Genomic DNA, 502,606 nt, shown 5'->3' with positions numbered 1-502,606 from the left:
TGCCTCCTCCAACTGATTCAAAACTGAGTTAAGGCTAGTCTACATAGGAAGTTATACTGGCATAAGGTGAGGTGTGAATTTAAACTGTTATACCAATATAACTCAGGTGAACACTCTTAGTCCAGGATAAGCTTCTAGTTTAGTTTATGTTGCTTTGGAAGTGGTTTAAGATAAGCTGATAACAGGCACTTTTATTGCTGGATATGTGTGTCCAAGCAGAGTTATACCGGTATAACTATGGTGGTATAACTGTACCTGCATAGCTGGTGAAACTTTCCCATGTAGGCAAGTCCCTAAAAGGAAAAATGTTCCCTGCTGACTACATATTTCTTCATGTCTCCCGTCCATCTACTGAACAGGCCCAACACTAGCTAGTTTACGAGTAATACACCAGCTGAGGTTTTCATCAGTTTATTGTACTGATTTTTATACAAGTCAGTTCAAAGAAATTATTTTTAAGCCTAGGAATCTCATCATTAGAGCTAAATAAAATCATTCAATACTATCTAAATGGCAATAACATCAGAAACTCATTTTAAAAAGGTGGCCTTTAACCAACGTGCTCTTTTAATTATGGCCTTGAAATGAGCCTAAAAGGTACTTTATGCAACATATGTACAAATGATCACTAAAGGGGAAAACACTGATGCCTCCTTGATCCATACCCAGCACAGATGATATTTTCTAAGGCAGATGTGTCTTTTAATCATATCGCCACAGAGAAATAAATTCAAGGCCCTTTGTGCTATGAGGCACATGAGACCTAAACAACACAGCAAATCCCCCTTTGATATATGCAGCGGTGCTATACTGAATTCTGCAGCAACTCGGGAAGAATGTTGCAATGTTAACTGATTGTGAAAACAGTTGGGAGCTTTCACTGCTTGTTGAAATAATCCTAGAAATACAGCCAAGGTGAAAATATAATTCATACACATTACACTAAGGCTAAAAGAAAATATATTTGTCGCAGAGGAGGAAAATCTAGAAAGAAGTTTAGAAGCTCGACATAATCATCTTCTTTGACCTGCAGAACCTTTACTACCCCGATGATGTGTGGAAGGAAGGACCCCAATTAACTATCAGTGTTGTCAATTAAAAAACAAAACAACTTTATAAATTCAGCACATTTGATACAGAAAGAGACACTGAATGTGGAACGGGAATGTACATAATCACAAAGGAAAGCTGCACTTTAATTGTTGTTTTTCGAAATTGCGCATACGCTTAGAATGTGATCAGCATATTTTAGAAATGTGAATAAACATTATTATCTCTCTGAGGATTTGGTGGACTCAGTCCACTTCCTACTGAACAAGTGTCTGCAAAACAATTGGCACCTGTTGCAGCAGTCCAAATAGAAAATCTAGCAAGGTCTGAATGTCCCACTCACCTCAGAATGTGGCTATTCACATCAAAGGAGTGGCATATAGATGGGGAGTTGGCTCAGCAGCGAGCCATGTGGGTGAGAGGAGCATGGCCTGGATGAGCCAGGGACTGAGGAAGCTCTAGGAAAGGGAAGGAGGGAAATACTATTGTTGGGCTAGCAGATAATGGAGAGAAGGTTGATTCCTTCTTAGAGGAGAGCTGGAGACCAGAGATGATGAAATGTAATATGGGACTTGCCAGGGCAAATTGACTTCTTTTTTGACCCTCCATGACTATGAGACGATTTGCAGAGGCATTGGGGCACTGCTGTTTGTCATGGATTCTCTGGATGATTACATGGAAGCCTTGGCTAGGTTGCATCTCACCATGACCCCAGCATATAAAGTGAATACAGACATCAATTTTGAAATCTTTGTTAAGAAAATGGATGGTTTGTCTGGTGATCACAAGATTGAAATCCAAAGTGGCATTCATCAGATGGCAATTGAGGACCTTACAGATGATAGATTGGAGAAAGTTCACCTCAGCTTTTATCTGACAAACATATATGATCAATTCTATATTTGAAGCCCTTAGCAAAGTAGTATAGAAACTGATTCCGTAGCTCTCAATGCTGGAAAACCTATATAACCTCTTCATTTCAAAGTTTGGGACTGAGAAAGCATTTTTATTTGATATAGTCAGTAAAATGTATATTGCAACTGACAGTACTCCAGTGGATATGCAAACTTATGAGCTAACAACTAATAGACTACAACTTCCATTGTTTTTGCAAGGTCACACATGAAGTATTTGAAATGAGAATGGAAGTAGTGAGTGTGATGCTATCTGACTAGGTGCCAGCTGTGGCCAAGGCTTTAGGCCACAGCCGAGCACTGACATATTCATTGCTGGAAACCAGTCTGTTTCACTTGTGTGTTAGTATAAGTTCAATAACTATCTTAACCATAACAATGTGTTCAGTGTTTATGAAATGCTTGTTAGTTGCTGCATGCATTAATCTCATTATATCTTTATCACATGCTATAAGATAATACTTGAGTTTTTGCTTTATAACTGTAAAAATGTTGGCTCTGAAACTGTAAACTTAGTCAGGAGGACTCCTCTCCTAACCATCAAGAAGGTATCAAAACTAAATGGGCCAATGTGGGACATCACAATACTAAAACTTTGTTAATTGCCCCTTCACACCCATGAAGTGGCTACTTGCAAAAGAGCTCATCCTATTAGCTTGAATTCTGGAAGAAGGACATAAAAATAGCTGACAAGAAAATTTTTCATCTCTCTTCTGCTGTTAGGCCTGTCACAGCGCTGCAGTTTATGAAACAGAAGCAAAGATCCCTAGGGTCCACCTGGATTAGCCCTAAAAGACATTGAGAGCTGACAGATTACTACAACTCTGTCACCTTTTAAAACCAAAAACTGTAACTCATCTGTGTACATATGTTTGCCTGCTTTAACCTTGTAATAACTCTCTCCTTTCTTTTTCCTAACTAATAAATCTTTAGTTAATTTATTACAGGACTGGCTACAAGCATTGTCTTTGGTGAGAGATCTAAGGTACAAATTGACCTGGGGTAAGTAACTGATCTCTTGGGACTGGAAGCAACCTGAATAGTTTGTGATCTTTGGTGTATGGCAACCAACTGTCTCTAAGTCCAGCTTGTGGCAAGAGAGACTGGAATGCCCAAGGGGACTATCTGTGAACCCATTTACTCCTGGGGAAATTCTGCACCACTGCGCAATGCAGAATTTTGCAGAAATTAATGTTGGATGCACAGAATTTCCCTTTTTCTCCACAGAAATGGGCTGCAGAGTTGTTGGCCATTACTAGGGGCCACTGTACCCGACAAAGCCCGGCTCACATATAGAAGACAAGGCCAGGGGCAGGGGGAGGGAACTGGAGGGTTCCCAGCAGCTGCAGTTCCCAGAACGCCCTGAAGGAAGGAGGCGACGACACTGTATCACACAAGCATGGAACTGGAGAGTAACATCTCTTCTTAATATAAAGCCTGAGATATTGGTGGAAGGTGGAAATATTGTGGAAAGCTATTGAATAACTAGCTATTTAAATAGTTATTTGGTGGCTACTTTTGCTTTCTTGCTCTGCCTTTTTACCGTTCTGATTTTTCCTAATGAGAAATACAATTCCAGCTTGGTGAAAACTTTTTGGAATCATCAAATAAAAAGTTAATATGTGTGTATATTCCCCAAAGAGGTGCCTTCTTATTCAAAGCTCCCAAATTTCCCAGTATTCTTACTTCTGTTGCCCAGTCCTTCAAATACCTGGATTTTGAAAAGAAAGTATCAGAGCATTCAAGTGCGATATTTAATTGCTCTTATAGCAGACGCTTTGAAAGAATCCAAAGAAATATCAGAGCACTGGTGGTAGAACAGAAGAAACAGCATTAGGTCATGTCATGAATATGAAGGGAAGGGTAAACCCCTTTGAAATCCCTCCTGGCCAGGGGAAAGCTCCTCTCACCTGTAAAGGGTTAAGAAGCTAAAGGTAACCTCGCTGGCACCTGACCAAAATGACCAATGAGGAGACAAGATACTTTCAAAAGCTGGGAGGAGGGAGAGAAACAAAGGGTCTGTGTGTCTGTCTATAGTCTGTCTTTGTCGGGGGATAGACCAGGAATGGAGTCTTAGAACTTTTAGTAAGTAATCTAGCTAGGTATGTGTTAGATTATGATTTCTTTAAATGGCTGAGAAAAGAATTGTGCTGAATAGAATAACTATTTCTGTCTGTGTATCTTTTTTGTAACTTAAGGTTTTGCCTAGAGGGGTTCTCTATGTTTTTGAATCTAATTACCCTGTAAGATATCTACCATCCTGATTTTACAGGGGGGATTTCTTTATTTCTATTTACTTCTATTTTTATTAAAAGTCTTCTTGTAAGAAACTGAATGCTTTTTCATTGTTCTCAGATCCAAGGGTTTGGGTCTGTGGTCACCTATGCAAATTGGTGAGGCTTTTTATCCAACATTTCCCAGGAAGGGGGGGTGCAAGTGTTGGGAGGATTGTTCATTGTTCCTAAGATCCAAGGGTCTGGGTCTGTAGTCACCTAGGCAAATTGGTGAGGCTTTTTACCAAACCTTGTCCAGGAAGTGGGGTGCAAGGTTTTGGGAAGTATTTTGGGGGGAAAGACGCGTCCAAACAGCTCTTCCCCAGTAACCAGTATTAGTTTGGTGGTGGTAGCAGCCAGTCCAAGGACAACGGGTGGAATATTTTGTACCTTGGGGAAGCTTTGACCTAAGCTGGTAAAGATAAGCTTAGGAGGTTTTTCATGCAGGTCCCCACATCTGTACCCTAGAGTTCAGAGTGGGGGAGGAACCTTGACAGGTCATATTTCTTTCCTAGCGGTATTGAACAAATCGTTCAAGGAGATTACAGATTGGAATAATAAAATAGGTTTCCTTAACATATGAAAACACCAATCAGTTGTCCCCGCTTTGCTGATCCTAATTCAAATCTGAATTGAATAAGATGTACGGAAGGGTCCTCTTTCAGTATAGAAACAGGAATATGGGCTTCGTGTAATCAGCTGCCATCCCTTACCCCATGCTAAAGACATTCAGCAGATTGAGGAGACAGGAAGGGGGAGGAGGTGCCCTGTACCCTCCCTGCCACTGTCCCTTGCACTACTTTCAGATTTCTACTCTTAGAGCAGGATTACCTCTCTCTGGATCCTATCTGTGACTGCTACTATGCAGTTGCAGGGGAATCCAGACAATGATAGAAGCCATGCTGCTGGGTTGTTTGCGCGCACAGTGGTACAGCAGTTGTCTCTGCAAAAAGGGTCCCATCTTGCATGGCAATGGGGGGACTTTCCCTTTTGATACCAGGAGGCAATATTGGGCATGGCCTCCTGAACATATAGATACCATCCCCGTCCCCCCCAATTTAGAGAGACCCAACCACAAGACTCATCGGGCTTGATTCCATTCTCTCATATACCAGAGGAAATCAGGAGTCATCTTTCCTATGCAATTTTTTTTAAATGGACAAGAGAATCCTGAGCTTTCCTTAGCACAATAATTTGAGAGGAAAGTCAGGGTTCGGAGATTGGTTTAAGTGAAGGAAATTATGTTATCTGTGAAAGCAGTGATTTCTGAGCCTATAGCTAGCAACTGCCATTGCACTGCAAAGTGGCATTTTTACTGCAACCAGCTCTGTGGAAGCACAGGGTAAGAGACTATAAACTTTTTTTCATTCTGCTTATGAAATGGATTAGTCAGAAGAAACAGCCCACAAACAGTAGTATGCTATTTTAACCCTGGCGATCTCATCAGCAATGCTTGTTATTATTTGTACTGTGGTACCTAGGGGGAGGGGGACTCCACTATGCTAAATTCTGTACACATATAAAGAAAAGACAGCCTGGGCCTCAAAGACTTTTCCTTACAGTCTCACTTTCTTAATTTTAAGATGTTCCCCATGGCTAAGGTATTTTATCAATCATAAAGTCAGAATCCTCTTCAATTGTGACTGACATAATTCTCATGTGTAGCACTGTAAACTTTGGGGGTGGGGAGGGTTGATGTAAACTTTTATAGGAACATTTTCATAATGCTCTCTAAATGGTGTCATGCCGTTATTCTTTATGGAGAATGTTAATAACAAGCTGAAAAAAAACTCTCCCAAATCCCCAGGAACCTATATTATTGCTTCTTTGGCATTCACTGAAACAATTTGCTATTAATATCATCCCTAAGCAAGGTCAATTCACATGGCTGCCATTCCTAGAAGTGAATATGACATGATCTCCAACAAGCAAATCTTAATTGTTTGACAAGCAGATGAGTACCTATAACAGTTGAGCAACCTGTTTGCTAGAGAATCCAACCCTGATGAACAATCCTCTTCTAGGCCCACTTAAGGATGCTAATTTGTCCACTGCGCCTAAATGAGAAGCCACTCTGTGAGCTGTCAGTCAGGAGAGGAAAAGGCTCAGACCCAAGATGAAAATTATGTAATTAAATGCTTATTTCACTTTATTTTAATTTTACCTTTGTCATGAATTAAACTTTCTTGAGGTACATAGATTTGGAGAGTTTTCGTCTCACTCCCATTCTTGACCATGCAAAACATCTTCCTTCCCATTCGTGATTGCATATTGCCTCCATAAAAAATATAGCAATTGTTCACATATGAAAGTAAACAATTACTAGATGTAACTGGAAAATTGGGGTGACTCTTTCTCAGTTGTGTACTAATGATCTATATGAGTTGCATCCCTTTAACTAAGTTGGTGTAGAAACTGACAGTTAAACACAGACCAGAGAACTCACCTTCTGATCCAACCTTAACATGTCACTTCCTGATGTCACCAGCCCCCAGGGCACTGTAAATTCACACACTCTTCTCTGCAGCACCATTCCCAAAGGATTTCAGTTCTTCAAAAAGATATAAACCCAGTGTACTTTCGGCATTAACTTATGTGGCTTTTGACAATGCTGATAGGAGCACAAGTATCTATAAACTAGAATTCAGATGTACCACTCTGGCAAACTTTTTTTCTGATCCTGCTACACTGCAAGGGCAGTCTCGGCTTTGCAGTATGGTGTATCAACTCATTCTCCACAATAAAATATTCCTTCAGATTCTAAAATGTGCCAGTAGGTACACACAGACTGCAACATCACATACATTAAAACAAACTAGACTGACACAACATCACCCTAGTAAAAAACTCAAAGGAAAACGCCACCCTGTAAGGAAACTCAAAACCCTTCAGGCAAAAGCCTATATAAATAAGCATACCCTTAGGTTAAAAAAACAGAGCTTTGCAATGGGAGAAGGAGATCCCAAAGTTGAAGGTTGTCCACTGAAAAGGCACTGTCCCTATTTGTAAAGAAAGGACTGGCAATGAGAGAGCACTAGCTGATTTCCACTGCTGGACTAGAGCATCAGGCAAAGAGTGGTCACTAAGGTAGTTAAGAGGTACAAATCAGATAGGGATTGATTACAGATTAAACCAAACATCAGGAAAGACATTGGAAGTTTGTGCCACCAGTGGGGGCACTTGTGTAGTATTCTTCATGTGAGAGGCATAGCTATGTAAATAGGCAATTGCGTTCTGCACTAACTGAATCTTCTGAGTGCTCTTCAAGGGGAGCCCATTCTGAAGTCTGATATAATGTATAGCTGATACGCTTATTGACAAGGGTGTTATTTGTATTTGGCTTCCCAGCTTTGGATTTTTCGACTGCTCCGGTTACATGGGTATCATTAATGTTTCACTGGTACAATTATATTGATCTTAGCTATCAACTAATGTATCATCTTACAACCTTAATCAACATTTGATGAGACCCCCACTGTCAAATCAAGCCTGCCCCTTCACTCATCAAGCAACATGATTGTCTAATAAGGCATGCCACAGCAGGAATAAGGCCTATTTTAGTCTTGCTGATGGGGTGAAGGAGACAGGTGGAGAGAGGAACATAGCGAGAAATGAAAGAAATAGCAAAATGAGAAAATGCACTTCAAATCCTACATTTCAGGAGAATCTGAGACTGAGATTGGAGGGAGAGGAGGAGAAATGAAAAAACCTCAAGGGGATCAGAGAGAAAATAAAATCCAGAGACTAGAAAAGCTGTAGGGCCACATCCTTGGCCCCTCAAATGCCCTTTGTGCTGTTCCAGCAGCACAAAAGGTACCTAAAGCTGCTTTATGGATACAGCTAAGGAGTCCCCCGGTATAGGAGATCATGAGTTGGCCCCCCTTGGTAGACTGAGTGCTCCAGTGCCAGCTAAGGAAGCAAAAAGGCTTGTTAGTGGACAAGAGGGGTCTGGTGCATGATGTGCTCTGGCAGTCTTGGCTAGCAAAGTGGGCCCCTGACAACCACTATTCATCAGGACAAGTTAGACCAGCCTTGGCTGCTCTAACTTGCCCCAGGGATCAGTTTGGTGCCCAACAGGTCTCAGAGTCAGGATGGGTATGTGGAAAGAAAGCCTAAAGCCACGTAAAGCTTACGGCCCCATATGCCTCCTCAGGGGGGCATGATGAGAAGTGTGATGGATTTTTATTTGTTATGGGACTATCAAGCAAACCCCAACATTAGCATTTCAAAAATACAAATGAACAAGGAAATCTCAAACAGCTCAGATTTTGGTTCGCAGAAGAGTGTGATACAGATCCAAAACTTGTCAGAATTACTCGACTCTGTGGCAGCCCCCACCAGGTCCTGTGGCCCTCTTTCTCCTCCACAACCCTTATTTCTCATATTAGGCCTTGCAACAATTCCTCCCTAGGACACACAATGCCTCCCCCCACCCCACCCACCTCCCATTGTCAGTGTTGGTGGGGGATGGTCTATCTTAATGCTATCCTTGTTAGGCAGGGAGCAGGGCATCACTTCTCTTTCCTTCCACTGAACAGGGGGCCTGGACTCTTTCACCCCTTCTCTAAGAGCAGGAGATGAGTTGTGGATATTCTCTTTGTCTTGTAGGAAGGCAAGACACATTAAACTGGTTTAATAACAAAGTGCCTGGGCAAGATGGGATTGCGCACAGTGAGTTTTATGTAAAGATTTTATATGCCAGCCACCTGTTTGCTTGTAGCTAGTGCTAATCCTTAAAGTGATATTATTAGCTTCCCCCATCCCACATGTTGTGTAAGGCTGGTTCTCCTCTTCCCCCAGGCAGAAGTAAGGGCTGTATGGGTCCTTTTCACTTCCTTCAGGAAGAGGGAATGGCCCTGTGTGATAATGGGGGGATTTTTCATTCTCTGGGGGTATCAGGATGGGGGTGGCAGCCTGACAGAGGCTACTGGGGAGTGAAATGTCTGTGTATATAAGGGCATCTCCTCAGTAAACTGCAAGGGAACTAAAGCTGTGGGCTCCTTTAAATCTGCCTGGTTCAGCTAAATGGTGCAGGGAATAGGACACCAGTAAATATACAACAGGGAACAATCCAACACTGTCAGGGAAAGGGACAAGGGCTCTTCGCCATTGGTAAATTCTGATTCTATAATTGATGTGGATGTTCAATAACTAATGATAGTATTCAGCAAATGTCTCTGAGCTATTACCTTATTTTGCCATTCTCCCATGATATTTTCCGCTCATGGGCATCTTTACTTTTATGAGCTCTCTCATGACGTCAACCAACAAAAACTAAAAAACAAGCTCACAGTAACTGCTGAACTTTTCATAATTTAGTTAAACATCTAATTGGACTGACCAACTTTTGCTATCCAATAAATTGTTTTTAAACATAAGAACATAAAAAACACAAGATGAACTCCAAAAAGTGCAATTAATATCCTTCAGAGGGGCAGTTGGTGTTGTCGTCCTAACATCTTCCCAGGTCATTAGAAATTTCTTGCCAAATATAAAAGATTTTAGGGGAAAATTCCCCTAGGCACTCTCCCCGTGAACAGTTTATATATGTGAGGTTTTAAGGAAAAGATTATCAAAAGTGACTAGTGATTGTGGGTGCTTCAATTTTGGGGGCCTCAACTTGAGACTCATTAAAGATTTTCAGAAAGTTCTGAAGATCCATACTCTGAAAAAACAGACCCCTTTCAGGTGTCTCAGCTAGGCAACAAAAAATTGAAGCACTAAAAAAATCACACTAGTTACTTTTGAAAAATGTGGCCCGTCATCATAGCACATACATATGAATTATTTGTGTGTGTATAGTCTTATCTAGAAATGAAAAGATATTGTGATAATGCTTCATAATTTCTAACGTAGAATCAGTCAACGTGGATTATTCATAGCACAACAAACAAGTGGCATGGGTTCCATTAGCTTAGTGGCTTCTGACCTCTTAGAACAATAGTCTTTCATACCTGACAAAGGGAAAACTGATTTAGATGCCTGGCATTTCACAAACATGGTTAAGGTTTGAAGAATGAAAGGACATGGAGCAAGTCTGGCACTTGTCAGCATACTAATTCTAAACTACATTTCAAAGCAAAATACAATTGAATGACCAGCTTCCTGAAGAAATGCGGTAGAATTGGAATTATGTGCTGTAAACTAATTTTCACTACAGTCGTTTAAGTTGAAACATCAGCAAAATGTAATTTCCAGTAATTATTTCTAGCACCAGACAAGTACCATTGTTCCTCACCAGGAGACTGAAAATAGTATAATGTGAATATGTGGAATTCTGTGCTAAAATAAACAGTACTAAAATAAACAGTTGCATAGTATGTACTCAGCTACAGAGGAGAATTGTTCCAGTGAATACGAAACACAACAGGACTTTGACATACAATATTCCAAGACTAATTTACATAACCCGTGATCAAAGAGCTATAGAATGAAGCAAAGAACCAACTGATTCAATTTTCCTCTTAGAAAAGGAAATGGAAATGGACACTCAGGGTCAAGTCCTGCATCAGTTGAAGTCAATGAAGTGATTATTCCTTTTTAGTGCTGCTGGAGGCATAAGCTACACCAAAGAAGCAGAGCGGGAAAAGTGCCGTAAGGGATGGTGCAATGGACAAATTCCACTCGGTATGCGAGGGAGTTCCATGAGTTCCAGTTTAAAGCATTTGTATGTTCTTGTGGTTAATTGTAACACAAATACAAACCATGCATACAGTGAGTGGATGTAAGTGCTGCACACTGTCTGGCTTGCTTAGGGAAAGGCCCTACCAAAGTAGTTTTATCTGCCCAACACAACATCCAAGACATGCAGTACTCATCTTTAAAGCCTCATAAAGCATACAGTTATGCAGAACCATTGAACCACAGCAATGAGCATAGCAAAGTGATGCTTTTACTTGAACATTGTGTTTTCCATTGTTAAAACAGCAAGTTAGTTAAAACTCACAGCCCTCCTGTCAGGCAGTAAAATGTCATTATCTCACTTTTACAGATACAAGAGTGGCAGCAGAAAGGTGAAATGTCTTGCTCAAGGTCACAAAAGGGGACAGTCTCACAGGTGGGATTAGAACTCAGGAGTTATTGGCTCCCAGTTATTTGCCCAGACTCTCTGAAGGCACTGAGTAGAAATGGAGGGCAAGAGTCTGTCCAACAGGTGTACACTGAAAATACTGCACACTAGCTCTGAGGATGTGCAGTAACTGCAAAGCTGACAGATCAGCCCACTGGGAAATCCTCCTGAAATAATGACCCTGCACCAGCCCCCCTCACAGCTCCAGAATAGGGGCACACCAGGTATGTGAAGGAAAGGAGGAGACGTGCTCAGAACGTACCTTGCTTTGGTTATTCTGGACTCCCAGGTGGGAGACAAACCAGGCAGCAAAAGTTAGAGCAATCCTTGGGGCTAGTTTAGCTTACAGCAGGGACTGCTGCATTCCTTGGCCAGCTCCAGAATCTAAATGGTCCAAAGTTGATGCCCAGCTCAGAATTCGAACGCCTTAGAAAGGAGCTGCCTTTTTGTCTAACTCTGACCAAACTCAATGAATTTTTCTCAGTTTGTGCCTTTGCTGCGTAATGAAAAAAATAGAAACTTTTCAATATGCATCTTTGCAAGCTAGCAAAATGACACCTTGTGCAACATACTCTTCATTACATCAAAAGCTCATACGAAAAATATCTTTTTTTTGTGGCAGCATGTGTCAGTTTTTTAAAGACTTGGATGTTATTTGGTTATTATTTTTCCACGTACCCTAGATTAACTGTGGGATGAAAGAACAAAATTAGAACTGCCACTCATCAAGTAGACCTGAACCAAACTGCAGGTTTCCAACACACTACACTTTTGGGATGTATGGAATATAAATCTGGATTTGAATTTCATATTTAGCCCATATATCTGTAATAGGCTGAGCCATAATACTGTGTCCAAATATCCCTGAATTTCAGGATTGTTGTGTCTACAGCTATGTAAGCTTTTGCCTATCTACTGTATGCTTACATGTAGAAGAGTCCCTTCACCTGCCACGGGGTAGCTGTGAAAGCAGTTTACTATTTTTTGCCTCAGGCCTGTGTCTATCAACACTACAATTCAACATGCACAGGGAGACACACCCATATTTAAGGGCAGAAAGAATTGACATCATAGTGGGTAGATCAAGGACATCACATTCAATGGAGTTATATCAAGGATTTGAATTTGGCCCACTGTGCCTCTACAAATACGTTTGTCAATATTTCACTTGCCAAATCAATATTGTTCCAGTTATCAGCTAGATACCGTGGCCTATATTTTCAGAATTGTGCCTGCATAATTTACACCTCAGTTGTGGTCATAGTGCTTGAAAATACTGGGACACATTCAGCTCTTACTGATACTAGTTCAAACCTCATATAAGTCCATTGAAATCTGCATAAACTGGGATCAGACTCTGATTTAACCAGTTTAGTGGTTAGCCTCACTACGCTTGCTTTCATGAATGGCTCTATCCATTTTAGGTTAAATCTGGCAAGGTGCTGAGCATTTTGGCCCCCATCCATCAAAGCACTTAAGCACATGAGTAGTGCCATTGAAATCAAGTTACACCTGTGCTTAAATACTTTGCAGAATTGGGGCCAGAGTATTCAGTATTTTTCAGGATCAAGAACAAATTCACTGGGAACATTGCCGTATGTCTGCATGTAATATGACCAAGGTACAAATACCACACTTCTTAGCCTCCAGGCCCTGTATCAGCAAAACTAATTTAATTCCCTGAGTGGGGTGGTTTTCCCCCCTTTTATTGTTGAGAGTACTTTGGTTGCCATAGTACAGTTGCTATATATGTTGTTAACAGTTAAGATCAGGACTGCTTTTTGTTTGGTATTGTGTAGCCTATGGGAATATTCTTACCTGCTTCTATATGCGTAGCTGCTACTGACATATGGGATCTCTGCACCGGTTCCAGGGTAGACCCATTAATGTGCCTGTAGATGCTGTCCTGCAGTGCTATTCTTGTAAGGCAGACCTACAGTCTCATAATTTTATTATCTTTGTAAAATGAAATGAAATTGAATTTAAAAAAGGGGAAAAATCAATACAGAGACCGTGGTGGACTGTCTCTTAGATTTACTTTGGAGATAATTATCAATGTCTGAATGTTCTAATTGCTGTCTGTGACATCACATGAATACTGCCTAGAATAAGTGCAAAGTGTCCTGGAACAACTTAAATAAAGTTAATAGACAATACAATGCAGTAAGTTTAGGCACAGCAAGTTTTCTATAGTGCTTGATTCTTGAGTAAGTGTGAAAGGGCGGGGACCGATGTACTTAAGGGCCTGTCAGAAATTCACTGTACCTATACCCCGAGGTGTGCACATTGCCTTAAAGAGGAGGGGATAGAGACTTCTCCCCTTCTTGGTGTTGGGATTCCCTCTGAGATCTTTTCCACTTGGCTAATCCAGAACACCTTGCTTAGTTTTAGGAGAACACTTCATCCAGTTCTCTGGGATACAGAAACTCAGTTTAATTTCAGCTTATTACTTAGGCTACTCTATTAGGCATGTAAGCTCTCTATGCTCATGCTGGCCATACAGATACAGGGTGATACCACAATTCCAAATCATGTGAAACATGACACAGTTTATATATATATTTTTCCTAGCATTGATACTTTTAAAAAACTAATTGGTTTGGACATTGTACAGATTGTGTAAGCAGTGAAATTGCTTTGCAGATCATGTAAGAACCAATCGCTGATGTCCTCACCTTATCTACATTTCAAGCTTATCAGTTCAGGGTGTTCCCACTTATTTCATCTAGTCCAAAAACACAGTTTCCAGCACGCAGCCTGTCACACCCTTATTTACAGTTTATCCTTGCACTCAGATCTAGATTCCTGTCACACCCTTATTTACAGTTTATCCTTGCACTCAAATCAAGCTATCTGCAAGTTTACTCATGCCCAGCAAGAGCTATGTCTACACTTGGGCCATGTCTACAATACAAAATGAAGTTGACCTAACTTACATCGGCATACAGCCACCACAGTTATTAAATCACTTATTTGTGTACACACTTGCCGTCTTGTGTCGGCGGTGCGTGTCCTCACCAGGAGTGCTTGTGTCAGTTGTCTTGTCAGTGTGGGGCATTGGGAGATGGCTCCTGAAAGCCCATAACAGTTGATGTAAGCGACACAGTGTCTAGTCTGACACTATGTTGACCTAACTACATGGACCAGGACTCTATGCTGCTCGGGGAGTTGATGTTACTAAATCAGAAAAGAGAGGCACTTACATCGGCATGAGTCAAATTTAAGTGAAGACACTTCCACAGCTATCTCAACTCAGGGCAGCTTACATTGACCTAAACATGTAGTGCAGATCAGGCTTTGGTACCAGCAGATATGCTCCCCCCTGCCTTCCAATATTTGCTTTGTGGTGGGGCAGCTCTGCACCACTCCTCACACAGTGCTTTGCCGACAGACACAATACCGCACTTAACAATATGCTATGGCAGTATATATTCTGTGTGTGCCCAGATTGGGATACCGTAGTGGTGTTGAATAGCACCTTTACCATTAGTGGTCTGGTTAAAGTCAGTGGGACTCCTTACAGAGTAATGTGCTAGCCCACACAAGTAAGGATGTCACACTCTGTTTTATACCATTTTAAGACCCAAGCCAAAAGCAAAAAGAAAAGGAGTACTTATGGCACCTTGGAGACTAACCAATTTATCTGAGCATAAGCTTTTGTGAGCTAGAGCTCACTTCATTGGATGCATACTGTGGAAAGTGTAGAAGATCTTATTATATACACACAAAGCATTTCCACAGTATGCATCTGATGAAATGAGCTGTAGCTCACGAAAGCTTATGCTCAAATAAATTGGTTAGTCTCTAAGGTGCCACAAGTACTCCTTTTCTTTTTGCGAATACAGACTAATACGGCTGTTACTCTGAAACCAAGCCAAAAGCACTTACACATGTCAGGAACTTCACTCATGAGCATAATTTCATTGACCTCAGTGGGACTACCCACACAAGTAAGGTAATTCACCTCCATAAAAATGTTTGCTGGATCTTGTCCTTAAACTATGAGCTCTTTGGGACAGGGACTGTCTCTTAAGTTTTTGTCGAGAACCACGTATGCTGCCAGCACTTAATAAATAGCACCAATGATGATGATAAGCATCAGCTATGTATGTAAGAAGAGGAAGACAAAAAGCATCCTTCTTTCCCATCCCCATGCTCTGTAAAACATGGAGCAAATACATATGTTTGGAAATATGAAGATGAAGTTGAATCTACACAAGTATACTCATAACTCAATGGGACTGAAAACTGACCAGAATGGACCGTGAATTTCCCATGGATCGTGGCACCTATCAGAAAGTTTAAGAGAAAAAAGAATTTTTTTCAGTTTCAGTTGGTAACATATTTGGCACCCATCAGTAGGTGGGAGCAAGCAATTTCCTATGTAACTTTATCTCTGGCACATTTGAAAGTAAGTGACAGGGTCCAAAGGGATGTTTAGCATGTATTCTTTAGTATTATCCCCCAAAGGGTGATTTATCAACAAAGATCCCAGTGATGAAGGTACATACCCTTAGCTACCACAGTCTTTTCTGCACTCCAAAGAATAATTGTTTATTGTATTTATATACATGTTTAAATCAATTCTAGGCAGTATTTTGACCCATATTATCCTAAGAAAATGATATATGGCACACATGTGCCAAAAGTTTCATATGATTTGTTTGTCTTTCTCAGTAAACTATCTTCCTGAGTCTGCCTTCAGTTTTTTAATGTAGTTTGAGCCTATAGTTCAGAAATAGCTTACTATGGGCAGAATATATTCTGTATATTGCTCTCTGACACCCAAGATAACCAAGTACTATTCTGCTGGGAGTCAGATTTCTGTTTCTTTAGAAAGCTGGTTTGCAGGGAAAATGCCTCAATTGAAAGTATTTCATGTATGAATTGTATTCTATAATCTAGCTATGTTTATAAGGTATTCATATCTTAAAAGCGATTTTCAGTGTAAAATTTGCAAATTGAAATTTGCACAGATAGTCAGTCACATATTCACAGCTTTCCATGAACATGCAACCATTCAGCCTTATCGTTTCTTTTTGCATGTATTTTCAATACTAAAACTTGTGCACCAAAATACTTGCCAAAAGCAAACACAAAAAGGTGCATGAATCATCAGAGCAGTCTTTAAACCATGATTTGAGGACTTCAATAGCTCAGACATAGGTGAGAGGTTTACCGCAGGAGTGGGTGGGTGAGATTCTGTGGCCTGCATTGTGCAGGAGGTCAGAATAGATGATCATAATGGTCTCTTCTGACCTTAATATCTATGAACCTCATTTTTCTCTGAAAGTTGTCTAGAATGTTTTTTCCAATATTTGCCCAGTTCTAGTGATAATTATGAAGTCCTACCTACATGGCTACAGATTTGTTACAGTGTACAATGTTATAAATATACTGTGTTTTTAAGAATCTAGAAGCAAATTAGAAAAAGTGCTTTTTATTAAAAATTAAATTCAACTACCCAAGCAAGAGAACTCTTTTAAACTACATAGAAAAGTTTACAGAAACCCTACACATTCAACCTCCCCAACAGCTTATTGAGTGATCCCACTCTATCAGTGAACACAAGACAGAAGCATTATGTCACCAGAATGCTCTCAACAGCTAATCTGTGAACCTGTTACTGACACTGCTGACAAGTGTTTAACTCTTTTGTAGATATCACATGCTCCACAAAACCAGAAAGAGTCATCCTGAAATCACTTAACTAATAATCTGGGCTTCTAAACTACCTCAGACTCCAGTGCCGCTGGAATGTCGAAAGGGGAGCAATCTGCATCGAGCAGGGGTGGCAGGTTTGTATAATTTTTGGTGGTGCCCAGAACAGGTCCAAGTCCCACCTCCCCACATCTGCCTTGTAAGCCAATATATATTTTTTAAAATAATGTAAAAATGTGAGGGCTCGGGGGGGTGGGGGAGCTGGTGATGAGGGGTTTGGGGTGTGGGAGGGGGCTCAGGGCTAGGGCAGAGGATTCGGGTGAGGGCTGTGAGGTGGGGCCAGGGATGAGGGGTTCACGATGCAGGAGGGGGCTCAGGGCTGGGGCAGAGGGTTGGGGGGGGGGAGAGGAAATGAGGTCTCTGGCTGGGGGTGGGGGCGGGGATGAGGAGTTTGGGGTGTAGGCAGGCTACCCTGGGACTGGGGCCAGAGTGGACTCCCCCCTCCAGTCCTCTCCCCACCAGCAGCAGTGAGCTCTGGGGGAGGAGGCCCCCCTCCAGCAGCACACTCCCCCCATACCACTGTCACTGCACATGCTCCTCGGGCCCCTCTCACATCCAGGAAGCCCCCTCGCCTCCCCTGTGGTGGGTGCTGGAGCTGCCATCACATGTGTGCCTCCTCCCCTGCTGCTGCCCCGCACTATAGCCTCACTGGGGGGGTCGGGCTGCCACTTGCCCAGCATGGGGCAGCAGTGGTGACTGCAGGTAGTGGGGGCCCCCCCGTGCTGGTGGAGGGTCCCACCGGAAAAGGGAAGGGGCCGAGGCTGAAGGGCAGGGTCAGCATGCCCCGGCACTAGTAGATTGGGGGCACTAGGACCCTGCGGTGGCAGTTGATGCCAGGAGCCAGCAGAGCAGAGCTGCAGAGGGCAGCCACCGGCTTGAGGCAGGGAAACTCTGGGGCCCAGGGGAGGTGCACAGAGGCGGCAGGCGGGGCCAGGGGAGAGACCTGGCCCCAAACATTGGTGGAGCCAGGCCCCCAGGCCCTGAATATTGCTGGAGCCCAGGCACCACGGGCCCATACAACTTGCCACCCATGGCAACTGCAAAAATCACATATCAAAGGTAGATCTTAGCAAACATTAAATTTCTCTGTCTAAATATTTGTGTGACTACTGATATGTCTAAGCGTGTTCACATATTTAACACAGGAACAGTTTTATCATTTTCAACAGCGAGCACAACTATTTTAAGCAAACATTTCTAAAAAGTCACAGCTTGAAAAAATATTGGAGGCCATGGCATATTCCTTCTGCTTTCCTGAGCAGGGACCAAGAACAGCTTCCTGGAACATCAGGAAGTACAAAAGCATTCTCTCGGGCTGTCGCTTAATCGCAGTTAACTCACGTGATTCACTCAAAACAATCGTGGTTAAAAAAATTAATTGCAATTAATCGCACTGTTAAACAATAGAATACCCATTGAAATTTATTAAATATTTTTGGATGTTTTCTACATTTTCAAATATATCCATTTCAATTACAACATAGAATACAAAGTGTAAAGTGCTCACTTTATATTATTTTTGTTACAAATATTTGCACTGTAAAAATGATAAACAAAATAAAGTATTTTTCAATTCACCTCATACAAGTACTGTAGTGCAATCTCTTGATCTTGAAAGTGCAACTGACAAATGTAGGGTTTTTTTGTTACATAACTGCACTCGAAAACAAAACAATGTAAAACTTTAGAGCCTACAAGTCCACTCAATCTTATTCCTTGTTCAGCCAATTACTAAGAAAAACAAGTTTGTTTACATTTATGGGAGATAATGCTGCCCACTTCTTAATTACGTCACTTGAATGTGAGAATAGGTATTCGCATGACACTGTTGTTGCTGGTGTCGTAAGGTATTTACGTGCCAGATGTGCTAAAGATTCATATAAAGAAAAGAAAAGGAGTACTTGGCAACATGTGACCTCCAGAAGAGGTAAGCGGAATGTCCGGGTTCCAGTAACACAGACACAGGTAACTAACCGCTTTCATGTTCTCTCCACAGGTATCGTTGCGGAGAGTGGACCAGATGATATGTCTGGGGCGAGAAAGCAGAAGGAGACTCCGCTGGTTGGAAGGCATGAGATGCGCTGTCCTGAGGTTGGGGGTTCCACGACCACCACCCCCAAGAGGAGAAGGCGGGTGGTGGTGGTCGGGGACTCTCTCCTCCGGGGGACTGAGTCATCTATCTGCCGCCCTGACCGGGAAAACCGAGAAGTCTGCTGCTTGCCAGGGGCTAAGATTCGTGATGTGACGGAGAGACTGCCGAGACTCATCAAGCCCTCGGATCGCTACCCCTTCCTGCTTCTCCACGTGGGCACCAATGATACTGCCAAGAATGACCTTGAGCGGATCACTGCGGACTATGTGGCTCTAGGAAGAAGAATAAAGGAGTTGGAGGCGCAAGTGGTGTTCTCGTCCATCCTCCCCGTGGAAGGAAAAGGCCTAGGTAGGGAGCGTCGAATCGTGGAAGTCAACGAATGGCTACGCAGATGGTGTCGGAGAGAAGGCTTTGGTTTCTTTGACCATGGGATGGTGTTCCATGAAGGAGGAGTGCTGGGTAGAGACGGGCTCCATCTTACGAAGAGAGGGAAGAGCATCTTTGCCAGCAGGCTGGCTAACCTAGTGAGGAGGGCTTTAAACTAGGTTCACCGGGGGAAGGAGACCAAAGCCCTGAGGTAAGTGGGAAAGCGGGATACCGGGAGGAAGCACAGGCAGGAATGTCTGTGAGGGGAGGGCTCCTGCCTCATACTGGCAATGAGGGGCGATCAACAGGTTATCTCAAGTGCTTATATACAAATGCACAAAGCCTTGGAAACAAGCAGGGAGAACTGGAGGTCCTGGTGATGTCAAGGAACTATGACGTGATCGGAATAACAGAGACTTGGTGGGATAACTCATATGACTGGAGTACTGTCATGGATGGTTATAAACTGTTCAGGAAGGACAGGCAGGGCAGAAAAGGTGGGGGAGTAGCACTGTATGTAAGGGAGCAGTATGACTGCTCAGAGCTCCGGTACGAAACTGCAGAAAAACCTGAGTGTCTCTGGATTAAGTTTAGAAGTGTGTGCAACAAGAGTGATGTAGTGGTGGGAGTCTGCTATAGACCACCGGACCAGGGGGATGAGGTGGATGAGGCTTTCTTCCGGCAGCTCACGGAAGCTACTAGATCACATGCCCTGATTCTCATGGGTGACTTTAATTTTCCTGATATCTGCTGGGAGAGCAATACAGCGGTGCATAGAAAATCCAGGAAGTTTTTGGAAAGCGTAGGGGACAATTTCCTGGCGCAAGTGCTAGAGGAGCCAACTAGGGGGGGTGCTTTTCTTGACCTGCTGCTCACAAACCGGGTAGAATTAGTGGGGGAAGCAAAAGTGGATGGGAATCTGGGAGGCAGTGACCATGAGTTGGTTGAGTTCAGGATCCTGACGCAGGGAACAAAGGTAAGCAGCAGGATACGGACCCTGGACTTCAGGAAAGCAGACTTCGACTCCCTCAGGGAACGGATGGCCAGGATCCCCTGGGGGACTAACTTGAAGGGGAAAGGAGTCCAGGAGAGCTGGCTGTATTTCAAGGAATCCCTGTTGAGGTTACAGGGACAAACCATCCCGATGAGTCGAAAGAATAGTAAATATGGCAGGCGACCAACTTGGCTTAATGGTGAAATCCTAGCGGATCTTAAACATAAAAAAGAAGCTTACAAGAAGTGGAAGGTTGGACATATGACCAGGGAAGAGTATAAAAATATTGCTCGGGCATGTAGGAATGTTATCAGGAGGGCCAAATCGCACCTGGAGCTGCAGCTAGCCAGAGATGTCAAGAGTAACAAGAAGGGTTTCTTCAGGTATGTTGGCAACAAGAAGAAAGCCAAGGAATGTGTGGGCCCCTTACTGAATGAGGGAGGCAACCTAGTGACAGAGGATGTGGAAAAAGCTAATGTACTCAATGCTTTTTTTGCCTCTGTTTTCACTAACAAGGTCAGCTCCCAGACTGCTGCGCTGGGCATCACAAAATGCGGAAGAGATGGCCAGCCCTCTGTGGAGATAGAGGCGGTTAGGGACTATTTAGAAAAGCTGGACGTGCACAAGTCCATGGGGCCGGACGAGTTGCATCCGAGAGTGCTGAAGGAATTGGCGGCTGTGATTGCAGAGCCACTGGCCATTATCTTTGAAAACTCGTGGCGAACCGGGGAAGTCCCGGATGACTGGAAAAAGGCTAATGTAGTGCCAATCTTTAAAAAAGGGAAGAAGGAAGATCCTGGGAACTACAGGCCAGTCAGCCTCACCTCAGTCCCTGGAAAAATCATGGAGCAGGTCCTCAAAGAATCAATCCTGAAGCACTTGCATGAGAGGAAAGTGATCAGGAACAGCCAGCATGGATTCACCAAGGGAAGGTCATGCCTGACTAATCTAATCGCCTTTTATGATGAGATTACTGGTTCTGTGGATGAAGGGAAAGCAGTGGATGTATTGTTTCTTGACTTTAGCAAAGCTTTTGACACGGTCTCCCATAGTATTCTTGTCAGCAAGTTAAGGAAGTATGGGCTGGATGAATGCACTATAAGGTGGGTAGAAAGCTGGCTAAATTGTCGGGCTCAACGGGTAGTGATCAATGGCTCCATGTCTAGTTGGCAGCCGGTATCAAGTGGAGTGCCCCAAGGGTCGGTCCTGGGGCCGGTTTTATTCAATATCTTCATAAATGATCTGGAAGATGGTGTGGATTGCACTCTCAGCAAATTTGCGGATGATACTAAACTGGGAGGAGTGGTAGATACGCTGGAGGGGAGGGATAGGATACAGAAGGACCTAGACCAATTGGAAGATTGGGCCAAAAGGAATCTGATGAGGTTCAATAAGGATAAGTGCAGGGTCCTGCACTTAGGACGGAAGAACCCAATGCACAGCTACAGACTAGGGACCGAATGGCTAGGCAGCAGTTCTGCAGAAAAGGACCTAGGGGTGACAGTGGACGAGAAGCTGGATATGAGTCAGCAGTGTGCCCTTGTTGCCAAGAAGGCCAATGGCATTTTGGGATGTATAAGTAGGGGCATAGCGAGCAGATCGAGGGACGTGATCGTTCCCCTCTATTCGACATTGGTGAGGCCTCATCTGGAGTACTGTGGCCATTTTTGGGCCCCACACTTCAAGAAGGATGTGGATAAATTGGAGAGAGTCCAGCGAAGGGCAACAAAAATGATTAGGGGACTGGAACACATGAGTTATGAGGAGAGGCTGAGGGAGCTGGGATTGTTTAGTCTGCAGAAGAGAAGAATGAGGGGGGATTTGATAGCTGCTTTCAAGTACCTGAAAGGGGGTTCCAAAGAGGATGGCTCTAGACTGTTCTCAATGGTAGCAGATGACAGAACGAGGAGTAATGGTCTCAAGTTGCAGTGGGGGAGGTTTAGATTGGATATTAGGAAAAACTTTTTCACTAAGAGGGTGGTGAAACACTGGAATGCGTTACCTAGGGAGGTGGTAGAATCTCCTTCCTTAGAGGTTTTTAAGGTCAGGCTTGACAAAGCCCTGGCTGGGATGATTTAACTGGGAATTGGTCCTGCTTTGAGCAGGGGGTTGGACTAGATGACCTTCTGGGGTCCCTTCCAACCCTGATATTCTATGATTCTACTTGTGGCACCTTAGAGACTAACCAATTTATTTGAGCATGAGCTTTCGTGAGCTACAGCTCACTTCATCGGATGCAAGATGATGTCTGTCTGTATCTGTACAAGTTTTTTCATGCAGTTGATAGATTTCCACTCCATACGGCTAAATGCAGTGCCTTGCATAATGACAGGTTTCAGAGTAACAGCCGTGTTAGTCTGTATTCGCAAAAAGAAAAGGAGGACTTGTGGCACCTTAGAGACTAACCAATTTATCTGAGCATGAGCTTTCGTGAGCTACAGCTCACTTCATCGGATGCATACTGTGGAAACTGCAGAAGACATTATATACACAGAGACCGTGAAACAATACCCCCTCCCACCCCACTGTCCTGCTGGTAATAGCTTATCTAAAGTGATCATCAAGTTGGGCCATTTCCAGCACAAATCCAGGTTTTCTCACCCTCCGCCCCCCCCCCACACAAACTCACTCTCCTGCTAGTAATAGCCCATCCAAAGTGACCACTCTCTTTAAAATGTGTATGATAATCAAGGTGGGCCATTTCCAACACAAATACAGGTTTTCTCACCCCCCCACCCTTTTTTTTTTTTTTAAAAAAAACACACACACAAAAACCTCACAAAATGGCCCACCTTGATTTTCATACACATTGTGAGGAGAGTGGTCACTTTGGATAAGCTATTACCAGCAGGAGAGTGAGTTTGAGTGTGTGTGTGTGTGGGGGGGGGGGGAACAGAGGGTGAGAAAACCTGGATTTGTGCTGGAAATGGCCCAACTTGATGATCACTTTAGATAAGCTATTACCAGCAGGAGAGTGGGGTGGGAGGAGGTATTGTTTCACGGTCTCTGTGTATATAATGTCTTCTGCAGTTTCCACAGTATGCATCCGATGAAGTGAGCTGTAGCTCACGAAAGCTCATGCTCAAATAAATTGGTTAGTCTCTAAGGTGCCACAAGTACTCCCTTTCTTTTTGCGAATACAGACTAACATGGCTGTTACTCTGAAACAAAGATTCATATGCCTCTTCACGCTTTGGCCATTGTTCCAGAGGACATGCGTCCATTTAAAAAACAAGAGTTAATTAAATTTGTGACTGAACTCCTTCAGGGGGAAAAATGTATGTCTCCTGCTCTGTTTTACCTGGATTCTGCCATAAATTTCATGTCATAGCAGTCTCTGATAGTGACCCAGCCCATGTTCATTTTAAGAACACTTTCACTGCAGATTTGACAAAATGCAAAGAAGGAACCAATGTGAGATTTCTAAAGATAGCTACAGTGCTCGACCCAAGGTTTAAGAATCTGAAATGCCTTCCAAAATCTGAGAGGGATGGGGTGTGGAGCATGCTTTCAGAAGTCTTAAAAGAGCAACACTCCACTGCAAAAACTACAGAACCCAAGCCACCAAAAAAAGAAAAATCAACCATCTGCTGGTGGCATCTGACTCAGATGATGAAAATGAACATGCGTCAGTCCACACTGCTTTGGATTGTTATCAAGCAAAACCTGTCATCAGCATGGCCGTATGTGCCCTGGAATGGTGGTTGAAGCATCAAGTGACATATGAATCTTTAGCGTATCTGGCATGTAAATATCTTGGGACGCCGGCTACAACAGTGCTACGCGAATGCTTGTTCTCACTTTCAGGTGACATTGTCAACAAGAAGCAGGCAGCATCATCTCCTGCAAATTGTAACCAAACTTGTTTGTCTGAGCGATTGGCTGAACAAGACGTAGGACTGATGGGACCTGTAGGCTCTAAAGTTTTACATTGTTTTATTTTTGAACTCAGGGGTTTTTTTGTACCTAATTCTACATTTGTAAGTTCAACTTTCACGCTAAAGAGATTTCAATTCACCTAATACAAGTACTGTAATGCAAAATACTATTTCTTGTGTTTTACAGTCTAAATATTTGTAATAAAAACCAAACATTCTATTCTATTATTGTTTAACAGCGCGATTAATCGCACTATTAATTGACATACTTTTTCTTTTAAACCACTTGACAGCCCTAGTATTCTCTCATTGAGAGTAGCAAAAGCACCAGCAGCACAATCTATGAGTTTGCTCCCCCCACTTCTGAACACTAAAGAACATCTGACTAGTATAGACCTTGTCTCATTAGAGTAGAGCAGAGCAGGACAACTGTGGAAGAGGTTGTGTATGTGTGCGCGTACACGGACACATGCAGTGAAACTTTTACTACCATGGGAGAAAACACATTGCTGTTCTGGGAATTAAGAAATTGATTACAGTCCATTCCAGCAAAAGTTGGTGTTGTCTACCTGACTGGCCTACCAATCAGTGTATACTCCGAGTGTATTTAATGCTGCTGGTGACATTATTACAGGCAGAAGGGGGTTACACAGTGTAATCAGTGCTGAGTGCCTCACTTGTTTAAAGATGAGCCTGCAAAATTTGACTGGCTTTATCCATCTGCTTCTCTGCCCCTCTCATTTATCTACAATGCTGGTAACGGACCAGAGGGGGGGGGGGGGAAAGGAATTGACAGCAGTGGGGGAAGGGGGTTGTCAATTACTTTTCCTTTTCTTTTTGAAAAAACTGTATCACAGTTGGCTTATATGAGGAAATTTTTGCGTATGTGGTCAAGAAATCTGATCTCAACTTCTAATAGGTGAAGGGAAGAGTAAATCTACATACCTATGGTTTTACTCTGCTCCTTAGACAAGGAGAGGAGCAGAATAAGAAAAAACACATTTTTTTTCTTAATATTTCACCACCAGCAACCCAGTGTTCCCCCCCCCGGACCTGATTCAAAGTCCATTGAAGCCCATGGGAATGTTTCCACTGAATTTCATGGACTTTGGCTCAGGCCCTTAAAGTGGTAATGTGAGTTTTCATTAATTGGATCCAGGTGGGGTTGCCAACTTTGTTTGAATGAATTCCTGGAGATCACCACATGACAAAATGACTTCAGGACAATCCTGGAGGGTTGGCAACTTTTGTTCCAGGAAAGAATTTGCCTATTTGCCACAAATGTAGTATTCATGGCAAAATGACGTTTTCACAAGTGAAGGTTTCTTTTCACTTTTGCAAATATTAGAACAAGCATGAACCTGCAGCCTCATGGGTTTTCAATATTTGCCTGTTGTGAAACCAGCTCTGTTCATAACATGACAGTGCATTGACCATTTACTTTGCTCGCTGACATTGCAAAACCAGAAATTCACGACCAGTTACATTAAAATTAAGCATTCCTTATTTAAGATGGCAACATGAGTAATTTCTTTCTGCTAGTCTGCCTATTAGAGTTGAAAGAAATTGTTAAGATTTTAAAGTTTATACAACAGTTCCTTAGAATTACTTCATTACCACATGTACATACTGGACAGAACACAGTGGATATTTATGGAAGAAAAGTCAATCATGTTTGATAAAAAAAACAGAATTTATTGGTGGAGAAAAAAAGGAAAGGAAAGAGAAAGACATTCTCTCTCTAACATGCAAAATTAATTCCCTATCCCAATTCAGATTAAAAAAAAAGATACAAAACAGTAAGCAATACTGTCATGTAGTTTATGGTATCAGTAAGTAGAAAGTAAACGCAGTGCAACCAAGAAGCAGTTACATGGGTACTTTATTGCTTCATTCACATTGACTGAAAAGGAAACATTAATGCTGTTACAGTGTTTTGCTGAGCTGTGAGATGGTGCTTTATTATTTTCCAAGCTGAGAAGAAACAAATAAGTAATTACATGGGACAAATTATACCACATTTTAAAATTGTTGCAAGATCATACAGCTAATTACACATCAGGCTGTGCCTTCATTTGGGGATGGAGAAGTGTCTGCAGCAGGCAAGAAGTAAATTCTGCTTCCCTCCCTCTCTCCGGGCTCAGCCAGACAAACTGGTAGGGGCAGGACTTCTTGCTGAACATTGCTTAATTTTGTATTGTTGTTATCTTTCTGGCTGGTTCTGCAAGATGCCGAATACCTTTAACCTCCATTGAAATCAATGGAAAGTGATTAGCACTTATCAGGAGGTGCTTAGTATCTTGCAGGACTGGGTGCTTTGAGTAAGACTGACCAGCTGTGCCGATGGGAGCCTTCCCTTTTTCTGTGCCCCTGCCCAGTGCCGAGGTACAGTTGCAGCCCCTGCATTCCTCAAGTGCAGACACTTCTCCTTCCTAGCATCCTCCCAAAGGAGTTCACAAGGGAAGAAGACAATGACCTTGCTCTCCTAGTGGCCAGGGTATAGCAGGGAGCCCACTACTTCTTGCACATTGGGAATCTCCAGGAGCAATTCTGCCTGCCTAAAGCAGGCATATCTCTTGGAGGTCCCTGCAGTGGGTCAGCTCTGCCCATTTCTAACACGGACTAGTGCATATAGAGCATGCTTATACCTCAGTACTTATAACCATGTGTGACAAAGTTCCTCCTCTACCTTGGTGGGTCCTGAGCTTATCGGCAGATTTTCTCACCTCAGAGATTCATAGCAGCCCTCAGTTTGGCCACTTTCGTGGCTCAGATCTGCCATTCACTCAGATAACCTCATCACTGGCCAGCATGGGGAAAAGGAAAACAACCCCCGCAGTCTCTGCTGATCCACCATGTAAGTCAGGGAACAACCCAGAGACCTCCCCTCTGGTGGAACCCATAGTCCAGGTCAACTCATCCTGAGTCTGATCAGGAATTGGGAGGATTTGTGGGGGGGAACCTGGGCCCACCCTCTACTCTGGGTTCCAGCCCAGGGACCTGTGGATTGCAGCTGTCTAGAGTGCTTCCTAGAACAGCTGCATGACAGCTGCAACTCCCTAGGCTACTTACTTCCCCATGGCCTCCTCCCAACATCTTCTTTATCCTCACCACAGGACCTTCCTCCTGGTGCTTGATAACGCTTGTACTCCTCAGTCCTGTAGCAGTATATCCTCTCACTCCCAGTTCCTTACATGCCTCTCCTTAACTGAAGTGAGGTCCTTTTTAAGCCCGGGTGCCCTGATTAGCCAGCCTGTCCTAATTGATTCTAGCAGCTTCTTCTTAATTGTCTCCAGGTGTCCTAATTAGCCTGCCTGCCTTAACTGGTTCCAGCAAGTTCCTGCTTGTTCTGGAACTGCCCGTCACCTTACCCAAGGAAAAGGGACCCACTGAATCTGGGACTAATATCTGCCTTCTATCATGAAGATTCTCAACAGTGAAGGCACTGAGACGGATCATGAACGCCTGAACAAGGCTATTGGGGAACTGAACGGAAAAAAATAGAGAGGATGTCATTGCTCAGGGTAACGGCAAACTTGCCAGTGTGCCAGTTGGTGGAGCTGTAGCAGTCTCAGCTGGACCAGGTTCTGCTGCACCTGCTGCTGCTGAGGAGAAGAAGGAGTTGTCTGAGGAGTTTGACGATGACATGGGATTTGGCCTATTTGACTAAACTTTTGCTACAGAAACTAATAAAACATTTTGTTTAAAAAAAAAATAAAAAAAATCACTCTTCTGTAGCCATCTGGTCTGACCCTGTCACACCATGGTACCTGAGCACCTTATGATGGAGCACCTTAAGTCTGTGTTACCTAGAGACTATGAGGAAATATTTAAAGATATTAACTACTGGGTAACTGCTAAGAACCAATGTGTACTCCACGGAGTTCTCCTATATGGGATTTGAACTTGTAGTTCAAGTTTCTGGGTGTTTCAAAATGGTTTCTTAGGCCACAGAATCATTTTTTCGAGGCCAGCACTTCTGAACAGATACACAAGGATTCTGTGACATTATCAGCTAGCTGGGAGATCAGACAAAATAGATCTAGTTGATAAATAGTAATTATGTCTGACCCCCTCCCCAAAAGTGAAAAGATTTTGTTTTCTCAGAACAAAACAACAAAAAACCCCAAATACTTGGTTTTTGAAACAAAACAACCCTTTTTTTTTCTTTTTTTTTGCTTTTTAGTTTTGAGTTTTCCATTCCTGGTTTCCCCTCCCTTTCTTCTTTTTCTATTTTGCCATTGGGGGAAAAGGGCAGGGAATGTGGGAGAAAGGGGGAGAAACCCTTTGAGAAACCAAAAACGTTACATGCATTTATATAAAAAATAATTCTGCAAAGATTTTCATTTTCAAATTTAGGCCTCTTTTCATCCAAAAAAAAGTTTAGAATAAAAAATTTCAACCAGCTGTATGAAAGATATATATAGTGTCAGTTTTGCACTGCTCCTTGGTGTGAAACTAACAAGCAATGGTGAAAAACAGATGAGAAACACAGACAAGGTGGTATGAAATAAACCTTCTCTATTTGATTCTTTCCAGAAATACTTCAGTTCGGCCAATAGGAGAGGTTAGCAGACATAGAATATTGTCGTCTCTTTGCATGGGAGGAGGGGGGAAGCGGGGTTTGCGATGTGTTACGTTCCCAATCAAAGAGGGAGAGTCACACACAATCAGGAGATTTTTCTTCTAGTCTATTTTATTCATAATTTTTTACCCTGAACAGAGTTAGCAAACATGCACACCGGCGCTTCCACTTGCAGAAACTCCAGTCAAGATACTACTGTGACCAGCCCTGGAGCGAGGAAAGCAGCACCTTTTCCTAACCCTTTGGTCTTGTCTAAGTTAGGGCAATTTTCCTCCAAATGTAAGTGGTGTAGGGCCAGTGATCAAAACCACTTAATTAATTAAACCTCCTGAAATTTTAAATAGGTTTTGCTTGCAATTCATTTTATCCTTGCATCTGTCTTTACCTGTTGCTTTTGTTTGGTTTTTAAGTGAAAAATTGCAATACTGAGTGGCAATGTCAGAATGCAGGTTCCTCTGTGCCAGCCCTCAGCCTCTTGACTGCACTCTGGCGTTGGGATTATTTTGTCTGAGCTCATCCATGCCAGCTCTGCCCTCTCCTACCAACATCATTCATTTTATGTGAAGTTAGAGAGAAAGTCCATACAAAACCACAAGCCATAATGTTCCATTGGTTAATATTACCAAGGCAACACAACAGATTCCTACCAACTCTGGGTCTGTGTAGACAGAAATGATATCCCTCTTGGCACAGAGACATTACTGTGGGAGCCACCACAGTCTGAACAGGGAACTGGGAGCCAGCCTGACTTTTCATCCTAGCTCAAAAAAAAAAAAAAAAAAAAAAGACTTGCTGTGTGGCTATAGGCATCTCTCTACCTTACTTACCCCACCTGAAAAATGGGGATAAACAATAATTGTCCATGTGCTTTGATGATTAGTTAATGTAGAATTGCACTACGTGTTGAATATGTAAAACATTATATAAGGATGATGGCTGTGCCTCTCGCTTGCAGTCAAACAGATGAGAGGTTTTATTTAAACAGGTAAGCATATCCTGGCAGTCCCAGTTCTTCACAGATGCATCATGTTGTCAACAGATGTTGACTTGATGGGCAAATAAAACATTGTAAATGTTACTATCTCTTCTTTTCATTTGGGTTAGTATAAGCTGTCTGCTCTTTTTCACCCTCTATCTCCTTTTCCTGAATGTTTGAACTACAAATTACAGCTGAATTGAAATGTAATCCTCAAACAAAGGATTTGTCTTTACAAACAAAAACACATTTAGGAAACAGTATAGAAAAGGGAACTAGAACACCATTACCAAATACAGTATAGATTTATTAAGGCTAAAAATGAAACCCAACCAACAAAAAACTGAAAATGTTTTTAATTCAACTCTTCTGGGGAAATGTAGCAGTACCTCAGAAATTACAGATGGGAAGAGATTAACGCCCACATTTACAGAAACATCTGTAAGGGGGCTGTTGGGTGGCCCTCTCCCAGTACCAAGAAAAAGGGGAAGGGCTGAAGAGGAGTCAGGAGCCTGGGATGACAAGTACATTGGAAGAGCTCCAGGACCATCAGGGAGAGTCCAGCACCACGTCTCCAAATCAGTCAGATTGACAGGGCACACAGGTCAATGAGGGGGTCAAGAAAGCAGAGCCCATCCTCTGTGTGAGCTGGGACTGTGTGGACAGAGTAAAGGCATGAGAGGGAGAGTGTAGCAGCCCAGAGCTGGGCAGCCAGAGTAGTGGAGATCAGCCACATGGACAGTGAGCCAGGAGCGAGCTCCAATGGAGAGCCGCGGAACCAGAACTCGCATAGTGGTAGATCTCTCCTACTACTACTAAACTGGAGTTGAGCACAGTGAGCAGATAGGGAGAACGAGGTGGGAGAGGCAGAGAGGGCCCAGAGAGAGATGTCACCAGACAAGAGGGCCTTGAAGGGCAGACCAGGGTGGGGGGAAGTGGAGACATGAACCCAACAGGAGGGCTGATACTGGAGAGAAGGGTCCCATCACCTAGAGCCTGAGGGTGTGTAGCCATCCCCAGAGCAGGCATCTTACTCACAGTATCACCACAGCACATCCAGCCGGGGCCATGTAAGGAATAGGCTGTGAATTTTCTTCAGTTCCAGAGACTATTGTTTATGGTTTCCCTATGCCCATAGTATGGGGCTCCTCAATCCTTTTCCATTCCCCCCCCGACACACACACACACTTCTCCCCCCCCACCCCAGTTGCTGTTGAATAAATTGTATGTGGTTTAAAAAAATCAATGTAGTGATCACCGGGTCAGGGATGTGGCCAGTGAGGAGGAGGGTGTACCCCAGAGCGAGAACACCCTAGCCCCTTGCCTGAGGGACTCACAATGAAACTGGGTTAATCCTCCCACGGGGATCCTGGGTCCAGCTTTATCAGGGTTATGAGGACTCTGCCACATGGGGGGGAGAGAGAGAGAGGGAGAGAGAGAGAGAGAGCGCGTGCACGCAAGCGTGCACAAGGTCAGGCAGACATCCCAATAAAGGGAGGTGGATCGGGGACTCAGATCCTTTCACCAGCTGGCTCCACCAAGTTATATAGAAGCCAGGAAAATTCCCCACAATAGTGGAACTGTTCCTCCACTTACACAGTTCCACTAATTTGAGATGCCTCTATTTCTGAGTGCTCAGCTTGGGACACTTTAGTTGTCAATGGTTACTTGAAAATCTGAGCCTTAGGAGGCCATCCAGTCTAATCTATATTTACTATTTTATAGTGTCCATCAATGTACTAGATGCCTCACAATGCCATGATCTCTGCCCTGGAGAGTTTACAATATACATTTCACCCACGACACAGTGACACGATATCTCAATCACTGAAATGGAGATGGCAGAGACAAGGCATAAGATTACACAGTTATTCAGCAAAGGTTGAACAAATTACTTTCTGTTCTTCTGTCAGTGCAAGATGGTCTACCATAAAACATAATTTCCTTGGGAGAGTGTTCAAATGCTTGATCTCACCATTAGAAAATTCCCCCTACATGCCCCAAGAATTGGAACAATATACAAACTGTGAATTGCCTAGCAACAGCCGAGCTATGTGAGCTAAAGCCAAAAGAAGCAGCAGTGCCCAGTCCCAGAGTGGTGATCTCCTTCACAGAAAGTCACATTAGCAGGTGAGAGAAGAAACCTTCTTTCATGAAGGAATTTTTTTGTGGGAAGGAAGAGAGAAACAACAGAAACCTTTAAAAAATGTGTGGTTCAGAAACTCAGGTTCCCTCCAGTTACAGCCTCTAGCTTTTCCAAGGCTGTGTGTGGCTTATGAAAGGAGGCGGCCATTCATTGTATAGAAAGCTAGCTGGCTCAGCAGACCAGCCAAAGAACAAGTCACCAGGAAGCTTCAGTCCTGCAGGATTTGAGTTCCACAGGACCAAAGCTCTGATCCTATGACTCTCAGGGGCAGGACCGTCCCTAGGGAGGGGTGTGGGGCCCGGGACATAGGCGCCAAATTTCTATCTGCTGGGAGGGCACTACCCTAGCTTCACCCAAGTCCCGCCCCCACTCCAACCCTTCCACCAAGGCCCCACCCCTGCTTCTTCCCACCCCTGGTCTGCCCTGCTTCTTCCTCACCCAGTTCTGCCCCCTCCCCCGAGCGTGCTGTTCCCTCCCTCCTCTCCCCTCAGTGTCTCCTGATGCCATGAAACATCTGATCCAAGGCAGGTGGTAGATGCTGAGAGGGAGGGGGAAGCACTGATTAGCAGGGCCTGCCAGCAGGCAGGAGGCGCTGGGGGGAGGAAGAGGAGGTTCTTGAAGTGGGGCTCCTCCTTGCCCCCCCGCCCACCGCTCACCTCCTCACCCTGCTCGCCCGCCCGCCTCACCTCTCCGCCCATGGAGCCCCCCAAAGCACAAGGCCTGGGGCGGTCACCCTGATTTGCCATACCCAAGGGACGGCTCTGCTTAGGGGTTCTGCAGGAGCAAATCTTCAGTCAGGGAATCCCTGGGAGACATAACACATGTTTATGAAACTAGAAGCTTTGGCTAGCCAGGCTTTGTTCAATAGACAGGGGTTGCACCATAGTGATTTTACTGTAGTGATCATTTAGCACAACTACTTTCATCTAATTCTTTTCATCTTTTCTCATAAGCCTCTTTCCCAGTTCTTTATAAAATTTTTATTTAACTTCTCTGAATTATCTCAAATTTGTCAATAACCTTCTCATCCTTTCATTGCTATCTTGGTAGTGTTTTGTAGAGAGAAACTTTGAAACTGTGGCTTTCCTGCTCTAGGACATGATGCTTCTGCATATGCAGGCCAAATACACAGCAGCAAAAAAAAAGAAAGAAAGAAAAAGAAAAAGAAAAAGACCCTTATCTCACATTGGAAGTTCATGTTCAGTTGGCTGCCTGGTTATCGTTCTTAGGACTTTTTCAACATTACTGCTTTCCAAGTACCTCCCTGCTATTAAACAGCTGTGCATTTCTGATTATTTTCCTCAGATGCATTAGTTTGTATGTTTTTCCAGGTTGTATTTTACTGTTATTACTCCATGTAATATTACTCTTTCTGCTGTAAGGCCCTTGCTACTATTTCCCAGTCCTTAACATTACCTGCAACTTTAGTTTGTGAGCTATTTATCCCCCCTTTGAGATCACCATTAAAGATGATAAACTAGATCTAATGCTGATCTCCACAGCACCCCTTAGGCTGGGTCTACAGTACAAAATTAGGTCAATGCAAGGCAGCTTACATTTTCCTAGTTGTGCATGTGTCTACACTTAAATCTGTCTCCCACCAACGTAAGCGACCCCGTTACGCCGACACAGTAACATCACCTTCCTGAGCAGTGTAAAGCCATGGTCCATGTACTTAGGTCAATGCAGCATGAGTATAGACACTGCATTACTTATGTTGACCTTAACTCTCCCACAATGCCTCACACTGACCGCTCTGGTTACCATTGTGAACTCCTCTGCCCAGGGACCAAGGAGACTGGAGAGCTCCTCCCTCCCCTTATAGGGCTTGCAAAAAAATTTTAATTCCTTTTCCTGATTGCCTTGCCTGGCCAGCATACCTAGCAGCTCTCCGTTGTTGGGTGCAACTTCCCCGCTGACCATAGCAGCAACTTGCTCCAGATGTGCTCCTGCCTGGATTAGACAGTAGATATTGGATCTCCTGAGCCTCGGGGCAGAAGAGGCTGTGCAGACACAGCTCCAGATCAGTCATAGAAACATCCACATCTACAAGCAGATTGCTCAGAAGATGTGGAAGGGGTATGATAGGGACCAGCAGCAGTGCCATGTGAAAGCCAAGGAGCTGCAGCAGGTGTACCAGAGGGCCAGGGAAGCCAATAATCAATCCGGTGCTGAGCTTCACATCTGCTGCTTTTACAAAGAACCGCATGCCACCCTCACTGGAGACTCCACCACCACCCCCATAGCACCATGGATACCTCAGAGGAGTGCAAGTCCCAGGGCTCTGCCATGAACAGTGAGGAAGAGGAGGTGGTAGACAAGGAACAAGAAGGAAGAGGAGGAATGGGGTAGACCGGCAGCCAGGAGATCCAGGACCTTCTTTTTCACTAGTGGCATTTCAACATTCCCAGTTGTGTTCTGTTTGGGAAAGAAAGGCCCTGCTTCTTGCTTTCTAAACAGTCCTATGTTCTTTAAAATGTGCATGCCATGCACCTTCCCTGACCAACCCACACTGATGTCAGTGAAGCAAGTGATCCACCATGTCAGTGATTCACCAGTGCTTGCATCACCATAGAAAATTAGCCCTTTCTGTTGATGTACTTAATGGCAAGGTGGTCTGGTGCCAAAATAGGGATGCATATGCCGTCTATTGCTCCACCGCAGTTTGGGAACACCATTGCTGCAAATCCATCCACTATGTCCTGCACATTGCTGTGGAGCCACAGTCCTACATAGCAGGAGGCAATTAATGATCCTGCACACTTGCCTCACAATGGCCCTGCAGGGGATTTCCCGACTCCAAATTCATTCCCAACTGACCAGTAGCAATCGGGTATTGCAAGTTTCCACAGTGAAATCACCACTCACTTCTCAACTGTCAGTGCAGCTCTTATTTTGGTGACCCTGCACTGGGGAAAATTCAGCACACAGATCCAGGAACACGGCCTTGTGCATCTGAAAGTTCTGCAACCACTGCTCATCATCCCAAACCTTCATTACGATGCAATACCACCAATCAGTGCTTGTTTCTTGGGCCCAGAAGTGGTGCTCCACCATCTGCAGGTGCTCCATGAATGCCACCAATGATCTTGAACTGGTTCTTGCTATGTCCTACAGCAATCTGTCCCCCAAGGAATTGTCATGTTCCCCACTCATTCAGTTCTTCTTGCAAATACTCCAGGATCATACACACTGATCAATGCTAATGCTGCTAATGACAGCAGGTTCCATGCTTCTGTCAGAGATGGTGCGCTGTGAGGAGGGCCATGCGGGCTTGTGGGATTTTGAAAAAAGGCTCAAAAATTATGCAAGGCAGATAACACTATGGGATGGAGACAGTTGCAAACTGGGAAGTTGACCCCATACTCCCAGTCACCCATGTGTGACTCTTTTCAGCCCCACCATGCACTGCCAAAACTTCCCAAAAGATAATGTGCTGGATGGTGACAAGTTGCACAGTGGGATACCTACCCATGGTGCACCGTACTCTGCATAGTTAAAAGCACTCCTGGCAAGTATGCATACCATTGATGCAAGGAGTCAAGTATGCACATACCCAAGTGATTTACTAACTGCAGCAGCTGTATGCCAATGTAACTTGAGCAGAAATGAGGTTGTAGTGTAGACATGGCCTAAGATACCTCACCCTAATTCAGTCCATGGCTCTTTATAATTAAGCTTTATTTACAGTCCTTCAACTAGTTTTCAGTACACAGAGCAGTGTTCGGCCACTCTATTAATCACCACCTTTAAAGTGACCGTGGAAGAGATATTGGGCCATGAGCCACTGCAGTGAGGATCAAGTTAATCGTTTTGCCGTTGTATTTTCAATCATTTGCGCTGTGTAAAATAACCAAAATGTACCTCAAAGTAAAAATTGCAGCCACAGTGCTAAGGAAAGATTCTGACAAACACTAATCTGTAGGGAGCCATTCAATGAAAAACAAATGGCACAGAGTTCTATCACTTGTATGAGGGCGCTGTACCTCAACATAGGCATAAACATAAAAAGAAGAGTCCTATTTCCACAATTTTTTTTTCATGGCTGCAAATATTGGGGTACATCTAAGTCTGGATGGTTTTCAGGATCCAGAGTTTACACAGATTTAGGAAGTCTTTAATTAAAACAGAAGGCACGTCCTCCTGTCTCCTTTAATCAGCTTGGTATCCATCAGCTACATCTGGCACAAGCCAATTATCCCTGTGGCAACTACAGTGTTTGACAGCTCTTGACACAGACCACTGTCTTTCTAATTGTAAACACACAGTACTACTATTTTATTTAATGTGATCAATGTTTATACTGTGAACATGGCCCTCCACAAAACAAAGGGCTCCTGGAATTCAGCTGCTACTGAAATAAGTAGGGGGACACACACCACAGCATATTTGTATGACCTTTGAAGCCTACAGCTCAACAGTACTACACCAACAACAGATGACCAGACCATTGTGCAGAATAGCGAGAGGTTGCATCCTCATGCTCTAGAATTTGGAAGTTTGTCAGATTTAAAGTGAGTTACCCAATATACCAACCTTACGACAATTACTGTAATTCCCTGCTTCCCCAGTATGACAGGCTCAGTGCTGGATGCTCTATGATAAGCTTGTGAAAAGCTACAGCCTTCTTTTCTGTAGTAGGAATATGATGCAAGTCAAAACTGCATGGGACATAAAAGGCAGGATATTGTCCCAGGTTGGCATACTAAATGCATCGATCATTTATTTTGTATTGATCATTGTATTAAAGTGGTGTAAAAAAAAAAAACCACCATCACATTTGTGTAGAGAAAAGAAATACGAGGAGGCATTAAAGCCAATATAGAATTAGCACTCTGCTAATCAGAGGGGACTAAATCAAAGGCCTAGTCAATAGCATACAAATGGCCATACTGGATCAGACCAAAGGTCCATGTAGCCCAGGATCTGGTCTTCCAATAGTGGCCAGTGCCAGAGGGAATGAACAGAACAGGTAATCAGGTGATCCATAGCAGATACACAGCATGGTTTCCTATCTCCATGGAAGTTTGGTACAACTGGGTTCTGTCACCATTTTTGTTCAATAATGGTATTGATTGGTTGATGGATAAGCTCGAGGAGGCAGCTGTTGGTGGCATTGAGCTGAACGCCATTATGCTTCGAGATCTTGAATACGCTGATGACATTGTCTTGTTGGCTCAGTTTAGTGAATTGCTGCAGCTGATGGCTGTCAAGGAGCAGCGTGCATTGGACTGATTATTAACCTGGATATAACTAAGTGCTTGGCCATTACCATCAAACGGACACCAGTTCCAGATTGCAACCAGCTCAATATTAACCTATCTGGACAGGACATTGCCAGTTACCCCCTGCTCAAATACTTGGGCAGCGTCATAGACAGTGCTGGAAGATACTCAAAAGCTGTGGACACTCATATACCAACAGCACTTCAGCAGTCTCTGTGAGGATGTCATGACATCAAGTTGTTTTTTTTGTTTAAACAAAGCTGAGGCTCTACAGAGCCACCGTTACATCAACTCTGTTCAGGTCTCATCATCTTCCTCAGCTTCTTCACATCACATGACAGGAAAAGATCAGAAATTAGGATATTCAAAGCCAAACCCAGCAACTGCTTCCATCAGCACTGGTTTGGTTTTGGGAGCTTTCTGGTTGGAAGACCAAGAAGCATGCTGACCACATTCCTTGGTAAACAATCACATAGTCGCCAAAAGCTTCAGTGGTGCAATAAGATTGCCAGTGATGGACATAAAGTGACTATCCAGCCAGATGACCTTAAGCACCTAGCCTGAGCTCAATCTGGATGGCATTTGATCTTCAAGGAGGCTATATCACTTTGATGATGATGATGATGATGAATTAGAGAGCACAGGATGCATATTTCAGCACAAAGGCAAGTTTATAGTTTTCCCTGTTTACCTATTCTGATCCCCTTACCCTTCACCAAGGACCTGGTCCAAAGTCCATTGACTTAGATTCATAGATATTTAGGTCAGAAGGGACCATTATGATCATCTAGTCTGACCTCCTGCACAACGCAGGCCACAGAATTTCACCCACCACTCCCTTCAGTGGGCTTTGGATCAGGTTCCCCGTTTACTGGAGTAACAAATAAATTGAGGACTACTTTACTTATGTAAAAAGACATGACTTATTTTTTCCAAGTTTAATTCCATAATTAAGCTAATACAAATGTAAAGAGGTGAGCTCAGTAACTGAACGCACAAAGCAGTCACATTTTTCTTTGCAAATTCTCCATTGAGGATATCATTGTAGCGAAGCGATGACTCACTGGTGCGGTGCCTCCTGCTCATCATCTTGGGAATTAGCTCTTTCCAGCCCGGAGTGCCCTCTGCAGGCCGGTGTCTTGCCTGCCACTGGACCCGTGTCCCTCCCAGACCCTGGTGCCCCTTTACCTTGGGGTGCTGCCCCCGGCAGTGTCCCCACTCTCTGGGTCTCCCCTCTCAGGGAACCCCCAACCCTCTAAACCCACCTTGCCTCAATGGCTACGGCCAGTCATCATCTAGCCCCCACTCAGTGGGGCAGACTGCAGTGTAATGGCCACTCATCACTGGCAAGGGGTTTAGGACCTGCTGCCTTGCCTATCTCTGGGCTGCCCCTCTGCAGCCCCAGTACCTTTGTAGGCCTTCAGCCTGGGTTTTACCAGGCTGGAGCTCCCCAAGCTCTCTCTACCCTTCCCCAGCCCTGCTCCACCTCAGGTACCTTGCTCCCAGGCAGCTAGCCCTTCCCAGTCCATGGCTAGAGTGAGACTCTTCTAGCTCCTGGCCCCCAGCCCTCTTAAAAGGGCCAGCAGGGCCCTGACTGAAGTAGCAGCCACAGCTGTAGCCAGCCAAATCAGCCTAGCTTGGCTGTTTTAACTCCTTTTCTCCAGCTGCAGCCTGCTTTTACTATTGGCTCTCCCAGGGCTGTTATAACCCCTTCAGGGTCAGAGTGGGGTGACCACCCCGGTTCAATCATCACAAAATTTTGGTCCCAAATTTGTTCCCATAGAATTCAATCAGAGATTTAAAATGGAGTTTGATGGGGGTAAGAGCAAAACCTCTGTGATTGTTTCCTGGGTCCCTCAGCAAGCTACTTCTCATCTTGTCTCAGACTGCAAGCATTTCATGCTCACTTTTATAGTTTTTTTTAGTGAAGTCCTGGGAAGATTAAGACTAGACAGACAGTCGCACACATTTTTTTTATGATCTTGTCAAATGAGGAATGTAATGTACCATTTTAGGGAACCTCTTGGAAACCTTTTAGCTACGTTGGCAAAGTCATGGGAACATTCCTCAATAACCCTTCATAAAACAAATGAATCAAACCACAAGTAAACAGATAACCCTAATATAATGCACCCTCTAAAAAACATAACTTCTCCAAAAAAGAATAGAAAATTAACCCAATTAATCCTTCTAAGTAGGTTCTACTAACAGAATTACAGATACAATTTTCAAATACTCCAAAATGACTTAGAAACTTGAGTCCCAGTTTCAAAAGTGACTTAAGCGCTTATTAGGCCAAGTTCCTCAAAGATATTAGGCACTTGACTCCAACAGGAGTCGGATGCCTCCATACCTTTGAGGATCTAGGCCTTCACTGACAGTCAGTTGGACTTTGGCTCCTAAATGCCAAGTCATTTTTGAAAATGGTACCTAGACCCAGATCCTCAAAGGTATTTAGATTCCTAACTTTAATTGGATTTCACTGGAAATCAGGAGCCAAATATCTTTGAAGATCTGAGGCTTAAGCTTGTTAGCTACATAAGCACTTTTGAAAATTTGACCCTTTGGTACTAAAACAAGACCAAGTTTGTTTAACCAAGCTATTTAATAAGAAAGGGAAGTTTTGGCTTTGACAAGGTCTTGCATCGCAATAGTTGTTGGATTTTTAATCTTAGATATTTTTTGAGTTCTAGGGACCTCTGCAATATAGCAATGTAACTTCACACAATATTTTTTCCTCCAAGCAAGTCTATTATTTTTTCGGATGTGTATTTCAACAATGAAACTACAAAGATGTGGAATATCTCAATTAGTGGCTTGGCATTTTTTTTATTTTCATAAACTTGGGGTATTTGTCCAGTTTTGAACCCTGAAAATTAACTAATAGTAACTTCAAGGTGCCTAAATACAGTTTAGCCAGGAGAATGGGAGAACTCTTATCAAATACAGAATATATGTCAGGAATCTTTATTGTCTGCATAGCATAGACTCCCACTCAATTAGACTGACTTTTTTAAAAGTCAAATTTCCTTTGAAGATCAATGGTGCAAATTAAAAAGGAAAAAGTTTTGTGAAACTCAAATTATTCAAATATTTCTAGAAATATTTCTAAGATCTGCAAGATCTTAGACACCAGAAGATTTTCTACATGACCCCCCAATGAATTTAGGAACTATCATTTTGGCCACTCCCATATTTTCCCACTAATTTAGTAAAAAACAGACAGACTACAAGATAGCGCTAAATCAAGGTGTATCCCCAATTCCTAACACAAGCTCCATAAGTACAAGGTTTAATGCAAATCCCACTTATCTTATTGTGTGCTTTGCTTCTTCAAGAAAAATATAAGAAGCACGTTGTTTCCACACTTCAGCTATAATAAATATTTTACCATGAACTCAGGCACCTGACAGAAGGATTTAGTTACGTGTGGCTGAGAGGTTAAGTTTGAGTGAAACCATAGGAAGGAAAAAAATCTCAGTGTTTGGAATTAGCAGGACAATAATCCAGATTGCCAACAAATTTCATTGCTGCATATGATTGATTTCAGGCCAAATTATGTCTTCTAGGAGGCAGTGCCAACTTTGGAGATGGGAAGGAGGCACATTTTCTGAACATGATGGTTCTGCTGGGGCTAGTAGGAGCAGGCTGACAAGCACACTGAAAAGGAGCCCTTGCTGCACCTTGGAAAATATTTAACAAGTTCCCCCCAGCACAGCTCTTCCTGCATGAAAGGTGGAAGGAGCCACCCAGACACACCCCTTCTGTGACATCCACGGCTACCAGCACAGCTGGTGCCCAGACACGCATGCCTTTTCACTGCGGCCAAATTAGATCTCGACTTGAAAGGACATGCTGACTGGGTCCTGGGGATCTGTGCACTCTTTCCTAGCACTTCAGTGCAAAGCCAAACATGATTTGACCCTCAGAGTGCTAAGTAGTCGTCCTCAGCACAATATAGTAAATACTAACACAGATGAAGAGCAGATAAAATATTTAAAAAAAAAAAATCAAACATTCACATTACTGTTAGCTGTCCAACTTGGCTGAAATCACTACTGTGATTTGGAATCTGAACAAATATACTTCATATGCACAACACAGCTAATTTAAAAAGAAGAGTTGAGCCTATACAAGATGATAGGGGTGACCAGGACTAACATGGAGAAATGGAAGAGTTGCAACACGTGGGCTCCTGACCCTCACTGTGTCTTGGTGAGCTCACCCTCTGAAATACCCTTTTTATGGCACTTGGAGAGAGATCACGTTTTTCCCCCCTCAGAGACCCGGAAACTGAAGAAAACTTCTTTTTATCCAGAGGAGAAGTGCATCACGAGCTGTGGCAATGCAAACTTCCCTGCATGAGACTGTCAATGTGCCTCAACCCTGACCTGTAGAAATGAGAGCATAGTTCAGTCTCAGCGTCAAATCAATCCTTAGTCTCTGCAGAGATTGCCAGGAAAGGTATCAATTAGTGCCAATATAATGCTGATACTTATATCCGGTATAAATTGAGCTAATTTTGGACATTGGAACCATTTTGGTTTTGGCTTTGATTTTATATATCTATAGCTTTAATGGGGAAAAAAGTTAATCACAATACAAAGAAAAAAATGCAGCTATTAACTTAATAGAAAGCTACCCCGACAAAGAAAAAGTAAAATTTTCTACACAAGTCTAGCACGCTATTAATTTATGTTAGATATGGCTGCCCCAAACCCTTGGTAATAGAGTGGAGCAGAACTGTACCAAAGCAATCCAAATTCCACTGGGCATGCTCCTCCAAAAGGGTCCCAGGTCCACAAACACGCCTTGTGCTATTCTAACAAGAGATAAATTCCAACAATTCACACAAATCTCCACAATTTCTCGGCAAAACACTTGACAACAAATCCAAGCAGAGAAACAATTTCCATAAGGCTCTCAACAAAAAGTCCCATGTAAGTTGACAAACCACAACATGACTTCTGAAAGTAGGGGATAAAGCAGTTTGGGGTTAGGGCTTTGGAGCCACTTCCTTCTTTAGGACAAAATATCCCCTTCTATTAATGACTATGGCTAGTATTGCAGTAGTACTAAGATGTTCCTGCTAACATAGGATACCTGTTGTGTTAGGAACTCTCTATACACTTAGAGACAGTCTGTGCCCCAGGGTGTTTACAATCTAATTAGCTAAGCCAGAGAAAGAATTATTATTACCACCCTTTTACTGCTGGGGAACTAAGGCACAGAGAGATTAAGTGCTTTTCCCAAGATCACATAGGAAATCTGGCAGAGCCAGGAACTGAACCCAGAGCACCTGAGTCACAATCCAGCATCTTAAACATGAGATCATCCCTTCCTCAAAGGCAAGCAGCCAGAAAGCTTAAAATAGGTCATTGAGTTCATTCTGGAGGTGAAAATACCTCTGTATAAATAAATACACTGTATAATAAATATAAATATTAGACTAATTCTGTTGGCACAATGCGGTATTTTTTCCTTTTCATTCACAGAAAAGTGTGTACAAAGCTCCCATTAGTGTTATGAGACAAGCCTATATTCCGAAGTATTAGTTTTATTATTCATCACTATAAGGACAGATGGATGGACACACACACAAAGAGGGAATTTCTTTCAGACTCATGTGTTGAGCGTTAGTGAAACATATTAATTTAAATAATAATTTGGCATTAGAGCTATCATGGAACTCTTTTATAATCATTAAGCATTGAATTATTTCCCAGAAAAGCTTTGAAGTAGTGCTTTTAAATTCTGCTTCCTGGCTGCTGTCAGGGAGCTGTGGAATATAGTATTTGCGTAACCCTTGCTGGCAGACTTCATGTTTGTTATTTTATTAGTTCTAGATGTAGATAGCGACAATAATGTAAAGATTGTCAAAGTGTTGCTTTACTGTTTTGGTTTCAAATTTATATTACAAATGCTTCTTACAAGATTCAGTTAATCTCAGTTTAGCCTGCTGCCTGAGAAATTTCCTGTGTGATGTTATATTAATACAGTTCAAGATTTCTCTATTTGTTGAAGTGTTTATAATTATTTCTCTGTTCAGTGCAGTTCAGAATTGTTTACTATACAGAGTACACAGGTAAGCATAAGCCTCTCATTTGTTTCATGCAAAAATCCCTTTCACTTTGCTGTTCACTGAATCACTGAAAAGCTGTTTCTAAAACATTAGCCTGCAGAAGAGGAGAAAGAAGAACTGAGAGATTTTTGGAGTAATGCCTAAAGAAACAGGAGAAACATGATACAGCTTTTAAAATGAGGAGGCTTCATTCTCCCTACCATGTTTGATAAAAATGAACCACACAGTGAATACTCTAGCTTCATGTTACTCCTGTCAAATCTTCAGTAAGTGTGTGTCCAGGGAATTGAATCACAAGTAGAGGAAATTTTCCCCTCATTTTACAGTTTTTATTGTTTATTCATTTTACCACAGATTTTAAAATTCTCTGTTTTTACAGAAATTCAATAAAATAAGATCTCCCTGACCTTTTAATTGACTATATTGAAGAGCATCTATACTGTATATCAACAGAAATTACCTGAGAGAAAACATCTGAATATAAATATATTAAGAAAAAAGCGCTAATTCACCCAACAGTTGCACACCACTTATCCTCAAAATATCTCCAATTTAGGTAGGAATAGAGTAGATTACCTTTTACGCACGTGCTCGTCAAGATGCCTGACACATGCCAGCTTCCATTTAACAGGTATTTTACTTCCAATACATTTTACTTTTTTTTTTCCTTGTTTTTTTAAAAACATGGATGTGAGCTTGAGTGTTCACGAAAGTGAGAGACCGTGGTTTTAGAAGGGATATAAGCCCTTATGCTTCAGGGCATAGAGCAGTGGTGGGCACCCTGCGGCCCATGGGCCACATGCAGCCGGTCAGGGTAATTACATTGACTGTCCGCACACACGGCCACACGCAGCTCCCAGTGGCTGCGGTTCACCGTTGCCAACCAATAGAAGCTGTGGGCCACAGAGATGTGCTGGCCACTGCTTCCCACAGCTCCCAGTATCCAGGAACGGTGAACCACAGCCAGTGGGAGCTGCAGGCAGCTGTGCCTGCGGATGGTCAACGTAAATTTAAGCGAGGGAATAGTCCCGCTATTGTGGGGAACTTTCCTGGCTTCTGTACTACCCCGGTGAAGTGGGCTAGCGAAAGGATCTGAGTCCTCGCTCCCACTTCCTTTACCCAGTGGCCTCCCTGCCCTTGAGGACTCCCCTTCCACTCTCCTGTCTGGCAGACTCCTCGCAACCCTAACAAGGCTGGGCCCAGGATTCCTGGGGGGCTTGACCCCCAACCCTGCTGTGGTCACCTGGGACAGGGGCTAGGGTGTCCCCACTCCAGAGTACTCTCTCTGCACTGGGCACTTCTCTGACCCACTGACCATTACATACAAGTTAAAGCAAATGCAAGTTATTTAATCAACAATTAAATTTTAAAAAGTATAAGGAAAAATGGGAAAGGTTAAAGGAAACACATCACCCCACTCTGTGGCAGGGAACATCACAAACAGTGTCTCTGGAATGTCAGGGCAGTTCATAGTCTGTTCCTTGTAAGTCCCAGGCCTTCTTCTCAGACCCCGGCTGTGCTGCAGGGATGCTGTGGGTTGGACACTCGCTCTGGTGGTAGGATCCTGCTTCTCAGGCTCTAAGTGGTAGGACCCTTCTTCCCAGTGTCGCCCCCACCCTGTCGGGGTTACGATCCAAGCCTGGCCTGCAGAGCCTCTTGGCTGAGGCGTCTCCCTGTGCTGGGCCCGCTGCCCAGGGTCCCCCTCACTCTCCCCAGCTGCTCACCGCACCCAGTTCCGGACTGCTCCAGCCGCAGCTCCACCACTCGGTCTCCGCTGCTCTGCCTCCAGATCCCTGGGCTGCTTCTCTGGCCCCTCTGCCTCTGATTGCTACAGCTCTGCTCTGCAGGCTGCTTCTGTGACTCTGCTCCCAGCACTGACCTGCTTCCTGCGCTACTTTTCTGGACCCTCTGGCTCTGGTTGCCGCAGCTTTCTTCCCAGGGCAAGTCTGCTCTCTCTGGGCTGTGCCTCTGGCTTTGGGGCTGCAGCTCTGCTCCCAGGACAGGGGCAGCTCTCTCTGGATCTGCTCCCCAGCTCAGCTCAGGCCCCTGCTTTCTCCTTAGCTCAGCCCCACTCTGTCTGACCCAGGCAATTCCAGCTCACACAGAGGACGGGACCTCCCTGGCTTCCTGACTCTCTGATTAGCCTGTCTGCCCTGTCATTCAGGCTGACCTGGAGCACTGGCCTCTCCCCATTGTTCCTGGGGGCTGTCAGTCTCAGGTTCCTGATTCCCCATCAACCCTTACCCCTTTTAGTACTGGGAGCTAGCAACTAAAGCACCCCCACTGAATGTTAGTCAGGGGGCTCAAATAAATTGGTTAGTCTCTAAGGTGCCACTAGTACTCCTTTTCTTTTTGCGAATACAGACTAACACAGCTGCTACTCTGAACCTTACATAAACACTGTCTCAAGGCCTGCCAGCAGATTACCCTGACTGGTCATGTGTGGCCCACAGGCTGCAGATTGCCCACCACTGGTGCAGAACAGCCTAAGAGGAGGTTAGAAGAAATTTTCACTGATCTAAGGGTTTCTTGTACCTGTCTCTGAAGCAGCTGCTTCTCATCACTGTGAAACTAGACTAGATGACCACTGATATGCTCTCAAGACTGCTATTTCCCATATTTCATACACTTTAGGAAACCATTTTCTTCCCAGAGTATTTGGGAAGTACTTTTATTTGTGTGAATATGAGTTTAGTCCATGAACAAGCACATCTGCATGCAATTATGGGTGTTTGCACTAGGCATACTGACCTCTTCACCCCTCTACATAGTGACTGTATGTGCTTGGCAGAGAGAGTGTTTTAAAAACAATAGTTTTCTCAAATTAAGTAAAACAAATACAATTTCCACCTGAGTGTCAGTGGGGTGGAGAGAGTAAATCAGGGTGTCACGGGGCACAGACTCACCCAACAGTGCCTCCTGCTGGTCATTGTCGGGGAATTAGCATCCAGCCTCCAGAGCACCTCCTTCAGGCCAGTGTCTTGCCGCCCCTGGCCCCCGTGTCCCTTGTCTTGGGTGCTGCCCCCTGGCAGTACCCCCACAGTTCTGGGTCTCCCCCTCCCAGGGGAACCCCCACCCACTATCCCCACCTTGCCTCAGTCTTAGACTACTGCCAGTCACTAACTAGTCCCCACTCCCTGGGACAGACTGTAGCATAAGCCACTCATCACAGGCGAGGGAATTTGGACCTGCTGCCCCTGCAACCCCTGTACCTAAGAGGCCTTCCCAGGCCTGCAACCTGGGGCTTTCCTAGGCCCGAGCTCCCTTGGCCTTCCCCAGCCCTGCTCCTAATCTAGGTACTTTCTCAGCCCTGGCAGCCAAGTCTCCCTCTCTCTAAGCTAGAGAGAGTCTCTTCTGGAACTTCTACCTCAAAGCCTTTACAGAGCCAGCTGGGCCCTGATGGGGGCGTGGCCCCCAGCTGTTACCATTTCCCCCAGTCAGCCAGGGTTTTGCTCCCTTCCCCAGCCCCAGCACTCTGCAGGGCTTTTCCAACCCCTTCAGGGCTGGAGCGGGTGCTCACCCTGCTACACAGGGATACAAAGGGAGTGTGGAGGAATGCATGAGAAATATAAAGACTCCTTGAATTGGGGAGGGTGGGGTCAGCATTCCATTCCATGATCCAATTGGACAGGATTTAGGCTGAGCCTGTGATGTCACTGGGCAGCACACATCAGTCTATGTCTTAGAGAGACTGAAAGCTATATGGTCTCTCTGTGTGTCCAACACCTTAAATAAAGATTCCCCTTTGTGTATGACAGTGAGCCTTTGCACATATTGAATCCCAAGAGCATGAACCAAGGTATCTACTGCATGGAGAGATATGGAGCTGGGTGGGGAGGAAAGAGCACCAAGAAACAACCACCCTAAGGAAACTTGCTTCATATAACACAGGCTTGCAGAGTCAAAAGGGCAGTATTTGGAACAAGAAAATAAAACATTTTATTAACACAAAAGCTTCCTGGCTTGGGGTCTAACCCCGTCATAGGATCTCAGGAATGGAGCCACTTTTATCGTGCTTCTTCCCTAAGCCCCAGTGCAGGGGTAGGAGATAAGTGAGATGGAGTTAACCTCATGCTTACCATGCTTCAGCTAGTGCCGCTACCTTCCAGTCACAGTGCCCCAGTTGACCAAAGTTTCTAATAATTTTCAAGGATCTGTCTCAGAGGCACCTATTACTAACTTCGGCCCAGTCCAAAAACTGGAAATCCAACACAGAAACTGAGTTGGTTTAATTAAATCAGTTTCTAAATTTAGCTTAATCAATATGAGCCACTTTTAAACCAATTTAAGAGCATCCAGACAAGGGCTTGCACTGATTTTAACTAAGTCAATTTAGCTAAATGGATGCAATTGTTGTGTGCAGGCAATCCTTTATTATGGGCTGCTCCCCAGACAGCTCAAAACGAATAGCTCTTTAATGTGTCTTTCTTCTTAAGACTTTCATGTTTAGCACCCTTGGCCTCTCAGTAACAGAGGAAGCACGTTAAGATGAGATCCTGATTGGCCACCTGATAGGTCTAATTAAATTTCTCACCTTGCTAGTACCAGCCAGGTCAGCTCCACCATATTAGCAAGTAACCCTGGAGCCCATAGTATAGATGGGCTACCAGCTGGTGGAGGCATTTTAAACAATTTGCCATTTAACTCTGTTCAGAGCAGGTCTAATCCTCACAGGGCTTTAAATGCCACCTACAACAGGGGGCCCAACATCCCTATTACACTGGTGGAGCTGAATTGTTAGCATGGGAATTTGTTGTGAGTTTCCCCTAATGGAGATAGGGCCCAGTTGTGTGGATGGGAGATGTGATTACCTGTCTCCCTCCCCCAACTTCTTTGGCACCAACACACCCAGGCCCAAAGCACAGATTTTTTTTTTAAATGTTTAGTACTTAATGGTCAAGGCTTAACTGCTTTCCCACCTAGGAAACAAAAGGTCCAGTCTGAGTCATTAGTCTCCAGGGTGGCATTATCTCCACCTCATTGGATCAGCAGCTTGAGGTCAACCTCAGAACAGCATGAACAAGTAGAGAACAATGCTAACAGAAAAAATAAGGAGCAAAGAAAAGATTGCAAAATTTCTGACTTTGCTTTCACAGCTCCATTCCATTGTTCTTCTGGAGCAGGGAAACGGGATATGGTGGTAAAGACATTTAAGTCCTTTCTACACTATTGCTTCCACTAGAGGAGCTGCGCCAGAGGTGAATTATGAGTCCAATATTTGCCAGTGTCGATGCCTCTGCAACACATTATTTTGATTTTATGATACCAAGAGCAAAGAAACTGTTACTGTTATCACTGAAAGGCAGGAAAGCTGTTTATCTTTTATTACCAGGAAGCAAGGACACATGTTTAATACACTGACATCAAGGGATCTAGTTTTTTGAACCATTACTGGCCTGTCTTAGATAGAACCTGAGAGTGACTGGCACCCTGTTGTTTTCAGGGAAGTGGAGCTAGACAAAATGTGATGCCACCAGCTGACTGGTCTATACGTGGAACAGGGAATTAGACTGAGATGTTCCAGGAGAACAGCAGGATTCTGTGTTCGTAGAGGAAACCAGCCTTGAACAGCAAGTGGCCGCCAAGGAGCAACAGTTGAGGTAGCAGATGGCATCACTAATGAAGTTGTGACCCAGCTTGCTGCATCTGGAATTTGGCATCAGTAAGATGGGTACAGATGACAACCCTGAAGGATTTAAAGTGAACTGTGGGGGGACATTGTCAATGTAGTGGTCCCTCTGTCTGATGAGATGAGTTTAGGGTGGTCTATAATGTCATGGAGCTGATATAATAAATTAAAGTTTTGCCCTGGTAATCAGCTGATTAAGGGAATGGCCAGGAAAACCCAGGTAGCAGTGGTGGAAAATGGTGATGGTGACTCAGTAGGCACCACTCTGACTTTTGAAATCAATTACTGAATCAGCACCAAAGCCAAGATTAATGATTATTAAATGCCCACTGACTTTTCTTATGAAAGACTTCGTGAAGTAGCTACATTTCAGCTCTGCAGTTTTTGTATTAAACCCCCCTATTCTAGTAGGCTGCTAAGCTACAACATAAGGATCCACATTTTAAATCCCTCAAAGTTCAGGGCTTCTTTGGTTCAATCCATTACAGAGATAAAATTCAGATTCAAATCCCTCCTTAATGGGACTGTTTTGATGTGGACTCTGTTCTGTAGCTGCTACTGGATGAGCTATTTTTCATGTTTGTACTTGTCACATCTTTCCAGTGTAGAATGGTTGCCATGTTTCCAGCAAAAGGTGGCAGTAGTTCAGTGGCAGGTAATAAATCCAGTTGTGTATAATGATACTGTGGCTGCTTTGTGCTGACCCAGTGGCAGAAAGCAGTCATAAATCCAGAGCCTCACAAAGCAGCAGGAGGACACTGGCGAATCCGGTCCATACTTGGTAAAGTAATTTGGGATGCAGAAGGGTGAAAAGTTACAGAAACATTACTTAGATAACATGACACATTTTGAAAAGTTCCATCTGTATTTACTTGGCATAGAGCAATTTATAAATTGCTCATTTCTAATAGTTTGACAAATGTTTTGAAAGAGCAATAAAGAAAACAATCAATAGCAAATAACTTAAACACATCCCAAAAAATAGTCATTACAATATTGTCAGGGTTCTGTCCCAGGAAATTATGAATAAAGGAGAAAGATCTGACATTGACATATCAATAAGGCTGGCTTGGTTTTCCCTACCCATGCCTGTTGTCCCATTGAACCATGTAAGACTATTCACCATAGTAAGGGATGCACAAATTGACCTCTCTCCACCCTGGTAAGGTAAGCAGGATATGTCTTCACTGCAGAAAAGATGTGTTCTTAACTCAAGTTGGCTAAGCCAAATTTGTTCTTAACTTACGTTAGCTAGCTCAGGTTAAACAACAGTGAAGACGGGGCATCTCAGCTTCTAACTCAATTTAGCAGCTTGAGTTCAACCCCAGGCCCCCCATAGGCTTTACCTCAAGCTGCTCACCCTAATTTAAAAGCCACATTGCTGCGGCCACGTCTATACTACATGCACTTCTGCTGCCCAGCTACGGCGGAGCTGCTGTTGTGCCATAGCGTAGATGCTTCCTATAGCAACGGAAAGGTTCTTTTCCCCATCGCTGTAGTTAATCCACCTCTCCGAGCTGCAGTAGCTAAGTCAACAGAAGAATTCTTCTGCCTAGACGTGTCTACACTGGGGTTTAAGTTGGCTTAACTACAATGCTCAGGGGTGTGAATTTTTCAGACCGCTGAGCAACGTAGCTGGGTCAAACTAAATTTTAAGTGTAGATCAGGTCAGTGTCTTTACTGATATTCTAACACAAATTAAAAAACATACTTTTTTTTGCAGTGAAGACATAAGTTATGTTTGTTCTGCTGCAGATAAGAAACATAGCATCTCTGTGTGACAGACTTCCTAGACCTTTTCCATTTAATATATTGTTAGTTCTTTGTATCTTTACTTCTTAAAGTTTTGTAGAGGCATACAGTATTCTGTGGAGTGATGTTACCTGACGGGTGACTGTATTTTGAGTTTATGCACCCCATGACAAGCACTGAAATATTTTTTGTGCAGCGTTCAATAGCCATCACCATTTCTCATTTATTACCTGTGTTGAGCTGGTCCAGGTTGTACAATGAACTGTGTTCTGAAGTATGCAGGAGCATTTGTTTTAGATTTCCTGTGAGACTTGGGTTCAGTTTTAACCACACACTGTACAGCCTGCAAAGTAGACTCAGATTTCATTTCATGTCAGTGGGTCTTGCTTTGTTTTCACTTTTATAGATACTAAGGAAAAATAGGAGCATGATAATATAAAATTAATGTATTAAAGCACACCTGTCATGTAAAGATTAATAGGCAAGATCAGAAAGCTCACAAAAGAGAACAAAGAGACCAGACTAGCTCTGAACCGAGCTACGACTGATTCTCACTAGTGCAATCAGAGACCCTGTTTTGTAAACATTAAAATGTACTCCTTCCTAACCCCAAAATAGCATGGTCCATTTTAAAAATGGGGGTCAGCTCTGAAAACTGACGCTTCAGTCCTCCTGGTATGAACTCCATGTTTATTGTCTTTCAGTGACATCGCACAAATCTGCTTAGTTTCCATCTGATTAATCAGGTAAAACCCCACAATCCAACCTTGTGCAAAAACTAATCCCATCACGTGTCAGGAGTTAGCTAGGATCAGTTACAAAAACTCAGGCTTATGTGCACAAATGCTGACCATCGTGGGGATAGTGGGACCATTTGCCAAAGGGAAATGACTCCATCGAGGGAGAAGAGAGAGGAGGCCCCAAGCAGTGGAAACTTTTCAGGAGGCATGAAGGGTGTGATCAACAGGAGCTGTTTTGAGAGATCTGCCCCTAACTAGTCCAGTAGTTAGGGCCCTCAGCTAGCAGATACAAGTTCAAATCCCCGCTCCATATCAAGCAGGGGAATTGAACCTGGGTCTCTCACGTTCTGAATAACTGTTCTAACCACTGGGCTAAAAGTTATAAGGAGGATGCACCGCAGCCACCGGTGTCTGACAGCTCAGGCTCTGAGGTGAGATAGGCTAGTTTGTGAATCCTACTGGGGATTAGGCGTGAATTCGGCGGTGCCAGGTCTGGGGATGCTGTGCACGTGTCCAGCTACTGAGATTTAGACACCCTGGGGACTTTAATGTTGGAAATTTAGGCCCCTAGGGACTTCAGGGATCTACAGGTTTAAGCAGTGGCTGGGCAGGGGTTTTTGTTAAAGCCAGTAGTGCTTAAATGTATGATTTAGATGCCTAAAGTGGCAGTTAGGTACGAAAGTGCCCTTTGTGAATCACACACTAAGGGCAAGGTTGTGGAGCCTATTCTAAGGGACCTAGCTGTTTTCAGGAGAGCAGGATCAGGCAGTCCCTTGCTCCTGATAAGGGTTTCTCTGTAAGCTCTTGACTGAGGCCCAGGAGCGGAGGAAGCACCCTAAAAGTGGAGGGTGGGGGGGGGGCACAGGCGACAGAACTGTGGCACTGCTTCTGCTTCCCCATGCCATGCCACCCCCCGAGGCTCAATCTTCATGCCACACCTTCCCCCCAAGACCCCACCTGCTCCTCTCAACCCCTGAGAGGTTGCTCACTCTTATGGCTGGTAAAAAAGTGGGAGGCTGTGGCTCCCTGGTCCCCCCCTGTTCCAGCACCACTGGTGTGGCCTGAAGCTCTCCCAGGCAGTATCCAGAGTTATAGGACCCTTGCATCTGCAGCAGCAGCAGGTGGGGCCTATAAAAGGTACATTGGGAACTCTGGCTGAGCCCTTGATTTGTAGATTTTAAGACCAGAAGGGATGATTATGATCACCTAGCCAGACCTCCTGCGTAACACAGACCAGATATCACTCTCACCAGTATTTCAGTACCACTTCTCCTCAGGCTTTTATGGAGGACAGGGGATGAAGATCCTGGTTTTATGATTTGTTCAAAAGATCCCTGTGTCCACTATGTACTTCATCATGTGGTGGGCTCCGCTTATTACATTGGCAGGAGGTAGGAAATGTACATGAGCAATCTTCACTCTAAATTAAGGAAATTTTGTTGGGGACACTTGTTACTAATTAGCATCATCAATAAAGGAACTGAAGCTGGTGACCTCATTTCAACTTAGAACAGTTTAGCCTGCTTCTCTAACACATACATTATTATCTTGAGACTGAAACTCATGAGGAACAAGTCAGGTGCTTTCTAATAAGTTGATGAAATATTACCGAGCAATAAGAATGTTGACAAATTTGCCCCAATGCGTTTGGTGGAGAGAAGTATGAAGTTTCAAGTGGTTTTAATTTAATGCGTTTAAACCATTTTTATTGCAAAAATAAAGGATATTTGTCTTTTTCCTTGATGAACAGCTTATTAAAATATTGCATGTCACGGCTTTTCCCTATATTTTGCCACCACAATCCACCTTCCTTAATTACAGAGTCAGATTTACTCAAAAGGCTAAGTCCCTGTGGCATAGCGCATGCCCCCTATAGCTAGGGAGTTTGCTGGGGCAATAAGTAACTTGTTTTAGAAAAAAGGATTTTATCTAATAGAGAAGCGTACAGCCTGAAGTTGTTGTTGTTTGTTTTCGGTGTAGCTTCCCTTGCTATTTCATCTTTGAATCTGTGGCTTTTCTATTCACTAAACCTTTTGTTTTGTTTTACCCCAAGTAGGTCTCTGTGGGGCAAACTGTACAGAGCGTGTGTACCACAGTGAGCGGTGTCTGTGGGCTGGTTTCACTCCTTTGGGGGTGACACACCACAAGAGAATGGTGCTAGTGTCTGGTAATTAAGAACTCAGCAAAGATAGATTTGGGGGGCACTCAGAGCTGGAAGAGCTGTTGGTGTCACCCTGCAAGGAGTGACTAGGCTGGTGAGAGCCAGGGTGAGACTTGTGCTTTTGGGCTGGCTACTGGTGTCAGGGATCTGAGCCATAGCAGCACAGCATTAAGGTACCCAAGGTTCCAGGGCAGGCAGTGATGGAAATTACTGCTCTGGGTGATCCCAAGATGTCACACAGCCCTCCTCCTTGGGGCCTGTGGTTCTCAGGGCTGGAGCTCCTGTCCCTGAGGAGAACTTCTTTCTCTGTGAGCACCCCTTGTAACTGAGCCTTGATGGCCTTTTTAAATCAGGCCCAGGTGGCTGTTATCCAATTAACTGGTGAGATGGTCTCTTTAAATTAGCTCGTCACAGGTAGCCTGGGCCTGGACTCCCCTTAAAGAGGCTAGCAACCCTGTGACACCCTGTCATTCATGAAGAAGATATTTGTTGCACTCTGTTGGTTGAATGCTGGTAGTGGGACAATTTCACTCAGTAAAATTCACGTTTTTTTATTCTGAATGATTAAAATCGAGATAATGCTGCGGTCTTCAAAATTCAGCAAGAGTCACACATACGTGTTTCTTTTCATTGGCTAAATTTCTGGTCAAGGCTCTACTTGTTTCACATCACAACTACTGTAGCCTCCTGCTCTCTAGTCTCACTCCTCTCTCCCTCCCTTCTCTAGTACATGCAAACTGCAATTGCAAAGATTCTCTTTTCTTTCCCATCACTGATATTTACCTCCCTTCTAATGTCTTTGCACTGACTTCCCCTCTTGTGAATTATGCTCAAAGTTATTATCGTCAAAGCACTCATTAGCTACATTGAGCTATGTTTCTGCCCCTGTCTTCTCCTGCATCCCTCCAACTCACTATGGTCCTTCCATGACTCTCTTCTAACTAAAACAACAAGGAGTCCGGTGGCACCTTAAAGACTAACAGATTTATTTAAGCATAAGCTTTCGTGAGTAAAAACCCCACTTCTTCAGATGAAGATGAAAATTACAGATGCAGACATAAATATACTGACACATGAAGAGAAGGGAGTTACCTCACAAGTGGAGAAACAGTGCACTCTTCATGTGTCAGTATAATAATGTCTGCATCTGTAATTTTCACTCCATGCATCTGAAGAAGTGGGGTTTTTACCCACGAAAGCTTATGCTCAAATAAATCTGTTAGTCTTTAAGGTGCCACCGGTCTCCTTGTTGTTTTTGTGGATACAGACGAACACGGCTACCCCCTGATACTTCTCTTCTAACTGACTCCTTTGTCTACTCTCGGCGCCCTCCACTGTGTCATTCCTTGTGATTGGGACACCCTGTAAATCAGACACACCAACAGAAAATACGTCTGTTCCCTGAAGTGTGTTCAAGTTACAGTAACCACTAGTCACTGTGTTTGTTCTGTATTGTTTGGCGCTACCCCCACCTATCCCTCTTTAGACTGAAAGGTCTCCAAATCAAGGGCTCTTCTGGGCACAGTTCAATATGCTTTAGGTATCTAAGTCCTGTGTCTGCTTAGAGAGCTACATGAATAACCTTCATCTGGGCAGCAAGAGCACTGAGCCATATTTTTCATAAAAAAGTTGAGACCATTCCTGAAATCAGGAACAATAACTTTGACAATGTTGCAATCGTTATGACTATATATGCACATTGGTTGGACAGTGCACTACAGCTACCAGTGATACAGTACACATAAGTTTATGATGGGATTCATCATTTCAACAGAACTGGCTTATCTTCCTGGCCTGAAAACTGTACTACAATAATATCCCTATATATTTTCAGCACCTCCATACAGATTACTACAACAAAGGTGATCAGTATACTTTCTGACAGATGTTTGTTGATTTTGCTTCACTTACACAGGATACCCGTAGAATCAACTGGTGGATGCAGCAAAACTTGTGCGCTTGCGTGTGTATGTATGTACACATACAGGTCAAATTCTGCCCTCCAATACAGGTATATCTGTGCATCTTCCGTTTGAGTCAACCATAGCTCCATGTGTGCATTTGACCTTATAATTCATGGACAACTCTCTGTGTGTGCATGGATGTATGTATATGCCCATATAAAAACTAGGATCGCTAAACACATAGAGTAGTTAGATAAAGTTATATGCCCCTGTGGTGATATCCTTCCCCTACCATTTTAAACCAAAAGTTAGGCTGGCAACACACTTTAATAAAACTTCCCTCTGACTGTTTTCAAACAATCTGTAAAAATACACATTTGCCATAAGTTTATTTTGCACAGAAGAATGTTAAAGCCCTTCCCCCCCTCTCCTTCCCCCTCCTTTTTTTGAACATGCTCATTACCAAGTATTAAAGCTAACCTAACAAAAGAAGAGGTAAGGAATGAATGTGAGGAAGACAGAGGAAGATTTGAAAACAGCTTACAATTGTTGGTGTTGAAAACAGCTGACATAATGCTTTCTCTACAATCAGACTTTAATTCTGTATCATTTGCTGCAGCTGCAGAATTGCAATGCACAATCTATTTTCATTTATCTTGGTGCTTAACCAGCATTCCCTCCATTCATCTAAGTAGCTGTTCCGTATTCACCTCATGGCTGAAGAGCATTTCATACATAAGTAACACAACCTCCCCTTCTACCCTTGAATGCTGATATCAAAAAACCTTGAGAAACACTGGATCAATACACTCTCAAAGGCTTATCTGCTTTGGAAAAGCCCTCAAATTTCTATACTTCTGTGTTTTCCTTATTACCTTTGCTATTTTTCTTGCTTTTACTTAGGGCTAGTCTACACTAGAAAATTAGGTAGACCCAGCTATGTTGCTCAGGGCTGTGAAAAATCCACCCTTCTGAATGACATAGTTAAACCCTACCAACCTAAGTCCCCTAACAGACAGTACAAGGTCAATGGAAGAATTCTTCCATCAATTTAGCTGCTGCCTCTTGGGGAAGTGGATTAACTACAGCAACGGGAGAACCCCTCTTATAGGCGTAGATAATGCCTACCCGGAAGTGTTACAGCAGCACATCTGTGTAGCATTTCAAGAGTAGACTAAGCCCCTAGACTCCTCAGAGACTATTTTAAAAATTACCTTCCATTTTTTACACCTAATATTTGTATGGATTTTTCTGCCTCTCTCCCGCTTTAAACCTTATCCTCTCTAAACTCACCAGTTTTCAGCACAGTCACCTCTGTAACCTGATACAAAGCCCTTCTATGGACATAGCTCTTACTAAGTAAGCAGAAGCTGTGTGTGTGTGTGGAAAGGCTGTAGATTTGGGCCTGTATGTGGCTGTCTGCCTGATCTGTAAAGCTTACGCTCTCTTGAGTAATGTGTAGTGGACAAGTATCAGCTTGAGATCAGTACTCTTATCCTGGGAATGCTCACCATGGCACCATGGGCTTGATCTAGTGAGATCTTCCCAGGCATAGACAATTTGTACACAGGGAAAAAGGTTAAAAAAATGAAGGGACAATATTTCAGTATTTTTCAGGCAGCTGCAGCTTACTCTTTTCTTCTGGAGAAGCTCTTTCAGCAGCAGGAGCATAGCAAGAAGAATTTCAAATGTTTCTTTGTACACAGCATCCAACGAAAAGCTCAAAAGAAAGTGTCAACAAGAATGGCTTGTTTGTTCCATTTGTCATATTCAATTCAGTCATGTCTGCAGGAATAAGGAATCAAACCATAAAGTATTTGACTGTTTTCATACTGCGTATGTCAATTCACTCACATCCATCTCTGACAGGTGACTGAGGCTGTAAGAGGTTTGCATTATGCTGCCACTGAGCCACATCAGAGAAAGATAACACTATCAGACTTGAACAGCATAATTATTGTCTTTAAAAAGGTATGCGTATTGGATTTTTCATAATAAGAACTGAGTTAATTTAACTTCACTCATTGCTGTCCATTTATTCTTTCACTCATACTGAGTCTATTTTCAAACTAGATTGCAAATTTGGGCACCCACTTCCACATTTGGTCCCTAAAATTACACATAGATACCTAAAAATGGGTATTTGGGTTAAATTAGATTTGAATACCTAAATGTGTGATTTGGACATCATAGTTAAATGGACTTATTTGGAAATTGGGCTTAGTGGATTCATTATTGGAGTAAAATGTAGTTCCAGAAGCAAAGCCCTTTGCAGAATTAATCAGAGAGTCCTTCTGATAGCATTTTAGTTGCAGTAATGCATTTACTTAGTATTCCATATATCTCAAGTGTATTGGGAGATCCTTTGTTTTCATATCATTTTAGTATTATCTTTACCAGACTCTAACACACTACTTTGCTGATTGCTGTTCTTATTGCAACAAAATAAGGTAATTGCACATCTGAACCCAGATTTGTCATTCATAAATGCTCCTCGCCCTCTCTCACTGTCTCTTATTTCTAATAGTCACCTATATCAGAGATCACTGGATCTGTGAGTCAAGCCAGGTGGAACAGCTGATAGTAGTAGTATTGTCAGATTGCTGGAACCATCTCAGCAAATCAACTGGGATTCACATGGTGACAATAAAGCTAGATAAATTGATCCGTCCATCCTATATGTGGCCTGCCTAGGCTCTCTTGGAAGAAAATAACGTGTTTCCAACACCTTAACTGTCAAAGTCACTTTACTAAGGAAGACTAAATGTCCCTTTCCATTTGAAGCTCAGTTTCAAATTAGGTTCACTTGTCACAGACCAGGGCCGGCTCTAGGCACCAGCAAAGCAAGCAGGTGCTTGGGGCAGCACATTTCTAGGGGCAACATCCCAGCGCCGGCCATGCCGCCCCTAGAAATGTGCCCCCACCACCCCAGCTTGCCTTCACTCTGCTTACTCCCCTGAGCGCGCCGCCGCCACTCCCTTTCTCCCCCTTCCCTCCCAGGCTTGCCACGTGTGAAAAAACTGTTTGGCACGGCAAGCCTGGATGGGAGGGAGGGGGGAGACGCCAAGCGGCGGTGCGCTCGGGGGAGGCAGCAGTGGTGGAGTGGAGGCGAGCTGGGGCGGGGAGCTGTTCCTCTACCCCCCCCCCCCGTTACTTCCTGCGCTCCCCCCCGACCCTCGCTCACCTCCGCTCCGCCTGCTCCCCTGAACACGCTGCCTTTCCCTCGCCTGAGAGGGAGTGGGGAGAAGTGGAGCGGCGGCGTGTTCAGGGGAGCAGGCGGAGCTGAGGTGAGCTAGGGCGGGGGGTTGCAGGCGGGGAGAGCTGCAGGAAGCAATGTGGGGGGGGGAGGAGGCGGGGCTGGGGATTTGGGGAAGGGATTGGGAAGGGGCGGAGTTGGGGCAGAGCCAGGGGCAGGGGGCATGAAAAAAAGGCAGGGGTAGCCAAAATTTTTTTTTGCTTGGGGCGGCAAAAATCCTAGAGCCGGCCCTGTCACAGACAGGTCTGTTTTATCCCCTTTTTTGACAACACAGATGAAAAATTGATGGATTAGTTTTAGCAGGATGTGCTGTTTTAGTCAATATCTGTCTCTGCATTTTCAGAAAACAGGGAAAACATTGCCGTTCTGGAGTGAAAAATGTTCCCATCTCTGAGATCTTGGTTCAAAAATAATAAAGCCATAGGGTGTTTTAGCATTGATTTGCTATGTGCATGAGGCCTCATCTGGAGTACTGTGTCCAGCTGAAGAAAGATGTAAACACCTTGGAGAGAATCCAGAGAAGACCAACAAAAATTATAAGATGTTTGGAAAATCTGACCTTTGAAGTAATGTTGAAAGCATTGGGTGTGTTTAGTTGAGAGAAGGGAAGGAGGACATGATAACAGTTTGCAGATATGTAAAAGTTTGTTACAAACAGGATGGCGATCAATTGTCAAGCATAGGATAAGAGGTCATCAGCTTAATTTGTAGCAAGGAGGATTTAAGTTAGAAATTAGAAAATACTAATCATGAATGTAATTAAGTTCTGGAATAGGCTTCCAAGGGAGGCTGTGGAATCCCCAACACTCGAGGTTTTTAAGAACCAGTTGGACAAACACCTGTCAGGGATAGTCTAGATATATCCAAACCTACCTCATTGTGGGAGGGATGGACTTGATTACCGCTTGAAGTCCCTTCCAGCCCTACATTGCTATGATTCTAAAATTCTTTGTCCTAAACCATAATCATAATTCACTACCTGCCCAGCTGTTATCAGATGGCAGTTTTCTGTATCCATTATAACAGAAGTGAATTTTAAGGAGGGACTTGTCATACTTACATAGGAGAGTTCATTTCACACTCTGTAGTAAAAACATACACACTGATAGGATAATTGCATTTATAGGCAAATGAATTTGATTAATCAAATCATCATTTCTGTTGAGCCAATTCCTGTCAAGAATTAGAAAATATTGATATTTGAAGGACACTGAATGCCCACATTATTATTATTTAATATTTACATTGCCGTAACACCAGGTAGGCCAGTGCACTGATTTCCCAGTCCAAAAATAAAATGGTCAGACAGCTGTCAGTCAGTTATGGTCCCTCTTCTCCTGGGACTCCTTTATGGGAACTTATAAAGAGTCTAAGCAGAACAGCAGAGTATTAGCAAAACAAAGGCAGAAAGTACAAACAACAGTCCCAACAGCCATAGAGTCCTCTGGGGAGAGTCCCTCTCACACCCACATGTTTCTACCCCACAGCCTCCCAGGCAGCCCTTTATATTCTTCCAGTTCCTTCTAGGTCATGTTTAATTGGCAGCTGCCTTAACCCTTTAGGGTCTGGACTAGGGAGTGTCCTTTTACCCTGTAACACACCAACAGGACCCAATCAGGACAGGTCTCTGTTGTGTTAATTTCTGTACAAATACAGAAGTTCGCTAACCTCCTTATGTTTGGTTCCTGCTTCATTCTGAAGATATTAAGACCTTCATATTAAGATATTAATATTAAAACCAGCTATTAAGCTCCGTTAGGGAAATTACAGTCACAATAGGAATGTGTCATTGGAGAGAGATTGCCAGGCCAGGCTCATCAATGGCCAAAGAGCACAACTGCTTGGTTGTCTTCTCAAGAGGGAATGGACTTTCATCCTCCCCTGCTCAATGCACAACTGCAGTCAAACTCACGAGATATGAGGATGCATAAGGAATGGGATGGAGAATAATACTGAAAATATTATAATGCCATTATATAAATGAATGGGGTAGCCTCCCCTAGAATACTGTGTGCACTATTGGGCAAGCTATCTCTAAGAGGCTAGTGCAGAACTTTGCATGGGGCCCAGAGAAGAGTGATGAGAATGATCAAAGAACTGGAAAAACTCAGAGGGAAAAGAGTTAGAAAAGATTGGGATTGTTTACCTTAGGCTGTAGCTACACAACACAATGGTGAGGAACAGCACTGCTTGCAGAATTCTGTGCCTCCTTCTCTTCTCCACACAGTGAGACCGCACTGGTTTTGCTCCATCAGTGATAGCAGACAGAGGGAGGAGGAACAGGATTTGGCCCTTAGTATTTAGCTTGCACGTACAGAAGTCGTTAATTTGCATATACAATCATACACTTAATTACACCGTATTGCACACTTTTAAATGCAAGTCCTTTGAAAATTTCAGCCTCTCTTTTAATTGCTTAAGGGCACCAGATTCTCATGGTTTATTTAACAAACACAGGACAACATTATGCTCTGCTGGCCAGTTTAAGACTGCAATAGGTCCTTGCGTAATTGGTGCTCCCATTAACATTATTGGGTGTTGTGCAACAGGTCTGAGCACAACCTAAGCAATGGAGACCTGCTCCGACTGCTATGATTTATATTGCTGCAGCCTCTATAGGGATCAGCCCCACTGTGCTTTTCGTAAACACACATACTGGTCCCTACTCCAAAGAGCTGTATCCAGGAACGTTGCAATTTGGATTTCTCCCAGATGTCCAGGGCAAAGGAGCATTGATGACCCACACAGGGTGTTTAATTGAACTATATTCATTTAGGGCCAGTGTGTGTAGAAACTAAAACTAAACAGTCCCTACTGTATACTATGTATTATACAGAGCTTGCTCTATTCCTAATGCTTCTTGGAGTTTAAGGCCAGAAGGGCCTTAGATCATCTCGTCTGACTTCCTGTATAACACATGCCATTACATTTCACCCAGTTACCCCTGCATTGAGCCCAATAACTAACGCTGTTAAGTCTATGTCATTCTGATAGTTTTAAAACTAAAATCACTTATTTTGAATTAATAACGTATAGTGTTTATATTGCAACAGTAGACAAGTTATACATAAGGGAAAGTTAACTGCATGCTTAAGCATGTTAATTCAACTAAAAAGCTTTCTGGCAAAGATGGTACCACTGAGACACAGGTAGTCAATAGGCAAACTGTGGGCCACATCTGGACCACTAGATGCTTTTGAATGGACCCCAAAATCATTTTATTTACTTACTATTATTATTTTCTTCTCTGGGATCTGAACCTTCACTATACCTTGACCAAGAAATTTGGACCTCGACAAAAAATAATTGACTACCCACACACTAAGAGTTTGTACTGTCCGAGAACAGCACACATGCCACATGAGGGCACTGATGCAACGTCTGCATTTGTCTTAGATACGTGTGTGGCCAAAAAGTGGGGCTAGAACAGTGGCTAAAAAACAACCATATAGGCAATGGAAGTTTCAATGCCAACCTAAGTGTTCATTCTCTGTCTGAGTGCACAAAATTCTTAAATGCCTGATACAGAAAATTTTCTGAGCAGGACCACTATCAAAACAGGCGGTTTAAGGCCCCCCCGCCCCTTTTATTTTTCTGAGAACACAAAATTGGACTCCAAAAAAGTGCACACATAAAAGTGATCTTTTGAGATTTCACCTGCACAACCACTGAGATCTGTGAAAGAGGAAAACTGGGATTAACATATCCAAGGTCCACTTGCTTTCTGCTTCCCAGGGAGAGATCGTTGGTGTGGATTGGGCAGGCCATGATAATACAGTTGGATGGGACATATTAGTTCTACTGAACACAGAGGATAATGTTATAATTTTGCCTGCTTCCATGATTGTTGGCTTTTCTCCATGCTGTCAATCAAATTTAGGCCATTCGTCTCCCATGCTCATTGCTTTTGCGGGGTGAGGAGGTTGGATTTAATTAATATAGGAGAGCTGAGCCCAGTGGCAGAATCTGAGTTTCAGTGAGATTCTGCTTTATAGCCCAGTTTTCAACTGGAATGACCGAGGCACAAGAAGTCAAACGACTTTTCATTGCATGCACCGTAGACTCAGCTGGGAGTAGAATCTAGGCCCTTCTGCCTCCCAGGACTTCAAACTATGTAGCTTCCTTGTGTAACAGGAGATACAAAATTAATTATTTTAAAAATAGATGAGCTTTTTTTCCTGACCTTTTCAACAATTCATTTGTGTGATATATAAAATGAAAACAATGGTTCCAACAGAGATGACAATATATAGCATGCATCTCCCTCTTTTGCCTACACATGACAAAAAGAAAAAAAATCCACACCCTCTTGGTTTTGATTTCTTTGCATTAAAACACGGCTTGCAACTCATAGCTCCATTTGAACCTCATTAAGAGAACCCTGCAAACATTCCTCCCCACCCCCACTTCACGTTAAATAAAAGGAATAAATTAGAGATAATTATCATATGCATGTAAATGGCCATGCACATATGCATTCACACGAGACCCCTAGCCATATATAAGTGTAAACCAGTCCTCATCCTCAAAGGAAACCTGCACAGCATCTTCAAAAGATAAGCCTGGGAACTTAAATTCTTAACTTTACTAGACTGCAGAAATCATGGACTTAAGACAGACACTGGATTTATGGTTCATTACAATAATCTGTAGCCTATTAACCCTCCTATGATTGTAGAAGTGTTAGCTACCCACTTCACCTGGAATGGTCTCTTGCAACATGTGATGCCATCTTACCTGTTCCACCTTGTATTTAGCTGTGACACTGAGTACCTTTCCCAGACCTGAAGAAGAGCTCTGTGTAAGTTGGAAAGCTTGTCCCTCTCACCAACAAAAGTTGGTCCAGTAAAAGATATTACCTGATCCACCTTGTCTCTCTAATGTAAACGGTAGGCAACAGAGATTCCTACAAGGGTTTTCTGAGCTGTAACAGGAGCTGAACACATTCTTACAAATAAGTATTTGATACTGGATTTCAGAATTAGAAAGTCTTGTATTGATTATACAAAAACCTGTGCACCTGGTGAGATAGGATTTGTATCTATAACATGGGGCCCCAAAATGTCCCATATCGTAAAGAGATCTCTCTTCTTTCTCCTCCTCTTTTCTTTTGCTAACAAGGACTGTACTCTCTTTCTAACACCTGCCAGCCCCCATCCATTACCCTCCTCCCTTCTCCTTTCTTTCAAAGGAAGAGCCTGCTAATTTAAAGTAATCAGATCCTTGTTTCTTTATTAAATGTCCATTCAAAAAAAATTATGGTGTGCATAATGCAGTTCCTAGTACCTCATTCAGGTTCAATTACAAGAATTTGGTGTCAACAACACTATCTTATATTCATTGTACAAATACTATTGTATCCTGCACTCAGATTTTCTTCATTTTCTATTACATGATCCATCAGATTTGATATTCTTTTCAATATGAAAAAAACTTACCTCATGTTGCATCTATATGTTCTAGTTCTAGTAGTCTGCTTCATTTTCTTCTTTTAATATGTTTCAGTATTGAAAAGAAAAATAAACCTGGCAAATCCTGTAATAGAAAATGAATAACACCGGATTATGCTACACTACTAAGTCTGTTACTGAATAAAGGCAACTTGTTCTATGATGGGCATTTCAAATGTGCCCATCACTGAAGTACTAGCCACTAAGATTATAAATTACTGATGTTCTCTTTATATGTTTCACACAAGAGTCTGAACATCTGCAACATAGAGACCCTGATTCTCATTTATACTAAGGCCTTTTCACACTACTCTGGCAGTGTGGTGGTGCCTTTAAATGTAATTTACAGCCATTTTAAGTCACCTTGATGTTGTTCTGACAGTGTAAAGGGGCCTAAATGTAAATGAAAATCAGGCCCGGGAAGATGTATGTGATGGCTATGCAGATGATGAAAAGCTTCATCACCAACACCATAGCATCTGGTAAATCGTGCACAGTTCAGCTGTGCCCGGGGTTGGAAAGCCTAGTTAATCTGAGTTTCCCTTGCTCAGAATCCCAGACAAATGTATCATGCTGTGGAGGATGGTAATGTTCTTTTGTAGGTAAAATCACTCTGCTACAGACTGAATTATCTTCCTCCATGACAGCTACACATGGTATTTTTAGGAGACAAATATAACTTCTTCACTGCTTAAGCTTCAGCCTGAATTGTCTATATTGGTCTTTTGGGGCTACAGCCTGCATGAGCTGGACCCATCTCCATCCTGGTTAATGAAAGCCAGTGGAAGAGACATTGGGTCAGCTGTATGTGATGGATATTGTCAGAGTCTCCCCGGGGGAGGGCAGAGTGCCAGGTGTTCTCAAGGAGGAATGGGTGAGGCTCTATTCAGGAAAGCAGCCCCTGACAAAGACAAGCATGCAAATATTGACTCGTCAAATATTTGGAAAAGGTCAATGGCTCGTGGTGAACAATTTAGTTGTTACTGGATGTTCTCAGATTTCCAGGACCCCAGTGAGTCTTAATTTGAAGTACTGTACTAAGTATTGTACAGATGCTGCTCTGGCTGAGCCGGTTGATTATATCCTCCTGGGATGCGTGAAGAGTCATGCTAATTGTTTTCGATCATTCACTGTCTTCAACAGTGCTGACCAGGAGGCAGTGACAAGCAGCTGTGCCACTCCTGAGTGGTGCTGCTATCCCAACCTCATGTGGATAAAACCTTTACACTACACTAGAAGCGTAGTGCAGTGCAGTTTGTCATGGAACATCTGTGGAACCCTTGCCTCAGACTTTGCTCACCTGAATTCACAGTGGCTGAGGTAAGGGTTCTGCCGGAACTTTCCATGGTGCAAAGGGATTAGAGAGGCCTACTGCACATCTCATAAGGCCTGCTCTGCTGTGGGTTAGGAACGTCGCAGCTCCAAATGTTCACAACAGAAGAACTCTTTTCTGCACAGTTCCTAAGGTACAGTGGCAAGGGAATCCATCATGTGGATTTCATCCAGTGCATGGGAGAAGGTATTCCAATAGCATCTAGATTATGGAATTAAACATGCAAGTTTACCAATTTTCTGCAGGCCAGCAGAGCTCTGAAGTCCGAGAGAATAATTGTTCTTTTTAATCTTTATTGTTTCCATTACAAATGTCGAGAGAACACTATTTGTACAGTTAAGCATTCAATACAGGAAATGCCAAATTAAGAGTGCACGTGCACCTCAAACCCTGTCCCTTGTGTATATACATTGGCCCACTATTTTATTTAATCACATGACCACACACTATTCAATACTATATAGTATACTAAAACAATACTTCAAATTTAAAGTGCTGCATACTGTACTACGGTGAATTACTTCATGGATCCCAGAAATAGTTCATGAAGTTTGTATTTATGAAAAGCAAGCTATGGTTATCAACAGTGTTTACACAACATACCACAGAAAAAAAGTCTACAAAATAAATTAAAAGTGAAAATTTACTGGCATATTTTATATATGCACCAAAATTATGCCAAAATTCACAGAGTGTGTGTATATATATATATATACACTCACTCTGTGAATTTTGGAATATACATGTATGCCAAATGCACAGAGCTTTTAGCTTTGTAGTTAATTGCCTCAGCCCCTGAATTATAGCTAAGGAGAACTATTCTACAGGTTCAAAAAAATTGACATTATTGTACATGGTGATGACAAAAATATTAAAATACCTTAGAAAGTAGAGAACTTGTGTAAAATGACTCAATCAATCAACTAAAATGGGATCAATATGATAATAAAATCAGTGTAAAAATGTGAAAACACATTGAAAGATGTTATACACATATGTATATACAGTTTTAGAAATTTGGCATGCAGAAGTATGTCAGTCTTCCCATTGATTTCCATGAATCTTGGCTCAGACCATTTGTTGTACTGAGAATTAGTGTGTAATCTTGTACTTAAAAATGGTATCGTAATTTGTATGCACAAAAGGTTCGACTTAAGGTTGTGTGTGCAACCTTAAGTCAGGAAATATCAAAGTTAACTGCTGAACTGTGCAATTTTCAGCTCGTCTTGCAATATGATCCATGAAGAGCAATGAACAGACCTCTGCATGGGTGCAGGGTCCACCCACACAGCTCAGATGGCAAGATGTTCTCAACATTTATTTTCTTTTATAATGGCACCTGTATTTCTAATGGCAGACTGACTCCTGGAAATACCAATGCATGTATTTCATTTGGTTTTAGGTGCTCTAGGGTTTTGCTTACTTTTATTTTGGCTTGCCCATTTGCATTCATTTGGATAGATTCTGTTTGGATATATCAATCCTGTCCCATTGACCACAATGTGATTACACTTGGGTAGATTAGAGCAGAATCCAGTCCATACCTTATATTTCTTAATCAAAACCACATGACTGTCTGTTGTACTATAAAGTCATGTATACAGAAGCATAATTTACTGCCCTGCTTTCCCTATCCCACCGAACAATGTGAAAAGGCCTCTTTTCTCATGTCATAGCAGTATGTCACTTTAAAGACCTTCTGAAGCCAACAAATTCCAAATAATATGTTAACTGCCAATTTATGAGACTCATGCAGGATTAGATAGAAAAGTATCAGTTTGGCTTATATTGTTACTGAAGTCAGTAGTAATTCCTCCTTTACACAGAGAACAACAGATGCTACTTCCCATTCTTTAGGGATTTCTTTAGTGAGAACAGATAGATTAAAAATAGACACTCTTGGTTTTGCAATTATCTCAGAAGCCACGTTAAAAAAAAAGATAAAGTTTTAAGTATACCACTTAATTGTCAATGGATTTTGCATCAAACATTCTCCTTGTGTCTTCTCAGCACTGTGTGATCCCTTTATAAAGAAATGGGATTTGACAAGCAAAAAAATGGTGTCACATTTTAAAAGAACAATTGAGGTTTTGAAATTGATCTCCTTTTTTGTTAAGCTTTCTAATTCTTCTTCTCCCATTCCATGGCCTCTTCACCCCACTGTCTGCCTATTTTAAATCTCTGCCCCTTGACTGACATGGGTTTACTCTGGTTTCTCTTCCAGGGATTTAAGAGATGCCCTTATTACATAAAGATGTCAACATACACATTTAAAGGAAAGCTCAACCTTTTTCAAAATTTCAGAATCTTATCTGCTTATATCAGAGACAATGCCTTTGCTTTGGAAATAAATGTTAACATAAAGGAAGGTGAAATTGATGTATTGTTGAGAGGCTGCCATTATCTTGGCCAGGGTGAAACTCTTTTTTTTTTTGGAGGGAGGTGCAGGGCAGGGGAGTTGCATCATCTTCACCCTCCCCGACCTTCATGCCCACCTTCTAAATGCGTAACATTCCATATGTTCGACAGCTCCCCTGTGCAGGCATCAGTAGACAGTTTTTCTCCATCTCTAGAAAACCACTCAGGGCAGTTTGCAGGAAAGGTGTAGGTCTATAACAGGGATGTCACAAGTCTGTAACAGAGATGCTTGCGCAGAACAGCAGCGTAAAGGGAATTAGGAAGAGAGCTTACTTCCTGTAAATTTAGTTTTGGACAAGGGTTGCAGGGGATGGGGAGTAGGAAGGGAAAAATGAACCAGGCAACAGGTCTGGTGACTTAGCAGTATCCTCGGTGTGAAGTCAGGCTGGAAAGTTAGCCAAGATCAGGCTGTGGAGATGATATTTGCTGAGTCCTAGGTTCCCTTTTAAACCAAAAACTTCCAGTGGCATCATCTGTTACATTTTTTTTGCTGAGCATTAGTTTTCTTCTGACACTATGTAGTAAAGGTGTGACCCCCCAGGAGACCTGGCAGAAGACAGATCTTTAGATCCTAGTTCCAGTCACATGACATGGATCATTATCCACTAACTTCAGTGGCTTTGGTTACAGATTCCAAGAATTTACCTCTGCCAGGAGACTCTGCAGGCTCCAGCACTAACAGCTGACACACTGTGTATGATATTCCACACAAATCAGGTGGCCCTTCACAAAAACTCACCATCACCACTTTAGTGTTAAAGATGGTCTCTGATTTCCACCTATGCCAATCAATAAATTTAGCAGTATTTTTCCTCAATCTCCATTCATTATCAGGGGAGGCTAATTAGTCATTCCGAAGGCTACTAAGTGAATAGAGCTAAGCCAGTCTTCAAAACACCTATATTATTTGTAGCACACAGGATGGCATTAGACATCAATCAATTTCCCCCCAGAGCATAAATGGATTAGACTCTGCACACACTCTCCAGAAACTACAGCACAATGGAAGAGCATATTGCATCCATTCTCAGATAACTTCAATGGCATGTCTCAGAAACCCCAGGCTACCTGAAAGGAGCCATTCACGCTTGGACGCAGCAACTCCCATGGACTTGGCTTCTAGATATAATCCTCACTTTGGGAGAGGAGTCCTACAAGTGTTATTCAAGTAAAACTCCTCAGTCCCATCTCCTTTGAGTCTGGCCACTCCTCATTAATCAGCTGCAATAGGGAATGGATCCATGCAGGTTTTGCTTGAAAAAGAGAGAATGGTTGCTTACCATAGTAACAGTGGTTCTTCAAGATGTCTACCTTCACTGATGCGTGCTTCCCACCGTCCTTCCCCCATTGTTTCCAAGTCTTACTCTAGATTCTTGTGTTAGTGGAAGGATCTGAGCAGCTATGTCCTAGGGTGATGAAGTGAGAGGGCTCAGGCAGGGTGAGTGCACATCCCCAGCAGATGCGGATATCAAGAAAGTTCTGAGCTTACATGCCCAACATGTCCTCATTGCTTACCGGAAGCATCCGTGCATCTATAACCCTTCTTCCAGGTGGCTAACAGCAGCAATAAGGGCTGAGTTCAAATATCTAGCGTTCCTGCTGAAAACTAACATACCCTACCAGTCTGAGCTCCCACCCAGAATTTCTGAGATCACTAAATATCTTCCCTCAGAGCCCTTAATAGGTAATGCTTCTAAACACTGAACCTATATATAAAACAAGGAAAGCTTTATTAAAGGGAAAAGGAACATGGGGTTGGTCTGGAGATATACAGCAACAATCTATATTAAACAAACAAAAGTTATACTTTTAAGATTGCAAAATGAAGCATTCAGTAGTTAGGAAATGCCAGTATTTAGGTTGCTCCTGCAACCTTAACTCAGCTCCCTGTGTGTATGAATTATGATACATGATCACTATTTTTCACCATTATCCGAATCACCAAACATTAATCAGCAAGAAGGACTTGTTCATCCAAGCCTTTCAGAAGCTGTTCATTACATGGGTCCAAGGGAAAGGAACCTTCTGATATGTAAGTAGCTGAAAAATAGCTAAATGAAACCAGGAAGGCTGCACACCACTAATAAATCAAGCAAGCCAATACAATCAAGTAGAATAGAAAGCACTTACAGTGGATGTGTACATGTGTTCAGCACCAAGGTCGCATTCATGGAGCTGTAATTTGAAATAATGTATTGATTACACTGCTGGGGGAGGAAAAAACCCTCAAAACACTCAGGTTAAAACAAGAAGAGGAAGGAGGAGGAGGAGGAAGATAGAAATAAAAATAGACTCTTTTATAAGCTGGGGTGAGCTGAAAAGTTTCAAAAATACTTTATTATTCTATGACCTGGGTCTCACCTATTTGTGAACAATGGGCCAGATACTAGAATTCAGTCTGCTCAACTGAGCCAGCCAGTACAGAAATCAGCTTGTGTAAGGGTGCTGCTCTGGAAGTCATTCCCTGAATTGTATAATCCCCTAATGACTTCCTGGTGTGGACTATGGGCCAGATTTTCAAAGGTAATAAGACATCTAAAGATGCAGACAGCCATCTACTGGGACTTTCAAAAGCTCCTAAACAAATTAGCCACTTTACTCCCATTAATTTCAACTTGCTAACTTGCTTAGGCACTTTAGAAAATCCCACTAGGCACTATCTTCATTTTTTAAATAACTTTGAAAATCTGGCCCTCTGTCCTTTCCAGTTTGCAACAGCAAGATTTTAAAATATACTACAATTTTAGCAAATGCGTACATACATTTTAGATAACATAACCTGCTGGCAATGGCGAGGTGCAGTGTGATAAAGGTGTACTCCCCACTTCCAGAGTAGGGCAATTGGACAATTCTTGGGAGTGGTTCTGAGTCTTTTGTGTGGTTTGGAGCCCTAAGGGATTTCCTGGGTGCATCTGAGATGAATACTCTGTCTGCATTGCAGTCATGGGCAGCAGTTGAATGCGCCCTTGGGGGAGGCTAAGCCCTGGCCCCTCCCTCTCTGCCTGAGGCCCCATGTCTCCTCTTCTGTGCCCCCTCCCTTGCTGGAGGCCGGAACACCGCCCCCCTCCAAGCCCGCCGGCCCTCCGCGTGCTCCCAGCCCCAGCGCACTGGGCAGATGGCGTGGCCGGAGTGGCCCCAGCCCTGGAGTGCTGGGCGGGCAGTGTGGCCAGAGACGCCGGCCCCAGCACCAGAGTGCCCCCAGCCCTGGAGAGCTGAGTGGGCAGCGTGGTTCCAGCACCCACCAGATGGACAGAAGGCATGACGGCCCCAGCCCCAGGGTCTTGTACTCACTGTCCCCAGTCTGCCTGCACCAGCCTCTCGGCCACAGAAGAGCTGCAAGGAAACTGGAAGCAGGCAACAGAGGACCTGCGGGCAGAACGTGGGCGCCGCCATCCCAGGCTGTTTGGGGAGGCACAGCCTACCCCTGCCTATGCTACCTGCCTCCCATGCCAGCACTGCATAAACAGCTGCAGACTCTGGTATTCTCTCTATGCACTGGCCAGGGGTTTGCATTTCAATGATCACTCATAGCCTGAGCCACCGATTCCCCAGAGACCGTACATAGGTTATTGTTCTGAAATGTAAGCACCTTGGGCAGAGACGACATGTTTGTGCTACCACAAGAGGCGCTGATACCAGTCAGTTGATCACCGCACTTACCCACACGCATGTATTTATTGTACTTTTGCCAAACACAATCCAATTGATTGGCACAGGCTTCTCTGACTTCCAAAGATTTTCTTGTTCTTCTCATAACTAATCAATTACTACTAAATTGTTTGACAAAATAAGATTTTTAAGATGACAGCGTCCCTTTAATTTATACTCACATTCACTAGTTCTGCTCTGTCCAGCTTCATAAAATACACGGGACCCCTTCCAATTCCCCCCTTGCACTACACAAAGAGAACTTAAAGTTACCTTAAGGTAGCATCTGAGAATTCCCCTAGCACAGAGAAATCCTAAACCAGTATAGTACTGGTGTAGCCAGCCCTGTCCCAGTCCTTCCTGGCTCCCACTCAGTGTAGGTGGAGTCCCATGGTGGGGAGTGGGATGTGATGTACATCGGCAGTCCTGCCTGGCATAGTGATTCATTGGGGACCATACCATCAGGACATGGGTTACAGCATCTCTGGGGCTGCCTAAGGGATAGCTACAAAGTGGATGGAACATTCCACTGCGGGATATTCTGTAAAATATCTGTAGCTGATACTTTATAAGGGTCAGATTCCAATCCCCTTACTCATGTTAGCATCTACTCCACAAGTAGTGCCATTGGCTAAATAATTCTACCAAATACCTTCAAGCTCACAATAAATCACACGGGTACTGCGATATTAGGCAAGGAAAGAAAGATATTCTTCCTTTGTCGACATTCCATGAAACCACAGCAGAACAATATTAACTGAAAGCTTCTGATTACTATTTCTGTGACATATAGCGTACATTGATGGAGATGCAAAAATCCCTTTTGGAGTGATGTACCTTCCAGCATTTTCAAGAGAGCTACAGGCAGGCTGAAGTAAACAGGCAAGCCAACCATGATATAAAGAGGTAAGGGCTGCAGGTTTGGAATAAGTTAGTTTATTGAATATAAATATGTGATGTCCAAACTGGATTCTTGAAACTGAATCCTTCCGCATTTCAGAAGAGGCAAGGTTTGGGTTCAAATTCCCAAATCCAAACTCACCTCCCTTACAGTCTGGTTTTGGATAAGGTCCAAAACTGGAAAGGGCTTCTTTTTTTCACAAGCCAGATGTAGCACAATTCCTGTGACAACAGCTGATCTTTTCTTTTTGTGGGGGCGAAGAACCCTCATTTTTGTGTGTGTGATTGGGGAACCTTAGTTGACAACAGCAGCTTGGGAGATTTAAACACCATTTAAACCAAACTGGAATTTTAGACCTGATTTTGCCTCAACCCCCAAACTTAGCCCAAACACAGTATTTCTGGCCCTTCTCCAATATAAATAAACATAGGGTTGCATTTTAATAAGACTACACTATGGTTTACTCTTTCTCCTTTGGAAAAATTAACAGGTATCAGTCAGTAATCTGGAAAGATCACACAAGGTGGCTGAAAGGACAGCTTAAAAGCTTGTACCATACCAACAAATGTCACATTTCATTGTCAGACTTACTGCCGATTGGCCTGTTTCATTGTAAGGATCACACCTCATGTGCTGACCAAGGTCCACCATTCGTGCATCTTTAATAAGAAACTTAGAGAAACATGACAAGACCTCAAGATGCATTGAGGTTTAACAGCACCTCAGTAAAACACAGCTTCCAATGCTCAGCTTTTTAGTTTGCAGCATTCTTTTCCTCATCGTGGAAAGCAACATTTTTCTATCCATATTTGATGATGCAACCAGTGCCTCATTCATCGTTCAGTTACTGCAGGGTCTGCAGAGAAGGCTAGTTGTGAGATTATCCATCTGCCTTCATATACAGCATAAAAATACATTAATAGCTACTTTAACAAAACAGCTGCAGTATTGTAAAAACTTTGCCTACTAACATAAATCATGCATTTCCCCCCCCCCCCAATTACACTAGTAAACGCAATTCCTACATACATGTTACTTGAGTGACTTTTTCAAATTATGAGACCTTACATCTTCCAGTAGGGAACACACTCCAATATCACCAATTATTCATCTGAGCTACTTCTTAGAAACAGAATAAGCATTTCGGCCATCAGGCCTCACAGTCACTATTTCACAATTTAAGAAAAGGGCTTATAAAATTATACAAATTGAGCAGCAGGCTCACACTGCATTTTTTCTTAAAAGTCAGGTGGGAGATTATTGCACAACATTCCTGAGTTCCATAACCAACCAGCAGCTGGAAGTGTTTTCTCTACCACTCAGGTGTATCAACTGTGAGTGATGACTAGCACAAATATTGTGACATTTGGAACTCTGGGCAGGTGAAAATTAATCTTCATCTTTGGAACATGGAAACAAGTGTGTTTGAGTGTTAATGCAATTAAAAGACTGCCAACTGGGAAATGCTGGGCAAGGGACGTCAATTTATGACGGTTAATTTTGCATTGGATATAGAAAACAGAGATGTTCATGCAGACAGTGCTCTGCATTTAAAATGTTTTACATTTATAAATATGTACCGCATGCTCTCTAGATGAATGTATATAATACATACACAGACAAAATTGTAGACACTTTTAGTTCAGGAGACCTTACCTGCATACACTTTGGCATGGGGCGTCTGAAGACCACACACAAAAATCATTAAACATATTAATTTTTTCTTGCCATTGTTCTGACATCTGATTTTTGAACTCTTAGGAGAGAGCCCCCTGTTGCTTTTCCTTGCCTCTGGCCTGGAGGCTGAGTTGTTGTAGCAAAAGGAGAATTTTCTGCCACATTACTCTCCTGACAAGCAGGAGAATTATATTTCTGGGGAAAATCCTCTGCTATTACAAGTGTGGTTTAGATGATCTTATGAAGCCAGTATATTGAAATCCAATATGGTAAAGCCATTTTCATTTGACCACTGATGGTCCCATTTTGGTACAAGGAGATGGTAAACAATTGTGTCATATATCTTAGAGTTTGGAAATCATGTTTAGAAGCACATAATATTGGCATCAGAACTTATTTCCATGCTAAGTTTATCAAAGTCACCTACCCTGGTCCAATTTTGAATCAAAACCAGGGTCTGTCGGGAGTGTCTGGGGAGCAGCTCCCCTATGCCTGTTTTGCATCTCAAGAGGAAGCCCATTTCAGGTCAGGGATCAATGAATTCGGTGGCAGTGGAGGGAATCCAGCATCTGTCAGGAGGTGCTAGTACCTGCAGGTAACTGCTTCTCAAGTCCAAAGGCACCATTATGCTCACTTAAAGTGCAGCTATCCTCCATTTTCCCAGTCCTTCACTTGGTCTTTCCCATCAAGGAAGATCCCTTTGAAACACTGCAGGAGGGCAGAGGAAATGGATGATTAATATGATCAGCGCTCTCACAGTGGTAGAATTAGGGGATTTCTTCCCTCATTCCCTAAAAGGTGAGTGGGGCTGGGAAGGGAGCAGGGGAAGGAGAAGATTCGTCCTCTATTTTATTTTCACTTCCCTCCCTATAGGGTGTTCTACCAACAAGGCCAAGCATTGTCAAAGCATTGTCAAGGCCAAGCATTGTCTGGGAGTGTTGCATACAGCTGGGGCATTCACAGCTCACATGGTCCGTTTCCTTTGGCCTGGCCTCTCCCAGCATCCCATTCTGCAACTTTTCTACCTCCACAACAGTTGAGGCATTTTTTTGTGGGAGAAGGGAATACATGTTCCGTATTTCCTTCTCCAGACTCCATTTGATCCTGATACATGAGGTAGGGGAGAGAGAAGGAGGGAAAAATAGCTATCAGTTCCTTTCCCTAATGGCTTTGGGAATGGGAGAGACAGCGTGCCTCCCAAAGAAGGCACACTGCCTCAGCAGGCAGGAACATGATGTGCTGGGGTGGGGGGAGACACGAACTAAAACACTCTCCACTTTTTTAAAGTGGTTCATTTTGTGCCATTGCTGATTCACCCTCATTTATTTTCTCTTTCTTTCTTTGTCTTTCTAAACAAAGTACAGTCTGAGTTATACTGTTGTACATCTTGCTTACATTTATTTAGCTTTCAAGCTTCATTAAATTAGTTTAAGTGCATCTACATTAGGGGTTTGCACAGGTTTAACTTGATTGAGTTTAATCAGTTCATTTAAGCCAGTAATACTATTTGCAGATTTGGGACAGGCAGGTCTAAGGCTGCCCCCTCCCCTCAACTAAGGGAGGAACTGCTAAGCCCAGGCCACAAAAGAGTACACAGGGCAACACAAGGGGAAAAGAAACAGGAATGGGATTGAGGTCAAAAGTTGAAACTCAGGGAACCAGAAAGGGAAACCAAACAAAGGAATCCAGAGAGCACCTATTGCTCCTCAAAAGCATCTAAGGCATCAGTGGACACTGCCCCAAAGAACTCTACCCAGAGGCCCAACAGAACAAGAAAACAGAAATAAGCCCCACAGTAGCTGAGCCCCACCCAGTCCAGCTTCCAGTGATGTATGGCCATCTTGGAGAGCACCAGAACAGGGTTGACGAGGCAGTCCCACAACTATGTGGGGCCACAGATGGGGTGTACAAGAATTAGGAGGTGTGGGGAAAAGTGTAGCCAAAACCTCAGTAAAAGGTTCTGGAGGAGCCAGAAGAGGGTCTGCAATTAGATGCACCGAACGTAGATGTGCACCAGGGCCTCTCTCTCACCACAGAAGGGACAGGTGTCAGAGGAGCTCATGAACTGCACCAGGTACATGCCTGTGCTCCTGGCTCCATGGAGGAGCCGCCAACTAATATCCCTGGCAGGCTGCGGAAACAGAGTAGAGTACACCAGGATTCCTCACCCTCCTCAGGTGCAACAAGTCCCATCCACTTGGTGTTGGGGTGGGACACAAGGATGAAGAAGTAGATGATGTGACACATAAGTGTGTACAGAAGTTTTTTGGAAGACCAGCTGGATGTTGTGCAGCCAGCTCACGTGGCACACTGAGGGAGGCTCATGGGGCAAGGACCCACTGATCAGTTCTGAAGGCCCAAGAGTGAGGAGCTGGCAGGGAGGAGCCTCCTGCAGGACCCACTCAAGGAAAATGAGAGAAGCAGGAGGCAAGACTGCCCTCACCTTCTAGAGCAAAGCACAAGGGGTGCAGGTGCCGAGCACTTCAGGTGTCTGTCCAGTCCCTCTGTTATAGCCCAGCAGGTCTCTGATACTGGTGACACCACCAGGACCATCCTCCACCACACCAAGAGGGATTCTGCCACCTGCACTAAAGGTGGGGAGTTTGTAGCAGGGCTTCTACGAGGAGGTCCTCCCCCTCGGTGGCCACTACAGATCTGGTTGCTGAAATAGCTTCCAGGTCCTGAGTAAAAGACCAACAGCTAAGAGACATCTCAGGGGAGATTAAGCCAGTAGGATAGACAAGGCCCCAGGACTCAGTTTGGTTGGGTCTGCAGTGGAATGTTCCTTACAAAACTCTCTCTGACTAGCTCAATATGACTTCTAGCAATAAAACCTTTAATTTAAGCTCTTTGACAAATTACTGTCATTCCTTTCTTCTTCATGTACAGAATAAAAATGAATCTATTAGGCTTCAGCATGTGTTTCTCTGGAAAGAAATGAGCAGAAACATTTTAATTTTCAATCAGCATTTCTGGTGGGTGAACACAATTAAGTGCCATGAGACAAAATATCTGTTATAGCTTAAGGGTACAGAGTGATACTAAATGTACTGAATAAAAAAGCCAGTCGAGTGAATCATAAAAACTTGTGAAACCAAAGGATCTTTCAAAAAAGTATATTCAAAATAATTGTGAAGTACATGTTCATCTTGGTTTGTGTCCTCTATTTGCAACACATGGAAAAATACCCATTTTGGTTCATGGATGCTATATACGTAAGTGGCGGGTGAAGCTTCTCCTTGGGGAAGCTAGCCCCATGCCCCACCTCATCCAGCCAAGGCTCTGCCTCTTCCAGCTGAGGCCACACACCCACTCCCTGCTCTCAGCCCCACATGGCCCTGGCCAGGGTGGGGGTGGGGGCTGAGAGCTCAGTCAGGGCTATGGAATGGGGTCTGAGAGCTCAGCCCCAGCCGGGGTCAAGCTATCAGCCCTGGCCAGGACGACAGCAGAGCTCTTGGCCCTATCTGGAGCTCCGAGCCTGAAGCCCCTCCCCTGTTCCACCTCTTTTACTCATGGACTCGCCCACGGCCCCACCCCACTCTGCCTCTTTTGTTCACACCCCTGATCGACAAGAGTTTTACCCACAAAAGTAGTAGTGTAGACAAAGCCTAAATTAGCTGCTACTACTCAAGAAAGTGATCTTGGAGTCATCCGCTCAACATGCAGCGGCAGTCAAAAAAGCGAACAGAACGTTAAGAACCATTTGGAAAGGGCTAGATAGTCAGAGAGAAAATATCACATTGCCTCTATATAAATCCATGGCACTCCCACACCTTGAATACTGCCCGCAGTTCTGATCACCGCATTTCAAAAAAGATAAATAAGAAACGGAGGTGGTGTAGAGAAGGGCAACAAGAATCATTAGGGGTGGAAGAGCTTCCATATGAGAGGAGATTAAAAAGCAGGGACTGTTCAACTTGGAAAAGAGATGACTAAGGGGGGATGTGATAGAGGTCTATAAAATCATGAATGGTGTGGAGAAAATGAATAAGAAAGTGTTATTTACTTCTTCACACAGTACAAGAACCAGGAGTCACCCAATGAAAATAATAGGTTGCAGGTTTAAAACAAACATAAGGAAATACTACCTCAGACAGTCAACCTGAGGAACTTGTTGCCAGACGATTTTGTGAAGGTCAAAACTATAACTGGAGTTCGTGGAGAATAGATCCATCCATGGCTATTAGCCAAGATGGTCAGCCCCATGCTCTAGGTGTTCTAAGCCTCTAACTTCTAGAAGCTTGGAATGGGCGACAGGGGATGGATCACTTGATGATTACCTGTTCTGTTCATTTCCTCTGGGACACCTGGCATTGGCCACTGTTGGAAAACAGGATTCTGAACTAAATGGATCATTGGTCTGACCCATTATGGCTGTTCTTATAACATGAAAGCAGGGGGATTGTTTCTCCTGTGCACCTAATGCTCCCCCTTTGCTGGGGCCAGATAGTTTGGAGAAGTACACGACCTAATTTAATTGAAGAAGGGACAAGAACCAGTTCTGTAGAGAGAGTAGATTGGGACAAAAAAATTATGGGGCTGGAGAGAGGTGGAGACTGGAGGCTGGCCAGGAGAGGAGAGGATACTAAGACTTGAAATAGGGGTTGAGACTAGGACTGGAAGCCAGGGGGAGACTGCAACTGTCTGGGAAAGGAGACTGGGACTGAGAACCAATAGGTAGGTAGAAGGAGATAGATCTGATGAGGAGCCTAGATGTTGGAGGAGGACTAGGCCGAGGAGCCAGGGAGAGAGAGTACACTGAGGTTGGACTAGGAGCCAAAGGGAGAAATTTGGGAGCCAGCAGGGATGAGGAATATGAGCAGGGGGAAGTGGTGCCTGGAGGTGCAGGATGGGGGAAGAGAGAGATCAGATGAGGAGCTGGAATGGGGGAACTGAGACTGGTTGGGCAAAGAGACTGGGACTGAGGCCAGGGAAAGGAATGGTGGGCAGGGGGAAACTGGGAGCTGGTAGGTAGGGCAGGGAGATTGAGATTCATCACCAGAGCAGGTCCCTCCTATGCACTGAATAAAGCACGGGTCCCATGGGAAAAAATAGCATGTGATCACATGATTAAAGATTTTATCAAAATGCAGACACACAAGGAAGCCAAATTAAGGTTGCATGGATAACATTAATTCGGGCATTTCCTATCTTTGGAGTGTTTGACTTTGAAACCTTAATAATGTTCTTTTAATGTGATAGATAGATAGATAGATAGATAGATAGATAGATAGATAGATAGATAGATAGATAGATAGATAGATAGATAGAGTGTCTGTGGGAATATATATATATTCCCACACACATCATGACATGCAAGAATGGGTAAGTTTTACTGAATACTTCAGGTCTTTTAAAGACTGTCAGTAATAAAAAAAACAAAACATCACACACTGCAGACTTTATTTTTGAACTATACTATTCCTTCACTGAAGTCTTTTTGCAGTCATATTCATTATAAAATACACCCTGTGATACAGTTTATCTATTTTTACAGAACAGCTTTACAGATAAAACATAACTGAAGTTCTAATAAAAAAAGAAAGAAAAATGCAAAAAATAGAACATATTCAAACTTGCCTATTATATTTCAATATCCTCAGGAAATTGTTTATTATATATTTCTTCTTCCCTTATTCTAGAACTTCTACATTTCTTTTTACATTTCTGTCAAATCTATTTCACACAGTCTTTGTAGCAAGACATTTTCTCAGTGGCAGCAATTGTAATTCTCTGTCGTTTCTTCATCTTCTCCTTTTCAGGTAGGGTTTTATTTGTGACCACATAAGCGGAATGTGCCTGAAGATTGTTTCACAAGATTTATGGGAGCTTTAGATTTTCATTATAGATTTATTTATTATACTGAATGGATGTGCCATTCTAGCATGGTGAGGATAAAATTCACACATAAAAATTTAGTAATACATTAACTAAAAATATTTTGTTCATTAAAAGTTGGTTTACAATGGCTTCTACTCAAAATAATTATATGGGTCTTTTATTAGAAATAGTAACTTTAATACTTTTAATATATTTATTTATCCAAAATAATTAAATTAACTATGTATTAAACTATCATGTCTTTCATTCAGGGGAAAATTATCTAAGGTGCAATACTGCTATGAACAATGTATAACAAGAGAGTTGTACAATCAAAAACACATTGGGAGTAGGAAGGGCAAACATTTTCCTCAGAAATGTCATTTTGCAGAGTGTTTAACATTTTCAGTCCTCATTTTCACACAGTATTTCATACTGTAGCTGTGACAGTACCCAGGGTACAGTCTGGACTGTTGGACAGATGTGTCCCCTTAGTTCTCCAACCTAGGGTTCTTTTTACACTACTTTACTGGAAGAGCAATCACCGCTGGACTGCTCTCACACAGCCTCCAGCATGTATGTCATGAATTACACTGCTGAGTAAAACCAGCAAACTCTCCAGTCCCAGATTTTCCCCCAGAAAAGGGCATGTTGTACAGCTCAGTACTCCCCAGCACAATTCAAGCTCATATAAAGTCCATCATTTATTAATAGAAAATGATATGCATGAGCCTTGTTATCCCAAATGGTGTTTCCCAAACACTTCAATACAAACACAGTTTCAGAAAAAAGAATATAATAAACGTATTAACTATAGAAAGATATATTTTAAGTGATTCCAAGTAATGAGGCATACAAATCAAAATTTGTTACAAAGAAATAAAAGGTAAAACACAATTAATACCTAACTTAACAAGCTAAGTGAATTCAAAGCAAAGGTCTCTCTCACCACATGTTCCAATATTCTTAATGGCTGAACCCCTTTTAGACAGGATCTCTCCCTCAGTCCAATGCTGCATTCTTTGTTCTTCAGGTGTTGTTAACACCTTGGGTAGACAGATCAGGAGAGAGATGCATTGGGATGTTTTGCTCTCCTTTCTTATAGCCCTTTCTCTTGTGCAAATCTGTGTGGATGGGAACCTCGAGCTGTTTCTTTGTTCAAGATGTAGATTTTCTACACACACCCTTTTTTCCTGTGAAAGAATGGCCACTTAACTAGGTGATTGTCCATTTGGTCTTGTTGACACCTGGCTGAGGTGCTGGCGAGCCTTTTGTCTCTGGGGAACTGGTTTGAGGCTGCTCCCAGACTTGGAACATGTCTTAACACAATACAGAAGTATCTTAGAACTTTACATGCAATGTTGCCACACATATTTTACCAGGACACTAATGATCAGCAAATAATGAGTTTTCTAATGATACCTAACAAGGAATGGCTTATACAAGATTTATCATAGTTCTATAAAAAGGGGTGTGCATAGGGGTACAGATTTGCAGTCGCCTTCTGCTCATTTCTCTGGACCTTACCTTTGTTAGATGACTAATTACCAAGTTGAAGCATGAATAACAAATTGCTGTTTGGATTCTAGTGTTTCTAACAGATAAGCAACCAACCATATGGGTTAAGCAGAGAGATTTCATTCTCTGTCACTATGCTCCCAGTCAGTAAATGGAAATAGGGCATCTCTGTGGGGTACATTATACTTCTACATAGCAGAACAGGGAGAGGGGAGGAGTTCAGGAAGGAGGTGCACAACCTGAGTAGCCCAGGGCATTGGGCCAGAATCTGCTTCAGTTACTCCAAATAGCCACTTGTGTAACTGAGCTCAGAATGTGGCTATAACAGACAGAGGAGAGGAAGTTCTGCCATTTACTTTAATGGGATCAAGATTTCACCCAATGTCTCCAAAGAGGTGATTGGAAAAGATCTTGCTGGATTCTTTTAAAAGATTTTGGTGTAGTGGGGTGGTGAAGCATGCTAGGTCCTATAAATCAAATGCACAGCTACAAAATGGAGAATAATTGGCTAGGCTGTAGCACTGCTGACAAGGATCTGGGGGTTATAACGAATCACAAATTGAATGAGTCAACAATGGGACGCAGTTGCAAAAAAGGCTAAAATCATTCTGGGGTATATTAGCCGGAATGTTGTATGTAAGATATGGGAGGTAATTGTCCTACTCTACTTGGTACTCATGAGGCCCCTGCTGGAGTACAGTGTTCAGTTCTGGGAACCACACATTAGGAATGTTGTTGACAAACTGGAGAGAGCCCAGAGGAGAGCAACAAAAATGATAAATTTCAGAGTGGTAGCCGTGTTAGTCTGTATCAGCAAAAAGAATGAGGAGGACTTGTGACACCTTAGAGACTAACAAATTTATTTGAGCATAATCTTTCGTGGGCTAAAACCTACTTCATCGGATGCATGCAGTGGAAAATACAGTAGGAAGATATATATATATATACACACAGAGAACATGAAAAAATGGGTATTGTCATAAACACCATAATGAGAGTAATCAATTAAGGTGCGCTATTGTCAGCAGGAGAAAAAACCTTTTGGAGTGATAATCAGGATGGCCCATTTCCAACAGTTGACAAGAAGGTGAGAGTAACCGGCTGGGGGAGGGGAGGGGCGGAAATAAGCATGGGGAAATAGTTTTACTTTGTGTAATGACCCATCCACTCCCAGTCTTTATTCAAGCCTAATTTAATGGTGTCCAGTTTGCAAATTAATTCCAATTCAGCAGTCTCTTGTTGGAGTCTGTTTTTGAAGTTTTTTTGTTGCAATATTGTGACTTTTAGGTCTGTAAACGAGTGACCAGGGAGGTTGAAGTGTTCTCCGACTGGTTTTTGAATGTTATGATTCTTGACGTTTGATTTGTGTCCATTTATTCTTTTACATAGAAACTGTCTGGTTTGGCCAATGTACATGGCAGAGGGGCATTGCTGGCACATGATGGCATTGTCAAGGTTCCTTCCCCACTCTGAACTCTAGGGTACAGATGTGGGGACCTGCATGAAAAACTCCCTAAGCTTATTCTTACCAGCTAGGTTAAAACTTCCCCAAGGTACAAACTATTTTACCTTTTGCCTTTGGACTTTATTGCTACCACCACCAAGTGTCTAACAAATATATAACAAGGAAAGGCCCGCTTGGAAACATCTTTCCCCCCAGAAAAATCCTCCCAAGCCCTACACCCCCTTTCCTGGGGAAGGTTTGATAAAAATCCTCACCAATTTGCATAGGTGAACACAGACCCAAACCCTTGGATCTTAAGAACAATGAAAAAGCAATCAGGTTCTTAAAAGAAGAATTTTAATGGAAGAAAAAGTAAAAGAATCACCTCTGTAAAATCAGGATGGTAAATACCTTACAGGGTAATCAGATTCAAAACATGGAGAATCCCTCCAGGCAAAACCTTAAGTTACAAAAAGACACAAAAACAGGAATCTACATTCCATTCAACACAACTTATTTTATCAGCCATTTAAACAAAACAGAATCTAATGCATATCTAACTAGATTGCTTATTAGCCCTTTACAGGAGTTCTGACCTGCATTCCTGCTCTGGTCCTGGCAAAAGCAACACCCAGACTGAGAGAAGCTTTGTGTCTCCCCACCTCCAGCTTTGAAAGTATCTTGTCTCCTCATTGGTCATTTTGGTCAGGTGCCAGCGAGGTTATCCTAGCTTCTTAACCCTTTACAGGTGAAAGGGTTTTTCCTCTGGCCAGGAGGAATTTAAAGGTGTTTACCCTTCCCTTTATATTTATGACATGGCATATATCACATTGGTAGATGTGCAGGTGAACGAGCCTCTGATGGTGTGGCTGATGTGATTAGGTCCTATGATGGTGTCCCCTGAATAGATATGTGGACAGAGTTGTTTAGAAACCCTAACCTCTGAGGAAAGGTTTAAAAAACTGGGCAATGTTCTGTACATAGCTTTCCTGCGTATCTTCTAGTGAAGTCCATCAGTCATGATATTTGTGCCTGCAAATGAAGGGCAATCAGCAGTCTTAAGAAGCTGTGGAGATAGATTTAAACTGTTAAAATCTCATTCCATAAAGACCATATCTTCTAACTAATAATTTTAGAACTAAATGTTTTCCCTCTGTGGTAAATGGAGGCTTCTAGGGAATCCTTTACCTTGCCCTCACAGGTTATGATGATCCTTGCTTTAAACTAAGAAAATCATCAGTTGATGGAAGGTTGGAATGAAAAGCTGGATATTTTCTGCAAAATACTCTTGAAATAAATGCATTTTTGGGGGGGTTTGTCTGAAAATTTTCACAGAATTTCTCACCATATTTTGAGACCTGTTCTATAGCTGATTATTTCCTCATAGCTCAGGAACATCAGCAGTGTCCACAGGTCCTGGGCACTATTATGTTATCTCTTCCCTCCCCCATTCTCCAGCAATTCCCTCCTTCCATGTCTCCCATTCATCATCTTTCCCTTATTTCAAAGTGTCAATTAATTGCAGCGCAGAGTTCATTTGGATTCTTTAGGAAGCCTTAGCACCGGATAGACAAAATTCTCCTAGCCCACTTGTACTTAAACCAAGACCCTAATGCCTGGAAAACTGCATATGTATCAATATTTGTGGGAACTGCAGTTTAATTTATTTTAATGACCCTGTGATATGAGACAAAATGCTGCCATAGGTCCTGTGAACAGCATTAAGCTGATGTATTGAATAAACACTGGATGATGATTAGAGAGGAGCTGCATAATTCAGAATAGATTTAGATACTTACAGTATGAGCAAATGTCTGCCAAGCTCTTGACCTATAGAGAGTGGTTCATAGACACTTGTCTATTCATTCACACACCACTGCCAGATCAAATAGTCTCTCCTGGCCAGACGGGGAGAAAAACATGGAGAGAAAGAGAGAGAGAGAGTCACCACTGTTATTTCTGGTGAGACCCTCTTATCACTCTAGTTTTCTTGCCACATAACTTCTTGCTAATATCTCTCCTATTATAGCCTTTTAGGTAGAAGAGTCTTGCCTTGTGTAACTTTGCCTAAAACCTTCCTTTTTCCAAAGGGTAAGATGAATGCACATGTTGTATCCATGGAAAGTGTTGGGAATTAGGCATGTTCTGTCAGCACAAAGTGGTTTGCACAATAGAGGTTTTTACTTGATATAGTCTCTTTTAAAAATATGCGTCTGAGTTTTTTCAAGTACTGCAGACTTAAGAAGCAGATACAGCCTGAAGTGTAGAGGGTTGGGGGTGGAGGGGAGGGGTTACAAGAAATAATGTTACCTTGCAGGAAGAGTAATTTGGATACAGATCTATACAACATAATTTAAGACTGCCTGTAGCATGAAAACCTTGTGGCCTGCAACCGTTGCCTCAGTATTTATAAAAACATTTACTTGTCAAGCCTTCTGAATAATATTCCCTGAACAGAAGAGTATTAAAACTCCACAGAACTCATAATAACTTGGAGTACAGCGCTGTACTGCTCCACAAACATCATTAAAATTAATGGCCTGAGTGTTCCAGCAAACAACCAATATCATCAGTGTTCTACAACAGATGCTTCAGAGAGAGGAACTAGTGGTTTAAGAATTGGACAAGGAGCCAAGAGATCTTGGTCTATTCCCAGCTCTGCCACAACTTCTTGTGTTGAACTAGTCATTCAATCTTTTTGTCCTGAGGTATCCCCATCCATAAAATAGGGAGATCATGGTGTGATGCGTGGATTGAGTCATAAACTGTACGTGTGAGGCACAATAGAAGTATTATTAGTTTCCACCTCACACAGAGGAGATGTAACAAAATATAATCAAATCATTTCAGACACCACATGAACAGCATTTGAAACCCACCCAACACAACTACTATACCATGACACACTGGAGAGAGCCCAGAAGGGAGCAACAAAAACAATAAAAGATTTAGAAAACCTGACGTACAAAGAGAGAACATGCATGTCCCTTAATGAGGATCCAAATTGCAGCTCAATGCAAACATAAACATGGGAAACCAAAAGCAGCAGCAGGAAACTGCACAGTGCTTAGCTCCACCTCATACAATCGCTAGCTAAAACTGACGCATTGCCCTTGCCTGGTATGAATTCAGATATTTGACAGACAGACCAGGAGAAGATCCACATCCATATTTGCCATGGCATAATTTGATGGACAATTCATGTAGCTATTTAGGAGAAAAAAAATAAACCCATGGACTTACTGCCATGACTTGCACAAGGGCATGATAATTATTAATACTCAGCCCTTCAATAGCACCTTACATTTACAAATTACTGTACAAACCTCATTTAGTTAACAATAAGTCTCTAAATATACTGGAGGTGAGCAAGTGCAGTTTAGGATGACTGATGCCTGGAGACGGAACAATCATTTACCCTTAATGAATCATGTTTTGGGCAGTGTGCAGAATACATATTAGCAATGTACTAGGATACAGTATGACAGGCAACTACGTTCAAAGTTCTGTTATCCAGTATGAGCTCTTCTGCAGTCTCCCACTTTGAATGTTTTCATGGTCGATTGACAGACATGAGCTGAGCTAAGCGCTGGGGTTAATGCCATGTACAATGGTGGGTAAACACACTGGGCTTGATTTTGCTCTTATTTGTGCTGCTTTTCCTTAGTGCAATTCCACTGACATCAATGTAGTGTGCATGGGCCAAGGTCACCATTCTTCTGCACCTTCTATTCCCATTGTGAGCAATGCTGGGGGGAGGGGAGGACTCAGAACGAGTGGAATCCTGGAGGGTAGGATGAGGAAAGTGTTATGGGTTGTATGGTAGAAGCCCTGTAACTTCCATACTGGAACCAATTAAATGCCTAATATAGGAGACTATGGGCAATGGATGGGTAGTGCCCCTTACCAGTATTTAAATTTAATAAAAGTTGCAGCCTGCCACTTAAAATCCATTCATGTGTCTGTTCTCATTTCAAAACTGTGTCCACATTAATACTTTTCTGCCTCTGGTACATGGTCATCTAATGTTTGGAATGCAAACGCAGTGCAATCTGTGAGACAGGCTACCTTTATCAAGGATGCCCTCTCCTAACAGAGCACCCTAATAATTTTACAATATTGGATTACATGTGCTAAGCAATTACTTTCCCAATGTGATTAAGAACTACCTAGAATTAGTCCCAGAATAGCGGAACCCTTTCCAAATGCTTTGAACTTCAAGGCCCATAATGCACATGCGCCAAAAGCTCCGCACTATGCTTAGTCTGTCTATCCCATTACCTTTTTATAAGGAAATACCAGACAACTGTTCAGTAAAATACATTTTACTTTCATTTTTCTATGTCTAGGATAAGTGGCAGACAGATGAATGTTTCAGCTACAAGTGACCTTTTCTATAGTAAAAATCTGTATTAACTATTTATATTTCAAGTATTTTATAAAATTATAGTTATTTCAGATTTTGTGTTTTGAGTGTTTATAAACCAACATTATTTCTGGTATCAAACAAGCATTATTTATTTTTGATGGGATTAGATTCACCATTCAGAGTAAAATTCTTCTGTATTAAGGGCTTGGCTACACTTGCGAATTACAGAGCAATAAAGGAGCCCCGGGCGCCCTAGCTCATGACCCGTCCACACTGGCAAGGCACGCAGAGCGCTCTGACTCCGAGGCTACAGCGCTGCTGGTTCTCCACCTCGGCGAGTGGAATAATGTTTGCTGCACCACTGCTGGAGCGCCGCGGCCCGCGGTGCCAGTGTGGACGCCCTGGTCTGTTAGTGCGCTGTGATCGGCCTCCAGAAGTGTCCCACAATGCCTGTTCTAGCCACTCCGGTCATCACTTTGAGCTCTACTGCCCTGCCCTCAGGTGACCAACCGCCAGACCTGCCCTTTAAATTCTCTGGGAATTTTGAAAATCCCCTTCCTGTTTGCTCAGCCAGGCGTGGAGTGCTCTCAGCGAATCTTTCCAGGTGACCATGTCTCCACATGCCAGGGGATCCCCAGTGCGGAGCAATGGCGAGGTGCTGGACCTCATTAGTGTTTGGTGGGAGGAAGCTGTCCAGTCCCAGCTGTGCTCCAGCCATAGGAATTACAATATCTTCGAGCACATATCAAGGGCCATGCTGGAAAGGGGTCATGACCGGGACGCACTGCAGTACAGGGTTAAAGTGAGGAGTTGCGGAATGCCTACCACAAAGCCTGCGAGGCAAACAGCCGCTCCGGTGCTGCCCCCACGACCTGCCGTTTCTACAAAGAGCTGGACGCAATACTTGGGGGTGACCCCACCTCCATGCTGAGTACCACCATGGACACTTCAGAGCTCAGTTAAACAAGGCAGGAGGAGGAGGAGCAGGCAAAGTGGGAGTGAGGGTGCTCTGGTGGAGCAAGACACACTGGAATCCCTAGATGCATGCGGCCAAGAGCTGTTCTCAAGTGAGGAGGAAGGTAGCCAGTCACGGCGGCCAGTGCTTGGGGAAGGACAAACACCAGAGGAGATTCTTGGTAAGCGGCTTTTATTTTGGGAAGGAAGTTATTCGGTGCGGGCTCTTGGGGCAAGGAGGGTTAGGGCTGCATGCATGCCTAGATGTGGAATAGGGTGTTGATGTGCTCTCTCACATTGTGGTAATCGGCCTCAGTGATCCCTTCAAAGGTCTCATCCAGAACTTGTGCAATGCACTTGTGCAGGTTTTTTGGGAGAGTCACTGTTGTCCTCATCCCAGTAAGGCTAACATGTCCGCGCCACTGTGCCGTGAGGGGCGGGGGGACCATTGCTGCACACAGGCAAGATGCATATGGGCCAGGGCGGAAGCCGCATTGGAGTAGAAGACCCTGATCTTGCTTCCCTGGTCACCCTCAGCAGCAAGATATCTTCCAGAACTCCTGTGGAAAATGTGGGGACAGTGTTCAGCATAGGGGCCCCTTGCAGCTGTTGGCTCTCCTCAAGGCACAGAAACCCAGAGGATAGTACAGTCGTGAAACAATCAGTCACGCTTGTCCCTGTGCTTACCCACCATTTTGGGGCTCCCGTGAGTTATGTGCGCTTGCTTTGGGACAGGCAAATTATGCTATTGTGTAGACTGTGCTTGCCCTTGAGTATGGGGGAATCATTGTTCTGTCAGGTGTGAACAATGCTGCCTCTGTTAAGTGTTGCATTTTGCCTTTACAGATGCAAACTTGAGATCTCAGCCGTCCGTGTTATGAACAGCCGAGAGGCTGCAAAGAATCAGGAAGAGGCCACGGAGAAGTAAAGAGGACATGCTGCATGAAGTCATGCAGCATTCAAGTAATGAAAATCAAAAAGTGCAGGAGTGGCGGGAGAGTGAAAGGAGGGTCCGCCAGCAGAATGTGGATCGCCGGCACCAAAGCACAGAGTAGCTGATAAGCATCATAGAATGCCAAGCAGACTTGATCCAGGCGCTTGTAGCCATGCAAGGGAGCACTACTGTGCCTGCCCCCCACACCCTCCGCAACCCTTGTCCCAAAACTCTTTCCCTTGTGCCCCCGTGTCACCTCCAAACCACTTTCCCCAACATCCAGGTTCTTACCGCCACCCGCTGCCTCCAACACCTGTAGCTTCACCACCCAGCCCTGAAAACTACGACCCTTACCCACCGCACTCAACCCCCATCACCATGCAGTACAGCCACCCTGAAGTGCAGCATGCATTGCACAGCACTCCTGACAGGACATACGCAAATCTGTGATTGTGCCATTCCCCACCCCACCCCCTTGCCCTTTGTGTTTCCAAAGCTGTTGTGTTGTATTTCTTTTCAATAAATTGATTTTTTTGGCTTTGAAAACATTCTTTATTATTGCATAATGTAAAAGAAACCTTAGCCCAGGAAAGCAACAGGCACCGCAAGTCAGTGTATCATACGCAGCAAACACAGATTCCTTACCGCACTTCACACCCATGCAGGGCACCACACCACACATTACTGGTGGTTTTCAGCCTCAAATTGCTCCCTCAAGGCATCCCTAATCCTTGCAGCCCCACGCTGGGACCCTTTAATAGCCCTGCTCTCTGGCTGTTCAAATTCAGCCTCCAGGTGTTGAACCTCCGAGTTCCATGCCTGAGTGAATCTTTCACCCTTCCCTTCACAAATGTTATGGAGGTTACAGCACGCGGATATAACCGTGGGGATGCTGTTATCGGCCACGTCCAGCTTCCCATACAGAGAGCACCAGCGGCCCTTTAAACAGCCAAAAGCACACTCCACAGTCATTCTGCACTGGCTCAGCCTGTTGTTGAACCTATCCTTACTGCTGTCAAGGCCCCCTGTGTAGGGTTCCATGAGCCATGGCATCAAAGAGTAAGGGGGGCCTCCAAGGATCACAATGGGCATTTTGACTTCCCCTACAGTGATCTTCTGGTCTGGTAAAAATGTCCCGGCTTGCAGCTTTCTGAACAGGCCAGTGTTCTGAAAGATGCGTGCGTCAGGCACCTTTCCGGGCCAGCCTGCATTAATATCAATGAAACGCCCACGGTGATCCACGAGAGCCTGGAGAACCATAGAGAAATACCCCTTCCAGTTAATGTACTCGGAGGCTAGGTGGGCTGGTGCCAGATTTGAAATATGCGTCCCATCTATGCGCCCCTCTGCAGTTAGGGAAACCCATTTTGCAAAGCCAGCCACAATGTCATGCACGTTACCTAGAGTCACAGTTCTTCTGAGTAGGATGCGATTAATGGCACTACAAACTTGCATCAAAACGATTCCAGTGGTAGACTTTCCCACTCCAAACTGGTTAGCGACCGATCAGTAGCTGTCTGGAGTTGCCAGCTTCCAGACTGCAATAGCCACCTGCTTCTCCACCAGCAGGGCAGCTCTCAATCTTGTGTCCTTGCGCTGCAGGGTGGGGGCGAGCTCCTCACACAAAGTGTGAAAGTGGCTTTTCTCATCTGAAAGTTCTGCAGCCACTGCTCGTCATCTCAGACTTGCATGTCGAGGTGATCCCACCACTCAGTGCTTGTTTCCCGAGCCCAAAAGCAGCGTTCCATGGTGGTGAGCATGTCCATGAATACCACAAGCAATCTAGTGTCATGTGTGTTACTCGAGTCGATATCATCATCGGAGTCCTCATTGTCACTTTGGATCTTAAGGAATAACTCGACTGCCAAACTTGATGTGCTGGCGAGACCCATCAGCATATTCCTCAGCAGTTCGGGCTCAATTCCTGCAGACCGAAAGGGAAGACAGCATGCGCAGTGCAAAAACTATTGAAAGGTGGTGCCAAATGTGGATGGAAGCACAGGGAATGCTGGGATGTGAACCGATGCATCATGGGCATTGGGACAGGACCCAGAATGCTCCGCACTCCCCGCCCCCTTCCCACAAGTCACAGCGCCAGAATGGATAATAATGCATAATGCACTGCTCCCAATGCTGCTGCAAGTGCCGCAAATGTGGTCACGCCAGTGCGCTGTCAGCTGTCAGTGTGGACAGACTGCAGCGCTTTCCCTACTGCGCTGTACGAAGGCGGGTTTAACTCACAGCACTCTACATCTGCAAGTGTAGTCATGCCCTAAGAGAGCCACTTCCCCTAAGGGTATGTGTACATTGCAAAAAACCCTGAGGCAGCAAGTCTCAGAACCATGATCAACAGACTTGGGCTTGCTAAACGGAGTTTAAAATAGCAGTGTAGACATTCCTCCTTGTGCTGGAGCTCTGGTTCTGAAACCACTCCTCCTGTTGGGTTTCAGAGCCTGAGCTCCAGCCCAAAGAGGAATGTCTACACTGCATTTTTAGCCCTGTAGTGCAAGCCTGAATCTGTAGATCCAGGCTCTGAGACCTGCTGCTTTGGGGTTTTTGTATTGTTGGTTTTTGCAATGTACACATACCCTAAGAGACCATGCTGTCAAAGTCAATCCCTTGAGTGGTTGCTTAGTACAGTTTTCACTGTACTATAAAGTATGGAAGAATGCAGCTCACTCAAAGTTTATTTTCTGTTATTGTCTTTCTTGCTTTACCAATTTGGTGCTTCTTAATATCCTCCCAATGCCTATCATTTGTGTCCGTTTGGTTTTACCAGGACAAAAGTGGTGTTTGAATGGCTGGTGTTATTGAACTTGGGTATACTCCAAGCTGCAGATGACTTGCAGCAGGTTATCAAAAGATACTTCTCCAAGTGCACTGCTTTTTTTCAGCCACAGAAAATAAAGAAATCTAGCTAGTGACGGTAAATCCTTGCTAACTGTTTTTCAGGCAGAATTCCTATTGGTACTGAGCTGAAATGAAATACTCTGCATCAGGCAGTTCTGAAGTCCATACATCAAAAGTACAATCCCTCAAAAAACAAAACAATAAAATAGCCACTATAACATTGACATTTTCAAAATCACCCACTATATTAAAATAATGTTCATCCTTCACTCATTGATTCTCTCAAGATATCCACCAAAGCTTTCTATGGTAATGCCAGACAGATTGTACCCAGTCTGCAAAAACGTCCTACAGGGTATGATGCTTTCTACTGTAAGTAATCCTATTAGCTGTAATGGGACAGGTCGTGGTAGTAAATGTTTGCAGAATTGGGCCCTATATTTTGATAAACTATGCAGATCATACATAGCAGAATAAAATAGAAAGATTTGTTCAGCACTATCAAACATGGAAAGTTTTGCATATTTTACAGGGAACATATTTCTGTTTCATTTTAATTATACCGTCAGTAGCTTATTAATGCTGTGTCAGCTCCAGTTTACAATATTTACAGAAAAAATAGAAGTGTCATGAATGTATGACATTAGTGTAGATCTCATTTTATACTACTTGGTACTTGCCAAACCAATTTCTCTCAGCAGGCATTTAACAAACAAACAAAAACCACCACCACAAATATAGCACGGTTCAGCTAGAAAAAAATATTAACCCCCCCCAATTGAAACCCTCCAAAATCCAGACTTTTTCTCCCTTAAGCAGTGACATGCTGGTAAGTGCATCATATGTTTTATATGGAACAAAAAAGGTGCCAGGGACCTCTCATGCAAGCAACTGTGTAAGAAAATTAAGTTACCCCCAAATAAGGCAGGAGTACAGGGAAATATCAATCAAGTGAAACCAGTGTCCCATCACTTAGCTCCACATTTGTTTTGTATTCCCTCCTCACTCCCCAATATAAACTAGAGATGGGCTTAGGTAGCCATGTTTGTTTTGGTGGTAGTTTCACCAATTAATACTTTTCCCCTGCTCATTTGTGAGCGACAAATTGAAATAATTCCCTTTTGCCCTTCCTGTGACGTTGATCACGTTCAAGTACCCACAACAGCATAAGATGGAAAATTCACAAACTCTGTCCCTCAAGTGGTTCAAATACACACATTAGGTAAAATCCAAACCCACAGTATAGTTGTGCATGTACGGACGGAGCAAGCAAGAAACTAGACCCTGTTTTGTTCATATATATATATGTAATAACCCTTCTGCCAGGTGGAGTCGGCAGCAACAAGGGCCAGGTTCAATACCTAGGCATTCCTTTTTAACAGTAAAACACAAAACCAGTTTGAACCCCCACCCAGTAACATGGGAAAATTGAACATGACCCCCGGGCACCTCTAAGAGGCAATACTTCCCCTCTCACAGCACTGAGTGAGTCTAGAAAAGAACTTTTAATAAAAAGGAGAAAGTAACCCGGCATTAGCTTGGGAAAACAATGCAAGCAGGATTCATAAGCATAAGACCATGAGCAAAACACCCACCTTGGAGTAAGTTGGGCAGCGTCCTTCACCTCAGGTCCAACAAACCAAAGTTCCTTTAACATGCCCCTCCCCTCTCCCTCTACTGCACCCCACTCACAGTTGTTGTCCTTAGTCAGTGAAGACCCAGAGTGCAGAGGTGTAGTCACATGAGTTCACCTCACGCCCTGAGTGGGGAGAGGGGGAAGGCACATTGCTCGCTCCACTACTCGCCCCTCTGGTCAGCCGCTTGCTCCACCGCAACCTCTGGGATGTTTTGAGATCCCATCACTTAACACGGCTCTCAGTGATTTCAGCTGTTCGGGGTGGGGGAGCCTCACTGCTAATGCAGGCTGGACAGTCTCGTTCACCAGAGACATTGTCTCATAGTAGGTCTAATACTTAGACCTGGTTATCAGTGATTTCAGCTCCACTGATCTGCAAAAAGACTCTGAATTGAGCCTTAATCAGCTTTGTCATTACATAGTGGAGAGGGGGAGAATCAAATGGTGTCTTAGGCCCTTAGGCAGAGTCCACACTACTGGGTACAAACACCTGTCCCCACCCTCTCTCATCTCCACTGGGCTTTGGCACCCCTGCCTAGTGAGTGCAGTTCCGCTGAGAGTGAGTACCTCAATAACGGTATGCCAAGCACAGTTCTGCTGCCCTTGATTCACACAACAAGGATAACAACCCTCTATTACCCCTGGGCCCCCCATAACAAATGTGACTTGCGATCCAATGCCAGCCAAAAGTGATCACATGTGTACCTAGACAGGGCGGGTGTGTCTGTGCAAACCAAGGTCAGTTCCTGAAGTCTTCTCCTCTAGCTCATTGCTAGACGTCAGGGGAGAATTCATTCAGACTCTGCTTACATCTAGATGCACAGAGGAGAAAGCTTTTTTCCCCCCAAATAATGTGATAGGTAACTACTTTGTTTCACTTAGCAGCATTAACTGCGTGGGGAGGGTTAAACACATTTTTGGCGGGTTTGAAATAGAAAAGATCCAGGGAAAGCGTAACCTCAGGCTTCGTCATCTCTGCCCAATGGAGGGAAGGGGCTCCTCTGCCCTGGTTTGCTTATGAAGATAGGCTGCCTGCCTGCTCTGTGGTGGCCCCTCTAACAGGGATTTCTCAGGGGGTTGTGGAAAATGTCTGGTTGTGAGGGAATATTGGGCCATTAGCTACTCCCTACTCCTCTACCTCTTGCTTCTCTTCTTCTGTTGGTTAACCTCTACTTATACCCTCTTATCTTTTACTTTCTTCCTCATGAGTTATCCCCACCCCACACACGTCCTAATATCCTGCTCCAATACTGATGGGGGCCCCAAGTTAGGGCTTCACCAAGAAAAGAAGTCATGGCAGGGGCTTTCACTTCCTAAATTAAGTCCATTAGAACCAGATCTAGAAATGGTGAAATCTCCAGTTTTGGAAACAAACCCACAAGGAATTGTCCCAGTCATCAGCGCACACAATTTGGATGGGTTTGGATTAGGTGCTTTGTTTCAGGCCCATATCTTAAAAATAAAACAACAACAATAATGAAAACACACTGACCATTCTGGAAGTGCTGCTCAATTTAGTGAACGGAAACATACTTCAGATGGGAAGAGCTGCCTGAATCCAAATCCCAGTTTGTTACCAACTACAATTCCCCTGGCACCTGTTAGCATTTAGTTTATGTTAGCAATTGCGGGAGCCTCGACTGAGTCAGCCAGCAAGAGCCAGCAGCAGACAGAGAAAGACGTGCCTTCAAAGCAGTAGTGCTACATAGTTTTTATTTAGGTTACAACCGTCCCTGACGCCCTTCTTTGATGATCAGCCATCTACTCACACAGCCTGTTCATTGCTTAATCTTTTTTCTTCTTCCTGTCTAGCAGTAAATCATATTTACAGCGCTTTCTGGGTAGAAGCACTTAGTTCCTGATTGCCCTCAGTCCAAAATTCTACCTCATTACCCTCAAGTCCAGTGTTTCTCAAACTGGAGGGTACCAACCCAAAAGTGGGCTGCAAGGCTAGTGTGTGTGCGTGCATGCATGTGCGGGATGTCACGAGTAAGCTTACCATTTGTCTGAGTTTTCCCAGACATGACCTCTTCTTTGGTCCTCCAATCTCTGTTGAGGTGGATTTTTGAAATAGGAAAAAATGTCCGTGATTTTCCCTTGCCTTCTGAGCTGGGCAGCCATAAAATAGAGGCTGCTGGCCAGCTGCTCAGCTCTGAAGGCAGCTTTGCCACCAGCAGCAGCGCAGAAGGAAGGGTGGCCTGGTCTGGGATTGCCGTCCTTCCTTTTGCGCTGCTGCTGGTGGCAAAGCTGCTTTCTGAGCTGTGGGTCCAGCCAGCGGCTGCCTCTTTCCAGCTGCTCAGCTCTGAAGGCAGAAGCAGCTCAGAAGGAAGGCTGTCCTGGTTCAGTATTGCCATCCTTCTTTCTGTGCTGCTGCTGGCAGTTGCACTGCCTTCCAAGCTGGGTAGCTAGAGAGAAGTGGCTACTGACCAGGCGCACAGCTGTGAAGGTAGGACCTCTGCCAGCAGCAGTGCAAAAGGAAGGGTGGCCTGGTGTGGTATTGCCACCTTTCCTTCTGCGCCGCGTCTGGCAGCGGCACTGCCTTCTGAGCTAGGCAGCCAGAGAGCAGCCACCACTCTGCAGCTGCCCAGCTCTGAAGGCAAACAAAAACCATGAACATTTTTTCATGTTTCAAAAATCTACACAGATGGTGATTGGAGGTCCAAAAAAGAGGTCATATCTGGGAAAACCCAGACATATGGTCACCTTACTCATGACCCCCTTATGCTAGCCTTGAAGCCCCTTTTCATGTTGGCACCCCACTTTGGGAAACACTGCACTACGGGCAGTGGTTCTCAACCGGGGGTACCTATATCCGCAGAGGTGCACAGAGGTCTTCCAGGGGGCACATCAACTCAGCTAGAGACATTTGTCTAGTTTTGCAACAGGCTATATAAAAAGCACTAGAGAAGTCAGTACAAATTAAAATTCCATACAGAAAATGACTTGTTTATACGGCTTTATATAGTATACACTGAAATGCAAGCATAATATTTATATTCCAATTGATTTATTTTATAGTTACATGGTAAAAATGAGAAAGTAATCAATTTTTCAGTAATGGTGTGCTGTGACAATTTTATATTTTTATGTCTGATTTTGTGAACAAGTAGTTTTTAAGTGAGGTGAAACTTGGGGTATGCAAGGCAAATCAGACTCCTGAAAAAAAGGGGTACAGTAGTCTGGAAAGTTTGAGAGCCACTTCATTAGGGGATTCCCCAACAACCCCTACGTCCTACATGGCTAATAGTTCCTGGCAGACCATTTCCCACAACTTCCATGGAAGTGGTCATAAATTCTCATGCCATTTTTTCATATTTCAAAAATCCGCCTGGGGTCCCTACACAATGAGATAGGTGCCTAAGTCAGCACCCTAGGCAGCTCCTAAGGCTGGATGGAGATGTTTCCCTCTGCTCAGGAGCCACAGCCCTAAGTGGTTTTCATTTCGGGGTTTGTTTGTTTTTAAAGAAATACTGGAGGTGGCGGTGATGGTACCACCTCCCTTATAACCTTTAGCCCAGAGGTTAGAACAATCACCCAGGATCTGGGGGACTTGGATTCAATTTCTCCCCTCTACCTGATGTAGAGAAAGGATTTTACCAGGGTCTTCCGCCTCTCAGGAGAGGGTTCTAACCACTGGGCTGGGGGGTACTGTGGTGTGGGTCTCTCTCGGTCTGTCCTGTTGAAGCTGTTCCACTTTGGATAATTAGTCACTGAAGCAAAGGTCTCTCATCTTCCAGATGGGTGTCCTAACCGCCAAGCGATAGCGTCATTCTGACTCACTCTCTCTGGCCCAGTGACTATTTCTGTAAACAACCTTTTGAAATATAAACAAACAGCTGCATAAAAGAAGAAAGGCAGCTGCTCCTCCACTGCCCAGCCACCTTTCTCGTATGGTTCCTCACAGGCAGCAGACTGGCTTTCAAGATTACCAATCTATCTATGTTGCTGGGACTTTATTGTATAAATGGAGAGTTATGGAGCCTAGAACCTTGGATAGGTGTCTTCTTATTTGAAATTGAAACACAGATAAATAAAATGTTAATGTAAGAATAATAATGAATGATACCACTTCTATAGCACTTCTCAGCCATAGCTTCACAATGCAAAGGAATGGTAAAAGGCAAACACTGGAAAGCCAGGGCAGTTTCAATTTAGGTAGAAAACTTCTTTAAAAAAACAAACAAACAAAAAAACCCCATCTGCTGTAAAGTAAAAGAACCCCAGAGTTAAGGCTCCTCCAATGATAACTGTGTCATCAATGATAATTACAGCCTGAGTAGATAAATGTACAAGATGGTGCACAAAATGATACCTCTCAAAGCCCAGCTAGCCACAGAACAATGAGAACATCAGGCCAGATGCAGCCTAGCAGCAATCACTCCCACTAGCTAAGAGGTGTTCCTGTAGCGTAATATGAAGTAAGAGGCTTTTTGATGCCCAGCATTTAAGAAAATGCTTTGCAGGTGTCAGGATGATTGGAAAACTCTCCCAGAGGGAGAAAGGGAAATGCTCTGGGGAGGATGAAGAAAATAAAATTAGGCAAGTCACATGTAAATGACTAGTGTGGTGGGCTATTTCTAGACCCAGCCCAGCCCACCTGTAGCCAGCTGTGATTGTACATGTCAGTCAGCATTAGGAGAACTTGTACAGCAGGTTTCACAGGAATCCAGTGACAAATTGAGAACCACTGACTGCACTACAACACCCTCAAAAGTCATTTTACCAGTTGCTGGGAGTGGTGCTCTCTCCCCCCTTTAACTCAACCCAAGGCGATGCCCTTTAAAAGCTGAAGTGGGCTAAGCCATTTTCTTGACAACAACTATTTATTTGAAATAAATACATTAAAATTAAATTCAAACACCAGGACATATGGCTTTGAATGAGTCACGTATGTAAACATACCTCTGTGATCTGACGTGGTAAGACACTTCAGACAAATTTAAACAGAACTTTATGTTCTCCCCCAGAATAGTGACAGTTCTGGGAAAAAGAAAGGACAGCGCACTGTTCTGTTCAGACCTACTGGCACATTTGGAGGGGTGAAAAGGTGGGCACCATGCCACCTATTTCTAGGTAGCATATACTAAAATGCTAGAGCTAACCTACCTATATTGTATTACATACATCCTGCAAACAAAAAAACCTACATAAAAAAAATGTAAAGGTTGCAAAGTCAAGCACTGAATGTTTAGGAAATGCAGAATTAAGGTTGCCTGTACAACCTTAATTTGGGCCCCTTGTGCATATGCATTATGATACAGTCTTTAAGTACACAATCACATTCTATTTTTTCAACAGCATCCCTATCTCATTCAGTGCACAAGTTGGGACTGCTCTGGGGATGCATAAGGACTGTGTACTGAAGGAGGCTAGTATCAGAGGGGTAGCTTAGTCTGTATCCACAAAAACAACGAGGAGTCCGGTGGCACCTTAAAGACTAACAGATTTATTTGGGGATAAGCTTTTGTGGGTAAAAAAACTCCATGGTGCATCTGAAGAAGTAGGTTTTTGTTGTTTTTGAAGGAGGCTGTCGTCTGTAGGATCTTTCCCTCATTTGTTGCAGAAGTTGAAAGGTGTGTAGCAACCGAGGTAGGAGAGTGCAGGAACAAAAAGGATGGTTTCATGGTTAACTCTGTGGCATGCTGCTGTGAGAATTAGATTCTATCCCAGCCTCTGCTATGGAGTTCCTATGTGGCAAGCCACTTGAATCAATCTTTTCACAGATGTCCGCCAAGTGAGTGTGTTCCTCATTTTCTTGGTGCCCAGCTTGAGAAGCTGGGGTCTGATCTTTAGAAGTGCAGAGCCTCACAGCCGGAACTGAATAAGAGCTGGCTTTGAACATACAAAATGTTATATGATGCTAATTACTCTGAAAAATCAGGTGTATCAAATCAGGCACCCAAAATGAGTGCTCGTTATGTACTATAATCTCTCTGTGCCACAGTTCCCCAAATGTAAGATGGTGATGATAATATCCTCTCATTTCATAGGGGACATTTCATAGTGTTGTGAACATCATTTAATTTGTGACGCATTCAGATACTATAGAGGTGAGTGCCATGGAAGATCCCAAGAATAAATTCATAATTCTGTATTTAGATCAGGGTTTGAATGGTGGGCAGTAAAGAAGACAGGGGGCTACACATTGAATCATGGAACCAAGCAATAAGAGAAAAGTCCATGGAGAACTAACATATGTCTGATAGGGATACCTAAAGGTGCTGAAGAGCTTGACATCAATTCTTACTGTCTACAATTATCAAGCATTTACAGGAGAAGACAGAAGCCTTTCCCACTTGCTATGGAAACAGGAAAAAAACTGTAGAGACCCCCTACTGAAACCAGCAACCTATGTACGACTTAGTCTCATCACATTCAAGTCTTTCAGAAAGAAGGACAGGGGAATGACTCTCAAATTTGGCAGAAAACACAATCAAGTTAGCTGGAAGAGGTGGAGCATTTTTGTTTTTCCATTTCTCAGCTCAAACTCATTGAGGAAGCCCAAAGATTTCCAAAATATTTTGTTTGACCTTAGAAAGTTAGAAGCTACCTGTCATAAATATAAAGGGAAGGGTAAACCCCTTTGAAATCCCTCCTGGCCAGGGGAAAGCTCCTCTCACCTGTAAAGGGTTAAGAAGCTAAAGGTAACCTCGCTGGCACCTGACCAAAATGACCAATGAGGAGACAAGATACTTTCAAAAGCTGGGAGGAGGGAGAGAAACAAAGGGTCTGTGTCTGTCTGTAGTCGTCTTGGCCAGGGACAGAACAGGAATGGAGTCTTAGAACTTTTAGTAAGTAATCTAGCTAGGTATGTGTTAGATTATGATTTCTTTAAATGGCTGAGAAAAGAATTGTGCTGAATAGAATAACTATTTCTGTCTGTGTATCTTTTTTGTAACTTAAGGTTTTGCCTAGAGGGGTTCTCTATGTTTTTGAATCTAATTACCCTGTAAGATATCTACCATCCTGATTTTACAGGGGGGATTTCTTTATTTCTATTTACTTCTATTTTTTATTAAAAGTCTTCTTGTAAGAAACTGAATGCTTTTTCATTGTTCTCAGATCCAAGGGTTTGGGTCTGTGGTCACCTATGCAAATTGGTGAGGCTTTTTATCCAACATTTCCCAGGAAAGGGGGGGTGCAAGTGTTGGGAGGATTGTTCATTGTTCTTAAGATCCAAGGGTCTGGGTCTGTAGTCACCTAGGCAAATTGGTGAGGCTTTTTACCAAACCTTGTCCAGGAAGTGGGGTGCAAGGTTTTGGGAAGTATTTTGGGGGAAGGACGCGTCCAAACAGCTCTTCCCCAGTAACCAGTATTAGTTTGGTGGTGGTAGCGGCCAGTCCAAGGATAACGGGGGTAATATTTTGTACCTTGGGGAAGTTTTGACCTAAGCTGGTAAAGATAAGCTTAGGAGGTTTTTCATGCAGGTCCCCACATCTGTACCCTAGAGTTCAGAGTGGGGGAGGAACCGTGACACTACCATATTTCTGCAATATCCTGCTAAGGTGCATGCACCCTGGAATTGGAGCACTGACATAGTTTTCTTACCTGATGACATATACCTAAAGTGCTGTTAGCCACATCAGGATCACAGTTTGAAACTTACAATTTTAAAAACCTCTAGGTTGAAAAAAATGGGGGTTGGGGAGGGATATGAAACAACAAGCAGAAAGCAAGGATGGATTGAGCAGCAGAGCTGGGTTCCAGATCCACACTTCCCCTGTAGTCCAGGGATGTTTGGATTTGAAATTTTGGCTTAGCCCTTTATAAACATGCAAAATTCAGTTCCAGCTCCAAACTTCCCCAAGAAGAAAGTGAAATTACAGGTAACACCCCTGGCGGAAGGCGTGTGATCAACCCTGCCCCTAGTGGCCAGTCCAGTAATTACAACAGTCTGCCACTTGCAGCTGAAGGATTTCCCTCGGCTCAAGGGCTGGAAGCCCATGGTTTTGGTGCCAAAGGCACTCTAGGTTGATCCTTGAGGGTGACATTGGTGAAATGCAGATAGGCATCAAAGTTAGTTACTTAAAATGATCAGGAAACTAGCCAGACAATGCAGCCTGGTCCATTTCTCTTTTTGATTAGCATTCTTGAGAGAAAAGCATGGAGAGGGCAGCTGCGGATTGCAGGAAAATTCCCTTAATAAAACCCCTGGGAGAGGAAAAGCCACCATTAATTCCCATCCACTCAGAGATGACATATGAATAGAAACAATGGGTGTTATTATTTTGATTTTATTTGCGTGAGTTGAAACCACACCTGACTGGAGTAACATTGACACTTAAATGCTTTCCCTTACTTGAGGGAAAATCTTCAAAGCACAAATATACACAGGCCTGCTCTTTGCAGTAGCTCATTTAATCAACAGGGCTCTCCTTGCTTTAGAATGACTGTCTCTTTGACCTTTTTTGCAAATGCCAGTCTTCCTGGAGAGCGGATATTTCTCTAAGTTTTCTATTTGGTGTTCCCTTTGAGTCATTTAATCAATAGGGGCTGAGTATACATGGCAAGCGCTAGAAACAATATTTTCAACTGTGTGAGAATTAGCCTGCATAATGCAAACCCTGCATAATTTCAGAGCATCTTCCTAGTGCTTATTAACCTACTTTGCATGATCAATTCTTTTTCTACTCATGCCCATTACTCCAGGGACTGTGTGTAAATTCACTTGGAATAATGCAATATAGCTTGGCCTCAGGAAAGAGAAACCAGAGAGAGAATAACCTGAAAACAGGGAATTCCCACTGCTGTTTTTTCATACACATGTAAAAAGAAAATCTGGAGCCACATTGACTTTCTGCAAATGAAAAGAGCCTGTAACTTCCATTCTGACTGCTCCTGGGAAGCGAGAACAGCCCCCAGATTGAGCAGTATCTGAAGGAGGGGGATGGCTAAGGCAGCTGGGGACTGCAGAACTTGCAGCCCTGGGGAAGGGGTCTTTAAGTCGCGTTTGTGCCCTTCCACTTTTAGTCTGTTCCAGGGACCAGAGAGTCTACTGGCATAATTTACACAGCCTGAGGGTGTTGTCTATATTTGGCAGCCTCCCCTAAGGGCTGCAATATTGCCCAACATGTGTGCTATTGTTCCATCCCCAACATGCCTCCTATACCAAAGCTTATCTTTACCCACCTAATGACTGATTGCCAGTTGGTTTACTCAGTGCATTTCACAAAGGACAACAATTTATATCACAAAAGAGACCAATTGATGCCTTTGCTCACAGTTTCACCAGAGAGGAAACGACTCAACAGCTATGCAGGCTCTTACACTTAGTCTGGGTTTACATACAAGATGCACCAGTTTTGGTGTGATTTCAAACTGGTTTAGTTAAATTGGTGCAACGTTGGGTGTGGACGCTCTAAATATCAATCTACACCTGGTTACATTGGTTTACCTTGCCCCTATAAACTGATGTGAGTGTCCACATGGGGGTTTGCACCGGTTTAACTGGTGCAGGTTTGTGTACAGACAATCCCTTTGAGGGTCCCTCTTGGCCCTGCATTTGAGGCACAGTGGTGGGTAATTGGGGGAAGTTTGCACTGCCTCTGCCATTGCTAATAATGCACCTGTTCTGTGGATGAAGAAAGCAGTTCAGTTTTTAGGGCTGTCAATGTGAGCCTGTTCTTGAATACTGAAGTCACTTTTTACCTGGTGTTATTCCACTTAAATGTGCCACTCATTAAAATATGCAGGGCAGGTTCCAGGGGCCAATGAGCAGGGCAGTCACCCTTGGCAGCACTGTACCACTGTGCTATCAAGCTGCTTGGCTTTTTTTTCTTTTTTTTTTTGCCTTTTTGCTTTGCTGATTTTCTTGTTGTTCATTTTTGGCTCAGCTGCTTAGGTGGGTGGGGTTGCCAAAAATACTTTGATAAAATGGCTAGATTTGCTCCTGAAAATAGGTGTTATTCCCCTGTCCATCACTATTTCGTTAATATTTTCCTGGAGTTTTTCTAGTTTTACACTATTCCACAATTTGTACATTCCCTTACCGTTTTCTGTATAACATCACCAATATTTCTTAATCTCTTATATGTGTTTGCATCAGTTTTTTGGGAGTCCAATAAAATCATGAATAAAAAATATTGTACTTCACATTTTGTATTTATCACCCTCTTTTGTGTTAATTCATAAGAAATCTCCCATTCGTCTAATGTAATGTAGCTCTCCAGATATTTTCCCCATGTTTCTTTAATCTGTTACATGAAGAATTGTAACATGTAACAAATTTTGATATACCAGGAGCATTTAGTATAAAATATTCTCTCCCATTAGTTAAGGGTGATGTATTGAGACCTCTGTGAATAGAAATAACACAATGCCATCTCTGTAGGTATCGATAAAATCTTGAATTTGGAAGAGAATACTGGGTCTTAGATTTCTAGAATTACATAAATAACTTAATTTAAAATATATCCATGTCATAAGCACCATCTACCTTCTACTTCTTGAAATCAAACTTACCTCATACAAGATGGTCACGCTGACCTTCTTCTTGTCATTGTAAAGGTTTTCCAAATTATTAGAAAGTGCTTCAGCATGTATGGGCTGCTAGGACATCTTTTAAACCTATAACATGCAGGGTAATTTTTTCAAAAGTATCTAACAGTATGTCTATATCGCAGCTGGGAGTGTGCCACCCCGCCCAGGCAGACAGAGATTCACTCTCTCTGCACGAGCTCACTCATTAATAATAGCAGCATGGTGGTTGTGGCACAGCCTAGATACCCAAGTCCAAGCCTGCACAGCCCCTTGGTTCATATTCAGGTAGCTAGGCCATGATGCAACATCCATACTTATATTTTTAGCATGCTAGCCTGAGCAGAGCTAGCATGAGTCTGCCTGCCTGGACGGGAAGGCTTGCTCCCACCTGCAGTGTAGACATGCCTTAACTGAATTAGGAGAATAAGTCCCATTTTCAAAAGTGATTTAGGCACATAGGAACCTAAGTCTCATTGAATATCAAATAGACTTACACTCCTGAATCAGTTTTGAAAATGGGTCTTAAGCAGTTTTGAAATTTTTGCCTTCAGTTCTTTTTGTAGGTTTTGAAATAGATCTAGCATACAAAGAAGCCTTTTGCCCCAATATTATTAGTCTGTCCTGGTTATTTCTGGTTGGTTGACTCCAGAGAAAGTGAATAACTATGGATTTAATTTAAAAAAAGAGCTAGTCAATTTATATGGGATGACTTAAAATAGGAAATGGAAATCTGGCAATATATTTATTTGTAACATATTATTTCTACCAAGAAAAGGCAAGTTGTTGCATTCTTTAAGTTTATCTTCTGTTTTATCCATCAAAAATAATTCATATATAATAATATCTATAAAATGAAAAATAGTCATACCTGAGTTTTAGGCTCATTGACTTCAATGGACTTTGAATCAAGCCCAAAAAGAAATGATGATTTTAAACTGTGCTTTCCCTTCAGTGGTCCCAGTTAAAGATTAGCATTTCACTTTTCCCCATACTAACTTCTACCCATAAAGATCCATTTTAAAAAATGTCTTGGACTTACTCAAAACACAACTAAAAGTAGAGGATTCCCCATGTATGGGATAGTCTCCCCTGTGTGAAGGGCCAGCACAAGTCTTATGCAACACAAATTCCACTTAAAGACTCTGACCCCAATCCTCCAATACATTGTGTATAGACAGTCTCCTGCACTGACTTCAACAGGGCTGCAAGGATCCACCAGTTCACAAAGGTCTTAGCGGGACTTTAGGTTTTAAGAAGGACTTAAGTGTTGCATAGGGTCTTGGTTAGGGTGACCAGATAGTAAGTGTGAAAAATCGGGACAGGGGGTGGTTGGTAATAGAAGCCTATATAAGAAAAAGCCCCAAATATCAGGACTGTCCCTATAAAATCAGGACATCTGGTCACCCTAGGCCTTGTGCTGATGCCATCCACACAGGTATGAATTTCACCCATCCATTGTGAAATGTTGTGTTCCATCCCCCTATATAGCCAAGCAGACTTTCTGACTCAGAACCAGGGAATACTGAGAAATGCCAGAAGACTCAAAAGAGGCTACATTTTGTGCAATATTTGCCACCCAATTTGTACACAAAGAAATTTACTTTGCATCTCTTGTAAGATCTGGTCCCCATAGTGGTTCAGATACACTTAACAAATTAACTTTTGAGAGCCTGTCTGGCTTGAATTTCTGAACATTTTTGTGGTACATCTTTCACTGATTTTTACGATAAACTATTCATAACAAGAAGCTAAGTAGAAAATAAGGAAACAATATCCATTTTATTCCATTTGCAACTCAAACACTGACAGAATACTTCATTTTTTCCTCATTTTGGTCAATATTAGTCTTAACAGTCCCTTGAGGTAAATATTGATTGCAGCTTTGTCTCAGTCATTATTTACTCCCTGGATCAATAAATCTTGGTATTGCTCTCAACCTGCCAAAAATATATCTGATGTGATCTTTCAGTGTGCGAACCTATTACTTGATGAAAAGATCCTTTAACAGTACCCAAGTAAATATTGATGTACAATACCCATTCCCGCCAAACAATTTCCCCTCAAACAACAAATATACCTTTCAGCACTACAGAATTTCACAATAAACTAACAGGATATAGTACCCCATTACCAAGCTACTCTCCAATAGTACATCTGGAGGGGAAAAGTGCTTGACATACAAGGCAAATTGAATCAGCTGAAAAATTGCTGACTGGGAACGTGCTAAGACTATTGCTAAAAACTGCTCTGATTCTAAGGAAGACAGTGTTGCAATGTATTCCTAGGAAAGTCACCGTTTATGATAATCATCTCTGATAAAGTCTTGATTTTCTTAAAATCTTTATTCCAAAATGCTCTTGATAAACTGACTTATAAGGACCAAAAGGCCTTAGAAAACTAGGGAGCCATTAAAAAAAAATGACATCTTCCTTTTAGGAAACTATAACAGTAACCATAGCATGTAGAAATCTGTATTCATAGTTAGTAAACTAACTTATGCCAAACTACTGATGTAATTCCAAGCTATACAAATAACAGCTTATGTTAACCGTAAGAAAAGAACACCTGAAACAAACAAACAAATCATGTTATTGAGTGTGGCTGGAACCAATCATCTTGTGATATTAATATCAGGCAGATAGGAATGTGAAGTAGAGAGAAAATACTCTATTTTAAATACAATTATTTCTGTAAATATAGCTATAGGCCACTGGTGTTACAGGTCCCCCTCTTTGCAGATGCACAGAGGATCTAAGTTGTTACAGCACCAGCTACAAAGCCTTGACTCTTTAGCACAAGCTGTAGCAGCTGATGCTGGAGGTCTCTAAGTCAGTCCTTGATGTGTCAGCCAAGAGTGTGGCTGATACCCCCACATCCCAATTATGTATTTATGCACAAAAGCACTACTTTGTGCATCAATTACGGTTGAGCTACCTGCAACATGCCTAGCCCAAAAATAAGCACATGAAAAATTAAGCTTTCTAACACTACACATTCTGGTTGTCTCCATCCAGACACTCACCTGTCCACTCGCATAGCATACCCCAAAAACTGTGCACCACAACCTTAGCTCTGCCTCCAGGTGTATGGAATGGGAGCTTTCGAGCATCCCCTTCTTCAAAGACTGCCACTATCCCAAACAGACCAGCTGCTTTCCCTCAAATGTCCCTTCTGCACAGTTCTGGGAAAATACACTCCCCCAAGTTTGGAGGAAAAGGTGTTGGAAGGCTAGCATCTTTATATATGGGCAAAGTGAAGGTTGTGGGGAGGCAAGGCATGTCAGAGCCAGGATTAGAATGCAGGATGCGCAAATAAATTAATTTAATATTAAAGATTTATTGAAAACTTTGTTCTTGTAATGCTTTCCATGTTCCGCATTGTAGGAATATTTTGGTGTAAATCTAAGTTTAACGCTATTTCGTATATGTCACCTTTTATAACTTTTTAATTGCTCCAGTGTATCAGCAAGCTTTCAGGGCATTTGTGGTAGTGAATATCTGGATTTCATGGGTGGGTCTGCTTATTCTTCACTGCAGACCTCCATCATTGTTAATATCCATATTACAAAATAGCCACTCAGCTGTATACCATTGTTTACACAACTACAAAAAAGAAAAAAAAAGAAAAAAGTCTAAAACTTGTCATCTCCTTTTTGGTTAACCTTGCTGTGTCTCTGCAATAAGACACACCATTACCTTTATTTTTCCCTGGCACAGAACCAAAGATACCATTTACAAAGATAGCTCCATAGCACAGTATAAAGAGGCGCCCATCCAGAAAACAGCATTATTCCACATAGTGCTGATTCTGAGATTATCAGGTGCAACATATGCGCAGTCCCCTTTGGTTGTGCAAGATGGAGTCTCTTAACTCCCTTCTGATTTAATGCTTCCACCTCCTCAAGCAAAACCGAATATCTATTACCTCTTAAATGAAGCAGATGGGGATTTCTTGGCTTCAGAGATCTCAGAACATATACTCTGTCCCTCCCATCAGGATGCTTTTTTTATATAATTAAAAATATTGACTAATGAAGTGTTTGCATGTGCCCAGAGCCCTTCAGCAAAGGATTTCAAACATGCCTGACTTTCAGAATCCCCCGCTCTCACCACTAGACTCCTTTACTGTTTGGAAACCTCAAAAGGTTCAGAGATTTGTTCTGAATTAGCATTCAAATCTTTGAATGCATATGCATATGTTTTCATAACTATGCCTGTCTGAACCTCTTTGGTTTACAAAATTGGGATGGGGATTTGCATCTGTCTCTGAGGTGAAACAGAGCAACTGCTTAACAACAGATGGTCACTGTTTTCCTTTAAGCACACCTCTGCACAGGATGCAATTACACTTGATATTGTTAGATGGGTGCTTGGGTACATTATGATGGCCAAGACCTTGTATTTTCCTATTAAATGTACAACACTCAAACATTGGGTTAACTTTTGGGGTGACATTATTAATCATAGTGTAAATATATCCTCGGATCTTTTTTTCTTCAGATGTCATAATTTATCCAAGTAACATCAATTTCTCTTTTTCTTCAGACCGCGTTAGCAGGTAACAGTATTTTCCTCCTCATTTCTAGATTTTAGAGAACCACTGAAATTAAATTCTGCATAGTGCTTGAATTCTTCCATTCCTCAGGAAGATTCATGCTTTCCAGTTCATCTGGACTTCAGCAAACCCCATGGATCCATTAGTTGGCTTTTCTTAGGTTGTGTCTGCATATATCGGGCTTTTAACACCAGGGAATCTTTTGACACTATGGCAAGTTTTTGTTGGATCACATGGGTATTTCCTTGTAAGACTTGTAATTTAATAACACCACTAATGTGTCTCAATAATATTACGGGTGTTTTTACCAATAGTGTTTTGGAACTATAAATGGGAAAAATCCACTGCATGTTTATATATCCGCATACAAACACATACACACACACTTTAGAATTGTGTCATTAATATATACCAAAAATGTGACACGTATGCCTTTAGGGCACATTCCTGCAGTACATGGGCTAGTTGTCTCAGAGGCCCAAGTAGAAATTCTGACTGTCTCAGACAAAATTCCTCTCAGAACACCTGGACAGTACACAATGAAGCATCAGCTTCACCATCCCTTGCCAGGGTATAGTACGCATTCCTGTCTATGACAGTCAGTTGAGTTGACTGGAGTAGAAGTGGGGCTTTGTGCCATCAAGCAACACACAGACTCTTTCTAATGGCTGCACTAGGAGTACATAGTGTCTGTGCTTACAAGCCATACTGCATCTCCTCCTCTTGCACACCCTGTCCAAGGAAGATTGATATAAATATAAAACATACCTGTCCTTTATTACAATTTTACAGATTCAGGGCCTTGCGCGTTTTATTACTGGCCCTCATAAGCAGCTGCAGTTTGGTAAGGTGCCAAAATAAGATGCATTTTCCTGAAGAGAAGCTGCTGCTTATTTGAAGCTTTTGAATGGTTTTTGCTAAGTTGCCACACTGAACTTCTTATAAAGCCTTTATGTAGATTATTACCAATTAAAAGCACTTTGAATTAGCATATTAATTATTCCTCAATGAATTCTTAAATGTTAATCCTCTGCATGTTGCTAATTAAAGAGGAGCTATGAAACTAGGAAAAGATAACACTCTGAAGTGCTATGGAGATCACGTTTACCTGAAAAATGAATCAGCTTTTATTGCCTTTATTTTTAGGATAAGTCTTCTTTTAGTGAGTTGCAGGGCGAGCTGCCTTACCTTGCATTCACACTATGGTTTAGTGTGGCAGCTACAGAATTATTTCCAAATCTTCCAAATTATCATGAATTGTTTGATGCCACCAGAGCCTGAAATCCACTTTTCCCCAGTAAGGGCATGATCCAAAGCCTAATGAAGCCAATGGAAAGGCTCCCAATTGCCTTAATTAATTTTTGGATGCAACCATAAATTAATACCTGCACAGCTGACCCTTCATTTGGGCTAATTAACACTTTGCATCCAAAGAGAATGCTATCCTCTTCAAATGTGATTTTGCATTTTTGTGATGGGCTCTTGTCTCTCCAGAGATTAAGAATCTGATTTACTTACAGATATTTAATGTACGTCTTTGGATATGAACTGTTACAATTACGACCATGCCACTGACAGACAGGGACACATTGCTGGACCTATCTGTGCTATGCTAGTAGACAATGAGCTAAATTCTACTCTCAGAAAAATCTCCTGGGTGGAGTTCCCAATAGTCTGCCAAACTCTGCCCACAATCAGGGAAATGCCTGAAACTGAGAGTGTTCCAAGGTAAGAGTTGCAGATCTGTGTTGTTCAAACATAGTTAATGTTCAACCAATAGTTAGGCCTGTTGGGGCTTAATTCAAGTGTGTGGCATTGGTTCAAGGTGCCTTTTATACCATTGCCAAGCACAGAGCAGGTTTAGTTATACTGTATTCGGAATTTACAGAGTTGCTTTGTAGAAATCATGCCTGCTTCTTCTCTGATTTCCCATTTTTGCTAACTGTTATGGTATGTTTGGTTGAATGTGTCTTCCTAAGTATTTGGTGAGATACCATCTTCTATATCTGGCGGCTAATTTTATAATGCCAAACCAAAGCCATTGTGTTCAAAAGACTTTCTGCAACACACTGTGCAGTGGAAGAGAAGGCCATAGAACCAAATCCATTGTAAAAAAATTCTGTCCAGCTTCTCAACTGAAGAAACTCTCAGAGGCTCATTAACAGGAAGGCAGAGAGAGAGAGAGAGAGAGAGAGAGAGACAGTGAGATGAACCATAGATCAGATGTTCTCCAGGAGATGACTTTCCTCAATGCACAAAAAATGGATCTTATTGGGACACAGCATTTTCCTCCCACGCCTGCCTCTTATGGAAGCCAATATGAAACAGTACAAATGGCCCATGGGAGAGAGTGACTAGAGCAGGGGATTCCAAGTCAGGACTCTTGCATTCTAGTCCCCATTTTGCTGTGTGACCTTGATCAAGTCACTAAACCTCTGTTTACTTCTGCTTTCCTACCTCTTCAACTGGTCCTGATAATACTCGCCTACTTCCTGGGAGAGATGTAAGATTTCAATCTGTAATGTCTGCGAAGTGCTTTGAGAGCATCAAATGAAAACTGCTGTAAGAACTCCAAAGCATTATTATTATAGTCACTAGGGAGTTAATGAAAGAAGATGAAGCTATTAAATAATCGTCGCTGTTATGGTTGTTACTGTTTAAATGGTCTCTATGCTGCAGAAAAAAATAGCACTTTTGAGAACTTCAGAGGACGTAGAAACTGAAGGACCTACAATAATACGTCTTTTGTCCTGTGAATACGAGTAGTTGGTCCAGAAAACTTTCCAGACTCAGCCCAATTTATCACTTCCTAGACTGGAGATGGCTATAACTGCTCGAACACTTCTACTTGCATGTTAACCTCTGAAAATTCTTAATAGGATTCTGAAAGAAGGGAGATTCATGGATAAAGTGGGACTGTAGTCTCCTTCTCAAATTACTGTCCAATTTTACCTAACCGGAAGTAAGCCCCTGCAGATGTTACATCACAAACATATCATTTGGTTTGGTGCTTTGCTTAGCTGTACTCTACTAGCAGATGGATCACACATATGTGATTTGGTTGGAGAAATGGAAAATACAAGCGCCTAATTTTCAGAAGTACATGCGCAAAATGCATAAATTAGAGGCACAAATACTCCAGTGCACCCAGAAACTGGGATTTGCATCTACACACCCCTCTTTTGAAATTTCAGTGGTAATCCAAAAACAGTGAGTGCTATTGTCCCCTAGGTATCACGGAGCAGTATACTTCTAAGCAGCTACCCAAATAGATAAATAAAAATGACACTAGGTTTCTATGGAAAATATCTTAGATCCATAGTGAGATCTCTCAGAAGATGAATAGCATAGGACAACTTTAGCCATAGGGGAAGCAAGCACAAGTCCACTGGCTTCACTTAAATGAATTTGGCTATATTTTTGAAAAACATATCTAGCCATAACTTTTCCCACTTAAAATTGGTCTTCGTTTAAGCCAATGTCAAATTCTAACATAATGGTAAGCTCCTGTTTGGCCAAATTATATATTATAGAGACGCCTTCTTTCTCCCACCCGCACAAATACACAATCTTTGGTGTTTGAAATGATCTTGGTAATCCTTATTAACATCTTACAGGCAAGATAACTCTAATACTTCATTTAAGCCATTTATCTGAGTTCCGTGTTCCGCATCTGATGGAAGCACTCAGTCCTAAAGCTGGCTCAATGTCTCCATTTATCAACTGCACAATACATTAGAAAAGTAATAGATCTCTTCTCGTGTATTTAACTGTTTTAAAAATCATAGCCAAAGGATATATTTTATACAATCCTACTGAAATTCATAAGCCCTCACAACTTTTACAAGTACTCCTTTTCTTTTTGCGAATACTGCCAGAGTGCCTCTATGCAACTGATAGGAAAATATGCTGTAAAGATTTTATTAAGAAGCAGTGTTTCTTATTGGTCATGTTTAAGTGAAGTAAGCCTTTGTCTCAGCACTGCAAAACTGTTATATCTGCATATCAGCCTCTTTCCTCTCATTCTTCTGCTGCAACTTACACTATTACGTGGCTTATTCTTTCCGGGGGATTTCTAAAATGGTGGAAAAATAGCAACATAAAGAAGATTGTAAATGGCTTTAATTCAGTCAGAAAAAGACACCAAGTAACCACAATCTAATTTTAAGTCTGGTGCAGAGTATGAAATGAGCGTTGAGGCCTGTTCTCCCCTCAGTATGTGGAAGTTACTCTAGAACAGTAGTTCCCATTAGCATTATAGACGTTCTGCATGTGAATTACCTATGAGACAAGAAAGGGTTCTGATTGTGTAATAATTAAATTAACATGACTGGTATTCATTATAATCTGACCATATTTTTAATTGCCCATCTTTCGCTTTGGCAATATCTCCTGATGCCACCAACACCACATTGGATGATGGCTTTGCCACAAATCCTGTGTATGGAGTAGTGCACCATGGCAGGAGCATGAGGGGAACAGACTGGGGGCAGGATTCCCCTCCTGTTCCCCAGAGGAAGTAATCTGCTGCTCCACCCACTCCCTGCCCATCTGCTCCGGGGAGAAAATAGCTGGCACGCAACACCTGCTTATCCCTGAGTGCCTGGGCTCCAGAATTGGGTAGTCTGTATAGGGGCCTCAGGGGAGAGAGAGGGAAAATCTTACTCCCCATAAACTGCTGCCCTCCTCCCCATTCAGATCTGGGCATGTAACAGGACTGGCTGCCACCTGAGCACCCCCTAATGGCCAGGGGTGCCTCTTCAGTGCTGTGCTCTACTTTCCCCCTTCTTCAGGGCTCCTTCAACAAACTCTCCAGTCTCCTTCCATCACAGCCTTTCTTGGGGCCTGGGGCTTTTTATTAAATTAACAATGTTCTCAAAACAAACATGAAACAATCTTCCCACCAGGCTTAAGCTGGGTACAGCCCTTCCTTCCTCCCTGAGGAACTGTCCTTTCCTCAGGGACTGCGGCAGAAGACCCCCTCTCCCTGCAGCTTCCTGCTGCCTTTTACCCAGGAGCACCTGATTCAACACAAGTAATCAGGGGCTTAGTCTCAGGCTCTCCGTCCCACGGGCAAACAACCCTGTTACAGGGCACAAAGCCCAAGACAGAATCCTGCGATTAGGGATCACAATACACCCATCTGCACCAGAGCAAAAGGCACAGAGACGACCTTCATTTGTCTGCAAACAGGTTTGAAAAAGCTGCTTATGAAACAGAAAGTGGGCAGCTGTAAAAGCTCAGTCTGAATGAGTTTGCCCAATAACCAGTAATATATTTAGGGCCCAGTTGTGATAAGGGTGGAGGAACCTGACCTTTGAGGGTGGGAGGGTTGAGCAGTGATAAAAGAGACAAACTGGCAATTTAAAGAGACAGAGAAAAATCTAGCAAATACATAAGCAGCATGAACCAAATGTGAAGCTACTACAAAACTGAACTCGGTACATATGTCCTTAGAAGAAGCAAACAATGTCTCAGAGGAAACAACAGTTACATTTTACTACTTTTTAGAGAGTATGGAGCAGCACTAGCGATGTTGTAGCCTGCTCTACCCTCCTCCACTGAATGGATGCAAGTTTCCCCTCTCCCACAGCAGAAAGTACAAATGTGGAGGGATTACAAGAGACACATCCCAGGAGATATGGGGTTTTGCATGATCCTCAGCATACAAATGAGGCACTTAGCTATGTGCTACCCCCATAGGCCTCACTCCCGCTCCGAGATAGGAGTAACTTGGCAGCCAATCAAGCAGTCTCATTAATTCAGGACTGAGCTCCCCCTCTCATCACTTTTAACCTTGTGCTCACACACACACAGAAACTCCCTCCACCTGCGCCGTGCAGCATTGAGCCCACTGCCTGGCACTGGTGAAATTTAATAAAATTAAAAGCCATGTTCAATAAACCCAGTGGAGTGGAAGTGGCTGAAGTATTTTAGTAATATTGTCAATAGAGAAATAATGGAAAACAACAGCTCTTGTGAACTTAGAAACAAACAAAAACCATCATTACCTTAAGGTGGCTACAATGGCTGCATACTGAGCAATGGGATAATTCAAACTAAGCATTTCAAGAATGGCAATGAAGATCAGGGAGAGTAGCTAGCATTCCATTGTTACTCTGTTTTCCTCTATGTGCTTGCACAGGTGTAGCTGAGGGCAGCGTTTGAAAATTGGGGATTGGTCCTGCTTTGAGCAGGGGGTTGGACTAGATGATCTCCTGAGGTCCCTTCCAACCTTGATATTCTATGATTCTGATTCTATGATTCTATGACCCTGACGTTAGCACTTAGGATCACCCTCTTCCCATGAAAGAACCCACAAGAGGCTCATGGGAAAGAAATCTCACTGATTTTCACATGTGTCGGTCCATGGGAGGAAGGGAGGGTTATTTACCCCCACAGCATTGGAAGAGTGTTTGGCCCCAAAACCTTAGATATCTCGGATCCAATAGAGGCCTGTGCCTTCACATTGGCTTCAGGGACTGCACACCCACCTCTCCATGTTCCTCATGGCACAGTTCCAATGCAGCCACACTGCCAACGGCTTCCCCAAAACACTGCATCTGGGAGGGAGGGGGTGTCTCTGTGCACATGCTAGAAGGGGGTGGATGGGAAGAATGTTTTGTTGCCAGCCTACTCCTACCTAAATGTGGCTGTCCACCAGTTTGGCAGACCTTCATAGGGTCCTGGGAGGATGGTATGAGGAAGTGGTTGACTTTCTTTTTTCATGCTGAAAATGTGAGATCTGTGCATAGAGAATCCCCTTTGCAAACAAGTTCTGGGGTAAATAATCTGTCCCTTAGCAATTCTGTTGATGATGTGAGGGCCAGAATCATTCAGTCTCCTGTAGCTGTGCTGGCTCTTCGGGGCTAACAATAGGAGAGTCTGTAAAAAATTATTTTATTTATTCATTTGTCACTGAAAGTCCTCAGATATGACTCTGAATATACACATAGGGATCAGCACTGCCTAGTAAGAAGTTACCCTTTTAAATGATCACTTCTCTGAGTAGAAGGACCAAAAGATTTAATTTCAAGCAGAAATGACCCAATAAGTTTCAGAAACTATATACAGAGAGCACTAGAATACCATGTTACAATATGAAGAACATCCAATTGGCACAGATGGAAGAGGAAATGAAGGGTATATACGGAGGATAAAGACCAGGAGAAAAATTTTGTCAGGCTGTGGTCGTTGTTCTTGACTCCATTGAAATCTCAGTCCAAACTGATTCAGAGATTATAGTCAACAAGGAAATAGTACAAATGGAGAGCTGTGACAGAAAATGCCCAGGAGATTGAACTGTTGTTTCCAGTTCGGATGTGACAAACTCACTATTTTGGACGGAGTGGGGGGCTAGTTCTGAGGTGCTGATAACCATTAGAATCCGAATCTGATTCCAGGACCTGAAGGAACTGGGTTAGAGGTATGTGCCGAACAACAGCAGTAAGTAGGGAGAGGGTTTTCTAGGGACAAGAAAACGATGACAGGAGGAAGCCATTTGAATGTGGAAGTGGGGGAATGAGGAGACAGGCCAAGTAGTGGGATAGAGCTGAGTCATACTTAAAATTGCTACTATCATATGGCCTGACCTTCTCATTGAGAATGATGGTTATTTATAATATGGTAGCATGCAGGACCCCAATCAATGATCAGGGCCCCACTGTGCTAGGTTCTGTAAAGACAAATAACAAAAGAGACAGCTCCTGCCTCAGAGAGCTCACAGACTGTCAGGAAGGACAGGACAGGTAGACAAAACAGACAAATGGGGCAGGGGGTGAATGGAAAGATCATTTGTATCACTGAAGCTTGATTCACATACAGTCTTTTTCTTTTGATTTAATAAATGTACACTTCCAGTGTTCTGGGCACTCCTGCGTAAAGAAAATACATAGCAACAAATATAACAAAACACCCAAAGTAAACACTCACAGACCTGCCCCTGAAAAATAAACCTTCTTGCTTACTTCACCACTAACCTCTGCCCTTGTCAGAGAAGGCCTAGGAGAACTGGTAAACCTAGTAGCATGACCTGAAGGTCAACAAATTACTGCTTTGGCAAAGCAGCTGGGGATGTGAATTCCACCACGGAGGAATCCTTATTGAAAATAACCTCCTCTTTTATCCCCCTCCTGATTAAATAAGAGACTGGTAGCATCAGTGCTTCAGCTGTGCTCAAGTGGCATGGTCTCGTAAGAGCAGAAAGGCCATCTCTAAGGTAACCTGAACTCAACACACTGAAGGCTTTATACATTAAATGGTACCCCAACATGAATTGGAAACAAGTGAAGATCACAGAGTATCAGGGTAACATGCTACCCATGACAAATATCCCTTTATAAAGTTGGTAGCCACAATCCATACTTCAAGTTTCTAACTGACTCATGTAGCGCGCATTGTAACCATCCTATTTTGGGGTGGCAAGATGGAAATTACCAGCCAGGCAATATACAGATATATATCAGTAAACCTGATACTCAGCAGGCTTGCACCTTGTGCCATCATTTACACCTGTGTAAAATGAGTGCACAATAGTACCATTCTGGTTAGGTAGCATTTTAAACCCACTTTACACATATAAATGACTACATAGGGACCAAAACAGAGAAGAACCTGGCCCAGTGTTCTCTGTGATGGGCTATCTTGTTTCCCTCGAGTCTTGCTGGATCTCATGTAATAGTCTTTGGGAATCTACAACACTTTAAAGAACCAAAATAAATACTTCATATCTCATGCTGCTCTGTGGCTGGTTTTCCAACCATTCGCTGTAACAGAATTAAAGCCCATTTTTCTGTAATTGTAGAGGGCTGACATTTCTGAATAATAGATAGACCAAAACATAGAACTTAAAATAATAACTGCCATAAAAATTAACACGTTGCTAAAAATAGCTGGATTAAGATGGATTTGAGCAGAATACAGTAAGCCTGTTCCAACAGATTTCCACTTCTTTGTTTCTCAGGATTGTTTCAACAGAGAACCTTTTCACCAACAAAAAAATGTTAGGGTTTCCTGTCGGTACCCTAGTATCTTTAAAAAACAAACTAGTAGGCCCGTAATGCCTGCAATCAAACAACTGGATGTTTCCATTGATTCCTTGCTTCCTTTGTTACCAGCTCCATCAATGACCATTACATGGTTGTGCAGTATTGCGATAAATATTTCGGGGCAATTTGTGTTCTCAGCTACAGTGGCGTAAATCTGAGGTAACTCCAGTGTCTTCAGTACTATAAAATTAAACCACTTGGAACAATCGTTCTGTCACAATCCTGATATTAGTTCACTGATTCGGAGGGCATTGTAATCTTCACATCAGCTGTAGCCTACAGGCATGAGTTGAACCTTCCTGTTTCCTACCCCATTATTCTGGGTTGTCCCATGAACAATCCTGGTGCCCCCAATGAGGTTCCCATCCCCAGACTGGAAGAAACTTTCTTCTAGTTAGATTGTGCGACATTAAATTGTGTCATCAATGAACATGACTTCAGAACCCTGTCTGAGAGAAAAAATTAATAATACTTTTTATTTTAAAATAGCCTGTTCTCCCTCCCCGCCACCAGCAGCTACCATAAACATATTGCCAGATATAGCAAGACGGTGATGCATTTTTAACTTCCTAATATCCTGATATTGCATTTTTTCCTGAAGTAAATCCCCAGGATAATGCAATTGCAAATGAAAATGAGTACAGATGCAGTCAAAATTGCCTCATTAGGTGAAAAAATATCTAGAAGAGCTCTTGTATTTCTCTGTCTTCCAAGTGACCTTTTTCTGAAGAGAAATGCAGCCAGCGTATTAGATATCACTATTCCACTCTTTCACTGCCTATATGGATGGCTCCCAGAAATTCAGCTTGGGCTTGTGGCCTGAGAACAAAACAGGCAGGGAGGAACTCATGCAATCTGATCCTTCATTCTAGTACCAGCTCCATTTGTAACCTTGGGCCAGACACTTTGGGCTTGGTTCTCTGCTGCTCTGTGCCTTGTGTAGTCACCTGTGCAGAGTGTAGTGAAATGCTTCCATTCTGACTTAGTAGCATTTCCTACTAGGCTGGCCAGATGTCCCGATTTTGTAGGGACAGTCCCGATTTTTGGGTCTTTTTCTTATATAGGCTCCTATTACCCCCCACCCCCCGTCCCAATTTTTCACACTTGCTGTCTGGTCACCCTATTTCATACCCATTTTGCATACAGGTGCATCTGTGAGCATTCATTTTGCCTAGTCCAAAGTCCATTGAATTCATTGGGAGCCTTCAGTAGGTTTTGGCTCATGCTTCATGTGACTACATAAAGCATAAGACAGTGGAGTGTCTCTATCACATCTGCATCTCTCTTCTCAGTTTCTCTCTTCGTAAAATGAAGACAAGACTTACTCTGCCTCCTATTGTGAGGATTCATTAGTAAATGAACAGAGCACTATGTAATTTCAATACTTAATGTTAATACATATGTATAATACAAATAATTAGCATGTACATTCCGCTTTATACTATGTATATCATGTTAGTTAGCTCTTATGTAGTGTATAGATCTATACTAATGCTCTAGTTCAAACAGGAATTATTTTGCCGAAGTTCTATGGCCTGTGTTATGCAGGAGGTCAGACTAGGTGATCACAGTGGTCCCTTCTGGCCTTAGGAGCTATTAATCTAAGTAATAGACTATACATATAATAAATAAATATAATGTACAATTCAAATCATTAGCATGTACATCCCACTTTAGAGAGTATGTGTATGGTATAAATTATAGTATAATTTATAATAATATAATGGTGTGCGTTGTATAATAAATTATACCATACTCACACACAGAGTATAAAATTATCTGTATGATCCCAAACACAGAGGAAAAATAATTGTGGTTTCATCTGAGGACAATATTTTGACAGCAGAGTATACTATACAATATGACAGCAGATAGAGGCTTTATCCTCTTTACCATTAATATTCACTAAATGCTGTTTTTTCCATAGGTGCTGGAACTAGGTGTGCTGCCCCATCCCTTGGCTTGAAGTGATTTCCATCATATCCAGAGTTTATAGGTTAGTTCAATGATTCTCAGCACCCCCACTTTACAATTTGTATCAGCACCCCTGGTTCCTTCTTGCTTAGTTAGTGAACCTTCCATCTGTCAAATGACACAACTTCATTTTATCACAGTGCTTTGAAATTTGCTGCGTAAATGTTCCCCATGCTGTCTTTTCCTGATTTCAACAGAAATCATCTTGTCCTTCATTGAGTATGTTTGTGTATGTGTGTCTGTTTTCACAGTGTCCTTCACAGAAGTCCCACAGTGCTTAACAATTCAGCACAATTAAAAGCAACAACAAATAAAAATCCTTTCAGATGGGATTTAAAAGCTAAAACTGATTTAAGAGCTAAAGCTGTCTGAATACAAAAAGGAAGGAAGGTGAGAAATAAACACTGATACTTCGGTTCTAAACATCTGTTGTGTTTAAGGCAAGCTAGTAAACTGGCACCCATTTGCACAGGCAGCCTATTTGTGTAATATGATCTTCCCTGTGTACCAGGATGTATTATGTGCCATGTTCAGAAGCTGATCACCTGCATTATGTACTAGCTGAAGCATTTGCATGGGTTTTACAGTGAGTCCCAGTCAGAATGCAGCATTGCGGTAGAACAGTCTAGAGGTAACAGAGACATGGAGGGTTGTGGTGAGGTGTGCCTCTGAAATAGAGAAGGGGCATAGTCATTGTACCAGCCAAAGCTATAAAAAAGAGTTGGAGTTTGTGTGGCCATCTGAAGGAACAGGGGTAGCTAATGATGGAAGGATTGCAGTACTTCGGGGAATATGGGAGAGTTGCAGACTCCACTGCATGGAGTTCTGTCTGGCAGCCATTTTCCTTCGCTGCACAACTTCTGAGGTGCAGAGAAGCAGCACTCTCCTTGGGCAGATCTTAGCACTGCCACAGGAGGAGGGAGTGTGTGGCTAGTTTTGGAGGATGGGAGCAGCCAATGGCAGATGGGTCCACAAGAGCCAGGGTGAGGCAGTGCTTAATTTGTAATGAATGAAGTGCTGGGGCTCAAGTAATTTTTTTACATTCATAACTGATGCAGCAAGGCCAGGGGTGCCAGGACTATGAACCGCTAAGCCTAGAGGTGCCAGGCATGAGCCCTGGCAAGCTTGGCACAAATTAAGCACTGGGCTGAGGCTTGAAAGAGGGAGGCAGCTGTGATGTTGTGCTCCTATTCCCCATTCCCGTTAATTGCTTCATAATTCCACCTGTCAAGGTTCCTTCCCCACTCTGAACTCTAGGGTACAGATGTGGGGACCCGCATGAAAGATGCCCTAAGATTATCTCTACCAACTTAGGTTAAAACTGCCCTTGGATTAGGTAAAATGCTGCCACCACCAAGTGTTTTAGACAAAGAACAGGGAAAGGACCACTTGTAGTTCCTATTTCCCCAAAACATCCCCCTAAGTCCTTACACCCCATTTCCTGGGGAGGCTTGAGAACAAACAAGCTGAGCACAAACCCCTTGGATTTTTAAGACCCAAAAAACCCAATCAGATTCTTAAAAATCAGAACTTTATTAGAAGAACAAAAAAAGATAAGAGAACAACTCTGTAAGATCAGAATGGAAGATAATCTTACAGGCAGTCAGATTCAAAATATAGAGAATCCCTCTAGGCAAAACCTTAAGTTACAAAAAGACACAAAAACAGGAACACACATTTCCTCCAGCACAGTGAATTTACAAGCCAAAAACCAAAGAAAACTTAGCGCATTTTCTAGCTAGATTATTTACTAACTCTACAGGAGTTGGAGAGCTTGCATCCTTGATCTGCTCCCGGCAAAGGTATCACACAGACAGACCAAAACCTTTTTCCCCCCACTCCAGATTTGAAAGTATCTTGTCCCCTCATTGGTCATTTTGGGTCAGGTGCCAGCGAGGTTACCTTAGCTTCTTAACCCTTTACAGGTGAAAGGATTTTTCCTCTGGCCAGGAGGGATTTTATAGCACTGTATACAGAAAGGTGGTTACCCTTCCCTTTATATTTATGACACCCCCTTTGTAGAATAATTTGTTTTGCTGCAAAATTTGGGTGTGGTAGCTGCCACTTAATTTAGGTGTAACTGTGCTACTGATAGTAGGCGGGACTGCAAATAAAGAGAAGAGGAAGGTAAAAGATGGCAAAGATCAATCCATACACTAGGCCTCTCAACAACTTTGGCAATGTTTCAGGGACAGAGTCCCCAATAAAGGGAGAAAAGGAAGAATTGCTAGATGTGCATACATGAATATGTAAATTAGACCATTCTTCTCCATTTCTGAGGAAATCAGTTCCTGCCGTTTTCTGCGCCTTGCCATGGAGAACTCTAGTTAGGTTTGGTGGTGACAGAACAACATGTTCTCACCTAGAAACATCAAATTACATTTACAGAAATAAAACAATCAAGACTGAGGCCTCATCTTTGTCTCAAAAGCAGAATGCCACAGGTCCTAGTGATCAGAATTACAATGGCCCACTAAAATCATGATAGCTGAGAGAGGTGCATCCACTCTAGCAACCTACCCATGTTTGATAACTCAACAAGAATCCAAATCCTGAGATCACTACTTAGTCCCCTTAGAGGTAAAATTCTCATTAACTTCAATGTGCTTCACTACAGTCTTCATGATCTGGCCCAATAATACTGTACTTTTACTTAGGGCATGTCAATACTGCCCCATAGCTCGGCCTATGTGGCTGTGAATAGCGTGTGCACCAAAGTGCTGCTCTGTAACTCCCCTGTATGGGCACTGCAGGCACAAACTAAAAGGTTCCTGGTTCACATTAACCTAGGACTACACTCAGGGCAGGATTTCCCATTAGGCACAGCAGGCATGTGCCTAGGGGCACCAGCACTCTAGGGGTGCCAAACGCGAGTTGCCCAAGTTTGAAACCTTGGCCTGTAGTGTTGTTCCTGGGATGGATGGTGGCTTTTGCTGGGGAGACTCATCAGCTAGAACATCCCTTCACCCCGGCTTACAGTGAGGCACGGCTCTGCTGCTGGTGGCCGGGCTCCTGGCATGGGTTGGTGGCCACCCAGCATGTAGAGCTGGAACAGCTGCAACAGTCTGAATCCGCCCTCCAGGGGGCGCCGTGGGCTGCAGCCAGGTGGGGCAGCTGTGAAGGTGCTGAGAGAATCCCAGCCCCTTCCCAATCTCGGCCACCCCACTGCCTCTGCCCTGGCCCAGGGAGGGAAAGGCAGGGGCGTGGCCAGCAACCCATTTACTTGCACAGGCATAGCTGAAGCATGGCTGCGACACCGGGCTGCAGAAGGGACAGAAGACACCCAGGGACCGCTTGCCATGGGGAGAGGTACAATACTCCCCTTGTGCCTGGCTTGGGGCAGGTGGGCTGTGCCCCGGCTCAGGCTTGGAGCACCGTGCATGGCAGAGGGTCTCATGCCTTCCTGGGGCGGCTGTGCCCTGTCCCGCCTCCCCCGCTGCCCTGGGGCTGCTCCGCCTGTGGAGAGGTGGGTTAGGGGCGGGCAGTGCTGCTTTGAGGGGCTGCTGCAGGGAGGAACAGGGTCAGTTCTGGGCATGGGGCGCAGAGACAGGAGAGAGTTTAATTTTTTATGGAAAACATGAAGGTCAGCTGAGGGTGGGGGGCACTGAAGATGCTGTGCCTTGGGGCGCATAAGGTGTAAATCCAGCCCTGACTACATTAATGAAAATGAGGAACCTTTCAGTTCGTACCACTGTGTCCTCACTGGGGAGTTACACTGCACTCTGCTATTCACACCTCCATCGTCCAGACTGTGGGGCAGTGGAGACATAGCCTGTAGCGGGGTGGTCACCTGCTCCAGCCCTGATAGGGTTAAAACAGCCCAGGGAAAGAGCTGCCTTGGGGAGCCAAGGCTAGGCTGGTGGGGAAGGCAGCCACAGCTGACCCTATAAAAGGCTATGAGCCAGGAGCTCAGGGAGTCTCTCTCTAGCTGTGGAGAGGGACAGGCCTGGCTGCCTGGGAGCTGAGCAGGGTATCTGGAGTGGAACAGGGCTGGGGAAATGCCAGAGGAGCTGGGGAGCTCCAGGCTGGAAAACCCCCAGGCTGCAGGCCTTACTAAAGGCCGGGGAAGATACTGGGGTTGCAGAGGGGCATCCCGGGGTAGGCAAAGGCAGCAGGTCCAAACCCCGCTTGCTGATCATGAGTGGCCATTACACTGCAGTCTTCCCCAGGGAGCGGGGGCTAGATGATGACTGGGAGTAGCCACTGAGACAAGGGGGGATAGAGGATTGGGGGTTCCCCGGGGCATGGAGACCCAGAGACTGCAGGCGGACCGCAGAGGGCAGAATCCCAAGGGAAGGGGCACCGGGGTCTGGGAGGGACATGGGGCCTGAGGCAAGTGGGACACCAGTGTGCAGAGGGTGCTCCAGAGGCTGGAGAGCTAATTCCCAGGACAACCAGAGGGAGGCACTGCACAGGTGAGTCCTCACGGTGCTACATAGCATTATTGCCTTCAATTCATAGCTCGCCAAAGGTAGCTAAGCATTGATATCCCTATGTGACAGATGGAGAATCTCAGGCATGGAGGAGGAAATCCTGGCCCCATTGACCTGGCCCCCTAACTTCCAGCCACACCTGTAGATACCTGACCAGCTTTTCTATAGCTGAAGAAATGTACCCTGCCTGTGTAAGGAAGCCTACTTATTAAAGGTTTCAGAGAAACAGCCGTGTTAGTCTGTATTCGCAAAAAGAAAAGGAGGACTTGTGGCACCTTAGAGACTAACCAATTTATTTGAGCATGAGCTTTCGTGAGCTACAGCTCACTTCATCAGATGTCTAAGGTGCCACAAGTACTCCTTTTCTTTCTACTTATTAAAGTCACCAATGTTATTGTTGCCCCTGTTGGCCTGAGAGGACGGCCAAAAATTCAGGAACTAGTAGGTTGTTCCAGTTGGAAACAGAAATTGATGGGGTCTGGTATTTTCTTTGATGTGCTTTTGTTTATTTACAAAAAACGTACAAAGCCCTGCATCTCTGAGCACAGAGGGAATCAAATAGCAGGAGATAGGGTTGGGTTTTTTTTTGTTTTTTTTTTTGGCTCATAGCACCAAGAGCACTCTTCAGCTAGCACCCTAACCTAAAAACCTCTTCCCAGTGTTTTTTCCAGGGTCAGTCATTATGCTTTCAACTACTCCTTCATATTGTCTGTCTTTCTCTTAATCTGTTCTTGTCTGACCTCCAAATCTGTCTGATCTCTCTATCTTCTCCCCCACTGCAATAACCCTCCCCACCCCCACCCCTATACAAAACAATACTGAACCAAAAACTCCTGGGCAGGTTCACATACCTTTTCTCTTAGGTGGGTCTTCTGCTTATAGTTATGTTAATTGAAGAGTGAGTTCACACCTACCAATCTCTACGAGGTTTTAACTTGACCATAACAAGGTTTCACCCAGCTCATAACATTAACATGGAATCTGAGATCTAGGAAAAACTGAAGTACTGGAATTTAAAGAAATCTAGTGTAGAAAATATACCATTCAACTGTAAATAAATACATACAAATATTTCTTGTTACAATTATAAGATAAAATGTGGCAGAAAATTCTGTGAGTACAATTTATGTCAAAGAACCAGCAATAATTTGTTACAGCCAATCTGCCACAAGTTTTTGGAAACATCATAAATCATCAGTGTGAATTACTCAGAGTTTTTCCATATGAATGCTAACGCAGCTACAGTATAACTCGCTGCTGAGAATTTATTTTGCTTTGTTCTGTTTATTGTCTGGACTTTTAAACAAATACAGTAACAGGTTACATACACCTGTCTATAGTACCCATTCATTTTGTTTCTGAGCTAAAGGGTTATTCAAACAAATGTATCTTTTCATGTTTGGAAAAAAAAGTCACTAACACTGTGTGTATAAAAAGTTTCAAACCGAGATCTAATCGCTGTTTACTCTCAGATGGTCTAGATAATACTCACTCGTGACATGAGTGCAGGGCACTGGACTAGATGACCTCTTGAGGTCCATTCCAGTCATAAGATTATCTGATTCTGTGATAGGCTACATTATCAAAATACTTGCCTGTTTGGAGCCCAGACAAATGTAACACATTTCAGTCAGCTAAAAGCCTGCAAGGGTTGGTTGGTTAGTAAACTACACTCACTACAAGGCTGGAATAAATGTGGTACCCATCCTGGATTAGACGTGAGAGAAATTATTTACTTCATTATTCTAATCTTATCTAGTTGTCCATGCCAGACAGGAAAGGGCTTTAACCATCAGATGAAACATTTTTTATTGCAAAAAAAGTTGAAATAGAAACATCAGTCTTTCCAGTGCATCAATCTGTGATCACTAAAGAAAGGTTGTAAGGGAGGTAAGAACCACTGTGGTCTTGATTTAGTTGGGGATTGGTCCTGCTTTGAGCAGGGGGTTGGACTAGATGATCTCCTGAGGTCCCTTCGCTGATAGTCTATGATTCTGCAGAACCTCTGGGCCTTAAGAAATGCCAACTGTGAAATGACCGGCCCAAGAGGGTGCGGGGTTAGACTCACGCTATATCTACTTTTAAAATGCTACAGCAGCATAATTGCACTGCTGTAGTACTTCAATACAAAAAGAAAAGGAGTACTTGTGGCACCGTAGAGACTAACCAATTTATGTGAGCTACAGCTCACTTCGTGAGCTGTAGCTCACGAAAGCTCATGCTCAAATAAATTGGTTAGTCTCTAAGGTGCCACAAGTACCCCTTTTCTTTTTGCGAAGACAGACTAACACGGCTGTTACTCTGAAACCAATGCTTCAATATAGACACTCACTACAGGGACAGGAGGGGTTCTCCTCTTGCTATAGTTAATGAACCTCCACAAGAGGCAGTAGCTAGGTTGACAGGAGAATTCCATCTTGGGGTGTGGCTTTTTCACACCCTGAAGAGACGTAGCTCAGCCAATGTAAGTTTTCAGTGTTGACCAGCCCTTAGTTCCTTGTACCTTGTCTACACTTACATTTTATAGCACTCTAACTTTCTGGCTCAGGGGTGTGAAAAATCACCCCCCTGAGTGCAGCAAGTCTCAGCTCTTTAAAGCGCTAGTGTGGACAGGGTCCGAGCGCTGGAAGCCATGCTCCCAGCACTCGGAGCTAATCCCCTCATGGAAGTGGATTACCAGAAGTGCAACCACACTCTCACTTCAAAGCGCTGCCATGGGAACGTTCCCACGGCAGCGCTTTGAAGTTTCCAGTGTAGACATACCCTTAGTCTGACTGCATTTGGACACACTTGTTAAACTGCTATGTTTTACTTCAGCATGTACAAGCACTAAGAGATTCAACTTGACCCTGCTTATGGAAAAATGTATTTTACAGTGTATATTTTTGAAATTGTATTTAAAAATGCACCATTATTTTATTTTAACCCAGGACATTTTACACTTTATATAAAAATGTGACACAGATTGGTCCTCAGGAAAAAAAGTCCAAACTGATGAGGGCTGCCTTCTAAGCGCTTGGCATTAGAAATGTCTGAAGAGCATACATTAGCCTTAGGCCTGAGGAGGAACAGTTGTAGCAAAAGGAGCGTGTCAGATTTCTCCCTTATAAAACAAGTCTTGCTCTTTTAATTGAATCACATTTATTTTCTTAGATGGGTCAATGTTTTATCTCAATTTGCTATATTTAGCTTTTCCAGGGCGCAGAGAGAGAGAAAATATAAAACCTTCTTATTGTCACAGATTTAGTGCAGAGCTAGAATGAGTGTACATCACCTTGATAAACAGCTTTTTGTCGTTGAAGAAATCTGTGTTCGCAAATTAATGTAATTTATGTGAAGGTATGAAAGAGTGAAGCCTGGGTTATTATTCATTGAACAGTGACTCCTGTTATTGCCAGTGGTGTACAGCACAGAACACTTATAGACTGCATTCCAGCCTAAGCCATATATATATATATATATATATATATATATATATATATATATATTTTTTTTTTTTCTATATACATATATATATATATATATATATATATTTGTAAGTTCCATTTCCTCATGCAAGCTGCTTTGGTCTTCTATTCATTTGGCTCACACTATTAAAAATTCATCAGGTACAATTTAAATTAATATTTTATTTCCTCTTGCTTCCCTGAGCCGTTTCTTTTTCTCAGTAATCACAGTTAGAACCAGTGTGTAACACTTGCCTATCAACCCCAATTATCCACATAATGCAGTGGAACCTGGCTGAGCAAAGTCGTAGCTGCTGCATATGTTAGCCCTTACTAACAAGAAAGGAACCTATGGGCATATTATAATTCCCCTGTAGAAGTTATGAAGCATATTGCTGAGAGACTTGAGATGATGACCTCTATTCATCTCTCAGGTGGAGGAGAGTAGGTACAAACTGAACTGCCCTTGCACTAGTGAAGGCCCGTGCAGCCCAAAAGGAATTTGCCACTGAGGATAGGAGGCAGTGTTTCCAGTGTTTGTCCCCACTGGAGGTTCCTGTGGAGAAGGGGAACTTTGAGCAGCAACTGGGATGCCATGGGAGGCTGCCCAGGAGATATGGTCGGTCAATTTAAGCACCATAGCCACCCTAACTACCTGGAGCTGTACTGGCTATCACCCCATCATGCAGCAGGGATTGCTGGTACCTCTACTGCAAACCCCCTCCAGGTAGACATTCCTACTCTGAGTTATATGAGTAGAAACCAGTTTAATCTGGACTGGGGATGAATCAAGCCCAGTATCAATAGAATATATCACAGGATAGTGGTTACCTGCTGTTAGGTGATGTCAAGGCAAAACTGACTTGCTCATTTTTCAAGCCATGAGCTGTCAATTCTGCATAAGATTTTCTCCTTTAAGGACTTTATTTTGGTTACCAGGATGTGAGGTACTAGTTTGGTTTGATGGCTGTTAAAGCAATACACACACCCCATTATACTAATACCAAAGTGTATTCTGATGGGCTTACAGAACAAACTTGGATTCAGATGGCTGTTAGTTTCTTTTTCATGTGAGTTTAGTACTAGTGAAAAAGGTGGTGATTGACAGCCATCAAATCTGAGTCCTCTCTATCTCCAGAAGAGGTGCAACGAAGTCAGCAGTGAGGCAAACCTCAGTCCTGATCTAGAGGAACAATTAGTTCCGTCCCCATGGTCCATCCAATCCTTGGACTTCTGTTGACCCTGCCATCAAGGGTAACACAGACTAGATGTCATTTAATGAAATTAACACAACCTTAAAAGTATTGTTCTAGGAATCAATAATTTGCATAAACAAAACCACAAATCATATGCTATACGCATATCTGCCCCCCTCACCATGAATCCAAGAACCAATAGGATTGTAATGTGCAAATGAACTGAGGAAGTAGCTTATATTACTATCACTGCTATCAGCACCAGATCAGCTTGACAGCTGCCTTGAGATCTACCTTTCATTTTGACTTGCAGTCAAGGACAGCAACCTCAATGCTTCCTGTGACGTATATATTAAGATCTTTCTACCCTATGACTGCACTAGACTTTTGCCAGCCTAGCTTTGGTGGTCAGGGATGTGGACAAGGTGCCATCTCTGACCAACATGGCTGGGCTGGGAGAAGCCCCTCGTGTAGATGCAGTTATGCTGGGAAAACTGTGCTTTTACTGGTACAAGTAGTTTGCTCGCGGGGGGTGATTTTACTATACTTGTATAAAGTACAGCTTTGCTGATAGAGCTGCAACCACCCCAGGAGCATGTTGCCTGTATAGTACACTGCTAGTCCTCTACCATGAAAGGGTTCTTAGTGTGCACATAACCCAGCTTCACTGGTTTAGTGAATAACTTATTGTTGAAGCTGGTGTCTAGGTTTGTATTGTTATGGCAAAATGTGCTAATGGCTCGCGCTTTGGGGGCTACTGATGTCACCCCTGCAGGGTCCTAGAGCCACAACTCTTATCCAAGCCCTAATCATTTTGTGCTTTGTCTATTGTAATCTGCTTCTCTCTGGCCTTCATGCCTGCAATCTCGCCCTCCCCAAATCCATTCGAAGTGGCTTGTCATTCTGACATCAGCCCCCCCCCTTTAAGTCTTCCAGTGGTTCCCCCTCTGCCAATGCATCAAACACAAACTTCTTGTCCTTCATTCAAAATCCCTCTGTCATGTATTAAATCAGAACTATCCTCGAGTTTCACAAGTGCACAAAGTGTTCAAAACCATTAAATAGTTTTCTGGCCCTTTTGTATCTAGAAATTTACAAATGGCTGGAAATGTTTTTAAATTTGGCACAATATTTAATTGTGGTTGAGACATTGTTTGCTGAATACTGCTCTCCATTACCTAATTCTAAGGCCTGGCTTTAAAACAAGAATTCAGTTTAATAAAAAATGTTGAGGTTTTGACATTTGTTTTCATTCTGCATTGGTTCAAGCTGACATCAGGACTACTGTTTATTCTGGAGTCTGTCAATCTTTCTTGTTTTGACCAGAAATTCTCCAGGAAGATTTCCCAGGTCCAGGATGGAAAATTTAATCAAAACTGATACATTGCCACAAAACAGTTTTTGTTTTAATGAATCGGCATTTTCCAACAAAAAACAGTGTCCAGAAATTGCCAACCACTCTAACAGCAAAAACAATGAGGCGTCCTTGTGGCACCTTAGAGACTAAGGAATTTATTTGGGCATAAGCTTTCATGGGCTAGAACCCACTTCATCAGATGCATGGAGTGAGTGGGTTCTAGCACACGAAAGCTTATACCCAAATAAATTCCTTAGTCTCTAAGGTGCCACAAGGACGCCTCATTGTTTTTGCTGATACAGACTAACACAGCTACCACTCTGAAATCTATCTATAAATATGGATTTTAAATCTATGTGCATTTGCAGAAATGCAATTAAAGTGGATTCAAATAATGACACGTGGGTGCATTTTAACCTGATAAAAAGCACACTCAGATTATTCCCAACCTCGAATGGTTCCATTACCTGACTTTTCATTTCAGGATTCAGTTCCAAATTGGCTGCATCACTTGTAACCCTGTATCATAGACTTGCTGTAACCTACCTAGTAACCTGGCTTTTTCTTTACTGTCTTCACTGCTAGCACCAACCCCCTTCACTATCCTTTCACAGTCTGGCCACTGCTGACCTGAGAGACAGCTTGCATCTCCTCAGCACTCCGTTTATTTTAAAATCTAATGTGAAGGCTTCTGTCTTGCTCACCTCTTAATTCCATCCTATTATATTTTATTTTAACTTTATATGGCTCAACTGTGTAAATCATTTGCGGATACAGTCTCCACAAAAAGTTGTATTGCTGTGTTTAAGAAAAAATTATCCTCAAGGATGTTATATTATGTTTGTATGTAAGCTATCCAGCATTTTTGAAAACACTTTTTTTAAAACTGCAAAAGTTCCCCTGTCCTGTATTCCAGCATACATCAAGAGTGATCAGTTTGGAGCATGCACAGGTGGGAAAGATTTCTAGTAGGATAACTGCTAATTCCTAGGTTTCAGAGTAGCAGCCGTGTTAGTCTGTATCGACAAAAAGAAAAGGAGTACTTGTGGCACCTTAGAGACTAACCAATTTATTTGAGCATAAGCTTTCGTGAGCTACAGCTAACTTCATCAGATGCATTCAGTTCTGAAAGGAATGCATCCGATGAAATGAGCTGTAGCTCACGAAAGCTTATGCTCAAATAAATTGGTTAGTCTCTAAGGTGCCACAAGTACTCCTTTTCTTTTTGCTAATTCCTAGTATTCTCTGATTAATCTGTTTCAAAGACTCCCCTACCTCAAAATGTGAGTTCATGATTCAAGCTCCCATTGAAACATCCTAGTGCTACGATGGGAGTAGAATCAGGTCCTTACATAGTAAGGCTGGTGTTTATAAGGATGTAGTATAATTTAGCTCCTTGACACCAAGTGATGTATGTTTCACTATGTTTAATGTAAATGCTCAAATACACTCGTGTTCAGTAGCATTATTCTGGACCAGCGAGCAGCAAAGAATTAAGCTTGTCATTTAATTTTAATACTCTGAACTTCCCTATCTTTTTACCAATAAATGTAATTACAAAGACAAATCAGCTACGAATGTAAAGGCAATCATTCACTTGTTCAGTGGGAGGAGAGACTACAGATAAGATCATTTTTCTCCTATCTCCTACCTTTTTAACTGCCATGAAAACAAGACTCTGAAATTAGTTGGATGAATCTTGACACTTTATTGGGTTGGATCATAATTTCATGGTTAATTATTCTCTATCTAAATCCTCCCTAATTACAGCTTCCATGAGTTTTATTATTTTAGTAACATTCCTAGTTATCAAATTTCAATTTGTGTTTACCAGGGCAGTGAGACACATGTTATGGACAACGTCGCTTCCAGCCTTCTTGGCTTTGGACTGCATAACCTTAGGGTTTCAGTTATGAAGACAAGATGATAGGTAAGATCACATATTTGTTCTAGATGTAATGTGGCAATTTAGCAGCTCTGCTATGTGAACAAATGAACTTTTGTCTTAAAGGGTTGGTTGACTTAAAATTAAAATTTGAGATAGGAGTTCAAAGTAGCTTCTGGTACTACACTTGTCCATGAGTCACATTGTCACGTTCGCATTTTCCTGTTCTTCAAAATGTGATTTTTTTTCTGCCCTATTAAAAGTATAAGACCCACACAAAAAGGGAAATGACTGCCTGTACACAAAGTGCGGTGGAATGTACACAATAAACAAAGTGAAAAAAGTGTAGTTTTTTCCCTGGAATGTCTTTCAGTTCAAGTAATCTTAGATGTTACAGTAGATTTTAAAAAGTCAACTCAAAGTTTGATTTTTTTTTTTTTAGAGGACAGTGTTCCTTTAAAGAATGTGCCCCAAAACCGTATGCTTTAATAAAAATAGTAATAAATCTACTTCCAAGTGCACTTCATATGAGAGCAGATAACATTTGCTTCTGCCTGAGAATCATTTAGCTTTAGTTTAAGTTCAAACTCAGTGGGGTTTTTAAATGATCTTCAAAGTTGCATCATTCTCCCTCTGTTTGTTCTAAAGTATTTTTCTTGGCATTATTGTTTCACTGTGGCACTTTAAATACATCTCCATTCAAAGCCATTCATATTGAGTTATGGGGGCCTGATTTCAACCAGGGAGTACTTGCTCAGGGACAGCTGCTACTGATTTCAGGATTTTTGTCTCAGTGAGGACCACAGGATCAGGCTATAGGTCTACACAGCCAAGCATTCTCCTTTGTTTTCAGGTAGCCCCATCACAATGGGCATCAAGCAACTCCTCTCTATTTAAAAATACCAATAAGCTGTTTTAGAGCAAATCCGGGGAGGTGCTGAGCCCCTCTTCTGACCGGCTGAGCAGACCTCATCTCCCATTGACTTCAATAGTAGTTGAGGGCAATCAGCACCTTGCAGGATCAGGCATTTATTAAAGAAACTTTCCTCATGGCTTAAAGGAGACAATGTTTATTAACATCTGCCAGTTCCAGTCTCTGAACACTCAGGTATCTCCTTGATCAGCCGTCAGACTGGCAGTGACTACGGCATGCTGTTGTTGTGCACAAACAATCACCATAAGGAAATGTATTGATTTACTGATATGAGAGTGCTAAGCAAATACAATGGTGTTGTGTGCACCTGGGAGGAACTGTTACTCTGAGCATGATCAATGAAAGCCCGATGTTTTCAGAAGCCTGGACTGATACAGGCTGAGCTGTGTCCACTAGCTGTGTTATCACCAGCTCTCAAACCTCCTGAGTGTGTCCTAAACCTTACAGCCGCCTCGCCTTTTAAAACAACAATGACCCCCGCTTTTGGGCTGTAGGGCTTTCATCCTACATGCCTTCAAAGTGCAGAGGGACATTATTCTATTCAAATCTCCATACTATTTTTTTTTAAATCTAGGCCTGCATTATTAACACCTTAGTTAGGAAAACATAAATGACTTTTCATAATTTATGCTGCTTTATTTAATTTTTGCATTGCTTTCATCTTAGACACTGAAAATAAATGGGAGTTTATAGCTTTGATGAACTTACATAATGTTGCATTGTTTGGATGAAAAACATTACAGAGAAAATGCTTGTTACCCAAAAACTGGAATTACAAAAATAATAGAAACCTTCCATTAATTTATTTGCCAAAGAATTATAAAAAGCTTCTTAAAAAAAAATCCAAACCAAAACTTGCATGTTGGGCCTAATTTCTGATAGTATCTTCAGAAGGGCTGTCCAGATCTTTTGGTGCCCTGTATAAATGACCCCACTGTCATGAGACACCTTACCCCAATTGTGGCCTTGTGGAGGGGCCTTGCTGAGGCAGACACTGGTGTGGACATTTGAAGGGTTTCAGTGTCCCAGCTGGAAGTGTCCTCCGAAGCTGAAAGTAACTCAAGGAGTCCCGGCTCTTCAGGCCTGCACCTGAGGTAATCAAGTAAGCTTCATAATTGAGGCTTGAGCCTTTCGGGGCTCCTGGAAATAGAAAGGGTTTCTGACTAAGAGCCAGGACAGGGAGCTCTGGAAAGCTAAGAGTCTCTTGTTTATAAGATTGTTGTGTTCCATGTTTAAAGGCTACTAAGCTGCATGAAGGCAAATGTAGCCAGAGAATATTAGTTTGCTTCTGTTGCTCCAGAAAACTTGTAAATCTAACTAAAACTGAGGCGACTTCTTGTTGCCTATGATGGGACTCCTGCTGTGTTTCCACTCAGCTGCATGGACCCTGGCTCTGCCACAGTCCATCTACCTGAGAATTATTTTTCCACCCGTTATATTTGCACTACTTTGAGATCTGTTTCTCTCGTTTTGTATACTAACTATGGCTGCACCATTATTAACAGCCAGCCAGGTACATAAGGCACAAAGAATAAAACTCGTGACTTTTGGGTAGAAGAACACACAGCCCTCTACCTTGTGCAGCTGAAGAAACTAAGCCAACAGAGGGAACTGAAAAACTGTTGAGTAAGCCTAATTCAGTAAAGGGCAAAGAAATACTCACAGCTCCAGTCATTCTGATGTCTCCTCTGAACATTAATGACAGATGGGTGTACCCTTTGAAAGGATATTAGTACACTCTTTCATTCTGTTCACTGCCTCATTCACCCACCCCCGAAGTGCAGTATTCCAATAACACCGTTCTCTGAGATAACAGACTATTGATACCTGATCATTCTCAATTAAAGCAGCAGTATCATTGTATTGTATAGGAAGTGATAAAGCTGTAGGATTAAATAGGCCAATATCTAGGTTTAGTTACCAGAGGTGAATGTAACCCAATTTAACTCTGATGAAATTAGGCCATTTGCCCTCATTTTAATGCAGTGAGCATTATCTGAAGAATAGGGATAAGAAGCAAATGGGCACTTGAGAGCAGCTGGCAGGCAGCATGATGACTGTGCTAGATGAGTTACAAAGTTTGCTCTCAAATGAAAAGTAGATTTATATAGCCAAAGATAAGGTGAAGTGGCTTAGAATTCAGGTGCGTGAAAACATGAACTGCCTCCTTAAAATTATTTTCTGCCACAGAGCCTTTGGGAAATAAGTCACATGGACTTAACTCGCTCTGTTGAACCTGCCTGGATTGTTTCACTGAAGTAAAGGATGCATCCATTTATTTATTTATGGGATGCCGCTATTGCTGTCCCGCAATAGTGTGACAAATAGAGACATTGCTACTGCCACCTATTGGTGGAAAATAAAATGGAACAAAAGGTGTCGTGAGGCAAATCTAGGACTTGCTGTTGCCACCTACGAGACTTGCAAATAGCTCTTTTTACATTTGCATTAGACATAAGAAGGATGTAGTGGAGGAAACAACTAAAGTTCACGTTGTACTGCTCATGTTAACTATTTCGATTTCAGAGGTTTGTGAAGATGATTTTATATGGGACTTTTTAAATATAGGTGGCCTTGGGGCCAATGTAATAACATTAAAGTTGGTCATCACAGATACCATGCTGGGTTTAACCTAGCTATGTTAAGTCAAATTGTAAATGCTGCCCGCTAAGACTGTGTCTTCAGCTTTGAGATTGAAATCCCTGAATGATGCAAAATCATAGAATGCAGCAATCCAACCAGTCACTCCCTCAGCTCAGTTAGCTATTTATCTAACTAGGTAGGTGCTTACTCCTCTACAAGAAAAGAGCCCTCCTCCAAAGCTGTGGGTACCCTTGATAATCTTTTTCAAATATATTAATAATAGACTCATTAATAGCTGCAAGATGAACTAGCCCAGCAGCGTAATGATTATATGTAAATATTCGATGAACACCCCCCCAACTGAATTCCCTCCAGAATCCAGGACCAGCATTTCCAGCCCTACTCCTCACCCTTCTCGATAGAAGCACTGGAGAAAAGGTGGGCCTTACCTCCCATCTTGAAGCTAACAGACTTGAACTGTTAAGAACTGAGGCCTCAATACTACAGAGTGATCGACATAGGCCATGCTGTGGTTATGTGGAGCCGGACTGAAGTCAGTGGAGGTGTGAGTGGATGAAAAAGCCATAGAGTTGCCAGGTGTCCAGTTTTTGACTGGAACACTCGATTGAAAAGGATTGAAACTCCCACACCCCGAACCCCTCATCCCGGCCCCATCCCAAAGCCTGCCCCTCCAGCCGGAGCCCTCACCCCCTCCTGCACACCAACTCCCCTGCCCCAGCCTGGTGAAAATGAGCTAGTGAGCGAAGGTGGTGGAGAGCAAGGGAGGGAGGAGGGATGGAGTGTGTGGGAGGTGGGGCCTTGGAGAAAAGATGGGGCAAGCGTGTTCGGTTTTCTACTATTAAAAAGTTGGCAACCCTAACAAGCCATCCAAGTGATCACAATGCAGGACTAGAGCACAAAGGAGGAAGCATTTTCCAAAGGCCCCATTAGACATCTACATCCTATTATCTGTACTCACAAGTGATCAGTCTCCTAACATCACTTCTGTAAATTAATCCAGGACTAAAAATTAAGAAGAGCCCTTCTGAGTAGTTTGGGTGAATGCAGCAAATCTTCTTCAGTTTTATATCTCCCTATCCCTCTCCCTATTGACTGTCTAATCCTTAGGGATTTCCCACTCCTTTCTCTTTGGCTGTGATTAACCTTGTTCAGATGTATAAGAGCTGAACCTGTGCAGCAAGGAACACATGCTGCAATCAGACATGAGTGGGCCCCAGTTCTCCACAGGTATTGCATATGATAGTAGGCACTCCCTGCGTGTGCAGTGCTCTTCTGCATCCTCAACCTCATGAAAGTGGCTTTACAGAAACAGCTTCTCCTCATATCTTAGGGTTTGAGTGCTATGGCTACAGACTTTGTCTGAAAGAAGCATAGAATTGGAAACACCATGTTAACCAGGCTCTTTTTAGTCACCGAAGGCTAGTGGGCAAGTGGCTGCATGGGGAATTAGAATCATAGAATATCAGGGTTGGAAGGGACCTCAGGAGGTCATCTAGTCCAACCCCCTGCTCAAAGCAGGACCTAATCCCCAACTAAATCATCCCAGCCAGGGCTTTGTCAAGCCTGGCCTTAAAAACCTCAAAGGAAGGAGATTCCACCAGCTCCCTAGGTAACACATTCCAGTGCTTCACCACCCTCCTAATGAAAAAGTTTTTCCTAATGTCCAACCTAAACCTCCCCCACTGCAACTTGAGACCATTACTCCTTGTTCTGTCATCTGCTACCACTGAGAACAGTCTAGATCCATCCTCTTTGGAACCCCCTTTGAAAGCAGCTATCAAATCCCCCCTGATTCTTCTCTTCTGCAGACTAAATAATCCCAGTTCCCTCAGCCTCTCTTCATAAATCATGTGCTCCAGCCCCCATTTTTGTTGCCCTCCGCTGGACTCTTTCCAATTTTTCCACATCCTTCTTGTAGTGTGGGGCCCAAAACTGGAAACAGTACTCCAGATGAGGCCTCACCAATGCCGAATAGAGGGGAATGATCACGTCCCTAGTTCTGCTAGCAATGCTCCTACTTATACCGCCCCAAATGCTGTTAGTCTTCTTGGCAACAAGGGCACACTGTTGACTCATATCCAGCTTCTCGTCCACCGTAACCCCTAGGAAGGAATTGGGAGGAATTTCTACTCTCCGTCAGCACAGAGCAGATGTGTGCTCGTATTCGCACGTGGCTGAGAAGATGTCATGCTACCGGCCTTAAACAGACATTATGTCTCAGAGTATTGTCCTGGCAGTGCTTCACATACAAAGATACACGGGGGAAACAAGTCAGTGTGCTTGGCATTTCAGATCCTTGACAATCGACAGGATTTTTCTCAAGAAAAACATGAGAGAAGCCTGAAACGTAAGTATTAAACACAGACAGTATAATCAACTCAAATACTGGGCTGTCCTCAGTGTGCTGGAGGCACTGTTGCTGTCATCACCCATGGTAGAATGGGCCTGAGTACGTGGTTCTAAAACAAACTCCTTCCTGCTTTCCCTCATGTCAAAAATAGCTGGAAGGATGATTACATCTGTAAGCGGCTTTTGACCTTTTGCAAGTACAGCAAGAATGAATAAAGCCCAGCAGGATTCTCTAAGGCAAGCCCACCAAGGGACCTTGAGGAGTCAAGATAATCTTCAGTTCCTGCACTGCTTCATCTCCATGATTATTTAAGGCCTGGAGACGTCTGTTTAGGGTCAGAAAGATAAGGCTGGAAGGTGCAGTAAGAAGAGCAGGAACCACAGTGGAGCAGGGTGGAGAAGGAGGGAGGAAATACAGCAGGGAAGCAAATAATCCAGCCTGTGAAGATGATATCAAGATGGAGAATTTTCAGGAAGTAGCTAAGTTAAAGAATTACTGAGCCTCCCCAGACAACCCTTATGTTAAATGTGTTAGTTAAGTAGTCTATCATGGAGGTTTTATCCAAAATCATCCGGCAATGAATAAATGAACATTTATGTGATGTTGCAATATCAAATATTTCATATCTAATGTTAAGGCTGAAGGTTGCAGGAAAAAAAAAATCTATAGAATACTCCTGGCTTGTGGCAGAAATTTGTCTTTCCGCAACCCAATTTTTGGATAAACGCAGTAAGGAAATGGATGCAGAAGACAAGCAGGGTTGATATGTGTGGATGGATGCTTATTCACAGCATTTTGCTCTACAAATTGCTGCCAGGCATGTGCATGACATACCATGGGAGGGTATTAAAAAAGGAACGATATTTAAAAAACTATAGTGAAGCTGAAGGCTGTGGATAGCTATTAAGAAGGGTGCTTTTTATTTGTTTTTATTTACTATTGTTTTATTATCCAAGCACCCTGAAAACAGGACAGATGCATTTTAACAATTCAATAAACAAACCAACTGGATTCATGAAATATTTTAAACAATTTTTACTGTCTTTTTTGCAGTTTGTTGTCCCCTTTCCCTCCTTTCCCGTTCTGTATTTATCATCTGATTTTTTTCTAAACTAACCTTTTAAAGTTTCCTTTTCTTTGTGTCTGTTTCCAGCATATTCTATTCTTTCTTGAGTTCTTTTTCTGCCTGTGATTCTATTTACTCTTGATATTCATATCTTTTTCTGTTCTTTTGCTCTACCCATTGTCTGTCTTTTAGCACTTGCAGTTTTAATTCTTTACCTGCTTGCTTATCTTCCTCTTTTCTCTGCTCAGCTCGGGCATACCTCTCCCTAATCACACACTTTGTCCTTGTCCACACAAGGGAAGATGCATTGTAAATGAACTGTCTCTTCAGTCTGCTTTAACTTAACCCCGTTTTAAGAGCTCAGTGAGTACCGGGCATAGAATAGAGAAACGAATGTAGAAATTCATTCCATTTTCTTTTAACTTTAGTTTTCCCATCCTCAAAACATGCAAAAAAAGACAATGATATGGAGCCTGATCCAAAGTCCCTTGAAGTCAGCAGATGGCTCCCATTTCAAAGGCGTGCTCTGAGGCTCATTTAACTAACCCTTGTAAAATATCTGGGATCTCAGCTAAAAGATGCTTGCCCCAATTATGATACTTACTTTTTCATATGATTTGTCACTTCTAGGAGGCCACCATCCTAAAGATGAGGGTCCACTTTGTCAATGTTCTCCTAAGTAGCTGAGAGGTGTCCTCCCTTTTGCATGGTGGTAGAGCTGTTAACGTCACACTGTTTGAAAACAAAAATATCATTAGTATGCTGTGAAGAAAACATTCACTTCAGTGCTGTTTAACAATAACTCTTCATTGTCAGACGAGAGGAGCAAAGAAGCTGTTCTCTCATTTGCCATGGTGCCTACAAAAACCCTGACACTGGCAAATGTGGCAATGCCAATAATGCTGATCACCGATATTGTTTCCTTGGTCTCTCCCATCAGTCTGTATCCATCTCTTGTCTTATGTAAGCCCCTTGGGCAGGGTCTGTCTTTTTGTGCTGTGTTTATTCAGAGCTTTGCACAGTAGGGCCCTGGCCTATATGATATGATGTGATGTGATTTCCAGGTCAAATAAAAAAGAAAACCTGTGTTTATTTAAGTGTGTTGTGTGCTTTTTGTTTTTTTTTATTCTGCCAGTGTTCAGCTTCACTCTTTTTCTTCCAAGCAGAGTTTAAGGCAAGATACTGTAATGATACGGGACTTACACTAGACAACAAATATAGATAAACATGGATTATCAATGAGCCATATAATTTAACTACAGAACAAGACCCACAATAGAGAATGCTAGCAGTTGACATGTCTGACTGAATATTTCTAGCTGATAGGGAGGAATTGATTTAGAATTTGAGGGGAATAGAGAAGTTTGTGGTCACTAAGCTCTTTGGAATCTCAGTTAATTCTTCCCTGTGAGTAAGAAATATAAGAGAAGCAGCTGATCATTTTGCACGTTAGACATGAATGAGCTACTCAGCTTTTCAGGAATCTAGCTCAAGAGGCAGATAAGAATGATAAAACTGTTGCATGTTCAAAGTGCTAAGAAACAGATTGAGAGAACCCAGCAGTAATTTTAATAATCTGAGAAAACAAATTTTGGGAAATTACTGTACCATCCTCGCTAGTTTTAAGAGGCAGTATTAGAACCCATAAGTGTAAAAGAAGGCAGGAACATTCTAAATGAGGCCCTGGATCATAGGAGCTATTATTCTTTGAAGGCTTTTTGACTGACTCACTGAACTCTGGTGACCTTTTCTGGGTGTTCCTCCTTGTGTTCTTGAGGTCCTTTCACATCAATGGGTTGCATTTCTGGAGTACTTCTAAATTATTTCTCTGACTACAGCAGATAGAAATAGCCTCTATTTCCCCAGACAGGAAAGTATTTGGGTTCCTCATTCCTCATTGACTCATGCCTTGTAGCAGAAACCTTTTCTGGCAAATCCAGAGATGTGTTATGGAGTAATTAAGCGTTTTATAGTCATTACAATTAACCAGCAAATATATATTTCCCTTGTGCACAAATTGGCTATAAGCATCAACATTTCTCAATCCATATGTTACCAAACAGCAAACAGACAGTAATAGAAAAAGTGGAAATGGTGAAAGTACGAAATGTCCTTTTTTTTTTACTTTTCAGTTTTCACCAAAAAGGTTAGTAGCAATTGGACATCCGACACAGTGAATCCCAGTGAAAATGAGGTAGTATCTGAGGCAAAAATAGGGAAAGAACAAGTTAAAAATTACTTGGACAAGTTAGATGGTCTTCAAGTCAGTCAGACCTGATGAAGTACAGCATAGAATATCAAGGAACTGACTGAGAAAGTCTCTGAGCTATTAGCGATTATCTTCAAAAAGTCATGGAAAACGGGAGAGACTGCAGAGGACTGGAAGAGGGCAAATACAGTGCCTATCTGTAACAAGGGGAATAAGGACAACCAGGGGAACTACAGACCAGTTATCTTAAATTCAGTACCAAGAAAGATAATGGAGCAAATATTCAAACAATCAATTTGCAAACACCTGGAAGATAATAAGGTGATAAATAACAGTCAATAAGGATATGTCAAGAACAAATCATGTCAAACCAAACTAATAGCTTTCTTTGACAGGGTAAGAAGTCTTGCGGATAGGGGGGAAGTGGTAGATGTGGTATATCTTGACTTTAGGAAGGCTTTTGATACTGTCTCGCATGACCTTCTCATAAACACACTAGGGAAACATGGATGGAGCTACTATAAGATGGGTGCATAATTGGTTGGAAACCCATTCCCAGAGAGTAGTTATCAGTGGTTCATGGTCAAGCTGGAAGAGCATGTCAAGTGGGGTCCCACAGGGATCAGTCCTGGGTCTGGTTCTGTTCAGTATCTTCATAAATGATTTAGATAATGGCATAGAGAATACACTTATAAAATTGGCAGACAATACCAAGTTGGGAGGGGTTGCAAATGTTTTGGAGGATAGGATTAAGATTCAAAATGATCTGGACAAACTGGAGAAATGGTCTTTAGTAAATAGGGAGAAATTCAGTAAGGACAAATGCAAAGTATTCCATTTAGGAAGGAACAATCAATTGCACACATACAAAATGGGAAATGACTACCTAGGAAGGAGTACTGTGGAAAGGAATCTGGGGGTCATAGTGGATCACAAGCTAAATATGAGTCAACAATGTAACACTTCTGCAGAAAAAAAAAAAGGGAACATCGTTCTGGGATGTCTCAGCAGGAATGTTGTAAGCAAGACACATGAAGTAATTTTTCCACTCTACTCCGCACTGATAAGGCCTCAGCTGGAGTATTGTGTCCAGTTCTGGGTACCACATTTCAGGAAAGATGTGGACAAATCAAAGAAAATCCAGAGGAGAGCAACAAAAATTATTAAAGGTCTAGAAAATATGACCTATGAGGAAAGAGTGAAACAATTGGTTTTGTTTAGTCTGGAGAAGAGAAGACTGAGGGGGGATATGCTAACAGTTTTCAAATACATAAATGGGGGAGAGTTGCAGGGAGGGGGAGGGAGGTTACCAGGGGGAGGGTGAAGAACTGTTCTCCTTAACCTCTGAGGATAGGATAGGAAGCAATGGGTTTAAACTGCAGGTTGGACATTTTTCCTAATTGTCAGGGTAGTTAAAACACTGGAACAAATTGCCTAGGAAGGTTGTGAAATCTCTGTCATTGGAGGTTTTTAAGAACAGGTTAGACAAACACCTGTCAGGAATGGCCTAGTTATTATTTAGTCCTGCCTTGAGTGCAGGGGACTGGGCTAGATGACCTCTCGAGGTCCCTTCCAGTCCAATGCTTCTATGATTCTATACTGTGGCACCACTATTGCAAAATTTAGCACTAGATATGTTACTACAGTTTCTATATATTCAGTATATATTCTAGTCTGCTAAGCAATAATGATGACGATTCCCGTTCTTCTTTGATCCACTTGGTTTTAACATATAGCATCCTAAATCATTCGTTCTCTCCCCATGTGCTATCACCACACTTGAGATCAATAGCAGGTTCTTGAACTATAGTCTACTCAGTTTAAAGAAGAGGATCTTTAGCTTTGGAGTGTGCTTTGTTAAACATCCATGTCATGCTGCAAACTCAATCTTTTCTCTCAGATCTTTGTGGAAGCAGTGGGATTGATGTGCTCAATGTGGAGAATTTGAGTGTAGGGCAGTCAGTTACTACAGTTTATATATTGACTGATATGAATTGTGTAAAGCAGCAATGGCCTGATTGTCCAGTTTCTTATGGGTATAAAATGCTACCTCCAGTGCGAGCTTAGTGCTCTGATGTGGCAGTGTTTTAGACCCACTTTGCTACAATGGAAAAGGCTATACCAGGATTGAGGCAGAGGAAAAATATGAAATCTAAATAAATACTGTTCAAACATGCTAGTCAAGTTGAATGGGGGGGGAAGGGGAGGGATGAGAGGGGCATGATGCTTCAGAGCCTGAGCAACACTGTTTACACAGCTAATTTTAAGACACTACTCCAAGCCTCACCTTGGACCTAGGCTGGGGGTGTCTCTCTCCCAAACGTTGTGTTGATATACCCAAAGAGGTATGTGGGAGAGGGCCATGATAGATCTTTAAGATCTTCATCCCTCAGGGTAGGAAGCTGTGAGAGACAGTCTTTCACTGGAAATTTGTGCTCCTAGTGGAGTTAATAAGCTGTGACAGGCCTTCTTCAGAAATCTCCATCCTTCTAAGTGAAGTGGGTCCATGAGATGTCACTTATCCCAGGTTCTTTGCTCTTGGAAGTGGCGGGAGGCAACTGAGTCCTGGCAAGCGAGGACCCTAGAAAACTTTTCTCCTGGAAGTTCAGAAAACAGAATGTTTGTTTCCTGTAGTGAAACAGAAATAAAATAATTCGCCCTTAGATAGTACAGGGATCAATCCTTTTCTGTGTACCTTGAAAATATTAGAAAGCAAGATATCCTTTTCTGTTCTCATCGAGAAGATCAAAGGCCCCTAAATGATGTCTTCCTCATGACATTAAAAAAATACACTGAAAAGTCACAGAACAATTCGACATCCCATTAACTAACTATTACAAACATTCCACATCCACCAAGAGCTAGGATTTGATTATCATACTGATTTTTTCATGACATTGAGGTTAATATATTTGAAACAATTATACCTCCCCCACACCAAGCTTCTTGAGATTCAAAATACTGTGTATGTCATACTTCTGCACGCACTTGTTCCTTTGCAAGATCTGAAAAGGATGAGCAACAGTATTGTTATGAGTCAGTTTGCTCCCAGAAGAACTTGCATCCCTTGCAGTACAGAGGTAATAGCTATACCAATTCAGTCCCATTAGCTTTTGATTTCAGCCACAAATATGAGTAGTTCAAATTATGCCAGCTGCACTGTATTAAGTTTTAGGCAATTAATTATTCTTATTGTGTGTTTCAGTTGTTGGGAGATGCTTAACCAGAATGGCATTCACCCACACAAATTTCCTTTGACAGTTTCATTTGTGTCCCTAGATTCATAACTCTGGTCCCTCTCCATTTTTGAAAGCTGTTAAACTGGCTGTCATTGTTAATCAGAAATCAGAATACAAATTGGTTTTGATAGTTTCAGATTTACAACATTGTAATTCACTTGTTTCCAAAGTGAAGACCATGTACAGGGTGAATGCACTTATGCAGTTCCATCGTGTTGAAATGGACATTTGGTGAAGGCCAAATCCTCAGATGATGCAAATTAACATAATTCCATTAAAGTCAACAAGAATAATGGAGCTATGCAACTTTACGCTAGCTAAGTATTTGTCCCTTAATTGCCAGCTGATGACCAGACATGGACATCTTCCAGCTGCAGCAGGAAAATGGTGAGTGTCCCCTCTTATCCTTCAGGAAGCAGTTCACGTCTTTTAAAAGTGTTTGCTGGATTAACACTATACACACTCCAGAAAGGTCCATGCCCATCTGTGCATCATTATATATTTTAGGCTGTCTAATATTCTATCCATCGGAGAGATCAAATTCCATTTTATGAGAATTGAAATTCTCCTATGTAGGGGTCTGATAGACACTTATACCATATGATCAGGCCCCTGTGAACTCCATGGCAAAATCTAAAGCAACAACACCCACATTTTCATGGTAACATTAATTTATTCTCTCATGATTAAAGACCCTTCATTCCCATCTCTGGATTTAAATGAATGGGGCATTTCACACCTCTCTGAGCTACTGTGTCAGATTGTCTGCATACTGAAGTGCCTCAGTTGGTTAACATTTTCATGATTGTCTTTGTAATCGTAAGGGCGAGAAACATATCAAATGAGAACGGAGATGATGAAGCACAGTTCTGCAGCAGAGGGGCAATTCTGTGGCCAAAGAGTCATGGAATACATTGGACTTCTGACCTCATTATCCTAGTAGCTCTGGTAGCCTAGTAGCCGTTCCACTACATGGGGATGAATGGTGCCCTAGGGTGAAATTCTGGCCTCAGTGAAATCAATGGGAGCTTTGCCATTGACTTCATTGTGGCCAGAAGACAGTCCCCTTTTCATGCCCCCCTCAGGATGGCTTTCGCCCCAAACCTTTCTCTCCAGACCATTTTGAGTGTGGAGAGTAAGGCAGCCAGCAACAAGACTGCTCTTGCATTGCACTACATAGCATATTACAATATAAACCTATCTAGAGCACTTCACAAAAACCTCTGGCATGGGACAAAATAAATAAGAAAGTAACATAACAACCGTGTTAATAAGAAGCCAGTTTAAGGAAAGGAATTTTGGGATTAGATAAGCAAGTACACATGATTCGTTGAGTGTCCAAAGGTGAAAAAACTCCAGCACTAAGGGCAGATGTGCTAAAATCTTAGTGTTAACATTCAGGATCAACTCTGAGAGCAGCTGAGCAAAGAAGAGAGCCCATTGCCAGGGGTTTGTTGCACTCATTTGTTTGAACTTGCTGCTTGCGAAAGATGCCTGGTTGACAGCCCGAGAAATCCAAGTTCATCGATAAAGCAGGTGCAGCACAGGCCATGGACAGTCAAGATTCCTCTAGAATAGGCAAAGTTCTGCCCCCTGGCACCCTCAAGCCAGCCGGAGTGTGTGTGGATGGGCCGTGTCCTCTATGGAAGGCCCAGAAGGAAGATGGTCTGAGTCAGCCCTTCCAGGAAGCTTATTCTGCAGTGGTACTTCTGCTCCGCACATCATGCCCGACCAATTCCATGGACCAGACTGTATGTCTGCCTCATCCTGCCTCTTCTTGTCCTTTTGATGATGGCTAATGCCACTGGGAGCATTAGAGGGGAGCAGACACTATGCTCTCCAAGGAGATTATGGCCAGTCAAATAGACTATGTTTGGGCTGAGGAATAGAGCTCCTTGCCTCCTCCCACACAGGAAATCTGCACAATGTGGCCGATTATGCTCTTAATATGGCAAAACTCTGCTGCAAAGAGGCCACCTTTAAGAGTAAAAGGATAATTTAGTCCACTGAAGCCTTAGATTCTTTGCTGAACCACCAACTAGGATGCCAATTGGACTAATTGTAGTAGCGAGGAGGGCTTTGTGTGCATGCACATGTAATAACCACCCTCTTGGCTGACACACTGGGGATTGAACCAGGGACCTTTACTACTAAAAGCATGAGATACTGCTGCTTGAGCTAAAGAACCACAACTCAGGTGCGGGGGTTATAACATCTCATATCCTATGTGGATTGGCAAAGAGAGGGGCCTGGAACACACCCTCACCAGTGGGTTACACATGTTCATGTATCTTTCAACTGAGAATCTCATTGAATTTAGACCACCAAACAGCCTCGTGATGATGAGACACAACGTGAGGGAGGTAATATTTTTTACTGGACTGACTTCTGTTGGTGAGAGAGACATGCTTTCGACAAGCTATCTCAACAGAAGTTGGTCCAATAAAAGATATTACCTCACCCACCTTGTCTCTCTAATACCCTGGGACCAACATGGCTACAACACCAATGCAGACAACAGTTGTGATGATGACTCAGTCAGGACTGACCTGGGCTGGATTTGAACCAGAAGCAGTCTACAGGTATAGGCATGAGTAATCTCTGAGTCATAAATGGTCATCTAGCCCTAACTACTGAGAGACCTCATGCCCAAAGATTCTACATTTTTCCCCCCAGATTCATCCACCAAATTTTAGGGACAGGGACATGCAATTGTTACCCAGGGTTTTCAGAACCCCTAAGAGTGGTAACTTAACTATTTCACTCCAGGCAATGTCAGGAATAAATCAATGGGAACACAGCATTTCTGTCGGATCAAGGATTAAATGCAAGTAAGCGGGCTCTTGTGCTCTAACACTGCAGTTTATTAGATTTAAGCACACACAGGCATAAGCAATAGGTTTAGAACATCTCAATATTTACCTATCATCTGGAGAGGTATTGAGTAATTAACAGCAGGCTCACAATAGCCAGTTGCTCACCCACTAGGGAGAAAGAATGTCAGGAAAAACGTCTCCCAAGATGGCTTCAGAGGACTGCTCCAAGGTACACTATATCAGCTAATATTTTATAACTACTGCAAAACACAAAGGTCATAGTGACCCCCCTACTGAATCATCACTTTTCTTAACTTTCAATAAACTTCTAATATCAGAGGAATCCAGACTCAAGGTCTTCCCTCCGCCAAGGTTTTCAGCCTCAGTTTCCCCTCCTCCCATTCTGATTAGCAGAAACTGTAGCCAGTTTTGACCCTCCTTCTGAAAGACTATCTTCAAATTAACTGTAACTATGTGGTATTCTATTTCATTAATTTAGGGTGGCTGAATGCACATAATATGGTTGCAATTAGCTTGATTACATTCTGGGGTATACACACCCCTCAAATCCAGGGCAACACAATGACATCTGTTGCCATGGTTCTGTCAAGTGCCAGTGGGATGCTGAGCTACCCAAAGAACTTAAAACAACATTTTCAAATTTAGCTGCCTAAGATTAGACCTATAAATCCATATTTAAACATCTAAATAAAAGTGACCTGATAGTCAGAGGTGCTGAGCAACTGCCACTTCCACTGGCTGCTGTGGGAGCTCATTGCACCACCATTTTTATGTAGGTGGGTGACAGGGGATGGATCACTTGATGATTGCCTGTTCTGTTCATTCCATCTGGGGCACTTGGAATTGGCCACTGTTGGAAGACAGGATACTGGGGTAGCTGGACTTTTTGTCTGACCCAGTGTGGCCATTCCTATTGTGATAAATGAAGGAGGGGGGAGCTCCCTTTTATGGGCACCCAGCCATCCAGTAGCTATAAAATCCCTCTTAGTAGCTGTTCTCTAATTGCTCTACTTGTAAAGGGTTAAAAAGTCTCACTGCTATGCAAGGGAAAAGGAAGTGAGTGGGCACCTGGCCAAAAGAACCAATGGGAAGGCTAGAACTTTTTAAAATTGAAGAAAGACTCCCCTTTTGTTTGTTTGTTTGTTGTTCTCCCAGGGAGAGGCAGACAGGGCAACAGCTATGCTGTAAGACGCTTGGGCCAGATATGAAAAATCACCAGGATCATACCCAGAAACTACTCATTTAAGCCCGCAGATATGTAAGTAGATCAGGAAATGTCTAGGAAGATGCGATTAGGTTTATCCCTTCTATTTCATTATGGCTTGTGGATTCCTCTGTACTAACCCCAAGTGCTTTTGTTTTGCTTGTAACCTTTAAGCTGGACCTCAGGAAAGCTATTCTTGGTGCTTAATTTTTGTAGTTGCTCTTTTAAAATCTAGCAATAGCCTGAGTTCCTAGGTGTATTTTCTTTCTTTCTATTTTTTTTACTAATAAACTTTACCTTTTTAAGAACAGAATTGGACTTTTGTGTCTTAAGTGGTTTGTGCACATTGTTTAATTAGCTGGTGGCAACAGTTGATTTCCCTTTTTTTACCCAGAGGAGGCTGAAAGGGCTTGAGGTACCCCACAGGAAGGAATTCCAAAGTATGCCTTCCTGAGCTCTCAAAGGGGTTCTGCACTTGGGTGGTAGCAGCATCTTCCAATCCAAGGTCAGAGAAAAGCTGTAACCTTGGGAGTTTAATACAAGCCTGGAGTGGCCAGTAGTAATTTTTTTGAATCCCTGTGGGCCCCCACCTTCTGCACTTGAAGTGCCAGAGTGGAGAATTAGCCTTGACACCTATATTCTTGCATAGGTGCTCAAATGTAGTGAGCTAAGTTCAGAAATACTACCATAACGCCCAAACATGTGGCTGATCGTGCCAATAACATCTCACGTCTTCTTTACCTTCCACTGTTGAAAACCCAAGAAAAGATATTGTAGATGTAAGAATAGCTAATGGGCTTAAAAGCATTACATTAAGATGTTTGGTAGTGGCAACCTCGTCAGGAGCCCTGGAGACTGCAAAGGCCCTGAATCTGAGATTGATGAACTGAAGATAGTAGTTCAGAAATAAAAAGGCAGATTTCCAATAAAGATGTTTTAAAAGAGGAAAACAGGTGAAAAATGCAACTGGTGATGGCATCAGCTCCAAAGCCCCAGAAAGCTCAACCTGTTAGGGTGGCCCCTGTTCAAGCTTATAACAAATACATCCTACAGTTCTTTGCAATAATTGCACTCAAAGAGAGACTGGGAACCTCAATCCACCTACAGTGTGATTCTCAGCCACACAAAGTGAAGAAAAAGCGTCATCCTTTTTATATTGCTGTTCTGCCACAGTGCTCCAATTTCCTATCACCTGCCTCCTCCTTGCCTCCTCCATCACCAATGAACAAACTTAGCAAGAGCTAAAAAGACGGAAGCCCAGTGGCTGGACAGACTTTGAGCTGTGGCTGAAGAATGTTCAGCATCACTTAGTTTGGGAGAGAGAAACCATACAGGGTGGTTTTATGCCAATGTGTGCTTACCCAATCCTGGGCTGTTCTGGGACAGCGTCCAGCACAATTGAAAGTCGCCTGGGCCAGTGACTTTAATGTCTCCGTGAGCCATTGCAGCAGTCCAGGATCAGTAAAGAGCGTAGTGCTCTGTTCCTAGTATATGCTCTGGAGGCCAGCTGGTCCAGCTTCAGAGACATTTTGCACCATCAAAGCAGCACAAAGCTGCCTCACAGCCCAGGAACTGGCTCAGTGTCCTGCAGTAGATAGTACGAATGCCAACTCAAATAATTTGCTGATCCATTTATGGAGTTAGACAGAAAACTTGGCTCAGACAATGAACCTGTTATGGAGACAGATTATTTGTTATTGTTACATAGGGTATATGTTTTAACATTATGATATTATCTATATTTATTATAGTCCTGGCTCATGGTTGGCAGAATTGTCATAGTTAATAATACTGAATTCTAGAACAGTGTTAACCAAAGCACATATGTAAATCCAGATGGAATGCACTGAGTTCTCTGAAAATTATTGAGAATAAAAGTATTCTCTGGACATCTGGGGATATCAACCGTTTAAAATATTAGCTTCAGAAAAGGGCTTCTCCTGAAATGCTTCTGAAATTTATGGCCATAAAGCCCTTAATGGAGAGGTTCCTAGATGTTCCAATAAGAAGCATTCAGAATGCATCTAACAATCTATATAGTAGCTTCTTGCTTCCACAAACGTCGTGGTTTACAGCCCCTTTAGGAAAATGCCATCCTCCTGTTTCAGCACATCTTGATAACACAACAATCAATATCAGAAGTCAGTATCTGCTTCATTAAAAGAACTTTTTTTTTTTTTTAAGATGCCCCATTTTAGCCCAAAGACCCCTGGGCTTTTAAAACAGCAACCCTTTGATGTTTGCCATCTAAGCCAAAGTCCTAGGCAACTGGTTTAGCAGTTAGGAAAAAAGTCCTTTTATTGACACTAGACAGCACCATTTTGAACAACTGGCAGCAACCCATGGCTAAATATTCTGTCCAGCCTCACCTCAGTCTCAACCACACTGTGAAGAGAGGCTGTGGAAGAGAAAGTACAGGAGTAATGCACCAGCATCATCTCGCTTCTCCTCCATCCAGCACAACAGGACCATTAGCCTCTTATGATGCTGTGGGACCTGCTGTCTGCCCTGAAGCACGCTGGAGAAGGCCTCTCCCACCCAAAGCACCAAACATGTTGGTTGTGAGGAGGGGCTTGTGTACGTGAACAAAAGTGGGACCGTGTGGGGCAGGCCTCTGTAGGTTTGGACTAGCATCCAAAGGTTGGGTTGCTTATCTCAAAACCAGGCCTTTGGGGAGCCTGAATTAGAATATGCATATTTAAAATAACCTGCAATTCACCTAAATGCAGAAACAGCTGTGTGGTGACTGCAAGTCGGGTGGCCTCCAAACTCTCACCCTGTTTGGTGAACTGTGAATGGAATTTTTTAACAACATTGGCAGCTGAAGGGACATTATCATCCCTGAAGCACTTTGCAAATGAGAAAAAAGATGAAGACTAACCAGCAAGCTCACAAATAACTGAAATTAGCACGGCCACTGGTTTTGTATCTTGACTGATGCCAGGTTTTGATATTTGTTCATTACCATGGGAAGATGTTTTTTTTTTAAAGATTGGCACTACATTAGCCTTTTTCCAGTCATCTGGGACTTCCCCCATGAGTTTTCAAAGATAATGGCCAATGGCTCTGCAATCACAGCCGCCAATTCCTTCAGCATAGGGGCATAGCGAGCAGATCGAGGGACGTGATCGTTCCCCTCTATTCGACATTGGTGAGGCCTCATCTGGAGTACTGTGTCCAGTTTTGGGCCCCACACTACAAGAACGATGTGGATAAATTGGAGAGAGTCCAGCGAAGGGCAACAAAAATGATTAGGGGTCTAGAACACATGACTTATGAGGAGAGGCTGAGGGAGCTGGGATTGTTTAGTCTGCAGAAGAGAAGAATGAGGGGGGATTTGATAGCTGCTTTCAACTACCTGAAAGGGGGTTCCAAAGAGGATGGCTCTAGACTGTTCTCAATGGTAGCAGATGACAGAACGAGGAGTAATGGTCTCAAGTTGCAGTGGGGGAGGTTTAGATTGGATATTAGGAAAAACTTTTTCACTATGAGGGTGGTGAAACACTGGAATGCGTTACCTAGGGAGGTGTGGAATCTCCTTCCTTAGAGGTTTTTAAGGTCAGGCTTGACAAAGCCCTGGCTGGGATGATTTAACTGGGAATTGGTCCTGCTTCGAGCAGGGGGTTGGACTAGATGACCTTCTGGGGTCCCTTCCAACCCTGATATTCTATGATTCTATGTTACAGGCAAATTCACCACACTGAGATTCACCACACTGTCACACCTATTTTACACTGGCCAGCTTCAGGGAGTGATGAGGAAGGACCCAAAGCACCCCACACAGTCAAGAAATATTGGCTCAGACAAGGCTGCCTCTGTGTGTGTGTGGAAGGAGCAGGCAGCAGAAGTAGCAAATTATTTCAACAAACGTATAATTGATTTTGTCCATGAAACCTGAAATACTGAATTCATCGTCAGAACCAGAATCTAAAGTTCTAACTTCTGCCCATCTCTGGCATCTGTATGTCAGGTTAGCATTGGAGCTGAAGGCTATGGAGCCAATATTCACTCCACTTCCACTCAGGCATTTCCTTAACTATGGAGTATGTGCCAGGCTCCTTTTCAAGAAGCACAGGTGAGAGTCAGGTTACCTGATTGTAAATGGATATTTGGATGGTACCCACAGGAATCCACGCAAGTTGACTCTTGGGGGTCTTATTTCACCTCCATTTAAATTCTATGTTCAGGGATACCATCAGATAGGAAGGTCCATCTTCAGTATTGCCGAGGTTCAGAATTCACAGATATACTTTGGCTCGGAGGCTTCAGGTTGTTTAATGCTTCAAGCTCAGCACACTCCTTTTGCTTCAAGCGTTGGTGACTCACCATTTAAGAAAACATGCTCTCTCTTCCCTGGCATCAGCGGATAACCGCCTGGAGAGGACATAATTCATGGGTAGTTTCACTTCAATTCAGGAGAACTGAGTCCTGCTGTGTCAGCTCAGTGTACCTCGGTGGCTCAAAGACACTCCCATTCATATGGGGGATAATTAGAATTAATTCTGTAGTACAATAAATACAGAGGATTGTTCAGTTCACAAAAGACTCAGGCCTCTTAGAGACCACCCTGCCAGACGTGCTAGAGCCTCGTTTCTTATGGCAGGATTTTCAAAGGGCCTAAAGACAGTAGGTGCCCAGATCCCATTGGCTTTCAGTTGGACTTGGCTGCGTAACTCAATCAGCCCACCCCTTTTGAAAATCCCAGCATTTAAGGGGTAGGAGTGCTCAGCCAGGCCTTCCCCAAAACACTGTCACTCTGCAGTCATTGTGTGAGTGACAGAGCATAGACCCAGAAATACAATGAAGGAAAAAAAGAGCAGAAAAAAATTGGGAGTCCAATTAAAAATCAGGCATTTTACTATATTTTTTAAAGAAGGTCCTTTAGGAAGTAAGTTTATTAAAAATAGAAAAATTCCAGCAGCAGCTTCAGCAGAAAAGACCACCTTTATGAATTCCCCTGTGAAGGATAGAAAAACGTCTAAATTAGAGCCCTGACTAAAGTCGTTCATCTCTCTGGATCTGAATAACCTCCTTAAGCTGGAGCAGACTCCCAAGCTAAATGAAAACTCCCAGCTAGACGAAGTCCGTTGGGGCTGGAGCATGTTTGCTGAGCTCCCAGACTGGACTGAACTCCTCAGAGATGGAGCAGGATTTATAGTTCCTTGATTTAACCCCCTAAAAGATTCAAAATGAGACTCTGCCTAGTAAGATATTAACTATTAATAGTGTGTGTGTGTGTGTGGGGGGGGGGGGAAATAATGCAAAACATGAACATCCAGTTGCAGGGAGCCCCCTGAAGAGCTGTAAGGCTGCAAGAGAACTGGGAGTGACAGACGATAGCCATTAGATGTCAATGATTCTGGCAGCAAGGATTCTAAATCAGTGTCATTCAGTTATGGCCTTAAAGGCCTGAAAGGACCATCGGATCATCTCATCTCATCCCCGTATATCACAGACCACGAACACCACTCCCAGCCCCCGCACACTAAACCCAACAACGGAAATGAGACCAAAGTATTGCAGCCCACCGGAGACTAAACTGTGGTGGGCCACAGATGGAGAATAGGAAGGACTGAGGTGCACAAGGCCCCTGCAATGGTAGACAACCGACTGAGATATACCCAGATAATACTGGTGATTGATCTGCACCCACAGGCTGCAGAGGAAGGCAAACAAAAAAACATGAACAACCAACCCAAGGTCTCTGCCAATCTGCCCTGGGGGAAAATTCCTTCCCAACCCCATATATGGTGATCAGTTAGACCCCGAGCACATGAGCAAGAACTAGCAAGCCAAGCAACTGAGAGAAAAAATTCTCAGTGCCACCTCAGAGCACTGGCCCTCCCCATCCAGTGTCCTCTCTCCAGCTGTGGCCATCCCGAGTACTTCAGAGGAAGGAGGCAATAAAAAAAAAAGCATAATATATTGGGTTGGGGGGAGAGAATCTTCCTTCCTGACCCCTGCAGGTGATTGGCTGAGTACGGAAGCATGAGCTTTCAGGAACATAAACCAGAAGGAACTCCTAGGGCAGCTGCCCCTTACAATCACAAGCAACCCATCATACCAGGATCCCTTTTGCCATTTATTAATATGGGATGGCAGGATCATTGCAATCCCCTGGTACTTGTTTGAACTCATGGTCTAGATGTCCCTTCTCCATCTTTATTAGCAATTATTCTGGGAACTGTAAACATAAAACCTTGACTTTTCATTTGCTGAACATTTGAAAGCAAGTCACAGGCAGCAGAAGGCAAATATTTAGGTGCATAATGAACCACTCAGATCCCTCTATCTCATTTTCACTAGGCAATTACATTTCACTTTGGAAAATAATCCTGTTTCTTTGCACACTTGATTTTGCACCTCATTGCCCCAACTCTCCCCTTAAAGCACAGTCTGAAAACCTACCCTGGATGCTCATTTAATTGAATGCTTAATCTTAACCTCTTAGTTCTCAGAAGTTCCCTTCAGTGTTTGACAGGCAGCTGCAGGCATGCTTCAGCACAGTCACAAAGGATGACAGTAATTATGTGGAGTCTCTTGCACAGCTGAAAGAATCACAAGGGACATTGATCAATATTGTACACATATGTATGCTCAAATTCTACCCTTCTCTACAGCAGTGCAACCCCACTGAGATCACAGGGGTGCCCAGGTGTAAGTGGGAACCAATTTTACTGCCTGAAAAATGAAATCTGTGTTGTGGTACCTATTTTTATCTGGCACTTTTTTGCATATGGAGCTATGTGTGTGAGGCACTTTAATAGAAGTAGATCTGTACATGCAGACAAACTCTACACTGACACTCTACAATGTCGACACTCTAGCCCTAGGAACGGGATGCGCTGTGGGAAAACTCTACTGCCCACCCTGTTTCCTAACTGCGGTGGTGCTGTTGATGGGACTCATTTGCCCATGAGGAGCACAAATACATAAACTGCACAATTAGCTCCTTTGGTGGCTGTCTCAGTAGAATGACGGCAGTTAGAGAAGGCTTTATACTGAACTACCATCTAATTGAGAATTGGGCTCTCCAGCACTGGGCTGAGTCACATTGGCAGCAAAAAGCCCATGTGCACCTGTTCTGAGGATAATTAGCACATTGGTCTCCAGGGCTGTTAGACTATTACAAGGAAACTTTGCAATTCTTAATTTTTAAAATGGGATGTTCAGTGATGGTGTTTGTTTGGTTGTTTATTTTTGTCTGTTTGTTTTGAAGTTTGATATAAAATGAAGATATCAGTGAAAACACACACACACACACACACTCCTCAGCCTGGCTGCTGCCAGCTGCAGAGCGGTGAAGTGCATCCCTGGGGCTCAGGGTGCAGTGTGTTCCAGCATCCCCCCTCCCCTCCCCCCGCGGGATCCCTTATCCCTGCCCCCACCGCACCTCAGGGGGTAGGGATAAGGGATGCCTGGGAGGCTATGGGGAAGTTTTGGGGCTGGCTTCCACTTGCCCCCCTGACAGTGCATGCAGCTCGGATGCCTCTGCACATGCAGCCCCAGGGAGGGCGGGAGCAAGGGACAGAGTGCAGTGGGACCAAGCAGCTGCCCTGCAGAGAGGAGGAGTGGCAGGGCTCCCAGCTCAACACAGTCGGGGGAGGGATGACTCCAACACCTCAGCCGTTCCTCCTTCCTGCAGGGCAGCCACTTGGTCCTCACTCCACTCTCTGGCCCCTGCTCCCAGGCCCCCATCCCCTCCGCCATCAGCAAGGATGAGCCAGAGCCATCACAGAAAGCTTCAGGAAGCTGTGGGGAAGTTTTGGGACTGCCTCCCACTCGCTGCCCTCATAGCGTATGCAGCCCAGGCACCCCTGCCCACACAGCCAAAGGGAGGGTGGCGGGGGGAGAGGGGACACCCGGGAACAAGGGCCAAAAAGCAGAACCCTGCAGGGAGGGTGAGCGGCAGAGCTCCCAACTCAGCCCAGCTGGGGGAAGGATGACCGCCAATATCATGACAACCGGAAGCCACTTCCCAACTGGCTTGCTCCCTGGTCCAGGCAAGCTCTGCAGAGCAGCGAGAAGGAGCTGCTGTCGCCATGGGAGAAGCAGGATGGGGAGCATGCTCAGACAGATAACAATGGTATTAGCTGCCTGCACTATTGCTCCTCTGCTGCTGGGAACTGTGGGATACATCGAGAGGACTTCCTGGACCTGAGTCAAGCTGGGGACACGTGCACAATACCCATAGGGCTTGGACCCCAGGTCCTGATTAACACAGCTCAGACACTCCAGTTCTGTAGGGTCCTGGGACCCTGGGTGTGAGCTCTAGGTTAATACATTTGTACTGTGGACACAAGGCGGGTGGGGTTTGGTTTGAGCCCAGGCTTAGACTCAGGCTTAAATTCTGTGTAGACATTCCCCCAATAAGAAGTTACTTACCTTGTATAGTAACGATGGTTCTTCGAGATGTGTGTCCCTGTGGGTGCTCCACTCTAGGTGTCGGTGCGTCCCTGCGCCAGAGATTGGAGATTTTTTGCAGCAGTACTCGGTCGGGGGAAGGGCGTGGCACAAGAGTCGTCTCGTGCAGCCGTTGGCGCCTCCTGCAGCGCGTGCACCCCCAACGGTCCCCTCTATTGCTTCTCCATTGCAGAACTCAGCTGTGTGAACTCCAAAGTAGAGGGGAGGAGGGTGGGTACTGGAGCACCCACAGGGGCACACATCTCAAAGAACAATCATTACTGCACAAGGTGAGTAACTTCTTCTTTGAGTGGTGTCCCTGTGGGTGCTCCACTCTAGGTGCTTGTAGAGCAGTACCCACCAAAGGTGGTAGGGGTTCGGAGTTATGTATAAGTGTGTGATGAGAGCACAGTGAGGCCAACGATAGAGTCTGAGACAAGGCCTTGGGTGATAGCATAATGCTTTGCAAAAGTGTGAGCCCATGTCCAGGATGCAGCTCTACAAATGTCTATTAAGGGGACATTGTTCAAGAATGCGATCGATGTCGCCATGGCCCGTATTGAGTGGGATCTGATGCCCACGGGGGGTTCTTTGTTATACAGGTAGTAACAAGCTTGAATACAGGAAGAGACCCATTTGTAGAGTCTTGGGGTTGATATTGTAGAGCCCTTGGAGCGCTCTGCTGTAGAGACGAATAGTCTTGGTGACTTGCGAAACGGCTTAGTTCTGTCCAAGTAGAAGGCTACAGCCCATCTGACATCTACCATGTGCAATGTTGATTCTCAAGAGTCATTATGTGGCTTGGGATAGAAGGCAGGTAAGTGTATGGTTTGGTTAATATGAAAATTAGTAGCCATTTTTGGCAAGAATTTTGCGTGAGGACGTAACATGATTTTGTCTTTGGTAAATACAGTGTACGGTGGTTCAGCCATAAATGCTCGTATTTCGCTGACACGTCTTGCAGACGTGATAGCCACTTGGAATGCAGCCTTCATTGACATCTGTAAGAGCAAGCAGGTTGCTAGAGGTTCGTAGGGTGGTCTTGTGAGACATTTTAGCACAAGATTGAGATCCCATAGTGGTGCAGGTTGGCGTACTTCTGGATACATGTTCTGTATACCTGTTAGAAAGTGCCATGTAATCGGGTGAGCAAATATTGAAGCCCCTTCTATCTGTTCACGGAGGGCCGTGATGGCAGCTAGGTGTACTTTAATAGAACTTATGGCTAAGCCCGTTTCCTTCAGTTCTAGTTGGTAGTCTAAGATCACAGATAGAGGCGCTTTGGTTGCATCCAGCTGTTTCTGTTGACACCAAAGGGAGAATCTTCTCCAATTGTGGTGGTAAGTCTTTCTAGTGGTGAGGTGACAGCAATTTAATAATACCTGTTTCACTTTCTCCAAACAGTTCAATTCCTCATGTTGAAACCACACAGGAGCCATGCTTTGAGATGGAGCTTCACTGGGTATGGATGGAGTGTGAGGTCCTTGTTTTGGGACAGGAGGTCCGTCTGTAAAGGCAGCAGTTGTGGGGCACAGACTGCTAGACGTGAGCGGTATGGAAACAAGTCTGTCTGGGCCATGTGCGGACAATGAGAATGATGTATGCTCTGTTGAGTCGTATCTTGCAGATGACCCGTGGGATCAGTGGTATCAGCGGGAAGGTGTGCATGAGCAATGCGTTCCACTGGATGAGGAAGGCGTCCCCTAACGATCCCGGTGCCAGGCCTGCCCTAGAGCAAAATAGTGGACATTTGTGATTTTTCGCTAGGGTGAAAAGGTTGATTACCAGGTGACCCAATTTTTGGAATATCATGCTGAGAACACTGTCATGGATTTCCCACTCATGTTCCTGTGAGAAGTGCCTGCTGAGGTTGTCAGCTGTAGTGTTTTGGCACCCTGGTAGGTATGATGCTATGATGTTTATATTGTTGCAGATGCACAAGTTCCATAAGTTCATGGTGTCACAACCCAATGGCCCCTTCCCTCAAGGGGTCCCCTGGGGAAGCAAATCAGTATTATATGTTGCTAACACTGTTGTAGGCATTGTAAAGTATTCTGGGAAGTGTTAAAGGTGTGAGTGTGGGTGAAAGGTTCCTTTGCAGGTTGCAAAAGGCCAAAGAGGGAGGGAGAGAGAGCAGAGAATGGGTTAACTCAACACCTCAGCTAGCTCCATCTGAAGATAAAATGCTGGTCCCAGTCCAAGGTCATGGACTCAACGAGAAGTCAGCAGTTGCATTCACATCTTACCCAACCCACCACCAACCCCCCGCCAGCCGTGAGAAGAGGAGAACTAAGTGGAGCAGGGCTGCAGAGATTACAGTGAGAATGAATGAGATGGCGAAGGCCAATGGCGGGGAAACAAAGTCTCTGGAGCTGGTGTGTTTTGGGAAAGCAAAGGAGGCCACAGTGAGCTGGTTTGGACTGGTACAAAGAGCACGAGGAACAGAAACCACCAAACAAAAACACCCCCAAAAGAACCCAGGACTTAAAAAGCCTCCCGAGAGCCACAACAAGTTAGAGATCAACAGCAGACCCTGGACAACCTGTGCGCACAGGACAAGAACTCCCGTCCATCCCTCCCCTTCTTCTTCTTACGTTACTACCAGGCTTGGCCAGCCTCGGGTAGTGTGGGTGTGAGTATGAAAGTGGGTTAGGGCTTGGGGCACTAACACTTCCCTTCCTTCCTCTGGGGGGGACCTCCCTCCCAGTACTCTCCGCTGTTATTTTATTGCTTTATCAATAAAGCTTTAAAACTCAGTTACATGGTGTGTTCTGTCATCTCCTCCCTAAAGATCCTGCAGCCTCAGCCTGATCACCTGATGCCCCAGGCAGATTGGTAACATAAATCTGTCACAATGGCTTCTATGCATAGTGAGTAAGACCTAGCTCCCCCTTGGCAATTGATGTAAAACATGCACGCCACATTGTTGGTGAGACTAGAGATTGAGGTTTCTCATATGAGGGGGAGGAAGTGTTGGCATGCACCGTGTACTGCGCGTAGTTTCAGAAGGTTGATATGCAGTTGGGTTTCCGTTGCGGACCACTTTCCTTGTACATTGCAGTGACCCAAGTGGGCTCCCCAACCTATCAGGGAGGCCTCTGTTGTAATAGTCACTGATGGGGGGGTCTTGTTGAAAGGGAATCCCAGAGCATACATTCCCTGGTTGTGTCCACCATTGTAGGGAGAGGATAACCCTTGGTGGTAGTTTCACACGTCTGTTGAGAGAGAGTGTTTGCTGGGTGCATAGACCGTGCCCAATCAGTGCTGCAGACAGCGCATATGGAGTCTGGCATACTTTACTACGAAAGTCGTAGCTGCCATATGTCCCAGAATCTGAAGGCATGTTCTCACTGAAGTTTGTGGGCTGATGGTGACCGTGGAAGTAAGATTGGTCAATGTAGTGAATCTGTGGTTTGGCAATATTGCCTTGGCTTGTATGGAGTCTAGGTCGGCTCCGATAAACTCCAATTGCTGGGTTGGTTCCAGGGTGGATTTCTTTTCGTTTATCTGTAGACCTAGCTGGTGAAACAGGTCTATTGTGGTCTTCAGCATGCCTGCCGTTTCTTGTTGATTGGCACCCTTGAGAAGGCAGTCGTCTAAATAGGTCATAAATGTGCTGCTACTACCACGAGCGTTTTTGAGAACATGCAGGGAGCAGTGGACAATCTGAGGGGGAGGACCCTGTATTGGTAGTGGTTGAGTTCTACTGTGAACTGCAGGAACTGTCTGTGGGCAGGATGTATTGTAATATGGAAGTATGCATCTTGAAGGTCGAGGGCTGCAAACCAGTCCCCCCATCTAGCATTGGGATTATTGTGGCCAGAGTGACATTTTGAACCTGTGATTGTGTACGAACCTGTTGAATTTTCAGAGATCTAAGATTGGTCTCCATCCCCCTCCTTTCTTCTCTGTCAGGAAATATTTGGAATAAAACCCCCTCCCTCGATATTGATGTGGTACTGGTTGTACAGCACCCAGGAGTAGGAGGTGGTCTACTTCCTGTTGCAGAAGGAGCTCATGAGAGGGGTCCCTGAAGAGGGATGGGGAAGGGGGAAGGGTGAGGGGGACGGTTGTGAAAGGAATGGTGTAGCCAGATTGTATGATCTCCAAAACCCATTTATCTGTGATTATCGCAGCCCAGGCATGGTATAATGGGCGTAGGCGGTGACCAAAATTGTGGGATGGGGTATCTATTGGTGCTAGAGATGTGGCAAGGTCATGCATATCCTAGACCAAGACTTCAAAATTGTTCTTTCGATGTAGATGAATGGGTGGACGAGGACTGGTTCTGTGGAGCTCGTCAACTCTGAGCCCGTTGTCTGGGTCTGTTCTGAGTGAAGTATTGTGGTTGTTGATGGTTAAACGAGGTTTCTCGTGACCTCTGGTATGGTGTAAAGTGAGGGCGTTTGTCAGGCGGTGGGTGCATGCCTAGTGTATGCAGCGTCGCTCGGGAGGCCTTCATGGTATGGAGGACGTCGTCTGTTTGAGACGAGAATAGTTTATCCCTGTTGAAGGGGAGGTCCTCCACTTTTAGCTGTACTTCTTTTGGAATTCCCAAAGCCTACAGCCATGATGTTCCTCTCATAACCACAGCTGTTGCGCTTGTTCGGGCAGCTGTGTCCACTACATCCACTGAGGCTTGCAGCACTGTGCGGGCTATTAACTGACCTCATTGATAATGGCATTGAGTTGAGGACGTTTATGCTCAGGAAGGTCCTCCACAAGCTCTTGTATTTTATTATAGTTATAGTAGTCGTAATTTGCTAGTAGAGCAGAATAGCTGGAAACTCTAAGCAGAAGGGTGGCTGACGAGTAAACTTTCCGCCCAAAGAGGTCCAGTCTCTTGTGTTCTTTATCTTGCAGTGAGGAGTGGAAATGAGGCTGTTTACTGCACTGGTTGGCAGCCTCTACTACCACAGAACAGGCTTGAGGGTGTGAAAACAAAAATTCCGTGCCTTTGGCCGGAACAAAGTATTTTCTGTCAGCCCTTTTGTTGGTGGGTGGTGCTGATGCCGGTGGTTGCCATATTATCTCTGCAGGCTCCATTATAGCCCCATCCATGGGGAGGGCAATCTTGGTCGATGATGGGGGTTGTAGGATTTTTAACAACTTACGTTGTTTCTCCTGCATCTCATGTAAGGCAATTTCTTGGCTGTTTGCTACTCTTTTGAAGAGGTCTTGGAACTGTTTCAGGTCATCTGGTGTCGTAGGGGTAGATGGCGTCACTGCTTTGTCTGGTGCGGAAGATGAGTGTGGGGCAGGTGGTGAATCATCCAGGTCTCCCGGTGATAGTATCTCTTCCTCTTCTCTCTCTTTCTCGGGCGGGGGGAGGGGCGGGGTCAGAGGTTTCTCTGTGTGGTAATGATGGGTGTACTCTGGAACCTCTTGTGGCTGGGGAAGAGGGACCAGAATAGGGGTTCTGGTATGTGGCCCAAGGACTCCATTGTGGCCATTGCATGGGGTAAGGTGGTAATGGGTAAGGCCAGTGCTATGAATGCTCAGAAGGATGAGGCTTAGGCTTCATAGCTTCCTATGTAGGTCTCCTCTGTGATGGGGATGAACGTTGAGAGGAGAAGCCGTTGTCCTGCATGTCTCCTTCCTTCCACTATGCATGGAGATTGGTGCAGGAGACAAAGTATGGTACTGTGCCATGTAGCTCGGGGAGTGTTCGGTGCCAAGCAGTGATGACTGCAGTGCCGAAGAATGTGCTAAGTTATCAGGATGCAGGAGTTGCACTGGTCCCGCCTTGGGGTTGCGGTCGACTGTTGGAGCACGGACTGGTGCCGGATTCGGCTTGTTAGTCAGCATCAAGTCTGGGGTTGGTGCCGGTGGTGGCAGCATTGATCGCAGTGCGGCTGCCTGTGCTGTGCTCGGCACCAGGGTAGTCGCATAGAGGAGACTTGACATCTCAACTCCGGTGCCCCAGGTTGGGGCTCGGCAGAGGTCTGCTGAGGCACAGTGCCAGAGGAGCCCGGTGCCTCATAAGTGCTCACTCTGGGTGAGTGGAGCATTGAGGGTAAAGACCTTGCTGGGGAAGCCCTCTTTTTCTGAGAGACCCTTGCTGGAGAAGTCGAGGCTCGCTTCCTGACAGTTTTGGAAGTCGGAGACTTATCAGAGCTCAGGGATCTCGGTTTATGAGACTCCCCAGAGGACGTCTCTTGCGGAGGTTGGAGGGATTTCTCCAGCAGAATCATTTTCAAGCGGAGATCCCTGTCACGTCTTGCCCTTATTATCAAGTTGGTGCAATGTATGCATTTCTGGGAGATACGAGTTTCTCCCAGACAGCGGATGCAGGATGTATGGCCATCAGAGACCGGTACTGGTTCACGACAGGAGTCACCCTTTTTAAATCCTGTTGAGCTCAGCATGACTGCAGTTAAGCCTCTCCCCACTCTGGAGAGGGTGGGAGATAATTGTAGTGGTAAACTGTAGAAACTATTCCTATCTGGAGAATTAAGTAAAGAGAAAAAAAAGTCTTTTTTTTTTAAAAGAAAAACCTCTAAGAGGAACTAACGAAACTATGTAACTATTTATAGACTAATACTATCTAAACTATGTAACTAAGTATGATTAATAAGAAGTTCCTATGTGACTTGTCGCTTTGGTTTTGTTTTTTGTTTTTTTCCCAGAAAGCATCAAGGAGAGCACTGCGGCGGAGCGCCGTCTGCAGCTGAGGATGGTTGAGAAGGAACTGAGGGACGGTGGGGGAGTGTGCGCTACAGGAGGTGCCAACAGCTGCACGAGACAACTCCTGTGCCACGCCCTTCCCCCGACTGAGTACTGCTGCGAAAAGTCTCTGATCTTCAGCGCAGGGACGCACCGACACCTAGAGTGGAGCACCCACAGGGACACCGCTTCAAGAAGCAGCATGTTTCCTTGGTACCATCTCACCACTTCCCTCTCCAACTCTAAGTCCATCCTCCAGCTGTTCAGTTGACCTAGCTGCTCTGCATCTCCTGTGAGTGCTATGAGACGCAGCAGGAGGAAGAGCAGGTCAACAATTAGCAGTGTGTTATAGCTGGCTCACGCAGCAGATCAGAGAGGCTAGGAGAAAAATCATGCAAATTTTGCCATGCCCTGTGTATTCTACATGCAGACCCAGGCTCATACAACACACTGGAGGGCTCATAGCACATCCTTTCCCTCCTTTCATTTCATTTTAGTTCCAGTGTTGTGATAAGAAAAAAACAATCCTCATAGTTCCCCTGGGAGAGACAAAATGGAGGAGGTAGTATCTTTTACTGGCCCAACTTCTGTTGGCAGAAGGTACAAGCTTTTGAGTTTACACAGAGCTCTTCTCCAGGTCCTACACGGCTACAACAACACTGCAAACAATTCCCCTGAGGTCATTTCTGTGCAATGCCTGGTCCTAATGAAACTTGTAATAGGCAATTATATAGCTCCACTGGAAGGGCTGTCAGATTGATTATAGGAAACAAAATTAGTCTGACCTGCTTGAGTCTATTTTCAATGTACCACAACTCTAGGGAATGGAAAGAAGATTCAGCACTGCACACTCGGCTGGATTGTTAAGTGACAGATAGCTTTGGGGGCTGATTCAAGTACAAAAATATGCCAGCCTTTCATTAGCAAGGAAGCTTGTGGCAGTGTCTGCTATTCCCTAGTCCAAAGTAGACCCTACAGAATACATGAGCTGAAAATGGTGTCTGCCAAATGCAATATCAGGAAAACACTATGGTGGCTTTGCACTGATACATATTCAGTTCTTCTTTACTAGCCGCTGCTGAGAGAGTGGGAAGGCTAGGAGAGCACCAAGACTCTGTGGAGGGCTATGGCAGATGATCTTGTATCTTGAAGGATTTTATATGGGCTCTCTAATAAGAACTAGTCAGGAAACAGAGGGTTTGTCCCATGGAAAACTTTGATATTTTGGTGAAAATCTAAAATTAAAAATATTTCAGCCAACCAGTGAAATACTTCGATTCTAAAATGCTGCCGCGGTGCCTCCTGGGAATTGAAGTTCAGCTGCCTCATGCTTCCATTCGTCTCTGTAAGCTGAGCTCCCTGACTGGGCCACATCTTTCAGGAAGCACCACAGTCTCCCCTAGTTTTTAAACTGGGGAAAGCAGACAAGCACAGAAGAGCCCACAGTTCAAACCGAGATATCCCTTAGGGGAAGATCTATTAACAAGGATTCTGTATGTGCTACTAAGGAGGAGAGGATGGAAGCTGATAAAGTACAGGTAGGAATGGAAGAGAAACGGTCAAATGAAGAAGAGCCCCATTCAATTACATCACATAATAGCAGACAGCTAAAAAGTGACACATTTGATAAGTGGTTGTATACAAATGCTAGAAGTCTAAATACTAAAATAGGTGAACTTGAGTGCCTGGTATTAATTGAGGCTATTGATCTAATAGGCATCACAGAATCTTGGTGAAAGGATGATAATCAATGGGATTTGGTAATACCAGGGTACAAAACATATTGGAATGCCAGAGTAGGTCATGCTGGTGGGGGGGTGGCACTATATGTAAAAGAAAGAATAGAGTCAAATAAACTAAACATCTTAATGAATCATACTATTTACTAAGTACTATTTACTTCTTCACATAACACAAGGGTTACCCAAAGAAATTAATCTGGAGCAGGTTCAAAATGCACAAAAGGTAGTACTTCTTCCTGCAAGAGTCAAATCTATGGAACTCATTACCAGGGGATGTTGTGAAGACCAAAAGTGTAAATGGGTTTAAAAAAAAAAGAATTAGATAAGTTCTGGAGGTTAGGTCCATCAATGGCTATTAGCCAAGATGTTCAAGGACACAACCCCGTGCTCTGGATGTCCCTAAAGCTCTGAATGCTAGAAGCTGGGAGTTGACGACAGGGAATGACTCCTTTGATGATTGCCTGTTCTGTTCATTCCCTCTGGGGCACCTGTCATTGGCCACTGTCAGAAGACAGGATACTGGGCTGGACGGACTGTTGGTCTGGCCCAGTATGGCCATTCTTATTGTCTCTTGGGGATGTGGGGCAGTTCAGCATGGGAGTTGTAGAGCTGTGGTGTATCACTGGAATTGGCTGACTTAATTTTGCCTTGGTATGTAAATAGCAGCAGAATCCTCTTTTGCAGTTTTCTGTTCCATTAGCATCATCTCCTAGTTCCACCACTAAAAGTAAATTAGCATTTATGGTTCATAAGTAAAACCCACAACAGGGGAAATTTCACAGTTAAGAATTACTGGCAAGTGTGTCAAAGGCAACCTACACTACATAAGCACTTAACTTTCTAAGCTCTCCCATGAGATCCATAGGGTAGATGTGAAGTACGATAAGCAGTCACTGTATCTCTTCTGCAACTCTTAATGTATGTAGCATTTACAGATGTTTCTATCCTTCCTCTGATAGTGATTTCTGCAGCCTGGGCACAATATGCACTTTGCCTCCAGTGGATCTACATAACAGCATAGGTCTGGCATCACAGACACACAATCTGCTAATTTGAAGTTAAAATTAAAATGAAGGCCTTGTTTTTTGCTACGGGGCTTCTAGCCTTGTTTAAATGGCTTAACTACTGCTCAAAAGCCTTCACAGCTTTGGAGACATTAGGCAATTGTATGGGAACAAGTCACTATAGATCACAGCGCACACACACACTCAGAAAATATACAGGTTGTCAAGCAAACATCAGCAGGATTGTGAGTGGTTCCTGTTGGGGGTATTCTCCAAATCCCTGTGAGTTCCAGGTGGCCACTGGTAGAAATATGAGTGAAGGGGAAAGGGAGGACTCCCAAACAGTGCTGAGCCTTTTATAAACTAATTGTCATTTGGCCTTGGCCAAGTAAAGAAGAACTTGGGGGTGGAGGAGGGGAGGAGATATTTGTTCCATAAGGGTTAAGGACTGTAGTATTAAATATAACAGTACGAAAAAGAAGAGCTACAGACTCTGATAGTTACCAGTTTAGCATGATGCTAGAAGAAAAACTTTCTCTGCATATGTCTGTACTTCTCAGAGGTCAAAATGCTGCAGGCACCCCCCACAGGTGGAAGGTTGTCAAAGCATGGGAAAAGACAGGAGGGCTTGTGTGGACATATGTGTGCTTCCCACAAGGTGCTCCTCAGGGGCTCTCTTACAACTGCGGTAGCATTTTACGCTCATCTTTTGCCACTGATCTTCCTCCCCAAAGCTCTGCACTGGCCCTCTGCGTTCCCTCACCAGTTCTCAGTCCCTACGATGCAGTCATGGTCTTTCCCTCCCCACTGAGGAGCAGCTCAGTCAGTCTTCTCTGTTCAGCAAGTCCTTCGAGTCAGCCCAAGTTGCCATCCATGCCTATTCCCCCACTAGATGGTGGGTGTCGGGGTAGCCTTGCACTTCCATGACAGGCTTTCCTTGCCTGATCCAGAAAGGCACAGGTGCTGCCAGGGCAATATTTATACAAGCGTTTACAAATACCCAAAACACAAACAATAAAATCCAAAGCAGGGACAGGGAAAAATCAGAGATCCTGTAGTTCTGGGGGGATTCGCCATACTTTTGGCTGCAACATACAATAGTCTACAGATTTTAAGCTTTCATTACAAAATTATTAATTACTTTTATTTGTTTCTGTAGCCAAGGTACAGCCATCCAAGCGGATATAGGACATAGTTCAGTTACCGAAGCTTTGCAGAATATTAGCTCCAGCCAAACAGCATTCGCAAAGGAGATCACCACCCCATTTACCTGACTGTAACATGCAGCCTGACTGGGGCATGTTTACGTCATTAAGCAAAGGAATCTTTTCCTCTCTTTTTCCTAAGAACTAAACAGGAAATTAAATCAATACTACCTTAATGCAACATATATGGTTCATTAAAAAAAATAATCTGGATATGCATGTCTCCATCATCATGTTAACTTGGTCATATTGCCCACCCTAAGCAGTACACAGTTAAGACACGCAGGCAACTTGAATTCTGCTCTGTAGTGATGCCATGCAGGGAAAAAATATGGAAAAAGTTAATTTATCTTTAAAAATCAAGCCGTTTTTATCTAATCTTGGACCATGACAGTGCCTCAATTATAATCACAATCTTATTCCATGGTGTTGCTAAAGGGCAGAGTTAAGGTATTTGGCTGCCTTCACTGTACATTTCTTACCTCTGATGTTTGGATTTTTTCTTTTTTAAGTGTAACCTTAACTCTGAATTTCCTGGGTTTTTGGAATAATTACACCATCCCTGTAATGGTTTTTACCCTTAAATTACTGATATAAACTCTTAGCATTAACTACATCTTAATGGATTTTGTCTGAGAATATTAGTATATATTTCATAAATACCAGTAGTTAACAAATTTGCTTGCTGGAGACGAGTAAGGTTGAATTGCCATAGAAATAATTTTTTACTCTAAATGAACTAGAAGAATTTAAAATACTTTCATTTAAACCACCTAGTCACCCAAAATTGATCCTGATTACACCTCTGGATTCTATTTGCATTCAGAGTACAACTGGTACTCTGGATTGGGTAGTTTATCATGAACACTTAATGGTCAACCGTTAGGATTAATGTACGTTTTTAACTGGCTGATGTTCAGTATTCCAACATCCTGCATTCTAATTGCATTACATGCTTGTTTGGCAACATTTGAGATCCTGGAGATTGAATGCAACCACTCACACAAACAAACAACATGTATCTTGTTAACTAAGCTAGGTGCCAGAAAACAGCTGCCAAAATGAAAGTTTTCCAGCATAGGTTCCAATCGGATTGTTTTTCCACAGCAGTTGATGAAAAGCCTATCCTTTTCACGATGGTGGAGCTTGCCTTTGCTTTTAGAGCATGGCACTGGAAGTCAGGATTTCTGGATTCTATTCCTGGCCCTGCCACTGGCTTACTCTATGATCTAGGGCAAATCAATTAACTTCTGCATGTCTCAGTTTCCCCTTCTATAAACTGAGGTTAACAACACTTAATTACTGTGCCTCACAGGATCAGTAATTAAGGAGATAAAGTCAGATCAATTTAGGGCCAGAAATAAAGGTTTTATAATAGCTTGTTTTTACAAGGTCTATCAAGAGAAATGTTGTTCCTAAATAAGGTCAGTGTGGTTTATTTTTAAAAGGAAGGAGTACTATTCCCCTGTTGTGTTTGCAATCCAAATACTAAAGCAACCTGCCAGTGCCTAAGAACCGATGAGTGAAGCTGGTTAAAAATGATGATTTTTGTGTTTTATGTACAGCATTATTTTTGCGTTCTCATGGAGTTGTATGTTCGGTGGGCTACTTATTTTAATTGTTTCTGTAATTTATGGCAGGTTCACATAAAGCCTTAGACATGTGCACCTCTTTATTTATTAATTTTCAAATCTAAATCAACAAATTACAAATGAAAGTAAAATTTGCTAGCCTGCATTTATTGTCCAAGCTGAGAGAAATACACAACAGGAACAAAGCAGCATGCCTGAGGAAAAGTGGATTCAACTTTTAGAATTCTTTCCATATTATCTAAGATACTGTCAGTAACAAAGAAAAAGATTGTTACTTGAAAGTACACAAACGTTAGCTTGCCAGTGTGTCTATTACTTGGAAAGCACTTTGATATCCTTGAGTGAAAGGCAAATCATTGTTATATTATTCTACTGAAATCTCAAAGTAAATGTTGCAAGCTTCCTCCTTTTCATCCAATTTATATTCTGTGAAGATGCATCGAATATGGTATACTGTTCATCAGATGGTTAGAGGACACTGAATTAACTTATGAGAAAAATTGTATTCATCACCACAATCTCCAGTAGGATATAAAATTGCCAAAATAGTTGCCAAGGTCAAATATTTAACCTGTGTGATTCCCAAAGCAATTGTGTGTGCATGGAAAGAAAAATTGAAAGTACACTGGACTGACTGAGAACATATGGAATTAAACTGTTTTAGTGATTAAGCACAGTTGCTAAATTTTTAATACACTGTATATGCTCTGGGGTTTAAAGAGCACATAGGAACTCATCTTCTTGGTCTCCTGATCTGGGAGAAAGGACTGGTTGCATTGACAGGGTGGTTAAGAGTGCAGACACAAAAACATCATGCTACGGACCAGAGAAGTTGGGTTCTCCTATGTGCATCTGTTGTGACTTCACCTGAAATATTGTATTTGACTCTGGGTGCCACCCTAGCAGAACCAGGGATAACTTGGCAGGAGAAAAGCAACAGAAATGGTGAGGGATCTCCTGGGATTAGCTAGGCACTGTGTGCACTAAGACTGCTGCTTATGTCACCAAACTCTAGCATTTCACTGTTGCCTTGTTCTCCTGCTTGTTTGTTTGTCACCTGTTCTTTCTCATCAGATGGTAGCACAAAGGGGCCCTGATCCGCTTTACTGCCAATACTAATAAGTAATAGAGAGGGCACCCAGCCCTTCCCTCTCACTGCTACACTTGACCTTCAGTTCCACACCAAGGGCTGGTCTACCCTACAGTGGTAAATCAATCTATATACCCTACTTCAGTTACGTGAATCACGTAAGTGAAGTCGATGTAGCTAGATCCAAGCTAGACCATCATGTCTACATCGTGCTGTGTTGATGGAAGATGCTCTCCCACCAACTTATCTTACTCTTCTCAGGGTGGTGGAGTACAGAAATCGACAGGAGAGTGCTCTGCCATCGATTTAGCACGTCTTCACCAGACCCACTAAATCGCTGCTGCTGCTTCGATGGCAGCAGTGCTGATTTAGGTCCATAGTGAAGACGTGCCCAAAGATAGCCCCATCACAGGAAGGGGAGGGTGCTTTTCAAATTCCCTTATACAGAGATGATATCTCCTGTCTAGAGAACTTGGTGATGAGCGCCGATAATGGAGACCTCTTCCAGGTGCTCAGAAACTACAGTGATGAGCGTGATATGAGAACCTATGCAGGCTAGAACACCGTATGCATTATTATTCATATAACAACAACATAAGCACGTATTCCCCACGGGAGCCAACCTTCCATGCCAGTTCCCTCTTTCCTCCAGCACTAACACTACAGAGGGAAGATTTACCAACCCGACCTCCTCTTCCATAATAGCACAGTTATATGGCTGACAGCTTTCACCTCAATATATGCCCACAGAATGGATAATGATTCTTACTTGGGAGCAGTAGCAAAGCTAGTAGGAGTGTAGGGGGCCGACCTTCCCACCCTATGCAGGAGGCCTTTAGGTGTATATGTGGCACCTTGTCACATAAGACTGGAGGGTGAGTCTGCCCTGTGCTCACCCAGCAGCAGCGGCTACTCCTACAGGGCTGGGCCTGCCTCCCCACTCTGGGCATTGCAATGTAGAGGACAGGGTCGCAGCACACTCATCCAAATTTGGCCCAGCCATCCCTCGATCATGCCAGACAGGCCAAAGCTGAACAGCGCTGCAACCCCCTGTGCCAGATCACAATGCCCAGAGCATGGAGCTGGGCAGGAGCCATCAGTGCTGGGTGAGCACAGGGCAGGCTCACACTCCAGTCCTTCACCGCACCCTGCAGCCTCCCTTTCCCACGAGGCCATGTCAGGGCAGAGGATGCTGCTGCAGGTGGGTGATGCCCCCTTGGAGGGGTAAGGAGAAGGCAGGTGTGATGGAAGAGGAGTGCACCCATTGAATGGAGAGGCACCACCAGAGACCCAGCGGTCCTCTCATAACTGCAAAACCTGGAAATGGCATTTCTCTGAAGGGCAAACGCAGACTCTAACTAGACAGACTCCTGCTTATATCACACTTGAAGAGGCATGAGCAACTAACAAAATGATTACATTTTTGAGCCCCAGTGCAGGTTGTCTCTAGGTTCTTGGTTGTAACTCCAGCCACAAATGCATTTGCACTTATGAGCCTGGAGATGAGGCATACCTGGGCTGAAGTGAAATTGATTAGAGAACTAAAGAAGTCACACTCAAGCTTAGCTAAAAGCCAGAGTGCAAGCGAAAAGCAAAAAAACAAAAACAAAAAAACCCCTCAATATAAAAATATGCACAGTTAGATTGGTAACATAACTAAGAGAAGAGTGTTTGAAAATGACTATCCATTTATCTAGCATTATGGGGTAGAGGGATGGTTTTGTGGTGACGGTTCTGGACTGGAACTGGGAGAGCTGGATTTAATGGACAGAGTCCCTTTTGGGACTTTGGGCAAGTTGTGTGATCTCTCTGTGCCTCAGTTTCCCCTGAATAAACAGGGACATTGTCTATTAGCTTGTAAGCTCTTTGGGGAAGGGACTGTCTCTCATGGTGTATATTTACATCTCATACTATAGTAGGCCCCCCAATCTTGTTGGGGTCTCTGATCTATGGTTATGGAAATCATCATAATTGAAATACCATTTTCTGGTCAAAAATATTCTGTGAATGGACAAGGTCTGTGTTTAACAATGGGATTTGTGAAGTATTCCCTTCCAATTATTCTGGCTAGAGTCACCAGCTGGTGCTGTTATACATCGTCTTACACATTTTTTTTCTTAGCATAGTAACAAGTTTTAGTCTTGGAAGAAATACTGCATTGTTAGTTGTATAGTCCAGTGGTCTTTGAGAGAAACTATAGCAAAAAAGCAGTTTTTACTCTTTGCTTTATTGTGTGTGTGTGTGGAGGCAATTCCTGGGAATCAAGCGTGCTATGTGGGCTGAGATTTCTGAAAGAGATTGCCTGTATGCTGTTTGCAGCCATCTCTGGTTCAGGACTGGTGTTTATATAAACAAGACACACTTAAAATATACCCAGAGACTCAGTATCACTTATTTCTTCTCTACTGGGAAGACACCCTGCAAGGTCTCAGAATTCTGCTGCCACTCAGCAGAGGCCCAAAACTAGTGCCAGAAGCAAGGGACACCTGTATCAGAGGAAGCAGTAACAAAACAGTAGGCTGGAATGACTTTTCAAGCTCAGAAGCTGGAAACTCTGCCAAACTCTGTTTCCAGAGAAACCCATGTACCTACATGGGAAGGACTGCACAGCAGCTTTGTAGCTGTATCTTAAGGCAGCTTGTCTCTCGCAGGCCAAGAGCTGGTGCTCCTTCTCGTGGCCATAAGCCCAACAGGACAGACAGAGCCATCCCAGAACATGGCACCCGTCATCGACGCACATTCTTTGGTGCTGTACAATCAGTTTGGCTCTACAAAACTCCAGTCTGAGTGCTTATGAAATGGAACTCAGCTGTAGTGTGTGGAGGCACCTCCACCTCAATAGCAAAACAAATGGGGAATCTCACCTCTGATGGAAAGCACTAAGGCGCTTCTGAACCAAAGAATGGTTTCAGAGTAACAGCCGTGTTAGTCTGTATTCGCAAAAAGAAAAGGAGTACTTGTGGCACCTTAGAGACTAACCAATTTATTTGAGCATGAGCTTTCGTGAGCTACTCCTTATCTTTTTTCTGAACCAAAGAAGGCACTTTGCAAGTAGGTCAAAGAAATGTTGTGTGCCAGCAACTGTTGAATTTGAGTATCCGGTCCTATGGGAACAAGTGCACCGTGGGTGTTGGGGGGCCCTCGGAACCAGCAAGGAAAGCAGTGCCACAGGAGCACCACCTTCCAGATGTGAACCTCCAGATGTGAACCTGTCTATGTGGTTGGCATTCTGCATGTGACTGCTTGAGCATTCCATACCGTGACTGTACAGCAGAGATGAGAACAGCTGCACACTATGTGCTGGGCTGCTTTCAGCTCTGCTGTAAGCAGAGGGAAGGAGAGAGCCAGAGCAGATGGGAAGAAATGAACAGCAGGGCTGTCAGGTGGTTTTTTCCCACCCCGAGTATTCAGCTCTTTGGATGAACAGTGATTGAAGCTGCATAATTAGGGGAAACCTGAAGCCCACTTGGCTTCTTTGGCAGTACAGTGTCCTATATGCATAATACCATTAATAACAAATGCTGTAATTAGTAATTGCAAATGCTCCAGAACTCTAGGCAACACCAGCATGAGCCATGTCTAAGAAATAACAGTAGCCAACCTCTCTCTCATTCCATGCACCAACCAAACAAGTTATATCCCCCCAGCAAGGCCACAAACCATAAAAGGAGAGAGATAACATTAGTGCAGGTAAGCCAATTGCTTTACTATTGACCGATAAAAGCTCAAGTGCTTGGGATGCGCTAATACAGTGATGCCCGTACAGTTCAGTGGAGAATATGTATGAAATGGCAATAGTTCTGCCAGCTATTTTACACAAAGAGAATAGCAGAGAATTGATTGAGGAGGAGGTTTTGTCTGTTTTAGTCGATACCAGAGTGCACAGCAGACACGTTTGGTATTAGCAGAAGGCTCGTGGAAATTAAACAACTATTTAAGTTCACCATTATATGCTAAATAGCTGCTACATGCATCATGAGCACAGGCAGAAACAAATCTCAGTTCTTTTCATGGAGCAGGTAGTCCAGGATGTACAGGAACTGAAGTTAATAAAAATGGAAAATTTTTAACCAAGGCCCACAATGAAAACCTTCATTATCGCAAGGCATAGAACTCTCTCATCTGTGCCTTCTGACATGCCAGTAATACCCTGTGTAAACTCTAGAAGAACCCAATATGAGCACTCAACGCAGTATTACAAGCCAGGCTGCCAGGTAAAGAGACTTTGGCTCGGGACAGAGAACCAGAACTTTGCCTTCTTCCCTGAAATGGAAGTTCCAGAACTACAAGCAGGAGAACCAAAGGCTCCAATAAGCGTATGAAGATCACAGCACCAGAACTATTGAGACCAGGCAAAAACTATGAACTAAGGGCTAGCTCCTCAAAGGGATGTAGGTGCTTAATCACCTCTTTAGGTGGCAAAGACCAAAGTTCAGAGCTTCGGAATTCCAGCTCAGGTGCTACATAACCATGTAGGTGCCCATGTTTCTGCTGATAAAATCTCTATGGCAACTACATTTCTGACAATCAGCATGTTAGCAATTTAGTTGGGGATTGGTCCTGCTTTGAGCAGGGGGGTGGACTAGATGATCTCCTGAGATTCTAGGATTCTGTGCGCATAGCCAGCAAAGTCCTGATGCCCAGCCACCTCGCTCATATCTAAGCCACAGCCGGATTCTAGAATACCCTATAGTCCGGTGGTTAGGGCACTCAGCTGAGAAGTGGGAAACCTAGCTGCAAATCCCTGCTCCACCTCAGGCAGCAGAGGGATTTGAACGCCAGGTCTCCCACATCCTGGGTGAGTGCTCTAACCACTGGGCTCGTATGTTATAAGGGGGCAGCATTTTTTTTTATTTAATTTTTTGCAAGAACAGGCTTAGACACTTAACTCCAGGAAAAAGTTCAAAGCTAAAAATCATGAGTAGGGAGAGGCACCTAATTCCCTTTCAGGGACAGGATTTCAGTCACACCCTTCTCCTCAGCATTTCCTGTTGGCTAGTTTAAGTGGCTCCCCACTCAAAATGCTGGCTTGTGAAAATCCCATTCTTCGGTGCCCACATCTCCCCATGCATTGTACCAGGGCAGTGGATTCTACCGGGGGGCAAGGCACCTAATGTTGGGTGTTGCAATGCAGAATTCAAGCCCCTAACTCTCTTCCTGGGGTTTGGCCTCAGCAGCAGCTCAAATAACCACCAAAAATGTAAGCTGCCACTTAAGGTTTCTCCCTAAACTAGGCTTCTTCTAGGATTTCCCTACAGCAGTCAGACCTAGACTCAAAATCCCTCTGATGAAAGAGCCACTTCCACCACCTTCCATCTAGATGGACCCATCAAGACACACCTGCTGCAACAAGCAGCTGATAGAATCTGCAGGCAGGGTCCCAACACCGATTATCAGGTGGATGAACAAAGGAACCTGTCCTCACTGTCAGACTGTGACCTCCATTTACCACTTTGCATCACCACTTCTTCAAATGAGGCTGCCTGGTTATAACCGAGAGCAGAATTTGGCCTACTAATTGGCTATGCAGGAACAAGAACAAGAATCCATCGATCCCCCTCCAACAGCTGAGTTGCTGCTGGCACACTAACAAGAGTCAAAGCTGTAAAAACATAGTTGAGTCACTCAAGCCAGCAGATACATCTAAATACCCACTGGGAGGAGATCTGTTGAGTCAGAAGGTGCCATTTTTAGACTGTCCCTCTTCAGAGCAGAACCACACTTGGTATTTCTGTCCGTGGAATACTATGGTGATTTCTGCAGAAGAACTTAAAACCATGAACCCCCAACACCTCTTTATTTTCTGTCTGTGCATCCCCGTAACCAGAAAAGTTATCAGACATGTTCTTATGCTTTGAAGCAAATGCAAGAGTTCTTTGATCTATCTGAGCTCTCCCATCTAAGTAAAACGGTCAGTTTCAATTATAGCCAGCTCATATCTGTCTCCCTCTCACACACACACATTGCCTTGAGAAACTGATCTGGATTCTGACTTCATTTCTTCAGCTTCTCTATTTCCTGCCTGTGAAAGAGATGGGGTTTAGGAGGAGGGAAGGTTAGCAAATGTCAAGTATCCACCCCTCAGATACAATATTCAAATCTTCAAGTGAATAATGGATAGAAGCGTAAAACATTTACTCAGCTACATCTGACTCCCCAGCTCTGTGCCTCATAACTCCGTAATGGCTCAGACACCTGAGCTTGCCAGGCAGTAAGTACTGACAAGGGTTTTCACATTTCCTTTGGAGTTAATTGAACTCTGTCTTACTCATACAAACACCACAGAGGCAGACAGAGAAAAACAAGTTTGCAAATAGCAATGGCTGGGCCGGAACACATATTGTACTAACATACAGCAAAATTATAGGTATATTTTGCAATGTTTTTTCAAACACTGATTGGATTTTACCCATGCTGTGCTCTTGATCACAATATTTCCAGGAAGCTATTCCTGAAACAATTACATAGGTTTTCCTTGTGACTGTGTTTTCATCTACATTTTCTAGGCTCTGTCCTCCAATATAATTTTCCCCTCCCGTTGGTGGCCATAGCAACACTACAGAAGGTTCCTTTATAGCACAAGCTCTTTCTTTCTCTTTTGCAGCATCCCCTCTGGAAAACAATTCTCCTGAGTGCCAAATGGAGAGTTTCACCTTAGCTTATTGCCATTTTAATCTCTGACCATTTTAACAGTGTCAGGAATTTTGGTGTGTCCTAGGTACAATCAGCTCCATATGTGAACCCCCCCCTAAGAACACAGAGCGTCAAACCAATAGAAAGGTAATGCTGAGGCAGACCAGGGTCAAACTGTAGACAATTAATTCTGCTGACAATGTTTCTTTTCCTGAAATAGCCTTTCAATAATTTCTTCACGATTCATGATTTGGCATCTTTATGCACTTTTTTAAAGATTGTTTACATTGTGATTGGGCGAAACCAGGGATGCTTTTGGGAAAAATCTCAAACATGTTGGTTGTTTTGCAGAATATACCCTTGTGGGAGATGAGAGTTCTCCATGTTCTATACTACAGGCCCCTGACAAGAGATGAATCTCCTAAAGCCATTCTTGCTTCTCTGCCTCCTCTGTTCTTTTCAAGTAAGATATCAGCATTTACTGAGATGTAATCCAGTCATATGACCTATACTAAGGGTAAGTCTACACTGCAGCCACAGGTTATGTTTGCAGCTTCAATAGGCGTGATAAATATGAGCTTTTATCTAGCTAGCTCGGATCTGGCTCAGTGAAGCTGCTGCAGTACATGCCTCAGCACACGGTTTGGGTTGGTTTGTTTATCCTGGATTCATTGTTCCAGTACCCGAGCTAGCGAAACCAAAGCTAGCTCAGGTACGTCTACTCTAGCTGCAATCTTACAATTGCCATAGACACAAACCCTCAGGCCAAGATTTTGAAAGCTGCCAAAGGGATTTGGATGCCCTATTCCCATTACATTTGTAAATTGAGCATATGAGTTCCCAGGTGGTGGTGAAAATGCCAGCCTCAATGTACATTGGTCTGACATAGAGGGCCATTGGTGGTTCACTACTCTGTGTCAGCAACCCTTGCCAGGCCTGACATACTCAGTACACCTAACACACTGTTGTCATGATACATGCCCAAAAGGAGGCATGTAATACGTCATTGGAAAATCCGTAACTCACTGATCATTAATATTTTTGTGTGATGTATGTATGGGGCATGTACAAAGAGTTAGGGATATGTGCTAGAATTATGTTTCTATGCTGTGTTTGGCAAGCCATGCATAAGAAGAGTCTGCCTTAGTCAAAGGAACATGTGTTTGTCAGTCTGACCTGGTCGTCAGGCAGAGACAATGAAAATGCATTTACATAAAAGGCAAACAAAGCCATCAACTTAACAAGGGGCAGAGGGAACAACTCGACTACCACTGGCCTGGGGAGAAACCAGCATGACCTCATCACCAGACTGCATAGCATCTCTTCCCAGAAGGAGAAAAGGAACTTTAATCCAAGAATACATTTCAATTGTTTACTGGACTATAAAGACACGGGATCTGAGCCTTCAATGATAAATTATTGAACCAACTGACTATATTCAATATTACTGTATTATAAAAGTAAGGTCTTTTCCAGAAATGACACACTGGGGATTAATATCTTTTGTGAAATGTATGTGTTAGCACTCTATGAGGAAATATGGATACTCCCCGACATTATGCTTTAGCATCTGTGACCAAAGACAGGGAAAAACAGGTTTTCCCCCAGACAGGAGGGAAGGTAGCATTGTGGAATCAAAACAATGGAAGCCCTATTTACATGGGAATCAGCAGCGGGAGGGGAAGTCCACAGGAAGGGAAGACTAGCATGAGATCATCCTGAGTCTGGTGCCAAAACAGTGAGTTTGGGAAGATATAAGGTGAGAGAAGAATCATAGAAACCATCTTGGCATCCCTCACTGGACAGACACAAAGGACCAGAGCTGAGAATGACCCCCTTCACTGAAGGATGAATCTAAGTCTCTGGGAAGTGAATATAGGTGAGAAATCTTCTCAGGCCAACATCTTTCACCTAGGAAGACAAGGGAAACCGACACCTTGTACTTCTGTGGAAGATCCTGAGTAACAGAAAGTTAGCCATGGCCAGAAAGAAAAAGATCAGGAAGAAATCTACCTTGTATCAAGGCTTTGGCTTATTGAGTTAAGTCTTAGCCTCTAGAAAGCATATTTTATTTCAATTTGCTTGTAACCATTGTCTCTATCCCTTATATTTGAATTCACTTTACACCTCTCTCTTTTTGATAAAATAAGCTTGATTTACTTTTAATCTAAGACAACCCAGTCCTGTGCTTGAATTTAAATGATTATTAACTCCAGTTAAAGCAACAAGCTATGCTTTTGTCTCTTTAAAGGAGCAATGGACCTTACTAATTCTCTGAACGTACCAGGTGTGTTCCACTTCTGGGCAGACTTTTATGGGGAAATTCAGGACTGGGGGTATGTTGGGGTTATCCTGCACATACTAACCAAGGCTGGTAGAGACAAGAGTGGGAGCATTGTGTTGTAGGTAGGCTGCTGGGTCTGAGTGCAGACCCAGGGCTGCACAGCACACAGAAACTCAGGGAACTGCATGCTTGTCTTCTGGCTGTCAGTGTCCAGGCTTTGAGCCGCAGCAGCAGGACATTTACGGGACCCAGAATTACAGGGCAGGCGGTGACACAACCTCTCACTGGTCTGGGTTGGACCCCAAAGTGTGACAATCGTGACTTATGGATTTTGAGCTTTGGTTTATGTAAAATCCTTTCTTCAACATGCTAGTTTTGCAGAAATTTCACATAAGATCTCTCCATTTTAAGGCCTGCACAAAACACAGAGATCAGAAAATATGCCATTATGACACTCCATGAAAAAAAAACCCTGGCTCTGCTGAGATGAAGCAACTATTTCAACTGGAGTATTTATGAACTGTTTCCCAATAAAAGCTGGCGAGAGCTTGCCAGAATGCATCTTCATATTGACAGGGAAAAGAAAATATGGTTTTGGGTTTTTGCTGCAGAAATGATCTTTTCTCTCCTCCAATTTCCTGTTAGGTAGAGCTTTTGCAAATAAGCAGTAATCCTCTAGATGTACACAGCAAACCGTTTGTCAATGAGCTATTTATTCAGATAACGGTATGGTCAGGCTGTCGGGCACTTTAGATTAGCTGCTTTCACCATATTTCTTTTTGCAAATTGGAGTTTGCTGAAGAGCTCCACTGGGTTGATTTTCATATTTATTTCTGTTAAAAAAATCTTTCCCTTCTAGGGTTATAAAAAGCATGTATCCAGTTTGAAGGAAAGTTTTGTTTTTGTTTTCTGTATGTTAATCCTTCAGCTCTCTCAGATCTAATTCAGCTATGCAAGAAAATAAAATGGTACATAGCGTATGCTAGTATATTTCCAGTCAAAGCTAATCATCATGAGTCTTTTCTGTCACTAAGCAAACAACTTGTTCAAGCATTGATCATAAATCCATAGTATTGCTTGGATTTATTTTACCTTTGCACATTAGCATCAGCTGCTATGAACTCCAAATGCAAAAGAGTCTCTTTAGTGGCTAATGTAAGAATATTTTATTCTTACAGCTTCGTTCTCTATATTGTTGGCTATTGTGTTCCTTCCTTGAAGTGTCAGAGTAAATCATAATTAGAACTGGTTGGAACAATGTTTTTACCTCTGTGGACATTTTTGGCAAAAACAAAAAAACAAAACCATCATCTAAATTTTTATCTTTTCAGTAATAAATCAATCAATCAAAAACCAAACTATTTTGATTTGGCTCCTCAGGGGAATTGTAGTTCTGGCGCCTCCCACTCCCATTCTCTCCATAGGCTGGGCTTCCAAATCAGACCACATCTTCCATGATGCCACACAGTCCCCATTCGAGGTGAGAGGCTGTGATGCATCACAGGAATTCCATCTTGGGAGATGTAGCCGGGTTAGAGAGCCTGACCCATAGAAGGTAACGGGGACATGAAGCATGTGAATTACGACTCTCATCAGGCACTGCAACACATTTCTGAACTGAAATATTTTGGTTTTCAGGCATTTATTTTTTAAATAAACAGTGGCATTTCCTGGGGAAAGTGGACGTTTTCCAAAATAAATTCAGTTTAATTGAAAACCCAGTTTTCAACTGACAAACAGTTTCAATGGAAAATGTTTGACCGGCTCTAATAACAACAATACTTTGCATTGGGGGACTCAAATTGCTTTACAAAGGATGGTAAATATGTTCCCCCACATTTACCGATGGGGAAACAGAGGCACATAACAGTGATATGAATTTCCCAGAGTCACACAATGGGTCACTCGCAGAGCCAGCACTAGAAAAGAAATGTAGTGGTTTCCAGTTCACTGCCATAGACCCTAGACCACACTGCCTTCATAATCAGAAAGGGAGAAACATTTAAAGTCTCAGCAAACAAAGAGTTCCTTTATTAATTTAGGTTTCAGAGTAGCAGCCGTGTTAGTCTGTATTCGCAAAAAGAAAAGGAGGACTTTTGGCACCTTAGAGACTAACAAATTTATTTGAGCATAAGCTTTCGTGAGCATCCGATGAAGTGAGCTGTAGCTCACGAAAACTTATGCTCAAATAAATTTGTTAGTCTCTAAGGTGCCAAAAGTCCTCCTTTTCTTTTTATTAATTTAGCTTCTCATCACCAAATTCCCTCACTAAGAGAGAGCAAAGGTGACAGCAAAGACCTACATCTATGCTTTGTGGCTTTCCACAACCAGCACAAAAGCCAAGACCTCATGTTGCCAAGGTATTTTACAGGAACACCTGGAGTAATAGCAGACGGCTGAGGTAATCAGACTCTGTAGCCTGCTAATCCTCTTAGTCCTGGTTCTCAAGGTAAGTGAGAAATTGTGCAGATCTCAATGACAAGAAAAAAATGGAAAAACCCCTCCAACCCCTGTGAAATCAGGACATTAGTTTTCAAAGGCTTAGCACTTGTTCTGCTGAGCTGCAGCCAACTGAAGAGGGTAAATGATGAAAAAAGCTGCAGTGTCGTGTTTCCTCAGGTCTGTTGGGTGGCCTTAAGAACCCATATTGCAACAAGCTAAACTACTATCTTGTGTTTCAGAAAGAAATCAGGCTACCTTGTGTTTCTTTGCTAACTACTGACTGTGCCACAACTATTCATGTTGATCAGCTTTGGGCTTCTGCTGTTTAAGCACCAAACAATGCTGGGAATCCTATAGAGCAGGCTGCCTCCTGAGGAGTCAGCTACTGTACCAAGGGTTACATACCCATGAAATTAAACCCTATTTTAGCAACATAGGAGGCTTGGCAGTCTCTGAGTGCAGCAACAAATTCCTTTACAGCCAGTCACTCTGCAGTTGTTCAAGGAAGTGGAGTGCATGGCGCTTTCCTACCTGAGCCTCTGCACAGGATCTGGCTGCTCCTTCCTGAAATCCCACTGCAGTGTTGCTACCTTTTGCAGTTTTACCATGAGACTCATAGAATTGGGTGTTTTTCTGGAAGCCCCAGCTCCAGGAGCCCTGTGATTACAGGAGAATTTCAGCCTTCACTTAAACACAAATGGTAGATTTGTAGCCCTCATGGTTGCAAGGAATGTTTGAAAATGTGACCCAAGCACCTCCTAAAAGCTCAGGAATCAGAAAGCAAATAAAAAGAATGATTTTTTTAAAGTCATGATTTGGGATGGTGGGGGCTGGACATGATTTTTGAGCTCTAGGGACTGGCAGTATTGATCAAGGTGCCTGAAAAGGAGTAATCCCACGATTCTATTCCCCCTCCCAGCAGTGCCATGAGTGTACTGCAGCCTCTCTCTCAAGGTGTGCCAGGGTGCTTTGCCTTGGAGCCACAAGGAAGCGTTCTGAGTGAGCTAGCCAGCATTCCTGCTGCCAGGCGCTGTACGACCCCTCTACACTCTCACAGCAACCCAGAGGGCATAGAAAGCAGAATACAGTCCTTAGTGATTTGTATGCATCCCTCACCATGACTTCTGCATACAGGACATACATTAAAAACAAACCAGCAATGAAACCCTGCAACAGATAGTGCCTACAACCCTGCTGCACCATCCAACCCACCATAAGTAAAACCTTCTGGTGATTATCCATCAAACAAAGGGGTGACCAGAAAGGCATTCCTTGGTCTGGGGTCTGAAGGTCAGCAAACTTCAGTCCCAGCACAAAAACAGAGAATGAGTTACACAGCAGGGGAACCTGCACCAAGAATGCTCAGTCTCCAGGTGTACGGGGGCGGGGGGGTGAGGAGGGAGAATGTTTCAGTGGTTAAGGTGCTACTCTGTGACGTGGAAGACCTTAGTTCAATAACCTGCCCTGACACAGATTTCCTAGGTGACCCTGGGCAAGTCACTTAGTGTCTCTATCTCTCTTTCCCTCATCTATAACACGGGGATAGTAGCACTTTCCTGCCCCACACAGGTATCAAGAGGATAAAAACATTAAAGATTGTGGGGGCCATCTAAGAAATATAAATAGCAGCCACACAAGTTAGAGCAGGAAAAGGCCTGTTAGGTCATTTTAGTCCATCCCCTGAAATGTAGTACTATTTTCTTCTGTACATTCTGTACATTCACATTCAAAAACAGCTTTCACAGAATGTTTTCAGCCAGCCAGCCCCACCTAGAAGAGGAAAGAAGAGCCCGGAGGAGCAGTTAGGGAAACCAGCGCAAAAACAAGAGGGGTAAAGAAAAAAGAACAGAACGCTAGAGCCTAAATAATTCCTCTCTCCTTTTAGACAGTTGTTTCCCCAACACCTTTAATCATTGCTTTGCCAGGTGTCACACATTTAACTGGTTTGATCGTTCCTCATAAGGCCATCTCTGCAGCCTCATATTGTCCTGCTCTTGACTAATCTCTCCCATTCCCCTTCTAATAAGGAGGTACACAAGGGGCCAAATTCAGCTATTTAACTTCTTTGAGAACCCTATTAGTCAGCAGCACCCACCAACACTAAAATTTAAAAAATCCACAATCCATGGAACTCATAAGATAGCCTAGCCTAGTCGTGTGTGTCAGTCATGATGTTCTCTATTACTTCCTATCCCTTACCCTTTTGTTCACATGTTGTCTTTGATTTTAAGCCCGTCGAGGCAGGGACATTGGGTGCTGTCTATATACGCGTGTGTGTGCATATACACGTACACTTATTGAAACTAAGATTTTTCAAAGGCTTACCAAGATCTAGCATAACACCACTTTTCTCACATTCACTAAATTTGTAGATCTCCCAGAAAAAAATGACTATCCAGCAAGCATTTTTCTTTATATTGACTAAAAGACGGAGCCAATTGTTTGACTACCCTCACGGTTCATTCTTAAAAATGTTCAAGAGACCAAATAACCAAATGCAGCCAAATTGATTGTTTAGACAAGGCAGTACAATACAAAAAAGGAGACATTCATACTCTCCTTCCAGGAAGCAAATTCTTGCAGCTTGTTTCATCTTACAGAGAAGGTATTTTTCAAAGATACGCATTTCAGCCTGAAGTATTTATACACAATTGTACAAGTTACAAAACTCTCTACATGTCACTAAAATCTAGCCCACCACTTTGTAACAGTTCATTAACTTGTTATTTTGTTCTGTACTTTTCTTATCTCTCTTTTGGATACTCCATCCCAAACCAGTTGGGTATAGCCATACCCCCCAACCTTTGCTAGGACACACCATTCGTGTATCTTGTCTTTGACGGGCTTCCTGTTTTCTAATGCCTAGGCTGAGTTCAGCTTTGCAAAGTGTTGTGAGATATCTGACATGGGTGAACAGAACTGTGGGGAGACCATAATACACTCAGTTAACATAACTTCCCAACACTTTATTCATACATTTATACACACCTACACACACACCACCTTTTAATGTGGTGTGTACAAGGAACCGTCTACAAAATGACGTGGCTTATCAGTGGTAAACAGCAGATACTGACAATCTCATCAGGAATAAACAAGGACAAAACCGAAAAAGAACAAGAAAGGCACTGGACAGAGTATTTAAGAGAATTGCTGAACAGGGAGCCACCTAAAGAGGAAGCAAACATCCAGAATGCAGAAGAAGATCTTGATATCAACACAGACACCCCAACTAAGAAAGAGATCATTCAAGCCATCAAATCCTTAAAAAATGAGAGTGTTCCTGGCAAGGATAACTTGAATGCAAAATTGTTCAAGGTAAAACCTGAGTTAGCAGCATCTATCCTGGCCCTTCTATTTACATCAGTCTGAGAAAGGGAAAAAGTGCCAGATGAGTGGACCAATGGGATTATAGTGAAGATACCAAAGAAAGAAACTCTCAGTGACTGTAATAACTGGTGTGGTATCACACTTTTATCTGTGCCAAGCAAAGTATTGTGTAAGATCATAGTCCAGCATATATCGGAGGCAGTTGATAGCATTTTCAGAAAAAAGCAAGTTGGTTTTCGGAAAAGGTGTAGATGCACAGACCAGATCTTCACTCTATGAAACATAATAGAACAGTGCTTAGAATGGCAATGGCAACTCTACATAAATTTCATAGAGTTTGAGAAGGCTTTTGATAGCATTCACAGGATCAGCCTACGGTGCCTTCTGCGGGCATATGGAATATGCCTTTCTGTATAATCAACGTAATCAAAAACTTCTATTTCAACTTTACATGCAGTGTTGATCATAGTGAACTCCGTTTTGAAGTCAAAACAGGAGTACGTCAGGGGTGTGTCATGTCTGCAATCCTCTTCAAATGGCCATCGACTGGATAATGCGGCGTACCACAGAAGACATGTCAAGAGGCATTAAATGGACACTCTTCTCATCACTTGAAGTCCTGGACTTCGCAGATGATGTCATTCTCCTATCACATACCCAACACCATATACAAGAAAAAACAACTCGACTCAACACATTCAGCCAGCAAATTGGACTGAAAATCAATTGCAATAAGACAGATATCATGACCTTTAATATTGCCTCACCATCACCAGTACGGACAGAGGATTATATTCTCACCAGTGTAGAAACATTCACATACTTGGGAAGCACCATCAGCCAGGACAGTGGAACAAGCCAGGACATCCAGAACAAAATCAGTAAAACCAGGAACACCTTCAGAAGCTTAAATACAGTTTGGAAATCATTAAAATACACCACCAAAACCAAACTCAAGATTTATCAGAGCTGTGTAATTTCAACACTACTTTATAGTGCAGAATGCTGGGGAATGAGAAAGTATGACATGTCCAAGCTGTCTTCATTCCATACAACCTGCCGCAGAAAAATCCTCCGTATCTTTTGGCCCAGAACAATCTCAAACCAAGATCTATCGACACAGTGCAGTCAAGAGGCAACCATCATTGCCAGGAGGTGTTGGAAATGGATTGGCCATGTGCTTCAGATGGAAACGGATTCCATCACCAGAGTAGCAATAAGATGGACACCTGAAGGCAAGTGAAAATGAGGCCACCCGAAAACAACATGGCAAAGAGCTGTGGAAACCGAGCTGAAAAACCTGGGGAAACCATTGAAAGACTTGCCAGAAACAGACAGGAGTGGAGGAGCTTCGTCACTACCCTAAACGCCAGAGCCATAATGGGAACATGATGATGATACCACACCTAACATATATGTATTAGCTAACATTTGCAAAGTGGTGCAGCTTCTTGCTCTTTGTTCCATTCTCCTCTAAATATTAGCAATTTTCCCCCCTCCCACCTGATATTTGTTCCATTATTTGGCTAGGCTTATAGGAATAGTAACTGCCTGGCTTTTCCATTTGGAGGATCAACACAATTTTGAATAAATTAGGCAGTCAGTGGTTATGCATAATATTTCTGTTACCGTTAACAGAGCTTTCCTACCTACTCCCTACTTCCACATACCCTTGACTTCTACATCAGGTCTATACTACCACTTTCTTTGGTATAACTTACATTGCTCAGGGATATGAATAAGCCACCCCCCTGAGCAACATAAGTTACACCAACCTAAGCGCTGGTGTGGACAGAGCTATGTCGGTGGGAGAGTTTCTCCTGCCTACGTCGCTATCGCTTCTTGCAGAGATGGATTTTTTATGCCGATGGGAGAGCTCTCTCTCATCTGCATAGAGTGTCTTCACCAGATGCTCTACAGCAATGCAGCTGCATCGGTGCAGTTGCGTTGACGTAACGCATCTAGTGTAGACTAGCCCTAGACTCTCAACAACGAGATAACAAGGGAGATGCTGCTAGTAGAACCTAGTTTTTCATCAATGAAGATGACTTCAGGAGCACTGGTATTAATTAATTTATTTAGATCTATATAAATGACAAAAGGACATCTATCTATATGCTCTAGGTGGCATTATCATAGCTTAAAAATGCATCAGAACCACCATACTACATGCAGCGGTAGAGTTTGACATAACCCCCCACCACCAAGCCAGGTAACTTCAGAGATCAAATACCTCGCTCCCTCAACAATTCTTCTGCCTACTCCTACCCACCCGTGCCCATTTTCAAATTCCTGGGTTAAAAGGATAAGCCCTGTGGCATGCCACGAATGTCCCCGTGTATGGGGAGATGTCAGCAAACCAGTAAAGTGCCTGAAACCACTATGGCTTAGTGCTAAAAGTAGTCAAGTCAGCAGGCCATAAAGTGGCCATGTAGCAAACTCAGCTTGACCAAGGAAGGAGGGGCGGGGGTTTTGGGTGCCACAGAAAGGGCAGCTTCACCCCATGTCCTTCCTGATAAGAATTGTGTTGAAGTTGCTGATACATGCATTTTAGAAGAACAGGATGTGCCCCAGGAATGTCTATTGTGGTCTCAAGGCTGCAAACTCTGGAAAAACCCACACCTGGTTAATCAATAGGAACCTCTTGCTTGACCATTGAAACTGCTTGCTTAACAAGTTTTCTTTAATGGATGTGTCATTCTATTACTAATGTATAAATAAGGGGAAAAAGTTCGAGGTAGTGGGACTCTTCAGGACTGGACTGTCCCTCTGGATGTATCTTGTGTTCCCCACTGGCAGATGGGCTGCCGCTTGGCCACTCGAGAGCCACACTCAGTTTTGGTAACTATCAAGGGTTGGGGGTGTTTTACTAACCTGTTGTGGATGTGTGTAAGTGCTTGAGACTAAGTAAAGTTTAGCGTTAAGTGAAAGCACTCTTGTGTAGTCCTGTTTGTGCCAGCTGTGTCTCCCTTGATTTATTTTCTGACACCACCTCGCACAGAGTAAAAGTTACCAAGAGCTTTGGGCTGAAAAAACCCCGGGTAACAACCAGATCCAGGGGAGTTTGGACCAAGGGAGGGGAGTGAATTCCAAAGCCAGGAGGCCTCCCAGAGAACTACAGTCCAGCAGCCCCTCTTCATTTATCCCAGTAGGGATTCATTTCCAGCACCTCTGCTGGTCTCAGCTGCAGCTTGGGGAGAGAGGAGAGCTCCCCGGTAGGTAAGTCCTAAGTCACTTACAGCTTTATAGACAAACCAAACACTTCAAACTCTGTCTGGAAACACACAGGCAGCCAGCGTAGCTCATAGAGAACTGCCAATATACTTGCTGTGAGATGCTCCCCTTACCAAATAGGCTGCCGTGTTTTGCATTTGCTTCAGTTTCCAGATGGTTTTGAAGGTAAGGCCCATGTGGAATGCACTACAGTAGTTTAGTCCTGAGGCAACAAGGGCAACAAGGACAGCTGTTGCATCTGAAAGGACCAGCTGACACCTCCTGGCCGTGTGTAAATGACAAAAAGCAGAGCTGACATATCACTGTGTCCTGGCACCCCAAGATTGGCAGGCGCTTTTCAGACCTGACAGAGATGTTCCCGGATCCATGGAGCTGACAGTCTAACTGAGGACATGAGATGGCAAGTGAAGATAAAACCAGAAGGGACTGGGGTAAAGAGATCGGGGTAGATAGGTTATGGATACAAGATGGTGAGTTTACTTGAAATGTTCAGCATGGGGCCAGAGAGAGAGAGATTATTAGTGTTAATTTATTTTCAAAAAATACTTTTTAATTAATTCAGTGAATACCACAGGGAGGGGCTCAGCAGGCTTAGAGGTGAGGGGGAGTGATGGGAAGCAGTTGAGTCAATAAGAGCAAATAAGTGTGGGGGGAAAGGAAGAAGGAAAAGGGAAGAGAGACTGCGGGGGCAGGGAAGGGAGAGGTTGGGGAAGGGACATACAGGACAGGGAGGGAAGGGTGGGTGGCAGGAGCATGGAGGAGAGTGAGGCTGGCTGCAGAGGGACTCGGGAGGAGGTGGTTAGAGCAGTCCATAAAGCAGCAGAGTGTAAGGACCAGCCAAAGTGGAAGCTAGGGGGCACAGTCCCTGCTGACACGGCCAGGATCCACAGGCAGTGCTGATACTGTATGGTGCTCCTCACTGCAAGCAGAGTCGCCAATGTCCTGGCACTGTCTGAGGACAGTCCCGGGATGCACTTCATTCAGGATCCAGTGAGAAAGCCTGGGGAAGTTCCTGGGAGCATTGGGAAAGACAAACTGGGGGGTCAGAAAGGGAAAGGCTATCACCACTGGTGTTGAAAGGAGGAAACATGGGGTCCACATCTGCAGGAGAAAAGGGAGGCCTCTCCCCTATTTGTGCTCATGCACCTCTTGCGTATTTCAGCCTGACGTGTACACACAATCACATAGGGACAGGGTGGCTTGTGTGAGGAGCCCAGAAATCAGAATCAGACCCAAAAGTCAAAAAATTCATTTTTTAATCTCATGATACGATCCACGTCCCCCCCATCATGATTTTTAAAGTCATAGGGCTGGCGATATTGTCTGAGCCGAGGGCTGATCCAGCTGCCCCAGAATCAGGGTCTTGGAAGGCTACAAATTCTTCCCCTGAGTCCCTGCGCTGGGGTCTGCACCAGCATGGGGATGAATTGGGTCCTCAGTGCCTCCTGATCAAAATAGGGACCTGCAAGAGAGAATTGCAGTGACTAGCCCTGCAGCCCATGACAAGGACCAGTCCCCTGGCCAAATCGCCCAATTGCCTTGTGCCCACCCACAATGCACCTGACTCAGTCCAATGATATTAGCTTCTTGCTTTCATGAGCCCTTCATTAACTCAGATATTTATTTCTGAAACTGGCCATGCCACCATCCAGCTTTATTCAATTGGATTTTAAAAGGAAAAAGACAATTTCACTAAGCAACACACACAGACCTCCAGGGGCTGGAAGAATACGGGAGCTCGTTGATAATGTGCTATGAAATTAGATCCCTTTAATGTTTATTTTTTATCTATTTTAAACTGGCTCTTTTATACCTCTGATTATCCTGACCCGGCAGGCAAACTCCTTAATGATGTAGTAGCCATACCAAGTATTTGTAAAGCTGCACAGTAAGATTTATATGGTCCCTTGAGGTTCACAAATGCCAGATGAATGTGAACACACCTTTTGGTGTGCATGTACCAATGTGCTACAGCAGCATCCAGAGTTGTTTTAAAAATAATTACCTGCATTAGTCACAAGGTTGGGCAAGGAAATCTTTTATAAGGCAGAGTTGTCAGCCTCAGTATACACGCAGTGGAGCGTGGGGTGGTGGAGTCAGAGATCCAATCTATTAAAACAGTTTGATAAATACCTTACATCATTCAGCATGAAAAATTATGCTTTGAACTATGCAACATATGTGAAATTATCTTCTAATTTCATAAGACAGGAGCTCATTGTACAGCATTATGGAGGCGTCAGTAGCAATTCTACAGTTAAGGCTGCATTATGACTTCCTCTGAAAGCAGAATTAAAATCTCTTTGTTTCGTATGTTAATGATTGAATTTTGTCTCCACTTCTGAACTCTTCAAGGGACATTTCCATTTTTCTTGTAATTTTTATAAATAAAATGTTTCCTCTGCACCAGCTAGCAAATATTTTAAAAATGCTCCCCCACCTTTTGGGGAATTTTGTCCTGTTTTTCCTCACATATCTTTCCGTTTCTCCAGCTAACAAGCACAGCCATCATGTACTTGGAATATCACTGACAGGACAGGGCCTCTGTCTTTAAGGTTTCGATTATATTTTAGGACACAAAATAAGTGGTAGGTATTGAGGAGTAAGCTGACTTTGGAAAGCACAGACAACCGAGACAAACTAGAAACAATGGGTAAGCACCTGCTTCTGAAATAAAGCATGGAGCCATTGGCACTCTGAACAGAATTATTAAAACCCAATAGCTAAGCCTGTATCTTACAGGCCTTGTATGAAATTGTGGACAGGCAACTTCGGCAACTGGACTGACTGATTTGTGGGGAGAGAGATCCTCCCAGGTTATGCAACTGTGGACAAAGGGACTCTTTGTAATTGTGTTAATGGACTAACATCTGAGAAACACTGGAAAAATAGAAGGGGTTAATCTCCATATATCCGAGAAGGGGTAAGAGGATGCTGGTTTGAGGAAAAGAGATAAACTATGTGATGAACTGTGTGATAAACTATACCCTTTGTGACACTCTGTACCCTGTGTTCACCACTTTCATATATATTTTATATAATATATCTTGTACAAAGTATATTTGTGAGGTATCATTTGAAAACTCAGTCTGCTGAACATCACTGTCCTGTTAAGATATGTGTAACAACACTGTTTGTGAAGCTATGAGATTTTACCATGCATCACTGCTGTAACATGCTCCAATTTAAGAAAAGTAGGCCTACACGAGTTTTTTTTCCAGAGACAAGGACACACTGAGGTATCAGCATAATCAAATAAACCATCAGAGACTATCACCTAGATTAACTAACCATTCTTCAGCAACGGGGAGGTATATAACAAAGAATCTACATTTAGTGCTGGAAATGCTTCAAACTTCACATACAGGGGAGACTGTTTGTGTGCACCCTAGTGGTGGGTAATCCTCAAAAAAGGAGGTTATAAAAATAAGAGACAGTGACCTCCACATCACCTCTTCCCTTCCATCTCTACTTATGGCAGCTAGATCACTTGAAAGACAAAAGTATCATTAAACTGGGGATTTTCCAGCTAGTACAAACAGCTGTAAGCTTTTGTTGAGAAAAACTCCTTTTGTGCTTTTAAACCTGCTAGCCTTGGTAAAGTTTAGGAACTAGCTTGTATGTTTATCCTTTCGTTTCTTTTGTAACCAATTCTAATTTTTAAGCCTTATCACTTGTAATCACTTAAAATCTATCTTTCTCTCACTAATAAATTTGTTTTGTTGTTTTATCTAAACGAATGTGCTTTGGTTGAAGTGCTTAGGAATCTCCATTTAGGTCAACAAGTCTGTTGAGTAATCATTACCCATTGTTGGAATGATGGACTATCTATGAGCTTCCACAGTCCAGAAGGGTACTGAACAGTATAAGACACACATTTCTGGGGCAGAAAGGCTGGGTCTGGGGATACGTGGGTGTTGTCCTGCATGTAATTCATGGATGGCTAGGTATATCAGTCATGTATTTAGCTGGAAGTGATTTTACATGCTAATGGCTGTGCGCGAGCAGAGCCTGGAGGGATTGCTGTTCACCAGCAAACCAGTGTAAAAGCATCACAAGCTGGAGAGCTAGGGGGACACAACAGTCTAGATTGCATCCTAGGGAATGTCACACACCTGTATTAATCTCTTGCACACTATTGTAATAATCTTTGTACCAAGTATACCCTGTGATGTATCGTTTGAAAACTCATTACTGTCGTGGTAAAATATGTGTAGCAACATTGTTTGGAGAGTTATAAGATTCCATTGTATGGTATTACTAAAACATGTTCCAAGTCTGGCGAGTGGCCAAACTAGTTCCCCAGAGAAAAATGGCAAGCTGATGCCCCTTCCAGCTGTAAACAAGGCCATTTTTTGGTAGGAAAGTGGGAGTGGATGAAAAATCTACATCTCAGCAAAGAAACATGGGGTTCCCATCTACAGAGACTGCCTGGTGCATATTCCCAGCTGGAGATGATTATTGAAGGGCAGGGAAGGACTATAAAAAGGGGAAACATCCCAAGGGACCCCTCTTTTCTGCTCTCTCTGTGTCCATTGATTCACTGCACCAGAAGGAACAAAGGAAGCAGCCATTACCCAGAAGATGTCTTGGCATAAGAAGTTTTGCCAGTAAAACTACTGAGAACATGTGGTAAGAAAAATTTTGCTTTGAATTGAACACAGATTGTTAAATTAGTCACAAGTTGCAGTTTATCTTTATTTTTCTTGTAACCATTCAAACTTTTATGCCTCATTGCTTGCATTCACTTAAAATCTCTCTCTTTGTAGTTAATAAACTTGTTTTATCTAAACTAGTATGTTTGAATCAAAGCGTTTAGGAAACTCCAGTTGGGATAACCGGATTCGGCATATCATTTCTAATAATAAAATGGTGGACTTTATATGACTGCATAGTGTCCAGGAGAAGGCACACATTTCTGGGGGGAAATCTAGGACTGGGAGTGTGCTCGGGCCACCCTGCAGTATAATTCAGGCTGGTAAAAGCTTGGGTGCATAGCCAGTTGCAAGTGCATACAGACATACCTGGGAGTGATTTACATGCTAGAGGCTGATTGTGAGCAGTCCAGGAGTGGAGGCAACAACAGCAAAGCAGTGTAAAATGTACCCGAGATTTGAGGGGTGACACAGTTTCTCAGTAGTCTAGATTCTACCCTGGTTATGTCACAGATGGCTCTGGAAAAACAAAAGATGTTACGTTTTCTTTTCTGTGACAAACTGAGAAAGCCTAATCTAATCTAACTTTTACCAGATATAAATCTAGATTTTCTGAGGCAGTCTACTTTGTTTTAAATCATGTTCTATAAAGAATTTGGTGGTTGAATTGGATGGTCATCCAGCACCATTTGAGGAGAACACCACCTTGTGGGGGGGGGCTACAGGGTAAAGAGCCTGAAACTAAGATACCCCACATTCCTCTCAGTCAAAGAGCATGGACAGAAAGAGCCATTCCCAGTGGGCTGCAAAAGGAGGGTATTATACAGGGGAAGATGCTGATATACCAAACAGGAGAGAGGTGGAGGTACATCTGTTGGTGACGAACAGACACAGAGAATATCTTGGATATAGGCCCATTATTCACTAGAATGTCACTGAGTTTCACCAAGATTAGCCAAAGGAACTACTTAGATCTGCTAGCTGATTCCATTCTCTGATGCTTCGTCTCTGCTCTGTTTCTCCTAATCTAAATTTTCCCTAGTTCAAACCTCTCACTTCTTATCTATGTTCCCCCCATATCCGTGCTCATTCTCTTCCCCTCAGCGCCTCCCTTCACCGCTCTACTGCCTGCAACGTCCATTTTTCAACATGCTTCCATGTCCCTGATCCCCACCATACCCCCTAAGCCAGCACCACATTTAACTGGTAAATATTTCTGTGTATAAAACAATAACACTTCCGAGTTCAAGAGATTAATTTCAATAGGGGAGTCTGGTGAAGACCGAGGACAGGATATGGGGGAAGTACAGTGGGGAGAAAGGAGGGTGGGGGTTGGGCAAGCATATGGACAATCTAAATGTGCAATGGGGATTTGTCGTGAAGGAGTGCCTCAGGGAAATGGAACTTCAATACTCTGCTCTAGGGGATAGGGAGAATACACATTTATATTGATAGTTATTCACATGAATAGCTATCAGCTTTAATAAAGACTTTAAAATGGTGGGAAATTCCTCTAAAGAAAACATTTTGTTACACAAACTGAACAGATTTTTGACTATTCCATCAACAGAATAAAAAAGCTAGGGAATCCCTCATTAAGTCCTTCCCCAACTCTTCCAATCCTCAGTCATGGATGTTGCCCTTTCCACATTGCCTCATCCGAATCCATCACTCATGCCTTCTTCTCTCTCCATCACCAAATAACATTAACCTTAACTCTGATCACATCCATCAACTATTGAAAAGACAAAAACAACCATAGTTCCTCCTTATATTACCTATCCTAAATAACACGACTAGAAACATTACAGCCATTTCCCAAAATACTTACTACAAACTATTTTTACTTAATAAAATTGACTATTCCCCTTCCTTTTAACAGCCACCCAGTACAACATATTTAAACATAATCAGCTAAAAATCCGCATCAGACACCATCTCCTTTAATACAACACCAATTCAATATTCATGACCACTGGAGAAGTTGACTTCCAACCAGTCAGCACATTTAGAGTTAAACACTGTGTATTGTGTGTGGAGATGGAGGGAGGGTGCAGAGCAGGAGAGAACAGAATGCACACCTCACCCTGACCCTAGAAATTCACTGTTGTAACATTCTGACTCACAAGACTGTTGTCTCCTTGTTCCTAGCTAAAACCTCCCTTTCTGTGTAAATTGCTTTCTGTGTAAAACTCTCCTAGTACAAAACTTAACAGGCTGGGTTCCCCAGGATGACATGTTTTTGCGTTACACTGACCCAGATAGCTTGGGTGAAGTGGTATCATCGAGTAGTGCAGAAGACTAGAGTCAGGACTCTTGCAGATTTTATTTCCACGTCTGCTAATGATTTGCTGTGTGTCCTTAAACAGGTCACACAACTACTCTGTGCCCAAGTTTGCCTATCTGGAGAATGGATAAAATCATACCTGCCTCTCTCAGATGGGGGTTAAGAGGCTAAATCAAAGTTTGTAAGACATTGAGCCAGCCTCAAGTGGAAGGTACTATATAGAAGTGCAAAGTTGTAATTCATGAACTTCCAAAGCTTTAACATATTGTTGCAACTTTTCAGCCAAAAAATGGGGTGTTGTGGGTTGTTTCCATTAAGAGGAGAAATTGAGTGAGTCATGTATTTCTTTACTGAAATCTTGTTTATTTACAAAGAACGTACACAGTCCTGAATCAAGCAGGAGGCAGTTTCTTTGATCATAGTGCCAAGCCTCTTTCCAGCCAGCACTCTGCACAAAAAATTCTCTTGGCTTTTGCTCAGAGCCATACCAGTGCTTTTCTTGCTGACTCCTTGGCTTTCCTGTTGCCTTCTTTTGTAGAATATTGAAATTATAGAAATGTAGGTCTGGAAGGAACCTCAAGAAGTCATCAAGTCCATCCCCCCTCACATCATGGCAGGACCAAGAAAACCTAGACCATTCCTGACAGGTGTTTGTCTTATTCTAACCTGTTTTTGAAAATCTTCAATGATGAGGATTCCACAACCTCCTTGGAAGCCTATTCCACAGCTTAACTACCCTTACAGTTAGAAAGTTTTTCCTAATATCTAACTTAAATCACCCTTGCTGCAGATTAAATACATTACTACTTCTCCTGTCTTCCATAGACAAGGAGAACAATTGATCAGACTCCTCTTTATAACAGCCCTTTATATATTTGAAGACTGTTATCAGGTCCCCCTTTAGTCTTCCTTTCTGAAGACTAAACTGTGACATTGCACTCCATATGCCTTATGAAAATATGCTTGGAATGTGAATATAATGTAACTGGAATATGCTTTATGCAAAAGGTCTCTTATAAGGTATCATTACAAAGTTTATAATCTACTGAGTGTGTTCATCCTATTTGTGTGTATGTATCATTCTTGTATCTACAACTAGAAAAATAAAGTTAACTCTGAGATCCTATTGTAATTATGCAAAGTGTGGGCCATTAATGGTGGTTTAGAATCTTTATGGCTCCCATTAACCAGGACAATCGGCTGTAAATGGCTCTGTTTACTTGTAAGCCTTCTTGTGTTCCTGTGAGTCAGGCGGAAAGAATGGAGGCCGGGGTCTCACAAGACATGTGACCATGTCACCTGGTACTGGAAGACATCTTAAACCTGGTGCTTTTCCATTTAGAAGGAGGGGTGGGGATCCAGAGAGACAAAAGATTCCCGCCTTGTGCCAAAGCTATAAAAGGGGGTGGAACAGAACAAAGGGGGCTGCAGTCATGAGAAATCCCCTAGTTACCACCTGAGCTGGAACTAACAAGAACTGTACCAGGGGAAAGGATTGGGCCCAGGCTAAGGCGGACTCTAGTCTGTGAAAGAAGCTTATTGGAACATCTCTGAGGTTGAGATTTACCTGTATTCAATTTCTTAATGTATTAGACTTAGACTTGCGTGTTTTGTTTTATTTTGCTTGGTAAGATACTTTGTTCTGTCTGTTATTACTTGAAACCACTTAAATCCTACTTTTTATACTTAATAAAATCACTTTTATTAATTAACCCAGAGTAAGTGATTAATACCTGGGGGAGCAAACAGCTGTGCATCTCTCTGTCAGTGTTATAGAGGACAATTTATGAGTTTACCCCATATAAGCTTTATACAGAGTAAAACAGATTTATTTGGGGTTTGGATCCCCATTGGGAGCTGGAGATAGGAAACTTGATGAGCAGTTTTGGTTAAAGTCTGCAGCTTTGGGGGCGTGGTTCAGACCCTGGGTCTGTGCTACAGCAGGCTAGTGTATCTGGCTCAACAAGACAGGGTTCTGGAGTCCCACGCTGGCAGGGAAAACGGCCTCAGAAGTAGTCTCAGCACATCAGGTGACAGTCCCAAGGGGGTCTCTGTGACCGAACCCATCACATAAACATGCTGAGTTTCTGTAACCTTTCCTCATAGGTCAGGTTTTCTAAATATTTTATCATTTTTGTTAAAATGTCCTCTGGATGTTTTCCAATTTGTCCACATCTTTGCTAAAGTGTGGTGTCTAGAATTGGATACAATACTCCTTCTTATGTCTTACATACAATACTCCTGCTAATACACCCCAGAATGATATTGGCCTTTTTTTTGCAGCCGCATCACATTGTTGACTTATGCTCAATTTGTGATTAACTATAGCCCCCAGATTCTTTTCCACAGTATTACAACCTAGCCAAATATTCCCCATTTTGTAGTTATGCATTTAATTTTTTCCTTCCTAAATGAAATATTTTGCATTTGTCTTTACTGAATTTCTTCTTGTTGAATTCAGACCAATTCTGCAATTTGTCTAGGTTCTTTTGAATTCTAATCCTGTCTTCCAAAGTGCTTGCAAACCCTCCCAGAGCTTGTTGTTATGTGCGGATTTTATAAGCATACTCTCCACTCCATTATCCAAGTCATTAATGAAAATATTGAATAGTACCAGACCTCATTAGAGACGCCCCCAGTTTGACAGCCAACCATTAATAACTACTCTGAATACAATCATTGTCTACCTTCCATCTTCATCTGGCTGCTTATCACTCACAAACACAGAAAGCTCCACCAAACAATACCCAGCTCTTGCATTTGCATTCAGACCCCAGAGAAAACCCCTCAGACCACATGGCTCCACTCCTACTCCAGCCTTGTCATGATAATCTGTGATTTGGGCAGTGGCTTCTACTGTTTCAGCTATCACAGAACAAAGGTATTTAATTTCTCCGTTATTTATCCTGAATAGAAGACAGCTATCATCCGCATCAGCTTGAAGGAGGTTTGTGACTGCCCATGGATGAAAGACCCAACCCTCCAACATAACGATATTTTTCAACTGACTGGCTTGCTCATCCAGAACATTTACCTCTAAAATGTATGAAAACAAGATAAAAATGTGGAAAATCAGTGTATAATCACAAAATGTCTATGCTACTTGAGTTTGTACCATGTAGATTGTGTATACTTAAACAGTCTCATCTCTGTCTGAATGCTCCTAGGAGCAGGGATTGTCTCTTATAATTGCTTGTACAGCATCAAGCACATTGATGGTATAAAATGACAAACTATAATAATGGTGGTTTGATTAAGGAAGACATGAATGATGCATTAGGCAGCATATGCAAAACACAATTACTGCCACATCAAAAGACTCTTAATTTTCTCTATCATATCCAACCTAAACTTCCTAAAATGTGGGGAACTTCAGAGAACTGATTAGCATTAGAAAAGTCCTGCATCTAGATAACCTTGATATAATGATGAGAAAACTGAAACATGTTTACATAGATGGCAATAAAGCAAATGATTTCACAATGTTAATTGAAGCAAATAAATCTATGTGCATATTGCAGCAATGTGCAAAAGCAAATGTCATGAATATAGACAATGAAAACATTATACATAGGGTTGTTCACTACCTTGCTCAAGATATTGTTCCAGAGTTAAGATTATAATGACACGCAACAACAACAAGAATCGGTCACTTAAATTCTTGGTATTCCCACCTTTTCCTCCATTTTAGACTGCCTCTCTATTTTTTTGGCTTTCATTTATCTAAAGGTGTCAAACTGGATTTATGCTTCTTGTGTCCATTTGGAGGCTCTTTCTGACTAATTTTCACTAAATATTTAATATAACATTCAGAAAGCACGAGATATCAAGTTTTTAAAAATCCTTGAAGAACCCTCACCGAACAAGATCAAAGTTGTTGGAGAAAAGGAAAAACATTTGTAAACATTCATTAACTCAAGCGGAGAGCCTTGAAGTCAAGTGAAATTCTTTTAATGGACTCATTTGGGGAAGTTCAGATTTTGGCCCAAATCTTCAAATGTGTGTACATACTTATACTCATGCATGCATTCTTGAAAGTCTGGATCCACATGTACTATGAGTACAAGCCATTCATTATTTATTTAGGTATCAATTTTGAATTTAATTTCCTTGCCTCTAGTCAACTTATTTTTGAACAGATAAAATGGAAAATTTATTATTCCGAACCTGTGTAGAAGGCTGGTTTAAGAAATAATTCATAGAGAACATTTCTTCATCCTTTGAGACCATACTTCAGTTTACACTGTAGAGTCTGCTAACCACAACATGGGGTTCAAAGGCACAGAGGAGGGCTCTTGGTTCCACTGATGGGGAATCATAAATTACTTATTTTCTTTTGTGTTCAGAGTACTGAATGCTGCAATGTCATGTTTTGACTGAACTGCAATATTACTCAAAATTAGGATTGCCAACTTTTTAATCACATAAAACCGTACACCTCACTTCCTGTCCCGTCCCTTCTCAGAGGCCCCATCCCCTACTCACTCCATCCCCCCTTCTTCCATTGTTCGCTCTTCCCCACCCTCACTCACTTTCACTGGGCTAGGGCAGTGGGTTGGGGTGTGGGAGGGGGTATGGACTCTGGGCTGGGGCTGAGGGGTTGGGGTATAGGGGGGGGTGAGGGCTCTGGGGTGGGGCCAGGGAAGAGGGGTTTGGGGTGCAGGAGGGACTCTTGGCTGGGCTGGGGGGGTGGGGTGCAGGGTCTTGGCAGCACTTACTGCAGCTGCCAGGTCCCTGCGGCCTCTAGGCACATGGGCAGTCAGGCGGCTCTGTGCTGTGTGCACAAGTGCCGCCCCCCACAGCTCCCATTGGTCGTGGTTCCTGGGGGCCAATGGGAGCTGTGGAGCGGACACTGGGGGCGGGGGCAGCATGCAGAGCCTCCCAGTCCCTGGGCACCCCAGCGCCTAGTAGCTGCTTCCCGAAGCAGTGCAGAGCTAGGGCAGGTAGGGAGCCTGCCTTAGCCCCAAGCCCATGCTGTGCCGCCGACTGGACTTTTAAGCTCTGGTCACTCACCACACTGCTGTGAGGGATCCAAATACTGAATCTTGTGCGCTTTAAGTCTCCAGAGTCTCAACACAGCCCAGACACTGCCTTTAGCTTGGGGTCTCTAGGCACAAACTCAGGCTTCAGATTTCTGTCTAGCACCCTCTTCTGAATGCTTCAACCCCAAGGTCTGATTGCTTTCCCTCGAGGACCAGTGCTGACCTCTTGGACTCACTTGTAGTTTAAACACACCCTCTGTGGCATTCTATACCTTGGGGGAGCATGCTGTAACCCCCATATTCCCCATTTTCATATAATCGTGATCTCACATCTAAAGCATGCTTTGTAAGGTATCAGGGGAAAGGTTCTGATCTGCTGAAAGTCATTTCTCTATCCATATATGTGTATCATTAATACATATGAAGTTATGAGAATTATGTTTATGGTGGTCAATAAAACATGCTGTAAGTTGGGGAATCAGCCAGACATTAGCTCCCCAGAGGCAACAGCCAGGAAATTGACTAACGCCCGAACAGGGTGTCAAACAACCCATCAACAGCCATTGTCCAGCAAGGGAGCTACAATGCAATGATTCGCCTGCATGAGGCCACACCAGGGGAATTGCTCAACCTTGCGTGGAGAGACTCAGCAACGCCCCCACAGACATGCTTGGACTTGTGCTCCCCAAGCACATGGACTGAGGGTATAAAACAGACAGAGTGGACACACACTGGACCTTCTCCTACCCCCATGTTCACTGCAAGCAATTAAGACACTGAGAAGAAGACAAGACTCGAACAGAGGAGACTGGCCCAGATTTAAGGAACAAACCTGTATATTAAGGACTGCAATATCCAGTGGGGTGAAAAAAACTGCTTAATCTAGATGGTGCCCAGTCTAATAGGGTTGAGAGTTTAGACTTCGTGATTATATTTTATTCTGGTAACCACTCTGACTTTTTGCCTATCACTTAAAATCTACCTTTTATAGTCAATAAATTTGTTTAATTATCTTTACTAGTGAGTTTGTATGAAGTGTGGGGCAAATCTGCTCAGGTTTGCAAAAGCTGGTGTATGTCCACTTTCCATTGTTGAAGTGGTGAACCAATTAATAAATGTGCACTGTGCATCTTGAGCAGTTCAAGACGGTATATTCCTGGGGTACAGCGCTGGGAGCTGCGGGGATTTGGTTCTTGTGCCTTTCTCTGTGAGATTCATGAGTGGCTCTGGGAGCATTCATGCAATCTAGCTGGGTGTGAGGCCCCATGTGCTGTTGTGCTAAGTGATCACAGCACCTGGAGGGGCTTGCTGCTGCTCACCAGCAAGGCATTGTGAGAGCGCACCCAGGCTAGAGAGAGTTCAGGGGGTACAGCGGTCCCACAGTCCCAGGTTGCACCCCAGGGGGATCCCGTCACACCCTCTTCCAGCACTCCAGCTGTGTGGACGCTCTGGGTTTACAGTTTACTTCTATGGGGTATATGACAGGAGCAACACACACACACACACACACAGACTTTGCAAAGGATTCTAAAATGCCATTTTTCTTTACTTAGTAACAGAAGAAATACACAGACCTAGACAAAAATAATGATCCTTACACACATCTCCCTGCCTCAGTTTACTCACCATTCTGGAGCATTCTTTGGTAGGGGTCGGAGTCCTCTGGGAGGGGATGTCCAGGATCCTCCTCCTGCAATGCATGCATGCCTTGTCCTCTCCCTCTCCAGAACAGTTTGCTTTGAATTTGGTTGATCCTGGCAGCCAAACCAGGCTCCTTTTACACCACTTCCCACTAGAAAAGCATGCCGATTTCTTTCTGCCTCCTGCCCCAAAAGCTTCCTGTCCCTCTAAAAGACTTCTGCCTGTGTCTTTTCTAAACCCCTGTTGTTTTGTCACTTCGGCTTCTATATCCTGTTTGGAAATTTTCCACTCTCTCAACTTCACTAGGACTCTGCACTGATGCTTGGTTGAACTGGTTTCCCAATGCCTAAGCATACCCATTATTCAATGCTGAGCAATCCTTATGTTTTAACGACTCTCCATTTTCCCTGGCCTGGTGGGTGTGTGCTAGAGGGCTTGTCAAATGGTAATTTCCACAGTCACAGAGGCATTCCCTAATAAGTTCATAACATCAACCAGAATTTGTAAATTGTACATAGAGATTCCCCAAATCATCACACAAACTCCCTTCCATCAGTGTGTTCCCTGCACAAGGTTCAGGCAGAGTCTGGTTCTATAACAGTTTAATGAAGCATATAGGCTTTGTCCAGCCCCAAACTACCATAATTTGGAAATTCAGCCTAATCCTTAAGGTATTTTCTATTCCCAGAAGCAGCAACAATGCCTTAGTATGTTTACTCACTGGATATGGATCAGCTGTTCATAAGGAGGATGTAATCCTGTATGGGTGAAAGAAATAGCTAAAGAATCTTGCCTGATCTTTGGTGTCTCAACTAGCACAGTGAGCTAGTTTACAAGGGTTTGAAACATAGAAGCAAAGTGCTGTGACACGACTCTCTAATGTTAATATTGAGAAGGCGAGCAAACCAACTGTATATGCTACTTTTTCTAACTGATATTGAATCACCGGAATCAGTGCAAAGAGTGAATCTAACTAAGAAAGGGTGATTGGAAGTAATTTGGGATCAGAATGAAATCTTGTATCTTCATGCAAGGTGTAAATTGACTAGACATTAGGGTGATGTGTACTATAGAATGAGTGTGTCTTCTCTCATAAAAGGTCAGAGGTCATGCTGCAAAGATGTCAGTTCTGAGAAATTCTGAGCAGCGAAAATAGATGTGGTTATAGCACCAGTTCTCAGAAACTAAAAACTACACAGAAGCAGATAAGCATTTCATACAGTCTTGATCACCCTGTGCAAAAGAACTTAACTCATACAATCAGTCTAGTATCTGAGAAAATGCATCTTACAGCTGGAACTGTCAAAGAAATTTAAATTATGTATGTAAAGCTGATTGGAATACTATGCATGGAACCAAGTCTTCGCACCCTAGGGAGGATTTGTAGTTTCTATTCAGGCTCATTGCCATGCATAATAGTTTGGCCGGCTTTGAAGCCATCACACACAGGTTTTGGAATATGTGTGGTCCAGAAACCAGCATATTTATCTATAAAGCTAGAAGGGGAAACACACATTTATATCTAATTTAATTTTGAACAAACATGTTACAGTGAATCTGTGGCGTGGGCATTAACTATTAATGACTCCAGGAGTTCTGTGGAAAGGACAATAAACTATCTTGTGTTCACAGATTTTAGTAATTCATTATGCAGTCTTAATAGAGCATTCAGAAAGTCTCCATACACTCAAAGTATTTGTTTAGGGCCAAAAAGGGACACCAAAGTCACTTGTTCAAATATATCCAAGATTGTTAGGGCTTGGCTACGCTTAAAACTGCTGCAGCGCTCCCGTGAAACTACCACCTACACCCATGGGAGGGGTTATCCTATTGGTGTAGATACTCCACCTCCCCGGGAGACGGTAGCTAGGACAACAGGAGAATTCTGTTGCCCTAACTGCCTACATCAGGAGTTGGGTTGGTTTAAACTGTGGTGTTCAGGAATGTGGATTTTCACAGCCCATCGTGATGTAATTAGATCAACCTAATCATAGGCGCCAACTCTGTGGGAAAAAATGGTGGGTGCTCAGCCCCCTTATCAAAACCTTCCCCTTCCCCCCAGCGCCTCCTCTCCATCTACTGCCCTATAGATCAGCACCTTCCCCTCCCCTCCCTTTACCTCCCTACTGCTGCAGATCAGCTATTTCGCAGGAGGGACTGGGAGCGAGGGTGCAGCATGCTCAGGGGAGAGGGCAGAACTGGGCAGGAAGAGGTGTGGCGGGTGTGGGGCAGGAGTGGGAAGAAGCAGGGTGGGGGTGGGGGCATTGGGGGAAGAGGTGGAGTGGAGGTGGGGCCTAGGCAGAGCAGGAGGGAGAGCCCCCCCCCCCCCGGGATATTAGAAACTCGGCGCCTATTAACTTAATTTCCTAGTATAGACTGGGAATTAGTGACTGACAATTTGGTGGGGTATGAGGAGTACTTAGTACTTAGGTATACTTAGTCCTTTTGCTAGTGGACATATCTGTGTCACAAAACTGCCATCATAATTATTGCTACCTGGCGTCCTACTTGACATTGTTACTAGGGAGATTACATTGGCATGGAGATGAGAATCCAGTGGGTTTCGACCCTTCTGAAAAGAACTGAGGCCCATTTGCAGGTCATGTTGAGGAGCTTTAGATGTTTTTATACTAACACATGCATTCTGGCTGCAACCATTCTCAATTTTCATTAGGGTTCCTCAGATAAAAAGTTAGTAACCTATGCTTTCATAGTACTCCTCAAGATTTTTTTCTTGAATAAAATGACTACAAAAAGATAACCAAAAATGCTTTATTTCACCAATAGCCTTTAACCAACAACATAAATGGTGGCCATAATATTGTGTTCAGAACAGTTCCAATAACCCAAGGAAATTATACTGAAAACATTAACCAATATTTTATTCCTATAAAAATAAAAAAGAAAAATGTTACATTCATTTCAGGAAGAAGTGTGTCTACATTTTTGAACAATAAATTAAGTTTTGAAATATTAACATCAATTTACATTTTAATGATTTAAAAGACAAGCACAGTTAAGGATACAGAATTATTTCCCTTCCTCCCCCCCCACCCTCCAACACATCAAATCTTTTACAACTTTTATGCACTGGCAGCTAAGATCTCAAAAGAAGACATTACTCAGTGGCACAGACACAACCATGAACAAAAAAATAGCCAGAATCATTAAACATGTATTATTTTACATGCTTGATCTACATCTCAGATAAAAACTCTACCTGAACATATATAAAAATATAAATTTAGTCATTGAAATAATGGAAACTTTTCAAGTTGCTTGTCAAATTCCTGACTTCCCCAAGTCTCTTATATTTTATTCTAGTAATAGAGAGAACAGGACATGTCAAACAAAACAAAGGCCAACTTTTAATAACACATTTATTATAATGTATACTTATTACATCTTAAAACTTTGGTAAAATCATCTGCTCCATTTCTCTTCTCTCTCTCTCTCTATTAATGTTACATGCACAAAGTGCAGAAACAGATAGATAAATTATGGTTACTACTCACTACAGAAATCTGGAATACATGCGTTAATGTTTGCTATTTATTTTGTGAAACCTGGATTTGATATTTACATCTGAGTGTGTATACTAACTCCCTTCCTCGTCTTCCTCATGACAGGAACTTCATTTCCTTTGGAAATTAGGAAAAGAACAAATTTAACAACAGACCATTATTTAAGTAAATGAAGCCTTGAATCAGAAGGGTGGGCACTGATTGATAACAAGAGTCAACTGCTACTTTGCCAAAATATCACTTATGAGTGGAAAACTAAAATTTACCTAAGCTGACACTAAGGTATTTTGAACTTTCTTTCCTAGACAGGATTTAGTCAGTTTTCCTCCTCTTGGATAGAAAGCTAACTAATTTCCCTGTGTCAAACTTGAAGGTGATCTACAAAGGATTTTAAATGAATAATGCTGCTTACTTGAAGACCTGAAAGAGTGGGCTGCCTCCCCCTCACCCCCAACAATATTAGAAATATCAGGGATGTCAAATCAGTTCTTTTCAAGAGGATTTCTTGAAGGTCTGACAGCAAGTGTGCTGTGAGCGCTCTCACCTAAATTAAAAGGATGGAGATTGATTATTTAGGAAAGACATCCTTTCCCCAAAATGTTCATTGGTATTATGTGGTAGACAGCTGTCTGGCTAACACACTTTTCCTTTCTCAAGTCCTCAACATTTATGATGTCATAATGTTACAAGTTCTTCAGTCACCATGGACTTTTCCAAGAAATTCATAACGTAAAAATAAGCAGAAAACAACCATCAACCTTTTTTTGGAAGAAATACAACTTTCAGGCCTTTTTTACACACCCGTAAGCCACAAAGGGCACAAGTCCACTTTACTATATCCTTCATAGGTCAACTTCAACAGGAAAAAACATGATGAACAGGATTTTCTATTAAGTAGGAAAATTGGTCTCTGTTCACTCCTACAGAAATAACATATATAAACACATTTTAAAGGAAAATAAAAAATGGGACTTGTGTCTTTCTTCACTTTTTTATCATGTTTTAATTAAGACTTTTCTTTTGAAAGAATTTGTTCTGCTCATTCGTTAAGTTAGAAATTCAGGTCTTGACTGCCCTAAAAAGAATTCTCCCCTGCTTTTTCAAACAATTCCCACTTGCTCACACCAGCAGAACTAAAGCAAATGCTAAGAGCTCTAATGTAGGCAGACTTCCGCATCATCTAACTCTACTTGCAGCAAATGTAAAAAATATGGTGTTCAAAACAAAGATGGCAGCTGTTATATTTTATGTTCAAAGGGTACTAATGCTGCTAACACTGGTAAAGCTGAGCTGGCTTTAGCAACAAGTGGAACCTTGAAAAAATGGCTGTAGTGTGGACAGAACCAGTGATGACTGGAGAATTACTGAAATGATCACATCACAAGAATTAAGACAGTGAAAGCTGAGCAACTGAAAAATGAAAGGGAATTTGAGTCCAACTCTTGCTGCTTATGTTAACACCAATTTAACTTAAATGATTAATTAATATTTTGGATAAAGGAAGATTCAAAACCATCATCCCTTCAGTTCAGCTGAAACAGCAAGTAAAAAATATAATCTGAGACCCCTCCAAAAAGTCTTAAGCAAAACCAGGGAAACACTAAACGGAACAAGATCAATTTTTTTTTTTTTTTGCAGGCCATCATTAAAGTACAGTTTACTATGTATCTCTTTGGAAATATTTAGTGGAGCCTTTACTATATTATAAATGAAACATGCAGTACTAATGGCTACTATTTTCTGGAATTCACTGAATTCCTACTTTACCCATCTCTCCCCCTTTTCTTTATCTGTACAGAGCAGTTCACACATTCAGTTTGAGTTCAAAGTGTTCTTAATATTTAAGGAAAGTTTGTTCAGTTACAAAAATATCCATGCTTAGAAGCTAACAAACTACTAAGCTACAGAAAGTTCAGCTATACAAAATGGATGGAGCATAATTATAATATACACTTGCCTTGCACTTCTTGAACTCTTATTTCCAGTAAGGAAAAATTTAAAAGCATATCAGTGTACTGTACCATCAACTAAAGATTTGTTCATTGCAAAAAATTCACATCTCTGAAATATGGCAAATCTCATTGATTGTGGATATAATGTACTGTACATTTTTTAAGTACATCAGAAGTAAGAAGCCTGCCAAACAGTGAGTGGGGCCATCGGACGATCAAAGAGCTAAAGGAGCACTCAAGGAAGACAAGGCCATTGCAGAAAAGCTAAATTAATTTCTTGCATCAGTCTTGACTGCAGAGGACATTAGGGAGTTTCCCACACCTGAGTCATTCTTTTTAGGAGATAAATCTAGGAACTGCCCCAGATTGAGGTGTCAACAGAGTTGGTTTTGGAACTAATTGATAAATGAAACAGTAATAACTCAACAGGACAAGATGGAATTCAACCAAGAGTTCTGAAGGAACTCCGATATGAAATTGCAGAATTACTAACTGCGGTATGTAACATATCACTTAAATCAGCCTCTGTACCAGATGACTGGCAGATAGCTAATGTAACACCGATTTTTAAAAAAGGCTCCAGAAGTGATTCTGGCCATTACAGGCTAGTAAGCTTAACTTCAATACCAGGCAAATTGGTTGAAAGTTTAGTAAAGAACACAATTATCAGACACATAGATGAACGGGATACGTTGGGGAAGAGTCAACACATCTTTTGTAAAGGGAAATCATCCCTCACCATAATATAATAATAAATTCATATTGAATTCTTTGAGGGGGTCAGCAAACATGTGAACAAGGGTGATCCAGTTGAGATAGTGTATTGGATTTTCGGAAAGCCTTTCACAAAGTCCAATACCATCAGTCATGAGATTAGAGGGAAGATCCTCTCATGGACCAGTAACTGGTTAAAAGATAGGCAACAAAAGTTAAGAATAAATGGTCATTTTTCACATTGGAGAGATGAATAGAGGGGTCCCACAAGGATCTGTACCTGGGACCTGTGCTGTTCAACATATTCATAAATAATCTGGAAAAGGGGGTAAACAGTGAGGTGGCAAAGTCTGCAGACAAGACGGAATTACTTAAGATAGTGTAAGTCCAAAGCTGACTGCGAAGAGTTACAAAGGGATCTCACAAAACTGGGTGACTGGGCAAGAAAATGGCAGACGAAATTCAATGTTGATAAATGCAAAGTAATGCACATTGGAGAAAATAATCCCAACTGTACATAAAAAAAATCAGGGTTCCAAATTAGCTGTTACCATTCAGAACAAGATCTTGGAGTCGCCATGGATAGTTCTCTGAAAACATCTGTTCAATGTGCAGCAGCAGTCAAAAAAGCAAACAGAATGCTAGGAACCATTAGGAAAGTGATAGATAGTAAGACAGAAAACATTATAATGCCACTATATAAATCCATTGTACACCACACCTTGAATACTGTGTGCAGTTCTGGTCACCCCATTTAAAAGAAGATAGAGAGAATTGGAAAAGGTACAGAGAAGGGCAACAAAATTGATGAGGGGGATGGAACAGCTTCCACATGAGAAGAGAATAAAAGGACTGGGACTGCTCATCTTAGAAAAGAGACGACTAAGAGGGGATAAAATAGTAGTTAATAAAATCATGACTGGTGGAGAAAGTGAATAAGGAAGTGTTATTTACCCCTTCACATAACACAGGAAACAGGGGTCACCCAATGAAATTAACATAAGGAGGTACTTCTTCCCACAAGTCACCATCAATCTGTGGAATTTGTTGCCAGGGGATGTTGTGAAGGCCAAAAGAATAGTTAGGTTCAAAAAAGAATTAGATAAGTTCATGAAGTTCAATGGCTATTAGCCAAGATATTCAGGGATTGCATGCTCTGGGTGTTCCTAAACCTCTGACTGCTAGAATCTGGGACTGAATGAAACTGGATGGATCATTTGATAATTGCCCTGTTTTGTTCATTCCTGTCAGAAGACAGGATTCTTGGCTAGCTGGACCATTAGTCTGATCTAGTATAACAGTTCTTATATGGAAGTCTACTGTACTGTACGACTGCATGATTGGAAAAAGAAATATGTTGAATGTTGAAACCAATCATATAACATAAAATTATCATGCTTAGTCCATTAATACAATGCTGTTGTTAGAACAGAGTCACCTGATATGGTTTAATACCATCAGTGTCAGATCCTACATGCAAGAGAACACATTTAATCAAAAAATTATGTTTTAAATAATGAATTAATCATTCACTTGGCTTTCAATTCCTTTTGAACAAAAGTGTTTCATGAAACAACTTTAGCTTCTATATAATTTCAATTAATACAAGCTTTTAAACAATTAGAATAATTGTAGGGTTAACAATGGAAATATAAACATTTCCTTTTGTACATTATTTCTAGAAAGTCTTTATGTGAATGAATAAAATCAAGTTTGCCTCTAAATGCTTTCTTTAAGGACATTTCAGAATAACACCATTGTTAAGAAAGTTTGAGGAGGCTCATATTAATGTTTGAATTGCACTATTTTGATTATTTTTAAGTTGATCAAGTGTGAACCCACCAGGCCTTTAAGGCAGGGTTTTTAGTTATTGGACACCTGTTTTATTTTGGCATATAAGGACACTACCTTCTAGGAATACCATTTTTTCTTCTTGGTTAATTATTAAATTATTACATTTGGAATAAAACAAACACAGTTCACTATTGTTTCAGTGCTTCTGTTCTTTCAAAACAATGTACTGAATATTTCATAGAAAGCAAAAAATTAGATGTATGGTAAGAGAAATCAGATGTACGATCAAATATATTGCTGAACAATTAAGGTACATTTTAATTACACATAATTGAGTACAAAGCTCTACTGGCAAGGTTACTGGCAACAAAATCAAAGAATTTGTGGGGATATTTTGGCACTATGGTGCAATATGGTATATTTATGGTCTGTCTAACCAGTACTCTGTTAGAAGTATGTAATCTTAGCTATCTTTTCTTTTTGGTTATATTTTAACTGGATTAGCCATACTATACTAAAGGGATACTTGGGTTTATGGCACCATTTTTATTTTCAGAATATGGTGAAATCTGCCACTCTTACTACAGCTATGGAACATCACATGTAGGGCTCTGTAGTGCTCCTTTGACAAAATTCTGGAGACACTTGTAACAGGCATTTTGGTTTACTTGAGTAGCAAATATAAAGCTACTTTGGTTTAAAGTTTACCTTTCCAAGTTCAGAAGAATAAATATTAGTACTTTTTCCAGTGGACAAGAATAGATAAGGCCTATTTTTTTCCACGCTATGAATTTGGAGTACTATACTATTTTAATTATTTGACTGTATACTAACAAGAAAAAATGAGGTAAGCATGCTTGTGGTGGTTTATATGGACTCTTGATTTCACAGCATCTCCTTTTACTCGTCTACTTCACCCTGGCACGTGAGTATTTTAGGGATTAAGAGCCTAACTCCTACTAATAATCAAGTAATTATTATATGCATATACAATTACCCACACATCTTGCTAAAGTTTATTCAATTGTGACAAAAACATCAGAGTTGAAAAGACCTTTCCAGTTATTATGCTTCTGTTACAAGATCAAATTTTAAGGTTTATACAACCCAGGTCAAAATCACTACTCATTTGATAAAAGGAAGGCATTCATTCCCCAAAGGCCCATGTTGGGCACTTAAAAAAAAAGGAAAAAAGAGGGAAAGAAAGGCTAACTGTACATGTGCAAAACCCAGCAAGACTGTGAAATAGAAGTAGACAAACTACTGGTTAATTTTCAGATTAAGATTTGCTCTTTTGATCTTAAAAAGTATACTAATTACAGAAATTATCAACTTGTCTTTTTAAACAGCTGTTTCAAGTGAATACTACAGCAGGTATCAGTGCCTTATATGTTCTCTGAGAATCCAAGTATTAATTGAAGAAATTCAAAATAAAAATCCAGTCTTTTCTCTAGATCTACCAGACCAAAAAGGAAAAGCTTTATATAGCAAAATATGATTACTCACTTTTAACATTACATGTACATTAACGTATAAGGCAAAACTGTACAGCACTTCTGGAAGATACTGGAGTTATGTACTGGAAATAACTTATTGCATTTTGGGAAGTACATTATATGCTTGACACAATAAAGAGGAGCATGACTAGTGGCAGAAACACATTAACCTCCTGGAACACAAGTAGGCTAAAAATAATAAAATATTTTAAGGAATCAAATGTATACCACAAGGGAGTCTCTCAATCTTCTCATACTGTTCTCTTATACTCTTCTCCACTTCTTTTCTGGCTCCTGTCACACTATCACTTGCCAGTAAGATTAACTGTAAGTAGCACTTCTTCTCAAGGACCTGGAGGGCGAGGGTGGGGGAGGAGGCAGTGCTACTTCTGAAAGTGCTGAGTGGATGCAAAGGGGACTAAAGACATAATAAAAGGAAACCTCCTGACAGTGAATCAGATGGGAGATACGGCTCTTTTAGTGCTTTGAGCCTTCTGCAGGTGCCAAATTTCCAGTAATGCAGCAGCAACAATTTTTAACACTAACAGTCCTGTATTATAAGGATAATAATAATAGATAATTTGCACATATATAGCACTTTTTCATGTGTTTTTTCCGAAGTGCTTTACAAAGGTAATAAGCACAAGCAGCCCCATTTTATATATGGGGTAACTGAGGCACAAAGAGGTTAAATGACTTGCCACAGTCAAAGCAAAATAGTATCAGAATCTGGGCTAGAAACACTCTCTTGAATTCTAATCCATGCCTAATCCACCAGATAATAGTGGTTCAGTATACAATAAGCACCAATTCAAGCTACATCTTGAATAGCATATTTGAAAGAATATGAAAAACTACTCACCCTTCAACCGATACATATTAGCTAGGCTGCCATATAACCCCATTTGTTCTGAATAGCACGAACGTCTTGACTAAAGAAAAGTACCAAAAAACTCCCTCCCTCCAACTACGACTAATGATGTAATCTCCAAGAAGGGACCAATCTGTACAACAGAAGGGTGAGTGATCTAGAATGAACTACACCTGCTTTCAAACCATCTTCTTCTGAAAAAAAGTCTCTTGGATGTCAAAGATTGCAGCATATCCAGGTGTAGAAGTTTCTATAAAATAATCTGTTGTCAAATACAAATGATAGCATTCATAAGACAAATTATAGTTCTAAAATGTGTATGTATATAGGTGTATGTATATATATGTGTATAGATATAAAAAGAGAAAATTAGATTTTTTTTCTTTTTTTTTTTTTACACACATATAAACATCTGGCTTATATGTCCAATATAAATTTTAGACAACTTTCCTTATTTAGAACGAATCTTTAAATAACAGAATTATATACAATCCCATAGAACTTTTTTTTAAAAATTAACACACTATTCACAAATGCAGAATTATCTAGGACAATCAAAAAGTGTATTCAGAATAAATTAATGTCATACAATTGTGGTTATATTGTTCAGAAAGTCCAATTCTTCCCTTTGAAATGAAACTGAGACCACTGTACCTTAGGGTGAATTATTTAGCAATGCACAAATTCTCTCTCTTTATGTAGAAGTCTTCATATGAACTTAATTGCATTTATACAAAGGAAAGAAATATGAAAGAGGCACCTCACACTATTGCATTCCACTGAATTAGAATAAAATTTCTATTGAATGGCAATGAAGTCAATGTTTTATCATCTGAACACTAGTAGCCTCTGTGTCCTTGCAAGTTTTACACCTTGAGTTAGCAGCAACATGTTTAATAGGTTCAGTAGTACATTTTTTCTGATACTGGATTGGGCCAGTTTGCATTTATAGTAAGCCAAAGCATTTAGCAGTTGGTGTGCAATATTAATCCACTCCTGCATGTGAGAACTAATAAATACACTGGGAAACAAAGACAAATGAGACTTAAACCTTTAGTTTAAATGTTTTCAGTCTATAAAGAGAAAAACCACAAGAGAAAACAGTGAAATTAAGTATAAACAGGAAGTACCATATCAGGGTGCAAAGGAGCAGCGCGGAAGAGGCTACAGAAAATAGGTAAACTATTGAAAGGTCAAAAAAACGGGAAATTCAAGCTGTGTAAGATCTCAATAAAACCTGCAAAGCAACATTAGTTTGCGTGTCAGGTATGCTATATTTGATTTATTAAAAGTTTATTAGTATAACCGGCATATTTGCAATCAGATTGATGGGAGTTAATTCTTTAATTGCTCTGGCTCTTAATGGACATGTTTGGGGTTTAGCCCTTGGCGTTCTATTTATGTAAAATGTTTGACAAACCTCTATGAACCAAATAATATGACCAACTCTACTTTGTATATCAATATTTTGGTCCCAGTTTTGCAAGGTGTTGAGCATTCTACTCCCATGGACTTCAATAGGAGATGAAGACACTCAATGCCTCATTAACTGGGGCACTTTTTTTTTTTTCATTAATACTGCTGGTTTTCCTTTTGTATTTTAGAATGGTAAACACCAGAGTTAAAATAAATTCTAAAGGAAAACTTGTTTTTACAGCAGTAAAAGATGCAGGTTATGTACTAAAGTTTCCTTGATTATTTCTTTTCAGTATGTATATAATGCATATTATGCACAACTACTCTCATATACATATATACATGTCTTCTATATACTGTACATGATTTAGTAATCCTCTACAGAAATTTAAAGTGCCACAGCTCACATGTGCTCATCTGACTTCCCATGCGCTTTTGATGAATTCTCTAGTCACTTACAGAAATGAGACCCTTGCTTTATGACAACCAGTGTTTTTAGAAGATGAAATTAATCCTTTCACAGGTGTACTAACTGGAATCCAGTGGTCGAACTAATCCTTCCTTGTAAACACGAAGAATAGCTTCACACACGAACTTGTACTGACTCTGTATAATTAAAGAAAGAATGAGCAAAAATATTAATGGTCAGTCACATCAGTTATAAGCTATTGAATACAGTGTAGTAATGAATACTAACTAAACATTGTAAACTATCTTCAGCTTTACTGCCACCTGTGGCATTGAAACATGGGCAGGAGAAGAGGACAGATACAAAGACAGATAGAAAAAATAAAAAATATTACAGTCCCCCTCAGTGGAGATATGTGCAGAAATTACATTCCCGTAAATGCCAAACGTTGTATAGTGTGAATTTTTACCTCAGATGCAAGCATGAGTCTCCTGGTAACTTTAATGGGTACAATGTCCAAACATCCAAGAGGCAAGATTTAGCCAGAAGGAAAGTCTAAATGTATGCATCTGATTCCTTAGCACACACAGATATTTAAATGGAAGCTAATTTGTTTGAAATACTTTCTTTCATATATTTTATCTATGCTGTAATTTGTACTGATATTAATTGATCATTTAAATGATAGCAATTTATCCATTCCTTTAATATACATTACTTGAGTCCTCAAAGCATGCAAACTAAAATAAGGGAAATGCATTAAACAGTTTCTTAATTTAACAAATGGAAGGTGGCGAAGTACTTCACGTCTTTCATTTAAAATGCTTAAACAAATGGTTTTATCTTCCAAACTATGTCAGTACTGCTGCACAAGTTGAAATTGATTTAGTTCAGTTTTGCACAGACAGGGTACAAACTTTTGAGAGAGAACTCTGAACTATGACAGCCACCCTCCTTTTACCTCATCACCCCCAACATTTTGAATCCTATAGCACTTTGGAATGTTTTTATAGTGAAGTACTTTACAAATGATATTAGAGTCTTTTTCCTGTTAAAGAGCTTCTAAGAAATAGACCATTAAACGAATTTCTATTTTTTCCATAATCATCTTCTCTGTACCAGACATTCATTAAAAATACTTGAGTCCCTTTCTGAACTGGGAATATCATGTCCTCTTGTTGACAAATTGGAGCCATATAAGTTCCAAAACATACTTAACCTGAAGCAAAATATTGATGGCTAATGTAAAAGCCTGAGAATATGGGATCTCAATAAAAATTCAAGAGAGCTTTATAGTAGCACTAGAAAGTGAGACCAAGTTACACATATTTTTGCTTTCTCAGAAGGGGCTTCAAGTATCCAAAATATAAACTCTCCCCAGCAACTCAAGTGTGATATGCCTAGAGGATTTTAGGTCCCAGAAGTGCGAGTATGTATTAACTCCTTCATTTTGAGCCACACCTTTTTTTAACCCGCCGCCCTACATTCTCATGTTGATTGCAATGGGGTGTTTGGCAGTAGCTTATATTAATCCCTCCCCCTCCAAAAAACTTTAAGGTTTAGCATTGCTCCTAGACCCATCCAGCCTGAGGAGGAGTGAAGGTCCTGCAGTTGTATTTAGGCCTCAGTTTTCAATATGTTATCATTGTTCATTACCTGATGAGTAACTATTTTCCTGTGCTTTACAAAATTGGCTAAAATTTACAGGAACTCTTGGGGATGTAAGTTGGCATTTTCATGTCATCCCCCTCCCCCAACTCTCTGTCAACTACTCCCACCTCAAATATCGATTTGCTCTTATGACTGTGATGTTTGTTGTTCTGTTTACACTGGTTAATTACTTTGACTTTTCCTTCATTGAGAGTCATTTCCATATTTCACTGCTGCCTGCACAAGTCAACTGTGATATTTAACTCCCTGCTTTATTACTTCTGTTAACTCCATTGTGTAAGCAACTTATTTAGAAATAAGATTGGATGTTTCATCATTGATTCCCATGATGCAGACAGTGACTACTTATTTTCCTTGCCATTGGTTGCGTTCTGATTACTCACTCAACTGTGTTCTCCTGCCCTCCATTGAAACACTCCCAAGGTTAGCTTTTTTAAAAAATTGTGACTCTAGGCATAGCAGTCATTGTCAAACCTGATTGTAAGACTTCATCTTCTTTAATGGATTGCTACCCCTTCTACGCTCATCACCAGGCAACCTCACGGGTTTAATAGGCTGAGTCAGCATAACAACTTTTTCTTCTTCGGGGGTCATATAGTAGAGGAGGACTAAAGAAAATCCACTGGCCTGCCACCCATTTAACAATTCCCTGTTATGAAGCAGCCTAGCAATCCTTCTTGCTAAATCTCTCCCTAAAGTCTTAAAGTAATCAATTAAATAATCATTATCTCAAGAAAGTTACTCATTTCTGAAAATTTTCACCTATACCCTCCCTCTTTTTGTGACCAGTCTGCTGTAGCCAAACTGTAATTCTCTTTTGCCTCACTATCTACTTGAACATATCTGCTTTGAACACAGAGTGCTATACAAATTCAAAGTGCTTTGAAAATATTCTGATGTGGGGCTCCCTCAGGCTCTCCTCTTGAAGCTATTCCACTGTGGATACAGTTAAAGTCATTGGAGCAGGGAGACTGGATCTTGAGTCTCCCAAACTCCAAGGTGAGTACTCTAACCACCAGACTGCAGAGTCATTCTCGTGCTTCTTCTCTCTCCCAGCGCAATGACTTTTTAACTTATCACAGTAGAACAGCTTCAACCAGAGAGATTGAAGAAGAAACAATAAAATATCCCAAAGCCCAGTGGTTAGAGTATTCACCTGGGAGGTGGCAGATACCAGTTCAAATCCCTTTCTCCCTCAGGTAGAGGGGGACTTGAACCAGGGTCTCCCACATCCTGAGTACTTTAGCCACTGGGCTAAAAGTTACAACAGAGATCCTCCTCCTCCTCTCCCTGCAACTGTTGCCTTTGTGTGAGATTGCCTATGGGTGCCTGATTCAGCAGGCAACCTTTAAGTATGCTTACTAGGTTGGGCCCTGCAGGTGTGTTAGGTGGAAGAACTCCTGTCTTCCCCAGATTTATGCTGTGGCTTTGGTGTCTGGATGTGCTGAAGTGTGCATGCGCAGAGGCAGGGACATATGGACTTAAGGAACTTTTACTGAAAAAAATTAGGCTCCAGCAATTTTAGGCACTTATAGGGTTTAGCAGCAACTGAGTGGGGGTTTTGTGAGCCCCAATGGGGCCTGATTCTGGGATCCAGGCACCTAAAGTGGCAGTTACACACCTAGCTCCTTTTACATAGCTAGCCCCAAATTTCTTGCACTGGGGCTAGACCTCAGAGGACTCCGGCTGAAGACCCAATTTGGGAAATCTGATTTACTGACTTGAAATGTTTTGGGCATGTCCTTCCTACCTCAGAAAAGGACAAATAAAACTTTTATTTAATCCTCATGAGAGAAAGCACTTGTGACTTTTTTTTTTTTTTTTAAAACAGGTACTTAAAATTAACGAACACAACAATTTTGGCTTTTTATCTCTTTGTGCTTTAGTTCCTGATCTGTCACATGGGATTAATATCAGCACCTAATCTGACAAAGGTGTTGTGAAAATAAATACATTAATGCTTCTGAAACACTCAGATGAGTGCCACAAAATGGCACACAAGGAATTAATAATTTTGTATTCAGAGCAGCGGTTGGGTGGTGTGCCATTAGTAAGGCTTGGGGCCACATACGGAATGAGAAGGATAAAAATAAGGGTTCACTGCATGAGGCAGGTGTCCCATGGAAAAAAATAGTATATAATCATGTAATTGAAGACTATCATAATGAATATGCCCAAAGGAGTAGAATTAAGGTTGCAAAGGCAAACTTAATCTTGGCATTTCCTAATTTTTGAGGGCTCAGTTTTGCAATCTTAACATTCTTTTAACACAGTTTTTTGGATCCAATAGAATAATTACTCTGGTGAATCACACAGCCTGCTCTTAAGGTCGTTAACTCATTACTAAGTAGAGTTTACACCTCTTCATCAGTTAGCTTCCTCTTTCCTTTGCTTGAATGAGAACTGTGAGGCATTTTCTGTGTCATTCCTTCTGAAGTTCCAAGAGATATAAAGTGCCAAATTCAACTGTCATCTTTGTGGGTTTAAATCCCTGTACTCCACTTTAGTTCAAGACACTTACTGCTTTGTAAACAAGCACATTGTTCTCATTCCACCTGACATCCAGATCTTGTTACCAATAATTAATCTCCTCCCTTGTTCAAGAAAGTGGGACCTATACTCCTCCATTCCTAATATTTTCAATGGCAACATATTCATTTCTAAAGACCGCTCAAAACTGCTTCTTGATTTTCAAAATTCTCTGCTGCTTACTCTTTCCCCTCTCCCCCCAACCTAGGCCTCCTTCTGATTCCTGCCTTTGACTCTTCAAAACTGGAATGGTGGTGAGTTTTGTTTGTTTTGTTTTTTAAACCTGTGCTGTTCCATCAGAATTTTCCCTAAGGCTATGTCTACACTACAGGTTATGTTGGCATAACTTATGCCGCTCAGGGGTGTGAATAAACAACCCTGAGTGACATAAGTTACACTGGTATAAATGCCAGTGTGAACAGTGCTATGTCGGTGGGAGAACTTCTCCCACTGACATAGCTACTGCCTCTTGTGGAAATGGTTTTATTATGCTGATGGGAAAGCTCTCTCCTGTTGGCATAGAGTGTCTTCACCTGACACACTGCAGACACCCCCCCAGTCACTTTTCTTTTTAAACCACACCTGAAAAAATCTTCCTTTTCTTTTTAGTTTATGAAAGGCTCTCTGTAATGTTCTCTGTTAAGGATGAAATTTACAAACTAAATTATATTTTAAATGTTTGCATATAATATGTTGTATAAGAGATATATACAAAACTGACTCAAAGTTCATTCTAGTTTACTACTTGCTAGTTACGAAAATGGATGTGTCTTTAAAGGGCAAGATAGGAAGTAAGTTTAAACATTTACAAATAATTGAAGCACACAACTCACAAGCAGGGCTGTCCTTTCTGAAAAGGTTAATTTATGTTTTCAGCTAATGCAATATAAAAATAATTGAAAATCATGCAAACAACTAAATCAGCTTTATGTGAAGAACCCATGTTTCTCTATGTTAATGAAACAAAGAGCATGCAAAATGCATAAGGGACTCCCTCTCCTTAACTTACTGATGTTTGCACCATCATAGCTCGCTGGTCTCGCATTTTTCGTACAATATCCAGTGGATAAACCGGTTGGTTTCTTTCAATTAAGCACATAGCTGTTTCCATAGTGACCAATACACCAGTGCGGCCTATTCCAGCACTACAAAATGTAACAGAACCCCCCCAATAAAATTAATAGGCTTTTGCCATGCACTGAATACATATCACAGACTAACATTAAAACACTCTACATACCTGTAGGAATAAAAGCCACACAGTTTAAAAGTAAGAATAGAACACAATGTATATTTTTAGGACAACATAAGCAACATTTTCTTTATACAACTGCAAGGAAACATTTTAACATAAATAAAAAGAAAATTCTAGAAAAAATAAAACCATAAGTTTAAGAAAATGACTTTAAAATTGTTATAATTTTTACAAAATGATATATTGTTTTTTAGATTTTATTTAAAATCAACCTTTAGACTGAAAAGTGAAAAGAAGAACTGATTGATTGTTTTTTAGGGCTACACAAAAAAGGACTTTGAGGTTAAATTCATTATATAACTATTAAAAAGTGGGGCTGTAAAGCGATTAAAAATTAATCATGATTAATCGCATTGTTAATAATGGTATACCATTTATTTAAATATTTTTGGATGTTTTCTACATTTTCAAATATATTGATTTCAATTACAACACAGACTACAAAGTGTACAGTGCTCACTTTATTTTTTATTACAAATATTTGCACTGTAAAAAACAAAAGAAATAGCATTTTTCAATTCACCCAATACAAGTACCGTATCATGAAAGTTGAATGTACAAATGCAGAATTATGCACAAAAATAACTGTATTCAAAAATAAAACAATGTAAAACTTTAGAGCCTGTAAGTCCACTCAGTCCTACTTCTTGTTCAGCCAATTGCTCAGACAAACACATTTGTTTACATTTGCAGGACATAATGCTGCCGGCTTGTTTACAATGTCACCTGAAAATGAGAATAGTCGTTTGCATGGCACTGTTGTAGTCAGTGTCACAAGATATTTATGTGCCAGATGCGCTAAATATTCATCTGTCCCTTCATACTTCAACCGCCATTCCAGAGAACATGCATCCATGCTGATGACGGGTTCTGCTTGATAACGATCCAAAGCACTGCGGACTGACGCATGTTCATTTTCATCATCATGAGTCAGATGCCACAAGCAGAAGGTTGTTTTTCTTTTTTGGTGGTTCTGTAGTTTCTGCATCAGAGCGTTGCTCTTTTAAGACTTCTGAAAGCATGCTCTACATCCCGTCCCAATCAGATTTTGGAAGGCACTTCAGATTTTTAAACCTTGGGTTGAGTGCTGTAGCTATCTTTACAAGTCTCACATTGGTACCTTTTTTGCGTTTTGTTAAATCTGCAGTGAAAGTGTTCTTAAAACGAACAACATGTACTGAGTCATCATCAGAGATTGCTATAACATGAAATATATGGCAGAATGTGGGTAAAACAGAGCAGGAGACATACAATTCTCTCCCCAAGGAGTTCAGTCACAAGTTTAATTAACATGTTTTTTTTTCCAATGAGCATCATCTGGATGGAAGCATGTCCTCTAGAATGGTGGCTGAAGCATGAAGGGGCATACGAATGGTTAGCATACCTGGCATGTAAATACCTTGCAATGCCGGCTACAAAAGTGCCACGCAAACGCCTGTTCCTCACTTTCAGGTGACATTGTAAATAAAAGTGGGCAGCGTTATCTCCGATAAATGTAAACTAACTTGCTTGTCTTAGTGATTGTCTTAGTGATTTGGCTGAACAAGAAGTAGGTCTGAGTGGATTTGTAGGCTCTAAAGTTTTAAATTGTTTTGTTTTTGAGTACAGTTATGTAACAAAAAAAATCTACATTTGTAAATTACACTTTCTTGATAAAGAGATTGCACTACGGTATTTGTACGAGGTGAACTGAAAACTACTATTTCTTTTGTTTATAATTTTTACAGAGCAAATATTTGTAATAGAAAATATTAATAAAAAGTGAGCACTGTACACTTTGTATTCTGTGTTGTAATTAAAATCAATACATTTGAAAATATAGAAAAACATCCAAAAATATTTAATAAATTTCAATTGGTATTCTATTGTTTAACAGTGCGATCAAAACTGCGATTAATCACGATTAGTTTTTTGAGTTAATCATGTGAGTTAACTGCAATTAATCGACAGCTCTATTAAAAAGTATTAAATTGCTTATTACATTAAACAACAATTATTGGTGTCAGATGGTCATATAATCGAGCAATTTAACCAGAAAGTTTAATCATGAAGGAGACAATGGAATAGTAAAGAAACCCAACCCCTTAGATACAATACCGTAACTTTTGTCTCCATTGGATGAGTGCTCACTGACTGATAGGCTTATAGCCTTACGATTTCACCTTTATTTCAAGGAATTTGCTGCCCTGCAGGGTGCATACTATTGAATAATGTATAAAATGACACTTCATTTCTACAGGACAGATGGAATACTAAATCTCTAGGACTCCATCCAATGTAACAGAACTTTTATTTAAAGTACCTGCAATGAACAAGGACTGGTTCATTCTCTACTCTCTTTGGCCTCATACAGGTGACAAACTCCAAAAAGTCCCTGGAGTCATCAGGAACACCATGATCAGGCCAAGCAACATACTGGAGATGGGTGATGGTGTGCTCTTCCTCTGTCTGAAATGCAATTGGTAGTGTCACCATATCTCACTCAGTATTGTAATAGCTTTACTAAAGTTCATTGGACAAATGCAATTTGTTTCATAATAAACATACCTAGGCAGCACAAGGCTCCACAGCCTATACAACAGGCTGCAAGATTTTCTAACGAAATGTTTTCTTATTAAAAAGCAGTAAAATACGTGATTCTTGGAGAACAAAGTTTAAAAATAAATGTAGGTGTTTAATAAGATCATATTTACTATATATAGCTCCTTTGAGCCCAAAATATTTCAAAATGCTTTACCATTTATACTTTGGGAACAGTAATTCCAGCAAAGAAATGCAGCCATCTCTGAAGTAACACATGGCAACAGCTATGTACAGCAATATTACACAATAGTTTAGATTAGAAAGGAGGAAATACCTGCTGAAATTGCAGAAGAAATTTACAGGCAGAATGCAATTACCAGATTTGAAATTTGGTCTGGACTCGGAGGTTAAACACCCCTCCGTCATGCAAAAAATGCCATAGGATCTTTAATGATTAAGTAGCATAGACCTCTGCTTACATTTCATCCAAAAGAAGGTATCTGCAGCAGCATCTGCCAACACCACACTGGGATGTTGGTTTAATACTGACACCGATGGAACAGTGCCACCTGCAAAATTGTTATCACTATCTACAGCACACTAGGTCTTCCCTCCAAATACTGACCCAGTGCAAGCCTTCTGACCTTGTGAGATTTAATGGGATTACACTACAAAGTAATAGGGCTGCGGACCAGTTCTAAATTTGTTTTCCCCTTCATAGTCATCATACATCTTATACACTACACAAAGGAGAAATGTTAAATAATGTACGTCTATTTGTGGCTTGGTCAGAACACAAGCGTATATATTTGCTATCTATGATTCCTGTTAACAGGACAGATTGTGTACAGTATATACTGATAGGTTAGAGAAATTATGAATGAATTATGTTTATACTGCCTGTGGAAGCACTTGATTCTGTGACATGAAAATGTTAATTAGTTGAGAAATTCTATTGTACAAGTTTCAGAGTAGCAGCCGTGTTAGTCTGTACCCATAAAAAGAAAAGGAGGACTTGTGGCACCTTAGAGACTAACGAATTTATCTGAGCATAAACTTTCATGACCTACAGCTACAGCATCCGATGAAGTGAGCTGTAGCTCACAAAAGCTTATGCTCAAATAAACTTGTTAGTCTCTAAGGTGCCTCAAGTCCTCCTTTTCTTTCTATTGTACAAAGGGCTCTTTCATTTAATTAAAACTAAGGAAAGCTATGTACTAGAAACTACTTCATTTTCTTAACTTCCTGTTGATTCTCAACATGCAAAAGCAACTCCTCTTAACACAATCATCTTCACATGCAAATGCGTTCCAGTGACTGACTCATTTTGCTTTATTTGCATACAAACAGCTGTCAACATATGCATGGGGCATGATTTAAAAAACACTAGTTTTATAACAAGTCTTTGGTCCATATTACATTTAACTTTTTAAACTAGACTGTTTTGCAGTGGCTAGACTGGAAAAAATGAGCGGTGATATTCCCCCAAGCTCTAATATATCACCATGCCAAAATGAAATGCCACTCACGAGACTGTGAAAAATCTTCATAATATGGTCAACCCTCTTTCTTCCATATTTTTAGTAACAGTGAAATAGTTAACTATGCTGACATTTCAGTGTTCATCATTAAGCTCAACATTAACACTCAAATGAGAAGAATGCTGCTCTCACACTCAGGATATCATTGTATGAGTTCATACTCGGGTCACATTTTAAGTTCGCTACGTTTTTTCTGATGGGCACACACAAGCATCTTTTTACGGTATCAAACATTATGAGCTGAAATTGTAAAAGGACTGAGTGGCTACAACCACCTCAATTCCTTGAATTGCCTGACTTTGATGCCATAGTGAGCTTGCTCAGTACCTTGACAGGTGCAGGTATTAGATCCAGTATCATTTCTAGGGACCAGGCATGTAGAATAGAACCTCTATTGCCTAGCAAAGTGGGCTCAAGACATGAAAGTCCTATACTCTGCGCTGAAGTCCTGGGAATGAGTTTCTTTCAGGCAGAAGAAATGGTATGTATATACATCCCCCGCCAGGAACACAGAATGGTATGAAATATCCTGGCATAAATCCTTGAAGGCAAGGCCTCAACAATGATGATCAAAAGGCCCAGGGACCCAAGTTCCAGAGTAAATCCTAAATGTGCACCAATGTAAACGAACACTAACCAGCTAGCTAACTATAACACACTGGAAACGAGGTGAGTTTGGGATCAACTCCCCAGAAATCACTCTAGGAGCTGAGAGGAAAGGTCTTTATATCGGCAGCTTGACTTGGGGTGTCAGAAAGGAACTGGGACAGATGGACAAGCATGGTCCTTTTATAGCCTCAGTTCTGAATTGTTTGTTGCCACAAGGTGCAGCTAAGTTGGTCTCTTGATCACTGCTTTCTAGAATGGTGCCAAAACTCTGCAAAGCCAGTCAAATCCCATAAGGGGGAGTATGCAGAAGCCACCCCAAGGAAAAAAGCCCACACACGTTATAATAGTTTTCTTCTGACAACTTAGGGGAGTTCACCCTCAGTGCCTCAAAGAGATGAGGTAGAACAGCAATTACATATATTATGGATAGAACAGTTTTGTTCTCATTAACTGGAGAAGCTAGAGTGCATTTGAATCATAGCACTCAGGCTAGATGAAACTTTGACTCATTCTAAAACAAGCCAGGGAGTCTGTGGTGTGATCTTAGGTGTTCAATAAAGATTCCAGGCTGAATCATATGTGTGAGTGCTGAAGGGACACATTATTGAGGCACCTGGAGACAGCTAAACAAAATTCAATAGCATTTTGAGTGGTTTTTTAGATTTAAATAATGAACATATTACTCATCACAAATTAAGGCTTGAATGTGCTAGGAGCTGCATTTTTAATAGCTCATAGACATCAAGTACAATGAGCAAGCACATTACATAAGATCTCTCTAGAAAAAGAGCACACTAGTCCATCAAGACTACTTCTGTTGTTGCAAGTGTTGGATCATATTAAAGAAGTTCTGTATTAAAATCACAAATGAGTTTGATTCCCCAGAGTTTAAATTCCAGGGTATTACTAATTAAGAGGTCTCTTGGTTTTTGGTGCTGTTTCTCTCCCTCTATGTGTGAAACTTGCAAGCTGCTAATTGTGTTAGTACATTCTAAGACAGAGTCTGTTCTCAAAGCAATTCACACAGAGATAGACTCAAAGCAATACTCTGTAACAACAGAAACAGCACCCAGAGACTCCCCGCCCTTTTGTTGTATTAACAATTGTGATTAAAATAGAGATAGAGGATGTATGTGGATGGATGCTTGGTGTGGATAATAACTGAATGATCAGGGAGGTGCCAGCCTAAGAATGCAGTGTCCATCGGCTAAAGGCGGCGTCAAGTGGAAATAACCAGAGGACCCCCCCCCCCCCCCCCGGAGGGCAGACTGGAATCCACTCAACAGCCTCAAGAATGGGAGAACCAAAGAACAAGAAAACATCTAGCAGCACGGAGCCGTCAGGAATGTGCTATCTGCTGATTGATTCAGCAACAGCATGATGAAGCAATTCCCACAGACTGGCATAGGAAGAAATTCCTATAAAAATAGACTCTAAAAAGTGAGAACTTTGGGGTCTGATTCTGCAAACCAACTTCCAGGAGCATCAGCTGTGCATCTGACAAGGCCCTGCTCCCTCCTCATGTCCAGGCCACCTGGCCAGTGGCTTGGCATGAGCACTTCTGAGGCTGGTAACTATGATAACAGCCTTGCAGAACCTCTGTGTGTGTGTGAATGAATGTGTGAATAAATATGAAATTGAATGGAATGTTATAGCTATAACTAACTGCTTACTATGATTCTTTCTGTATTCACAATAAATGTGGTATTTTGCCTTTTCCCCTTTAATAAGATCCTGCTGGTTTTTATTTTATTGGTGTAACACAAGCATCTTCAGTTTTCTGTTCTTTGCTCTATTCTTTCCTAAGGACCAATGTACTCCTTTGTTAAATATCCCAGTGTTCCTCAAACTTCATTATCTTAGTTACCCTTTTTTATCCTCCTTTTCAAACAGTTGTGACTTTTTCTGATGTGCTCTCCTAAGATTTTGATTCAAATTTTTAATGTTTTATCACAATAAATATTCACTTTTCAGAATGCCCCCATTTACACGTCTCCCTTCCTGTCAATAAGTCCAAACTCTACTATGCTTAATCTATTTTCCTAGCTTAAATCTCAGAATAAATTTCATTCCTGTATGCCCAATACCACCTACTTTGGTTGCAGTAGCCTGTTACTCCATTTAAACTCTCACAAATTGATTGTATTACTTATCTGGCTTTGGGTTTTTCCAAAAGTTGACATGGGAGCAATACATACCACTGGTAGTCAGAGGTAACTGAGCTATGTGCATGTGTGTGCATGAAGGCAGGAACACAGCAAACCCCTCTCACAGAGAAGCAAATATGGTTGTGTGCCTGTGCTTCCAACACCTTTTCAAAGCAATAAGGAGGGGCCAGGAGGAACACAATAAATTCTACACTCTGCAAAGCAATTGGAGCGGTGCAGTTACTTTGGGGAGAAGTAGTCAGATATGTAGCTTGAGGGGCTAGAGATTTAAGATTTTTCTATTTTAATTTGCAAGGTATGATTTCTGGCACTTGAACTTTAATTAAAAAAGCTGGTCAGTATGTGGTGGATTCAGAACTTTGAGAGAGGATGTAAAGATGTCAGAGAGAAAAACGCACTGCAGCTTAAAATTAGAGGTGGACAGGAACCAAGCCCCTCTGTATAAACAAACTTACACTTTCAAGAAGCTTGGATGTGATCTGAATATGAATCTTGCAGTACAAATTCATCTGTAGAAGTGTTTCATGCATTTGACTCTTCCCCTCTTTTCTCCCCTTTCATTACAACAAAATAGCAGCAGCCGCCGAAGGGTACAAAAACCTTGCATAAATTGCAAGTGTTCAAACTGTGCACTCTATGAAGCTGCCTTTTCAGTTTAACAAAACTAATGGAAAAAGATTCACATGATTCTGCAAGGTCCCTCAGTACTACATTACAAGGATTCACCTTTTTCTGCTAATTGCTCTATGGGTGTGTGGCACTGAAGAATTGTCCCAGCCTCTGCTTTTGAATGAGCAAAAATATTATGAAGAAAAAAACCCATATTTTAGCCCTGAATATTTGTTTAGAGTCGGGGGCTGTTGAGCAGCATGGCTGAGTATAATATTGTATAAATACACAATAACTTAATAATAGAATAAGGCTTTATAATTAGTTACTTTTTTAGGCTTTTTTTTTTTAAAGTAACTCACTAGAAGGATCTTCAGAATTGCATAGTTTTGGGGCATCCCTAAAGAAAATTAATCAAAGTGCACTGGTTCATGTAATACCTATAATATATATACAAGCTGACAATACTTAGCTATATTTTTCACTACAGCAAAACCAAAACAAAGCAACCCCCCTGTCCCCAAAAGCTAAAGGCCACACTATAGAAAAGCACTCACCTCAATATTTGTAATCACCATTTCCCTAAAAACATAGGCAATAGTACAATCTTCAGATTGACATTTGACACGAAAGTTTCCATACTCCATTATATCTGGTGGATCAGGCCAATACTGATGACATTTGGTCTGCAAAGAAAAAAGAAAGTACAAGCCATGAGCTTACAATTAATACATTTTCTCATTTGAACAGGGCATCTATGTGACCCAACTCTCTCTTCCTATGTCAACATTCAGAGAGCTCAGTAATGTTATTTATAACTGTTCTGGTTTGTTTTGTGTAATGTGTGCATCTGTACTTGAGAACAGCTTGACATGTCGGGCCTGATTCTCCACAGCCTTGTGTCGTCATTTACACCCGTGCAAAGTGCGTACTGAATGCCAAAGTTGTGATCCTCACATTCACTTTGCACAGGGGTCAATGAATGACTACAGCGTACGAGCAGGTGAAAAATTAGGTCCATCACATCTAATGGCATTATTGAACACTTTTAATCCTCAGTGCCTGCTTTCTGAGATTTAAAACCCCCCACGACCACTGAGCAATCACATTTTTGCTGCTCAGGGGATAATAGCAGAGTTTCTGTAAAAATACAACCCAAGTTTTTGTTGGGTCAGTGAAATTCTTGTTTTACAAAATGTGGTCTGAGCTAACAGATATTTTTAAGTGCTATTTTCTTTTTTTGAAATCTCACAGTAACATCGTAATTTTTTTTTCAAGTGAACATTTTGAAACAATATCAATTTAATATTACAAATTATGGGTGTACACGGATACAAAAATGGAGACTGGCCTTGAAGACTGGATCAAAATGTCAAACCTCAGTGTTGTTCCCACATAAATTTGAGAATATATATCCATGGGTCAAAATAACTAATTACAAGGAGTTTTTTTTTACTTTAATAATGTGCCATTTTGACCTTAGCATATAGTTTTGCAAGTCTGAGGAGGCATTAAGGTTGGGTGGGCAGTATATATTAGCGGGATTGCAGTGGGGATTGGCAAGTGGAAGAGAATGCTACATTAGTGAACTTGGATAACAGTTTCTTTGTTTTGGCGAGCAAAAGCACTGCAACTCATTTTAATGAGCTGAAAGTGCTTTTGCCAGGAGTAAGCTGGAACAAGTAATTTAATGTGTGATTTACACTGGAGGGGAAGTTTTCAAAGAGGATACTGATTTTTCATTTGTATGACAAATATCAAGATATTTACTTTTAGTCATGTTTCAGAGTAACAGCCGTGTTAGTCTGTATTCGAAAAAAGAAAAGGAGTACTTGTGGCACCTTAGAGACTAACCAATTTATTTGAGCATGAGCTTTCGTGAGCTACAGCTCACTTCATCCGATGAAGTGAGCTGTAGCTCACGAAAGCTCATGCTCAAATAAATTGGTTAGTCTCTAAGGTGCCACAAGTACTCCTTTACTTTTAGTCATGTTATCCTTTTCCAGATGGTAGGGATGGGGAGTGGAGAGAAACAACATGTATTTGGTCACTATCAAAACTAATTACATCAAAATGTATGTCAGAGGTCAAACAGATTGGAAGGGTTAGAAGTATCAGAAATGAAAGTCTTCAAACATGAGGGATGTTTTTTCAAGAATGTAAAGTACAGATTCTAGAACAGTAATGTCAAATCTTTTCAGCCTGAGGGCCAAGCATATTTCAGTAACATCAAGGGGCCACATTCAATACACTGGGGCAGATTCTCTGCCCTGGTCTGCTCCCTTTGTGTCACTGAGACTTTGCAGAGGGAGTGAAAAACACCTTCAAATCGCTTGCTGGCAATTCTCCCATTATGCCTGGGTTTCCAGCAACCGTAGGCTACACCTTTACGATCAAAAAAGGTGTGACGGGTATTTTTCTGTTTTTGAAGTGATAACTGGGACTTGTATAGATACTAGGCTGCTTTATCTCCTGAGAGTCCTTCATAGCCAGATGGTGGCAAAAGTTAGGACAGGGCAGCAAGGTGAACTGACTGACCCTATTATCCATCACAAAATGTGGCTCAGGGTTGCTTATGAGCCCTTTCCATTTTTGGTTTTCAGATTAATGAGGTGGTGATGGCTTTAGTGCAGTATTTCTCTCCCAAAAATTTCAACTGATTTTTGTTGGTCCTGCTCTAGGCAGATGTCCGAAGCTCCCCTGGGCTTGAAGCACATGTTAAAGGACTTTAGCTCTTTTTGCCAGGGGGAGTAACTTACCATAGACTATCAGAAAACTAAAGTATTTGTCTTCGGCCATAGACCAAGGTTGCATAAATGGATGCTTGATAGCCATTATATTGCATAGTCCAGGTTTCACCCCCATTTGGTTGTTTGGTTTACATATAACGGCCAATGGGACAGACTATAGAGGAGATCAACAAGAAATCCCTAAGTTCTATACAAGCAGTGCAGCACTTCATTCGCGTCCATGGGGGCAGTCTAATCACTTCGGCAGTCAGAGTTCTCAAGGCTAAAGTCTGTGCCCAAATATTACATGGTGCAAAAACGTGGGGCTGGAAGAATACTAGTGAGTTAGAGGTTGTGTCAAATACATTTTTAAGGAGAATGTTCAGCCTCTCAAATTACACCTGACTTGCTTTACTCAGGGCAGAAATAAGGGAATGTATTATTTTAACCGAAGCCAATGCCTTTATACTAATTATTGGCTCAGTATTTTGCACATGAATCAACAGTGCCTTCCAATATTATATCTGGAAGAACAGCTCAACAAGATACATAGCCAACAAGTTCACCATTCCCTCCGTTCTTTGGGCTTTTTGGAACTTGACTTGGTTAGGACTGTAGGAAGAAGGGTGAAAACCTGAATGAAGCTCAGAGCAAATTATAGCTGTAATCCCTGAAGGTAGCATACAATAAATATGCCTTCTTGCCTTTCTCAATTAACGAATATCCACAGATATGAGAAATATTTGGATATTTTGAACTGTACATTAAGGATGGCCTCTTGTAATATTGGGACTTACAAATTTACCATAATTGAGAGCTCAACTGTGAAAAGTGAAAGTTTCTAAAATGTCACAATAACCTATAATGACAAATGTTAATGGGAAAAACTGCAAAAAAAGAGACCACAAGACTAATTATGTCCAAACATAAAGGCCTCCTGATATAACTCAAGGACTGCATTAAAATCATGTTTGGTAAACAAGGAAAGTGTGGAACTGGAAACCAATGACCCAAAATTGGAGTGCCAAATTAGGACTAACTGGTAGAAAAAATAATGAGGGGATGGGCTATTCCACCGCTCATTCTGTTCTGGGGATCTCAAAGACAGACTTTGGAAAACAAAGCGGATATTGGAGTGAACTTCACAACATAGCTGCCACCCCTGCCATCTTCTGGAACCAGGGCAGTCCCTAGAAGGGTGCGGGGCCTGTGACATATGTGCCAAGTTTCTAATGTGCTGGTAGATGCTCACCCCTTTCCTGCTTCTTCCCACCCCTGCTCTGCCCCACCCATTTCTGCCCCCCCACACCCCGAGCGTGCTGCGGCCTCGCTCCTCTCCCCTCCCCCTCTCTTGATGCCACAAAACATATGATCCGAGGCAGGCACTGAAAGAGAGGGGAAGGTGCTGATCGGCGGGGCCCGCTGTCGGGCAGGAACGGGAGGTTTTGGTAGGGGGGCTCCTCCTCCACACCCATCTACCCCTCCCAGTTCGCCTCCTCACTCTGCTCGCCCATCCGCTTCCTGCCTCACCCCCCTCCCTGCTTCCTCACAATTTTATTGAAGCGCAGGGCCCGGGGTGGATGCCCCAATTTGCTGTACCCAAGGAACGGCTCTGCCTGGGGCCTTCGTTATCCTGATACTGAGACATTTCCTGATCAGACGGGGCCAAAGAGAGAAACCAAAATTACATCACCACCTCCATCAGCTCCAGCTAAATCCCAAATCCCACCCTCTTGTCCCCAATGTGTCCTTTTTCTTCCCAACCTTATTTCTTTTCTTTCCCATCTCTCTCCTTCTTCCTTTTGTCTAATAAGAGCCTTTCTTAGCCAGTCAAAAATTTGCAACACTGTTGTAATCCTGTGACCAGAAAGAGGCAGCTAAAAAGCAATGCCCTAACAGCCTGATGCTGGTTCAAGTTTGCCATGTCTGAGTGGCTGACAGGACCATATGCTGAGCTGGTGTATTTTCAGTAGCGGGGTTGCAAGAAATAGTCAACTCCATATAGAAAAGCTGCATTTTCTATCTTTACTGTTCTTTTTCCTCCCCCTCTTATGTGCGTTTGCTTGTCTTTTAGGAAAGGGAATTGGACTATAACACCACCTCCAGCTTGTCTCAACTAATTTCTTCTCTTTTCCCCAAAATGATGGTATTAAGGATGGTAATAACTATTTGAAAGACTGTCAAATAAGGGTTTTCCCCCCCTTATTTCCCATAGTACTAAGCAGACTGAGGTCTCTGGATACCAAACCCTGAACCTTGTTTAAAACTGCTTAATATTGGATAGCGGCTGGGTTACCTTTCACCCTTTGGTCCCATTTATTCCATCTAAATTAACACAACAAGCCTTTACAGGTCTCTGTTTCCAGACTATGCAGATGACCTATTTGGAAGGGAGGTATGCTGCTACTGAGTCTTTTCTCCATGTAGGTCTGGCTAGGCTAAGACTTGCTGCACTCCTTATTGTCTTGTAACCTGCTCTGCCACAAGAGAAAGAAATGGTTATCTCCATTCCTGGCCAAGATAACTTTTACCACATCACCTCAGAAATTGGAATACTTGCTACGTAGTGAAAATGTTTTAGTTACAGGCTACTGCCCTATTTGCCTGGTCGGCTGGAAAAGTAAGAAAAAAAGTATGTGAAAAACAATCTACTTTTGACCTAAATGAAACAGTGTACTCCTAATTTTTTAAAATCTTATTTTTGTATATTGTTTCAGGGGAGGTGATTTTAAAGTTGTAACTGATGTTAGGGAATAGTTAATCTTGTCTTTTTAAAATGTGCATTTTTTTTGAGTCATGTTGATTTTAAATCTGTGTCTATTGTACTATGTGCAATCGCCTATGGTTAAGATGCTATATTAATAAACTTCATTTGAGAGATGTAATTAATGTTCATTAGCTATCTCACTGTAAAATCCCACTGGAGAAAAGGCACAGGTTATTTCTACTGCAATGTAGCTTGATGAGGTCATCACTATAAACCCAAACACAGTATGCCATGGTAAAAAATACCTGCACCTGTCTTCACTAGGATTTGACAGTGAGGATCTGACAGTTAACAAGTGTTAACTATCTTCCTTTTTGGGGTAGAGAAGACCCGGCCAATGAGTCAGCATTGTCAGGTTTTGTGTGTTCTCCACAGATTCTGGCACAGGGAATGTGTCAGGCACAGGCCAAGGGAATGGCTGGAGGATACTATACTATGGCTATTCCCAGCTGGTGTATAGTGCCTTGGGGTCAAGTGCCAGCTGGGGCAAATTAACACAGCCATCAGGCTGCTCTAAATTATGCCACACCTGAGGCAAAGAATCAGGGAGCAGTAACTGGTTATTGGTTTCTTAGCTTCTCCTCTTTCCCCCCGCTCTCCTAGGTTTCCATGGATGGCTGTGTGGGAAAGGATGCCATCCTTTGCAGGATCTCTCCAAAGTGCAGGCCAAGCCAGTCAAGCTCCTCCTGCTTTCCTTCAGCATAACTGAAAAGAAACCCCCAAAAAGGATGATACTAAGGCAGCCTGGGATTATGCCAATTCAACAGTTACCCTCAGCAGATTCCACAGTGAAGAGCTCTAGTGGAAGTTAAAGTTGTTTAAAGCTCACTGCAAAAATGCTGAAAGAGGACAGAATCACCTATCCTCTACTGGTATGAATCTTTCATCAGGTGGATGCAGAGGGCTTAGCTGGAGTGGGGAGGTATGGTTAATATACACCAGGGCTAGCTTTCCTGAGTCTAGCCTTCAGTTTAGTTAAAGCTGTTTTCAAAAGATTTTTCAAGTTGAAACACTGCAGTTTCTTAGCAACAACACTGCTGTAGAGTGCGTGCACTGCTTTTAAATTACTCAAGACAGCCTGGTTAAGTTTCTCTCAAGGATTCTGATTAGGTTTTAATTTAGGTTAAGCCACCTACATATCTTAAAATTTTCTTCTCTCTTAGTAATTGCAAATAAGGTTATAAATCTAAAAGCTCCTTTATACATATGTACATATATACCTTCACAACCAAAAATCATCTCTCATATAGTCTCAAAATATATATGTGAATCTTATATTAGATGAGCGATCACATACTCCTAACAACTTCTCCTTTGGGAGAAGAGTGCTAATCAAAGAAACTTAAGCTATAGCATTATCATTTCTGTAACTCTAACTCCTCATTGATTCAATCATTATCTTTTATTTTATGCCAGTTGGTTTGAATACCCCATAAAATAAGTAAAATAATTATTTCTGGGCATGTTTTTCATGAAGTGCTTATACATTCTCTCTCATCATGCCATCTGATTGTCCCTGAAATGTTTACATTTTGGATCTGCGCATGTAAAGAGCAATTATTGTAAGAATACTCTTCTCTATTCTGATTGTATTTAAAACCCTAGCAACCATATAAACGAAACGTGTATCAAATCTTGCAAAATCTTTTAGACTTTTCCACAAAATAATACAATTCCTTCCTACTGGGAAAAAAGCTTTAAATCTCCCACTAGATTTTGAATTTGACCATTCTACTTTTTCCATTAGCACAGTGAACCAATAGTCCTCTGTGTTCTCACTGATCCATATCCTGTAGTCCCTTTTAAGGTGAGTGGCATATTTATTATTTAAATATTCCAAAATTCCTGGTTTTAAGTTTATAAAACTTGTATGAAACTAGAATAATTTATATGAAATTTCAAAGTGCATTGATGATTTTCTACACTAAACGTTATGGTTTGCATTAAACACACCACATCTGAAAAAGTTTCAGACTTCAGAAATACCATTAAACCAAAATTTTGGGTGAAAGATTTTGCATGAAAAATTATTAATTGCCTAAGTCAGTTTCTTCTCAATGGAAGCTTTGCTTGAATGAGGACTAATTAAGAACTGCAAAATTTCAACCAACATGACTAAACATTTCTCTTACTAGAGCAGTTAAGATTTTTACATGGTTCAGCCAATAAACAGCGCTGTCAGAGCTAGGAATACTATAAGAATTCCATGACAGTTTTTTTTCCTCACCCATTCTATATAGCTAAAATGATTCTCTCCAATTTTCTCTATAGCTAGTAACATTACCTGGACTTTTTGAGAGATGAGTGAAGGAGATACACCCCACAAACTAACTCCCTTCCCTGCTGACAAGAGAACAGCAGCTCTAAAATGGCCACTGACCTGCTGAATGGTTATGACCGTGTTTAAGTGTCAGTTTCTTCAACACAGTACAGAGCTAAAAAGTGAAATTTTGGAAACATTTCAAGGAGATAAGTATTATCAGAACCGTGGGTATTTTGTCACTATCTGAAGGGTATTTAATTATCTTACTGCTACATTTTCTAAAGGATTTGGATCCTCCCCTTTTGGTATCACATATTTTTTATATTAATCAAAAAAGAGAATTCCCTATATTTCTTGACAAATCAGCTTTTTCAGGCACTGAGATTAAGTTCACATCTTCATGTGACCAGAAATATGTAATTCAAATGGTTTGGGAGAATGTGGGAAATAGTTTGTTCAATAGAATTTTTTCTCCCCTCATATTATAAGGGCCACTCAAACTACACATAAGAAAGTACTTTGGACTTTCTTTGCTTAGGGCTGAGATTTTGCCCATTAAGACAAGGATATACAAAGATCAGAATCCAATATATATATGAAAAAACTTTGCCATCTCACATGAAAACAACGATTTAGGTTATTTGGAAGCTAGTTCTGATTAATTATTTGCCCTATGAAATATTTAAAGGATCTGTGCTCAGCTCAGTGATTATTAAAACAGCACTTATACCGTTGTGAACAATGTATAATTACTTTAATTGATAAACACCATATACCTTAGATATTCAAGCTATACTTTCACTTTGATTTCCTCAAGATTTTCCTGATTACATTTTCTTCTACCAAACAGTTTTAAAACTTACCCCGACGACTTCCAAATAGCCACACTTAGTTAATAATTTGACATAATGTTTTTTTAAAAAGTTTCTCCAAAATAAAGCTTGAAAGAAGATATCCATTTTAATGGCATTTAAACAAGCCCCATTCCCATGCCTCCAAAACCACCCTTAACTGAATTTACTGAAAAATTATTTTAAAATGATCAGTTAGTAAAAAGACTTTCAAAAAAAGTCGTGATCAAGATGACAATATCATGCCTGCTAATAACGTTAGACTGAGATTTACTTACAAGTCAAAAAGGAGTGAAAAGCACAACCAAATCATATGATTACCTTTTAAGAAGGCTCACAATGAAGAAGCCTTTACCACGTTTATTGTCCCCTATGAAAAGGAACAGTCCAGCACTGATGCGGACATAGAAACCATGAGACAGACGCCACAACAGAGATAAACGTGGAGGCTGTAACTTTATTAAAAGCCAGTGGGGAACCACTCCTGAACCGACCTGGCAGGGCTGTTTGCACTGCAAATTTCAACTGGGCACCAATGGCTCTAGATACTCGAAGCATAGGGGTGGGAATGAAGGCAGTGTCCCTTTTATACCCTCCTGCCTGCTTGGGATGCTGATCCCCTACTACTTCCCCTCCTCCGCTCAGGAGGCTGGAGAAATGAGATGAGGAAAGCCACATGCTGCATAACACATGCAGGCATGCCCACTTCTGCACAATGTTGTACTCTGGGCCCAAACTCAAATCAGCCTTTTAGGTTACAGGGACCTTACATTGGACCCTGTTTAACCCACCAACCCCACTGGAACCCATCAAAGTTGCGACAATGTAATTTAACCCCACCTTCTAAGTGGACCTCTGATGCTAGATGGAAGGTGAAACCCACCCCCACAGCAGTTTGCTACTTGGGGAAAGTCCCTTCCAGACCCCAAATAAAGTTTGGCAGTCAGCCTAGCTCCCTGAGTAAGAGTGCACATGGAACAGAGCCCATGTGGGCTATTTCATAGAATCATAGAATATCAGGGTTGGAAGGGACCTCAGGTCGTCATCGAGTCCAACCCCCTGCTCAAAAGCAGGACCAATCCCCAATTAAGTCATCCCAGCCAGGGCTTTGTCAAGCCTGACCTTAAAAACTTCTAAGGAAGGAGATTCTACCACCTCCCTAGGCAACGCATTCCAGTGTTTCACCACCCTCCTGGTGAAAAAGTTTTTCCTAATATCCAACCTAAACCTCCCCCACTGCAACTTGAGACCATTACTCCTTATCCTGTCCTCTTCTACCACTGAGAATAGTCTAGAACCATCCTCTCTGGAACTACCTCTCAGGTAGTTGAAAGTAGCTATCAAATCCCCCCTCATTCTTCTCTTCTGCAGACTAAACAATCCCAGTTCCCTCAGCCTCTCCTCATAAGTCATGTGTTCCAGACCCCTAATCATTCTTGTTGTCCTTCGCTGGACTCTTTCCAATTTATCCACATCCTTCTTGTAGTGTGGGGCCCAAAATTGGACACAGTACTCCAGATGAGACCTCACCAATGTCGAATAGAGGGGGACAATCATGTCCCTCTATCTGCTCGCTATGCCCCTACTTATACATCCCAAAATGCCATTGGCCTTCTTGGCAACAAGGGCACACTGCTGACTCATATCCAGCTTCTCGTCCACTGTCACCCCTAGGTCCTTTTCCGCAGAGCTGCTGCCTAGCCATTCGGTCCCTAGTCTGTAGCTGTGCATTGGGTTCTTCCGTCCTAAGTGCAGGACCCTGCACTTATCCTTATTGAACCTCATCAGATTTCTTTTGGCCCAATCCTCCAATTTGTCTAGGTCCCTCTGTATCCTACCCCTGCCCTCCAGCGTATCTACCACTCCTCCCAGTTTACTATCATCCACAAATTTGCTGAGAGTGCAATCCATACCATCCTCCAGATCATTTATGAAGATATTGAACAAAACCGGCTCCAGAACCGACCCTTGGGGCACTCCACTTGACACCGGCTGCCAACTAGACATGGAGCCATTGATCACTACCCGTTGAGCCTGACAATCTAGCCAACTTTCTACCCACCTTATAGTGCATTCATCCAGCCCATACTTCTTTAACTTGCTGACAAGAATATTGTGGGAGACAGTGTCAAAAGCTTTCCTAAAGTCAAGAAACAATACATCTACTGCTTTCCCTTCATCCACAGAACCAGTAATCTCACCATAGAAGGTGATTAGATTAGTCAGGCATGACCTTCCCTTGGTGAATCCATGCTGACTGTTCCTGATCACTTTCCTCTCCTCTAAGTGCTTCAGGATTGATTCTTTGAGGACCTGCTCCATGATTTTTCTGGGGACTGAAGTGAGGCTGACTGGCCTGTAGTTCCCAGGATCCTCCTTCTTCCCTTTTTTAAAGATTGGCACTACATTAGCCTTTTTCCAGTCATCCGGGACTTCCCCCGTTCGCCACGAGTTTTCAAAGATAATGGCCGATGGCTCTGCAATCACAGCCGCCAGTTCCTTTAGCACTCTCGGATGCAACTCGTCCGGCCCCATGGACTTGTGCACGTCCAGCTTTTCTAAATAGTCCCTAACCATCTCTTTCTCCACAGAGGGCTGGCCATCTATTCCCCATGTTGTGATGCCCAGCGCAGCAGTCTGGGAGCTGACCTTGTTTGCCAGCAGCAAGAGCAAGCAGATGTCGTCACCTCTCCTGACCCTGTAGGCAAGAGACAAATCAACTGGCCTCTCACAGCCCTGTAGTTCAGTGGCAGGAGGACTGGGCGGGACAGGCTCCATTAATGAATGCCAGGAGGCAGCCCATCCTGTGATAGAGGGCAGTGGGGGGAAGGAATGACAAGCGCCCTCCCCATCCCTCATACATGCATCGAGCAGGGAGAGGAAGGGGGAGGCAGGGGAGCCCCAGTAGCACTGCCTCAGGTACTCCTGCTTGCAATGTCCATTTTTCCTCTTTCACCCAGAGGAGGAAGGAAAAAGGATACTCTATCACCTCCATCAAAGATGCACCCTGGCTAGTGAAGTGAGCATGAGAAGATGATATATTCCATGCCACTAGGAGTTGTGCCTATTAATTTTTCATACCAATGCATGACATGAAAAATTCTTTGTTTCTCCACATGATCATTCTTCATATTTTTAAATGTAAAATCATTAAAATCAGAATGGGATTTATAAATGTTAATAGTGGGAACGGTGTAAGAAAACTAGCAGAGGCATACTCAGACATAATGATTGGGGTATCTGAAAAGAATCGTCCTTCATGCCCAATGGGGAAAACAGAGTTAAGAAATTGGGAAAACCGATGAGCAACTTTGGTTCACATAAATGAGAATGTGTCAATTGTTGAACATATAAATATTTCTTTTTGAAGTGAAACATGTAAGACTGAATTGGAAAAAAATCATCCCCGTAAATGACTGATTATGCCTCAATTTACAGGCTGAATTTAGGAAGCAAGGGCCAAAATCACTCCTGTTGATACAGGAAAGTGGAAGTTGCCTTCTGTGGCCCAGAGGGGTTTCACACAAGCATATACCTCTCAACCTTCAGGCTTGCCAGTGTGTGACACAAGCAATCACAATGAGCGACAAACCATAGAAATGTGGAACACCTGTGCTTTGTTGTATGTCATGCCATAAGTGACATTTATAAAGGTTTTTAACTATAACAATATGAGAAAAGACTTTTTTCTTATTGTGACACTTAAATAAACTAGTTTTTAAAAAAAGGAAACTAAGAAAACAAATTCCATCATATGCAGTCATAAGGACCCCTCACCTTCGCACCCTCACACACAGGTTGCCAGAAGGGCCTGAATTCTGGACCTTCAGATCCCCGCACAGATTTTTACCCTTGAAGCTACAGGATTATCTCATTTTTTGCAGTCCAGCCTCCAGGGAGGAATGTGATGCATATTTAGGCAGCATGTTACACAACTATTTGGTAGAAAGAAACAGAAAGTTGGAATCAGGACTCCTGGGTTCTATCTCTGTCTGAAGTGCAATGGTGTTTAATGGCTGGAGCAGTACGAATGACAGAAGGAGAGTAGTGTCATCGCCCATCTAATCCAAGGGATTAAGTGCCATGGAAACACTGTACTGTAAGAAACTATGCTGGTGAGACATTCCTTGAATATCTGAGGTGAAATTCTGGGAATTTTACCACTGACTTCAATGGGGCCAGGATTTCACCCTTATAATTTAAATGTTCTTGTTTTTCCATTCTATAACAATATTTATTCTTTAAATATTAGGCTTCAATAAAGAAATATCTAATCTTTTTAAACACATTTTCACCTTGTAGATATCTGTAATTAACTGCCATCATTTTAACAGAAAGGAACAGAACAAATCTAAATGCTTTTGCAGGGTTCTTGTTCACTGAGCCCATCAAAGAAGCACTATCAAAATATCTGGGGAGATGCAAGACAATTGTGAGTGGCCTGAAATCATCTTAGTCTAAAAAACTGGAAATTGTATTTATGAATTCAATTTCTGACTGTCTGAGGAAGCCTGGCTGAGTTGCAGGGCGAGTTCTTGCAAGCAACTGGAGGGCAGGCAACCCAATAACTTATTTCTATTAGATCCATTAAAAAAATGAAGTGGGATTTCCAACAACAGTGTTACTTTTCAGTATGTGTCAATTTGGTGCTCTCTATCCATACACACAGATACATTATAAAGTATAGATATTCTAACTATATTTTATATGTTAAAATATTACAGGTGACATTTTTAGTGCCACTTATAGTTAAGTTTCCCTCACCCTTTCCAATATAAGACACACTTTTCAGTTGCTTATAACTTTGCCAAACTTTAACTATTAGGACTGAAGTATTTTATGCGGACTACTTTCCTCAGGCTTTATTTTATTTCATTTTTTAATTTCAACTGAAATAATTCAGTCATTTCTGAAAATAAAATTACAGGAAATACATTTTGCCCATGTTAAAAAAAACATTGTACAGATATTTCATCAAGGCTAGTGCCTCTGTGCTTCGAGGAAGCGCTTGTAATGTAGCATAGATTGGTCCTAGTGTCAGATGTGCCTTTTGTTGTAACCAAAAAAACTGCCCAAATTTGGCTAAATTACAGGCCTCCAAAAAGTCGCAGTTCACACATTGCTCAGTGGAGACTGGTTAGAGTTTGGCAGCTGAATTCTCTGAAGATTTCCTTTGCACTGGGCATTCTACAGCCCAGGGCTTGCAGTACTTCCTTTACAATGGCTCTTCTGGACAGCTGGGTGCCAGGCATCATAACTGAGAGCAGGGAGATTGTCCTGCGCTCTTCCTGCTGTAGGCAGCCTAGACAAGGAGGAAGCCACCTAACTAGAATGCAGAGGAGTGCGGAAAAAGGGGAAGACATGGGAAAAAGGGGGCAGCAGAAGAAGAGGGAATTAGGGAGCACACTCTTCCAGAACCTGGAACTGAACACTGGTGTCCTGAGTGTCTACATTTCTCAGCTGTCACTACATATCTGTGAAATCCATTGGCTAAATGTCTCTCTCATCCCCCTCAAGTGTTTGGTCCACTAAAAGGAGAGCAACCTTACCAGTTATTCCATTAGCTCAGGCAATGGAGATACGTGCTCTGGATTTAAAGGTACAGACGCTACTGGTGACCTAAGCTAGGGGTCTCAATGGTTCAACATGTTATTTCTGTTTTTTGTTTGTTTGTTAAGAAACTTGGAAATTATATCTGAAAGATTATATTAAAAGGTTAAGGTTGTGAAATCAAGCACTCAGAAGTGGGGAAATGCCAATGTAAGGTTGCCCTTGCAACCTTAATTTACTCCTTCCCCCACACCTCGTGCGCACGCATTGTGATACAGTCACACACTATTATGGTATGGTTATATACCATTTTTTTTCCCTCTGGGACCCATTCTTAGTTCAGTGAACGGGTGGCCATCATTGGCACATTCAATACCTTTGTTACTGTATTTATACTAGTTGCAATAAAACTTTGTCCTTGCTAGAGCGTCACAAATGCAAAATTGCTCTTTGAGATGGTGAAACATCTTTTGCCAGAGTTAAGGTTTTTAATGATACTTCTGTGAATGGCTGTGTATACTTGACTGTACCTAAAGATCATGCCTTAGCCCTTTTGGCCTTAAGGACTTGTCCTCACTAAGGAATTGAAGAACAAAGCCTAAACTCCATCTTCAGAATTTATGTCTGCTCCAACTTCCCTGTCTTCTTCAGCTGCTCTCACTAACTTCCCAATTAGTATAGAATCATAAAATATCAGGGTTTGAAGGGACCTCAGGAGGCCATCTAGTCCAACCCCCTGCTCAAAAGCAATTAAATCATCCCAGCCAGGGCTTTGTCAAGCCTGACCTTAAAAACTTCTAAGGAAGGAGATTCCACCACCTCCCTAGGCAACGCATTCCAGTGTTTCACCACCCTCCTAGAGAAAAAGTTTTTCCTAATATCCAACCTAAACCTCCCCCACTGCAACTTGAGACCATTACTCCTTGTCCTGTCCTCTTCTACCACTGAGAATAGTCTAGAACCATCCTCTCTGGAACCACCTCTCAGGTAGTTGAAAGCAGCTATCAAATCCCCCCTCATTCTTCTCTTCTGCAGACTAAACAATCCCAGCTCCCTCAGCCTCTCCTCATAAGTCATGTGTTCCAGACCCCTAATCATTCTTGTTGCCCTTCGCTGGACTCTTTCCAATTTATCCACATCCTTCTTGTAGTGTGGGGCCCAAAACTGGACACAGTACTCCAGATGAGGCCTCACCAATGTCGAATAGAGGGGGATGATCACGTCCCTCGATCTGCTCACTATGCTCCTACTTATACATCCCAAAATGCCATTGGCCTTCTTGGCAACAAGGGCACACTGCTGACTCATATCCAGCTTCTCGTCCACTGTCACCCCTAGGTCCTTTTCCGCAGAACTGCTGCCTAGCCATTCGGTCCCTAGTCTGTAGCTGTGCATTGGGTTCTTCCGTCCTAAGTGCAGGACCCTGCACTTATCCTTATTGAACCTCATCGAATTTCTTTTGGCCCAATCCTCCAATTTGTCTAGGTCCCTCTGTATCCTACCCCTGCCCTCCAGCATATCTACCACTCCTCCCAGTTTACTATCATGCGCAAATTTGCTGAGAGTGCAATCCACACCATCCTCCAGATCATTTATGAAGATATTGAACAAAACCGGCCCCACGACCGACCCCTGGGGCACTCCACTTGACACCGGCTGCCAACTAGGCATGGAGCCATTGATCACTACCCGTTGAGCCCGACAATCTAGCCAACTTTCTACCCACCTTATAGTGCATTCATCCAGCCCATACTTCTTTAACTTGCTGACAAGAATATTGTGGGAGACCGTGTCAAAAGCTTTCCTAAAGTCAAGAAACAATACATCTGCTGCTTTCCCTTCATCCACAGAACCAGTGATCTCATCATAGAAGGCGATTAGATTAGTCAGGCATGACCTTCCCTTGGTGAATCCATGCTGACTGTTCCTGATCACTTTCCTCTCCTCTAAGTGCTTCAGGATTGATTCTTTGAGGACCTGCTCCATGATTTTTCTGGGGACTGAAGTGAGGCTGACTGGCCTGTAGTTCCCAGGATCCTCCTTCTTCCCTTTTTTAAAGATTGGCACTACATTAGCCTTTTTCCAGTCATCCGGGACTTCCCCCGTTCGCCACGAGTTTTCAAAGATAATGGCCGATGGCTCTGCAATCACAGCCTCCAGTTCCTTTAGCACTCTCGGATGCAACTCGTCTGGCCCCATGGACTTGTGCACGTCCAGCTTTTCTAAATAGTCCCTAACCACCTCTTTCTCCACAGAGGGCTGGCCATCTATTCCCCATGTTGTGATGCCCAGCGCAGCAGCCTGGGAGCTGACCTTGTTAGTGGGTACCTTAAATGGAACCTCCAAATATCCACTCCCAAATAAACCAGTTCCCAAACCAGATTCCCAACCAGAATCTCAGTTTCAGGAATTGACAGTGCACTGAGAGTTTACTTTGGGAATACAGTTATAGGTTGAGGAGGATTTCTATCTGTAGGAAGGCAGGCAAAAGTCACGAGCTGTCTCACCTCCCAGGTGCCAGAAAAAAACGGTAATTAACCTTTCATGTGTGTTATTCTTTGAGATGTGTTACTAATGTCCATTCCATGTGTGAGTGTGCCACATGCACAGTTGCCAGAGATTTTTCCATTGGTGGTATCTGTAGGACCGGCTCTAGTGTCCTCTGGAGCCATGCGTGTATGTGCCCGCACCCTCCCACTTCCTTCTTGCCAGTACCTCTGACACAGGGGTAGGAGGGTGGGTCATGGAATGGACACTAAGAACTATATGCACTAATTAGAATAACTCTGCAATATATGACAGAAAAGTCCAAACCAGCCGGCAGGGCTCATTATGCTGGCACACAGCTCCAGAGGACGCTCGAGCCGGTTCTACAGATATCACGAAGAGAAAAATCTCTGGCAACTGTGCACGTGGCGTGGAATGGACAGAGTAAGCACTCAAAGAAGAACCTTTACTACTCAGAGCAGTGCTCCCTATTTGATCTGCCTCCGAATCCTTACACACAGCAAGTTTCTATATCATCCATCCACTAGCTGGTCACTTTTTTGAACCGTAGTCCCCCAAACTGTGGGGCGTGAGACCATTCGGGGGTGCATGGCGGGGCCTAGGGCAGCCCCTGCAGGCGGTGGTGAGGGAGTGCCACCCAGCCCCCATTCCAATCCCAGCTCCACTCTGGCTCTGGCCCCACCCCCAGTCCCAGCCACAGCTCAGGGGCCCTGCTCCTGACTGCGGCCTCACTCCCTGAAAAAGTTTGGGGACCGCTGTTTTAGAGGTTACAGGGATTTTTCACTTCATGCATATTATAAATTAGAGAGCAAATACATTTTACACTGGAAATAGAAATATTTGCACTTTCGGATTTCCTATGACTCAGGGAGTCTATGAACTGATTTCAAAACCATAATTTAGTAAATCAGTCCTCTAACAGATTCTTCAAAGCAGTTTTAAGAAAGGAGTCAATTTTTTTTTTTTTTTTTTACAGATTCTCAACAACATAAGTAATTTAATTAGACTAAATTTTGGCTATGTGCTTTAGAGCAGTGCTACTCAAAGTGGTGGTCCGTGGACTGATGCCGGTCCTCAAGCCATCAGCTGCAGGTCTGCGCATACATTGGAAAAAAAAAATACCGGTCCCCCATATCAGATAGCTTGAGAAGCACTGCTTTAGAGGGTATTCTCTAACTCCTCTCACATGATGTTTTCAGAAAAGCAGGTATCAGAATCTGCCATTTTAATATTTTATACATTTTCACACACAGAGTGGTAGGAAACAAGCAGCTGGCCTAACTGCTTTTTATTCAGGAGAGGGGATAAGAAACAAAGTTCAAAAAGTGTAGCAAACAGTATATTACAGGAAGACACAAGCTTCTTTAGCAGAAAGGATTTTCAATGTAAACCAGCTTCGATAGTCAAGATCAAAACACAAGTTTAGACATAAATGTTTAATTACTTTGAGACTGAGGTGAACTGCAAGCTTCAAGAGAGGATATACACACTTACCCGTCCTCGTTCGGTGAGGGTTGTCAACATGATGATCAGCGACAACCTATGATCCCAGACTACCTGCCAGAAGTGTGCACAGGTATGTGGAAGAGGACCTTGAGTGGCGATATATCTGTTCACAATGCCAGCAGAAGGAATTTCCATCTGTCAGGAGAAAGAACACCCTACCTCTCAATACTCAAATGCCCAAATGTAATATTGTTTTCTTGTTTAAAATAACTTTCACAAAGATGATCTTCTGAAGGAAGTTTAAAGAAACAAAGTTGAGTAACAAGATTAACAAGTTCACCTTAAATATCTTATAGAATATCACAATAAAATATCTTATAGAATATCACAATATTTGATTACTAATTTAAAATGGACCAAAATCACATGCTGAAACACAGCAATTTCTTTTAAATGATTTTTCTACACAACAATGAAACCTAGTTACAAACTCACTCAGATCCTTGAAGCCATTTACAAACTGATGAGTGTAGCATACAAATCATTACAGCTTAGTTAATCTAAAATAAAAGGTTATGGAATGACTTGCTCAATTTACTCTCAGCAGACAAACATTTTGAATTCTCTTGAAAATGTTTTACTTATCCTGTTGTACAATTTTATAACCTATAATTCTTTACTATCCCTCCCACATCTTAAAAGAAAAAATATACTTACAAAAAAATCTCATGTTTTCTTCTGCTTCTCAGCATTTACCCATATATTTAGCTTCTCAACAGCTAAACCTGTCAACCACAGCAGCACTTCTCAATGCTTTTCCCATTCATGACCTAAAACCCAGCTGCAGGGATCAAACTGTGCTCATATGTGGTGGTTTGATACACTGGTATATTTATCTGGAGAATGTCTTCTTGTGCTCCAGAATATACATGATCATTTATTAAAAAAGTCTCTCTCTCTTATGGTTGAAAACCTTCAAAAGGTGAACTGATGCAGAGAGGTGGCCCAAATCTGCAGTTAGCCTTAAATAATTACTCTCAGAGAAATATAAACTTACCCTATTCATTTCAATATGCCATTAAGTCTGAAATCTAATTATGACGATTTAAGTGCCAACTTGATTATTTCATTGCTAATCAAAGCAAATGAGAAAGGAGATGGACATTATGCATACAGACACTCCCCGACTTACGCAATCGTTCTGTTCCGGAATGACTTGCGTAACTTGAATTTTGTGTAAGTTGGAAATGTATACCCGACCATTACGCAAAACCAAACCAAACCAAAAACCCTCCTATTTTTAGCTTAGGGAAGTTTTTCCAAAAGTGTGGATTTGCATCTAAGTCGGGTCTTACAGAGGCTTCCTGGGTTATGCATCTGCTAAGAGGGTAAAATCCCTTTTTGGCGCCTCAAGTGGGTGGAGTTTGGTTTGTGGGCAGAGTACTAATACTTCTATTTTCTAATTTCTATTTGGATTCAGATTCTCAGGGCAATCACTCACAACTCAAACACACAAAAATGCTTTTAATACAGTTAGGCCAACTAGAGGAACAATCCAGACTTTCCGCATAGCTCCTGTGTCACACAAGTGAACATGTTCGCTGCTTGTATGAGGGCACATACTCTCAAAAGGAATCGGGCGCTGGGAGAGTAAGGGGGTAAACAATAAGAAGTTCATAAGAAGCAGTAACGATGGTTCTTCGAGACAAGTCCACCTATGGGTGCTCCACTGTAGGTGTATGTGTGTCCCTGCACTGCTGATTGGAGAATTTTGGTAGCAGTGTCTATTTGGCCCACCCCATGCACTACCTCGCCTCTCCCCCCTCACCTTGTGGTCTGCCACAAGGCTAATCAGTGTTGCACGGGCAAACCCTTCTCATTTCCTTCTCTACCACAGAGGGTATGATGAGAACTCCAAAGTAGAGGGGAGGAGGGTGTTCATGGAGCACCCTAGGGGGACATATCTTGAAGAACCATTGTTACTGCACAAGGTAACTACTACTTCTTTGAATAGTGTCCCTATGAGTGCGCCACTGTAGGTGACTCCTGAGAAGTATGCCCTACTGGAGGCTGGGGCTTCAGAGTCGGGTCTCTGATGGATGACAGTATCGTGGCACTGAATCTGGCATCTGTAGTAGAGTTCCCCAGGATGGCAGAGTGTTCGGCAAATGCATGTGCAGATGCCCAGATACCAGCGCTGAAGATTTCTGATATAGGGATACCCTTGGAGAAGGCGATGCACGAGGAAACCAATCTCATAAAATGTGTGCAGATTACAGATGGAGGTGCTAAATTGCAAATCTAATAACAGAGCTTGATAGAGTTCGAGGCCCATTAAGAGAGCTTTTGAGCTGAAATCGTGTGCCTCTAGATCTGTCTGCGATGGAGAGGAAGAGTCTCAGAGATTTTCTAAAAATTCTTGTCCTATCCAAATACAAGGCCCAGACTCCTTACGTCGAGTGTATGGAGGATGGCTTCCCTATTATCCTGGTGAGGTTTGGGATAAAAGGTAGGAAGGTGAATTAGTTGGTTCACGTGAAATGCGGAAGTCACTTTGGGGGTGAACTTTGGATGTGGTCTAAGCATGATGTTGTCGAAGACCAACACTGTGAAGGGTGGACGCGTCATCACGGCCGTTATCTCCTCTAGCCTTCTTGCCAAGGTAATGGTGACCAGGAACACCTTCTTCATGGAAAGATGAATTAAAGAACAAGTGGCCATGGTTCAAAGGGCAGTCTAGTCAGTTCTTTTAATACTAGATTGAGATCCTGTTGTCAGAATATGTCACAGAGTACCACTCTCTCTCTCTCTCTCTCGGTTGTGTGGGAATCTGCAGCTGAGACTGTTCACTGCCATGTTGTGTACTGGCAGGTAAGCTGCTGATATTGTAACATTATGGGAAATGAACCAGTTCCATAGCTTTAGTGCTTCCATTCAAAGGGAGAGGAAGCTGAAGGCAATGTCTGGCAGACATTTGAAGGCTGGATTGCACTGTCTCTGTAAGTGATGCCATCTTGATGGTTTATGTAATACATGCATGCTATATTGTCCGTCATGACCTTTGTGTGCGTACCTCTGATCAGCAAAAGGAAATGAGCACACGCATTTCTGGCCACTCTGAGCTTGTGTAGATTGATGTGAAGGCATGTCTCAGATGGAGACCATTTGCCCTGCACTGTGAGATCACTGAGATGTGTGCCCCATCCTACGAGGGACGCCTCAGTGGTGAGAAGTAGTGATGGAGAAGGATGCACAAACAGGATTCCCAGGCAGGTGTTTGTCAGCACTGTTTGCTTTTGGTGGGCATAGATAGGATTTTGTCTTTGTTCAGTCTGTAAACCGAATTGAAGCATGACTGGAGGCATTTCATGCAAAGTTTGGAAAGAGCTATCCCAGATGTGCTCATGGCCATGTGCCCCAGAAGTGGAAGGCAGTGTCTGGCTGATATTTGAGGACTGGATTGCACCGTCTCTATAAGTGTGGAAAGACTGAGGAATCTCTGTTGTGGAAGGAGTGCTCTCGCTCAGACGAGACTGGCTCCTATGAATTCTAGTCTCTGACCTGGTCTACACTATGGGGTTAGGTTGAACTTAGCTGTGTTAGGTCGATTTTAGAATGAATGCGTCTACACAACCAACCCCGTTCTGTTAACCGAAAGGGCTCTTAAAATCAACTTCTGTACTCCTGCCCGGTGAGGGGAGTAGCGCTAAAATCGACCTTGTTGGGTCAAATTTGGGGTAGTGCAGATGCAATTTGACGGTATTGGCCTCCGGGAGCTATCCCAGAGTGCTCCAATGTGACCGCTCTGGACAGCACTTTGAACTCCGATGCACTAGCCAGGTACACAGTAAAAGCCCCGGAAAATTTTGAGTTTCATTTCCTGTTTGGTCAGCGTGACGAGCTCAGCAGCACAGGTGACCATGCAGTCCCCCCAGAATCGCAAACGAGCTTCAGCATGGACCGAAAGGGAGACACTGGATCTGATTGCTGTATGGTGAGAAGAATCTGTGCAGGCCGAACTCAGATCAAAAAGAAGAAATGCTAATATATATGCCAAAATCGCACAGGGCATGGTGGAGAGAGGCTACAACAGGGACACATAGCAGGGGGACCCTACCACTACCCCACCACTGTCTGTGGACACCTGCAAGGGGGGAGTCTCACACAACAGGGAGTAGGCTTTTGCGGGTGATGATGATGATGAGGAGGAGAATGTGCAGCAGGCAAGCAGTGAAGCCGTTCTCCCCAGCCTCCAGGACCTTTTCATCAGTCTAGAGCCAAGGCGGGATCCCCAACTCTGAAGCTGGAGAAGGCACCTCTGGTGAGTGCACATTTGTGACTACAGTACAGGGTTTAAAAGCAATAGTGTTTAATGTTTGATTTGCCCTGAAGAATTGGGATGCATTCGCGGCCAGTAAGCTACCCGAAAAGTCTGTTAATGTGTCTGGGCATGGAGCAGGAATCCTCCAGGGACATCTCCATGAAGCTCCCCTGGAGGTACTCTAAAAGCCTTGGCAGAAGGTTTCTGGGGAGGGCTGCCTTATTTCGTCCTCCACGGTAGGACACTTTCTAAGCCAACAAGAGCACAGACCCCCACTGCATCCATTGTATAACCGCCTGCCCTCCTCCCCAAGTTCCATATCCTCCTCACCCAGACGCCCAAGAACGCAGGGGCAGAGGCTCCGGGCACTCCAGAGGATGGCCCAAGCGACAGAAGGCTGTCATTCAAACAGTTTTGATTTGTAGAGTGGCTGCAATAAGCAATATGGCCTTGTCCTTCCCTCCTCCTGCACCTCACCCACCCCACCCAGGGTACCTTGTCAGTTATCTCACTTTTTTTTTTTAATGAATAAAGAAAGAATGCATGGTTTCAAAACAATAGTTACTTTATTTCCTTTGCCAGCTGTGATCGAAGGGGGAAGGGTGGTTGGCTTACAGGGATCAATCAAGAAAGGGAGGGGGTTTGCAGCAAGAAGAAACACACACAGCTGTCACACTGTACCCTGGCCAGTCATGAAACTGGTTTCCAAAGCCTCTCTGATGTGCAGCGTGCCTAGCTGTGCTCTTCCAATCGCTTGGGTGTCTGGCTGCTCAAAATCGGCCGCCAGGCGATTTGCTTCAACCTCCCACCCCGCCATGAACGTCTCCCCCTTACTCTCACAAATATTACGGAGCACACAGCAAGTGGCAATAACAGTGGGAATGTTGGTTGCGCTGAGGTCTAACCTAGTCAGCAAACAGCACCAGCGAGCTTTTAAACGTCCAAAGGCACATTCTACCACCATTCTGCACTTGCTCAGCCTATAGTTGAGCTGCTCCTTACTACTGTCCAAGCTGCCTGTGTATGGCTTCATGAGCCATGGCAGCAAGGGGTAGGCTGGGTCCCCAAGGATAACTATTGGTATTTCAACATCCCCAGTGGTAATTTTCTGGTCTGGGAAGTAAGTCCCTTCTTGCAACTGCTCGAACAGCCCTGAGTTCCTAAAGATGCGAGCGTCATGCACCTTTCCTGGCCATCCCACGTTGATGTTGGTGAAAAGTCCCTTGTGATCCACCAGTGCTTGCAGCACCATTGAGAAGTACCCCTTGCAGTTTACGTATACTGGTTGGCAACGTGGTCCGGTGCCAAGACAGGGATACGTGTTCCGTCTATCGCCCCACCACAGTTAGGGAACTCCTTTGCAGCAAAGCCATCCAGTATGACCTGCACATTACCCTTGACAGCAGAACATTAGTGATTGCATTGGCTACTTGGATCACAGCAGTCCCCACAGTAGAATTGCCCACTCCAAACTGATTCCCGACTGACCAGTAGCAGTCAGGCGTTGCAAGCTTTCACAGAGCTATTGCCACTCACTTCTCAACTGTCAGGGCAGCTCTCATCTTGGTATTCCTGCAATTCAGGGCGGGGGAAAGCAACTCACAAAGTTCAAGGAAAGTGGCCTTACGCATGCAAAAGTTTTGCAGCCACTATGAATCATCCCATACCTGCAATGCTATGCGGTCCCACCAGTCTGTGCTTGTTTGCCGAGCCCAGAATCAGTGTTCCTCTGCCGCCATTATGTCCCAATTGCCACAGCCCGTGCTTTCAGGAATGTCTGTGCCCATGACCTCATCACAATTGTCCTCGTGCTGGTCTCTTAGCCCAGTTCTGCACATACTCCAGGATAATGCGTGAGGTGTTTACAATGCTCACAACAGAAGTGGTGAGCTGGGCAGGCTCCATGCTTGCTGTGATATGGTGTCTGCATGGGTAACCCAGGAAAAAAAGGCACGAAACGATTGTCTGCTGTTGCTTTAATAGAGGGAGAGAGGGGCGGGCGACTGATGACATGTACCCAAAACCACCCTCGACAATGTTTTTGCCCCATCAGGCATTGGGAGCTTACCCCAGAATTCCAATTGGGCAGTGGAGACTGCGGGAACTGTGGGATAGCTACCCACATTGCACCATGTCTTAAGCCGATGCTAGCCACGGAATTGAGGACACACTCCACTGACTTAATGCGCTTAGTGGGGACATACACAATTGACTGTATAAAATCGATGTCTAAAAATTGACTTCTATAAAATCAACCTAATTTCGTAGTGTAGACATATCCTCTGTTTTGGTATTAATGTCTATTTTCGTGCATTGATTTGTAGGCCCAGATTCTTGAATAGATCCAGAGTGGCATGGTGCTTCGATGAAGGAAAACACCCTGAGGAGACAATCATCCAGGTAAGGGTAAATCATAATACCCTGGGAGTGTAGGTGGGCTGCCACCACAGGGAGGACCTTGGTGAATACTCTGGGGGCCAATGAGAGGCCAAAAAGGGAGTATCCTGTACTGGTAGTGGTCCTGAGCTAGTGTGAATCTGAGCTATCTTCTGAAATACGGTAAGATAGAAATGTGGAAGTAAGCATCTTGGAGGTCGAGGACCGTGAACCAGTTTCCCTTTTCTAATGCTGGAAAAATCATCACCAAAGTGACTGTATTGAATTTCTGAGCCTTGACAAATTTGTTGAGTTCTCTGAGGCCTAGTATGGGTCTCCAACCTCCCTTTTTCTTGGGTATCAGGAAGCAGAAAGAGTAAAAGCTTTTGTGTCTCAGATGTAGGGACACTAGTTCTATGGCACGTACGTTGAGGAGGTGGTCTATCTCTTGTCGTAATAGGCTCTTGCGACAAGGGTCACTGAAGAGGGGCAGGGAAGGGAGTTTGGGGGGCAGGAGGAGGGAGGGGAAATGATGGAGTACCCATCTCGAATAATCACAAGTACCTGTTTGTCAGAACGTATCCGTTCCCAGGTCCTGTGGAACAGGGCGAGATGGCATCCATAGGGATGAGAGGGGTTTTCCAGGGCTTGATGCTACTGAAGAGAGTGGTCTGACAGCACCTCGACCAACCCATCAAAATTATCATTTTGAAGTGGACAGCTGTGAAGAAGTAGGTTGAGGGCCTTTCTGTTTGGAAAAACTGGATTTCTTTCTTTGGGGTTCATACGAGCGTTCGGATGAATATTGTGATGAGTGGGGCCTGAACAAAGGCTGAGGACTATACTTTCTCTTCTACCCAGGGTGCAGATTCCGAGCAATTGAAGAGTAGCCGTGGAATATTTTAGGGTGTGGAGGGAAGCGTCTGTCTTTTCCGCAAAGAACTTTGTACCTTCAAAGGGAAAGTCCTCTGTGGTTGTTTGCACATTTTTGTGGAAACCAAGTAAGTGCAGCCAAGAGACTCGTCTGATCATTAACGAAGTGGAAATGGAATGTTCCGCCACATCAGCTGCATTGAGTGCAGACTGGAGTGATGTCTTTGCCACTAGTTGGCCTTTGTTAATAATGGCTTTGAATTAATCCTTGTGAGAATCTGGGGGCTACTCAATAAAGGAATTGAGTTTTGAGTAGTTGATGTAATCATATTTTGCCATTAAGGCTTGATAGTTTGCTATACGGAACTGTAGAGTGGCTGAGAAGTATATTTTTCTCCCAAAAAGATCGAGGTGCTTCCAATCCCAGTCACAGGGTGTGGATTTCAGATGATGATGATGGTCTTCTTGAATTCACAGCATCCACAGTGATAAAATTGGGGGGCAGCTGGGAGAAGAGAAATTCTGTGCCTTTCGCCGGCATGTAATGTTTTCTAGTGGCCCTCTTGCACGTTGATAGGAACAATGCCGGAGTCTGCCATCTGAGTTTGGCAGGCTCCAAGAGGGCCTCGTTAATAGGGAGGGCTACTTTGGACTATGCAAAGATGTGTAGAATGTCCAATAGTTTATGGTGTGGTTTGGTCATCTCTTGTAATGGTAATTGTAATGCATCTGCCACCCTCTGAGCTAGCTCCTAGAAAAGCATGAAGTCATCTGCTAACGATGGAGGAGGCGGCATCACTATCTTGTCTGGTGATGAAGATCAGAAGTTGGTCTGGGAGGTAATCTCCTCCTCAACTTCAGCCTTTTGTTCCTCTCTTAACAGTGTAGCGGTGCTCGGATGCCCTCAATGTGGCGGCCGAAGGAAGGCGTCTCATGGACTACTGCTGATAGGCCATGCTAGAGCCAGGAGAGGCACAGTATCTGTGCGCTAGCCAGGGGTCCCAGTAAGGGCACTGAGAGGGTAGGAAAGGCCCTGGAGGTTGGTAACACAGATGCCCATACCAAGGAGCCTGGGGGTCAGAGGGTACAGTTGAAAGGTCTGTCACCTACCAGAAGTCCAGTGGTGTTGCAGTCGTCAGTATCCGTAGCATTTGGTGGTGCTGAGATGTCTGCACCAGAGCTGGCGATCCTAATCACACAGTCTGCTGGTGTTTGATATGCTGACGGTGGTACTGGAGTGGATTCTCTAAATTTTCTCATACCGAGACAATACCAATTATTCCTGGCCTGTGCCCATCAGGTCTTTCGGCAGCCCAACACTTTCTGTCGGGGTGGTACCGTGCAAAGCCCTTGGTACTGGATTTAGATGGCTTCAATGCCATCAGTACCAATGATACCAAGCGAGCCGGATATCATTTTTGGCTCGGTTGGGGCTCGCTGTGGGAACTTATGGCTCTTTTCTTAGAGGCCTTGTGAGAGTGGCTTGTGGTTGGCTTCTTAGGCTCCCCTCTCTTAGATGTAGAGGGTTGTGGTGAGGATTCCTACTGTCTGGAGAATTGGCATGGCTCCGAGGGTAGCTGGAGGGCCCCTTCCATTAAGAGGAGCTGGAATCTCAGTTCTCTATCTTTTCTGGATCTGGGTTTCAATTGTTGGCAAAAACCCACACTGCTGTGGAATGTGGCTCTCTCCCATACAGCGGACGCACTGCAAATGTCAGTCACTGGGATAGATTCTTTGCAATTCAGACACTTCTTGAAGCCTAATGAACTGGGCATACCCTGTCCAGGGGTGTCCCCAGATGCAGGGGCTAGGGGGTCAAAGAAACAAAGTTGTGTTGTTGGGGTTTTTTTTAGCTAAATAAACAAACAGAATATAAAGGAGTGAAAAAAGAAAATGGAGCTCTAAAAGATTAGATAAACTATTAGCAATTCTATAGAAGGTAACCATCTACTTATGAACAACTCCATTTATAGCCAGGGGCAGTTGAAAAAGAACTGAGGAGGTTTCACCCGGGCAACGCTGGTTAGCCTTGTGGCAGACCACGAGGGCCAGGGCAGTGCATGGGCGGGCCTAAAGGACACTGTTACCAAAATTCTCTTAGCAGCAGCGCAGGGACACATACACCTACAGTGGAGTACCCACAGGGGCACTTTTCCAAAAACATCATCACATTCTTATTTGCAAAGGACAGACCAGTATTGAAAGGAAAGGAATATCCTTCTGGGGCAGGGACCCCAGTCATTAAAAAGAGACAGACAATGCTAGTGGGGGACTCAATTATTAGAAAGATAGATAAGTTGGACTGTGTGATGAACAGGAGACCACATGGTGAATTGCCTAAAACAGGCAAAGATAACAGATCTCACAAGACATTTAGACAGATTTATAGATAGCACTGGGGAGAAACCAATGGTCATGGTACATGAAGTAACAGAGATCCTGGAGATGAAATTTAGATTGCTGGGTAAGAAATTAAAGTCCAGGACCTTCAAAGTAGAATTCTTTGACATGCTTCCAGTTCCATGCAGGACCAGTAAGACTCACTGTGTGGATGAGACAATGGTGTAGGGAGGAGGGATTTAAATTTATTAGGAACCGAGAAACCTTCTGGGGAAGGAGTGACCTATACAGTGGGGATGGAATCCACCTAAACCAAATGAAACCAGACTGCTGGCATGTAAAATTAAAAAAATTGCAGAGGATTTTTTTTAAACTAAGAGCTGGGTGAAAGCCAACAGATGTCAGGGAGCACACAATTCCGATAGAGACATCCATTAAGGATGAATTTATTAAAGGGGGCACTCTTTATACTAGTAAAGAGGATAGGAAAGAAGTTAGTAAAGTATAGGTAGGTACTAATGAGTAACAATTAAACAAGAGAGTCCCATTTAAATATGAAGGCAAGCAACTGAATATTGACAAAATGTACAAGTGCTTATATACAAATGCTACAAGTGCAAATGCTACCAAAATGGGTGAACTAAAGTACCTGGCATTAAATAAGGATATTGGATATAATAGGCACCATACAAAATTAGTGGAATGAGGATAATCAATGGGACACAGTAATACCACAGGGAAAAAAAGAAAAGAAACAAGGAATGACAGAGTAGGTCATGCAGTGGGGGAGTGGCATTAAAGAATGCAGAGTCAAATGAGGTAAAAATCTTACAGGAAACAACTGTACAAAATCTCTATGAACAGAAATTCCATGCTTGAATAAAATGAGTATAGCAGTATGCATATACTACTGACCACCAGACCAGGATGGTGTCAGTAACTGTAAAACTTAGGGAGCTTAGAGGGTCTATGAAAGCAGAAAATGTAATAATACCAGGTGATTTCAACTATCCTCATATTGACTGGGTAAATGTCACCTCAGAGCGTGATGCACAGATGATTTGTCTTGATTTACAGTCCTAGGTGGAGCACATGATCTGGTTCAAGAAGTAACTACAGCTGAACCGCTCAGTAATAGTGACCATAATGTAACTAAATTTAACATCCTTTTAGGGGGGATAATACCAAAAAAGCCCACCCCAGTCACCTTTAACTTTAAAAAAGAGAAAACTACACAAAAATGAGGATGCCCGTTAGATGGAAATTAAAAATAACAGCATGGGGACTATTGAAAAACACCATAATAGAGGTTCAGACTAACTGTATACTCCATATCAGAAAAGACAGTAAGAGGATCAAAAGAATGCCACCATGGCTAAACAGCAAAGTAATGGGAGCCATTAGAAGCAAATTGGGATCCTTTAAAATTTGGAAGTCAGCTCCTAGTGAGGATAATAGGAAGGTGCACAAACTCTGGCAGGCTAAGTGTAAAAACAGAATAAGGCACAACAAGAAAGAATTTGAGAAGCGACTTCCTAGAGATGTAAAAATTAATAGTAAGAATTCTTTTAAGAACACCAGAAGCAGGAAGACTGCTGAAGAAATAGTAGAGCCACTAGCTAACCAAGGTGTCAAAGGAGCACTCAAGGAAGACAAGGCCATTGTAGGGACACTAAATGAATTCTTCCCATCAGTCTTCACTGCAGAGGATGTAGGGGAGATACCCACATCAGAGATATCCTTTTAGGCGATAAACCTGAAGTACTGTCTCACACAGATGTGTCAATAAAAGAGGGTTTAGAACAAATTAGTAAATTAAACAGTATAAAAGTCACCCAGACCAGATGTTATTCATCGAGGAGTTTTGAAGGATCTCAAATATGAAATTACAGAAACACTAACTGTAATATGTAATCTATTGCTGAACAAGCATATGTACCATATGACTGGAAGGAAGCTAATGCGATGCTGATTTTTAGAAAGGGTTCCAGAAGCGATCATGGCAATTACACCCTAGTGAGCCTAGATTCAGTATCAGGCAAATTACTAAAATCTATAGTAAAGAACAGAATGATCAGACACATAGATACACACGATTTGTTGGGGAACAGTCAACGTGACTTTTGTAAAATGAAGTCATGCCTCACCAATCAATTGGAATTCCTTGTGGGTGTCAACAAACACATCAACAAAGGTAATCCAGTCAATATAGCATACTTTGATTTTCAGAAAGCCTTTGACAAGGTCCCTCACCAAAGGTTCTTAAGCAAAGTAAGAAGCCATGGGATAAGAGGAAGGGTTCTCTCATGGATCAGTCACTGGTTAAAAAATAGGAAACAAATCATAGGACCATCATAAATTGTCAGTTTTCACAGTGGGGAGAGGTAAATAGCAGGGTCCCCCAAGGATCTGTTCTGAGACCAGTTCTATTCATCATATTCTAAAATGATCTGGAAAAAGTGGTGAACGGTGAGGTGGCAAAGTTTGCAAATACAAAATTACTCAGGATAGTCACATGTAAAGCAGACTGCAAAGAGTTACAAAGGGATCTCATAACTGGGTGATGGGGCAACAAAACTGCAGATGAAATTAATCGTTCGTAAGTGCAATGTAAAGTACATTGGAAAAAATAATCCCAACTACATGTATATAATGATGGGCTCTAAATAAGAGATGAGAGAAGTTACTCACCTTGTGCAGTTACTGAGATACTTTCAGATGTGTGTCCCTGTTGGTGCTGCACTTAAGGTGAGTCTGCATCCCCGTGACCGGAGATTCTCAGTAGCACTGCCTATTTGGGCTGCACATATGCTCCCCTGGTCTCGTGGCACCCCCTGGCAGCTGTACAGCGCTGTGGCCAAACCTCCCTCACTTCCTTCTCCACCTAGAGTGCTTGTCTGAACTCTGAAGCAGAGGGAAGGAGGGCAGGTAGCAGAGCACCCACAGGGACACACATGTCAAAGAACCTCAGTTACTGCACAAGGTGAGTAATCCTCTCTTCTTCGAGCAGTCCCTGTGGGTGCTCCACTTTAGGTGAATCCCTAGCTGGAAGGATGGGTCTTAGGAGTTTGATCTGCAAGGGATGATAAAATAGTTAGTCCTATAATAAAGCATCTGAGGTTGAGCCTTGCTCAATTGCATAGTGCTCTGTGAAGGGGTGAGCTGATGACCAGGTGGCTACTTTACAGATGTTCATGATGGACACATTGTTCAGGAAGGCTATTGAAGTGAAGACCGATCTGATGGAGTGTGTTCAAGTTCCTGGTGGGGGCTGCAGATCATGTTGGCAGTAGTAACGGTGAACGCGCCTGGAAATCCTCTGCTTAGATATGGCTGATCCTTTAGACCTTTCCGTAACAGAAAGAAATAGCTTGGGTGACTTTCTGAAGGTTTAGTCCTTTCAGGATGGAATGCTAATGCCCGTCTGACATCTAGAGTGTGGAACATTGCCTCTCGTTTGTTCTCGTGAGGTTTAGGGAAAAAAGATGGGAGGTGGATATGTTGATTCAGGTGGAATGAGGAAGGTATTTTGGGTACAAATGTAGGGTGTGGTCTTAAAGTGACCTTGTCTTTGAAGAAAATTGTATATGGGGGGTATGCCATGAGAGTCCCTAGTTCTCCTACACATTGTGCCGATGTGATGGTGACGATGAAGACCACCTTCATCGATAGGTGCATAAGTGAACATGTTTCCATGGGTTCGAATGGGGGACCAATGAGACAGAGTAGTACTAGGTTAAGGTCCCAGGGTGGAGTGGGAACTTGTATTTCAGGATAAAGGTTTCAAATACCCCTAAGGAACCATTTAGTGATAAGATGGGTGAAAACTGAGAAGCCATGAACTTTGTGATGGAAAGCTGCGATGGCTGCAAGGTGTACTCTAAGTGAGCTCGATGATAGTCCAGATTTCTTTAGCTCCAGTATGTAATCTAGTACCAGTGGCAAGGGGGAGGTAATAGCTATGGCTTGCCGGTTCTGGTACTGTATGTGGAATCTCTTCCATTTGTGCAGGTAAACATAATGTGTAGTCGACCTTCTGCTATTTAATAGTATGTCCCTTACACCTTCTGAATAGGTCATTTCATTGTCCTGAGACCATGGAGGAACCATACCTTCAGGTGGAGGATCTCTAGGTTCAGATGATGAACCGGCCTGCATCCTGAGACCAGAGATATGGAAGAAGAGGAAGATTGAGTGGTGGGCATACCACCATCTGCAACAGGTAAGGGAACCAAGTTTGTCTGGGCAGTGTAGGAGTTATCAAGAGGACTACGGATTGTTTGGCCTTCATCTTGTGTATTACTCTGGATATTAAGGAGGTAGCGGGCAAGCAGACGCACATCCCACTTGATGAGGAAAGCATCTCCTAAAGCAGTGGTTCTTAACCCGGGGTACAAGATGCCCTTTCTATGGGTGCGAGACATGCCAGATTTTTTTAGAAGGTAAATAACTGAAAACACAAATTAAGCACAGGCACGTAAGTACAACTACTTTGTTTCATCAAACCTATGTATTTATTAACATTAGACTTTAATGATTACTGTAATATACAAACAAAAATATATCTAGGTTTAAAGAACTGACCTACTTCAACGATTTTTGATAAGGGACAAGAGAACATATTTTGAGAACCAAAGGGGTGCAGGCTGCAGTAAAGGTTAAGAACCACTGTCCTAGAGATTGGGAGCCCAATCCTATTCTTGAGCAGAACTGTGGACACTTGGCATTCTGGGCTGTAGCAAAAAGGTTTATACTTGGGAAACCCCAATGTCTGAATATATTCTGTCAGACCATGGTATTTATTTCCCACTTGTGATCATCAGAGAATTTTCTGCTTAGTGCATCTGCTGTGGTGTTTTGACATCCTGGTAGACAGGTAGCTGATATGTTGATGTTATGATGGATGCACCAGTTTCATTATCTCAGTGCTTCAGGGCAAAGAGAATGTGACCTTGCTCCCCCTTGACAATTTATATAAAACATGCAAGTGATGTTGTCTTTCAGTACCTTGAGGGTCTTGCTCCTGATCAGAGGTAAAAAATGTGAGCATGCGTTGCAGACTGCTTATAGTTCCAGTAAATTGATGTGTAATGTTGACTCCAAGAGGGACCACCTGCAACTTGTGTGGTTGTTCATGGCAGCACAGTCTTCAGCACAGGCTGTGCAAGCCTGCCTGGAAATCCTGGGCACATACTTGCATTTCTAACCGATACTGAAGCCCATGTTGTCACAGCTTCACTGCTATTTTTATCGCTCCATTTAGATTAAATCTAGTGCAGGAGTGTTTACACAAGATGCAAATCAAATTTCTGACTGCAGTGTAGACATACCCTAAAATAAAGGTATCATTTAGAAAATACTTAGTGTGTGTTGCATTGATGGCAAAAAAGTGAAAGTATCAATATGTAGGGCTTGTAGTGTTTGAGATAAAGTTCTAATTTATTGATGTCTTGGGAAGCTTCTGAACTACCCTTAAGTTTTTGAATACCAAAGCATACTTGGGTCAGACTGTAGCTCTTGGCCCTCACACTGAGTAACACATTAAGGGAGGCTTCTTTTTAAGGTTAAAGGAAATATCCATCCCTTTAATGAGTGAGTAAATTTAATAATGTAGGAAGGAGACATAAAGAGCCTTTCCCTCTAGAATACAAAGCAGTAAGGTATTTCTGAAATCTTATGTTTAAGAGAATGCTAGGTTTGGGGACCAGCTACTGGTCTGGCTGGCACACCATCACCCACATGTTTCTAAGTGGCAGTCAGGCCTCAAGCCCTCTTGAGAATATGCTGAAAAAATGCAGACAAGTGAGAGGAGGGAAACATTCATTCTTTTTAAAGTGAGTCTACACTTACTGAGAAACATAGGGTGCAGACACTGCACACCCAGCCAGCACAGTTATAAATAGCAGTGTAGATGGTGAGGCATCGTGTAAGAGAGTAGAGTATAGTCAACTGTCCTATACACCTGAATCCCCCAGGAAATATAACCTATACTGCTCTCTACATGCCCAAGCAGTGCCTCCCAGGGCTACACTGCTGTTTTTAGCAATGTAGTGTTATGTGGCCTCCCCGGAGCCTCCTCCTGCTACAGCCTTTTCCCACCACAGTGCAATGCCTCAGCAGCAGGTGCCTGTAATCCTAGATATACATTATTAGACAAATACTAATTACTAAACCCCACAAAATTACTGATCTTAAAATTGATGCAATATATATGAAACTGTCTGACCGTTTTTACTGATTAAAAATAACCCTGCACATCTGCTAATGGTTAAATATTTGCATTCCTAATGAAGCACTTTAAGCTACTTATGAGCTCCTAAAGTTAGTGAACAAAATGTTAGGCTTTTTAAAATTAAATAAATAAATGAATAAATAAATAACTTTGCTGTAATATTATTCATTTCTTTCTATAATTAATATGGATGCCTATATAACTTACATTCACATAGTTTGCATTTATGTAATCTTCGTTTCCCTGCAATATTATCCGTGTGGCGTCATCTGTAAAAAAAAAAAATTAAAATATTAAAAAAAATTAACAATTGGGTGGCATGCTTTATTATCACCTCCTTTCATTCGATCAAATAACCAAGTCATCACAGGCACATGAACAAAGCATAGAAGTGTTTTAGAATGTAACATGGATGCACAATTACACAACTTTGATTATATAATAAATTCAGTAATGGCAAAACTCAATGTGGTGGTTTTATAACATGTAAAGCATTATTTAGAGGATAAAAGAAAACAGTCAAATTTTGTACTTAGTACTCACAAGGTAGAACATCTTTGTATCGATTTTTGTCCATATTTTGAGGTATTTTTGCACACGTAACAGCCAGCCCTGGCTTCTTTCTATAAAGTTGCTACAAAACAGATATGAAAGAGGTAACATTTTGAAGAATTTGCTTATGCAAAAAACACTATAGACACTAAATAGATCCACATGTAAATGCATATTCTTTTAAAAGAAACTTATGTAAAGCAACTATGCAATGTGAAAGCCATCTTTTTTTCACTGCCTACAAAATTAAAGTGAGGGTGATATTTAAATTCCAAAAACACAAGAACAAAAACCCTACTATTATTGCTAGTCCATCATCTTCTGTACATGAATGTCCGAAAAAAATCAAGGAAATGTGTGAGAGTCATTGACTGTTCCCATGTCTTATGATAAATATTGCAGAATGTTGGATTAGAAAGAGAGGAAGAAAGAAGACGGCAATAAAAAGCAGAAGAGAAGTAACTACTGAAGACTGGCACTTCCCAGAATGAATGGTAATACATATTCATGCACATGTTAACTTACTAGACTAAAACTGCTATTTTCCACGGACTTTGGGGGTGGGTGTGAATGGTGGGGGGGCAAAGTCTACTGCATTTTAGCTGTGAAATTCTGAAGTGGCTTTTAAAAAACAGCTTAATAGCAGGATATTAACAACAGTCCATTCACATTAGACCTATGCAAATACCATAAAACATGCTTTTCGAATGTAACACACTCGAATATGGAATTTATTAATTAAGTTTTTGCTAAACAATAGAACAGGTGTCCAGTGTGCTGTGAAAAAGAGATGTGTAAAGAGACAAGAGAATGGTGCTGAACAACCAACATGGAAGAACAAGCAAAGTTATTTCAGGGAGACAGAATGAAAAAAATTCTGAAATGCTGGGTGCAAAAGAAAGGATGGACTTCTTTAATTGTGTCCGTGACAACAAATCAACCCTACTTCAGATCTATATTGAGGAGTATGGGGTCATAACCTCTGGTAACCATGTCTTATAGTCTTACTAATGCACACACCAGATGCCCTCAGAATCCTCAAAGCACTTTTCGAATCTCTATGTAACTTGACAATCTTTTTATCATCTCTCTTGGGGGCATTGTACTCATGTATATCATTAACACATATGACTAGAAATACACAAGCACATTGCAACGGAAGAACCCTCATTTAAATGCTTAAATACTTTGTTGGATAGAGGCCTCAAGGAACAGTGAATTAAACGGGGTCTTGCAGATGTGTGTGTTATTTTGGAACGGAGTCTATCTGGAATAAATATGAATTTATAATGGTGTAAATGAAAACACACTGGGCCTATATGGATGACATGCAGACAATGAGGCAAGGGAATGAATTGACCAAGGTACAGAGTCTACTGCAGGGAAAATTTTTATGTGACTACGTAATTAAATTTTTAACTCCCCCCCACCCCCCCAAATGTTATGACTGTGATGTGACTATAGTTTTGGTATGTCTTAACATACAAGAGCTTCATTTTGCAACATATATATGTCAAGTGACTAATATAGATAGCTAGCTAGATAGATAGATAGGGGCTGTCAAGTGATTAAAAAATTAAGCACGATTAATTGCACTGTTAAACAATAATAGAATATTATTTATTTAAATTGTTTGGATGTTTTCTACATTTTCAAATACATTGATTTCAATTGCAACACAATACAAAGTGGACAGTGCTCACTTATTTTTTTATTACTAATATTTGCACTGTAAAAAACAAAATAAACAGTATTTTTCAATTCACCTCACACAAGTACTGTAGTGCGATCTCTTTATCATGGAAGTTGAACTTACGCATGTAAAATTATGTACCAAAAAAACCTGCATTCAAAAATAAAAAAATGTAAAACTTTAGCGCTTATAGGTTCACTCAGTCCTATTTCTTGTTCAGTCAATTGATCAGACAAACAAGGTTGTTTACATTTGCAGAAGATAATGCTGCCCGCTTCTTGTTCAGTGTCATCTAAAAGTAAGAACAGGTGTTCTCATGGCACTGTTGTAGCCAACATCGCACAATATTTACATTCCAGACACGTTAAAGATTCATATGTCCATTTATGCTTCAACCACCATTCCAGAGGGCATGCGTCCATGCTGATTATGGGTTCTGCTCGATAACAATCCAAAGCACTGCGGACCGATGCATGTTCATTTTCATTATCCGAGTCAAATGCCACCAGCAAAAGGTTGATTTTCTTTTTTGTTGTTTCGGGTTCTGTAGTTTCCACATCGGAGTGTTGCTTTTTAAGACTTCTGAAAGCATCCTCCACACCTCATCCCTCTCATATTTTGGAAGGCACTTCAGATTCTTAAACCTTGGGTCAAGTGCTGCAGCTATCTTTAGAAATCTCACTTTGGTACCTTCTTTGCGTTTTGTCAAATCTGCAGTGAAAGTGTTCTTAAAATGAACAACGTGCTGAGTCATCATCCGAGACTGCTATAACATGAAATACATTGCAGAACGCGGGTAAAATAGAGCCGGAAACATACAATTCTCACCCAAGGAGTTCAGTCACAAATTTAATTAACACATTTTTTTTAATGAGCGTCATCAGCATGGAAGCATGTCCTCTGGAATGGTGGCTGAAGCATGAAGGGACATACGAATGTTTAGCATATCTGGCATGTAAAGACCTTGCAATGCTGGCTACAAAAGTCCCATGCAAATGGCCGTTCTCACTTTTAGGTGACATTGTAAATAAGAAAAGGAGTACTTGTGGCACTTTAGAGACTAACCAATTTATTTGAGCATGAGCTTTCATGAGCTACAGCTCACTTCATCGGATGCATCTGATGAAGTGAGCTGTAGCTCACGAAAGCTCATGCTCAAATAAATTGGTTAGTCTCTAAGGTGCCACAAGTACTCCTTTTCTTTTTGCAAAGACAGACTAACATGGCTGTTACTCTGAAATTGTAAATAAGAAGCTGCAGCATTATCTCCCGTAAATGTAAACAACGTGGTTGTCTTAGCGATTGGCTGAACAAGAAGTAGGACTAAGTGGATTTTAGGCTCTAAAGTTTACATTGTTTTGTTTTTGATTGCAGTTATGTAATAAAAAAATTCTACATTTGTAAGTTGCACTTTCACGATAAAGATATTGCACTACAGCACTTGTATGAGGTATTGTTTCATACTCTCTGTGTGTATATAAAGTCTGCTGCAGTTTCCAGGGTATGCATCCGATGAAGTGAGCTGTAGCTCACGAAAGCTCATGCTCAAATAAATTGGTTAGTCTCTAAGGTGCCACAAGTACTCCTTTTCTTTTTGCGAATACAGACTAACACGGCTGTTACTCTGAAACCTGAAAAATACTGTTTCTTTTGTTTATCATTTTTACAGTGCAAATATGTGTAGTAAAAATAATATAGTGTGAGCAATGTACGCTCTTTATTCTGTGGTTATAATTTAAATATATTTGAAAATGTAGAAAAAATCCAAAAATAGTTAATACATTTCAATTGGTATTCTATTATTTAACAGTGCGATTAAAACTGTGATTAATCGTGATTAATTTTTTTGAGTTAATCGCAATTAACTCATGCAATTAATTGACAGCCCTAATATAATATGAGAGAAACAATTTTTCAAGATCCTAAGAAATGTATAACTTAATTAGCTTATACCTTTTATGATTATCAATTTATCTTCCTTCGCAGTTCTATTAAGTATTATTACAGTATTATTAAGGCCAAGCCCACTTACTATCTTTTACTGTGATCTTAAAAAAACCCGCTTCCTGTAAAGGATATTGAAATATTCTGTTTTACAGGGGCCATAGTCTTATTTCATCTTTATGTTCTCTTCAATGTTGTAGAGATACTGAGAATTATTTATAAAGAAAACAGATCACAAACTTTCAGGCCTGAAGGTCTTAAAATTTTCACCCTGTCATTACTTGGCAGAACAAGAGAACAGCTCAAGCGTAAGTCTTTATTTCCTTCAAATCAACAGAATTAACTTATCTTAAAATGAAGATCTGTTTACAAAGCACGATGTATATATACACACAATACATATTTAAATTATTATGTTCATATATTTCCATCCCCCACCCTCAACTCTACTTTTACCTTTTTGAAGTAAAAGAAGGTTTAAGAATCTAATCCCTAATAAATCTTGAAGAATTTTGGGGAATTTTAATTCTTCCAAAGAGCTTAATGTATCTTGCCATTTTAAAACAATATAGGCTTTAGTGTAAGATTCCATACACAAATAGAGTAAAAGCAACAGGATGCTGACAGAATATCTTTTTACATAAAAATCTGTGGTTACCAAGAGAACGTGTTGAAAATTAGTTCCTCTATAAGGTTAACTGAATCCTGATACTCAGTATCATAGTTTGCTACACATTTTCAGTTTGAACAGCATAAGCAGGAGAAAAACTCACATGGGAAGAGACCTAGTTAGTACATTTTTTAAATACTTGCATCAATTAAAATTTAGATTCAGTTTTTGGTTTGATTAGCGATTTGTGCTTTTAGTGGAAGACAAAGATATTATTAATGTCAAGATCTCAGCTCAGAGTTTTCAGAGTCCTTCCCGGCTTAAAATGTATTATGTTAAAGTCCACTCACCAGAGAGAATTTCTAAGCACAGCAGGTAAATGAATGGCTTTCTGTTTTATCACATCGTATTTGAAGATCTGCTTAGCTATTATAAGAAACCAAAGCCTATTAGCAATGGTTGCCACTGCAAACTCCACATTCCCCTTGTTCCACCACATACTGAACATATCAAAGGACAGTTTTACAAATTTTTTCTTCTCCATCTCCCCTCCCCACAACTCTGGAGAAACATATAGAGCTTCTCATAAGAAATTTTATATTTTAAAGGTGTTTTATGAGCCCATAATTCAAAAACACTTTTAAAACTGAATTTTAATAGGTTATTAAGTCTATGATATAAACTAATTACTTTGCATCCTAGAATTAAGGAACTGGCTAAGGAACCACTGACTATTTCCAAAAAATTCCTGGAGAACTAGGGAACTACCAGAAGTCTGAAGTAAACATATGTGGGATTGTTTTTCAAAAATGGAAAACTGACTCTGGCAATTACTGTTTTCTTGGAATAATGCAATGCTCTCTCTCTATCTCTAGAGATAATAAAATTCAGCTAGTGCAAATGAGGTAGTCCACTTACTAGGGCTATGTCTCCACTACACACCATTTTTCAGTGGAGTGTAAGATATGTGTAGAGCCCTGTGCGGATACAACATTTATATCTGCCGATGTGGATATCTGCAGAACTGCAGGGCTCTACCAGAAACCGCAGTGACAAAAGCAGCAGCATGTCAGGCCGCCACTCACAGGAGCCAGCACCCAGCCCAGGGAGCTCCTTTGGTGTGGCTGTACTGCCCCCAGCCCTGCCCACTGGGTGGGCACCAGGATCACTGGCAGCTCTCCCTGGTCACAGTAGCATGTGAAAGTGGCTCGCAAGCTCCCAGACAGGAGACACATGCTGCTGCGCAGAAGGGATTCCTGTGTGCGAGCTTGTGAGCCACTTGCACACACTAGTGTGACCAGGGACAGCTGCTGGTGAGCCTGGTGTCTGTTTTATATCTGTGGAAATAAATGTTGTATCCACGCAGGACACGCCAAACAAAAAGCAAGCTGCAGCCACACTGTAGCTACACATGTTAGTGAAAGGCTCTGACAGGAAGGAGGCAGCAGAAGAAAAATCTGGCAGTGGGGAGCTGGCGGAGACTTTCCCCACTGCTGGAGTCTTTCCTTACCTGCAGTGGGGAAAGGCTCTAGACGTGGAGAGCCGACAGAGTCTTTCCCCGTGGTGGGGAATGGCTCCAGCAGCTGAGAGGCAGTGGGACACTACAAAGTAAAAATAGCAGTGGAGTTGGGATGGCACAGCTTGGGTGAGAGTAGAGAGCCATACAGGGTACATACTTGGGTATACATTCACACCTTTTAGGCGTGTCTGTACCCAGGTAAGCTGTGCCTCATTGTCTACACTGCTCCTTACACCCATGCTAATGGGGCTACCCTGAGTATATACTCTACACACTGCTGAAAGAAGAGTGCAGTGTTTACATAGCCTTAGAGATAGTGTGCTCACCTCTGTCTTATTAGCTTGGATGTATGAATGGACGCATAGACTGAAAAATGTCAAAAACTGGAAAAGGGGTAAAGATGAACAATGTTGACTGAGTTGGGCAAGTATCTACTGGGATAAGAGAAGGAAAAAGTCCTTTTTATTGTTTTATTTAACATGATCGTCAGTGATCTCAAAAAAGGGGATAAACTTATTAATGAAATTTACAGAGGTTGCTACATTGAGTGCAGTTGGAAACTCCAAAAGGGATAGAGAAATACTACGAAGGGATCTAAAAAGATGAAGGGATGGTAAGAAACTTGAAATCTTTTGGGACAACTGCAAACATTATATACAAAATCCCTTGAATGGCAAGGTAATTTGCCCTTAAATTTTGTGGCAAGGTCTCCAGGTTTCTTCATCACTTTGGTGCAGCTGATTGAGAGTTTAGGAAGAGTTCAATTCATTTTTAAAAATAGAGGTGTTGATTGATTTCAGTAAGAAAATGAACAATACAATCAGCACTGTAGCCCCTATTTTATTCATTTTTATATTAAATTGATCTTATTTTATGCTGTCCCCACAGTTTAAGTTCTCACTGTGCTGCATATTTTTTGTATCAGCAAATGAACATAAAAGTTGTCAGGTGATAAGCTTGAGGTTTTGGCACCTGGGTAGGGGCTGGAAAGCAATTTGAGTCTGTGAGATAAACTCACCAGCAGGTTAATTCTGTTAATGATCAACAGCAAACTAGTTAAATTTGATATTTAAACTTGCACCTTTCGGGCTTGCCTACATTACCCACAGGATTGACGGGTAGTGATCCAGCAGGAGGGGGTGTCAATTTATCGCGTCTAATCTAGACGTAATAAATCGACTGCCGAGTGCTCTCCTGCCAACTCCGGTACTCCACAGGAGCGAGAAGTGGAAGCAGAGTCGACAGGGGAGCGTCAGCCATCGACTTACCACAGCGAAGACAGCGCGGTAAATTGATCTAAGTACGTCAACTTCAGCTTCGTTATTCACATAGCTGAAGTTGCGTAACTTAGATTGACACTTCCCCCCCCAGTGTAGACCAGGACTCAGATTTCACAATTAACAACATATTCAGATGCATGGGGCAGTTCACATTTCTTGGAGTTACTGTTTAAGACAGTGAGCAGACTCAGAAAATCATTGCAGCATTATTTACAATCTGTTCATGTTTATAAAGTTAATTTCATAACCAGAAGGGATAGAAAAATAGCTTTTAAAAATGAAATCTTAGATCCCAGAGCATAATTCAGGAATAGGGACCTAAATCATGAAGTGTTTTATGCAACAGGTCAGAACCCACACCTCAGCAGGAATGCGTTGCCATAAAATCTTTTGCTATGCATGGGGACAAGGGAGGGAAGAAACAAAATTTGAGCAGTTAGAGGGAAAAAAAAGATCCCTTTGCTCGTCAAGCTTCTGGGCTGCAGAGTGGGCTACTCTGTATCTGGGGAATTTGACATTAATGGCCCACACGTATTGGGGGGAAAAGAGGACATCATAAATCACTATAAATGAGAGTTTGAGGCCCTGAGAGCAAGAGGGACTTACAGACCCAGGTTTGGTTCACTGAATTACCTTGCCACAAGAAAAGCATTGAAGAACAACTGAAGAACAGAGAAAGGCAGCAAAAATGATGAGGGGTATGGAACAGTTCCCATAGGAGGAGAGATTAAAAAGATTGGAAGTGGGCAGTTTAGAAAAGAGAAGACTAAGAGGGGCTATGGATAGAGGCCTGAAAAATCATGAAGGGTGTGGAGAAAGTGAATAAGGAAGTGTTATTTACCCCTTCACATAAACACAAGAACCAAGGATCACCAAATGAAATTAATAGACAGCAGATTTAAAACAAACAGAAGAAAGTACTTCTTCCCACAGTCCACCTGTGGAACTCACTGCCAGGGGATGTTGTGAAGGCCAAAAGTATAACTGGGTTAAAAAAATAATTAGATAAGTTTATGGAGGATAGGTCCATTAATGGCTACTGGCCAAGATGCAGCCCCATGCTTTGGGTGTTCCCAAGCCTCAGACTGCCAGATGCTGGGACTGGACAGTGATAAACTGTTACGTGCTTTCATAAAGGATAATCCTGCATTTTCATTGTGTGACACAGGAAACTATCAAGTGCAGACTGGTATGACTTCTGTCAGAAAACTTTGTTTTTGGCATGAAGAGAATTCATAAAATTAAGATGAAGGGAGGGGGTGGGAGGCGCCTCTGGTGGTTGAACTAAAAACCTTAAACACCGATTTTTTTTTTTTTAACACATAGTGTTTCATGCAAGACCAATAACTCACGGTTCCCCAATATGGTTGAGAGTGTAAGAGTGAGCATGAGAGAGAGGGGGATGTATTAAACCTGTTGAGATGGGGTTGAATGGGAGCGATAAATGTCCAAATGCCTTAAAATCACTCCTCAGTCAGAACCACCAGGTAACTGAATTTAATGTTACCTACCTCAAATTGAATGAGTACTGTCCCGCTTTCCAGACCTTTCTTCAGTTGTTCCATAGACTCCTCTAGTGTGTCACCGTACTCTGAATACGTGCGAATAATGGATTCTAGAAAATTCTGGGAATCTGCTTCATCTTCTGACTTGGTCTCAACCAAGGGTTTAGCAACTGAAAGACAGATAGGCAAATATAGACTTTTTATATGCATCCAGTAGCAATCTTTACTTATGTTAAAACTTACTTGAGTATAATGGACATTTTCAATCCTCCTTGATGCTGCAAGTTAGGCTACTAACCCCAAACTGAGGCATCTAAATAAATTTGGCCATAGTTTTACACATGCTGACCAACCCCAGTTCTGCACAAATCCGTAAGAGTGGCAGGTGTTCAACTCCTTTGAAAAACGAGACCAATGATTTAGGTGCCTAAATATGGGTAAGATACTAGGCATCCAGATTTCAAAAGCTTAATCTAATGGTACACCAGCAACCCTATCGCATCAATTTTTGAGGAGGCAAACAGGTCACCACCACAGAAAGAAACCCATGAATTTCACCTATTGAAATTTAGAACAAAACTTATAAATATGCCCATTTCAAGAATGACAAAATGAGCTTTCTGGATTTGTTGTAAATTACATTTTTCACTGTATGCTTGTGGTGGGGAGAATTTAGTGTTATTTCCACATCTGGAATAGAAGTTTTAGAAAATGGCACTCTATTTTAAAATGTTTATCAAAATGTTTTTGTGCAAGAAACTATTTATTTGTACCATTGAAAAAATTAAAATTAAGCAGAAACTTGCTGCCATATTTTCTATTTAAAATTAGTATTGTTTAGTTTTCTCAGAATATTCACCCACTTGGGTCAATACTCTTCACTTTGACTAAAACCTCACAAAACTGCAGTTGTATGATGCAAAAAAAAGTATTCTGAGTTGAAGTGTTCCTCACTTGAATGTATAAGACTATTGGCTCAAACATTTGTGTTAGTAATCAAGAAGAGAGACGATCTCAAATGCTACCACTCTATTTCAGTACAGACCCATTCACAGAATAACTCTTGATTATTAATATATTAAATTGCAAGGGGGAAAAAGCCACAATTTAAAGGCATGACAGTCTCAATTACATTTAAAATCCTTAGTGCAGTTACCTTTCCGCCTGACCAGAAGTGCAAGCTCTCTTGTGTGCAGTTCTCTGCTGGCTTTTATAAACATTACCACTTGGTCATGAGTATGCTCTGAGATGTCTCGACCATTGATTAACACTATCTGATCACCTTCATTCAGTTTTGGAATACATGTATCAGCCTGTTTCACAACCAAAGAAAAAAAATGTCAGTTTATCCAACACCTTCAGTAGAACATTTCTAATCTCAGGGAGACTGAATTCATCGTGCAGCAAAGACAAAGTTATTCTCCTAACAAAGTCTTGCCCTTGGTATCAGAAGCTATGTCAGAGGATTCAGATCTAAAATTGTTCTAGTGGCTTCAGAATGAAGATGAGAGTAACAGTTCACACAGCCCATTAACAGCTATGCAAAAGTTTCTAATACTTTGGCATCTATATTTACCAAGCAGCCATAACTTGATATGTTTGATGCATCCGAGCTTTACAATCGGACTTTTAGCAAGATTTTGAAAATATTTAGAAATATGGACTTTTAGAAAGATGATGTAAAATGTCACACACATAAAAGAGAGCAGAATGATTAAAATAGCAAAAAATAGGTGTAAGTTTCAATTGGTATTGAGTAAAAATGCTTCATAACGTTAGTTTTGCTCCATCATCATACATGGAAACTGAAGATTAATATTAAATACCATATATGAGGGCTGTTCCTGTATTACACATCATTGGTTTTACTGAACTATAAACACAACTGATGAGTTATGCATTTTTTGTTAGATTCATACAAGCTTCTTCTTGTTCCACAGGGGAGAAGTGATCAGATTCTACCAGGGAGTTAGCAACTTTATTCCTGCCTCCCCATCAGCAATTTTCAAAGTAAGATGGTGTGGACAGGTCCTTTGATCTCCAACACCCACAGGCGCCACACGTAGGGGCAAATCCTATTCCTGCCCCTGCAGCCACAGAAAGTGGCAGGATTTAGGTGTGCCATGCATGCTGTGAACACTCCCTGATTGTGTGAAGATCTGCTAGAATCCTCCCTATACTGGACTCGGCAGTGGGCTTTGGAATTTCTCCTCTGTTCTTCACGAGTGCTCTTTAGGACTCGGCAGATCTAAGGCCAAAGCAAGGCTGTCTGAGCAAGGATCCTGTGGAGCCAAAATCTCTCTGGGAGAGGCCTGCTAGAAGCAGAACAAAATCACTCATGTTTGCTTGTTGCTAGCAAAAACAGATATTCTGTTCTGGAGGCACCCAGCAGCATCAGAATGAAGTCTAGATGCTAGAAATCTGCCCATCCTTTCAACCTAATCTTAATTGTTCCCCCACCTATATCTGTTGGTGTTGCAGAGCTTCGCTAATCAATGTCTGTTCACCCAATGTTGTTTGTGCTGTCAAAAAACAGGACTGGGAACAAGTCGTCCGGATTAGCACTTTCCTCCCTGCCTTGGTTTACATGTTTCAGGCTGAATGGGGAACAGCTGACAGACTGAGGAAGAGAAATGGGCTAATGGCATATCGCATTTGCAGGCAGAAATAATAGATGATGAAAAGAAACGGTGAGACTGGCAAAACCAAGAGGGAGAGAAAGACAAAAAGGGGAAATCTGCAGGAAGAAAAGGGTGATCTGGGTAGGTGGGGAGAGAAACAAGAGAACAACCAGCGGACCAAATTTGGTGATGCATCATGGTCACGTACCACCTGAGGCATGTTGCACATATGTTAAGAAGACTGAAACTAAGAAGTGGGAGTGTGAAAGACACAATCAGATAAGGGGGAAAGAAAATAGTGAAATGGAAGACAGAACATAAGCAAAATGGAAAAGCTGCAGTTCCAGCATGGAAAAAGGGAAGAGGCAGTGTGCTGAGGTGTGTGGGTGTTTTAAGAAAGACCAAAAAAAGAGGGAAAGAAAGAAGGGAAAATAGTTGTAATGGAGAGAACTGAAAATGATGAACAAAGAAGGGAAAAAATGCAAAAAGGCAAAGAAAAAATCTTAAAGGACAGCCACAACAGGATCGGGGTTTCTGACCCTTGGGGCACCAGGGCTCTGGCCTTCTGTCCCATGGGAGCACCGGGACTAAGGGCTTTAGACCTGGGGGGAGAGCTGGGGCTTGGGGATTCAGCTCCGTGGCTCCATTCCTGGCTTCAGCCCGGGGGGGGGGGCGGGAAACGGGACGCTGGGGCTCCCCACTGCTCTGCTCTCAGCTTCAGTTAGGGCTTGGGGCATCAGCTACGGGGAGGAGTGCTGGGACTGAAACTGGTGCTCTCCTCGTAGTGAAAGCTCTGAGTCCAGTGCCCCAGAGGGGCTGAAGCCGGGACCGGAGCCATGGGGCTAAAGCTCCAAGCCCCAGTGCTCTCCCCAGTCTAAAGCCCTGAGTCCCGAGCTCCCCACCTGCACCTGGAGGCCTGACCCTCAATCCTTGCGACTATAGCCCCAACCCCTTGTGGCTGAAGCCCTGAGACTTTATGCCCCCTGCGGGGCTTAAGACCCAAGCTCCTGGGCCCCAGGGCTCCAAAGGGTCAGAAGCCCTGAACTCCCCCCCAAACATGCAGCTGCAAGCCCAATCTCACCGTGGTGGAAGCCTTGAGCCCCAGGGCTAAAGCCCCAAGGCAGTACAGTATTTGCTTTTTTTTTGGTCTGCACTGCTGCTTGATTGATGATGTCTGGTTCCACAGGGTGTCTGGTTGACCAGTAAGTCCGTAACTCTGGTGTTAGTATCTTTGAGATTCAATTCTACAGCAAGGCTACATCTTCACTAGAAACTGTGCAGTGGCACGTCTGCCGTGCTGTAGCTGCGCTACTGTAGTGCTTCAGTGTAGATACGCTCTACAACGATTCGAGGGGTTCTCCCATCACTGAAGTTAATCCACATCCCTGAGAAGTGGTAGCCATGTAGACAGAAGAATTCTTCCATCAACCTAGCACGGTCTACCCTGGAGGTTAGGTTGGCTTAATGATGTTGCTCAGGGGGTTAGATTTTTCCACACCCCTGAGTGATGTAGCTGGGTTGACCTAACTTTTTAGTGTAGGCCCAGATTTAATCAAGTGAGTCAAAGAAGAAAGCAGAGAGTGGATTGTGAGGCATAAACATTTTACAGTGATTAACAGTTTGCCTGGAAGTTGACATTCTTCTCTGCCAGTAACCAAGAATGCTTGCTGTTAGTCAGCCACTTACCAAGGAATCCACAATGCAGACAGAGAAAAAGGGATTGAGGAGAGGAATCAATCCTTTCAATGCAGGTACAATATAATTTTTTTTTCAGAGATCAAACTTTTCAAGACAATGGTGCTAATGGCTTTTCATCCAGTTTAAGAATGCCAAAGTTTGATATAATATGAAGTACTTCTTTCTTGGTTCTAAAAATTCCCCATATTGTTTTCAATCTGAGGTTGAATCAATTATAATTGTAATGGCTTCCTCATTATCCTCTTAGGACATTAAACTATTGACTTTTTAACATGAAGTACTTTTAAATGTCATCTACATTTAACTATAGTTCCATTTCTTCATTCTTGCATTGTCTTCCACCCAAAGTAGCTAGATGGATCTCCCTTCACTACAGCCACAAAAGTTAATTTACCCACAATAGAACTCTAGAATAGAATACTCTATAAACACAATAGAATACTCCCAGATGAGTATTGTTCCTTAACTAGAGGTAGATTGCTTTAAATTGTATTTTCAATTACTTTCGGATTTAGAAGGGAAAACACCTGATTTATTCGGTTGCATACGTTTGTTCAAATAATTCCAGAACTCTTTTGGGAAGAGAAAAAAAGTGACCTTCACAATCTGGAAAGATAATGTGGGAATATACCATGTAGTTCCCTGGATGGGAAATGTCCCAATAATGAGTCATTCCAGAGCAAATTAATGAAGTAGCAAAAAGGATGAAAAGATTATAACATTAAGAATTTCTAGTTTTGTAGTCAGAATAGCCTTCAAATGCTCTGCACACCACATTAAAAGTGAACATTTGCCTGTCAGCTACATCATCTTATTAAGCAATCAGGAACTGATACACTTTACTTTTTCGCAAAAAGAAAAGGAGGACTTGTGGCACCTTAGAGACTAACCAATTTATTAGAGCATAAGCTTTCGTGAGCTACAGCTCACTTCTTCAGATGCATATCGTGGAAACTGCAGCAGGCTTTATATATACACAGAGAATATGAAACAATACCTATTCCCACCCCACTGTCCTGCTGGTAATAGCTTATCTAAAGTGATTTCCAGCACAAATCCAGGTTTTCTCACCCTCCACCCCCCCACACAAATTCACTCTCCTGCTGGTGATAGCCCATCCAAAGTGATAACTCTTTACACAATGTGCATGACAATTAAGCTGGGCTATTTCCTGCATAAATCCAGGTTCTCACATCCCCCCCACCCCCATACACACACAAACTCACTCTCCTGCTGGTAATAGCTCATCCAAACTGACCACTCTTCAAGTTAAAATCCAAGTTAAACCAGAACATCTGGGGGGGGGGGGTAGGAAAAAACAAGAGGAAACAGGCTACCTTGCATAATGACTTAGCCACTCCAAGTCTCTATTTAAGCCTAAATTAATAGTATCCAATTTGCAAATGAATTCCAATTCAGCAGTTTCTCGCTGGAGTCTGGATTTGAAGTTTTTTTGTTTTAAGATAGCGACCTTCATGTCTGTGATCGCGTGACCAGAGAGATTGAAGTGTTCTCCGACTGGTTTATGAATGTTATAATTCTTGACATCTGATTTGTGTCCATTTATTCTTTTACGTAGAGACTGTCCAGTTTGACCAATGTACATGGCAGAGGGGCATTGCTGGCACATGATGGCATATATCACATTGGTGGATGTGCAGGTGAACGAGCCTCTGATAGTGTGGCTGATGTTATTAGGCCCTGTGATGGTGTCCCCTGAATAGATATGTGGGCACAGTTGGAAACGGGCTTTGTTGCAAGGATAAGTTCCTGGGTTAGTGGTTCTGTTGTGTGGTATGTGGTTGTTGGTGAGTATTTGCTTCAGGTTGTGGGGCTGTCTGTAGGCAAGGACTGGCCTGTCTCCCAAGATTTGTGAGAGTGTTGGGTCATCCTTTAGGATAGGTTGTAGATCCTTAATAATGCGTTGGAGGGGTTTTAGTTGGGGGCTGAAGGTGACGGCTAGTGGCGTTCTGTTATTTTCTTTGTTAGGCCTGTCCTGTAGTAGGTAACTTCTGGGAACTCTTCTGGCTCTATCAATCTGTTTCTTTACTTCTGCAGGTGGGTATTGTAGTTGTAAGAAAGCTTGACAGAGATCTTGTAGGTGTTTGTCTCTGTCTGAGGGGTTGGAGCAAATGCGGTTGTATCGCAGAGCTTGGCTGTAGACGATGGATCGTGTGGTGTGGTCAGGGTGAAAGCTGGAGGAATGCAGGTAGGAATAGCGGTCAGTAGGTTTCCGGTATAGGGTGGTGTTTATGTGACCATTGTTTATTAGCACTGTAGTGTCCAGGAAGTGGATCTCTTGTGTGGACTGGACCAGGCTGAGGTTGGTGGTGGGATGGAAATTGTTGAAATCATGGTGGAATTCCTCAAGGGCTTCTTTTCCATGGGTCCAGATGATGAAGATGTCATCAATATAGCGCAAGTAGAGTAGGGGCTTTAGGGGACGAGAGCTGAGGAAGCGTTGTTCTAAATCAGCCATAAAAATGTTGGCATACTGTGGGGCCATGCAGGTACCCATAGCAGTGCCGCTGATCTGAAGGTATACATTGTCCCCAAATGTGAAATAGTTATGGGTAAGGACAAAGTCACAAAGTTCAGCCACCAGGTTAGCCGTGACATTATCGGGGATAGTGTTCTTGACGGCTTGTAGTCCATCTTTGTGTGGAATGTTGGTGTAGAGGGCTTCTACATCCATAGTGGCCAGGATGGTGTTATCAGGAAGATCACCGATGGATTGTAGTTTCCTCAGGAAGTCAGTGGTGTCTCGAAGGTAGCTGGGAGTGCTGGTAGCGTAGGGCCTGAGGAGGGAGTCTACATAGCCAGACAATCCTGCTGTCAGGGTGCCAATGCCTGAGATGATGGGGCGCCCAGGATTTCCAGGTTTATGGATCTTGGGTAGTAGATAGAATATCCCAGGTCGGGGTTCCAGGGGTGTGTCTGTGCGGATTTGATCTTGTGCTTTTTCAGGAAGTTTCTTGAGCAAATGCTGTAGTTGCTTTTGGTAACTCTCAGTGGGATCAGAGGGTAATGGCTTGTAGAAACTCGTGTTGGAGAGCTGCCGAGCAGCCTCTTGTTCATATTCCGACCTATTCATGATGACAACAGCACCTCCTTTGTCAGCCTTTTTGATTATGATGTCAGAGTTGTTTCTGAGGCTGTGGATGGCATTGCGTTCCGCATGGCTGAGGTTATGGGGCAAGTGATGCTGCTTTTCCACAATTTCAGCCCGTGCACGTCGGCGGAAGCACTCTATGTAGAAGTCCAGTCTGCTGTTTCGACCTTCAGGAGGAGTCCACCTAGAATCCCTCTTTCTGTAGTGTTGGTTGGGAGACCTCTGTGGATTAGTATGCTGTTCAGAGGTATTTTGGAAATATTCCTTGAGTCGGAGACGTCGAAAATAGGATTCTAGGTCACCACAGAACTGTATCATGTTCGTGGGGGTGGAGGGGCAGAAGGAGAGGCCCCGAGATAGAACAGCTCCTTCTGCTGGGCTGAGAGTATAGTTGGATAGGTTAACAATATTGCTAGGTGGGTTGAGGGAACCATTGCTGTGGCCCCTTGTAGCATGTAGTAGTTTAGAAAGTTTAGTGTCCTTTTTCTTTTGTAGAGAAGCAAAGTGTGCGTTGTAAATGGCTTGTCTAGTTTTAGTAAAATCCAGCCACGAGGAAGTGTGTGTGGAAGGTTGGTTTTTTATGAGAGTATCCATTTTTGAGAGCTCATTCTTAATCTTTCCCTGTTTGCTGTAGAGGATGTTGATCAGGTGATTCCGCAGTTTCTTTGAGAGCGTGTGGCATAAGCTGTCAGCATAGTCTGTGTGGTATGTAGATTGTAATGGATTTTTTACCTTCAGTCCTTTTTTTACCTCAGTCCCCTCAGACAGAGACAAACACCTACAAGATCTCTGTCAAGCTTTCTTACAACTACAATACCCACCTGCAGAAGTAAAGAAACAGATTGATAGAGCCAGAAGAGTTCCCAGAAGTTACCTACTACAGGACAGGCCTAACAAAGAAAATAACAGAACGCCACTAGCCGTCACCTTCAGCCCCCAACTAAAACCCCTCCAACGCATTATTAAGGATCTACAACCTATCCTAAAGGATGACCCAACACTCTCACAAATCTTGGGAGACAGGCCAGTCCTTGCCTACAGACAGCCCCACAACCTGAAGCAAATACTCACCAACAACCACATACCACACAACAGAACCACTAACCCAGGAACTTATCCTTGCAACAAAGCCCGTTTCCAACTGTGCCCACATATCTATTCAGGGGACACCATCACAGGGCCTAATAACATCAGCCACACTATCAGAGGCTCGTTCACCTGCACATCCACCAATGTGATATATGCCATCATGTGCCAGCAATGCCCCTCTGCCATGTACATTGGTCAAACTGGACAGTCTCTACGTAAAAGAATAAATGGACACAAATCAGATGTCAAGAATTATAACATTCATAAACCAGTCGGAGAACACTTCAATCTCTCTGGTCACGCGATCACAGACATGAAGGTCGCTATCTTAAAACAAAAAAACTTCAAATCCAGACTCCAGCGAGAAACTGCTGAATTGGAATTCATTTGCAAATTGGATACTATTAATTTAGGCTTAAATAGAGACTTGGAGTGGCTAAGTCATTATGCAAGGTAGCCTGTTTCCTCTTGTTTTTTCCTACCCCCCCCCCCCCCCAGATGTTCTGGTTTAACTTGGATTTTAACTTGAAGAGTGGTCAGTTTGGATGAGCTATTACCAGCAGGAGAGTGAGTTTGTGTGTGTATGGGGGTGGGGGGGATGTGAGAACCTGGATTTATGCAGGAAATAGCCCAGCTTAATTGTCATGCACATTGTGTAAAGAGTTATCACTTTGGATGGGCTATCACCAGCAGGAGAGTGAATTTGTGTGGGGGGGTGGAGGGTGAGAAAACCTGGATTTGTGCTGGAAATCACTTTAGATAAGCTATTACCAGCAGGACAGTGGGGTGGGAATAGGTATTGTTTCATATTCTCTGTGTATATATAAAGCCTGCTGCAGTTTCCACGATATGCATCTGAAGAAGTGAGCTGTAGCTCACGAAAGCTTATGCTCTAATAAATTGGTTAGTCTCTAAGGTGCCACAAGTCCTCCTTTTCTTTTTGCGAATACAGACTAACACGGCTGTTACTCTGAAACTTTACTTTTTGTGGAAAATGGTAAGATCAACATTAATCTTGAAGTACAGTAGAACCTCAGAGTTACAAACACCAGAGTTATGACCTGACCGGTCAACCACACCCCTCATTTGGAACTGGAAGTATGCAATCAAGCGGCAGCAGAGACCAAAAAAAAAAAAAAAAAGGCCAATACAGTACAGTAGTGTGTTAAATGTAAATAACTAAATAAATAAAGGTAAAGTTTAAAAAAGATTTGATAAGGTAAGGAAACTGTTCTAGTGCTTTTTTCATTTAAATTAAGATGATTAAAAGCAGGTTTTTTTCTTCTGCATAGTAAAGTTTCAAAGCTGTATTAAGTCAAAAGTTGTAAACTTTTGAAAGAACCACCATAATGTTTTGTTCAGAGTAATGAATATTTCAGAGTTATGAACAACCTACATTCCCAAGGTGTTCATAACTCTGAGGTTCTATTGTACTTTCAGAAAATGTAACTTGTTGCCTTTAGTTGCCATGTAAAGTTACCTCTTTCCCATAAAACAAATCTAATGGATTGGATAAAAGGTTCCCAAACGTTGCTGCCCCTTGTTCACTTGCTTGGTGGTCTGCCAGGAGAGCACTAACTGGTCATGTGGGGCTGGCTCCTCTGTTTTCAGTTCATACATTTCTTTGAGACAACTACAAATTCATTAATTTGCGTAATTCTATTTGTTCAAGAAAGCTGAAAAAAAGCAAGCTGTAGCTGCCACACGGATGTTACATGATGACAAAGATAGGTAATGTGGGCCACACATTCATGATTGGGGCAGGATGTGGGACACAAGTCAATTTCTCTATTGTGATGTTGTCTGTGCTACAAAAAAGTTAGAGAATTCTTGTATTATACTGTGGTCTAATTACGATGAAACCTTTCTTTTTGAAACATCTGCAGTATGCAGACTGCAGCAGAAACCACACAGAATTCATATCAAATTATAATTGGTCTTATCTCAATTGTTATAGAAGTTTGGAAAATATACTTTGAAGTATGTGCCCAAAATAAAAACTTAAAATAAAATGACATTTGTCCTCCCAAATTTGATTTAGATGATGTATCTACTGTACGAGTCATAAAAAAGACATTTCAGCTATGTGTTACAATATACTTCATGTGTACAGACACTGGAAAAAAATTAGCTTTGCTACAAAGCCATACACTGAAAAACTACATGAGGATTTACTTACAGATGATCCTGGAGTTATTCTTGACACCACCAGAGGCATTTTTTGATCAACACCACCCTAAAAGATGTTAAGTAAACAGTGACTATAAAGATACCATTAGGATGTACGCAGTATACAACAAATAGTCTATTTTTTGTTCCTATGTGAATATAAAATTTATGCTTTGTACTTCACTGTCATGGGCTTGACCTCGCAAGGTGCTCAGTACTCATGCTTAAGTGCTGTGCTGAACTGGGACCAGAGAACTCAGCATCTTGCAGGATCAAACTATGAATCTCCAAGTGTTGTTGGTTTTTTATCCCTTTTTTATTTTATATGACACCGAAGTCTTATGGACATAAAATACATCTTCCCCAGGACTCGTGAGTGAAACAGGTGACCTAACAATGCCCACAAATAAGTGACAGGGATCAGATGCTAGAACTGGAGCCTGGTTCTCATTTTCACTATAGCCACTTTATATATATATTTATATATTCAGGCAGTGTAACAGGGCCTTAAAAAGGACATTAATCAGAAATTACGGAAGCTGCCGCTGCACCTCCTCCTCCAATTCCTTCATTTACTAGTTGTCACCTTTGCAATAACTGGTTCACCACTGGGTGCACACACACCATTAACATGTTCTGTTGATTGTAAAACATGAAGGGCCTAGTTCTCCAAAAATGAGCGCCTGAAGTTAGGCTCCATAGTCCACTGGTAGGCACCTGAATAAATGATCTGCTTTTCAGATGTGTTGGACATACAGCAACTTCTACTAAAGACAACAGAAGCAGTTGGATACTTACTTTAGCCAATTAGGCCATTATTTGGGTGCCTATATAAGCAATTTAGGAACTTAATCTTAAACACCTATTTCTGAAAAATCTTGGCTAGAGTTTTTAACTCTTCAAAAAAAAATCCTTGTGGGACAGCAAAGGCTCATCATATCCCTTAATCTCTTACCTCTGATGTAAACATGGATATAAAAAATGGAAAACAATATTGATTTGTTCAGTTAAGACACTAGTTACTTAACTATATTGCATGTTCATGAGATTTTAAGGCTCCCTTTTTACCTTCAGATTAAATCCAAATTTCCCATCTTCATCTGGAGTGATTCGCACCAAAAGCAAATCTCCATCAATTACTTCATTCTGCAACACATTGAAAAAAAAATCTTCTAATATTTTCTATTTCTTTACACAAAATAATGGCAAAAAGAACACAATATTTCCTATTAATTCATATTAGAAAAAGTAAACATGGTAAAAATGATGAGGAGCTAGGATTGTACAGTACACAAAAACTGTTTGTATTTTGCTGTTTATTATACTGGAAGTGGCAGAGACTACCACAATTAATGATGCACAATGGTTTTGATCACAAGCCTGTTGCCCACAATTTTTAGAAATGATCACCTCCTCAATGCCTGATCCCTTGCCAAAGAGGACTTTTTGTTAAGTTTCAGACAAAAGTAGGCTAGACATTATTGATTTCAAGAACTATAAAAAATAAATGTTTCCATAAAGAAGTATATTTGGAATCTTTTTGAAGAGTTCCACAAGCCAGAGTGTCTGAAGTTTGAGGTGTAAAAATTGGCATTGACATAATCTTAATTGAGGGGTAGTTTACTTTATGGATTCACAGCAGAATTAACTGCGATTAGACTGAGTTACTGGCGTTGGAAAATTGCATGCTGAGCATACTTAGATTTTTCGAAACTATAATCTAAAGTGCAAAACTTAGAAAGTAATGGCTGCACATAGAGCAGGTTGAAAAATCTTACTGAACAATTTTCCATAAGAAAATTAAGTGTCATTGAAATGTTTTGCTAAAAGCAAAACTTTTTGCAGAGACATGCTGATGACAAACTTTTTGATGGGAAAAATCTAAATGATTAATTTCAACTTTCTTGTCTCATTTAATTTGTGTTTGACTTTCATATTATATTATATATTATGTGTTATAATACAATGTTTTAACATCATCAAAATGAAACATTTTTATGTATCTGAATTTCACAAGAAATTACATCTTTTTGTTTCAATTCAAAATGTCGATATTACCAGCAGGACTGAGTCCATTTTTTGACCAGCTCTACACGCACACATCAATCCAACTGATTCAGCTACGGATTTAAACCCTTAAGGACAGCAAGGACCGGGTGCTAGTTTTAGAAACTGTTAAAATATATTAAGTGAACTGCCAATATCCTCACAGCAAAAAGCACAGGCCATGCAAATTTGTCTAACTTGCATAAATTTCAGTATATTTACATAAAACTGTTTAGAACTAGGGAAAGGCAAAAAAAAAAAAAGGGGAGAGGGGAGAGAAGAGGGAATAGGAAATCCCAGCATTTGATTGTTTTCCTCTTCCGCGCTTGCCCACATCAACATTTCAGTCCTTCACCCCAAGGAATGTCATTTTATCCACCATCCACATTTCATTGTTATTATCCCCCTCTCTGTCCTGAAGCATTTGAATTTAATCTTCCCCCAATAGCATTTCACACTCCCCATCAAGAGGCTCAATTTTAGCTATTCCACCCTCCACCCTTGCATTCCCTGCCACACCCTAGGCATTTTTACTCTGCCATACACCTCTCCCCTACCCCACTTCCCACACGTGGTTTAGTTCGGCAGTATGGAGGGGGAGAAGGGTGAGGGAAGCAGTCAAGGAAACAGGAGGGGAGTAGAAGGTTGTTAGACCCCTGGAAGACTTGTGAGGCTGGGGAGGGGAAGCAATAAGGGGGCTTCAGGGCTAGGTATGGTGCTTGGGAATAGTCAGCATAGCACTGGAGTTGGTACTAGTGAGGGAGATGGGGGGCCCTGGGCAGCAGCTCTCTCTGGAGGGGATGGGGAAAAGGGGTTAGAGAGATTGAGGGGCAAGGGGAGCCAGAGAGTGGTGGGCAGCTGTTGCCTGCTGTATATGCTGAGGGGCACTGCTGTCTACCGGCATGTATAACAGCTCTGACTGACTTTTCTTCCTCCAGAGACGGGGAACTAGGGTGAAGGGCAAACAACTATATGGGGCTTTCCCCTTAAATTAGGGGTTTTTTTTCTGCAGATGGGGCTGAAAATTTGGAGCCTATGGAAAAGCCACAGAGCTGGCAGACTTGCCTGCCACATTGCATAGTGTTTTCCTCTTTGGTAAATGTAAATCTTAATAGACCAGACTTACTCTTATTAGTGCATGCCATTAAACATGTAAATTGTGCAACAGTCAAGTTAACACTGCTGGAATAACCCTATGAATGCTTTATCTCACTGACTGGATGCACATTTATACTAGGCATTCTCCGTTAAACAACTTACCTTCTCACAGTAGTACTGACTGGAATCTTCTGTTAAGCTCCCTTTGGTGACATTGTCATATGTTTCTAAAAACTGTTTGTCCACCCCATCCAATGGATAAGAGCCTGAAAAGTTACCAACTCCATTGGGAGACTGGGACAAGGCAACAGGTGAGGTATGAGTCAGACAGTTCTGTGTTGGACTATTTTCCAATACATTCCTTCATTAAAAGAAAAAGAAGGTACATTAAAAAGGTACTGATATTCATGGGTCTAAACTCAACATACAGTAGTAATTACAAACATGTAATGTCAACTTCTTATAGCAGAGCGCCAGTTAAAGTTGAGCGTCACTTTCTATTTAACAGCAGACTATTCTAAATGCTCTAAAATCCATTACTTGGATTATCTTCAAATTTACCATGCCTCATGGGGGTGGGGAATAAGGTGATTTGGTCAAAATTTGGGGTCATTTGAACAAGGCATTCATGAGATATGCGCTACCCCTCAAAAAAACCCAACATCTGTTGATAAAATCATCTGGTTTTTTAAAACTTTTTTGCGTACATCTGGGGCTCAAACTATGCCTCTAATCCTCTTGAAACTGATCTCAGCCACTTGGCATTTATCCAGCTGTTGGGGAAGCAATATTGAAAATACTGAAAAAGTTATTAAGGGTAAAGTTTATAGAAGTTTCATCTCTGCCTCCCCAAGCCTTCTCATATCTATAGCTCCTTTTTCTGTTTCCCCTTTAAAACTGAGGAAGGGTGGGGAGCTGGGTATGAGCATGTTCAGTAAAATGGCACAGTACACAGCGCTGAGATAGTAGGGGGACATTGAGCACAGAACACCTCACTGATATTAATGAACCACTTCACACCTCTCTGAGCTTCCTATGCTACAGATGGATGTGTAGAGCTCCTTCCCCATACACTAGGCCCAGGTCTGGGGTAGTGGACTTGGCAAGGATGAGGGAGGAACAGTGCTCAGAGTAGTGGGGGTTTGCGGGGGTGGGAAGTGAGAGCAGTGGGCATGAGGAGGTGACCATTGGAGGTCATGGAGCAGTGTCGGACCAGTGGTGGGGAATTCTGAGCAGTGGGGAAGAATTTAGGAGCAATTAAAGGGTTGTTGGAGCAGTGCAGGAAAGAGTGGGATGCAAAGGAAAGCTGTGCAGTAGGAAACGTTGGGGGCTTTGAATTCTGTCCCCCAAAACCCTCTCTCTTCAAAAAACGTTCCCCACTGACTCCAGGCTAGTCCTTGCATAGTTCCTGCCTTCTCTCTCCAGCTCCATAGCCTGTGGGTCCCATTCCAATGCCCACCCTTCCCTGTGGAGGAGAATCAGGCTGTGATACAGGCAGAGAGAAAGAAGTCACAAAGATGATGCAGAGGCAGTGAAGTGACTAACATCTAGCCAGTGCATCCTGTGGCCAAGGCAATCATTAACAAGGAGCCAGAGGAAGTAAAAAAAGAGCTGGGCTGTGGAACATGGGGATACTGAGAAACTATTCTTAAAAATGACAAGGAAATGAACTTCACCAAAACCTCGTTAATGCAGTTATGGTTGCCCAGCAGTGCCTTCTGCCATGCCAGAATATTGAATTCAGCTATACCCAAACTTCTGAAAACCAGGACAAGAAGAGCTAGAGCAACAAAAACAACCCTCTGAAAACCAAGACATAGAAAATTAAGTTAAAGTACACATCATCCCTACAATGCTATTTTAACTCTGTTTCCTGGAGCTGGAAAGAGCCATTGGAAATGGTTCGGGATGAGGTAGGGTGCAATAATAAGTAGGAAGTTCTAAGAGAATGTGCCATTATTTGTAGTGGTGTGCAAAAATTTGAGTTCCAGCATTTATCTGCATGCACTCCAACTACCTCACTTCTTGTATTGAACAGCGGAGGATTAGTTGGAGCAGATTGGCAGAAGTTTTACACTAATACAAGAAGGAGTACATGTTTACTTTGAAGGATTAGGTATTCTTCATTTCAGCACTGTGTTCTGGAAGTTGTAGCAGCAGAGATGCACAGGGGGATCTTCTTGTCAGCAGTCTAATGACATACAAAACAGTAGTCTCTCGGGCTTAGTGGGGTAAGATTTTGGTTTCTCTAGTAATTATTGTTATGAATATTGTATACCTCAAGATATTTATGATTCAAATATAAATCAGTATTATAAAGATACCAAAGTTAGATGTGTAAGTGGATCACACTAACATAATCTTTGAGGAATATAGCAAATGTTCACATTTCTCTTGTAACATCAGATTACAGTCCATAATGATTCCCCAGTGCAGGAAAAGTTAACAGCACTAGGGATGGATGTGACTTCCAAACTGCTTAATTTAATGTTTTTGGTACTATATAAAGAATTACCAGATAAATCACCAACAGATTTTAGCATAATTAAACTTTTACTATATATTCTACGGAGCAATTTAAAGAAGTGACACTGCAAATTACGATGTTTGGATGCTTACTGGCATGTTAGAATTCAACATGTTTCTAAAGCTTAGTTTTGAGATTTTTTTTAAAGATTTTTTTAAGACATTTTCTAACTATTTAAATAGAAAGGCTTCAAAGATTTCATTCATTCATAATTTTACTTCATATCTGAAATCCCCATTTTCAACAGTAGAATGTCTGTATGCTTATAAGAAAACTCACTTTGGTGATTCTTGTTCAGATGACCTGTAAAAACAATAAGCGAACATAGGATAAATATCTTCAGGAGAATTGGAACAAAGTATACCACAATTCTAATCTAAAAAAACAATTTCAAGACCTGAGGGCTGTATTCATAGCAATTTAAGGACTTAATTCTATACAGGAAGTAGAACCTGAACCCGGGAAAATAATTAAAGATTTTGTGGATCACTGAAGAAATATTAAACTAACCCCAGCATTTCATTTCTACCACAAAGCCAGCTAACAAAAAAGTTTATCTGCAATCATAAATTATACTAGTGCACAGCAGTGTCAGGATTCAGATTGTTTAATAAAATACTCCTTATCACTCAAGATGGAGCTCTTTGTCATGGCCCACAAAGACTACAGAAGGCACTGCTGATGCTCTGCAAAAACCACATGCTGAAGACACAAATGAAAGTGGCACAGCCCTTGCAGTTAGCAGAGTTGCAGTATACTTGTCCCCAAAATGCAGGGCAGAATGGCTGCTTATACAGAAAGCCTGCAGACAAAAGCATAACTGCATGCACATGTGTACGATACAGTACAGGAAGCAAAGGCAAGTTAATTGATGTTCATTACAGAGCAGCTTGACTAGGAAGAGCAGGGATTTTTCCAAATGTGATCCACATCTCAATAGAGATATTGACTTGTGGACAGCACCTCGCACATTCATGATTGCATAAATCACTCCGCTCCTCTCTGCAATCATAAAATCCCTGTGTCAACTACAGCAATTGCTTAAATGGAAAAGACTAGGAGAGTATTTAATATATGTTTAGCTTTTCTCAATATGATGGAGAAACTGAAAGCAAGAAGAAGAGCCAGCACCGTGTCACCAATCAGCACTCTGTGGACCATCAACTGCTCCACAGATCACTGGTGGTCCCTGGGAACCAACAGGGTTGTATAGAGCAAGACCAACAGCTCCATCCAACTATAAAGAGGCATCGACCTTGATGGTTCTGGTTCCCAACCCCAACACAGCAGCTTGGAAGAGGATTTGGAATACAGATCTAGAAGAAACACCCTAGAAGGAACTGCCTACTTCGGAAAGTCAGAAAAAAGTTTTCTTACTGAAAGTTTTCCACCACATTTTGTTCTATCAAGGTGGTTTTTACTTAAGAGGGCCAGATCATTAAATCTAGGTCCAGAGATGAAAAAATTGGTGGCTTTGTCATTTTCTGCAAGAGGAGATGTGCTTTGTGATTTTGCTGCCATGGAATTTGCTGATAAATTGTGCTCCAAAATATAAGCCTTCTTTTAAAATATTTTAACAAATATTTACATTTCTAATTCTTCTGTAACATGAACCAAGCATACAAACAAATTGGACAGAGATGACTGCAGACAGCCTGAAACATTTCCGGAAGTGTAAATTGTTCCCTTTATCTCAATGATGTGTTAACCTGAAACCTAATAAAGACAATTTAAAATGCCAACAGTGTTAAATATTTCACTTTTGATCACTGAAACGTACAACTAATGTCCTTATCCCATGGTCCTATCCATCTGCTGTCCCAAACTTTCTCAGCTGACAAAACCTCTAGCTTCCCTCCGGAAGACCTTTACAAGACAGTTCTGCATTCTGAATAAAAAAGTTTGGCAGAAGATGAATTTGTTTTAAAATAGCAAATTAAACAAGAGGAATACTGTATCCAGTGTATAATTCATTTTTAGATTTAATTCAGTAAGACCTATTTTTAATATATCTTCTGCCTGTGTAACTTACATGCTTTATACTGCAGCATTTGAACTTGTTTGATTCAACAAAGGAGAGAAACAGTTTGGAGGGTGGGAAGGACATGGAGGGCAACTTAGTCAGGGCACAGAGCATTCAGAACTTGGGTGTGGCAGTTACTAGACATGCTCAGTAGCTGTTTCTGAATCTGTACAGGAACTTTTCATTGTGGTCAATCCGCCTGGCGGGTCACCCTCCAAAAGCTGAGCCTATCAGAGCATCAGGTGGCTGAGGGGAAAGGGCAGGTTATGAATATATGAGTTAAAAAGGGAGCCCCGTGGACTCAGCAGCTGATCATTGTAAGACCACGAGATGTGCTGTGAGGGCTGCATCCCAGTCATGTAGAACTTTGGATGCAGAGCAATGCTATTCCAGCTTTACTTACTAGAGAAGCCCTCCATTGGGATGTTTTGTCCACTGTGGTCTGTGTCATAGACCCAGAGGGAGAGCTGGGGTGAGCATTTGTTGCCCTAGAGGCTACAGAGCCAGCAGAACTTACATTTAGCTATCAGCTAACTGCTCTAAACTGCAATTCTGCCTCAGTTAAAGAGAGAGAATGGAGCAGAGCTTAGTGTGGTGCGGGTTTTTAAATTCTTGCCTGACTTAGCTGCGCTTATGGGGAGAAGATGGTGCCCTATAGAATGAGAGCCTTACAGAGATCGAGGGAATGGATGATTTATATGCTGATCCCAATATCAGTACCATTTTGAATGCAAGCTGCAGATTTCTGTTTCCTCGGCAACTGAGGAGCAGTCAGCTGTTAACCCAAGGGCTGGAATAGGACTAGCTATGGAGATCCTCAGACTGTTTGCTGACAGGTTCTGAAGTGTTGAAAGACAGATGTTCCCACTCTTCTCAAGCTCTGGGGAGTCCAGGTGACACACAGAACATATTATGGCCACACTACAGAGACATCTCAGAGAAAATCAGAGGGGAATGTATTTGTGTGCGCGCGCACTGAAGTATAAGAGATATTATCTTGAATCTTTATATTTTAATGTATGTAACAGAAACAAAGTGGGGAACTCTGTAAAACAAACACCAATAGATTTACTAATAGCTTTTGTTTAAAGTTATTCATAGTTTTCCAAATACCATTTACCATATTTTATACTGTTTACTGTGTGCATTAAATGTTTTGGTAAGACAGTGTATGGTAGTCTCTCTCTGAAATGGACTGGTAACTATTAACACCTGTTATCAGGGTTTCACATACAACAGCTGTAGCATTACCAGACAGAACTCTAATCTGTGCTTCAGCAAAGAGTTAAACTGAGGTGCAGGAAGAAGGGGAGTTTAACAGAGTTACATTTACTATTGTTTTACCATCCCACTAGTGCTGCACCAGAATGCTACAGCATCTATTGGCCTTGCCACAGAATATGGTTAAGGGGTAATAGAAAACCAGCACGGAGGAACTAACTGCACACCACCACTGGTAGAAGCACTAGTGGACACCCCACCTCACCCCACCCCCAGGCCATATTCTAGGGATTGCAGTCTCATTGACAGGTTTCAGAGTAACAGACGTGTTAGTCTGTATTCGCAAAAAGAAAAGGAGTACTAGTGGCACCTTAGAGACTAACCAATTTATTTGAGCATAAGCTTTCGTGAGCTACAGCTCACTTCATCGGATGCATACTGTGGAAAATACAGAAGACGTTTGTTTTTATACACACAAATCATGAAAAAATGGGTGTTTAACACTACAAAAGGTTTTCTCTCCCCCCACACCCCACTCTCCTGCTGGTAATAGCTTATGTAAAGGAATCACTCTCCTTACAATGTGTATGATAATCAAGGTGGGCCATTTCCAGCACAAATCCAGGTTTTCTCATTGAATAGTGAATATCACGATGGGGAGGAGATATTCTATATGAGAGTAGTTCTCCACATTGTATTCCACAGACCACTTAGTCTACATTTCTTTTACAATGTCCTCTTTCAACTTCCTAGTCCATGGCCACTTGTTGCTTAGACATTTTATTCTACAAACCAGAAGAAAGGGATCTGCTGACTACACTTTGGGAGCCAATGTCCTAAATTATGACTTCCTGGGACAGGTCCTAGGGACCTCAAAGAGCATTGGTTTCAGGGAGCTGACACAGTGAACACATGGCTTTTCCAAGGATTATTTTTTGTCTGTCTGTTCAAGCAACTAAGTTAAACAGATTAAATATCATATTACCTGCAAGCAACTTTGTCACCTTGTTTTGTGTATGTCTCCCTCTCCTCCTCAATGTGATGTCATCTCCCTGCGTCCTATCACTGTATCTAACCTGGATTGTAAAATCCTTAGGACAGGGACTATTATTTATTTGGATATGTCCCTGAAAGGTTCTTAAAAAATTGCTGCTGTTGTTATAAACATATGTTAATAATAAAAGTGGCTAAGCCTTTCTTGATCTACAACTCTGCAGATGGTGGATCTTGGGACAACAGCTATCTACATCCTTATATAGTAGTTATCTCTAGAAATAGCATGTGTAAATATACCTGTGTATTTCAGTTAGTTAAAAAAAAATTACATGAACTGTGGTGGTTAAATTAGAAGTAACTAAGTGATATTGTGGAAAATACAATAATGAACGCCAAAGGGTAATGGACTTTAAACAGAAAAAAAAGTATTTTTGCATTCAATTGTTTAAAACAGATCAACTATATTATATAATGTCAAGTATCGGGGGTAGCCGTGTTAGTCTGTATCCACAAAAACACCAAGGAGTCCTTGTTGTTTATATTATATAATGCCATCTGGAAGTAAAAGCCATAAGTGAGCATTGCTGCAAACTAGATCCATAGTGTCTGGAATCATAGGACTGGAAGGATTTAGAGAGGTCACCTAGTCCAGTCCTCTCCACTCATGGCAGGACTAAGTTTTATCTAGACCAAGAATATCCATAAACTTAAAATGTACTTAAAAGGAAATCAGCTATTAATGCTTTCACATGAAGTGAGGTGCCATACCAAAATAATTCTTTTTTAAAAAAACTGGTCAATCAAATTGTTGGGAACACTGGGGCATGGCCACTAGGTAACTCGAGGGGATGAAAGACCACGAGTGTCAATGAAGCCCCCTCGCACTAGGCCCCGGTGTCCTTGCCCCCCCCCTCCTGCCTGGAGGCACTCGCAGCAGCTCTGCGTGCTAGGCCCAAGTGTCCTTGGCCCCCCCGCCTGGAGGCACGCACAGTAGTTATGCTGAGAATCTGCAACAGTATGTTGCAGAGTCAGACTGCCTGAAACTAAGCAAGGCCAAACAGGGGAAATATAAAAAAACAATGCTGAATAAAGCAGCTTTATATATAGTTTAACAAATGATACAGAGAATTAGGGAACTAGCTGGGAACTGGATTGGCTAGCTATATGGATACTTAAAGCAGCTTGCTATTGGATAAGTATGCTAAAAAAAAAATGTATAAAAGCCTATGTAACTTCCTGCTTTGTTGTACAGGATTTGAAATTCAAATCTCCCTGTACCTTTTTAAAGCTTCAAATAAACTTTTCTGCTTCTCCACCCCGTTGTAATTATTGGGTGTAGCACACCGGGTAACGAACCAACTCAAGCTGTTGTTCAGCCTCTCGGCACTGGGTGCCGGTAACAGCTTTTGGCGTCCCTGGGTGGGCTCGAGGCTGCAATTTAGCCTTGCCCGGACCCCTCCTGGAGGTCGAGGATTGCGGCGAGAACCGACGCCCAGTGCGCACTGGTGAGTTCATCGGGGGCCTCGGAGGAGACGCGATTTGATCGACCCCAGAGGGCACAACGGTGCAACGCACTCATATAGTGGAGAAGCAGTTGTGGATGGCGGTGAAGAACCGGTCCCTTAGACGTGGGGGAGGAGCAGCTGCAGGACGGCGGTGAAGAACCGGTCCCTTAAATAAGGTAGGAACCTTTTAAAATCCGAATTATATGCTCTGTTGGAACCTGGGGACGCCCAGAGTTACCCTGTAGGTATGGGACAGGGACAGAGCTCAGAGGTTAGGGCACGGTGTACGCCCCTAGAGTGCATTCTAGCAAACTGGAAGGTATTTGGTGCGGATCCGATGACTAAGAGCCAATTAAAACGATTCTGTACAGTTGACTGGCCTCAATATCAACTAGAGGACCAGGAGTGGTGGCCACCAGGAGGGTCAATTAATTACAACACGATCCTTCAGTTACTCCTGTTCTGTCAGAGAACAAGGAAATGGAATGAACATATGTATGCGCATTTGTTTCTGACTTTATGTACTCGACCAGATATTTTACAGCGCTGTAATCTGACTCCAACTGGTTCGGTAGCAGCTAATGTTAGTCCCCAGACCCCCACCCCCACTGTAATGGCAGAGCCGGTGTCCCCTTCGGCCCCTACACCCACACCTTGTAAGTCCCCAATGGTTGGCCTATACCCCTTAATCACCAAAACTAAAGTCGCCCTGTCTGGATCAGACAGGCGTCCTGCCACAACTATGCAGGTTTATACTCATGTGCCCTTTAATCCTGTGGATTTGGCTGCTTTCAAAGCACAGGCAGGAGAGTTTTCCACCAACCCAAGCAGGTTTATATCAGTCTTTGAGGGGTGCCTCAGTAGTCACAAGCCGGACTGGGATGATTGTAACGTCCTCCTGCGAACCCTATTGTCTGAGGTTGAAAGACAACAGGTTGTGTCCAAGGCAAGGGAGGAGGCGCAGAGACGGTACGACCGGGATCGTATTAATGTCCCTGACCCGGATGCACAAGTCCCCCGAGCAGACCCCAGGTGGGATCCAAATGATCATGGGGATATGACCCGCCTTACCTCCTATAAGGAGTTGCTTTTGCATGGACTCCGTCACTCGGCTGTCCGACATAATAATTGGGCAAAGCCATATGAAGTAATGCAGGATTTAAAAGAAAGCCCAGGGGCCTTTCTACAGCGTATTCGGGACACCATTCGACAGAACACTAATGCAGACCCCGATGATCAGGCAACTAAGTCAATTATTAAGGGAATTTTTACAAGCAGAGCAGCCCCTGATATTAAGAGAAAGTTACAAAAAAAAAAAGAATTTAATGGGTATGACCATGGCACAAATTTTAGAGACTGCAAACCGAGCTTATAGTCTGAGAAAGACAAAAAAAAAAAAAAAAGCAAGTAAAATTAATGGTAACAGCGGTACAGGCAGGCACTAAGAGAAGGGGCCGTGGACGCGACCGTCTGGGCCTGCAGGAGAGACGACTGGGTCGCAACCAGTGTGCCCTGTGTCAACAGGAGGGACACTGGAAAAATAAGTGCCCAAAAAGGAAAGAAAAGGGGGGTGGCCCCTATAATGGCGATGGTGGAGCAGGAATAGGGGTGTCAGGAAAGACGGACCACCCTACCCCCGGAACCCCGAGTAAAGATGCGGGTGGGAAGCTCAGAAATAGATTTTTTAGTGGACTCTGGAGCGGCCCGAACTGCCGTAAATCAGCCTCTTCAGTTGCCAGTAGCAGATTCCCTTACTGTGGTGGGAGCCACAGGCAGGGACACCAAGTGCCCAGTGTATGCCCCAGCGGAATGTGCTTTAAAAGACAGGACTATATCCCACAAGCTGGTATACCTCCCTGAGTGTCCAACACCTCTGCTGGGACGGGATCTACTTTGTCGCCTCGGTGCCACCCTGTATTTTACTGAGGACAAAATAACCCTTACCTTACCCCCTGAGAATGCCTGGATCATGACCCTTGCAGTTGAGCCCTCAGCCATGCAAGCCCCAGAATGGAGTCCGTGGGAAGACCAGGTATACCCCCTCGTGTGGGCATCAGGGATTCCAGGAAAGGCCACCCACCAGACCCCTATTACTATTCAGCTCATACCAGAAAAAGGCCCAATGCAAGTAAAACAGTATCCAATCAAGAGGGAAGCCAGAGAAGGTTTACAGAAAACTATAGATCAATTCCTAATGTATGGTATTCTCCGGAAATGTCAGTCAGCCTGGAACACTCCCATTCTACCCGTACAGAAGCCTAATGGCACGTATCGGCTGGTACAGGACCTAAGGGCAGTCAATGAACGGGTTAAGACTCTGCACCCTCTTGTCCCTAACCCGTACACCTTATTGGCTTCTATAGGGGGACAGTATACCCATTTTTCAGTTCTTGATCTAAAAGATGCTTTCTTTACCATCCCAGTTGCCACCCCATCACAGGAGATCTTCTCCTTCGAGTGGGAGGACCGAAAAAGGGTTAAAAAGCAACTTTGCTGGACAGTGTTGGCCCAGGGATTTAAAAACTCTCCCACCCTTTTTGGCCAGGCTCTGGCCAGGGACCTACAGGAGTGGGATAATGAGGAGGCTCTCCTTCTGCAGTATGTAAATGATTTGTTAATTGCCACTATGGGCCAAAAACCCTGCCTTAAAGCCACCGTGAGCCTCCTGAATTTTATTGGACTCCGGGGATATCGTGTAGCACGGAGTAAGGCTCAAATTGCCCTCCCAGAGGTACGGTACCTCGGGTTTCACATACAGCAAGGGGAGCGTCAGCTTTCAAGCGAAAGAAAGGAAGCTATCTGTCAAGTTCCTACCCCAAGTAACCGTAAGCGGCTCAGGGCATTTCTGGGTATGGCAGGCTTTTGCAGGACATGAATCCCAGAGTTTGGACTGTGGGCTAAACCCCTGTACGACTGTGTAAAAGGAGCAGATCATGACCCCTTCTATTGGACCCCAGAGGCTGACAGGGCATTTAAAATCCTAAAAAAAAAAATTGATGGAAGCCCCAGCTCTGGGCCTGCCAGATCTCTCTAAGCCGTTTCAGTTGTATGTACATGAACGAAGGGGGGTGGCCCTAGGAGTGCTTACACAGCTGTTAGGAGCATGGAAGCGTCCTGTGGCTTATTTTTCTAAGCAATTGAATCAGGTTGCAAAGGGTTGGCCGGCATGTTTACGGGCGGTCGCAGCTACTGCCCTATTGCTTAAGAAAGCCGAGAAGCTAACATTGGGAGGGGTTATGCAAATCTATACTCCCCATATGGTCCGAGCCTTATTGAAAGCAAAGGGAGGGCTTTGGCTCACCCAGGCTCGGATTGCTCGGTACCAGGCTAAGCTGTTAGAGAACTCTGAAGTCACCCTACAGCCTTGCCCCTCCCTTAACCCAGCCACTCTCTTGCCAGAAACAAAGAAACAAAAACATGACTGTTTAAAAATCATAAATGTCCAGTACTCCAGCCGTCCGAATTTAAAGGATGTACCTCTCCCAAATGCAAATTATGAGTGGTACACTGATGGTAGCAGTACTGTAATAGATGGGCAAAGGAGGGCGGGTTATGCTGTTGTGACCCTCCATGACACTGTGGAAGCTGAAGGTTTGCCTGCTAGGACCTCTGCCCAGCTTGCCGAACTAATAGCCCTGACCCGTGCACTTAAACTGTCAAAAGGAAAGCGGGTCAACATTTTTACTAATTCAAAGTATGCTTTTGGTGTGCTGCATGCTCATGCTGGCCTATGAAAGCAAAGGGGAATGCTGACAGCCCAAGGCTCCCCAGTCAAGTACGGGCCCCAAATCCTCCGGCTCCTAGAAGCCAAACAACTCCCCTCGGAAGTGGCGGTGGTACACTGTAAAGCCCATCAAAGGAAAGATCAAGATGTGGCCAGAGGTAACGCCCGGGCAAATAGAGAGGCTAAGCATGCTGCCACCCTGCCATCCCCTCAGACTGAGAACGCCCATATGCATGCCCTTATCCCATCAGTAGGGGAGCTTCCAACCCCTCAGTACTCTGGGGAGGAGAGACAGCTAACTGACAAACTCGGTCTCCAGGAAAAGGAGGGATGGTTCCATTCCCCGGAAGGGAAGGTCCTCTTACCAAAGGGCCTAATCCGGCCAGTGCTGCAGAAACTACATCAAACCACTCATGCTGGCAGGGAAGCACTTATCCAGCTAATGGGAAAATACTTTATCACTTCCGGACTCCGACCCCTGGCTGCCCAGGTACAAGCGGACTGCTTAGTCTGCCAAAAGAATAACCCCCGACCGGGACATCCTGTGCCACCAGCTGCCCTAGAACCCACTCCGGGCCCCGGACAAGTGTGGCAAATAGACTTTACTGAGTTTCCCCGGACCCAAGGGTTCAAATATCTCCTTGTTATAGTGGATCGGTTCAGCGGATGGCCAGAAGCCTTCCCATGCCGTAACTGCACTGCCAAAACAGTGGCCCTCAAGTTTGTTATAAAAATCATTCCTCGCTTTGGACTCCCCCTGTGAATGGAATCTAACAATGGAACACACTTCACGTCAAAAATCATTCAAAGCATCTCACATGCCTTACAGATCCCCTGAAAACTCCATACGCCCTGGAGACCGCAAGCCAGTGGTGTAGTGGAGCGGACCAATCAGACTCTTAAACGGCATCTCTCAAAAGTGTGCCAAGAAGCCTCACTGCGATGGCCTGATGCTTTGCCCCTCGTCCTACTCCGTATCCGCGTTCTCCCAAAGGGTAGATTAGGGCTCAGTCCCTTTGAAATTATGTTTGAAAGGGCATGGCCCATAAATGGCACCCCGGTTCTGTCAGGGGAATAAAAGTTGGGTAATGTTTTTTTGTCACAGTATATGTGTTCCCTGTCTGCTGTTCTCTTGTCTCTTCACAGGTATACCAAGGATTCCCAGCCTCTCCCCTTGGACTCTCCCGTTCACTCCTTACAGCCCGGTGACTCTGTGCTTGTTCGCACCTGGAAAGACAAGCCTCTTCAAAAAAAGTGGAAAGGACCCTATACCGTCCTGCTGATTTCCCATACAGCGGCAAAAATCGAGGGACACAAAAACTGGATCCATCACTCTCGTCTGAAGGCAGTACCTGCCCCCTCGTCAGCAGAACAGTGGACCGTCCAACCTGCTGACTCCTCATCTAGTGACAATCTCGGGCTAAAGCTACTGTTTAAAAGACACAAATAGCGGGCACCTTAATGCTAAAATGGGCCCACCCAGGTATTAAAAACTTTGGGTTAAAAAAACTCTGGTAATAATTAATTGGGTAACATTGTTATTCTTTGTATTGGTATTTCCAAATTGTGCATATCGGGAGCATAACTCCTTTGTTTTGCTTGCGCACCATGTTGCTACTTTAACAAACCAGACTAATTGCTGGGTGTGTGCTCCAACTCCACTATCCCCCAAAACGGGAATGCCCCTTGACATGCTACCCTTGACCCTAGCAGAATTAGCCACCACCAAAGAGCAGAAAAGAACGGACTCACCGTTCTGGAACAAAACCTCTTTACAGCAAGCCACCTATCAGGACCAGGAGTATTCAGTTGCAGTACTCACTAAAAAAGTGTTATATTTTACCCGAAACCAATCTGATCCCTATGGGCATCCTGTAAAAAAAAGCTCCTGTGTTATTACACAGTGGGCTAATGGATATTAAATAAAGACCAACAGGGGAGGCCAACAGTGTGGGTATAATGATTCCTCCCCTTTTAAAAAAACACTTACAAATAATCTTACCACAAAAAAGGGGTTTAAAAATGTAACTTGCCGTCCAGTTAATATCTCCAATGTAGCAAGCCAATGGTGGGTTTGTAGTGGTCCCTATGGCAAATGTAATTTAAATGGCACAATTAAAAATGCCCCCACTTGTACCCAATCAGGAGGATGGGATGCCCCCCTAGGGGCATATAAGATGTTTGAAAAAGCAGCCTTAAATATCCCAGGAATCCCCTTAAAAAGCAGTCCTTATTGGGCCCTACAGGGTCACTATTTTGTATGTGGCCGAAAGGCTTACAAGGTGCTGCCAGCCAACTGGACAGGTAGCTGTTATATAGCTCATGGAGTTCCTCATCTTTCCATAACTGCCACACTGCCCAAAAAAAAAAAATTAGAAATGCCCAAGACACCTCTGTTAAGTCACAAAAAAAGACCCTGCGGCAACTGACTAAGGCATTAGCGGGCAATATAAAAAATCCCCTCACAACCGAGAAGCTGGTAGGGTGCTCTATACTGAAAATAGCACCACTGTTTACCGGGCCAGCCCTGGCATGCATAGGCCGCTATACTGTAAGGCTGCAGATGGTACTTAAAAAAGTGGCCTTAAAATTAAAAAACTCGGTTAATAATTTAAAATCAGCAGTAAAAACATTAAATAAAAAGGTACAGCAGCTCAGGACGTTTTCCCTCCAAAACAGACTGGCTTTGGACTATCTCTTGGCATCCCAAGGAGGGGTTTGTGCCCTCATCGGGCCCCAATGTTGTGTATATGTAAATAATAGCAGTTATAAAATCTATGAAAAGGTGGTACAGGCTGAGGCCCATGCCCGAGCCGGAGCACAGGTTGCCTATACTGCCCCAGAAAACAATTGGTTGCAAACCTTGTTTTCAGGCTGGGGTTTGTCGTCTTGGCTTGGTGGTTTATTTAGCCTGCTATTGAAATTTCTCTTTCCTGTACTGCTTGTATTACTGGTATTATGCTGTGCGGTATCATGTATCAGGGCCCTTTTGCAAAAGTTAATAAGTCATTCTCTTCAGGGCTATCACAAAGTGCTTATGCAAAGTCATATTGTAAAAAAATAAGTAGCCCAAGTAAGAAAACTCAGAGCCAAGGCTGTTAAGTGTTCTCAAAGGGGGGAGTTGTTGGGAACACTGGGGCATGGCCACTAGGTAACTCGAGGGGATGAAAGACCATGAGTGTCAATGAAGCCCCCTCGCACTAGGCCCAAGTGTCCTTGGCCCCCCCGCCTGGAAGCACACACAGCAGTTATGCTGAGAATCTGCAACAGTATGTTGCAGAGTCAGACTGCCTGAAACTAAGCAAGGCCAAACAGGGGAAATATAAAAAAACAATGCTGAATAAAGCAGCTTTATATATAGTTTAACAAATGATACAGAGAATCAGGGAACTAGCTGGGAACTGGATTGGCTGACTATATGGATACTTAAAGCAGCTTGCTATTAGATAAGTATGCTAAAAAAAAAAATGTATAAAAGCCTGTGTAACTTCCTGCTTTGTTGTACAGGATTTGAAATTCAAATCTCCCTGTACCTTTTTAAAGCTTCAAATAAACTTTTCTGCTTCTCCACCCCGTTGTAATTATTGGGTGTAGCACACCGGGTAACGAACCAACTCAAGCTGTTGTTCAGCCTCTCGGCACTGGGTGCCGGTAACAAAATTAGTGCAGGTGTAGAAGGTTATAACATATTTACATCTCACTAAGTGTGAAGAAGAAAAAAAAGGTGGGTGGGAGAGGAGGTAATAGTTTTATTTCATTAAGTCATTAATGAATTCATTAATCAGTTTTTTTTCCCCAAGCCTCAAACCTCTGAACACCATAAAGTAAACATGCTGAATGTCCCCTCATACTGCTCTGCTCTTGTAAAGAGGAAGGGCTACTTAACTGAAATATAAAAGAACCCTGTGTGCAACTGAAAACCCTTTTTCGCTTACAATCAGAACAGAGCTGACCAGTATGGTGGAGGAACAGTCCTATGCTGACCACGTTATGGTGCCCTTTAATTCAACTTTGATATTTTCTCAAAATAGACTCACAAAACTGGAATAAATACCTCAAGTTGTTTTTGCTTTTCTAACATTTAATTCTTAAACATCAGGCACAAAAATTAGACTGAAGAATGTTAACCATTAGGATAACATGAAGGTCAGGTGCAAGTTAAGTGTTGATTTAGAAAACACGGAGATACACATTTTTTAAAACTGATTCACAATTTCTTCCTTCCATCCTATACCACTCCCCTTGGTCAGTGGTAAATAACTAACCTTCACAGAAATGATTAAGTAAGAGTGCTGCCTTGCATTACTTACTTCCTGACAATAGTTCTCTATGTATACCTAAAAAAGGGAAAGGTACCATGTTTACTCTCTCTGTGGAATGAATATGTTTTTCTGTACATATTGTCTGCCCAATTGGATTATTGCAGCTCTACATGTGCAACGATGAACTGCTCAGTCTCTTTTCTAACAAAGCTATAATAGAATAGTCATGCTGCCTTTGAATTGTTTTGTTAATTTACAAACCAGTAACTATTCAAGAACTTTGGGTGATGGACAGAATGAAAACAAAAAACAATTATACCAGGTAATGAAAAAAATGGAGATCTCCCCCATAACCAACTAATCCTTAACCAAGCATTCTATAACCTAACCATCCTCTCTCACACCTCTGGTACAAGTCAAGGAAAACAGATAAGCTCTGTAGTGTGTTTGGAAAGTCACTGAATCCAGGCTCTAACAGATCAAGAGGAAAGTACATTTATTAGGTAAGGACCCTCTACTGAAACTTCTCTGCCATCAACCTCCTCTCTTTTTAGAGGGATGGGAGTTGGGGACTGTCACAACTGCCTGTTTAGTACAATATTTGACTTACAAAGCTGTATTGTGACAGGATGAATATTTGCTTCATGAAAGCTATTACAGCATATACCAGTAACACTTGTTCATAGACAATGGCTTGTCTCTATTTCAAATTTTCCTTCAGAGTCCTTCAGTATTCTGGATTTAGGTTTTTTTTTTTTTTAATAGTTAAAAGAAGTCTGACTGTATACATCAGTATGGGGGAAAAGGGCTTTCTGTAACGCATTTTCTGTCAAAGCTAAAATGTTCCCTTTTTTACTTAATTCAATTTTAAAACAACATTAAATACTGACGCCTAGGTGTCACTTGCCACTTTCAGTTTCTTCTATTATCTATTGTTCTCTTAAACATTAGCTCTAAATAATTACTCAGGCATTCAGATGGAAATTAGATGTAGGACTAGGAATGAGTGCATATCACTTTTTTTAAAAAATCCATTACGTGGCCTACATATTTCGTCTATATAGAAACTCTGTTCCAAAATCTGGAAGGATGAGAGATGTCTGTGTAAAATAGGAGTTCGCTAACAGTTAAATATGAAAAAGGTAAAGGAAAATATTATAGTAGACAATATAATTTTACAAGGCATTCAAATCTCAATTAAAAGCAATGAGTTACATTAAGTTACAGAAAGAAATGGAATTGGTGGGGAGAGTAAACTAAGTTTGAAGAAATAGGTGGTAACAGCGGGTGCTGGTACGGGGAATAGCTAAAAGGTTATTTTTCTGCATACAGGACAGAATATGTAGGTTTTGGAGATATCTTCCACTGAACGCATCCGATGAAGTGAGCTACAGCTCACGAAAACGTATGCTCAAATAAATTTGTTAGTCGCTAAGGTGCCACAAGTACTCTTTCTTTTTGCGGATACAGACTAACATGGCTGCTACTCTGAATCCTAGAAAGTAGTGTTCCAAAGTTGTGGTCCTTTAGATGTATGTCTACACTGGAAAATGCATCATGTTAAATAACAGGTTTTAACAAACACTGTGTTAAACGCAACTTTGTTGTTGGTCTGGACAAGGAGTTATGTTTAAAAACATGCAAGCTCCTCATGGTAAATTTAAATTAAAATTTTGCTAAAAAATCTTTTAAACACCACTCTTCTTGTCCACACTAATGTCAAAGTAACGTTTAACACCATGTTAATGAAAATGTTTTAACATGCTTCCCAGTGCAATGCATTGTCCCAGTTTAGACCAGCCCTATTCCATGGCTATTCTGTGTTCTGTATGGAATGTGTGTGTCAGTCCAATCCCTAGTGGACAGGTGGTCATATCACAACACATCACCAAATTTTGGAACTAACTGCCACCAGAGTTTCAGAAGACATCACAAATTAATAGCCACAGAAAGAGAATTTCTCCCTCTTCTTAGAATGTTCCTTCATAAGTCAGGATACAGGCACATCGTAGGACAGTGTGCAAATGTGCATGGTCTCTAACTGTGCTACATTTTCTGTGGCACAGTCAGTGACTTAATTCTCTAGGGCTGTCATTTTGGCAACCTCTCACAAATGCTAAATTCATACAAAAATAAAGGAGGGAAAATAATTAGCAATACTACTAGGATATGTAGGTGCTAAAGATGTTGAATAAAGCTATATCAGTGTTATTTTTTTAAATATACATGGCTAGTTTGCTTTAAAACATTGTTTTTGTGAAATATCTAAAATGTCCACAAGTTTATAAATAATAAAAATGGGATAGGTTTTTAGTTTTATTTTTTTAAAAGCATGAAGCGTTAATAACTCATCAGATGAGGGTGCTGCAACAAAGATGTGACCTCCAACAAAGGAGAGATCTGAATTGGCAGGAAGGCAAAAGCAACTGAGGATATCAAGGTGCATGTTACGGTTTGTGCAGCACTTTACACTTTCCAAGTGCTAGCACAAGAACAAGGAAGGAGAGGAGGGTATAGACATCAAGGTCCTTGAAGACTTTCAGGATGGAATGATGTGACCATGCAGAGGTGTGAAGGTGTCCAAGACATGCTAAGAGGCTTCAGAAGAATTTTAGTTATCAAGGCAAGAAAAAACAAATGTATGGAGGAACAAATCAGAGGAGTAAGCATTGAAGCAGCATCAGATACAGGATATGTTTGAGACTTGATAGTAGATTGACAGTACTAGATTTAGGGGGGAAAAAAGAGCTCAGTATCAAGGATACACTCCACATTTATCAAACTGAAAACAAAATGGCTATCAGAGCTTAAAACTACAGATGAGAATATTTTTTCCTGCCAAATAAAAGAACGTCCATCTTGGTGTCATTCAGCTGAAGAAAATAAAGGCTGGGCCAGATGATATATTCAAGAAAGATAAGCCTGGAGACAAAGAAGAGATCAGGGAAAGATTTAAAGGAGCAAGAGAACTGAGTGTCAACAGCACAGAATTGATGAGGAGATTCCCTTTTGAAATAATACAGTGTGGAAGGTGGAAAATATAGGTGTGAGAGGAATGAGAACAGAGCCTGAGGAACCCACCGAAGACCTGGTTCTTGTCTGAAATGTACTTCAAGGCCAGGAAAGAGCAGGAAGAAAAACGAGAACTGAAGCAGGATGAAGAAGCAGCAGCTGCCAGAGACATCAGCATAAAATTAAAAGCTTTTTAAAAGCTTATTCTCAGTATGGCCAACAGTGCCCTGAGGTCAAGAAGGAAAACTGTAAAGAAATCCTGTTTAGCAAAGTAGAAAGCATTTAATGGCCACTGAGCCCTGAGAGTGGGAGACAGCCAGAATAGAATGGATCAAAGATCCTGTGAACAATCAGGAATTAGAAGACATGAGAGAAGATTGCAGAGAGAGCTAACAGGATTTGAGGAGACAGTTAAGAGTATTGAGATCAAGGAGGAGTTCCCTGAGAAGCAATGTGATGGCTGCACTTTAGATAAGCAGGAGATAGTACCAGTAGACATGGCAAAGCTGAAGATGGCAGTGATATGAGCTGGAGTGGGGTGACAAAATGGGAGCAGAGAGGACAATATAGAGTTCAAGGAAGGAGTGTTGATCTCTGAAAGACAGATGTTATGTTCAGGTGTGGAAACCTGGAGATTACAGGAGAATTGAGTGGATGCTAAGGGATAGAACTGGTGGAAGCTTGAGAGGAAGGGGACACTGAAGGTACTAAATGGTACCACAATGGTACTGAGGCACTTTTACAGTGGAAAGAAATGACCAACTCCAGAGTGTGCTGATAAGGAGGAGGCAAAGTTGGATAGTTGAAGGAGTAAAATGATAGTTTAGATGAGTAAACAAGGTTTTCTAATAATTTTTGAAGTTACAGAACAATTAAATAGTATTGTGATAGGGTGTACACTTGCAACCTTGTGCCCCAAGGGGTTTAAGGGCAATATGGGGCCCACGTAGCCCCACCCTGCCCCTCCGGGTCGAGCAAGTATGCTCCGACTGGAGGAGAAGGTTAAAAAGGAGCTCAGAAGCCCAGGCAAAGGGTGATGGATGGGCTACAAAAGTGAGGAATTCTTCTCCAGCAAGCCAGACAAAAGAGTGAGTCTGAGTGGGGACTACTGATTGGGTAAGGTCCTCAAGCAGAGCCTTTTCTAACCATCTCCCCCTTGAGAACTCACAGGTCCAGCAGGGCCCCTCCTTTGGACTCTTTTGTTGTGAGGTGATTGACTGGCTGGAGTATAGGGGCCATGCACCAAACTGAAGGGATCTATAGGCAGGAAATACCCCAGGGAAGCAACTCACTGCAGGTGTTACTTCCTACAGGGCCATGGGATGGGACCCAATGGAGAGCAAGTGTCCGGGTCCCCCTACCACAACCCCTTAAGGATCTTGACCCAGAAGTGGGTGGAAAGCCAAAGATTCCTGGCTTAGGATAGGAATAGGCACCTCTATCACCCTAACACAGAGGCAAGGGGCCAGAGGTTGGGTGTAATAACCACTAGCTCCTGGTCCTCTGAGCTCCATATCACAGGTACCTTTGTGGAAAGCCTGACAGAAGATTATACAGCTAGATCAAAAGGCCACAGAGGAGAGGCTATGGAGCACTGCATATTTATTTATAAGGATCAGAAGTGTCTCAGAAGCAATTATGAGTGCTACTTATCCCACTTATTAGGATTAATCAAAATCTATAATGATATAATGAAGCCAATGTTGATTTTAAACTGTAGTCTTTTCAGGCTAGGAATCCAGGACATGGCACACACTGTAAACCAATAGTACTATATTACAAAAAAACCCAGAATTTGTTTATTTTAAATTGATATTTAGTACCAATAATTTAATAGGTCTATTTAAAGAGATGCTGTCAAAGCCTACAAACCACTAATATGACAGCATCCCATTGTCCAATCTCTTTTTTAACATACTTTTTTTTTAAACAGCAAAACCTATCCAGTTTCCAAAACAAGGCCTTGCACAACTTTTTTAAAATACTAGCCAATAGACTGGGAATTTAACCACAACTAATGCAAAATACTTAATTGTTTGAGATTGCGTATGGACAAACAGGCATGCAACGTATATTTTGTGCTCTCTGGCAATTCTGCTTTTGTAAGCTGGCAGGAGACTGAAATAGACAAGAATTGTGGAAAGGAGCATTAAGGGACAGCTTTTCTATTCACATCTATGACCTCAAGAAACCCAGTTCTTGGGTTTTTCATTTGGTTTTCAGTCTATCACCAGTAATTATGATATTGTTAGTCCATGTATTTGGAAGCTACTATTTAAGGAAGTTGTCAACCATGAATGTGCCTTTGACATGGTAATTGGCTAGGAACTGTGTGGAGGTACAGAACTATTCTGCTGACTCATAATGGCAGCCAGACCAGGTAGGTCTCAGTAGTAACTCAGAAGGACACACAGTGGAGAAAAGCAAGAAAGCTAGAGGGTGGGACAAAGTTCTGAAGGAAGGAACCCTGAGAAGAGCCAATTTAAGAGGGAGAGAATTTACATTTCTGAGTCCAGTCCTGTCTTGGGACTTCGGTAATAAAAACTGTGTATAATATTTAGCAGCAGGATGGAGAGAATACCTATTTACAGCGTCATTTGACTTAATTTACTTATATATTTGTTCAATAATCTAAATAAAAAGGAAACATACAAATATCTGTATTTTGAAGTTAGTTATTAGTTTAATGATGGAAAAGTATGTTATGAAAAATGCATAATCTTTTTAAAATATATATTACTTTTATTTTAAAAAATCATAGTACATAGTAGCTATATTTTCAAAGTTTAAATAAAATCCAAGTTGTCAGAAGTTAGCTGATGCAAAAGAAGTCTATTACAAAATTCACATCATGTCACTTTGTGATGCAATCCAATAGTTATAAAATACAACTTCACCTGTTTTAATATAATTCTATTTGCATCAGAGGGAGATCTTTGGAGCTGGATTAATAATTTGTAAATGACAAAGATCCAATCAAACCTTTGGGAACAAAAGTGAAGCAAGTTTCCAACTGAGTGCTATTTTGGGACACAAACATTGATTCAAATTATTTTTTTCTGATATTTTTCAATGGCTTTTTTCACATTTCATTTATGAACTTCAGTTAATTCATTCTCATTATTTCCTATGAAAAAGTCAATGCATAATTTTACAATCATTTTAAAAAGCAAAAAGGTAACTGCTAATATTAGCAAGCTGTCATATAGAAGTTTGTAAATCTGGAAAATGGTCAAATCCATCTGTTAAAATAATGACCAAGATAGAGCTCCACTGAAAGTCCTTGCAGCACAGGAGGGTTTTTTATATTTATTTATATATCTATATACACACTCGCGCACGCACACACCCTTTTGACATTCACAACTCAATTTGATGATATTTCTAATACTTAATTACCCACTAATATGATAAAATATTTTAAGTATGAATGACTGGACGATCTGTTCCCGGAAAGCCACAGCTACACAGCATTCCACATTTTCTCAACACATTCACGTTCCCATTTTGTAATAAATTACAGCCAACCCATTTTAAACACTGAAAATGAAAACGTGAATAAAACTCACCAGAGTAACCAATTAACTTTTTCATCAAGAAACAGCGACCTTGCTTGGAGAGTGAATAAACTTGCCATTGGTTCATTTACCACTCATGAATGCTTTAAAATTGTAGGTAATCCACCCTCCTCGCTCCACAGTAAACCTATCTAGAAAGATGTCATCCTTATGCCTTTCATTTATTATAGGATGCTCAGTAAGTACTGATCATAATCATAAAGCTGCTTGCCCTAAATACCTTACAATCCCTCTTTGTCAAGCTTTAAAGAAAAAAACAACACCTAATTTTTATATAAACTATCAGAGAACTCTATTCTAAGAACTGATGAAGATAAAATGAAGCCGAGTAAAATCCCCAGGGGAAAGGGACAACTAAAACAATAGAAAACAGTAGTAAATACCTCCCCTTCACAAACAACTGAAGGAAACATCTGTAGAGATTGACACAAGGGCAAAAACATTCTTGAAATACAGGCTTTTTTTTTTTTTTTTTTAATAGTTAGCACCTGGTAGTGCTGTTAAAACTAAAATTGTGTCCGCATTTTCATAATCATCTCTTTTCACAGATTAATAGGAGGGATAGGCTCATGATTTCAAATTTATCCTACCCCCGAATTATATTGGTGGGGGAAAGGAACCACTGGTTGAGATCTGCTGCTGTGGCCCTGGTTTGGGATCCAAGTTGGATCTAATATGCACACTATGCATGTGCATGGAAAATGAATTGTTGATTGAAAATCTTGTGAGCACAGCTTGTGGGATTCAAGACCTACAGAAGGCCACTACCCTGTGCATCTGAAGGAATTTTTAGAGCAGCAGCAACATGAGAAGTAGGGGCTCTTATGGTAAGCAGGCCCAACCTGACCCACCCCAGCCACATGGAGACTAGGAAAGAGGCTGGGAAAGAGGAGAAAAATATGAGGAAGGAAGGAAGGATTTGTTTCCACTGTGGCCACCTCTTCTGCAAGTTAGACAATCTGCACACTGCAGCCCTGCACTTTGATGCAGTCAGATGAGAATTTCTGCACAAAAGTAAAAAGGGTGAGGTATCATTATCGCTACTTGCCCTTTCCACTTCAGTTATTGTCCAGGAGTCCAATTATTTAGAAGATACTTACAAAGAAATATCAGTGCTACTTTTTAATTAGAGAAAATTATATACTGAATGATTTTCAGCTCCAGTTCAGCATTTACATATACATCAATCTATATCAGAGGAGTATGCAGTGCCAGTATATGATGTATATACTTAGATGCACTGCAGCATTACACACAGAAATTCATGGGAGAGCACCAGTTGATTTCTAGAAAGCTATATATCCAAAAGTGTTGCTATTTATAACAAGGGTCTTCCATTTACCTAGTACTCCACTATTCATTGGGTTCCTGGTCAAGGGACTTATAGTAAAGACTTAATGTGTGATTGTACAGCCATGGAATTTGCTGCAGAATTCACCCTTGCCGCAGAATTGTGTTTGAGAATCTAAATTTTCATTTTTTAAATAATTATATTTCTAACCCTTATTGTTGCAAACAATCTTGAAAATGTCAAGCGTGTAAACCAATGGAATGTTATCGTCCTGAGCCTGCAGACAGCCTAAAACAATGTCTTAGATATATGAACTACCCCATTCATATCAATGAAATTCTAACTCTGAAACCTACAGAAGACAATTTAAATGGCAATATTGTTAAGTATTTCGTTGCTGATCATTTTAGCAGAAACATCCAACTAATCATCAATTTTAAATTGCTCTCATGCCTTTCCATGTGCCACAAGCCCCAAGTTCCCCTCAGGTCCAATCCAGTATAGCAATTCCTATATTCCAAACCCTGCAGACTAACCCAATAGCCTGTGCAATGCAACTGTGTTAATACAAAAATCTTTGGCATAATAGAGAACTGGAACACGGCTACAGCCTAAAATATACAGAAATTAACATCAAAATTAACATAGGGGCTACACTAGTGATTCAATTGTCCATTTTAATTTCATTAAAACATACTTTTAAAAATTGTTTTTAGGTTAAAATGAAAAACTGCGAGAATTTTCCCTCTACTGAGGAGCAGTTTTGAAGAAGCTAAAATCTTGCCAAAGAATTTGGTGCAGCTTGCCAATGTCTGGTACAGTCCTCTGACAGAAATCTATCCAGCAGGGGATCTGGTACACAGCAGTAGCTCTGTGAAGAGCAATGCATGTAGCATTAAGAGGAAGCAGAGAGTAACTGAGACCTTTTTGCTGTCTGGCACAGAGGAATCCATACGTAGCTGCATCATTTATACAGAGCATAGCCAATCACACAATAAGATTTCCAACAAAAAACAAACAAATTAAAGAAGACAAGCCAGTTCCAAGTCCCTCCCCAAAAACCAAGCTACACAAAATTAGACAGCACAAGACATTGCCAGAGACAAAGCAGTGAAAAAATTCAAACGCATTTCCACCACTCACCACACAAAGCAGTATGTCACACTTTGGGTCAGTATATATGCCTTGTGCTAGTAGAGACAGCTAATAATTCTGATACTCGTATTTGCGCAGGAACACGCTCCAGTCACTCATTCCAAACAGCTTCAGATAAAGGGTCAGATAGTGACCATTAAGAACACAATCTAAATTTGGAATGCCTGTCAAAAGCAATCTTTATACACAGATTTTAAGGGAGTTTTGGAGGGTTTTTCTGGGGGGGAGCGGGGGAAGAGGGGAGGTAGGAGGATGGGAAGTGGTATCTCTCCAGCTGATGCTGATCTCTCAAATTGTACAGAGACACCATATTACAGAATTCATATAGGAACATGAGGCAAATCGACATTGTTAAGAAAGGCAGCTCTAAGTCAGAAATTCTACTTATATATTTGAAAGGGATGACAACCACCTGACAGACATGCCAGTGTGACACATTCAAAAGAAAGATAACTGATTCTTTACTGTCGTGGAAATATTAATATCCTGAGCTATCTGATCCATGTCTAGGGGAAAGGGAGGAGAGAGAGAGAGAGAGATCTTTCCAGTGCATACCTGTGCATTGCAGATGCATGACATCTATTACTAGTGGAGAAGACCAGGAGTGACCCAACAGGCACTGATTCAAAAAACCCTGAGGCCTGAATATTCTTCACAGTCAAAGAAAGTCTAAAGGTAAATGATTAATACTGCTTGTACAGCTGTTAGTTCATACAAACGTCCATGACACTGCATCAAAGTCCAATGTCGATGTCCCTAGAACACTTAAAATGTTACATAACCCATCAATTACTTCACCACACAGATGTGAAATATCCCATATCCCCTAGAGCAGTTCATTTTAAAGAAAATGACTGTGAGACAAGAAACATGACCCATGCCATTCCACCACCAAACAATTTGCTCAATTCCCTGGCACTATGATCTGGCTGGATCCAGGTCCCTTCAGTTGTAGTATCCTCTGGATCACTCATTTATACATTTTCCCAGACTCTGACATCAGGTGCCATGTATAAAGTATTCTTCAGAAACAGATGTTCCACACGCGTGCACAATGGCATGACAAAGTTACAAAGACCTTGAAATTAAGTGCCGAACACAGCCTACTTCACCACTCATGTGGACAAATGGTCACACAGTTATGATACACACAGCAGATTGGGGTATCACGCAGATGCACCACTGAGGTACTTCCATGGATTCCTTCCCCCTATACTTGCATTTCACTGGAATCACTTTTTTGGTCCAGCTGCAGCTGGCTATACTGGGCCTCCCTTCTTAGGCCATGTCTACACTACAGAGTTAAGTTGACTTAAGTTACGTCAATGATTATAAACCACTGTAATTACATCACTTGTTCATGTTCACACAACGCTCCTTGCGTCGGCGGAGTGCATCCATACTAGCACCAGCTGTGAGCAGTGACCATGGGAAGCTATCCCACTGTGCAAATCACCGCTTTCTCCGACTAGGAGTTCTGGGAATGGATCGTAGTGCATCACGGGGGCGGGATCACTGCCCCCGTGATGCAGTTTTCTACATCCCATAATTCCAAGGGCTTCAGAGTGCATTTTGTACCTTTTCCAATTGCCCCTGTAAACTTTGTGACTGCCATCTCTGCCTCAACGGGTGGATCCTGCACTGCTCACCAATCTTGTGATAAGCGTTATGAACATAACACAGCTGATCCTGCAGTATTTCATGATCTGCAAATCTGAACAGGAATCTGTGCTGCCTGCCCTGCTGTGTGCCATGGAAAGAAACAATTCAGGATTGACGCTGGCATTCACAGAGCAGCTGTACATGGTGGACCATCATTAATGGGCTCAGGAAACAAGCACCGAATGGTGGAATCGGATTCTGACACAGGTATGGGATTGTAAGCAGTGGCAGCAGAACTTTCGTATGCACAAAACCACCTTCCTTGAACTCTGTACAGTGCTTACCCCCACCCTGCAGCACAAAGACACCAAAATGAGAGCTGCCCTAATGGTGGAGAAGAGAGTGGCAATCGCTGTGTGGAAGCTGGCAACTCCAGACTGCTACCAGTCAGTCGCAACGCAGTTTGGAGTTGGGAAGCTCACTAGGGGGTTGTGGTGATGCAAGTGTGCATGGCCATTACTTGCCTCTTGCTACGAAGGACGGTGACTAGGTGCAATGTGCAGGACATGACGAATGGCTTTGCGACAATAGGATTCCTTCACTGCGGTGGGGCAATAGATGGCATGCATATCCTAATTTTGGCCCCAGACCATCTTGTGATGGAGTACATCAACAGAAAGGGCTACTTCTCTATAGTATTGCAGGTGCTGATGGATCACCGGGGGTCGTTTAACTGACATCAACACAGGGTGGTCAGAAAGGTGCATGACACATGTAACTTCAGGAACACTGGCCTGTATAGAAAGCTGCATGCAGGGACTTTCTTTCCAGACCAGAAGATTCCAGTAGCGGATGTGGAAATGCCCCTAGTGATCCTAGAGTACCCCTTACTGCTGTGGTTCATGAAGTCAAACCACAGAAACTTTGACAACAGCAAGGAGCACTTCAACAACAGGCTTAGTAGGTGCAGAATGTGTGCCTGGTAGATTAAATGATCGTTGGTGCTGGCTTTTTGGCTGGTTAGACGTCAAGGAGGAAAATATTCCCATAGTCATAGCAGCCTGTTGTGTTCTGAATAACATTTGTGAAGCTAAGGGGGAAAAGTTTCCCCAGGGTGGAGCACTGAGGTGGATAGTCTGGTGGCTGATTTTGAGGGGCTCAAAAGGAGGATGGGGAGCTATTCAAATCAGGGAGGCTTTGAAGCAGCATTTTGGTATTGAGCCCCAGTAATGTGTGTTTCTATAATGAATTGAGCCAGGCATTGTTTACTTGCCACCCTGAATGACCCCTGTAATGATTCATGCCTGAGCATTAACTGTAGTCTGCAAATGAGGTGTTTACCATTGTGTATGAGTTTCTGTTGCAACCAGCCTGTTTAGATCAAAAATAGATCAAAAATAAAGAATCACTACCTTTGTAAGATTCAATTTTTATTAAACAGCAATAGACAGATTAACATTTCTTACAAGGATGTGACAGTGACCAGCACTCTCCTAAATGAGGATCTCACAGCTGCGTGTAAGTCCAGCTGTCGTTATTGAAAATGTCCTTAAGGGTGGAGTGCAACGGGTACTATAATAGGCCAGAAACATGAGAGGAATATGAATTGGGAGTTTGGGGAGGGCAAGGGAAGCAGTTCTGTATGGGCTACAGGGGGACTCAAGCATGCATTTGTTCTGCCTGCAGCAAAATCAGGGACCTCAGCATCACTGTTTGGTCCTCCGTGAGCTTTATTAACTGCTCCTGACCCTGTTTCCTCTCCTGGTTATCCATTTGTAGTTTCTTGTTTATTCTCTCTCTCTCTCCACAGTCTGTGCTCACTATTGGTCTGATCTGACAGTTGCAACAATTCCCAAAACATGTCCTCCTTACTCCTCCTCATTCACCTCCTTATCTGACAGAGGAGATCCACCAGTGTGTAGAAGCTGGCCCTTAAGGGCACATCTGCAGAAACAAAAGAAGCAATACACAGTCAGTATTGTGTGTGCAGTAACAATCTTGAATCATAAAAGTAACATACTTCTTTCTCACTTTCCCTTGGCAAGCACACAGGATGGCTAGAGCACTAAACATGGTGAGTTCAGCCTGTGTGTGTGTGTGGGTGCGCGCGCGCGCAAGCTGGACAAAGGTTCTGGGTGGTTTAAGAAGAGGATCAGTACAAGTGCCTGGGGACACTATTCTGAATACTGGCACCGTTTTCCACAGGTGGGGACGATCTAAGCTGAAATAATACTACTGAGGGTAACCAAAGATACAAGGTTGCATCTCCTGCATGTGTGTGGCTTCAGACCGGGTTCATATTCTGCTTGCCTGTGTGCTGCTTTGGTTCCTCCAGAACTAACTGCCAATTGGCATGGCAAAGTTTCCTACCACAGGGGAAGAAACAAAGCAGCTCTGCCAAGGAACCTTTGGCAGAGGATTGTAGAGTATCTGCAGGAAAGTTTCCTACTGATCTCTGTGTAGGATTCCCGGGAGATCTCAGTGTGCATTAACAAACTTTTCCACAGGGCCCCCACATGGGAATGCGAAGCAGATGTACAGTACCAAGTGAGTTAATTTTGATCCCTTCTCCCAAGTGCACCATGTAACAAAATAAAGGACACCTATCTCATGTAAGAGTACACCATCAAAGAAAAATGACTACTTACCGGAGCTCCCCTCTCCTGTGTCAGGAACGCCAGAGCTGGACTGCTGGGACTGGCTAGACCACTCCAGAGTCAAAAAGAGGTCCTGGCTTGCCATGCCACCGGATGACCCTGTTTCCTGTCCCACATCCTCCTCCAACTTGACCTCCTCATCCACCACTTTGTCCTTGGGGTAGACTCTGCTGGCCACTGCCTCCAGTCCCCCCCACAAGTATCCATGGGGCTGTTGGCAGTGGAGGTGGGGTCGCCGCAGAGGATGGTGTGCAGCTCCTTGTAGAAGTGGCATATTTTCAGAGCCACACCAGAGTGATGGTTGGCCTCCCTTGCCTTCTGGTACGCCTTCCTCAGCTCCTTCATATTAGCATGGCACTGCTACATGTCCCTTTTGTGCCCCTTCTCATTCATGCCACAAGCAATCTGCTCATAGGTGTCAAAGCTCCTATGGCTCGATTGGAGCTGCGACTGTACAGCCTCCTCTCCCCAAAGACCCAACAGATCCAGCAACTCTGGTGTACTCCACATGGGAGCCCATTTGCTGCAGAAAGTTGGCATGATCAGCTGGGAGTATGTGATGTGAGCTGTCCACGCTGAGCAAACAGGTAGTGGAATTTCAAAAATTCTTGGGGCTTAAAAGTGAGAGGGGCGCATGGCTGTATACTTGGCTGCAGGGCAGCAGAGTAAAAACCACTTACCAGAGTGGTCATGATGGGACACCTCCTGAAGGCCATTTAGGGTAACATAAGCAAGCACAGGGGCTACACTGAATCTGCGTTGCTCTAACTTTGTTGCAAAAAGTTCTAAGCCCCTTGTCGAGGTGGTTTTATTATGTCGGAGTAGCAGGAGAGTTAAATCAGCGGGAGGAGCATTGTTGTGTGCAACACCTGACTTGTGTTGACATAACTGTGTAGTGTAGACAAGACCTTAGTCTATAAGCTCATCTATCAGTGTCACAGTACTAACCTGTGTTTTTATCTTCCCCACGCTCTGGCTGCTCTGAATTCACACATTTTAACCTACACTATTATTTTCATCTTTTCTCTTGTGTTTCATATAATTCAAACCCCTTTCTTAAAGAACCTGACTAAGAAGGTTTGCAGTCTTTCACTGCTTCCTAAAACCTGTGAATCCAAACAAAAACACAACAACTGCCTAAATCCCTTGTTTATAACGGGACAATAAAAACTATTTCCTTCAGGCTTACTTTAATTATTTGCACAGTTTATACAAATGCACCCATCACTCAGCCTCCGGGTTAAAAAAAAAATGCATATTAGCCAGCGTCAACTAAAATTTACTTATTCAAACCACAATAATATATTACACCCATTATTCTCAGCAGGCATTAACCTGAGAAAATATGTATCCTATAAACACTATGCCCCAAAAGAAAATAAACAGACACTCTGTCAGACAAAAGGAGAATGTATTTTGCGTATGAATATCACCTATGGGCAAATACCTTTCACAGAACTACTCTACATCTGATGTCTCAGTCCTGGTCCTCAAAGGAAGCATGTACTACACCTTCAAAAGACAAGCCTGAGAACTTAAATTAATAACTTTGCTAGACACGAAAAAGCATGGCCTTAATAAAGACGCTGAATTTATGGCTTATTACAACAGTAACCCATCAACCCCCCCTTTTTTGTTCTATGATTGCAGAGGTGTTAACGGGGCACTTCACTTTAAATGCTCTCTTACCACATGTGTTAACTACTTAAGCTAAACCATCTGTTTCACCTTTATTTAGCTCATGTCTACACTTGTAGATGTATAGCGCAGGGAGTTAAATCAGCCCTTGGAGACAGCAGCAGGGAAAACACTGCTGTGTGTTTACACTGTCAGCTGCAAGTGCAGTGGCATGGCCACATTAGCAGCTCTTGCAATGCCACAGGGAGCAATGCATTGTGGTAGCTATCCCAGTGTGCAAGTGGCTGCAGCGTGCTTTTCAAATGGGGGTGGAGTGCAGTGTGTTGTGCGTACGTGGGGGGAGAGACAGGGTGTCAGCATGCTGTCTTGTAAGTTCAGACAGCAGCAGGGGAAACCCCAAGATCAGCTCCCCACCCCACCCCACACACACGCCTGACTCGGCAGCAGCAGCATTCCACAGTAATGGTTTGGCTTTGTCCTGGAGCAGATAAGCATGCCGGCTGTCAGAAACGGGGCTTTGAAAGGGGATATCTGCATGCCTGCAGCTGAGTTCAAAACAATGACATGAGTGGCCACTTGACTTCAAGAGATTATAGGACGTTTCTGGAGGCCAATCACAGCACAGTAATGCAACATGTCATCCATACTGACACCTGGGCGTTTCAGCCAGAGCGCAACAAGCTCTATGCTTCTCATGGAGGTGGATTACCAGGAGCACTCCAGCTGCGAAGTTCAGGTGCTCTCAGTTCCTTGCCAGTGTGGACACCTCAGGAGTTAGGGCGCCCGAGGCTGATTTAATGCGCTCTAACTTGCGAGTGTAGCCAAGGCCTAAGTTGTAACACTAAGTACCTTTTCCAGACCTGAAGAAGAGCTCTGGGAAGGCTTGTCTCTTTCACCAACAGAAGTTGGTCCAATAAAAGATATTACCTCATCCACCTTGTATCTATATCATCCTGGGCCAACATGGCTACAACAACACTATTTTCTATGGCATTATACCAGAATATATTAATTAGTAAAACTTACAAAAGTTTGCATTAATATAATAGGATTGTAAGATCTCTGGAATGGGGATCATCTTTACCTTGTTTTCTGCACAGTGTCAAGCAAATCATCAGCAACAGAATACTGAATAGTAATTGGAGACTTGTCAAATTTTTGAATGCAGTGATGAGCAAGAGATATAAGTGGTTAATACCAGTAACAATGGAACTTGCACAAGCTATTCAAAATATGCCCATACTTTAAGAGCACTGATATAAAGTACAACTACTGCCAATTACATTTTTCCAATAAACTCTTACGGATAAAGTAGGAAGTCGGAGTATTTTTTGAAAATACTCAGGACAAGTTAATTTTAAAAGACCAAAAATTTACTGCTGTCTTGTGAAGAGAATTGTGCCTTAAGTTTCTGACTTTTACAGAAGAAAAACTCTAGGTGTCATACATACTTTGTAAAGCACTTTGGGATATTTCCAGATGAATACATTATCTACAAGTAAAGGCTAGCGCTCACACGCTAACACTGATTGCATTAGAAAAAAATTGTATAATTTTTGCATAAGTTAAGCTTCACAACTGAAACATCATTTATCCTGCAAGTTACAAACATCATTGAACCGTTTGTTTTGGGTGTGAACAACAATTATTTTGCTAACAAGACAGACAAGAAAATGTAGTACATTTTCATGTGTATATAAATATAAAAAATGAAATGTTATATCTAAATGTATAATGTTTTATATTACATACTAATATATATGGTGGAGTAACAAATAGCTATAGTTAAGAATTAAGCCACATAAGCCTATTAGAAACACAAATGCCAATGCTTACTACCAACCTCTTTGAAAAGAAAATCACAGGAAGGCTGGGGAAATGTCCAACCTCATGTCAGGAAGAAAGGACTATTAAGAACTGTGCCATTTTCTTCTATTTGTACAAGGCCAAAGAAAGTCCCTATGCTGACTCCTGTCTGTCAGGAGAGGTGGAAAAATGGTCTGCACAAAGGTGTTTTCTTTAAAATGGCAGGATGTAGTGTTTTGTGTTTTTTTCCCTTTTTCTTCCCCTCCTGTCTTACCTGGTAGCCTGGGCTACATTTTACAAAGCCATTTCCACATGTATACAGAGTAATCTGAAATGTACTTTTAGATACTAGTATTTTTGTGTGTATTAGGGTTACTGACTCCAGGCATGGATGGGGAAATATGAATGGGCAGGGGTACAGGAAGGAAAAGTGGTGGGATGGCAGGGAATATGGAACTTGATGACAGAGCTGTGCTACCTAGTCTTGGAATGGGTACTCAGGAGGAAGCAGGAAGAGGGGGGTAACATGGACAGGGCACATACAGGGATGAATGGGAAGAAGAGGGGAGCCATGAACAAAGAGGAAAATGCAAGGAACTGAAGAAGTAACTGTGGATGGTTGGGGAACTGGGGATGTAAAAGGAAAGAGCCTTATCCATGTTAAACTTTAAACCTCTTAAAATAATTTCAATATTTTGTAAAGAAAGTAATATTGCTTTGGGGACTTTGCTGGACACAACCAAAATAAATTTTCAACAATAATGCTTTAATGGTTTTGTTCATGAATTAAGTGATATTTTAATTAAATTAGTTATGTGCTGAACAGTTCACTAAAATACTTCCCTTCTCCCGGCCAGCTGCATCTTCATCCAAAGCTTACTGTATATAGCTAACACTACAGATAGTCCATGTTAAGGGAAGTTGAAAAAAACTGGCAAACTCACTGGAAGTTCAGGAAATGTATTTTATATATATATATAAAATGATATATTACTTCCAGATAATACATCACACTTGCATAAGGAGCACATGCACTTCCAGAAATTCATAACATACCTCCAGCAAAACTTCCTTTATACATACTAATTTATCCTTCAGATTTCCTTCCTCTCTCCCCTTTTAGTGCTGCAAGTATTCTCCGCTGCATCACCAGCAAAGGCAGGATAATTTTAGAAAACATATTAGAGAAGTTTATGGCTTTACAAGGATGTTTACACTAAAAGGAAAAGATCTTGTAAAGGATAATGGTATATTTATGTTTCTAGACAATCTGTAGCCTCAGAACCCGATAGCTAAAGTTTTGTAACATTATGAACATTACTACACTAGTATTAGTGCTCTGGTTACGCAATATTTTTCTTTAAAATAAAAAAAAGTTTTCATTATTATAGAATGTTTATTACACTAGCCTCTGGCTTTATTTCAGTATGTAGTTGACAGCTGTTTATATAAGATAAAACTTTATTTAGGCTGAAGAGAAAATATTTTCATGCTCTGACATGTAATACAAGCTAAGATGGTCTAGAATTTTACTCCATGCAAAACATCCCAAGGAAGCTGAATTTCAATATTAAACTGACCTTATTTATACAACAAATAATCCTCCTTTATAGAGTATGACATTAAAAGCAGATGTATTCCATCATTGCCATAGTCTAAAAACAACTTTAATGACCACATTATTTCAATAAATTATATATGGCTCCAAGTTATTATTCACTTTATTATTCATCTTAAAGGTATGTCTGCACCACAATCAGAGGTGTGACTGCAACACACATGCCTTGCTGTGTTGTTGTATCCGTGTTGGTCTCAGGATTTTAGAGAGATGAGGTGGGTGAGGTAGTATCTTTTATTGGGCGAACAGAAGATATTACCTGACCCCACCTTACCTCTGCATCACACACAGACACATGCAATACTTTGATCCAGCTAACTCAAATAGCAATAGCAGTGAAGCCACAGCAGCATGGGCTAGCTGCTCAAGTACATACCCAGGGTCCCAGCTAAGGCTGGACAGCCCATGTTGCCACCCCTACTGCCTCGGCTTCACTGCTGTGGTTATTCAAGTGAACTACATTAAAGCATAGCATAACTCAGGTATGTCTTCAAGTACTGCAGTCACGCCTCTGACTGCAGTGCACACAGACCCTCATAAACCATCAATTGCTATGAGTTTTTCTGTACCACCCTAGGTCATATTCAGTAAAATCTATTAATATTTTTAAAAAGAATCTTAAAATATATGAATACAAGCAAATTATGTCATTTTCTTTCTCAATTTTGGAAATCCAGGTTCATATTACAATAAAACAATGTAAAACTTTAGAGCCTACAAGTCCACTCAGTCCTACTTCTTGTTCAGCCAATTGCTCAAACAAACAAGTTTGTTTACATTTGAAGGAGATAATGCTGCCTGCTTCTTGTTTACATCACCTGAAAGTGACAACAGGTGTTTGCATGGCACTGTTGCGGCTGGTGTCGCAAGACGTTTACATGCCAAATGTGCTAAAGATTCATATGTCCCTTCATGCTTCAACTACCCTTCCAGAGGAAATGCATCCATGCTGCTGATGGGTTCTGCTTGATAACGATCCAAAGCAGTGCAGACCAATGCATGTTCATTTTCATCATGAGTCAGATGTTACCTGAAGAAGGTTGATTTTCTGTTTTGGTGGTTCAGTTTTGTAGTTTCCACATTGGAGTGTTGCTCTTTTAAGACATTTGGACGCATGCTCCACACCTCATCCTTCTCAGATTCTGGAAGGCACTACAGATTCTTAAACCTTGGGTCGAGCACTATAGCTATCTTTAGAAACCTCACACTGGTACCTTCTTTGTGTTTTGTCAAATCTGCTATGTAAGTGTTCTTAAAACAAACAACATATGGTGGCTCATCATCCAAGATTGCTATAATACGAAATATATAGCAGAATGCAGGTAAAACAGATCGGGAGACATACAATTTTCCCCCAAGGAGTTCAATCACAAATTTAATTAATGCATTTTTTTTTTTTAACCAAAGGTCATCAGCATGGAAGCATGTCCTCTGGAATGGGGGCTGAAGCATGAAGGGGCATGCGAATGTTTAGCATATCTGGCACGTAAATACCTTGGAATACCGACTACACAAGTGCCATGCAAACACCTGTTCTCACTTTCCGGTGACGTTGTAAATGAGAAACAGGCAGCATTATGTCCCGTAAATGTAAACAAACTTGTTTGTCTTAGCGATTGGCTGAACAAGAAGTAGGACTGAGTGGACTTGTAGGCTCTAAAGATTTACATTGTTTTGTTTTTTGAGTGCAGTTATGTAACAAAAAGAATCTACACTTTAATTAGGAATGTCTTCATTTTGTTTTATAAGGGTGTGGTGTGCGTGTCTGTTTGTTTTTCCAAACAAGCATTGATATAGTAAAATTTTATTTTGAGTTATTTCTCAACATACTACCAAATATAATAAACTTGGATAAATTTAAATATTCTCAATCATAATTTCCCTCCCCATTTAGAATTACTTAATAAGCCCATTAACTATCATTGAGAAAAATATGGATTAAAAATAATGTCTTGACTAAATAGATGAAAGTTTGGAAACTATTCTAACTACATCTAGTTTACAAAAACATCACTATGAACAACAGCTACACAATTTAAGTATGACCTCTGGTTTTATGCTCATTTCTAAACAAAACCTTTAAATATTTTAAATTTTGAATTTAACATACTAAATATAATTAAACTCTGCATTTAATATGAAGCTAAATAATATTTTAATTAAGAATCTTTGATCCATTAAACTGCAGTTTAAAGGAAAAAATTATGTTCAGAGTTTATGTATTTAAAAATCCAAAGCATGCTCAAATATTTACCCAAAGGAATAGAATGAATCTTTCAGCTAATAACATCTCTAAGACAGGTTTTCTTTTACAGGAAATCTGTTATAAAAATTATTTACCAATATTACAGTCATTGAACTATAATTAACAAAACTAAAACTTTATGGGCATATAACTAATGTTTAAAGAATAAAATGGCAGAATTTGGTCTGGAATGTTCCATTTAAAGAAGCAGTAATAAGAAAGTATTTCTTTGAGTAAAGCTTGAACTCCCTTAGCTTTTAAGAGAGAGTGTATTTTCACTGTCCCTGCAGAAGCAGATCACTAAGGGCCTTGCTCTGCAGATGCCACTGACCTAAAGTAGTCACATTGAAATCACATGCACACCTCCTGATAGTAAGCACAATGCCTCTGAATGTTTGCAGATATGGCCTTAAATCAGAGGTGAGTGGCAAGGAGATGGGAGATCTGGAAGGACTTTTGGATATTGTAGACCTTCAATTAGGATAAAAACATCATATTATTTTGCAATTTTGAAAAGTTTAAGATAAACAGTTAACTGTACTTTAGTAAGTGTGCAGCTCAAAAAGTAATAAAAATAAAGAGTAAATATAAAAAAGAGCTTTAATGGACTATCAAGATACGTATATGCCTTTACTGAATAAATATGAAATACTGTATTGCTATTGTAACCATTGCTGTCCTTTCCCCCTTGTCTGCTTTTGTTCATTATTTGCTCTTGTTATGCGTCCATCATTAGGCACCAATCCCTCCAGGTTCTCTGAGCAGGCTGATGCTTGCATCTGTTTAGAGCCCCACTGACTTTAGCTTTTTTGGATCAGGGCCCTAAATTATTTGGGACAGGGCCAGTCTTTATTTGTTTTTGTGAAATATCTAGCACATTTTGCACTTGAAAATAATTAAAATATTACCAATAAAAAACTTCCCATCCCCCAGAGAGGCGGCAGTTTTTACTGCTTATCATGTTAGATGATGGGGAAACCTCGTATTCTATTAAATATCTGACACCATGTGAGAGCTGTTAAAATCTGACCAGAAAATAGGAACTGCATTAGTGTTATTTTAAATTCATGAATAGTCATTGCAGGAGGCTCTGTCCATTACTTTATAATGGGTGCACTGAGGAAAAACTACACTTTAATTGCTGTTGCTAGTTAAAAGAAAGCTAAAAAAGGATAGAGTCAGCCTTAACTATGAATTTCTCTGATTTCGTAAGTTTGTGTTATACCTTACCTTAAAGGATTCATATTTACAATATAATTTAATAAAAATGGTCACACTTCCCTGGAAAGTTTCCTCTGTGGGACACTCAACCAGGTGCTGCATGTGTGTCCCACCATCGTTGGCCCACGTGCTCTTTAGCTTTCTGTGCTCTGGGCAGGCTACAGCACTGTTTTTTGCCTTGGCCTCTCTGGCATACTTCCTAGGCACAGGCTCCCTGTCTCTTACTGCTTTACAGAAATGAGCTCTTGTGGGCCCACCTGCATCAACACCCCAGGACTGATGCTGACCCCCCTCAGCTTCCCCAGTACCCTATGCATACCCTTTCCCAGAGCTCCAAACTTATGGGTGCTCTGGATTTACAGCTGATCTCATCAGACATCCCTAAGGGTAAAAGCAAACAGACATGCAAACTTCACGAGGGTTCCTAAAAGCCGATCACTCTTTACCTTTCGTTAGTACAAGAAATATACAGATCATAAAAACCATGAAAAATGCATTCATTTTAGTAACACTGACCTATAGTACTATACTTCATTTATATCATTCAATTCTCTGCAGAAAGCAGCAATAACTCACTTTAGCTATACACTGTTCACTTTTGAAACGGATGGAAAAGAGGGCCAGGAATTCCGCAGCACAGCATGATCAAGAAGTTATGCCCATACACAGGAACCAGGATGTAGACTGTGTCCCATTTTGACAGAAATTAGTAAAAAAAGGTATGAGAATTTGCCTGTAAGCAGATTTTTGCTCCCATTTCCCAGGTTCACCAAAACTAAATTAAAAAAAAAAATTAAAAGTCAACCTGTATAAAATTTAAAATCTCTAAAAACAAGAATGTTATGCTGTGGATATATAGCTTCAGTAAACGACTGAATCAAATATGTTTTTTGTAATTCCTACTTACAAATAGTAATCCTCTGCTTCACAATATCCCTTGCGGGTGGGATGCAATAGAGCATTCAGTAGTTTTTTCAAGCACATGGAACTAAACATTGTTAACAAACATGGCTACTACAATTATGGTTATATATATGAAATTTTTAAAGCCAATTCAATGTATACTTGATTAAGAAACATGATGCTTTTGTGGCCATGTCAAGAGTAGTTTTCAGCTACAAGTTAAATATCAGAGGGCATTTAGACCCATTTATCATGTAATCATTACATAATTCTTTGTATTGCTGTTAGAGACTGCGCAAAAAATCAAAATATTTATTTAAAAAGCACAGTATAAAATACACAAGCTTTCACATTAAGTGGTGTTTTGAGACAGACATTCTCAAAGGACACTAACTTGTTTCACCCCACAAGAGCATGTCAGTTACAATACCTTAAAATTGCTAAAATTCAAGTGGGGAAATGTCCTCCAAAGATTAGCAGTGCATTGCTAAGAACCTAAATACATCACTTGCTACCATTTTGGTATATAACGAACAACAGTGAAACTTCCTATGGCTATTATGTAGCTACAACTATAGCTGTAATGACCTCTACATCCTTATTGACAGATCCCACTAATTAACTGTTACAATTAAACAGGAAGCCATGTTGGCTTCTGTTATTAACTCAGGAAAAAAGGATTGCTAAATGGGGAACAGAAGCAGGAAAGACGGACATGTTTGTAAGACCACTTTAGAATCTTAAACAATACAGTTTATAAAAAAATAACTAGGAAAACAATAGCAAATCTTCCTTTAAAAAAAACCATTGTGTTGCAAACTGAAGGCATTTCACCACATTTTACAACCTATGAAAGTTAGGAAGATATGGTGTATCTTTCTGAATTTTGTTAAAGGAACTTCATTGCCTAAAGCAATATGCAGATCTATGGTACAGTATTAACAAAACCCAATACACTTACAATAAAGAAACAAAAACAGTTAAGTAACCGTAACACTAATAGCCAGAATCCAAACAAACAGCTGAAGTATTATGCCAAAAAGAGAGAACTTGTTTGACAACTCCATAGGAAAGAAGAGTAAGAGGACAGCCGCTGCAAAAAAAATAAAATAAAATAAAATAAAGCATATCTATAATGTCCTGCCCCACCTTCTCACATGATCAAGTCCTTGAATGAGGGTTTAACATTTATAACAGTGGATATAAAATATCAGTTAACAGACTGATTGAAACTTGGGCAAATTATCTGTAACCTTAAAACTAATACATATTATCCTTTAAGTTCAAGAGCCTGATTTGAAGATGATGGGCTAGCCTAGTAAAGGAATTTTCTTTATTTTGTGTTAGAGGACTGACCTTTCATAGCCAGCCCATATTGTGGCAGGGGGCCAGAGTCACACCCCTGGATGGGGCATGGCATTCGGTGGCCAATGATGGCCCTCATTTGTTAGGAAGATAGCCATTGGTTAACTCCTAGATCTTTTTTACATAAGAAATATAAAAACGGCCATACTGGGTCGGACCAATGGTCCATCTAGCCCAGTGTCCTGTCTTCTGACAGTGGCCAGTGCCAGGTACTTTGGAGGGAATGAACAGAACAGGTAATTGAGTGATCCATCCAGACGTCCACTCCAGCTTCTGGCAAACAGAGGCTACGGACACTCAGAGCATGGGGTTGCATCCCTGACATCCTGGCTAATAGCCATTAATGGACCTATCCTCCATGAATATATCTAGCTCTTTTTTGTACCTTGTTATAGTTTAGGCCTTCACAACATCTCCTAGAATGAGTTCTGCAGGTTGACTGCATTGTGTGAAGAAGTACGTCCTTTTTGTTTGTTTTACACCTGCTGCCTATTAAACCAGCTGCTTATTTTTTAAGCACTGGGTTTGGCTAGCCAACAGATTTCCACCCATGAAGTAACAGCAGCTGGTGGAGGCAGCTCTTTTTTGACCTACTCTCCCCTGCTGCAAATCTCTGCTTGCTTCTTCTCCTCTAGGGAAAGGATGACACTGACGACACAATTGTCATTTTGCACACAGTGGGTTGTTTGCTGCGTGTCAGGTTTCAGAGAGGTACAAGTACCTTTGGACTTCAAAGGAATTATGCTGGTGGTAAGGCACAGGTGCCTTTAGACTCTGAAGCAATGGCCTGGGCACAAGGTATAACTGGTAGGTCTTCAGTTTTTCACATGATTACAACCTGGGACACTGGTCCTGGCTATATAAGCGAGATTTTCCATCAAATGGAGACACCATTAATGATGTGTGTGTGTGTGTATGTAGTGGGAGGAGAAGGTTGGTGCTCCCAAACCCACAAAGATTAGGAATTGAGGTACCGCCACCTTTACGGCGAATATTGCATCGGTCTGGCTTCACATGGAGACTTGGACAGATATATGAGGCTAGGTGACTGCCTCACTGCCTGGGTGTGGCCTCACTCAAGTCTGGGAATAAGACAGGCCTAACAGGCCCAGGAAATATTACGTTTCTCTGAATTTAAGCATCAAAAAATGGAAAGACACCTGTGGCATTAGTTCCTTTTTCACAGTGCTAGCTGGACAGTTTGCTTTTAGGGGCTCTCTTAAGGGTCAATAAAGTGGCAACCACATGGCTAAAAGATAACTCTTGTCACCATCCTTAGTTGTCCATGTCATTCACAGTTCGCAGATGAAAATCCCAAAGGTGAAATCCTGTCCCCAGGCAAGTCACTAAGATGGGGTGGGCAAACTTTTTGGACCGAGGGCCACATCAGGGTGCGAAACTGTATGGAGGGCCAGGTAGGGAAGGCTGTGCCTCCCCAAATAGCCTGGCCCCCACTCCCTATCTGCCCCCTCCCACTTCCTGCCCCCCTCAGAATCCCCGACCCATCCAACCCCCCCCGCTCCTTGTCCCCTAACCGCCCCCTCCCGAGACTCCCGCCCCAAACCGCACCCCCTATCTAGCCCCCCCACTCCCTGTCCCCTTACTACCCCCTGTCCTATCCAACGCCCCGTTCCCCATCCCAACTACCCCCCTGAACCTCTGCCCCATCCAACCGCCCTCTGTCCCGACTACCGCCCAACCTCCACCCCATCCAACCGCCCCCTGCTCCCTGACCGCCCCTCACTCCCTGACCGCCCCCCACAACCTCCACCCCATGCAACCGCCCCCTGCTCCCTGACCGCCCCTCACTCCCTGACCGCCCCCCACAACCTCCACCCCATGCAACCGCCCCCTGCTCCCTGTCCCCTGACTGCCCCACAGAACCCCCTGCCCCTTATCCAACCCCCCGGCCCTGGGCCCCTTACCATGCCAATCAGAGCAGCATGTCTGACCACCGCTCCGCCAGACACACTGACCTGCATGAGTGTGCAGCCCCACCGCCCAGAGGGCTGCCTGCCCAGCAGCGTGGCTGCGGGGGAGGGGCTGGGGATGAGCCGCCCGGGCCAGGAGCTCAGGGGCTGAGCAGGATGGTCCCGCGGGCTGCAGTTTGCCCACCTCTGCACTAAGAGTTTGCCGTTGACTTCAATGATGCCATAATTTCACCCAAAAGAGCAAGGACCAGTAAGAGGTAGTCAGAATAGTTCCAAAATAAAAGAATTTGATGAAAATTGTGTTACAGAGTATTTGGTTTTAGGAAAGTTCTCAAACTTTTCATAACATTGTCTCTTATTGTGTCATCCCCACCTCCTCAACTTCACCGATACCCACTTTTAACATGATTCTACAAATATTTCTATGCTTCTCCATGATGCTCCTTAAACACTGAACATCCTCCTTGATCTAATTCTTAAGACCACTACCCTCTCTTCCTTTACATCTTTTCTCAAAAAAAAAAAAAAACCCTCAAAAACCCACCACTTCTGCTGGGACACGTACAACAAACGAGTCAAGAAATGAGGGTTGTGTCAAGGTGTGGTCTGAGATAAAGTTTTTGTAATAAAGTTGACTAAAAACCATCAAGCAATATACACAGCTAATCAGACTCAGACAGTCATAGAAGCGTAGGACTCGAAAGGACATCAAAAGGTCATTTACTCCAGACCCCTGCACTCAAGACATGACTACATAACAGCTAGACCATTCTTGACTGGTGTTTGTCTAATATGTTCTCACAACCCTCCAATGACACAGATTCCGCAACCACCCTAGGCAATTTGTTCCAGTGCTTAACTTCCCTGATAGTTAGGATGTTTTTCCTAATATCCAACCTAAACCTCCTTTGCTGCAATTTAAGCCCATTGCTTCTTGTCCTATCTATGTATTCATGTGATTTTCTTATCTTTGTCTTCCACACTGTTAACCCCTAGTGCTACACATATTATTTTGAGTTTTTCAAATTAGGCTGCAAAGTACTTGGAGCAGGCACTACTGAGTCTGTGAGTGTATGGTGAACAGTACATTAAGATTGAGGCCACTGAAACTACCACAATACAAATAGTACAGAAGGGGTCTCAGGTTAGCGTAGTGTAAGACAGACAAATCTGCACTTGAAAGTTATATTGGCATAGCTACATCAGTCAGACCAGTGAAAAAACACACTCCTCACAGACATAGCTATGCCAACATAACCCCCAGTGTACACATAGGTATGTTGATGGAAGAGTGCTTCCGCCAATGTAGCTAATGCCGGTCAGGGATGTGGTGTACCTACACTGAGGCCTGGTCTACATTAAAAAGTTAGGTCAACCCATCTACGTTGCCCAGAGATGTGAAAAATCCACACCCCTAAGCAGCATAGTTAAGCCAACCTAAGTTCCAGTGTAGACAACGGAAGGTCAACGCTAGGTCAACGGAAAGATTCTTCTGTCAACCTAGCTACTGCCTCTTAGAAAGATGGATTACCTATGTCGACACGAGAACCTCTCCTGTCAGTGTAGGTAGTCTCTTCGCTGGAGCATTTTAAGTGTAGACAAGACCTGACAAACCTCTTCTGGGGTGTAGGCTGTATCTACACTATGGAACTATGCCAATGTAGCTATGCTGGTATAGTCTTTGTAGGAAGACATACGCTAAAATGAACAGATGGTTTCTTGAAGCCTACATGCCAGTTACATGCTCTAATCTGGAAATGGCTTGTGCCCAAACAGTTGGATAACAGGATCTCAACATCTGTTCCACAGAATTTTTAAATCCATGAAAAGCAACCCCTCATTCACAAAAAATCATATTCCTGACATACATGGAAATACACACAAAAAACAGGAAACATTTGTGAGAAGACATTCTGTGTACAAGTATGGTCTATGCTTCCTACTTTTTTCCCCACAGAAAATAAGGTCACGTGTGCAGAAAATAATAAAAACCTCCCAAGAACCTCAAACTGAGCATCTACTTAATTAAAAAGATCTTGGGAGACATTCTTTAAAGACCAACCCTCATACTAATGGTTCATAGTTTTGGGACACAATTATGAATTACTTTGTATATTAGATGCAAACACAGACCTGCCACCTCTATAAAAGTTTTCTGGTAGGACTATAGGTTTTGTGCGTCCCCTACATGATAATTGATAATTCCTTGTTTGACTAACTTCTCTTCCCATTCTCCTGCATGCTGGGGAAGGTCAGTCAATCAAAATTTTCCGACAGAAATGCTATAGCTCAAACATAAATTAAGGATTTGATGTAGAGTTGACTGGGTCAGGTTTTTTGGCTTGTATTACGCAGGAGGCTAGACTGCATGATCATAATGGTCCCTTCTAGACTTAAAAATCTATAAAAGCTACTCAAGGTCCTGAATGACAATCTGGAACAGTAAGTGCTCATTACCTCTTCCTCCTGCTGCAGGCTGGGCGTGCCTGTGAACTGCAGAAAAGTTGGGGGTGGGGTTTGAGAATGATTAAAAAGAAGCGTCTTGGGAGTGGGGAGAGACGGAAGCAAAGTGTTGGGGGGGGTCTTTCTCCATCCCTTTTTTGCTCTCTCTTTTTGCATCACTCCCCAGATCTAAGCATATTAATGCAAACATTTAAATATACATGCAAAACTATGCAAGTTTATTTAAACACATACTAATTTGCATTGTCAAGATTTTTGCTTTAAAGATATTGGCAAAGATGGTGATATGCCTTGGACAAAGCCAATTTATTTCTAAATTGGGGTCTTGCTTTAACAGCATATCAATGAGAAGTTGTATAAATGGATGATTGGATGTGGAAATACACTAACATTTGCCAAATTATGTTTAGGAGCATGGGTCTAGTGCTCACATCGCCCCTGCTCTCCCCCAAATACTGTCAGCTAGATCAACAATAACCTAATCTCCAGTTTTTTGGGCAAACGTGGTCTAATTTTACAGTGTAAGATTACGCTGAGAAACAAAAAAAGCTTCTATTTTTGGGAAGGTACAATTTTTCGACATACACAAAGGCCTGTAATATTTGATAAAGAAGGTCAGGCCAGTAAGATTAAGTAGCTCCAGTATTAAACCAGCCTATTCCCACAGTGAGAGCAAAATTAAGATGTAGAAATAGGCTGCCAAGTTAAGGCAGTGGGAAAGATATACTGTGTAACCTATAAAGAAAAGGAGTACTTGTGGCACCTTAGAGACTAACCAATTTATTTGAGCATGAGCTTTCGTGAGCTATAGCTCACTTCATGCTGGCTTTGGAGCAGAATTATGCATCTTGACGTGACAGTTGCAGTTCAATTTTTAGAGAAGCCTTTTGCTTACACTAGGAAGCCAGAGGCTCAGGGTACTACGGAGATGCCAGGAAGTTCACAGAAATGTAAGACTGGAATGGACCTCAATAGTCCAATGCACTGATGCAGGACTAAGTCCATTCTAGGCAGACAGCGCCACAACAAACGCCTTCCTCTATGACTAATGACGAGCAATACTGATGGATTCTTCTGAATCCCTGCAGTCCTCCTTGGCCAGAGTCTGAGAGCTGTGACACAATACCTTGTGGAAGGAGGCGGCAGAGCAGTGGGAATCTTCAGGCACCCCAGATAAAAACAAATACGAAGAGTAATCAGAAAGGAATTCCACTGTATTTCCTCCCCCCCAATAAATGACTGGTGGTAGTTTTCATTTATAGTACTGAAATGGGAAATATTCTCCTCAGAGAGTAAGCTTTCCCAGTTCATGAGACAACCTATCAGGATAGCAGATGGTCAAGATGGGTTGGTGCCAGGTAGCCTGTTGGCATGATGCATGTAGCTTTTTATTAAACCAGCTTTTCCTAAGGAGATAATACTTTGGGATTCTAACATATCCTTTCAGCAGCGCAATTTATCCGTTTCTCATCTTGAAGGAATCTCGCTCATTCTGCACACCTCCGCAGTCTGGAACTCCTGAAGAAAAGATGCACTTAACCTGAATAAACTGATTTTTTTAAAAACAAAAAAATAAATAAAAAATAACGCTTCTGAGGATTCTGGTGGCAGCTGTCTTGCCAAAAAATGACAATTTGAGAAATCAGCAGCATGGGAATTTCACTGAAGAGAATGTAAATAAATTTCAATCCTGTTTAAACACTAGTTTCATTTATTATTTTCTAGATAGTAGATTCTAATTTTTTGCATATTCAGATTGACCGGGTGAGCCACAATAGTTAGAATTTTTCTTTTAATGTCTTAAAAATGAAGATTCAGGCCACCAAAGCTAAAATTATTACACCCTTAGTACTAATCTGTTCCCGCTCCTATTTTTCCCTATTGTTTACATTAAAAAAAAATCTTAAGTTTCCATTACCAGAAAATCAGAGGTAATTCCATGACCAAGTACTGAGGTATTGTTCCATAACAACGTATAATTACATATTACATTACATCAGTATCTCACAGATTTCATTAATAAAAAATAAATAAAAAGTTTCTAAATATTTACATGTAATTGGTTTCAAGAAAATAATTTTCTAGTATCAGGTTAGCAGAATTCCTCGGTGGTCTGAGGAAAGCGATATTACGATTAAAGAAAATATTGAAATGTGGACATGTAGATTACTCTTACTAGGGAAATATATTTTAGGGCATTCATCTTTCCTGCCTTTGTTGAGACTGTGATCAGCAGGAAACGTCATCCCTTAAAAGCGAGGAGTTAAATTCACACCATCCCAGTTCAGTAGGTCTCAGACACACGAGACATTTTCTCTAAATGGGTTACTAATTTCAGGTCTAATTATGACAATTTAACTATAAACTAATCATTTCACTTTTAATTGGGTTAGAAGAAATATCCTGCTAATATGCTTTATTTGAGTTTCACTGTATCCATTTGAAAGGATATGAATAAGTTCAAATTCAAACTTTAAGGATGAAAAAAATTAATGTTCTATCAAAAAGATGGTGTTTTTGCTCTCTTCAGACATCTATGGGACAAGAGAAGAGAAAGTATTCTAGGGGGACTGGAAGATTTCAGTGGAAGATCCTTTTTGAACAAAGTCCAAACTAGGTGAAAGTCAATTTTATTTAAAAGCTACTCATGAAAACAAAATTTACTAAACAATTTATTTGTGCTTTTGTATTCTTTAAATGCGTTCTAAAATATTGTAAAAACTTCCCCAAGATATTTTGGATGAAGCAGAAGTTCAGGGGAATTTGACATTTCATGAAGAATTTCCACTTACATGTGTTTATGCCTGATGGGCTCTGGCCTGAACATATGCTAGCCTCTCTTTTCCTTGAAAAAAATCTTCATTTATAAAATCTTAACACTGGAGTAGAGCAATTTTTTTTTCTAACACACAAAATGGGTAACCCATATAATGTTTTACATGTGTTCTAGTCCAAGAAAGAACTGCCATCTGCAACACATCTTCTAGGCTATTTGCATTTCTCTCTCTCTCTAAATGTATAAAATAATGCCTCATACACCTCAGATATGATTTACAAGCACAAAACACTTCACTGAAATCATCAATTTTATATTTCAGAGAAAATACAGTTCTATAATAATCAAACAAATAATACTTTTGGCCTTCATCCCCAGTACTAACTCTTTTAGAAATATTTCTGATGTCTTCCATATCAAACATTTTGCACTGAGATATACTGATATGATGGTACCCACCTATTTTGAACTTCATGGAGAGAAGTGGGAAACCATATTACAGAAAATGTGGGCTATTTTGTATCTGATTTAATCAAGGCATTAAGTATTTCTAAATCAAATGTATCACATTTGAGAAAAAAAGTCAACTGGAACAGATTTCCTTAAATGATTAAACACAGCATGAGAGAAAATGGATTAAGAAGAAAATAATAAGGCTTGGAACCATCGTGAGCTCATGCACTTGCAATCAAAAGTTAAATCTATAAAAATCAAATATTCATCATCAAGATCCCAAACACCCACCCTGTGGTAAAGAAGAAACTAGGCTTTTTATTTTGGCTTTATGTACCTTTGCTTCAGAGAAGCACAACTACCTTGACAGTTTACATGCTGAATGGAGCTGGAGCTCAACTGCTTTGAAGATGAGGACTGAAGCTTTATCCAGGCACCCAAAACTAATTGGGAGCCACTGAAGGGATCTATGGGGCTGGTACGTTCACAACAGCCTAGGATATGGAGGAGGCAGGTAGCCACATTCTGTATTAGCTGAAGCTTGCACATTGTCTTCACGTTCAGCTTTAATTACAGTGAACTACAGTAATCCACCCTGGAGATAACAAGTGCGTGGCCGGGTCCTTGTCTAAGAGGAAGGGGTACATTTTTCTGGGAAGCTAGAGTTGAAAGGCACTTTTAAGACACTGATGTCACCTGATCATCCAGGTTTAGTGAGGAAACAAACAGGACTCTGAAGCTTTCCACCATTTTGATAAATGGGGGCTTCATCCCCTCAGTGGAAGGTGGGAACAGTGCCTATCCTAGATCTTAAAAGCTTTTGCCCCTTCAAGCAATTATTACTTCGGTTTTGCCTGGGTTCAGCTTGAGCAAGCCGTTCTTTGTCCTCTTAGATATTCTGACATCTTAGCAGTGGTTGCAGCAGTTGTGAATGTAGTTGAGTATCACCTGCATATTGTTGGCAGCTGTACCCAGGGCATCTCACTCTTTCCCCCACTGTCGATATTGAAGAGAAGGGAGGATAGCGTGGGAGGGTCTTTGGAGAGCAGCAGCAGTTAATCCATGACTACTCTCTGAATTCTCCTGGAGAGGAACAACTGAAGCCTCTTTTAGTACTGTGCCATCTATTCCTTCTATGTCAGAATATAGTAGGCCACAAGATACTATTAACTTTTGTCAAAATTTTTAGAGAGGTCCAGCTGTATTAGCATGGAAATCTTGCTTGTATCCATGGTCATAAAAAAGGTAGCCTTTTAGTGCCACTACAGCTATTGTGTGTGCTGTGCCTAGTCTTAACCCTAAGCAAAAGGCATCCAGGATGTCTGCTGATGTCACATATTGCTGGAGCTTGGTGGTTACTACTTTCTCAATTATTTTGCCAAGGAATGGAAAGTTTGAGACGGGATGATAGTTGGAGAGGTCATCAGATCAAATGGCTTTCTGAGGACTGGGTGGACTATTGTGTTTTCAAAGGATTTTGCCAGGTGTGCTTCTCTGAAGAAGGCATTAACGATTTCCATTAGCCATTGGCATAGCTGTTCTTCACTGGCTCTCTCTCACATGGAGGGGGGCATTTATACATTTCACAGGTTATGGCTCTGATATTTTTCAGGGGCTCTTGAGCTTTGGCCAGCATAATGAAATGGATGATGTGATCTGGTCAGGAATGGAATTTTACAGAATTCAGTGGCAACAGTTCCCTTCTTAAGCAACACAGAACATAACCCAATAATATCTCTAACGCATACATTTTTAGTTCAAACTGTTTTCTTTTAACAGCTATAAAGCCTTTTTACTTAGTGGCAATGAGGACACCACTTATCTTAGTAATAATAAAGCAGTGCAAGCTACTCTAGTTAGTGTTGCAACATAGTTTCCATTGTAATTTTAAATTCCCCCAGCACCACCCTCTCAAAATAACTCCCGCAAGCTCCTAAACAACTGAATCATACTGGCTTCACAAGTACAATAGCTATATACAGACAGAGAGAGAGAAAAATTAAGGAATGCATAACTGAAGTAGAAATACATTTAATGAAGGATGAAGCATATTCAAACAAACAGTTGATGGGGACTTCCTCTGCATTTGGTTCAAGTTATAACTAAACTGGCGCAAACTTCCTATTTAATTCACCGTTTACAAAAAGCAAGCAGTAGAACTTTAACTCTGTGAGTGGAACACAGATTGTAAAGCTTATGTCAAAGTGAAGAGTCCAACGATGAAAAGACGTCACCATCCTGACAGCAGGTTGATAGCAATGGTCCCTTTCTTTCCACATCAACAAATGTTTCCATATTAAACACCCCACCATCATGGCTTGCATCAATTGGCACAATTTTTGACAGCCTCAGAAGAAAAGTTGAAGACTGAATGGAAACAGAGAGCCCTCTACTCCCTCATTTAGAATGATGGCTCCTCTAGATCAGGATGAGCTACACACTGGCAGGGTAATAAAAGGAAGTCAGTACTCTATCTGTTCCTTTTTAAATGGTCAAGGGAGAAACAGAAGACTGGGGATTTCAAAACTGCTACTTTGTAATCTTTAAATGATACCATCTTAACTTTATAAAAAACAGCAACGCTCAAATGGATTAGTCAGTTCCTTATGGTCTGACTGCACACTGCAAAGTGTTTTATGATTGTATATTTAAATATGAGTCAAAGGTGCCAAGGGTTTTAGCTACATGTTTTTTAATTTTTTAGCTAAATCATAAATGAAAATAAAGACAAATTTAAAATATTCTTGTAACATCAGTTAAACTGAGTATTCTTTTATCACTTTCATTGTTTAAAATGAGGCACTCAAAGGCAGAACAGTAACTAATGGAAGTCTGCTCCGTCTGATTAATCCTGCTTTATATCTTTTAATGTTTCTTTTGCAAAAGCAAATAAAGATAGTTTTTTAAATAAATAGATGAAGAGTTCAGATTATACAATTAAAATGAGTGAGTGATGCTTGTTAAGCTAATACTGGCTATTGGTTAGTAACTTTAAACTGGTACTTGGAAGAATCTCTCAGGAAAAATGGACCAGCTACAATCAATATACCATCCCTGTATGTAATTTGCAGAGGGTTAAATAAAATACTTGAGGAAAATATCAGTTCAGTATCTTCGCTGTAGTAGTTAAAACAATTTGTTGGAAACACAGGCTGTCTTTTTTTTTTTTTTTTTGCCAGCTGGACTTTTAATGGCCCGGTGATAGGTGCTGACCAGAGCCGCCAGGCTCACTTTTCGACCGGGTGTTCCGGTCGAAATCCAAACACCTGGCAACCCTAAATCAGGGCAATTATTTTTTATATTATAAGAAACGCAAACTATATGATGAATTTCCTCCAAACCTTACAGAAACATTCTATGTTGCTTTCAGAGTAAATCTGGCAATGTTCAGACCAAAACTAAGTTCAAAGTTGTTTTTTTGTATTTCTAGATGGGGACAAAGATAGCACGAGAGGATCTTCCTCTTCCCTATGTTCAGCAGCCTCAAACTTTCCCTCATTTTGTCAGAGATCTGCTGCCTTTGTGTGTAGGGGGGAGGGGGAGAAGGTTGGGATGTCAGAGTTTAGAGGGGGTAGTCAGCTACAATAAACTGGTTACAATCTTAACTATGGAGAAGTAGTATCCTTATGGTTACTATACTATCTACCTCAAATGTTAATAGATGGGGAAAAAAATCCATGACCATTCATTTCACACACGCTATCAGCCAATCTGATAAAAGATATCTGTTCTATGTGCCAATAGCTCATTGTTTTCACCCCTATTACACATAGCTGTACATAGCTACGAATCTGCACTCTCAGTTGGGCTTCATGGGACCATAGTTTAAATACATCCGTAAGACAACCAGGAAATGCCTGAGATGTGTATAAATGTACACACATCTGATTTTGTGAACTAATGGTGATGTTCTTACCCTGCATGTTTAACACAATTGTCATAATTATAAAGGGAAGGGTAAACCCCTTTGAAATCCCTCCTGGCCAGGGGAAAGCTCCTCTCACCTGTAAAGGGTTAAGAAGCTAAAGGTAACCTCGCTGGCACCTGACCAAAATGACCAATGGGGAGACAAGATACTTTCAAAAGCTGGGAGGAGGGAGAGAAACAAAGGGTCTGTGTCTGTCTGTAGTCGTCTTGGCCAGGGACAGAACAGGAATGGAGTCTTAGAACTTTTAGTAAGTAATCTAGCGAGGTATGTGTTAGATTATGATTTCTTTAAATGGCTGAGAAAAGAATTGTGCTGAATAGAATAACTATTTCTGTCTGTGTATCTTTTTTGTAACTTAAGGTTTTGCCTAGAGGGGTTCTCTATGTTTTGGAATCTAATTACCCTGTAAGATATCTACCATCCTGATTTTACAGGGGGGATTTCTTTATTTCTATTTACTTCTTTTTTTTTTATTAAAAGTCTTCTTGTAAAAAACTGAATGCTTTTTCATTGTTTTCAGATCCAAGGGTTTGGGTCTGTGGTCACCTATGCAAATTGGTGAGGCTTTTTATCCAACATTTCCCAGGAAAGGGGGGGTGCAAGTGTTGGGAGGATTGTTCATTGTTCTTAAGATCCAAGGGTCTGGGTCTGTAGTCACCTAGGCAAATTGGTGAGGCTTTTTACCAAACCTTGTCCAGGAAGTGGGGTGCAGGGTTTTGGGAAGTATTTTGGGGGGAAAGACGCGTCCAAACAGCTCTTCCCCAGTAACCAGTATTAGTTTGGTGGTGGTAGCGGCCAGTCCAAGGACAATGGGGGTAATATTTTGTACCTTGGGGAAGTTTTGACCTAAGCTGGTAAAGATAAGCTTAGGAGGTTTTTTCATGCAGGTCTCCACATCTGTACCCTAGAGTTCAGAGTGGGGGAGGAACCTTGACAACAATCAAAACAAAATTGCTAGGATACAACCTCCATTTTTGTGTTCTGGTCCATTAATCAGCAAAAGTCATATTTAAAAAAAAATGTGGTATTCTCGGTGAAACTTGGAACTCTGTTCTTAGTGTGTGAGAGATACCACAAAAATAAGTTGTTCTCATAGCATTTTCCAAGACAACCAGCCAGTACAAAAGAAAGCAAACAGGAAGGGAAGAGATAATACTGGAGCGGTGAGAAAGCATAACAAGTTAGTGTATCTTTATTTGAAGATATGCAATTAATATTAGCGGCATGACTACACCTGCATATTCATATAAAAACAAAAATCAAGACACTAGATATATTGCTCAGGTTAAAATCATGATCTCCTATGAAGATTTCCTGAATTACTAAATGTTCCCAGAAATTCTTTTTAAAAGAACTTAGATCTGAAAGACTGCTGAAAGGGCATAATTTGTCTGTCACTTCTTTTTACACTTTTACTGTGGGAGGACAAGGCTTCCTATTTATGATTATTTACACAAAAAAGTGACATTACATATTTTTATGTACTATGATGGTTATTGCATGCACAGCTAACATTTAACTTAATTTGCTGGTATTCAGTCCCACTTTTGTGAGTGAGGTTGGCAAGCAGGCAGTGTTCTCAGTCAAATGTCATGCACTCTATGCAAGTAATATTAAATTTTGTGGTTTTTCCTATTTTACAGGTAACCATTTTTGTGACCTGACGATAAAAAATCTGTCATCTTCAAAATGGAGACAGTGTACTTAAATCCCTGGGTTTACAACTAGAACTGCATGATTTAGTTGACTTAAAGTAAATCTATATATGATAATTACGATACATGGTTTGAACACCTTGCATTAACACTGTTTCTCAAAGTGTAGGGTGAAGACCCAACATGGCTCAAAAGATGTATAAAATTAAGATGTGTAGGCCTTTACTATCATATTGCCAAGTTATGAGGGAGAATATTGGTGTCATTTTCCTGAATGGGGCTCAGCTTTGAAAACTGTGGGAAACAGGGCACTAAGAACAGCAAAAGCACTGCATGTCCACTTTGGTTCGAGTATAAATTTTATCTGTGAACCTGTAGGGACCGGAGCATGGGCAGTAAAACCTAATAGTTAGAGTCAGGAGCAAGAACCAGAGTCAAGAGTCAAGCCAAGAGCCAGAGCCAGTACCAGAGGCCAAGCCAAGGGTTGAATCTGGAGTCAGCATCAGAGTACAGTGTAGAAGCAGGGATCGCGGGTGAGGCAGGAAAGCAAGTAGCAGGAACAGACAGGGTCTGGGATTTAGGAGGGCAGGAACAGAAAGGCAGGGCTCAGGAATCAGACAAATTAGGTAGGATCCACAGCAGCACCCAGTCAGAGTTTCATTTAATTACTCAGACAACTTCCTGTGCCTCTTCCTGGTTTAAGTACTGTGTCACAGCCAATGGGTGGGACTGGACATCTCCTCCAATCAGAAGCTTTGTGGGTAGGCCCTCTGTGAGCTAGAGCTTCACTAGCCCCCTTCTCTTCTGGTTCAGGTGAGTTGCTGGGTGGTGGCCACAGGCTCAGCAGTGCCTGGGAAATCCGGGGGCCCGGGTTTGAGGTCCACAATCACTCACAGAACCTGACAAGGGTTAGGTTCAAACTTTGCTGGCAAAGAAATTTTTGCTCTGTGTTTTAAAATTGAGAATATACTGCATTTAAAATTGGACGCCTCAATGCTCCAAGTGACATGGCGCATATGATCAGGAGTAATCCATCTCACCGGAAGCCATCTTCCTTAGCACCACAGAGAAAGAAACTGTATTTTATTTATTGCATTCTCTGACCAAGATGAAAGTTAAAAAATGTATTTTTCTAGATCTTTTCTCTGGCCAGTGCCTAATGCAGGCAACGGCTGTTAAGTTTATTATCTTCTCCAATTCTCCAAGTTACTGAGAACATTCTCATTTAGCTATATTTTGAAATACCTGTTGCTTTGTATATGAAGTATTATGGTGTCCCCATTTTTTGCATAATCTTTAATTCTGAGAGACTTAAATATAGAATTAGTTTAATTCAGTGTAATATTATTCCTCTACAAAAGATGATGTAAGAGCTGAAGTCAAAACAATTAACTTGCTGTTTTCAGAGATCCTTACCTCCTCCGTGGACTGCGGTTCTGGGAGAACTCTGAATCACTGTCCTTTGATGTTGGAGAACCCTTATATGTGTAAAAAACATCCTCTGTTTCTGTAATATACGCAATCTCATTTGTAAGGTTGTCTACAGATGAGTGTCGTGGTTTACGAATCTCATGACGTAGTCTAGGACTCCTCCTTACAGGAAACACATGAACACAAGTTGGTTGAGACAGAACCCTTTGTAAAGCTCTTTCAAAAGTAACTAATTCCATTCTATTGCAATACGTGCCCTGAGACCTAAATTACAGGACACAGTAATATTTTACTTCAGTGACAGAAAAATTGGTTGAAATGACACAAGCATAGGGCTGGAAGGGATGTTGAGATGTCATTAAATCTAGCACCCTGTGCTGAGACAGGACAAAGTAAAGCTGGACCATCCGTGACACGTGTTTGTCTAATCTGTTCTTCAGAACCTCCAATAATGGGGATTCTACAACCTCCCCTGGAAGCCTATTCCAGTGCTTAACTATCCTTATGCTTAGAAAGTTTTTCATAATATCTAACCTAAATCTCTCTTGCTGCAGATTAAGCCCACTGCTACTACTACTACCTTCACAGGACATGGAGAACAATTGATTATCCTTTTTATAAACAGCCCATGACATATTTGAAGACTTATGTCTCCCCTTCAGTCTTCTTTTCTGAAAGCCAAACATGCCCAGTTTTTCAGCCTTTCCTCAGACATAAGGTTTTGTAAAACTTTTTAAATTTTTGCTGCTCTCCTCTGGATGCTCTTAATTTGTCCATATCTTTCCTAAAGTGTAGCACCCAGAATTAGACACAGTACTCCACCTGAGACCTCACCAGTACAGAACAGAACAGGATGATTACCTCCTGTATTTTACATACAATACTGCTGTTAATACACTGCAGAATGATATTAATGATCATTAAATATTTCTGAAAATCTTGTGACCATACAATGTACAAAGTGCAGCAAATAAACTGAAACCTGTAATACAAATTTGCTTTGACAAAGAAATGAACTGATTGACTTTTCCCTGAAATATGATATAACGATCAACTTCCTTGGTAGACTACTACTTTTAAAATAACCTAGACTTTTAAAAACATATATAAAGACTATATTAAATTATATACTGTCCTGTTTTGTAAATGTACAACAAAATTGAGCAATTTGCCTTTATTTTTTGTAAGGTTGAAACTTTGTTTACCAAGTAGGGGTAACAGGAGGAGACCGAGAAGGCAGGCTTTTGGTCTCTAAATGTTCAACAGATAAAGATCTCCTCATAGTTGGGTTCCATACCATCCCACCTATGACTTTTCTGCAGTAGTGGCTGTTTACAGACCTGAAAGGAAATAACAATACCCTTTAAATAACTGTTTTATATAGAATACTAAAATCAGTTACATTTATGCAAATGTATTTCATGAGTACCAATTAAGCCTTTTGTAGTTTCAACAATTGAAAGGAAATGCTTTAAAACTCCCAACAGAAGAAAAACAATCATTTTCATTTCAGCAAGGTATCCTTGGTTCCTTAATTCATATCCAAATTGTTTTCTTTTTTATTACATTAGATTGATAGAAATTTCTTTCTTCCTTTGTTTTGCAAATCTGAATTCCAATCTAGTTAACAGACGTAATTATTGATAAATAATTTTAATGCCGTAATTATTTTATTAAAGCTAATAATGTGATGATTTCATCGTTGCCTAAATTCTCTCAAAAACTTTAGATTTTTTCTTCATTTAGGATCTGGTTCTGCAGCACTTATTTACATGTAATTCTCATTTAAGTGATTGGAAGCTGTATATATAAAAACTGATAGAATAGGGCAATGCGTATGTATATAACTAAGAGCCTCATTCTTAAATATGTTTGTTCAAATGTTATTCTATGGAACTTATATACACCAATTAGTGTAATTATTAGAAGGAGTAAGTTTTCATATGCTTATTAAAGCAATATTGGCACAATCAGCTTTAACACCCAATAATTTGAAGAAAAAAAGTGAGCATTATGGTGAATTATAGGACAGTCCTGTTTATGTGCTTTTTTATTTAATGTTATGTTAGCTAATGGTTAGCCACACATCTAATTTTTTATTTTTATCCTAGTTCCAGAAACAAGCACCATGCTCCACTGAAGTTGCTTATTAAGTCAACAGCCGCAAGCAGAGAGAGTAGCAGGAGACAGGTTGCTAATTTTTTTAAATTTCTTTGGTAACAACTGCTAAGATGATCTGCATTTAAGAGTGAGTCATGGAGAAAGTCCTACACTTCACATGAAAACTGTAGGTGGAGTGGAGGAGGTAAGTGATGTGAGGTCTGAGAACTGGAACCATGCCAAAAATAAGTAGCGCTCAAATGAAGGAGCAGAAAATGTAAGGTCCATTTTCTCATAAATGGTCATAGCAGATACATGTTATATGATTAGAAAGCACGGATTCCCAGCATTCCAACAACACATAGGATGGATTCATAGACTTTGTGATTTATGAGCTCTTCTACCTTAAAACTGTAACTGGTCAGCAGTTGTCCAGATCACAGTAGATCTAAATTCCTGCAGTAAGATCTTTAGATTTCTGCAATACATTTCCTGAACTCTATACATTATTTAGGTGTTTTCCTTCATTTTTATTTTCTGTTTTACCATTTCTTTCCCGTAAAATTCAGGAGGTCATATTGCAAAAAAATGTCTTTTTATTTTTCCTCTTTTGGGGACAATTTGTGATACGTAACAAAAAGACAGAGGGAAATAATTTTAAGTATGGAAGCAGCTCTCTTTTCCTGCTGTGATAGTTTATATCAGCTGAGACTCCACCCTCTGCTCTGTGCTGGACAGAACTTGCATGGCATGGATTAAGATTCGTAGCTTTGCAAAGCTACGAAGCCTGGAGCACACAATACTTATTTATGTATGCAGTGGATTGTTGGATATAAACAATTCTCCCTCATTCTAATAAAACAATTATGTTTAGTTTTCCATGATTTTTTGTTCTCCAGGACACATGGTAGTTAAATACTTTAAGTTGGTCTATTGGGTGTTTTTAGTTCTGATCAAAGGATTTCTCATCTATGGTTTTAAACTTTATGTCAAAGTTGACCTGAATGGAAGTGGAACTGAATGTATCCTATTCTCATATTCATAGATTCCAAGGCCAGAAGGAACCACTGTGATCATCTCACCTGACCTCCTATATAACACTGGCCATAGAACTTCCCTAAAATAATTCCTAGAGCAGATCTTTTAGAAAAACATCTATTCTGGATCTCAAAAAAGATCTCAGTCTAGTTAAGATATTCCATCATCCTGTTTGATTTGAAGACCTGCATGAAAATGGAGGAATGGGGGATATTGAGGGTGTGTGTTTGGAGTATTTTTGTTTTAGAACCATGCTCATTTGCTAGGATGGGGCTAATCTCCTTTAGAACCCATGGCTATTATCCATTTTTAAAAGTTTATGTGCTCACCTTGTTACTGAAACTGAAGCCATGTGTACTGTAATTGTTCTGGCTCAAATCCCAGAATGATAAGAGTTCCTGTAGCTAGTCTACTATCTTAGACAAAGGCCATGTGATTGGCAACAGTTCATTCTTTGGGCAGAAAACAACAAATCTAACTTTAACTGAAATAAGTTCATTTAATAAAGTCCTTTAAAGCTGACAAAATAATAATTACTTAGCCAGATAGCAGAAATCTCTAGTTTTTTTTCATATTCAATGTATTGATGGAAACCAAGGAGTGTTTACTCTTGAAAAGGAGAAGGCAGCCTTCTTAAAATATATAGTAAGGCTTTTAATGAGTGTGCTTTGTTGAAGTATAGAACCCATCACGTCAAGACCACACAAGACTGCCAACAGCGTCCGGGAGAATTGGAAAATATTTTAAATTTACACACACAGTGTCAGGAAAAAGATGGAGAGAGGGCTCACTTTGTCAAAATCCTCCAACTTCTAAGAAAGACTCCTCAAACTTCCCAAGGAAGAGTGTTTGGTACAGTATCTAATAGGGCTGTCAAACTATTAAAAAAATTAATCATGATTAATCGCATTGTTAAACAATAATAGAATACCATTTATTTAAATATTTTTGATGTCTTCTACATTTTCAAATATATTGATTTCAATTACAACACAGAATACGAAGTGTACAGTGCTCACTTTATATTTATTTTTGATTATAAGTATTTGTGTTGTAAAAACAAAAAAAATAGTATTTTTCAATTCAGAGAATCATAGAAGATTAGGGTTGGGAAGAGACCTCAGGAGGTCATCGAGTCCAACCCCCTGCTCAAAGCAGGACCAACCCCAACTAAATCATCCCAGCCAGGGTTTTGTCAAGCCGGACTTAAAAACCTCTAAGGATGGAGATTCCGTAACCCATTCCAGTGCTTCACCACCCTCCAATACCGGCTACAAAAGTACCATGCGAACACATGTTCTCACTTTCAGGTGATATTGTAAACAAGAAGTGGGCAGCATTATCTTGTGGAAATGTAACCAGACTTAGCTGTCTGAGTGACTGGCTGAACAAGAAGTAGGACTGATTGGACTTGTAGGCTCTAAAGTTTTATATGGTTTTGTTTTGAGTGCAGTTAATGTAAAAAAAATCTACATTTGTAAGTTGCACTTTCACGATAAAGAGATTGCATTATGGTACTTGTATGAGGTGAACTGAAAAATACTACTTCTTTTGTTTATCATTTTTACAGTGCAAATATTTGTAATAAAAATAATATAAAGTGAGCACTGTACAATTTGTATTCTGTGTTGTAATTTAAATATATTTAAAAATGTAGAAAAACATTCAAAATAGTGAATACATTTCAATTTGTATTCTGTTTAACAGTGATTAAAACTGCGATTAATCCCAATTAATTTTTAATCACGATTAATTTTTCTAATCGCACGAGTTAACTGTGATGAATCGACACCCCTAGTATCTAATAATTGACAAATAGCTCAGATTTAAAACACTTTATAACAAATGCTAAGAAAATGTTTTCTAGATTTTCAATTTTTTCTCCTAAATTGACTTTGATCATGAGTTCTCCAAAAGAAACTAAAGATTCTCTGAGTACCCTCAATCCTTGGATTTTCCTCTAAGTTTACTTGCCTTTACACCTCTGTAGCAATTGCAGCAGAAGATGGGTATATCAATTAAAAAAAAATAGGTCTTTTACCCTAAAATAAAAATTTCTTAAGAAAACATTTTTGCAATTAGATGCAATATGTACAGAAACTAGATCATATGGTTCTTTTCTCAGAGCAAGTATAACTGTGCAAACTAGGAAGATTTGAAAGATTTGGTTTTATTTTTTATATTTTTGTTTTAAACGGTTTTTTAAACTGTCTACAAAAATCCCTCCTTAAGCTACATAAGCTTAAAATGTGCAATAGGAGTTACTTTCAAAGACATTTATATATTTGTTTGAGTATCTTCTATTAATACAATCCCAGACAGCCTAATTTATGATGTTTTTATTCTACTGGCTATCAAATTACATAGTTTTCCACTGGGTGAGAGATTGGAGAGCTGCCCTCCCTGTAAGTACTAAATAAACTGTACATGATATAACTATCAGTATTTAGAGTAGCAATTTAGAAAAGGTATAGATTTTATATATATAGTACTTCTGATGTCCATGGTGAATGAAAGGCAACCATTTGTACTATGCTGTGCTGTCCTTTATGGTTTTAACAGTGACATAAGAAGTTTCACTCCAGGCCAGTGAACGTGGAAGTCAAATTCCTCTGGAAAGGTCAACAGGAGAGTGACATTTTCTTGCTGTTTAATGAAGATTTCTGTAAACTGCCTTGCCAGATCATCAACCTGTTTTTGTGAATTTTCTTCTTGTTATACACACACAAAATCTTATATAGATAAGTATCTCTACAGTGCATCATCCTTTTATGCTTTTCATTACAAGACTCCTCACGAGTAAGGAAGAAGGATTTGTCTCTTCATCAAATAAATTCTCGAGAAGCTCAATCTGTAGCCTTAATACTTATGTTCTAGAAGTACCATGGAGACACTATTAATCCCATTAGAAAGACAGACGAACAGTACATTTTCAGATACTGATGCTTAAACTGTACCTGCAAATTAGAACCACGGAGCACAACTCTTTCATATGGTATGATTTACATGCTAATGTCTGAAAAAATTGCCCCAAATCAGGAAAGGTGGAAAAAAAAAAACTATAAAACTAGACTCTTTCATTTCTTCAAAAAATTAGCAGCCAGCAGGTCCTGCTGCTCGCTCACTACAGAGAGTTGGAACTTCCCATCTTTACATAGTTATACAGAATTTAGAAGAGCTTGTGTTGCAGCAGCTCCTGACACACCAATGTTACAAATGCTTAAATATGTTTTGCATTGCATTGCTTTTTGTTCAGAAAAATCTCTTCCAGCTATACTTATTTCCTAATTATTTGAAAACACTAATTCCTGTGGTAATAGAATCCAAGTATTAGAGTAAATCCTAATGTATTATAAAAGATTAATTGAAAACAGATTCTTGAACATTTAATGTAGTCATATTTATTGTAGAGCATGATACAGATTTGAGTTTAAAACTCAAAACCAATTTTGAATTATGCAGGCTTCATTATTGTATTTTTCTGTCTACTCTTTTTTTTATGAATGTTAAAAATAACAGTATTGTAAAAAAGCTCTCTTACCTCTGCTATTAACATAACTGGAGATTATTAAAACTAAATGTAAATTTTTCATCTTTAAAACTGCTTATTTCTGTCAACTTAGAAAGGGAAAACAGACAAGTCCGTTTCGCAAAAATATTTTGTCATTAGTTTCATGTCACTTTACTTTCTGGTTCTCTTATACCTTTGCACACAGCTGAACTATGCGGATTTTAAACCACCCTAGTGGACCAGGTTTAAATCCAAATAAAGAACTTTTTGTTTTATTTTTAATTTAATGGCATGAAATATTTCTATAAAATGAGGTTCCATAATAAGGATACCATGCTACAATTCTATGCCTGTTTCTGCCTGAAGATCTCAAAATGCTCTGCAAACAACAAAACTTCAAGAACTATCCTGTGAGGAATTAAGTTTCTCTTTATTTTACAGTTGGGAAAACACACACAGTGCGGTTCAGTGATTTACTCAAAATTACCTACCAAGTCTCTGATAGTACTGGAAACAGGATTCAACTAACGAACTACAGTCCTGAACTTTCAACTTTGTACAAGACTTGAAAATGAATTTTCAAATTAATTAGAAAGTCACATCTTTAGGCACTGTACTCACTTTGTTGGGTTTCTAGAACCAAAGGTCCAATAATGGGACAATATCTTTCTTTCATGAGGTAGTGATGACTTTGTCTGAAAAAACGTGTGATGCTCTACACAAGATTTCCATAGATTTTTGCATGCTCTGTAATTTAGCATGTTGAAGGCAACTATATGTTCTCTGGATTCATTCTAGAATAACAAACATTATGTATCAGTACAGAATATGCAGATTGGACATATTAAGAAAAAGATTTCAAAATCAAGTAAAGCTAACAGGCAATTTACAACTAAAAGTAATTTTAAACTGATAAGTCATCAGTAAGTGCAAAGAATCAACAGAATAAAATAAAATTGATGTCTCCGTAGACTATTTTCAAGTGGTAAAACACTCATTGATGGAGAACCAATCTGAAATGTCAAAGAGGTGTTATAATCACTTTTTTTATCACACTTTACGAAGTTAAATATCATTGACAAAACTGTGGAATCTGCTTAAGTTATCAGACTGCTCAGATGTCAGTTAAAATATCAGATCTTCAAACAATGATCTTTCCAAAACTAAAGACAAAAATCTTTCACTTGAGTTTTATATGCCTACATTGTTTAGGGAAAAACAAAAATTCAATGGGGAGTACATTCTAACAGACTATTTGTTTAGAACTAACCCAAATCAAACTCAAAACAGTTCTTAAGTTACTTGGGATAGCATCTACTTAAGATATAGAGACTTCCCAAAAAGCATATTACAGAAGCTGACAGCACTGACCATGGTACTGACCACTGTAAACAAGGCTATCACCACCATTTCATTGTTGTGTTAATTTCAATGAAATAAATAGGTCCAGAGAGTCAGAGGTGCTAACATAACCCTGTCATTCCACAAAACTAAACAGTTAAACAAGGCTCAGGGTTTTGTGTAGAGACACCTTGGTTTGCTTAGTTCCATGGCAACAATCCACCACTAAAAATTTTTTACGTTTTTTTTACTAAAGATACAGAAAAAGGGGGGGAGGGAACAATTAAAGCCCTTAAAATATAAAGTATTAAATAATGTTTTCATTTTTACAATATTTCTTGTCCCCTTTCCCTTTAGCTGTAGAAAGATTTTATAAGGAAACATTTCCCCTCCCCCACTCCATTTAATAGCCTTTTAGACTAGATGATATTAAAGATGACAATAACTGTCCTTTTTGAGGAAAAGAGAAATAATTGAGATGGGCTGGAGATGCTGTTGTTGTTTAAGCTTGATGTTGCTTTTCCGAAGGCAGAATAAGACCAACACAGAGAGAGAGAGAGAAAAAAGAACAGCAAAGACAGAAAATGCAGTTTTCTTTGGTGCTGCCTCTTACTTGCAACCTTGCTTCCAGAGAAACACAAGCACAACACACAATCTTATCAGCCACTTTGAAACCTAGCAAACGTACGCCAGCTTCTGGCTGTTTAACATGTTGCTTTTAGCAGTGTCTCTGATCATAGGTTCTCAGCAGTTCTGCAAAAGATGCAGTCTTGCTGACTAAGCCAGACTCTTACTAAACACAAGGCAAAAAGAGAGAGAGAGAGAGAGAGAGAAGCGGTGGGTGAAGGAAAAGGACGCACAACAAAGAGGGTGACAGCAGGAACTTAAGTCTCACATTCCAGGTGCTGTTAGGACTCAGCCAAGTCTGGTAGAGGTGGTAATGTCTTCAGTTCCCTCTCTTTGATTCAGTCTGGTCACAATGCCTTTTACAATCAGGACAATAAAGAACCAACAGTTTCATAGTGGATCCCTCAGTCCCAGCAGATGGTCGGGGTGGCAGTCATGATGGTAAAGCTCATTTCTTCCAGTTCACCCATCCCACCTAGTGTCATGATTTCCCCCGAAGTCTCTTTTAAAGACTCCCAAAAGGGGTGATGGCTGGAAAAGCTCACAGCTCCATTATTTTGTGCCCCAATTAGGTCTAATTTCCCACACACCAGTTTTGATCTATTAATTTCCAATTCTATCTTTTGTTTATAGTCATGATCTTTACACAGTCCTTGGGTGGTATCAGTAGAGTTTTGTTTGGACTAATCTAATCTTTTTATTTCCCTTTTGTACCTTCTTCTATCAGCATTTATTGTTATAAATTATTCTGACATTTTATTGGCACCTTTCACCCGCTTTCCAACAATTGAGTTCATAACTGGAGTAGACCCAAATTCTTAAAACATCATCTACCAGCTAAAACACATACAGAAAGCCAACATTTCACAACTACTATTTGTTAAATACCACATACGTTAATCAATCACTTTATTTGTAACAAACCATACTTATGCAACCCTATTAGGACATCTCCTTGAGAAAGGTGAGCAGGATTTGGCACTTTGTTTGTGGATATTTTAAATGGTAATCTGTTTTATACTTAGTCTAACATGCATCTTTCCTCATATATATTTTAAAACATTTAATATGGATCTGTTTATACAAGAAAAGAATAATGTACTTGTTTTTCAACTTTGGTCATTCATACTGGAACTAAAACGGTATTTGTTGATCATGGATATTTCTATTCGAGTGCTTACACTGAAACAAACAACTTTTAAAATACATGTTGTGAAGATTTGGAGGGAAATTTTTGCCATGTATAAAAAGTATACAGTATCAAAAGATTTAACAGCAACTGGCATTTCTTAGTATCCTGCTGATTGCTCACTTGCAATACGGGTTAAAAATGTTTAAATCGACATAATTGTTCAAAACACGACCAATGCAGGGAAAAATTGGAAACAATTCTGTCCAGCTGTAATACTAATTTTTAGCCATAAGAATTTGTTAACTTGAACATTTCAATTTAACTTTATGCTAAAAACGTATGGTTTACAGGCCAGGGATGAAATTTACCTAGTATTTCCTACTTGAATTTTTGCTGGACAAGAGAAAGCGTTTGCAGTCCATCACCGATAACTTTGAAAAGCTCCCTGTGTGTGCTGCAAATTCACATGCTTGCTCTTGTCTCATTTTGGAAGGCTTGAGGATGATCCAGTCAACTTTTTAAAAATTATCCATGAAAAAAATGTTTAATGGAGAAAAAGACTTTTTGCTCACCAAGAGCACAATCCTCCGAAGGGATCTACAGTCACTGACCATTAAACCCATGCAGAATCCTACTAAGTCAAAGGAACTACAAGTGGATGTAGGGGCCTATGTTTATGATCCCTTTACAAGATCAGACTCTAGCACCCTTGGATTTCAATAGTTCACAATTTGTGAGGACTGTAGTGTCAATTAGAGAGGTTTGTGGACTGAATGCTGGGGTAATGAAAGTAACGGCGGGCTCCCAGGAGTTAATGGGGAGTACCCTGTAATTCTAAAACCTACACAGACCCAGCAGTCAGTAATGTGATTAATCAAGTGATGCCTCTAACAATTAGAGAAGATTTGCAGATGTGTTGTTTACAGAATAGCAAATTCGTGAAATTTTAATATATGTAAAAATAGAGCTACGTTGGCTAGTGTTCAGTAAGCAACAAACAAGTTGGATAAAACTTTTCACTTTTTTGAAGCATTTAAAATTTTTGCAGGTAAACAAGCATGGCTTCTACTCCCAGCATTGCATCTTACAGCTTCCACTAAACCCAAATGTCAAAGCTGCGCTTTAGTAGCATCAGTCACTATATGATTAATCAATTCCTTCCCCATCCTCTGATCAGTTCTTCAGTAAAATCAGAAGTGTTAGATATTCCCTGCTGAACAACTGATCAGCAAAAGGAGGAAAGAACTGATGAGTAGCTGTTTCTCCAAAACAGCTGGCATGGGAAAAAACACACAACGAGTAAGAAGAGAAAAAGTACAGAAAAGGAAAAAGGAGGACGACTCGGGATTAAGATGAGTCATGAATCAACAGGCTTGAAGTGCATAAAATGTGTTAAATGAGCACGTATTCATGGCCTTTGAGCACCTTCTCCAGATTTTCAAGAAATACCATCCATCTAAATATTGCAATGGCAAAGCCTGAGATGTTGTAGCAACATCATGATCCATAAAGAAACCTTACTCATGAAGCCTTAGGTGGTTTGTGGAATCTACTCCTTGCTGTGCTTTCCCCATCCATCTTGGTCTTTCCTTCTCCTCCCCATCTCCTGTTTTTCCTCTCAGTCTTATTTAACCCTTTCCTTCTGAACTCTGAAATGAAGGGCTGATACATCCCAAGACCAAAATATACTCAGCCACCTCCCCTCAAAGCCCACCTGAGCCACCTGTTATTCCAGAGAAGGCCAATGGCAGCCTAATTGTCCCACCTGCATTGGAAAAACAGGGTCTTCAAGGTAAGCATACCCTCTCATTGAGAAACAAGAGTAATAGGAGAGCAAGCCATATCAGTGGGCTGCAGAACTGGCTGCTTTATGTCCCCTTTCACTTGTGACCTACATATATATTTGACAACGATGGATACATCTGGAGAGGAGACTTAACAGTGCACCTGGTTTGCTTTGTCATATAAACAGAGGAAGACAAAGGTTACACAGCTGGTCCTATTTTCCTTAAGATTTTGTGGATCTTTAAGTGTGATGCCATTTGCATTACTATGATCATTGTGCATTGTTATGATACACAAGGAAATGATGACTGAAGAGATGTGGATAGTTATAAATCACAGCTTTCAAACTGTCATTTTTCAACAAGATAAACAGCTTCTCAACAGAATGAACTTTGAGAACACTGCCCTTTTCAAAGTTGATGCAGCTCTCTTGAATGTGTAAATTAACTTTTTTGACAGGAGTAAAGAACTCTTTATGTAGTGAACAAATATGTTTAAAGTGATATCTACTTCTAGAACTGATGAAATACTAAAAAAATGCATTTGTTCAAGTGCCAACTGGTTGCTCAGTTTGACCACATTCATTTCTTTTATTATTCCCTATTTGTAAACATTAACACAAAGGGGATTTTGTTCATGTGACTGTTTTGGGAACTGCTGCTATTCATATATATGCTAGTATTCATCTGCAAACAAGAATATTCATAAGTTAACAGAGAATTCACTGTTCATTATTTGGTATTTCAGTCATCCAATCAGGGAACAGAAACAATACTTTGTGACTTCAGTGACCTATCACTCACCGCAAATTATTCAGAGCGAGTAAGTGAACAGTTGGCAACCAACCTTAAGTTGAAATTTATTTACATAAACCATTGATAAATATTTGCAAATAATATATTAGTAGAAATTGTAGAATTAGTAGAAACTAATTAGTAGAAATAGTTTGCAAACTACTGGACATCCATCTTTGGTAGGCTTTGAGTCTCCCCTCTCCTTCTCCCAAAAATAAAGCAGCTAAATTTGGGAGCCCTGTGCACCCTCTGAAGTGGTGTGCCAACCACACTTATGGGTCCCACTTGGTATGCAGAGGCACAACATATCCTTATTTATTTGAGGCCTTAAGAGCACAGAATGCCTCCCCATAGCCTCTGACACTCTGTGTAAGATCTCTACCACTGTTCAATTTAAAAATAAGGAGAACACTACCTCCCCTGGGCATGAGAAAGTTCCCTTCCTTGTACTACCTGCTGTTCTGCCATTCTGCAGGGACCTACCTGGGGCCACTCAGCCACACACGAACACATTATTCAACCTTATCTTTAAAACAACAACCACCACCCTGCAGTCATCCCCCTTTCTAAACAGCCCAAAGTCAGACAGAATGCTACATCAAATCACCAGTTTTTTTCCCTATTTGTTTCCCCAAAGAGACAGGTGTTTGAGAGCCTCTGAAGACTTTTCACTTAGTAATGAGCCTGAGACAACTTTTCCAGGATAACAACTGTCATTTCTTTTTATATTTGATCAGGATTAGGATTACAGTAATTACAAGAAGATGTCCATATTTGTCTCCTTTAACATTTTGGGTGCAGATGGAAGACACTCCCAAATTTAAATATAACTATGACATGGGAAAATTTACAGCCTTAGTTGTTAAAAAGCTTGTTTATTTTTCACTGAAACAGAATCCACACATGCAAATATCTTCCAAAATATTCAGACTACACATTACTAAGTATGGATGTCTATATTTTATGTTATAGTCCAGGGGTTGGCAACCTTTCAGAAGTGGTGTGCCGAGTCTTCATTTATTCACTTTCATTTAAGGTTTCATGTGCCGGTAATACATTTTAATGTTTGTGAGAAGGTCTCTCTCTATAAAAGTCTCTATATTATATAACTAAACTATTGTTGTACTGTAAAATAAAAAAGGTTTTCAAAACGTTTAAGAAGCTTCATTTAAAATTAAATTAAAATGTTGATCTTATGCCACCAGCCCGCTCAGCCTGCTTCTGGTCTGGGGTTCCGCTCACCTAGGCCAGCAGCGGGCTGAGCGGGGCCTGTGGCCGGGGCCCTGGCTGGCAAGGGGCCAGCAGCCAGAAGCCCAGACCAACAGTGGGCTGTGCGGGGCCAGTGGCTGGGACCCCAGACCAGCAGTGAGCTGAGTGGCTCAGCCCGCTGCCACTCAGGAGTTCCATCCGCCGGCTCCTGGACCCGCTCAGCCCACTGCCAGTCTGGGGTTCCTGCCCTGCCCACATACAGTTGGTACCTACCTTCTCCCTGGTTCTGGCCCATTCTCTTCCTCTCTCTCTGCACTGAGCTGAGGGTGGGAGTGCACTGAGCACAGGGCTGGAGGGTGAAGGAGCAGGCTGCAGGTTGGGGTGTAGGGTCTGGCCAGGAGCTAGAATGAGGGAGGGGGCTCAGGGTTGGGGCAGGAGGTTTGGGTGTGGAGAGCTTACCTGGGCAGCTCCCATTTGGTGAGGGGGTGCAGGTCGGAATGTGGGGGGGGGTGCAGGAGCCCCCGTTTGGTACTCAGGGTGGGAGTGGGGATGTGTGGGGTGCAAGAGTCAGGATGTGGGGGGTGCATGGTGTGGGGGGTGCAAGAGTCAGGGCAGAGGGCTGGGGGCCTGTGAGGGGGGTGCAGGTGTCAGGGCATCAGGTGTGGGGGGCTTGGGTATGTGTGGGGGTGCCAGAGTCAGCGCTTGAGTCGTGGGGGGCGGTGAAGGAGTCAAGCAGAGGGCTGGGTGTGTGTGAGGGGGGTACAGGGCTCAGGGCAGGAGTCTGGGGGGTGTGCGGGGCTGCAGGGCTCAGGGCAGAGGGCGTATGCCCCGATTCCACCCCCACCTTCTCCAAGGCCCTGCCCCTACTTCTTCTCTGCCTCTGCCGGGAGCAGCGAACAAACTGACCCCGCTCCTCCCCCACCCCCTCACAAGGGCCATCAGCTGATCCCGCGCAGGGAGGGACGGAGAGGAGGAGGAGGGGCAGGAACCCAGCACACTGCGGGAAGAGGCAGGGGAGCCGGCAGGACCAAGCTTCTGCCCCCTGCCCCTTTCCCCCTATCCCCACAGAAGGGGGCAGGAGGCGGAGAAGAGAGGGCCGGGCAGGATTTTAATGGCATGCTGCTGCTGCCCCGGCAGGCAGCAACGTGCCATTAAAAATGGGCTCGCATGCCGTCTTTGGCATGCGTGCCATAGGTTGCTGACCCCTGTTATAGTCTAACTAATTAGCTTCCCACCTGACCCCACCCCCCAAAAAAGATTGAATAGCTTCTCCACTGACTTAGAGGAAACAGCTAGATCAAAATACACTAATTAGAATCTATTATCAGCTGCAGTACTGTTTCTTTGCCACTGTGTGAGCTTCAAGAAAAATACCTTATAAAGAAAACTTGTAGTGAGCAATGTATTCTGACTTCAATTATTTTAACTATCTCAATGTATACCATCCAATTTTGCCAATTTAGACACTACTGTATAATTACTGTACTGCGGAAGGCACTCATTATCTGCTTTATCTCCAGATCTTTCAGTTGCCATTTTTTCCCCATAATGCATCCCCTACCGCTTTTCAACTTTGAGTCCCAGGGAAAAGAAGGTATCTGGGAGAATGGAGGGCAGCAGTGCCCAACATTGTGTGTCCTGCAGTGCTGTCTTCTCCCTCCATGCCCTCTTTGAAAGACACTCAGCTACAGAGTGGCTCATCTGCATGTAGGGTACATCTACTCAGCAGCTGAGAGATGTAATTCCCAGCTTGGGTAGACATAGCTGGGGCTAGCATGCTAAAAATAGCAGTGTGGCTCTGGCAACACAGACAAGTGGTGGATAGGACTAGTCGCCTGAGTATGTACCCAGACAGTCAGAAGAGATTGTATTTGGACCACTAGCCCAAGTCACCACTTGTGCCACCACAACCAGGTCGGGTAGACTAACCATTAGAGAAGATTCTGCAGGCAGCTGGCCAGCAGGTGGAGTATCTGAGAAAAGGGCAGCAAGACACTGGTAATCTGATGGAAAGTGTCAGGCAGCTGAATGTGAGTGAACGGAGGAAGATCTCCTCTGAAGAAGATCCCCTCTGTAGTCCCCCCGACCCCTCACACCTCCAAAAATACTGAAATGAAGTACTGTTGGTATGGGGGGAAGGACAACCATTAAACTTGAGGGGGTGGGGATAAGAATGGGGAGAAAGGGGACCCTGGGGAAAAGGTGACAGCAGATGGGAGCCAGAGAGAGTGGAGGAAGGAAAGGGGAAACTTAATGGGTAGAGCCATATGGAGCAACCCAGTAAGGACAGAGAGCATCTGTCAAACCAACTTCCTCTGCCACTGAAATTTAAGGCTAAAATTACTACCCTGGTTCCTTTCACAACAAGTCAAAAGAATTTACAGAATACTGATTAAAAATTTGATAAATGAAATGGGAAAATAAACGTTGAACTACTTACATGTTTTTGCCGTTGCTGTATAAAAAATTTTTTCCTTTTAAAGGAAATTTTTAATATGTTCATCCTAAAAAAGAAAGAAAATACACTAAGAAACAACCCATAAAAATAGAGTAAAACAATCAAAGAAAAAGTGACACAACACATGTTTATAATGCCCATCAGTCTTAAAAGATCCTGAAGTACATTATAAAATTACAGATTCATGACTAATAAAATGCAACCACCTCTTGGATGAAGATTAGCAGCTAACTGACACACACCCCCACACCCACCACAGGAGCAAGAGAGAGGATCAGTAACTTTGGCCAGTGGAGAGCATCTTTTAAAAATCATTATTCAATAGTTACTCTGTAAGACTTGACTGTTGCATAAGCAGGAAGCCTCCTATGACAATTCTCACCTACGAAGCTGCATGATGTACTTGCAGCAAAGACGCAATGGAATCAGTTTGTCCTCTTCATTGTCTGCACACAGTTCATGACACTGAGTTCATGTAACTAATGAACCATACTGTAACAATGGAGTACCAAGAGTAGGACTTTGATAACAGGACACATTAGGCCATATACAATATCAAAAATGTGTCTCCGAGCAGATGACAATATAAGTCATATTACTATTAGTAATAGTTGTGTCACATTATTGATAATATCATTTTGAATATGAAAAGGAAGCCACATTTTAGAGTTGTCTTTTGGAAAAACCCTATGCTACTGTACTGTTAAACACCCAGGAGAATAATTGGTGGTTATCCATTAAACATTCTAATCACATACTTATTTGCTTTTGTGGGATTAAGGGAGAGGAAGAGTGGTGGGAAGACACAGGTCTGAGTGCTAAGATTTTCCTTACATAGATTGATCAAATCTCTAATATTGTAATATCCTTACATATTTTATGTAGCATAGTTAAAAACAAACATGAGCTCTGATGTTCTAAATACACGTGTCAGTGGTGACTTCCCAAATTCTTTTATTATAGGCAGAGATGATAATAGTGGCTATAGTTAAAGTTTGTCTAACACTTTTCATATAAGCCTGATGATATCTGCTTAGCTGAATCAGGGTGAAATTTTCCATGATGGTTTTTGTCTCTTTTGTCTCAAGAATTTTTTCTTTTTAAGGTTTCAAAGTCATTCCATCGTTTCCAAGAAAAAGGCTATTGAAAAATAGGTAGTTTTGCCAATGTTAAAATTTCCAACTTTTGTTTTTGTTTTTTTGTTAAAACTCTCTAGTTCCTGCATGCTTGGGAGAAGAAATTTGATGAAGAGATATTTGGAGTTAGAGAGATGCCTTATCCCTAAGAAAATCCAGATTTGGCCAATTTATAAATCTGAAAACTGCCATTTGCATATGCACAGTAATACTTGTGAGAAGGCTGCTGCTAAAACCTCAGAATATTGTACCTTAACTGAGTATGCTGCAGACCCTTGGAGCTTCGCACATGACAATTGTACTGAGGATTTCTCCCAATCCTCACAGACTCTCCTACATAGCTGTCACAGAGCTAGAGCTCTAGATAGAGGGTGTAGAGGGGACCCATCAACCACACCCTGTTTTGATTTAGGGGAAGGTGAATTGGGTTGGGAGCTAACTTGAAATCCTAGTCCACCACTTTCTACTAATTGGTGTTAATGCTGTGCACTTTACAACTCTTATTATTGAGCAATGTCTCACACTCCTGCCTTAGGAAACAGGACATTCAACTGTTTTATCGATAAGGTAACAGATTGCACAGTGTCACTTATGGCAGACCTGGAAATAGAATCTGTCTGCAATATGTCAAATCCCATCAACGGTGCCACACTGCCTTTCAGAAAGAATGTACCAAAACTGTGCTCTTGGCTGTATCATCAGAAACAGAGCGAGGAACAGAACCCAAGGATTCTGATTCTCAGCGTTTCTCTGCTGTCTAGCAAATACTTGTGTAAGCTACTGGAAAATTTATGCCATGTCCCTCTCTACTGGCTAGGCTACAGAAAAAGTAAGAGCATAACACTGATACTATTTACCATTGGTTTAAGCGGTAGAAGTCTGTACTGTGTATTTAAAGGACATGGGTACCAAACCTGTTGATGACTTACAAGAGGTCAAGGTGGTTCCACATGGTGGAATTTGTTTTTTCAGTTTTGTTTTGTTTTTTAAATGAATAGGTGAAATTATTGTCTCCAGAGTATTTTTCTAATGTTTTATTTTATATAATACATCGTTCTGAGCACTGAATCCATGTGCTACACAGGCTGTTCTCTCTCTGCTGCTGCACTCCTACTATGCTTGTTGACTCCCTCTCGTTACTCCTTCCTCTCCCCATAACCATCTCTCACTTTCAGGATGGTCTGTTCTTCAATGCCAGTGCTGCTTCTTTAGAGTACCACTCCAGCAGTTTAATTCAAGGCACAAAATACTTGTTAAAAGGACACAGATTTATTTAATCTCATAACCAGCAGCTGTGACATCACACAATTTTTTTAAGTGAATGGCAGTGAGTAACAGTAATCCATGAGACTTCCTTTTTTGTTTTTCTAGTGGATTATGCTGTCATTAGAAGACTTACATTTCATGAGTGCTCAAGCATGTCACATCCAGAATATAACCTGTATACAATGTAGTTGTTCACATTCTTATAGGTAACTCTTATAGGTATACAGTGGCTCCCTGTAAAGTTCACAAATTCAATAGGTTTTACTGCTTACTTTTAAAGTACACAGTAGTTTTGTACCACTACAGATGACAAATCTTTTGGCTCAGGTTTTTCCTTTCATTTACTGAGATCAGAAAAAATAAAATTATGTAGCTGGCAATAGAACCTCAAGTGTCTGTGCCAGAAGCTGGGACTCGACAACAGGGGATGGATCACTTGATAATTGCCTGGTCTGTTCATTCCCTCTGAGGCATCTGGCACTGTCGGAAGACAGGATACTAGGGCTAGATGGAGCATTGGTCTGACCCAGTATGCCCATTCTTATGTCTTCAGAACTTCAGACTGAACAGAAATCCAAGGGAGTTCAACAAACTGATCAGTCTGTCCTGATACTTAAAGCTAACCTAAACAAAGATGCTACTTTAGACTTAAACTGAAAAGTTTCCTTAGCTGTCAGTTTGTTTTCTCATCCAGCAATCTGGAAGTTTCTGTGTATATCAAATCCACAATTCAAGCAGGAAGCCAATTAGATTTTGGGTAATAAGTAACCTTAATATAGTCCTGCAGGCTTCTCAGAAAAGCTATTCCAAAGTTGCAATTGTTTTCAAAGCGAAGGGACTGCGCACCCACAACAAAGAACAGAAACTGATCTGTTGCATCTTTATAAGTGGTGATGTAATATATTCAGATTCTGGAGGAAATCTGTAGCTTGTGTGTTAGGAAAAAGCCTCTTTACTTGCAAAATAAGCCAATCTAATATGGAAATTGTTTGGAATCCCCTGGTGGCATTTAAGATTAGTTCTTTTTCCCCCCAAAAAATGGATCAAATCTGGGGGCAAGTCCAACTAAAGTTATTTTTCAGAAACATACTGACTCTCATTCAGACTCTCATTCAAACTATTCTGACTCTCATTCAGACTGACAAAGCTGTTAGATTTTTTTTCTTATATAGTTTGTTTTGATCATCTCATTTTTTGCCAAGATGGTATTTTTATTACATCTATCCTTCAGCACTTTTTGTCCACTTTGGCTACTATCACACAGCCAGGGCCAGATTTACACCTTGTGCACCCCTAGCCACAGCATCTTCAGTGCCTCCGTTGCCTACAGCAGACCTTCGTGTTGCACACAGTTTTAGAGAGGTATGGTGCCCCTGGAATGCCAGCACCCCCAGGCACGTGTCTACTGTGCCCAGGTGGAAATCCAGCCCGGCACACAGCATCGTTGTTCTATTTTTGCTGTCTATTAATATTGCAGAATATTGTTCCAGAATTTTTTGAAAGAGCACTTTGATGGTGTTTGCTGCCACCTTGAGTTCAAAAAAGTTTGTGTCAAATCCTGATGAACTTATATCAGAAGAAGCCCTATTGACTTACAACAATGTTATTCAGAGTGTAAACTGAAGCAGGATTTAGCTTTTTATTAGAACTCTATCTCCTTTTCAGCCATTTGTCACTATATAACGTTTTCCCCACCCGAGTACCTCCACCCAATAGGCTTTGTAATCCTTTAAGTAAAATACATTGAGGGCATTATAGAAATTTATCATATTCTATCTTTTTATAATATGTCTAAGCACACAAAATACATTCTGCATATATAGTATAGGGAGGTGGGGCACTGTATTTTCTCACAATGACTTGACTGTACCACATTGCTTATGAATGGCTGAGCCATGACTGATGTATCGATGCAATCAGAAATGAGACCAATAAAGCCTCTCTCCAATATATAAAAGCTTTTAGTTTGTTTGTTTTTTTTGTGTGGAAAGAGACTATTTTAGAGCATTTCTAGGATTGTTCCTACCAATTTCATACTTTCACCTGCAAATCCTGGTACCCCAGCTATTATGAGTCTAATTTATATAAGCCTGAAGACTCAAAGAATTACTTAAAATAGCTTTCTATACATAATGTCGAAATTCCAGTATCCAAACTTTCTGCACCTTGCAAGACTAGAAGTGCTGTAGAAAGCTGTGAATTATCCCTTTTCAATGGAATAACACTTTTGTTTCTAGACCTGAAAGATCACATGATATTGGACTTTATACATCACTGGTGTATAATATTTGCCTACCCAAGACCATCGGTTAGTCATTTTGGTAGAGCAAAAGTGTGAAAAGGAAGAATATCTGTCTGGCAGACCATCTTTAAAAATAGCAGCTGTTTAAAGGCATTTAAAGATTTGAATGGCTAGAATTAATAAAGGAGGACTAGAGGGCAGATTTCAAGAGAATCAGAGGTGCATAAAAAATCTATATTCTATCATGCACTAAATTATACACAGAAACACATACATCATCATGGTGCGGTATGAAGTTTGTACTGGCATGAATTTGGGATGGTTGCATTATCCCCATGTGAATTATGAAGGCCATACTATTCAAAAGATGATACATTTCAAAGAATGGAGAAAAAGGATAGAAATGAAGGAAATAAGCAAAAAAAAAGATAGTTTAGGATAGACAATTTAAATTTATAATCTATTTTAGTGCTTTATTCTGTCAGACGTTCCTTAGGTTTGTGATAAAAAGATGGGGAGTCTAGAGTACTTAAGGTATATTAATGTTTCTGGTTATCTGTAGTTCCTGTAGTTAAATAACTGGAGGCAGAAGAAGACAATCTACAACTCACCACAATGTATTATTCTGTGAGGTCTGGGAGCTTTGCACCAACTTCTTTGGAAACTTTCCCCAGAAAACTGTTGTAAATTATGCCTAATACCATGCACCAGCAGCTAGGCACTGGTTCCACAATTGAGCAGGTTGATGGAAGTGCAAATAATCCCACTTTTACACAGAAGAGTACACAGAGGATCAGTAAGTGGAGGAGTTCAAAAGAATCATCTTTTGGACCCTCTCCAGAATCTTAAGGTCAGACATGTGTAAAACATTTCAATCGATTTGCATAGAGGTCAGCAACTCTGGAGTCTCTTTCCTAGACCAAGACGGGACTTTCCCGATCAAAAATGAATGCATATACTAGTGTTTTCAGCTTTACACAGCCATCAAAGTATCTTCCCCTTTGGAGATCCCAAACCTATAAGTCAATCCTGGATGATCTTGTAGACTTGTTTTATTCCTTTTTTGCTTGTTCATTTATCCCAGCTCCTCCTGAAAACTGCCAATAGTTGTCATTTTTGTTGGTTATTTCACAAAGTTCTTTCACAAAAGCAAATGCCATGCTTACCAAAATTCATAAAATTGCTGATCATCCACAATTAATTGCTGAGCTGTTTAGCAATATTAAAAAAAATTAACCAGAGTCATTTGGGTCTAAGGACAGGGGATGTGGAGGGTCACCAGCATCCCAATCCTACAAACTCATATATGAGAGTAGTCTGCCTCTGAACTCTAACCGACTCCTTTAAACTCAGTGGTACTCACAGTCATGAATCTTTGTAGGATCAGGTCCCCAGTCCAGAGCTTTCATTTTAACCCAACCCCGGTGAGAACCATATACATATCACAAAAACTTAACCTAACCCCTTCTGTAATAGATTTTTCCTCTTTGGAATAAAGATCATGCCATGTGAAAATATTATTTAAAAATTTAAAACAGCAGTTGTAACTCTTGGTTACTAAAGGAAATAGAAACAAGTAACACTTACCAGGGATAGAAACTTGTGCAAATAAATTTTCTGTACACAGCAATACCTCCTGAAGCAATTCCAATCATCAAATCTAGATTATGTAGATCCTGAAAAAGAAAAATATTGTAAAAATACAGATGGCTATGAAATACATGTTCTTTCTGCGTGTGAATTCATTCATGGGTTTTCCATATACAAGTATAAAAAGACAACCCAAAAGGCTTACAATTCAAAGAGTAAGATTTCTGCACTATTTGTCCTAACTTTGTCAGACCTATAATGCAATATAAAAGTCTTGCTATTCAGAGAAGCATTATAATGTAATCTCATGCAATTGTGTTTAGCGCTGTCTGTGTCAGTAGGAGAGACTGCTGTAAGGCGACAGCAGGCAGTTGTGGGGTAGAGCTGTTGTCCCTGGTCAGTCAGCTAAATGTTCAAAGAATTTAGGAGCTTGGGCACCCAGCCTGCCAATACTTGACTGTTTGGGAGGACTTGAAAAAGAATTCCTCTCTCTGACTCCAGAAGGACCTACCAATTAGAGGCTAACAGAGAGTTCGCTGGATAAGAGATGACCCAAGCTCTCTATATAAAAGTGGGTTGGGACCACATACGTGTTGATATGCATAACTGGTCAAATTTACTGTCCATTATAGTGTCATGTTCCGGTGCACCAGATCAGGATTAAAGGACCTAGACTTCTGGTCAAGGAGAAGAGGTATCCCAGCCTAAGAGTGAATTAATTTGTCAGAACTCCTTTCTTTTGGGCACCTGTTGCTGTTATTTTGATGGTGATAAAGGTGTTCCCAACATACATGAAATCCTGAAAAATCAATAGTATGTGTATGTTTCAACAGACTACTCTTGTATAAAATTCAAATATGTGCACAACAGGATGTGCAGGACTGAGGCCTTATAATTAATTTACTATATAAAGTACACCTCTACCCCAATATAACGCGATCCGATATAACATGAATTTGGATATAACGCGGTAAAGCAAAAATGGTTTTCTGTCCCATATACAACATTGGTTCTCAAACTGGGGGTCGCGACCTGGTTATGTGGGGGGTCGTGAGCCCTGACCACAGCATGCGGCTGCAAGTTGCAAGCCTCAACCCCTGCGCCGGGCTGTAAGCCCTGACCATGATGCATGGCTGCGAGCCCCGACCCCTGTGTAGAGCTGCGGGGCTGCAGGTCCCGACCCCGGCTTCGGGCCCTGACCCCGACAGGGAAGCACGGCTGCGAGCCCCAACCCGGGCACGCGGCTGTAAGCCCTGACCCTGACCGGGGCATGCGGCTGCGAGCCCCGACCCCGGGCTTGATGTGAAGGACGACATCAGACGTGCCCTTTCTAAAAACAAGACCAAGAATAAAACTTCTTGCGTCAAATACTGTATTAATAACAGAAATGCTCGAGGCCAAAGCAAGTTCAATATAACGTGGTTTCACCTAAAATATGGTAAGATTTTTTGGCTCCCGAGGACCGCGTTATATTGGGGTAGAGGTGTAGTAGAATACGAGTGACAATCAAGAGGACATAATACTGGAATCATTAACCAGCTTTGATATTGCAGGATGTTCAACTTCCATGCACATTAACCATGATCTAAACACAAATTATTGTCTACAAGTAGAATCTGGATAAGTTACATAATAAATTTTAAGCTTGTGATTTCAGCCAAACAACATTCCCTCTTTGTCCTGTGGTTCTCATCACTGATCTTAAATCTCATTAAAACCATATTTATGGAATTCTTTTTCATGGAGGGTGAAGTTATTCACACAGGAATTTCAGAATTACTGTGTATAAAGGAAAAATATCGCTTAGCCAAAGTTTTAGACGTTTCCTTTAAGTTCAGTATACAATTGTAATCCTTGACTTCCTAGCTCACTGTGATCTATGTATGTACTCATCTTATAATATACATATTTCTACAGGGAATTGAATATTTATGCCTAAATACAGATTTAGGTTCCTAACTTTAGGAACCCAATATTTAAAATGTTGGCTTTGGTTCAGGAGAGCAGAAATTTTATGACACACTTTTTAAAGTAATGCTGGATTCTCTTAAGAAAACTTTCAATAGCCTAAATGCTCCTCTAGATGGCTCTCTTGGCTCAGTTAGTATAAATATATTAGTATAGTATATAAAGAGAGAGAGAGAGATGTGGGGACCTTAATCCCCAACTTCCACTTTTCCTGTACCATAACGACTCTGAGAATAAAATAGGTAGAATGTAATTGAACAAGACTCTGGCAGGATACAGAATGTATGTGAATAAATTATCTTTTCTATTACAAGTTTGTTAGAATATATAAAATATGAGAGTGAATAATTGCTGAACATTCTCTGCCACACACATTATCAATTCCTATGCCACCTAACTCAACTATCGGGTAAACAGTACCATATTGTGCCAGATTTAGTATGTATTAGTAATTTATATTCCACTGCCAAGAGGAAAAGAAATACAAATCCTGTCTCTAAAGTGGTTAATAAAGAAAAAAGCGTAAATAAGATTGTCCACACAGTTTAACAGCAGGAACAATTGACTTGTACACCAGGATTCAATCACCTTGCCTCTTTTAGGCTGATAAACATGATTACGGTGGCCCATTAAAAGCTAGCTTTGGAGAAAAAGTTGGGAAATCCCATAAGAGCTAACTGGGGAAAACGTTAGCAGAAATGACAAATTGATAACCATTGAACAGAGAAGAACTAAATTAATCCAGTTCCTCCAAATGGTGTGCCTGATCAAGTTTTGGGAGTTTTTTTTATGCAGACGTAACCTCACACTGATATGATAATGAAATTGAAAACCTTCGAGACTAAACAAATCCAAGCATAATGACCAAGAACTGGGAACATAAGGAGTGGGGTGGGGAGGGAGAGATCCTCTCTGAGAGTATGTCTACACACCAGCTGGGAGCATATTTCTCAGCAAGGGTAAACGGACACATGCTAGCATGTTAAAAATAGCAGCACAGCCGGGGGTAGCACAGGTTCCAGCTCAGGCTAGCAGCCTTGGGGAGTACAAACCAGCCTGGACCCGCTGGATACATACCTGGTAGCTAGCCCAAGCCGCAGCCCATGTTATCCCCAAGGTATGCTACTATTTTTAGCACCTGTTAAGGTTGCCTGACACTTTCCATTATAAAACCCTATTCTAAGCTGCTTATAGCTTTGCCAAACTTTAACTAGAGAAACAAGGTAGGTGAGGTAATATCTTTTGTTGAAACAACTTCTACTGGTGGAAGGTACACACTTTCAAGCTATACAGAGCTCTTCCTCAGGTATGGGGAAGGAAGCAGAGTGTCTGAACTAAATACAAGTTGGGACAGATTGTTAAAGGATAATACATGTTGGAGACAGTCACTGGAAATGAAGTGTGTAACTGGGGGTTAGATGTTAGGCATAAAAGGTTTGAAGTGGGCAATTAAGAGCAGTAGGCAGCTAGTGTGCTACAAATTTCTGAACTGAAGAGGGTTCTTCCAGGGTATTTAGGTGCTAACAAATCTATGATGTGATCTACTTCTCTGGTGGAGCGGCCTTGTTTAGTGGCACTCAAAACAGCACCAGACCCTGCCAGAACAACAGAAATAAAATCTGCAGACATATCTCCACTGCCATGATGATTAATACCCCTGTGACTGGGGTCCCAGTGGGGAGCCAGCCGAGGTCACTCAATTAGGGTGCAGAGTAACAGCCGCATTAGTCTGTATTCGCAAAAAGAAAAGGAGGACTTGTGGCACCTTAGAGACTAACCAATTTATTTGAGCATAAGCTTTCGTGAGCTACAGCTCACTTCATCGGATGCATACTGTGGAAAGTACAGAAGATCTTTTTATATACACAAACCATGAAAAAATGGTTGTTTACCACTACAAAAGGTTTTCTTTCCCCCCACACCCCACTCTCCTGCTGGTAATAGCTTATCTAAAGTGATCACTCTCCTTACAATGTGTATGTTAATCAAGTTGGGCCATTTCCAGCACAAATACAGGTTTTCTCCTCACCCCCCACAAACCCACTCTCCTGTTGGTAATAGCTTATCTAAAGTGATCACTCTCCTTACAATGTGTATGATAATCAATGTGGACCATTTCCAGCACAAATCCAGGGTTTAACAAGAATATCGGGGGGGGGGGGGGGGGGGGGGTTAGGAAAAAACAAGGGGTGTGAACTGTGAAGAATGGAGCAGACAAACCCCAAAGCTGGTAGATAAATCAATACTTAGATTTACCAAGCCAGCACTAACAGCTTCTGTTATACCTCACTGGTTACTCAGCATTCCAAACAACACAGTTCCCTTGAAGTAACCCAGTCTCAGGCCTCCATCCAGATACACAAGTCAAATATGATGAAGATTTCTCAAAATCTTACTTCATCATACAAAAGAAAAGGTTCTACCAATCCGAAAGGATTGGACACATTACCTCCCAGGTTAATGAATATTCCAAATCTTACCCAAATACATGCTACAGCCAATTCTTATTAATAAATTTTAGTTTAGTTAAAAGACAAAAGAGAGAGAATGGTTGAAAGATCAGTATACATATAGACCTGAGTTCAATTTTTGAGGTTCAGATTCATAGCAGAGATGGTGAGCTTTGTAGTTGCAAAGAGTTCTTTCAGAAATAGTCAACAGGTTATAGTCCAATGTTTATATTTCAGGGCAGTCCAGTCAGAATGGGGATCTCAGTCCTTGTGGCTTAGGCTTCCCCTGCATGAAACCTCAAGCAGATCCGAGATCAACAGGATCAGGACACAAGTGTCTTTTTATACAGTATTCTGCATCCACTTGACCACACAGCCCTGAGTAAACAATAGGCTTCTGATGTAACCTTCTGTTTTCTCAACACCACCAGTAATTGGTTATACAAATTAACACAGGGTAATTTATCCATTAGGCAGTCTATCACAAGCTTCAAAGAGACATAGACAATGCCATTATTTCACCCAAGATTCATCTAAATGTTAATATTCCCTTTTGATCTCTGAATTAGTAGCTATCGTGACAGACAGGAACTGTCTGTTTACATGGGTAGCATCTAAGATACACACAATTAGTATCACTTCTAACAATATAGGGTTGCATTTCAAAGTTCTAGTCTGTCTAGCCAGAGTGGCCCAAATTACCATTTCTAACATGTCTTTAAAGGTCGGTTTTGGGTTAGTTAGCCTGCAAGCTGTTTAACCCTCTGTGGCCATGAGTTATATTTTGTATAAGATTTGTTGCAATTATATAACAGTGGTAGCAATAATGACTAGCATGTTTATATTTTAATTAGACAATGTCACAACCCCCTACAACACACCTTTCAAAATTCTTGGGTCCTTCACATGCTTATTAGAATGTGTGGTGGGGGTGGTACCTCATCATGTGCATCAAATGCCCCAAAACCTATGTGGGTGAAACCAGACAACCACTATGCTCTGAACTCACACAGAAAAACGATAAAAGACAAAAACATATCACCCATGGGAGAACACTTTTTCACAGAGAGAGCACTCCATATCTGATCTTTCAATACTTGTCCTCAATGAAAACCACATAGCACCTTCAAAAGGTGAGCCTGGGAATTTAAATTCATAACTCTGAAAGACATGGACAAAAGCCATGGACATAACAGGCACACTGGTTTGATGGCTCATTAAAACAATTTGTAACACACCATACTGCCTGCTACCCTTAATTGTCCACTTCAAATCCTTTATGCGTAATAATCTAACCCCAACTGCACATTAATTTCAAGTGACCACCTCCAACATGTTACTTCATCTTAACAATCTGTCCCAACTTCTATTTAGCTCACTCTGCTTCCTTTCCTCGACCCGAAGGGGAGCTCTATGTACAAGCTTTTGAGCAACCTTGCACAAACAGAAGTGGGTTGAATAAAATATTACCTCATCCACCTTGCCTCTCGCACTTCCTAGAGCCAACAGGGCTACAACAAGACTTAGCAAGGAAACTTCAACCATTCAGGCTCAAATTTTCCATGCTGGGTATCTGTCTCAGGCTGAATTTTCTTGGAAATTTTCAGCAAAATGGTTCAGCCATTTAAGAATGAGACTAAGGGAAAAAACACCATTTTCAATGTTAAAAAGATTCTGGTGACCTTTTCTTCGGAAAGCGCTAGCACCCCCATGCTTTGGGTCAGAGACTGGCCTTTGTATCAGGAAACGGTCTCTAGCTCTTCCTGTGGAAATCTGCCCAAATCTGGCCAAGTGATAAACACCTGGGGAAAAAAATAGAAGTTGCACATGCTCAGTAGAGACTTGCTAGATCTTAACAGCTAAAATCTCCAAAGACTCCTTCTTCACTGAGTATGCGTGAGCCTTTCACAACTCCTAATGGTGATCAGACTGCACATGGTGCCATTTCCACAGAGCAACTGAGCGTGCTTCAGCCTAGAGATACAGGAATGAAGCTGGCTTTTACTTGCAATGGCTGCCCCAGGCAGGATTGAGGGGCGCCATTTAGGAAGAGTGGGGGGGCACCTGCCCCACAGCCCCACCCCTGAGTTTCATACCAGAGGTCTGCTTGCGGCATATGCCCCAGCCCGAGCTCTTACCTGCAGCACCGCACAGTCAAGTCCCCTGCTCCAGGAGTTGGAGTTTTCCTACAGCTCCCACGGTCAGTTTCCTCCACTACACTAGCTTCAACCTACCTGCCCCCTCATCTGCTTCTACCAGTCAACTGCTGAGACGATACGGATGGACAATCCTCCTAATCAATAGTAGTGGTCTACTGTCCTCTATTGCATCTGCCTGGGCCTGTAGAGGTGTTACCCTAATACAAATAATAATTGTGATGAATGAAGGGGAGGGAGTAACTCCCTTTTATGGGTACCCAGCCAGCCAGTAGCTATAAAATCCTTCTTAGTAGCTGTTCTCTAATTGCTCTACCTGTAAAGGGTTAAAAAGTCTAACTGCTATGCATAGGTAAAAGGAAGTGAGTGGGCAGCTGGCCAAAAGAGCCAATGGGAAGGCTAAAACTTTTCAAAATTGAAGAAAGACTCCCCTTTTGTCTGTCTATTGTTGTTCTCCCGGGGAGAAGCGGACAGGGCAGAGCTATGCTGTAAGCAGCTTGGGCCAGATATAAAATAATAATCAGTATCATACCTAGAAACTACTCATTTAAAACCCCAGATATGTAAGTAGATCAGGAAATCTCTTGGAAGACGTAATTAGGTTTATCCTTTTTATTTTTTTATGGCTTGCGGTTTCCTCTGTGCTAACCCCAGGTGCTTTTGCTTTGCTTAACCTTTAAGCTGGACCTCAAGAAAGCTATTCTTGATGCTTAATTCTTGTAATTGCTCTTTTAAAATCTAGCAATAGCCTGAGTTCCCAGGTGTATTTTCTTTCTTTTCTTTTTTTTTTTTTAAATAAAATTTACCTTTTTTAAGAACAGACTTGAATGTGTGTTCTTAAGAGGTTTGTGCACATGTTGTTTAATTAGCCGGTGGCAAAGGCTGATTTTTTTTTCTTCTTTCTCAGCTCTTCCCGGGGGGGGGGGGGTGTTAGGGTGTAAAAGGGCTTGAGGGTACTCTGCAGGAAGGAATTCCCAAGTGCGCCTTCGTGGGTGTTCAAAGGGGTTTTTGCACTTGGGTGATGGCAGCATCTATCCATCCAAGGTCAGAGAAAAGCTGTAACCTTGGGAGTTTAATACAAGCCTGGAGTGGCCAGTATTAAGTTTTTGAATCTTTGTGGGACCCCACCTTCTGCACTCGAAGTCCGGGAGTGGGGAATTAGCCTTGCCAATAATAGACTAGAAACTGATTTTAAACAAATGAAACACACTTTCAAGTCTCTTCCACTTCTGCTTAAAGGCTCTTAAACACAACAGACAGTGACTGAGTTGCAGTTCTCACAGAACAATATTTAAAACTAAACACCAAGAAAATTCCCCATTTTAAAGTTGAGAAAAAATAGAGTCCTGTTTATTATTTAGAGTTTGTACATATGTTTTCTTTAATGTAGTATTCTGTGTTTGGACAGTATGCCTCAGTTCACATTGCTGTCAAATGGGAATACCACCACCTTCCTACCCTGCCATATGGAATTATAAGGATTAGATTGAGATCTGTGGGGCAGGCACATTAAAATTTTAAACATAACCAGTGTCCCTTAAGTGACTTGCCACAAGATGTCAGAACATGTTAATATTAAAGCTGGAAATGTACTTTGGTTCTGATCCCCATTCTGCTATCCTACACTCAAGACTGCACACTCTCCTAGCTAATGACTTCGATGATGGATAAGAAGATTGTTCATTGCCATATTTTATATTCCAGCATGACTAAAATAAATGTGTGTTTTTCTTTAAAGTCCAGTTGTGGTCAGAAAAGCGGCTCTATAAAAACTTCACCACAACCAAATACATCTACTTTCTCTGTTTCAAGTCAAATCTGTTTATTTTATGAATATAAACATGTTTTTACTCTTAATGAACTAGTATCAGTCAAGGAAAGCAAGCTGTAGTCTCTTTGGCCTCATACATCAACACAATTGTTGAATTCGTTAGTGGTGAAGATGAAAGAAGCAAAAAGAACCCAATTAAGACAGGGCAGGAATTAAAAAATATTCCTGTTAATTGCACAAATTTCATCTGGAGTCAGAGTCCAAGTCACTATGGGAAAGTAATATTTAAATGGTAAATAGTAGGTCTGTTGATTTATCGGTTAACTCAGGCCATTAACTAAAAAAATTTGTGATTAATCACAGCTTTAATCACACTGTTAAACAATAGAATACCAACTGAAATTTATTAAATATTTTGGATGTTTTTCTACATTTTCAAATATATTGATTTAAATTACAACACAGAATATAAAGTGTACATTGCTTACTTTATATTATTTATTACAAATATTTGCACTGTAAAAATAATAAACAAAAGAAATAGTATTTTTCAATTCACGTCATACAATGCCATAATGCAATCTCTTTATCGTGAAAGGGCAACTTACAAATTTAGAATTTCTTTGTTACGTAACTGGACTCAAAAACAAACCAATGCAAAACTTTAGAGCCTATAAGTCCACTCACTCCTACTTCTTGTTCAGCCAATCACTAACATGAACATGTTTGTTTACATTTACAGGAGATAACGCTGCCCACTTTTTATTTACAATGTCACCTGAAAATGAGAACAGGCATTCATGTGGCACTTTTGTAGCCGGCATTGCAAGGTATTTACATGCCAGATATGCTAAACATTCGTATGCCCCTTCATGCTTCGGCCACCATTCCAGAGGACATGCTTCCATGCTGATGACACTTGTTAAAAAAATAATGCGTTAATTACATTAGTGACTGAACTCCTAATAGGATAGGATAGTATGTCTCCTGCTCTGTTTTACCTGCATTCTGCCATATATTTCATGTTATAGTAGTCTCAGATGATGACCCAGCATGTTATTTGTTTTAAGAAAACTCTTAACTGCAGATTTGACAAAACACAAAGAAGGTACCAATGTGAGATTTCTAAAGATAGCTACAGCACTCATCCTGAGGTTTAAAAATCTGATGTGCCTTCCAAAATCTGAGATGGATGAGGTGTGAAGCATACTTTCAGAAGTCTTAAAAGAGCAACACTCTGATGTGGAAACTACAGAACCTGAACCAACAAAAAGAAAATCAGCCTTCTGCTGGTGGCATCTGACTCAGATGATGGAAGTGAACATGCATTGTTCTGTACTGCTTTGGATCATTATCGAGCAGAACCCCTCATTAGCATGGACGCATGTCCTCTAGAATGGTAGTTGAAGCATGAAGGGACCTATAAATCTTTTGCACATCTGGGATATATTATATATATATATATATATATATATATATATATATATATATATATATATATATATATATATATATATATATATATATATATATCTATATCGTGACACCAGCTGCCACAGTGCCATGCAAGCACCTGTTGTCACTTTCAGGTGACATTGTAAACAAGAACCGGGCAGCATTACCTCCTGCAAATGCAAACTTGCTTGTCTGAGTGACTGACTGAACAAGTAGTAGGACTGAGTGGATTTGTAGGCTCTAAAGTTTTACACTTATTTTTGAATGCAGTTATTTTTTGTACATAATTCTACATTTGTAAGTTCAACTTTCATGAAAAAGATTTTATTACAATACTTTTATGAGGTAAATTGAAAAATACTATTTCTTTTGTTTTTATAGCACAAATATTTGTACTCAAAAATAAATATAAAGTGAGCAGTGTACACTGTTGTAATTTAAATCGATATATTTGAAAATATGGAAAAATCAAAATATTTAAATAAGTGGTATTCTATTATGTTTAACAGTGCAATTAATCAAATTAATTTTAATCTCATGATTAATCACGATTTTTAATCGCTTGACAGACCTAATAAATAGTAAATAAAATTTAAAAATTAAGAAAATGTAAAATTATAAAGGATGTTAGTCTGTAAACATGAGTTAAAAGAAGATGAACTAAAATTAATTTTAAAAGAACATTTTTAAAACACTTTCTAACCACTATTGCCATTGTTCTATCATCTCATTTGAGATTTACAATAGACACCTAGTTCATGGCAGATGTCTAAACCAGTGTAAAATATCTTTCATATAATGTTAGTTGTCAAAAGTGAGTTCAATTGGTCTGTGTGGTTAGAAATGTAATCCACAGTTTTAGTGTACAATAAAAATAACTTAAAAATGAGCTTATGGAAGTCAGTAAACCACACACTTCATACTAAAGTTAAAATAGAGATCTGTGTTTTAGTGACTTGGAAATGATTTACTGGTATGTGAATTCTTTATACTGTAATCATTTTTTTTTTCATAGCAAACGATGGTTTGGTCAGGGCTGAGTGATTAGATTTGGAGTGGATGCTAATGTATTGAGGATATAAAGAATAAACCAAAATAGGAACGTGTAGATTCTTAAATAAAATGTACATCTCCACATACAGAAGTTCAACTCTCAAGACTATTTTCCTCCTCCCCCTCTTTTCTCCTCCCCCCATTAACAGAGTGAATGGAAGAGTGCACACAAATTAAAATCTGACAACCTCACAGAGGATGGGTTGAGGTGATGTCTGATTTAGGTAATATTATTCTATTTCCCACAAAAAGAAACTGATGCATAAATATTAAGTCTGACAATGCCCTTGTCTGTGCTAAGAAATTCACCCAGTGCTAAAGGTGGCTATGTCCATAGTAATGAACTGTAGAATAAGTTCCCCACTGGAGCGACCACTATTATAGCATAGAGTCCTGATGTTTACAAGGTGCTACCAGCCTCTATCATCATCAAGTTTAAATATATGTCTACACATCAAAAGCTGTGAATGGGCTAGCAAGCCAAGTTTGCATTCAAAGTCCATACCAGACTTGCACTAGCCCCATGGAAGCCTGGCTGTGCTGTGTTCACTGCTATCGTTACCTGGGCTAGCTGGATTCAAGCTACTTCGGATAAGCTAATCTGTGCACACTTTTTATTGTGTATATACAGCCTAAAAAGGACAAGCCAAGTATTTTGTTGTCCTTGTTGATGGAACTATAAATGCATCAAAGAAGAACAGTTGTCTCCCCCTTTTACACTACCATCAAAAAGGAATCATTCAGGAAAGAGCTCTGGGGTGTTTCCACATGGAAAATCTAAATGCTGAATCTGTTTAAAAAATGATTATTGAAGAACTACAGCATTTGAAATTTGATATTAATTACACTGTTGCCCAGTGCTATGATTGAGCTTCTGTGCTGAGTGGGCATTTAACAAGAGTACAAGCTCGAATTCAGGAAAGGATTACACATGTCATTTATGTGCACTGCCATGCTCACAGGTTTAATTCTGTCATTGCAGATGTATGTTCCAGCATCACCCAGTATCAGAAAGTCTTTCCATTTGCTCAGGAACTGTACGCGTTCTTTAGTAGTAGTTACAAGCACTATGAACTATTTGTTAAGGCACTGCTGGAGACAGGCCAGAAGGAATTTAAATAGGTAGATTATGTGAAATGCGCTAGTCATGCCAGTGTGATTCCCTCCAAAAACTGCATGCAAGATATGGTAGAAACACTGGAGGCCATTTCAGTTCAGAGAGCTGATGGACCATCAGCTAGCACTGCAAAGGTCTTGATGGCCTCCTTTCTATTGAGGCTCTTCGTTTTGGAAAGACTATTCAAGATTTTGAATAGTGCTTCAGAAGAGATGCAAAATGAAAACCTGAATTTATCAAGTTCAGTGGAATCAGTAGCAAGATGCTCTTCAAGAAATGAAAATATCTGAAAGCAAATGGAAGGAGCAATGTGAGAAATCCTTGCCAAGGAACTTGAAATTGCTATTCAGGTCAACAGCCGCAACTGCTGAGCACAATAATAGAAAAACAGTAAGCCTAACAAAATATCCTCCAAACTGGCCTTGTTTTTTTGTTTCTAGTACACTGGGTTGGTCATCTAAACATGATGTTCCCAAGAACACTCAAGAATCTATAAAATCTGATTTCTCCTATCCTGTTCTGGACAGAATTCTTGCTAAGCTTGACAGACGATTCAGCTCCAGCTCTACTTTGCTTTCTGCACTAACTCTTTGTGACCCAAAGAGTGAAAATTTTCTTGATCATGAGAAACTGAAAATAATGCAGACCAACAGGCATCAATTTTGTCGATCTGGATGCCCACATTGAAGTTGCCAAGAAGCACACTGCACCAAAAAAATTGACTTCAATTTCTGATTTCTGGAATGTTCTCAAAGACTTACCAAGGAGTTACCAGTCTTAGCGCTCTATTGTAGGTATTATGTTGAGCCTTCCAGTTTCTGCGTCAAATGACAGATTCTTATCATCTGTGCTCAAGAAAGTAAAGGACTACTTAAGATCCACAATGGGAGATGGATGCTTAAGTGATTTGGTAACTTTAGCCTGTGAATGTGAAGCTTCAAAACACCTGGATATCAACAAGGCCACTGACAATTTTGCGAAGATGAGACCATGGCATTATCCATAGTTTTACTCATATCTGGAGTGTTTGATTGATTTCAATTTATTTTACCTTTAAACATTCCTGGAACAAATTATCGGTCTCATTCTCCTCTTCACAACTTGGAACATAAAGACATTTGAAAAACAACATGGGTAAGCAGATTTTGAGCACATCTGATTTATCTCTACAAAAAATAGCGTACAAAGTATCAAACTTGTGTTTCTGATATCTGTGTTAAGGTTCCAAAACTGATACCTCAAGGCTTGGGATTGCTTATTACCGCCTGATTGTTCTAAACTTAGATATAAACTTTAAATATGGCTTTAATTTGTGTTTGTATTTTTTTTTCTTTCTTTATATAAGAATTAGCTGACAGGAGCACTGTATCTAATTTCTAGATTGCCTGCAAAAAAGCCTGGAGTTTTCAGGTACCTAAGTAGCCCCTTGAATCACAATTAAAGTTGTTCCCCCCCAACCAAAATCTGAAATGATGCCCCTGGCTGGAGTGGGGCCAGACACCAGAACTGTATCTCCTGGATTTGCGATGACTTCCCAGCTGGCACCCAGGCAGAATGAGGAGGAAGCCATGTGATGCAGATGTAACAGGAACAAGAGCCACACCTAGGCCACTGTGGGAAAGGGCAGGAGGAATAAGAACACAAGAGCTGCCACACTGGGTCAGACCACGATCCACCTTACCCAGTATCCGGTCTCTGACAGTGGGCTGTACCAGAGCTTATGGGGGAATGTGCAGAAAAGGGAGGGATTCATGAGTCTTCCACACTCAGCTTCTTACTGTCAGAGGCTTCAGGTTGCACTGAGCATGGAGTGCATTCCTGACCACCCTGGCTAAAGCCATTGATGGACCTACCCTCCATAAACTTGAGTTCTTTTTTTAACCTAATTATGACCATCACCACATTTTATGACGAGTCCCACAAGTTAGTTGTGTGCTCTGTGAAAATGTACTTCCTCTTGTTTGTATTAAACCTGCTGCCTACTAATTTCATCAGGTGATCACTGGTTTTTGTACTGTGGGAAAGGGTAAACAACACTTTTCTATATATTTTTTCCACATCATTCATGATTTCATGGACCTCTATCATATCCTTTGTTAGTTACCTCTTTTCTATGACGAACAGCCCTAATCTTTAGTTTCTCCTTGTATGGAAGCCATTCCATACTCATCGTCTTTGTTGACTTTCTCTGAACTTCTTCCAGTTGCACTATATCCTTTTTGAGATAGAGTGACAAGAACTGAAGACAGTATTCAAGGTGTGGGCACACTGTGTATTTAAATAGTGGCATTGTGATACTTTGTCTTATTTTCTATCCCTTTCCTAATAGTTCTTAGCATATTGTCAGCCTTCTGACTGATGCTGAAGTTTTCAGAGGCCTGTCCACAGTGACCACAAGATCAAGACCACAAGGAAGTAATTGCTAATTTACAACCCATCATTGTTAGGGCCCTACCAAATTCACAGTCCATTTTAATCAACTTCACAGTCAAAGAATTTTAAAAATTGTAAATTTCATTATCTCAGATATTTAAATCTGAAATTTCACAGTCCTGAACTGGGACAGGGACAATTAACTGTAGGGGTCCTGACCCAATTCTGAAGACAGGAGCGCAGAAGGGTGGCATGGTATCGTATTGCCACCTTTACTTCTGCGAGGCCGCTGGCAGGGCACTTCCTTCAGAGCTGGGCACCTCGCCAACAGCAACTGCTCTCCAGCCATCCTGGAGGCAGCGCAGAAGTAAGGGTGGCAATACTGCAAATCCCTACAATAACCTTGCAACCCCTCCCACCCCACAACCCTCTTTTTTTCAGGACCCCCAGTCTGAGAAACACTGGACTCCCCTATCTGTATAGTATAGGGTAAAAGTACATGTAGGATCAGATTTCGTGGTCCGTGATGCTTTTTTCAGGGCCATGAATTTGGTAGGGCCCTAATCATTGTATATGTATAGTGAGGATTATTTTTTCCAATACGCATTACTTTGAATTGATTGAATTTCATCTGCCATTTTGTTGCCAAGTCAGCAGTTTGAGAGCTCTCTCTAACTCCTTGTAGTCTGCTTTGGACTTAACTTGAGTAATTTTGTTATCACCTATAAACTCTGACATTTCATTGTTTGCCCTCTTTTCCAGATAATTTATGAATATGTAGAACAGCAAAGATCCCAGAACACATCTTTCCATAATGAAGACTGACCATTTATTCCTAGCCTTTGTCTACTGTCTTTCAAACAGTTACTGATTCATGAGAGGACCTTCCCTATTATACAATGGCTTCTAAGTTTCCTTAAGAGCCTTTGGTGAGGGATCTGGTCAAAAGCTTTCTGAAAATCCAAGCACACTACACTGACTGGATCGCGCTTGTCCACATGCTTGTTGACACCCTCAGAGAATTCTAACAGATTGGTGAGTCATGACTTCCCTTTACAAATGCCATGTTGACTCTTCCCCCCAACAAATCATGTTTATCTATGTGTGATAATTTTGTTCTTCACTGTAGTTTAAACCAATTTGCCTGGTTCCAAGTAGGCTGGAAATGGTATCAGAAGCCTGAGTGCAGATTCTGATTGGTTAAGGAGGAGAATGGGACTGGGACAAGGAGCAAGTGGTGGGGTACAGACAAGGACCATTTGGACAGGATGGGGCACAAGAGTCTGTGCCCACTAGAACATACTTTCCTCCAGTGCCTAGAATGGAACCCTATATCCCACACTCTTAGCATTCCTCTGCTGTGAGCAAATATCACCAAATTCCTCTCTAGTGCTGATCTGCACAGAGGATGACAACCAGTTACTGTGCTATCAGTTACTCTGTTAACTTGTGGTAGAAGTCTGGTGGATTTAACAGGTTCTAATCCTGCTGATGACTCACAATGGTGTCAATAGGATGCCACATGATGATTTTTTCTTAAACCCTGTAAGTTACATGCAAAAAATTACATTAAAAACAATCATCTTCCATCCAAATTCAAGCACTCAAAAGCTAGGCAATGTCAGAATTAAGATTGCACTGACATTTCCTAACTTTTGAGTGCTTGATTTTGTAACCTTAAGAATGTTCTTTTAACACAGTTTTTGCAAGTTGTCTATATTAAGTTTGATATATAGTGGATATATATATTGTTCAAAAAAATTGAAAAAACAATGTCTACTTTAAACTCAGTGTGCTGACAGGAATTAGACAGTGAAGTGAAGCAGTTAGTGTTTCTTCTCTGCTAGCAAAAAGGATATCTAGAGGAAGAATATTTGAGGAGTGTGCGCGCCTAGGAATGTAAACTGTAACCCTAAAAAACCCTCAATACCAACAGGTGGAGTGTTCTCTGTTCTGCAACAAACTCTTGAGAGGCCTGAAACACTCATTACACACATTGCTTTCATAGTATTTATCCAAAAAGGGAAAAGTGAGGAATCTAATAAAAACATTTGTCATACCGATTCTCAATCTTTGTGAGATGGATGGATGGATATTTAAGGAGTTTTGTATATGTACAGAGCTGACAACAGGTTTTGGGTTAGACAGAACACTGAATCACTGGTCTCTCTGTTGGCCACGTAGATTAGCCATTGTAGGCCAACATGGAAGTCAACAGGAGACGACACCAGAGAATAAACCCCAGGGGATCATTCTGACTCTGGAAACAAAACAATGAAATTTTGGGGTATGAGAAGAAGGCAAAACAACACCTTTTTATCCTTTACTGAGGAAGCAAAAAGAACAGCGCTTTTTATATTCATGAAAGGGAGATCCCAGCCATGTTGGTTGGTGAAACTGAGAGACTGCTTTAGGCGACAAACCACTTCATACAAGGATTTCAGACTGTTAAAGTTAAGTTTAGACTCTAAGAAGCATGATATACGTTTTGTTTTATATGTAACCATTTCTGTTTCCATTACCCTTATTCAGTATCTCTTAAATTTTAGACTTTGATAAGAAATTTAGGATTATTTTTGCATGAGTAATGTATCGCAGGACTGTGATGTTATAAAGGATCTGATCCTGAGTTCTATCAGTCAAGCTGAGTGTATACTGCTGCCTTAGGAACAGCAAACCTGGTCATTTCTCTGAGAGTCCGGTGGTTAAGGGCTGGAGACTGTGGGGAGCGCTCCAAGGACTCAGGGGTTGGTGTGTGCCTATCACTAGCCTCCAGAAAGGGAGACCAGAACTACATGCAGCATTCAGGGTGTTGGCATACCACTGGTTTATATAATGTCATTATGATATTTTCTGTCTTATTATCTATCCCTTTCCTAACGTCTCCTAACATTTTGTTAGCTTTTTTGACTGCTGCTGCACATTGAGTGGATGTTTTCAGGGAACTATCCATGATGACTCAAAGCTCTCTTTTTTGAGTGGTAAAAGCTAATTTAGACCTCATCATTTTGTACATAAATTTGTGATTATTTTTTCCAATGTGCATTACTTTGCATTTATCAACACTGAATTTCACCTGCCATTTTGTTGGCCATTCACCCAATTTAGTGAAATTCCTTTGCAACTCTTCACAGTGAGCTTTGGACTTAACTATCTTGAATAATTTAATACTGACTGTACATTTTGCCATCTCACTGTTCACCCCTTTTTCCATTTTTCCCCCCAGTTTTCCATTTTATGATCTTATGCATTTAGCACTTTGAACATCAGGCCATTTAAGATACATCTATATGATACATTAAGATACTTCTCAGAGCTTGCGTCAACTGATTCAGGCTCACACTAAGAAGCTAAAAACAGCAGCATAGACTTCCCCACTTGCACTGAACCCTGTGCTCTGGGACACTCCCTCCTTGCTGGGTCTCAGAGCCCAGATGTCTATGCTGCTATTTTTAGCCATGTAGAGTGAGCCTCCTGAGCCCAAGTCAACTGACCTGGGCTCTGCGACTCACAGCTACAAGTTTGCTTGTTTTTCCCCCACTGTAGACGTACCCTTAATTGGTTAGTGAACTTCAGTCTAATTTTAGGCAACTCACCTTAAAAGAACAACAGTTCCAGAACAAGTTAGTAGCCATTTTTTCCTCTTCATGTGATTGCATATGTCCATTCCTCTTCAGGAGACTCAAAAAGTCTGCTATAGCCACTTGAGCTAGAAAAGCTGCTGAAGTTGCTCGGGATTTTGTCTAGTGTGTGCCATCACTATACCTGGCAAGGTTATATTGGTGATGTCATAGCAATCCACATGCAAGAGGAAATACATGACAAACAGCTGAGATGAGTATCAAAGCAATCTAGTCCTGTCCAAGTAAAAATGCCCTTCTGACATCTAAAGTATGGAGTTGCTCCTCATCTTTATGAGGATGAGGCTTAGGGAAAAAAAACTGGTAAGTATATCGCTGGTAAGTCAAAAATTTTGGATGCTGGCCTAAGTACACTTTGTCTTTCTGAAAGACTGTGTAGGAGGGGTCAAAGACTCAATTTCCCCATCCTCCTCACAGAGGTAACTGCTACCAAAAATGCCCCTTTCATGGCTAGATGAAGAGCAGGTAGGACCCATCAAAGGGTGGACCCATCAACCTTGCTGACATGAGATTCAAAACCCGGGTAGGGAAAGGATGTGTCTCTTGGTGATATAATCTGTCCAGACCCTTTAAGATCCTAATTAACGTAGGATTGGAAAATACTGAGTGACTTGTGACTGAAGGGAAGAAGCAGAGATAGCTGCCAAATGAACTCTGATAGAACTATCAGATAAGTCTGGCTGTTTCAGGTGGAAAAAACAGTCCAGAACATGTATAAAAGTGTAGACTGGCAAAATCTCTTTTCCCTAAGACCATGAGGAAAACTGCTTCCATTTTAGCAAGTAAGTGCACCTAGTCAAAGACTCTCTCTTATTCAGGAGAAAGTTTGTTTTGCACAGTCTCTAAAGAGACCACCTCCTGAGACATTAACCATGGAGCATCTAAGCTGGGAGATGAAGAGCATCAGGGTTGGAATCAAGCAGGTGGTCCTGTGGGATCAGGTCTGATTCTGGAGGAAGTGTCAAGGGAGGCCTGGTGGAGAGAGACAGCAGAGTAGAGAACCAATGCTGATTAGACAACACCAGTGCTGTGAGGATTATGTGAACATGATCCTGCTCAACCTTGAGCAATGTTCTGGGAAAGCGTGGAACAGAAGGGTAAGCATACAGCAGTTTGTCTTTCCAGAATATGAGGAAGGCGTCTGCGAGAGATCCCTGACTGTGACCTGCTCTGTGGGGGGAGGGATAGCTCAGTGGTTTGAGCATTGGCCCGCTAAACCCAGGGTTGTGAGTTCAATCCTTGAAGGGGCCATTTAGGGATCTGGGGCAAAAATTGGGGATTGGTCCTGCTTTGAGCAGGGGATTGGACTAGATGACCTCCTGAGGTTCCTGATTCTTGGACAGAAGAGTCAGCAATTCCAGGTGTGGCAAGCAGGAAACAGGGCTACGTGAGGCCCCACATATGACTGAAAAATTAGTCTTATAGCAGGCCTGTGAGATCACTCACGTTCTCTGCTGAAAGACCTGCTCAAGTGGTCTGCCAAACTGTTCTCAATCTCTGGTGGGGAGATGCATTGAGGTGAATCCTGCTGGTGATACAAATCTCCCAAAGCTATATCACTTTTTCACGGAGATGATCTGACATCACCCTCCACATCTGTTCACAGTGAACATTCCTGCTGAGTTGTCTGGGAGGAGGAAAGCCCAACGTGGAGATGAATGGCCCTCAACTTTCACACATTTATGTGGAGAACTAAATCTTGTTGTGAACAGACACCTTGAGTCTTCGGATTTCCCAGGTCGATGGTTTTCAACCTTTCCACACTACTGTACCCCTTGCAGAAGTCTGATTTGTCTAGTGTACCCCTACTTTCACCTCACTTAAAAATACTTGCTTACAAAATCAGACACAAAAATACAAAAGTGTCACAGCACACTATTACTGAAAAATTGCTTACTTTCTCATTTTTACTATATAATTATAAAATAAATCAACTGGAATATAAATATTGTATTTACATTTCAGTGTATAGTATATAGAGCAATATAACCAAATCACTGTCTGTATGAAAGTTTAGTTTGTACTGACTTCACTAGTGCTCTGTTGTAAAACTAGGCAAATATCTAGATGAGTTGATGTACCCCCTAGAAGAACTCTGCGTACCCACAGGGGTACACGCACCACTTGATGAGAACCATTGCCCCAGGGGAGCCCCCCGCCCCAACCTAGAGAAGAAACATCCATAACCAGAATCAATGCATGTAGGGGAGTAGCAAAGAAACTCCGATACACATATTGGTTGGATCCATCCACCAATCCAAAGAGGCTAACATTCCTGTAGGCACTCAAGCCAGCATGTCTAATGGGTGGCAGGTTGGGGAGCATACTGAGCTTACTCATCTCTGCACGATCGTGAAATGAAGTCTGTCATGCCCAAATATGTATGTGCAGGAAGCTATATGCTCCACAAGTCTGAGACAGTTCCTTACAGTCATGACTGGATGGGCTTTTAGATCTGAAGAAATGGCTAACATTATCTGAAATCTGGTTTTCAGGACTGCTCCTTTGAAGTCGATCATCTGGAGACTGACTTCTCATTGGTCAGCAAATCCAGAACTCTGAAGAGGGACCGGATCTTGGCCATACTTCATTTTACCTGTCTCTTGGGCTAATCCTTTACTAATTGGGCTAATCCAGGTATGGAAGTACTTGTATCCGTTTTCTTTAGAAACACAGCCACCACCACCACTACGCATTTTGTAATTACTCACAGGGCCGTGTATAGATCAAATGGTAGGAATGTAAACTGATCCTGGGTGTTAACTAGAAATTTTAGAAATCTCGTGCGGCTTTGACAGATAGCCACATGAAAATATGCATCACTCAAGTCAAGGGCAGTGTACTAGTCACTGGGATCAAGGGAGGGAATAATGGAGACTAGAGTGACCATACAAAACCTTATTTTCTTTATACGTTTATTCAGCTCTTTCAGATCTTATATGGCTCCGAGACCCTCCTGTGCCTTTGGAATCAGGAAGTAGTGTGAATAAAGCCCCTTCCCTTTGTGCAGGAGGAACCTCATCTGTAGCTCCTAAATAGAAAAGAGACTTCATCTCTTAAAAGAGGACAACCTTGTGAGAGTGGGTTTTTGAAGAGAGATGAGGAAGGGGGAGGAACTGAAATAAACTGAAGAGTGTATCCAAGTTTCATAGGGCTTGGAACCCATTGATCTGTGGTAATATGCGCCCAAGCACACAGGAAGTTGGACAACCTGCTGGAAAAAATGGGTGGGAGAAACTGGTGTAATGCAGACTGGTAAACTGCCCTCAATATGGCAATCAAATAGACTGCTTGGCATTTCCAGGCTACCTGGAAACAGTTGTGGGGAAGAAAAATGCAGATTCCTCCTCCTGTGATTCTTCCCCATCTTTCTGGACTGGTCAGAATGTCTAGCCATGAATAGGTGACAAAGCTGGAATGACTGAGGGAGGAATGGTTTCTTTTTATGGTATGGGGTGTAAATTCCTGAAGACTTAATGGGACTAAATCGGGGGGCCCAGATAATCTTCATCCAAGAATATTAAAAGAATTGGCACAAGAAATTGCAAGCCCATTAGCAAGAATTTTTAATAAATCTGTAAACTCAGGGGTTGTACCGTATGATTGGAGAATTGCTAACATAGTTCCTATTTTTAAGAAAGGGAAAAAAAGTGATCCAAGTAATTATAGGCCTGTTAGTTTGACATCTGTAGTATGCAAGGTCTTGGAAAAAATTTTGAAGGAGAAGGTAGTTAAGGACATTGAAGTTAATGGTAAATGGGACAAAATACAACATGGTTTTACAAAAGGTAGATCGTGCCAAACCAACCTGATCTCCTTCTTTGAGAGAGTAACAGATTTTTTAGATAAAGGAAACGCAGTGGATCTAATTTACTTAGATTTTAGTAAGGCGTTTGATACTGTGCCACATGGGGAATTATTAGTTAAATTGGATAAGATGGGCATCAATAGGAAAATTGAAAGGTGGATAGGGAATTGGTTAAAGGGGAGACTACAACGGGTCCTACTGAAAGGTGAACTGTCAAGTTGGAGGGAGGTTACCAGTGGAGTTCCTCAAGGATCAGTTTTGGGACCAATCTTATTTAATCTTTTTATTACTGACCTGGGCACAAAAAGTGGGAGTGTGCTAATAAAGTTTGCAGATGATACAAAGCTGGGAGGTATTGCTAATTTAGAGAAGGACAGGGATACCCTACAGGAGGATCTGGATGACCTTGTAAACTGGAGTAATAGGAATAGGATGAAATTTAATAGTGAGAAGTGTAAGGTCATGCATTTAGGGATTAATAACAAGAATTTTAGTTATAAGCTAGGAACGCATCAACTAGAAGTAACGGAGGAGGAAAAGGACCTTGGAGTATTGGTTGATCATAGGATGACTATGAGCTGCCAATGTGATATGGCTGTGAAAAAAGCTAATGTCGTCTTGGGATGCATCAGGAGAGGTATTTCCAGTAGGGATAAGGAGGTTTTAGTACCATTATATAAGGCACTGGTGAGACCTCACCTGGAATACTGTGTGCAGTTCTGGTCTCCCATGTTTAAGAAGGATGAATTCAAACTGGAACAGGTACAGAGAAGGGCTACTAGGATGATCCGAGGAATGGAAAACTTGTCTTATGAAAGGAGACTCAGGGAGCTTGGCTTGTTTAGCCTAACTAAAAGAAGGTTGAGGGGAGATATGATTGCTCTCTATAAATATATCAGAGGGATAAATACCAGAGAGGGAGAGGAATTATTTAAACTCAGTACCAATGTGGACACAAGAACAAATGGATATAAACTGGCCACTAGGAAATTTAGATTAGAAATTAGACGAAGGTTTCTAACCATCAGAGGAGTGAAGTTTTGGAATAGCCTTCCGAGGGAAGTAGTGGGGGCAAAAGATCTATCTTGCTTTAAGATTAAACTCGATAAGTTTATGGAGGAGATGGTATGATGGGATAACATGGTTTTGGTAATTAAATATTCATGGTAAATAGGCCCAATGGCCTGTGATGGGTTTTTAGATGGGGTAAGATCCAAGTTACCCGGGAAAGAATTTTCTGTAGTATCTGGCTGATGAATCTTGCCCATATGCTCAGGGTTTAGCTGATCGCCATATTTGGGGTCGGGAAGGAATTTTCCTCCAGGGCAGATTGGAAGGCCCTGGAGGTTTTTCGCCTTCCTCTGTAGCATGGGGCACGGGTCACTTGCTGGAGGATTCTCTGCTCCTTGAGGTCTTCAAACTACAATTTGAGGACTTCAATAGCACAGATATAGGTGTGAGGTCTTTTTTAGGAGTGGTGGGTGAAATTCTGTGGTCTGCATTGTGCAGGAGGTCAGACTAGATGATCATAATGGTCCCTTCTGACCTAAATATCTATGAATCTATCTATGAATCTATGACTTCAACTTAGCCCTCAAGTCCCTCAGACTGTGAAGTTTCTCATCAGTGTGTGGCAAAAGAAGAGTTGGACCGTCAAAGGGTAGACCATGTATAATATGCTGGCCCTCCTGTGGAAAAACCAACAATTAGAGCCATGAGCACCTGTGCATCACTACTGTAGATGTCATGGCTCTGATTGCAGTATCTGCCCCATCCAGTGCAGCCTGAAGAGACGTCCTGGAAGCCATATTGCCCTCTTTCAGTACTGCCAGAAACTCCTGTCTGGCATCCTCTGGCAATTTTTACATGCATTTAAGGACATCATCTCAGAAGGAGAAATCGTATGTAGTCATCAGGGCTTGCTGGTTCACAATATAACACTGCAGGCCAGCAGTGCAATACATTTTTCCACCTAAAAGATCTAATTTCTTTGCCTCCCTTTGGGGTGGAAGAAGGCTGTCCTTGACATTCCTTTCATTTAGTGCCAAAACCACCAAGGACCCTGGGAAGGGCTGTGTGAGAAATGTTCAAATCCCCAGGAAGGAACATGGTATCTTCACTCAGCCCTCTTAGCTATTGGAGGCAAGGATGATAGCATTTGCCACAATACCTTTGTGGTCTCCAATATGGTCTCACTTATAGGGAGCATCAGAATGGAAGTCCTATCAACCCCAATACATCACTCACCTATGAGAGGACAGCAGCAATGTTTTATCAGGAAAATAAGTGCATAAGCTCTGCTAAGAGACGTTCTTGTTCCACAATATGACCAACTATGGCAGTAACTGAGACATAGCAACAAGAGGAAGAGCACAATGAAATCACATTGAGGAGAGCTCACCATTTATATTACACAAAATAAAGGTGCAATTAGACTTCAGTATGCCATCATGTGACCTATTTGGCACGCTAGGACAGAAGACCTCTCTCTCAAGAAAACTACCCATTATGGTGCCCATCTATAATAATTTTCAGACCCATCCTTCGTATTTTTGCATGTTAGTAGCTGGAGACCCAAGACTTAGATTTAGGGGTGAAAGAATATACTGAAGAAGTAAAGGGTCAGGATTCTTAAGGATGCATTAGAACACAAAGTGATACTGAAGACTTCTGCCAGCCATGCCACTAAAATAGCCACTTATTTTCCCAGTACTTAACACACACGAATCTAGTTTACTTTCCCCCTTCAAGCAAATATTTTGTTCTCTAAAATCTTGCACAGTATCAAAGACAGAATGTCCTCAAATGAGGGGGAAAACTATTCTATAAATTCAATTTAATTTACTGACAAAACTAGAGATGTTTTTATGTCAAATGCAAAGTTGAGAAATATAATACAAATTAAGTTGAAAACAAAATACAGTGCAGCCATTACTGAAATGCTACTGTTTTCACTGTTAATGAAAGACTCTTGTCTTAAAAACAGTATTCATAAATTCAATTATTTTTCCAAGCAAAAAATGACAACGTAAACATACTCTACCACTGTGTAATTCTACTCCATAGAATTCAAGGGTTCGTGCTATGTTTATATAGCAGGACTCTGCTTCAGATTGCTTGAGACCACTAAAGGAAAAAACAAAAAAGTTATTAATTTTAACTACATTAAGTTAGAACAAGAAATTAAGCTTACTGACTTGACTATTTTAACTTATTACAAATGTTTCTTTTCAAAGCAGAAGAATCCTGTCATCTGGAGGTCGACAGATTAATCATACCTGCAAATACCACAGAAGCAGCTAAAAGATTCAGTATTTTAGCTCCTTCTAGACTCCTCCAATATAATCCAGGTAATTGTATCACAGTCCCATCTGAGCATAAGAATGGCCATACTGGGTCAGACCAAAGGTCCATCTAGCCCACTATCCTGTCTTCCAACAGTGGCCAGTGCCAGGTGCCCCAGAGGGAATGAACAGAACAGGTAATCATCAAGTGATCCATTCCCTTTCACTCATTCCCAGCTTCTGGAAAACAGAAGCAACTTTCAAAGTCTGAACCTTTAAATAACTAAAAACATAGAGCATAACTATTCACAGAGGTGGAAAAGATTTCAGACCAATTACTATTCTCACACAGTCATGCTTCTGCTCCAGTCTGGTGATTAACTGAAAGTAGCAAGCAGCCTACCCCAAAGAATAAGCAGAGGAAGAGCAGAATGAAAGGAAGACAATTAAAGAAAAGCAGACTGTAAAACCCAGCAACCAAAAAAGCAAGATCTGAAGAAATTACATCTACTTTAGTGTTTTATGAATTTAAAAAGAAATGGTGAGAAAGCCACTCTGCAAATTTCCTCATAAAACCTTCTATTTGTTTTTGCCAGAGATGTGGTAACAGACCTTGATGAATGTGCTGCAAGATTTGGAAGAGGTTTTCCCCCAGTCTTCTTGTAAGCTTCTTCATTTGCTAACCTGAACTACTGGGATACGTTGGCTTTGAAGCTTTCACACCTTTGTTCTTCCCAGCATAGGAGAGGAACAAGACATGAAATTTCCTAATTGGAAATAATTTGATCTGTAGGTATCAGGTGTCACCATCTGACCTTCTGAAACTCAATGCATTTAAGGCAAAACAAACTAAGAGTTACATCCTGGTAAAGGTTTCAGAGTAGCAGCCGTGTTAGTCTATATCCGCAAAAAGAACAGGAGTACTTGTGGCACCCTAGAGACTAACGAATTTATTTGAGCATAAGCTTTCGTGGGCTACAGCCCACTTCATCGAAAGGAAGTATAATGATGAAGGAAGCCAAGTCCAACTTAGTTACTGCCCTAAAGGATCTAGGAATGAGAGGAGAAAAAGCCAACTATTTGCCAGATGAACTTCTGAAGGCAGCTGAGTGAGGTACCTTGATTTGAGAGTCCTGAGGCTAATGAAGCTATCGAATGACCTGGAATCAGGAACTGTAAGAAACTGACATGGCCTTACAGCTACAGTAGGAAAACCAGGTTATGAAGACTTTCCAGATGCAGTAGTAACTCTAGATCAGGGGTTCTCAAACTTCATTGCACCGCAACCCCCTTCTGAAAACAAAAATTTCTACATGATCGGGGGGCGGGGGGAAGAAGAGAGCCTGAGCCTGCACAAGCCCTGCCGCCTTAGGCACGGGGGCCAAAGCTTGAGTCCAAGCCCCGCTGCCCTGGGCGGGGGGACCGAAACCCTTGGACTTCAGTCCCATGCCCCAGAAAGTCTAACACCAGCCCTGGCAACCCCATTAAAACAGGGTCGTGACTCACTTTGGAATCCTGACCCACAGTTTGAGAACAGCTGCTCTAAATGTAAAATCCTTCCTAAATCATAGTATCATAGAATATCAGGGTTGGAGGGGACCTCAGGAGGTCATCTAGTCCAACCCCCTGCTCAAAGCAGGACCAATTCCCAATTTTTGCCCCAGATCCCTAAATGGCCCCCTCAAGGATTGAACTCACAACCCTGGGTTTAGGAGGCCAATGCACAAACCACTGAGCTATCCCTCCCCCTGAATTAAAGGAAGCCATCTAGCAGATGCTCAGTATAAACCCTCACATCCATTCTCTCAAATTCCATGCAATGAAATATGTCCGTTAGTCTGTATGGAAGTGGCCACTACACTGACCACTGCAACAACAGATCTTTAGCAGGACTTAAAGACATCTCCAACCAGGAAAACCAGGGCCAACAATGTCAAAAAAGAATGAATTGGATAACATTGACTATGTCTTTCTCTGATCACTGTGACAACACTAGGAAACAGTGACTTGAGAGGATGACATATATCAAAGGGTATAATCATAACTATCCACCATTCTTTCCTGAGGTCCAGGTAGTTTACTCAGAGCTGCAGTTCCACTGACTGCTGCATCTAGGAACTTGCCAAAAGGACACTGTTCTTTGAACATTGCCTGGAATAGGAAAAGTCTTGGAGATGTCTGCATCCTATGACTGCAACCCAACACATCTCCTACTATGTTGGAACAGTAGAGAGAAATCACATTCATTTAGTTATCTGACAGTTGGTTTATATAGAAAATTAAGAACTGAAGTCTGTGTGTTTATGAGTCCTATCTACTGTATTTGAAAAATTTTGGTAAGGGCCTTAATTCTACTAAGGTGGAGGAAAACACACACCATATGCCTACAGAAAAGCAGCAGATGTAGTATCATAAGCCCTAAACTAAACAACAGAATTTAATCATAAGTCTGTGTACATAACCTGCATGAAACCTGTAGGTGTCCAGAAAAATCAAAGGAGGAGTCAGAGGACTAGCATAAAATTCCCACCTGCTCCAGTGAAGAGAAATGTTTGGTCACCTAACCAGAGACAGTTTGTCAGCATGTTTAGTGGACAAGCTGAAACTACTCCTCATATCTCCTCCTGGCAGTCCATACCCAAAACCAAGAGTTAGTGACGTGTCTGGAACCCCTCATGCTGGGTATAGATAGCATATGTTACCCCAAAACAGAACTGTAGTTCCTGTAGCTTTTGCCCTAGGGTTAAAGTGTTTATCCTTTTCCTCAAGATTGCTTATCAAACTTGGCTACTTTCTTAACATTTTGTCTAACTACCCCAAAAGCATGTTACCAGTTTGGATCAGGTGGATTCCAGAGACGGTGTCTACCTCTTACGATCACAGTCAGTTGGCTCTCCTAGCTACTATGGTACAAAATAAAGAATGATCAGAAAACCTTGTTATAAAAATCACATATCTACATAGAGGAGAATCTTTTTGTAGATTTAGAATTTTTTGTGTGAGCTGAAATAAAGGACAGCCAAGATTCCTGAACATCTGCAGCATTATCAATTAGTTATGGTGTCAACAGCTTTCCTAGCAGATAGTGCGCACACACCAGTGTCTAGAACAAGTGTATTCAGGAGACTGAGGTGCACTTCTGTGAGCTGGACTCAATCTCTCTCCCAGCTATGGCAGTGCAATGGAGAGAGATATGAAGGTCTTGGGTCAGAAACCGCACTGTGCATGAGTTTGTCAAGTTTGTAGCATCTTTGTGTGACCTTATCATTCCATCAGTTCCTCTTTTAGGACTATTGAAGGCAATAACTCAAACGGGAAACCTGAAAGAGATAAAGCAGGACATGACTGTTTACAGTGCAGTCCCGTAATCCCTATAAAGGGACAGAATTTAAAGGGGACAATCTGCTCTAGGAATTATGTATGGCCGACAGCAGATTTTGCTAACTCGTGTCAGATTAGACAGTCTATCATACCAAATAAACATAATTTCCCCAGGGACCCTACTGAAGGATGGGAAAAAATACCTTTATATATTTTTCCTTCTAATAGACTCCACTTAGGATACAGGAATTGCCGTATTGAATCAGATCCTGGGTCTAGCTAATGTAGTATCCTGTCTCAGACACTGGCAATCACCAGATACTTCCAAGGAGGATGCAAGAAATACCACACTAAGCAGATGTGGAATAATCAGACCCTTCATGAAGGTCTCATTGGCCTTAACCCCCAAGCAGAAGGTTTCAAAGGAGGGATTAGGCCCATTAGGAAGTATGAGGTTCTTTAGTAGGCAAATCTTCCCATGGATTGTCTCCTCAATTATCAACATCTGATTGCTTCAAATGAGGCAGTTAAACTCCTTGATTATCTGTATTTTGGTGTACCTGCTGAGTTAATTACCATCAACTATTACAAATAAGTATCACAAACACCTGACTCCAGTATTTAAGTACTTAGAGAGGAGTCTGAGGAGAAAAAGGAATCTCTTTTCTCACAGGCCCCACCTTTATCCATATCCATACTGTCCATTCACTGAAAAGACTGTGGTGAGGATTTGACTTCAACCCATCCATTCAGTGCCCCTTCACAATCCTTCACTGGCAAGAGTGATTTCTAACAGTCCCCCACCATTTTCAATTAACTTACTTATATCTGCACCCAGTGTGCAGGTTTCTAGCCACACCAGTAACCCCACATTTTTGGTACAGACTGCCAGCAGGGATGGGAGAAGTCAGCTTCAGCTTGTCCACTCAAAGTGAACAACAGCCCTGATTAGCAGTTGCCTTTGACAGGTAGAGCCAATAATCCCTTACAGTTTGGGTGTTACCTCACTTGTGCCCAGGGTTTGGCTGTCTGACTACTCCCAATATTCCATGCCAAGGGCCTGGAGATGTCAATAGGGGAGGGAGTAGACAAAGTGCAGGACAGTACCAAAGAGGAACTGCCAGAACCCTTGGGTCTACGGCCTAGATCCTTGAACTAAGAGAAGAGCTGCTGTGAAAAAGCTGTTCCCTGTGGTACAGAAGCAACGTACAGGGGCTGTGATGCAGCACATAGGCTTCTATGGTAGAAGACTGGAAGACACCAAGATCTTTATCATATTTCCTTCTGTGGCCTTTGTGGTCCAGTTAATTCAATCCACGCATCACAGTCTAGAAGATTCCTTCTATACGTGAGGACCAATTTTCCTTTAGTGTTATCCATCTTCATCTAAGACACTAATATTCAATGGATGCAAGACTTCTTTTTTCACTTAAAGTGAATTAAATACCTTCCCCTTCCTACCCAACTAATGCTTGCTAGTTACACCTCACCAAACAAGCAACGCACAATTAAAAGGGTAAAAAGTGACAGACAGATTCAAATTTTTATTTTTGAAGGACCTTTACATTTTTTATTTTTGCCTAGAAGACTGAACTTAATTATAATTTAGTTCAATTTGAAGTATTTGTTATGAAAAAGGACATAAAGATTAAAAAGTAAGCCAAATTTTAAATTTGATTTTAGATGAACTTTAAGTAGTCAGAAAATTAAAAAGATATTGTAGTGGTTTTTTTCCTGTGTGTTGCAGTCTAAAGGAGAAAACTTTAAAAGAGAAATACAAAGTACTATGCATAATGTAGCACGGAAGTTAACTACTGTCCTGAAAATATCCTCTTTCCTGACTCCTGACCAACAGACTTCCCTTAAAGATACTCAATCCTGATAGCAAATCTCAACCGTCACACATTAAAATCCATTCAACGCATCTCTGAGATTAAAACAAAAATGGAAAATTTCATCTCAAAAGTAATCTAAACAAGTTATGAAAACAAAAAGAAGTCACAATGTAAATTAGAATTCTAACTTCACTCTAGTCAAACATTTGCTAATGCCTTTAATAACTATCAATACAGTACTAGCTGTGTTAGTAACATACATATAGTCAATAAAAATGTTTCCCCACTTAACCCACACAGCAAACTTCAGCAGATATGTCAAAGGAATCAAGAAATCTAGCCACAGAATACATGCATACCCAATGCATTTTTTGACTAATAACTAACAGCCATAATGATACAAAACATTAAAATGACATATCTGGACAGCTGTAATTAGCTACCACCTTTTCTCTCTTAAACAGAAAACCCCAAATTATTCATGCTTTCCATAGCCTGATGAGAATCCCACAGGATTCTGATCATGGTCCAAAGGCCTCTAAAAAGGAGCTCTCAAAGAAATGCCCTCAATGTCTACCTGACACCAACATTAATTTATTATACTTTAATTGAGCCACTGATTTTATATCAAGATTTGTTTTTAAAATTAACTTATGCTACATTCCTTTGTACATACGTTTTCAATACATATATTTCAAAATCAGAAAGCTTAAGATTATTAAAAACAATATTAATGTAACATTCACCAGATTAAACTTTCAGGAACATTAACCTTCCCTCCCCTCCCAAATTTTCAACCTCATGAGGTGGAGGGGAAGGAGAGGGAATGGGAAAGATATTAAAAGTATGTGCTTACCTGTGCTGTTCATGTAGTGATTCTACTTTGGTTAAAAAATCTTCGTTCTGATCTGGTATGAAGCAATAATTTGAGAGATATCCTGAAAGATGTACTGAAGAGTTATAGTCTCCAAACTGAGCTGTTAGGGGAAAAAACCACATGCACAGAAAGGTTTCATAGATAGCCATAGTCTCACGTAAATACTGTTTATGGGAACTCCCCCCTCCACACTACATGGCATATTAACCAAAAGTAAGTACAGTTGTGGAAAACTGCAAGAATTAAAGATTATTTCTCACTGACCAGTTTTGTTTAACGTATCCATACTTTTGCTTCGTACGCCATAACAGATCTTGTTAGACTGGACATATTGCACCAGCAAAGAATATAACCATGTAAAATGTCACAGATGAAACAGAACTGTCTAAATCAGGAAAATCAAACTGAGCCGATTTGATGTGTGTGGCCCCATTACAGATAAAGAATCTGCAGAATGAAAATTCATTTTTTTAAATGTCTTGTATTTAAAACTATAAAGAAAATCTTCCAAACTTTAACTAACGTTGTTTTGTCCCATTATAACTACCGAGTTGTTATTTATCCATCTCCATCTTAACTGAGGGTTTAAGTTCGTCATGATAACCAATTCTTAATTTGTGCATGGATTTACAACAATCATATATGCACAAATGGCCAAATAAACAAAGGATAGAGACAGTGTTCTATACAAGTGCCCATAATAATATTTTCCCACTGAGTGATGCTGAATACAACAGTAAAGTCAAAAATGGACATATTTTCTAGCAATGGGATATCTGCTATAAATTGAAAGACAGCATATGGCCCTAACTTTGTAGCCTCAGTCCATGGACAAAAGTCAAAGATGTAACTCAGCCCTTTCCACAAAATAAGTTTGACACCCTTTGTCTAAAGAGCACCCTTTATGGATAGCAAGTAAGAATTTGTTATGTTTTTTTGTTGTTGTTTTGGTGTTTTGTTTTGATTCAAACACCTACCTGCTGCTAAAAGAATTACCTAGAACTAATTTCAATGGAATTCCAAGTTCACAAGTACAGATGTACCCAAATGACTCCGCAGTAATGCTTTCATATGCCAATCAAAATTACTGAAGTAATGTGATACTATGTAAATAACTAGAACCTGAACTATTTTTCTTAGCACAGAACAAACAGTACTTATTATAAAACACTTAAAGCATTACAAATATAGAAAAAGTTACTTGTAAGATATTTGGTGGATAAGCACAAGAAGAATGGTCTGCATTGCAGAAGTTTCAGTATACAATAAAGCCTTGGCCAAATCACACAAATAAAGTACATTTTTCTAAATAAGACGTCATTATTTTACAAAAATTTTAAAGGCCATGAAATATGAAATGACAGGTTAGCCAAAGAATTAATATTTCTTCATAAAAGAACCTGTAGCACAACTACTGTACGATACCTAAAACAGAGGGAATGCCAAATTTAGGAATACTGGCCAATTAAGATACGAAGGAAAAATCTCTACGCCATATGAACCTTAACTACTGAGATATAAAAGAATGAAAGCTGTCAGCACCTGGAAAAATACAGTCCCATAGCTACTTGTCAGCACCAACTGGGGTCACAACATATATTTAAATAGAAGAGAATATGAAAGGACAAACATGAAGTAATTTAGTTTGGTTACTGTAATGTTCCTACTGTCCTTTGCTCCTAAATGCCTTTGAAAGCAGCTTAATTTTTGTACTAGTTAGCAAAACACACTCTTGACAGAAAGATTCGGATTTAATGATAAATATCTAAACAAACTTTAACAATGTTTGTCAAACATTAACTCTTCCTTTGAAAGCAAACCACTCACTTGCATGAACTGTGCCAAACCAAAAAAATTCCATGTATTGCAACACATTAATGTAGATCCAGGTCAATACCCTGCACAGATGTGCACAACTAAAGGCTAAGGCTATAGAAACACAAACTTATGAACAGTTTATCCAAAGTAATATATGCTTAATAATGGTATCAAAATAAAATATGCACATTTCAGACAACTGTGTTTTGACTGGAGAGTATATTTATTTTTCCTTTCCAGCAATTAAGATTTCTCAATCTCTTCCATATAATCTCTGACCCAATATTTTTGTTTTTTTTGGGCTAAACTGAGGCTTTTTTTGTGTTTTTTCATACCAAAGTTGGTTTGAAGCATATTCTTGTCAACAAGAGACTACATTGCCAAAAATAGTACATCTTAATTTTCTACTTCAAAATTTATGCTTGTGTTTCTTATTGTAATTTTACCTTCTCTAAAGAGAGCACCTATTGCTCAGTGATTCATTATGAGGTTGGGGTCTTCTAGTTCATCTTCCAAACATGTAGGCGCCTCTCCCCCCTTTCCCCCCCCTTTCTTCCTAGCTAGGGACGTCCTTGATGTCAGGCCAGCAAGGAGGCACAGGTTAGACTTGCATCTCCAACTCTCCAGACAACTGCCGTAGTTGAAGAGATTAACTGTAATAAATGCTGCTTAGTACACACTGTAGAAGAGCAGTCTCAAGCATCATCCCACATTTCTTTTTAATTATCTTTTTAATTCCATTCCAAACAATGGAAAATAATTAGGATGTTTTATCTTTCCTGCTTGTGGGCATCTGATGGTCTATGATTCATTGTAACTGGGAAGTAACCAGAAGTATAACAATCTCAACAAACATGAAGAAATCAATCTTCAAGGAAATGGAGCCAAGGGGGGTGGGATGGGATGGGGAGGGACACATACCTCTCATTTGAATGTGCACTGATCATTTAAAATGTATCTGAAAAGTTTTAATAAAGAAAAATCAAAGAAAAAAACCCTGAACCATTCATTCAAAAAGCCATACTAAACAAGGAGAGCACACCTATTTAATAGTGCTCAGTCAACAAATGCAATAAAGACCAAATAGCCAAGTGGCAAATTCCTTGGAGGAACCCTTAAGATAATATGCCTCACAAGTAACATGGTTGTGAGAGTCCTCAACGAGGTAAAAGGATCTTTTACAAACATTTAAAGGCCTGAAAAATTCCTGTGTGTCTGTCTATATATATAGTGGATATGGATGCTTTGTGGCCCTGGCCTCCCATGTAATCCTAAAAATGATTCCGATTTTCTCCAAGGTTTAGTTTTGTATAAAATAATTTAACTGCTTGGTTAAAGTGTGTAACAGTTTCTCTTGGTTGTTGAAAGGCTTAGGTCATACACAAGGTAGATAAAAGGACTTGGGAAGGGGGGTGGAGAGAAGAGGAAGGGCAAATAGATTTGTAATCTGGAATGTTGCTGTAGCTGTGTTGGTTCCAGAATATTAGAAGACAGACACAGTGGATGAGGTAATATCTTTTATTGGACCAACTTCTTTTGATGAGAGAGACAAGCTTTCAAGCTACACAGAGCTCTTCTTCAGGTCCAAAGAAGAGCTCTGTGTAGCTCAAAAGCTTGTATCTCTCATCAAGAGAAGTTGGTTCAATAAAAATTACTTCACCCACCTTGTCTCTCTAAACAGATTTGTAGACAGTTTCTAGATTTGAGCAAGAAGTCCATGAACTTTCAGGAACATCGATGCTCCTCAGGCTCAGTACCTCAGCTGCTGGAAGCCTTCGTGTTTGAGCAGACCTTTGAAAAGAAGGTCCCAGCAGACCAGGAATCCAAAGATGCTCAAGTGACAAAACTATGGAGAATTATGAGTGAGTAGGTGACTATGTTTCTGTTAGTAAACTGAGAATTTCATTATTCTCATTCTTCTAGGTGTAATTTATGTCCAGTCAGCCAGCATGTAGATTTGCCCAAATGTAATTGAAAGATGAAGGAAGTGGTCTTGAAAAATCTATGAACAAATTCCTTTGGGACTATTTCAAGAGATTTTCTGTCTGATGTGGATTGTTAAGAATTCTTTGGGATTAAACCATTGGGGCTGGAAATTTCCTTTAGGAAAAGGTAAATCCTGATGTGGAAGGCTTGAAAAATGTTCGAAGAAACTCCTCTTTTACTATTTCTAAGATACTAAGGGAAAAGATTGTTAAAGACATAGGACTTGGAAGGCCTTGGGGTTTATTTTCTTTTTTAGTCATGTTATACTAACACATTTTATTGAAAGCTTCAGCTAATCACCTCAACTATGGTAGAGCAATCTCCAATCTACTGGGCTGCATAGCCTCAGTCGTAAAGAGCTCTGTTGCTGCTGCTTCAGTGACAGCACTTTCTTGTGCCCCAGGCTATGACCCCCTTTAAAGGAAAGGTGGGCAAACTCCGGTCCGTGGGACCGGCCTACCCGGCCCTTGAGCTACCAGCCAGGGAGGCTAGCCTCTGGCCTCTCCCCGCTGTCCCCCCTCCCCCGCAGCCTCATCTCACCACGCCGCCAGCACCATGGCCCGCCGCTCCTGCCGGGCAGCATGGCAGCGAGCTTCTGCTGCTCTGAGCGGCATGGTAAGGGGGCAGAGAGTGGGGCAGTTGGATAAGGGGTAGAAGGTCCAGGGAGCAGTCAAGGAACAGGGAGCGGTTGGATGGGGTGGAGGCAGTCAGGTGACGGGAAACAGGGGGGGTTGGATAGGAGTGGGAGTCCCGGGGGGGGGTGTCTGTCAGGGGGTAGGGCAGTCAGAGAACAGTGGGCTGTTGGATAGGGTGGAGGTTCGGGTGGGGGGTAGTCGGGGACAAGGAGCAGGGGGTAGTTGGATAGGCATTGGAGTCCTGGAGGCCTGTCAGGGGGTGGAGGCGTAGATAGGGGTTGGGACAGTCAGGGGACAGGGAACGGGGGGGTGGGGTCCCAGGGGGCAGTTAGGGGACAAGAAGCAGGGCTTTTTGGGGAGGCACAGTCCTCCCTTAAAGGGACAGGGAGTGTCTTTTTTAAAATGTATTTGCAGAGGAAAGAGATACTAAAGGGGGAACAAGAAAATCTCTGAGCAAAAAAGCCCTGACGATATGGTTTTAAAACTGGGCAATCTCCTTCCTTAACACTGACATTTTACTGCATGATCATAGTCATTCAGATTGTCCAGTGGAGTTGGCAGACAAATGACAAGTTGAGAGTTGCTGGCAGGCCCAAAAAGTGATAGTCTAACTGCTCTGCAGTGGAAGAAAACTGGCAGGAGAGATATTTAAACTACCTCTAACCTGCAGATTTTAGCTATTTGGGTGGTCTGCTGCCATGAAAGACTGGCACAACATGTGCTTGGCTAGACTGTTGAAGATAGACATTGGTAGGTGTAAAAGGAATGTGAGGCCACGCTGACCTGATCCACACAACTGAGAAAGCCTGAAATAGAACAGACGCAGCACATGGAATTTTCAGGCAGTCATAGAAGAGCAGAAACTGGTTCCATATCTTGGGAATTCAAACGACCTGAGTGCATCTACCCTCCCTTTGTTATTTTAATTATGATTTCAGTTTCAGAGCTAGTGGGCGTCAGAGCTGCCCTCTGGAAGAAACCCTGATCAAAAGCTTGAAGAAGCAGGGTTTGAGATAGCACTCACAGGGACTGAGAATTGAAGCTAAAGCCTCCCCTGGAATAACTGGGAAAAGAAACCACCTAACTCTGGCATCCTAGGGGGTCCAATGCCATGGACTTTTCTTACCCCTCTGACTTACCTGCGTCTCAGAAGCACTCCTGAACTCCCTTCTTCCAGCTGAGAAAAATAGCAAGTGCCAATGTCTTATTGTTTTTTAAAAAACAAACATATCCTGCTGATGGACTTCTGGCCCAAGTAACCTAAGGTTTGAATGTCATTTCTACAGAGTGGGAGAGGAATGAATGGTGAAGGACAATGGAGCCAGCCTCGGAGAAAATTAAAAAAAACAAACAAAAAAAACCACCACATCACCTTCTGCTTGGAAAAAGGAAGCAGAACTCTAGAGAAACCTCCTGCTTCTCCAAGCAAGGGTGGGAGACTGGAGAGCTGGAGATGTAAGCACTACTTTGTACAACTCCTTCTGCGGACTCATTGAGAAATTAGGAGCAAGAGTGAAAAGAAAGAGGCACCTCTGTTCTTAGAAGATATGGAGGAAGAACTCAGTCACAATGAATCACAATTTAAAGCACTCATTACAACAATTTATTCCTTGGATTGGGGCCTTATTATAAGAACTGACAGCAGAAGCAGCAGCAGCAGTAGATCATCTACATGCGATTTTAAATAAAAGCCAACTGTGTAGGACAATCCATTACATTTAACTTTCTAGAACTTTGTGGGCAATAATCTTAGTTTACAACATAAATAGAAAAATAGGGCAGGATGTGGAATTTGAAACGTGTTCTTTAATTGAACTCATGAGTAATAAATTATTTTAAAATATTTGAAGAAAATTACATCTCACTAGTGATTGCTTTTAAGAAAGAAGAAATTCAAGAGGTGCTGAATATAAATGTGCAATATATAATGTTCAACATAAATTCAACAACTTTAAAAGTAACAATAATTAATCTGCATGTCCCTTATATCTAAAGAACAGTCTTTGTAGTTATGATAAATCATACAGTCACATCAACTAACCTGACAACCATACAGACTGTTCTACTCTCCTGTAATTTTTACTACCATCAAACAAAGCTAAGTGCAGCATAACCAAAAGGCAATGTATCAGAACAGTTTTATTTTAGAACTTCACTACTAAAGCCAAACTACTATGAAAAGGCAATACATAGAAACAATTGGTTTTCCAGAAGCATGATCTATTCCAGGCTACCACAACTACAGCACTGAGTGGTTAGAAACATTTACAAAACTGAATAAATTATATTTTACACGTGGAAAAAAAAGAGACCACTACTTAAATGAAATAATTTCCTATACAAGAAGTCCTGTGAAAAAGAAATGAAAATGTAAAAATAAATATAAAACTTAACACATCATGGAAACTCAGAGACAACGGCCACACGTTTTTAACCAACAATTAAAACTGCAAGATCAATCTCCTCCGTACACAAGAAATAATGCATGAGGAAATTGCAGCTGAAAAGTCATAGTAGTTTAGCAAGAAATGAGTCAAACTGGGCTAACCAATGGCAGTTCAAGCAAGAAACTTTTCCCCCTTAAAGGCTGCTATCTTGTACTCTAGAATCTCAGTTTTCATTTAGAAGATAGTTAAATTAAAATCCAAAACTGAAATGACAATAGTTTACAATATCTATTCTCAGATAAAAACCATAATCAGTAATCTATATATCATTATAGAATAATGATCTATTCAGTAAAAATAATGGAAGCCGATTAGCAAGACAATAGACATGTATTTTATTTGTTAGGGCAGTATTTTCCCTTATTATTAGGATGCCCCGTATTTTGCTGAACCCAGAGGCTCACAGAATGAACATGCAGCACAAGCAGCAACAGAAACTCTAGTAGCTTACAAAAGAAAATGAAGGAGGAAAACAACTTTTCTACTGGGAACATCACTGTCTACAAATGGCAGGGCTATTTTATTATATAGATACAAGGGAAAAACCCAAATATGCTAGAAAAATCATATATACTCTAGTCTGCACACTGTACTCGTACCATTAGCCATCCCCTTCCCCCAGCAACATAAACCTTCCTTCCTCTTTAATTGCCCTTCTGTATACACTGCTTTATGAAATACCTCCTCACACCCTTAGTTAATTCATATTAGCTTTCCTGGACATTCCTGTGTAGAAAAACCCTTAGAGTGAAAATATGTTCTAGACCAATTCATACTGTAAGTTTTATATGGAACATAAATGAGGACACTGATTATTTCTAATTCTTGAATCAATCTAATATTTTCTATAGCACAGATTTAATGAGCATGCTACCTCTATCTAGTGAAACTGCCCTAGGCATCCAAGTATAGAGTACTGGTCATTTATTTTTTCCTTCCAAGTAGCTCCTTAATCCTTCTTTACAATGCATCAACTTCAGTAACAATTTTATCCAAGAGGATAGGTAAAGGAAGTCTTCTGCACTGGAGTTATCAATACAGCTCAGTGGAAGGTAAAGCACAGCTCAATGATGGTCAAATATTTTACCAGACAAGAAAGATCTGTCATTACTTACACTGTACGGCATAAGATGCAAGGACAACAGCAGAATTAAGAGGGCATAACAACCTGAGAAAAGAGAAAAACAGGTGTTTTTTTATATATATGTGTGTGTGTGTACACAGAGATATACACACACACTTACACACAGCATAAATAGGTAGAATATGAACCATTTCTCTGCAATCAATGTATTTCGTAATGTTTATATTAATCTTCAGCAAATCTCACTGATTTTTTTTTAAACAAAAGACAATAGTCATAGCATAGTAGGGTGATGAAAGCAAGTTGTATAACAGCTCATTAATGGAATGGAAATAACGTGTCTTAAATGGATATTTCATATCCTTGAATGCTTATTCTGGAAAGGGAAAAGGAAGGAAAGATTTTTTTGCTCTGGATATAACTTTAATAACTGCAGTCTAGTATTTTTAACATGAGACATGAACATTAAAATTAGCCAAGTGCACAAATGCAGCTCTGACCTAGAGTCTATACAGAACTTGCTACCAATTTTTAAAGACAACAGGTAATTAAGATAAAAGGTTTGGACCACAATTTAGACTTTTTCATCGATGCACAAGACTGACAGAAGGACATCGGAGCCTTCTAACTTATGCCTACCAAGCAGGGACTACGTACAAATGAAGTCCATGAAATCTCCTGAGGACAGGGACTGTTCTCTACTAGGACCATCTGAGAGTTAGAGGAATGTGGCAGGCCATGGAAGGCAGAGCATGCACCACACCCTTAAGGGGTGGTACAAGTCACCATGCTACTCCCTCCACAAAGGAGATCTACTTTTGAAGCACAGACAACTTGTGCCTCCTGATACTGTGGGGGTACAACGTATATAGAGGGACATGTGATTGCCCCTCGTGTCGCCTCTGGAAGAAACTTCCAGCCCCACCTCCCTGGGTCAGGGCAGCCAATTCCATGGGTTCCTGAGGGGCTGGGGCCACAGGAGCAGGTGCCTCTGAGCCTGGCTGGGGCTGGCCCTGGCCCAGGAAACTCACGGAGTCAGAGATACCACAGGAGGGGATCCCAGGGGCATGGGAAATGCCCCTACCTCCAGCTGAGCAGAGGCAAGGGAACCTGCTTCCAGTGCTTTCCCCAGCGACCTCCTGCCCTGCACCCAGCCCAGGGACCACCCTGCTCTCCCCATCCTACCAGAATACCTGCAGGGAGTGAAGGGGGCTCTGCCTTTCTCCCACTGCGCCTCCCCGACACATTTCCAGCTCCCTCAACCCCTCTCCGTGACAGCCAGGCCTGAGCAGGAGCAGGATGGAGCCCCTTCTCAGGCCGACTGAAGGTGGCCACTCCGGGTCGCTGCCTCTGTGCAATGCAGCAGCTGCCTGAGAGTGAACCCAGCTGGGGAGGCAGCAGCAGCAGCCCTCCCCCTCCACTCCCTGCCCGGGCCCACCTGCTGGGGACAGGGACCAAGCAAGCTGGAAATGTGGCAGGAGTGGGGAGGCCTTCGTTTCCTGTAAGTGGTGCAGCAGGCTGTCAAGGTCCATGCAGGGGAGGAGAGGCGCCTCTCCCCTGGTCCCAGCCTCGGAGCTGCCATGACCAGGGGAAGAGGTGCCTCTTCCCCAGTCCCAGCCTCAGAGCTACCATGGCCGGGGAGAAGCGCCTCTCCCCTGGATCTGGGCTGCTCCCACAAGAGACAGCTGGGGGGGAGTCCTCTCTCCCTGGTGCAGCCCCAGGGTAGTCTGAACCCCAAATCCCTCATCCCCGATCCACCCCAGAGCCCGCACCCCCAGTCTGAGCCCTCACCCCTCTGCACCCCAACTCTCTGCCCCAGCCCTGAGCTCCCTCCCACACTCCGAACCCCTCGGCCCCATCCCCACCACACATCACCTACATATTGGAACACACAAAATTAATTCCACACATGGATGTAAAAAATTAGAGGGAACATTGGGGGTGGCTCTGGCTTGCTCAGTCCATATCCACAGCAGCCATGCCTGGGAGGAGAGCAGAGGGGAAGGGCCACTGCCGCCTCCCCAACCGGGTTCTCACAGGCACTCGCTGCGCTGCACAGAGCAGTGATCCAAGCGGCTACCCTCAGCCAGCATAAGAAGTGGCTTCGTCCTGCCCCTTCTGCTCTCTGCCTGGGCTTGGCTACCAGAGATAGGGGCCAAATGTGCGAGGGGGCAGGTGCAGCAGGAGAAGGACAGAGCCCCTCTCCCTCACCCGGCAAGCAGATATCTCGGGGGGGTGGGGAGGGCACCTCGCCCCCACCACACACCACCTATGTGAAGCACAATGCCCACTGGAGCTCAAATGAGGCAGTTTCCTCTGGCACAGTCACAACATGGGTTGCTCCTTTATAGAACCAACTAGCTCTATAGATGTTAGTAACATTGTCATTTGCCTGCTTTTGTAAAGCAATATTCAATTAAGAACATTTTTATGATAGCAAAAAATCTACTCAAACAGATTTTTTTCTCCTTGACTGTTCCTTTTTATGTCCAGCTATTGAAAAAAGATGACTTCATTAAGAACTTTTCATTACCTTCCTTCCAAAATATCGGTCTTCAGTTGTAAGAAGAATAAATGCCTAGAAAACAGAATTTGGAAGAGTTGATTCATGTTCAAATATCAGATTTAATAATTTCTAAGAAATCTATATATAACCTTAAGCTTTATGCATGTATTTACAAAAAACTATATGTACACAAGCCTGCTTGGATATTCCTGTAAATCTTTAACTATGTGAATGCTCACTGTCATTCACAAGAATTACGGTCTTTTGTAGTTCCTATTAAAAGTCAGTTCCAATCTTTAATTAAGTTAAAGGGTCACTATTAAATGATGAAAGATTTCCTTAGATTCACGTACTAAACGCACTGCCTCCAAAGTGCCCCCACTTCGTCTCAGGAGACGAGAGCCAGTGATCAAAAGTTAACTCAGTCTTCTGCATGAAATTGCAGAATAAACCATTAGAAAATGGGGCTTGCCTAGCTCCCATGAATTCTGATTTGAGATCCAATCATCTGTTGAATCTGTGGATCAAACATCTTCTTTATAACAAATTATTGGTTGAAAGAGTTCATTCGTAAAGTAGTTCCAATGCCCTCATATTTAAGATTGATTCACAGGTAACTAAGATTTTCGATCCTTTCATAGTTTCTTTTTATTCGTACATTCTAGTCTCTGACAGCTACTTGTATGGCACCTCAGCTGGTATTCATTAACATTTATAAGGACAATTAATAGTGGCAGTTAGAAAGGGTCTGAACTCTACAGACATTAGCATATTCAAAAATGCAATGGTGGCTGAACCAACTTTTTATTTGATTAAGGTGAAACTCAGCGTGTGCTCTTCTTAAAGGAATAGCCATATGATGTTACTACGTTATCAAACACATAAAATGCATACTGCAAAAACATGAAGATTTATCCTTCACTTATCAAGTCTGTATGCTCTGCCTGAAAATCATACATGCTTCACCTGTCAGTCAATGGATTCATAGATAAAATGCATGATGCACAATTCTGCATTTAACTATGGAAGCACTGCTTACAATTCCATAGTTAAAGATGAATTAAATTTAGCACTTAAAACTGGGATTCAACCACAGTATTATGATTTATTATTTGTATTATCATAGCACCTGGGAGACCTAGTCATGGACCAGGACCCATTGTGACAGGCACTGAACAGACGCAGAAGAAAGAGACACTCCCTATCAGAAACAGCTTATATTTAGATTATAAAATGAGAGAGAAAAAATGGATGCAGACAGAGTGACACTGGAGTACAAGGAAACAATACGACAACATTGGTCAGCATGATAGGCAGTGGTCTCTGCACAACAGCAGCCTAGTTGTTAAGTAAATCTTAGTCTGTGACTTAAAAAAATAATTTAAAACGGGTTCTTTAATAAATGCAGCACTCTGTGTCACAAAATATTTTTGTCCTTATTGATTTCAGAAACAAAACAGACTCTTCAAAACTTCCCATGTAGTAAAAACTCACTGAAATCTTGTGCAACTTAGCCTCACTCCCATTAGAAACAATGTGAGATGGTGTTTATTTTGAAGAAGGGCTTTGCTATACAGTGACACCAAAAGTAATTTTTTTTGTATGAATAGGTCTTTAAAAATCAGTTTAATCTAATCTAGGACTACAAACACTTATGCATTTATAGTTGTATGGGTATTGTATGGCATCACTATAGAACTGAGTTAAGGTTGTCTGAGTGCCTTCACTGTTCACTTCCAAATCTCAATATGTTTTGATTCTTTTATATAACCATAACTCTGAATTTCTTGGGTTTATGATGATTGGTTTGGGGATGATTTCAACATCACTTTAGTGTTTTTACCATGGAGCATACATATCAGTAATTTAAAAGTTTTAGTGTGGGAATACTGTATAATTGTTTACTTACATAAGGAAAACTACTCCTACTTCTTCTTATTACAAATGGCAGTTATTTTGTGCTTTAATTATTTTCATTCTAGCTCAAACCTGAGAGGCTATGAACACCTATAAGGCCCATTGATTGGAAGTTCCAGGTGTTAAAGGTCAGCCAGGATTACATCATTTGTGAAGAACATATCTTATTTATTGCATATTCTAATTACATTAAGAAATTAGGTTGAATGTGATAGTGCTGTAGCCAGACAGTCAGCCCCCCCCCTCAGACCAGCATTGCTGGAAACACAGGAGGAAGCAGGAACAGGGCACTTAACATATATTCCAGCACAGCCTTTGAAGCTGTGAAAGCACAGGTGTGCTGCTACAATGTGCCTCTGGGAACAGATACAAGGATTAAGCTCACAGCAGGCAGAGGCCCTGTGACAGACATGGCTCTTAGCCCCAACTAAATAGCGTGATGCACACACACCAACATCCTAGTTGGGAAAATATTTACCCTGATAAAAGAAATGTCCAGTAGTCGACACTTATTGTTTCTCTCCTTTGCAAGTGTAAACTACTCTTGCGAAAGCTGGCGTCACCCCGACAGACCAGCCTCAATTTGGCATAAGAAAGGAGAAAGAGAATAAAGGAGTACAGAGGTATAAGTAGGGGACCTACAGCACCATGATTTTTGAGTGCTTTTCACTATCTATCTGCTGGTCAGATAAGTGACAGCCTCCCAAGGCTTCTGCAGCTAAGAGGGTCCCTACGCCTTGTCCCTTATTCGTCTTTCCGCGGAATTGAGTGACCGATCCTGGCTTGGCACCGCTGGAATCGAGAGATGCAAGGAGGGTAAGAAGCACCCACACCTGATCTCCTATCTTTAGTGTACACATATTTTGAAATAGAGCTCTATACTTTGTTTTCTTTGGGATTGTGGCTTCAGTTTTGTAACTTGTTTGTGTGTGTAACATCTCTACATTTAAATAAGTAGGCACTAGCAATTTTGTAACCACATGATTAGAATCTAGCTTAATAAATTTTGGTAACCATTTATGCATAAGCCTGACTTGTTTTCTCTGGTTTACTGTAAAGCAGCCAACACAATTAAAGAACCTCAGCCGTTTTGGCTCTAAAGCCTGGCCATTAGGTGAGAGTACTAAGAGCCTAGCGTTGAGTTGTGCTGCCTCCACGGGGCAAACTCTTGGGGCACCTGTCAGTCAATCCTGGCTGCCCGCTGCGAAGGAGCTCTGAGCTCTAGCAGTTAAAGTCACGGGTGTGGAGAGGCTCTTAGTGCTGCCATTGGGGCACCTGTCAGTCAGTATTGACTGCCCGCTGCAAAGGAGCTCTGAGCTCTAGCAGTTAAAGTCACGGGTAGTTAGGACCTTGGGGCATCCGTCAGCCTAGCCCGGGCTGCCCGCCGCGAAGGGACAGTGCGTCCTAGCGGTTAAAGTCACGGATGGTATAAACGGGCATAGCTGGCACCTCACCAAACATCCTTGGCCGTCGGCTAACAAGTGCTATGTGGCATAAACATTTCCCATATTCTACCGAGAGCTTCAGTGCTAACATAAACCATGCAACGGATATAACTTTGAACACTTGGTTTCTACTGTTCTCATAAAATTTAGAGTGCTTATAGGACAAGCTCCATGGTAAGACTGCATGATTAATATTTTAAAGTGTGAAAAAACTACAAAAAGTTAAGGATCCTATATCAAAAGTAGCTACAATGTTGTACTTCATAACTGTAATGACACATCAAAATAGATAAGCTATAATAATTACATGCAAAAATAAGTTAAACTAATGTTTATATAACAATATCAGGTTTCAGAGTCACAGCCGTGTTAGTCTGTATCCGCAAAAAGAAAATGAGTACTACAGCTCACGAAAGCTTATGCTCAAATAAATTTGTTAGTCTCTAAGGTGCCACAAGTCCTCCTTTTCTTATTACAATATCATGCATTTGAAATGCCTGATTTATGGTTGCCCATGCAGCCTTAATTTTACCTCTTTGTATATGCATCCTGTACACTGAATGAGACAAAGGTCTCAGACTACAAAATAGTATGTGATAATTTAATTAAAGATTGTATTAAAATGCATATGCACAAAACCAGAAAGGAATGTAATGGGTCAAAAAAGGAACTTCTCTGACCAGAGGGCTTCCCCCTCTTGAATTTCAAAGGTCTGCTGCAAACAATAGAGGTGTTAGAGCTTTTCAGAAAATGTTATAAGCATCTTTTATAATGAAAAGTATTAAGCAACTTAACAATGGTGGAGGCGGGGACAAGAGGGAGGTTGCTACTAGCTCCCCCAATAATGAGGAAAAAATAAACTACTGCATGTGTTCAAACTGGCCAAATCAATGTTGCTGTAGAAGCTCTAAAGTAATAGTCAGGAGATGCAAAAACAACATTGTGCAACCTTTATTTTTAAAAATTATTATATTTAGTTGAAAGAGAAAGAATGGCTTGAATGCATACTTCCTGGAAGCATTTACTGCTTTAACTACAGGTTTTTAGTGTGCAGTGGCAGAATCCCTGGGGCCAGTTAGTGCAGGGGCTCTCAAGGTTTTTCTTTCTGAGGCCCCCCAATGTGCTATAAAAATTCCAGGGCCTGGCAGGGGAGGCTGGGTCTCTGTGCTTCAGACACAGCAGGACTTAGGACTCCAGCCGCCGGGGGCGGGGAGGGGGCAGGGAGGGGCGCTGGGGCTTCTGCCCTGTGGGGCAAGGGGTGAGGTTTGGGGCTCCCGGCTTCTGTCCCGCAGGACAAGGGGGCTCCTGGCTTTAGGTCTGCAGGACAGGGGGAAGCTCAGGGCTCACGGATACCCTAAAAAAGCTGTGTACCCCTGGTTGTGAACCACTGAGTTAGTGAACAGCAAGCTGGTGCACTATAAAATCACATCCTGGCTTGCTAAGCTCTAACTTTCCATGTAAACAAGCACCAGGAGCAAGCATATCCTGCAAGCACTCCATTGCGGAAATCTCTATCTTCCATGACAGTGTATTCAGAAATAGGCCCTTTGTTTGTAACAAGCATACAGTACTTGTGCTCAGTGAAGTGTGGGGACCTGAGTCAGTGATGCATGCAACAGCAATTAATTAGTTGAACATGTCTCATTTTTGGAGGAGAGTTATTTGTTTCAGGCAAATCTATACCCTATTTTAAATTGTGTATTTGATTTTTGGATGTGCAGCCCTTTCCCATTCCTTGATTTCTAGTAAGATGCTTTCTTAAGGTAACAGAACACCGCAGTTACAAAAGTCTTGTTGAACTTGTAACACAAGTCATATATGGTCCCTTAGAAGTACAATAAATTACCTTATGAAACAGGCTGTTTTGATAATGAAAGGCCATATGATTTTTTTGTACGCTAAAGGCCAGCATGATTCATGTTTTTCATATCAACACTCCTCACACTGCATATGTTGCACCTTCCTTGTGTGACACACATAGAGCTGATATGTAATCAAGTTATGAATACAGAGATGTCACAATTTTACAAACATGGTATGCGACTGGATCAGTGAGGGGAAGTTATTGTATATTTGATTATTAGAATTTCCTGCATGACTTTATTGACCTAACTTGTACTAGGGGTGATAGCATGTTTATTTTACATCGACAGTGCTCAAAATCAATGGAGTCTGTCTGAAGGTGATATGGGGGCTTCCCACATAAGAACACCCAAGCACACACTTGAAAGAATGCGGTAAACTGTTAGGTTCAAGGATCCTGTCTCTTGACTATAACCAGCTGCAAACCTTGTTCTGCCAAAGCTAGGAGTTACCAGATCGAAGAGTTATAAACAGTGTTTTAAAAAGTGGCTCAATTCCTACGAAAGTGCAGAGTTGCCAGAGGCTGACCAGTGAGCAGTTAGTAAGCTTTGACAGGGAGAAAAGTTGACAGTAGTTGGAAGATGAAATTCCCAGTTCAAGAATACACTAAAAATAGCAACATGTATATGGTGGCTTGGGTAAGCTGCCCAAATATGTACCTCAGACAGGACTGTATTCAGAAAGCTAGCCTGAGCTGCTGTGGCTATTCTCCTCTTTTTAGCATGTTAGCTCCAACAGACGTAGAACATGTCTGTCTACCCAAGCTGGGAATTATACCTCCCAGCTGCTGCATAAACATACCCAGAGAGAGGCTCAGTGGAAAAGTCTACAGGGAGTTAGTCATACTACAGTCATAGAATCATAGAATATAAGGGTTGGAAGGGACCTCAGGAGGTCAGCTAGTCCAACCCCCTGCTCAAAGCAGGACCAATCCCCAACTAAATCATCCCAGCCAGGGCTTTGTCAAGCCTAGTCTTAAAAACCTCAAGGAAGGAGATTCCACCACCTCCCTAGATAACGCATTCCAGTGCTTCACCACCCTCCTAGTAAAAAAATTTTTCCTAACATCCAACCTAAACCTCCCCCATTGCAACTTGAGACCATTACTCCTCATTCTGTCATCTGCTACCACTGAGAACAGTCTAGAGCCATCCTCTTTGGAACCCCCTTTCAGGTAGTTGAAAGCAGCTATCAAATCCACCCTCATTCTTCTCTTCTGCAGACTAAACAATCCCAGTTCCCTCAGCCTCTCCTCGTAAGTCATATGTTCCACTCCCTTAATCATTTTTGTTGCCCTCCGCTGGACGCTTTCCAATTTTTCACATCCTTCTTGTAGTGTGGGGCCCAAAATTGGACACAGTACTCCAGATGAGGCCTCACCAATGTCGAATAGAGGGGAACAATCACGTCCCTCGATCTGCTGGCTATGCCCCTTCTTATACAGCCCAAAATGCCATTAGCCTTCTTGGCAACAAGGGCACACTGTTGACTCATATCCAGCTTCTCGTCCACTGTAACCCCTAGGTCCTTTTCTGCAGAACTGCTGCCTAGCCATTCAGTCCCTAGTTTGTTGGGATTCTTCTGTCCTAAGTGCAGGACTCTGCACTTGTCCTTGTTGAACCTCATCAGATTTCTTTTGGTCCAATCCTCTAATTTGTCTAGGTCCCTCTGTATCCTATCTCTACCCTCCAGCGCATCTACCACTCCTCCCAGTTTAGTGTCATCTGCACACTTGCTCAGGGTGTAGTCCACACCATCCTCCAGATCATTAATGAAGATATTGAACAAAACCAGCCCGAGGACTGATCCTTGGGGCACTCCGCTTGATACCGGCTGCCAACTAGACACGGAGCCATTGATCATTGACCTGCTGAGGTAAGTCACGGGCGATACACAGGGGACTGCAACCCAGGGCCCACTCTGAGCATAGGAGAATCATATGATACCACCTCAAGACAGAAGTGACAGTTTGAGGCCAGAGGTCAACACTCAGGATATACTCCGAAAGACCAGGCAGGGTCAGATGCAGTTCACCCATTAATTGCGACACCCAGTGTCACATTAAACAATATCCCTGTACCTTCTGAAAGTAAGCTCTATGTGGCAGGAACTATTCAGTTTGTGCCCTATAACCAGTTGTATAGCATCACACACACCTATAACACTATATCAATACTAAACATTTTACTTAAATAGCAAATCCCCACACCTTTTATATTAAAAATATTTCAGAATAAACAGAGAATAAATTGCAGTCTAACAGAAAATAAAAAAAAGAATATTACGAATTCTTAGTTGATGGATGTACATTTTGAAAATAAAGTTACCTGGTTTGTTCTTGCTGCAGTGTGTTGGGATCGGGTATAAAAAATCTTACTCGAAAATGGATGGTGCAGGGAAAACCTCCTACAATGTTTTACAAAAGAAAATCAATATTTCTATTTTTGGTTTATTTCTGTAAAATTTATAGAAAAACAACAACAGAAAATAACCACATAATATGACAAGTCTGGTTTACTTTCTTTTGACATGGGAAGAAATTATGAAATATATCTATTCACTACTCCTGCACTCCCATTATATTGTTAAGTCTTTTGCTACTTTCAGAGCAAGAACACACACATATATCCTTCTCTGAAGAACAATCTTGTTCACGAAGCAGTCATCAGCATGGTCTATTCAGTTACCTTCTTTTGTATTTTTAACAGTGCCATTTTTAACAAAGCAATTTGTGTTGGAAAAAAGTACATTCCATTCCTTCTAGTATTAAAAGAGGAAAGTCTTAAAGAGGAAAATACACCTGATGCAAGTATCTCATAAGACAAGCAGGAATGTTATATCAGGAAAATTTAGAGAATCCTCTATATTTCCTCTTGTGAAAAATAAACAGTAACAAAGCTTTAACAATCATTATGCATAACTAACTTTTAACCTTATTTAAAATCACACACAAGCTACAAAATGAGCTAGAATCAAGAGATCAAAAACAGAATTTGTGTTTCAATTTCACTAGTGATTATGTAGCTTTGGCTACATCTGCATTGAGAAAAAAACTGTTACCAGAAGTTGTTTATAAATGGTTCATGCTAAAAACAATTATGCCCTGTGCTCTTTTTTTTTTTTTTTTTTTTAAGACTGAGTTGAAACACTATAGACTAATTTTGCTCCACTCTGGCCAGACTAAGAGCTTTACCTGAAATGGTTTAAAAACCATATTTGAAACCATTACACTCTTTCCCCATCAACTACTTAAAAGGCTTTTTGTCTAAAATCCCTCCCCTCTATTGCTGACATCAGTGGGAACAGTAATGTACAGTGGTCACCAGACAGCTACTATTTTCACTACTGTGTTGTCTAACTTTGCTCAGACCAGGGTTAGAGGACAGAACGATAGCAATGTTGGTGACCTTCAGTACCTAATCTACACTGGAGCAGCTACCACTACTGAAGCTTAACCAGCAGTAAGAACTGTGGGAAGTTTTGCCAAAAAGTCTACTGTTTACGCCCAAAAGTGAAGTTGAGAATTATGTTTTTTCTAATCAACGAAGTAGGTAGAAGAGGAATTCAGGCCAGAAAAGTTAGATTTTTATGTAAAGTATCTTACCTTTAAGCTGTTTTCTAACAGGTTTGCTTGATTCGAGCCATCGCTGTGAAATGAAAAATTAGATGAATTTCTTAAAAAGAACTTTTAAAATATATTTCTTAAAATTTAACACTATACTTACAGGGGAATCTACTGACTCTTCACTTTGTTGTAAACCAAAATATTCCTTCTCTGTCACACCCAAGTGGTTATAGGCCATATCCAACAAAACCTGACCAGTATCTTGTTTCTGAAAACAAAGAACACTCCATAAATGAAATGCACACTTTTGTTTTCAATTAAAAACCTAAATGGAAAAATGGGTTATAAAATTTAGTCTATAAATAAAATAGTTAAAAGTTTCTCAGAACAGAGATCATAAGACATGAAGTACATTAAAGTGAATAATTTCTCACCAAGATAAATTCCTCTAATGTTTTCAAAGAACATTTTTCCCTGAAAAATATGAATTGATAGGAGTTAAAGTTTCAAGGTTGGTAAGCTGAAAATTATAACCAGCAGTTATGAGATGTGCTGGCTGATCAAGCATAAGAACAGAAGAAAGGCCAGCCTGGGTCAGACCAATGGTCCATTTAGTCCAGTATCCTGTTTTCCAACAGCGGCCAGGTGCTTTGGAGGTAATGACAGAACAGGTAATCATTGAATGATTCACCCCCTGTTGTCCAAGCACAGCTTATTCAGAGGCTAGGGACACCCAGAGCATGGGGTTGCATCCCTGACCATCTTGGCTAATAGCCATTGATGGACCTATCCTCTATAAACTTATCTAATTCCTTTTTTAACTACGTTATAGTTTTGGCCTTCACAACATCCCCTAGAAACAAGTTCCACAGGTTCACTGTGTGTTGTGTGAAGAAATACTTCCTTATGTTTTAAACTGGCTGCCTATTAATTTCATTGGGTGACCCCTGGTTCTTGTGTTCTGTGAAGGAGTAAATAACACTTCCTTATTCACTTTGCTTCATGCATCTCATGTGACATGCATCCAGGCTGATCCTCTCACATTCCTGCAGTATAGACCGAATGTTACCCATTCACCAGGGCTGCAGAAATTGTCTGAAATGAAGGCTCACTGCCCCCAGAGACAATTGTGGCCCCCTGCTGAGAAGGCAGCTAAAGCAGCCTGTCTTGCTACTTCCCCTACTGGATTCGAGTTGGGAAAGCAGAAGTCAAGACAGATAACAGGGAGCCCTGATACTGGTCCAAAGCTCTCTGCCCTACAGGTCCCAGCTTCCACTGTACACAGCTGCCCCCAGATACCCCCAAACTCCCACAAGGCCTCCCACACCTACCACTATCTTCTCTTACATAACCCCACAAATTCAACTGTCTCAATTTCCCTCCTCCCAGACACACCTTATATAGCACCCATCTATCCCACAGACACACTTCAGCACCCTCTCAACCTCGTACAGCTACCAAATTTTGTGCAAATCCCTATCCTATACTGCCACTGCTTGGAGAAGGATGTATTAACCTTAAGCTGAAGTTCATGGCCATATACAAATCTGCAAATATAAAGAGGCAAGTTGCATATGTGCAAACTTGCATAAAATTTCACGGGGAGCTGCAAAAAACTTGGTAGCTCTGTTTGTGTTGGTTTGTTGGATAAAACATAAGTCATTCCAGCCTGCCCCATTTCTGTGAGCAGTACCTGTTCACAGGAATGCAGTCTACTCTGTGTGCCAACTATAGCTTGTGTTTCTTAATCTTACCATTTGCAGGATAATTGCTTGTTTCAATACCCACAACTATTGCCAAGAATACTGCGTTTAGCAGACTTACATATTAAACTACACACACAAAAATACACTAAAATAACTATAGATTATTAAGATCTAGATCTTAAGATTGCCAAAGTCGCACTCAACAGTTCAGAAGCGTCAGTATTTAGGTTATCTATACAACCTTAATTCTGCCCCCCATGCGAACGCATTGTGATACAGTCTTTAATAAAATGATCACATACTATTTGTTCTCCAGGACCCCTACCTCATTCAGTCCACAGGATGGATGGTGCCAGTAGCATAACAAGGCCACAGAGTGCCCTGGTGCAAGAACAGGTGAGGGGCCCCTTCTTCCAGCCTCCTCATTCTTCAGGGTGGGTACCTGGGTCCCCAAACACCCCCTGCATCCCTCCCCCAGCCGCCTCCTCACCCTCTACCCCCTGGGGCAGGGGTCCTGCTCCCCGCAACACTTCCCCTGCTGCCACTCAGATCAACCACAATGGGAGTTGGATACCTGCCACTCAAGTCCTCACACTCCGCACCCCAGCCTGAATTCCCCACAAGGCTCCACATATTCCTCACCCCCCAGCGCACATCCCACTGTCCACACACACCCAGCCCCCATACTCTGCTTAGCCTCCAGCAACTCACCCCAACTCTCAGTTGCACCTTTCTGGGTGAGCTCCTCACTGCTGATGCAGTGGTCGCACAGTGAATCTAAAGTGGCAGCAGGAGGCTTTCCAGGCAGCAAGGCCATGGGGGCTGGAGCGGTAGGTGTGGGCTGAAGCCCTGGCAGTGCCATCAGGAGCAGCCCCGAGCCGCTCAGTCACAATCTTATTTGCACTGGGGGGCCAGGGGCAAGAAGTAGCTACAGAGGGGTCGGGGGAGTGCTTCCCCAGCAGCCCATCTGGGGATCGCTTCCTGCTCCTCGGAGCCCTTGAGGAAGGGGCAGGAGCCCCCTCCAGCACCTTGGCTAGGTGGGCCACTAGTCTGCCTATAGGTGGAGTGGTCTCTGCTGGTTGGGCCCCATCACCTCATGGGTCCAGGAGCAAATGCACCACAGAATGGTGCTCAGTTAATAAGAAGCTACTCAATATTTTGTCTGATTCTCATTATTCAGTGTATGGTCCAGGCCTTTTCTTCTGCATACTAGTCAAACCCTGCTCTGAAGACAATTATGGATTTCCCATATACTTATCTATGGCACTCATCACCACAGTATCTGGATGCTTCACAAACATTAACTGTTTTTCGGTGAAGTGAGGGGATGGAATTAGTCCCATTTTACAATGGCCAACTGAGGCACAGAGGTGAAAAGTATCCACTAATTTTGGTGCTCAATTTGAGATGCCTTAGGACCTGATATTTCAGAGTACTTATTATTAGATGTCTCTTTAATATGCTCAAGCACAGCTCCCACTGACTTCTGCAGCTGTGACTGTGATGCTTCCCAATGGTACCCAGAGTTATGAGGCACCTCACTACCACCTGCCCTTAGCATGAGGAAACCTCGTCTGTACCTGTCGGGGTCAGCTCCTGCCTCCACCAGCCAAAGGCAACACAAGCCCTCCCTTCTCAGACTATGCCAACTATACTGACTATACCGTCCCTTTGCTGGCTAGCAGTAGATTCACTCCAACCCCCGAGTCCCCCTTGGATGCCCAGCCGATTATCCATCAGAAACTCACAGAACTACTTTCAGAGGAGCAGCTGTGTTAGTCTGTATTCGCAAAAAGAAAAGGAGGACTTGTGGCACCTTAGAGACTAACAAATTTATTTGAGCATAAGCTTTCGTGAGCTACAGTCGCTAAGGTGCCACAAGTACTCCTTTTCTTTTTTCACAGGACAACCAGATCCTTGCTCCCAAGAAACAGTACACCACAGCTTAACAGTTATGCTCCACGTCAGATCACTGCTCCACTTAACACATAGCACTTAGATTTGTTTATAGAGAAAGCAAGTACAGTATAAGTTTATTTAACAAAGAACAAGATTCAAATGATTGTTTCAAGTAGTTCTGTTTGCTAAGAGTTACATATAAAATAAAATCATAACATGTACTCTTAATTCAACTACAAGATGCTCTCTTGTCTAATAAGGTCCTGCTTACTCCAAGTCCTTCTCAGTGTTTTTCAACCAGAAAGGCTGAGACCCTTCTTTCAGGAGACGAAGCCCACCGGCAGCTTGTCTGTCCAGATGAAGGATGCAAGGTCATGCAAGGCCACCCATACTGTTTACCTCTTCCTGTTAATTTCTTCTTCTGAAGTCTCTGCAATCTCCTCCTTAAGATTTGACCAGTATGCAGATAGACTTCCATTGTAAGACACACAATGCACAATGGTTAGCCAAGAGATAAGAGTCTCCCACATCTGATCTGGTGGAACCCATTTTAAGGCATGTCATCTCTGGGTGACCTGGCTTTAACTTCAAAGCTTTAAGAATATAATCTCCAATATATATACACATATTTCCTTACATATAATCTGCACATACATTTCACAAAGATTGTGATGACCAGTGTGATACAGGCTTTCAGAAGAGACCTTAACACTACACTTTTTAGTGAGCTAGTATGTAAATACCAGATCAAAAGAATGCCAGGTGGCATCAAGAGGACCTTGGATCACAGTGAGTGATCAGAACTTCTGAAAAATTGGGGCAGAGAGTCTCAAGGTATCTTTCGGAGGATCCTTCTCATTTACCTTTCTATGTCTATGTCCTTGGTCCCCTTTTCTTCTCCCTTTATACTTCATCTCTCAGTAATTTCAAACCCAAACAAAAATTCAGTCACTACCTCTATGCTGATGACTCACAGATCTACCTCTCTACACTAGATATCTCAACCTGTCTCTGATAACTCCTCATACATGTATAGCTGTCAGCAGTGTTCCCTCTAATTTTTAACGTCCATGTGCGGAATGAATTGTGTGTGCACCAATATGAATGCTTTTTCCCATGCTACCCCTCCTACTTGGGATGAGCTCCCCATAATCACCCCCAAAGCTACCTCATTATCCACCTTTAAATCCCTCCCAAATGTCTTGTTTTCAGTGATGCCTATAAAAAAAAAACTTTACAGTTGGGCCACAGATGTGCTGAGACCGCTGCCTATCATGACCAATATTGTCTCATTGTTTCCTTGTACTCCCCTGCTTGTTAGCAACCATCTGTTGTCTCTGGTGTTGTACTAGATTGTAAGCTCTTTGTGACAAAGACCTTTCTAATGTAGACTCAGCTATGCCAGCTAAAAAGTGCTTTTACCAGTGCAGCTTATATAGGCTTGGTGAGTGAAATAAGCTGTACTGGCAAAACCATTTTTATGCCAGCACAACTGTTTCTACACTACAGCTTTGACCAGCATAAAGTCTCCCCCTAATTCCCCCACCCCTCCGAAAAATAAATCATACCCTAACACTGCTATGCTGGCCAAGTTTTAGTGTAGACTGGTCTTTGCCACATCATACTTTGAGATCCTCTGATGAAGTGGGCCATTGAGTGCCAAGTACTTTATAAAGGTATGTATTTTTATCCTCATTTAAGATGGGAGGACACAGAAGCAACAAGATGACCATGAGTGGAGTTTGAAGTAGAAATCAGTTCTCCTGACCTCCAATGCCCTAGTGTAATGATTAGGCCATAACGTATCCAAGAGGGAGAGAATAAAGTTATGGACACGCCACATGAAGCAACATATTTGTGACTGCAGAAACCTTTCCTAAAACTCACATTTAAAAAGGGTATCCTAATATAGGAGAAATCGATACTAGGAGATTTAAACATTTTTCTACAGGGATGAAGCTCTTTCAAAACGCCTACGTATTCTGGCATTAAAATACAGGCCACCTCATCCTCTCCACACACACAAACACATGCACATACTTCAGATTACTATCCAGTATTTAATACCTGGCACTGGACATTCTTTTCAATTTAACCACCTCATAACAAGTGTTCACAATAGTCACCTCCATTAAAAAGATTCCTCCTGAATTTAACCTCATTTGAAACAAACTTGACAGATTTACTAAACATAGGACTGCCACAGTTAAAACATTTCCACCATGCACCTACATTCCCCCTTGGACACTTACTAGAATTACTTTCCAGATTTATGTGGAATAATTGTAGAGCTGACAAACTCAAAATCCTCTAGCTTCTCAGAGGGCACAATGCTATTGTCTTCTACCTCGATTACAAGTTCTCTAAATATATTCTTTAATATTTATATTCACTAGGGCCTAGAGGCTAAGTAGGCTGGGGCCACATTGTGCTAGGTGCCGTATAGACATATAGAAAATTATAGTCCCAACACCAAAGAACTTAAGATATGGAATTTATTATATATACACACGTACATCCCTCACCAACAAATTAAGTGCAGTCTCTTCTGGGTGATAGTTTAACATTATAGTGCAACACTCTGATGATAATGATGTTGGGTGATCACTCGTTTCCGAGTATGATCACTTCCATGGGAGTTATGGGTCCTCAGGTGGCTAATAAAGGCCAATCCTTGAACCACAGGTTCTATTGCAAGGAGGGCAGATGTTTTCAGGCTCAGCTGGAGGCTGTTGACCATGAATGGAAGCCAGTCTCTCCTTCCTTCTTCGCCTCTTGACCTCTTCAGCTTGTCAGGGAGCAAGTTCAAAATGCAGGGGGGACCATCACATAGGACTTCACTCCATTTTAAGCAATCCTGGGCAAGTGTCTCCCAAGTGTCAATGTCAATATTACACTTTTTTAGGTTGTCTATCAGTAAGCCCTTATAACGCTTCCATTGTCCACCCACATTACGGTACCCTTCTTTCAGCTGAGAGAACAGGACTTGTTTTGGGAGGCAATGGTCTGGCATCCAAACAACGTGACCAATCCAGCAAAATTGCTGACAGATGATCATTGCCTCGATACTGGTGATCTTTGCTTCTTCCAGGACACTAATATTGGTGCACCTATCTTCCCATTTGATCTTCAGAATCTTACGAAGGCAGGGTTGATGGTGCCTCTCAAGAACTTTGAAGTGGTGTCTATAGGTTATCCAGGTTTTGGACCCACACAACAGTGTTGGGAGAGTAACAGCTTGATAAACAAGAAACTTGATGTCAGTTCGAATGTCGTGATCTTCAAAAACCCTGTGCCATAAACAAGAAAAAGCTACATAGGCACAGCTAGGGCAATGTTGAATTTCTGCATCAACATCTGCCTTGGATGAAAGATGACTTCCAAGGTAGAGGAAATGATCTACATTCTCCAGTGCCACTCCATTGATTTTGATAGATGCGGCACATAATGCCTCACTCTACAACACTCTCTAATGGTTTTCAAAGCTCAGGTCGCGACCCAGTACTGGGTCGCAGAATGCAAGGCACCCAGAGACCCTGGCGGCCGGCCAGCAAAAACTAGAAGTCCCTACCTGTTCTGACACCACGCTGCGCCCCAGAAGGGGCCAGCAGAAGGTCCAGCTCCTAGGCGGGGGGGCCACAAGCCTCCACGTGTTGCCCCCGCCCTGAGGACTGGCTCCACAATCCCATTGGCCAGGAACCAGCTAATGGGAACTGGCGGGGGCAATGCCTGTGAGCGAGAGCCACGCAGAACTGCTTGTGCTCCTCCACCTAGGAGACGGACCTGCTGCAAGCCACTTCCAAGGTGCGGTGCGGTCCACGGTGCCAGGATAGGTGGGAAGCCTGTCTCTGCACCCCAGCTGCGCTGCTGACCAGGAGCCGCCAGAGCTAAGCCCAAGCCCCAACCCCGTGCCCCAATCTCCTGCCCCAACCCCCCACTCAAACCCAGAGCACCTTCCTGCACCCCTAGCCCCTCCCCAAAGCCTGCATCCCCAGCCCAGAGCCCTGACCCCCTCCTACATCCCAATCCCCTGCATCAGCCCTGAGCCCCCTCCAACACCCCAAACCCCTCATCCCCAGCTCCACTGGGTCATGGGCATCAACAATTTTCTTCAACTAGATCGCCAGAAAAGAAGTTGGAAAACCACTGCTCTACACCTTCCTCTTCCTCTCCCCCATGACAACGCTCACCTCATTTTCTACCAAAGTCACAGTTCTATAATGGCATTTTCAAAACTTTTGAAAATTGAGCCTCACTTCAGAAAAACACCACCCATTGCCCCTTCCCCTGCAATGTGTTGTTCAAGGCCCACACACCTTAATTTATACCACAGGCCCTTGCCCTCAACTAGTCCAATTCCTGGCTATGTTTGAGACTCTGTGTAACCTTGAACAAGTTACTACACATGTGCCTCAGTTCCCCATCAGTGTTTGCATCATGAAATGTGCCTGCCTTTCTAATAGACGCACCCGATTCCTACAAGGTGCACAGAGACCTCTCCGGAGGTAAATCTGCAATCAAGCATCACTATATGACCAGCCATTCTGTGTTCCTTCACCCAGATAAGGCCGCACAGCAATTCTCTCCACAACAGTCCGCTGTTCATATGGTAATGAATGCCACTAGAGAGAAGCCTGTAAAATGTTGGTACCTGAATGGGAAACTGGGCTATTGTGTTGCTTGGAATGGCATGAAAAATCCTTGTCATAATCAAAATGAAGGGGTGTGAAGACTAAGTGGAGGATGGAAACAAAAGAAGAGAAGGCTAGGGGACAATACAAAAATATATACAGAAGATAAAATTGAGGAAAAACAAACAAAAGAAAGGATAGACCACACAGGTGCGGCTACTACAATAAGACTCAGCAGAATAAGTGCCATAATCTTACTCAGTACTTTCCTTTTACGTATTGTAGAAAGCTCCAACACTGAAGATCTTACAATCCTATTTAACAGATTAAAATGTGTACTCCCTGGGACTACAACACAAGATGACAAAACTGGGTGTGGGGGGGAGGGATTGATTAGAGAATTGATTCTCAAAATATACCCAGCAATTGAACAACAAGATTTTTCAGATGTTTCTGAAATAAAAAAAAAATCAAGTACACAAAGAAAATCAATTTCATTCTTGTTCACACATCTTCTAAGCCTTGTTTTATAGATCTTGGTCTACTCAAGAAAAGTAAGTTAAAAATGTGTACTAAAGCGCTTGGCTGAGTAGCACTAACTCTCAGAGACTATTTATGGTCTTTAGGTTTACATGTAAATGTATGTCAAAAAAGATTCCAAGATGCTCTATAGTCAACTCTGATTTGACAGACATCTCTGTGGATATGAGGGCAATAGAGAAACAGCCCTTGCCACTTGGCTTTCAGGAGAAGTTATTCTTAAGTTATTAATGCTTGATAAGTTTGACTTTCACAAAAAATGCCTTGTTAAAAAATTGACCAGTTTAAAAGAAAAATCTCAGTTCCAAAAAACAGATTCAGAAAAGGGCATCTTAGATTAGAAACAGTAGCATAAAAGAGAGAAAGTAATATAGAAAAGACTTTACACTGAAGAGCAAGTTTTATGCTTTTTTCTTCTACACCTGTAGAAGTCTAGAGGTACAAACCTCCAACATAGTTAGGTTTGGCAGAATTCAATTTTTATTTTTATTTAATTTTTTTTACAAATTCATCAGATAATATCAATGTTTAGTTTTATACATTTTTTCTATTTTTATTCATTTAAATAATCAGTTGCACAAATATTATGGGTTTTGAGAAGTTTTCCATTTTTATTATATTTTCTCAAAGTTTTATAACCATTAAAATACAAATTGTCATCGTCATATATCAAAATATACAAAGTAAATAGCCATAAGTCAAACTCTAATAAGTTCTCAAGTAGAAATTTTCCTTCTTTGCCTATCTGTAAACTTTAATTATCAATAGAAGTATCTTTTCAACAATATGTGCGTGTATGGTGAAACTGACATTTACCAATAAAAATCTGATCCTTGAGCCTAAACATAGTAATTCCTGACAAGCATATGAACCAGTGAGTTAAAATCATAGTGCCACAACTTACTTTCTAGTACCACCAGTTTGCTCCCATTTACTAAAGAAACATTTAAAAGGAAAACTCTAGTTATTTTTATACCAAAAGTTGCAGAGGGAATGTGTATTACTGCTTTATAAACATTTATAAAAGAGCTCAGCAACATGAGTACATTTTACATAGCTTAGAATAAAAGTGGCATTTCCCCCCAATACGGGAAGCACATGCACAGTGATCCCATCCCATCATATTGCTTTGAACTTGAAGATCAGGGAAAGAACCACCCAGCCTCCTAAGAGTGAAAACCTGTGGTTTGCGAAAAAACTGGGAATACTTTTAAAACAAAGCATCCTATACCACACTTGATTTCAGATGTACTTTTGATGGGAGAGAATTTTCCTGCCACTGGTTTGAATTCACTTCCATCCTTTGGACAGAAGGTGTTCCAAAGTTGGATGCAGGTGTCATGATGGAGCAGAGAGAAGAGATCATTTCAGCATGTATAGGTAACATTGACTATATATAAAGGGAAATGACAGCCACGGTCAGTTGGGGCCACAGATGTGTGTGTCCTTGCCAGCCTGAGCTACTAAAAAGGTGGATAACCACAATCTATACCGATTAAAACTTCTGAGATGCATTCAAGGTAAGTCTCAGGTACAACAAGCTGTACTAGGCAAAGCATTCAAGTAACAAAGGCATAGGTGACTTCGAGGAAGTCTACATCTGAAAGGCTGAATTTGTAGTCACTCTTAGTGAGTGGGAATTCTAGCGTAACATGTCTAGTAAGAATGCCAACAATCCTGAATGTGACAGTCCAGCAGACACCTTAAGATAAGAGGGAAGTTATGTACCGCCAGTTACTCAAGCTACTTGCCCTGCTGAACCCTATCTTCCTCTTATTCTGACTGGTTCTGGGACTCTTGGGTTTCAGCTATCTAGGTACCTACCAATCCAGTCACTAGGAAAGCAAGGACAACTATTCAATTTTATCTGATGGAAAGGAGATAGATCACAGACTCCCTGCTGGTTTCACAAAATTCAAAAGTTCACCAGGTGAATAAAGAAGGATGCCCAAATTCAACTTTCTGGGACTTCATAACTGCAAAGGGGGAAAAACACAGTCTCCCAAAATGACATTTGAACATGTTAGGTATTTCAGTTCCACTTTAAAATGATTCCATCCTCCTCTGCTACTAGTAGATCTCTGCAGGTATTTCAGAAATACACCGATGATAAATGCATTAAAATTCTAAATTAATGTTAGCTGTGAAATATCTCTGTGTCTCAACTTTTTTGCAGTTTTAAAGTATACTAGGACAAGAAGAAAATCGTAACAGCATAAGAATGGCTACATTGGGTCAGATCAATGGTCCATCTACCCCAGTATCCTGTCTTCCAATAGTGGCCAATGCCAGATGTTTCAGAGGGAATGAACAGAACAGAGCAACTATCAAGTGAACCAACCCCCTGTCATCTAGTCCCAGCATCCGGCAGTCAGAGGCTCAAATCATTCCTATTGATTTCATTTGGAGAAATGGTGTGTATGTGCATATTTTTAATATGTATTTTAACAGGATTTTGACAGATATTGTTTAACTTAATACGGTTTTGTTTACTTTATGTTTAGATGTCATATAATGGAATTGTCAAATGAAGAACTGCCTTGTCCACCTCTGACTGAGAACAAGCTTTACGTATGATCTCCTTCTCTCTGACCTGATAATGCAGACAGACTGAAACAGAAGCTCTAGCTGTGAAAAGGAGTTTGTAGGCTAATGCTGAAAATATATAGTTGAATATTTCACTGATCACATGACCAGAAAAATACCCTAATATGCATATTCAGTGTGTTTTAATGTTCTCTTCATTTAAACATGCCCTCCACTGACCCCAACACTGAATTAAGTTTCAAGTTTTCAAGCTGTGATCTCTAAGTCTGCGGATTCTTCTAAGGAGATATCAGTTCCTAGATAACTACATTTTGGTACCTACACTGACTTCCTTCTTTACCTTCTGAGCTACTTCCTATAATTTCAAACATATACTGAGAAAGCTCCAACCTCAGTTTGGTTGTTAGTCGCAGGAATCAAAACATGGTAAGTTCTGTTTCACTCATGGTCAGTGATTGAAAAGTAATTTAAATCCATGGTCATTCTAGAAATCTGGCAAACACAATACAACACGAAAAAAGCAAATACGTTTTTACACTGAACAATCAAACCACCATTGTCAATTTAGGCCTGGGCTACACTACAAACTTAATCGACATAAGCCGCGTTAAGTTAATCTAATAATGCATGTGTCTACATTACCAAATCCCTTCCGCCAACCTAAGTGGCCTGTAAAGTCGACTGCTGTACTCCACCTCCACGAGAGGCATAGTATTTGATTAGATACCCACAGATTGACATGGGGATAGTGTAGACACTGCGTTGTATAATTCTAATGAACTGGCCTCCAGGAGGTGTCCCACAGTGCTCCGTTGTGACTGCTCTGGAGAGCACTTTCAACTCCACTGCACGTCAGCCAGGTAAACAGGAAACAGCCACTCCCCTGTTAAAGCCCCAGGAACTTTTGAATTTTCATTTCCTGTTTATGCAGTGTGGAGAGCTTGCCAGCTCAGCTGATCATGGAGACTTAAGGCTGCAAACATGCTCCAGCATGGAGTACACAGGAGGTGGTGGATCTTATTGCTGTGTGAGGAGAAGAGTCTGTACAGGAAAAGCTCAGATCCAGCAGAAGAAACATGGACCTCTATACACCAAGATTGTGCGGGAATGAGGGAGAAGGGCTATATCAGGGACACACACCAGTGCAGTGTGAAAATAAAGGAGCTTCAGCTAGTGTACCAGAAGACAAGGGAGGCAAACAATCATTCTGGTTCTGCCCCACAGACACACTGTTTTTATGAGGAGCTGCATGCAATTCTCGGCGGTGACCCCATCACTCCAAATTGATTCCCCACTGACTGGTAGCAGTCTGGCGCTGCAAGCTTCCACAGAGCTATTGCCACTCGCTTTTCCACTGTCCTAGCAGCTCTCATTTCAGTATTGCTGTGCTTCAAGACTGGGGAAAGCTCTGCACACAGTCCCTGGAAATTGGCCTTATGCATTTGAAAGTTCTGCAGCTGGTACTCATCATCCCATAGATGCATAACAATGCAATCCCACTGGTCAGTGCTTGTTTCCCAGGCCCAGAAATGCCGCTCAACCATGTCAAGGTGACGCATAACTGGTGCCAGCAACTGTGAATTGCTCCGCCCTATGTCTTCCAGCAGGGCTGCTTGCATGTCATCACTTTGTTCCTTGCAGCAGCTCCTGTATCGGCTGTGTAAATACTGCAGAATAAGGCATGAGGTGTTTGTAATGCTCTCAACAACAGTGTACAGCTGAGCGAGGTCCATGCTTATCGTGCTATAGCATCTGCATGAATAACCCTGGCTTACGAAAAAAGGCGTGAAAAAGACTTGGTTTGTTTGCCATTGAAGGAGGGTGGTAAGTGTATCATGGGAGGCTAACGCCATGTTCCCATAATCACCTCCACCAATGTTTTGGTCCAATAAGGCATTGCAAGCCCAACCCAAAATTCCACTCGGCTACCTGCATTGTGGAATAGCTACCCACAGTGCAGTGCTCCATGCATCGATGCAAGCCCTGCTCGTGAGGATGCACTCCGCCAACACAATGAGCATAGAGTGGACACGCAAGATTGACTTGCTTAAATCAGAGGCTCAATGTCGACTTACATGAAGTGGACTTAGCTTTGTAGTGCAGACATTATTTTAGTGAAACAATTTTCCCATCACAACATTGCTTCATGGATCTTACTTTGTTCCATTTTTTTGTTCTGAATCCTTGGCCGACTGATATTCTCTCACATTTCAGGATGTCAGATTTAATATGAACTTACATTGTCCCCAAATGTCCCATGTGATGTTCATTCTTTTAAAAAGCTGGTAAACAAAAAGTATCAATACCATACACTGATTGTAAAAACTCAGACATTTCTTTGTATTTACAAAAGGCTAAAAGATAAAGATACAATTAAGATATCTAAGTTTAGCAACACTCACTGATAAGTTTGCACAAATGTTTTCATTTTAAGTGTCATCTTCAGTGACTTATACTTTTTCAATTATTTACCTTTGTGGCTGAAATTTGGTAGTGTTCTCTCAAGTCTGAATCACTTTGAAAAATGATAACCAAAATGTTTTTGCTATATTGAAGCTTTAAGAGTGAAAAAATACTACACTTCTCGTTGAAGGAGCTCCAGTGTATAATTAGCAGATAAGAACTTGGAATTTTGCAAGGATATAGCTTCTGTATTACAAACATGCCTTTAAATGGTTTAATGAAAATTGGTTGTGCTTTGTGAAACCGAAGGGTTTGGAAATGTTTGTGCATTGGGTTTGTGCATTGTAATTTGGTTGGGCACTGTGCATTGGAAGTGTTTGTGCACTGTGATGCGATCTAAGTCTGTCAGCATATCTGCACATACATATTCAGATTAGGAAAGTTCATAGACAGTGTTAGGCTTTTCTTCTATGATTAGTGAAAGTGCATGGAGAAGACAGGGCACTACAGGAATTCTGCTTTCTTCCATATTATGGTGTGCCTGGAATCAGAGAGCCTTCTGACTCATGGATTGTACATACTATGCAATACAGAGTATTCTTCTGCTGTTTAGCAAATATGGAATGTGGGGAACTTGGTTTCTTTCTTTTTCTTTTTAAAAGCCATAAGGAATAAACTATTTAAAGAATATTGAGGACACAGAGCAAAGAATTCAGTCAAAATTTGGCTGAGCCTCAGAGAAGCTTCTAAGACCCCGGGATGCTGGGGGAGCCAAAGCAGGAGGGGTATACAGTTCTGGAACTGGGACCAGCACATCCAGCGAATGGTGTGGCCTTTTGTCATTCTCGTGAGCATTGGAATGCGATGCTCCCCCCTGGCTGAAACCTGTAGATAGTTTAGCATGTTCAGGCCAATGTATGGGGGGGTTCCTGGGCCAGGATCTGATTGTGGCCTGATTGCGGTACCCATGAGGTACTTTTTGAGGCGGAGAGCTCAGCCAGGCACCGACAGGGAGGGAGAGACAGATACTGCACGTGGACTTCCCCCAAACAGTATAAACAACGTTGTGCTTGTCACTGATAGAAAACAAGCAAGGGCAGAAAGTGCAGACTTTGAATCCTGGTATCTCCGAGATAATCTAGGACACAGACCTGGGTGCTAGAAAGGGTGAGAGGGATTGTTTGGTTGGAAAACCACCAAAGTGGCGTCCAAGTTTTTAATCCTACAAAACTTCTAGGACCTAGAAAATAATTGCAAAAAACAACAGAATACTAAATATGAACAAAGTAAAAACAGTTTTTCTAAGAAGTTTGGAAAATGTGTCACCAAGGATAAGAGGACAGCACAAGCTCCAACTCAGACCATACAGCAGTGAGAAGGAACTGGAGATGCGGTTGGTCTGTCCCACCCTTTATCGCCTTGGGCAAAACCACAAGGCAGTACAAGAGCACATGCGTGGACCGATGAGTAATACTACTTTGAAAAGCTCCAGCTCTGGGCACATGGCGGAATACAGTAGGGACCAATAGGGACCATCACTCAGAGAAGGAGGAACACATGATTTTTATCAGACAACAATGTCATGAAAAAAAGAAACAGAATTCTCAATTTAAAAAGCACAAAGCAAACAACTGAATAGGTGTGTTTTACCAAAAAAGTGATATTTACCTTCGAGGTCTTCATAGTAAATGCAGTAAAAATGGATAAGAAAGTCTACTCAGTTTGTTAACTCATACATCTGTATATCCAACAGTCTGAAATAATCACATTTTACAGTATATACAGAAACACATAATATGCAAATAAATTTAATTATGCTAGTGTTGTATGATTATCTCACAAAGAAAAGACAAACACTAAAAACTGTTTAATCATAGTGAGAGACATATGGGCATGCTCTTTAGTAATTGTTGCTCTTTAGTAATGGCTACATCTTCACTGCCAAAAAAGGTGTATTTTTATTCTAAAGTAACTAATGTGCATTTGTTATCTCACTGTAAAAATCCTAGCTGAGACAAGGCTCTGAGGGTTGGTTTTTTTTGTTTTTTACTGAAATACAGATAGGTGAGATCAACATAATATCTCCTCTATCTGTGTTTGACCTCACCTAGATAAACTGCTATAAGAACTACACAGCCTTGCCTCTACAGGGATTTTACAATGCAATAGGTAAACAACCAACCATCCACACTCATGCCCCACACCCATCTTTTCTTAGCAGTGAAGACACGGCCTGTAGTTTTCAGTATCAATATCGTCGCCCCATTTCAACCCAAGCCACTAGTCAAAGTTTGGAGCCCTATATATGTTTCAGTTGGGAGCAGAAACTGGAACTAGTCAGGTATTTTCTTGATGCAGTTTTTTTTCTATTTACAAAGAATACATAAAGTCTTGTGTGATTTCCTCTGTGTTTAGAGACACAACAGGAAATGGCTTCTTTTCCTCACGCCACCAAGAGCCCTCTTTTTTGCGTGTACTTCTGACCCAAAAACATCTTCCCAGGTTTCTTTCAGGACCACAAAATGATTTCTGCTGCTCCTTTAGGCTAGCTCTCTCTCCCCCCAACCTCTGTTCTCTCCGTTTTTCTGTTCTGCCTTCCCCCATATTCCCACGCCTATTCAAAACAATACTCAGCCAAAAAGCTCCTGGGCAGGTTCACATACTCTTTTTGTCTTAGGTGAAGGTTTTAACAATCTAAACCAAGGTTCCAACCAGCTCATAACAATATTTTTAATTAAGTGCCTCCCATTAGAGGATTATCTGAGTATTCCAAGCACAAAGGAGATGACTGTCAATGGTCACCTAATCACTTTTGCTTAAGGGTCACTTAGGGACAATGGCTCAATCCCATTCCTCTCCTCAGACAGCCTATAAAACTGGTTTGACTAGGGGGACCAAAGCCCATGGACATGTGAAGAAGTCTTTTGGAAAACAACCTGGCAGGGTTTGAAAGGGAAATTTCACTGAGGCAGATAGAACACCAGCTGAAACACGCTCAGCGATTAGGAACCCACCATGGTATCTGAAGAAAGTAAGCCTGTCTAGGATGCCATTATGGAACAGAAGAACATCAGGTAAGAGAGAAATGCATACAGAAAGGTTTAAAATCCTTTTCTCTTTAATGCTTTATTCCAACTGCTTAGTAAAAATTCTTTAAGTAGGTTGTTAGTCTATATCATGGGTCAAAGACTCCCAAAGGGAGGAAAGGCAGTTGCCTGAAACCAACTGAACCTGCAGCGTGACAAGAGGTTGGTATACATGGGATAGCGTATGCAGGTGCTGCTGGTCTGAGAGTGGCAGAATTGTGAAATTCCAAACAAGCAAAAATGGGCTAAAAGCCCAAGATGTGAGGTGCATGCACTCAGAGACCAGAAAGTAGACAGAGACTTAGTTAGCCCTATAACTGGGATACAGACTTGTCTAGATTTGCATAAAATAATTCGATAAAATCACAACCATGTTAGATTATTTGTCTGAGTTCAACTAGACCAATTGCATGACACTGCCATTTAGGACCAAAAGGTGCTTTAAACTCAATATATTGTAGTAAGTAAGATGCCTCCATTAAGTTTTGCTTTGGTACTAAATTCTAGAAAGGGTTTATGCTATTTGAAATGCTAATTTGTGCATAGTAAACAGCTCTGATCTGAGAGGCATCTTGTACAGTGCAACTTGTCTCAGAGTATTTGCTTCGAAAACTTGAGACTTGCAGATCCAACATACAAAATATTGCTGTAATTAGACTAATGGACAAAAAAGGAAAAATTGTAACATTCCAAGATACGGTCCCTCTTCATTTTACTCAGAGGCAGGAATAGGGAAGAGGGTCTGGTTTAATATTACTTCAAGGTACAGTATTTGGCTAATACATGAATCATAGAAATGTAGGACTGGAAGGAACCTTGTCAGGCCATCTAGTCCAGTGCCATGCACTGAGGGAGGACTAAGTATTATCTATTCTAGACCATACCTGACAGGTGTTGTCTAACCTGTTCTTAAAAGCCTCCAATAACAGAGATTTCTCAACCTCCCTAGGTAATTTGGTCCACTGCTTAACTCCTCTTACAGTCAGAAAGTTTTTCCTAATGTCTAGCCTAAATCTCCTTTGTTGCAATTTCAGCCCACTACTTCTTGTCCTATCCTCTGTGGATAAGAAGAACAATTTATCACCCTCCTCTTTATCGCAACCTCTTATGTACTTGAAGACTTATGTCTCCCCTCAAGTCTTCTCTTCTCCAGACTAAACAAATCCAATTTTTTCAATCTTTCCTTCTAAGTCATGTTTTCTAGACCTTCAATCACTTTTGTTGCCCTCCTCTGGACTTTCTCCAATTTGTCCACATTTTTTCCCAAAGTGTGATGCCCAGAATTGGACACAGTACTCCAGTTCAGACCCTATTGGTGCTGAGTAGAGATGAAGAATTACTTCTCTTCTCTTGCTAACACATCCCAGAATGACATTTGCTTTTTTTGCAACAGTATTACCTTGTTGTACCATATTTAGTTTGTAATTAAATATGTAGTTTTGTAACCTTCAGATCCTTTCCTGCAGTACCCTTATCTACGCAGTAGATTCCCATTTTGTATTTATGTGATTATTTCTTCCTAAGTGTAGTACTTTCATTTGTTCCTTATTGCTTCCCATGGAATATTACTTACCAATTCTCTGGAGTTTGTTAAAGTCTGCCTTCATAAAGTCCCTTGTCTTTATTCTGCTGTTTTCCCTCATGCCATTCCTTAAAACTATAAATGCTATTATTTCAGGATCAGTTTCACCCAAGCTGCCTTCCACCTTCAAATTCTCAATCAGATCCTCCCTATTAGTCAGAATCAACTCTAGAAGAGTCTCTTCCCTCCCTCATGGCTCTCTCCACCATCTGCAGTAAAAAGTTATCTCCAATACATTCCAAGAATTTGTTAGATAATCTGTGCCCTACTGTATTATTTTTCCAACAGATGTCTGGGTAGTTGAAGTCCCACATCACCACCGAGTCCTGTTCTTTGGGTATTTGGGTAGGACCTTGGTAAAGAAGATCAATAGTTTCAGCCACAGTAATAGGACATTTAATGTTTATTACCTCTGACAAGAAGTTTTAAAAAATTTTAATAGGACACAGCTGATCAGGCTATTTAATTGATTTGTTTTATTACAATACTTTGGCAATTTCCGCTAGAAAAAGTCAAGTCAGTTTTAATAATGAGGGTTTTATACCAGTAGCTTGTTACTCTTCAGAGCAGTTTTTTAATAATGCTTTTATTTTTTTTTTAAATGGCTAATTGGTTAATTTCCATCAAAAGGGAAAACCTGATTCCCTGCAAATCAAATTGGCTATTGGAATTGGTACATTCACCTTTCATGAAGGTTTTGTGTTATCTTCTCTGGGAGCATATCCCTACTTTAACCAGGCCAAATCTACTCTTCAAATCAAGCTGTAATACAAACCAGAAGGATTCATAATAGCAAACTTCTTCCAAATGCAATATGGTTGAGTTTCAAATTCTCTTTATTTACCCAAAATCAACCCACAGATGTGCAGGAGCCTGACAATGTGAATTGTCCTCTTAAATCATGCTCCTATTCTCCCACCCATCATCTACCTCCCACTTGTATAAGAAGGGAGAAAGGGGAAGTTGCCAAGCATCTCGAAAGATGAAAGAGCATTGAAGAAAAAAAGGAAGAGAAGTGGTCATTCCAACTCCTCTAAGAAAGCAAGCACTGACATGGCTGCACCTGCTTATCAGGCACATTCCCTAAAACACCCCTCTTCAGTGTTACCACAAGATAGATAAAAATGGGCTCCCCCAATCAAATTCAGAAGCCTCACTCATTTATCTACAAATGATCATTCACAACGGGTAACATCCAATAAAAACTTAGCTTTATCCAGTTCCCACATCACCCAAGTGATCCATCTCCCGGATACATTCTGCACGAAATAAGTTTACTACTAACCGATATCAACGGATAGAAAGACAGCTGAAATATCAGATTTGCATATTCACTTCATAACCAATGACTATGAAATATCCCATGATAGAAAAGTACATCTTCAATCCCAGATATAAACCATTTGCCTAATAACTCAAAGATTTGATCCTCAGATTTTAACCTCAAGTTTTAAGCCAATGTGAAAAAAAAAGTCTTCAGAACTTACATTGACTTTGAAGCTTTGTACTGAGCCATCCAAAAAGTGGACACTACAGATGATCTCTGATCGGGTTTTCTCTTTTGGTAGTTCTGATGCTCGTATATTATTTATCCTCCCACCTAACGCTCGTAACCGGGAGTTCATAACTATTGCTGAATAGCCTGTAAAACAAAAAAATATATTTGGTAAATTCCTTAAGATACACTAAACAGAACAATTTCATCCATACTTTTCAGAGAACCACAGAAACACACAACCCCCCAAAACAAAGCAAGGCCCTGAATTACACAAAAATGTTACACTGGTTTAACTAAAATGTGTTTAAAAAACAACTTAGTTGAGCCTGTGCAGATCCCTCATATAGGCCAATTGTAAAGTAATAAAAGTGAGCTATGCAAGCCAATTGTGATGTAAGTGAGTCTATACAGGGGCTTGCACAATTTTTAAACCAACTGTAGTTAAACCAGTATAAGTTGTTTGGACCAGACTTATGTAATTACCTTAATTTTAAAACAGGAATGTACACTCATTCTACATTACACAAAATGATTGATCTAAGCATTAAGAAAATGACCTTAGAAACTCTTTCTAATAAATTCATTACACATTATGGAAGTATGGTTTGCAGAAACTCTACATTCTCTATACAAGTTTCATTCTACTCATTTAACTATTTTTTTAAGAATAAAATAAAAACTAAGTGAAAGCTTAGAGTTGTGTCACTCTTTCAAACAACATTTTGTTGCAGAAATGCAACAAATGATTATTCTTAAAGTACATGATTATAATTTTTTTATAAGACTGAAAATATAGACTCAGTCAATATGAAGCCAAGATGTTATCACTACAGAGAACGCCCCCCACGCCACCCCCACCTCCAAGATGGAAATAAGGTTTGGTTTCAAAATATTTTTAAAAGATACCCAGAACCCAGGATGAGCAATCTTATAGTTTGTAAAAACCAAAAAAAAAAAAAAAAAGATACAGCAAGGGAGGGATTAAGAAAGCGGTTACATACACGGAGTCTCTAAATATTTCACTGAAGACAATCAAATCTCTTCACTACATCAGTTTACCAACTGGCAACACAGATTGCAAAACTGACTGTCAACTCACACACCAGATAATGTATAGGTTAATTGCCAACCTTACCAAAGAAAGAAAAAAAGTACTTGTGGCACCTTAGAGACTAACAAATTTATTTGAGCATAAGCTTTCGTAAGCTACAGCTCACTTCATCAGATGCATACAGTAGAAAATACAGTGGGGAGATTTATATACACAGAGAACATGAAACAATGGGTGTTACCATACACACTGTAACGAGTGTGATCACTTAAGGTGAGCTATTACCAGTAGGAGGGGGGCGGGGAGGGCGGAGAAACCAACTTTTTGTAGTGATAATCAAGGTGGGCCATTTCCAGCAGTTGACAAGAACAAAAAAACTTCAAAACAGACTCCAACGAGAGGCTGCTGAATTGGAATTAATTTGCAAACTGGATACAATTAACTTAGGCTTGAATAAAGACTGGGAGTGGATGTGTCATTACACAAAGTAAAACTATTTCCCCACGTTTATTCCCCGCTGCCCCACTGTTCCTCACATGTTCTTGTCTACTTTAAAATAGACTTTAAATTCAAAGCACCGACCTCTTCCACTTGAATTCAGTAACTGGTAGCAGTAGCAGGCTGTCATATTACATAGACCAGCCATTAGATGTGAAAGAAACATTTTTTTAGTGTGATTCGCAGCTATTTGCTAGACAGCAGAGGTATTTTGAGACTAAGGAATCCTTGGGTCAATTCCATGTTCTGGAGGGAATATGTTCTACTGTTTACAGACCTGTCTGCCCATGTGCCCCCACTCATCTCTGTGCCCCCCTCTGATCCTATGCCCACTCCCTCTCTTCATATGTCCTCGTCTCCCCTATGCTTTCCAGTCAGGATACCTGTACTCCACCAGGGAGAACACAGAGCACAAGAGTCTCCTGTTCTCGGTTCTGATGCCTAGTTCCCTTACTGGTGGGAAAAGCGAGGGGGAAAAAAGGCCTGAGCGACCCCAGCAGCCATGGAATGAAGGATGCTCAGTGCAGACAGTCTCTGGAGATTTTAGCTGCCAAATTCTAACAAGCCTCCATTAAGAATAGATTTTCAGAGAGGCTTATAATCTGGTCAAATTTACACCTGTTACTTATCTTTTTGAGCTCTCCGTATTAGATGTAATAGAGTAGCATTTTATCAGTGATCAAGGGCTATTAAATTAAATTGGGTAAAACTCAAGGTCCATGTAACTAAAAGCAAGTGTGGTATGGTACATTTATTATAGAAAGAACTGTTTTATAACAAGTAACTATGAAAAAATAACCACTAATCTTTACAGAACTAAACTGTACACAGTAGCATGAATAGTCCCATTCTAATTTCACAATGAAATCCTCTCTCTCTCAGTGTGTCTAACAGATTATCTGGATACCCTAAGCAATACTTCAGGTAACTTTGCTAGACTGGTTTGTCCTATCAGAAAATAGCCCCTGAGGATTCTGCAAGCTCCACATCTCTCGTAAATGGTTTCCAAGTTCCTCAAAATCCTTTCACTACCCGCAGGGTATGGCTACACTTGCAGATGTAGAGTGCTGTGAGTTAAACCTGTCTTTGTACAGCGCAGTAGGGAAAGCGCTGCAGTCTGTCCACACTGACAGCACACTGGCATGGCCACATTTGTGGCACTTGCAGCAGCATTGGGAGCGGTGCATTGTGGCCAGCTATCCCAGAGAGCAACTCTTCCCATTCTGGCACTGTGACTTATGGGAAGGGGGCGGGGAGTGCGGAGCATTCTGGGTCCTGTCCCAATGCCCCGTGATGTATCAATTCACATCCCAGCATTCCCTTTGCTTCCTTCCACATTTGGCGCTATCTTTCAATGGTTTTTGTACTGAGCTCTCTGTCTTCCCTTTCGGTCTATGGGAATGGAGCCTGAACTGCTGAGGAATATGCTGACAAGTCTCAAGAGCACATCACGTTTGGCAGTTGAGTTATTCCTTATGATCCAAAGTGACAGTGAGGGCACCGACAATGATATCGACTCGAGTAATGCATATGACACGAGTTTGCTTGTGGCATTCACGGACATGCTCACCACCATGGAACGCCGCTTTTGAGCTCGGGAAACAAGCACTGAGTGGTGGAATCACATCGTCATGCAAGTCTGGGATGATGAACAGTGGCTACAGAACTTTCAGATAAGAAAAGCCACTTTCATGGGACTGTGTGAGGAGCTTGCCCCCACCCTGCGGCGCAAGGACACGAGATTGAGAGCTGCCCTGATGGTGGAGAAGAGGGTGACTATCGAAATCCGGAAGCTGGCAATTCCAGACAGCTACCAATGGGCTGCTAACCAGTTTGGAGTGGGGAAGTCGACCGCTGGAATCGTGTTGATGCAAGTTTGCAGAGCCATTAATCGCATCCTGCTCAGAAGAACCATGACTCTGGGTAACATGCATGACATTGTGGCTGGCTTTGCACAAATGGGTTTCCCTAACTGCGGAGGGGCGATAGATGGCACGCATATTCCAATTCTGGCACCAGCCCACCTAGCCTCCAAGTATGTTAATCGAAGGGCTATTTCTCTATGGTTCTCCAGACGCTTGTGGATCACCGTGGGCGTTTCATTGACATTAATGCAGGCTGGCCCGGAATGGTGCATGACTTACGCATCTTTCGGAACACCGGCCTGTTCAGGAAGCTGCAAGCTGGAACTTTTTTCCCAGACCAGAAGATTACCGTAGGGGAAGTCAACATGCCCATTGTGATCCTTAGAGACTCCGCTTACCCTTGAATGCTGTGGCTCATGAAACCCTACACAGGGAGCCTTGACAGCAGCAAGGAGCGGTTCAACAACAGGCTGAGCCGGTGCAGAGTGACTGTGGAGTGTGCTTCTGGCCGTTTAAAGGGCCGCTGATGCTCTCTGTATGCGAAGCTGGACCTGGCTGATGACAGCATCCCCACTGTTATATCTGCATGCTGTACCCTCCATAACATTTGTGAAGGGAAGGGTGAAAGATTCACTCAGGCATGGAACTCGGAGGTTCAACACCTGGAGGCTGAATTTGAACAGCCAGAGAACAGGGCTATTAAAGGGGCCCAGCGTGGGGCTGCAAGGATTAGGGATGTCTTGAGGGAGCAATTTGAGGCTGAAAGCCACCAATAATGTGTGGTGCCCTGCACGGAAGTGAAATGCCGTGGTTCCAATGTTAGTAGGAATCTGTGTTTGTTACAATGACTTGCAGTGCCTGTTGCCTTCCTGGGCTAAGGTATCTTTTATTTTATGCAATAATAAAGAATGTTTTCAAAGCCAAAAAATCCATTTATTGTAAAGAAAATTCATTTATTGAAAAGAGAGACAACTGCTTGGGAAACGGAAAGGGCAAGGGGGTGGGGAACAGTACAATCACAGATCTGCGTATGTCCTGTCTGGAGTGCTGCGCAATGAGTGCTGCACTTCAGGATGGCTGTACTGCATGGTGATGGGGATTGAGGGCAGTGGGTAAGGGTCATAGTTTTCAGGGCTGGGTGGTGAAGCTACAGGTGTTGGAGGCAGCTGGTGGTGGTAAGAACCCTAATGATGGGGGGAAAGTGTGTTGGAGGTGACATGGGGGCACAACGGAAAGAGTTTTGGGACAATGGCTGCAGGGGCATGGTAGTGCTCCGCCTGCATGGCTACGAGCGTCTGTATCAAGTCCGCTTGGCTCTTCATGATGCTTAGCAGCCACACCGTGCTTTGGTGCCGGCGATCCGCATTCTGCTGGCGGACCCTCCTTTCACTCTCCCGCCACTCCTGAACTTTTTGATTTTCATTACTTGAATGCTGCATTACTTCATGCAACATGTCTTCCTTGCTTCTACGTGGCCTCTTTCTGATTCTTTGGTGTCTTTCAGACGGTAATAACACGGATGGCTGAGATCTCAAGGTTGCATCTGTAAAAGCAAAATGCAACACTTAACAGAGGCAACATTGTTCACACCAGAGAGAGTTATGATTCCCCCGTACTTAAGGAAAGCAAGCACAGTCTACACACTAGCATAATTTGCCTGTCCCAAAGCAAGCACACACAACTCATGGGAGCCCCAAAATCGTGAGTAAGCACAGGGTCAAGCGTGACTGATTGTTTCATGGCTGTACTATCCTCTGGGTTTCTGTGCCTTGGGGAGAGCCAACAGCAGCAAGGGACCCCTATACTGAATACTGTCCCCACATTTTCCACAGGAGTTCGTCCTGGAAGATATCTCGCTGCTGAGGGTGACCTGGGAAGCAAGGGAGGGTCATCTACTGCAATGTGGTTTCCGCCCTGGCCCATATGCTCCTTGCCTGTGTGCAGCAATGATCCCCCAGCCCCTCACAGCAGAGTGGCGTGGACAAGTTAGCCTGACTGGGACAAGAACCACAGTGGCTCTCCCAAGAAACCTGCGCAAGCGCATTGCCTAAGTTCTGAGTGAGACCTTTGAAGAGATCACGGAGACTGATTACCGTGATGTGATAGAGCACATCAAGGTATGCCTGCAGCCCTAACCCTCCTCTCCCCAAGAGCCCGCACCGAATAACTTCCTTCCCAAAATAAAAGCCGCTTACCGGGAACCTCCTCTGGTGTTTGTCCTTCCCCAAGCACCGGCTGCCGCGACTGGCTACCTTCCTCCTCGCTTGAGAACAGCTCCTGGCTGCATGCATCTAGGGATTCCGGGGTGTCTTCCTCCGCCTCAGCACCCTCACTCCTGCTTTGCTCCTCTTTCTCCTGCCTTGTTGAACTAGGCTCTGAAGTCTCCATGGTGGCACTCTGAGTGGAGGTGGAGTCGCCCCCAAGTATCATGTGCAGCTCTTTGTAGAAATGGCAGGTCACAGGGGCAGCACCGGCATGTCTGTTTGCCTCGCAGGCTTTGCGGTAGGCATTCCACAATTCCTTCACTTTAATCCTGCACTGCAGTGCATCGCGGTCATGGCCCCCTTCCATCATGTCACTTGGTATCTGCCCAAAGATTTCATAATTCCTACAACTGGAGCGCAGCTGGGACTGGACAGCTTCCTTCCCCCCCAAACACTCATGAGGTCCAGCAACTCACCACTGCTCCATACTTGGGCTCGCCTGAGGAGTGGAAGAATGGTCACCTGGAAAGATTCGCTGATAGCACTCCAAGCCAGGCTGAGCAAACAGGAAGGGATTTTTCAAAATTCCCAGAGAATTTGAAGGGCAGGTCTGACGGTTGGTCACCTGAGGGCAGGGCAGTAGAGTTCAAGGTGATGACCAGAGTGGCTAGCACAGGCATCACAGGACACTTCTGGAGGCCAATCAGAGCGCACTATAGGACCAGACCGTCCACACTGGCGCCACAGCTGTCCAGCGGGGGTGCAAACATTATTCCACTCGCTGAGGTGGAGTATCAGCAGTGATGTATCCGCGGAGTCAGAGCACTCTACATGCCTTGCCAGTGTGGACGGGTAGTGAACTAGTGCGCCCGGGGCTCCTTTATTGCGCTATAACTCGCAAGTGTAACCAAGGCCTCCGTAGTTTGTAGCTCACCCTCTGAGCCTGAGGCCAAATTCCTACTGAACCTTGCCACCAAGGAAAGTTTGTCAGAGATGGCATTAGAACGGACATTCCTTTTGTGTAGAATGACAGTGAAATGTCATGACTAAATTTTCCATAATATAGCTAGAATTCTGAATGCCATCAAAGAGAATGTATAATGTGTCTTATGATCACTGAACTTTCAGGTGTCTCCTCAAAAGAATCTGAACGAGCTTTTTCTATGCCACAAACCCATTAGTCACACTTCTTAAAGTATTTATAGAAGGTCTCTAGCAATTACAGGTGACACCTGTTTGGCTGCTCTATTTTGCCATTATGTATATAACATACATTTTTGTGAGGTGCTTATAGTTAAGACAGATAAATTTATACTCTGCCTAACACTTTATGTTATATTTATTAGGGGGATCATATGCTGAATCCTCCAAATAATAAAACTGGGAAATTCAGCACAAGCAATATAAAGAATAACCAATTTGCACCGGGCTCATGAACCAAAAAATTCAAAATCCTTGAAGTCTATAATCACACACAGTCTTATGTACCAGCCAAATTAGTTCTGTGGAATCTATTCTATGTACATGGATAAAATATTCATGGACATGTACTCAATTTCTTATACACTTTTTTCCTATGACAGATTACTGAGGGACATTTCACCATCGCTGGTGGATTCCCTCATCTTTCCACATAGAATATGTTTACAATGAACAAACAAAACAGGGCTGTACACAATATGAATTTGATTTTTATAAAAATAGGGCTCAGTTATTGAAATGTCATAATGGATTAGAGCAACAATCCCTCACATCCAGTATCATGGATGTAACACCAGATGGTTCACGAAAAGGTGCAAGAATGCTGGCATTGACAGTTATAAAACAACAGTCCACTGGGGAAGTTTCTTCTTAACCTCCTCTGAGCTTGTGTTATGCTTTAAAGCATGAAGGTTTATATCCTTTATCTTATCTAATATAACAGTGCATGTGCTCGTTACCCATTTAAGAAGGGTTATTTTTTAATCCTGAATTCTTGGAATCAATGATACCTCCAGCCAATGAGTTCCAAACACTAATGGCATAATGTAAACAAAGCATTTCCTTTTATTAATTTTAAGTTGTTAGGGGTTTTTTTTCCCTGCAAGTTCCTCTCCTTCCCCCTTTCCCTCCCTGAAAACAGCTCTTTTGAAAATATTTTTCTGCCTTTAGAATACTTTTATTTTTCATCCTTCTGGAATAAACTAAACAGATTTATATTATTATGTAAGCAGTTTTCTTTGCCTCACTCCTACATAAATTATAACAATGTTAGACTGTTACAGATCGTATCCTTCACTCTACTCCAAATTAGAGGGATAGGAATGTTTATTTTCAAGTTCTACAACTAGCTAAATATCCTCTTTGCACTTTAATGCAAATAAGCAAGCCTTTGAGATTTCTACTGCTGGAATCAGAAAGAGGGCTCAGGTCAAGTTTTGACACTGGCCTATTGAAATATGGAGTAAAGCTGAAAAGTTCCATAGAGATGTCAAAACTGAAGATGACTGGAGTTTCATCCAGTTTCAAGACAGGTAACTTTAGAGCACTTATTACATTTGAAAAATAAAATGGAAACAGAAACCAAAATCAATTGAAAGCAGTAATCTTGTTTTTCAAATATAATTCAGTTGAACACCACATTGCTCATATTTACTGGGCAAGAGCTATGCATTATATACTTTAAAAAATTCTGATTCATCAGGTTGTCACCTTAAGCCCCTTAAACTCTGTTCTCATCCCTAGTTATTAGGCATTACTCACATATATCAAGAGCCATATCTACCAGTGACACACCTTTATGGGAAAATATTTTTCCAGCCAGAACCAGACAACAGAAGCCTACAATTTTAAAAAGTTTTTTTAAACAAGCACCTATGAAAATGGAAATCAAATTTGGTTCCTGTAAGGAAGTATTAACATGCCCCTTTACACCTCACCTTCAAACCGAAATTGCAGACTGGAAGTTTGTCCACTAATTATATAAAATCCAAGTCTGAAATTCGATAGCAAAACCCTTTGTCACATACAACCCAAAATTTGTTGCTTACCCACTGGCTTTATATTCTCTGAAAACTTTTTCTGATAAATACAGGAGGCAATCCAACCAGTATTAATTTTAAAATCTATAGCACCAGAAACGTAAGTTGTCGTGGAATTCAATTCTTCAAGCAAATCAACAGGTCACAAACAGTGTTTAATTTGTAATGAAAGATGCCAGGGCTCAAGCAATTTTTTTACATTCATGACTGACACAGCAAGCACAGAGGTGCTGTGGATGTGAACGGTAGATGTGCTATGGATGTGAACTGCCAAGCCTAGAGGTGGCAGGCCGCAGCCCTGGCAAGCCCTCTAACTAATTAAGCACTGGTCACAAATATACCAATACATTAAAATTAAAGATTTAATTACAAGGACTTTATATATCACAACATAATCTGACCATAGATTGGTTCAAAACTGCCAGAGTGGCCAGTATATTTCCTTAAAGAGGGAGGGACAGCTCAGTGGTTTGAGCATTGGCCTGCTAAACCCAGGATTGTGAGTTCAATCCTTGAGGGGGCCATTTAGGGATCTGGGGCAAAAATTGGGGATTGGTCCTACTTTGAGCAGTAGGTTGGACTAGATGATCTCCTGAGGTTCCTTCCCACCCTGATATTCTATGATTCTATATTGGATTAACAGAACATGAAAGAACATGCAGCAGATATACCCAAAACTGCAGTGTAAAGAATAGAAGATTTGTTGTTTCAAGTATCCTCTTGCTTAAATGAGGATAAAGATGGAAATTTCTATGATCTCAAAATTGTAGCTAAAAATATTACAATCACGATTCCTATGAAGGAATATAGTTTTGCAAATACAACAAAACCATTCACATTTCTTGAAATAAGCATTTTAAGATGAACGTAAGAAATTCAGATTTAGCTCTCATATTTGGTTCCAATGGCCAAAGGCAGGTGAAATATTTCAACATATGGCGATTGTCTTGTCATATAAATTATGAGTAATCACACTATAAGCATCTCGGGATAACCATGGGTCACCGTAAAATGTAGGATCTAGGGTAGGGGTTCAACCACTTCCACAACCACCAAAATGATGCACTTTAAAAAAAAAACCAAAAAACCTGTATTAGTGTAATTTCATTAAGGTTAATATATAAAACCTAAGCTAAGTCCCTAAAACACAAACTTTAATAATAGTCAACACTATACCTTCATTTCACTATTTAAGGTAATTTACAAAAAATAATATATTTGCAAAAATTTTAATCAGCCAAAATATTTAGTAAAGCCAATGAAACAGATTTTTGTTAGTCTTCTTCCAATCTTTCTCCAATATTCAGTGAAAATTAATTATATGCCTTTTTTCTCTAACATTTTATTCTGCTGAAGTTCATTCATAAATTGGGCTTCAAAGTAGACTTTAATAATGATTATATCTTTAACAAGACTAGATTTAAATATACATTTAAATATTGATGCTTTTGAGTACATTACATTTTGTAGACACTTAGAGCCCTTCTAGGAAGTCATTTTAACAAATATGTTAAATAAATATGTCAAGTCTAGAGGGCAAAAACACCACCCACCAAACCCACAGCTGACCTGCTCAAACTGCATATAACAATATCAGAAATTACAACTTGCTTGCAAGTCTTAATCTGCACTTTATTTCAAGGTATCCTAAATATTGCATTGAAGCCTTCCAGTGCTAAACTTGTATTGCAAATTTCATTTAAGGGAAACTTTATGATTTTACTGAGTGCTGAGTTCAAATTAATAATTGAGCGGCAAAGACGCATGGACTAAGGGGGGGGGGGGAGAAGGAAAAAAATCTAAATCTTAGGCAATGTCTACACTACAAATGGGGATGTTATTTGCAACTAGTGTAGACTGGATTGTTTAGCCACAACGAATCCTGGGTCTTGGCAGGGAAAAGAGATTTTCCCAAGGTCACCCAGTAGACCAGTAGCAGAACTGGGAATAGAACTCCGTTATTGTCCTACTCCAATGCCCTATTAGGCCACAGTGCCTAGTTAAGCACTCCAAAGTTAGAAAATGCCAGAATTCCTGTGCAATATTAATTCCATGCCACCACCACCCCTTGTGCATATACATTATGATACAGTCTTTAAATGATTATATATTATTTTTTCCCTACAGCAGAGATTCTCAACCTTTTTCTTTCTGAAGCCCCCCCAGCATGCTATAAAAACTCCACGGATCGCCTGTGCCACAACAACTGTTTTTCTGCATATCCAGTAGATTAAAAGACAGGGCTAACACTGGGGGTAGCAAGCAGGGCAATTGCCAGGGGCCCCACGCCACTTGGGGCCCCACAAAGCTAAGTTGCTCAGGCTTTGCCTTCAGCCCGGAGCAGTGGGTGTCAGGCTTCAGCCCTGGGCCCCACTGAGTCTAACACTTGCCCTGCTCTCTGGCTTATTTTGGCGGACCTCCAGAAACATGCTTGTGGCCCCTCAGTGAGTCCTAGACTCATGGTTGAGAACCACTGGACGAGATCAGTCGCTCTCAACCAGGGATCTGGGGTCCCCTAAGGGGCCTCAAGCAGGTTTCAGGGGGGCCTCCGAGGGGGGCCAGCATTAGACTTGCTGAGGCCCAGGGCAGAAAGCCAAATCCCCATTGCATGGGTCTGAAGCCCAGGTCCCTGAGCCCCACCATCTGGGGCTGAAGCTGAAGCCTGAGCAACGTAGATTCGTGGGGGCCCCTGAGGCATGGGTCCCAGGCAATTGCCCTGCTTGCTACCCGCTAACGCCAACCCTAGCTTTTATATGCAGAAAAGCAGTTATTGTGACATAGGTGGGCTGTGGAGTTTTTATAGGACGTTGGGGGTGGGGGCTCAAAGGAAAAGGTTGAGAACCTCTGCTATAGGGAAAAAATTATATATACTCATTTAAAGACTGAATCATAATGTATATGCACAAGGGGTGGTGGTGTGGAATTAATATTGCACAGGAATTCTGGCATTTTCTAATTTTGGAGCGCTTAACTAGGCACTGTGGCCTAATAGGGCATTGGAGTCGGACGATAACGGAGTTCTATTCCCAGTTCTGCCACTGGTCTGCTGGGTGACCTTGGGAAAATCGCTTCCCCTCTGTGCATCTCAGTTTCCCCAACTGTAAAACGGGGATAATGATACTGACCTCCTTTGTGAAGAGCTTTGAGATCTACAGATGAAAAGAGCTAAATGAGTCAGTTATTATTAACTTGGCAACGTTAAGATTTTTTAAAAAATGTTTTTGCAACATTAACATTTCAAGTATAAGTCTCATTCTGCCAAACTCCAATTATACTCTCTATGCCACAAGTATCTTATGTCTGTTCTAATTACTGTAGTTCATCTTGCCTGGAAAGAAAGTTCAGTACTTTTCCCCTGTAATCATTATCTGAGAAACATTTATATTGTTAGTCTTGTGTTAGCAAGTGCAAATAATGTTTGTAAATATTATAAAATTGGCATCTTCACAATTTTTTGTCTAACAGAAATCTGTCAGCGTAAAAGTGTTATCTACCGTACTGTAGTATTGAAATTAGGAGGTTCTGCTATTTTTAGTTGTTATAAAACTTTAACCATAAAAATTAAAATTGTTTGACATACTGATTTTTACTCCACCCACAGGCGCCACCCCTGCAGCTCCCATTTACTGTGATTCCCAGCCAATGGGAGCTGCGGAGCTAGAGCTCGGGGTGGGGCGGGGCAGGGGCAGCGCACAGAGCAGTCTGCCGCGCCTCCGCCTACGAGCAGCCAGGACAGGTCGCTGCTTGCAGGGAGCTGCCCAAGGTGAGCGCCCCCTGGATCCGGCACCCCACACCTCCTCTCATGCCCCATCCCACTGCCCCAAGCCCGCTCCTGCACCCAAACTCCCTCCTGAGCCCCAACCCACTGCCCCGAGCCCACTCCCGCATCCAAACTCCCTCCCAGAGCCGTGCTCCACACCACCTCCCACGCCTCAACCCTCTGCAGGCCCCGCGCCAATCAGACTATAAACCAGAATTTCAGTGAAGATCAGAAATGCCAGTTTATAGAGCTTTCCGGTTGGTGAAGTGCTGGATAAAACAGCTTTTACTGTATAGGAGTATCTCATTCAAGCCAGTAGAACTACTCATGTGCCTAAAGTTATTCATGTCTTTGCAAGATCAGGGCTTTAGACTGCATCTAATAGTAAAGTATAAGCCTAATTAGGATCTACAGCCTCAGTTTTTAAAACATCAACCATCCTTTTTCTTCTGAGCCCCCCCCCACATACCACCTATGCTACAACAACTGGTTTTCTACATATAAAAGCCAGGGTTGGCATTAGAGGTTAGCAAGCACGGCAACTGCCTGGTGCCCCTCTGGGGCCCCCAAGAAGCTACATTGCTCAGGCTTCAGCCCCAGATGGCGGGGCTCAGGGACCTGGGCTTCAGCCCCATGAGATGGGGCTTCGGCTTTCTGCCCTGGGTCCCAGCGAGTCTAATGCTGGCCCTGCTTGCAGGCCCCCCTGAAACCTGCTAGAGGCCCAGACCCCTGGTTGAGAACCACTGCCCTACAGGACTCCTGGCTCATTTAGTGCACAGGATGGATAGCGCTCACTTAATGGGTACTTATTCAATATTTCTTTTATCCCTAATCATTCAAAATGTGGCTCCAGGCCCTGCTTACTACACATCTCCAAACCCTGCACTGAATACAGAATTCATTTTTTCATAAGCTTTTCTATTATATTCATTACGATGGGTTTTTACATGGGGTATCAGCAGGGTTGGGAACTTTAGATTCATTGCAAGACATCCACCACTTCAGAGAACAGTAGCTGGTAAACTAATATGCTTTTTATCCCCTGTGGACCAACCACCAGAGAGGAGGAAGAGCCACTATCATTGGTTTCATAGCTATTTGCTAGACAGTACAAGTATGTCCAGACTCAGAAATCCTGAGTCCTAGCCAAGGAGGAAAATCCTGAGCTCGGGAGGGGAGAGTACTTATACATTCTTCTGCCCATCTCCTCCTCCACAACCAGCCTGCCCTATTCTGCCTCTACAATGTCACTGCACAGCCTATTCTTTTACTCCTATCTCCCTACCCAAACTGGCCATGTCCCGCTCTGCTCCTATCCATTCCCACACTTCCGTTTTCTTCTGCATTTGAGTCAGCTGCACTGTACTGCTTGTGGGAACACTCAGGCATAGGAGAGTCTCATTTCCAGGGACTGGCTCCACAGCAGCCTCCAAAAGGCAGGAAGAGGAACTGAACTTTACTTTCAGTTAATCTCCTACAGCTCTGGGCTACAGCATGATCAGTGCAGATGGAATCTTTGGAGAATTTAGCAGCAAGCCTGTAACAAACTTCTAATGAGCACATGCAAACACAATTTTCAGCAGCCTATAACTGTCTGATTTGGTGGATTCTCAAAGGGACGGCAAAGTGCATCTCTCTGACCCCAGAATGGTTCCCCCTCCCCACCAAATTTCAAGTCCCTGCTCCAAACCATGGATGCACCAGAGTTTCCTAATTAAACAGTCGTAAGAATTTTTTAACGTTGGAGAAACAAATGTATTTTCCCAAACATCTTCGCAGACAGCTGAATTATATCCTTTATCATCTCATTTTCTCAATTGTTTTTTGAAAATACTTTGACACTTAGTACCATCTTTCCATTTCCAATTCTCATTCTTTCCTCTACATAATAAACATTTTTGGTGTAGCTGGCAGAAAAGCCCTAAAAGTTAAAGTTTGAAAAGTTATAAGCAATTGAAAACAGGATCTTATAATGGAAAGTGTTAGGCAACCTTAACTACAGGCTTCACTGCCAGCTCTACCAATAATGTTTATTATGTAGAGGAAAAAATAGGAATTGGAGATGGAATGATGGTACTACATTCCCAAGTATTTTCAAAAATCAATAGAGAAAATGAGATAATGAAGTATATAGGACAAAGAATAAAAATCCAAGGGAAGACTACAGCAATGTCTACTCCAATTTCCGAGCACTAGCAAGAATGGGAAAAAAAAAATCAAATCACATTATTGGTACTGGACAACTTAAGCGATTTGAATTCATCATAGGGTAGAACAGAATCACAGAATACAGAAATAAAGAACAAACCTATACTGCTTCTTTTTCCAGGCAACTCAAATACTGTAAGATAAAAAAGGCTCAAAATGGAAGTGGAATATGGATCTTCACACATTTCACTTGCTGCTTTTTTTTCTTTTTAATTTTTTTTGGAGGGGGGGGAAGGAGCACTACAGTTTTTCTACCCAATTTTTTTTTAAAACAATCTATATGATTTGTTATTTATTTTGAAAAAATTATTTTAATAATCACATCTTAAAACAATATTCACTATAATGATGGCTGGTTGCCCTGTTTCCTGTACTGTATGAATTGAAGAATTCAGGAACTCTATGGCTTCCTTTATAGCCCTCTTCAACTTTAAACAAAGCCATGGTGTAAAATAAACACATCTGGCAACCATAGATCAAAAAGTTACAAGATCTGCTACTCTGATTTCTCTCTTAAAAACAATGCATCCTCTGTTTCCTACTGATATGTGTTTTGTATGAACTGCAGTAGGAAACTGCAGATCAATATCAAAAAGTTTATCATCCTCAGCTGGATATCATTTTAAGTTATCAGCACTGAGAACTGGAAGAGCAAGAAAAGAACATGCAAGCTAAATGGCAGCCTTAACCAGCGTCTCTCTCACATACTGCTTCAGGAGCAATTTTTAAAAAAAAAAAAAAAAAAAAGAGGGTTACATAGCTATTTTATTACAATTCTGACCAGTACCTGCTACTAGGGAAAATCACACAAGAAGATTATGAAGACTATTCAGCTACTTCACTAACCTTACATAATTTAATTACATAATTACCCACTAATTTCTCCCCACACTTGCATTGTTCAATTGATGTAAACTGATCTCATTCCTTTAAATTACATCTAATGAAATATAGGGTTTCCAAGTACCACGAAACAAGCAAGCTCTACTGAACTTTACTAATATACTTAAGACACAAAGCACTAACATTTTTGGAAACTACTCGGCACTAGTGTAAACTTTCATCCAACTAATGAATCCTGAAGTCCACACAACAAAAGAGGGGCAATGAAATCTATGTTTCATGAAACTGCACTGTAAAGTATGAAAACAAAGCCTTTGATCATTTGTATTACATTAACTTAATTGTTAATAAAGTTCATGCTAATTAAATGGAAATTTAATTATCAGTATTACTTATAGTTTTAGCCAGGGGAGAGGAAGAACAAATAGAGAAAACTAATGACCATAATAATGTAAAAGCACAATATACACACTACATTTACTCTGAGGGGTGATTCTGTTACATACTTTGAAACAACATATTTTTCAATATACATACTGTGATGAATGCAAAAAAAAGGGGAGGAGTCATTTAAAAAAAACAGAAAACTCATGTTCCACCCTGTCAGAAACCATTCATGCTGTAAGCCAGTGTTCTGGAAACTCACAATTCTTGTTATTTCAACCACTACTAGTAATAAGCAATAACGCCTAAAAATATCAAATACAGAAAATACATAAAAATGGCAATCACTAGTTCCAAGCAAGAATTTTACGGAAGAAAAACCTTTTGAAACCTATTTCCCAGGTCAACAGTTAGCTGTCACTACTACTCATTACTCTGAATCTCTTCCTTCATGCTCCACTCTGCCAGATTATACAAAACTTCCTAAGAACAATAAAGACAACAACAAACCAACAAAAATCCAAACCACACATCCCAAACACTGAACATTTCTTCATCTGTTTCACCAACTTTATAAAAGGCCATAAAGACACTACAGACAGGAACAAAATCAACTGAGCAGTATGTCCAGAATACATTACTGTAGTGAGTAGCATATGAAACGAAAAAAACCTTCACTTCTTTGGAAGCACCTGCAACCTACCTGTTGCTTCACTTACTGTGAATCAGTTCCGAAAGGCCTTCCACAGAAAGTGAAATAAATTCATGCATCACATTTCTCACTAACGTATGCTGTCCACTGACTTTGATGGCAACAGACGCAAATTACAATCTGATTTAAAAATAGTTTTATATTATACTATATCAAAATAACCAGTTTTAATATTTCACTACTCTTTCATGTCAAAACTACCTCAGAAATAAAATTTAAGGTCAGCTGACAGCTAATAAATGCTACATTCTTTTTATTAATACAGCTGTTTTGTGTCCTGCTGCTCATGGAAGCAGTAAAGAATAAAACAGCTAACCTCTGTCTACAACTATGGTATAACAGATTTAGCATAAGGCTGACAATTTGATGGCAGGGGGTGTGTTCCTGATGCCATTATTGCTGACTAAGTCACCTTCAACATGTCAATTTATCTCGCTCTTCTAAAGAGGGTAGAAAGAAGTTAGAGCATAACTATGGTATGTTAAGTGCAATATTACACCCATTTTGCAGATGGGGAAACTGAGGCACAGAGGTGGTGTGTTTTAATATTGGGTCTCTAGATGCATGTTGCGTGCAGTGTGGGAAGTTGAAAGTCACCAAAAACAAATTGCCTCAACTACTGGCCTCCTTGCAACAAGCTTGAAATGGCTAGGAAAAATAGTAAAAAAGAATAAAAATAGTAATAGGTACAAAATCAAAGGGAACACACAAGTTAAAGCTTGATTGGTCGTGTCAGCAACATTACATTTGACTAGCTGTTTTTTGTTGGGGGTTTTTTGTATACTATTCCAATTATTGCCTTTAAAAATAATTCAGCGTCTTTGGAGGAAGGTAACTATAGGAAAATATATGTAGCCCGGCAAGCAAATAAACTAATGAGTAGTCATTGCAATACAAGGCATTACTTCCTACAATATGGATTGTATGTAAGCAGCTGTAGCACTATATCTACTGAATGCTGGTCAAATTCTTTTTAAAGTCTATTTTAAAGGATAGGGAAATTGCTATTGATGAATGGATCATTTCTACCTGGCTAGCTTGTTGGCTTGCAGGTAACCAAATGAGGCACCTACTCTGTGGCTGTGTTATTTATTTATAGCATACTTGAGCAAGGATTTCTGTTAAAAAAGAACCAAAGAGAGTTTATATATCTTTTACCCACTAGCCCTGTAACATGCAATAGTGACTAGCACTGGTTTACATTTCCTTTTGAAAAAAAAAAATCTTCATCTTCAACTTCAAGGCCATAAGACCATCCAGTGTTAGCTTTGCATTAATGAAAAATGGAAATTCCATCTCAACCGAAAGGATACTTTTCTCTTCTCCTTGACAAGAAGCTAAAATTTACCAATTGACAAGCACATTTTATCCCTGAATGGCTACAGTTTAGCGGTGGATAAAGTAACTGGTCATGCTTCAGTATCTATCCATCTATAGTTTACGAAGCACATTGTGGTCCCTTCTGAGTGAAAGGTGCCATACATATAAAAGTAATATGAACAAATTCAGAAATTCAACACAAGACTGATACTTGCAGACCATCCTTGTTCAGTTTCCAATTCTGTACAATTTTGTGTTTTCAGTAAAATGAACACAAGCTGTAAAATATTCATACAGACCCAAAATTCCTAAGAGCACAGAGGTGCAGGAATCTGCAATTGGTACAGGTTCATATGTAATTTTCAGACATAACACAAAGCAGATAGTTGTTACGCCCACACTAAAATTTTACATAGGATAAATGCTACATGGTCCCCTCATATTTATCAGTATGACGCCTTGACAGTTACACAATTGAATATCATTAAGTCTTCCATTAGCAGAACTATAGAATAAAATTGCATATCAGCTCTTTAGTCTTGTGAAGGGTAACCAATTCCAGGCCAAAGTTTATAAATTATTTTGATTTTGATTTGTCCATTGTTCTGGGGATTTCTGGAGCAGACAACCAACCACAAAGACAGACAGCAACTACAAAGACTGATGCCCAACATCAAGAAGTTGCACAGATGAAGGTCTAGTGAGAGACAGGAACACTATGCTCCTGAAAGTTCAAACTGGAAAATTCCCATAGTGCGTACACATTAAGACATATTTATGCTCTAGACTGGGAACACAATAGAAAAGCTTCACACCAAAAGTTTTGGTCTAACATTAGAAACAAACAAGTTCAATTCTCTACTACTGTTGAGATTTTAATCAGTGGTCACTATATCTGGAGCCTGTTTCTTAATGAACTCCAGGACTGTGCAGCATCCCAGACTTAAGAGAATGAAAAGGCCAGCATGTATTTTCTCCTTCAACAAATAACTAATGTTTTAGTGGGAGGAATGACTCCTATCAGAGAGTCTGAAATTTCAGAAAAATGATGATCTTGTGAGGGATTTGGTTCCGGTAAAATCTTTTTGATTGCCATTAAAGATCAAATCATATTGTTTTTCTTGCACCCAATCTTTTCTTTAGACTAGAAAAACAAATTCAATCTTGATAGGATTGTTTTCCACATCACTGCTTAAAATATTTTGAATCCATTTATCCCAAAAAGGCCATTAAAGTTCTCCCCTTCAGACACTGTAGTCTGCAGTGGCAGAGTGCCTCCACCCCACAGAAGGCAGAACAATGGCAGTAGAAATTTTGCAGTTAGCCACAAGATACTTCTTTTGAAAGAGATAGGGAGCAGAGTGGGCTGAGAACAATTATTCTTTTAATAGGAGAGGAAAGGGCAAAACAGAGCGCCCAAATAACTAAATTGGAGGGAGAAGACGGTATTAGTTATGTAAGTGTGAGGTGTTTGGGTTTGGCTATGTCACTACAGCGCCATCCCTAGACATTGTGATGCCCTACGCAGCCCCCACACTGGCCTCCACAGGGGGGTGGGGGGAGGAATTGGCTGCACCCAAGGTCTGTGAAGGGCAGGAGCAGACTTGGGGGCAGGGGGGAACCGCCCCCCAGCACGAGCTGGCAAAGTGGGTTGGGGCCAGGTCGCTCCACTTCCTGCTGCCTGGTGATTGCAGGGCGGGCCTGACCCCGCACTCATGGGGCGGCGGGAAGTGGAGTGACCTGGCCCCAGCCCTCTCCACTCTGCTCCCCTAGCTCCCAGCCTTGGGGGGCAGGGAGGAACCGCCGCCCAAAACTCACCAGCAGCACAGAGCAAGCTGGGGCCGAGTCGCTCCACTTCCTGCCGCCTGGTGAGTGCAGGCTGCGCCCGACCCCTGGTGCAGTCCCCCAAGATGTAGCTCAGGTGAAGGGGTAGAGCGGGGACAGGGCTGGGGTGGAGCAGGGGCTGGGGGGAAGGGGTGGAGTGGGAGCAGCGCGGGAGTGGGGGAAGCTTTCCTGGCTGGCTCAGCAGGTCAGGGGATCGGGCTGGCCACTGGATCAGCACGCAGCTGCGTAGGGCACCAGGAAATTTGGGGCAATTTGGTGCACCATATTTCCTGGTGCCCTATGCAGCTGCATAGTTTGCGTATGAGTAAGGACTACCCTGTGTCACTAGCAGCTGTGGGAGTGAAACCACAGTTCCCTCCAGACAACAGTGAGGCCGTGCCTAGCTCAGTGTTTCTCAAATGCAGCCAACAGGGGCTTTTCATGCAGTCAAGACAGCCTCCTGGGCGGTGATGGGTAGGGCAAAGCGTCGGCCCCTACCCTTCCCTCCTTGTTGCTCCTGGATGCGCCACTCTGCACCACCTCTGGAGAGAGGTGAGGCACAATGCTGCAGGAGCAAGGTGAGTTCTTGACCCACACTGGGGGAGGGGGTGTGGACGGCAGGCTCCAGCAGCGGCAGGACTTCAGGAACCTGGCCGTGCAGCCCCAGACTCCAACGGCAGGGCAGCAGGTACTGACCCCCTGGGCTCTGGCCACATGGCCCTGGCCTCTAGCTGTGGGGCATCAGCCTCCGGCCCCTGGTCCCAGCTGCATGGCAGCAGGTGCTGGCTCCCGGCTCCAGTTCTGAGCTCTGGACACACAGTGGCAGGCGCTGGCCACAGGCACCAACTCCCAGGCCCAGCCGCACGGCAGCGGGCTCCAACTACGGGGCTTTGAATACCAACCCCTGGCTCTGGCCGCAGGGTAGCAGGTGCTGACCCCCGACTCCAGTCGCAGTGCTTCAGTTGGCCTCTGGCCCCCAGTTCTGGCCACGTGGTGGCAGGCACTGACCCTGGGTTCCAGCTACATGGCCCTAGCCCCTGGTGCAGATTCCCTGACCCAGCCGTATGGCAGCAGGCGCCGACCCACAGCTCTGTTTCTAGGCTCCGGTCACACGGTGGCAGGAGCTGGCCCCAGGTGCCAACCCCTGGCCCTGGCTGCACACCAGCAAGCGCTGACTCCAGCCACGCACTCCTGGGCTCCAGCACTCAGCTCCGAGCTCTAGCCGTGCAGCGGCAGGCACTAGCCCTGGGCACTGACCCATAGCTCTGGCTGCATGGCAGTGGGCTCCAATCCCTGGCTCCAACCACGCAGTTTCTGTCCCCAGCTCTGGGTTCTGCCTGCAGGCACTGAGCCCCAGCCCTGGCCACATGGCAACAGACACCAGGCCCCAGCTCTGGCAGCGCAACAGTGGGGCTCATCACCACTCCCATCACCCTTCGCCCACGCTGCCTCCCACGGCCATGCATCCACCCCCCCAGGACCCTGCTGCCTCCCCCAGTCCCACATCCATCCCCCTGTCGCCTCTGGCCGCTGCTGCCTCCCACTTCGGCCTCCCCATCCAGGGCTTAATGGGTCCTAAGGCTTGCTGAGAAAAGAGGTATTAACAAACATGCAAGTCTCACTTTTCACAACAGACTTATTAGCTATCTGTGAAAAGGGATACTTCTATTTGTTACTATCACTTTTCACAACCTCCCAGGTAGCTACTAAGTGTGCTGTGATATTAACAAATACACACATCACTTTTCACAGCAAGCCCCAAGACCCATAAAGCCCTGCATGGCGGGGCCGAAGAGGGAAGCCGTATTATTTTTGTTATTGAATCTGCCAAAAACACTACAAATATACACTACAAGGATTTCGATGTGAATCCGTGCATATTTAATTGTTCTTCCTAAAGTTAATTAAGTATTTTAGGGGGGGGAAAAAGTGTCAGTGCGGCCCTAGCTGGTCCTTAAAGGCCACTTTGAAACTACAAAGGTTCCGTTTGACAGCTCTCATGATTTTATCACAAGTCTCATATTTGATTTTCTACTTAAAGTGATCACAGGAGAGTCAATTTAGCTTTCTTTCTTAAATTTCTTAGCTCTCATAGTTACGGAGAAACCCTTGAAAACGTGACAAATCCTAAAAGCTCAAAAACTAGAAGGCAAATAAGAACATTGCTTTAAATGTCATAATTTTTAAACCAATTTCATGATCTGTGGGTGCCTGACTCATGAGCTTTGAATAGTTGGGGTTGGCAAAACTGAAGTTTGAACATTGTATTTGGGATTTGGTTTGCATTAGGGAAATATGCTGTTACCTCTTTGAATAGACTTTAACGCATGCTGTTTTATGAGTCCCTAAGGACTTCCAGCTAGTTCAGGAAGGCAATAAGAACAAGCCAAAAGTCAGTGTCTAAGTACATCTCTATCTTGTAAATAATGCTCATGGGAAGAACAGTTTTCTATTTCTCCTTACTCTGTATTTTCCTCTCCTCTTCCTCTCATATCTATTTACGATTACCTGTCTCATTTATATTCTAAAAATTCACTGGGGGGCAGGAACCAGGTCTTATTTTTTTGCAAAGGGTCTAAAACACCTATAGTATTAGATAATAAAATGATACATGACAACACAGGGTCAACCCACTGATAGGAACCGGGTGAAAGCAACAATTACATACAGCTTTCACCCACCTGGATCCTCTTCTTATGGGAGAAAAGAGTGGACAGAACTACATGCTACCACCACCAAAGACCAGCTTCTGGCAGCTGCCCAAAGACGAGCATACATAAATCTGTGTATAACAAGAAGAATGCAATTCTGCTACATGGTAAGAGAAATACAGCAATATGAATCTCTTACAGTGCATGTCCTATCTTGCAAAAAAAATGCTTTCTATTTCCCATCAGTATTTTAACTTCCTAAAGACAAAGCAAACACCTCAAACCTAATACCTGAATATGAAGTTTAATTATGACAATTTTTTCAGGTTTTTAGAAGTTGAACATGAATGTAGAAGACTGTAGCATATTATACATCCAAGAAATAAATCAGAAAGACGTGCATCTAAAATAGATACTCTATAACCGTCCCAACAAACACTGACTCCCTAAAAGCTTAATTCGCTCCAGTTCATTGCCTTTTCTTAAATGTTTGTCCATCTAACGAGGCAAAATTACAAAACTCCCTGCTGCTTTCTGAATGAATATTGAGCTCCTGAATTTTACATTATGAATTAACATGTCACCAATAAGCATCTATATTAGGGCTATCAAATGACTTAAAAATTAATCAGGATTAATCATAAAATTAAAAAAATAGTCTGATTAATTGCAGTTTCAATTGTACCGTTAAACAACAACAGAATACCATTTAAATATTTTTGGTGTTGAGGGCGAAGTCTCTCTTTAAGCAGAGCACTCAGGAGTCTGAATCCTTTTTCAGCCAGTAGCAGCTGCTGTCAGCAGCATTCACTCCTGAGCCAGCATCAGACAGGCTTCCCCTTTACGCTGATCCCAGCTCAGCGGCGCCTGGGTACATGGGTGGGGATGGGGGACACCCCTAAATCAGCCCTGCTGCCCCCACTCTGTGCAACACACAAGAGGCAGGCTCCCAGTCCAGAGCAGGTTGGCCTGGGGTGTCTCCATGGAGGGGACGGAAGGGAAGGGAGGCTGTAGCAGATGTGGACCAGACCCGCGGGAGAAAGGGCTCCCCTGCCCGCAAGGCGTGCAGCAGCGTCCCCTAGCACAGCACCCTGGTGTGTGATTATCGCTCATTAAAAAAATGTTTTGAGTTAATCGTACGCATTAACTGTGATGGACAGCCCTAATTATTTTTGATTACAAATATTTCCACTGTAAGAAAGATCTACAAGTTGAAGCATGAAAGGGATTCAAATGTTTAGCACATCTGGCATGTAAATACCTTGCGACACCAGTTACAATAGTGCCATATGAATGCCTGTTCCACTTTTAGGTGACATTGAAAATAAGAAGCAGACAGCTCTGCCATAAATGTAAACAAACTTGTTTGTCTTAGTGTTTGGCTGAACAAGTAGGACTGAGTGGACTTGTAGGTTCTAAATTTTTACATTTTTCTGTTTTTCAGTGCAGTTATGTAAAAAAAAAAAATTCTTCATTTGCTAGTTGTACTTTCAAGATAAAGAGATTGCACTACAGTACCTGTATGAGGTGAATTGAAAAATACTCCCACCTTTTTTACATTGCAAATATTTGTAACAACAATAATATAAAGTGATCACCGTACACTTTGTGTTGTAATTTAAATCAATATTGAAGTATTGAAAATGTAGGAAAACATCCAAAATCTTTATAAATGTAAATTGATATTGTATTATTGTATAACTGTGTGATTAAAACGGCAATTAATCACAACTAATTTTTTTTAATTTAGATAATTTGTTTTGCATTAATCGCTTGAGTTAACTGCTATTAATTGACAGCCCTAATCTATACATGCAGCGGAGCGAATGTTAAATTGTGAATTAAAACTCTGTTGTTCTGGCAGACAAGTGTAGCATTTACTTAACTGTTATTGCTGTTTTCAAGAGTTTTAAAGCAGGGTGTTTAGCTGATTCATAATTTTGAGTTCAAATTCAGTTAGAACATAAGATGACAACAGCTTTCTTTTTTTTTTAAAGCACAAAAATCAAATCCAACATTCACCCATCTTCCTGTTTCAGCCTTTGTATTCCTGACTGGCAGGTAAAATATTTATCTACTTCCCTTGAAACACTTAGTGCTTTGGCAACTGATTGCAAAGGAATGTAGGCACCTTGCCAAGTTGTCTGCTTTGTTCTGAAACAGGAGCAAAGAAGGAAAGCCTGTTTACAGTGGAAAGGTTTCACCTGTTCCCCTGCTCCTGCTCTCCCCCACTTTCAGATGCTTTTATGTGGCACAATACTGCTTAATGCTTTCCAATAAGCAAATAATTCCTCAGAACTCAAAATAAGGGGGTGGAGCCAAGAGGAGGGAGTGCACTGTGGCACCTTATCACATTTGAGCTTTAATCACTGTATAGCCGAACAGCGAAAGAGGACAAAAGTCCACAGCTACTAAGATTTCCTTGTACAATAAAAAATTCTCTACTACCTCAATAAGGAACCAATAATATTGGAAAGGAAGAAAACTATGCTGGAAAAAACACATTTATTTTGGCTAATATACAAAATATAAAATATATTTATTTTTAAAAATGAGTAAAATCATCAAATCAGCAACTTCCTAAATATATTTCATTGTTATGATGGCATCAGTGAGGACACCCATTTAAGCGAATTCTAAATTAAACAATGTCAATAAAACTGATTGATTCAGATTTGTTACATTTGTAAGTTGTACAGTCTCAAATCTATAACTAAAGCTTTGTGCAGATTCCTTGATAATCAAATAAGAGTATGTGCTGAGTGTAGCAACGAAAAAGGTATAATGAACTGTACCTCTTGCTTTCTAATCTATCACACCGCTATAAAATCATTATATTTATTTAAACTTAATAGCTTTTCCAGTGGAAAATGTAACTAGTCATTGAATGTTAAGTGGCTTGCTGGCTGGCTTGCTTCCTTGCAAGAACCTCCTAAATGTGGCACTAGTATTACACATAATGAATGTACTCAGTCTGCACTTGATCTTTGGAACCAAAGTACAAACTCTGTTTATTTATGTTATTCTCTCTTCTAGAATACCTACTATCACTTTGCATAAGAAAGCTTGTCCCTCAAAAAACAAAAACAAAACAAAAAAACTTCTTTAGGGTTTCGCTAGGATTTATATAGTGTTATGATGGAGGTTGGATGAAACCTTGTGATAGTTATCCTTCTTTCAGGCTAAATGTAAGAAGCAGGTAAGCTCCTTTATGAAATAATATGGCTGAAATAATACAAGTCACCTCCCAAAGCACAGGTCACATGAAAGGACAAGTCAGAAATTGATCTTTGTGGTCAGAGGTAGTTTTACTACAGGCTAAACACAAAGACAGGGGGACTGGGTATTTTTGGTGAAGATGGGAGTACGTCACAAAAAAAAAAGGGGGGGGGGGACCCAAAACCTAGAGCAGCAAGTCTCAGAGCCTCGATCAACTGATTCAGACTCGCACTATGGGATTAACGTAGCTGTAAGAAAAGGAGTACTTGTGGCACCTTAGAGACTAACAAATTTATTTGAGCATAAGCTTTCGTGAGCTACAGCTCACTTCATCGGATGCATGGAGTGGAAAATACAGTGGGGAGATTTATATGCATAGAGAACATGAAACAATGGTAACACGGCTGCTTCTCTGAAACCTAACATAGCTGTGTAGACATTCCCATTTCTGCTGAAACCTGGCCAGAGAAAGAGTCTCAGGGCCTGGGTTCCAGCACAAGCAGCCTACTCTGCAAGTTTTGGACCCATAGCACAAGCCTGAGTCAGCTGACCCAGGCTCTGACATTCACTGTTGTTGGTTTATTTTTTGCCGTACATACCAAGTGCGTACAAAACAGAAACAGCCAGCAGGAGAAGCACATAGTAATGCGGCCCTGAAAGAAGAGCTTTTGGGATAGAGTGCTTCTCTTGCTGGCTATTTCTGTTTTGTACAAACTGGTCCCTATATGGATTCCAAACATGGGTGACTAGCGAGCACTGATCAGCATGGAGATGAGTGCGAGGTCATGCTCGGGAGTGTAGTCTGCAGCATAGCATGGCCCATGATGGCATCTGCAGTCATCACTGGGATGATGACGTAATGAGCTGTAAAGGTGTGGATGGAGAGCCAAGTTGCGGCAGAGGGGAGATATGATTGCATTTTAGAAACACATTACAGGGATAAATAACTCCTCTCCCACCCTGGTGTCTAAGTTAACGGCCAATGTTGACACGAACTAATCATATAAACTGGCTATCAACAAGTTTAGGCTTCACATTAGAGGAAGGTTTCTAATCATCAGAGGAGTTAAGTTCTGGAACAACTTTCCAAGGAGAGTAGTGGGGACAAAAAACCTTACTGGCTTCAAGACTGAGATTGGTAAATTTACAGAGGCAATAGTGTGATGAGAAAGGCCACACACCATTGTAGGTAATCTGTGACTACTTGTAGCAAATATACCCAATGGCCAGAGATGGGACACTAGATGGGAAGAGCTCTGAGTTACTACATGACATTTTTTCCCATCTGGCTGGTGGGTACTGCCCACATGCTCAGGGTCCGACTGACCACCATATTTGGGGTTGGGAAGGAATGTTCTCCAAGGTCAGACTGGCAGAGACCCCATGCGGGGGGGGGGGGGGGGCTGGTTGCCTTCCACTGCAACATGGGTCATTTGCTAGTTGAAACTAAAGTAAATGGTGGAGTCTCTGTAACCTCAAGTCTTTAAAACAAGATCTGAGAACTTCACTAATTCAGCCAGAAGTTATGGGTCTACTACAGGAGTGGGTAAGGTTCCTGCAGTGTACAGGAGATCACACTAGATGACCACAATGTTCTCTTCTGTCCTTTAAGTCTATGAGTCTGCACTTAAAACCATGCAGCTGTGCCACTGTAGTGTTTTAAGTATAGATATAGCCCAACTTTATGTCATTAGTGGGGGAAAATGCCCACAGTGACAACACTGGGGAAAGCTATTGCCTTACAGAGGTTGAAAGAGTAAAGAACATTTACTGTGTAGAAGGTTCCACTGAACTACTCACAGTGCATAAATGTAAGCACATCCATAGATCTTTACAGAATTGGAGCCAAAGATTTTAAGACTATTTTATAATGACTACTTTATAATAACTAGCAGTTATTCAAGTCCCAGTCAGTCTATGTAGGTCAAGTTTGCTACTGTCCTAGCATATGATATAATATACAGTGAAACCCCGTGTCTAGGTTCCTTCCCCACTCTGAACTCTAGGGTGCAGATGTGCGGACCTGCCTGAAAGACCCCCTACGCTTATTCTTACCATCTTAGGTTAAAAACTTCCCCATGGTACAAACTTTGCCTTGTCCTTGAACAGTATGCTGCCATCACCAAGCATTTTAAACAAAGAACAGGGAAAGAGACCACTTGGAGACATCTTCCCTCAAAATATCCCCCCCAAGTCCTACACCCCCTTTCCTGGGGAAGGCTTGACAAGAATCCTCACCAATTTGTACAGGTGAACACAGACCCAAACCCTCGGATCTTAAGACCAATGAAAAATCAATCAGGTTATTAAAAGAAGAATTTTAATTAAAGAAAAGGTAAAAGAATCACCTCTGTAAAATCAGGATGGTAAATACCTTACAAGAAAATCAGATTCAAAACATAGAGAATCCCTCTAGGCAAAACCTTAAGTTACAAAAAGACACAAAAACAGGAATATACTTTCCCTCCAGCACAGCTTATTTTACCAGCCATTAAACAAAAGAAAATCTAACACATTTTCTAGCTAGATTACTTACTAACTTAACAGGAGTTGGAAGGCTTGCAATTCTGATCTGTTCCTGGCAAAAGCATCACACAGACAGAACCCTTTGTCCCCCCACCCCCGCTCCACATTTGAAAGTATCTTGTCCCCTCATTGGTCATTTGGGGTCAGGTGCACACGAGATTACCTTAGCTTCTTAACCCTTTACAGGTGAACGGGTTTTGCCTCTGGCTAGGAGGGATTTTATAGCACTGTATACAGAAAGGTGGTTACCCTTACCTTTATATTTATGACACCCCACTATAACGCGATAATTGGGGTCCAAAAAATTAGATCACAATAAATGTGGGGTCACTTTATAGCAGAGTTATGAAAATTTATCATTTCAAGCCCCTCAATTTAAGTCTTGTTTAAAAAAACTTATCCCAGAGTGTTTTAAACACAAAAGTAGTAATTTAATTACAAGTACATGAAAAAAACATGTGAAATCGACTATACTAATCATTGCGCAGAGTGCAAAGTCAATCTGGTTGCATGACTCCGTAATTTTAAATTTCATCACTTCTAAAAAAAGCTATCTGGTGTGGTCTGCTGATTTGCCACAGACTGCTTCTGAGTTGGAGGATTTTGACACTGTCCACGTCTTGAGTTTCCAGTCACCTCAAACTGGCTTCTAGGTGCTTTACTGTCTCGGACAGTTTTGGTGGGGGAGTTGAGGTGCCATCATCGTTGTCATCATTTGCACCACTGGTTTCAGGCTCTGGTGGTGCAGCTTCTTTCTTCCTGCTGACATTTGCAACAATTTCATCATCTGAGATGTGTTCATATATGGGGCAGATGTCATCTGCTGAAAACTAGTTGAGGATATCATGGTGACTGTGCTCATATTCTCTGAGTGCTTCTTCGGCTAAATGTACGTCATCTTCAATTACTCTTGTAAATTCAGGCTCCTCGTCATTACCATCATCGTGTGTAGATGACGGAAAAGCTGGACCAAAACCCTTTATCCAGCATCGTTCAATGCAATGTGCAGAGAGAGCATCCCAGGCTTTCCTGATGAGGTGACAGACTTCTTTCAAGTTAAGTGACACCAGTGATGTGTCGATGGAGGAGTTATCCGCTATCATCCGCTTGATCCTTTTGCAACGATAGTTTTGCTTAAATACCAATATGATGCCTTGATCCAGTGGCTGGATTTCTGACAGTGTTCTTCGGGAGATAAGAGACTTTAATCTTGCCATCACGACTGACAGCATTTTCCGCTGGAGGGTGGGCAGGGCAATTATCCAACAGGAGGAGAGCTTTTTCCTCCTGCTTGATTTTTCGCAAATGATCCTGAACGGCTGGCACAAAAGTTTTATGGAAGCCATCTTCAAATATGGAGCTATTCATCCATTCATTCTTGCTGTTTGCATATTCAAAGGGAAGGGCCTTCATATTAACATGATGAAAACATCTGGGAGACCTCGCTTTTCCGATCATCAGAGGTCTGACTTTGTGGCTGCCAGACTTGTTGACGCAAAACAAGAGAGTGACTCGGTCCTTCCTCTGCTTAAAGCCTTCTCATTTGTGACTATCAGTCCTGGTTGCGAGGGTGCGATCGGGTAACATTTTAAAGCACAAACCAGTCTCGTCGCAGTTGTAAACTTGATCAGCTATGTAGCAACCTTCCTCCAGAAAATTTTTAAGCTCAATTGGCTAGGAATCGGCAGCCTCTATCAGCTGAGTGGATTTCCCCAGACACAAGAACTCGGCTTATAGTGTGCCTTTTCTTGAATCTGTCCAGCCAGTCATTACTCGCCTTAAATTTGGATTCATTTCCATTGATAAGGCGATCAACTTTCTCTACTTGAGCTTTCAGAATAGGGCCAGAAATGGGAACTCCTTCTGAGCAAGCCTGGACAAACCATTGGTACAAGGCTGAATCTAGGCTTTCATCATTAGCAAACTTGACCTTTTTACGCTGTAAACCAGTTTCCTCTTCAAGAATGCAGGGTAGGCTACGGAGCTTTTCTTCTTTTTTCCCCACCCTCGCAGAGTGGACTCTCTAATTCCTAGATCTCTAGCAAGCTGAGTTTGTTGTTTGCCCTTCTTTAGTTGATCCAGGGTGTACAATTTCTCTTGGGCAGAAAAAGACTTGCGTTTGTGAACTGGCGTATCCATAACAGTAAAATATTTTTTAAAATATAGGACATTAATAACAAGTTCATAGGCAAACACCGTACATATGTACAACCCGAGAACTAAGTGCAATGGGCCTGCAATGGCCACGAGTCACTTTATCCTATAAGACCGGAAGAACACGGTTTATTTATAAATGTCGTAAAAAAAGTATTCCGGCAAAACGCGAACAGTATTACGGCCTTAAAGGGGAGCCAACTTATGATTGCGTTATATCCAAATTTGCATTATCGCGAGGCACGTTATTGCGAGGTTTGACTGTACTTACCAAACCATTTTACATAACTAGAACAGCTAATACTTTGTTACAGGAACACACACAAAAAAACCTATATTGATTTATGCATGTGAATTTCAGTGAGAGCGCCATTAGAGAAGCTACAAAAATAGAAAATAATAATGGGAGATTTCAACTATCCCCATATTGACTGGCTACATGTCAGCACAGGACAGGATGCAGAGATAAAATTTCTAGACACTAACAACTGCTTCTTGAAGCAGCTAGTTCTGGAACCCACAAGAGGAGAGGCAATTCTTGATTTCGTACTAACTGGAGCAGTTTCTGGTCCAAGAGGTAACTATAGCTGAACCACTCAGTAATAGCAACCATAATGTAATTAAGTTTAATATCCTTGGGGGGAGGGGATACCAAAGAAGCCCACCACAGTAGCATTTAACTTCAAAAAGGGGAACTACACAATAATGAGGAAGCTTGTTATACAGAAATTTAAAGGAACAATCACAAGAGTGAAATGCCTTCGAACTGCATGGAAACTTGTTTTAAAACACCATAATAAGGGCTCAAATGAAATGTATACCTCAAATAAAACAAAACAAAAAACAGTAAGAGGACCAAAAAAAATTCTACCACGGCTAAACAGAATAAAAAAGGCAGTTAGAGGCAAAAAGGTATCCTATAAAAACTGGAAGTTGAATGCTAGTGAGGAAAATAGAAAGGAGCATAAACTAACAAATCAAGAGTGAAAATATACTTAGGCACACCAACAGAGAATTTGAAAAGGAACTAGCAAGAGACACAAAAAAAACCAGCAATTTTTTTAATACACATCAGAAGCTGGAAGCCTTCCAAACAATCATTGTGTTCACTGGATGATCAAGATGTTAAAGGAGCACTCAAGGAAGAAAAGTCCATTGCTGAGAAGCTAAAGGACTTCTTTGCATTGGTCTTCACGGCAGAGAATGTAAGGGAGATTCCTACACCTGAGACATTCTTTTTAGATAACAAATCTGAGGAACTGTTCCAGATTGAGATGTCAATAAAGGTGGTTTTGGAACAAACTGATAAATTAAATGGTAATAAGTCACCCGGGACCAAATGATATTCATCCAAGAGTTCTGAAGGAATTCAGATATGAAATTGCAGAACTACTAAGTGCAGTATGCAACCTATTGCTTAAATCAGTCTCTGTACCAGATGACTGGAGGATAGCTAATGTAACTCTGTTTTTTTTCTTTTTTTAAAAGGCTTCAGAGGCAATCCTGGCAATTACACAATAAGCCTAACTTGGGTAACAAGCAAATTGGTTGAAACTACAGTAAACAGAATTATCAGACACATAGATTAATACAATTTGTTGTGGAAGAGTTGACACTGCTTTTACAAAGGGAAATCATGCCTCACCAATCTATCAGATTTCTTTGAGAGGATCAAAAAAATGTGGGCAAGGCAAGGGCAGTTAATAAAGTACATCTAAACTTATAGAAAGCTTTTGACAAGATCCCACACCAAAGCTCTTAAGCAAAGTAAGGGGTCATGAAGTAAGAGGGAAGGCCCTCTGATGGATCAGAAACTGGTTAAAAGATAGGGGGGAAGAGTAGGAATAAATAGTTTTCAGAATGTAGAGCAATAAACAGAGGGGTTCCTTAATGCATGAACAGTGAGGTTGCAAAATCTGCAGATGACACAAAATTATTCAAGATAGGTAAGTCCAAAGCAGACTGCAAAGAGTTACAAAGGAATCTCACAAAATTGGCAACAAAATGGCAGATGAAATTCAATGCTGATAAACGGAAAAAGCATAATCTCAACTATACATGACAAATGATGGGATCTAAATTAGCTGTTACCAGTCAAAAAAGATCTTGGAGTCATTGTGGACAGTTCTCTGAAAACATCTACTCAGTGTGCAGCAGTTGTCAAAAGAGCTAACAGAACGTTAGAAACCATGATCGATAATAAGATGGAAAATTATCATAATGCCACTATATAAATCCATGGTACACACACATCTTGAACACTGCGTGCAGTTCTGGTTGCCCCATCTCAAAAACGATATATTAGAATGGAAAAAGATACAGAGAAGAGCAAAAAAATTATAAGGAGTATGGAACAGCTTCTATATAAAGAGAGATTAAAAAGAATGGCACTGTTCATCTTGGAAAAGAGAACTAAGCAGGAGGATACAAGAGAGGTCTGTAAGATTAGGAATGGTGTAGAGAAAGTGAAGAAAGAAGTACTATTTACCCCTTCACTTAACACAACAACTAGGGGTGACCCAATGAAATCAACAGGCGACAGGTGACAACAAACGCAACAACGTACTTCTTCACACAGCGCACAGTCAAACCGTGGAACTCGTTGCCCAGGGATGATGTGAAGGGCAAAAGTATAAGTAGGTTCAAAAAGGAATTAAAAACATTCATGGAGGTTAGGTTTACCAATGGCTATTAGGCAAGATGGCTAAACCCATGACTGTGAGATGCTGGGACGGGACCACAAGGGATGGATCACTCAATAATTGGCCTGTTCTGTTCATTCCCCCTGAAGCATCTGGTACTGGCTACCATCAGAAGACGGGATACTGGGCTTCATATGGGCCATTGGTCTGACCCAGTATGGCTATTCTTATGTTCTTAGGCATGAACAGATTTTCTATGGCAGAAGGTCAGTTACTTAAGGTTGACATCCTAAGAAGGCCAAAATCAGCCCTAGGTACATAATAAATACATATATGAAGGTGACCAAGATACTATGTTTAGCCTGCATGTGCACAAATACACAAGTACTAAATGGAGAATAATTGGCTAGGAAGCAATATTGGTGGAAAGGTTCAGAAGGGTACAGTGATCAAAAACTGAATATGAGTCAACAATGTGATGCAGTTATGAGAAAAAGGCAAATATTCTGGGGTGTATTAACAGGAGTTTTAGATAATAAACGGGAAGTAATTATTCTGTTCTACTTCACACTGTTGGAGTCTCATCTGGGGTATTGTGTCCACACTTTAAGAAAGATGCAGACAAATTTGAGAGAGCCCAGAAGAGAGAGATAAAAATGATAAAAGAGTTAGAAAATCAGATACATGAGGAAAGATTTAAAAAACTGGATAAGTTAAAGTCTTGAGACACGAAGACCAAGGGAGCACTTGCTAACTGTCTACAAATACGTTAAGAGCTGTTATGGAATTGATCACCATCACTATGTCCACCAGGTAGAACAAATAGTAATTGGCTTCATCTATAGCAAGGGAGATTTAGGTTAGATAGTATGAAAAACTTTCTAAAGATAGTTAAGTACTTGAATAAGTTATCAAGGGAGGTTGTAGAATCCCCTTCACTGGAGGTTCTTAATAATATTTCACAAAATGTGTTATGTATAGTCTGGGTTTATTTGGTCCTGCCTCAGCAAGAGGTATAGATTAGATGACCTCTTGAGGTCCCTTCTTGACCTACATGTCTATGTTTCTACATGCATGCATAAATATTTAATACAGCATCCATTATAATTAGCTAAGTATCTCTATCATGTTTCATTTACAAGTAGCCAACGATAAAAATTGAATATTTGGTATAATTTTGTCAAATGTTGATCTGTCAATCTCCAGCTATGTTAGTAGATATGTTTTGAAATAAATTCCTTACCACGGGGTTATAGGTCAGGCAAAACCTTGGGGAAGGAGGGTTTGATGTGATTGAAAGCATTTATTTTCTCTTTGGATTTTTGTTCTCATGGCAATAAAAAGGAATACAATTGTTTGTGATGTAGACTTAAACAGAAAATATTTATATTTCAGACCTTAGAACAAATTGCTATGTGTATTTTGCTCTAATTAAATTGGTTTAACTTCTTAAACTGCTTAGATTGTTTAACATGTTTTTTAAAAGGAAAACATGAATCAGATTATACAAAAAATATATAGTTACTGTCCTTTTTGACTGACTGACCATGTGAGCCCCGGCAACCCAAAAATTAAAAAAAAAAAAAAAAAAGCCTGTCATGTGGTTCATCACATTCAACTAGGAAAAAACTGTATTAACCCTGGCAGACAGGATTCCCAAAACATACGGACAAGACTGGGTAGGTCAAAGGTCAGAGATCCTAAACAGGTTTGTCAGCTAAATGGTACTTGAGCAGGGTGGGAGTTGGAGGGAGAAAAAAACTGAAAAGTAATAAAAAGGAGCTTTAGGACTCTAACACCCCAATCCAAAAGTTGTCCTGGTGCAACAGGCAGCACATGAAACATAATCAGGTAGAACAGAATAAAAAAAGGACTGAAGAGATAAACAAACAAGCTGAGGTTTTCTATCAGGCACCAGACTGTTGAAAGTGATCTCGTTAGGGTGTGGGAGAACACTGAAGCTACACACTCTTTATATTGGCTGGCATTATCTGCTGTTAAGAAGCATATACGTTTTTGATTGCCCTAGAGCGGTCATATGATCAAGCCAGTAAAACAGGCTTTACATTTCCTGAGGTTAAGAGTTCAACTGTGCCTTATAATTAGGCTTGGCAGAATTTGGTTTTTTTTAATTATTTCAACGGATAATATCAATGTTTACTTTTAAACATTTTTTCTATTTCTATTAATTTAATATTTCCCAGTTGCACAAAATAATGGGGGTTCAGACAATGGGGGAGTATTTAATAAAGTCGACATTGAGATTCAAAAAGTTAAAGCTTTATAACAGTTGAAACACAAATTGTCTACACCACATGTCAAAATACACAAAGTAAATATCCTTAAATCAAACTAAGTTCTCAAGCAGGTTGTTTTTTTTTTTTCTTACTTTGCCTATCTGTAAATTTTGATTATTATTGATGGAAATATTTTTCATCAGTTTGTGTATCTACAGTGAAATCTATGTTTTCTGACATTTACCAATAAAAACTAATCCTTCCAAGCCAATTTATAATTTACACCAGTTCAGTGTTCTTTTTCTGCTTAATGCCATTAAGAGAAATCAGCTCACAGAACCACCAGCTCAAATGAAAGAAGTGGGAACATGATGACAATGAAAATGCATTACACAACTCTAACACCTATCTGGCAATCTGAAAAATGTTTGTGTGCATATACTGTACTTGGTAAATCTAGTAGTATCGCTAATGGTACAGTAACAATGCCAGTGTTTTCAAAGACCTTAGTTTTGGCATAAAGTTTCTCTTTATGCTGAAAATGTTCATTCTTACCTTAAGCCTAAAGTTATCTAATTTGATGTTTGAGAGGTTCTTTTTTTTTTTTAATGTTGGTATTTAAAAAAAAGATTTTTACATTCAGTTTGCAAAGCAGTGTTTGTTTACAGACACTATAACAATTTAAGATATTAAGTGCTAACTATTAATTTCCTAATCAATTTTAGTATCAGTTAAGTGTTTATCTTGATAACCACACAAGACGACACAGTGAATATATTATTAATTTTCATTTAACTTCTGCCACACACACACTCGCTTCCTTTTAAAAAAGGAAAGTAGAAACAAAAATCTTTATTAATGTCTTGGTACAACAAGGTATTAATGCACAAAAGACAGACATTATTTCCACAGTACATACAGTAAACCGTAAGTTTACCATACACGTATGCACTGGGGGCCATATTACGGCTGCTGTGAAAATATTTTTATTTCCTGACCCTTGTTTGTTTAAATTCTTAGTCATGTTTCATTAATGTAGTTTTCAAAGTGATGTGTGCCACCTCCAATAGCAAAATGTCAACTGTGAAACAACACACTTTGTTGTGTTAAATACTTTGCAGATTTAAAGCAATATATTGTCAGACTCCCATGCCTACTCCCTGACTAAAGTGGCATACATCTGTCTTCAATTTCTTACTTTTTCCACTAATTTTCATACTTTTTACTATGAGAAATCTGAGAAGTCATTTTCAAATATGTGAAAAGATAGTTTTTTGCTTATTAAGATATTGCTTAATGAGATAAAAGAAAGCAGGTGACTCAGTATAAAATAAGATAATGCTGTTTTCATATAAAACACGTACACTATTTACTCTAGAACATTATGCTGAGAAACAGAGTTTATGCAGACGAATATCAACAACAGGAGTGGGATTTCCAAATTCCCTCTAATATAGTTAGCTATAGAGCTAAGTTTAGCCTACAGTTCAGAAGACGCCTAGTTTACCATACCCCCAAGTTTCAGCAGTATAACTGAATTCCTAACAGTAAGTGAATTCAGAAGCAGAAAGGTAGTAGGAATATCACACCCACCCTAAAAAAAGGTGTACCATTATAATTTGTTTTAGGTTAAGAGGGCAATAGAGTGAATATCAATAAATTGGAAGAAAAAGTTATCCCTTGTATAAGATTACTCTAAGGGTTGTTCTATACACAGTTACACAGTTACACTGGTACAAACGCTATATCTGTTTAGAAATCAATACAGTTAAATAAAACTTCTGGTGTGGGCAGAGCTATACTATTATAAAAAGGTTTATACCCAAAATAATCTACATCAATATACTTCTATAATAGTATCAACGTGTCAGCACTGTATCATCATCAGTGGAACTAGAGTCAGAGGGCTCATGTTCCCTGGAGGAACTGTTATTGAAAGGACACTAGTGGGCAGGAAATGAGGGGACTTAGGCTAGAAGCATCTCAGTCACAGACAGAGCAGTCCAAATAATTTAACAGAGATTCACTTGTTCAGCTTCATCTGCATTCAACTTCATTCTAGGAGAATGAACTATAATGGCAATGTGAGAGTTGTGATTTCTCTCTATTGCAGCAGCCGGCAGCATGACCCATGGAACTTTGTCAGAAGCCCCCCAGAGCCCTGGATTTTGCAGACACAAACCTAACTCAGTGATGGACCCAGTAGGAGGAGGAGTTTGAGCTGTACACAGACCTGGCCATGCAGGAGGATGACGACAGCAGGAAAGTAAGACTGTTACTTTGCCTTCCTGGGTAAGATCTGCACCACTCAGAAGCTCACTGCTCCCTAAAGCTTTACAGTGGTCCTGGAAGCCCTGGGGAACTATTGCTCCCCAAAGCATAATGAAATTTGTGGAGTGACAGTTTTTTCCACTAGAGACCAATCCAAAGGGGCAGGGATAGACCCCTATATTACTGCCTTATGCACAAGGGCTGCTACGTGCAATTTTGGGGACTTAGACTCCCTGACTCAGGACAGGACAATCTGCAGCACTTGGGATCACCTCCTGTGGAAGCAGGTGGGCCAGGAAGGTGATCTTACATTAGACAGATAGTTAGACATAATGTGTACAGCAAAAGCATCAAAAGGATGAAAGCCCTATGAGGCACAACATCCCCAGAAGAACATGCAGTGAGACAACAGCAAAGGAGAGCAGGTGGCCAGGGTTCCATACCCACAGTGAAATGCATTTACTGCAGGAGAAGGCATGACAAGATAAAGGAGAAGTGCCCTGCATCACAATTCAGAGCTCCTGGGATGATATAGTTGGGGATTGGTCCTGCTTTGAACAGGGGGTTAGACTAGATGACCAACTCTGATATTCTAGGATTCTATGAATTCCCCCTCCACGATCCAGTAAGAACACCCACTCGAGACTCCTTGCTCCTCTGCTGTCACCTCTCTGTCCCCGACTGGGCTTTTTCCAGGCTGCACATAACTGCCCACAGTTATACCTTACCACACAGTCCTTTCTAAGCATGCACATTTATTCTTAAAGTGAAATCATTACACAGAAAACAAAAAAATAACCAGGCATGCTCATAAATTTACCAGAGATTATCCCAATCTCCTACAAGAACTGTGGTAGCTTATCAGAATTTCAAACCCCACATAGGGGCTTTTCCTGTGGTTACAAATTCATGAACTTTTTCTCAGAACAAGCACCACCAAGAACAAAAACTCAAGGTCCCTTCCAGCCCTATGATTCTATGATTAATAGTTCATTCTTTCCTTTATACGGCATGGCCTTGATTTTGGCCTCAATTAGCAGGTGATCCCAAATAGTAGTTCTCTCCTGAGGGTGTAGCTTCAAAACATCAGGACCAGAGGTGGGAATCTGCATTCACCTCTCCCCAGGTATTTCCTAGGATATCCACTTAACTTTGTTGGTCCCCAGAGTTCCTCCTTCTCTGGTACATTGTTTAAATATTCCTTTGAAGCTCATAACACTTCCCAAGGTTTACACTGGCCAGGTCTCCCTGCAAAGAAGTTACATACAGGCCCACAATAAAAAATAAACTTTGCATTTAATACAGCGGGCTCCAAAGATACTTTAAATTATTTCAGTAAGGTTTTTCCCCACACTAGGACAGCATTGCAAGTTGAATCATTTTAGCAAAGTGTGCAAGAGCAGAGGAAGATTCTGGAAAGATTCAATCAGATTTGTACAAGAGGGAGATGGCACATCAGACAGCAGTGACGATATCATGACTCTCTCCTTAACTCCAAGAGCACATCAGCTTCACTCCAGCAAGACAGAAAAGTAACAAGGAACAATACCTATATCTGTGCATTGAACTATGGTGATAAGGCAGAGGTGGGCAAACTACGACCCATGGGACCATCCTGCCCAGCCCCTGAGCTCCCAGCCGGGGAGGCTAGCCCCCAACCCTTCCCCTGCTGTCTCCCCTCCCCCACAGCCTCAGCACACCACAGAGGTAGCACGGGCTGCGTGCCTGGCTCCGGCCAGGCAGCAGGGTCGCAAGTTTCTGCCACTCTGAGCGGCATGGTAAGGGGAAAGGGAGCAGTCGGATGGGGCGGAGGTTCCAGGGGAGGGGGCGTTCAGGAGACAGGGAGCAGGTGGGGTGGATAAAGGGTAGGATTCCGGGGGGGGGGGGGAGAGGGGGGAAGGGCGGTGGGTCCCAGGAGGGGGTGGTCAGGGGACAAGGAGCAGGGGGGGTTGGATAGGGAGTGGGGGTCCGGGGAGGGCGGTTAGGGGCTGGGGGTCCCTGGAGCGGGTGGTCATGGGACAAGGAGCAGGGTACATTGGATGGGTTGGGGGTTCTGAGGGGGGCAGTCAGGGGGCGGAAAGTGGGATGGGGCAGATACGGGGCATGGGCCAGGCTGTTTGGGGAGGCACAGCCTTCCCTACCCGGCCCTCCATACAGTTTCGCAACCCCGATGTGGCCCTTAGGCCCATCCCTGTGATAGGGGAATGCCCAATGCCATTTCAGCTGGATAGCAGGGTCTCCTATAACGTGATTCCTTAGCGTGAACTGGACTCCAACACACCCATTACAAAAGGCAGTTGTGATCTAATAATATAGGAGAGCTTAACGCAGCTCAATCGGAAATTGTGACCTCATAGTAACTAAGCTGAAAAACAACAGATGGTATCAACTGAAGTTTGTGCTGGTGACTGGTAAGCATCAGAGACCCCTCTTTGGGAATACAGCCATACCAGCCATGGATCTGATCAGGGTGCAGTATCAGACTTTTATAGCTGCAGTGCAAGAAGCAAAAAAGGAAGAGAATTTTAAAAGAATACAGGGATGTTTTCAAAGGCAACAAGTACCTTAAAGGAAATCTGCAACTAGAAGTAGACTCCACAGTGGAACCTGTGTGCTTATCACAAAGGAAAATTCCAGGGCCAATACATAAGGAGCTCAAAAATCTGCAGAGTATGGTATCATTACACCTGCAGAGGCCAGTACAGGCTGGATAAGTAGCATGGTGGTAGTAAAGAAGTCATTAGGCAAATTACTCATCTGCACAGCCCCAAAGCTACTGAATCAGGCACTGAAAAGATGCCACTATCCATTGCCAACAAGTGATGACATCTTGGCAGAACTTTCCAAAACCAGAATCTTTACGGTCTGTGATATGAGGAACATGTTTTGGCACACAAGCCTGGATAAAGAGTCCAGCGTTCTGACAACCTTTGCTTTGGTTTCTACAGATTGCTGCCAATAGGCATAAGCCCAGCACCAGTAATGTTCCAGAGAAGATGCACCCAAGCACTGAAAGGACTGAATAGGGGTGAAAATAACTACAGATGATATCTTCTTTGTGGATAAAGGGAGCAATGACACCAGAAGTTGAATGAGACCATGACACAAAACTACAAGTTTTTCTACAGCAAAGCAAGAACACAAGCATAAAACTGAATGCAGAAAAAATGGGACTCAAACAGAATGAGGTGACATAAGAACAACCATACTAGGTCAGCCCAATGGTCCATCTAGCCCAGTATCCGGTCTTCCGACAGTGGCCAATTCTAGGTTCTTCAGAGGGAATGAACAGAACACGCAATCAAGTGATACATCCCAGTTTGCCCATTTGCAGCTTATGGCAAACAGACATAAATTGGACGTCTGCTCATAGCAGAGGGAATGAAAGCAGATACCAACAAGTTCAAGGCAGTGAGAAACGTACCAACTCCAGGGTTGTGAAACGGGCATTCACATCATTCAGAGGAATGATAAGTTTCTATCCAAGTTCTGTCCACATGAGGTTGCAGTAGCAGAACAGATATGTTAGCTCACAAGGTAGGGTGTTGAAAGGAACTGGGCAGGTCAGCAACAGCAACCGTTTGACACGCTGACACAAATGATAACGGATGCCAGTGTCCTGAAATGCTACCAGCCAGGAGAGCTGCTAACGTGCCAGGGTGATGCATCAGAGAAAGGGGCAGGTGTAGCTTTTTGCAGGAACAGTCAACTCCTTATGTCAGCAGAGACCTGTCAGAGTTTGAACTGGGGTACACCCAAACAGAAAAATAGCTTCTGGCTGTGATATCTGGCATGGAACAATTCCATCACTTTACCTATGGCCACCCAGGAAGAAAAAGACAATCATGGCAAAGCCCCTTTATAGCGCTCCAAAGAGAGTGCAGTGCATGCTGGTGCACCTCCATCACAACAAAGAAGAGATCAGATATTGTCCAGGACAATTACTGGTGTTAGCTGACATCCTGAGCAGGGCATATGTACCCACCAACAGTGAGCTGGGGGAAGGGAGATCAGGACATAGTACAGCACGTTAACTGATTCAATCTCCCAGTTTCAACAATGAAACTGATGGAAATCAAAGAGGCTATAGAAAAGGGTATCCAGCTGTAAGCAGTCAAGAGAGTGATACTAGCAGGATGGTCAGAAAACAGAAGTCAAGTACCAGTAGGAGTTAGAACCATATATTCAAATTGAAGATGAGCAGCATAAAATCAGATTTTGAGGACAGAGTTATCGTTCCTTGTTTATTTATGAATAAATCTCAAAGGACTGTTTTTGATATATCTGGGGGTGCAAAGAGACAAATAGGATCCTTTACCTAGGGGACAAGCTCGCAGAAAATTTTGCTTCATGAAAAAAAGGACTCCAGCCAGATCTGGCTGAAAAAACACTGGCAGGACTTTGGGGTGAGCTTTGCTCTAAAAGACATTAAAGTATCTAGTTAAACTGGTCTAGGTTCTAGAATGCATGATAGGATTTTATTTTATATACAACCATTTCTTTCCAATATTTCTACTTCCTATCATTTGAATCTCTCCTCTTGGTTAAATAAACTTCTGCTTGTTTTCTCTGTAACCATATCAAAGTGCTGTGTGTTAAACAAAGGGGTGATTTTAGGTGAAGCTCATAAGCTGCAATGTACTGATTCTCGGGAACAGTGAATCTGTGAACACTGAGTGTCCAGTGGAACTGGGGCTGGACATATCAGGGAGACACTCAAAGTGCTCAGGAGTTGGAGTGTCCCTATCACTAACCTGCAGAGGGACAGCAAAGCCTGCGTAGGCTGAAAGAGGAGTGCTTGTGTTCCCTGTGGCCAGTGAAGTCAGGGAGCTGACCCACAGCAGGCACAGATAAGGCTCTCTCATGCTAAGGGCAGATAGTAACAAGATGTTTCACAACACTGGGTACCACAGGAAAAATCACAAGGATGTCATGCAAAAAATACCTGCCTCACACCATGGCATTGACAGCCGTCTTAGAAGGACTCAAGAGTGCGTTTACTTGCCAAGAATCAATACACAACTCTGCTCCTTGAACCCATTGTCTGATAACCACCAGCAGAAAGAGACTCTGTTACCACATGAGCTGCCCACCCAACTCTGGGAGCAGGCTTATTCACCTTCAAGGAAAAGCAGTATTTGATTACAGTGGACTGCTATTCAAATTTCTCAGAGGTCAAAACCCTGCCTGATTCAAGAAACAAGTCAGTGATTGCCAAAGTGAGGGCCCACTTTACAAGATAACAGCATTCCGGAGACTTTATTCACTGAAATCAGACCCCAATTTGCCACAGAAGAATTCAAGGAATCTGCACACAAATGAGGGTTTGGCCACCACACCACCTCGCCAGTATACCTACAGAATAATGGTAACTTGGAATCAGCTGTGACAACAGCTAAGAAACTGTTACACAAGGCTATTTCTTCTGGTTCAGATGCCTTGTCAGCATTTTTGGCACACAGGAATGCCAAAACAGTCCAGCACAGGCACTGATGGAATGAAGGATCAAAACCCTACTACAAATGAGGGGAGATCTGTTGCAGCCAGAAAAGATGAGCACACTGCCAAGAGGAGATGGCTAACAATCAGAGAAAGCAGGCCCCAGAATACAAGGACCTACTAGCCCTGGACACAGGCACTTCTCTGAGGATCTAGCCCTTAGAGAGGCAGCAGAAGGAGCGAATGAAAGGGGTCGTGAAGGGTGCAAAGACACCCAGATCATACAAAGTGAATACACAAGAGAAGTAAGTGATCCGAAGGAAGAGGAGGCACTTATGAGCCAGCAGACAACACCCAGAGAGAGAGCCTACAAAGATCATCACAGAATGGAGAGACAGAGGTGACAGGAACACAATTAGATCACTCCCGGTATGATTATCTGTTGAGGAGACCAAACTATCTCAAAGATTATGTAACCAGGTGAGTCTAGGGTAAAGATGAGACTCCAACTTGGCAACAAGCTAACAATCTCTGACCAAAGGGATACGGGGTGGGAGTCTGGGCATCAATTATTTGTTTTTAATGCTTATATTAAAATGTTTGTAAAATACGGAAGATATATCATGATCACTGGAATTGGAGTTAAAGGTCAATGTTCCCTGAAGGAATTGTTATTGAGGGGAAACAAGGAATATGAAGAGTTGGGCTGCAAGCAACTGACATGGACAGAGCAGTCCACGAGGTTTAATAAAGCTCCATTTGTTCAGCTTAACCTGCAATCAGCACTACTTTTTGCAAATGAAACAGACACCAGCGGGTCATACCAATTTAATTACATGGGTTTCTAACCTGATATAGTTAAATTGGTACAAAAAGCGTGTAGACATGCTCTAAATCAGAATTGTATAGTTCTGATCCACGGTTAAGCCTTAGAATAAAGCAGTTTTCCCTTTTTGTGATGGATTGAGTTTAAGGGTCAGAATTACTCCCTAAATACTATATGAAAATGTTTTGAACGTAAGAAAACAATACACCAGCCAAATACTGTAGGTAGTCGGCCTTTCAGATGCCAGGGTTATAGGCAAAGGTGAGGACTTGGAATACTATTTTCAAAGAAATTGCCATAGGATCTTTACCTTACACTTGGGTAACAAAGACAGGGAGACATTCACTGTGTCTCATTTTAAGGATTACATCTTATTTTTAGAGCACAGTGGCACATTACTTAGAAATAAATCATAGGTCCTCAAAATCAGATCACAATCTAAACTAACTTAAAATTAGAAATTCTACTGTTACCTCTGAATAGCTACTTTAGTAAACTTCCAAGTGTAGACAAGCCCTTAGAATGGAAGCGTCCAGACAACTTTAACCACAACCAAGGCTATATGCATAATGAGATTATGATTTTGCAAACTGCCACATTGTGTTTTAAATATTGTATACTTGTGCTCCAGAATTTCACCTACAGTTTAAAAAATAGGTCACAATCCTTTTATGTTTGGAGACATAACCTTCCAAATGTGAAATGAATGTAACTGAATGCCTGGGTCTGCAGACAGCTTAAAAAAAAATAATGGCAGTATTAGCTGCTCCATTTATCTCAGTGGGGTGTTGAGTGATGTCCAATGAGGGTGATTTAAGTGAAAGCCTTGCTAACTATTTAACTGTTTCTTATTTTAACAGAAACATCAAGCTAATATACTTCATCACACAGATGTTTGATGGGTGCCAGATACTGGAACAGAGTGTGCAGCCAGTTAATTGCTGCCAGAATTTATTGGGGTGGAAGGAATGATGGATTCAAACCTCTTCCCATCAACATAAAGTCACCTCTGCCTCTACCCAAAAAGAGGAGGAAAAGACAATATGCATCTCCTTTTTAGTACTCAAACAATCACTTCCTGCCTACTAAAAAGAAAAGGAGTACTTGTGGCACCTTAGAGACTAACAAATTTCCCAAACTTCAAGCTACTTGAAATACAGCAGTTTGAAGGAATGTGTTTTCAGTTCAAGAATGTGCAAAGAAAATTTGGGTACGACGTATCATACTTTGAACTAACATCCAAGTACACAAACAGAGAATACTGAAGTGAGAGTAGTGTATTGACTAGGGCACAGCTGCACAGTTCTGGGATTTCTGCCACAGAATTTTGGACTAATGTACCACATAAGACAGCAAGCCTTGACTAGAGCAGTCCCTCAGGGCCTATCTTTAAGTATATGCACTTTTTTGACAACTGCTTCATAGAGAGACCGACCTTGTTGGTTCATTCACCCAAATCTACAGACACAACAAAAATAGTTTATGGCTAACTACAGACCTATAAAATATTTCTTCAACCGTGACTACAAGTTGAATTCCCTAAAAAGTGTAGCCTCTTCATTAAAAAAAACTATTGTTAATATAATACGTGTGTAATCCACAGCTGCTTCCTCAGGTAAGAAATGAATGGCTCAAAATGCAAAGCAAAACATTTGAAAGTCAGATTTTCCTCAATTACACCTGGGATGTTCAGTGAGTTTCAAATCATTTTCAGACCCAAAGTATTTAAATGCTTCTGTTTTCCATTCAGATGGTCTCCATGCTCATGGTAAAGTATTTGTTTGAATTACTCTACTGAGTCCTTCAATTAGGCAAAAACAGAAATAGTAAAGGAAACAGTCCATACTGATGGACAAGACTTGCAATATCTACCAGCTACAGCATTACAAAAATGGACAGACTTTGTAGAATTCCTCAGAAAACAGGAAGTCAAACAAGCAACATTAAATTGCTAGTAGCTTTTTCACATTATACAAAACACACACTTTACTACTTGTTTCCAAAGAAGTGTTAAAAAAACACACAAAAGGTTTTTAGTTTTATATTTTAAAGATATATAAGTAAAATAGGATCTTCTCGTAGAAACATGGTATAGGGGTATGGCTCATACGAAAAGATACCTGGATTAGCGTAATGCATGAGTAAGGCTATGGCTGATTCATTAATGGAGATTGCAGAAGTCACGGAATCCATGACTTCCAGGGACCTCTGCGATTTCAGCCCGTGGCAGCTCAGAGCTCCGGGTACCGCTGCCAGGGGGTACCCTGGAGCTCCCTGCCACTGCAGGGGGTACCCCAGAGCTCCCTGCCACTGCAGGGGGTACCCCAGAGCTCCCAGCCGCCATGGGCAGTGGGGGCCCCTGGAGCTCCAAGTCCCCGCTGAGTGGGCGCCCGCACTGCCTACCTGCTAGAGGTGGTGTGGGGACCCCACCGCTGAGCTCCCCATTTTGTCATGAATATGTTTAGTATAAGTCACGGATAGGTCACAGGTGTCAGTGAATTTTTCTTTATTGCCTGTGACCTGTCCACGACTTTTACTAAAAATATCCATGACAAAATCTTAGACTTATGCATGAGACTGGCTTAAGTACAACATGAACTACTTCCAAAATGAAATTAACTCACAATTTCTGTAAAAGGCCAACAGTAACGTTGTTGACACTATGCCTTTTAGCAGAAACCAAAAGACGACATAGCCAAGGAGAACACAAACATAGAGCACATAATAGGGTATGGATCTGGAAAATAAGTTATACCCTTTTTTCTTAAGAACATCCAGTGATGAATGGGGATGAGAAATTACCACAAACCTCGAATGAAATTCCAAATGAACAAGGGTGCAGCAGCAGTAGTCGAGTGATTTGAGAATATGACAGCAGAAGGAAATCTAGAAGTACCAAAGAGAGGAAGCAAAGTACAAGTTTTTGAAGATTTCCGATAACCTTAAAGACCTGGGCTCCATAGAAAACTAAGGAATTCCACTAACATTTTAGACCAGAGGTGGGCAAACTACGGCCCACGGGCCACATCCGACCTGTGGGACCATCCTGGCCAGCCCGGGTAACCCCTGGCCCCTCCCCCAGGAACAGGGAGCATTGGATGGGAGTGCAGTCCTCTGGGGGTGGTTAGGAGCAAGGGTCCCAGGAGGGGGCGATCAGGGGATAAGGAGCAGGGGGAGTTGGATGGGTTGGACTAACAAACTTTAGCGTGTAGAAAAGGTTTGCTATACTTTGACATGTGCTAGCCTATCTTCAACTTGATTGAAGTACAACAAAAACTAGATTTTTAGAATGCATTATTTAGAACTTTAGCTAACACCCCACTCCCAGCTAACACATTAAAAATGTTATCCTATTCAAAATAAACCATCAGAGCTAGCATGTTCTGTAACATTGATACAGCCACACAAATCAGAGTGCAAACACTTACATATGCTTATCTTTAAGTACATGTGAAAGACTTTGCCTAGAAGTACAACTTTTGCATCCAATTATAATGTTCTAATTAATGCAGTATAATCCTCTCGTAGCGCGTACATAGATATATCTGTATTAAACCAGTAGAGTAGCATAGCTATTCTCTTGTGGGAACAGAAATAAGTTATAACAGTATAAATAAGCCCACTCTAGCATGTTTACCTGTGTAACTATTAAGGAAAAAAATAATCATACTCCTTAAAAGAAATAGTTATATCAGTACAAATCTGTGTGTAGACCAGGCCTAGGTGTTTGCAGAATGAGGGCCACAGATTTGAGTTCATCAATATTGAAGAACACCACATTGTCATCAGCAATTGTAGCTAAAACAACGTAAGGATCATTAAAGTACACAGAAACAGTAAAACAGGTCAGAGCTCAACTTCCTGCAATTATTGACCAACTTCAACATTATGAGTAAGAGAAAGCACTGCCAGGCAAGAGTCACTAAATAACTAGGATTATCTAGAAGCATTAGAAACAACAAAAAAGCAGCAGGTACCATGCATTTTGGATTGCATTTATATAGACTAAACTCTTAAGGAGGTTACATAATTTTTTAAGAGAACTTATGTTATAAAGATATCATCACAGGAAGGCCAATAGCACACAGCTTATTAGGATTAGTAGCTGTGGCTGGGAAGTTTAGTACCTCTTTTCCTCTTGACTTCCATAAGTGTGTGTGTGATTAAAGCTTGGGAGATTCCTAGGTTAGCAGGATGTGCCTTGGCTGTTTTAGTACATTAAGGAGATACACATAATCCATCACGTAACATAATAATGAAATAATACTTTAGTCTGTTTCATTTGTTCATATAATTGCTCTCCTCCCTAAAACTTATTTAAGTCTTTATTAAGTAAAACTTTTCCTGATTAATAATGTAAGCCCCAGAGCTAGGTGGCTTGAAAGGAAAAGCAGCTCTCCACTCTCAGTAGGAGAATAAAGAAACTAGCGGAAGTGTTAACGTTAGAATTGGTCGGGAAAAAAATTGATGGAACCATTTCCCATAGAGAATGCTATTCCAGAGTCAAAATGTTTCATAAAATTGTGACAAACTTGACATTAAAAATATTGGAATAAAGCATACTGATTTGTTGTTGTGAAATGACTCATTTTAAAAAAAAATGAGTTTCATATCATAATGCAAAAGCAAAGCTGATATAAAAGATGTTGATTTTGTTGAAACATTCTGTTCCAATTAACTAAGATTTTGGGGGGTAATTTTCTTTTGTGGAGAATTTAAAAGTTTTCCATGTTGTTTCTAATCGGAATGAAAACAGATGAAGACATTTTTAAATCCTTTGTGATGTCCCCTGCACAACAGCTCTAGTTAAAATTGCTAGTTATACCCTTCTAATTTGGTTTCAGAACAGTGTGCACACACGGGGTGAATTAAACACTAATCAGTAGTCGATAACCTGGATGGTCTTCCACTCACATAGAATAATCCTAGGACAATATGCTGTCTGAATCCAAGGGGAACCAACTTTACCAGTTTGATTGCAGGGGTCCATAACAAAGCAATGGATCACCTGACAAGGGAGATGAAACCATTGGGAACGGTCATCTGACACAGAGGGACCAGAACTTCATACAAGGAAAGCTCTTATAAACCATTATAGAGACCAGACCAGATGTTAAGGCTGTGCAGAAGAAGGATAAAAGGAGGGTCCCTGGGACCCTATAAGGATACTGACCAAAATCCAAAGAGTTGTGAGGAAACTGAGGCAGAATTTACATGCAGGTATTGTAATTTTTCTACATATCTATATATTTCTTGTGCTGTCTAAGAATAAAGCCGTGAGGATGTTTAGAAATTCCTTTGGTAAGTCTGCATGTTACTTGCTTTCACTGTCACATAGACTGAAAGGGAAAACAGTAACTCAGAGGATCCACAACTTCAGTGGAACTATGGAAGGAAATCAAAGCACAGAGCTACTGGGGAGACTTGGGGGAGCTGGTAACTATGGCCCCAGTCCTGCAAGATGATCTATACAAGTTGATTTCCGTGCCCATGCAGTGCCCCATTGACTTCAAGGGGCTGTGTGCAAATGGACCCTCACACCTGTGGAAAGCTCTACAAAGGCCGCTGGGCTCTGCTTGGGGACAGAGGTCCACTCATACAGATCCATTTGTAGGATTGGGGCTCTCATTTCTACAATTCATTACTTTCTATTACTCATTCATCTGAGATACCACATCGTAAAATTACTATGTTTCTTGTGCAAGACATCTACTTCCTTTATAATCTAGTTACTAGGAAATTTAGCTATTTAACTTGTTCGGATCATCTCAAAGGACCCAAAGGAGAGATATATTAAAAAACAAATATCAAGTGTACACTAAACGATGAAATCTGTGAAAATAAGAATACAGTCACAAAAGCATCAGCCATTACAAGACAAAAAGAAATAAACTGAACATTTCCCATCACTTAACAAAAGCGTAACACCAATGTCTTTAGCAATATTAACATTTAGGGAACATGCACATTACAGCCTGTTACAAATTTCTAAAAGTAAGGTGGTATAGCACAACACATGTTTCAACTTAGCCTTGTGTAGCTGACAAGTATGTTAAGGCATGAAATCATAGCATAAAGTTAAGTTATAATTCAAGGCAAAAGCTATTTATGTCATCTAAGTATTATAAGCCTTGGAAATAGAGGTATACTTTAAATTGGTAGATGGAACATTTTCAAAAATAAGGAGGCATCAATATCCCCTTTATAGGAAAAGTCTTCAAGACTTGGAAAAGAGTCTGCCAAAAGCAAAGTAGTGTGAAAGTAAGAGTTAAAAGAGAAGGACTGTATACCATACAAGTCACTCATTAAAAAGTATTTCTGAATTACTTGTTTTCCATCAAATGTTTTAAATGCAAGGAAGAAATAAATAAATGCCATAATGTTTCTAAAACATGCTAGCCCATTTTCTTTTGATTTCCTATATTTAGATACTTACAATGCTAAGGAAAAAAAACAGATTTACTCTTCGTAAGGTTCAGTACATACTGATATGAAGCTAACAGTATCTAAGCTCTTCATTAAACTCCATTATAATTATTAAAAACATAACACCTCATCATCCTTAAAGCAAGGTGATTATATTCTGAGAGGTAAACTGTTCGCTGTTTCTTAGGGGTCTTCACATACATATATTTAATTTACAAATAAAAAGGATGGGGTTTTCCCCTAACTACTAACTGAGAATGCAACATAGGATTTTAAAATTAAGCTACACTGTTTTCTTCTCACACATCACCACAAGTGACACCTGGTAAATCCTACAGACTTTTGTGAATTTGCACAGATGGATCTAGTTAGAACTTAGTAAACAATACTGTTTGATGAAGAAGGAACCGAATCCAAATCACTCTACAAAAGCACTCTGCTGCATTAACAGGAGCAAAGAGCAGAAAAACCTTATTTTTTTGTCAATGAATACACACAGGAAACTGATCCACTGGTTATAAATGTGTCATTTTTACAGTGTCTTTTTTCAGACTAGAACTTTAAGGCCAAACCTTGCTGTTCTATTTATAGCATTCCCACTTACATTGTGAATGTGGCTCTACTACTGTGTCAGGCAAGAAAAGGGAACAAGATAATCTAAGCTAGACACTATTATTGTTATTATTATTATTACTATGTTCCATACAACTCAAATATTCAATACCATCATTTAAATCCTCTTTCATTAATATAATTTATTGTGGAATAATTTTCCAATTTGCAATTTCAGCATAGGATAGTTGTGAAAAACATCAAGACCAGAGTTACTTGAATCTTTGTTAGTGACAACCCAGACTGCTAAAGTAAAAAGCCATGGGGGATAACAGAAATATAATCAGAATTGCAGAATGGAGTGTAACATTGGACTCTCTCCTCAGACCCTACGCTACCAGCACTCCTAGCTATCTTCGAGACACCACCGACTTCCTGAGGAAACTACAGTGCATTGGTGATCTTCCTGAAAACACCATCCTGGCCAACACCATCGTGGATGTAGAAACTCTTTACACCAATATTCCACGAGGATGGACTACAAGCTGTCAATAACAGTATCCCTGATGAGGCCACAGCACACCTGGCGGCTGAGCTTTGTGACTTTGTCCTTACCTACGACCATTTCAGATTTGGGGACAACTTATATCTTCAAGACAGCAGCAATGCTATGGGTACCCGCACGGCCCCACAGTATGCCAACATTTTTATGGCTGACTTAGAACAACTCTTCCTCAGCTCTCGTCCCCTAGCGCCTCTCCTCTACTTGCGCTACATTGATGACATCTTTCTCATATGGACTCACGAGAAGGAGGCCCTTGAAGAATTCCACCTAGATTTCAACAATTTCCACCCCACCATAAACCTCAGCCTGGACCAGTCCACACAAGAGATCCACTTCCTGGACACTACAGTACAAATAAGCGATGGTCACATAACCACCACCCTATACCAGAAACCTACTGACCGCTATATTTACCTACATGCCTCCAGCTTCCATCCAGGACACATCACACGATCCATTTTCTATATCCAAGCCCTAAGATACAATCGAATTTGCTCCAATCCCTCAGACAGAGACAAACACCTACAAGATCTTTATCAAGCATTCTTAAAACTACAATACTCACCTGGGGAAGTGATGAAGCAGATTGACAGAGAGAGACGGGTACGCAGAAGTCACCTACTACAGGACAGGCCCAACATGGAAAATAAGAGAACCCCACTGGCCATCACATACAGCCCCCAGCTAAACCTCGCCAGCACATTATCAGCAATCTACAACCTATCCTGGAAAATGATCCCTCACTCTCACAGACCTTGGGAGGCAGGCCAGCCCTCATTTACACACAGCCCCCCAATCTGAAGCAAATACTCACCAGCAACTACCCACCACAGAAACACTAGCCCAGGAACCTATCCTTGTAGCAAACCTAATTGCCTACTCTGTCCCCATATCTACTCTAGCGACACCATCGGAGGACCCAACCACATCAACCACACCATCAGGGGCTCATTCACCTGCATGTCTACTAATGTTATATATGCCACCATGTGCCAGCAATGCCCTTCTGCCATGTACATTGGCCAAACCGGACAGTCCCTATGTAAAAGAATAAATGGACACAAATCAGACATCAGGAATAGTAATATACAAAAAGCCACTAGGAGAACACTTCAATCTTCCTGGACATTCTATAACAGATTTAAAAGTAGCTATACTTGAACAAAAAAACTTCAGAAACAGACTTCAAAGAGAAACAGCAGAACTAACATTCATTTGCAAATTTTAACACCATTAATTTGGGCTTGAATAGGGACTGGGACTGGCTGGCTCGCTACAAAAGCAGCTTTGCCTCTCCTGGAATTGACACTTCCTCACCAATTATTGGGAGTGGACTACATCCACTCTGATCGAATTGGCCCTGTCAACATTGGTTCTCCACTTGTGAGGTAACTCCCTTCTTGTCATGTGTCAGTATATAATGCCTGCATCTGGAATTTCCACTCCATGCATCTGAAGAAGTGGGTTTTTTACCCACGAAAGCTTATGCCCAAATAAATCTGTTAGTCTTTAAGGTGCCACCGGACTCCTTGCTGTTTTTATAACAGACTCTTTCAGTGAATGCATTGTAAAGACAAAACAACTTGTTTCAAGTACTATGGGCTAGATCAGGGGCAGGCAAACTTTTTGGCCTGAGGGCCACATTGGTTTTCCAAAATTGTAACAGCCAGGTGTGGCCTGGCCCCCGCCCCCTATCCGACCCCCCCTGCTTCTCACCCCGACGCCCCCCCCCCAGGACTCCTGCCCCATCCAGCCAGCCCTGTTCCCTGACTGCCCCCAGAACCTCCCACCCAACTGCCCCCCACAGCCGCATCCAACCCCCCCCTCCTTCCTGACTGCTCCCCTGGGACCCCTGCCCTCATTCAACCCCCCTGTTCCCCGCCCTCTGACCGCCCCAACCCCTATCCACACCCCTGCCCCCTGACCACCACCCCAAACTCCCCTGCCCTCTATCCAACCCCCCCTGCTCCCTGCCCCCTTACCGCACTGCCTGGAGCACCAGTGGCTGGCGCCACTACAGCCACGCCGCCCAGAGCACCAGGAGAGCCGACCGTGCCACCCAGCTGGAGCCAGCCACGCCACTGCGCAGCACAGAGCACGGGTCAGGCTGCGACTCTGCAGCTGTGTTGCCTGGAAAGAGTTCTCAGCCCTGCCGCCCAGAGCACTGCACCAGCGGTGCAGTGAGCTGAGGCCGCAGGGGAGGGGGAACAGCAGGGGTGGGGCCAGAAGCTAGCCTCCCGGGCCAGGAGCTCATGGGCCAGGCAGGAGGATCCCACGGGCCCTCTGAGCTAGATCCACAAAAAGACTTAGGAATAGCCATGCTCAACATTACAACATCTAACTTTTAGGAGCTCTGCTGCCAAGTGAAATCTTTAGTCTTGAGTTAGTCACCCAGCCTCCCTATACCATCCACTGGGAGAGTTAAGCACTTGAGGACGGGATTCACAGAGGATAACATACTGAACGGGGTGCTGCCCTAGACATCAGGAAATGCTGAGGAGCGGAATCTAAGCCCCACTCCTCAAAGGCAGTTAGGTACCTAAGTCTGGCCCAGAGTTAGTCAGTCTATGGCCCGCGGGCCGGATCCGGCCCATGAGCTGTTTTAAGCCAGCCTGCAAGCCATGCCAAGCGACTCGGCCCCGCTCCGGCGCTCCAGCCAGGGTGCTGTGTCAGGGGCTGCACCAGACAGTTTTGACCTTCTCTGCAGACACTGGATCAGGGGCCACACCATGTGGCTTGGCCCTGCTCTGGCTGGGGAACTGGGTCGAGGGCCACACCACATGGCTCAACCCCAGCCGGGGTGCAGGGTCAGGGGCTGCAAAATGCAGCTCCCAGAAGCAGCGGCATGGCCCCACTCCAGCTCCTATGCGCTCCAATGGGAGCTGCAAGGGCGGTGCCTGCAGAACCGCCTGGCTGCACCTCCGTTTAGGAACCGGAGAAGATACATGCCACTGCTTCCAGGAGCCACTTGAGGTAAGTGCCGCTTTGAGCCTGCACCCCTCAGCCTCTCCCCACGTCCCAACCCCCTGCCCCAGCCCTGATCCCCCTCCCGCTCTCCAAACCCCTCAATCCCAGCCCGGAGCACCCTCCTGCACCCCAAACCTCTCATCCCCAGCCCAGAGCCTGGGCCCCCAGCCAGAACCTGCACCCCTTCCCACACTCCTGCCCCAGCCCTGATCCCCAGAGCACGCTCTTTACACCCCAAGTTCCTCATCCCCAGCCCCACCCCAGAGTCTGCACCCCAACCCCAATTTTGTGAGCATTCATGGCCCACCATATAATTTCTATTGCCTGATGTGGCCCTCGGGCCAAAAAGTTTGACCATCCCTGGTCTGGAGTGATTATCTCCACTCCAGATTCATAGCCATGAATCCATTCCTGGAATTAGACACCTTAACCACATCTCATAAGCACACACACACACGCCACAGAGAGAGAGCACAAGCAAAACCTCCACTCCATTATAGTCAATAACCTGGTGGTCAAAGCATTTACATGGGATGAGGTAAACATGGGCTCAAGTCCCTGTTCTTAAACAGACAGAATGGGAATTTACAAATAGGTATCCCACATTGTAGATGAGTACTCTCACCACTGAGCTATTGGCTATGTATGTACATACGCATGCACACATCCACTTCAAAAAATTCCCAATCTGCTCACACCTGGCTGTCCTGGACTGGGCCTGATCCAGTCAACATGCCATGAAAATGCCTCCCAGATCAGATCCCACAGGCAAAACAGACTGAGGAACACCTAATTTGAGAATCCCAGTGGGGCTGTGAGCTGCTCAGCAACACCAGGATTTATGTGGCTTTGTGCATTCACACCAGCAGAAATTTAGCCACCACAAGGAACCTCCAAGGTTAAACAGCAACTGCGAGGCAGTTTTAAGGATCTCAGAGAATGCCTAAATGTTGGACTTAGGCATGCCTAAAGTCCCTTTGTGGGGTCGAGCCCTGTGTGTCTTATACAATAAAAACTACGACTGGTAAGATAGCTTGTTTTTAACGGTGCAATGGGACACTAGATGGGGAGGGCTCTGGTTTACTACAGAGAATTCTTTCCCAGGTGTCGGCTGGTGAATCTTGCCCACGTACTCAGGGTTTAACTGATCACCATATTTAAGGCTGAGAAAGAATTTTCCCCCAGGTCAGATTGGCAGAAATCCTAGGGTTTTTTCACCTTCCTCTGCAGCATCGGGCACAGGTCACTTGCAGGTTTAAACTAGCGTAAATGGTGGATTCTCTGAAACTTAAAGTCTTTAAGCCATGATTTGAGGCACTCACTAACTCAGCCAGAGGTTAGGGGTCTATTACAGGAGTGGTTGGGTGAGGTTCTGTAGCCTGCAATGTGCAAGAGGTCACACTACATGATCATGATGGTCCCTTCTGACCTTAAAGTCTATGAATCATTGATTATACAAATTAAGTCAAACACTCTGATTCCCAATAATATAAAAACAAAACAAATTATATATTTCTTCAAGCTTCATGAGCTATCAAATAATTTTTAAAATCCTTCTCTCTCAATCTTCTACTCTAACACTCTTTCCAATAGAAGAATTGTGCACAGTTGTCTCCGATATAAAACTGTTCTCATAAATTCAGTCGATGTAAGGGAACACTTCCGCACAGGACTGAGGGAAAAGAGGGCTACAAGCGCTACACAAAACTCTTAATATAGACACGTATGTATTACTATCATTAAAAAGATGGATTGAAACAAATAAGTAGTCTTAAGTGTCTATTTAGGGTCAGAGTCCCCTTTTTTATTTGTAATCTGATAGTCAAATCCATAGCTACTACATGTTAAAGACCATCAGCAAACAAATGGAATAAGGAAATATCAACACTGATATCCATATTGTTGTTTAGTGTACTTAACACAATTCTTTGGCTTTAATTACTTTTGTATACATGAAAATTCTTGAGCTGGTGAAAGATTATTGTTACTGAGCTTCATAGAAAAACTGCACAGGAACATATTGAAAAACTGTTTATGTATCACTGAAGTAACCCACATTTAAAAAACAGGAATCTTAAATTTAAGTTTTGCTTTCAACATACTAGAGTAGGTGAGGGAAAACACAGATTTGATGTGTAAAAGTAATCAGTTTCCACAAAGTATCCACATTATCATCATTGTTCTGATTTCATTTATTAAATTTTCCATGTAAGAAGTGTTATTGGCCTGTCTCTATGTTATAGGGACTGATCACTTAAAAATTCACTGCGGAGACAGTTTACCAGTTGTCCAGATAAGTGATTGTTAAATTACAAAGTTTAGTTTGGTCACTTCAATCTAATTGCTACAGCAGTCTTTTCACATTGATAATGTTTCTGAAAACAAGAAAGATATTCTACAGGAATTCAGTTAATATTAGAAAAACATTCTGTGTTCTCTTCAATTAAAAGTGTGAATTAACTGCCCCAATTATAAAACATGTAAAACAGATGATAAAATTATAGGCCCCTTATCAATGCTTATAATTACAAACCTCTAGCAAGTAATTAGGTGTTAAAGAATCTGCATAAGTAAGGATCAAATATGTCACTAATATTAAGTGTTTTATGAAACAAAAAAATAATTTCCTCAACAATCTTATCAACACAAGACAGTTCTTCAAATAAATCAATTTGTAAAATACTTTGAAGAGGTACAGTGCTATATATGTGATAAGTATTCCTACTATTTGGCACATGTTCCTTTTCCAATATATTTAAAATAAGAAATGTGGTTCTAAATGGATGTGTTAAACATGATTTGTCTTCTCCCAGTCAAGATTTTTTCCCAAAATAAGACAGTGCTTGAAGAAATCAAGTGTCACCAAGACTGTATTATTTGTATTTCATAAGCAGTTATTCAGAATTCACTAGTTACAATGGGATCTCATCTTTCTTTTCTGACTCCTGTTTGTTAGCAGTTTCCTTTGGAAGTGGAACCACCCAACTATTAAGACAATTTGTTGTTGCTTACAAAAGTTTAATACTTTTTTTAAAGCAACCAATTAATGATCCTCCTAAATGTGAATGAGTATAAAAAATCTGAACACAGTTATTGAAAAAATAAATGTTAAGAAAATGATACAAAAGTTCTGCTATATCAACACTTACATTTAAGACTTTCAGTTATAAGTGTAAAAAGAAAAGGAGTACTTGTGGCACCTTAGAGACTAACAAATTTATTTGAGCATAAGCTTCCGTGAGCTACAGCATCTGATGAAGTGAGCTGTAGCTCAGGAAAGCTTATGCTCAAATAAACTTGTTAGTCTCTAAGGTGCCACAAGTACTCCTTTTCTTTTTGTGAATACAGACTAACATGGCTGCTACTCTGAAACCAGTTATAAGTGTATTACTACAAGTAAGTAATGTTTCAAATGTCAAATTAGCAGTATCTGTATTTAAGGCTATCAATGTGTCAACTAGTTTTTAATTCTATTATGTATTACAGTAGTGCCTGCAATGTACTAGGTGCAGTACAGACATACAGGGAAAAACAACCCATGCTCCAAAAAGTTTATATTCTAAAAAGAGACAAATGAAGCTAAGAATGGAGGCAAAAAAGACAACATACAAGTAGTGTGTGTATTTCATAAAGCATACCCTTTACTTTCAACTGCCCTGCCTCCTCCACATTAGATGGCTAAATTGTTGGAGACATCACAGCAAAGGTGAGGTCATAAGGAGGATTCCAACTGAGTGGAAATTTCACACTTTAAAATCTAATGTATTTTACTTTCTTTGCTGCTTAGTTATGGCACCAAAAACCTGTATACATGATACAAGTCAGCACGCAACATGCAGAAAAGAACTACTGAGGAAAACTGGCACCCTTTGAGGTGGTTTCTATTATCTATGAAACAGCAAATTAGGAAATATTTAGTAATATGGCAACTAAAATGAGATTGCAATTTTTTGAAAAGTTCAAGTCCATTTACCTTTACTACTCCAGAAATAAAGATGACCAATAGAAAAACACAGTTAAAACAACTCTGTTTTAAAAACAATACTACACACAAACTATTATTCAATGTATTTTGTGATTGACTTGGAGAGAAGAGGCCAAGGTGAAAACGATTAAACGAATCAGAGTAGCCCTATAACAAAAAAAAAAACCACTTCTGCAAGTTACACTGCAACGAACATCTGTCAACTTTTCTTAGCTATGTGAACTTCTTAGGATATTTACAAAGTTTGCAAGAGTTTCCAAGTCATTTATAGCCAGTTTAAATGCAGCTGGAAACTAAACTCGGAGAAGTGACTTCACAACTGAAAGATCATCCTAGCAGCGCTTGGCCAGCCTCCCCAGAGCTGCCGTTCAGAGCACCTCACCTACTCGGGGAAACACGGTGTATCCCAGCGGGGCACAGACTGGAGCTCGTAACAGCTGCTCGGAGCCTGGAAGACACCATCCTCGAAGGACACTAGCTATGAACCAGCGGTGCCCGGCGTCGGGCTGGAAGATGCTGATCAGCTTCCCCTGCCCGGCTCAGAGCCCCCCAACCTCGGACCCCCCCACACACACCTCGGGACCCCGCCCGCCAGCCCCCGCCCCTCGCCCGGGGCCACCCCTCGCGGACAGCGGCCAAGCAGACCGACCCCGGGCCGGGCAGCCTCCCACGAGGCCCCCTACCGCCCACACCCCGCAAACTTTCGCCCCGGCCCCAGCGCAGCGGGCGGCTCCCCGGGCAGCGTGCCCCCGCCCCGCCCCCGCTCGGTACCTGCCGCACCATGGGGCAGCGCCGCCCCGCTGCTCCCGGCCCGGGGCGCCTCTCTCCCGCGGGCCGCGCCGAGCAGGTGCCGGGCTCCCCGCACGCGACCAGGAAGCTGCGCCGGACTCCGCACCACGGACCCGCTCCCAGCGCCGCCGCCGCCGCCGCCTCCCCGCTGGGCTCGCCCGGCTGCGCCCGCAACCGCCCCCTAGCGGCGCCCGCGAGCCCCGGCCCGCCGCTCGGCAACCCTCGGCCGCTGCCGGAGGGGGGAGGGGCGCGGGCCGAGTGACCTCACGGGGTGGTGCTCCACCCCCCCCGCAAGACGCGCCTGCGCAGTGGAGCCGCCCCGCGCCCGCAGCCTGGGGAGGAGCAGGTGGCCGAGATCCGCGCCGAGCCCCGCCTGAGGGCGGGGTGCCAGGGGCTGGCTAACGCCGCGGGGGAGGCGGCCCCTGCCGCTGCCCGCCGGGGTGTGAATCGTCCTTTTTGCCCCGGCACCACCAGGGTGCGTTGAGCTCTCCGCTTGCAAACCCGTGTGCCTGGGAGCGGCCTCGGGAGGGGCGCCTAGTGCAGGGTTCACCCCGCAGCTGGTGCTGGCAAAGGACCGCAGGGTAGCGTCCCCCCGCGGCTCACGGTTGCCCACTGTCGAGTCCCGCCAACACCCTCGCCCTGGCCCCTCCCCGGCGCTGCTCGCCCTCCCCGCCCCACTCTCACCGGGCAGGGGGTTGGGCTGCACGGGGGGCACCAGCTCGGGGAGGGGGCTCAGGGTTGGCAACTTTCCACTGGCTCAGAGCCAAACACCTTTGCCCTGCCTCGCCTCTGAGGGGCCCCCGCCCCCGGCTCGCCCCGTTCCGCCCCCGGCTCGCCCCGTCCCGCCCCCGCCGCTGGCTCGCCCCCGCCGCACTCGCTCCTGTTCACCGGGCTGGCGTGCGGGAGGGGGTGAGGGCGCGGGCCCTGGGCTGGGGCCGGGGGTGGGGGGGTTTGGGATGCAGGAGGGAGCTCCGGGCTGGAGGGTGGAGCCGAGGGGTTCGGCGTATGCGGGGGGGCTCCGGGCTGAGGCAGGGGGTCGGGGTGTGGGAGGAGTTACGGGCTCAGGGCTGGGGGTGCGGGTTCCGGAGTGGGGCCAGAAATGAGTGGTTCTGGGCACGGGAGAGGGCTCTGCGCTGGGGCAGGCAGTTGGGGTGCAGGGTGAGGGGCTCTGGGGTGGGGCTGGGGATTTGGGGTGCAGGAGGGTGCTCCGGTCTGGGTCTGAGGGGTTTGGAGGGTGGGAGGGGGATCAGGGTTGGGGCAGGAGAGCTCCGGGGTGGGGAACCTCTTTTCTGTCACAGGCCATTGACCCACATACAGAAATTAATCGCGGGCCATTCACTCACCTGCCCAAGGGGGCGCGGAGGCTCAGAGCTTCCCCCTGCAGCGGGGTGAGCTGGTGCTTGGGGTGGGGCGGGGCGGGAAGCGGAGGCTCAGGGCTTTCCCTGCTTGTGGCTCCAGCCCCGGGAGGGGAGGGGGACCAGAGGCTCAGGGCTTCCCCCCACTCTGGCTCCAGCCCCACAGGGGAGTGTGCAGACGCTCAGGGCTTCCCCCTGCAGCGGGAGGAGCTGGCACAGGGGAACCCCGCCGGGCTGGATGAAATTAACCACGGGGCCAGATTTGGCCCCGGGGGCTCTAGGTTCCCCACCCCTGCCCTACGCATAGGAGCCGGAGGGGGGTACATGCCAACTGCTTCCCAAGAGCCACGAGGAGCATGGCGCTGCCAACTGGAAAGTCAACGGCCCAATCAGCAGTGCTCACCGACTTACCGGAGTCGAAAACCGGACATCTGGTCACCCTAGGCTGGGATAGGGGTTTAGGGTGCGAGAGGAGGGTGTGGGCTCTGGAATGGGGCTGCAGATTGGGGTACAGGATGGGGTGAGGGGGTGCAGGCTCTGGGACGGAGTTTGCATGCTGGAGGGGGTTCAGGGCTGGGGCAAGGTGTTGGGGTGCGGAAGGGGGTGAGGGCTCCGGCCAGGTGGCACTTACCTCAGGCAGCTCCCAGTCGGTGGCGCAGCGGTGCTAAGGCTCTGGCATCGCACCTCTCCCGGAAGCAGCCAGCACATCCCTGTGGCCCCTGGAGGGGTCCCAGAGGCTCTGTGCTCTGCCCCTGCCTGAAAGCGCTGCCCCTACCTGCAGGCGCCACCCCCACAGCTCCCATGAGCTTCAGTTTATGAAATTAACCACGGGGCCAGATCTGGCCCGTGAACTCTAGGTTCCCCACCCCTGCCCTACGCGTAGAGCCCCCGGCCCCTCCTCCAGGGGCAGCAGGGACCTGCCGGCCACGTCTGGGAGTGGCACAGGGCCAGGGCAGGTAGGGAGCCTGACTTAGCCCTGCTGTGCTGCCAGACTTTTAGCAGCCTAAAATCTCCTGGTTTGGTTTAAGTAGCCTCCGGGAGATAGAGCCCGATTCTGGGAGACTCCCAGTGAAACTGGGAGGGTTGGCAACCCTACCTCAGCTTGACATGAACTAAGCGGTCCTATAGACTCTCTAGGGGCCCAATTCCACAAAGTATTTAACTGCATGCTTACATCTGGGACATTTTTTGACTCAGTCTCGCCGCCCCTTGTATGAAATCTATGTCTTGCTTATGGATGTATCATGTATTAACATCTTGGTGCTCAAAGTTTAGGATCTATCCACTCTCTGTACTACCTGACTTGCTATACAGGTCAATAACCTGAGCCGTCTTACAGACTCAGACTTTAAGGCCAGACAGAATCATTGTGATCATCTAGAGTGATCACTTGTGCATTGGAGGCCACAGATCCTCACCCACCCACTGCTGTAAGAGATCCAGAATCTTTGAGTTACTGAAGTCCTTAAATTTTGTTTTAAGAGAATCCACTGTTTACTCTAGTTCAAACCAGCAAGTGACGTGTGCCCCATGCTGCACAAAAAGGTTAAAAAAAAAAAAAACAGGGTCTCTGCCAATCTGACCTTGGAGAAAATCCCTTCTGACCCAAAATATGATGATCAGTTAGACCCTGAGCGCATGGGTGAGACCCACCAGCCAGACACCTGGTAAAGAATTCTCTGTAGTAACTCAGAGCCCGCCCCCTCTCTCGTCCCACCTCTGGCTGCTGGAGATATTTGCTGCTACTGTAGCAGTTGCAGATGGGCTATATCCCATGGTAGGAAACTTTCTCATATCATCCTCTCCTTGAATGTATCAAGCTCAGTCTTGAAGCCACTTAGGTTTTTTGCCCCCACTACTTCCTTTGGAAGACTATTTCAGAATTTCACTCCACTGATGGTTATAAACCTTCCTCTAATTTCAAGCCTAAATGTATTGATGACCGGTTTGTTCCATTTGTTCTTGTGCCAAAATTTGCTCTTAACTCCTCTCCTTCCCTGGTATTTTATCCCTCTGATGTATTTATAGACAGCAATCATAGCTCCCCTCAGACTTCGTTTGGTTAGGTAACCAAGCCAAGTTCAAGTCTCCTCTCATAAGGTAGGTTTTCCAGTCCTCTGATCCCTAGTAACCCTTCTCTGTACCTGTTCCAGTTTGAATTCCTTTCTTAAACATGGGAAACCAGAATTGAACACAGTATTCCCAATCAGAGCGGTTTAGATTGGAAATTCAGAAAAACTTCCTAACTGTAGGTTAACAGACACCCATCAGAGATGATCTAGATAATATTTAGTCCTGCCATGAGTGCAAGGGATTGAACTAGATGACTTCTCCCGGTCCCTTCCAGTCCTACAGTTCTATGAGGTCTCATCAGTGCCTTGGATAATGGTGGTACCGCTTTCCTATCTGTAGGAGAAATATCTCTCCTGTTGCATTTTAGGATTGCATTAGCTGCATCACGATAGCAGTTCATAGTCCTCCTGCGATCAACCACGGCACCCAGGTCGTTCTCCTTCTCTGTTGCTTCCAACTGATAGCAAAGATTCTTGTTGTTAGTCTCAATGACCTTGCAGAATTAGATACAGTCAGTGCTAAATCCTGAGTATAAAGTATTTTGATTTTGTGTGAAATATCACAATCTCAAAGAGATCTGACCTTCCTTTGATTGCTCATTCTTCCTTAGATTGCTCATTCTATTCAAAAGCGGGGTTATATGCTCTTCAGCCATGCCACCAGGGTAGACAAAAATACCCCAGCACACCGTGCTCGCAAGCTGTCAATCAATGCACAAAGGGATGCATGCCCTGGCCCTACATGGGGCCTCCAGTGGGGCCACCCCAGAGATTCATGTATTGGCAGGATTGAGCCAGACCTAGGAACTTCACTACATGATGCCTGGTGTGATGCCATGAACCATGGTCACTCTAGCTAGAGCAACAGTCCCCAGTAGATTATGTGGGTTTGATGAGTAAATCCAGCCCTATCCAGGAAAGTTAGGTGTATGCTTAATTTTAAACACAGGCTTGAGTCCCATCTGCATCAGTGGATCAAGGCATAACTAGAAAAGGCAGACAAAGTTTGGGAGGGAATACAGAGGAACACAGATGAGACAGGATTAGCCCAAGGTCACAGAGTACTGTCACATTGTCTCTGGGTACATGTGTATGAACTTAATTTAAAAATGTCAGTCACTTGACAAATGACAACTAAAACTAAAAAAACTCAACCCCATGTGCAATGGCAAAATATTACATTCCATCGTCGAAAGCCTGAGTAAATAGTTGGACTCTACACCACGCAACAAACTATAGGACTGTGGTACTATAGGTGGAAGAAAATTCTACAATTAAGCAAAGTTCATTGAAAATATGTTCTTTTTACAAACACATGAATTGTCACACATGATCAGATCAGGGGTCCATCTAATCCAATAGCCTGTCTCCAACAGAGCCACTCCTTCTTTAGAGGTCCCTTGTGAAGGACAGGATTCCCTACTATAATGCACTTTTCTGCTGCCTTTAGAAAAAATTGAACCTCCTTAAAATAATACTGTGTACTTTCTGAAGTACTCAAAGTACTATATAAACATAAATTAATTGAGCTCCACATCTTCCCTTAGCAGTAAGGAAGTAACATACCTATTTTACAGACAGATGAAGTGAAACACGTATTAAGAGTCAGAATATAATACTCTTATTTATGTAGAGTAGTACCCTGCACCCCAAGCAGTCTACTGAAGTCCATGGGACAACTGGTGCAGTAACATTCTATTCAATGTAAGGTATTCACAACCTGACTCTGGTACCAGCCATTTTCAGGATACAGGACTAGATGGACCTCAGGTCTGATTCAGTGTCCTATCAAACTGCAGCAGTATTATTGGACAATTCTTTCATTACAAGGCATGCTGGGCTACCTGGAGGAAATTTGCACCAAGTTATAATCCTTCCACCTGCAAAACTTAACATCTGAAGTACGGAGCTTTCAGCCTGATCAGTTGAATATTAAGATCACACAATCCATTTTTCTCAGTTGAACAAGCTGTTGAAAGACCAAGGCTGGAGCAGTAGATTTTACAAAAACTAAAAAGCTTTTAATATGTGCTGCCACTTAAGCCTATTCAAGTCTATCCTTCAGAACTGTATTCCCAAAGACCTCAGCTATGGAGAAGGACAGAGGATCATATTGATTTAGAATTAGGAGGGGAAGAGTGAAAGTAAATAGTTATGATTCAAGTACTAAGCCTATTGTAGAAATGGATCAACAGCGCTAGTGGGCTCTTGACTATACAGCAGCAGGTGACTCCCCCAAATATGATTCTGTATCTGCTAACCAGCCAAACACCTAGGTATGAAATACACAGTTGTATGGATGTTGCTGTAGATTCTCTTACATATCATATGACATTTGTTTCAGTTATGGCAAGGTGGTATCTAACAGTGAAACACTAATCAATTCTATCTAATTGGGTGGTTGTAATTTTGTAATAATTATTTTAAAATTGTAGATTATATATAAATGTACAAGAACTATGTTAAAAATATCAAGGTTGCAAAGTCAAGCACTCTGAAGTTAGAAAAGGCCATAATTAAGATATATATGCAACCTTAATTTGGCCCCTTTTGTATATATGTATAGGTACTGTATTATGACAGTTTTTACATGGTCATATATTAGTCTTTCCCTGCCTCATTCAGTGCACAGGATGAACAGTTCATACACCATGAGTAGCTATTCAATATTTCCTTTTATCCACATCATTCAGTGTGTGGCCCCAGGTCTTATTTTCCACATGCAATCTTAAACTTGCACGAATAGCAGAATTTTTAATTTCTTTGTGGGCTTTTTTACAGCATTCATCACTATAATATTTTAATGCTTCATAACATTAATTTATCTTCATAACACGCCTGGGAGGTAAGATGGGTATTATTTTCCCCATCTTACAGAAAAGGAACTGAGACACAGAGAGATTAAGGCCCAAATTGTCAAAAGTATCCACTAATTTTGAGTGCCCAGTTTGAGATGCCTAGCACTTGATTTTTCTGAGAACATCAATTATATAGCACTTTATATGTTCAAAGCACAGCTCCCATTTAGTTCAGTTGTAGCTTTAAGTGTTCAGCACTTCTGCAAATCAGATCCCTGGATCTCAAGTTCCAAAAATGAGGAACACAATTAATGACCATCTGAAAAGTCTGGTTTGGGTGACTTGCCCAGTATCACATAGGAAATTCTGTGGTCGAAGGAGGGATCCAATTCTGCGCAGCTTTCAACTCCCTTAACCATGAGAACATCCCTTCTATGCCTGCATTCCCCTGCCTGATTCATCACACACTTTCCAGTTTCCATAGCAAATGAGGCAGGGGTCTTACAAACAAGAGTTTCCTTCATATCACATCTCAGCTTCATTCCCAGAGCCTAGTCTGCCCTGTACACTGGATGAGGCAAGGTCCTATGGAAAAAATGTGATAATGTAATTAAAGACTGTCTTATAATGCAGATACACAATGGGGGTGAATTAGAGTTGCACAGGCAATCTTATTTCTGGCATTTTCTAACTTTTGGGTGTTTGATTTTACAATCCTAACAAAGGTTATTTTAAGTTATTTCCTAGGCATTAAAAAAAAGCCAGTAACCCAGACATATCATTCCACAGGACCATACTGACCATCACATGGTTCATCAGCAGAGTTGGAACCTTTAGATCGACAGCACTGGCTTCTACCATTTGAGCTAATGGTGTAACCAGTAGTAGTAGCAGACTGTTAACCTCTCTGTGGACCAGCACTAGAGCAGGATGAGACATATGCTTTGACAAAGGGTTTCACAGTTATTTGCTGACAGCACGGGAATGCTAGGTCTCAGGAATCCTACGTTCTATTCCAGATTCTGCAGGCGACTGTGTTCTAGGGGTTGTAAACCCTTCTGCCTGCTTCCTCCGCTGAGTGTGCATCCTGCTGCCCCATCCACTCGCATGTCGTCCCCTTTAGCCCCTCTCCTACCAGCTCTTACTCCACTGACAAGCTTGTACCCTTCCCCTGTATTCTTTTCTCCCTCTCCTAGCCTGTCCAGTTCCCCTTTTTCCCATCCCGCCACCATTTTGTCACCCAGCCTGCTGCTGTTCTCCCAGCTCCTGTTCCTACCCACCCACTCCCACGCTCCAAGGCATGTATCCTCCCATTCCCACTGTGTTCTTCATTTTGTTGCATCTGAGTCAGATTGCTTCCTTCCTCAGCTTCGCGCTGCCCGGGCAGTAGTGGGTGGAGGCTGAGATCACTGCTCTCAGTTCACGGAGGGGGTGAAACATGCTGTGTGGAGACAGAATGTTCTGAGGCTTTTACTGCCAACTCCAACAAACCTCTCCCGCAGATGTAGATTTTCAGAGGCTTACAATTTAGCCAAATTTGTGTGAATTTTCACAGGGTCAGCAAAAGGCACCACCCTGATCCCAGAGTGAGCCCCCTGCAATATTTCAAATCCTTGTTCAAAACCATGGAAGTGCTAGAGCTTCTCCACACCGTGATTGTAAGAGTTTGTTAACATGGGCAAAACACCATATTTCCCCCAGCCCCATTCTCACAAATGGCAGAGCTAGGCTTGCTGGAACCTTCCAAGATATTGAGGCTGAGGCAGAAACCCAGCAGGGTAATTTTTGTCCCAAATGGTTAAAGATTGGCACAGCAACTGAAGACAGGGTCTTATAATGGAAATTTTTTGGCAACCTTAACTATGGACATCACTTCTACTGTCACATCACTTAACTATCACTTCTGCCTATAACAGATATGCATGTTTGGGCACACACAGAGTAATGGTCATTCCAGTTCTAGAGATATTAACGTTCCAGGGACAGTCCCTATTTTAAGTTCTATTAAATATTTCTGAAACTTGCAATATGGCTCAAACTAGAATAAACAGAGGAATTTTCAAAATAATGTAAGCAGGTTAGAGGCACAAATCCCCATTGAGTTTGTGCACTGATGTCACTTAGGCTGGAGTTTTCAAAAGTGCCTATATGTTAAGTGTGCCATATGAAGATACAGGTAGTTATACATATGTACACACCCATGAAAGATGTCATCCTTATAATTAAGCATTTGTTCACCCAAATAGAAGAGAAGTTGAGGATGGGGGTGAGGAGACTTTGGTGATATCTCTACAGTATTGTATGCAGTTCTAAACAGTGTAAGTTCTATGAACTGTAAAGCTGACTTCCAATAGAAGTAGTGGAACTTTCATTATTTCAGCCGTTTAAATAATGGACAAAGTAGTTCAGATTATATTGTTGGGAACAGTTCTATGCAGGCATAGAAATGGGATAAAATTAACTAGATAATCTTTTCTATCATTAATTTTATTATCTGATTACTATCACATGTGTGGCTAGGAGAATGAATATGTATGCATGAAGAAAAGCATTTTGGACATAAAGAAACACATCTCTCAATTTCCCCTTTGGTTCTTTCTTCATTTGCTTCAATCCAAGAGCCGCCCTTTGATTTGCTACTATCTCAAATGTTATATTAAAGTGATAGAAAACCTTGCTTAAATTCACAGATACATTTTTATTGTATATATCTGTAGTTCTATTTCCATATTTCAAGATACAATAAAATTTCTTCTAAAAGAAACAAAAAATATATCATTTTAAACATTTCTATCGTTTTTACTTTGTCTGATGTTGCTATCATGTGCCCTATATTTGGCTTTTAACATGTTAAGGGATATGATCACATCTCCATAGATCAAATTTGAATGGATCTTATTGAAATGAATCCATTCTATGCTATATTTTCGTAAGAATAAAACAGTGCTATGTGAATTCTCTATTAGGTACATTTTATCTTACAATTACCACTCCCCAAAGTGCAACAAAGGGCTCATTATATGTTATAGAGTATTTGAATTTAGAGAGGAAGCACTAAAGAATGATATTTTAATTGATCCATTTCATTTGCCTGTCTTTTGGTGAGGCTTAAGAGGTACAGAGTGGGGCCTTTAGGGAGAGTGGGGCACTTTTCTTGTCCATCTGATTGATTGATTTGCATGATGTGGATGGGGTGCAATGTTGATTTGGCTATCTATTTTAATTTGTATTAGTTCTGTAGATTTTAAAGTTATGTATAAGAATATAAAGCTTTAGAAAAGACACTTTGTCCCAGTGATGATATTTAGCCACCTAACTCCCATTAAAATGTAAGTTAGGCATTTTTGTTGAGTGTGAGCGTAGGGTTGCCAATTTTGGTTGGATACATTCCTGGAGTTTTCATCTCATGATAATAGTTAATTAAAGATTAATCTTTAATTCCTGGAGACTCTCGGACAATCCTGGAGGGTTGGCAACCATATGTGGGCCTTTATGTTATTTAAAAAAAGTAAAATACTGAGATTCTATTGAAAAACAATATATTGAACTGAATTCAGAACATAATACACTTTGTAACATTGCACTATTACAGCAAAGGATTGTTTTCCCTTACCTGGGCCTTCTATTCACATTTGTATACATTATGTGAAACAAAACCCTTTAAACATAGAACAATGTCACTTTCTCAGTCCCATAAGGAATATCGGTCTGAAAACCTGACTCTTAATACATTGTAGTGAAGGGACTTGATATATTCCTTATGAAAAAATACAAAATATATTTTACCATTTGGACTCTACTTTCAATATATGCCAAATCCAATCCAGGCCAAAGTGTTGTTTGTGCTTTATTGATTTGGGGTCAAAGGAAAGACCGTCATTCACTCTAATAGGAGTTGGATCAGGCCTGGCATTTCTTTCTATACTTGAATTTATTGTAATCCATCTTTTGTTTTTAATTTATGTTTGTTTATTAGTTGTGTCAGAATCAGTGCCTTGAGTTCTTAATCTGTGTGACCACTCATTCTACATCGTTTGTGTTGCAATTGTCACGGCTTATGGAAACAAAGAACCCCTTCCAACAGATGGTATATTACTAATCAATAACATTAATATTTCCATGTTATCTGGCACCCTACATACAGGAGAATAAACAGCACCTACAAGAGGATCTGATATAGCCCTAGGTTCTGAAAGCAGCCGAAACACCACAATGTAAGAATAGTTAACTCTTTCAACGGATAAAAAATTAAACCACTTCAGGAGACTAATAATAGAGCAGCTTCCATCTGTAGGTCACAATTAATGTAAATAATAGAACCTTAGCTATATTTCTTTTATGTGGTTGTTACAGGAATATACAGATGCTGCAGCATTCTCTCATTTACAGTACAGGTCAGCCCTAGTGGCCTGCAAGGTTATAAAGTACCCATAGGGAAGGAGAATAAATAATTAGGTCTGGAGTCTGGGGGATCAGAAAGGCAGCAACTGGACTAGACTAATTGATTTTCAGATTGATATTTTAAAATATATACTGAATATACTGATGCTGTTCTCTTTTGGTGGAGGAGGGAATCAGAAGAAGGTTCTGACTGTATACTGCTACATTTGTAATAACTACAAGTTCTCTTAGATCCAAACAATGTCACACTTAAGTAGTAAGGCACACTGCGAGAGCCTTTGTTTGTATAGCTGAAAACAACATAGATTTTGTAATGAAGTTATGAACATCTGGCCCTTTTACTCCACTGACATACACTAAATGCTAATCTCACTTATACTAAGTCTCAAGAAAAATTGTTTTAAAAGTACTGAAAAACTTCTGCTATTTTAAACATTTGAATTATAGAGACAAAGAAAAATATGTTAAAGAACAGTAAGGTTACCAAGGCGGGCCCTCAAAAATTGGGAAATGCCAGAATTAAGGTTGCCCATGTGACCTTGAATCAGCCCTATTGGCAGCTATGCATTAGATACAGTCTTTAATTACATGATCTCATACTATTTTTCCCCCAAAGGAACCTCTATCATGATTTTTGCTCGAAGGGGATTCGAGACCCCAAAGCAGATGGGACTGATGGGGATGTTGCTTTCTTAGATCTGCTACTTTAAGATCTTGGGGCCAAGATTACTGCTCATCGCATCCCTTCATATCTGTTCAGTGGAGGTGAGGATGTGACCCTTAGATATATATTGTGCCACCCAAGGATATCTAGAATGTTTTCTACCTGAAACCCACTGGGTGCAAAACAAATTGCACCGATTCATCTCCATTGACTGGGGTTGCAAGTGTAAATGCAGAATTGGCTCAATTTCATTAAGAACGTGTTACAAAGCAGCCACCTGCAACTTTTCTGAAATTCAAGGACATGGGCTACTTCAATGAATATTTATGGTCATACCTCTGTTATGGCAGCAGTTTTAATGCTTTAACTGCAACTCACAGTGTAAACATGTAAAAAGGAGAACTTCCTTTCTCCTCTTTCCTCTTGCCATATTTGTAAAGCTAATTATTTTATTTTAACAAGGTGGAATAGTATTCTCTCCGGCTATCCATCCATGTAAGTCCTTGCTTCTGCTTTTCATGGTTAAATTAGAAAAAACATGATTAAGAGAATGGTCTTATTAAAATTCTTAACCAGAAATGAAAAGGAATATGAATTAATTATAAGCAGCCAGGTAACTGTGAATCATGCCATTATATTTCCATTAAGGGAGTTCTAGTGATTTTATAAACCATGAGAATGAAGCCTGAATGGTTTATGTAGTCACAAGAAACCCTGGGTAGTTGTATATTCATGTCTTTTTTTATTTAATGGGCTATATTTGCCCTTGGTTGTGCAAAGAAGTTGCCTTTTAGAAAGTGGGAATGCTCATGTCCCACTTTAAAAAAAATTCCTCCGGTGTTACTGAATGAAGC

The 502,606-nt window shown here is 42.0% G+C and overlaps 1 protein-coding gene across 10 annotated transcripts; it reads right to left on the bottom strand.

The window, feature by feature from the left end:
• Positions 1-212,620: 212,620 nt before the first annotated feature.
• On the bottom strand, positions 212,621-490,592 carry PTPN3 (protein tyrosine phosphatase non-receptor type 3). 10 transcript variants are annotated; one of them, XM_073332642.1, is made up of 27 exons: positions 490,445-490,592; positions 431,514-431,668; positions 411,793-411,900; positions 411,672-411,714; positions 410,395-410,473; positions 402,870-402,914; positions 400,368-400,420; positions 392,346-392,466; positions 386,088-386,175; positions 361,255-361,343; positions 355,006-355,069; positions 346,299-346,471; positions 340,234-340,368; positions 339,014-339,190; positions 286,849-286,872; positions 284,205-284,403; positions 281,967-282,044; positions 280,909-280,965; positions 271,366-271,522; positions 270,216-270,379; positions 261,650-261,740; positions 261,314-261,375; positions 245,013-245,159; positions 227,408-227,536; positions 221,703-221,848; positions 219,155-219,290; positions 212,621-214,142 (listed from the first exon to the last, which is right to left on the bottom strand). In XM_073332642.1, the coding sequence occupies exons 2-27, from the start codon at positions 431,649-431,651 to the stop codon at positions 214,065-214,067; spliced, it is 2,781 nt and encodes a 926-aa protein (XP_073188743.1). In that variant the 5' UTR covers positions 431,652-431,668; positions 490,445-490,592; the 3' UTR covers positions 212,621-214,064. The 10 variants fall into 10 exon arrangements, with proteins under 10 accessions (XP_073188743.1, XP_073188747.1, XP_073188744.1 ...); XM_073332646.1 differs by having other exon boundaries at positions 339,014-339,187; XM_073332643.1 differs by having other exon boundaries at positions 490,454-490,592.
• Positions 490,593-502,606: the final 12,014 nt, after the last annotated feature.

The sequence above is a fragment of the Lepidochelys kempii genome, chromosome 2 (assembly GCF_965140265.1).
Source record: "Lepidochelys kempii isolate rLepKem1 chromosome 2, rLepKem1.hap2, whole genome shotgun sequence".
Lineage (NCBI taxonomy): Eukaryota > Metazoa > Chordata > Testudines > Cheloniidae > Lepidochelys > Lepidochelys kempii.
This window is presented reverse-complemented; position numbering and strand designations above follow the sequence as displayed.

What these genes read in the sequence shown, in the direction of transcription:
- PTPN3 (XM_073332642.1), bottom strand. Translation starts at nt 431,651, where the DNA reads ATGAACTCCCGGTTACGAGCGTTAGGTGGGAGGATAAATAATATACGA. An exon ending in TACAAAGCTTCAAAGTCAAT is followed by an intron (nt 411,901 to 431,513) that starts GTAAGTTCTGAA and finishes CTTTGTTTTCAG; the next exon opens with AAACAAGATACTGGTCAGGT. An exon ending in TACAGCAACGGCAAAAACAT is followed by an intron (nt 346,472 to 355,005) that starts GTAAGTAGTTCA and finishes TTGTTATTCTAG; the next exon opens with AATGAATCCAGAGAACATAT.